At 41.4% G+C, this 542,651-nt stretch overlaps 1 protein-coding gene and 2 long non-coding RNA genes across 5 annotated transcripts; 2 read left to right on the top strand and 1 right to left on the bottom strand.

Moving 5' to 3' along the window:
- Positions 1-81,721: 81,721 nt before the first annotated feature.
- SAMD12 (sterile alpha motif domain containing 12) lies at positions 81,722-512,725 on the bottom strand. Of its 2 annotated transcripts, none has more exons than XM_061123568.1 (5): positions 512,585-512,725; positions 467,540-467,718; positions 320,604-320,733; positions 265,372-265,512; positions 81,722-82,170 (listed from the first exon to the last, which is right to left on the bottom strand). In XM_061123568.1, exons 1-5 carry the CDS (start codon positions 512,595-512,597, stop codon positions 82,148-82,150), a joined length of 486 nt encoding a protein of 161 aa, XP_060979551.1. In that variant the 5' UTR covers positions 512,598-512,725; the 3' UTR covers positions 81,722-82,147. The 2 variants fall into 2 exon arrangements, with proteins under 2 accessions (XP_060979551.1, XP_060979550.1); XM_061123567.1 differs by lacking the exon at positions 81,722-82,170 and adding an exon at positions 255,162-255,324.
- On the top strand, positions 275,587-288,489 carry LOC133042329 (uncharacterized). Of its 2 annotated transcripts, none has more exons than XR_009689474.1 (5): positions 275,587-275,723; positions 276,242-277,074; positions 279,830-279,934; positions 284,590-284,805; positions 285,703-288,489. It is a non-coding gene; the product is annotated as an uncharacterized LOC133042329 (long non-coding RNA). The 2 variants fall into 2 exon arrangements; XR_009689473.1 differs by having other exon boundaries at positions 284,587-284,805.
- Positions 512,726-512,958: 233 nt separating the features above from the next.
- LOC133042698 (uncharacterized) lies at positions 512,959-532,803 on the top strand. Its single transcript, XR_009689563.1, has 3 exons — positions 512,959-513,043; positions 531,968-532,012; positions 532,132-532,803. It is a non-coding gene; the product is annotated as an uncharacterized LOC133042698 (long non-coding RNA).
- The last annotated feature ends 9,848 nt before the right edge of the window (positions 532,804-542,651 follow it).

The following is a 542,651-nucleotide window of genomic DNA, read 5'->3' as shown; positions in this document are numbered from 1 at the left end:
ACACAAGTACTATCCTTATCCCGTGTTGCAAATGATGACATAAAAACTCAATTCTGGGAAGGGGCTCATGCAATTCAAACATCCATTTCATGGAATCATCCAATTCATCCATTCGTTCCTTGAGCCAGTATTTATTAAGCAGCTACTCTGTGTAAGGCACGGTGACGAACACTGAGGGTATTTGCCTACAGCCCTTTGGCATTCACAAAACAATTTCATAACAAGAATTTTGCTTGATCATCGTCAGGACCCTATGAGTTAGGAAGAGAGTGTTAATCCTAATTTTCTAGTTCGGGTTTTCTCAGCCGAGGCACTGTTGCTATTTTCCTGAGCATAACGTAGGGGGCTGGCCACATCCCTGGCCTCTATCCATTAGGTGCCAATAGCACAGCCCACTCTCACTTGCATGCTCAGCTGACACCAAAAACATCTCTAGACACCGCTAAACACTTCAATGAGACAAAATCACTCCTTGCTGTAACCCATTAAACCGGTTCAATGACCTACCCAATATCAGCTGATTTTCAAGTGGAGAATTTAGAATTTGACCCTCATCTTCTGACCCCATGACAAGGCTTGGCCACAACACTGCAGCTTCCTTTAGAGAGTCTAACTGATCTCCTTCTGAAAGACAGACAATAAAAAAAAAAAAAAAAACACCTCATAGGCACTAATTTAAGAAACTGTTATTAAGCCCATCTTATGTGCAAGCCCTATGCTGGGCACTCAGAATCCACAGTATAAAAATAAATAGAGTGTCAGATCTCCTTCTAATGGGAGAGATAATAAAATAACAAGTAAATAAATAAGCAAGACAATTTGAGATAGTTCTACAGAGAACACAGAGGGTAATTAAATGGCATAGATTAAGATGAGGAGAGGCAAACAGGCTCACTTTAAATAAGATGCTTAAGAGGGATAAATCAGAAGTTTGGGATGAAAACACACACTGCTATATATATAAAATAGATAACTAACAGGGACCTACTGCATAGCACAGGGAACTCTACTCAATATTCTGTGATAAGCTATATGAGAAAAGAATCTTAAAAAGAATGAATATATGTATATGTGGTGGCTCAGTCGGTCAAGATTCTGCAATGCAGGAGAAGCAGATTTGATCCCTGGTCGGGAAGATCCCCTGGAGGAGAGCATGGCAACCCACTCCAGTATTCTTGCCTGGAGAACTCCGTGGACAGAGGAGCCTGGCAGGCTACAGTCCACAGGGTTACAAACAGTCAGACACGACTGAGCAACTAACATTTAACTGCATCACTTTGCTGTCCACCTTAAACTAACAAAACTCTGTAAGTCAACTTTACTCAGATAAAATAGGAACTTCTCTGGCTGTTCAGTGGTTAAGACTTTGCCTTCCTATGCAAAGAGTGCTGGTCCAATACTTGGTTGGGGAGCTAAGATCCCACATGCCTCATGGCCAAAAAAACACAAAACAGAAAAAATATTGTAACAAATTCAATAAACACTTTAAAAATTTAACACCACTACAGAAAAATTAACTTGTGCACACTCTCCCTAAAAAAATAAATAAAATTGTGCATACACTCCTTTAAAAAAAAAAAAAGACTTTAAATAAGATAAAATATAGGATGATTGGTAAGTTGCTAACATTTCAGCTGATGTCCAGCTGATGAGGAAAGAGCCCTGGGAAGAGCATACCAGGCAAAGGGTATGACCGGTACATGGTCCTGAGGCAGAAGGAGTCTGAGGAGCGACACCAGAGGTTTTCAAACTTCAGCAGGCAACAGAATCCCTAGACAGGCTGGTTCAAACACAGATCGCTGGGGCCCAGCCTCAGAACTTATGATTCAGTAGAGTTTGGGTATGGCCCAAGAATTTGCATTTCTAGCCACTACACAGAAGATGCTGATGCTGCTGGTTTAGGAACCACACTTTGAGAACCACTGAGTTAGAGCATCCGCAGAAAGGCTACTGTTTCTGGAGTATGCTGAGTGCACGGAAGAGGACAGGAGGGACAGAGAGAAGCTGCGGGCACTTGTACATGCCCTGCTGCTGCAGGTCGGGCAAAGTACTGGGCTTTTCTTTTCGGTGGGATGGATAAGGCCTGGAGGATTTTAAGCAGGGGAGTGACATTATCTGATTTCCATCTTTAACAGCTCCCTCTCACTGACAGTAGAGCAAAAATGGAAGCAGGAAGTCAAGCCTGTATTGTTCTTCACTCGCTAAGTTGTGCCTCACTCTTTGCAGCCCCACGAACTACAGCATGCCAGACTTCCCTGGCCTTCACTATTTCCTGGAGTTTGCTCAGATTCAGGTCCATTTTCCTTAAGTCTTTATTCCTTACAGTAACAACTGGAAGCCAGGATGGCAAGCCAGGAGAGAGGGAAACTTAAGTCCCGTCTTCATGGTACAGAAACAATGACAAGAGTCAAGCCAATAAGCCGAGTCGCTGGATACTTAGCCTGTGATTGATTATTAGGCAAGATAGTCTGTCTTAGTGTTTATCAAAACTGCACATTTAAGTTGAGAATTTCCTCTATAATCTTAACTCTAGTGCTTGACATGGTCCAAGTCATACACATTTATATTTAGCTGTGTCATCCATGTGTATTTCACAACTTGAAACTGGCAGCTGTTTTCCGTGACAGGACATCCTCTCATTGGTGAGTGTTTTCTGAGAAACAAATGGTGACAAAGAAGTTATCCTTACGTGAGTCTGGATGCCATTCTAGGGGCCTTGTGAAAGTTTTACTGACCCCTGGTGGAAGGCACAAGCTCCACCCTGCTGGCTTGTCTTGGTAGCTTCTGTTTTCTTCCCAAAGAATTGTTTCATTCCTTCAACAATTCATGCACCACACAGCCCAAACTCCAGGAGGAGAAACAGACATGGGAAGAAAGAATCACAATAAAACTGGCTCCATAGTATAATTTACCAGAGCAGGAAGTTGCTAAATTTGTTTGGGTCCCTATTAACATTTGAACATCCATTTATAGATGAGTAACTGAGAGAAAATGAGAAATGGAAATGTCAACTATCGAAGGTGATGAAATCAGGAAGACACCCACAATTCAAGCCAATTTTCCCCATTAGATCGTACTATTCTTTGTTATGCAATAGTCTGTCAACATTCCCTTCACTTAAAAAAAAAAACAAACTTCTGATACCCAGTGAAATCAAGTTTGTCTTCTATCAGCTGAAAAAATGTGTATCCTCTTGCACTTATATACTACCCTTGGTGCATAATTATTGATGACTGCAGTGATAACTGAGAGACCCTGTAGGATCTTAAAAGTACCTGCTAACTCACTTGAGGGAGGCTAGATTATATCCAGTCCTATTTCAGTGATTCAAATGCAGTTCATGACTGTCAAAATCATTTAAAGTTGGTGGTCCATGTATCGCGTATGGGTAACTAGTTATTAGCATGGTGATTATATGGACTGTAAAGCTAGTTATTTGAGTGATGCTTCAAGTTGTTATTTGATCAAATTTGCTCTATTTCTATGAATCATAACTCCTGAGGTCTGAGGAGGAAGCCTCCAAGCCAGTTTCAGGAAGCCTGTAGCCTTTCTAAATAGATTAAAATAAATACACACATACATCTACCAAAGTCTGCATGGCTGGGGACTGACCTCTGGCCTGGATAAACTGTCACTCTGAAAAGTTGTAATCTAAACAAACAAAATCATTCCTCAAATTGTAAACTGTCCGCCTAGTTAAAGCTATGGTTTTTCCAGCAGTCATCTATGGATGTGAGAGTTGGACTATAAAGAAAGCTGAGCGCCAAAAAATTGATGCTTTTGAACTGTGGTGTTGGAGAAGACTCTTGAGAGTCCCTTGGACTGCAAGGAGATCCAACCAGTCCATCCTGAAGGAGATCAGTCCTGGGTGTTCATTGGAAGGACTGATGCTGAAGCTGAAACTCCAATATTTTGGCCACCTGATGCAAAGAACTGACTCATTTGAAAAGATGCTGATGCTGGGAAAGATTGAAGGTGGGAGGAAAAGGGGATGAGAGAGTATGAGATGGTTGGATGGCATCATCGACTCAATGGACACGAGTTTGAGTAAGCTCTGGGAGTTGGGCATGGACAGGGAAGCCTCGTGTGCTACAGTCCATGGGGTCGCAAAGAGTTGGACACAACTGAGCGACTGAACTGAACTGATATATAATGTTAGGTCTACCCAAGTACATCAACTTCCCAGCAAATCTCTCGCTACTTCTCTCTTTAGACACCTCTATTCTTCATTTCCCAGAGACTGATCCCCTTGTGGAAGTGCAGACAGCTTGGGAACATTAAGAAAAAAGGTATGAAGAAGACTCGTATTTAAATATATTTCAATATATTTATATGTAAATTTCAGCATAGGCTTTGTCTCATTGAAAATCTGAATATTTAAATGTCACAAATGCAGAAGCAGACTAAAAATATACATTCTGGCTTTAATTAAGCCTTGAGAAGGGAATTGCCCACAGAAGCACATTCTCACTTTTCCTAACTGTTCTCTTCTACCCAAGAAGGAGCCTGCCCTCACTGAAGGCCCAATAATTCCTCATCACACAGGAAAAATGCAGACTTTAGTCCTGTTTAAGACTGGATAAGCCTGACTCCTTTCTTATTCTTTGAGGCCTGTGGAGGCTTGTTGTTAACAGGAACCCCTGGTCAAAGATCGCTCCAGGTGCAATGCAGACAGGCCCCAATGCTTTGTAAAACTGCCCCCCATCTCAGTTACTGTCCCTCCCACCCTGACAACTTGTCCATCTTAAGTTCAGATCTGACCTGTCATCTGCTCCTTGGCTTGTCTGATCTTAGAATCCCTTGCAACAGGAATTGCCAATGGCTGCAAATTACAAGCCGTCCTGGGGAGGATGATGCTAATACTTTAGGGGCTTAGGAAGAGACCACCAAACCGGTTTTGGAGAGTGAGAACACTCACGTCAGTTGGAGGGGGTGGGACACTCTGCGGCTGTCCTGACCACCTGACTTCTGAACAACACCCCCCCAGGTGCAGGAGAAGGGCCCCCATGAATGACCTACCTCTGTCTATGACCAGCAGGACCGTCATTTCGTGGATATCAGAGACCTTTCTGATAGTTCCCTGTCTGGTTACAGTGTCATATAGCTGCTCAGCTGTGTACACTTCCATCTGTGCAGAAGTTACCTAATGAGCTGCATTCCACTGGGGGCAGGAGAGTTGAGTGGTTAAACCCAGGAGGTTCAGAGCCTGACCATCTCGGTTCCATCATGATACTTCCACATCACACTGGCTGTGACTTAAGGCAAGTTAATTACGGGCTCTAAGCCTCAGTCTCCCCCTCTGCTCTCCCCAGTGATAATAACTACTTCAGATGTATATGAAGTAATGCATATAAAACATTTAATAGAGCACCCAGCACCTAGGGGGAGGTGCATAGTAAATGCTAAATAGTATAATGGCCTCCTACTCTCTATCTCTTCCCGACTCTCCAGAAACCCCTTAGAATTAGAGTGACTTGGTTTCACAATCGGTGTTTCAGCAATTCTGTCTTCCAGAATTTGAATTAATGCCCTTTGTGATTAAGATTGGCATTTCAGCAAATCATGCTGAAGTGTTACAGTGGCTGCAAAGGGACATGTCCATTCATTCATTTATCCATCAATAACAAATATTTATTGAAAGCCTACGATGTCCCAGGGAGGGCACTGGGCATGGGCCATGTGAATACAATAGACCAAATGTTACCTGGGAGAGATCATGAAGTCTACTCAGGGAGAATCACAAATAAATAAACCAATTAAGCAAGGGCCAGATTCTAGTGGTGCTCAGGGTATGAAAAGTGCCTTGAAATGGAGGCGTTATTTAAACAGAGTGACCAGGCAGTGAGAGCAGAGACATGAAGGGTAAGCAGGAGCCTCTGTTACAAGGAGGTGGGGTAGGAAGCTTATAGAGTGAAGGAAGAGCAGATGCTGACACCCGAAGGCTAGATGAACTGGGCTGCCTTATTAGGAGCAGAAAACAGGACGGAGTGGCTACAGCCTTATGAATAAGACACCAGGCCCTGAATTCAAGCAGCTGCTATCTAAGGAGGCTGTTGGTGATGATAGGTTTGCCAATTTTCCATATAAAAAGGAAACTGGAGAGACTCAGAAAAACTGAGACAAGGCATTGGGGGCAATCAAGCCCATATCCCTCCAAATACCCATTTATCAAGTTTCTCCTTAATGCCTCCGTCCACTGATGGGCTCCAGAATCAAGCCCAACATTTTTTTAAAATTTATTTAGTTATTTTAAATTATTTTTGGCTGCACTGGGTCTTTGCTGTTGCTCGCAGACTTAGTTGCTCCATAGCATGTAGGATGTTCCCAGACCAGGAATCAAACCTGTGTCCCACCCATTGCAAGGCAGATTCTTAACTTCTGGACCACGTGGGAAGCTAAGCTCAGCCTTTTAACTTTACATTGTGTTTATTTTTTTCTATGCCCATCTCCTGGGACAACAGTCCCAGGAAAAGTGAACCTGTGTCTTATTCATCTTCGTAACTCCAACATCTAGCACAACGCCTCACCCTTGGTTGGTGCCTTATAAATATTTGTTGAGTGATGAGTCACCACTAAATGTATTGTACTCGATGTTGCCAGGCAATGTACTAAGTGCTCTAAATATATTAATTCAACTAATCCTCTTTACACCACCTAAAGGTATATACTATCGTTAGTAACAGTTTACAGAAGAAATGAAGACACAGAGAGGTTAAGTAAGCCGCTCAAGCTCTTACAGCCAGGATGGAGTTGAGCTAGGATTTGAATCCAAGTAGTCTGGCTCCAAAGCCTCTACCCTTAGTCACTTGCAGTGCTTCTCAAACTACCTTGTGTGAACGTCACCTGGAAAATATGTCAAAATACTCATTCCAGAGCCCCACTTGCAGAGTTTTAAATTCAATAGTCCTATTAGTTTTCTATTGCTGTGTAACAAATTACCCCAAGATTAGAGTCTTATAACAACAAACATTTATCATCTCCAGTTTCTGTGAATCAGCAGTCTGGGCTCAGCTTAATCAGGTTCTCTGGCTTAGAGACTTTCAAAGGCTCCTCTAATCAGGGTGTCGGGGAGCTGATGCTATTTCAAGGCTTGACTAGGGCAGATCCTGTTCTCTGCTCACTCATGTGGCTGTTGGTGGACCTTAAGTCACTACTGGCTGTTAACCTGAGATATTAATTTCTCACCTCAGGGCCCTCCCCCAAAAGGATGTTCAAAATATGGCAGCTGGCTTCCCTCATAGTAAGTGAGTGAGTGACAGAGAATATCCAAGATCAACCCCATGTCTTTCTGTATCCTCATCTAGGAGTTGACATCTTTCTGCCAAGTCTTGGAGATTACATCCTGTGGGAATACAGGGTGGGACCCAAGAATTTATATTTCTATCAAGTTCTCAAGTGATGATGACAATGATGCTGCCAGTAGAGGACCACACTGTGAGTAACACCACGCCTATAGTAGAAGGAAGGGAGGGATGGAAGGAAGAAGGAAGGGAAGGAGGGAGGGAAGAAAGGGGAGAGGAAGAGGGAAACCCAGGACACAATCCTTGACTGGATCACGTATTGTATTTACACAGGGCCTTTCTCCACCCTGGCCCATTCTAACCACCACCAGTACACTCAAGGCTCCTGTCAAAAACTGTCAAGAAGGTAACTATGAGCGTAGAAAACCAGATGTCCACTCTGTCACTCCTTGGAAAAGCATGACTTGAACCCCAGGTTGATACATCCTGACTTCCACTTCCCGTAAATCTACCCTGGAGGCAATACAAAATAGTTCCCTGACGGCCCCTAACCCTGCCTAGTGACTTACAACCTCATGGAGCAAAGTGGGGGGGGTTAATTTCAAGAGATTCTCTTTCCTGCCCCCTGCTTTTGAGAAGGAGGATTGAACTTCAAATGCTCTTCCTGCTGCGGTTAGACAGGACTCTCTGGTTGGTCTTCCCTCTGAGCATCATCTTCTCCTTCCCGACCACGGTGGTGCTGGACCCCCTGCTGCCTAGCGGGGGCGGGGGAGAGGCAGAGGCGGCTCTGGAGGGCTGGCTCCGGCTCTCTCTCTTGCTGGCAACTCCAGAAGCTTCGTGCGGCACGCTTCTCCTTCCCCAGCAGGAAGGACGAGTGTTTGCTGGAGCTGAACAGCTGCTCAGGGTGCAGGGAGGCGAATGTTACTAAATATATGTTCTCGTTGTACATTGGTGTGTCAAGAAAAATTATATCTCCGTGTTCTCCACTTGGGTGTTCTTAAAAAAAAAAACAAAAACAAACTGCTTACACGAGCACAGTGTACCTCTTAACTCCTGCCCAACAACCTGACTGAGGAATTCAGTTGCTGTCTAATTTGTTTTTTCCCCCACACCCTTCAAATGAAAGTCCCCTTTTCACTGGGAGCTTCTGGTACATTCTACCAGTCCCACTACACATGCCACTTGGCTCTTTGGGTCTCTTCTCCTTCCAGGCTTGTTTCCAAGCCTTTCTCAGGGTGGAATTCAGAGTAACATGCTTGAGATTGCCAGAGAAGAAGGATCTTTAAAATGTAGGCAAGTTATCACAGTATTGGGCTTCCCTGGTGACTTAGATGGTAAAGAATCTGCTTGCAGTGGGGGAGATTGGGGTTCAATCCCTCGGTGGGGAAGATGCCCTGGAGAAGGGAATGGCAACCCACTCCAGTATTCTTGCCTGGAGAATCCCATGGACAGAGGAGCCTGGTGGGCTACAGTCCATGGGGTCACAAAGAGTTGGACACAACTGAGTGACTAACACTTTCACTTTCTCACTTATCATGGTATTAGTGCTGTCTGTCCTTTTTGTCTAAATCATAAATCAATTTCTAGAAAGCTACAAATGTATCATATGTACTACATAAATGTGTGTGTGTGTCCAGAAGCAAGGCCTTAAGTCAAATCATTAATATTAAGCTGTGTGTGGGTGTGGTAGTCACTAGGTTGTGTCTGACTCTTTGTGACTCCATGGACTATAGCCCACCAGGCTTTTCTGTCTATGGGATTCTCCAGGCCAGAATACTGGAGTGGGTTGCCATTTCCTCCTCCAGGGAATCCTCCCAACCCAGGGATCAAACCCAGGTCTCCTGCATTGCAGACAGATTCTTAATCGTCTGAACCACAAGGGAAGCAATATTATGTTGACTGAGCTGTTTTTATGAGGAAGTTCAGTTACTGATTTGAATGCAGCACTGAGATCCTCCCTTTAATTGGAAAGAAAGTGATGTGCACCAGTTGGTCTTATTAATCTAAGGTGGGAAATTGCTTTTAAATGCATGAGGCCCAGGCTCCTAAATATTCTCTTAGTCACCAATATGGAACTGACCTAGACTCACAATTATTCCTATTATTCCCTTTATTCCCTTCAAACCAATCTTTACCTCTTCTTTCCTTTCCTCACACTGAAAGCCGGAATTCTCCAACCTACCCAGCATGTAATTGTGTGCAATAAACTTTTGTTGAATGAATGGCTAATAGATAAACCCATATTCTCAAGAAAAGCTAATTAAAATAAAATGGAGTAGATATATGGTTTAAGCCAAGTCTTGCTTTAAGACCAACTAATTTACTGAAATCTGAAAATGGATCACTTCAGCTTGCTAAAGCTGTGGAAGAGAACTGCATGGAATGAAAGGCTCCCTTTACTGAATCCCCTCTGTGTGAAGTTGATCATTTCATCTGGTCCTGTCCATGTCTCTATAGCTATGCTGCTCCTATCTTATTTCATCTGTTGATTGAGACACTAGAAGTCTCAGAAGGACTGTTAACTTCGTAAGGACAAGGATGATCTATTTTTCACCTCTGTTTCCCGCACATCTGGCACAGTAGCTGCCACACTTTAAGTCTGCATAAAATTCATGTGGAATGAACAAGGGAAGCAGTGAATGAATCCCTAGCTTAATGTAATTTTACCAAGAGGGTTGGGAAGATAAAATAAAAATTTTAGGTCAAAGGTTTGGAAATGAGTGCATTTTGAAAATCAGTCAGCCTGGTAAATCATCTTTGAAATGATACAGGCCACTAGCAGGATGGGATTTTCTTTATGATAAGTTGACTTTCATTCACTTTTCAGTGCTGCTTATAATCAGTGAAAGGAGTCACACGTCTAGAACTGCTGTCTTATTTCTCTAAGCCCACTGAGTCTTATTCTCAATAGATTTACCATGTCTAGGTCTCATTTTCAAGACTTCACCCAAGTATTCAATTCATTTGGCTCTAAGGAGTGGTCATTAACTGTCCCAGAATGAATGTCCCTACAGTAATGAAGTGGCTCCATGGCCAAGCAGCCAACATCAAGCTCTGCAACTCAGCCATCTTCTTGGGCCCTTCCCAAGTCTCCTGTGGGGGACGGGCTTGGAGGCAAGCTGCTAAGACCCAAGGCTGCAGGTACCTGTGTGCCTCTTCTGGCTTCATGGCCAGTGTCATCAATAAACTCTTCCCCACTTTAAACCTTTTAAAATAAAGGTTTCCCTTGCTGGAGACATGATGAGATGAAATTTACTAAAAAACCATGCTGCCAGAGAAAACCAGTTTTACCCTTTAAAAGCTGGAATGATTGCTTCCCCAAGGAACTTTGAAGTCTGAGAGTGATTCAGTGGCATTGATATTACTCGTGAAAGCAAAGGGAGCCTTTTTTCTGCTTCTTCTTTCTCTTCCAACTACAGATATGTGTCTAGGCCCTCACGATGTGAGCACAATGTCATTGGCAGAAGGGATCTCGTTCTATGTATTTGTCTTTCTGCAGAGGCTACTCCAGGGACCTACATGCAAAGAGTAAATGATTTATCTTTTAAAGTTTCTAATTTTGTGGCTGAAATGATTATAAAGAGCAAATTTTTACAAAGATTAACAAAATATGATAAAATAGCTGGGGAGGGGTTATACTTTTTCTTTCTTTGGCTAGTGTCTTTTTAAATTTATTTACTTTTAATTGGAGGATAATTGCTTTACAATATTGTGCTGGTTTCTGCTATACATCAACAAGAATCAGCCACAGGTATACATATGTCGCCTCCCTCTTAAACCTCCCTCCAACCTCCCACCCCATCCCACCCCTCTAGGTCGTCACAGAGCACCAGTTTGAGTTCCCTGCATCACACAACCAGTTCCCACGGGCTATCTACCTTACATACGGTAATGTATATGTTTCCACGCTACTCTCTCAATTTGTCCCTCTCTTTACACCCCTGTGTCCACAAGTTGGTTCCTTGGCTAGTTTCTGATATAAGAAACAGCACAGGCAAACTCAAAAGTGCTTCAAATAAAACATCTTACCCTTAGCTTCTCACTGAAGTGGTGGTCTAGAAATTGGCTGTGGTTGGTGACACAGGTTAACAGTTTCAATAAGAATCTAGGGGCCAGAGAGAGAAAAGCAACCAATCACAACACAAAGGAAACCCCACCGGTGTTTCAGCTGATTTTTCAGCAGAAACTTTACAGGCCAGAGGGAGTGGAAGGATATTTTTAAAGTATTAAAAGGGAAAAATCTTACAACCTAAAGTCCTCTATCAGGCAAGGTCACCATTCAGAATTGAAAGACAGATCAAGAGTTTCCCAGAAACAGAAAAACTAAAGGAGTTCAACACCACTAAACTGGCCCTGCAAGAAATGCTAGAGAGTCTTCTTTTAGTAGAATATAAAGGCCATCACTAAATAAGACAATACATAAAAGGAAAAATCATGCTGGTAAAGGCATATAGCAAAAGTAGTGGATCAGTTTCTTAAAAACGTACAATGAAGGTTAAAAGACAAAAGTAGTATAGTCAACTATAATTACAGTGTGTAATTAAGGGGTACACAAAATATAAACTATGATATTAAAAATATGAAACATTGGGAGGAGGAGTAAAAATATAGTGCTTTTAAAATGTCTTCAAACTCCAGCAACTACTAGCTTAAAACTGAGGACTATACATGTAGGTTGCCATAGAAGAACCTCATGGTAACCACAAACCAAAAACTTAGAATGGATACATAAAAAATAAAGGCCTTCCTCCATGGCTCAGTGGTACAGAATATGCCTGCCGATGCAGGTTTGATCCCTGGGTCAGGAAGATCTCCTGAAGGAGGAAATGGTGACCCATTTTTCAGTATTTTTACCTGGGAAATCCCATGGACAGAGGAGCCTGGAGGGCTACAATCCATGGGGTCACAAAGAGTTGGACACAACTGAGCGCACACACACACAAAGAAAAAACAATCCCACTAGCATCCTCAGTCCATAGGATTCTCGAGGCAAGAATACTGGAGAGGGTTGCCATTTTCTTCTCCAGGGGATCTTCCCAACCCAGGGATCGAACCCTCATCTCTTATGTCTCCTGCACTGGCAGGCAGGTTCTTTACCACTAGTGCTACCTGGGAAGCCCACTAATACTAAAGGAGTCCATCAAATCACAAGCAAAGAAACCAAGACAGTACATGTGTGTGTGACTATATGTATAGTGTGTATGTGTGTATATAGTGTGTATATGTGTGTATAGTCACACACACATAAAATGAAATGTTAGTCATAAAAATAACGAAATCTTGCTGTTTACAGTAATGTTGATAGAACTGGAGGGTATCATGCCAAGTGAAAAATGTCAGAGCAAAGTAAATACATGTGATTTCACTTACACATGGAATGTATAAAACAAACAAAACATAACAAAAATAGACTCATAGATACAGAGAACAAACTGGTAGTTGCCACAGGGGAGGGAGGTGGGGGGCAGATGACAGAGGTGAAGGAGATTAAGAGGTATGGACTTACAGTTAATAAAAATAAATAAGTTGTGGGGATATAACATACACATGTGGAATACAATCTATATTGTGGTGACCATTTCATAACATATAAAAATATTGAATCACTATGTTGTGTACCTGAAAGTATTATAATACTGTATGTTGACTATAACTCAATTTAAAAAAAGAACTCAGGGTTCCCATTTTTCTATCTTTAATGTGTCAGTAAAGTCAGCAATAATGTTATAATATGGCTACACCTGGTGGTTCAGATTGGAAAGAATCTGCCTTCAATGCATGAGACCCAGGTTCAATCCCTGGGTCGGGAAGATCCCATGGAAAAGAGAATGACTACCCACTCCAGTATTCTTGCCTAGAGAATTCCATGGACAGAGGAACATGGCGGGCTACAGTCCATGGGGTCGCAAAGAGTTGGACATGACTAAATAACTAACTAACACATGGCTACACCAGCTCTAGGCATTTTGTCCTCACAAAACCCAACCAAAAGCAGGAAGAAAGAGGAGCCAAACCAGCTTTTGGCCATGCCACTCTCCTTCTAATTAAAGAGGAAAAGTACCACAGAACACCCCCTCCCCAGTATCTCTTTACATTTCATTGACCAGAAGTGAGTCAACGCTATAAATCACCAGCAAAAGAGAATGTAGTGACCATGACTGACTGCATTAGTCTGGGTTCTCCAGAGAAATGGAATCAATAGAGGAAAAAATATATATATATGTATACATCTGTGTGATATAATTATATGTATTTTTAATTTTTTTATATAAAGAGATTTATTATAAGGTATTGGTTCTCATGCTGATGGAAGCTGACAAATCCCAAGCTCCACAGTCAGCAAGCTGGAGGCTCGGGTTCAGGAGAACTGATGGTATAAGGTCCAGTCTCAGTACAGGCGTGGTTAGAAACAGAAGAACACCGATGTCCCAGCTCTAACATAGTCAGGAAAGAGAGAAGATTTTCTCAATTTAGGCAGGCTACTGGACTAGATGAAACCCATCCACATGAGGGGGGCAATCTGCTTCACTAAATCAACTGATTCAAGTGTTAAATCTCATTCAGAAACACCCTCATAGACACGTTCAGTTTAACCACATATCTGGGCACCCCATGGCCGAGTCGACACAAAATTAACCATCACTGTGGCTTAGATTAAGAATAATCTATCAGAGCTGAGACTACTTTTCCTAGCAAGTCACTGCTCAACAGACAGACAATATTTGGAGTGTGTTAGCAAGACAAAAAGATGGAATATCGGCTAGGCCACAGGTTGTTTCTTTGCAGTTGTTTATGTGTTTATGAAAATTACTTTTAAAAGTGGGTTAACAACAAACTCCAAAAAAATGTGGATGATAGTCATATGACTGTCTCTCTGGGGCATTACAAAACTATATATATATATAAATAATTCTACACACATATTATTGTAGAAAATCCTAAAAGTGTAGATAAGTGAAGAGGTGATAAAAATGACCTGAAATCCCATTATCAAGTGACAACCAGTGTTAAAATTTCCATATACATATACATCTAACATTTTCCTATTCATATTAACACATTTTTAGAGAAAAGTGAGATCATACTGAACAACACTATTTTGCAATTGAAATTCTCTCCTGCAATATACTTCACACATATTGACTTATTCCATATTGACTTACACAGTTCTACTGCATGATTTTTTCGGTTATACAGTTGTTCCACATTTTGCTTAAGCAATCCCCTATTGGACATTTAACTTATAAAGATATTTCTACATAAAAAGGGATCCTGTGGTTCAGAATGTTGCAATACTCAGTGAGGGCTTCCCATATATAGCAGTGCCCCTGGGACCAGCAACTGGGGAACGCACAATCCTAGAGTGTACTTTTCATTTCTTTGAATCCCTTCTTCTTTAGTGTGATATTATTAGTTGTGGGTGAATTGCTCCTGTCCTCAACTAGTGTTTCCAGAGCATTAAGAGGATTGAAGACCCTTTCCCTACACTGCTCCATACTAACTCTGGAGGCAAAGGCAAGGCAACCTGGAAAATGTGACATGGTTAGCAGGGTTCACAGAGAGTTTCTAAAACATGTACTTCCAGAAACCTAGATGGCATCCTCTAAGACCTGAATTACAAATGTCTATTCCAAAGCCAGAGCAATACTTGGTACATTCAACAGCTCATTGGACTTCTTTCTGGAACCACCCCAAACTCTCCTCTTCCGGCACAACCACTGGAGCCAAATGTTATTAATCTTAGGAGCTTTTCATGGGTAGATTTACTTACATGTATTTTCATTACCAAAGCTATAGCTAATGTGTGGTTGATTTCATAATGTGACCAGGTAGCGGTGAGAATGTGGCTTCCCCAATGGCTCAGTGGTAAAGAATCCACCTGCCAATGCAGGTTTGATCCTTGGTAGGAAAGATCCCCTGGAGGACGAAATGGCAAACCACTCCAGTATGCTTGCCTGGACAATTCCATGGACAGAGAAGCCTGGCACCTTACAGTTTATGGGGTCACAAAGAGTCAGACACAAATGAGCATGCCTGCACATTGGTCAGTATGCATTTATTATGTGTTTTGGGGTGAGAGAGATTATGTAATCATGAATAGTATTGTATATATCACATTAATTAATCAGGACTGTATAACTTTACTTGAATAATTTCCACATTAACAAAATTTGCATTTTCATCACCTATTACATTCTCTCATTTTTAAATGTTATTTTTCTTCCTAACATTTCTTATGAATATTAAAAGAGGGTCATAGAAGTCAAGACCCAGCTCAGTGCCCCATGTAGAAAGCACTTGATAAAGGATTTTTCCCTTTTCACTTTTGTACGATGCTCTAGTTCACAAAGCATTTTGATGTACATCATTCATTGGTCTTCTTGACCCTGAGAGGGAGGTGACACAGTCTAAATCCATTCTGCATATGGGAAAGCATTTAAATCTAGCTGTGTCAGTCCTACTTCCTTTTATAGATCACAAATTATTTCAAGACAAATACCTTCTCTCTGCTTCTTTCTCTCAAATAGCTCAACAAGTCAGGGTTCAGTGAATGACACAGGGAAACAGGGAGAATGTTTTTTCCCATCGAAATCCACCTTAAAACGGGGTGGTCATTTTTTGCCTCCAGAAATTTTGCTGCTGATAGAGAAAGACAAAATACCTTTTCTAATGTGAATTTATGAAATGATTGTCTGTCCCGTAAAAAATTATTCTCCAGCTTGGAGCAATTAAAGTGGTCTCTCTCCTCTCCAAATTAATGTAATTAATACTACAGTCTTTGTTGTTTATCATGTCTTGATAATATCACAAGGGGATGAAAATATTGGCTCTTTTATCCCTTTAAATAGCTGAGATGAAACTGTTGGAGCTCTAATGTTACAACAGCTGTTTCTCATGTCCGGGAATATAATTGGTTAGTACTGAGGCTATTTAAATTGTAAGAAATTGCCTTTGGTTTTATGCTTGCCTACTTCTGGTGAAGGGAGAGATGGGAAACGTTAGCTTTCTCCTGTAAAGAAAAGACAAAACTCTCCCCTCAATGAAATGGCAGCTTCCGGGTCTCATCTCTGTAATTTTCTTCACCAGCGCACTGCCTCCAGGTTTTCTGGCTAACACGGCTGGGAAAGCAGGACCATTGTAGCTTTCCTCCTAATTAGCTCCCAGCCCAACACAGCTGGTCAAAATGCATCAGGGCTTTCCCACGAGGGCCTCTTTCTGGAAGTAATTGTAAAGTGGTCTGGTCTCCCGTGGCAAATTCAGTGTGGGATTGGAGACCAGGATGATTCCCAACAATCTGTAGAAGGGAGAGTCTTTTGATCTGAATACCTTTCTCACTTTGGGGACATGGTTCTCAAAGTGTTGTCCCAGATCAGCACCACCTAGGAACTGGATGTCCACGCAGATTCCCAGGCCCACGCTAGACCTACTGAATCAGAAGCCTGGGAGAGAGTGGACCCAGCAATCTATGGCTTAACAAGTTTTCCAGGTGATTCTGATATACACTAAACTGAGACCCGCTGGCTTAGAGAACAACCAAGTTTTCCCGGTGTGCGTCAGTCTACTACTAGCTGATTTATTGCTTAACCTCCATCAGCATGTTATAGAACAGAGCCTCTGGCAAGTACACACCCCTATATACCAGCCTCTGGAGAATAAGCTCACACCCTCACTGTCGCTCTTTTCCTCAGTTGTAGGGTCCTGCCTCTCATTCTTTGCTGGACACACGAACCATACAGAGATCTTGTTAAAATGCAGTTTCCGATTCAGCCTGTTTACAGAGTGGGGCCTGAGAGTCTGCATTTCTAACAAGCTCCCTGGTGACAGTGCTGCTGGTCCAGAGACCACACAGGTGTGACTGGAGAAGTGACTGGAGGACCTGGTGGTCTAATCGTGAAATCAAGTATGCGCTGGCACAAATGACAAATGATCCTACAGGACTAGCCAGCTGGTCTGTACCAAGTGAGAGATCCAAACAGTATTACAAGAGTTTATCAGGCTGGATCTTTTTAAAAATAATTTTTCAATTAAAAAAATGTTTTTGGCTGCACTGGGTCTTCATTGCTGTACGCAGTCTTTCTCTAACTGCAGTGAGCAGGGCTTCTCATTATGGCGGCGTCTCTGGTTGCAGAGCTCAGGCTCTAGGGCTTGCGGGCTTAGCAGTTGCACGTGCTCAGTTGCAATGGGATGGCATGTGGGATCTTCCTGCACCAGGTGACCCCTGCATTACAAGGAGGATTCCTAACCACTGGACCACCAGGGAAGCCCCAGGTTGGGTCTTGAAGGGGCTTAGACAAAGATCTTTCTTTCCATTGGAGAAAAGTTGTTTGTATCTACCTTCTTCCTCTTTGCCATCTCAGAACCCTTACGCCTTCTTCCCCCTCGCCTCCCACACAATACCTCCCTCCTTCCTTTCCCTTCCACACCCCGCAGTCCTTGTTCACCCGCCCAATCTTGTCACTCTGAAGCTGGTTTCATTCTTTTTTTTTTTTTTTCTTCATTTTATTTATTTTTTTATTATTATTTTTTTTTTTTTCCAGTGGGTTTTGTCATACATTTGATATGAATCAGCCATGGATTTACATGTATTCCCAATCCCGATCCCCCCTCCCATGGTTTCATTCTTGATGCTCACATCAATTCTCATGAACCGAAAGGCTACAACCAGTACAACAACTACGGAATGAGAGCTAGTGGGAAAGTCCCAAGGGGAATCTAAGGGGAAGATGGAACTTCACCACCGAGAGAACTTTTCCAGTTGCAAAACCAGATACTCACCACTGAGTTCAGATTTCCCTGGTGTTCTCTAGCCAATGAGCTATAGCCTCTCCATCCTTGAGGCTTTCGCCTTAGACTGGAAAGAAATCAAGTACGTGTTGGATATTTCCAGCATCTTCCAGGCTGGGTAAAGTTTCCTTTAACCTTTGAAAATGACTTCAAAGTTTCCCCTTGAGAAAACCTGGTAGGCTGCGCAGCTGGTATCTTCGCTCCTGGAGCTGGGTCCCTAGCCCAGCTGCAGCTATGTAAATTGGGGGAGGGGGAGTCACTTTGATGCCTGCTGTGAAATAATGGCAGGAGACCTGAGGAGATGTGAAATTTAGAATAACACTGTGATCAAGTCAGCAAAGAAGAAAACCCAGGGCTTCCTGTTAGGACAAATTCCAAGGCAGTTTCTTTCTGCCTCCTCTCCCCCCTCCATTTCTTTGGTAATAGGGGTTCTTCCTCCACTGGAATGTGCACCCCATTTCCCAACAGTGCTTGTCACTGCCCTGCAGACACTGGGTTATGCATACAGCAGGAGCAGTATCAGCTTAAAGTGAAGAGTTCTGTGTTCTTACGCTCTACAAGTGAGCACAGGGCCATCCAACAAAGACAAAGGATACACCTGAGGGAACTGAAACTACACCAAGACTTACACTGATCAGAATGGCCATCATTAAAAAGTCTACACATAACAAATGCTGGAGAGGGTGTGGTGGAAAGGGAACCCACCTACGCTGTTGGTGGGAATGTAAATTGGTGTAGCCACTATGGAGAACAGTATAGTAATTCCTCAAAAAATTAAAAATAGAGATGCATGTGATCCAGCAATCCCACTCCTGGGTGTATATCCAGACAAAATTATAATTCAAAAAGATACATGCGCCCCAACGTTCATCGCAGCACTATGCACAACAGCCAGGACATGGCAACAACCTAGATGTCCATCGACAGATGAATGGATAAAGATGCGGTATATATATTCAATGGAATATCACTCAGCCATAGAAAAGAATGAAATAATGCCACCTGCAATAACATAGATGGACCTAGAGATTATCACACTGAATGAAGTCGTCAGAAAGACAAATACCATATAATATCACGTGTGGAATCTTATATGTAGAATCTAAATATGACATAAACTTACTTATGAAGCAGAAAGAGACACATAGACATAGAAAACAGACTTGCTGCAAAGGGGTGATGGGGAAGGGGTGGACCAGGAGTTTGGGATTAGTGGATACAAACTATTATATATAGAATGAATAAACAATAAGATCCTACTGTAGAGCACAAGGAACTATATCCAGTATCCTGTGATAAATCATAACGGAAAACACTAAGAATGTGTATATATATATTTTTATATATGTATAATGTATGTATATGTGGAGTGTCTTTTTTTTTTTCATTTTGTGGAGCGAAGATTAGAGAGGAAAATTAAGTATCAATATTAGGCAGAATGAATCAACATGAAGAGGTATGGGACAGACATCTGCTTGGAATGGAGGAATCAGGAATAGGGTGAGAATGGAGGTCAAACTTGATTTGAGCCTTAAATGATAACAAGGAGGCAGCCTGGAGTAGGGGCAAGAACATGGATCTTAGAATGTGTTTCCTGACTGCCCAATGGCAGGTGAGTGACTTGGGCCAGGTGTAGTCAGTGAACATCCAAGTGAAATAGTGTATAGCAGCACCATGTGGGTCAGGAAATAGGCACAAGGAACAGTAACCACTCTACATATTTCAAAATTGGAGGAAGACAGGCAGGAACTCGAAACAGGGGCCACCTCTAGGCGTCAAAGCTTCTCTTGCAGCTGCCACCTCCAATTCAGAAGTTGCAGAAGAGCATGCTCACATCCTAGCTGCTCCACGGCCTCAAATCTCATTCCCAGACCAGGTTCCCTGGTCACTGCACAAGCTCCCATGTGGAGCAACCAATGCCAGCCCTGGAGAGGATGGTACTTCTCCCTTCCGCTTTCTAATCTCACAAGAGGACATCTCACGGAAGAATCCTCCGTTGTACCTAGACTTAACAGCAAGGGGAGACTGGGGAATGTAGCTTTTAGCTTTCTGCCCATGTGACAGAAGGTGAACTGGAGACAGAGGTGGTAGACATGGCTGCTAACAATACCTAGTGCAAGTCCCAAGTGTAGTGCAGAGAATCATGAAATGCCAGTCTGCATTAGAGGAACAAGACAGCTTGGGTGAAGTCGACCTAGAGACTGGTGTCAGGGTTTTGGCCGATAAGGAAAAAAAAATACTTCCTTTAAGCTGAAGGGAACTCCAGTGATTGAAGGGAAGGACTGTCACAAGGAACTAGCCAAGAAAGGAAACATAACTGTGTATTTCTCCCATTCAGCCAATGAAAACTAACAGTAGTTTTCCTTTCTCTCTGGCTATGATTGTGAAAATAATATCACAGCTTGCTCATTCCCCGAGGCTGGGCCCCATATCTTCCTCCTGCTTATCCACCAAAAGGCTGAAGCCAGTTTTCCATTAGCTTTCTTTCAAGTTCTATCAGCTGGGACCTTCCCCTTCCTGCTCAGCCCCTTAGGGTGATAAGCACATTTTCCAGCAGCTCTGGAGTCACGGTTGCTTACAGAGACGGTGCCAATCTAAACAAGGCCAGCTGGAAGGCGCTGCCTCCAAGCTTTCCTTCCCTCCTTCCAGCTGAAACCACAGGGGCTTCTGACCCTCATGACCAGCAGACATGAGCTGAAGCAAGACAAATAAGTGTCATTTCTCCAGGGAGAAGCACAGAGTGATCAGAATGGACCTGGTTCTATTCTTCCAAGAACTTGGAAACCCTCGAAAAAGACACAAGTACAGGGATCAACAATAACTGAAGTGGAAGTACAGACAAAACAATGTACTGTACCATCAGAGTGCAGCCAGAATGTTTTCAACCTTTCACCTCAACACATCCCCCCCAAATCAGGGATTTGTCTGCCTTACATATTGCTCTGTTTCCCTATGCTAGGACAGTACTTGGAATGTAATAGGCAAGACCCTTGCTGAGATGGAGGACCATGTTGTGTTGCAGAGAAGTTGTTGTTTAGTCGCCAAGTCACATCCAACTCTTTGTGACCCCATGGACTGCAGCATTCCAGGTTTCCCTGTTCATCATCAACTCCAAGAGCTTGCTCAAATTCATGTCCATCAAGTCAGTGATGCCATCTAACCATCTCTTCCTTTGTTGCCCCCTTCTCTACCTACTCTCAATCTTTCCCAGATCAGGATCTTTTCCAATGAGCCAGCTCTTCACAGACAGAGAAGTTAGCACTCAGAAAATAGTCTGGTACTCAGCATTTGCTCCCCTGCATTCTGTAGCCTCTTTTGCAGTCTGGTTGGTCTCTATGATTAGTTCTGGCCAATAGGCTGTGACCACCTGATGCAAAGAGCTGACTCATTTGAAAAGACACTAATGCTGTGAAAGATTGAAGGCAGGAGGAGAAGGGGATGACAGAGAATGAGATGGTTGGATGGCATCACCAATTCACTGGACATGAGTTTGAGCAAACTCTGGGAGATGGTGAAGGACAGGGAAGCCTGGTGTGCTGCAGTTCATGGGGTCGCAAAGAGTTGGACATGACTTGGCCACTCAACAACAACAACAACAACATAGACTTTGAGTGGAAAAGACACCTGTTATGTCCAAGTCAGGCCAATTAAAAGTATTGAGCTTTCTCCATTTTTCATTTCCTTCCCTGTGGCAATCTTGGAAACCAAGTCTTGATTCCAGTGCAGAAAATACTCTGGCCCTCTGAGTCTCTGTAGACCTCCCCCAGCCTCACTGGTCTGCATCAGATTTTACATGAGTGAGAAAGTTTTATGAGATTAACTTACTGCGGTTTCACATCTTTTCTGTTATTGAAGCATAGCCTAGACTATCCTGGCTAATAGACATTGAGTCACTCATATATTAATTCAGTGGATATAACTGAGCATGCCAAAGTGCTAGCCACAGGGGCAAGAATAAATTTAGATATTGGCATAAAAGATAAAAAGCTATAGAATCAAATTCTAAGAGATTGTGAAATTCAACAGACATTGTCAACACTCACCTGACTCAGGTTCTATGAAAGTCTTGGGATTTCAATAGCTATTTGTATAATGGAACGGAAATAGTAATTTGAGACTGCCATATGCTTAGAGAAGACTCAAAAATAAAAGCAACTTTTTAAACATATTTATGTGCCTTACATTCTACAAAGGCTGTCACATGCACTATCCCACTAGATTCTTCTCCATAATCCTGGGAGGATAACAGGTTAAGTACTGTTGTTCCTTTTTTGCCATGGTTTTGGAAAATGAAGATTCGGCAGGGGGAGGGCCAGATAGCTCATTTGTGACAGAATTCAGTCTCAAGCCAAGGTTGTCAGTTTTGAAGTCAATATTCTATATACCAAACTGCCTTCCAACAGTCTGATGTTTAACTTTTCATGATGCAAAAATACAAGTGCAGAAACTGAGATGTAGGTTAATGGGACAGGAATGAGGTCCAAAGAACCCTGGTGAATGGTTTTTACATACAAAGTCAGAATGTTAGTTCTGATTCACTGAGTAATAGAAACCATATGGATCCTAAATGGAGCATCATCACAGTTAATTTATCTCTGCTAAGCTACCTGACTCCATGACAACTATTAAGGATGTGAGTAAGAAAGAAAGACCAGAAAGACATTCAGATGTAGAGAACCAAGCCCACAGAGAAGAATAAAGGAGGATGAGGAAGAGTCCTGGTCCTGCTCATCCTTTGTGACTGGTTTCTGGAAATTTGGGGGAATATCCTGTCCCTGGGACAATTCTCAATGGAACATGTTCTAGGACAACACCCCAGCTTGTCTTACTGTGAAGCAACACCTCTTTAGGCTCAGCTGCTGATAGCCACGCAAATCTTGGGGTGGTGGTTGGTGCTGGTTTAGTTGCTAAGTCATGACTGACTCTTGTGACCCCATGGACTGTAGCCCACCAGGTGCCTCTGACCATGGGATTTCCTAGGCAAGAATACTGGAGTGGGTTGCCATTTCTTTCTCCAGGGGATCTTCCTGACCCAAGGACTGAACCCAGGTCTACTGCACTGTAGGCAGATTCTTTACCGACTGAGCCACTAGAGAAGTCCACATAAATCTTGTACCCCCAACTGTATATATGATTCTATGATTCTCACTATACACTTGGAAGTTTTAGAAACACATGAAATCCTTGGCACCTGCTTAGGAAAGTTTTTGCAGGTCAGCTGCAGAGGGAGGCCATACCTCTCTCCCAGGTCCTTGGATTTCTCATTTTCGCTGCCAAAATTAACAAATGCTAGCAGACTCTGACTATTCAACAATGTATAAGCCATGGACTGAAATGGCATTAACCTTTAGAGAATCAACCTCAGCATTAATTCTCCATTCAAATCCTACTTTTATTTCTAGGCAGAGTTTATTTTACCGAGGTTGCTTATATTCCTCTAGAAGTTTCCTCTTCCCTTATGTCATCTAATGTCTCTCAATCCTTTACATCCTAACTCAAGTTTCTTTTCTGGAAACCTCCTGACCATCCTTACCCACTTTCAACCATGCATTTATCCATTCAATTCACATCTACTGGGCTCTTGCTTTATTGGATAAATTGTGCTAGACTCTAGGATCCCTATGGATGACTTATATCCATGGACTAGATTTCAGACACAGTGTCTGCTTTCTGCTCTTTGTTTCTACAACAAATTCAAGTACTCCTATATAGGTTCTTACTGCTGACACGAGTGTTTGGCTATCTTTGCACAGGTTAAGTTCTTTGATGGCACAGACCACTCATGTCTTGTATGCTTCTGATTCCTGCAGTGCCAGGCAAAGAAGTGGGCTACTTGATGAAAATATCTACTGATGTATATAAGTGACCCAACCAGTCCATCCTAAAGGAAATCAGTCCCAAATATTCATTGGAAGGACTGATGCTGAAGCTGAAACTCCAATATTTTGGCTACCTGATGCAAAGAACTGACTCATTTGAAAAGACCCTGATGCTGGGAAAGGTTGAAGGCGGGAGGAGAAGGGGACAACAGAGGATGAGATGGCTGGATGGCATTACCGACTCAATGGACATGAGTTTGAGTAAACTCCGGGAGTTGGCAATGGACAGGGAGGCCTGGTATGCTGCTGTCCATGGGGTTGCAAAGAGTTGGACACGACTGAGTGACTGAATTGAACTGAAGTAATTATTATCCAGTGTCATTTAGTTTGTAGGGGAGAGACAAGAGAGAGGAGAGTGAGGGAAGATCAGGCATGTTTCAATCCAGTCTGCCTAGAGCACAGATCCAGAGATTTGTCTGAATGATGAATAATCCAACACAGGCATGGCCCAGCACCTGTTAATTGTCAATCTTATTAAGAAAGTAGGACAGAGAACCTCTTTTAGTTGAATAATTCACCTTATACTACTTGCTTAAGTTTACCCCTGGACATGACACTGTGAAATACACGACACTTTAAAAAAATTATTCTCAAAGACTGACTTGAGTTGTGTGTTTTGGGAGAACAGTCAAGATCAGCGATTACCTGTGTATCTGATATGGGGAATTACCCAGGCTGGAAAAAACCAACGGACACATAGTACCTAAGTGTTCAGATCTCCTTCCTTTCAGATAATATGTGTTGCAGAACTTACTTACAAAATTAGTTATATAGGATTCCAAGTCAATTTGCATAAAATATTTTTCCACAAAAGTGAAAAATCTTTGTCTATGAAATAAGGATTCTTTTTAAAGCCAGAAGAGAACCTCTCAGTGGGTAAAGAATCTGCCCACAATGCAGGAGACTCGGGTTTGATGTCTGGGTCAAGAAGATCCCCTGCAGGAGGAAGTGGCAACCCACTCCAGTATTCTTGCCTGGGAGATCCCATGGACAGAGAAGCCTGGCAGGCTATAGCACAAGGGGTCAGAAAGAGAAGGGCATGACTGAGCATGGACACAAAACAAGAGAACTTCAGGGTTAAACCCAACACAAATGCTCACTTCACACATAAGGAAACGGAAGCATAAATAACCTAAATGACTTGCCAAGGATCACACAATCAATAGGGTATCTGAAGTGCAATTACAGTGTAGTGCTTGCGCCCTGGTGGACTTTCCTGGTGGCTCAGACGGTAAAGTGTCTGCCTACAATGCGGGAGACCCGGGTTCAATCCCTGGGTCGGGATGATCTCCTGAAAAAAGAAATGGCAACCCAGTCCAGTATTCTTGCCTGGAAAATCCCATGGACGGAGAACACTGGTAGGTTACAGTCCATGGGGTCACAAAGTCAGACACAACTGAGCGACTTCACTTTCACTTTGTGATGCCCAGGGCTTCCCTGATAGCTCAGTTGGTAAAGAATTCGCCTGCAATTCAGGAGATCCCAGTTTGATTCCTGGGTCGGGAAGATCCATTGGAGAAGGGACAGGCCACCCACTCCAGCATTCTTGGGCTTCCCTGGTGGCTCAGCTGGTAAAGAATCCACCTGCAATGCAGGAGACCTGGGTTAGATAGCTGAGTTGCGAAGATCCTCTGGAGAAGGGAAAGGCTGGCTACCCACCCCAGTATTCTGGTCTGGAGAATTCCATGGACTATACAGTTCATGGGGTTGCAAAGAATCAGGCACGACTGAGTGCCTTTCACTTTCACTTTTGTGATGCTCACCTGGGTCTTTTATGCTGGTGATTCACAGAGTCCTATGTTAGGAAGTAGCACCTGCTGGCAAAGTGGGCCCTAGCTGCCTCCTCCTGTCATTATCACTACCCAGGCTGAGGGAGGTCAGTGGTCCTCTTCTAGAAATGTGGAGTATAGACCTAAGAATCTTTAGCAAGGAGGGTCTAAAGCAAACCTATAAGAATTCATCTCCAACTTTCCGGACAAGGGAAAGGCAAGACTGGATCAAACAGACAGGAAAGGATGTAGAGTCCAGAAAAGGAGACAATACCCTCAAGTGCTAGAGGGGCAGGAGGCAGGAAAACATGGGAGGACCAAGGTCTCTGCACAGTCATTTCCCAGATCCCCTGACCTAGATTAGAGCCCCTAGTTTTATATCCCCTTATGTTTGTTTCCCATGGCTGATTAAAAAAAAATTATCACAAACTTGCTGGCTGAAAACAACAGCAGTGAGTTCTCACAGTTCTAGAAGCCAGAATAATCTCCAGACTGTTGGCAGGGTCCATTCAGGGCCCAATCAGATAAACCAGAGCTGTCTTTTCATTTCAAGATCCTGGGCCTAATCACATCAGCAAAGACCCGCTTCTTTTGTCCCTCTCAAGTAAAGTCACATTCATAGACACCAGGGATTTGACATGGATGTCTTTGGGGGACAGGGGGCAGTTTCTGGCCCACCAAAGTCCTTCACTCAGTTCCTGATTTTTTATAATCTCCACCCCCACTGTGAAGGTCCAGAAGGACATAAGCCTTGTCTGCTTTATTCACCACTGCTGCAAAAGCACCTGCCATAGTAGATAATAAATGTTTGGAAAATAAAAGGAAGGAAAGAAGGAAGGGGGAGGGGAAGAAAGGGAGAGAGCGAGGGAAAATCAGAAGAGGAAAGGGTGAGGAAAGAAGGGAAGGAGAGAGGCAGAGACCAGAGAGAGAGAAAGCAGAAGAGAGGAAACAGGATCTCCAAATCTCACTACTAATTCTTATAAGATGGGAAATAAGGAAGAGTTTTAGATGATGAAGGTCAAAATTAGTAAGTGATGAAGCTTGCATTTCATTTGAAATGCACTGCTTTCCAATACAAAGCAGCTTCTGCAGATGCTGGGGGTTAAGTTAGGGTCAATTCAGTTCAGTCACTCAGTCAGGTCCGACTCTTTGCGACCCCATGGACTGCAGCATTCCAGGTTTCCCTGTCCATCACCAACTCCCAGAGCTTGCTCAAGTTCATGTCCATTGAGTCAGTGATGCCATTCAACCATTTCATCCTCTGTCATCCCCTTCTCCTCCGGCCTTCAATCTTTCCCAGCATCAGGGTCTTTTCCAGTGAGTCAGATCTTCGCATCAGGTAGCCAAAGTACTGGAGTTTCAGCTTCAGTTTAAGTTAGGGTGGGAGGGATTAGAAACAAAGAAGTGCTCGGCGCGCTCTCGGCATGCTGTTCTCAAGCAGTTCACAGTCTACAGGGGAGCTGCTTCCTTAATACAGATGGCAGTGCCCCAGGGCCAAGTAAAGAGGGTCCGGGTTTTGAAAAACGTTGGATGCTTTTGGATTTTATTTTATAGAGCAACATTGAGACAGGGTTTCCAGGCATAAGCCATACTATTTAAAATTTGCTATTTTGATAGTAAATAATAATTTTATAGCTATTGTGTAATTTCAAATACAAATATCTATTATGACTCATACTCCACTACCCAGACCATGAGATTCTCTTAAGGGGTAATTTATATTTAGCATTAATCCAATCATTGGAAAATGTCCACTTCAAAAGGCACAATTATGTCATTCCTACAATGCATTTCATGAATGAATTGGGATCTTCAAATCAGAATGTTCTTGACTGTTGACTGGTATTTGTGAATTACATAAGATCAAGATATCATTTAAAGTTAACCATTATCTTGAGCATTCATTCATTCATTCAATTCTTCCCAAATTATTTACTAAGATCCTATTGTGAGTTGTTAGGGGAGCTGGAGATACAACTTGAATAAGAATAATGACCCTTCCCTGTAAAAAGCTTTTTGTCTGTCTTAAGTTCTCCAGAAAACAGATGCAGTGATAAATTTAGGAGTGCAAGAGGTTTATTGGAGAGTAATACCATAAAAGTGAGGGTGAGGAGGTGAGATTGCGAAGGGAACATTTTCGGCCCCTAAAGCAGACATGACATGTGAGAGGAAAGATGAAAGAAGTATGATGAGGCAGCGAGCACCTCAGACCACCATGCAGATCTCACAAAGTTGGCCAACTCAGACCTTTACCACTGAAGGAGCTCTGAGTTGGCCCCAGTGCCGCTATTATGCTCAGTCATTGGCTGGGGCTGCTGGAAAAGACCATGGTCTCAGCTTGAAAGCTGGGGCAGATCCTGAAGGCATTAACAGCTGGAGGCTGTCAGCAAGCTGCACTCCTTGCAGTTAAATAGCAAGCTCTTTCTTGAAGGGAGATCAAAGTGATGCAACCCCATGGCTGCCACATAATGTGATCAGGAAGAAGGCAAATAAACAGGCAATTTAAATCCAGTAAGGGTAATGACAGGGTGCCACGGGAGCTTAAAGAGGGAGCATCAAACTTGGGCTTGGGAACAGAACCACTTCCAAGAAGATGTAGTTTATAAGACGATGCCAGCATTATAAGTAGGAGTAGCCAAATAAAGGGAGTAGAGATAGGTGCAGTGTTCAAAGCAGGGAAGCATGGTGCACAGAGCTTTGTGGGGGAGAAAGCCTGACATGTCTCGGGGAATGGCAAGACGTTCTACAGAATGATGTTAGTATCACATTGGAGGGACAGTGAAGCAAGAGATAACGCTGAAGAAGTAAACAGGGGGTAAATAATTAAGGCCCCTGCATACCATGCTAAGGAATTTGGGCAGGACAACAACATGCAAAGTGGTCTTGATATGAACATTCAGTGACCAACAATTTTCCCCGTTAACCTTCCCAGAGAATCTTGAAGACTCCATGCTCCAATTCTCTAGATTTAGGCTCTACTGAGCCTTACGGAAAGGCAACTATGTTACCAGTGAGGAAGCATATAATTCATTGTCACCCATGGTCATTTTCTTTCAATGTTTTTATCCAAGGCCACCTAGTCCATGTCCCAAGAGGAGAGAAAGCACAGTCTGATGGGGTGTGATTGAGGAAAAAAGAAGTTTATAGCCACAGAACTGCTCATGGCATCAGAACAAGAACACAAAGAGTCATTCTGGGTTCCCAGATTGAGAAAGGGGGACAGAGAAGAGCCAACAATGCGTTTTGCCTACTTCTAATTTAGAGAGCTGTGTTTTGTTTTTTGTTTTTTTCAAATAAGCCCTGAGATTTCACTGCTGTGATTCTATTCTGAGGAATAATCATAAATTTAAAGTTTTATAAAGTTTGCTAATTACTGTAATAATGGCTAACACATAGATGGTTTCTGTCGTTACTATGCTGTTTCACACTTGATTTTATATAATATTCAGAATAGCCATTTTGTCCTTAAGAAGTCAGAACTCTTAATAATGCTCATTTCTTATCAGATAATTAAAGTTCTGAGAGGTGAACATGTCTCTGGTTACACGGTTATTGTATATAAAGAAGTTAAACAAAATATTTTTTAAAATCATAAAGAGTCTATAGGAAACTATCAAATAAATCTTGGGTATGTGTAGATAAAGAAAAAGTAGTTATTAAAAAGATATTTTTCAAATTATCTTTAATGACATTAATAAATACTTATGGTATAGTTTTTAGTGAAAAAGTGGAATGTAAAATTGTACATACAATATGATTTCCCTAGGAAACCACAAACAAAATGAAAAGACAACCCACAGAATGGAAGAAAATATTTGCAAATGATGTTACCAACAAGGGCTTAATTTCCAAGATACAAAAATAGCTCATACAACTCAACAACAACAACAAAAAATCAAAACAGTAACAACAGAAAAACAATGAAAAAAAATGGACAGAAGACCTAAATAGACATCTCTCCAAAGAAAAAATACAGATGGTCAATAGGTACATGAAAAGATGCTCAAGGGAGCTAAATATTCAGTTCAGTTCAGTCGCTCAGTCATGTCCCACTCTGCGACCCCATGAATCGCAGCACGCCAGGCCTCCCTGTCTATCACCGACTCCCGGAGTTTACTCAAACTCATGCCCATCGAGTCAGTGATGCCATCCAGCCATCTCATCCTCTGTTGCCCCCTTCTCCTCCTGCCTCCAATCCCTCCCAGCATCAGGGTCTTTTCCAATGAGTCAACTCTTCAAATGAGGTGGCCAGAGTACTGGAGTTTCAGCTTCAGCATCAATCCTTCCAGTGAACACCCAGGACTGATCTCCTTTAGGATGGACTGGTTGGATCTCCTTGCAGTCCAAGGGACTCTCAAGTCTTCTCCAACACCACAGTTCAAAAGCATCAATTTTTCAGTGCTCAGCTTTCTTCACAGTTCAACTCTCACATCCATACATGACCACTGGAAAAACCATAGCCTTGACCAGACGGACCCTTGCTGGCAAAGTAATGTCTCTGCTTTTTAATATGCTATCTAGGTTGGTCATAACTTCCCTTCCAAGGAGTAAGCGTCTTTTAATTTCATGGCTGCAGTCACCATCCACAGTGATTTTGGAGCCCCTAAAAATAAAGTCTGACACTGTTTCCACTGTCTCCCCATCTATTTCCCATGAGGTGATGGGACCAGATGCCATGATCTTAGTTTTCTGAATGTTAAGCTTTAAGCCAACTTTTTCACTCTCCTCTTTCATCAAGAGGCTTTTTAGTTCCTCTTCACTTTCTGCCATAAGGGTGGTGTCAACTGCATATCTGAGGTTATTAATATTTCTCCTGGCAATCTTGATTCCAGCTTGTGCTTCTTCCAGCCCAGCGTTTTTCATGATGTACTCTGCATATAAGTTAAATAAGCAGGGTGACAATATACAGCCTTGATGTACTCCTTTTCCTATTTGGAACCAGTCTGTTGTTCCATGTCCAGTTCTAACTGTTGCTTCCTGACCTGCATACAGGTTTCTCAAGAGGCAGGTCAGGTGGTCTGGTATTCCCATCTCTTTCAGAATTTTCCACAGTTTATTGTGATCCACACAGTTGAAGGCTTTCGCATAGTCAATAAAGCAGAAATAGATGTTTTTCTGGAACTCTCTTGCTTTTTTGATGATCCAGCAGATATTGGCAATTTGATCTCTGGTTCCTTGGCCTTTTCTAAAACCAGCTTGAACATCTAGAAGTTCTCGGTTCACGTATTGCTGAATCCTGGCTTGGAGAATTTTGAGCATTACTTTACTAGTGTGTGAGATGAGTGCATTGTGCGGTAGTTTGAGCATTCTTTGGGATTGCCTTTCTTAGGGATTGGAATGAAAACTGACCTTTTCCAGTCCTGTGGCCACTGCTGAGTTTTCCAAATTTGCTGGCATATTGAGTGCAGCACTTTCACAGCATCATCTTTCAGGATTTGAAATAGCTCAACTGGAATTCCATCACATCCACTAGCTTTGTTCGTAATGATGCTTCCTAAGGCCCACTTGACTTCGCATTCCAGGATGTCTGGTTCTAGGTCAGTGATCACACCACTGTGATTATCTGGGTCATGAAGATCTTTTTTGTACAGTTCTTCTGTGTATTCTTGCCACCTCTTCTTAATATCTTCTGCTTCTGTTAGGTCCATACCATTTCTGTCCTTTATCCAACCCATCTTTGCCTGAAATGTTCCCTTGGTATCTCTAATTTTCTTGAAGAGATCTCTAGTCTTTCCCATTCTGTTGTTTTCCTCTATTTCTTTGCATTGACCTTTTAGAACTAACACCCACAAAAGATGTCCTTTTCATTATAGGGGACTGGAATGCAAAAGTAGCAAGTCAAGAAACACCTGGAGTAACAGGCAAATTTGGCCTTGGAGTACGGAATGAAGCAGGGCAAAGGCTAATAGAGTTTTGCCAAGAGAACGCACTGCTCATAGCAAACACCCTCTTCCAACAACACAAGAGAAGACTCTATACATGGACATCACCAGATGGTCAACACCGAAATCAGATGGATTATATTCTGTGCATCCAAAGATGGAGAAGCTCTATACAGTCAGCAAAAACAAGACCAGGAGCTGACTGTGGCTCAGATCATGAACTCCTTATTGCCAAATTTAGACTGAAGAAAGTAGGGAAAACCACTAGACCATTCGGGTATGACCTAAATCAAATCCCTTATGACTATACAGTGGAAGTAGGAAATAGATTTAAGGGACTAGATATGATAGACAGAGAGCCTGATGAACTATGGACGGAGGTTCGTGACATTGTATAGGAGACAGAGATCAAGACCATCCCCAAGGAAAAGAAATGCAAAAAAAGGCTAAATATTAGAGAAATGCAAATCAAAACTACAAATAACCACCATATACCAGTCAGAATGGCCATCCTTGAAAGGTTTGCAAATAACAAATGCAGGAGAGAGTGTGGAGGAAAAGGAACCTTCCTATACTGTTGGTGGGGTAAGTTGGTGCAGCCACTAGGGAAAACAGTATGGACGTTCCTCAGAAAAGTAAAAATAGAATTACCATATGATCCAGCAATCCCACTCCTGAACATATACCTGGACAATACTATAATTCAAAAACATACATGTACCACTATATTCATAGTAACACTGTAAATACAACACTGTAAATCAATTATACTTCAATAAAAATATTAAAACAATATGATCTTTTTAAAAAACAGCTTTGCTGAGGTATACTTTACATACCATAAAATTAACCAATTTAAGTGTGCAATTTAATGATTTTTAGAAAATCTTCAGAGTTATGCAACCATTACCACAATCCACTTTTAGAATATGTCCATCATTCTCTGCAAACCTCTGCAAAAAAAAAAAAAAAAAATCCCTATGCTTGCTGGCAGTTAATCCCTATCCTACCCTGAGTCATAGTCAACTTTAATATATTTTCTTCTCTACAGATCTGTCGTTTTTTGGAGACTTCATACAGAAATTAAATCATATAATATGTGACCACTGCACCAAGCTTTTACTTAGCATAATGTTTTTGAGGTTTAGCCATGTTGTAATATGAATTATAATTTCTTATTTTTATGTCCCAAACAGTATCCCATTGTATGGTTATAACACATTTTATTTATCCACTCACCAGTTGGTGGACATTTCTTTATTTAAATTTTTATTGCAGCATTGCTGCTTTACACTGTGGCATTAGTTTCTGCTGTATAGAAAAGGGAATCAGCTACACATTTACACGGATCCCCTCTTTTTTGGATTTCCTTCCCATTTAGGTCACCACAGAGCACTGAATAGAGTCTTCTGTGCTCCTCAGCAGGGGCTTCCCAGGTGGCTCAGTGGTAAAGAATCCATCTGCCAAGCAAGAGTCACAGGTTCGATTCCTGGGTCAAGAAGATGCCCTGAAGAAGGGAATGGCAACCCACTCCAGTCTTCTAGCCTGGGAAATCCCGTGGACAGGGGAGCCTGGCAGGCTACAGTCCACGTGGTTGCAGAGAGTCTGACGTGACTTAGCAACTAAACAGCAGCCTCAGTGCTATAGAGTATATCCTCAATTAGTTATCTATTAGGTACATAGTATCAATCATGTACATATGTCAACCCCAATTTCTACTCTTTGGCAATTATCAATAATGTTACTATGAACATTTGTGTGCAAGTCTTTGTGTGGACATGTGCTTTATTTCTTTTTCTTTTTTTGGCTTTTGAGTAGATACTTCAGTGTGGAATTGCTGGGTAATATGGGAAATATGTGTTTAACTTTTCATGAAAGCACAAACTAGTTTTCATTGTGGGAGTTACATTTTACATACCTACCATCAACTGAAGAGCTTTTCAGTTTCTCCACATTCTCACCAACACTTGTAACTGTCTGTATTTTTATTATAGCCATTCTAGTAGATTTGAAGTATAGCTCCTTGTACTTTTAATCTGTATTACCCTAAAGACTAATGATGTTGAATTTTAACGTAAGTATTTGCCATGTTCAGTTCAGTCACTCAGTCGTGTCCAACTCTTTGCAACACCATGGGCTGCAGGAGGCCAGGCTTCCTTATCCATCACCAACTCCTGGAACATACTCAAACTCATGTCCATCAAGTTGGTGATGCCATCCAACCATCTCATCCTCTATCGTCCCCTTCTCTTCCCACCTTCAATCTTTCCCAGCCTCAGCATCATTTCAAATGAGTTGGCTCTTGGTATTATGTGGCCAAAGTATTGGAGTTTCAGCTTCAGCATCAGTCCTTCCAATGAACACCCAGGACTGATCTCCTTTAGGATGGACTGGTTGGATCTCCTTGCAGTTCAAGGGACTCTCAAGAGTCTTCTCCAGCACCACAGTCCAAAAGCATCAATTCTTCGGCGCTCAACTTTCCTTATAATCTGACTCTGACATCTACACATGACTACTGGAAAAACCATAGCTTTGACAATATGGACCTTTGTTGGCAAAGTAATGTCTCTGTTTTTTAATATGCTGTCTATGTTGGTCATAACTTTTCTTCCAAGGAGCAAGCGTCTTTTAATTTCATGGCTGCAGTCACCATCTGCAGTGATTTTGGAGCCCAAGAAAATAAAGTCTCTCACTATTTCCATTATTTCCCCATCTACTTGCCATGAAGTGATGGGACTGGATGCCATGATCTTACATGATTTGCCATGTACATATCTTCAAAACATTTCCCCATTTTTACTGGGTTATTTGTTTTCTTATAATTGAATTTTGACTGTTCTGTATATCTTGTGGGTACAAATCCTTTGTTAGATAGGGATTTGCAAATATTTTCTTCCAGTTTATGGCTTGATATTATCCTTCTTCAGCAGAGTCTGCCAAAGGGTAGGCATTCTTAATTTTGATTAAGTACAATATAACAATTTTTTCTTCTATTGATTATACTTTTTGTGACATCTAAGAAATCTCTGCTTAATCCATGGTTCCAAAGATTTTCTGTTTTATTTTAGAAGTCTCAAAGTTTAAGTTTTGCCTTAAACCCATTATCTATTTTTAGTTAAGATATTTTTGTATATAATGTGAGGTATGAACTGAAGTTCATTTTTTTTATTTTTTGCATATTGACAGCCAATTGTTCCAGCGTCATTTATTAAAAGGGTTATGGGAAAGACTAGAGATCTCTTCAAGAAAATCAGAGACACCAAGGGAATATTTCAAGCAAAGATGGGCATAATAAAGGACAGAAATAGTATGGACTTAACAGAAGTAGAAGATCTTAAGAAGAGGTCACATGAATACACAGAAGAACTGTACAAAAAAGATCTTCATGACCCAGATAACCATGATGGTGTGATCACTCACCTAGAGTCAGACATCCTGGAATGTGAAGTCAAGTGGGCCTTAGAAAGCATCACTATGAACAAAGTTAAACGAAGTGATGGAATTTCAACTGAGCTATTTCAAATCCTAAAAGATGACGCTGTGAAAGTGCTGCACTCAATATGCCAGCAAATTTGGAAAACTCAGCAGTGGCCACAGAACTGGAAAAGGTCAGTTTTCATTCCAATCCCAAAGGAAGGCAATGCCGAAGAAAGTCCAAACTACTACACAACTGCACTCATCTCACATGCTAGCAAAGTAATGCTCAAAATTCTCCAAGTGAGGCTTCAACAGTACATGAATAGAGAACTTTCACATGTGCAAGCTGGCTTTAGAAAAGGCAGAGGAAGAAGAGATCAAATTGCCAACATCCACTGGATCACTGAAAAAGCAAGAGAGTTCCAGAAAAACATCTACTTCTGCTTTACTGACTACGCCAAAGCCTTTGCCTACGTGGATCATAACAAACTGTGGAAAATTTTTCAAGAGATGGGAATACCAGACCACATTATTTGCCTCCTGAGAAATCTGTATGTAGGTCAGGAAGCAACAGTTAGAATTGGACATGGAACAACAGATTGGTTCCAAATGGGGAAAGGAGTAAATCAAGGTTGTATATTGTCATTCTGCTTAGTTAACTTATATGCAGAGTACATCATGAGAACACAAGGCTGGATGAAGCACAAGCTGGAATCAAGACTGCTGGGAGAAATATCAATAACCTCAGATACACAGATGACACCACCCTTATGGCAGAAAATGAAGAACTAAAGAGCCTCTTGATGAAATTAAGAGAGGAGAGTGAGAAAAGCTGGCTTAAAACTCAACATTCAAAAAATTAAGCGTGTAAACCTATTGCTGATTCATGTCAATGTATGACAAAACCCACTGAAAAAATAAATAAATTAAAAAAAAAAAAAAAGGTAAAAAAAAAAAACAAAAACAAAAAACTAAGATCATGGCATCTAGTATAATCACTTCAAGGCAAATAGATGGGGAAATAATGGAAACAGTAAAGAGACTTTATTTTCTTGGGCTCCAAAATCACTGCAGATGGTGACTGCAGACATGGAATTAAAAGATCCTTTATCCTTGGAAGAAAAGCTATGACCAACCTAGACAGCATATTAAAAACCAGAGACATTACTTAGCCAACAAAGGCCTGTCTAGTCTAAGCTATGGTTTTTCCAGTAGTCATGTATGGCTGTGAGAGTTGGATTATAAAGAAAGCTTAGTGCCAAAAAATTGATGCTTTTGGACTGTGGTGTTGGACAAGACTCTTGAGAGTCCCTTGGACTGCAAGGAGATCCAACTAGTCCATCCTAAAGGAAATCAGTCCTGAATATTCATTGGAAGGACTGATGGTGAAGCTCCCATACTGTGACCACCTGATGAGAAGAACTGACTCATTGGAAAAGACCCTGAGGCTGGGAAAGATTGAAGGCAGTAGGAGGAGACGACAGAGCATGAAATGGTTGGATGGCATCACCAACTCGATGGACACAAGTTTGAGCAAGCCCAGGGAATTGGTGCTGGACAAGGTTGCCTGGCATGCTGCAGTGGGGTCGCAAAGAGTTGGACACAACTGAGCGACTGAACTGATAGCTCTCAGTGGAATAGTCTTTCCCTCTTCATTGCAAATCGATTGACCATGTGTGTATAGGTCTATTTCTGGACTCTATTCTGTACCACTGATCTATGAGTTCATTTTGTCTTTAATACCACACTGTCTTGATGACTTATCCCACGAATTTTCAACTGGAATGGATTTCACTCCTCCAGGAGCAAATTGCATACCTGAAATTGCACACTTGCTTGAATTCTTCCCTTGATGTCCTACTTTCTCTAGGCCCTTCCTGGTTTCTGCTGGGTCTACATTCACACAACTTTAAAAAAAAAAAACCTGTATCTTTTTGGGGAAGTCTAATCTACAAAAATGTACAAAAAGAGTACAGCCCCTAGAGCATGTTTTTACTCAATAAATGCTAGCTATTATGACTATTGTTAATTTTCCTCACCTTGTATTTTGGGAGGAATCCTTTCACGGATATGAGAAATTATGCCATTTTGCATTTTTTCTTTGGGCAGGCTATGACCTTATGGTATTAATTAACTATCTTAGTATAATATTTATACTTAGTAACTAAGCATAATACTATCTTTGATTAGTATTACAAAAGTGGTGTGTGTTCATTCTTTTTTTTTCATTTATTTACTTTTTTGGGGACAGAAAATTGCTTTACATTGTTGCGTTAGTTTTTTAACAACAATGTGAATCAGTTATAAGTACACATAGAGTCCTTCCTCTATAGTCTCCCTCCCACCATTATAATTAACTAATGTGGCTGTCTTTTCTTTAACTTTTGAAATCTCAAATCTAAATTACAAAGATTAGAGTCTCAGCAGAAGGACATATTTTTCTATGAAAATCAAGAACCATCAACAACTTGGAGTGGTCATGGCAAATACAAAATATAGATTAAGATTTTGAAGTAGCAGAAGTCAATGCCACGCTTGCCTGGTGGTTCAGTGATTAAGCATCCACCTGCCAATGCAGAAGACATGGGTTTAATCCCTGATCCCAGAAGGTCCCACATGCTGCACAGCAACCAACCTATGCTCCACAACTCCTGAGCCCTTGCTCTGGGGCCCAAGAGACACAACTACTGTGTGCTATTGAGCCTGCGCTCTACAAGAGAAGCCACCACAATGAGAAGCCCACGCACCACAACTAGAGAGCAGCCCCATTCGCCCCAACTAGAGAAAAGCCTGCAGAGAAACGAAGACCCAGCACAGCCAAAAATAAACAAAAATAAAATTATATACAAAAAGTCAATGCCAAAGTTACAAGATGGGGAGTCCCAGAGGTGGCTGGGAAATCCAAGGAGAGCACAGACCCTCTGCAACCGTGCAATGGAAACTAATCGAACCTTGTGGTATCTGACCTGACACCCTCTCAAAGACCCAAGAGTACAGGGGTCACACTTAGCACCAGTTCCGATGTAAAGACCATTCCAATTTTAGTCTTTACAACCTAGAAGAGATGTAACAAAGTAGAAAAGGTTCAGAAAAGAGCAAAGAACAGTCACATAATTGGCAAATTAAACCTCTGAGGAAAGGTTAAATGAATTTGGATTGTTTACGCAGAAAAAGCAAGGCCAAAGGTCTACTTAATACTTGTCTTCAAGAATTTAAAGTTGGCATCTGACCAGATAGTCTACTTCTGCAGAAAAGGAAACAAGTTTCCCCCCACAGCCTGCCCCATAAATAAGTTAAGAGTTAGGATGGAATAAGAAATTGAGATTCAAAATAGCACTAATTTTTTGATTCGGGAGTAATTAAGGTTTGCAAAAAGACCACCACTAAGAGTGGAATTTCTGTTTCTAGTGATCTGAGAAACACAAGCACAAGGCCATTCACGAACAGAAGTGGATGGTTTTCTAGTGGTGGCGGGAAGTCCGTGAAGGGTCCCATCACTAATATGACTAGATCTCAGCAGTTTAACCTCAGCAGTCTCTGTGCAAGCTGCTGCTCAGACCAGCGTGTACAAACTGGGGGCTCCGCCAGCCTCTTCCAACCTCAGGCTGGCTGAAGAGAAGCTGAGAGGATCACCGCCAAGGGCCGTGTTTTCCACTCACTAGCTGTAGCAGTTTTCACTGCATAACTTCCCTAAACTGTGTTAGTCAGTCGTGTCTGACTTTTTGCGACCCCATGGACTGTAGCCCGCCAGGCTCCTCTGCCCATGGGATTCTCCAGGCCAGAATACTGGAGTGGGTAGCCATTCCCTTCTCCAGGGGATCTTCCCGACCCAGGGACTGAACGCAGGACTTCTGCCTTGCTGTCTGAGGCACCAGAGAAGCCCCTCACCACGTAACAGAACACACCAAAACTCAGTGGCATACAGACTTCCTTGGTGGTCCAGGAGTCCAATGCAGAGGGCATGGGTTCAACCCCTGGTGGGGGAGCTAAGATCTTGCATGCTTCACAGCCAAAAAAACAAAACAAAACAAAACCCCATAAAACAGAAGCAATGTTATAAATGTTATAACAAATCCAATAAAGACTTTAAATATGGTCTGCATCCAAAAAAAAAAAAAAATCCTGAAAAAACCCTAGTGACATGAAACTATTTCCTCATGTGGGTCTGGGTGGCTAAACTCCAAGCTGTGGACTGGCTCTGCTTCATAAATGGGTGAATGGGGAAAAAGTGACTCAGGGAAAAGGAATCCTGATAGCGATGGGCGAAGTACAAAAGAGCAAGCAAGCCCCACTGCCCAAGTGCGTTTTAGACCCTTGATTGCATCCCATCTACTAACATGTCATTAGGCAAACTCAGAGTCAAGAGGAAGGAAAGTACACCATGTCTTCTCTGGGAGGCACTGCAAAGATACACGATCAAGGGTGTGGATACCAAAAAGAGTAAAGGATTGGAGTCAGTAATGCTATCTACCTCCTGGGGAGTGGGGAAAGGCCAATTTACACAGGGAGCTTCCGGAAGCCTAGGTATTAAGGTGCTGGCCGTAACCAGAGAGGCTCGTGCTCAGGTGTATTCTCGCTTGTCTTGGCTGAACTAAGCTTCAGTCTTCACACTGGCCACAGAAACGAGCTTCTCCCTTGTTATTGCTTTAGAAGAGGACAACTAAAGGCAAGACCATGAACCAAGGATTATAGTCTAGAGTGGCATCTCTGTTTCCCATCCTCCAAATCTCTCTAACACAGAAATTCATCCACCACTTCCTATATTATTAATCTGAATCAATGATATCGAAGTCAACCCAGTCATTCGATTCAAAAACCCGAACTTCTTTCTTGGTCCTCCTTCTCCTTCAACCCTTCATACAGTTTAACTCCCTTTAATCTACATCTGAAATGACACCATCCCCCACTCTCCTTGCCATCGTCCTCATTGAGAACTTCATTGGCTCTCACTTGGATAACAGTCACCCTACTTGTTCCACCTGCCACTGTCCTTCACATCTTGGTCCACCTACTACGTTGCAGTCTATTTCCTTTGAAAAAACAAAAACAGATGTCAAAACCTGCTTAAACAAAAAGCCAGAGGATAGATTTTTTTTTTAAGGGCAAATTCCAACACCTTTATCATAGCATTCAAGGACCTCCAAAACCTTGCTCCCTTTCCCACTTCATCTCATCTCAAGTCACCTGTATTCCAGTCACACCTGGGGGCCACACAGTCTTTAAACATTCACAACAATGAATTATTGTATGTTTCTGCCAGTCCCTATGTTTGGAATGCCCTTCCTCTGCCAGACCAAAATTTCTAGCCATCATCATCAAATATCACTGTCCTTTCAGAATCCAAGAGTCTCTGTTCTGTGTTCCCAGGGTGCTTTGTTCATCACGTTACTCCAGCGAGACCTCATATAAACGTGCATGTATCGATTACTCACAGAAACCCCAGGAAGAAAAAACGTGCATCAATAATGCCCACACCATGCAGACACTTTTTAAGAAAGCACTTCGCCTGGAAGCTGTTCTTTCCCTACCTGAGACCTAGGGTGCTCTACAGAACCCCTCACAGCAGTAAATTTCAGGACTGACAGGGAATCTATGTGGCTGGAACAGACAGTAGTGCAGAGTGGACACTGGAGAATAGTGAGCATCCTTCAGGCCAGCACCGCACACACTTGTGCAACAGCAAACTGGGAAGAACAAAAGCTTGGCTGGTAGCGAAATATAATGACATAGTGAAGTCTTAAGTGAAGACTAAATGCTTGAACCTTGAGAGCAATGACAGGAGGATGTAATAATTGTCTATAACAGTATGTCAGCCTTGGAATAAAAAACTAAGCAAATGGTCTCACATGTGACCAGTTTTGGACCCACCAAAGGAACTGAACAGACAGATATAGAGGAACTGGAGAGAAGCTGAGAAGAACTAGACCCCACCATGATGGTGACGTCCCTTTGGGCAACACTGGTAGCAAGACTGCTCATATGCTAATTAAATTTTAGTTGACTCTGCATATTAGTTACAGCTTAGTTATTAAACTTTAATACATGCATATGCATGTATAATCAACATGCATATATTTATTAGTATCTATTTAGTGAATTACATCGAATCTGCTTTAGCTTGTAGGTCCAACCTGATTAATCTTTTCCACTGATTTTTATTAAGTCCTGGGTAGAAAGCTGTTGCATTTTACCAAAGTTAGAATAGACTCAACTCTAAATTAGAATAAGAATCTAATGGTCAGGACTTCTCTGGTGGCCCAGTGGTAAAGAATCTATCTGCCTGCCAATGCAGAAGACTCGGGCTCAGTGCCTGATCCGGGAAGATCCCACATGCCGGGGAGCAACGAAGCCCGTGTGTCGTAAGTATTGAGCCTGTGCTCTAGAGCCCAGGAGCTGTAAAGACTTAGCCGACATGTTGCAACTACTGAAGCCTGCATACCCTAGGGCCTGTGCTCCCCAGCAAGAGAAGCCACAGCAATGAGAAGCCTGTGCACCACAACTAGAGAGGAGGCCCTGCTCGCTGTAACTAGAGAAAAGCCCCACACAGCAAGGAAGACCCAGCACAGTCATAAACTTAAAAAAAGAATCTCATGGTCAGAACGCATAGGCCAGATACCTCATTTCAGAACGGGGTGGCTGAACAACGTGTTTCCTTGTTGGCTGGGCCACAAGTAATGATAGTTCCCTTAAAACAGTATCCTAAAGTTCTTTCTAGATCTATTTAGTTATGAGAGCTGCAAAACCAGGCATCACATTGTATCCACTGTAGTGCTGAGTCTGGTATGCTATAGGTACTCAGCCAGTGCTAACTGATCTAAATTACACTGGTACCAGAAAGATGCCCACCGATGCACCCTGTCAGAGCTGAAAATGGATGTGATTCAAGGAGGGTGATGCTAGGCTCCTCCTTGGAATAAAGCCTCAGGGAGTTGCTGTGTTGCTATGGCTAGTGATTGGAGTGTGGGCTGGGGAGGGTGCTTGTGGCCAAGAATTCATTACTTTTTCACAACACACCTTAGCACATTTCTAGTCTGTCTGGCTTCTGGGAGGATGAATAATGAAAATGAAACGGTACGTGTTCAAATCAGCAATGTCCATGCACAAAGAGTTGAATAGGGTGAAGCAGTCTGGAATATTTATTCTGCTTTTAGATAATTTTTCTCCCTTCTCATTCTTTAGTTAATCCACCTAGCTGAGCAAAATTGTATGTCACAAGCACAGAAACAAATCCACACATTTCTATCTAGCACCAAATACCTTTTGTGTCTTAAAGCATACTTCCCCCCATAAAATATAGTGCTAATACATGGTTTATTTTCTGCCTTATATAACAAATAATCTCAAAGTCACTATCCTGTTTTAGTAGAGGGCAAGAGGAGCAATAAAAAGGGGCTAAATTCGCATGGAATTAGCTGAGGAATTCACTGTATCTGTCATTCCAGCTCAAGCAGGGTAACTCTGCAGCTCAGTGACCATAAAAAGACTCACTGATAGCAACTCTGTTCATGGCAGTGGCACTTAATGTGGCAATAATAATAATACACCGTCACTTACACCACAACTCCAAACTAAACGTTTGCAATATGAGATAACGTCAGATTGTATCAGTGAGAACATTTGGCCTAATATCACTTTCTTGGACCCAAAAGTCTTTCAGCCAACTTGTTTTAAGATGTGAGTGCCATTTTCTGTGGGTGGAAGGACAGAGTTGAGATTTCCTTTTGTGTTTCAGGGGTTTGCTGGATAAACACTGGCTAGCAAGGCTCCTTGTGGGCCAGAGCACTGGATGTTTTGAAAGGGCTCCGCTGCTGCTGCTGCTGTCGCGTCAGTCGTGTCCAACTGTGTGTGACCCCACAGAGGGCAGCCCACCAGGCTCCGCCGTCCCTGGGATTCTCCAGGCGAGAACACTGGAGTGGGTTGCCATTTCTTTCTCCAATGCATGAAAGTGAAAAGTCAAAATGAGGTCGCTCAGTCGTGTCTGACTCTTCACAACCCCATGGACTGCAGCCCACCAGGCTCCTCTGTCCATGGGATTTCCCAGGCAAGAGTACCGGAGTGGGGTGCCATTGCCTTCTCCGTGAAAGGGCTCTAGGGATGTACAAGAAAAAGAAATGCTTGTATTCAGTAATTTTTAAGTAGCTTAAAGTAAATTAAAAACAAATACTACTATATTTATCAATTCCTACATTTCCCAGAATATCCAGATTTGGAGTGTATAATTCAATTTAAGAAACATTTATTGGCACCCATCATGTCCAAAGGCATTGTTAGACATTCATGGTAATACAGAGATAAAATTACCATACAGAAGAGGGAGAGTATGTATGCAAATTACTATAAAGTATGGCAAAATGCTAGGGGAAGGGATGAAAAATACTTTGCTAATTGGTTTTGAGTAGAGCGGCAGAATACCAAGTGGAAGGAAAGAGCATGGATTCAAATAACCATTGGTCATCTGCTCTTTACAGACATCAATATTTGACATGAATAAATGAATGAATCAGTGATGTATTTTGTCAGAGAAGCTATGAGAGATCACTATGGGTTTTAATCCACAGGTATGGGGAGATGAAGACATTCAAGATGGGGGAAAAAAATATAGGCAAGACACAGCAGCAAGAAAATTCACTGTGATACTGGTGAAAACTGTGGTTTGGTATGATTGGAAGAGGTTTCACAGGGCAGGCGTGGCTAGGTACGCCGAAGTCATGCTTTGTCAGGACTACAAAGTTGAGATTAAAATCTTTTATTTAATTCAGGGATAGCAATTAAAATTGGCAAATGGTGTGATCTGAATAGGACTTTGGGAAGATTAATGTATTCTTGGAGTGAAGTACTGATACATAGTTTCGGACCAGAGAGATTTGGCCTCCAAAATTAATTTCACTAGTTATAAATTGAACGATTCTGTGAATGTTACTTAACCTATGTCCCAGATTTCTCATTAGTAAAATGGGGATAAGTCCACCTTGGACGTACAAATCCATGGACCTGAAGAAGGCCAACTCCAGAATAAAGCTATGTTAAGCAAGGGAAGGCTGGAAATTGATCTGGGGAAGAAGATACAGAGGGAATTTTCACATCTGCTAAAGCAAATATGGCCAAAATTTAGCACTGTCCATTCTAGGTGTTGAGAATATTTACATTACTTTGAACTGTTCTAAATGTTTTAAATACTTCATAGGTAAATACGCCCAACTCACAGCCATGGTTGTTGGATTTAACACTTATCAAGTGTGTAACACAGGCCCTGGCAGACAGCAAGCGTTCATAAATGAAAGTTCTTTCATTGTTGTTTTTACAATGTTACAAACAGGTCAGTGGAATAGCAAATGTGAATGAAAGAGAACAGAATAGAATCTGTAGAATAAAGTCATGGGTCATGGAGGACATCTCTGTATAGCTAAGACTGAAGAAGTGGGACTAGATTTGTCTTCCTACTTAAAATAACTGAGAAAATGGACAAATACATGAAACAAAGTTTTTCAAGGCGGTGGATATCAGACAACGAAGGGCAGTGTTCTCAGAAAGATGGCAAACAAATGAGGTGAACCCTATGATGGCCCCAGTTTATTGCTTGGAGAGAGGTTCCAGGCCTTGCAGCAAGAAAGGAAAAAGAACTCAGGTGGATCCCAATGGTCTTCTTGAGTTGAGGAGACAAAGAGGTGGGTGCAGAGAAGTCAAACTCTTAGGGACCTAGAGTTTTCATGGAAGGAAATCCATGAGAAGAGAGGAGTCTGGGGTTCTGTAGAGGACATCTCTTGCATTTCAGCTGAGTAATGATCGGCACCTACTCATAAGGAAACTATCCAAGGCCGAGAAAAGAACCATCTGAGAGGATCAGAGGGTACAGTCCGTAAGATCTCAGACAGAGCCAGGAAGATTTCATGCTCTCAGCAGCAAGAGTAGAAAATGTAATTCACAAGGCATAAAGCAGGGTACTCGGAAGGGTTTTACTTCACTAGTGGAGAAAAATTAATCCTGGACTAAGTGCTGCTCTGGTTCTGCCTAACAAAGCTTTATAGCAAGACTCAAAAGGATCAAACTGTTTCCAATTTCCAGGTAACTTAACGATATTCCAGAACAAGCTCACAAATATTTATGGGAATATAAAAATACACAGAACCCAACAAGATAAAACTCACAATAGTTAGAGATTAATCTAACGAAAGATGAATAATACCTATATACTGAAAACTACAAAATGCTGCTGTGGTCCATTTAAGCAGACATGATAAATGGAGAGATATACTTGTGGAGCTGAAGGCTTGGTATTACAATACATCTGTTTTCTCCAAGGTGATCTATAGATTCAATAAATCCCACTCAAAATCCATAAAATTTGTATGGAAATTAAGTGGCCCTAGAATAGCCAATTCTTTCCAAATGAAGAACAAACTTTACATTTCCTGGTCTCAAGACTTATCATGAAGTTATGATAATCAAGATATGTCACACTAACATCCTTGTAGACAAATTGATCAGTGGTATTAAATAAAGGGTCTAGAAACTAAAATAGAAAGATCCACACATATATGATGAATTGATTTCAACAAAGCAGAGAAAGAGTTTTGTTAGAATTTCCCACAAATGGTGCAGAACAATATACTATCCATATGCAAAAGAAAAAAGGAATTTTGATCTATATCTCAAGCTACACATAAAAATTGACTGAATATAGATCTCAGACCTAAATGTGAAGCCTGTAACCATACCACTTCAGGAAGGAAAAACAGGAGAAAATCTTTGCTACCTTGGATTAAGCAACGATTTCTCAGATACAATACCAAAAGCATGATCTATAAAAGAAAAAATTGGACTTCATCAAAACTATGAACTTCTCTTCAAAAGACACCATGATGAGACTGAAAAGGCAAGTCACAGACTGGAAGAAAATATTTGCAAATCATAAATCTGACAAAGGCCTTGTATCCAGGATATATATAAAGAGCCCTCAAATGTAATAATATTAATAACAGTATATTTCTTTGTAAATTAACATTTTAGCAAAAGATTAAACAGATGCTTCACAAAAGAACACAATGGTAAACAATCACAGGAAAAGATCAATATCATTCTAAAATGTGCCAAGTAACCTTTAGTAACAGAAAGCAGATAGCTGCCTGGGCTGCGGAGGGGACAGTTGGGAAGGGGAGCCTGAGACACTTTTTGTTACAGTTCTGTTCACTATCTTGTGTGTTTCATGGATATATACATATGTACAATTTTATCACATTAGACACTTTAGGTACAGCTTATTGTATGTATGTCAATTGTACCTCCATGAAGGTATTAGCATAATTACGGAGAATGTGCTCTAATTAGCAGGAAACGGAGGAGAACAAAGGTAACTCCAAGATAACATCGGATGACTCAACTCTGGGTGACTCCAAAAGAGATAAGAGAGTGGGGAAGAATCAGAGGCTAGAGGGTAACGACGGTTTCATTTGGGACATGTTGAGTTGGGACAGCCTGGTGGGGAGGTACAGGCGGAATACATGGGTGGAATCTCGGTTTAGACTTTTTGAGAGTCTTGTGCAACAGGTAAAGAAGGCAGAGATGGTTTTAAAAAGCGATTATTGAATTCCTGCAAAAGGGTGAGATTGCCAAGGGAAAGTGCATGGAACACTGAGGAATTTCTATGGCTACAGGGTAGAGAAGGAGAAAAGAGCAACAGTGACATGGAAGCCATGGTTGGTAAGGGAGGAAATGCAGTATTAACTGAGGTCTCAAATTCAAGGCCTGAGAGGGATTCAAAGATTAAATAGTCTCCATATCAACCACATCATTAAAGTTGAGGAGGTGGTGGTTTAGTCACTCCATCGACTCCGACTCTTGTGTAGCCCACCAGGCTCCTCTGTCCATGAGATTTTCCAGGCAAGAATACTGGAGTAGGTTGCCATTTCCTTCTCCAGGGGATCTTCCCGACCCAGGGATCGAACCCAGGTCTCCGGCACTGCAGGCGGATTCTTCACTGACTGAGCCACTAAGTTATTGGCATCTGAGTTCAAGAAACAGAAAAAACCCAAAAACCCTACTCTGATGGGTTATAGAGACCAGAGTCTGCTTTTGAGGGGTTAAATACTGAATGGGTTTAAATAAACAGGCAGGCATAATCTTCATTATTTTTTAAGAATACCGATGGACAAGGAGTTTGTGGTGATGCTGGGTTGATGAAAGTATTTTTTCCTTGAGTTTGGATAGAGTATGTTTTTAGAGGGGGGAAAGCTGCAGCAGGAGAGACTGTAGATCTAAACCAAGATAAGGGAGATAGCAGAGCAGTTTCTCATATTCCGCTACCATCAGAAGCACTTGGGAGAGTTCTGCAGCCACAGGATGCCTTGGTGAGTCAAATCAGAGTATCTAGGTGGAAAAGGCGGTGTTCCTTTTCCTAACCTCTATCTACGCGACAGGTCTCACCTTAGTCCCTCACTGTTGCGTAGTCGCTCAGCCCTGTCCTGCTCTTTCACGACCTCATGGACTGTACCCTGTCGGGCTCCTCTGTTCACGGGGATTTCCCAGGCAAGAATACTGGAGTGGGTGGCCATTCCTTATACTTTACTATGGATACATTCGGGCCAGGGAACATTTGTTCTTTGTCTCATAATTCAGTCTTGTAAGTATGGAAGTGAAAGGTCTTATTTGCTGTTAAAATAATAGCAGGCATCCGCAGATAGGTGTCGGGGTGGGGGAGGACGCGAGGGGGACATTCGGCTGCCCTTGAATCTCACCCCTTCTGCAAGGGAAGCCAGTCCGGAAGGAACTAAATTCATTTGGGGTCACTGAGTCATGGGGCACAAGGGCAGAGAGGAGGGGCCTTCTTCTTCCCTCCAGGGCTGCTGTCTTACCTGCTCTGCGTCCAGGAGCTGCCGCGGCCTCGTCCAGGTCGCTGCCAGCGACCACACCACACCGCCAGCTCACCTCTCTCCCGCTTCTCCAGGCTCCTCCCCTCGCCTCCTGGCTCCCCTCCACGCCGCCCCAGGTCCGGTGGCGCATGCTCACTGCTCCTCCCTCCTCAGGCCCACCTGGGCTCGCGTCTGTTTCTCGCTCCACTCATGTTTCCCCACCCCCACCCCCACCCCTGAGGTCCCAGGTGGTTCGCATCAGCGATGTTACCTGCAGGTGCCTGGGCTGCAGAGAGGAGGACCTGGCAGGGCCTCAGAGGGAAGTGGGCAAAACGAAATGGGGCCTGGCTGGGGGATAACTGGGAGCCCGGGTCAGCAGCCGGCATCAGACTGGGGTGTGCTTGCATGTGGGGAGGGGGAAGGTGAGCCCCAGCTGTAGAAAACTGTTGGCATTAATGCTTGTTTAGTTGTTAGGTCTGTCCAACTCTTCCGCGACCCTGTGGACTGTAGCCGGCCAGGCACCTCTGTTCATGGGATTTCCCAGGCAAAGGAGTAGGTTGTCATTTCCCTTCTCTTCTCCCAACCCAGAGATCTAACCTGCATCTCCTGCATTGCGGGAGGATTCTTTACCACTGAGCCACCAGGGAAATCCCCGGCATTAATTTACAGGTCCTGGAATACCTAACAAAGAGTGAACGAAAACCTAAAAGTTTGGTTTTCACTGGAAATACTCTGATTGTATTGTTTATAGTCTTCCCCCAATCACCACTTATCTATTAAGTACAAAATATAATAAAGTTAATTTATCAGAAAAAGGAAAAGAATATCTGGATGATACCACACCTGAGGGGCTTATATTATCTCAAGGCAGGAAGCAAGACCATAGGTAGGAGATGTGACAAGGGGAATGGGTGTCCACTTCCAAATGGTACGTGGCCCCTCTCGGCCTGGAACCAAAGGCTCTTCTTTGTATAAGGAACAGAAGGAGGAGGAGGAGGGAAACAGACACTTTTTAGAGTTCTAACCCTGTTGGCTTCCACATATAATTATTATTTGGGGTCAAAGTCAATGTCAGTGTGGAGAAATCTGAGCCCTTCCAAGAAAGTGTGTAATTTTAAAGGATCTCCTTTTGTCCATTCTCTGGGATTTTGAAAGTCATCCCAGCCAGTTTCTGCTTCAGCCATAACAAGGTTAGAGCCAACAGGTAGGCCCAGCCACCCACCCCACTGTCAAGGGTCACCCCAAGCAATAAAACTGTGCAGTTCAACACAGGTCCCTTCTCTCCAGCCTGCAGAGAGGCAGACTGTGTGTCAAAAAGACTCAAGCTACTGTGATTTTTTGTATTTTCTTCAGTCAGATCAGTTCAATCGCTCAGTCATGTCCAACTCGTTGAGACCCCATGCACTACAGCACACCAGGTCTCCCTGTCCATCACCAACACCTGGAATTTACTCAAACTCATGTCCATTGAATCGGTGATGCCATCCAACCATCTCATCCTGTGCCGTCCCCTTCTCCTCCAGCCTTCAATCTTTCCCAGCCTCAGGGTCTTTTCAAATGAATCTGTTCTTTGCATCAGGTGGCCAAAGCATTGGAGTTTCAGCTTCAGCATCAGTCCTACTAATGAATATTCAGGACTGATTTCCTTTAGGATGGACTGGTTGGATCTCCTGGCAGTCCAAGGGATTCTCAAGAGTCTTCTCCAACACCACAGTTCAAAAGCATCAATTCTTCGGCACTCAGCTTTCTTTATGATCCAACTCACATCCATACATGACTACTGGAAAAACCATAGCTTTGACTAGACAGACCTTTGTTGGCAAAGTAATGTCACTGCTTTTTAATATACTGTCTATTCTACTTTCTGGTTTTGGTTGGTTTTTAAGCTCTTCTAACACTGTGAGCTGGTGTCTTTTATTGTCAACAGGTGATTGCTGCCTTGCTGAGATGCAGAATGGTATGGGGAAGGGGCGGTAGGCTTTAACTGAGACAGGCTGGGGTTTAAAACTGTGTTCTACCTCTTATAAGCTGTGGGAAAGTGTTTTCATTTTTCCTAGTTCCAGGTTTTTATCTATAAAATTAGAAATACATAATGCCTATTTTTGTGTTTGTGCATATATGAAAACTAGAGGCTTTCTCTCTATCATCTATCTATCATCTCTTTATCTATCATCAATCATTCTATCTATCCCCTAATGGAGGATTTGAAGGATAGTGACATCGTGGGTATACAGTAGTACTAGCTGTTATTATTTTCTTCTTTCATGCTTTTAAATTTGCTTAAAATCTTTGATATCAGTAGTTCTCAAAATATGCTCCCCAAATCAGAAGTAACACTATCGTCTGGGAACACATTAGAAAGGCAAATGATCTTAGGCCTACTGGATCTGAAACTCTGGGGGGTGGGGCCCAGTGATCTGTGACTAACCAAGTTCCCCAGGTGATTCTGATGCACCCTAAAGTCTGAGAACCACTGTTCTAGATGACCGGGCTTGCAAAAGTAAATGGGTAATGAGGGAAGGCTTTTTCTTGTGCTTTGGAATTCTCAGCTGTGTTTTAGACAGCTGAAGTTTCTGCCTTATAGACCCAGCGATAGTGTACACTGTGCTACCCAATTCTTTATCGTTAAACCTGGCATTGATGAAACACTTGCTTTAGGCCAGGTATAGGTTTTAACCAATGGATTTTGATGCCTTTTGTGATTCTCTGTTTCACTTGCATTACCTGCATTTCCAAACCGATTTCCATGCTCTCCGAGAGCAGGGTCTTCCATGACATTCACGTCTGCCATTGTGCTAAATACATTATTGTCACCTGCTCACTAATTGATAGTGTCTGATGGACTTTTCTTCTTTTTTAGAAATGGCAAAGTTCTAAATAATGAAACAATACTTACTCCTTTTGCCTTTCATGGTTTGAAGCATAATGATAAGTGACACAGTCAGATCCATGGTGTTTCGTTTTGTTTTTTAACATGTATCCTCTCCATCCTTCTCCTAACTCCTTGTTCTTTCTTTACCTTTGGCTTTGTCCTTGAAAGATGTCCGCTGGCATAGCATCTTGGCTTCTGGGTTGGTATGCTGGGTTTCTCAACTTCATCCGATTTCAGTTCCGTGCAATAAATAATAGCCATTTAAGCTAGAGTTTTAGCTATGAATAGCTTCTCTCCTCATAACTTCATCTTATATTTATTGCTTAAAATGATAGATTGAAAGTCATCACCTAGCAACTGGCACATTTTTCTCTTGTGGTCTAGTTACTTGTAATGATTGACTATTGCGATCGCTCCACTGGCTCGTCCTGGTCAAAAATGGATGTAACAGGTCTATAAATAGAGGTCCATTTACATACTCCTAGGCTTATCAGTGCAACTTACTGAAATGAGTTCATTTGTACAGAATACTCTGACTATCAATTTACTTCTCCAATCTTCAAAAGGAGTAGCTGATTTGAGCCTATCTAGGATTTTATACTTCCAGGACTTTATTAGTTCTGTTATCTCAAACCCCAGATCTCCTGTTGGAGGCTGGCTTTTGTGTCTCATTGAAGAAAGCAACTAAAAACCAAAAGCCATAAAGAACACAAACTTTTTTCTATCACTTCATGTTCATTTCTCGTACAGCACTCTGTCACAAAAAATTAATGCTTTGTACTTTAAAAGAGCTTTTCATCCCCAAACCTCAAAGAACCTTATAAATAAGTAAGCCTGATTATCTGCATTTACAGGTTGGGAATGATGCACAAAGCTGTTAAAAGTGCATTGTGTATCGTTGCCAAACTGAGGAAGAGGCTCATTTTAATTAAATGCATGTGAAATTGGTTGATTTGGTGTTTTAAAATATTTATGCTAGGTTCCACTATGCCTCAACAGACCATGGATATTAACAAAGTGACAATAAGGGTAAGCCCAAATTTCTCTGGTCCTTCCTTTCTTCCTTCTACATAATTCAAGATCTCAGCTTCCTGAGATCTTGTAAAGTCCCTTGTGTGTATCTGGGGATCCCTAGAGGACATCTCTTCTGTGCTCACAGACCAATGGCCTCCTCTGCTTCTCGGAGCACCATTTTCCAATCAGGTGCCAGAATGCAGTTCTCCTCTGTGGCCTGCCAGACACCTTCACAGAGTTAACCGTCCCTCCTAGGTGCCCAAGTTGCACAGGGTCCAATAACCTCCAAGGATGTGGGAAAGAAGGCCCTCTTCCCTTTGTATCATGTTCTGTTAGGAGGCAGCCCAAGGTGGGACATCAGGAGCACCAGTGTTTTATAAGTGGTTTTTTTTTTTTTCCAAGGGAAACTGAATCACTTCTTACTTTTCCTCATGGAGAATTGGGCTCAGAGATGTGGCCTGATGACAAACATCACATTGGACTCAAAACCTTCCGTCTTCCATGCTCTTGTCTGATGTTGAGGTTCTATAGAAATTTTATATTCAACACTAGAGCCCTGAGGCCTGATTATATCAGGCCAGGTCCCAGAGAATAGGAACTGCTTTTCTCTTGACCAGGGATTAAACTTGCTGACTGCCCAGCAGGGTGGATGTGGAAAGACAGAGCTTGGGATCTATGTAGAACCTCAGCATCAGACAGGCTGTGACCCACATGAATCAAGATAGCAGGAGCACTCTACACTCATGTGGGAACACAGGCAAAATGTGAACACTGTACGAGCTACAAACATAACCGATCATCTTAATTAGAGGAGGGGGATGCTATGAGAAAGTGGGGCAAGTCTATGATTGAGTATCTAAATAAATCTTATTTAGAATGATGGAGCCATGGGGTGAGATCTAGCTGTAATTGGTAAGAAGTTTTGTCTCACTTCCCAGTAGGATTGACCCACAGCCAAGCCTCTCGCTTTTTCAGTGCTTTCCCAGGTTACCCACTGCCAGCCCAAATTCTAGAAATAAATCCTCTCTTGCATCCCCTTTCTAAGACTCCCAATGTCCTCCAGGGTGTGTGTGCATTCTCGTCCGTTACAAACAGCAATAAACACAATTGATCAATCACAGCTGTGTTCCTGGAGGTCTATGATGGAGGGCATTGACACCTAAGTGGATGCAAGGACTCCCTTCCCCTTTGGTGTCTGCTTGGCTTTGACCAATGGGAGGAACCAGTAAAAGATGGAAGTTAAGAGGAAAATGAGGTAAAGGTAGTTATTTCCCCAATACCCCAGGAAATGGCAGGCCATTCCTTTCCTTTTCTGAATGCTAAGTCAGAAAACGGCACACCAGTTGTGAAAATCAAGTCCCAGAGAAAGGATTATAAAGACATCCATGTGTAGAATTGGAGAAAGCAATGGCACCCCACTCCAGTACTCTTGCCTGGAAAATCCCATGGACAGAGGAGCCTGGTAGGCTGCAGTCCATGGGGTTGCTAAGAGTCAGACACCACTGAGCAGCTTCATTTTCACTTTTCACTTTCTTGCATTGAAGAAGGAAATGGCAACCCACTCCAGTATTCTTGCCTGGAGAAGCCCAGGGATGGGGGAGCCTGGTGGGCTGCCATCTATGGGGTTGCACAGAGTTGGACATGACAGAAGTGACTTAGCAGTAGCAGCAGCCATATGTGGAATAAACCCATTTCATTATTGAAAAGGATATTAAGCAAACCTATCCATGGCTCTAACCATGAATTATCTAAGAGAATGATCAACCTTAATTAACACATTCAAAAATGTTAAGCATGTTAACACTTTTTTGTTCTCCTTTTAAAACCAGCAACAGGTTGACTATAAAGCCCAGAGTACTCAGTAGACAAATTTTCTTTTGAGGAAACCATTCCACGAGGAAATGTAGATTCTTACACAGTATTGTAAGTTTCCGCGCACTATTCATTCTCCTTGTGACTTAGTTTGGCTTTATTATTGTTTTATCAAAAATGATACATTCTTTTTAAATAGGTGATTTTGAAAAGCTTTCCTGCAGATGCAATTGTTTCCAAATTACATGTTGGGGCTACATTTCTTTGTTCCTGTAGGAATACATCTTCACTCCCATCATGTAAGCTAGTATGAAAATCAGATTTGCTTAAAGAAAATTGTTTTATAGCCATGCTTCAGGAACACGTGGTGTCCTTCAGTCAGACACCGTGCTGTTATCAGCAGAATCCTGCGACCCCCCACCCCACCCCAAGGGCTCTTTCAGAGAGACCTAGGGATAGTTCTAGGTGGCTTTTGAAGAGGCAGTATGTTCAGTTCTTGAAACATTTTAATTGCAATTTTAAAAGGACTTCTCTGGTTGTCCGGTGGCTAAGACTCGTGCTCCCAGTGCAGGGGGCCTGGGTTCAATCCCTGCCAGGGAACTAGATCCCACATGCTGCAACTAAGAGTTTGCATGCCACAACTAAAGATCATTTAGTTGGGATCCACACATTTCACAACTAAGGCCGTGTGCAGCCAAGTAAATAAATAATTATTGAAAACAAAAAAGGATGAAGAAGAAATAAAGGAATTCCCTCCTCTTATGTGTTACCTCCAGGAACAAGCTTCATTTCAATAAACATATTATCTAGTTAAAGTTAAATGTAGATATTATGGAGATTAAATTTTTGCATGAATTGGAAAAGACTCTGATGCTGAGAAAGATTGAGGACAGGAGAAGAAAGGGGTGACAGAGGATGAGATGGTTGGATGGCATCATTGACTCAATGGACATGAGTTTGAGCAAACTTCAGGAGATAGTGAAGATAGTGAAGACTCCTGGCATGTTGCAGTCCATGGGGTCGCAGAGGGTTGAACACGACTGAGTAGCTGAACAACAACAACAAAAGGTCAAATTTAAACTCATGCAATTTTTAATTAAATTTAAAATTAAATTTAAATCCATGTAGTTTTTAATGCAATTTTCTTTTTTATTAAAGTAAATGGAGCCTTCAAGGAAATTTCAGGTTTTTAGTGGGTTGTTTTGACCACACTCTCATCGCCCAAGGGAACATTTAGACTTTTGTATCTGCTAGTAGGCAGTATCTACAAGTTTTACAGAGGGTGATCAGTTCATCTGAGATTTGGAAATGTACAAGTGACTTACTGTGTGAGGCAAGTTACTTAATCCCTTTAAGCCTCAGTTTTCTCATCTGGGGAAACAAGTATACACTGAGCTTAAATTCTTCTTGTGAAGATTAAATGCTCCACATATTGAAAGAAATGTGGAACTTAGCACAGTTCCAGGTCCAATGTATCCTACTATTACTATTATTATAATTATTGCTGATATATTAATTTAAAAACTAATATTCCTTATAAAACATGGAGAGGGGCTCAAAGTCATCTTTAAGTTGTCATATTCTATGGATATACGTATACTTTGCAAATTCTCTTTCCAGGGAATACATCAGATATTTCCCAAACAATAAAACAGATCAATTTAATTAATGGTAACTTTTGGAGAAGTATGGAAGGCATGCTAGTGTACAAATCAACCCAACCCTCACATTTCTGGTTAATTGATTTTGGCAACGCTACTGAGACAATTCAATGGGGGATGTAATCTCTTTAACAATCGGTTCTGAGACAATGAAAGAGCCACATGCAAGACAATTATGTTGGGCTCTGACCTTCACATCATACACACAAATGACTCAAAATGGATCACAGACCTAAATGTAAGCGGTAAAAAAGTCTTTGAAGATAACACAGGAGTAAATCTCCATGACATTAGGTTAGGCAACAGTATTTAGGATAGGACAGCTATGTTGTTTAGTCATCAAGTTGTGTTGGACTATTGTGACCTGTGAACTGTAGCATGCAAGGCTCCTCTGTCCATGGGATTTCCCAGGCAAGAATACTGGAGTGGGTTGCCATTTCCTTCCCCAGGAGATCTTCCTAACCCAGGGCTCAAACCCCCATCTCCTGCATTGCAGGTGGATTCCTTACCACTGAGCCACGGGAAGGACCTTAGGTTAGGTAACAGTATCTAGGATGAGACAGTTATGAAATAATAATATATATTGGTCTCTGTCTCCTGTTCCTGGCTCAGAGCTTCTAAAACTCTTGAAATTGCCTAAGTGATAAGAGCACCAGAAGCATCTTTTGTTCTAATGTCTGGTCTTTGACCCTCATTCCTGGCCCAGAGCTCCTAAGTCCCTTGGAATTTCCTGGGTAGTAGAAGCATCTTTTGTTCTCATGAGACAACGCTCGGTGAGTTTCTGGATGAGAGTTGGTCACCAAAAGACCAAGCCATGATTATAAGCTTGGAGATTTCTGTCCCCACCCCTATCCTCTAGGAAGTGGAGAAGGGGCTGGTGACTGAGTTAATGATCAATCATGCCTATGTGATGAAATCATCACAAAAATCCCCAAAGTACGGCATTTGGAGAGCTTCCAGGTGTGTGCACACATTTGTGTGCAGTGAGGGTGACATACCTCAGCTCAAAGAGGACAGAAGCTCCTGTGCTAAGGACGCTCCCAGACCTCGCCCTATATACATCTTCATCTGTATCTTTTTATATGTCCTTTAATAATAAACCAGCAAATATAAGTGTTTTTTTGTGAGTTTTATGAGCTTCTGTAGCAAATTAATCAAACCCAGGGAAGGGGTTGGGGGAACCTCCGATTTATAGCCAGCTGGGCAAAGCGCAGGAAACCAGCTGGATTTGAGACAGTCGCCTGAAGTGGGGGCAGTCTTGTGGGACTGAGCCCTTAGCTCGTGAGATCTGACCATATCTCCAGGCAGGTCATGTCAGAATTGAGGTGAACTTTAGGATACCCAGCTAGTGTTAGAGGTGGTTTGGTGTGGGGAAAACCCCACACACATCTGATGTTAGAAGTGTTGTGAGTGTGGTAGTGGTATGAAAAATACAGTGGGAAGAGTGAAGTGAAATTTTCCCAAGTACAAGTGACTATACCAAAATTTAAAACCTCGGTGCTACAAACAATACTATCAAGAAAGTAAAAAAGCAACAGACAGGAGAGAAAATATTTGCAAATCATATCTCTGATAAGGCACTTGTATCCAAGATATATAAACAACACAGCTCAGTGAGAAGACAAATAACCAAATTAAAAAATGGTCTAAAGGCTACTATATAGAACAGGGAAGCAGCCTGGATAGGAGGGGAGTTTGGGGGAGAATGGATACATGTATATACCTTCACTGGGTTCCTTCACTGTTCATCTGAAACTATCAGCTATACCCTAATACAAAATAAAAAGTTTTTTAAAAATTAGTCTAAGGATACAGAAACATTTCTCCAAATAAGATATACTTATGACAAAAAGACTCTTGATGAAAGTGAAAGAGGAGAGTGAAAAAGTTGGCTTAGAGCTCAACATTCAGAAAACTAAGATCATGGCATCCGGTCCCATCACTTCATGGGAAATAGATGGGGAGACAGTGGAAACAGTGTCAGACTTTATTTTGGGGGGCTCCAAAATCACTGCAGATGGTGATTGCAGCCATGAAACTAAAAGACGCTTACTCCTTGGAAGGAAAGTTATGACCAACCTAGATAGCATATTAAAAAGCAGAGACATTACTTTGCCAACAAAGGTCCGTCTAGTCAAGGCTATGGTTTTTCCAGTGGTCATGTATGGATGTGAGAGTTGGACTATAAAGAAAGCTGAGTGCCGAAGAATTAATGCTTTTGAACTGTGGTGTTGGAGAAGACTCTTGAGAGTCCCTTGGACTGCAAGGAGATCCAACCAGTCCATCCTAAAGGAGATCAGTCCTGGGTGTTCACTGGAAGGATTGATGCTGAAGCTGAAACTCCAATACTTTGGCCACCTGATGCGAAGAGCTGACTCATTGGAAAAGACCCTGATGCTGGGAGGGATTGGGGGCAGGAGGAGAAGGGGATGACAGAGGATGAGATGGCTGGATGGCATCACCGACTCTATGGACATGAGTTTGAGTGAACTCCAGGAGTTGGTGATGGACAGGGAGGCCTGGCGTGCTGCAATTCATGGGGTTGCAAAGAGTCGGACACGACTGAGCGACTGGACTAAACTGACTGACAAACAAGCAGGTGAGAAGATGCTCACTAACATTTTCAGTCATTATGAAAATGCAATTCAAAACCACAGTGTGATACCATTCTGTACCTACTAGGATGACTGTAATGAAAACTTCACACAATAAGAAGGGTGGTAAAAGCACAGAGAGACTGCAGCTCTCACACATTACTAATGGGAATGTAGAACCGTTCAGGCACTTTGGAAAACAGTCTGTCAGTGCCTCAAAAAGTTAAACATATAGTTACTATATGGCCCAGAAATTTCAGCCCTCGGTATAAACCCAAGAGAAATAGAAATGTATATCCACCCAAAAGCTTATAGATGAATGTAGGTGAATAGACAGCATTCATAACCATCAAAAGTGAAAAACAATGAAAATATCCATCAGCTGATGGGTGGATAAACAAAATGTTGTATATTCATAAAGCGAAACATTGGGCAATAAAAATGGAGTGCTGATACATGCTATTTCATGAATGTACTTTGAAAACATTATGCTATGTGAACTAAATCAGTTACAAAAGATTACATATTGCATTATTTCATTCATACAAAATGTCCAGGATAGGCAGATTTATAGAAACAGAAAGTAGATTCGTGGTTGTAAGGAGCTGGGGAAAGAGGAGGTTTGGAGTGAGAGGAGTGACTACTTAAGGGGTGCAGAGTTCTTTTTTGGGGTGATGAAAACATTTTAAGATTAGGTTGTGGTAAAAGATTGCATAGTCCTGTGAATATATTTTAAAACATTGGAACTGTGTGCTTAAAATAGGTGTTATGGTGTAGCAATTGTATCTTAATAGGGCCTTTTAAAAAGAAAGGGAAAATTTCCCAAACAGATCTTGAATGCAGATTTCCTAGTCAGTTTCTTCAGCATAGATTTCTAAAATATAAAATGTATATGTGATCATTGCATTGGTTTAGCTTAATACTATATTGTACAGCCAAATCCACAGGCATGTTTGAACAAATTGGAGACCAAATTGAAAATTTGGATGGGTGTGTAATTATGAGTTGAACCTTGATCAAAAGGCACTCTAGTCTAATTAGAGGTACCATTGGTTTGTTTTTTTTTTAATTGGAGGATAGGTGCTTGACAATCTTATGTTGGTTTCTGCTGTACAACAAGAAAAATCAGTTGTAACTATATATATATATATATCTCCTTCCCTCTAGAGCCTCCCTCCCAACACCCCCATCCCACCCCTCTAGGTCATCATAGAGCACCAGGCTGGACTCCTTGTGTTACAGCAGCTTCCCACTAGCTCTCTATTTTACACATGGTTATGTCAATGCTATTTTCTCAATTTGTCCCACGCTCTTTTTCCACTGCTGTGTCCAGAGTCTATTCTCTACGTCTGTGTCTCCAGTCCTTCCGGGCAGATAGGTTTAATAGTACCATTTTTCTAGATTCCACTTATATGTATTAATATATGATATTTGTTTTTCTCTTTCTGACTGACTTCACCATTGGATTTTTAAGTACCAGCTTCTAGGATTAAGCTTCCTGTTCCTTACATAAGATAGGAATGACGCATTTCAACCAGCCCCTTTTCCTACTGGACAAGTGATGCAGTGTTGACTCATGGTTAAAAGTACAAACTCCTAAGTGAACAACACTATTATTTGCAGTGCTCAAAAAATTTTTTTTCCAGTAATTAGCCTCCAACAAATAAAAATAAATGGAAAAAAAAATTTTTTTCCCAGGTTTTCTTTCTGTTCAAGTATTGATTGAGGCAGGCCTCTGTGCAGCTTGCAAGGTGTTGGGCATTGTCAGGGTGCAGTGTGGGAGCTCTGGGGCCACCCACTATAATGGGCTGACTGTCTCTACAGAGGTGAAGGTGCAGAAGGTCAAGCTGGTGGATTAAAGAACAGAAGTACTTGCTTTAAAGGACCCAGAGGCTTAGCTCAAAATCAGTGCCCCTACAACCTCCATCTCAAAGACAAAATAAGTTGTCATTGTACATTACAAACCTCTTTTAGAGAAGTAATCTGTTTTCTGTGATAGATGATTTTTGGATGTGATTTTGACATATATATGTATCTGTATACGTAGAAACATGTAACTCATTTGGCAATTAAAAATGTTGTAATTCTTGGTTAGTAATGGTAATATTTTTAGATGGTATGATGTATATCAAAAAGGACAAATTGTTTCGAGTCAGGAAAACAGCGTTCAAATCTTAGTTCTGCATAACCTTGGGCAAGTCTTGTGATCCTTCCTGTATTTTGGCCCCCTAGTTTGTTGACAGGCTAATCATTTTACCTGTTTGTAGGATTTACCTGAGGGTTTCAATGGGGCAATGTTTGCCAAAGTGACTTGATGAGATGGAAAGAGCCCAAGTACAGGATGCATGCATGCTAAGTCGCTTCAGTCGTGACTGACTCTTTGCAACCCTATAGGCTGCAGCCCACCAGGCTTCTCTGCCCATGGGATTCTCCAGGCAAGAATACTGGAGTGGGTTGCCATGCCCTCCTGCAGAGGATCTTCCCAACCCAGGGATCAAACTCATGCTTCCTATTGCTCCTACATTGCAGGCAGATTCTTTACCATGAAGCCACCAGGAAGTCCAAGAATAGGATATTCACCTGTAGAACCACAATGACATTAGGACTCTCAGAAAATTTAATAGTTACAATAATATTATTTAATATGTAGTAAAATTCAACTTTTCCTCATCTATCCCCTCACTGCCCCCAATCCATTATAACTCTTTTTGTTGTTTGTGTGTGGGGGTGGGGAGAGTGGTTACCTGGGTGATTAAAACAAGACTTTCCTACTTAGGTGGCATTTGAGGGAAAAACAGAATGTTGAGAAAGAAATAGCCACCTGATGATCTGATAAGAGAGGATTCTAGGTATGGAAAATAGCAAAGCAGGAGGCCCTTTTAGAAGCCCAGGTGGCAGATATTCATGCCAGTTTATACGCTCCCATCTGGTGCAAACACACTGCCATATACTTTCCCCCAAACCTCTCTTACCCCCTGTTGGTTTGCTGAATTCAAACTTTCATAAATCAGAAAATTTGAAACCATCACCTGGAAGCACTTCCTCTAATCCTGCAATCTAGTTTTGACCATCCAGTTGTGTTCAGGCAATTCCATGAATCTTTTCTTATTTTTTTTATCTTCTTATTTTATAATTATAAGTGGAAGATGAAACAATCCATGTTCTGAGACTAGAGTTAAGATGTATAAATACCATCAGTGTAATGTAGCTAAGACTTGAACTGATATTAACAATGTCAAATTAATTGTCAATAATGATCAACCTTATTTCAGGTCAAACAACTCCACGTTCCATTGAGAAAGAAAAGAAGAAAATTTAAGGTCATATACACAATTCTAGACCTATTTCCTGAAAAAGTGAAGGGCAGTTAAGAATGATATACGACGTTTTCTTTCTTTTGGATGGGCTTCCCAGGTGGCGCTAACAATAAAGATTCTGCCTGCTGATGCAAGAGACATAAGAGACATGGGTTCAGTCCTTGGCTTGAGAAGATCCCCTGGAGAAGGGTATGGCAGCCCATTCCAGTATTCTTGCCTGGAGATTCCCACGGACAGAGAAGCCTGGCGAGCTACAGTCCACATCGCCGCAAAGAGTCAGACACAACTGAAGCGACTTAGCACACACAGACCATCTCCTAGGGCCTACTGTATGATTTTCCAAATAGTTGAGATTTTTTTTTACATATTTCTCATATTGAATTAGCCAGAAAAAGTAATGCTAAGTGCCACAGCAGACGACTCCTGAAATCTTGGCTTGTGCAGTACAGTTCTATTTCTTGCACATATAAAGTTTGATGCAGGTGGAGCATCTCTTTGTAGCCTCACCATCTGGCATGTGTGGCCTCCAAAGTGGCATTGGATGCTTGGCAGAGAAGGACAGAAGGAGGCAGTCTGGCTGTTCATTGCTTCTGCCAGGAGCTCGGGGGAACATCATCACTTCTGTTGACAGTTCGCAAGTGCCAGCCCGTCCTGTGACGGGCAATAGAGGGGAGTCCTTGAAATAACTGGTCAGAATCAGTGGTGTCTCCACAGATATTCTGTGTGAAAGCAGGGAATCTCAAGACTGATGTCTTCAGGGACACCTGATACGATTGGCCACTCTAGTTGGGGTGATGTTTAGAGTAAGAGAAGTGAAGACATCAAAAGCCCTGTCTTTTCTTAGCACTCCCTTCTGGAAAGCTGCCTTTCCTCCTGTCCTTCAGCCTCAGGTTTCCTCCTCTGATTTTGAAGACACTGGGGCTTCCTGGATGATACTAGCAGTAAAGAACCCGCCTGCCAATGCAGGAGATGTAAGAGACATGGATTTGATCCCTGTGTCAGGAAGAAGCCCTGGAGGAGGGCATGGCAGCCCACTCCAGTATTCTTATCTGGAGAATCCCATGGACAGAGGAGCATGGTGGGCTACAGTCAATAGGGTTGCAAAGAGTCAGACATGACTGGAGGCAATTTAGCACGCACGCAGTATATATACACAACTGATTTTGTGCCCTCCATGGTGGTTCAGCAGGTAAAGAATCTGCCTGCAATGCAGGAGACACGGGTTTGATCCCTGGATCAGGAAGATCGTGTGGAGAAGGAAATGGCACCCCACTCCAGTATTCTTGCCTGGGAAATCCCAGGGACAGAGGAGCCTGGTGGGCTACAGTCCATGGGGTCACAAAGAGTCGGACATGACAGCAACTAACACTTTCACTTCATTTTTGGCCTCAGGTTTCCTCCTCTACATTTTGAAGACCAACTCCTTACTAGTGTAGGGCCCAGGTGAAAGAGGCCTTCTACCCATAGCTGAAGTCAAGTGCTGGTTTAAGCCAGAAGAGCTAAGAGTGGGAGGATATGGTTTACAGTCTGGCTCAAGCCATTAAGGGTCAGGTAAGAGTTTGGCATCAAAACTGTGGGTACAAATAAGGTAAGGATGGACCTGGATGATGCCTAATGCTCTCAGATTCCTGCTACTGCACAAGACCATGTGGGTCTGTGGTCTGGACCCAGGCTGTGCAGCATCTGGACAGCCCAGACCAGCATCTCCCATCACCACCTGCTGTTGTGACAAATCACGTTAAGAGCTAAATTCAGGAACACAATTTGTGGCTGCAAAGCACTTTAGCATTGGAGGTTCAGCCCAGTGCCTGGCAGCCTGAAGGTGTTGCTCTCAGCTGGGCTCAGCTCTGGACAGTTTACAAACTAGATAGTAGCAACTGGCCTCCAAGTCAGCCCCCTTCTCCGTGGCTCTTGAGGGGAAGTTGGGTGCTGAAATGGCCCTTTGGACAGGGTGCCAGCCAGCTTCGTTAGCGTTCTGTGTTTTGAATCTATTGCTCTTTCTCTTGGGATCATCTGAGGAAGGGGAATACATGTCTCCTTCTCACTCATGGCTGCTGGTGGGGGAGAGGCTGGCCAGAAATGTTTACTATCTACATTTGCTTCTTTGTGGCACTTGAGCTACAGAAGGTGAGAGACCAAAGTCTGGAGTCATACAGGCCTAAAAGGTAAACCTCAAAAGTATCTACATGCATGGCCCATTCCCCCAGTGTGAGTCACTCAGCATGTCTGACTCTGTGCGACCCCATGGACTGTAGCCTGCCAGGCTCCTCTGTGCATGGAATTCTCCAGGCAAGAATACTGGAGTGGGTTGCCATTCCCTTCTCCAGGAAATCTTCCTGACCCGGGGATTGAACCTGGGTTTCCCACATTGCAGGCAGATTTGTTTTTTAACTGTCTGAGGCACCAGGGAGGTCCCTTCTCCCCCTAGACCAGTCCCTAAGCATGGACAGAGCCGTGGGACTCATCCTGGCTAGTGAGCAATGACTCATCATATTCCTTGGCTCTATGGGCCTACTATCTGAAAGTTTCTAATATCTGAAAGACTTGGGGAGTTATTGCAAGAATTAAATATACAGTGCATTCAAGCGCCTGACATATTACAAGCACTCCAAACATGACTGTTGTCATAAATGAGGTTGGTTGCTAGGCGGCTCTGGTCGTGAGCAGATGATCTTGCTTAGTCCTTATTCTCAATCCTCTAGGCAGTCTGCAGATTTGATGAGCTCATAAACAGAGATCACATGACTTACGGCCACACAGAACTTTTTTTCCACCTGGTTGCACATAGTTGCTGTGTCCTCTGCTGCCTTTGATGGACGTGGTAAGAAGCTGCTATGTGAAAACCTTTATTGCATGTACTATGGTGTTAGCTGCTCAGTCATGCCTGACTCTGTGCAACCCCATAAGACTATAGCCCACCAGGCTCCTCCATGCATGGGATTCTCCAGGCAAGAATACTGGAGTGGGTTGCCATGCCCTCCTCCAGGGGATCTTCCTGATGCAGAGATCCAACCCAGGTCTCCTGCACTGCAGGCAGATTCTTTACCATCTGAGCCACTGGGATGTGCTCTAGGGACATTGCTTATAGCTTCACTCAGGGTCCTATCTAGAAATATGCATTAGGAAATTTTTCTCAGACTCAAGTGGGAAGGAAAACTTGACTTCCCCCAAGGTGTTCTTTCTCCAGTTTTTTTCAGTCTTATCATCAGAGAAGACTGAACTCAGACTCCCAGGGGTTGGAGGCATAACCCTAAGCAGTGTGAGCACAATTTCTGTTTTATGTTAAAAAGTCATGTGACATTTGTATTCTTCTCCACTAGACATCCGTGTTTAGTTTTAGGGATGTTGTAAATCTTATATCAGCTTACTTTGCTTGCCTCTGATGTTGACGTGAAATTTATGGCTCCTCTTCAATAATAACGGCCAATGTAGATAGGCTTCAGCCTACATCCTTGTCTTGATCTTCTAGTTACTGTACAATTTCTCTGGTTCTGATTTTAGTTTATTTATAACTTTCTATTTTATGGTGTATTTTCTTGTGAATTGGCTCAACTACTTTGTGGATATAAATGGGTTATGAATAAATAAAAGCATTCATATTAACCTAAAAAAAAAAAGACTTGACAAGCTTGAAATGATTCCATCTGAGGACACAGAATATGTTCTTAGTTTCCTACAGACAGACATCTCACCCCCAACCTCAGCTGAATTGAACAATACATTGAACAAAAAGAAGGTGTTTAAAATTTTAACAGAAACAACACAAAAAAGCATAGCTAATATTCTTGTTATCTACAGAAAATCAAAAGTCCTAATTTGAAGAGTATACATTAATAGTGATTTCAGAGGACAGATGTTGGAATCAGCATTTGAAAGAATGGGTCCACTTCCTTCCTTGGTTTATCAAAGGCAATAAAGAAAAATATTTTTAACCAAAGCGCTCATTATATTTTCAGCTTCACACATTGGAACAGAAACCATGCAATAGTCATATATATCTTTATGACAGAGATCCAAAACTAAGTTATCTGGTCTTTTGGGGACCCTTAGAAACAGTGAGAGGCTCAAAAATGCAGAATGAGGACTGCATATCTAATGCCTATTTATCTCCTTGTCTCCCCTCCCAAACAACAGTCTCCATGAGGACTGGATCTTGTCTGCACAATTTCCTGGTGTATTCCCAGGGTCTACCATGGTGTTTCCCGTGGGAGGCACTCAGTAACTCCTTGTGGAATGAATCACGACTGTCTCCCTCCTTCCCGTGAGAGGAAGTTTGCTGTTTACTAAAGGCCAAAACATCGCTGGCTCCATTTCTTCTGCTATCATCTCACCTTCACCAAGTAAATTCTGTTTTGTTACTTAAGGGAAGCATTCTTAAAATGGGATGAGGTTCAGAAGGCCCTTGAACCTCTTGAAAATGTATGTAAAGATTTGTATGTTGGGTACACTTTTGGACAAGAGCATCCATGGCTTTCAGAAGAGTTTCAAAAGAACTTGTGACTTCGAAGATGTCAAGGACAACTGATGTGAGGGATTAGTCATTTAGTACTAAGTTAGTGCTCAGTTAATGTGTATAGTACATGCTCGATTAATGTGTGTATATTCTAATGGTTGAGATTTTGTGTTTCCTGGTCAGAAAGAGCTGAGTCAGTTATGCAGTCTCGCCTAAGAATTTAATCCCTTTAAATTCTCTTAATTTCTTCACTTGTGAAATGGGAATAATAATACCTAACAGAATATTGTGAGGATTCAATGACGTAACATATAGAATGCTCCACCCATGGCAAGCGCTCGGTTAATGGAGCTATTATTTTTGTTACGGTCAATTAAACTGTATTTCAGAGACTATTATCACATACGCATCTGGACCAATTCTCACTATAACAACTTTTGTTCTCTAAAATGAAATAACATATATAAAAATCTTTATAAAAAGATTATTCTGTTTTCATGCACCATGGAATGATTTTGGAATGTCATGGAGAAAAATACAGAAGGAAAACAGGGAAAGGATTTATCCGTCTTATGCAGCATCAGTGAGGAAGTCAAGATGGATGAAGCAGAATTGGGTCTTTGATAGAAACATTTCCAGCTTCTTCCTCCTCCCCTCCCACCTTTATTTCTATCACTGTACTATGCATATACCAATGTACTTTGAGAAATATAATCAAGGTAGAAATATAATCAAGTTATGAATACTTCTTTAAAATATAGTTTTGGATTCAGCCTCTCTCTAAATCCACTAATTTAATTTTGAACAGAGTGTCATCAAAGGAATCATACCAAAGTGGCAAGTTTGATACACTCTGAAAGACTGCTTTCCCCCCCCTAGTTCCCATTGTGTCCAAGAATAATTTTTTAAAAAGATTTTTGGCTTAACCAATAAAAACCAGCACCTGTTCATGTCAGTGAGGTGACTATTTGTAGTTTATATGCTTGTGCAATTGCTCAAATTATGGTCCAATTTGTTTCCTTTGAAAATCTCCCATAACATTTGTGAGACAAAACCATGTAATACAAAAAGTCTTCTTTAGTCTTAAGAAGGAAGCCAAGATACAGTGGAGTGGAGCTTCTAGATATTTTTATATGCTTATTTTTTTAAAAAGCAAAATTTGGAGATAATGTGGTACAAATTACAGTCATACTTAAAAGGTTGTGCTACAAAGGCATATTAGAGCCCACCTATTCCAAACTGCTAATATTTCAAAATAAAAAATTAAAATCCAGCAACTTCCCTGGTGGTCCAATGACTAAGACTCCACATTCCCAATGCAGGGTGCCTGGGTTTGATTCCTGTTCTGGGAACTGGATCTCACATGGCAAAACTAAAAACCCTGTATGCCACAATGAACATGGAAGATCCTGTGTGCCACATCTATTACCTGGCACAGCCAAATAAATAAAATAAAAACCAGAGGTGTGTATGAGACTTGGCCAAAGTCACATTACTATTTTCCCCTTTCCCATTATGTTAGTGGCAGGGCCAGGATGTAATAGGCTCATAGGTTGATTATGTAGCAGTTGCTTCACAATTCAGTCAGTTCAGTTCAGTTGCTCAGTCATGTCTGACTCTGTGACCCCATGAACCGTAGCACGCCAGGCTTCCCTGTCCATCACCAACTCCCAGAGTTTACCCAAACTCATGTCCATCGAGTCGGTGATGCCATCCAACCATCTCATCCTCTGTTGTCCCCTTCTCCTCCTGCCCTCAATCTTTCTCAGCATCAGGGTCTTTTCAAATGAGTCAGCTCTTCGCATCAGGTAGCCAAAGTATTGTTCTAATTGTCACTTTGTGATTAATTCATAGAAACAGGCAAGTTTTTACCCCATTTTCTGGCCCTTAGATGTCTATCACCTTCTAGCAGGCCCATCTTTTGCATCACTTATTTCCTGAGGGACTTTCCAGTCATCTGGTCAAGAAAACACATTGTCACCAAACTAATGACGGGTTTAAAACAGCATTTCCCCATGTGCTGCTTCTATGTACCATTCGTTAGTACTCTCTGGGGACAAATAGCTGATGCTTGAATGAATTTTGAAAATGCTGGGCTGAAGAAATATATATAATCTCTATATAAATATATTTGCAATCTATAACCTGCAATCCTTCTCAGAGCCTTTAATATGTTAACACGCATCATGTGTGTCTAAGAGTGGGGTAAATATATCATATTTTCAAAGCTTACTCAACACGGAGCATTCTTGCCTCTCTCCTTAATCCCAGTATCTGAGAATGAGTGAGGCTTAATTTATCATCCTTCCAGAGGTATTTGCATTTTTCATATGGTATTTTTATCCCTTATTTTTTATTGAGCTCCTTATTTTCTGGATCTTAGGGTGTAAGATCTTTAACGCAGGGAGAATGTCCTTCATCTCTAAGTCACCAACACTTAACCCAATACCAGGCACTGTTCCTGGTACACAGAACAAATAGCACAAGATCCATCTACGATTGCTCAATGAATAAACAAAAACAACTTCAAACTCCCTACAGCTTGCTTTCTGGAGATAGAATTTGAGCTATCTAAGGCAACTAACCACATTAGCCATCTGTTACTCTTCAATTTTTGGATCATCTATGTTACAGTTCTGGGGCAAGACTTATTAAGTAAACTCAATAAAGAAAGTTATTAAGGAAAAATATTGCATTATCACATCCTCTATCTTCCTTTGATCACTAAAGAAAAGCTAATGTTTACTAGCTTCTGTGAAGTACAATGAGGGTAGTAAGCATATGAAAACAGAGCTGGGAGAGCAAAATTGGGAAGATTACAGGGATAAGCACTGGGACTTAAAATGATGCAAAGGGAAGGAAAGAGAGTTTAGTGGGAGACCAGAACCAGAAGGAAAAGGAAAAGGTCAGTTTTCATTCCAATCCTAAAGAAAAGCAATGCGAAAGAATGCTCAAACTACCACACAATTGTACTCATCTCACACGCAACAATGCTCAAAATTCTCCAAGCCAGGCTTCACAGTATGTGAACCATGAACTTCCAGATGTTCAAGCTGGATTTAGAAAAGGCAGAGGAACCAGAGATCAAATTGCCAACATCCGCTGGATCATTGAAAAAGCAAGAGAGTTCCAGAAAAACATTTACTTCTGCTTTAATGACTATGCCAAAGCCTTTGACTGTAGATCACAACAAACTGTGGAAAATTCTTCAAGAGATGGGAATACCAGACCACCTGACCTGCCTCCTGAGAAACCTGTATGCCAGTCAGGAAGCAACAGTTAGAATTGGACATGGAATAACAGACTGGTTCCAAATTGGGAAAGGAGTACCTCAAGGCTATATATTGTCACCCTGCTTATTTAACTTGTTGTATGCAGAATACATCATTAGAAACGCTGGGCTGGATGGAGCACAAGCTGGAATCAAGATTGCTGGGAGAAATATCAATAATCCTCAGATATGCAGATGACACCACCCTTACGGCAGAAAGTGAAGAAGAATTAAAAAGTCTCTTGATGAAAGTGAAAGAGGAGAGTAAAAAAGTTGGCTTAAAGCTCAACATTCAGAAAACTAAGATCATGGCATCTGGTTCCATCACTTCATGGCAAATAGATGGGAAAACAATAGAAACAGTGACAGACTGTATTTTTGGGGGGGGCTCCAAAATCACTGTAGATGGTGACTGCAGCCATGAAATTAAAAGACACTTGCTTCTTGGAAGAAACCTAGACAGCCTAGACAACCTAGACAGCATATTAAAAAGCAGAGACATCACTTTGACAACAAAGGTCAGTCTAGTCAAAGCTATGGTTTTTCTAGTAGTCACATATGGATGTGAGAGTTGGACTATAAAGAAAATTGAACATTGAACAATCGATGTTTTTAACTGTGGTGTTGGAGAAGACTCTTGAGAGTCCCTTGGACTGCAACGAGATCCAACTAGTCTATCCTAAAGGAAATCAGTCCTGAATATTCATTGGAAGGACTGATGCTGAAGCAGAAGCTCCAATACTTTGGTCACCTAATGAGAAGAACTGACTCATTTGAAAAGACCCTGATGCTGGGAAAGATTGAAGGCAAGAGGAGAAGGGGGCAACAGAGGATGAGATGGTCAGATGGCATCACTGACTGAATGGACATGCATTGGAGTAGACTCCGGGAGTTGGTGATGGACAGGGAGGCCTGGCATGTGGCAGTCCATGGGGTTGCAAAGAATCAGACATGACTGAGCGACTGAATTGAGAACCAAAAGAGTCTGGTGGCTGGCAGAGTTCTTGGTTGAGGGGCAGAGGAGGGAAGATCAGGTCTAAGGAAAGGAAGTACCTGTTTTGGATGGAAGAGAAGGATGGCATACTTGGGAAAAAGGACTTTTAAGATATTTTCTATATAACACATAACCACACTCTGACTAATACTTTCTGCTTTGGAAGCTTCATGAAGGGCAAAATAAAATCCGGAAATGTGTTTATTTACAGTTTTATTCCACTGTTGGACTTCCCTCTAGAGATTGGGCAATGGGAGACCTAATTATATTATGCTTAAAACTAACAAAAAGACATGAGAGAATAATAAGAATCTATCAAGTGGTTCATTTCTCATGAGAAGGGGGACATCTTCTCTTGTGAAACAACTGTATACACTTCTCATTATCCACTCCCTCTTTACATCTCCCTAGTTGCTTACAAAAACAAAAGAATGTGGTTGGAAAGGCACTTTAAAGCTTATTCTTTTAGTTGATTTTCATCAGTGTACATACAAAATCATGAAAGATAACAGAAAGCTATTTTACAATGCACGTATATCTATATGCCATAAAAATAGATTTCTGTAAAAGAGAAAGTATTAACAATCCTAATGATCTCATAATCACCAGAAGTCTCCTTAACTGTGGACTGCTTTCTCTGGAACAAAAGACCTAGTACAGCAGAATACATTTACTAGGTCCTCTGAAGGGATTTTATATGATTTTGAATCATCCTAAGTTAACACATAATTCTTTTTTTAAAATTAATTTATTTTTTTATTGAAGGATAATTGCTTTACAGAGTTTTGCTGTTTTCTGTCAGACCTCACCATGAATCAGCCATAGGTATACATATGTCCCCTCCCTTTTGAAACTCCGTCCCATCTCCCTCCCCATCCCACCCCTATAGGTTGGTACAGAGCCCCTGTTTGAGTTCCTGAGTGATACAGCAAATTCCCGTTGGCTATCTATTTTACACATGGTAATGTGAGTTTCCACATTAGTTTTTCCACACATCTCACCCTCTCCTCCCCTCCCTCCATGTCCATAAGTCTATTCTCTATGTCTGTTTCTCCATTGTTGCCCTATAAATAAATTCTTCAGTACCATTTTTCTAGCTTCCATATATTTGTGTTAGAATACGGTACTTATCTTCCTCTTTCTGACTCACTTCACTCTGTATAATAGGTTCTAGGTTCATCCACCTCAATAGAACTGACTCAAATGTGTTCCTTTTTATGGCTGAGTAATATTCCACTGTGCATATATATACCACAAGTTCTTCATCCATTCATCTGTCGATGGGCATCTAGGTTGCTTCCATGTTCTAGCTATAGTAAATAGTGCTGCCATGAACAATGGGATATATGTGCCTCTTTCGATTTTTGTTTCCTCAGGGTATGTAACACATAATCCTGTAACACATACATAATCATGTAACACATAATCCTGACAGTGAACGTCCCATGACATAACTGTCCTTTTAATTAGAGTTGCTTTACAGTGTCATGTTAGTCTCTGCTCTACACCAGAGGGACTCAGCTTTTTGTACACATATCTCCCCTCTTTTGGGGATTTCCTTTGCATTCAGGTCGCCACCGAGCACTGAATAGAGCTCCCTGACCTATGCAGTAGGATCTCATTAGTTATCTACTTTATACTTGGGATCAGCAGTGTATATATGTCAATCCCAATCTCCCCATTCCTCCCACCCCACACCCCCCTTGGTAGCCATGTTCTCTCTGTTACCGTTTTATTTCACGGTTGCTATGTCCCTATTTTTGCTTGGTAAATAGAATCATCTATACCAATTTTTTTCAGATTCCCCTTAAGTACGTTAAGTGTTAGTGCTCAGTCATGTCCAACTCTTTGTGACCCCATAGACTGCAGCCCGCCAGTCTCCTCTGTCCATGGGACTTTCCAGGCAAGAATACTGGAGTGGGTAGCCAGTCCCTTCGCTATGGGATAATCCTAACACCAGAATTGAACCTGAGCCTCCTGCATTGCAGGTGGATTCTTTACCCTCTGAGCCACCAAGAAGTCCTAGATTCTACGTATATGTGTTAATACACTATATTTGTTTTTCTCTTTCTCACTCACTTCACTCTGTATGATAGTGTCTACCCTTGGTTCAAATATGGTCATCACATTTACCCAGGCAAGCATGAGTTCCTGAAATGCAGAGATGGCAGTAAAGCTTTCTTTGTACTGGCAAAGTGGTACTTAGGGGAATGTGCATACTTTTGGCTTGGCTTACCTAAAGCTACCTAGGTAACCTGCTACCATTCACCCATCTCTGACAACACCCACCTCTGAAAACACCCACCTCTGGAAACATGTTTAGCTTTCATCTTTATTACCATGAGTTCATTTGCTTAACAAAGAGCTCATGGCAGTTGGTAGACTCAGCAGAAAGGAAGGAAATAAGGTGGGAAGAATTAGGAACCAAGTTTAATTCAGTTCGCCTAACATTGTTGAGCAACTCTTATGTACCAAGAGATGGAGATACAAATACAAATAAGATGAGTGTCCTACTCCACAGAGAGGGAAAAGAAAGGAGAAAGGTAAAATAGGTTAGAGATTGAGATGGCAAAAGGGAGAGAGGAGGAGATAAGACAGAGGTGTTGGAGGTAAGGCAGAGAAAGGTATCAGAGAAGCACATAGAAAGGGAGCAGTAAGTTAAAGGCAGAGAACTGACAGAGGAAAAGGAAGGAAATTATGAGGAATGGACCAAAAAAAAAAAAAAGGAAGGAAAAAATAGCCAAAAATGATCCAAGAAAAGTCAAGACAAAGAGGAGGTGGAGTTTGTAGGTGTCTAGTTTTACATCTTCTGAAGAAGTTTACTGACAAAAAAATGCCCCCTTTTCCATGTTCTTAACTTGTGTGAATAGAAAGTGGGAGAAAATTGTGCCTTTAGAGTTATAGGGTGTGTAGACAGCTTTAGAAGTTTTATATATGCAGTCAGTAAACTAAAGTAAAACGTTCTCACCCGTTTTGTTTTTGGAAACCTTTTTTGGGGAAAACAAAAACCCTCAAATCCCCCAAAACACTAGATTCTTTGTAAACATGTAATAAAAAAAAAAAAAAAAAGGCAATGAGTGTTTCCTTGCTTTTTCATGTGATTTACACGTCCTTTTTCCTTTTGGGGAAGGAAGTGTCTAATATCAATTGAGGCAATTTATCATATTCAGCAAAGTCATAGTGGCTGTAAGTACTTATTACAATGTTTCCTTGAGAAAGGGATTGGTGAAAATGGGAGTTTGGAGCAGATAAAATGGTCTATTGTTTATATTTGGTGCATTGTATTACTCAGTGGATTTTTTTGAGAAAAAAACAAGTTGGTGTTTTTCAAATACGTGGTGAGTGGAGTATATCTAGATGTTTGCTGAACTAGAGAACTGCCCTCATATCCTGATCTCTTAGGCAGGTGTTACTTGAAGGCATCTCAATTGATAAAATACAGATAGCTGACACTTGGTCATCACTCGAGAGAGACGGAGATAGAGGTGCTGGGGGATGCCATCAATCATGCAATGATAAGCACTTAAGGCTTGCTGGGGTGAGAGTTAATTGGCAGGCCAGGATCTGTTGTGCCAGCTCTTTCCAGGGTGTTAGTGTATCTGAGGAGGAAGAGAACTGTGTCTTTTACCCAGCTGTGCTCCACATGAAAGTGTTCAATGGTAATAGCCATCATGCTGGTGGGATTTGGTGCTGGGGGAATTCTGTGTGCTGGGAGCTGGAGGGAGGCCACCAATTCATTCCACATATATTATTTCTCCAGGAAACACAGCATAATTGAGGACAATTTTCCACCATGAATTGCATCATTAGCTAACACAGGGAAAGTGAAATGCTGTTAACTTTCTTTTTTTCTTTTGCAAAGCTGATGAGCTGAAGAAAATAGAAATGAAAAGTTTAATGTAATTTTTTTTTCCCAAGGATACAGGTTGAAAATCAGAATCAAAACACTTTTACACGGTAATAGAAATCCCACATTTTAATACATTGCCATGCACATAAGGAATCAAGTAATGCTGAATACAAAATAGTCAAATATACAAAATGATAAAGCAGATTTTCAAGCCTGATAGAGATCATGCTCACAGATACAAGGGGGCAAAAATCTGTAGTTTCATTTCTATCAATTTAAAAAGAATCATGCCCCCCCACCCCCAAAACTCTTTTTGAGGACAACCCAAAACACAAGGAAACATTATAAGAAAAATGTAAAGAAGACCCAAAGGGAATTGGCAAGTTGATAGCTGCTTAAGATATGGAAATCGGTAGTTCAAAATCGTGGTGTGCAATAATTCCTATGTTTAGAGAAAGAAGTTTCTAAACATTGTATGCCCTGGGAACTCAAGGAACTAAAATGAACATCCAACAGAAAAGGCACTCTTATTTTACTACATAACCAGCTTGTGTCCTCCTTAAGTCTAGTCTTGGGAATTTTTCTAGGGTGCATAGAGAAAAAAAAAAAAAAAAAACCCCACAGTTGCGGGCAATGAATAAGGAAAATATTTAATTAACCACTCTTAGGGGACTAAGAGATTTCAGACTGCTGGTTTAACTACTCACTTAAGGAAGCTATAAAAATGTCTCCCATTTACGCAGGCTTTGCGTTATGAAATGTGCTTTTATAGCCATGTTTGTTAGTGTTTGTAAAATAGTGAACTTCTCTTTTTTTGGTCAGAATTTTTTCCACTCATATGCAACTGAAAGCACTCATTTTATATTCAGTACACGCGGTGTGATTTTTCTTCCTCTTCCTTTCCTAGCACAAAGACACCAGCTCATCTAGGAAGTTCGATGTGGCTGTTTCCTGTGACCTGCAATTCATCAACTTCATTGGCCTTCTTTAACCTGGGGATTGGCAATCTTCACCTGCGCTCAGCCCAGCCCGAACTCTCTCCCTCAGCTCGGTCACAGCGCTCTAAACCTTTGGGAGGTGGAGATAAATGGTCACCCTGGCCATGGGTTCGGCAGACCAGCCCCCATGTATTGTGTGTGCATACAAAATGCTTGAGTTACCTTTACCTTTTTAATAAGTTGTACCAAAACATCTACTGAAGTTCCTTCCTAAGTAGCATTCCCTCAAATAATTTGGTAGCTTCCCCAAAATGTTGATTGTTGCTTTCTTACCATTTTACTTTTTAGCATCCCAGAATGGACTCAGTAAAAGCCACTATGAGGGAAAGGCACAGTACAAGGGAAAGGAATTCACTGATGAAAGCCCATAACCCTACTCACCATGATGAATATACAGACATTGGTGATACAGAATAGCTTCTCCCCTTAGCTCAATTTAGCCTCCAAACAACCCTGTCTGCTAAGGCAGAACAGGTAACATCCCAGACAGATGAGCAAAGGCCCAGAGAGACGCGCGATTTCTCTTGAATGCAAGTATTCTTGAATTCGAAACGGTTTCCCCTTTATCAGAGCATTGCCAGTCTCCACAGAATTTTAAGAATAATTCAAGTACAGAAACAACAGTTCAACATTTTCTTTTCTTGGGTACTTTTGATGGCTAATATGTAATTGTGTTACAATATTGATCTTTTCTAAAATTTTGTGTACAGCTGTTTAATTTGGTACCTAATGATATTAAATAGTTGGGTTAACTGGAACTACAGCAGGTATGATGGAGTGACACAAGAGTTTTAGTGGAATTCATTTCAAAACATTTGTGCTGCCTTGGTTTTTCGGCAGATGAATTGCTTCTGTGCCAATCACGACTGAGACAGGGCAGGGTCAAGAAGCTGGCTTTATTCAGCTCTATGAAACATAAACTTCCACTTGTTAAATCATGGTCTCCTCAAACATGGCCACATAAGGATAGCGTTTTTTTGACTGGGGAAGGAAAAGTAAGGGGTGTTGGAATCACTCAGAGCCCCTGATAGCCTTCTAATTCTCTTTGAGTGAATTTAAGCAAGTGGAACCCTGACTACCCCAAGTGGGAGGTCAACTCAGCAAAGAGGTTGCTGCTTTTAGAAAGAGAAGGGTGACATGATGGGAGAGTGGGATTATGATGAAAAAGACACAGGTTCCAGTGTAGTAAATACTACCCCCTTGCACTCCCCCATTTCTCTTTAAGGATTCCACCTATAAACAGGGGCCTTTTGATGTGAAAAAGAACCTGGTTATGGGCTTCAAAACTTCTGCAGCTGGTACACAGGGAAATATTTCTGGTCTTTTCTCAATGTCTTAAATGGGAATTGGTGTGAAAATGAAGGTGTTAGTTGCTCAGTTGTTTCCGACTCTTTGCGACCCCATGGACTGTAGCCCACCAGGCTCCTCTGTCCATGGGATTCTCCAGGCAAGAATACTGAAGTGGGTTGCCATTCCCTTCTCCAGGGGATCGTTCCAACCCAGTGATTGAACCCTGGTCTCTTGCACGGCAGGCAGATTCTTTATCGTGTAGGCTTGCTCAAAAGCTGTAACAGAGTGAGCGGGAAGTGACCAATGCAAACATATAAATGCAGTTGATTGTGGCTTAAACACTGAAAATAGATATAAATAATTAGAATTGATTTAGGGAATCATCAAGGATCAAGGTGGTACTCAAAATTCAGATTGCATTTTTGGAATTATGCTTGAACAGGGAGTCTATTCAGAGCTTTGGAAGAGGTCTTTATAATATGTGCGCTACTTAAGAGGGAGGCCGGGCTGCCCTCTGGGAAGATGGGAGAAGACCAGGGTATGCTTGTGGATTGGAACAGGAGCGACCGTCAAGGTATTTTATGGCTGGTGATTTTCTTCAAGATTATGTCACAAAATCAGTACCCCTCCTCTGAGAGAAGCAATGATCTAAATAATGAGTCTCATTTTAGAATTTTCTTGGGAGTAAAGCATTTGAATATATTTTCATAGGAGTTGGGGGGTGGGGGCTGGTGATTAAATACAACCACGTAAGACAGATCTGTGTGCTTTGGCACATCAACCCAGCCTAGAATTCCACCTGTAGTAGCTGTGTGTGTGCTAATGTGCCAAGGCCATGTGAAAGCAGCCTATTTATTTCCTTTGATCCAAATAGTTGAAATTTAAAAGGCTATAAACAATGCAGAAGGCAACCAGCCTAAAAGATTTTAGTTATTAGTATCTCCAACTTTGGCTTAATTTAACAGTCTCCTTGTTTACATCAAATGGCTGTTTCAATCACTGTCCTTTAAGCAAAAAGGCCTGACTTTAAGAGCCTTTCTTTATAAGACTTCCTTAAATATTGGAGGTTTGCAAAACAAGGACAACAATGAAACAAACAGTGAAACAATGAAATCCCAAGCCACTGGCTCCCAAGTCTGAAAAAGATATTGCATAATCAGAAGTAATGTTTAAATATCTATAACGTAAGCCAGTCACCTGCAATTCAATGCAAGTCATATGGTTACTTTGAAATTTTATGAGGCCTAAGCTGTTGGTGACTTGTAGTGCTTGATATAATTGCGGAAGGGAGCCTCTGAAGTAAGGATGCTTGGGGCTCTGCAAGATTTTAAAATAGCCCTATATGTGGCAATGGAAACTCCAGATTTACAGTGCCTTGTATACCCCTTTTCTGCTGTTCTATGTTCATAATTTCTCAGTCTGTGCTGCTGAGTCAGTCAGGGTTAGTCATTCAGTCCTTTCCGACTCTTTGCGACCCCACGGATGGTAGCCCGCCAGGCTTCTCTGTCCATGGAATTCTCCAGTTGAGCAGGATGTCTAAAACCAGTCCCATACTCAAAGGCACTTCTGTCACAGGCAAATTTCACCCCGAAAAGTCAGATCTTAGAGCTTGCTGCACTTGCCCAGAATTTTCCCTGCAGAGCCAAGATAATGGCCAGAAGAAACCAGGGTACCATCCTCCTAGCCATCTTCCCAAATGAGCATCTCCAGGGAAGGCTTTATTTTGTGCTTTTTATTAAGGGCTGGTGTAACCTCCTTGGCTAATTTTTCCTCAAGCTTCCTACAGGTGGTTCACCTTCAAAAGAAGGCTCCCCATCTCCTTCCTGGAGTAAGTCACCAGAGCAAAACAATGCAAACACAGCTCTCTTTGACCTTGAAGCTGTGTCTCAGAGCCAGGAATATTTCACATTAATAAAGCAGAACTCATAAGTGAGTTCTCTGGCTACAGGATGAGATGCACATCTCAGGAGACTAAGGAGAAGGACCTGCTTGTCTTTGAAACTGAGTCCCTGGCTGTGTCCTGAGCAGGTGCATCTCCTGGGCTGTCCTCTCTTGTGATCTCATGGCCCTTGTTTTGATTATCGGCACTGATCTGCCATTACTACCACCCCCACCCCACCCCCAGATCAGAATCCCTGTCCCAGTGCTGTTTGGGCAACTAGCTTTCACCAAGATCAAACTTAAGAAGGAATTATTAGTCAGTCCTGGGGAAAAAAGGTGACAACTATGTTTCTCTGTTTGAGTTCTTTATAGAATACTTGAAATCTACCCAAGGAACTATGCAAAAAGAAGAAAGAGATTAAAAGAAAAAAAAAAAAAAACACAAAAAAGCAAGAAAGTGAGGTGGAGGGGGTGTGGGAGAGGTGAATAAAAACAGCCTTTAAGGCATAGAAGAATTGATGTCTTTTTAAAGATTAAGTTTTTAAAAAGAGACGACAGGCAGCTTTAAGTCTAGTTGTCAAGTAACAAAATTACTCTAAAGAATGCAGAGGAAAGCATCACAAAGAATGAAGCTGCTAATGCACTGGAAGAGGAGGTTTTGGTGAAACGAAAGCACTAAGGGGGTCTTGAAAACTTTTCTTCCATTAGACTTGTATTGTTCCTATCCCAAAACAATTATGTGACATTTGCAGACAAAGAAAGCATTTGCAAGAAACAAGAGGGTGCATCTATTAGAGGTTTTAACCCTTTGTTTATATTCTCAGGTAAGGTTGATATTCCTTTCCCTTTGAAGGTTAAAAAAGAGGCTTAATTCCCCCAGAATGAAGGACTATTCGACTCTGTCTGGGCAACTGAGAAGGGACTCTGGAGGGAACCTGGGTTATTTCCCGTAATCTGGAGGTAGAAGTGGATGGCGCAGTTACACACCTCACAGAGCCTAAGCAGGGAATCAAAGACACGCCATTACCCACAAGAAAGCTGACAGTGTCTCTGTTCCCTAGGTGCATCTTAAACTACTCGGGTGATGTGCTTTTTACCCTAGCAGAACAACCAATGCTCTGCATATTCAAATTCAGTTCTGGAGCCTGAACTGAGCTTATCCGCCTTGGCACCCCAGAGAGTCTGATAATTATCCGTTTCTGTTCATTCCCAAGAGTGCCTTTCCTGTGTGAGTGTAGGGGCCAGACTTTTAATAAAAGGTGCAGCACAAGTTCAAGTAAGAGGAAAAGTTAATGCATCAACAGTTTACAGCCCTTAGACATCAAAGCCTTTATAGTCTTCCTCCCCATTTCCTGCCTCCTACTAAACAAAACTCAACAGAGCCATCCCTGGGAGGTAAAATGTCCTACACGCATCTTGGGAAGAAGGTACAACGCAGCAGGGAGTAGCCATGGGTAACTGTGGGTCAGCACAGAACAAAGAATCCCAAGGCTGAGAAGGAAATCGTTTCCCCAATTTTGCTGGTTTAGGTTGTGACTGTTCTGGTTTTAAGCCACCACATTTCCAAAACCATGCCCTCAAATGATTTCAAACAGAGGGCGACAGTTTGGAAAACAGTAGCAGTTCATATGCAAATATGTGGTACGTGCCAGGAATTAAGGCATTTTTAGAGGAGCCATCTTCAATGGGGCTCTTTCATTGTCTCCATCTTTGCCCTCTCTTATTTCCACCTTCACCCACTACCTTTAAAAAACTGTCCAGCACACTTTGATTCAAAAGAAAAGTGCTAGACAACTCTACTTATTTACTTGTTCATAACATATTTTGCAAAAGCCAAAGTAAGGATGAATCACCATCATTTAATGAACATCTATCTGCACCATAAAGCATGTTCGGTTTTCCAAGGGTGTTAACAGTCATTAACGTTCCCGGCTAAACCGATGCATTCCTGGCTACAGTATCTCAGCACCTGGCCGTAGTTCTGTCGAGTTCGTCAGGCCCAATTCTGTGTCCGCTGGACTAGTTATAAAACTGGGCTTTCAGAGAACCCAGCATAATGATGAATGGCTGTTTCTGTAGAAGGGATGGGAATATAGATGACCAGGGTGGACATCAAGAGAAGCAACTGAAAGTTGCTTTGGGAAGCTCTCATCAGCTAAATCTGGGTGCCTGAAGGGCTGGCTGTACCTAACGGATGCAAATAAATGGCCTGATACTGTCCATTACCTCCCCCTCTGCTGCCTGATTCCTCAATCAAGGGAACTGTGCACGACTGTTTCCCCCACATTGCTCTGGAGGAGTGAATGCTGTCTGAATTCAGTTTTCACTGTGGAAAAGGTGGGGTTGGGATAGTGTTTGGGAGGAGGAGATATAAGGGCAGGGAGCATCTACCTTGTAAACGATAGTGCCGCAGCTCAATGCTTGGCACAGTAGATGCTCAATAAACACTTGATGACTCAAGAAAGGAACAAACGAAAGACTGGAGTGAGCTCTGCTGTTGGAATTGAACCTCTGGAGATGGGTGGTGGAGACTGAGGTGTCCAGGGGCATTGGCAGCCAGGCTTTGACCTCTTAATTTTGGATCTGTAAAGAATTACACTGTTGGTCCTGATGTTGACCCACCAAAGGGCCGGATCTCGCTGGTGACTGAAGCTCCTGTGAGTTCCCTCTCGGAAGCCCCCTTCTTTGGCACCACAGCCTGCAGGCTCGCGGTGAGTCATCTGGCCTGGTGACTCACCCGAATCACCTTTGGATCTCCCTCCTTCCCTGTAAAGCTTCCAAATCTCAGGCGGGGATGTTTTCTAATGGGCTGTGCATTTCCTGGTACCCCCAGGGGAGGAAAGATGTGGGAGAACAGACAATGAGTGTGTGTCTGGTGACCCTCTAAAATGCCAAGCTTGCTTGTGCTGGCTGGATCCCAGGGTTGTTACATGTATTTAAAGAAAAGTCTCCTATGCCTGCGAGCTACAGACTGGGATTGTGGGCACACAGAACATACTTGGCTGAGTTTCTGATTCAGTCAACTTTACATTTTCAGGGAAAAAAAATGCCTAAAGCATGATGAAGGGTCAGTCAACATGAACATTCCTCTAATTCCTAAAGACAAGCAATAACTGGGTTGACTGGCATCCCAAGACTGTGCTTTGTTGTAAAACATAGTAAAAAATATTAGTTAACAGGTATAATTCCAGATAGGATTAAAAAGGTGAGGAAGAAAACCTAGTGTGCGATTGGAAACTCTTGCTTCTCTAGACATGCAGGGGGTCACTTGCTATTTTTTCCTCTTCAGAGAATTGAGATCAAAACTTGACCTAAAGAGTTTTCCAAAGTGTTAAAGTCATACCCCTTTATTCTTCTGTCCTTACTATCAATGCACCATAGTCTAAGATGAAAATGTGGCCATTCCCCCCATTTTTGGTGAAAGAACTCTTCTAGAAAAAGAGACACTATGTGTCCTGGCCAATTAGAAGCCTCCTGTGTTTGACAGTGTGGATATGCTTGTGGTAAGATGTGCCCAAGAAGAGGAAATGACCACCATTCCCCAGGCCCACCTTTACCTCCCTTTGGTGCTGAAAGAAATCAAGTTGTTCCGTAAAGTGTCAAGAGGTTAAATCTAACAGTATTGTGGCCATATTTACCAATCTGTCCCAAACTATGGGATAAATGCTGGGAGTGGAGTCTCGCCTTGGACAGTCTGAGCCAAAACAGGATAAAATTTATAAGAAAGAAGAAAGAAACTTGTTTTCTCACATATACTCAACGTGCTGATTTGTTTCAGTGTAGGGTTATCATGTAAAGTGCTGAAGAGTTGGACAGACTACCTGGAGACACCATAACTAACACAATCGAGACATGTTTATACTCCTACCAGGGCATAATATTGTGAACACTTCCACTGAGATTGCAGGACTGCTGTAATTTTTTTTTTCTAACACATCATGCCATCTGCACACATAATAAAATAATCCAGTAGTTGCCATGCTAAACAGGACCTGTAGTGAAGGGCACAGACAGCTCCCCAAAGGGAGCCTCAGTTATGCACAGTGATGAAAACTGGAAGCAATTTTCCAGCCAATGGTCTGCCAATGACCACTTGGAACAAGCTGGCACTGTATATTATGCACCTCATTTAAAAATCCAGAGCAAACTAAGATTTTCCAAAGCCGGTAATCTTGACTGAATGGGTGGTTTTCCAGTTAATCTGGTTAATCTGTCAATGCTCCAAGGATATCTTCTGGCAGTGCCATGAGTTAGTCTTTCTGTGAGGAACAGGCCATGTTCGTATTGACTGGCAGGACAGCAGCTTGGAAGGCTAACTGCATTTATGGAGAACCCTCAGCTGAGGCTGCAAGAGGAAAAAGAAGAAAACATGATCAATTTCTTTATATTCCCATATTCTGGTATGTAGTAATAATCATATTCAAACAAACCTTAACATCCTTAGGTCAAAGAGAAAGCTCTAGTGGAGGTAATAGTGATTCAACTCCGAGGCAAATACAATGATGGCTTGTATTCTTGAAACGTCCTTCCCTTTTTTTTTTTTTTTTTTCCCCAGAGCGTGGAAGATATCTCTCTCAGGGACATGCGAACTTGAATGCAAGGAAGGGGAAAACCAGATCCTTGGAGCTGGCATTCGGCCCTCTGACGGGGCTGTGGTTTGGGAACCCATGCTGTACACTGTGGGGTTTCATGCATTTACTTGATCCGCAAGATCAGATTGGGAATGGAGTGGAAGCATTTTGGGGTGGGGTGATGTGTATAGTCGGTAGCAGGGGCACTTCATTCTGCATTAAGAAGCTTTCCCAGGATAAAACCTAGAAGGAAATATTGGAAGCAGTATGGGTGGAGGTCCTCCCTTTGTTAGTTGAAAAGGCAGACTGGCTGAGTAGGTTAGCGGTTAGGTAGAGAAAGTCATTAAAACCTGAGCAGATTGAACTACTTGAATGGCAAACGTGCTCTTGACCTTGGGAATGCTAGTACAGGTATATTTGTCTAATTTTTCAAACTTCATTTTCTAATTGCCTTTTATTTTATCTCAGTACTCCCTACAGATCCTATACAATATACACAGGTCTTCACTAATTAGTTAATAAAAGAGCACAATTGAATATTTTGCTCAGAAAAATATTTCGATATTAGCTTTATTTAATACCCCAAACTACTGGGCAATGGAGAGAAATCAAAAGTTCTTACTGTTTAAAAAAAAAAATTCCAAGGCTTTAAAACAGGCTTTTCAAAACATGAGAGAATGCACAATTTATAAGTAAGTGTTTCATTAAAACTTACGATTTTTGAGACAAAAGTAAGGTGCTATTTCAGTGCATTAAATGTAGAATAATATACACTCCTGATAAGACTGTAATGAAAGTAGAATATTAATATATTGCTGGTGGCATTGTAAGCTAGAAAAATATTTATTTAAAAATAAATTTATTTATTTATTTAAAAAATATTAAAAATTCACATTCATTGACTCTGTTCCCATTCCAGGAGTGCATCCTAAGGAAATATTCTAAAAACATGAAAGAAGCTATATGCACAAATGTGCAACCCAGAGGTTATTTATAAAAGTGGAAAATGTAGAAAACAACCAGTTTCCTATTGTGAAAAACTTAGGTTAAGTAAATTATAGTTCATTAATAAGATGAGTGATCACATGGCCATTATGATGATTATGTTAGCAACATGGTGAACAATTATGATATACCACAATACAAAACTCATGTCCACACTGCTATGTTTAAAGTGGATAACCAACAAGGACCTGCTGTGGAGCACAAAGAACTCTGCTCAGTTTTATATAACAACCGATGTGGGAAAAGAATTTGAAAAAAACCAAACAACACAACAGATGCAAGTCTATGTATAACTGAATCACTTTGCTGTACATCCGAAAATATCACATCGTTAATCAATTCTACTTCAAAATAAAAAGTTAAAAAAAACTTACGTGTAGAAAGGAAATGGAGGGAAAAGTGACGGCTTTAGGACATTTATTTATTGTTGTCATGGTGTTTTACAAAAGAACAACAAAAATTCAGTTCACGAGGTTGCAGCTTTGATCCATGAGCACTGGCTAACTAAAGCATCCACAGTTATTTTCATTCACTAATACTACTAAGAAGATAAATATTTATAATTTGATTAAGAGACAACATTCTAGTATTATTAAAGGGGGTTAGAAACTGATGCAAGTAAAAATCTTTTATCCAAGCCAACCCATAAAGAAACTGTATAGCTGGAATGTACAGGAGGAAATGGCGAACCACTCCAGTATTCTTGCCTGGTGAATCCCATGGATGGAGGAGCCTGGTGGGCTATAGTCCATGAGGTCTCAAAAAGTCGGACACAACTGAAGCAACTTAGCATACAAGCAAGCACACACGCACAGCTGGAATAACAGATTTCTAGGAATCTGACAGTACATACTATCACTCAGACTTTTGCTAAAATCAGCTCTGGAAAATGTGTGACCTTGAAAAAGAATGATTAAGAATAACATAAATTTAATGCATCCATCTCTCCTCCTAAATTTTTGAGGGTGCTACCACATCTTATTGTGTGTCTTCCTAATGCAAAGTGTTGTGCCAAATATACAGAACATGCTTAATAAATGGTTGTGAAATAATGAAGAAGAAAGTGATGTTGGAGAAGGAGAGGTTTTTCTCTTTTTTAGGGCTTAATTCAATATCTAATTTTACTGGAGATTTAATCCTGTATTTGGGGCTGCAAATGAGTGGGAATTGTGCCTGTTTCTTTCTCGAATCTAAGGACTACTTGGGCTTCCCAGGTGGTGCAGTAAAGAATACGTCTGCCAATGTAGGAGACATGGATTCGATCCCTGGGTGGGGAAGATCCCCTGGAGGAAGGCATAGCAACCCACTCCAGTATTCTTGCCTGGAGAATTCCATGGACAGAGGGGCCTGGCGGGCTACAGCCATGGAGTTGCAAAGAGTCAGACATGACTGAGTACGCATGCATGCACATGAGGACTACTCAAGGAACATGCGCATCCCAGAAATGACCATGTGTGGATTTGCAACTAGTGAACAGTGAGAAGCTCTTACGTTTTTTTTTCAACATTACTATTGAATGGTTTAGGCATCCTGGGAGCTATTCCCTTCCTTAGCGCAATAGCTTCAGAGTCCAGCATGAGCAGGGCCCCATCAGAGTCCAGTGATTGAAGCACATGAGTTCCGGAGTCAGGCAGATCTGGTTGATATCCCAGCCTCACCACTTAGCAACTACGGGATATTGAACATGTGAGTTTCTCCAAACCTCAACAGCCTCACATTTAAAATGGTGATCACAATTCCCACCTCACCGGGTTGATGTAATGCGGAAATGGGTTCACAGAAAAAGTTCTTTGCATGGTGTTTGGCAAGCAGTCAATATCTGCTAAGTGATGGGTACTTATTATTATTACTACTGAAACTTTTCAAAATTCCCTAGAGAAACTAGAAATACAATTAGGTCAGTGTACTAATGCCACAGCTAGGGGTCAGGAAGCAGAAACAACACGGCCCCGAGGCCAAGCCTTTGCCCCCTCCAGCGATGGGTAACATTTCCCTCACCTGCCAAGACCACAGTGAATGCAGCTGGCTTCCCCTCTCACCCAGATTAGTGCCGATGCCAACAGACAGTCCTGTGATAAGGACAGTTTACAACAGACACTTGAAAGGCAGGAAGAAGCTGGTCCTGGAGACAAAGGCCAGCCTGGAGAGGATTCAAGAATATGCCCAGGACTGAGAGTGTCCCATGTCACCTCCCCCTACTCCAGCCGCAAGGGAGTGTTTGGGAAAAAAGAAAAGACGGTGTGTGCGGGCAGCCCCATCTCTGACGGGTTGGAGAAGAAAGAAGACTTCGTCTCTTAAAACGGTTGTTCAGTGTCTTCCATTCAACCAGAAGGGCCATATCTTCTATCTGAAAGTGTCTCTCCTATGACTCATGTCTGAGGACTTCGGGGTGGGCCTGAATGCACTCTGACAATTTATAGCAGGAGTGAGATGCACCGTCCAAAGGAGGGAGACCCAGAGTTGCCTCCACAACAATCAATAAGAAGCAGAACTGGTCTTCCCTGGTGGCTCAGTGGTAAAAAATTCACCTGCCAATGCAAGAGACACGGGTTCAATCCCTAGTCCTGGAAGATCCCATATGCCTTGGAGCAACTAAGCCCGTGTGCCACAACTACCGAGCCTGTGCTCTAGCGCCTGGGAGCTGCAACTACTGACTGAGCCCATGTGCTGCAACTACGGAAGCCTGCTTACCCTAGGGCCAGTGCTCAGCAACAAGAGAAGCCACCACAATGAGGAGCTGGTGCAGTGCAACTATAAAGTATCTCCTGCTCGCTGCAACTAGAGAAAAGCCTACATAGCAATGCAGACCCAGCTTAGCCAAAAACAAATAAATAGAGATCTTCCTGACCTGGGGATCGAACTTGCATCTCTTAGGTCCTCTGCATTGGCAGGTGGGTTCTTTACTACTAGCGCGACCTGGGAAGCCCAGATAAATAAATAAAATCATAAAAAAAATAAGAAGCAGAACTAATATTCACTGAGCAGCTATGATGGCCAGCTAAGATTTTATAGGCGCTCATTGAGTCACCACTGCCATCTTCGAGGGCTGAATTGCATTATCCTCACAACACACCTAGAAAAAATGAGGCCAGGTTCATTAACTTGTCACAGCCGTCCTGCTGAAGGGCCCAGAGCTGAGACTGGAAAGCAGATCTGTTCTCACCACAATGCTTTCCTGACTCAATAGGAAACATGTATTAGGAAAGCGAGTTGCTAAACTCCAATAGGAATTCAGGAGACAAAGCAAGTAGCTGTGTCTGTATAAAAAAATGCTCATCAAATGTGAACCCTATGCATAAAGAGCCCTAAATAAGAGGTTTGGCCTAGAGAAAGTACATTTCTGTCTCACAGTTTAAAAGCTGTCCTGTGTTTAGAGCAGTGGTTCTCAGCTGGGTCCAAATTTTTTCCCATTTTGCAACGTCAGGAGACATTTCTGGTTGTCGTACTACCAGCATCTAATGGGTGGAAGCCAGGGACCCTGCTGAACATCCTGGGATGCATAGGACAGGCCCTCATTTCAAAGAATTATCCAGCTCAAAATGTCAATAGTGCTGAAGTTGGTTTAGAGGGTACAGGTCCTTGTGTATCTTCTATTCCTGGTTGTGAGTCAAATATATCACTCCCAAAATAGGCCAAGATAAAAACCAACTTAAGTGTGCCTCTTGTGTGTACAGGAAATAAGGCTAATTTCAAACCTCACTCCCCTCTTCTCTTCATCATTTGCTCATTTTATTTGATTTTATATTCAATGTAATCAAAACCTCTGATACTAAATCATTTCTAACTTTTAGAACCCTCACAGGCATACTATTATAAGAATCAAGATGGGATGTTTTAAACAGGTATGCTCAATTAATTAATCAGTAGGTATGGAAGGAGTTAGGAGATAAAAGAAGGACAAAGAAGGATTTATGTGGCAATAAAACTCAACTCTGCTCACCAGCCCTCTGGTGGGAGAAGGCACATGTGTTCTCAGCTCCACTGGTTTCATTTCTGCCACTACCAGTCCTCTTGATGGTTTGAGGAGGGGGGTGTTCACCTCCTGAGAATGTGATGAAGAAATCAGTGCTACCTCTGACTGGATGAAGATGGAGGTCAGAATCTCAGACAAGATGAGTATCAGGAGAGCAGAGGACTTGGGTTCAGGGCAATAAAACACACAAACTAGTCTGTAACTTCTCAAAACCCTTCGTAAACTGGAATCCATAATGACTCTGTGATGGTTAATTTTATGTGTCAACGTGACTAGGCCATGGGGTGGCCAGATAGTTGATTAAACATTATTCTGGGTGTGTCTGGGAGGTTGTTTCTGGATGAGATTAACATTTGAATCAGTAGACTGAGTCAAGCAAGTTGCTTTCCCTAATGTGGGTGGTCCCCATCCAGTCAGTTGAAGACCTGAGTAGAATAAAAGGCTGCTTTAGGAAGAATTCATTCTCTATGCCTGCGTTTGAGTTGCGATATCTTGTCTTTTCCTGCCTTTGCACTTGGGCTTGAACTGGAATTTATACCATCAGCTCTTTTGGGTCTCCAGCTAGCTGACTACAGATCCTTGGCTTTCTCAGCCTCCAAAATTGTGTAAGCCATTCTTTGCAATATCTATCTATCTCTACTCTCTCTCTCTCTATTATCTCTCCCTCTCTCTCTAGATAGATGGATCTATAGATACATATAAAAATATATCTCCTATTGGAGACCAATATCTCCTACTGATCCTGTTTCTCTGGTAACATCAACTAACTCAGAGTCTATAGACCACAATGACCACAGAAGTAAAAACTATCCTTAACTAAGTAGTCTGTGTCAAGCATTGTGATAAGAGCCTGTTCCATTTTGCAGCAACTTGAGGAGGTAGATTCCATGACCTCACTTTACAGATAAAGAAAGTCAGGCTTGGGGAGATAAAGGACCTTAGAGAAGCTGCAGCCTTCAGGCCAGGCTACGACCCTCAACCTGATTATGACACGTCCGGGGCCCCTTGATGCCACAAGTGCTAAGAAGACACATGAGGGCCCAAAGCCCCATGGGAAGACCTTTAGGTAATCATTTATGCCTAGGTGGGGTAGGAAGGCCTTGATTTCCATCCTCTACTCTCTCAGCCCTCAATTTTATTGTTTCAGTTAGAATGTGAAGGACTCCAGATACTGTAAGGGTAGTCTTTCTGGTGCTGGCTTTGCTGTCATGATCAGCTTGGGTTGCTGCCTCTCTGTACAGAGTGTGCGGGTTCCTGAGATGAGTGAAATTAGACACACACACACACACACAGAGGAAGAATGCACTTGTGCACAAGCTGCCCCTTTCCTTTTCTTCAGCACTAAGGGAAAAAAACACCCCATTGACACTATTCATCCCCTTCCTGCTCTACTACAAATGAAACTGCTAGTCTACACAATGAGGCTTAAACATCTCTCAGAAATCAGCTCTGGTTGCTGTGGGATAAGCTGAGTCTCTGAATTCCAGGGTGATAAGAACTTGGCCATTTTAGTCTGAGGTTCTCAAACTTGACTGCATCTGACTCATCTCAAGGAGCTTCTTACAATTTTTATTTTGTCCAGCCTCTCTCCAATTTCCCCTGATTCAGAGTGTCCAGAGGGAGGTCTAGAAATCTATTTAACAAGCAGCTTGGTGATTCTCGCGAAACCAGCTTGGCACAAATCCATGGGTGCCCCTACATCTTCTCCTCAGCACTTAAATAGTAGTTATTTGTCTTTCAGACAGAGAAAAGTGTGTGGACTGTGGGGGAAATTTGCTTTATAGTCTTGTTCACTTCATGAAATAAAATACCAAGAGTCCTGGATATAATATAGTGCAGTGATCCAAATACTGGGTTTTAGAGTGAGGCAGACAGGAGAGGCAAGACCTGAGCAAGCCATCCAATCCATTCAAAGCCCCAGGTCCATCATCCCAGTATTGTTTAGTTTCTACAAGCCTATTCATGCATCAGCTACTTAATTAAGCAGATGAGCAACATTTGTTCCATTGAACATTTACTAAGATGTCCCCCCCTGCCTTGGGGGTTGCAGGGCTTGGAGAGTTTCCTGTCTCATTATACTTATCATGCTGTTTTAGAATCACCTGATGATGTGTCTGCCTAATGCTTCTCCAACTTCACTGTGCTTGGAAATTCCCTGGAGAGCATGGTAAAACCCAGATTTGGGGCCCTGAGTGGAAAAAAACCTCTGATTCAGTAGGTCTGGAGTGGGTTTGTAAATGTGCATTTCTAACAAGCTTGCAGGGCACGCCCATATCACCCATCTGAGGACCATTCTTTAAGCGTCACTGCTCCTAACCCCAAGCTTCTTCGGGCAAAGAGTAAATCTTTTTTTTTTAAAAATTTGTTTTTAACTGAAGGATAATTGCTTTACACTATTGTGTTGGTTTCTGCCATACATCAACATGAATGAGCCATAGGTATATACATGCTCCTCCCTCCTGAACCTCCCTCCCACCTCCCACTCCATCCCACCTTCTAGGTCACAAGGGGACACAAGCTACATAAATAAGAACGATTGTGCCAAGGACAATGACGGATTTCACTATACAGACTCTTAAGAGGGGAAGGGTATTTTAGAACAGTGCTGCTCAAATTTTAATGTGCCTAGGAGTCACCTGGGTATCGTGTTAAAATGCAGATCATGCATGTCTACCAAGTTTTCAGGTGATACCAGTGCTGCGAGTCTGTGAGTAGCAAGGCTGTTGAGGTTCTTCACCTAGAGCAGCACCATCCAAAGGTGCTTCTGCAATGATGGAAATGTTTTTTGTTGTTCAGTTTCTCAGTTATGTCGGACTCTTTGCAACCCCATGGACTGCAACACACCAGTCCATGCAGCACTTCCCTGTCCTTCACTGTCTCCTGGAGTTTGCACAAACTCATGTTTGTGCAGTGATGAGTCAGTGATGCCATCCAACCACCTCTTCTTCCATCGTCCCCTTCTCCTCCTGCCCTCAATCTTCCCCAGCATCAGTGTCTTTTTCAATTAGTTGGCTCTTCACATCAGGTGGCCAAAAATATTGGAGCTTCAGTTTCAGCATCAGTCCTTCCAATGAATATTCAGGGTTGATTTCCTTTAGAATTAACTGGTTTGATCTCCTTGCTGTCCAAGGGACTCTCAAGAGTCTTCTCCAGCACCACAGCTTTATCCAGTATGGCAGCCATTAACCACATGTGGCTATTTTGAGCACTTGACATGTGGCTAGTGTCTCCATAAAATTAATTTTAATTCATTTAAATTCACTTTTTTTCTTTCTTTTAAAGATTCTGCAAATATCTACTTTAATTTTTAAAATTTTTTGGCTACAAGGCATGTAGGATCTTACTTCCCCAACCAGGTATTGAACCCTCACTCCCTGCATTGAAAGTACAATCTTAACCACTGGACTTAACAACCACTGGACCAGGGAAGTCCCAACTCATTTAAATTTAAATGATCACATGTACCTCAGTTCAGCTCAGTCGTGTCTGACTGGCTACTAAACTAGACAGCTGCATTGTAGCATTAGAAACTGAGACTGAGAGATTTATAAAAGGGGTTTTAGAAAGAAGAAACCTAAAAACCAAGGTGAAGTTGCAATACTTTCACCCATATCATAAATTTTATTCTGACTGCCACCCTCTCCCCTTTCTGCTGTCTGAAGGGAGGGCTCAAGGCTCCCCTCTGTTCTCCATCATGTTCCCAGAGTCTCTCTCTAAACAAAACAGTAATTAGGAAAGGCTTTATAAATGCTCTAAAGTATAGAAGATTATCTTGTTTACATAAACTCTTTCAAGTTGGCAAAACCAAGCAAGAAGTCTTAAGAGAAATAGTTCCTTTGTGCTGGGCCCTTTCACCCTGGGGTATGTCTAGCAGGATTCTGAAGAGAGGCTCCAAGGTTACTTCTCTGCTGTGGGTTTTGGCCCTTTGGCCTGGAACATAGGGGCAAATGCAAACAGTCCAGGCATTCTAGAAAAGTTGAAAAGGAAAGACAGCTCAGTTCATGTTGAGTTCCCTCAAAGGAGAAAACGCTGAGGGTGGGTAAAGGGTAGGGTTTAATTTAGTTTGAACTGGATTTGTTGGCTCTGGGCATGTTACAGCCTACATTACAGTTAACGAGGTTTGAGGATCTTCTTTGGGCTGGTGAGTACTAATTTCCATTGAGGAAAAAGTTATGAGACTTGGATGTCTTAGTGATAACAGATAATTTGTCTGGGTTGGCAGAGCTACAAAGCATGTTGCTACAAAACTGTGTGGATGGGGCTATTTCTTTTGTGTACACAGCTTCCCCTTAAAGAATCCACTTGGCATGAGTTGCAACCCTGCTCAGGGACCCTTGTGATTAATTGCTTGAACTGGCTGGTGGCCATCAGCAGAATCTTGCAATTTACCAAGTTTTACACAGAATTATGAAACTGAAGGTTTAACGGGATTTCAGGTAATAGAGCCCAGATGTCTGAAACTATGATGTTTGAAATTATATGGCTTACAAGGCTGTAGGGCTGCAACCTTATTTATTTCTTGCTTAGTAAATTTCCCTGTTTCCATCTTTATGCCATCTTGGGCCAGTCAAACACTAAAGCCCTCATCTTGACATACTTCATCAAGAGAAGTCATTCACGCACACCCACCTGTAACCAACAGCCTGAAAATACGTGAACACCCCACATTCCTGTCCAGGCTCTTGGGATTATGTTTCAGCCAAGGACATCATAATGAACAGCCTTATCTCCACCCTGCCGCTATGCAGAGCTCAACTTCCAAATTGCTTTCACGCATTTAATCATATTTAATTCTGTCATGGCCCAGGAGAAGTGGTCCGGAACATGTATTATTATCTCCCTTTGGATGAGGAAACCAAGGTCCACAGAAGAGAAGAGATGATCATAGTTAAGGTTCGTGGAACACTTACCTGCCAAGAAGTACTGTTCTCATAGGTTTCTGAGCATCATTTCCTTTCAACCTTTTAACACCTTTGAGACGATGTGATTATCAAATCCACTTTGCTAACTTTGATAACTCCATTATCAATCCAGAAAACTAAGGCACAGTGGTTGGGTCTCACTGATGATAATGGATGGAGCCAGGATGGAAGCTGGTACCCTAGATTCTTGGTTATCATGCACTGCCTCCTCCCTAAGGAAATATCATCAGCATCACAGATAAGATCTGGAGTCTGCTGGTGCTTACGCAGCCTTCACTCTACATCATTTGCAAGACGGAAGACAAAACCCCAGCACATTTTCCTAAAAAAGAAGTCCCCTGGATCCTGATTCCCTGGTCTCCTGCAGAGCAATACCACCTCCTGAGTGTTCTGAGGAGAGCTAGGGGATTCTGTTTAATGGCACCAATTCAAGAAGAACACTTGGCCCAATATTCCAGGCCCTTTGCAATTACACTTTAGCCCATTCTTCCAGATGTATCCACCCTGCATTCCAAGCATAGTAACTGATGGAATTTCTCCCATCCTGCCCTTCCTTGGTCGACATGGTCCTTCCTTCCTTCCTCATCCTCCTGCCCCGATTCTCCTGTTCCTATTGGGCCAGTTCACAGGCCACTTCAATATGGCCTTACATATTCTCATAAAGCATTTCTCTCCCTGTTTAGAACTTCTACAAGATTTTGATGAATGAATGAACAAAAGGAATGAACATCATTTTTGGATTGCTGTATGAGGCACTATGCGAGATACTAGAGACCTAAAGATAAATAATCCTTGTCATTGCCCTCAGGAAGCTTCCAGTCTATGGAGAGATCTGTACACAGGAAAACCACTATCATATAACATCGTGGATAATATTACAGAAGGAAGGGTGCTCATCACTGTTAACAGATATGGCTGGGAATTCTGCCCAAGATTCACCCACCCTCCTGCTTAGGGAAACTTCACATGTGAAGGGCTTGTATTTTATGCATCTTTGTATGGCCCTGAGCACTCAGCAGTCTCTAAACTAAGCAGCTATGTGACGGTGGTCTAGTGGTTTTCCCTATTTTCTTCAATTTAAGTCTGAATTTGGCAATAAGGAGTTCATGATCTGAGATATGCAGATGACACCACCCTTATGGCAGAAAGCAAAGAACTAAAGAGCCTCTTGATGAAAGTGAAAGAGGAGAGTGAAAAAGTTGGCTTAAAACTCAACATTCAGAAAACTAAGATCATGACATCTGGTCCCATCACTTCATGGCAGATAGATGGGGAAACAGTGGAAACAGTGCCTGACTTTATTTTTTTGGGCTCCAAATCACTGCAGATGGTGACTGCAGCCATGAAATTAAAAGACGCTTACTCCTTGGAAGGAAAGTTATCACCAAACTAGACAGCATATTAAAAAGAAGAGACATTACTTTGCCAACAAAGGTCCGTCTAGTCAAGGCTACAGTTTTTTCAGTAGTCATGTATGTATGTGAAAGTTGGACTATAAAGAAAGCTGGGCACTGAAGAATTGATGCTTTTGAAGTATGGTGTTGGAGAAGACTCTTGAGAATCCCTTGGACTGCAAGGAGATCCAACCAGTCCATCCTAAAGGAGATCATTCCTGGGTGTTCATTGGAAGGACTGATGTTGAAGTTGAAACTCCAATACCTTGGCCACCTGATGCAAAGAGCTGACTCATTGCAAAAGACCCTGATGCTGGGAGGGATTGAGGGCAGGAGCAGAAGGGGACGACAGAGGATGAGATGGTTGGATGTCATCACTGACTCAATGGACATGGGTTTGGGTAGACTCTGGGAGTTGGTGATGGACAGGGAGGCCTGGTGTTCTGTGGTTCATGGGGTTGCAACGAGTCGGACACGACTGAGACTGAACTGAATTGAACTGATCTGAGCCACAATCAGCTCCTGGTCTTGTTTTTGCTGACTGTATAGAGCTTCTCCATCTTTGACTGCAAAGAATATAATCAATCTGATTTCAGTATTGACCACCTGGTGATGTCCCTGGTAGAGTCTTCTCTTGTGTTGTTGGAAGAGGGTGTATGACCAGTGTGTTCTCTTGGCAAAACTCTGTTACCCTTTGCCCTGTTTCATTTTGTACTCCAAGGCTGAATTTGCCTGTTACTCCAGGTATCTCTTGACTTCCTACTTTTGCATTCTAGTCTCCTATAATGAAAAGGACATATTTTTGGGGTATTAGTTCTAGAAGGTCTTGTAGGTCTTCATAGGACCATTCAACTTCAGCTTCTTCAGCATTACTGGTTGGGGCATAGGCTTGGATTACTGTCATATTGAATGGTTTGCCTTGTAAATGAACAGAGATTATTCTGTCATTTTTGAGATTGCTTCCAAGTACTGCATTTTGGACTCTCTTGTTGGCTATGAATGCTACTCCATTTCTTCTAAGGGAGTCTTGCCCATAGTAGTAGATATAATGGTCATCTGAGTTAAATTCACCCATTCCAGTCCATTTTAGTTCACTGATTCCTAAAATGTCAGTGTTCACTCTTGCCATCCCCTGTTTAACCACTTCCAAAATATCTTGATTCATGAACCTAACATTCGAGGTTCCTATGCAATATTGCTCTTTATAGCATCGAACTTGACTTCCATCACCAGTCACATCCACAACTGGGTGGTGTTTTTGCTTTGGCTCTGTCTCTTCATTCTTTCCAGAGTTAGTTCTCCACTCATCTCCAGTAGCATATTGAGCACCTGCTGACCTGGGGAGTTCATTTTTCAGTGTCCTATCTTTTTGCCTTTTCATACTGTTCATGGAGTTCTCGAGGCAAGAATACTGAAGTGGTTTTCTATTCCCTTTTCCAGTGGACCACATTTTGTCAGAACTCTCCACCATGACCCATCCATCTTGGGTGGCCCTACATTGGATGGCTCATAATTTCATTGAGTTAGACAAGGCTGTGGTCCATGTGATCAATTTGATTAGTTTTCTGTGACTGTGGTTTTAATTCTGTATGCTCTCTGATGGATAAGAGGCTTACAGAAGCTTCCTGATGGGAGAGACTGACTGAGCAGAAAACTGGGTGTTGTTCTGATGGGCAGGGCCATGCTCAGGAAATATTTAATCCAATTTTCTGTTGAAGGGTAGGGCTGTGTTCCCTCCCTGTTGTTTGATCAGAGGCCAAACTATGGTGGAGGTAATGAGGATAATGGTGACCTCCTTTAAGTTCCTGGGCACACAATTTGCAAAATTCAGACTTAAATTGAAGAAAGTAGGGAAAACCAGTAGACCATTCAGGTATGACCTAAATCAAATCCCTTATGATTATACAGTAGAAGTGACAAATAAATTCAAGGGATTAGATCTGATAGAGTGCCTGAGAACTATGGACGGAGGTTCATGACATTGTACAGGAGAAAGTGATTAAGACCATCCCCAAGAAAAGGAAATGCAAAAAGGCAAAATGACTATCTGAGAAGGCCTTACAAATAGATGAGAAAAGAAGTGAAGTGAACGGCAAAGGAGAAAAGGAAAGATATTCCCATTTGAATGCAGAGTTCCAAAGAAAAACAAGGAGAAATAAGAAAGACCTCATCAGTGATCAATGCAAAGATATAGAGGAAAACAATAGAATAGGAAAGACTAGAGATCTCTTCAAGAAAATTAGAGATACCAAGGGAACATTTCATACAAAGATGGGCACAATAAGGGACAGAAATGGTAGGGACCTCACAGAAGCAGAAGATATTAAGAAGAGGTGGCAAGAATACACGGAAGAATTGTACAAAAAAGCTCTTCACGCCCCAGATAAAAACAATGGTGTGATCACTCACCTAGAGCCAGACATCCTGGAATGTGAAGTCAAGCGGACCTTAGGAAGCATCACTATGAACAAAGCTAGTGGAGGTGAAGTAATTCCAGTTGAGCTATTTGAAATCCTAAACGATGATGCTATGAAAGTGCTGCACTCAATATGCCAGCAAATTTGGAACACTCAGCAGTGGCCACAGGACTGGAAAAGGTCAGTTTTCATTCCAATCCCAAAGAAAGGCAATGCCAAAGAATGTTCAAACTATCACACAATTGTACTCATCTCACACACTAGCAAAGTAATGCTCAAAATTCTTCAAGAGAGGCTTCAACAGTACGTGAACCATGAACTTCCAGATATTCAAGCTGGATTTAGAAAGGCAGAGGAACCAGAGATCAAATTGCCAACATCCGTTGGATCATTGAACAAACAAGAGAATTCCAGAAAAACATCTACTTCTGCTTTATTGACTATGCCAAAGCCTTTGACTGTGTGGATCACAACAAACTGTGGAAAATTCTTCAAGAGATGGGAATACCAGACCACCTGACCTGCCTCCTGAGAAATCTGTATTCAGGTCAAGAAGCAACAGTTAGAACTGGACATGGAACAACAGACTGGTTCCATATTGGGAAAGGAGTACATCAAGGCTGTATATTGTCACCCTGCTTATTTAACTTATATGCAGAGTACATCATGAGAAATGCTGGGCTGGATGAAGCACAAGCTGGAATCAAGATTGCCAGGAGAAATATCAATAACCTCAGATATGCAGATGACACCACCCTTAAGGCAGAAAGTGAAGAAGAGTTAAAGAGCCTCTTGATGAAAGTGAAAGAGGAGAGTGAAAAAGTTGGCTTAAAACTCAACATTCAGAAAACTAAGATCACGGCATCTGGTCCCATCACTTCATGGCAAATAGATGGGTAAACAATGGAAACAGTGACAGACCTTATTTTGTGGGGCTCCAAAATCACTGCAGATGGTGACTGCAGCCATGAAATTAAAAGATGCTTGCTCCTTGGAAGAAAAGCTGACCAATCTAGACAGCATATTAAAAAGCAGAGACATTACTTTGCCAACAAAGGTCCATCTAGTCAAAACTATGGTTTTTCTAGTAGTTACATATGGATGTAAGAGTTGGACTATAAAGAAAGCTGAGCACTGAAGAATTGATGCTTTTGAACTGTGGTGGTGGAGAAGACTCTTGAGAGTCCCTTGGACTGCAAGGAGATCAAACCAGTCCATCCTAAAGGAAATCAGTCCTGAATATTCATTGAAAGGACTGATGCTGAAGCTGAAACTCCAATACTTTGGCTACCTGATGCAAAGAACTGACTCATTTGAAAAGACCCTGATGCTGGAAAAGATTGAAGGTGGGAGGAGAAGGGGACGACAGAGGATGAGATGGTTGGATGGCATCACCGACTCGATGGACATGAGTTTGAGTAAGCTCCGGGAGTTGGTGATGGACAGGGAAGCCTGGTGTGCTGCAGTCCATGGGGTTGCAAAGAGTTGGACACGACTGAGCGACTGAACTGAAGTTATGTGACAGTGACACCTAATGAAGGACTGTTGTAGAACTGATGCAGCCTGTCTCATTAGGGTAGGAGGAGCCCTCAAACTGCTTCCCCTCTGTCTCTTCAGTGGAAATGCAGAAGAGGGCGGCAGGCCCTTGCTGACCCCTATGGTAGCCCCATAAGGAGCTGGCCCAGATAGGATGGGATAGAGGAAGCTTCCCATGTCTCCTTAGGGTCAGTGAGCAAGCAGCAGCCCAAACCATAGCTCTTGCCTGTTAGGTGCCAAGGGATGCTTGATGTACTGCCTTAAAATGGTAGTTTGGGCAAGTGGTATCTGCCCCACATTCTAGGCATAGTAACTGTTGGAGAATTTAAGAGTTGGGAAATTGTTCTTTAAAAGTCACTATTTCAGAGCATTAATTTCTGATTGCATATTGGTGGTGGCTTAGTCATTAAGTCGTGTCTGACTTTTTGTGATCCCAAGGTCTGTAGCCTGTCAGAGTGCTCTGAGATTTCCCTGGCAAGAATACTGGAGTGGGTAGCCATTCCCTTCTCCAGGGGATCTTCTCAATCCAGGGATTGAACCCAGGTCTCCTGCATCATAGGTAGATTCTTTATTGATGGAGTCACCAGGAAATGTGACCCCTTATAAAACTCTCTGCACGAATGAGCTTTTTTTTAAGTTACTCTTCTCAAGAGGACTGTGCAGGCATCCTGGGCAGGGGCCCAGCCCTGTGGAAAGCTCCCTGTCTAGAGAGTGGGAGTTTGGTTTGCGGGGCACTGCAGCGGCACTGCATTCATGTTTGTGAAGTGTGCTGGAGATGGCAGTTGAAATGGCTGTCATCACAGAACATTTAGTATCTTTCCAGAGCTACCCACCTGTGTTGCTCTACAATTTTAAGGAATCACTGTGGGGTAATGAACATCAGTGATTCTTCCACTCGCTAGTCTTAAGACTGGTCAAGTTATTTAACCTCGCTAAGCCACAGCTCCTTCATCTGTAAAAGGAGGGAATTCATGTGTGGTTTACAGATGGTTTTATGAGAACTACTGTATTTCATTGAATCCAAAATGCAATTTTTTTTTTTTTTTTTTAACGTATCATGGACAAGGGCTTCCCTGCTGGCTCAGCTGGTAAAGATCTGCCTGCAATGCAGGGGACTCTGGTTTGATTGCTCGGTTGGGAAGATCCCCTGGAGAAGGGGCAGGCTACCCACTCCAGTATTCACGGGCTTCCCTGGTGGCTCAGACAGTAAAGAATCTGCCTGCAATGAGGGAGACCTGGGTTCAATCCCTGGGTCGGGAAGATTCCCTGGAGGAGGGCATGGCAACCCACTCCAATATTCTTGCCTGGAGAATCCCATGGGCCCAGGAGCCTGGCAGGCTACAGACCATGGGGTCACAAAGAGGCAGACACGACTGAGCGACTAAGCATACATCGTGGACAAAGGAAGGAGAAGAAAACACTGCTCATGGAATGAGGCAATAATACTTTTCTTTTTTGACAGTCCTGAACAACGCATGCTATTTAGTTTCTTTGGTATTTCTTTCGTTTGCTCTAAAGAACCTGGCAATTTCTGTACTTTTAGGTACAAGCTTTATGTATGACAGGCATTCCTTTTGCATGCATCCTAGTAAAAAAATCAACGCAGCTTCATCTACTTGTGGCATCTTCCTTTAGGCAGTGTAAAGCTCATGATTACTGCCTTGCAAAAAAATACGAAATTGAGGTCATTATCCCAATGTCAAACATTTGCCTCGCTAATGGTGTTCTAGTTTCATGACTTTCAGCATTCAGGATAAATTTTTGCTTCAGTGCCAAATTATAGTGTAATATTTCTGAAGACATTTTAAAATAGCAATTAAACTCAACAGGTGAAGTGCTAATAGTATATATAACTTGAGTGAGGTGATAAAAATATCAACAGTCAGCCAAGTTCATGTAGCCAAGACTGCCATATGACCTACAGTGATTATAATGTAAAAGGTACAATTCAGATGTGTTAACATATAAGAAAATAATATACCTCAGAAACAAAGAAATAGAGTAAATAAAATAACATATATTATGGGTATTGTGCCTAACAGATGCTCAACAAATTTCAAACTCCTTTCCATTTAATAATGGAGAGTGGTGAATCTCAAAAGAGTGCAGGGAGGATAAGCCATGTCATATGGCTGCAAAGAGATAAAATATTGGATTGAAATATGACTCTTTTGGGATAAAATTTATATTCTAAGAACAAAAAACTGAGTTATCTCCATGGAAATCAAAGTATTTTGATTTCTGAGTGAGAGATGGCTGCAAATTCTTGTCACAGCCCCTCTTCCTACCTCCTGTTGGGGTATTTTTTTTTCCTACTGCTTAGAATCTGAGCCAGGCCTGTGACTGCTTTGTCTAACAGACTATGGCAGAAATGGCACTGGACCTAATCTCTGGGAGGATTGGAAAGTTCTGCTTCCTCCCTCTGAGAACCCAGCCACTATGTTATAAGTAAGCCAAGGGGCTACATGGAAAGGCCCACATGGAGGAGAACTGAGGTTCCCAGCTGACACCCCAACTGAGCAACTAGCCACCTGCCTTGACTAACTTGCTAGCCATTGGAGTGTGCCATCTTGGATGTGGATCTCAGCCCCAGCTGATAACATGTGGGGAGAAAAGATGACCTACTTGTTGAGTTACCCAAATTGCAAAATCACAGCCAAGTAGTGACTGTTGTTGTTGTTGTGGGCCTCTAAGATTGGGACTTGACTTATACACACTACTACCTATAAAATAGGTGACTGTGGACGTACTGTATAGCACAGGGAACTCTATTCTATACTCTAATGAACTATATGGGAAGAGAATCTAAAAAAGAATGGATATATGTATACATATAACTGATCCACTTTGTTGTACACCTGGAACTAACATAACATTGTAAATCAACTACACTCCAATAAAAATTTTTTAAAAATGCAGCAGTTTTTTTATGCAGCAACAGGTAATTGAAATTCACTACCTTGTTAATTTTCACTAACTAGATACGCTAAGAAGGTCTGTTCAAGAACCTTAAAGAAGCAGGACCTGGAAGTGAATCTAGATTTTTTGATTATTGGACTGAGGCTTGTGCATAATTATTCTATACACTGGGGTTACTGGGGATAAGCAGGACCTGGAGGGTTCTGGTTGTCTTACTGCTCAGTTCTCATCTAGCCATATGATGAGAGAGGTATAGGGCTTAAAATTCAACTCATTGTTTTTTCTTGAGATCTGTAGATTATAAATGAAAATTTTAAGAAAGTCCTTTTTCCTCACTCTCAAGGAATTTCTTCCATCACTGGAAATCCTTAAAAGAGCTGAGTTCTGCTGGGCCCAGGAAAGAAATGGGCTTCCCAGGTGGCACTAGTGGTAGAGAATCTGCCTGTCAATGCAGGAGACCTAAGGGACTCGGACTTGATCCCTAGGTCAGGAAGATCCCCAGGAGAAGGAAATGGCAACCCACTCCAGTATTCTTGCCTGGAAAATTGAGGAGCCTGGCGGGCTACAGTTCATGGGGTTGCAAAGAGTCAGACATGACTGAAGTGACTCAGCACGTATGCAAGCAGGAAAGAAATAGAGAAGAGTTAAGAAATACTCAAGAGGGGGAAAATTTCAGTCCCCTTCCGCCCCACATACAATCTTAAACGCTTCTTGGAATTTGGAGTAGAGTTCACGAATTAGATGCAAATGTGCTTGTGAAATTCCCAAGCTTTTTTAGATATCCAGTGGTGGCCTCAAGGAATAATATCTTAGTGGAAACAAGCAAGAGTCACTACCGACTCATTCATCTCAGTCATGGGTTATTTAGAATGAAATCCGAAGAAGATGTAGATTACCTTGTTGACAGGCCAACACACAGAATGGAATCAGTCATGTCTTTGTGACAGAAAGGCTCCATGTCGAGACAGAAGTCTGGCTGACCATGATGTTACTTTAGATAGCAATCAAGTGTATTTCACATCGCTGTTAACTTTCTATGCCAGGATGTCAAGATCTTTTGTCTCAACAGCTCACAGCCTGCATGCCGAGGCTATGGTTTCTGTAGTGTTAGAACCGATGCTAAGAGTGTGTGCCCTTGGTAAAAACATTTGTGTCTCAAGAGGCAACGCTGTCAAGCATTTTCTCTTGCAGTGCAATGTTCAACTAAAGAGGCTTAAAGAGACAGATCTTCTTTGTCTTAAGGAAAGTCCAGATGTCACTGAAGCGGGAAGCCTTTTAATAGACATATGTGAAGGATGCTATCTAACATGGGTATGGATGTTAGAAACTTGTTGTCTATTCTGGAAATCAAGAAGGGGAAGGAAAGTCAACTTAGTGTCAAACTCAATACAAATTGCTAGTGTTTATTTTTGCTTCAAAGTTATAGCACTCACGAAATTGCCATTCTTTCCCATGACTTGCTGGTTGATGACAAGCTACCATTTCTTACTAAAATGGCAATTTATTAATTCATTTCTTAATGAAATGTCCAGTGTCTTACAGCATTTGGACATAATAGATTAGAGTAGAAAGGGCAGTGGAACAAAATCTGGAGATGGAGGTGAAGATTAGATAGGACCCAGTACTTAAATGAGAGTTTTAACAAGAGGTCAGGCTACTACCGCAGTTAGATGTAAGGAGAACTTATTTGAAGGACTAAAAATATCTGAATAGAGTGAGTAAGCTATAAACATTGGGGTGCGTGTATATTTTGGAATTACGATTTTCTCTGGATATATGCCCAGGAGTGGGATTGACTGAACAAGAACAAAAATGGTAGCTCTATTTTGAGTTTCTTAAGAAACCTCCACACTGTTCTCCATTGTGGCTGTACCAATTTATATTCCCACCAACAGCGTAAGAGAATTCTCTTTTCTCCACACCCTCTCTAGCATTTATTGTTTGTAGATTTGTTTATTATGGTCATTCTGACTAGTGTGAGGTAAAACCTCACCGTAGTTTTTTTTATAGCACTGTTTATTAATAGCCAGGACATGGAAGCAACCTAAATGTTCACTGAACAGAGGAATGGATAAAGATGTGGCACATATATACAATGAAATATTATTCATCCATAAAAAGGAATGAAATTGTGCCATTTGTAGAGACCTGGATGGACCTAGAGTCTGTCATACAGAGTGAAGTAAATGAGAAAGAGAAAAAACAAATATCGTATATTAGTGCATACACATGGAATCTATAAAAATGGTACAGATGAACCTATCTGCAAAGCAGAAAGAGACACACAGACATAGAGAACAAATGTACAGATACCAAGGGGGGATAAGAGGGTGGGATGAGTTGGGAGGCTGGGTTTGACGTATATACACTAGTATGTATGAAACAGATAACTAATGAGAACCTAAAAATAAAAGAAATGAGCAAACTAGAGAAATACAACTTCTCTACAAATGAAAAATCTGTTACTTTTAAACATAAAAACAAAGTTACAGTCAAATTCCTCTCTTACAAAATTGTGTCTGGCAATTCCAGTAATCTAGAACGGGTGCTGGAAAACTAGAGTACCTATAAGGAAAATCCAGTCTACCGCCTGTTTTTATAAATCAAGTTTCATTGGAATGACCACACCCATCCATTTGTGTATTGTCTATGGTTACTTTCAAATTACAGTGGAAAAGCTGAGTTGTTGCTACAGAGATCATATAATCCACAAAGCCAAAAATATTTACTATGGTTCTTCACACACAAAAGTTTGCTGACACCCAATGTGGAATACCAAAAATAAATTTAGTACTAGTGAAAAGGCTTTAAGAAGATTCTATGTTGCAAGGGAAAATGCTGTTACAAAGTGCTCTCTATTCCATGGACATACAGGAAATACCCTTTCATCCTCACTCAAACAAATTCCATGAAGTAAAGCAGGATACAAAGTAGTGGGGACCCACACATGGTACCATTTAGTAGGATTTGGCAGAGGACTGAAGAAACAGAAAATGTACTGAATTGCAACAGTCTGGGGGCATTTAACACAGGGATACATGTACCATAGCTTAATAAACTTACGTGCAATGTTTTTGTTGTTGTTCAGTCACTAAGTCATGTCTGACTCTGCGATCCCATGAAATGTAGCACACCAGCCTTCCCTGTCCTTCACCATCTCCTGGAGTTTGCTCAAATTCATGTCCATTGAGTCAGAGATGTCATCCAACCATCTTGTCCTCTGTCACTCCCTTCTCCTCTTGCCCTCAATCTTTCCCAGCCTCAGGGTCTTTTCCAGTGAGTCGGCTAGCCACATTAGGTGGCCAAAGTATTGGAGTTTCAGCTTCAGCATCGGTCCTTTAAACTAATACTCAGGGTTGATTTTCTTTAGGATTGACTGGTTTGATCTCCTTACTGTCCAAGGGACTCTCAAGAGTCTTCTCCAGCTCCACCACAGTTTGAAAGCATCAATTCTTCAGCGCTCAGTCTTCTTTATGGTCCAACTCTCACATCCATACATGACTACTGGAAAAACCATAACTTTGATTATATGGACCTTTGTCGGCAAAGTATACTGTATGCACATTCTATATTAGGTTTTCCTTTTCCAGTGCTTGCTCTCAGCATTCACTATTTAGACCTTTGCAAAAGTTTTATTCTTCTGCCCTAACCTATTCCAAATGCTCTCATCACAGGAGTCTGCCCTGCAGAACTGCCTGTCTTGTTCATTAGCATACACGTTAATATCCACTATGGGCAAGAGATTTTGGTAGATTCTGAAGGGGACTCAGGGCTGGGTAAGGGAGTTTTTGCCCACAAAGTATATCAAATATTAGGGAGGAAAGATAATATATGTATGTAGTTGACCCTTGAACAACATAGATTTAAACTTCGTGGGTCCATTTACATGTGGATGTTCTTTCAATAAATAATACAGTCAGCATTCCATATCTCTGGGTTCCACATCCAAGGATATAGAGGGCCAACTGAACATGAACACCTGAGGATTTTGGTATCAGTGGCATGTTCTGAAGCCAATACCCCACAGATACAGAAGGATGGTCATGGAATGATAACAGTATAAATAAAGTATGAGTTGATGCAAAAAAAAAAAAAAGTGATCACTGTTGCATATATTGAGAGGGTGGAATTTGCACCAGATCTTGAAAGAAACAAGAAAAGAGTGGAAAAAGCATTGCAGGAAGTTATCGATGGCTAATTGCTTTCCAAGACCTCAAGGGGTGTTCCTCACAAGGTAAGTTCCAGGGTATGAGGCTGTATCTGGGGTTTTCTATCATCACTCCACATTCCATCTGTGCCTTCCACAACACGTCTCACAAATAAACTCTCCTTTGATTTTGGCGGCATGCTATTCCTAATACCCTGAATATTCATTGGAAGAACTGATGCTGAAGCTGAAGCTCCAATACTTTGGCCACAAGATTCGAAGAGCCAACTCATTGGAAAAGACACTAATGCTGGGAAAGATTGAGGGCAGGAGAAGGGGGTGACATAGGATGAGATGGTTGGATGGCACCACTGACTCAATGGACATGAGTTTGAGCAAACTCTGGGAGATGGTGAAGGACAGGGAAGCCTGGTGTGTTGCAGTCCATGGGGTCACAAATAATCAGACACAACTTAGCAACTGAACAACAACAATTCCTAATACCCAGTAAAGCTTTCTGTCCCCTCTTGCTTAGCCCAACTCTTTTTATTATTTGAGGTCCAGCTTCTTCGTGGGGCCTCACGGGGGCTCTGTTCCGTGGGGCTTGGTCCCACATGCTCTTGCAATGCAAGACAACCATGCAGCACACAACAAACACAGCTTACAGCCCAAGTTCTGCAGGACCAAAGCTGGTCTGTCCTCACCAGGACAAGCACACCAGTTACAGGCTTGGGTGTTAAACTGCTTATCCTCAAGTTATTGACTTACTCCACTGTGGATTAGTCATACACAGCTTACAGCCTGGCCTTAATTTGCATCTCACACTCACTCACTTACTCACACATTTATTTGACAGTATCGGTCTCAGTTGTGGCACACAGGATCTTTGATCTTCATTGTGGCATGCAGATCTTTAGCTATGGCATGAAAACTCTTAGTTGCAGCATGTGGGATCTAGTTCCCCAACCAGGGATCGAACCTGCACCCTCTGTATTGAGAGGGTGGAGTCTTAGCCATTGAACCACCAGGAAAGTCCTGCGCAGCTCACACTTTAAATAGCGCTGCTCCGGTCTAACTTCATCTGTTTTCACAAATCTTTAAAGCACTTATCTTTTTAGGGGCTGAAAACTAGTGGCATGTAGGTCAAATTTTAATTAATCGTCAACACGCAAAAATGAAGAGGAATATACTTCTTCGAAAAATCGGTAGTTGTGGCATCATTGTCCCATATTCTCTAATGACAATAGTTGGCTGCAGCTGAGCAGAGTTACCTCCTGAGATGTGCCATGAACTCCCCAGCCCTCCAAAGTTCCATCATACTCCTGACTGTTCTCAGGACAGCATACTTCTCTCTATTTTTTGGGCTTGCCTGAGCCCTACAGGTATTTGTGTTGGCCACACTGGTCTATGATGTGCATTTTCCCACTTTAATTATACTAGTATATGCTCTAATTGCTTGCTGTGTGTTTGTCTTGTATTCACATCAAGATGTAAATTCCTGGAGGGAGGGAGACTGCGCCCTGTATCTCTTCTCAGTCTCTCTCAGTAGAGAGCACAGTGCTATGCACACAACAAGTTCATGCTTAATAAATCCTTTTAGAAAAACTGAATAAACACAGATCTATTCTGTCTAGGTTATAAACCTAAAGCACAAATCTGAAATCAAATATACAAGGTAATTTGCATTTTCTTGTGGGAAGGAAAGGCATGTACGTATTCTTTTTCCCTTTTCTTGAATCTGGGTTGGCCTCTGTCTGCTTTGAACAGTGGAGAATGGGATCATGATGCTAGGCCAGGTCTAGGACTGACCTGTAAGAGGCGGGCAGCTTGATCTGTTAAGTCTCACCACCCCACAGGAAAGACCACATGGAGAAGCCTTGAGAATCTATGGAAAGTGGAAAGCTGAGTCCAGTCTTCCAGCCATCCCTGCCAAAGCACCAGGAACACAAATAAATCCGTCTTCGACCAACCCTGCCACCAGCTGAATGCCACATAGGAACCACATTCAATGCCATGTGAGGTCGAAAATGTGCCTAGCTGAGCCCTGCCCCAGTTCCCAACACTCAAATGTTTAAGATATAATGAAATGGTAGTTGTTTTTATTAAAAACCACTAAGTTTTGGGTATAGTTTATTACATAGCACTAGAGAAATGAAACAGAATTGTCCTGATTTCTACTGTTTATCTGATAGCATTCTTATAATCAGAATTCTAGTCCTCATCTGGTGACAGTAAAAGTGATCATGCTTGTCTGGTCTTCTGAGTAAATGATTGAGGCTACTCATGGCTGGAGGGACCGGCCTGGGAGCTTTGCTGTTGAGAGAATCAGGGTCTTGTGATGCACACACCACTTTGAGTGAGTACTTGGTTATGTGTAATCTACTGTCACATCCTTCAGTAATGGACATGGTGAATAATATCTTCTTCTCTACAGCAATTCTGCTGGGCTATTAATTTTTTATTTTATATTTTAGAAAGCTATCTATCCATTATTTTGATCTACATGAATAATCTGACCAAGATTTTGTATTTTACGGCATTGTCTAATAGTCTAACAGACTGTGACTATCAGGTTGTGGAATATGAGATTTGACAGCCTCTAAGAAATGTTTCCTTTCAATTGCCAGATCCCTGAAATCTTAAGGTCCTTAAGAAGTGTACATTTTAAAGAAAATCTGACCTCCTTCCCAAGAGTCCATTTTTAGCTCATCACTACATTTTTCTTCTACCGTTCTCATCATGTTGTAAAATCAGTTTCTCAAAGAACTATTCTCAGCTATTCTCATGGGTTTCCCAATTTCCTGTCGCATACCTTGGGAACCAATTGGCCATAATCATGATTCAAGCAGAGAGACAAGATCTAGGCTTGGTCGAGGTTGGAAAGGTAATGGAAACAGTTAACAGTTAATTCATCCATTCCTGGTAATTTATACCCATGAAACAAACAAACAGATCAAAGCCTTCCCAAAGAACACCTTTTCCATATTTTGATGTGGTCACTTTACAATTATGTAAATAGTGACTATGCAAATATGCAAAACTTGTTCTTATGCCAAAGGTTTAAAAAGCAGGAGGGACATAGTGTACATAGTGAAGAGATGGCACATTGTTGAATGTGATGATATAAAGGCCTCTGGAATTATCTGCATATGATTTCCTAAAAAACCCCAACTAAGAGGGAAAACTTTCTGAAGTTAACTTGAGGGCAAAGAAGTGCTCATGAGAAATTAGAAAGTCACAGTGAAAAGAAATAAATGAAAAAAATATTTTTTGCAGGACTATTTACTATAGCCAGGACATGGAAGCAACCTTTATGTCCACTGACAGGTGAATGGATAAAGAAGATGTGATATATATATATATATATATATACAATGGACTATTGTTCAGCCACAAAAAGGAATGAAATGTAGAGATGTGGGTGGATCTAGAGACATCATAAAGAGTGAAGTAAGTGAGAAATAGAAAAATATTGCATATTAAGGCATATATGTAGAATCTAGAAAAAAGTATAGATGATATTATTTATAAAACTGAGATAGAGACAAAGATAGAATAAATGCTAGGACACCAAGGGAGGAAAGTGGGGGGTGGGAGGAATTGGGAGATTGGGACTGACATATATACACTATTAATACTATGTATAAAATGGATAACTCCTGAGAACATATTGTATGGCCCAGGGAACTCTTCTCAGTGCTGTGTAGTGATCTAAATGGGAAGGAAATCCAAAAAAGAGGGAATATGTACACATACAGCTGATTCACTTTGCTGCACAGCAGAAATTAACACAACTGTGGTAAAGCAACTCTACTCCAATAAAAATTAATTTTAAAGAAACAAAATATTTTTCTCCGCCTTACGATGTGTTTATGGTCTGGCTTATGCAGTAACATCAATTCAAATCTATATTAACTAAAACAATCTCTGCCCACAAGTGGGTCACAATCTGGTAGGGAGGAAGGTAGAAAGAGAAACTATTAATAACTATATTCCAGTGGGAGACATGCCATGTGAGTGGCATAGAAAACATAAAGAATAATTAATTACATCCAGGGAGTGGGAAGAGGCTTTAAGTTGAATCTGCACTATGAGTAGGATATCTCCTTACATAGCTAGGGGACTAGCACTGCTGGAAGAGTTTTGCTTAAGCTAAGGTGTGGAAGAAGCAAGGAACACAGTTGTTTCCAGAAGGGCAAGATGTGAAAACAATATCAGATATGGCTGAGTCATAGGATGAGTTAACTGAGTTGGAGGAGGCTTGCAACCTCATCTAATGTTTGGAGCCGGATCATGAAGAGACATGTGTGCTCAGCTAGTGTGTTTAGATTTTATCATGGAGGCGATGCATGGTTAGGAACCTCCGTAAAGCAGAGGCTGTGCCATGATCATATATATGGTTTAGAAACAGCATTCTGTACTAGCACTGCTGACAAGGTCATCATGTATTTTTCACAGTTGCCCTTTTACATTTGTTGAAGTGATTATTTGGTTACAACTAATTAGAGACCTGTGGTGCTGGAGAAGACTCTTGAGAGTCCCTTGGACAGTAAGGAGGTCAAACCAGATAGTCTTAAAGGAAATCAACCCTGAATACTCACTGGAAGGACTGATGCTGAAGCTGAAGCTCCAATACTTTGGCCACCTGATACGAAGAGCTGACTCACTCACTGGAAAAGACCCTGATGTTGGGAAAGATTCAGGGCAGGAGGAGAAGGGGACAACAGAAGATGAGATGGTTGGATGGCATCACCTACTGGATGGACATGAGTTTGAGTAAGCTCTGGGAGATACTGAAGGACAGGGAAGCCTGGCATGCTTCAGTCCATGGGGTCACGAGTCAGACACAGCTTAGTGACTGAACAATAACAAAATTAGAGTACAGAGTGCTATGCAGACTAGGTCCATGCTTGCTTTTGCTCAGGACAGGATCCCTAGCATCAAGCACAGTATCTGGTTCATGGCAGGGGTTCAATGGTGACATTTTTGGGTAAAGATTCTTTTCAATCTGGGTGATTTTTAAAGTCTTTATTGAATTCGTTACAATTTTGCTTCTGTTTTATGTTTTGTTTTCTTGGTCACAGAGTATATGGGATCCTAGCTCCCTGACCAGGGATTGAACCCACCAGTGTCTTGCACTGAAAACTGAAGGTTTAACCACTGGACTGCCAGGGAAGCCCCAGTGATGACTTGTTGAATGAATCAAACGACTGAACATTAGCACAGCCAGCTGAGAGATGACAAAGGCCTGAAGCAGAGCAGAACCAGTAACAATGGACAAGACAGAAGAGTTCTGACAGACATTTCAAAAATGAAAATCCTGAGTTACCTAAGAGATACGGCAGGAGAAAAGAGGGCATGTTCAACAGAGACTCCAAAGTTTCTAGAGTGGGTGACTGAAGTAGAACAATTATTAAACAATAAGGGGGAAGAGGAATGGGCTTTTCTTTCTTTTTTCCCTCTGAGAAGGGAAGATAATCAATTTGCCCTCATCATATATTTGAGAAGCCTATAGGACATCCAGGTAGAAACATCATGGTGAGCAGGAGGCAGAAAGTCACAGTGGGAAAGACTTGAGAAGCCAGAGGATTGTAATGAGTGTCTCCTAACTCAGGTTTCTAACTTATAAAATGGAAAATATAAGAATCTCTATTATAGGGACTACCTTGGTGGCCTAATGGTTAAGAATCCACCTTCTGCTTATACAACATTGCAATTATCTTCCAGTTAAAACTTTTTTAAAAAGTCCACTAAAATATGAAAAACACATCAGAAAATATGCTAGGCTATTTAATACTTATCTTTACAATAATCTTGGAACTTAAATCCTGTCATCTCCATTTTACACACAAAGGTCACAAAAGAAATCTGCCTTCTAGTGCAGCGGACTCAGGTTCAATCCCTGGTCCAGGAACTAAGATCCCACATGCCACAGGGCAACTCAGCCTTCACACCACAACTAAGACTTGAGTCAGCCAAATAAATAAATATTAAGGGGAAAAAAAATCTCTGCTATAACTCAGGATGATTTTGTACTCATCTAAAACTTTTAAACATATGAGAAAGTATATTTTTAAAAACCTATTTTTAAAGTGTAGAGAGCTTTAAAGAATTCATAGTTATTATTATCATTGCCCTGAAGACTGTAGTGCATGCCCAATAGAGTCTTGTGTGTGTGCTAAGTCGCTTTAGTAGTATCTGACTCTGCGGCCGCATGGACTGTAGGCCGCCAAGCTCCTCTCTCCATGGGATTCTCCAGGCAAGAATACTGGAGTGGGTTGCCATGCCCTCCTCCAGGGGATCTTCCCGACCCAGAGATTGAACCTGAGTCTCTTACATCTTCTGCACTGGCAGGCAGATCTTTACCACTAGCACCACCTGGGAAGCCCCTAATAGAGCCCACTGTTGCTCAGTCTCTAAATCATGCCTGACTCTTTGCGACCCCATGGACTATAGTCTACCAGGCTTCTCCATCCACGGGATTTTCCAGGCAATAGTCCTGGAGTGGGTTGCCATTTCCTTCTCCAGGGGATCTTCCCAATCCAGGGATCGAACCCGGGTCTCCTGCATTGTAGACAGACGCTTTACCATCTGAGCCACCAGGAAAGAATCAAGTTTAATGTCTATGGGCCACTTGACTTGTTAAACTACAAAAAAGTCCCCCTCTTCTGGCCAGTAGTCTTGTGCATGAGTTTGATAGCAGAGTAGTCTAGGCACGTCATTAGTAGTAGAAAAGTCTCTCTTCTATGTCTTCTACTGAAAGTGACATATTCCACTGTAGACAGAATGAGGTGTTACTATGAAGATTAAAAGATGCTTGCTCCTTGGAAGGAACGTTATGACCAACCTAGACAGCATATTAAAAAGCAGAGACATAGTTTCTGGTCTTACATTTAGATCTTCATAGGCAAAACACTCTCCGACATAATTCACAGCAAGATCCTCTATGACCCACCTCCCAGAATATTGGAAATAAAAGCAAAAATAAACAAATGGTACCTAATGAAACTTAAAAGCTTTTGCACTACAAAGGAAACTATAAGTAAGGTGAAAAGACAGCCCTCAGATTGGGAGAAAATAATAGCAAAGGAAGAAACAGACAAAGGATTAATCTCAAAAATATACAAGCAACTCCTGCAGCTCAATTCCAGAAAAATAAATGACCCAATCAAAAAATGGGCCAAAGAGCTAAACAGACATTTCTCCAAAGAAGACATACAGATGGCTAACAAACACATGAAAAGATGCTCAACCTCACTCATTATTAGAGAAATGCAAATCAAAACCACAATGAGGTACCATTACACGCCAGTCAGGATGGCTGCTATCCAAAAGTCTACAAGCAATAAATGCTGGAGAGGGTGTGTAGAAAAGGGAACCCTCTTACACTGCTGGTGGGAATGCAAACTAGTACAGCCGCTATGGAAAACAGTGTGGAGATTTCTTAAAAAACTGGAAATAGAACTGCCATATGACCCAGCAATCCCACTTCTGGGCATACACACTGAGGAAACCAGATCTGAAAGAGACACGTGCACCCCAATGTTCATCGCAGCACTGTTTATAATAGCCAGAACATGGAAGCAACCTAGATGCCCATCAGCAGATGAATGGATAAGGAAGCTGTGGTACATATACACCATGGAATATTACTCAGCCGTTAAAAAGAATTCATTTGAACCAGTCCTAATGAGATGGATGAAACTGGAGCCCCTTATACAGAGTGAAGTAAGCCAGAAAGATAAAGAACATTACAGCATACTAACACATATATATGGAATTTAGAAAGATGGTAACGATAACCCCATATGCAAAACAGAAAAAGAGGCACAGAAATACAGAACAGACTTTTGAACTCTGTGGGAGAATGTGAGGGTGGGATATTTCAAAAGAACAGCATGTATACTATCTATGGTGAAACAGATCACCAGCCCAGGTGGGATGCATGAGACAAGTGCTCGGACCTGGTGCACTGGGAAGACCCAGAGGAATTGGGTGGAGAGGGAGGTGGGAGGGGGGATCGGGATGGGGAATACGTGTAAATCTATGGCTGATTCATATCAATGTATGACTAAAAAAATAATAAAAAAAATAATTTAAAAAAATGTGAAAAAAAAATTGAAGAAGAAAAAAAAAAGCTCAAAAGCTTAGATTTCATACTGCCAGTAAAATTGACAAGGGCAACACTACAATGGTGGGGGCGGGGGGGGGGGGGGAGAGGAAAAAAAAGGAAAAAAATCCAAAAGAATACAGAACACGTCAAAACATAAAAATAATAAATGTTTTTCTTGAAAAAAAAAAAAAATAAAAAGCAGAGACATTACTTTGCCAACAAAGGTCCATCTAGTCAAGGCTATGGTTTTTCCAGTAGTCGTGTATGGATGTGAGAGTTAGACTATAAAGAAAGCTGAGCACTGAAGAACTGATGCTTTTGAACTGTGGTACTGGAGAAGACTCTTGAGTCCCTTGGACTGCAAGGAGATCAAACCAGTCCATTCTAAAGGAAATCAGTCCTGAATATTCATTGGAAGGACTGATGCTGAAGTTCCAATACTTTGGCCACTTGATGCAAAGGACTGACTCATTTGAAAAGACCCCGATGCTGGGAAAGATTGAGGGCAGGAGGAGAAGGGGACGACAGAGGATGAGATGGTTGGATGGCATCACCGACTCAATGGACATGAGTTTGACATGAGTTTGAGTAAACTCTGGGAGTTGGTGATGGACAGGGAGGACTGGCGTGCTGCAGCCCATGGGGTCACAAAGAGTTGGACATGACTGAGTGACTGAACTGATGAAGATTAAGGTTGCTAGTGATAAAAAAACTCATGCTCATATAAATGGATTCTCCTGACAGGCTTTGGAATCTTTTGTCTTTTTTCAGAAAGTCAGACACATGTTTTATTTTAACATATCCTTGCTTCTAAAGTTGCCACTTTCTTCTTCAGCCAACATCCAGGACTTCAGCTCTGCAACCCAGGCCCATGGCTTCAATGACTAATTCAAGGATGGGTGAGTCACTTCCCTGCTACTTCCCATAACTCCTGGATTTCCCCTAGAAGACACCAACCCACCGAGTCTCCAAAAGCTGAAAACATCTCAGGATTTTGACTCTGGGTCGGTTCTAAGTTTCCATCAGAGTATGATGGAGATGAACAGATAAGGGTTCTCATTTCAGATGACTGACTCCAAGATTCCTAACACCAGACAGTCTGGCAACTCTGTCCTGACATGGAGGTAGATTTGCTTCTGTCCCCAAAATGAACCTTAAGCATGGATTCCTTGTGGGATGGAAAAGTTGAGTCTCTGAGAACAATCAATAGGGCTATATCTTTTGCCCGTCTCAAGTTCTTTGATGTGATATAAAAGCAATAATGTGCCCGGGAATGAACTCATAAACAGTTATTCATTTTATAGCATAATAAAAGTACGGCAAGATTGAATTGGGATTTAGGCAAAGAATTGGGTTGGCAGTAAGGAGATCTGATTTTTCTTGCCAACTTGCTCACTGTGTCATCATTAGTAAATCAGCAGGTGGCTCTTGACCTCAGTTTTTCCACTAGTGAAACATGAATAGGATTGGCACAGTACAGTAGATAAACATAGAATGATAATTATTGCAAAATACAGTGAAAGCTTACTATGTGTTAGGCTCTCGTCTTGACTTTAGGTAAGAGCAATGAATAGAACAGAAAAAAGAATGTTTGCATTCGTGGAACTCATAGTCTAGTGAAAGGAAAGACAATAGACAATACACATAATAGGTAAATTATTTTGTATGCTGGAAATTGACAGGTGCTATAGGAAAGGGCTTCTCTGGTGGCTCAGTAGCAAAGAATCAGCTTCCAATGCAGGAGATATGGGTTCGATCCCAGGTCCGGGGAGATTCCCTGGAGAAGGAAATGGCAACCCATTTCAGTATTCCTTCCTGGGAAATCCCACTGACAGAGGAGCCTGGCAGGCTTCAGTCCATGGTGTCACACAGTCAGACATGACTTAGCAACTAAACAACAGCAACAACATATGAAAGAAAAACAAAGAGTGGCTAAAGGTGTATTTGGAGTCACAGAATGGATGAAAGTGTTACAGGCTCTGGAGAAGTCTGGATTCTAGCTTTGGCTAGTGATTCCCTCATATTCATAACATGTATATTATAATGTACTCAGGTCATGGGTTGTCATGATGATTCAATGAAGAAGAAAAAGTTCTTGCATCCAAATGTTACTATTATCATCCCAATTTCTAATCTCAAATACTTTGACTCCAGAATTGATATTTTCAGATAACAATTGCTATAAAGAGCAATATTTTAAAATTACAAAGAAAACCAAGGATATAGTTTAACCCAGGTGGTTTGCTTCATGATGTGGCCAATTATGGAAATAAAAGCGATGCTTGCTAAAACAGGAGTATATCTGAGGTTCACACAGGACAGACATCTGCAGGCTACAGTTTAGTTCCAAGAGTAAAACCAAAGCAAGGCAAAACAAAAACATAAAAAGGATTTATCCATTTTAAAACAAAGCGTTTACATTTTATAACAGGTCTCACAAGCCTCCGGAGGCTGGCTCTTTGGAGAATGACACACCTGAACAATAATCAGAGGAGGTAAAATCGCCTCCTCTGGGTATTGACGTGAACAGATTTCAGTTTTCCTTTGTCATGCCAGGAAGAGAGTGCTTCTGGCAAAGGTGTGAATTTCGGTGCCTCACTCGCAGAACTGCTGACCTCTCTGGGAAATCTTTCAGTCCTCTGATGTTACTTATTGTTGAGCAAACAGTATTTCTGGCACTAAAAACATTTTGGGTTTCTATTGGTTTCCATCCATCTTTATTCAATGACATTATCCTTGCTCACCTATTAACAGATATTTCTCAACTGAGATTTCTTGAAAGGGCAGAGGATGGGAGAAAGCATCTATTGGAATGACCAAAAGATTTTGTTGCTTCCCCCCTGCCCTTTGCTTGTAGAGGTCATAAAATCACTCATGGGAGAAGAATTTTTATTAGGAAACAGTAAAATTAGCTCTCCTTGGTCTTCGTCCTATATTAGGTAAATGATACACATCTTGAGGCTAATACTACCAAGAATGCAGTTCTCTTTTTCTCCCTCCCTGCCTCCCTCTCTCCTTCCTTCTCTCTCTCCATCCTTCCCCAAATGTTAAATGTTTGTTATGTTCCAGGTGCTACTCAGGCACAGACATAAAACGTAAGAGCTCATAACTCCAGGGAGAGAGCCCTCTGCCTCCAAACATGAGGCTGGCGCGGCCACAACTTAAAAGAAGGTCACTCCATTAACTTGACAGAGAACTTGGCCCAGCTCCCCAAGTGCTACTGGGGAAGTGGTGCTGCCAGGGAAGATCCGGAAGCCATCGGGAGCGAGTGGGCCTGGGACCCTGCTGGGGGCAGCGGGATCATTAAGTTCACCAGCTGCTTTCAGGGGAACAGGGTTAATGGGCCAGAACCTTCCTGGAGCTCAACTAAGTCCCCCCAAGAGCATGTTGACTGATGTAGGAAAGTTTATTTAAACTCTGCAAAACTTTGGGAAGGGAGTCCTGAGAAGGAAGTCGGGCTCAGATGTGGAAAGATGAGGATTAAACAGTCCCTGTCTTCAAAGAGCTTCCAGTTCAAGTCACACACATCAAGTGCCAAGTTCAGAGCAGGGGACCCAGTGCTTGACATCTAGCTCACTAAAACACTGAAGCAGGTCTGTAAGAGTAGATGCTAAGACTGAAGTCAGAGAATAGAAGTGACTTGGCTAAAGATGCAGTGAATTACAGCCTGTTTAGTCTCCAGAGTAACCACAATCACATGTTCAGGCTTTCTCGGCACTGGGTCTCCAGGTACAGACTTGACTCAGCAGATTTCCGGGTCCCAGGATTCTACATGTGCAGTAAGAAGACAGAAGAGTTCATGCAGAAGGAATGCTTACTCTGTGTCTGGTGCTGTCCAAAGTGCTGGTGTGTACCAAGTGTTTTATACTTGTGTGTGTGTGTGTGTGTGTGTGTGTGTGTGTGTGTGTGTGTATGTGTGTGTGTGTGTGGGTTAGTCACTTGGTTGTGTCTGACTCTGCAACCCCATGGACTGTAGCCCACTAGGCTCCACTGTCCATGGGAATCCCCAAGCAAGAATATTGGAGTGGGTTGCCATTCCCTTCTCCAGGGGATCTTCCCAACCCTGGGATTGAACCCGGGTCTCCTGCATTGCAGGCAGATTCTTTACTATCTGAGCTACCAGGTTAGCCCTTATTATCTCATTTAAGCACTTTCCAGGTGGCGCTAGTGGTAAAGAATCCACCTGTCAATGTGGGAGATGCAAGAGATTCGGGTTCAATTCCTGGGTTGGGAAGATCCCCTGGAGAAGGGAATGGCAACTTGCTCCAGTATTCTTGAGCGAAAAATTCCAAGGACAGAGGAGCCTGGTGGGCAACAGTCCATGGGGCTGCAAAGAGTTGGACTGAGCATGCACACATACTTACATATCTCATTTAATTATCACAAACCATCTGTACAGGAAGCACCACCATTGTCCTCATTTAACACTTGAGGAAACCAAGGAATAAGGAATTTGTAGAAGAATTCATATACTCAAGAACTTGATGAATCAAGATTCTCATCTTCTCTACCTGACGACTGTGCTCCTCTTACTACACTGCTGCCTGGGACAAGCTCTTTCCCTTTTGGGCATAGTGATGATTGACAGCAAGTAAATATTTCAGCAATGGAAATTCTAGAATATGGATAAATAATTATGGGAGAAAATCTAAGCCAAATGCATCAAAAGGATTCTGTCCTTATGAGAAAGCCAAGCAAACCCTTTATTGAAAGAAGGCTGGCCCTTGTATATTTTTAAAAATCTCAACCTTGAAAAACCTTCTATCCATCCATCTACCCATGAAACAAATGTTTAAGGAGGAGCCATTCTATGCTTTGTACTGTGTAAGTTGCTGGGGATATAAAGTTAAGTTTACACACAGTCCTTGCCCTCAGGCAGGTCATCACAGGGGTGGAGGGAGAAGTCTCATAAAAAAGCAATTTGAATCCATGATATCCATGTTGTAACTGAGGTAGAAGCAGCATGCTATGGCCAACTTTGGGAAGTCAAGAAGTTTTCGAGGAGGTGACATGTAAGCTGAGGATAAGAGCTGCTTAAAGGAACATGACAGTTTTAAATATGTGCATGTGTAAAAATTGAGGAACAGTGAGCTGGTCAATGAATGGGATATTCCAGGAAAAACTGGCAACTTTAGAAGTGGAGGACATTGAACTTGGAATTAGAAGAACTTGGGTTCTCCTCCTTCATGGGGCACACATGGAAGCCTGACACTGGGTAAGCCACTCTGCCTTTCTGAGACACTTTCCTCATATATTAGACAAGAATATTAATACACAGGCTACCTTTCACTCATAGGGATGTGACTGAGCAATTATGAAGCTTAAGAAGGACATCTTATTAATACAATTATTGTGATGATAAATGAATTTATCCCCTCCAATCCCCAACTGTCCCTCATCCTACAAGCACAAGTCTCAACCTTAAGGGAAAGAAAGATGACCCATGACTAATAAATAAGACTTAAGAAACACGTATGTCTTGTACCAGGAAACGTCCAAATTGTTTTCTCCCTGACTTGTTTATGTGTTCCCAAAGTCTACACCATATCTTATCATTAACTAGAGCTCACTTTGCTTTTTACATTTGGCCTTTTCTTCCCCTCCTAATTTCACACTGGATCTGTAGACCTGCCCTTCCTACTTCCCCAGGCACCATTTTCATTATTTTTGCTCCTATGGTGTTGACCATGATGACTAAAGACTGAAAATCCACAACGAACTCTAGAAACTTAATGAGTTAACTTGGGGTGGGTTCTGACTCTCAACTGGACATATAAGGATGAAAGCATTCAGAAAATAAACTCCCATATCCTCTCTTTGGTTTCCCCTTCATTACAGACATTAGTTCATCTAGGGTTCCCCTATGGGAAGACCTCCCTGGAATAAGAGAATACGCACAGTTGCCCTCCTATGACCAGTAACGACTGTCATCTGAGCCAGAGCCCAATTATCTACATTCATTGCATCAGATGCTTTGATTCCTACTAGTTATGGGATACAGAAACACACTACCTCCTCCTGGGATGAGGAGAAATATGAATCTTTCATATAGGAAAGGGGTTAAAAAAAGAGAACTGAGAGTAACTGGTCTGGAAAAGAAGTGTTTTTTGGTAGTTGCCTTGATATATCTGAAAAGCTGCTAAGGAGACAAAGGACGAGTAACAGGGGTTGGAGGGCAAGGAGGCTAATGGTGCCCTCTGTCTAACAAGGGCCTTTGTGGGCCAGATACTACACTAAGCACTTTACTTGAAATAATCACTCCATCCTCACAACAAGTCTATGATATAGACACTATTCTTGTCACAGCTTTAGAGATGAAGAACAAAGAGGCTAAACAAGTCACCCAGGGGACTGCAGCCCATAAGTGATGGAAGCAGGATTCTAATCCCAGACAGAAGTATCAGACACATGGCTTCCTGGACCAGCTACATGTAAGGATCATTCAAACAACTGGTTCCTAAACAACCCAGAGGAATCAGAATTTCTGGAGATGCCATCAGGGACTATGTGGTTTCCTAAAAGTGCCCGTGGCCTTTTTGACATACAGCCAGGTTTGAGCACCTCTGGAAGAACACATGCTCTGTATGACCTGGAGGGATAGATACCAATACTGGGATAGTGCAAGGAGCCAGGTTTCAGCTCAGTGGAAGGCAGGCGTTTGTAACAGGGATGACCTGGAGATGGCAGAGGCCACATTGGGAGTGAGTGTGCTTCCTCCATAGGGGGACTGGATGATCACTCAGCTAGCACAATATTAACATGGGGATACTTAAGTCTTTTCCAATCTCAATAGTTTACGATTTCCAATCACTCATTCAACTGATATTCATTGAACATAAACTACGATCTTCCCTTGGTATCTGTATGTGATTGGTTTCAGGACCCTGCAGATACCAAAATCCATGGATGTTCAAATCCCTTATGTAAAATGGTGTAGAGTACTCAGCCCTCCATAACTGCAGGTGTGTGAATTCACAGATGTGGAACCTGTGGATATGGAGGGCTTACTGTCTATATTGCCTGCTGTGCCAGGCACATCATTCTACTAGTGAAAACTGAAGGCAATCTATTGATAGGTTTTCACCTGCCTCTCTGACCATTGGTAGTTGATAGATTTTTAAAATTTGAAATAGCTGGGAGAAGGTGGCCCTGAACCATAGTTCAGAATACATTAAGGAGATGTCTTCTTACCTAAGTCTTTTCACTTGTTGATTCATTCATTCACTTAGCAACTACTTATTGATTGGGTACTTATTGATGACTACTCACCCACCCAAATTTATGTTCTCCCTTCCAGGAGTAGCTGCCTAGCCAGGGATTACATGTCCTAGCACTCCTTGCAATTAGGTGTGGCCAGGTGACTAAGTTCTTGCCAATAGACCATGAACAACAATGACATATACAGCTCTAGACCAGGTCTGTAAAAGCCTCCTGTGAGGCACTCCTTCATGCTTTTTCCTTTTGGCTGGATTGAACACAGAAAACCTCCACGGAGTCTTTGAAAACCACTTATTGATGATGGCAGAACCTCTGTTGGTCTGGCATGATGAATGACTGCATGGATGAGGGCCATCCTGTGTACTTGACAAACCTGCCTAGGATAATTATTCATGCAAGAATAAAAGTCTATGGTGTTGGAAGTTTCATTCACTTCTTTGGTTAATGTGTTATGGCAATTAGCCTACCCTTGTACAGGTCTGTGAACAAGACAGTTTTAGTCTGCATCTCAGAATTTGCAGCTCTGTTTGGGGAGACAAGTTATAATCAATCTGTGACAAGGCAAGCTCCCCATAGTAGCACATAACAAGGGCATCTAAATCATCACCTTGAGAGATCAGAGAAAAGCCATTCAATTTGAGTTGTTGTTGTTTAGTTGCTAAGTTGTGTCTGACTACTGCAACCCCATGGACTGGAGCCCACCAGGCTCCACTGTCCACGGGATTTCCCCAGCAAGAATAATGGAGTGGGTTGCCATTTCCTTCTCCAGGGGATCTTCACAACCCAGGGATCAAACCCATATCTCCTGCACTGACAGGTAGATTCTTTACCCCTGAGCCACCAGGGAAGCCCATCCAAGCTGAGACCTAGAGAGTGAACCAGAGTTCATCAGAACAGGAGGGAGGAAGGATGGTCCCATCAGAGCAAAGTCTGGGGCAAGAAAGAGCATGTGTTGTTTGAAGAAATGCAACAGGTTGAGTAGGGCTGGAGAGTGTCAGAGGACAAAGTTGGGGAGTGGAAAGTTGCTGGAGAATTCAGGTCACCTGCCAGATTGATGGAAGAAGAGTGTTGTGTGCCTTTCTGAATACTGCGCTCAGAGGTCCCCATTTCATGGCAGGGGTACCTTCCAAAACACTGTAGAGGTCCCCTTTCTCATTTCTGCTCAGCAAGGAAGCCCAAAGTGCGCGTTTGCCTGAGTGCATGTGCACACGTGTGCACGCACGTTGGGGTGAGGAGGAGAGACAAAGGGAAAGAAGATGAATTTAGTCGATTCAGTCATTTTTGAACTGAGTCATATCAGAGCTCCAAGAGAGGGGAGGGTGTTGCCTCTCAGGGTGTCACCAGCCCATGCTGGATGAAGGCCACCGCACCAGGAGATTTGTGCAGTGGGATCACCAGCTCTGGCAGGCTTAACAGAAATGAAGAGTACCAGCCCAATTCCAGTTTAAACAGACAATATTGAAACCCTGCCAGGAAGAATCTGAGCAATATTTTGCAAACTTTAATAACGGCTCAGAGAAACAGATCAGAGCATTTGGCTTGGCTGTGCATTATTGCTTAGCAGGACTCGTGTAATAGCAGAGAGGAATAAATCTATTTTTTTTTTCCCATTTGCAGAGAATAATATTTTTTCTTCCTCCCAAACTGAGAGGAATTCGGTCAAGCCTAAATGTATTTGTTTTGTTCCTTATTTCAACTTCTCCATATATCACCCACAGGGTTTTGGCACCCACTATTAAGGCAGACAGTTTACTGCCTGCAATATCTTCTCTTATTGGAAACTGTATTCCAGAAACTGGAACCTTCATTTGTAGCATTGATGTCCCACTTGCCAGGCACTAGCCATGAGAATTAGTTAGAAGGTTTTTTGGGATATGCCGAGCAGTGGGAGAGCTGTGTATATTATACCTTTTCTGGGATAAGAGAAATTGACAGTTTTCTGGATCCATGTAGTAGAAAGAGCATGGGATGGTTTTGGAATCTGAAATAAGGTCAAATCCCAGATCTACAACTCACGAACTGGGTGACTTTGAAGAAGTCGCATAAGCACGCTGGGCTTCAGTCTTCCCTCACTTGTAGAATGAAGATGTCCCAGAAGGACTGAGGGCAGGAGGAGAAGAGGGTGACAGAGGACCAGATGGTTAGATGGCATCACCGACTCGATGGACATGAGTTTAAGTAAACTCCAGGAGATAGTGAAGGATTGGTGTGCTGCCATTCATGGGGTCACAAAGAGTCAGACATGACTGAGCGACTGAACAACAGGAAAATTAGAAAAATTAGATGAGGCAAAGTGTGTCAAATGCCTGAGACCCTACCTGTCTTTTGGGAGAATCCTATCAAATGGCACGTCTCACCTCTTCTTCCTCCTCCAACAGGCAGAGAAGAGGACATGAAGCCCTGGACAGAGCACAAATGCTTGTTTCCAGGTTAGCATATGAACAAAGAGAAAGGTGAGCTCCTTAGTTAAGGCACCTCCCCTAGGGAGCAGGGTATGTGAAGAGTCCACAGGACAAGCGTGTGCTGTGCTGTGCTGAATCACTCAGCCCTGTCCAACTCTCTGCGACCCCATGGACTGCAGCCTTCCAGGCTCCTCTATCCAGGGGGATTCTCTAGGCAAGAACACTGAAGTGGGTGGCCATGCCCTCCCCCAGGGGATCTTCCCAACCCAGAGATCGAACCCAGGTCTCCCGCATTGCAGGCAGATTCTTTACTGTCTGAGCTACCAGGGAAGCCCAAGAATACTGGAGTGGGTAGCCTATCCCTTCTCCAGGGGATCTTCCTGTCTAGTAATTAAATCGGGGTCTCCTGCATTGCAGGCAGATTCTTTACTGTCTGAGCCACCACAGAAGGAGACCCAAGCAAATAAGAGCCTTCTAGAAAACAGCAAGCTAGTGATGAATAGAACTGGGTCTCTCCCAGCACTGTTAGAATTTGGCCCAACTTCAGGATAAATTCAGCCTCACTTTGGGAATAACGTTAAAGAAAGATGGACAGAGACCTTTTTTTAAAAAAAAAATCTTAAATACTTTATGAAGAAAACAGAACTAGGAAAAAATCATGGCGGGGGGAAGTCAGAATTATTTTTCTTTAGGTGGGACTGGTGGTTCCCCAATTGTTTTGGGTGAGGTGTCTGTACATGAAAGACATTCATGGAACATTCTTTTTCATTCATTAGCCTTTACTGGGATTCTATTTCCTTAAAAGTCTTTCCCTGACTACCCCTCAAAGGAAGCATTGTCTGTCTACTTTCTTACCTTGTTTGTCATAACATTTATCATCCTCTGAAATTACACAAATTGATTTGGTTTTGTGTTCATAACTTGTCTCCTCTAGCGAAATGGACCTGTGATGGCAGGTTTTCTATCTCACTTGCTACAGTGCACAATGCCTGATACAGAAATATCTACTGAATGAAGCAATGAACAATGTAATACATATTGTGTATAGGGACTGCTGCTTTTAATTTTAGAGGTTAGGAGGACAATTAAGTAAAGACAAAATTTAATTACTGCTATAAAATAAGACATTAAAAATAGATCATTCCTCAGCAAATATAGCCCACTTTTTCTTGATCTATAAATACCTAAGAAGCAGAATTGATTTTTATCCACTTTTTTTACATCAGTCTCCACAAAAAATCCAATGTTTGGCCGATAGATCCCAAGTTATGTTTAGATAAATATGCTTAGGTTTTAGATTCATTTTATTTCTTAGCAGTCAGAAGGTATTATCCAAGTAAGCGGTCATTTCTACCATCATTTCCCTTAAAATCTGCTCAACTGTCTTAGAAGTATAAACCTTACATTTTAGGGTCAGCAAGATGCCACTCTCAACCTATTAACAAGTAACATATGTGTTGCAAACTCTTTAAAGAAATGTGATTATCATAAATCTATTCTATCACAGGAGTCCTGGTGTCCGCAGGATTTACACATTTTGATAAAGGAAGAATCATATTCCATGGGAAATCGTGAGTCTTACTACAACGTGAGAGGTATCTCAGCAGCAGCAATGATACAACTTCATCAGATACTTTACACTTCAGAGTGACCTTCGTTTCACTCTCAGCTGTTGGGGTCACACTTGAAGAGTGGACAGGGAGGTGGGGAGCATACAGACACAAGGACAATCCTGACCGGCAGTTAGTGCCGTGACAGTCCACTTGGGAAACAGGCAAATAAAACATGCAGGGTTCACAACTCATCTGGGACTGTCTTCATCCTCAATGGAATGTGCTGAATGCTCTAAGACAGCGGTCCCCAACCTTTCTGGTACCAGGGACCCGTTTTGTGGAAGGCAATTTTTCCATGAACTGGGGAGGACGGGATGGTTTTGGCTTGATTGAAGCACATTGCGTTTACTAGGTACTTTACTTCTATCATGGTGACTCAGATGGTAAAGTGTCTGCTTGCAATGTGGGAGACCAGAGTTCGATCCCTGGGTTGGGAAGATCCCCTGGAGAAGGAAATGGTAACCCACTCCAGTACTCTTGCCTGGAAAATCCCATGGACAGAGGAGCCTGGTGGGCTGCATTCCACAGGGTCGCAAAGAGTTGGACACGACTGAGAGGCTTCACTTTCACTTTCTTTCACTCATTTCTATTATTATTACATCAGCCCCACCTGAGATCATTAGGCATTAGATTCTGTCTGCTCTAAGACATGCCCTTCTTTATATGCTGCAAAAAGGACCAAGAGGAGTTTGTGCTGGGAAGAGGATGTAACAGCAACTGCACACCACTGACCCTGAAGGAGGCGTTCTCTACTGTGAGCCACGTGACCGACTACAGATCAACCCCCTTCCAGCCCTGCGAACTCGCCAGCACGAGGACCTACTTTCCAGGGTTCCTGTGACAGGAAATGAGCTGAAGGTGCGGTACGTGGTACTTCTTGAAATCCTCGATCAATGTTAGCAGTCATGAAAAGCTGTTTGGTGACCACTTCATACCCTTAACTGATTCCTGCACAAATTCCTCACTGCAAGGAAATATGTTTTATTAAAAAACTGAAGCAGAAAAGCCCCACTGAGGAGTGGGATCCCATTTGTGAGAGAGGAAGGGAGGCTTACAGCAGAGACTAGAGCAGCAGCCGCACCTTCCCAGCATCACAGCAATTATACACCAAGTTATTCAACTCTGCGGTATCCAGTTCAGCTGGTGAAATAATAAGCATTAAATACAGCCCAAAGAGGAGCACTTTCCCTCATCCGTGAAAGAGTGGCACTCGACAATGAAGTTCTCTAGCTAAATTATCAAGTTCAAGCCCTAATTTTAGGATGGGGCAATGCTGAAACAGTTGATTACTGCATCCAAGATGATGTGTGTTCCTGTGAACTGTTGAAATTGATGAAATAAATATAAAATGGTAGATTATTACAGGCACATTTACGGGGGAAACCCTTGTCTGGGCTGACTTAAGAGTGGTTCTGCATCGCTACATGAAAAGCTTCTTGAGAAGTGATTACAACTCATGTCTCCAGAAGGCACCACAAACAGTATCCATCTTCTGTAAGAGATTTGATACAGGGACTGAACTGAACATTATTCCCTTCATTATCAAGGTTGATCCTTAAGATGAAAAGACATATTTTGGGGAGACTGAGAGCTCCCTTTATGCCTCACTTTCATAAAAAACAAAAACAACAGGACTTCCCTGGTGGTCCAGTGGTTAAGAATCTGCCTGCCAGTGCAGGGGACATGGGTTCAATCCCCGGTCTGGGAAAATACCACATGCTGCAGGGCAGCTAAGCCCGCGTGCCACAGCTATTGAGCTTGCACTCTAGAGCCAATGCTCCACAAGAGAAGCCGCCACAATGAGAAGCTTACACACTGCAACTAGAGAGTAGGCCCGGCTCGCTGCAGCTAGAGAAAGCCTGCATGCAACAACAAAGACCCACCACAGCCAAAACAACAACAACAAAACCCCATGATGATGGTGGTTCACTGCACAGAACTAACAGGGAGGCCACACAAAGTCAGAAACTTACCCTCCTGGCTTCTAATCAATTTCTGAGGTCAGAGGATACAGAAGATTGGTACCTATGCTTTGGCATTAAGACAGATTCTACAGCTTTGTCACTTTAAGCTGTATTTTCAGACAGTTTCTTGCCTACCATAAGCCATACTTTCCCTGTCAGTAAATTTAGGACGGTAGTCACAGAATCTTTTTCCTAGGGTTGGTGTCAGCCTCTGGGTCAAATGCTTAGATAAATTATTCCATTCAGTCCTCCCACTGACTCCACTGAAAGGGCTCTGTAAATGGTAGCCACTTTCCATGATTGCACTCTGCCTCTGCAACTTAAAAACTTTGTGGTCTTGGGCAAATTACTTCAATTCTAGGGACAGCTGTTGCTTCATATGGAAAAAGACAATGACTGATAATATATGTACTCAGCTGAATTGTTGGAATAAGTTGTATACTGTAGCTGTTGTTTGGTCACTAAGTCATGTCTGGCTCTTTGCGACCCCATGGCCTGTAGCCTGCCACATATCGGTTCAAACCCCAGCTCTGGAAACACTAGTTTAGGCTGTTTCCTCGTCTATAAGATGGGCATCATAATAACATCCCAATCTATAGGACTACTGAGAAAGTCACCTGAGATCAAACATCTGATATCTTAGCAGTGCTTGGCACATAGTCAAGGATCATACATGCTAGCCAAGCTAATATTATTTGTCTCAAGCTTTGGCATTCCAGTATCAGAATGTACTCTAAGAAGTAAATCAAAGAAAAAGAAATATTTTATAACATCTCTTATATGCACAATCAAAAAAGAAATGATTCAAAGGAACATATTTACAAAAGAGAAACAGACTCACAGACTTAGAGAACCAACTTATGGTTCCTGGAGTGAAAGATGGGGGGAAGGGATAGTTAGGAAGTTTGGAATGGACATGCACACACTGCATATTTAAAATGGATAACCAACGAGGACCTACCATATGGTACAGATAACTCTGCTCAATGTTATGTGGCAGCCTAGATGGGAGTGGGGTTTGGAGAAGAATGGATACATGTACAGGTATGACTGAGTCCCTTTGATGTCCACACCTGAAGCTATCACAACATTATTAATCAACTATACCCCAATATAAAATAAAAAGTTAAAAAAAAAAAAGAATATACTCTAGCCTACTAGGATTTTCCTTTATTTTCTCTTTTTTGTTCTGGTAACATATACATAACATAAAGTTTATCATTTTAACTATTTCAAATGTCTTGTTCAGTGGCATTAAGTATATCCACGTGGTTGAACAGCCATCATTTCCTCTTATTTTGTGTGTAAGGCCCTTCAGACTCTGAGTCACATCTTATGACTTGCTCAAAGTCACACTGAACCCTGGAACCTGTATCTTTCATCCCTTTAGGGTTCTCTAGATTTTGGAAGGATCTCTTCTTTCTCTCATGTGAACCAAGTTTTAGAATGAGCAGCAAAGTTAGGCATTGACTTAAAGCATTCATTCCATCAACATGGAATGAATAAATGCAAAATGAAATAAATAAATATTCCATAAATATTTCTTTGAGCATCTACCATGGAAAAGACATGCAAGAAATGTGACAAAAGAATCTCAGTTCTTATAACATATTCCTTTTAACAGCCTCATTGGCATTTGGTTGGTAGCACTGTAAGTTTTCAAGCTTCCTTGGTGGCTCAGTGCTAAAGAATCTGCCTGCCAATACAGGAAACATGGGTTTGATACCTGAGTTGGGAAGAGCCCCAGGAGAAGGAAATGGCAACCCATTCCAGTATTCTTGTCTGTGAAATCCCATGGACAGAGGAGCCTAGTGGACTACAGTCCATAAGGTGGTTGCAAAAGAGTCTGACATGACTTAGCAACTCACAATTTTAAGTTTTCAATCTATAAATGAGGCCATGGAAGTCCAGAGAGGGTTGCTAATATATCCAAGCCCACAGAGTTGGTCAACAGTAAAGATGAAATCCAATACTAAGGGAATATGACTCCAAGCTACTTTGGGTGAGTCTGGTGACAGGGCTTGTTAAGTTCTTTTAGGGGTAAAATGTTTTTTTCCTTGAGTCATAATAACATAATACCAACATAGGGGAGTAAACTTTTTGTTACCATGGGAAGAAGAAACAGACTTTTCTCTGAATTAAGGGTACCTGAAGTGAAAGAGGAATTAGGTTTCATGTTCATAGACTGAGAACATTCTTAAATCATCACACCAGGGTATTCTTATGCCTTGGGGATGGGAATGTTGTTGATGGTGTGTAATATGTAACAAAGGAATGGATAACTCATACAAAATTTGAGAGCATAGAGATTTATCTTTGGAGTTACACAGTTCTAGATTTGCATTCCAGTCTGGCCAGTTTGTTTTGCAGCCGTGGGCAACTCATTCCACATCTCTAAGCCTCAATTTCTGCATCCACAAAATGGAGATAATAATAGTACTAATGCCCAAGTTTTTCTTTTTTTTTCCCCCAGAATAAATAAAATGGTACTTGTTAAACACAGTGCCTGGCGCACAGCAAGAAGTCAGTATTTAGAAGTTATAACTATTATCACTATGAAACTTTTGGGGAGCTCATTTGGGCAAATATTTGAAATACTGATTCTTCTTAAAGTACCGACTATAAGCCTTTGTCAATTGGATTATGCAGAAGGAATCTTTTTACGAGGAAAACATGCTCAGAGAACACAGGTTTTGCCTGCTATTGCCTGTGGTGCTGAAGGACATGCCAAGATTAAAAAGCCAGAACCAACCAGCAGTCAACCGAGCTCTTCTCTCCTTGTCCACAAAATGCTGATGAAGAGCATTCTGTAATATAATTAAGGTTACGTTGAAGAATGAGTCCTCCATCAGCCCATCATTCAATTACCTTTGCCTCAACCAGCAAGAGTCAAGGACTTGGCTTCACCTTTCCCTGCATATAATCACCCAACCTTCAGCTCATGAGTCCCACCCCTGGAATAGTATTCACTGATTTTAGGGGCCAACGTCCAAAAGTTCTCTTGAACATGTCTTTTTATGGTCTGCACAGAGGTCAAAGGGAACTACACGCTCATTTTCTAACACGGTATTTTCTGATGTGAGAATGGTTAGAAGCTTTTGTATGCTTCCCATTCTTCCTATCCAAGTTTGTGTTCTTTTTGGCACAATGGTTCATCCCATTGCTAACCCAAGGGCAGGTTTAGAAGATGATTCACCTTGAAAACCATAATTTGTCTGCCATCACCATCTTCAGAACAGGATTCATTAAGGAAACTTGTATCCCATGACAGTGTTCAAAGAAAAGAGTGACCCCTGCCACACTGATACCTCTTTTTCTTCTTCTTCTTTTTTTTTTTTTTTGAGGAAAGGACCATCTGGCTTACTTCTTAGACAAAAATGAAAGGTCAACCCAGACTTATGAAAACATTATGTTTTGATGTGACCTTTCATCAGGTTATGAACAACTTTCTCATGGAGAAGTTTAAGATGACTGCATTTTGTTGGAAACAATCTTGACTCTTAAGTACCATGGGGAGATATTGATAGGCAACAAGAGCCTTGACTGTAGATCTTGGCATGGCTACAGATTAGCTATGTGAACTTGGGCAGGTCACTACATCTCTCTAAGTCAATTCAGTTTCTTCATTCATATGGGGAGAATAATATATGTCTCACCTAGTTTTCAGGATTTTCATAAAGATCAAATTATATATATACACACATATATATATATATATCAACATAAGCCACATATATATATAGCAACACAGATTCCCAAACAGTGTCAAATGAAAGAAAAAAAAAAAGACAACTATGGCATCTATAACACTGTATCATTTGTATGAATTACAAACATTCTCACTCAAAACAATAGTATATATTAATTATATGTCAAACATTGTAGTTTTTGCTTAAGTGGGAGGAGATGGAGAGACCTTTGAGAGAGCTGAAAAAATTGCATGCTACAAACCAAGTAGTACAGTTAATTCAGCTCTGTGCAGCTGAGATTCAGAAAGAAAACCGGCAAGCCCAAACTCTGATTCATTTTTGTAAAAACAGTTTATCCAGATGTACATATGTGTCTGAAGGATCAAAAACATTTGCAGTGAAATAATAACAGCGGTTATTTCTTAGTGCTGGAACGGGATATGACTTTTACTTTCTTCTTTTGCTTATCTGTATAGTCTAGACTTTCTAGACAATGGACACACATTCCTTTTGTATGAAGGAAAACAACTTTACTTACAAGTCCTAAGGGCATGTGTCATGTTTTTCTAGCTTAGTAACCTGTACACATGCCCACAGTGTGGAGCTTTGAAGGCTCAGGTCCCTGAAAGATGACCTGAAGGTCTTGTTTCTGGTTGTGCTTCTCATGAAAATGGAAAGGGGCAAAACTTTAAAGAGCTGAGCACAAGGCAGTTGTATTTACCAAGAGGAAGAATTCTGCATGGAGAGAGAGAGAGAGAGAACAGCACATTGGGCAGGAATTTTCTTTCCTTGGCTCCCCAAGAAACTCAAGAGTATATAGTTAAAAACATTTTCTCTAATGTGGACACAGTGGGGGAAGGGGAGGGGAGGATGAATTGGGAGAGGAGCATTGACATACATACATTATCATGTGTGAAACAGATGGCCAGTGCAAAGTGGCTGTATACATGGGGAGCACAACTCTGTGCTCTGTGATGACCCAGATAGGTGGGATGGGGATGGGAGGGAGCGAGGCTTAAGAGGGAGGAGACATATGTATACATATAACTGATCGAATTTACTGTACAGCAGAAACTTAAGACAATATTGTAAAGCAGTTATACTCCAAGAAAACATACAAACAAAAACATTGTCTCTAAGAGTTACCAGGCTTTTCCCTCTATTAGAAATCCATTGGCAAAGAACACATAAAATACCTGTCCTCTTCGCATTCAGGTATCAAATGAAGCCACTGACTTTTGTTTTTAATCACTGGAATTTGAAAACAATTGCAGTCCTTTCCATGGGGTGACCCTTTCTGTACATTTTGCAGGGGAAAAAAATCCATTCACACACATACACATATATGATGAATGTGTTATCGCAATGATTATTGATAGCTGGCATTAAAATTCCTCTGAGATAAGGAACAATCTCTGTTTGCTGAAAATTTGGGGGACTTCCCTGGTGGTCCAGTGGTGAAGACTTTGAGCTTCCAGTGCAGAGGTCATGGGTTTGATCCCTGGTCAAGGAACCAAGATCCCACATGTTGCATGGTGTGGTCAAAAAAGGTAAAAACAATTTTTTTTTTTTTTTTGGAGAAGGGGGGATGAACTCTACAGGGTGGATGGAGACTAGCAGTTAAAACAACAAAAGTTGATGATAAAATGCCCTGAAGGATATATATAGTGGGAGAAATCCTGTTTTGTTCTCCAAAGAAAAGTGTAGCAAAAACTCAGAAAGGGGAAGAAACAGAATACATGGAGAGGAGTCAAGAGGAAGTATAAAAGTCTGAAAAAATAACCAGATAATAGCCTGGTGCAGGTTTTTATAACCGGAGATGTCCACTGATACATGTGAAGTTGTTTGAGGTCAATGAACAACTTCTCTTCCTGGCCTATTTCCTATTTCCAGTAAGGCTTATTTCTGGGAATAGGAGATGGTGCTGAGTTTTCTATCAGAGAGGCCACGTGTGTGGAAGCCAGAGCCCAGAGCACCCCAAGGACACTTGAGAATCCTCAGACTCCACAGCAGTCCCGACTTCCGCAACAATCCTACCTGGATCTTCAGAGTGATCACAGGTGGCAAGCTGTTTATTTTTGGCTTTACCAAGGAAACAAATCCAAGGCTTGTCAAAGTAGGAAGATAACTTCCTTTGAGGGGAACTGGACAAATGACCAAAGATGGCTAAGGAGTCTCGCTTTTCTACTCTCAGACACTGTGAGGCTGAATGAGTTTTCAGAAGAGCTTCTCCAGTCACAGGGAGCTGCTTTAATAGCCTGGCTCCCCTGTAGATTTTTACTATGGAACTTAGAATACTAGGTGTATATCAATAATGCACTCTGGAAGCTAAGACAGAGCAGGGGGTTGAGTTCCCCGAGTCATACAGTAAATTTCCACTGGCTATCTATTTTACATATGGTAGTGTGTATATTTCCATGCTACTCTCTCCATTCATTCCACCTTCCCCATCCCTTCCCTTCCCTGGGTCCATAAGTCTGTTCGCTATGTTTGTCTCTCCATTGCTGCCCTGCAAATAGGTTCATCAATGCCATCTTTCTAGATCCCATATAGATGCATTAATATGTGATATTTGTTTTTCTCTTTCTGACTTACTTCTCTAGGTTCATCCATCTCATTAGAACTGACTCAAATGTGTTCCTTTTTTCGGCTGACAGCTTATCTTTTTTTTAACCCTTATTGTGATCCAAGGAGGTGAGGAGGATTATCCCTCACTTTGCAGAGGAGGGAGCTGAGCTCACAGAGGTCAAGTCACTTGCCCAACATTTCAAAGAGTTAAGAAGTGATGATGGCTCCAGGATTTGACCCTGACCTGTTTGCAAAGTCTAGTTTCTTTCTACTTCTGTTATCCTCTCTCTTCTGAAGGAATAATCAAAGGATATATAGGAGCTACCTTCTGGGAATACTTAATAAAAAGGGACTGACTGACAAACCATTCTCTTTTGATGTTTCCATCATTTCTGGTGATATGTTCGTGTACTTATCACAGAATCTTCCACTTGTAAGGGAAGCCTCAGAGAGCCTCTAAACAGGAAAATCTTTTTGGAACTGGGGTGGGTGTGAGTGGGGTTGAAGCTGAATTTTGAAGAGAAAAAAATAACCCAGGATAAGGGCACTGGGAATCCACTCCAGGCAGAAGAATTCATACAGGGGAAGGCTGAGAAGTAGCTGGAGGAGGCAGTCAGCGTGGAGGTGGAATCTGCAGGGCTAAACCAGGGAGTATGCACAAACATGGGCATGAATAGATATTGTTTTCAGTTCCAGGCAGGCTCAGTTCCCTTTTGCTAAGCAAACGAGTATTCGTCATCTACTCTGCATGTATCAAGCATGGTGCTACATGCTGGGAACCTAAAGATAAATATGGCCAGGGCGTGTGTGACCACTAGGAGCTTGGTCTAATTGGAAAGTAGAGTGGATATTGTTGTTGGCCGTCAAAATATTCTTCATACCTCCCCCCTTCCTACAAGGACCTGAGCTTTCCAACCTTGGTGTTGTGCTCTTTGTGATCCTATGGATGGTAGCTGCCAGGCTCCTCTGTCCATGGGATTTCCCAGGCAAGAATACTGGAGTGGGCTGCCATTTACTACTCCCAATCTTCCCAACCCAGGAATAGAATATGGGTCTCTTATGTCTCCAGCATTGGCAGGTGGATTCTTTGCCACTAGTGCCACCTGGGAAGCCCCCTTCTAGGCTTGGAATCTCAACAAACCATCACATTCCTATCTCCTTTGTACCCATGATTGGTTTAGTGATGGCACCATTCTTTCACTGATGACTCAGTCTGAGAAAGTGCAGAGCTTTTGTTTTCTCATCAGGAGAAGAGAAGTATCAACCAGGAAACTTGTACTAGGAGTTATGACAATCATTATGATACCATGAGGGATTAGTCTGAAGGAAAATCCAGGAAGACTGGGTCAAGAGAAATAGAAAAGTGAAGCCTAGTGATCCTATGAACCTCTGTATCAAACTATACCTGAAGCCTCTGTACCTCTTTCCATTTACGTGAACCAATATAATCTAGTTTGAGTTGGATTTTCTGTAATGTGCAGCAAAAAATGTAATCATTTAAGGAGATTTAAAAATAGATCATTACAACATCAAATGGTTGAATGTTACAATAAAAATATAAATAGTGGTGAGACATTGATTCCACCTCTGGGATACAGGGAAGGATTTCTAAGGAAATAATAATTTAACTGAGCTTTGAAGGCTGAACTAGAGTTAGGTGGGAAAGGGGTTTCAGGTAGTGGGAACAGGATGAAAACAGGCACAAAGGAATGAATTATTATGATATTTGTGGGGAACTTCAAAGAGTTTGGTATCACTAGATATTAAAGTGCAAAGCTTGGCTGGCTTGCAGCATTACTGGGGAGAAGTCTGGGTTTCACTCAGTAGTGAAAAGGAGACAAGGTTTTAGGCAAAGAAGTGATGTGTTCAGATTTACATATGGTTATACAATGGAGGATCGGAGAAGGCAATGGCATCCCACTCCAGTACTCTTGCCTGGAAAATCCCATGATCGGAGGAGTCTGGTAGGCTGCAGTCCATGGAGTCACTAAGTCAGACATGACTGAGCGACTTAACTTTCACTTTTCACTTTCATGCACTGGAGAAGGAAATGGCAACCCACTCCAGTGTTCTTGCCTGGAGAATCCCAGGGACGGGGGAGCCTGGTGGGCTGCCATCTATGGGGTCACATAGAGTCAGACACGAATGACGCGACTTAGCAGCAGCAGCATACAATGGAGGATACAAAATGGGAGACTGGGATTGACATATACATACTATTGACACTATGTATAAAATAGAAACTAATGAGAACCTACTGCATAGCTCAGGGAACTCTACTCAACGCTGTGGTGATCTAAATGGGAAGGAAATGCAAAACAGAGGGGATATATGTGTACGTATGGCTGATTCACTTTGCTGTATAGTAGAAACTAACACAACACTGTAAAGCAACTATGCTCCAATGGGACCATGGCTCTGGAGATAGGTGGATAGGGACATTTCACCAAGGGAAGACATGAAATATATATCCAGTAAGAACTGTGCTTTACTTACCCTACCTATGGCCTCATGATTCATTGTTTTCCTACATGGAAAGCAATACAGGGATCACATGGTATGATTTCCACAGTGAATATTTCTATCTTGATTAAGCCACGTGGAATTCTGTTCTTACTCTTGACGATTGCTGTTTGAGCTTTGGCTCCAACTATGAAGAAACTTAAGAATGAATAGTCTAGGATCAGACTTGTGGTCAACACTGATGGATTTGTGATGGCTTCCAGAGGGTGGTGTTGAGAAGAAGGCTGGGTCAGATTGATTTTTGATGTCTGCCCTGGCTATGGAAAGGATCTGATGGCATTCATGACTGTTTATCTGCTAACCAGGCCTTAGTCCACTCTTCATTTTGGCCACTATCTGATAAAACAGTTAGTGAGTAGGTGACTATTTAAAAAAAAAAAAAATCAGAAGATGAACACCCTCTTCTGAAAACAAGTGCAATAAATGGAAGCCAATTAAAATATGATTGGTGCCAAATGACCAAAAGCACTAGAAAGCTTTCTTGCTAAAATACTCTTTTAACTTAATATATACTTCTCCTTAAAATAGTCAGCTCACTAAAACAAATCCATTTTAAGATAAATACAGCTAGGAGCACCTCTTTATTCATGAGAATCTGTTCATGCTCAAGAACCATCCGCTGAGTGGAATTGCCCCTATTGTCAAAATACCACTTGAACTGACAATTATTTCATTTTCTTAAATTAAAGGGAGTAGATATGTAAGTCTGTATATACACACACACACATAATGTTCTTCTGCTGCAGTTTTTGTTCTCATAAATCACTTTGGATATCCTACACAATAGTACTTTGTGAAAGATATTTTTATTTTAGAAAGCAGGAAAGATAGTTTTAATGACAGGTAGCCTCTCCTCAACAAAAGACACGCAGTAATGCCAGGATTTCTTGGTACTGTCTGCAAGATACTAGGTTCACTTTGCTCTTATTTTAAGCAGCAGCTTAGGGACTTCCCTGGTGGTCCAGTGCTAAGACTCCACACTCCCAATGTAGGGGGGTTCGATCCCTGGTTGGGGATCTAGATCCCACATGCCACAACTGAAGAGCCTACATGCCGCAACAGAGATCAAAGATTCCAGAATATCCTGCATGCTGTAACTAAGAGACAGCACAGCCAAACAAATAAATACTAAAACAAAAACACACAGCAGCTCAGAATAATCTGAAATGAAATGTAAACTTCCAAAAGGATTATTTTTCAAGGATACCATGAGCTTCTGATGGAGTCTCGGGAGGGAAGGCTTTAGAGGTCCAGCATGCTGTTGGTCTCATCACTAATTGGGTGACTGGGAGCAGACACTGCTGATGAGGGCAATCCCACACTCCAGGTTTTGGGATGAGAGGATGGATGGAAGATAAGCTGACAAATGTCCCCCAGTCTCTTAATGTGAGCTGAGTTTCTGGCCTTTAGGACAGAAGGACAGCCAGTCTGGCTGACTAGAAATTTCCTGGATCATGTGAGGAGGCTGGTCAGTGTGGGTGGGCAGAGCACACGAGTGTGGCAGCACATGACCCAGCTGTTTGACCCCTGTGACGTGCAGGAGGCTGAGGGAAGGGAACAGCATGGAGGTGGGATGTGATGTGTTTGAATCCTGGGTCATCAAGTGCCATCTTAAGTGAGTTATTAAACTCTTTTGAGCCTCACTTCCCTAATATTTAGAATGGGAAAAAGCAGAGAGCTATGAAAGGATGAAATAGAATGTTTTATATCAAGTACCTGAAACAGTGGACTTCCCCAGTGAGTCAGATAGTAAAGAATCTGCTTGTATGCAGTGGGCACTCAATCATTGGGAACAACCCAAACCTGTTCAGTTTGTTGAATCCCCTCAAATATCCCAAGGCTTAGAGTATGAAATGCTGAGCTAAACAAAGGGATCAAAAGTCAATCAGCTGTTTTTTCTTGCCAAGCTGGGATGACTTTTGGAGAGTCAAGACAGGCTCTCCCCTCCCCAGCCCTATAACATTTACCATGTGCCAAGTACTGATTTAAGTACTTCTCACTCAGTCCTCACAACCTTATTATTATGGTCATTGTTCAAAATGCACAGGAACTTTCCTGGTGGTCCAGAGGTTAAGAATCCACCTGCCAAAGCAGGGGACATGGTTTGATCCCTGGTCCAGGAAGATCCCATGCCACAGAGCAACTAAGCCCACGTGCCCCAACTACTGAGCCTGAGCTCTAGAGCCCACGGGCCGCAACCAGAGAAGCCACGGCAGTGAGAAGCCCAAGCACCACAACTAGAGAGCAGCCTCGCTCACCACAACTAGAGAAAGCCTGCGAGCAGCCACAAAGACCAAGCACAGCCAAAAATAAATAAAGATAAAATAAAATGCATGAAATGCATACATACAGGTTGAGTAACTTAAAGAGAAGTGAAAGTGAAAGTCGCTCAGTCGTGTCTGACTCTTTGTGACCCCATGCACTATACAGACCACGGAATTCTCTAGGCCAGAATACTGAAGTGGGTAGCCTTTCCCTTCTCCAGGGGATCTTCCCAAGTGAGGGATTGAACCCAGGTGAGTAACTTAACCCTAAGATAAAACTACCTCTTCTTATAGTTGTTGTCAGAGATACGTGCATAGGGTCTCACTGAGCCAGACACAGGAAAGAGTGGTTAGGTGGCGGTGGCTGAGTGGCAGAAATCAGAAAGGGCTTCATGGAGGAAGTGATCTAGGATTATTCTTTAAAGCCTTTGGATTTGGTCTTAAAACTATACTTAATTCAGGTGCATTCTGCAGTTATGTCTAAGAAGCTGAGCAGCCACCTATAACACAGAGGGGCCCCAGGTGTTTTGAATGACAGAAGGGTCCCCGCTGCTACAATCTGGGCATCAAAGCCAGCCTTGCCTTGGTTATAAATAAGGTGATTATCTGGCTTGAAACGAGGTGGCAGAAGTAATCTTGCACCGAAGGCTTCTTGTCTATCTATTGTCCGATAGATCATTGTACCCGCACCCCTTCCTTCTCTGTGAGCACTGAAAACCTTTTGCTTTTTGGTTACTTCTGCTTTAGAAGTTCTATCCCCAACTACTTTCTTGGAATGGAAATTTAATCTTCAAAACTGTTCTGCACTGCTGGCCCCGGAATTAAAAGCAAGCACCTTCAATGGGGAAATTAAATTTATTTGATATACCTGTACATGTATAAAATTGGATCCAGCGCCCATTGGGTTTGCAGCCGCACACAAAATGCTTTTGGCTATACTCTGAACCTAATACCTAATTCGTAGCTGAAAGGGGGCCAACCTCAAAGACCTTGTCTCGCACTGATCCCGAGCAAGGTGATCATTAGCCAAGAGCGGGCATCATTTTCCGGTAGAGCTTTTCCCCATGTGCGTGGTGTAATCGACAGCCAAGGAGTCTTCCTTGGGGAGCTAAATATTCAGTTGACTGACTTTTCATTAAAAAAAAAAAAGGAAAGTGATACCCAGGGGGAAAGATACTTCAATTATAAATATCTATATTTCATTTTACACTCTCCTTTCTGAAGCTTCTGAGCCAGGCTCTGGCTGAGTGCAGCAGAGGGCAGAACCCAAGGTTTGCATTTGTATATGTCTTGGCTTTAAGAGCAGGCTGTGTGAAATAAGCTTTGTCCTTCTCAAACCCTCTCCATGTTCTGCAATTTAGCTGCTACGGAAACTGTTATTGTGTTTTCTTCCCTAAGTTCATCTAGGGCAATTATGTATCTATTAAGATGAAGACTGGATTTCTTTTTTTTTTTTTTTTTAATTTATTTTAATTGGAGGTTAATTACTTTACAGTATTGTAGTGATTTCTGCCATACATTGACATGAATCAGCCATAGGTGTACATCTATGGGTTTCTTGGTGGCTCAGTGGTAAAGAATTTGCCTGCTGATGCAGGAGATGTTAAGTTTGACCCCTTGGTCAGGAAGATCCCCTGGAGAAGGAAATGGCAACCCACTCAAGTATTCTTGCCTGGGAAGTCCCATAGACAGAGAAGCCTGGTGGGCTCTAGTCCACGGGGTCGCAAAAGTGAAAGTGAAAGTGAAGTCACTCGGTCGTGTCCAACTGTTCACGACCCCATGGAGTGTAGCCTACCAGGTTCCTCCGTCCATGGGATTTTCCAGGCAAGAATACTGGAGTGGGTTGCCATCTCCTTCTCCAAAAGATCTTCCCAGCCCAGCGACTGAATCCAGGTCTCCTGCATTGCAGGCTTTACCGTCGCAGAGTCAGACAAAACTTAGTGACTGAACAACAAATAACAGCAAGATGAAGACTGGGTGAAATGCACAGCAAATAGGACTGAGTCAGTGCGGGTGGCCACGAGGCCTGTGCTGATCCTTGGAAGGCCAGGATGGAGGCAGGGGCTCCATCAGAGGATCTGGTCTGATTCTAAACAGTTACAAACAAGACCTCCCACCACAGTCCACAAAGGCTGGCTGACTTGTACGAGGTCCTGTAGCTGGCTATGGGCGGAGCTAGGAGATGCCTGTCTTTTCTCTTTACCTGGACCAGCCATCATCCAACTTTACTCTTTAATTCCTGTCCAGCACTGTTCTCGCTTCCTTTATTGGCTCTTTCTGCTCCTTCTCTCTCTTTCTAATTTTTATTTATTTATTTGGTTGTGCTGGGTCCTGGGTGTGGCACGCAGCAAAACCTGGGCCCCCCGCCTTGGGAGTGTGGAGTCTTAGCCACTGGACCCCCAGGGAAGTCCTCTGTTTCTTCTCTTTCCTGCTCTTTTAATCATCTCATGTTTTTTCTTCTTCCCTCCCTCCTTTCTCTCTTTCCCTTTCTTTAATTTTCTCCTCTTTTTCCTATCTTCTTCCTTCTTAGACATCCTCTCCCCACCCTATCCTTCCTTTCTTTTACCAAAGGCTGATTAATTGCTCAACATGGGTGAGTGGGCTGGCCTGGGCCCTGGGCACAAACTGGTGGCCTGAGTATCTCATCCTCAATGGAGCTGGAATCTGAGCCTTTGGAGGCCCAAGGCACATCCTGCCTTTATCCTCTGTTCTGCCCATCCCTGCAGGAGTCCCGGGCCGGTGGGAATCCCTGAAAAATGTGGCCACTGGGGCAAGGAGAGTGTGGCAGTGTTGCTGAGAATTGAACAGGGATGCCATGTGGTGAGAAGCTGAGCACAGGCTCGTCACGTGGCTTTGATGAGGGAGGACAGGCAGCCACTGGGGAGGCGGGAGAGCGCCTGGCCACTGTAGCTGCTCTGGTGAGAGATGGGACTCTCCCGGATGCTTCTTTGGAAACCACCTGCAGATAACACACATCTAAACATATCTAAGCTTTTGTCCAAACTGAGTAGGGTTGGGGGGTGGCTGGTATTTTCAACGAGAAACCTTGTGGAAAGGCACAGGACTGTTAGCTCTCTCTCATCACGACGTACAATCTCAGGTAAGAACACGTGATGGTTAATCTTACGCGTCAACTTAATAGGGTCACCAGATATCTGGTTAAACTCTGTTTCTAGGTGTGGCAGCGGGGGTGTTTCTGGATGAAATGAACACTGGAATCAGTGGGCGGAGTAAAGCAGATTGCCCTCCCCAGTGTGGGTCGTTGTTTAGTCACCCATTCGTGTCCAACTCTTTGTAGGTCCACGGACTATAACCCCCCAGGCTCTTCTGTCCATGGGATTTCCCAGGCAAGAATACTGGAGTGGGTGGCCATTTCCTCCCCCAGGGGATCTTCCCACCCAAGGATCAAACCCACATCTTGTGCATTGCAGGCGGATTCTTTACCACTGAGCCACCAGGGAAGTTCCCCCAGGGTGGATGTGCCTTAGCTAATCTATCAAACGCCTGAGTGAGAAAGAATTCTCTCTCTCTGACTGTCTTTTGAGCTGGGACATCAGTCTCCTCCTGCTTTTGGATTTCACACTTGGACTGAACCCGCTTTCATGGTTCTCAGGCTTTTGGACTTGGAGTGGAAGTAAGTTCTCCTTTGTCTCCAGCTTGCAGGCAATAGAACTTGAATTTCTCAGCCTCCATAATCATGTGGTTCAATTCCTTACAGCTTATAGTTGATATGTATGTATGTATGTATCCATCCACCCTGATCTCTTTCTTTTTCCTACAGGTTCTGTTCCTCTGTTTCTCCAGAGAATCTGAACTGACACATTATGTTTGTAAATTCTGAGTAACAGGACTCAGTTTTCCCAATGCCAAGATGGAAACAGTGGCAAGACATATTTTATCCCATTTCTGTACAAACGGTTAAATAATTTACCTACAGTAAACTATAAACTATCATGTTCCGTATTGTTACTTTAAAATAGAATGTCCTACATGTTTCTGTATGTATGAAGACATGCTTTTTGTGTCTTATGGTCAAGCTGCCTTGTGAACAAGTTGGTCCCTAATTTATCTTTGGTGTCACTGCTGGTGATAGCAGGTATTTGGGGAAGTTTATGTTCCTGATGTTGCTACTGCTGAGATGAGAACATATAATGGTGATGTACTTACTGTGCCTCACATACTCTGACATTTAGCATGCATTCAGTTGGTTAGCAAACAAATGAATTAACCAACTGGCCTATCCCCCAACCAAGGCCAGGCCCCAGAAAAGGAAGACAAATTGATCAATGTATATGACACTAATAGGCAACAGAGAGAAGAGTCACATGAAATCAAAACCCACTTATACTTGGACTTCCCTGGTGGTCCAGTGGCTGAGTCCACCTGCCAATGCAGGGGACCTGGGTTTGATCCCTGGTCTGGGAAAATTCCACCTATTGTGAAGCAACTAAGTCCATGTGCCACAACTACTGTGCCCACAGGCTGCAACTGCTGAAGCTTGTGTGCATTAAGCCTGTGTTCCACAGCAAGAGAAGCCACCACAATGAGAAGCCCTTGCACCACAAGTGGGGAGTACCTCCAGTCTCCATAACTAGAGAAAAGCGCACACAGCAACGAAGACCCAGGGCAACCAAAAATAAATAAAAACCTACTTATGTTTAATTCCAAAATAGTTATCAAGTGTCTGCTATGCCCCAGGAAGAAAATGCTCAGAATGGGAAACACAACACTTGGGCTGACAGTTTATAACTATTCTTTCTGTGAAAAAGTTCTCGCATTTCAGTCTTGTTAAAAGGTTCCATTGTATCCAAGAAAACTGTCTCAAACACTTCTTAGAAGCAGGTGAAGTTTAAATGACAATGACAACCACCATCACGACAATGATAATGCTTAAGCCATAGACGCCTGCAAATAAAATAGATTCCATCTATGGGAAAATTGGCCACATCTGTTGTAGATAAAAGATGAAAGATGTAGAGGAGGGTTTTGGGAACATGGGCCAGAAACCACTCATTTGAGAATATAACTTAAGTTCTGAAAAACCATTCTAGAATCAATCCCCTATATGTCAAGTATTAGTTTGCAGTGACTATTTCCACCCTGGGGTCTTGCAGGCTGGGGTTGACAGGAGGGTGAAAAACAGTTGCAAAAATGGCAGAGATGTAACACTCAATCTTCCCAATAGCTGCTATCAGCACTGCAGCCTCCTTGTTGAAAACAAGAAAGTTCCAGAGACTATGACTCATGCCACACGGGAAGAGACGTGAGCTATGTTGGAAGGGATTGAAGTAATACCCCCTGTGTCATCATCCATCTTGCCACATCAGGCTCTTTGGAGACAATAATTAATAACAAATATCTAAATTGTTTCCATTCCCTCTGTCCTAAAGGCTCGCTCCCTCCTCCTCCATCCTCCCACCCGATTTCTTCCCCTGACATGAGTTGTAAGAGTCCCTTTGCTTCCTCCATGATCACATCACACAACAAGCCTTTCAAACACACCAGTGCCCACTGTAGGGTGGTGCTATTTCTCCAACTTTCTAGCACACAACTCAGAGCTGGTCTTTCCTTAGTCTCTTTGGACGTGTTTTCCCATCTTTCTAGGGTTCCTCTCATGCTCTGAGATCTGCCCTTTGTTCCTCTCCCAGATTGATTTCAGAGGCTATGATTAACAATCAGTGATTCTTTCCCCCTGTATGTGCTCATCACCTCCCCTAAACTGAAGTCTCCTGGAGACAGTCCTAGAGACCAGGTAGCTCTATATCTTCTCTTTGGTTTCTCGTATTTCTTCCCAATATCTTCCTGAACCTTCTCTTGATCCTAATTATCATCCTCAGTACTTCTGAGTTGATGTCTCTGGAATGTTGACGCCCACACAGACACTAAATTAATAATCTTACAGAATCACTTTCAAACTGATCGCTTAAATCACATTATTGCGATGAAATCAATACAGGTGGAGGAATGGGCTACAGAAGGAGAAAAACCCAAATACGCCCGAATCTTTAAAGAGCCAGGTGTACACCATCTCCTTTATTTCTCTTCTTCTTAAGGATGATCATTCGCGCTCCATCCCCATGGGGAGGGGGGGGTGGGAATTAGCAGAGAAAGAAAAAAAAAAGAACAAAATGAAGTTACCTCAAATCTTATTGTCCAGAAAAAGCTATTGCTAACCACTTAAGATCTATCGTTTCAGAATTTTTCTTGATGTAGTGAACACAAGATAAGTAACTCTACATATACACATGCACACACATATTTACTTATAATATACAAAAGTTATTCTTCATAACTAGTGTACACATATGTGGTTACAAGCTATATTTTAACAACTATTCATATTTGCCATGAGAAGACATTTCCTCACCAAAACTATTTCTGGTGTTCCATTTTCTAGGCTAGGTCTCAAAAGTTAATTTAATCTATGAAGCATAAGAAGAACTTTAATATAAAAGGGACAAAACAGAAAACCTATTTTCAAATTGAGTTTTGCCAGTTTCAAATAAAGTCCTGTGACAGGTCAAGTTTCAGACCACAGTGTGCAAGACTAATGGGGTTGAAGTCCCCATCTCCCCATCTTTAAAATAAAGATAATTCAGATCTGAAAGGTTTGTAAAAATTCTCCTAAATCACCTGTATGAAAATGGCCAATCCCCATTATCTCATCTTTAAAAATAAAAATACTAGTTCAATGTCCCAAAGGCTTGTAAAAATACTCTTAAATCAGATACATAAAAGTGACCAGAGCCTAGCAAGTTCTTAATAAATAATTACAAAATGGGCAGCAGGGCCTCTTTAACTCAGTCTATTTGCATAAGAGTTATTCTTTCTAGCCCCAGTCGTTTAGGAGACCTTGGATTCAAGGAGAATTCAACCCAGATTTCAGCAGTGACACAGCTCCCACCTCTATACCCCTCATTCCTCATTTCCTAACAGGTCCCTAATGCTGAGCCCTGCCTAAGCTGAATTCATCGCACATCACCCTCCTGTTTGCTCAGACTCCAGACACAACTGGCCTCAGGAAAGGGCCCCAGATCCTGTGTAATCATCTCATTAGAAAAGGCACTTTGCTGCTCTTTGTTGTGAATGTAGACAAAACAAAGCTAAGTCTCCACCATGCTCCAAAGTCACCCATGTAATTCCTGCTGTATTCTGGGGAGGCTAAATGCCAGAGAAGTGATATCTTTCACCCAGAGCAGCCCATGATTTAATCAGGCACCTTCTGCATGGCTGAAAGTCATCATAATAAAAAGAACCATTAACCCAGCCCAATTAACCTATCTGAAATACCACAAGACTGCAGAACCCAAGAGACACACAGATATTTTCTCTGACTAATGTTGCTTTTTTGAAAATACAAACATGTGGTTACTATGCTCTAAGAATTTCTTTATCTTTCAAGGACTGGCTATTTTCTTGTCTCTGGCCAGGTCAGATTGTCTTGACTTCCTTAACAGAATGCCTCACTGAAATGACCAGAAGAAATCTGCAAGTATAAATCACAGCATCCCTGGGTTCATCCCATTCAGGGATTAGCTCAGATTCCAGGACATGCCCTGTGGGTGATCATGCTACCAGCAGTGATCTCAGGTTTCACAGTCCCCGGTGGAAATTGGTCATCTCAGCCTCCTTTCTACAGGGTCTGGCTTGAGAATCACCATCTGAAAACCTGTCACACATGGGGAATGTCAAGACCAGACATAACCTTGAGAGAATGCAGTGAGTCAAATGCTATTTTTTCTTCCCAGTGTTCAGAGTCTTACTGGACATGGATCCCTTTTTAAAATTATGTACAGAGCCATTTTTAAATGGAATGCTTTTCTCCAACCTTGCACACCATTCAGCTAAGAGTTCCCCGACCGGTTGCTTTATTCTGGCATGAGGGATTATTCCTTGCTACAGTGGACAGAAATAGCCTAACTACCTGCGCAAACTGTGGTTAGAGATCACTGAGATTCTGTCCACTGACAGATTCTATCCACGGGTGGCAGGGGGACACCAAGAGCTGGAACCTTTCTTCCTGTCCAGTGAAAAGCACAAGCATTTGCAACGGAGGGAAGAAGAGGAGGTGGATTCTCTCTGTGAGCTGGAATCTGCTGGGCCATTCCCAGTCTGCAAACTTAAAAGGAGAACCACGCAGAACAGGAAACAGAATGCTAGTTAGTCATTTTATTTCCCCGCACCCCTCTAGGACATCTGCACTTCTCTCTTTATCTGTGACATGAAAGATTAGCCTGTGATTTCATTACAAACCACTTTCCTCATCTGGATTTTTGAAGTCTCTGACTTGTCATATCTTCCATGAGTTTTCTTCATACTGGCAACTGGGAAGTGAGGTTTGTTGTTCTGTTTAGCCTCTTAAGTCGTGTCTGACTCTGCAACCCTATGGACTATGAGGCTCCTCTGTCCACAGAATTCTCCAGGCAAGAATACTGGAGTAGGTTGTCATTCCCTTCCCCAGGGGATCTTCCCAACCCAGGAATTGAACCTGTGTCTCCTGCACTGGCAGAAGGATTCTTTACCACTGAGCCAGAAGTGAGTTTATATCTGTGTTATTCATTCCTATGTTTCCTTCCAAAAACATTTTTTGAGAACCTATTATGTGTCTGGTACTACGTCACTATCCTAGGTGCTAACACAAGACTCATTTAAAATCAAAGAACATCTTACTGGCTGACATCACACCAGGCTCTGGGCAGCTTCTTAGATGATATAAATGATAAATGATCTCCTTCTATAATTTCTCAATGGATGTAAGAGTGAGGAGGGTGGTGAGACTGGAAAAAAAAAACGAATTGTCTTCTGAAATGTTTGTACCCAATTGAAAGGAATGTTTGAACTACCATCAGATATTTTTAATCCTTCTCTTATTTCATTCTAAAATCAGGATATGGGAAAGTTGATGTGGGTAATATCATGGCCATATTAATAACAGTCATGATATCACCATGTGACCTGGCAAGTGTCCTTAAGGGGAGATGCGTTGAGAAGTGAAGACTAAGAGAACCTCTGCATGGCTTTTCCCAGGTGGTGCTAATGGTAAAGAACCCACCTGCCAGTGGAGGAGACATAAGAGAGGCGAGTTCGATCCCTGGGTAGGGAAGATCCCCTGAAGGAGGGCATGGCAACCCACTCCAGTATTCTTGCCTGGAGAATCTCATGGATGAAAGAACCTGGCAAAGAATTGGAGACAACTGAAGTGACTTAGCACACAGCACACTGCATGGCTCAAATAAACCAAGTCCATCTGCCAGGCTCCTGTACGTCCAAACCCAGGGAGCGAGTTGATCCTCACATTAGATGCATTCTATGAAATCTGGCTAGCTGTTGTTAAAATCCTCAGCAGATCAGAGATAGCAAATTAGTACACTTTGATGTTTATGGGAAAGTGACAGCTGTCAGCCTCACAGGAAGAGAGGGAGGGAAAGTCAAAAGCATATAATACAGATGCAATGTCTATGAAAATAGGGGAGAGTAGGGATACGGGGACATAACTATATCATGTCTCAAAGATGGGATGCCAGTATGCTAGTGGAGCAACCCAGAAGCCCATGTTTACAGGGATGTGATCAACATATTTGAGAAAGATTTCCATCTAAAATGGCTAAGATCAAAAAAGAATGATGAATACAGTGGTTCTCAACCAGGGGATGGCCTTGCCCTCTAGAGGACACTTGGCAAAGTCTGGAGACATTTTTTGGTTGTTGCAATTAGTGGTGGGGGATGCCAGTGAGGAGAAGTCAGAGATGCTGTAAAACATCTTATAAGGCCCAGGACACTCTGTCCCCAACACACAAAGAGAAATATTCTGACCCCCAATGTACATAGTGCCAAGATTGAGAAACTCTTGTTTAATGCAACAGATTTAATTATTTGAAAAATTCGCTTATGTGGCCCATCTCAGTTGCTAGTGATGCAGGAGACGGAGGCATCTTAACTGTCAAGATTTTTATACCTACGAAGGCACCTTTGATCTTCACAATAATCTTAGAGAGCTGAGGAAGAGAGCACAATTTCTACTTTAGAGACAAGCGAGCTGAGACAGAAGGTTAATGATGCTTCCAGTGATGAATAGATATCTGGGCTCCTCATCTTGTGCTTGTTGCACAAAACCACTGTCTTCTGTGGTGGTTTAGGTGCTAAGTCCTATCCAGCTCTTTGCAACCCCAGGGACTGTAGCTCGCCAGGCTCTTCTGTCCACGGGATTTTCCAGGCAAGAACACTGGAGTGGGTTGCCATTCCTTCTCCAGGGGATTTTCCCAGTCCAGAGACTACACCCCAGTCTGCTGCACTGCAGACAGATTCTTTACCGCTGAGCTCAGAGGTGCTGCACTCAACATGCCAGCAAATTTGGAAAACTCAGCAGTGGCCACAGGACTGAGGACTGAAAGAGAAAATAAAAGGTCAGCTTTCATTCCAATCCCAAAGAAGGGCAATGCCAAAGAATGTTCAAGTACCGCACAATTGTACTCATCTTACACACTAGGAAAGTAATGCTCAAAATTCTCCAAGCCAGGCTTCAACAATACATGAACCATGAACTTCCAGATGTTCAAGATGGATTTAGAAAAGGCAGAGGGACCAGATATCAAATTGCCAACATCTGTTGGATCATCGAAAAAGCAAGAGAGTTCCAGGAAAAACATCTACTTCTGCTTTATTGACTATGCCAAAGCCTTTGACTGTGTGGATCATAACAAACTGTGGAAAATTCTTCAAGAGATGGGAATACCAGACCACCTGACCTGTCCTCTGAGAAATCTGTATGCAGGTCAGGAAGCAACAGTTAGAATTGGACATGGAACAAGAGACTGGTTCCAAATTGGGAAAGGAGTATGTCAAGGCTGTATATTGTCACCCTACTTATTTAACTTATATACAGAGTACATCATGAGAAATGCTGGGATGGATGAAGCACAAGCTGGAATCAAGACTGCCGGGAGAAATATCAATAACCTCAGATACGCAGATGATATACCACCCTTATGGCAGAAAGTGAAGAACTAAAGAGCCTCTGATGAAAGTGAAAGATGGAAGTGAAAAGTTGGCTTAAAACTCAACATTCAGAAAACCAAGATCATGGCATCTGGTCCCATCACTTCATGGCAATTAAATGGGGAACAATGGAAACAGTGAGAGACTTTATTTTTTTGGGCTCCAAAATCACTGCAGATGGTGACTGCAGCCATGAAATTAAAAGATGCTTGCTCCTTGGGAGAAAAGCTATGACCAACCTAGACAGCATACTAAAAAGCAGAGACATTACTTTGCCAACAAAGGTCCATCTAGTCAAAGCTATGGTTTTTTCAGTAGTCATGTATGGATGTGAGAGTTGGACTATAAAGAAAGCTGAGCACTGAAGAACTGATGCTTTTGAACTGTGGTGTTGGACAAGACTCTTGAGAGTCCCTTGGACAGCAAGGAGATCAAACCAGTCCATCCTAAAGGAAATCAGTCCTGAATATTCATTGGAAGGACAGATGCTGAAGCTCCAATACTTTGGCCACATGATGTGAAGAACTGGCTCATTTGAAAAGACCCTGATGCTGGGCAAGATTGAAGGCAGGAGGAGAAGCAGACCACAGAGGATGAGATGGTTGGATGGCGTCACTGACTTGATGGACATGAGTTTGAGTAAGCTTTGGGAGTTGGTGATGGACAGGGAAGTCTGGTATGCTGCAGTCCATGGGGTCGCAAAGAGTCGGACACGACTGAGTGACTGAACTGAACTGAGCTCAGAAAGTGAGAATCAAAACAGTATTACTTGCTGTGTGTGTGTGTGTGTGTGTGTGTGTGTGTGCTCAGTCGTGTCTTTGTGACCCCATGGACTGTAGGCCCCACCCGGCTCCTCTGTTCACAAGTCTTCCTAGGCAAGAATACTGAAGTGGATTGCCATTTCCATCTCTGGGGGATCTTCCTGATCCAGGGATTGAACCCAGGTCTCCTGGTGGTAAAGGCTGATTCTTTACCACTGTGCCACCTGGCTGCTGCTGCTACTAAGTCACTTCAGTCGTGTCTGACTCTGTGTGACCCCACAGACGGCAGCCCACCAGGCTCCCCCGTCCCTGGGATTCTCCAGGCAAGAACACTGGAGTGGGTTGCCATTTCCTTCTCTAGTGCATGAAAGTGAAAAGTGAAAGTGAAGTCGCTCAGTCGTGTTCGACTCTTCGCGACCCCATGGACTGCAGCCTACCAGGCTCCTCCGTCCATGGGATTTTCCAGGCAAGAGTACTGGAGTGGGGTGCCATTGCCTTCTCTGGTGCCACCTGGCTAATGGGTATCAAATTTAATTTTAATAAATCAAAACAAAGTCATGGGACTTAGGTCAAATACAACAGGTCTTTTGTTCTCTTGCTCATTTGTTCTCCAAAGAGCTGTTGAGTGGGGAACAGATGCCAAGCACTGTTCCAGTGGGTTCACACACAGCGGTGAACATAACTGCCTCCTCTCATGAAGCTGGCAGGTCACAGCATCTTACACTTGCTCACTAAACACTTTGTGGTAGGTCTGGGTAAGATTCTCTAACAATCCAAGCAAAGCCTTGCAAAATTCCAAATCCTTTCCCTGTGTCCCATACACCTTGCTCTGGAGTCACGCTGATGATCTGTAAACAAGATTTGTATATTTCTGCCTTTACCTCTTCCCCTGCCTGCCCTTGTCATCCAGCAAACTTGCACTCATTCTTTGAGATCCAGGATAAATATTCCCTAATAGCAGAGCTGGTAGCTTTGTCCTCTGGGCTCTCACATTATTTTGTAAGTTTCAGTAGCATGTTAATTACAGTGAGTGCTGACATTTACCTGCTGTTGTGTCAGCCTTCTACCATTAGACTGTCTTGAGGGAGGTCACAGTGGTGCTGGATTCTTCCCTTTGCCCTTTCTAGCACCTTCTCCACCTTACTCTGAGACCTGGGAGACTGACCTCTGTGAACTGCACAAATGAGCTCCCTTTTTCTCTGGCTTCAGGAGGGAACTGCCAATGGGCAGCACCAGCAGGAACTTCCAATGGGCAGCACAGCAGAGGAGTGACCTCGGAATTCATCTTCTTCAGCTCCCTCCCCAGCAGGTCATTCTGATCAACTATAGCCCATTGCACCTCCCAGGGGTAGCCCAGTCATTCTGGCCTCTCTCCAGGCTCCATGACTCACTCCTTCCCTTGTTCACTGAGGCCAAGAGGTGGTAAATCTCTCCCCACTGTCACAATGCCCTGGGGGCTGCACCATCCCTTGTGACTTTATCTAAATCCAGTCCATTTGTCTGCAATAGCCCCTTTTCAAACCTCTCCTAAAATTATAGAAGTTAATTGAGCCATCTCCCTCCTTTTTATAATATTCTTACTATAACAGGAAACTGGCTCAAAGAGGATGCTCAAGAGATGTTTACTAAAAGTGTAAATGAAGGAATACAGATGTTACGAAAATTTTTTACTGGAAGTCTTAGAATCTTTCATTTATATAAAAAAAGCTGCCTTCCTCAAAGGCTTCACTTTCTTCAGAAACAGTGAATTATTTTTTTGATCCTGACTAGACACAGTATCACTTATTAGCACTGCTGTTCTTTGTCACTTTACAGGAGATAGAAACAAAAGTGATGTCTGTACTCTCCCTAGAGCATCCAACAATTCTTCCCCTGAACTCTTCATTACAACCTCAAACACAAAACAAAATCAAAGCATGAAACTTCTGTCCTGACCAACAAGCCCTGGTCAGAAAGTTTCTACCTCTGAGGATACACATAATAACAGCTGGGTAGACAAGAGAGAGAAAAATAAATAAATTCAATGAGACTCTCACATTTCAGCAAAAGTTTTTACCCAAAGTGAATGACACATGAAATGAGCATCAGCCTCAAAGATCTTCTTTTGGAACCTCATTGGTAGCTGTGTTTTCTAACTTAGCAAGTGCCTCCTGCTGTTAATATGAAAACTGGTTTCAGCTTAATTTGGCAACCCAGAAAACACACTATTTTTTGTAGCTATTTAGCTACACATTTATATTTATATGTATATTTATATTATATGTATACATATGTATATGTATTATATGTATGTATATGTATTATATTATACATATGTGTATATATACATGTATACATATTATATATATACATATATTATATGTATACATATAAATATACATTGTTTACATACATAAATAATATATACACATTATTTACATTATATATACATATAATATACATTATACATATTTAATATTCATCCATATTTAGCCCTTTGCCATGCTGTCAGTGACTTGGAGAGTTAACAGTAATTATAACTTTTGACTATTTACAAAATATTTGCAGTGACAGGTCTCATACTGCAAACTTCTCAAAGGTTATCTTTTAAAAAACTTTATTTATTTATCTGGCTGCTTCAGGTCTTAGTTGCATCACGTGGGATCTTTTGTGCAGTGCACCGACTGCCTAGTTGTACCAATTAGGCTTAGTTGCTCAGAGGCATGTGGGAACTTAGATCCCTGACCAGGGATCGAACTCAAGATCCCTGTATAGCAAGGCGGATCCTGAACCACTCGACCACCAGGGAAGCCCTGGCAAATGTTATCTTTATGACAGTACTACAAGGCAGGTACTATGCTGCCATTCTATGGATAGCAAAGCTGAGTTTGGGGAAGGCTGCTGCAGAGGTGGATTTCATTCCAAGCACGAGGACTTAGGAGCCACACAGTGGAAACTGCCCTTCTCTGAATAACATACACTCACCCCTAGTAGCAGAGAGAGACATGGGGATACACAGGTACTTTTGAAGTTTCAATCCACCAGTCTGTTAGGGAGACCAGGTCTCTTAGTTCTGACAGCGGGTTTGGAATGATGTCAAAAAAGAGGTAAGGAGAAAAAGAATATAAAATAATTTTAAAAGTCTATGAATAATAAATGCTGGAGGATAGAGAACCCTGCCCCCCGACACTGTTGGTGGGAATGTATTAAGACATTGGTGTAATCGCTATGGAGGGTCCTTAAACAATTAAAAATAGAGCCACTATATGATCTAGCAATCCCACTCCTAGGCACATATCCATATAAAACTATAATTCAAAAAGATATATGCACCCCAATGTTTACAGTAGCACTATTTACAATAGTTAAGACATAGAAGATAACTAAACAACCACTGACAGATGAATGGATAAAGAGGATGTGGTGTGTGTACACACACACACACACACATACACACACAGAAATATTACTCAACCATCAAAAAGAATGAAATAATGCCATTTGCAGCAACATGGGTGGACCCAGAATTATCATATTAAGTGAAGTCAGACCAAGAAAGACAAATATCATATCACTTACATGTGGAATCTAAAAGATATGATATAAATGAACTTATTTACAAAACAGAAATAGACTCACAGACATAAAAAGCAAACTTATGATTACCAAAAGGGATGGTAGGTGGGGGAGAGATAAATTAGGAGTTTGGGATTAACATAAACACACTACTCTCTCTCTCCTTCGCACTCTCTCTCTCTATATATATATATAAACTGTTTGGCACAGGGAATTATACTCAATATCTTATAATAACCTACAATGGAAAAGTATCTGAAAAAGAATATATATATGTGTATATATATGTATATACGTATATAACTGAATCACGTTGCTATATACTTGAAACTAACAGAACCTTGTAAATTAACTACAATTTAAAAATTAAAAAAAAATAAATTCTTTATTTTTAAATTTCCAAAGGCAAACTAATTTCTACATGGCAGTAAAACCCATTTATACTTCTGTTAATAGTCTAAGAATCTTCCCCTCTAAGAGAGAGAAAGCCCAAGGCCCACACTAGCTTGACTGTCTCTTTAAATGTTACCCAGCACCTAATATATTACAAAGACACTACAATGCAGAACAGATGGAAGAACATAAAGCAGATGCAGATCTGAAGTCTAAATAGAGACGAACAATTCTTCAGTTAAAACAAGAAAACGAGGTGGCAGCACAGATGACATGGAAAAAGCAGCAGTTTACACCCGAGAAGTTACTGGGAAACACACAAGTGATCACCACTGAGTGGAGCAAAAAGATGCTATCTTGGCATTTGAAACGACATCCCCTGATGTCTTCCTGGTGCACAGACAGGCTTCTGTGGGATACTCAGGAGGAAAACTAAAGGAGATCTAAAGCCTTTAAAGCCGTGGGTAGGAAAAATGGTTGGATACAAACTATCCAGGGGTTTCAACGGACTTCCAGAATTGAATTCATTTATCATGAGTATTTTCCATACCAGGAGGAGGAGCCCAAATAGTCATAACCAAAGATTAGATGAAGAAGAGATGTGACTTCTCCTGACCAGTTTTTAACTTAGTTTCATTTTAATATTTTTAAAACATATATATATATATATATTTTGGATGTAGACCATTGTTGAAGTCTTTACTGAATTTGTTACACTATTCTTTCTTTTACATTTTTGGTTTTCTGGCCCAGAGGTATGTGGGATTTTAGCTCCCTGGCCAGGGACTGAACCTACACTCTCCCTGCACTGGAAGGCGAAGTCTTAACCATTGGGTCACAGGCAAAGTACCTCGTTTTCATAATTTTAACACTTTTATTTTATGGACATTTCTAAACATACACAAAGTAGCGAGATTAGTACTATGAACCCATGTGAACCACCACCCCCTATCGGTCGCCATCGATGTCTGTCCCTCTTGCTTCATCTCTTATTCCCTCTCCGCTTATTTTTCTTGGTATTGTAAAGCAGTCTTGCTTTACAATAAAGTGCTTTTTTTTCTTAGTTTCCTTGTAAAAAGGTGCCCACTTCCTATAATTGATTGTGGGAAGAACAGCTGCCAAGTGTTAAGCAGAGAATCCTTCAGAAATACTAGTCAACCAGTGATCATTTTGATTCTTACATGTGGACACATGAAAACAATGGCAGAGGGTGAGGAATGATGAGACTCTCACTCGTAATGCAGGAGTGGAACAAAACAGGACAGGAAAATTGGTGCTTTTAGGCCTCCGGCATTATTTTAAACATTAGCTTTTGGGAAATGTGAAACCCTTTAGACATGCATTTAACCAAAGTCACAGAATTCTGTTCAGACGCACAGAGACATGGATCCCAGAAGAAAAAAAAAAAAGGTATTGAATTAATCCACATGTTTCAGGGCTGGCTTCTTATTGCAGTATTATCCTAAATGCTAACAAAAGATGGAGTGGGGAAGTGGGGAAAGACATGACTTCTGGCTTCTAGGAAGCTAAGACTTCCACAGTAAGGACAGAGCAACTGCAGGAAAAAGCACCCAACAACCATAAAGAGGAGCATGTGTGAAGATACAAGGGAAGAATTTTCTGTGGAAATGCTTAGGAGATACAGGGTAATTGTTCCCACTCAGAGGCACACCTCTGAATGAAGCGGGGAGCCAGGGCTCTGTCTGTGAGGCAGGGGAGGTTAGAAGGGAGCTGGTCTGCTCAGTCAATCACGGTGCTGACAAGCAAACGCATAAACAATCCTTAAAAGGCTCACAATAAGCGAAAATCCAAGCGACCACTCCTCTCCTAAGCCCTGAGGAGATGGTTTTCATCATGTAATGTGAGACTTCCTGTACTTTGTAAAAAGCGAAAGCCATCTTCCCTTGCCACAGAAAGAACGCTACATTCAGTTGTTTCCTAACGTAAGTTTCACTTTTATTTTCCGTTTCAGTCCAACTTTCTTGCTCTGTCACGAACACCTGCAAAAATCGACACAACCTTCTAGTTAGCTCTCTCTCCAGAAGGCAAACGGTTCCTGGGTAGCTATCCCCATAGCTTTTGTTCTCTTGGCGTCTCTGCTGCCCTTTGAGGTGTCTCTAGCACAGACACTGACACATCCTCCTTCACCTCCTGTTCCTCCCAAGTTCCATTAAAGGGTAACACGCAAATCCCGGACTTCCAGCTATCTTTGACAAAATTTTCCTCATGGTTCGGTTTAATGACATAAATATCATATTGGAGTAGTCTTTTGGTTTCTAAAGCCAAAGAAAGAAGATAAAATTGTTTTCAGACAAAATATTCTGCAAGCCTTGGTGACCCATCACAAAGTCTTCGAGACATTCCTAGCTGGTGGTTTTCTAGGACCTGTGCTAGAGTGAAGAGACTACTGTGGCCATATGCACAGGAGTGGAACTGGTGAAGACAGAAGGCCAGGGGATGAGAGAAAATAAAGCAAATGCATGAGCATGAGCTAGGGACTACCTAGTCCATGACATGGGTGTGTGCGTTGCTTTATGTGTGTCCCCAGGGCGATTCTGAGACACACTGCTGTTTACCTTCCCCTCAGCTTTTCCTACCTGGTTGGAGAATTGCTGGGGAAGGGGATGCTGGTGAAATTGTGTGGACCTGACAGCATCGCAAGGCGAGGACTTAATTTGAGACATAACTCCTTTGTAGAGAGGAATGGACCACCTACAGAATAAGGTTGATTCTGCAGTGCTTCCTCTGACCTCTACTATGTTGCTCCTCACATGGCCACTGGAAGTTTCACTATCCTGCAAACGGCAGGGCTCAGGTAACGCTGCCCAGTTACTGCCAGTGGTGACCACCTGAGGGAGTGGAAATGGCCTGCAAGGAGGCACTTCGATCATGAGAACATCCTGAATTTAGTTATCCTGGCACTCTCATCACTACTAAACTTGATACGTATTCCCAGCTCTCGTTTGGACTTAGACATCTTAAAAATGTCCACAACTGGCTCATTGATTAGGACTTGGCCAGATAGCTCCAGGTGGCTAATTGGTAAAGCAATATCTCAAAAAGGATTTGTCTTTAATTATAGCTGTTTGACATCTTTATGTAGGTTGTAGGAGATATTAAATACATTTTCACTAGACATTCATTGAAGCCATATGGCAGCCCTGAATAAGTAGAACAAATTGGGCATAACAGAGCATTATTTATTTATTTCAGGATGGCAAGACATACAATTAGTGGCACATTTTACAAGTTGGGGCTAGAAATTCAGGAGTCCAGGTAGTAGGGAAGATATCTTTTAAGGATGGGTGGAGGATGATACAAGGGCAGACAGAACCCAAAGAGCAGGGGTGAGAAACCGATTCTCCAGACTCCAAGGGGAAAATCAAAGACATAAAAGAGTGCAAAGATTATGTGTCCTTGTTTTCACCCAGGAAGTCAGCTGGAACTGGAGGCCCTCTCTTTGGGTCCATTCAGTCATTTAATTCAACACTTACTTAGAATCTATTAGTAGAGCAAGTGATACGGATCACACCCATTAAGAGGTTCATGGACACTTAAGTGGTCTGTGAGTGGGCATCTGGGACTCTGACCTCCTAAAGTGCATGTAAAATCTGTACACAGGAATTTGTCTGAAAAAGAAATTCATAGTTTTCATGAAACTAAAAGCCTCACGGCAAAAAAAAAAAAAAAAAAAAAGAAACCTTAAATACTATGGAGCTCCCTATCGAAGACTGTAAGGCATTTTACAATGCAAGAGACCAAGGTAAGTGAGCCTGACCACCCCCTCACTGACCCCATACTTTTAAACTTTTAAAAAGGCATAGATCATATTTATCCAGAAACAGGTGGGTAAGGAGACCCCATAAACTTCAGAGAATTCACGTCTTACAATGCTTTGAATATTAGAAAATAATTTTTACTATCGGCAAGATCAAAAAAATGTCCTAGAGAAACACAACGAAAAATGGAAGATAAATAAAGGCAGTTAGAAATGAGATGTTCTGAGAAGGCTGAGGCCATCTGGTTCCTATTATTCTTAAGTGAGGGGACATCATTTCATCAGCTTGAGACACAGGCATCACTTCAACAGCACGTGGACAGAGTGGTTTGCTGGGGAAGATGTCTGCAGAGACCAGAAGTAGAATGCTTTTGGCTCCCCAGTCTTGGGTTGAGATAAAAGTCCAACTTGTCTTTTCAACATGTACTTCCATCCTACTTTTGTTAATCAGCTTGGAATCTATATATGTGTTAGTTTCTAAGTCGGGTCTGACTCTTTGTGACCCCTTGGACTGTAGCTCACCAGGCTCCTCTGTCCATGGAATTCTCCAGGCAAGAATCCTGGAGTGGGTAGCCATTCCCTTCTCCAGGGGATCTTCCCAACCCAGGGATCGAACCCAGGTCTCCTGCATTGCAGGCAGATTCTTTACCATCTGAGCCACCAGGGATATATATGATATAAAGATGTTTAAATCACAATTATCTAGGCCTAATTTTAAGGAACTGAACAGCTCTACAAGATCTGCTATAGTGACTGCCTTGGTAGCCCAGTGGTTAAGATTCTGAGTTCCCAAGGCAGGTGGTCAGGATTCAATCCCTGGTCAGGGAACTAGATCCCACATGCCCTTGTGTAACTAACAGCCTACAGGCGGCAAAGAGGACCTTGTACAGCAAAAGAGAAACAAAAAAAGATCGTATAATATTCCTCTTCCCTGCCTCCTCTCCCAGCTGATTATTTTGGCATTCTCCTGGATATCTCTAAATGATATATTTACAATGCTACTGAATTTTTTTTCAAATTAAAAAAAAAGCCAATTTCCCACTTAGCTCTCCTTTCTCCCTAAACTTCTGTCACTCTTGTTACCCTTCCCATCACCCCTTTACCCCCATATAGGACTTTGCACTCAGTCAGTATTCACTGTTTTCATTATCACACTATTTAAACACCATACAAAGCTGAGGAGGGAGTAAACTACTATCACAATTTCTTTCCTGCATGACTACTGTTTTCCTGAAAGGTAGCAATTATATCGTGTTTTTCAATTTGTTTGGTTTTCTAAATACTTGTCACTAACTCAGCCTCAAACTCTTTACCACTTGTCTAAACACCCTCTGAAGATGTTTCACATGTTGGGTACTCTATCAATTTCATCTTCTTGGAGAAGAGGCTCCTGGATCTTTGCTCTCAACTGTGTCTGGGGGAGCCCATTTCCAGAAACTGTTTTTACCCTTTTCAGGAATAAAGCTTCAGTCATTAGCCAGGGTAGGGGGCCATCACAGTCTTCTGCCTATAAGGAGAGGTAGAAGGGCTCTGGGGATCTGATTATTTCTCAAACTTTCCGTTGATCTTCTTTAATTAGCTGAGATACTAATATCTCAGACTGCTAATAGATTTGCCATGTGTCCATTTGCTTTCCAGCTCCCAAAATTTGTGAATTGTCATCTTCTCTTTTCCTTTCCATGTCTTAATGGATTTATGCACTTAACATTTTTCTTTGGTGTTGTTTTTCTTTTTTTAAGCAGGAAACAAATGTAGAAGTGTGTATCTACTCTGCTTTTACTGTTTTTAGGAGTGTTTTAGAAATCAATATTACACAAATCCCAGGAAAATACTTTAAGTAGGCATTTCATCAACAGATACTGTAAGACAAGAGCCAATGTACGCTTATCTGTAACTTACAGGTGACAAAAAATGAGGCCCATTCTGCTTCAGGTAAGTCATTTGCTGGGCTAATATAAATATTGAACACCTTATGCCCCTGTTCCCTTTCACTTAACCTTCCTAATTTTAGGCTTCTGTAGAGCTTTGCCTTCTTGATAGTCTATGGCTGCTGTCAGGTCCCAAATACCTGAGAATTGCCTCGGGCAATCAATACCTCTGTCATGCTCTATTACAGCTGATCAATATGGACAAGGATGCAATGAGGTGGAAGCAAGATGTTTTATTCAATCAAGTTTTGGGTCTCTTTTATTGACCCCAGTACTTTGGGAGTGTTTACAAAACTTCTATACTCCTCCCATCTGGTTTGTTTTATTTCAGTTAGCACATTTTTTTTCTTTTTGTTTGTTTGCATAAAAAACCTGCACATTCCTCCTTTCAAAGTTGCAGAGTCACCCATCAGGATGAACAGATCTGGATCTTAGCTGCGTCTCTGTCCCTGTTTGTGTGATTTGGGGTAAATAAGACCACAGTGGGGTTTCCCTGGTAGTTCAGTCGGTAAAGAATCTGCCTGCAATGCAGGAGACCTGGGTTTGATTTCTGGGTCGGGAAGATCCCCTGGAAAAGGAAATGGCAACCCACTCGAGTATTCTTGCCTGGAGAATCCCAGGGACAGAGGAGCCTGGTGGGCTACAGTCCATGGGGTCGCAAGAGTCAGACACGACTGAGCGACTAAGTTACCACCACCACCACTACCACAGTGGGCATCTCTCATCTAGGCAATGGGAGTTGTTCAGATTCACCAACTGGTATTTCAATGGTCAGCTGGGGTCAGCAGACACATTTAGCATGGTTGGCACAATAAAGAATTTCTTTGGATGTTCATAGCAGTGCTATTTACAATAGCCAGGACATCGAAGCAAACTAAATGTCTGTCAACAGAGGGATGGATAGAGAAGATATATATATATACACACACACATATATATAATTGTATGTATATATATGTGTGTGTGTATATATATATAATGCAATATTACTCAACCATAAGGAGGAACAAAATTGGATCATTTGTAGAGACATGGATAGACCTAGAGCCTGTCACAAAGAGGGAAGTATGTCAGAAAGACAGAAACAAATATTGTATATTAATGCATATATGTGGAGTCTGGAAAAATTACATAGATGATCTCATTTGTGAAGCAGAAACAGAATCACAGATGTAGAGAACCAGTGTATGGATACCAAGGGGGAAGGAAGGGGAGGTTGGAGGAGCTGGGAGACTGGTGTTGACACACATACCCTGTTGACATTATGTATAAAATGGATAACTAATGAGAACCTACTGCAGATCACAGGGCACTCTACACCATGGTGATCTGAACTGGAGGGAAGTAGAAAGAGAGGAGATGTATGGACATGTATGGCTCATTCACTTTGTTGCACAGCAAGAACTAACACAACATTATAAAGCTACTATACTCCAATAAAAATTAATTAAAGAAATAAAGATGAGAAAAAATGTACCCTTCAAAACCTTTTTCTTTTAGAATGTGACTGCCTTAAGCGGGGATGTTGGTGGGGGAAGGGGAAAGAACTCCACAGTTCTCTGTAGTCATCTCTACTTCCTACTATGGTAACATCATGAGGCTGCTTCACAAATTGCTATGAATTTTCTACTCCCTAAATATATTTGTTTTCTTTTATTTTTTGCACCATGACTATTCTCTCATACCCCCTTTAGCACTAACCTCCTTTGAGTTTATGGACACTGCAAATAATGTTAGTCAAAACACCCCAGAATCCTGGGGCGGCCGAGGTAACTAGCTCTGCAACCAGATAAAATCAGCAGGAGTCTGTTAAGAAATCAAGCAACTTTCCTCTCCTGCTATATGTTTGTGGTTTTTTTCTTTGATCAATGCCCAAGAACAAGCTGACTCCTATATACATTTCCATTTCCTAAGTGGACATTAGTGTCAGCAATATCATTACCACCCACTTTCTTTTCTCCTTTCTTATTCTGTGTGTATGCCATATTTAGATTATGAATTCCCAGAGGGTAGGCTGGTCTTGTTTGAGTTTGTTCATCTTTCTTTTTTAAATGTTTATTTGTATTCCAATTTTGCACTGTACACATAGCATATTAAATGGAAACATTCCTCATTCTTATCTGGTCTCTTTTCAAGAGGTTAGGGAATCACAGAACACACTGTGTGCTGAATTTGCGCTTTTCTGGAGCTTGACCATTAAAAGGAAAATTAATGACACATATGAGATAGTCTTTCTTAGCAGTCTCCTCTGAACATCCTTGACAATCTGCTAGATCATACACTTGATCTTATAATCCAAAAGACAACAACAGTGACGTATTTCTTGGATTAAAGAGAAAAAGAACACATTGCAAACCAACAGAGAACAAATAAGGATAAAGGAGAGATAAGGTAAATTATTTATACAATAAGCAGGCCAAGCGGTCACTGCATCAGCTGAATATAATTACTAGGTAAATGGGACTCATAGGAGCTTAAAGTTTAAACCACATGGAGCAGGAGTAAGTTATCATATCCCTAATTATTAAATTGAGAAACCATGGTTCATTGGTTGGAATTCTGGGAATGACTTGAATGCAAGGAAGGAGTATGAAAGAGGGATTGCAATGAAAATGATTTTTAAAGATCTCTTCTGTCATTTGTGGAGTAGCATCTTTTACATGTTTCCTCACTAATTTTTATTTCAGGGTAAGAACCTGTGATGACTGACTAGACAAAGAAGATAGAAAAATAATCAACCTGAGCGAAGAGGAGGTCTGCAGCTCTGAGTGAAGAGGACCCTAAGGGTGAGGCCCTCAGGGGGGCCCTGTGATGAGCTTCTACACCAGGTAATGATCACTGCCGATACATGGTAGGCTGTAAAGGAATCCAGTAAACATTCAGGACCCCTTCACCCCCAACAAAAACTGTCATAGGCAATGCAGACACACAGACAGGAAAACAGAGAACCTGCCTCAAGGAATGTATCCTATTGAAACGGGCTGAGCATCATGGAAATGGGTATAGCCTTGGAGGTCGGCACAAGTGTCCCCGGAAGATCATCAAAGGGAAATGAACAAGGCCTGAATCCATGACACTCAGAATGGCTGTGATGTATTCAATGCTCACACTGCGTGCAACATTTTCTTGGAACCCTATATTTGCTCTTCTATTTCATAAAAACAATCAATAATGGTTAACATGTACTTGGTACTTACTAAATTCCAGGCTGATAATCATTTTGTTTAATGTGCACCGGCCTGGTCTGAGGCTTCGCAGATGAGGAAGTACCTTAGGAATTTAAGGAATTTGCAAATGACCGAATGAGCATGTAGTTATGAATACTGCATGACATGGACCTATGGCTGTAAGAAATGAAAGTGTGGATTTAATAGAATGGGAAGAAAAATAATGGAGGAGAATTTGGCTACCACCAAATAAACACAAAGGACAATAGTTAGATGATTACCAGGTGAGGCGTCTTATATATGAAATTGGCAAGGTTCCAGAACTGATGCTTTTTTTGATAGGGTTGTTGCTATTTAGTCACTAAGTCATGTTCAACTCTTTTGCAACCCTATGGACTGTAGCCCACCAGGCTCCTCTATCCGTGGGACTTCCCAGGTAAGAATACTGGAGTGGGTTGCCATTTCCTTTTTCAGGGGATCAAACCTGCATCTCCTGCATTGGCAGGCAGATTCTTCCTTTGATAGGGTAAAAGGGTGCTATATCAAAGACTGTGTTTTCCATTCACATTCATACAATTTTTTGTTTTATACATTATGAAATATAGTACAGACAAATATAGACAATATAGACAAATACAGAAATATAGACAATACAAAATGTAGAGTCTAATAATAACAAACATCTGTGTACCTCTTAGAAGCATAAGATACAGAAAACTGTACATAAGCCCTTCCCTAAGCTCATCTCCTCTGCTCCCCTCAGAGGTAACCAAAATTCTGAATTTTAGTTCTTTATTTATCTTTATAGTTTATATATATATTTTGTATACACTGCTATATTTAAAACAGATAACCAACAAGGACTTTCTGTACAGCACAGTGGAACTCTGCTCAATATTCTGTAATAAACTAAATGGGAAAAGAATTTGAAAAAGAATAGATACATGTATCAATATATGTATAACTGAATCACTCAGCTGTATATTTGAAACTAATTTCATCAATTATACTCCAATATAAAATAAAATTTTAAAAATTAACAAAAAGAACAGTATTTAGCATATAAAAATACATGAGAGTTTTCCTGTTTCTAAATTTTATGTACACTTCATGTAAATGGAATGATACTAATATATGTATTCTTCTGTGATTAACTTTTTTGTTCAACACTACTCATCCATGTGAAGACACAAAGATAAATTCCATTGGTTTACTTGATGTGATAGAAGGGCATTATATAAAGATGCCAAAACTGATTTAACAATCTAAGTCAAAGGATAGCTGGGTAATTTCCAGTTTTATGCTATTAAAATCAAAACTGTTCTGAACATTCTGGTGTCTATCTCCTGGTATACAAATTACTCACTAAGCCACATTTCTCTAGAACTCCAAAGCTATTTTGAATACATGTAGTGCTAGTCCTCATTTTGTTGCTGAGTTTGAAGGGGCTTTCAAAAGTACTTCACCATTAAATATGATGTCTGCCATAAGGTTTTTTTTTTGTGGATATATTGGGTTGGCCAAAAAGTTTGTTTGGCTCTTTCTGTTACATTTTATGGAAAAATATGAATAAACTTAACTGGCCAACCCAATACATTATCAGATTAAGAAAGTTCCATTCTATGCCTAGTTTGCTGAGAATTTTTATCATAAATGAATTGTAAAATTTTATTGAATGATTTTTGATATGTATGGGATGATACATGATTTTCTCTACTCAGCTGACATGACACATCACATTAAATAACTTTCTAACAATGGACTAACCCTGGGAGAGGATGAGGGCAGGAGGAAAAGGCGTGACAGAGGATGAGATGGTTGGATGGCATCACCAACTCAATGGACATGAGCTTGAGCAAGCTCCGGGAGATCGTGAAGGACAGGGAAGCCTGGCGTGCTGCAGCCCATGGGGTCACAAAGAATAAGACACGACTGAGCAACTGAACGCCAACAACGACTGTGCTTCCAGGGATGAGCCAAATTTATGATACATCTTTTAAAAATCTTATTTTGGTTTGCTAATATTCTTTTTACCTGTTACTGTTCTAGATATTTGAATTGTGTGTGATTTATTATCTTATACTGTCTGTGTCAAGTTTGGATCCATGGTTAATATTGGTCTTGTAGAAAAAGTCTGGGATTATTCCCTCCTTCTTTCACTATTATCTAAAATATTTTATGTATTTTGGAATTTAATATTTGGTATAACTCATAAGTAAAATCTTGTCTAGTGTTTTCCAGTAGAAAAAACTTCACTGATTTAACTTTACTCACGATGAGATCATTCAGGTTTTTTACTTTTTTCACAAATTAGTTTTGATTATTTATATTTTTAAATTATCCATTTTACCTAAATTTTCAAATTTATCTGCATAAAGAAGTTTATAATTTTGCCTTATCTAATTAACTTCTTGTGCATTTATAATTACAAATATGCATTTGTAATTATTTTATATCTATTATTTATATAATATTTTTGTGTAATCAGTCTCATTATTTCAAAGAGTAATGATGATCTCTATTGGTATTTTCTATTTCATTTTTTTAAAAATCTCAATTTCCTTGCTGGTATTTCTGGGTTTACTCTGCTGCTCTTTTTCAGATTTTTCAGTTGATGATTCACTCAGTACTTTTTTTTCCTAATATAAGCATTCAAGGCTATAAATTTTTCTTTAAGTATGACTTTAGCTTCTTGTCACATACTTTCTGAAGTATTATTTATATTATCACCTAATTTACATAGTTTCCATTATGATTTATTCTTTGATGCACAGGTAATTTAAAAGTGGGCTTTAAAACTTACATACACATGCATTTACCTTTTTATGACTGATTTATTTATATTTTGTGTGATCAAATGGATTCTTTAACATTTGTAGAGACTTTGTGTATGTCCTAGAACATGATTAATTTTTTATGAATTTTCTGGGTCTCTCTCAAAGGAATTTCTTCTGCTCTCCGGCTGTTGGAAGACTGTTCTATATGTGTCCTTGCAATCAAGCTTATTTGTTGTGTTGTTCTAGTTTTTTATATCCTACTAAAAGCAATAAGTAAAAATTTTTTACTATGATGTGGTGTTGTATATTTCTCACTGTAATTCTATCAGTTTGCCTTTATGATTTGAAGCTATACTATTCATTACATAAAAATTCAACATTATTACAGTTTTCTGAAGAATGTTAACTTTTAAAAAAATTCAGTATACCTCCATATCTCTAGCATAATATTTTTTGGCTTTAGTTCTGTTTTTGTTTGATATTGTTATTATATTAATGAAAGCTTCATTTAGCTGTAGGTTTTATTTTTCCTAATTCACCTATGGAGAATGTTTGGACTTCAAGGTGTTGGCTTTTTGTGAAGGACATCTGATTCAACTTTCCAACGTGCTCAGCGTCCAGACTGTAACTCCAGTCCACCTTTCTTCACAAGTGCATAGCTCTAAGCCTGGACCACAAGTGCCAGCTCCAGGACTTGCTTACTCCTGTGAAGTAGAGCTTTCTGGATGTTTCCTGACTTTGTATCTCTGTATCTATTAATCTATCATCATCTAGCATGCTTAAATGCAGACTGAGAAGGCTTTTCTCTAAATATCTGGTCATTCATCTAGCTAGAAATGAAATCCCAGGCTTTGGTTCCAACACACTCATTCCCTTATGTTGTTTTGACAGGTTTATGCAGGCCTAGCACAATGGGAATAAACAAGTATATTTGACTTGAATGTCTCCTACAAAATTTGCAGAATTCTACTTGCAATGATATTATTTAAGGATCAAGGAAACAAAAAGGATTAACCCTAATGAGATGCTTTCCCTTCCACTATGTATACTATTTTTAATACTCACTTTATTTAATCCTTATCATGACTCCATTGGAGAGTTTTTATTAGTACCCTCATTTTATAGATGAGGTACCTGAGACCACATTTTGAGATTAGTACTGAATTGAGATTCAAACTCTTGCTTATTGAGTCCCAGAGTCCATGCCCTTTATCCTGACTCTTGCTACTTTTTCCCCAAATAAAGAGCTCTGATGGATTCTTTTCAGAACTGGTAAAAACAATTCTGGTTAGTTTTTCACTGGTAATTTTCAAAGCAAACAATGCAGCTATTTACCCGTGGCGTTGGTTGGAACTCTGCTAATTGCTAGCACTCATTCTGTTAGCAAACGTGGTATTTATTGACTCCAGAAAGAGACCAGATTGTGGGAAAACAAACAGTGATAACATAAACAAATGCTTTCAAAGCAAACCTTTGTTTGGGTCCTAATGTCAAGCAATTTTTAATTACCATTTTTACTTTTGACCAAATATCTTATAATTCATACTCTTCAAGCCTCTGAGGGTAATTAAGCCTTCCATAAAATCTCTTGATGTTGGTTCCCATTCTAATTCTCATTAAACACATATCTGTTTATGCAAAAGCCCACATAGTCCTGCAGGCTAAGCCTAAAGTATTATTGGAGGCAACCTTGCCAAATCTAATGCCATAGATAAACTAATCTTATTTAATTTCTGTGCTTTATCACTGTGGAATTTACCACAGGCAAAGAGTTGAGGAAAAGGCTCTCTTTTTCTGTCTTTCCACAAGTCCCCCTTTTTCCTAGTTGAATTTGAATGTCTAAAGTGGATCCAAGAAAGTTCGAGCATGCGGGCAGCATAGAGAACAAAGCATAAAGATGGTACATGGGCCCATTTTCATTGATCAATGACTGCCTTACCAGTGGAACAGAGCCATTTCTACTCAAAACTAGGTTGAAAGCAACATATCCAGAAAAAGCTTACTCTCAAGACATAAGAAAGAAAAGAAATTATTAGTCACTCAGTCATGTCTGACTCTTTGTGACCCCATGGGCTGTACAGCCCACCAGGCTCCTCTGTCCATGGAATTCTCCAGGCAAGAATGCTGGAGTGGGTAGCCATTTCCTTCTCCAGGGGATCTTCCTGACCCAGGGATTGAACTCCAGTCTCCTGCATTACAGGCAAATTCTTTACACTCTGAGCCATCAGGGAAACCCTCAAATCATAGGGAAAGGAGTTAAAGTTTGGATCACTATAATTTAGAGTTCAGTGATCACAGATGCAAAACTATGTCTGGCAAGTTTTCTATTCTGAGGTTTCATACATGATCAAAGAGACAAACATAGCAGTATAAACTGAAGGAAGCCAAAGTGCATTGTTTTCATCATATATGGCCAAGTATATTTGCAAAGTGGCTCATAAGATGTTGTCACATCCCAGGTTATAAAAGGATCTAAACCCTTTCTTGTTCAAGATTTGCTCCCAAATACAATTTAGAGGAAAAAAGGTACTAGCACGCTTTCCCAGTGGGTGGCTCTAGCTTTCTTATTAAAATGAAAAGGGTGTGTTTACATAATCTGGGCCTTCAGGAAAAAAATTACGCAATTCTGCGTAATTTTCCCCAAAGAGTTGAAATTGAACAAAAATCAACTGCACATCTGGGTCTGCGGCTGCTTCTGCCTCCAGTGCAAAAATGAAGATGAATTTCAAGGGATCAAAAAGCTCAAAAGTGCTCACCCCTGACAATTTTTTTTCCCTCCATGTGATGGAAAGTATAACAACTATTTTTCTGAAATACAAATTATAATCAGCTGGTGTTAGTGTTATTATTTTAAGACCTACTGATCAGACCAATAGCCCTTTATTACCAACTGAGTACACACAAAAAGAAAAATATCCTAACACCTTCCCTTGCTTTTAACTGGAATGGAAATCTAGATCAAATGGGGGTGTGCCTTTGTGTATTTTAATATTAGGCAATAATCACATACAGGAGCATCTTCTCATTAATGCTTATGATTAACTCTAATAAGAAATGGTTACGTGAGAAGTGATGCAAACACTGTATCTTTTTAAATGATTTTAATCACTCATTTTTGGTTCACATTTGAATTATACATTGACCTGTAGCCAAGTCTATGACTATCAGACATAAAATTGAAATGGTTAATTCTCCCACCACTTCCTTGTTCTGATACTGTGGCATGGCATTGTCAGTGCTTTAAATAAGTAAGAGGGAATAAGTAAAAAGACTATTTTAACAGTGTAATCTGGACGTGCATATTTGATGCATTTTGCTGATTTCCATGCAGCATAATTCTATTCTCCCTGTGTGTCTGAGATTTGTTTCATTTTGGGGGCAGCCGGCGGGAAATGGACAGCTTGGTCCTATGGCATTCATTTCCCCAAAGAGTTATTGGTAAAGCAAACAACTAGAGCACACACAACCACATATTTAAACACACAGACACACGTGACTTAACCTTGGCAAATTTCATATCTGCCAGTGATTCCCTCCTAAATGACACAACTGAGATTCTCAGTTGACCTTTGTACTTTGTCCCCCCCCCCCCACCCCCGCCACATGGCACTGGGCCATCTTGTTAATTTCATGATGGCGATGCGGGGAACATAATAAATGCTTCTAGGCTTTATTCTGCTGTGAGTGCCCAGACCAACCATGAAATCAATAGCCTTAACGTTTTCTTTAGCTCAACAAGGAATACCAAAAGCAAATCCCTATGTAAATGATAGCACAACATCCTCATTCTTAGTCAAAATATACCTTTCAGTCCAGTCCTTATGATGTTCAACAAATACAAAGCATTTTCCTAGTGCCTTTCTGTAGCCAAACAACTCAGAGAGGACTGCAGTCACTCAAAGTGCACTGAGCTCATGTCCAGTTAGCTGCACTGTCCACTCTAATGCTATAAGGGCAGAGATAAGTGAGTTCGGGATAGAATCAAGGATAATACTGTCATCATTGATACTGAAACCGTGCAGCTCAGATTGGGACTCGAACCCACGGTCTTTTAATTGAGATCACACACCTGGTCTCAGGACCTAAGGAAGCTCAGGTTCTTGATGTCTCATTGCAGAAAGAATTCAATGAGAGACAAAGTGATAGGTAAGAAGTGGATTTATCTAGAAAGAAACATAAGAAAGAGGGTGAGCTATCTCAGAAGGTGAGAGACCCTGAAATATGGCATGCTTGGTTTTTATGAGCTGGGTAATTTCATAAGCTAACGAGTAGGAGGATTATTCCAACTGTCTAAGGGAAGAGGGGAGCATTTCTAGGAATTGGGCCACTGCCACTTTTGGCATTTTATGGTTAGCTCTGAACTGTCATGGTGCTAGTGGGTATGTTGTTAGCTAATGTTGGGGGCTTCACAGGTGGCTCATGGGTAAAGAATCCGCCTGCCAAGCAGGAGACTTGGATTTGATCCCTGGGGTTGGGAAGATCCCCTGGAAAAGGAAATGGCAACCCAGTCCAGTATTCTTGCCTGGGAAATCCCATGGACAGAAGAGCCTGGTGAGCTACAGTCCATAGGGTGGCAAAGAACGGGACACGACTTAGCAATTAAGCAACAACAATTACAATGAGCGTATAATGAAGCTCAAGGTCTTTTGCCATCTTTGACCTAGTTGGTTCTAGCCAGTTTTTGTCATGTCCTATGGTTATATTATTCTTTTAAACGTTGTGCCCTGTCCCTCTTCTCTCCTGTTTCAATACCTCCTGGTGATTTGGTGATTACAGCTCTCAGTATAAACATGGTGACAGCCAGGATGATGATAATATTTAATGACCCTGAGGGGACTGTGACCCTGGCCCATCAAGCTTAGGAGAAAGAAAACATAGATTTCCTTCCAAAAGCCTACTCCGAGCAGCAGCACAAGGGAAAGAAAAGGCTCAAGCATTCTTCAGAAATGAGGAGAAACTGGTTTGAACCTAGCTTCTAGGGAACACACATAAATGGTGACAGGAGGTAATTTTCTCATTAGGCAACTGAGACTTATCTCAACTGTATGACTATATACGTATTGTGCCCCAAGCACTTTGGTGGGAGAGGTTCTCTAGAAATAACAGTTCTTAATAATTGCCAGCTATGCCAGCCACCTGCGCAGCAGCAGGTGGTTCCACGCTTTTAGCTTAAGTGGCACCAGTGTACATTCAGGAGCCCCCAGCGGAAACTCCAAGGCTGCCCTGCTTTTGGCCTGTGGTAGTGATCATATCCTCAGCACAGTCTTAGCAGCACCTTATGTTTACCTGGACACCTTATATTGTTCAAACCCAACATAGTCTCTAAATTTAATTTCAGAAACCGGCAGTGGTGATAGCAGGGCAAATATAATTTTTCTAACAGATATGGCAGTTGAAGCACATGTTCTCTTAAAGCCAAGAAAGCAGGTTATTCTAGAATCAAAAGGGTCCTAAGAGAATTCATTTCAGCCTCTAATTTCACAGATTAGGAAACAGAGAATGAGAAAGGTCACACGGTGAGTTAGTAAGACAGAAAGACCTGAGGTTCCATGAAGACCTGGAATCCAGTGCTCTTTAAAAATGCAGCATCATAGAAGCCCAAAGGGGTGGTCTCCTTTGTTCAAGGGCCTCCCTGTGTGTAGTGGTGATGGGCTTAAAAGTGAAAATGCTATATGACAGTAACTCCTTCTAACATGCTCCCTGTTTTATTGTCAGTTCCTAGCACGGAACCTGTGACAGGTAAACAATACATGTCAGGGAAATGAATACGTGCCAATGCAGCACAGGCAAGAGACATGGGTTCGATCATCAGAAGATCCCCTAGAGTAGGGAATGACTACCTACTCCAGTATTATTGCCTGGAGAATCCCATGGACAGAGGAGCCTGGTGGGCTACAGTCCATGGGGTCACAGAGAGTCAGACACGATTGAACATGCATGCATCCCAATAGACGCTAGGCATTTTAAGGAACTGCTGATACTTGGCATAAAGGGATAAGCTCTAGACCGGAGAGAAAAGGGGTTATGTCATCTACACGGCGGTTGTTTCTGTAAACATGACTCATCTAGAAATAGTTTAGAAACCTGTACTGCGTGGCCATCGGACCCTCAAAGAAGCTGGCAGGGTTCTGAGTAGCTTTAGTCATGGTGGCCTTAAATGAAAGATGCCTTTAGTGTGACTCAGTACACCCCTTACTGAGTATGATTCCAGAACTGGGGATTCCTTCCCCAATTTCTACACCCACATCTCCTCTATCCTCCCTAAGATGCACTCATCATACATTTTTCTACATGAAAGGCTATGGGTCTCACTGGGTTGGGGGGCGGTGGTGCAGTGTCATTTCAAACTCTATCTCCTCTCCCACCATCTAGTACAGAAAGCCACGAGTTATGTACAGGCGTTGCACGCTTCAGGTGTTTTTGGCAGAAGTGAGGTCAATACCAGAAAGACTTTAATGACCCTGCTTTAAGGCAAGTTATTTGGAGACAGGGGTAACCAACTAGGAGCTGAGTGACACCGGATGGTAACAGCATGATTTGCCTTGATTACAGTTCATCAGGTCCTTTCACTTCCATTTTCTATTTTTAAAAAATATTATTTATTTTTGGCTGTGCAAGGTCTTTTTTTTCTTTCTATTAAATTTATTTTTTAAAATTAATTTGTTTATTTTAATTGGAGGCTTCATAGTTGTGCAGAGGCTTTCTCTACTTGTGGAGAGTGGGCACTATTCTCTAGTTGCGGTGCATGGGCTTCTCATTGCAATGGCTTCTTTTGTTGCAGACCATGCACTCTAGGGCACATGGGCTCAGTAGCTGCAGCTCCCAGGCTCTAGAGCACATGAGTTTACTTGCCCCACAGCATGTGGGATCTTCCTGGACCCAGGATTGAACTCACATCCCTTGCAATGGCAGGTGGATTCTTAACCATTGGATTACCAGGGAAGTCTTCACTTCCATTTTCTTACCTGACCATCTGAACCCTGTGGTGTAAGTAAAAACAGTTTTATCTTTTTTTTTTTTTCTTTTAGAGAGGAAGTCAATGTTCGAACTGGCTATATTACATGTTCAACATCTGCTGTCTGGGAGAAATCTACACTGTGCATGTGTGTGCTTAGTCCGGATCTTAGAAACCCCAGGGACGGTCGCTCACCAGGCTCCTCTGTCCATGGGATTTTCCAGGCAAGAATACTGGAGTGGGCTGCCATTTCCTTCTCTAGGGGATCTTCCCAACCCAGGGATCAAACCCGTATCTCCTGCATTGCAAGTGAGTTCCTTACTGCTGAGCCACTGGGGAAGTCCAAACTTGCACTGCGGGCTTCTATTGTGTTGGCCAAGAAGTCTGTTCAGGTTTTTCTTGGAAGAACCTGAACAAATTTCTTGGCCAACCCAACAGTACTAAGTCCATTATTCTTCCCATTTTCCTGAGGCATAAGGTTCAAGGTGGGCAAAGGCTGTCTGTTCCTTTGATGTGTTCTATACAGGCTAGGGGAGGTTGTCTGCTGAGCAGATTAAAAGCTGGGCCCTGGCAGCTGCCTATTTCTTCGATCAGCTCAAGAGCTTTCCTCCAAAGAAAGGGAAACTTCTGTGTAAGCGCAACCTGTCAGTCTCCTACAATTTATTTCTCTTGCCTTTCACACGTACAATATTTTGCTCGAAGCTTCCAGAAGTTGTCGAAGTTGAAATTCCAATTAACCCTGGCAGTAAGTGCTGTAACTACAGGGGAGTTTTTTATTCTTTATGAAATGAGCATGAGCCTCCAATGTTTGGGGAATCTGCCGAAACTAGAGAGGGATCAGGATTTAGATGCTTCAGTCGACACCAGCCAGTTGTTCCCTCTAGAAATTCAATGCGGGTTTTCAAAGCAAATATGACTATTTTTATCATGTGAGCTATTTTCATTAGCTGTGGTTCCCTGCACATTTATTTCATTTCTACATCAGCCAGATCCATATTTTTGTTTTTAAAATTTTTCCTTTAGGCCTATCATTTCAGCCCAAATTAGGTATCAGGTAGAAGGAGCTGGACAACTGCTCGCATGGATTTTTTTTATAAACAATAAAAATTCCAATGAGCCCAGAGGTATCACAACTAAAATCTACTTCTAAGTATGGCTGCATGTGGAATTTCACTTTATCTTGATGCTTGGCTAGGAGTCATGGAAAAAAGTACACAGTCCTCCTTCTCTAGTGCTTTTAGAGACAATGTTATCTTTGGGTAAAAATAAGATATTGCCTTCTAGGTTCATTTAGAATTCATTCCTGATGTCAGAACTGTACCAGGTATGGAAAGTATTTAAAATACAAAGTAAGAGATTCTTATTCTCTAGGTGTTTATGAGCGAGTTTTGGAAGGTTATGTTTATAGCCCAGATATTCTATCCAGATATCCGTACTCATGAAAGATGCTGCTAGCCTGTCACCACATTCTCCTCACAGATAAGTGGCCTTGTAATCTTTGTCTAATTAGCCACACCCAATCCGAACTGGCATGTGAAATGAAGCTATTGGCCACACCTGAACTAACAGGTGAGCTAAAGCTGAGAGTAAGAACCTGAAGCACTGAACTCTAGGGAAGGGAGGTACCTCTTAGACTCCAGTGATGAGCCTTCTGTGAAGAGAAAGGGTTTCCCCTGGTACTTGCTAGTATGGCTAGAACTTGGAGAGATTTGCGGGGGGGTGAGGTGGGGGACGGGGGCGGGGAGGTTAGAAACAGAGTGAATAAAGACTTCAAATAGTCAATGTATAAACAGAGGAGATAAATACAGAATATGGACATAAATATAGAACAGGGCTTGCCCTGGGGTTGGAGAGTAGGGTTTTATTCTCACTGTCTGGGAGTTTGACTCAGAAAATTCCCCTATTACGGAATGTTTCCATTCATAAATTCCAACATGGAGACACAGTGGCTTCTGGTCTGTAGATGCCTGTGGGCACCCTAAAGTAAAATGTATCACATTCTGGAAGGTGTGTGAGTTCATTTTCAAAGAATAAAGATGACTAGGAGTCATAGACTTCATGTCAAGAAAATGGGTAACACAGGTGACTTTAAAAGACTGCCAAACCTGTCCACCAAAGATTATTAAATGAAGCCTTTCCAAATATACACCCTTAGACTCATTATGGGCAACCCTGATAATCACGTTTTGCCCCCTTTATGATAAAATGAAGAAAGTGCCAGGTTTTTTGCCTTTCTTAAAGAGAGATGAAACAATAAGCTAATCTCTTTGTGTTTAACAGTTAAGGTGTGCTGTGTATGTGGCTTGAGGCAGAACTGGCTAGCATGACCTCATAACTTCCCTTAAAGCAATATGATTCCATAAAATTTCACACAGCATTGGACAAGAATCAGCATATCCTGTTTTGAACATCTGCACAATTAGATTGACAAGTGAGTGATTCTGATTGCCTGATGTATCCCTGTTCCCTCCAATCTTCATCCATAAGGAATTTGAAATAGTCCCTCTTATACTATCTAGACCAAAATGGAACATAAAAGTTGCCTGGAAATGATGGCATAAAAATTCATTAAATTCTCTTACAATTGCCAGAGGTGACATATGGATACGCACATAACTGTTTTTTAGGAAACAGGCTATAGGAGAATCTTGGAGAAACAGTGGACAAAAATTCATATGTTGTTGGGAACTACATGATCCCAGGCAGAGATAAATGATCTGGCCCAAGTTCCTTCTAAATGCCATCTGATGCAGAGCCTGAGTTATGTGTTGCCATATTCTGTTCTACTCAGGCAGGTTCCTGCTGATTCCTTATTCAGTTTCTCTGCTCTTAGCCATGTTTGTTCAGGAGTGGTCACAAGAAAGAGCCTGAACTATTGGCTGAAGGTGTGGACTTTTGGACTGGATCTCCAAACTCTGAGTGTTTTGTAAATCCATTTTGCCCAAAATGTGCTGTGGGTACTCGAGTCTTGAATCAACCTTCCACGAGAGAACCAATAGTCCTCTTATTATGGTGATCATATTAACTTTAGGGAGGACACAGAAATTTTTTTTTTTTTTTAAATAGGTAAGCAGAAAAGCCATAGGACAGTTTGAAGGTTTATTGTATTTAATGACCTCTGAATGTTGCCACTAAAAGAAAAGAAACTAATGCCATTTCCTCGGGTTACTGGGTTATCAAACAGATTTTCTTAAAACCCTGTTCCCTATTCTGTCCTGTTACTGATGATGAGGCATATAGTAGAAATGGCCAGTCTTGAAAGACAGTGGGGCTTAGTTTCGATACCAGATATCCCCATTTCTAACTTGATATGGGTGAAAGAAGGGAGTGAACAAATTGGCTTAAAACTCAACATTGAAAAAACTAAGATCATGGTATCTGGTCACATCACTTCATGGCAAACAGGAAGGGAAAAAGTAGAAGCAGTGAGAGATTTTATTTTCTTGGGCTCCAAAAATCACTGTGGACAGTGACTGCAGCCACGTAATTAAGAGACTCTTACTTCTTGGAAGGAAAGCTATGACAAACCTAGACAGTATATTAAAATGCAGAGACATCACTTGGTCAGCAAAGGTCTGTATAGTCAAAGCTATGGTTTTGCTGGTGGTCATGTATGGATGTGAGAACTGGACCATAAAGAAGGCTGAGCACCAAAGAATCAATACTTTCAAATTGTGGTGCTGGAAAAGACTTTTGAGAGTCCCTTGGACTGCAAGGAGATCAAGCCACTCAACCCTAAAGGAAATCAACTCTGAATATTCATTAGAAGGACTGATGCTGAAGCTCCAATACTTTACCCACCTGATGCGTAGAGTCACCTCATTGGAAAAGACCATGATGCTGGGAAAGATTGAAGGCAAAAGGAGAAGAGGGTGGCAGAGGATGAGATGGTTGGATGGAATCACCAACTCAATGGGCATGAATTTGAGCAAACTCTGGGAGATAGTAAAGGACAGGGGAGTCTGGTGTGCTGCAGTTCATGGGGTTGCAAAGAGTTGGACATGACTTAGTGACTGAACAACAAACTACATGTCAGTAAACAATTTGCTTAAACGTGTTCAGCCTTGGCTTTCTTGTAAGCTAGGAATAAAAGTTTACCAATTTCACAGGGTTACTGCAGGGACTGAATGGGACCTAGTTCCATACCTGGCACAGAGTGGGTGTACAAATCAGTAGCTATTGCTATTAGAAAATTATTATAAAAATCTGTTCCTGTGAGAATATGTGTTTGACACCTGGAGAAAGACACAGCATGGCTGGTTGTATTACTGTGGTGCTTGACCTCAGTGGGTGGGGAGAAGCATATGTTAGAAAGCTGTGTTGGACTCTTCTGAATGAGATGCAGTTAGGGAGGGCAATTTTTCTTGTCTTTTTTTTTTCAGGGGGCATTCAGTTCATCTCAATGTGGTTTCCTGTCTCCCATCAATCTCTCCTCTGAAAACCATCCAACCTTTTTTTTCTTTCCAGTATCTTTAAGAAAAATAATAAAGGCCAACGCTACCACACCCTTATTCCATTGAGATGACAGCACGTCCTTCCATTACCCCTGAGGGGATATGTCATAACCTGGCAAGGTTCCCTCTCTCCTTTTAACTGGGAAGTCAGAGTGGTGGGACCAAGAAGCTGAGAGTAAGAAACGTATGGCTCCAAGGAGGAAGGAAGAAAGCATGCATGAAAGTCGGTTGGATTTGTGACTTTTTCTTTTAATAAACACTATTTTATTATTATTAAATTTTTTTGGCTGTGCCTATAGGTCTTCCCGGAGAAGGCAATGGTATCCCACTCCAGTACTCTTGCCTGGAAAATCCCATGGATGGAGGAGTCTGGTAGGCTGCAGTTCATGGGGTCGCTAGGAGTCGGACACGACTGAGCGACTTCACTTTCACTTTTCACTTTCATGCATTGGAGAAGGAAACGGCAACCCACTCCAGTGTTCTTGCCTGGAGAATCCCAGGGACAGGGGAGCCTGGTGGGCTGCCGTCTATGGGGTCGCACAGAGTCGTACACGACTGAAGTGACTTAGCAGCAGCAGCATAGGTCTACCCAAAGAATGCTCAAACTACCGCACAATTGCACTCATCTCACATGCTAATAAAAGAATACTCAAAATTCTCCAAGCCAGGTTTCAGCAATACGTGAACCATGAACTTCCAGATGTTCAAGCTGGTTTTAGAAGAGGCAGAGGAACCAGAGATCAAATTGCCAACATCCACTGGATCATCGAAAAAGCAAGAGAGTTCCAGAAAAACATCTATTTCTGCTTTATTGACTATGCGAAAGCCTTTGTGTGGATCACAATAAACTGTGGAAAATTCTGAAAGAGATGGGAATACCAGACCACCTGACCTGCCTCTTGAGAAACCTATATGCAGGTCAGGAAGCAACAGTTAGAACTGGACATGGAACAACAGACTGGTTCCAAATAGGAAAAGGAGTACGTCAAGGCTGTGTATTGTCACCCTGCTTATTTAACTTATATGCAGAGTACATCATGAGAAATGCTGGGCTGGAAGAAGCACAAGCTGGAATCAAGATTGCCAGGAGAAATATCAATAACCTCAGATATGCAGATGACACCGTCCTTATGGCAGAAAGTGAACAGGAACTAAATAGCCTCTTGATGAAAGTGAGAGAGGAGAGTGAAAAAGTTGACTTAAAGCTCAACATTCGGAAAACTAAGATCATGGCATCTGGTCCCATCACTTCATGGGAAAGAAATGGGGAAACAGTGGAAACAGTGTCAGACTTTATTTTTAGGGGCTCCAAAAATCACTGCAGATGGTGCTTGCAGCCATGAAATTAAAAGACGCTTACTCCTTGGAAGGAAAGTTATGACCAACCTAGATAGCATATTTAAAAGCAGAGACATTACTTTGCCAACAAAAGTACATCTAGTCAAGGCCATGGTTTTTCCAGTGGTCATCTATGGATGTGAGAGTTGAACTGTGAAGAAAGCTGAGCGCCAACAAATTGATGCTTTTGAACTGTGGTGTTGGAGAAGACTCTTGAGAGTCCCTTGGACTGCAAAGAGATCCAAGCAGTCATCCTAAAGGAGATCAGTCCTGGGTGTTCATTGGAAGGACTGATGCTGAAGCTGAAACTCCAATACTTTGGCCACCTCATGCGAAGAGTTGACTCACTGGAAAAGACCCTGATGCTAGGATCAATTGGGGGCAGGAGGAGAAGGGGACGACAGAGGATGAGATGGCTGGAAGGCATCACCGACTCAATGGACATGAGTCTGAGTGAACTCCAGGAGTTGGTGATGGACAGGGAGGCCTGGCATGCTGCGATTCATGGGGCTGCAAAGAGTTGCAAAGACTGAGCGACTGAACTGAACTGAACTGAACGGTCTTCCATGGTAAAGAATCTGTCTGCACTGTGGGAGACTTGAGTTTGATTTCTGGGTCAGGAAGATCCCCTGGAGAAGGGAATAGCAACCCACTCCAGTGTTCTTGCCTGGAGAATTCCCTGGAGAGAGGAGCCTGGCAGGCTATGGGGTCACAAAGAGTTGGACATGACTAGTGACTAAACTACCACATGGCATGTGGGATCCTTAGTTCCCCTGCACTGGAATCACAGACTCTTAATCACTGGACTGCCAGGGAGGTCCCATGTTTATGTCTCTTGATCAACAACTGTACACCAGAAGAACTAGACACATTCCACAGAGGGAGCTTGGAAAAGTCAGACTAAGGATTCTTAGCCCCAGTGCCCTTTATATCATCTATACTTAGATCAAAATTTGGGTTCTCTGGTGGATATTTCATCTGTAATTACCAATCTGTACCCACCATGTCGAATATAGCTAGGAAGGTAGCCTGGTCTCATGTACCTGAAAGAGGTCACTCCCCCCACCCCCCAATTTTAATACTGAGTTGTTTTGAGATTAATTAAGATAACACATGTGAAGCATCTTCAGTGCCTGGGATATAAGGAACCATCAGCAAACTTAGGGCTTCCCAGGTGGCTCAGTGGTAAAAATCCACCTGCCAAGCAGGAGATGCGGGTTCTATTGCTGGGTCGGGAAGATTCCCCTGGAGAAGGAAATGGCAACCCGCTGTAGTATTCTTGCCTGGAAAATCCCATACACAGAGGAGTTTGGTGGGCTACAGTCCAGGGGGTCGAAAAGGCTTGGACTCGAGTGAGGGACTAAAAAGCAAAGAGCTGCAAACTTAGTCCTTGGAAACCAAGGAGCTAGGAAGAATGTCCTCTATGTCAACAACAAAATGAGAAATGAGAAGTCAAAGCAAAGAGCTAAGGTCAGTAAAAGGAAAGAGCTTTCTGATGGAGACAGTTGGAGCAGTGCTGGGAGATAGAGGGAAATCCCCAAAGTGACATTCATCGCCTCTCCCTCCCTCCCAAGATACCAGGTACCCAGGTTTTATTAATCTGTTTAACTCATGGTATTACTTTGTAATAGAGAGTAAAGAAAGAGAGAACTTGGGCATATCTGTAGGGGTTTGTCTTATTTCATGGTTTGAAAGTGAAAGTCGCTCAGTTGTGTCCGACTCTTTGCAACCCCATGGATATACAGTCCATGGAATTCTCTACGTAAGAATAATAGAATGGGTAGCCTATCCCTTCTCCAGCAAATCTTCCTGACCCAGGAATCAAACTGGGGTCTCCTGCACTGCAGGTGGATTGTGCACCAACTGAGCTATCAGGGAAGCCTGTTTGATTTTCTGTTATTGCTGTTTACCTTTCTTATTTATTTTCCTTATTGTCCTAGGGAGATATTAAGAAAGTGTGGACCTGCATGAAACTATGACTGGGTGGGCTTTCAAGAACTTGCTGGTTCATGGGAAAACCCCTCATAAATCATGTGCCCTGTACAGTCACATTCTTCCCATCATTCATCTGGTTTTAGTCCCAAAATGAAGAAAAATAACAAGGAAAACTGCCACTTTTCCAGATTGTTTAACTTAAATGCCATGTTTTTGGTAGACACTAATTTGCCACTGAAAGCAACATTGTCATAAGAAGCCAAGGACTGACTGTCCTGAAGACCAAGCTTGGGCCTCTGAGCAGCAGGAAATTTTCTTAGCATGAAAAAGAGATGTAAATGATGATAAACGATGCTAATAATAATAGCTACTAATCATGATGGCCAGTTCCTGTGCTAAAAATTTTATAGACATTATCTTTAATCCTCAAAACAATGCTGCAAGGTAGATATTATCCTCATTTCAAAAATGCAAAAATTGAGGCTTAGAGACATTAATTAACATGCAAAGGTCACAGTTAGCTTCCAGTAGTGCTTCTAGAAGTGCTGGTCCACAAGACAAAGCTTTTTTCATGCCATCTGTCTGTGATGACCTTCAGAAAGTCAGATATTTTCAAAGTCGTGAAAATTCAGATTTTCATTGCTTTGGACCCTCTTCTCCATCATTTTTTTTTTCCTTCTGGAATTGAAATTTGCAACCATTGGGGACTAGGGCTTTAAGGCAGTGATTTTGGATTACTTGAAGACTATCATAAACTATAATTAGCTGGTAATAATTAGCAAGAAACAAATGCTTCTTAAAAAAGCATTCATTCACTTAAAATGATTTTTAATTTTATAATGACTAGTATATAATTATAGCAGAAAAGAGCTATTTAGTTAGAAAAAATAACTTCAAAGATGAGAGCTCATTTAGTGTTTATTTGCTAGGGGTCCTAATTACTTTGAAAACTATCATAACTTTGTATATGATCACTAATAACATTCAATAGCAGCTTGGAGGGAAGCAGAACCCATCTTTTTTTTTTTTTCCAAGCTCCATTAACATGAGGGAAATAAATAATAAATGATAAATACCAGAGGCACGTATTCACTATGTTGTCATTATTATTTATTTTCCTGCTCTGTTGCCAGTTTAGGTCTCTTAAGCGAGAAAAATGAAAACCAAACATGTCCTCTCAGTCATTTGCAAAATGAGGCCAACGGAATGGGACCCGTGAGGAACACTAAACAGGGTACTGTTTTTGTGTACTATATTAGGAAGTCCTGGTATCTTCAATTTGGTTTCATTACATTTTCAATCTATGTGTGTGTTGATTCATCTTCTCTTTTTTCCATAGTTAAGATTTATGCACTTTATCAATCACACCACGACAGTCATCTCAGCGGTTTCATTTAGCAGGATAAACCAGTCAAACCCCGTCAGACTTCTGTGGCTCTCACACGGCAAAGTTTGGATTCCTGGCAATTTGAATTACTCTTGCCAATATGAGATTTTTCAGAGTGATCCATCTTAGGGCCATGTAATCTATCACATCTCCCTCTGCTCTTTGCCTAATTGATAGGTTGAAAGAGAGACACCCGCTAGACCTTGCAAATGTCTCCCCACAGCAGCCTCAGGATAGAGGTTCCTCGGCAGCAGCAGCTTAAAATGGCAGGTAGTTAAACGTTCCATTCTCCAAATGTAATTTGGATGCTATGAGGGGCCTGTGGGGCACCCAGTGAGTCCACATTTTCTAAAAAATCTTCCATAGGCAATGGCAACCTTTCATGTGTTCACTGCATGCTCAGGTGGTCTAAAAACACAATGGTGCCAGGTGTGATGGGCCAGCCATTCACTATGGCTTCTGAACTTACACTAGTGGTAACCAGATTCAGGGGTGGCCAATGCTCCCTAAGTGGCTGGCACTTTCTTATTCTTAGCCACACTGTGTTTTTTAATGTTATCACTTTTCTGAAGCCAACTATACTGTTCCTAAAGTTCTGAAAGGATACAGTTCCATATTTAGTATCAACTCAAATAGTTGGGGCTTCCCAGGTGGCCCTAGGGTAAAAAACTCACCTGCCAATCCAGGAGATGTACATGGGTTCGATCTCTGGGTTGGGAAGATCCCTTGGAGGAGGGCAAGGCAACCCACTCCAGTATTCTTGTCTAGAGAATCCTATAGACGGAGGAGCACACACTTTTTCTGAGTTCTCAACAGCACACCTGAGTCGCTTACCAGCTTGCTCGGAGATATGGTGTATAGAGTTCGATTCCAAATTTAGCTCTCATCAGAAAGAAGCAACGTTGGGACTTCCCTGGTGTTCCAACGGCTAAGACTCTGTGCTCCCCATGCAGGGGGCCCAGGTTCAAACCCTGGTCAGTGAACTAGATGCCACATGCCACAACTAAGAGTTCATATGCTGCAACATATGATACCACATGCCACAACTAAGACCTGGTGCAGTCAAATAAATAAACTTTTTTTTTAAAAAAGAAGCAATCCTAACACAATTATTCTTTGAAGGGAGGTGTCTTCTGAGCTTTTCTAGGTCTTACTGCTAATTTGATCAAATAGAAGTGTTTGTGGGAGGCAAGTTTCATACTAAATGACTCAAATAGGGAAGATGCAATGACTTGGAAGTTCTTACAGAGGATCAACTAAGCAGGAAGGATGGCCCTTGTAGAACAGCATGGCCCATGAGACCAAAATAAAAAATGACCAGTTTGATATTAAGAAAATTTAATGAGAAAGCCAGAGAAGAAAATGGGTTACTACAGCGCAATTTCTACAGACTTTCAAATGCAGCTGTGCTTCTAAAATCTTGGAATTATTAGCACTCAAAATTCCTTAGGCTCCCAAGTTTATCAAGCAGCAGGGTGTTTAGCAAAAAGAGGACTAGACTGAAAAATCAACAGACCTGTATTTTAGCCTTGACCTTGCGCTAAACTGTGCAGTCTCAGGCTGAACCATTAAACCCATCAGACAACGAAGAGACTGGAACAGACAGTGGGTGGCAACTAGTCACCCTCAAAAGTGGCAACTCCTGGCACTTTTTCCCAAGCAAATCATAAGAGTTTCCAGGGCTTCCTGGCACTATTTTTGCTTCTCAGAAAAAGCCTAACAGAAATCACACATCTACCCATGGCAAGATAACACTGGAAAATTAAAATGTCACATTTATTTTTTTAAATCATATGAACTGAAGGGGCAAACATTAGTTAGTTGTTATTCCATGCTAAGGCAATACTCTAATTGGAGGATCATGTTTTTACTTAGTGGGAAATCTAATTAATTGCTATTTAATAACTATAAATTGTAAAGGGGATCTTTCAAAAATTAAAACTCAGAGGGAAAAATAAGTTTTAATGGAAACTTGATAGTGGCTAGTTTAGAAATGGTTTAACAGAAATCCCTTCCGGTTTAGGACTCCTATTACTACAACTCTATAAAGATTAAAATTGTTTTTTTTTTTTTTTTTTTTTAGTTTTTTTCCCCAGTATCTTTTGACTTTTAGCACAGAACAGTTTTTATTTACTAAACCCACAGCTTTACAACTCCTTTCCCATTCAATTCTATACATACCTGCAGCGAGGGAATTTTAACCAAACCTCACAATTTCCTAGGCTTACACAGTCCTCGCTTCACTGGCCTAATTATTTTAATGAGCAGTTTAACTGAAATGCTGGCTTACGTTTATATTTCAATTTATTTGTGTACAGTTCCTAGTACAATGAAAACCTTGAAAGTCTTTCCTATTCGTGACAGTGTTTCACTGTGTTTAGTTGTTAGGAACACTAACAAATAAAGTAACTTCATTTTATTTCTATGCATACATCTTTTCTTTTATCTTTCTCTCTCTCTCTTTTTTTTCATATTAACAATGGAAAAAAAGATACCAAAGTTCTATCATTTTGGTTGCCTAGATGAAAAGAGAATCTACCCAAGGCCTGCAGGAGAGCCTAGATCAGGCTGGCAGAAATTTAAAAAAAAAACAACTAGCATCATTCCAAGTCACTTCAGCCATGTCCAACTCTTTGCGACCTCACGGACTGCGGCCCACCAGGCTTCTCTGCCCAGAGGATTTTCCAGGCTAAGAATAACTGGACTGGATTGCTGTGTTCTCCTCCAGGGGATCTTCCTGATGCAGAGATTGAATCCACATTTCTTACGTCTCCTGCATTGGCAGGTAGGTTCTTTACCACTAGCACCACCTGGGAAGCTCATAGCAGCAGTCCTTGGGTCAGCCATATAGCCTAAGGTGCTTGGGTATACCCACTCTATTTGTTCCCATCATTTGGCAAACAATTTTCTCAAACAGGAACAAAACAGGAAGTGGAAAAAAAAAAAAAAAAACCTGACATGTAAAATCACTTACTAATCCTAGTCCCTGGGGAATGGAAAACAGAATTCCCCTCATGGTCTAATTATTCTTTGGTATCTTTAATGAAACCAAATCATAAGAGTTTCCAGCATCTGGCTGATGTTTCAGAGGGCTGATTTCCACGTGTTCTTGGCTCTGAAAGGAAATATATGCTGTACTTCCTGAAGTCTCCTTATGATCATCTATTTACCCTTTAGTTCCCAGAAAAATCTTTGTCATTTTTCTAACATGGAAGGAAACATTTACAGGAACAGAAAAGATCTATATAAACTGTCGTGTGTTTTGCTGGCTTGAAACCAAAATAGCGTGACTTCAGAATTTGGTTTTTCAGCAGCTGACTCTTTAGTGACAGCCTGTATTGGATCCTGTGCATGACCCCGCTTTACCAGGCAAGAGTGAACACACGTGTCTCTTTCCATCTGTGCTCCTGCATGTGGGTATATAAAAGGAGGAAACTGCTACAGAGTGATGCTTTAGAAACTGAATTCTATTATTGCCTACTGCGGCAAACCAGAATCAGGCGATTTTGGTAAACCTAATAAAACACATTCTGGAATCCTTGTCTCAAAAGCTATATTTACTGATTCACAGAAAAAACAGCAAGAATACAATAATAGTTACTTCTGTTACTATTAGGCCAGGCTAGACTTCAGTCTTCATTCCACTGGGGGGAAAAACAAGCCTTTGCAAGTTGGGCATTATTTCATTTTACTTATGCAAAGTTTGAAACTCAGAAGCATTAAGCACCTTCCCCAAGACCCCATAGGTGCCGATGGCAGAGCCAGCCAGCCAGTTGAATGTCTTCCAGGTACACTAAAGATTCTGCAGACCCATTCCCCTCTTTATATACATGAGATGCTGACATTTAGCCATAAGGTGTTTATATATGGTAAAATAGTTTGAAATGCTAAGGATCTGTATACATCCAACTCCGAAGATTCATGATCACTGAAGAGAATGTTACTTTGTGGGCCAGAAAAAATGTCTGTTTTGCTCACTGTAATAGTGGCATGGTTGTTGTTTAGCCGCTAAGTCACGTTGGCCTCTGCGACCCCATGGACTGTGGCTCACCAGGCTCCTCTGTCCATGGGATTTCCCAGGCAAGAATACTGGAGTGGTTGGCCAGTTCCTCCTCCAGGGGATCTTCCTGACCCAGAACACATGTCTCCTGCACCGGCAGGTGGATTCTTTATCACTGAGCCACCTGGGAAGTCCAGTGGTGGCACAGACTAGGCATCTAATCCACATTTGCGAATGAAAAGACAACATACAAAACTGAAAACCGAAAATACAGAAGTCAATTTCTATTTGGTTTGCAAATACATGTTCTCCTCAGCAGATTTACCTTCTTAAGAAACAACTCCTTGAGCATTACCATAGCCACTTTGCTTTTTTTTCGTTTTTTTTTTTTTTAACACTTTAGTGAAAATCAGAGCCAGATGTGTGCTGCTAGAAGCCAGATGAAGATGTGAAATGCAAAACACCCCCATACACAGTCAGATCATAGATCCCAACTGTGGCATTTCCTACCCATGGGGCTCCAAGCCCGTTCTTCCAAGCAATCCCCAACCCCCTTCACAGCCAATCAACTGGTCCACTTGGGTTTCTATGCTAGACGAGATGTGGCAGGGAGAGGGGAAGGGGTATCGGATGCTAGTGAGAAATAATGTCCTCAGACACAAGCTGGCTCTGTAGACTACTCTCCCACTCGATTTCCTGGGCATTGAAGGCCCATCTTAAAGCAGATGGTTTGCTGTTCAGTCACTAAATCATGTCCGACTCTTTGCAACCCCATGGACTGTAGCCCATCAGGCTTCCCTGTCCTTTACCCTCTCCCAGAGGTTGCTCAAACTCAAGCCCATTGAATTGGTGATGCAATCCAACCATCTCATCCTCTGTCGACCCTTCTCTTGCCCTCAATCTTTCCCAGCATCAGGGTCTTTTCCAATGAGTCAGCTCCAAAGTACTGGAGCTCCAGCATCAGTCCTTCCAATGAATATTCCGGGTTGATTTCCTGTAGGATTGACTGGTTTCATCTCCACGCTGTCCAAGGCAGTCTCACGAGTCTTCTCCAATACCCTAGTTCGAAAGCTGATGGTTAATCCACACTAAAGTAAGAGCAGTGCCACCTATTCAGTTGACCAGAACTCGGTCTCAGTTTGGAGCATACTTGCGGCTCAATCTGAGGGTGGGTTGCTTTCATGTCAGACACGTCTGCCTGCCAGGTTAGGTGGGGTGGGCTGCTAGCTCAGCAGTGAGGCGTGAGCTGCAGCTGGGGACGTGAGCAGAGCCTACTGAGCAGCGTTGAAGAGAAAAACTCTTCCTTCCGGAGTGACAGCCAGCAATGCCATTTTCTTGTTCGATGAGTGCAAATCTTTTCATTTCTACCCCAAAGCGCGGAGCCTGGCTATACATTTTGACTCTCCCCTGAGCAGATCAGACTGAAAAGACTGACACGGGTTTAACAGACACAATCAACTTAGGTGGGCCCCGCAGTCGGCAAATGGAACATAAAGTTAATTGTTTCACTAGCGGAAAGAAATTCAGAGGCTTTTTCTCACTGGTAGGGCTGGGCGGGCTTCAGGCACCCTGACGCTCAGCTGAAATTACCAGTAGTTACATGTCAGGAGGGCCTGTTTCTGAAAGGTTTTTTCCCAATGTGACATTAATAATTTATGAATAGGCCAGTACACAAAACTGTATTTGTAGGAAGGACTGAGAGGTAAGATAAACAGGAACTTAACTTCTTAATAAAAATGGAAAGATGAAAAAGACCAAAAAAAAAAAAAAAAGAAAAGCATTTGTGGGTAATATGTAGAGTATAAATATTTTCTTGGCTCTATCCCAAGAATCAGAAGAAAAGAATCATGTAGGATCATGCCATAAAAGGTGATGCTTCATGTGTTCTTTCTCCTCTGATCTGCTCTGTGAGCATTTTGGCTGGGTCTGAGTACATTAAATCTGATTAGAGGTTGTTTTTAAAATTGTTTAGATTCATCTAGTTAAGGAAGGCTGAGATTCATTCTAGTCTATCTGTGTATGCTCAACAGAATTGTCAGCAAAGTTTGGAATGTGGGAACTTTATTATGTAACTATGTGAGAGAGAAAGAGGGAGAACCTAGATTTAGTTTGCAGCTTTTGCAGTTGGCAAAGAGGGAAAAGACTTCTTTTCTTTACTGGAAAGTTGGGAAAACAGGGCAAACATGTCATCTAGACACAAAAGAAATGGAGTTTGTCTGGGTCAATTTTGGGCATATTGATTCACTTAGACTTCTCCATCAATTAGATACAACATAACATGAAATAGACAGAGAATTGGATTCCTCTAATCAGCTGAATTACAAGGTCAGAACTCTAAATTATTGCTTTGTTGTTGGAGCAGCAAATTATTGGTGAAAGGATATTTTTATTTCTATGCATTCATTTAATCTCTGTATTTATATTCTTTTCTAATAGCCATCAGAAAAATGCTGTGATGCAAATATATGTTGCAGTTCACTATACATAGATTACATTTTTCATCACTCTAAATTTTACAGATGTTTTGAAGCTCTGAAATAACACTCCACTTGCTGGAAAATAAAACCATATCCAAACTGTACAATCAAATCTCAACAGATGGCAAAAATGCATAATTCCACCTAGGAATTATCATTGCTAGGAACTCGATTTAGTAAAATCTACAGCAGCTTTTATTAAATAAAATCCAAAGTAAGAAAATAAATGTAAAACCCAGCATACAACGGACTATGCTGTACTGAGTTGCTTAGTTGTGTCTGACTCTTTGCTACCCCATGGACTGTAGCCCACCAGGCTCCTCTGTCCTTGGAGATTCTCCAGGCAAGAATACTGGAGTGGGTTGCCATGCCCTCCTCCAGGGGATCTTCTCAATGCAAGGATTGAACCCAGGTCTCCCACATTGCAGGGGGATTCTTTACCATTTGAGCCACCAGGGAAGCCCAAGAATACTGGAGTGGGAAGTCTATCCCTTCTCCAGGGGATCTTCCTGACCCATGCATTGAACGGGGGTGTTCTGCATTGCAGGTGGATTCTTTACTAGCTGAGCTACCAGGGAAACCCATACAATGGACTACTTACTACTAATAGTAACTCCAGCTGTCACTTATTGAGCATTTACCAAACAGTTCACATCAGGACAGGCACTAAGGGGGATCCACTGAAAGAGAAGACCAAGTTCTGGCTCTTAATGAACTCAATACATAAGTAATAAAATAAAAGAAAAGAAAGAGGGAAAAAAATGACCATAATGGAGCACTTGTATGGGCCAGATCAAACCAGTCAATCCTAAAGGAAATCAACCCTGAATATTCATTGGAAGGATTGATACTGAACCTGAAGCTCCAATACTTTGGCCACCTGATGCAAAGAGCCAACTCACTGGAAAAGACACTGATGCTTGGAAAGACTGAGGGCTCCAGAGAAGGGGGCAACATAGGATGAGATGGTTGGATAGCATCACCAACTCAATGGACATCAACTCTGGGAGATGGTGAAGGACAGAGAAGCCTGGCATGCCGCAGTCCATGGGATTGCAAAGAGTCAGACACGACTTAGCAACGAACAACAACAATGGGCTAGACATTAAGCAAACAGCTACACTTATATGTTTGATCTTCACAATACATCTACCAGGTAGGTGTTACCAAATCCTTCTTACTGGTAAGGGTCAGTGAGTCTCTCCCTTATCACATAGCAAAGAATTACAAAGATCTTATCTCCAGCATCATCTCTCAACACTCTCAACACTCTCTACTCCCAAGAGTTTCCTAGCACCTGATTTTTCTCTGTTTCTCCAATGCACGGTGCTTTTATTTTTTTGTCTTTGAACTTGTATTCAAAATGTCCCCTTTACCTTCATATGTCGTTGAAATACCTCTTCCTCAGAGAAGGGAGCCATCCTTGATTACTCAGGCCAGGTAAGCCTGTTACACGCCTGCACTTAACAAAATCCATAATTTCCAATTTATTTGTAGGAACATTTGATCAATCTCTCTCTATCTCATACACTAGACTATAAATTCCCTGAGGGCACAGAGCCAAGATGAGAAGTGAAGCTTGCTCTTTTTTTAATGCCATTTGACCTCTACTGTGTATATGTCAGTTGTATTATTCAAAAGCATTTGCCATCTTGCGTTGTTCTACAAAAGAAGGTAAACAAAGCTTTGGTCTTAAGACCCAGCTGTGAAGTGTTGGTTTGTTCATTCATTCATTTATATTTTAATCATGTATTCATTTATTCAGTAAATATTTGTTGACCACCTAGCTGTGCTAGAGACTCTTCTAGGTGCCTGGAATACAATGAATAAAACAGAGAAGAATCCTTAGGATGCATGACATTCTAGTCAAAAATATGCTTGGTCTATCATCTTGATCCAATTTCTAAGTGTCTGCTCAGTATAACCCTGGGTGTATAAGACTGTATGACAGATTGACATGCAGACTAGTGGACTTTTAATTCATATGAACATATTAAATATGAAGTCTGTAAAATGATGAGTTAGTGAGAAGTCTTCCATACTAGATATAGTCAAATGATTGCAGTGCTTTTCCAGAGCCACGGATTTATTCTGTTCACATTCTTGTGGCTCCATGGGAAACTGGAATGCCATTTATCTATTTATTTTTGACTGTATTATGTCTTAGTTGCAGCATGTAGAATGTTCATTGCAGGTTCAGGCTCTTTGTTGTGGCTTAGTTGTCCTGTGGGATCTCAGTTCCCCGACGAGGGATCAAACCTGTGTCCCCTCACTGGAAGGCAGATTCCTAACTGCTGGATCACCAGAGAAGATCCCTGGAATGCCTTTTTGACAGTTCCTGTCATAGATGACTTAAAACCACAAAAGAAAACTAAGGTTATCACCCTGCAGTTGCTCTGCAATTTGTCCCTAACTTGATGATACAGTTGGTCGTAAGAATATCCAAAAAACATGACTTGGACTCTGATGGTCATTCAAAAAGAAGAGTTACCCAAATGTTTAAGCCATGGCCAAGTCACTGATGTAAGGAAACCACCTTCAAAAGTGACAGATGTCACAGAGACAGCATGCATTAGATGTACAAGCTTTGGTGTGTTCATTTAAAAAGCAAAGAGAAGAAATATAAATGGCTAGTAAGTCAAATAGGAAAGCATATTAAAGCTAATTCAAAAATATTTAAAAGAAAACGGAATACCTGCTTTGTGAGGCTTTTACGGGAAGGGAAACATTTTACATTTTTGATGGGAGGGTAAATTTGTGTATATTTTCAGAAGGGCAGCTTGTTCATACAGGTATGTAATATGAATACTTTAAAGTATTCATATACCTTTCTTATAATTTCACATGGGAAAATAATTTTAATAATATGTTAATTTTTATTGAAACAATACACAAAGTCAATGCAGCACTTATAACTGAAAACAGCATTCATCTGTCCATTTCTGCCCATCTTAGTGAACTTCTTGCCAGACATAACCACTTTTCACATTTTAGCGCTTTCTTGTAGCATTTACATCAATTGTTTATACACTTTTACGAAGGGATTTCCTTGCAAAAGAATCAAGGAACAGATTTTTGGTAGATGTGTTTCTAGATCTACTCTAGAAATATTATCAGGTTATGTGCACAAGATTTAGTCAGTCTGTCTTTATATAAATAACAAGAAAATCGGATGCAACATTTGTTTGGATTGTTTGAATAAATGATAGCCTAAATGTATAACAGAATATCAAGTATCTAGGTACTATATTTAGATGACATGGCAATAAAATAAATATATAAGAAATTAGATAGAGGCTGGCACTCTTCTGAATTTCAAAATTCTCAACAAATGTAAGTCTACTTATCATCAGAACAATGAATACCATTTTTAAATGTGCATCTTTTATATTTTGTCATCTTGAGGCTTTTATTTTATGTAAGGTAGTGTGGTGTAGTATACCAGGAAAGGGTTGAGTAAAGTATATATACATATATATATATATACATTTTTTAGGTGAAGTCCTACTCAATACTCAGATCTAAGCTAACTTGTCTCACTCTCCATGAAACTTCACCAGTCAGTCTAGGTAAGGGAAGTGCACATTTTTAAATGGTACATTTGGGAAAAGTCTTTGCTTTTGGTTTAATTCTGTTTGTGAGAGATATTCTTAGGGCCAATGATTTAACACGTACATAAAAAAGAAGAGAGTTTGACTAAAGTCCACTTTAGTTATGAAGTGTGCTGTGTGTAGAGGTGTGGATAGGAGAACTGACAAATAAATGGGATACCAGAGCCTGGCAGATACCAAGTAGGCAGATGGTCAAATTCTTCAGGGTCTGTGGGGCAGGATGGGGTGATGGACGTGTGGCAGAGTCCAGAGACAGGGGGTGGGTCAGATTCAACAAAGTAACACCAGCAAGGGGGTAAAGGAACTGGGATCTTCTGGGGGGCTTCCAAGGGTTATAACCACGATGAAAGGACCTTAACTCTGAAGATGCCTGAGGGGAATTCTGCTCTAATCAAGTCAGTAAACCAGACAGGAAAAGACAAATACATGATATTGCTTATAGGTGGAACCTAAATAAAAAAAAAAAAAGATACAAATGAACTTATGTACAGAATAGAAATAGACCCACAGACATAAAAAACAAACTTTTGGCTATCAAAGAGGAAAGGGGCGGGGGAGGGACAAATTAGGACTTTGGGATTAACATATACACCGTACTATATGTAAAGTAGATGACCAACAAGGACTTACTGTATAGCACAGAGAACTATACTCAATATTTTGTAATAACCTGTAAGGGAAAAGAATCTCAAAAAGAATAGATGTGTGTGTGTGTGTGTGTGTGTGTGTGTAGGTAACTGAATCACTTTGCTGTACATCTGAAATCAACACAACATTATCCAGCTATACTTCAATTACAGCTTTCATGAAAATAAAAAAAAAAGAACACTTCCCCGGTAGTCCAGTTGTTAAGAATACACCTGCCCATGCTGGGGACGTGGGTTCGAACCTTAACCTGGGAAGACTTCACATGCTGTGAAGCAACAGAGCGCATGCCATGTGCCACAACTACCGAGCCTGTGCTCTACAACAAGAGACGCCACCGCGATGAGAAGCCCGCACACTGCAACCGGAGAGCAGATCCCGCTTGCCGAGACTAGAGAAAGCCTACACAGCAGTGAAGACCTAGCACAGCCAAAAATAAAATAAAAACTAAAAACATAAATCAGGTTGTCAAAAAGAAATTCTGGGATGACTTCACTGGCAGACCAAGGTGGAAGAGAAACAGAGGCAGGCAAGGCAGAGCTGTCCAGTGATGTGCTTTGAATGAGAAGAAAAGGGCCTTGGTCTCCTTCGATATGAAGCAAAGTATGGATGGGAAGAACCATTCTGAAAGTGTACGAATACTGAGAGTCCAAGGAGCTGGCAGTTGGCAAAACTCAGATGAAAGATCATCATCCCAGAATGCATCAGAGTGGCTTCAGGAGGTGTTTGGCAGGATTAGCAACAATCTTTGTGGCCTACAGACCCACGGCTCTAAGCTAAGTTCACGTGTGTGTGCTTAGTCGCTCAGTCATGTCAGACTCTTTATGACCCCATGGACTGTAGCCCACCAGGCTCCTCCGTCCATGGGCATTTTCCAGACAAGAATACTGGAGGGGGTTGCCTTGCCCTCCTCCAGGAGATCTTCCCAACCCAGGGATCGAACCCATGTCTCCCACATTGCAGGTGGATTCTTTACCGTCTGAGCCACCAGAGAAGTCCCAAGTACATATAAGTCAATTCAAATAGATTTTTTTGGGGGATGCAGAGAGTAGGTGGTAGATTGATCGTCTCTCAAGTTTGCATAGCTGCCTCAGAGCTGGGAAACTGGTTCATCTCATGATCACGTGAAAGTCATGCAGATTAGGATGAGTCAGACAATGCTGCCCAAATCTTGCTGACTTGATAAACTGACAAGAAAGGCTTCTTCTTCTTTCACATGCCAGTTTTATGTGAATAAGGCTGTTTTCCTTCACCACAAACTCACAGATCTAGCGACCCTCCATCTTGGCAGACCACCATCTTCAATACATAGTTTCCACTGTTGCCCAGAAAAGGATCCTGAGAGAGAGTGGAGGACCATGCAGGAGAGAGTGTGGCCCGACTAGGAGACGTCATGCACGTGCCGCTGGGCTGGACCCAGTCATTTGGTCCTAATCCAAGCACAATACAAGCACAGCTGGGGAATGCAGTGTTTCTCTGTGCTCAGGAGAACCGGGGTCACAATGGTTCTCAACATATTGTTCGAGATCAACAGAATCAGAATTAACTGGGATTTTGTCAGAAAAGAAAACTCAGAGGCTCCACTGATGACTGACTGAATCTGTAGTTCAGCAACGTGTTTCGACCAGCTCTTCAAGAAATTCTAATAGATAACTAAAGTTGGAGACTCACTGGTGAAGGGGATTAGATAGCCAGTCTCTTTCCTTCTTTTTTTGCTAATTTTTAAATGTTCCAGATTACAGACAGACAGTGCATCTTCACAGAATTGTATATGCCTCTGAGCATTTATATACGTACTCTGTTGGGAATTAAAATTACAGTTTCTACAATGTGCAAATTTAAACATATTTTGGGCTTCCCTGATAGCTCAGTTGGTAAAGAATCTGCCTGCAATGCAGAAGACCTCAGTTTGATTTCTTGGTTGGGAAGATCCCCTGGAGAAGGGATAGGCTACCCACTCCAGTATTCTTGGGCTTCCCTGGTGGCTCAGTTGGCAAAAGAATCTGCCTGCAATGTGGGAGACCTGGGTTTGATCCCTGGGTTCGGAAGACCCCCTGGAGAAGGGAATGGCTACCCACTCTAGTATTCTGGCCTGGAGAATTCCATGTACTGTATAGTCCATGGGGTTGTAAAGAGTCAGACATGACCGAGCAACTTTCACTTTCACTGTGGAGAACAATATGGAATTTCCTTTAAAAAAACTAAAAATAGAACTACCATATGACCCAGCAATCCCATTACTGGGGATATATCATGTGAGGAAACCATAATTAAAAATGACACATGTACCCCAATGTTCACTGCAGCACTATTTACAATAGCCAGGACATGGAAGTAACCTGAATGTCCAGCATGTGTTTCTGAGTGTTCATTCATGGAGTCAAATAATTTTATGCACTTGTAGGCAGGCATTTATTTACTTAAAGGTTAAAACATGTCTGACAGTGGTTGAACCATTTGCAGAAACTCAAAACAAACAAGCCAGAGTAGAAATGCTAATGATAAATCAGAGCAGGATCAGATAAGACTGACACAGGAATAAAACCCTGGGAAAAGAATGACATAAAAACCTAAAGAGAAAGAGAAACTTAGGGAAGGCAAAGAGTGAAAAGTGATGGCACCACAGACGTGAAGAATTAGCAAGCTGTAATCAAGGTGGAGGACACTTGGCATGTGCAACGTGACAAGTGTGAACACTGCCAAGAGTGAAAACATGAGTAAAAATATAGAAAGATGCAATGGAAGTGGCTCTGTTGACCCACTGACAGAAATATTTTCTATGTTATTAAGTGCTCAATAAATGTATGCCATACAAACCTGAAAGCTACAAATACAAAAGCAGCTTAGTCGATTTCTGCCCATAAGTGTCCCCTAGCATGAATCACTGACCAGTATTTAATCTTAGACACCTACGAGATGCTTCAAAAGGTGGGATACAGAATTCATTAAGTGTTGTATCTTAAAACAATGAGATTGTTCATTTGTTTCTAATAATCATATGCATAAACTGATTGCATTCATATTTCATGAAAACTTAGGACATACTATAATTGCCATAATGAGAGTAGACATTTTGTCTTTTAACCAGTTTTTAAATTATAAAAGCAATGCAGGCTCATGGACAAAAACGATCCATGCAGATGGTCACAAAATGAAAACACTTTCCTCCATGATTCTACACTTCTTTTTTAAAATTTATTTTTAATTGGAGACGAATTGCTTCACAATATTGTCATGGTTTCTGCCATACATCAATATCAGTTCCTGGATATACCCACTGCCACTAGTTCCTTACATTATCCTTAGAGTATTTTTCTACAAGTAGAGAGTCCTTAACCTGCATCTTGGGAACATCTCTTTTAAAACAGGTACCTTAGCTGCCAAAAAGAAGGCAAAGACAACACAAATAGAAAATGACAGTGGAAGCTGAGAAAATTTTTAAAAGCTCAAATGAAGAGCAAGAAAAAAATAAGCATAGAGAAACATAAATGTTGGAATATGGTAAAGCTCTTCACAATATTTTCCAGTGCCATAGAGTTGAGCATTTTTGCTGGGGTGGATTCAAAGGACGAAAGACCAGAGAAAGAAAAATTAAACCTGTATATTATTTATGGAAGCCAGAGGAGGGGAAAATGAATGGCTTCCAGGGAAGAACTGGGAATATCCTCAGTTGTTCTTAAATTTCTCAGGTCATATTGTGTAATGTAAATGGCAGTGTCTTGAATCTGTAGCCACATTCATCTAGTCTTACGCTCCTTAATTTATTTTTAATGTCTTTGTCAAGGATTACTATGTGACATTAGCTCTGATCTCAAAGAACTTATGGCAGAGCTAGAAAAAACACGACGAGCAGAGATGAAACATTTGGGAGTAAGAGTTGGTACATAAAAAGAGATAGATTGAATATAATTAAGTGACAGCATGCACTTAATTAAATTCAAGCCATAATCCACGTTCTGATTTTAAAAGTCTATAATTTCTCACTTCCCACTGTAACTAATACCTGGAGTTCAGCTCAGTCCACTCATGTAATTTAGCAATGACTATGTTTTCATTCTCAAACAGAACTCTGCTGTTGTTGAAATGTGTATATATGGTTGTGTGTTTAAAAATACCTGTTTGACTTTGGGGGAGGGACGGTGAATTTGAATGCATCTAGTGATTGATTCTTCAAACTTACTGTCTCTGGGAAAATATGTCACAGGATCATAAACTCCAGAGAGAGAAGCTCAAGAAATCAACAAGGTCAATCCCTTGCCACCAGGTGGGATGGAACTTCTGACTGATTTCCTAGCCAAAGAGTTACGGTGACATCCGTATGCATCTTTACTTTCTGCATATATTGAATCAAAGAACAACCAGGCATCTGGTACCAGAGCATTATAAAGTCATATGTGATGCTCACTAATACAAAACGCCTGGAAGGAAATGAAGTTAATACATATGGCATTCAATTTACAAATGAACACTCATTCATCATCAAAGACCCAGAATGCTCACTGCCATGACATAAGAAAGAACCTAAGAGGAATATCTGTTTTCCTTTGTGTATCATCCCCCTCAACACAAGCAACTAAGAGGAAGACACGTGTGCATTTCCTGGGCTTAATCTGGGGCCTGCAGCACATTTCACAAAGGCATTCAAGGGCCCGATGTCTTTCAGACAAGACTGTGTTACGCCAGTTTTACATCATAGACAACTTATATAGTGGAGTCTTCAAAAGAATATTACTTATGCATTATGCCAAAGTCATAAACATTATTGGAGGTTCTTAAAAAAATTACATCAATAGACCAAATAGAAGACAGCTTTGGAATGGAATCCTGTGGTTGTACTCCTAACACCATCGAGTTTTCTTTTCCAGGAGGAAGAACAGGCAGCTTGTTCTCCATCACCTCATAGATCTGATTTGAGGAGATACTGACAAGAGAACTTTTTACAAGAATTTTATGGTTAACAAAGTCAGTGAGGAAACAGAATCCTCCTATGTCTTCAATGTTGGCAGTACCTTTCTTAGGATGTCAAAGAGAAAGTTTCTTTCCCTTCTGATTTTGACCTTTTCTATTTGGCAGATGTTGATTTTTTCCCCCTTCTGTCTGTGTTTCTAATGGAGCTTGAAATTAACATGGCTTTTTTGTTTCTCTCCTAATTTGTGTGCCGCCATCATCAGTGTTGTCAGCATAGTTCTGGGAATAGGGTTTGTTTACTGCTTCTGTTGAGCCAGCAAATGGAGAAATGCAGAAAAGATTGTTCTGCTCATCCCCTTTCAGGGTAGAGTTCCCTTTCATTCACAGACACAGCCTTTACTAAGCAGCCAGTGACCTTTCTGGGTGCAGAAGCCAACAACCATCCTCAGTGCTTGTTCTCAATGACACTGCTGAGCTGTTTCAGACAGAGCTGGGTATATCCTGACCCCAGACACTCCTTGTTAACAGGTAATGCAGAGACTGAACGTTTCCCCATATATTCCCCATCTTCAAAGATTCCTTGTAGGCCTTTTGGGTTCTCACTTCTTTTCCTACTCCTTTGTGAGATTACCCATTTTCCTATCTTCAGATATATGTGCTACATATATATATATATGTATATATATATATGGAATATGGAACACACACACACACACACACACACACACACATATATATATATATATATATATATATATGGAACATCTGAAGATTGTGTGTGTGTGTGTGTATAAATATATAGTACTTGTTTGCTAAGTTACTTCAGTCATGTCCAACTCTTTGGGAACCTATAGACTAGCCTGCCAGCCTCCTCTGTGCATGGGATTCTTCAAGCAAGAATACTAGAGTGGGTTGCCATGCCCTCCTTCAGGGAATCTTACCGATCCAGGGATTGAACCTACATCTCTTGCATCTCCTGTATTGGCAGGTAGTTTCTTTACCATCTGTGAAGCCCCCATACATATCTCAACAGAGGACAGTATTTGATTTGCAAAATTTTCATCCAGAAGTAATGCCTAGCCAGGTAACACTTATTGGCAATTTATCCTGGTCCACAACTTGGTTCAGTACTCTTCCAGTCACCTGTTTGCTTTCTGATCCATGTCACTCTTCTTTGCTTACTCTGTTGGCATGAAATTACAGTTCCCAGACAGTCCCTGCCTTCTGGCTTCCAGACAGTTCTAGACAATGTAAGGCATGAGAAGGAGACTGGAGGCAGAAGAAGGGAAAGGCCAGCATATTCCTTCCTGGGTCACTTTGTTTCTGGGGGCATCTAGGGCAGTGACTGTTATCTCATGGCTCCAGTTCTCACTGGACTGCCCACTGGGGTTCCAAGTTCTGCCAGGCAACTCTGAGCTCTGAATTCTGCCTCCTCCTGTGTGCCCCAGCCCCGGGAAAGCTTTCCACTGCTATTAACCTCTAGGTTGTCTCACTTTTGCACTTGTTCTGCCAGTTCTCTTTATTAAGTTCTCTATTTTAAATACACCCGGAGTGGTTTCTGGCTTCCTGACTGGAATCTGAATGATAACCATTCCATTGGGAAAAGAAGGTCCAAATCTTCTCAGGATGTAGAATGGACGGCGGTGACTCCTAGCTGTCCTCAATGTGTCATCCATTTAATAGAATATTTAGGGACTTCCCTGGTGGTCCTGTGGTTAAGACTCTGTTGTGCTTCCTATGTAGGGAGTGCGGGTTTGATCCCTAGTCAGGGAACTAAGATCCACACCACAGAGCACATCCAAAGTATTAAAAAACTGAATATTTAGCAGGGATTCTGCTTCCAAGCTAGACTTGCAGTTTGCTGTGGCCATGTGAACAAGTTCTGGCCACAGTGATGTGATCAGATGAGTGGTGTGGCAGAGTCCAAACTTTTCTTTAAAAGTTAGCTGCTCTGTCCTCATGGTACCTTCTTCCCCTCTTCCTGTGGTTTGGAGCATGGATGGACCACTGGCGTCCCATCTTGGAACACAAGGATGTGGGCCAAATTTGGGAGACAGCAGGACCAAAAGACACAGGAGCCCAAGTCCTTGAGAACTTTGCGGAGAAAAACCAGCATCCCAAGTCTGCTCTGCCTCCCTCTGTAGTTTTACATGAGAAGCAGAGAAAATTCTCTTTCCTCTAAGCGTCTGCTCTTTCCAATCTCTTTATTGCAGCCAATTTGAGCTCCAAACCAATTCAAGATCCAAATCATGATCTCAGTGTCTGTCCCAGACTGCTGATTAATTTTCTTATACCTTTCCTTAACAAATTAAAGCAAGGTCCTTGATCCTCTGACCTTATTCCAAGTTGTGGCCTCCTCCTGTTTATACTTAGAATTGAGCTACTCTCATCAACAAAGCTCTCCAAAGATTTTATTCGCTTTAACAGCTTCTGCTCTGCTTATTAAGTTTTCTCTGGAAGGGAGGAGTTGGGGGGGGGTCAAAGCCAGCTACTTACTGAGCCTGTATCCAACCTAGAAAATGATTAGAGCCTGGATGTTGGAGAATTTTTAATTAAAAGCCTGGGAACATTGTTCCTCAGGTATTAATAAAGCCAGAAAAATGGAAAATCAGCATGGCCCAACACCACAAGACACACCGTTAGTGTCCTGGTCTCATGGCCCTTCTTCCTGGAGCCGATGGGCTGTAACTGTACCTAATGGTTGCCAAGTACAGATAAATCTCACCTATATTTCACCCAAGTGGGTGTCAATTAGAAACACGGACTTCTAGAATGGAGGTTCCCAAGCTTTATTGTGCATGACAATCACTGGGGGGAACTTGTCTGAAGTGAAGATTTCCACCCTTCTGCTCATGATTTAGTTGGATTGGGGTGGGGAGGTCACGAACTTGCCTGATGGAAAGGACCCCAGGTGTCTCTACAGTGCTTGGTCTATGGACCACATTAGGAGAGATTGTGCCCCTGGGAACTCATGAAGGCTATAAAATTGCCACAAGTGTAGAGAGTTGTCATCAGCTGGGGGTGGGACTGGCTCACATGAAATGATGCCTACCACATTCCAGGAACTCTGTCAGGTATCTTCCAGAAACCATCTAGTTCATGCTTTTGATAACCTGCATAACTATCATTACTACACTTGTTTTGCAGTAAGCAACCTGAAGCGCAGAGAACTTAACTTGCCTCAAGTTACAAAGTGGATTCAAAGCCGGGTGTGTGTTGGAGCGAAGTCTACTGGTTCCTCTCGTTTTGCTCCACACCCTTCCCAATCATGCTTTGTATTTCCAGACACTGATCTGTGTGAATTGTAACACAGGGTCCTCTGGCTTCTGGTTGGGTTGAGTCCTGCCAATAGGAAGTGCTAGGAGAAGACTGTGGGGGAAGGAGAGGAGATCAGGGTATTGACTCCCCAGCCTCCCTCACTGCAGTCTCCAGGGGTGAATCTTTTAACCAAAGGCCACAGCTCTTGTCAGTGGCTCTTGCTCCATGACTGTCCCCTCCTAAGTCCCTGTAACTATTCCCTCTTCTTTCCTTTTTCAGCCTAAGGCTGACCACTGGTACCCTTCCTCTTTTTCTCTCTAATTGGGAAGAGTGAGTTTGTTGAGGGCAGGGTCTATATCTTTTTATCTTTGTACACTCTGTGTCTAGATAGTGCCTGTTTCCTGTTAACATAGTAGAAAAATGTTAGTGCATGTTGACATGAATAAACACTTTACTAGTCCAACGATGTGCTAAACATTCTCTATTAACTCATTTAGTTCCTGTTATTTTTTTCTTTTTTAAGAACAGATTGTTTTTCTTTTTTTTAAAGAAAGCTATTGGATGTTTCTCCTAGAAAAATGAAAACTTTCGTTTGTGCAGAAGTCTGTACACTAATGTTCATAGCAGCCTTATTTGCAATAGCCCAAGACTGGAAATAACCTGTATATTCTTCCTTGACTGTAAAGTTAAACAAATTGTGGGACATTCATCCACGGTATATGAGGCAGCAATAAAAAAGAACAAACTCTTCATCCATGGCAACAAGTCAGATACATCTCAAGGGAGTTAAGCTCGGTGGGAAAAAAAACAATCTCAAGAGGTTATATAGTCTGTGATTCCATGTAAGTAACATTCTTGAAATACCTAAATGACAGAGATGGAGGAGGAAATAGTGATTGTCAGGGGTTAGCATGGACAGTGGGGATAGATGTGGCTATAAAATTATAGCACAGAGGATCTGTGCTGATAGGACGGCTCTGCATCTCAACTGTAGTAGTGGTTACACAATGCTCTGTGTGTATGTGTGTGTGTGCATACTCAGTCATATCTGACTCTTTGCAACTCCTGGACTGTAGCCTGCCAGATTCCTAAGTCCATGGGATTTCCAGGCAAGGACACTGGAGTGGGTTGCCATTTCCTGCTCCAGGGGATCATCTTGACCCAGGATTGAACCCATATCTCTTATGTCTCCTGCAATGGCAGGCAGATTCTTTACCACTGAGCCACCAACACAAAGCTATACCTGCGATAAAATCACACACATACACACACACATACACTTGCATGCTTATAAAACTAATGGATTGTACCAAAGTCCATTTTCTAATTTTGATATTATACTATGGTTATCAAGGTTTTAGTAATGCGGAGTGAGAGGTAAAGAAAGGGCACATAGAACCTCCTTGTACATTTTTTCTCCTGCTTCCTCTGAATCTATAATTATTTAAAAATAAAAAGTTGAAAAAGAAAACTGGTATATTTTATGTCTTCATGTTTTCATTGACAATAGAGTTTCACTATTCTACTTTTAGAATGATATTTAGATTTTATTTTATTCTATAGAATGTATGAGCTACATAGTCTTGTAGAGACAGAGAAAAATTTATAGAAGATGTCAAGCCTTTACCTGTTCCTGTCAAATTTAAGTTAATGGGGATCATGAGAGCAGGAATAGGGACATTTGAATTGACTAAATTGCATCCCTCCATCCCCAAATTCATATCTTGAAGTCCTAACCCTTAGGACTTCAGAATGTGACCACATTTGGAGATAGTATCTTAAAGAGGTAACTGAGTTAAAATGAGGTCATTAGGGTGGGCCCTAATCTATTATGATTGATACCCTTATAAAGAGAGAACATTTGGACAGAGACATATAAAAGGAACGGTTTCCCCAATGGCTCAGTGGTAAAGAATCTGCCTGCAATGCAGAAGACACAGGAAAAGCAGGTTCAATCCCTGGGTCAGGAAGATTCTTTGGAGGAGGGCATGGCTACCCATTCCAGTATTCTTGCCTGGAGAATCCCATGTACAGAGGAACCTCGTGGGCTACAGTCCATGGCATCCCAAAGAGTCAGACACAAATGAAGTGACTGAGCACACACACATACCAAAGTAAGCCCGTGAGAGAATACAGGGAAAAGACGACCATCTCCAAGCCAAGAAGGAGCTCTCAGAAGAAATCAGTACTACTTATATCTTGATCTCAGACTTCCAGCTTCCAGAATTATGAGGAATAAGTTCTTGTTTAAGCCAGCCAGTATTTGGTTTATTGTGATAATAGCGCTGGCAATCTAAACACAACATATCCTACCCTACTGGGCAAATCAACTTCTAATGTGTACCAATGGAAACATTTAGTTTTGTTCACCCAAATACATATCTGATATAATTTGGAGCAGAACTTTGTACAGAGTAGCCCCAGACTGGAAGCTGTCCAAATACCCATGAGCTGCAGAATGCAGAAATAATTTGTGATGTGTTTACATGTTGACCAATTTAGAGCAGTGAGAATAAACTATCTAAAACTGTAGTTAGGACTTCTCTGATGGTCCAGTGGTTAAGAATCCGCCTGCCAAGGCGGGGGACCCAGTTTGATCCCTGGTCCAGGGTGGGGCAACTAATTAAGCCCGTGCACTCGAACTATTGAACCTGCGCCCTGGAGCCGCAGCTGCTGAACCCACGCGCTGCAACCACCAAAGCCTGAATATCCTAGAGCCTGTGCTCCGCAACAAGAGAAGCCACTCAATGAGAAGCCTGCAGGGACCAACTGGGGAGCAGCCCCCACTGGCCACAACTAGAGAAAGCCCCGAGAAGCAACGAAGGCCCAGTGCGGCCATGGATCAATAAATAACGAACATGTTAAAAACAGCAACTGTAAACAACCATATGAATGAAGGACCCACAATGCTGAATGAAGCCATACACCAAGAGTACATGATGAGTGATTCTATTTATATGATGAGCAAAAACAGATGATGCTTTTCTTTACTGTTAGAATTGAGAAGCGTGTTACCCTCAGGGGGTAGCCCCTGGAAGGCAGCATAAGAAGGACTTTTGGGATATTAGCCATGTGTTATTTCTTTATCTGGATGTTAGTTTCAGGGGTGTGGTTACTTTGAGAAAATTCTGTGAGCTGTACAGTTAACATATGTGATCTTTTCTATATGTATGTGTGTGCAGGCGAAGTCATTTCAGTCCCGTCTGACTTTTTGTGACCCTATGGACCATAGCCTGCCAGGCTAGTCTGTCCATGGCAAGAATACTGGAGTGGGTTGCCATGCCCTCCTCCAGGGGATCTTCCTGACCCAGGGACTGAACCCACATCTCTTACATCTCCTGCACTGGGAGGGAGTTTCTTTATCACTAGCGACATGTGTGGCAGGCTCTATGTGCGTACTTTAATTGAAAAATTTTAGACAGAGGTTTTCTATGAAAAAGCTGGGCACGCATCCCTGATATTCTAATTTGCCTCTATTTGCTTGAGGGGAGAGAGACAGGAGTGGCTGCTTTCTGATTCCAAGTCTGGTGAGGTGGCTTCAAGGAACTCTCAAACAACCTGACATATGTTTCTGGGATCTCAGGGGACAGAAAGAGACAGCTAAAGAGCCAGAACCTGCGGCTCGCTAACTGCTCTGGTGGCAGACTAAACAAAAGATTTTAATGTCAGAGACAGTCTGTCCTCATTTGTCTGTGCAAGGACTACACCCCCATTTCTCCTGGAACAGAACCTGGGCCCTCCTGCACGAGAGAGCTGGTGTGGAGTTGCTAAGATCTCCTCAAAGACAGAGACCACTTAAAAAGGGAAAACACCACTCAAGCCAAGAAGCTGATGTGCTGCTGAAATAGCATCGGGTGAAGAAATAGAGGCTTGTAGAAGGACACAGATGCATTTTCTCTCATCAAAAGAAACACAGTGAGCCACCTCCAGTGGTGTGGGGAGCAGGGTAGTGTCCTGAGAAGAACATATCAAAGGGGAAACACTTGTCAGCCCTCATGAGCAAGGGTCCATTTATAGTGGTATTTGTCACGCAAGAACTTTAGTGACCACCGTGCCTTTCTCAACCTGTTCTCATCAGGAAAAGGTGAGAAACCCCTAGTCATCAAGGGAATGAGCTGCACGTGACACTGGATACAGGGATGTAGCCTATATTCTTTTTTCAACATGTCCCACACTAGGAAAGAGAGGAAAACCATTAAAATTGGAATTTCCAGTCATAACTCAGCCATCAGACTCCTGGTGGAAGTTGTGGCCTTGGGAAAGATAGTTAAAAGTCACAGGGCACATCTTAAAAGTTCTCATCACAAGAAAAAAAAATTGTAACTATGTGTGGTGACAGATGCTAACCAGACTTACTGTGATCATTTCACAATACAGGCATGGATCTAATCATGTTGTGCACCTGAAACTAATATAATATTCTATGTCAATGATATCACAATAAAATAAAATAAAAACCATAGGACTTCCTTGGTGGGAGAGTGAATAGGAATCAGCCTGCCAATGCAGGGGACATGAGGTTGATCCCTGATGCAGGAGATTCATGTGCCGCAAAGCAATAAAGCCCACTGATCATAACTGCTGAAGCCTGTGTGCTGTAACTACTGAAGCCCTTGTGCCTAGAGCCTGCACACCACAGCTAGAGAGTAGCCCCTGCTCCCTACAACTAGAGAAAGCCCACACACAACAGTGAAGACCCAGTGTGACCAAAAATAAAAAAATAATAAATTAACTAAAAAAATTAAAACCACAGCATAATTTTCAAGGGGTCATAAATTGATATGATACTCATAAAACTTACACCAAGAATATGTTTTTCTCTCCCAGTGGTTCACATCATCCTTGGGCCATATCAACCCCACTTCCTCAATAATGGACCAATAGGAACTGTTGGTTCAGTAGAAGTAGGAGTGAGGGAGGGGAAGCAATTGAGGGCAATCCTAAGGTTTTGAGCTTGGGTGATCAGAAGAGACTGATGTCCATAGTCAAAATACAGATACAGGAGAAAAGATCAGGTTTGGTGTGGCGGCAGTATATGACTTCATCTTTAATGTGCTGAGTGGGAGGTGCCTCTGGGCTATGGTGTGAAAATGGTCTTTGGACAGCTGGGAACTTAGAGGGAATGAAACTCAGAAGAAATAACTGGGGTTGGACTTGTCAGTGGACAGGTGCAGTTGAGGGCTTGGGAGTAGGTGTGGTTCCCCAAGAAGAGGAACATTATTTTCTAAGGAGTGATTAGTGGAGTTGCTGGTAAAGATACTGCCACATGCGTAAGGAAAAGAGAAGAGTGATTTTCCTGAAGGTGATTTAACAGAGTCCCCTGAAGAAAAATGGGATCAACAGTGGCAAAATTCTACAGATTTCAGGGAAAAGAGATACTGAAAAGTATTTGCTTAACGTCAGAGGATGCCAGTGATCTTAGAGTTACCATTTTGGGAAAAGAAGTTGGGCATGAAAGCCAGAACACAATGGATGGCGGAACAAATGAGATGTGAGAAAGTACAGACAATCCATACAGACTGCGCTAGAAATCTAGTTATGTAGGGAAGGAGGGCAAAAGTTTAAACACGGGAAGGGTCAAGGAAAGGCGTCCTTCCCTTTTTTGTGCCACAGGCTCCTTTGTCAGCCTGGTGAAGCCTATGGATTCCTTCTCAAGACTGTTTTTAAATGAAAAAACGGGAAAATATGTAAGATCAAGTCATATTAAAAAACACCTGGTGGCGCAGTGGATAAGAATCTGTCTGCCAGATTAAAAAACCCATGTCCCCTGTCATTTAAAAAACATGTCCTCTGGTGGCAGGGGACATGGGTTCGATCCCAGGTCCAGGAAGATTTCACATGCCGTGGAGCAACTAAGCCCCTTAGTCACAACTACTGAGCCCATAAGCCGTAACTACTGAAGACCGCATGCCTACAGCCTGTGCTCCGTAACAAGAGAAGCCACTGCAACGAGAAGCCCATGCACTGCAACAAAGAATAGCCTCCACTCGCCCACAACTAGAGAAAGCCTGTGCAAGGCAATGGAAGACCCAGTACAACCAGAAATAAATAAATAGTTTAAAAAAAAAAAAACACCTACCCAAGTGTTTCTTTATCATTGCATTAAATGAGAGGACTTATTGGCCAGAAGTATAACTAACACAATTTGAGAGTGGTGATGAGAGCGAACGCTATATCAAGGTAATTTCAACTGTTATGTGATTAAAAATCACATGTGATTCTAGTGACAAAGTCACAAGAACTGTTAAGAATAGTGAGGTTTTATACTTACGTTCATAATAGAAGGAAATGTTAAATTTCAGTAAAAATAAAGTATAATTTATATACTGAATTCAGCATAAGTATAATTTTATTTGATTAAAATGTATGTGTAATATCTATGCTAATTATTCTACATGAAAAGAATATATATCTCTAAATTCATCAGCCCTAAATATATTATTTATATTTATCACATATTGTTGAACAACAATATATATTATATATCCCCAAACTGATGAACCCCTGATTCATGAATTCCATCCATGGTCTCCTTGGAGGAGGAAGAGTTCCTGAGATGTAAGGTTAAGAATCTTTCACTAAGGGAAGAGAGGGATTTTGTCTTGAAGGAGAGAAAATCTGTTTATGAGAGAGTGGAAAGTTTTGACTCTCCAGCATTATAATGGGATAATGTTGTGAAGTAAGATTGTGGAGGTAGCTAGGCTCCCTGAGTGTATCTCTTGACACCTTGCTTATTAACTGTGTGATGTTAGGCTAGTTAGTTAACCATTTAACTCCTTTATACCTCAGTTTCCTTATCAATAAAATGGGATGATCAGTAGTAACCCATCTTGCAGGTTGTTATGAGGGTTACGTAAGGAATGTTTTAGCCAGTATTACATCTTCCGCTCACTCAGTATCTCTCAGCAGACATGACACCTTCAGTTCTTGGAATATGTCACATTCTCCCTTGATCAGAATCACTGTGTATGCTGTTTTTCTGTTTGTAAGACACTCCCCACCGTCCTCAACATGACTGACTCCTTCATCCTCTGGGATTCAATTTAAATGCTACCTCCTTAGAAAGCCTTTCCCAGAAGCCATACCTAAAATAGGACTCCCATCATAGTCTGTCTCAGCGTTTTTGGTACAGATTTGTAACTGTTTTGTTAGCTGTTGTCTCTTACGAGCTCTGTAATGGCTGGAGTTGTCTCTCTCTTGATCCTCTCTCTAGCCCTGTACCCACCACAAGGTAAATTCTCCATAAAAATCATTAAATAAGCCAAAAGGTATGGAGCAGCTGAAGATATAAGGGAGATCCCCAGCTGTATTCATGCTTGCAGATTGTGCTTCAACTTTTGATGTGGGTATGGATTTTATTAGTCTATTCTTATCTTGTCCTGGAGCTGCTGGAAAGAAAGACATATTGCTTGCAATAAAATGTTTACAAGGCAGCATTTAGTCTTTCTTCTAACACTGGGAGCATCCCAGTATTGGTCAAGGCTGAACCAATAAAACAAGAGAAGAATGACAAATTCTGGGCTGTGCTAGGACAGTTCATGTTTCTGCAGCCAGTGCACGGGGCAGCCATCGGGAAGCCACTGGCTTCCACAGAGCCAGTCTTTTGCTCTCATTTCAGATCTAGGCAATGTGAAGGGATGAAAGAGATACTGACCTAGGCTTCAGGAGTCAGATTTCTAGTTCTGATAGTTCATGTTTAATTGGGGGATTTCGAGATCAACCTCTTTGAGCCTTAGTTTTTTTCATCTAACAAACGACAATTTAAAAATATCTGCTGTGGGATAGGCTGCTAGCTATGCCCTCAAGTCCATTCTTCCCTTCACTCTGAGCACAAGACGAGACTATAATTCCAAACTACCCCTGAGGCTGGTGTGGTCATGTGATTAAGCTCTTGCTTAGTAGGATGTAAGCACAAGTGATGTTTGTCACCTCTGTTTCCTGCTCAAGGCCCTTTACTTCCAGATTGGAATAACAAAGATTGGAGCAGTATCAATATCAAAAATGGTATATTAAAGATGGCAGGGGCTTTCCTGGTGGCTCAGATAGTAAAGAATCTGCCTGTAATGCAGGAGACTTGGGTTCAATCACTGGGTCAGGAAGATCCCCTGGAGAACAGCTACGCATTCCAGTATTCTTGCCTGGAGAATTCCACGGACAGAGGAGCCTGGCGGGCTACAGTCCATGGGGTTGCAAAGAGTCAAGACATGACTGAGCGACTAACATGCACAAAGAGGGCAGAATGGCTGTTAGTTCTGGCCCGTAAATCCCTGTGTGGAACAGTCATCCCCTTGACTTGCAACCTTCAGCTAGGATATTAAATAAGAGAGAACGAAGTCACTAACTCTTTGGAATATATTTGGGTTTTTTTTTCATTTATTTTTATTAGTTGGAGGCTAATTACTTCACAACATTGCAGTGGGTTTTGTCATACATGGAATATATTTGTTATAGCAGCTACTGTTTCTCCAATACATGCCTTATCTATAGAGTTGTGAAAGATGGTAGTTCTCATGTATAAGGAAGAGTTTAAGGAGGTATAAAGTGCTAATAAATTTTGCCATTATCATTATTTTTCTTCTAGCTTATTTATTTGGATTGGATTCAATCCAAATTATTTATTTGTATTGACTTATTTGCATCGTACCTTAGTTGTGTCATGAGGGATCTTTCATTGCAGCACACGCACTCTCTAGTTTGGCCCAAGTGATTTCGGCATGCGGGCTTAGTTGCTCTGAGGCATGTAGGATCTTAGTTCCCGCACCAGGGATAGAACCCATGTCCCCTCCATTGCCAGGCAAATTCTTGAGTGCTGGCCCGCCAGGGAAGTCCCTTCTAGCTTTTTTGAAATACAGATGACACATTACATTGTGTAAGCTCAAGGTATACAACGTGATGATTTGATACACATATATACTGCAAATCATTTTAATAGAGAGAAAGCAAGTGCACATCAGAGTGCCTGACATATAGTTGATATTTAATGTTTACTTTTTGAAGGAGTGACTGAACATGTTGCTGATGAAAAGCCTGAGATTGAAAAAAAAAGTCTATACAACACAAAAACACAGGAAAAATATTTGTTTGCTCAGGAAAAACTTTTAACCGATTCATTTGAGCTCATATAAGTAAAGCAAAAACCTCCTGGATATGTGCTTTTTTCCAAGAAGATTGCTTTTCTTTTTAATACGTTTTCCATCAAAAATAAATTATAAAATATTAAAGGACATTTTGAAATAAGAAAAATATACCCTAATCACACCACCCAAACACACTCTTTCATTTTTACCCATTGCCTTAGACCTTTTATCTATATTCATGTCTATTTTTCAAAGCTGTAAATCTGTTTCTTCTTTTTAAAATAAATTTTAATTTGTACTCAGTAAGGAAAGCACAGGCTTGGTAATTCTCCAGAAGTGATTCCAACAAAGAACCACCTAATATTTCTAACAGTTCCAATTTAATTTTGCCAGGGGGGTTCCATTCTTATTAAAAAGCATACCAGGGAGAGGTGGTGATTTTCATAAGAAAGTACACAGGGGTGTTAATTTCTCACTACAATTAGGGTTATAAGGTTACAAATGTCACAATCTACTTCCTTTTAAGAGTTTATCTTGTGGGTCTTACAAAAATTGCATGAAGGGCAAATGAGTACATATGGATCTTATTTAAGGGTAAAAATGAATTCACAGATTAATTCCACAAATGTTTCTTGAGTGCCCACTATGTGTCAGGCAGAATGTGGACCATATTGAGGAAGAGGCAGTCTTTACCCTTGGAAAGGTTAAAGAATGAATGAAAGACAAGAAGAAACATTTCAGTGAGTGCAGAGGAGGAGGCAAGGCCATCACATGGAAGAAATGAGACCTAATGCTTGGCTGGGAAACCAGGCAGACAAATGGGTAGAAGGAAGTTCAGGTTGGCTAGACACATGAACCAGAATGAATGATGCTCACAAGACTGCAGGTTATTCTACCTGATGAGCGCACTGGGAGTGAATGGATGAGAAAGAAGTAAGCAGAGGTCAGATCATGAAGAGGAAGGAGACAAGCTTCATCATAGCAGTGATTATGTTTGCTCAGCATGCCTAGGACAGAGCTCAGCCCTACATACGTTCATACATTCCACCTGTATTTGTGGAATGCATCAAGCCACATCATACTATACAGTTGATCATTACTGGTCTCAGTCTGGACTCTGGTTATAAAGGAAGAGTATACCCAGCTGGCAAGGGACGGCTATTCTTCTTTCCCCAGAGACTGCATTTACGATGGCCCTATGGCCATGCCCTATATGCCAAGGACCACTACTTGCTTCTCAAGGCAGGACACTGCTTCAGTATTGTTGATACTGAATTGCCTGATGTGCAACAGCAGGGGTCAGGCACTCTGAGCCCTCATCTGTGAAAGGGCCCCTTATTTCAACTTCACTTTTCAACGACATCAGCAATGCCACAAATGTAGCTTCTTAAGACATGTTTGCAAAGCAGATGTATAAATGCCATTTCCAACTCCTATTCCTAGAAGCAAAGAATCAGGGTGGGTGGGTAGAGAAATGGAGAAGTTACAGAAGAAACAAGGGAAGGCCAAGGGGAAAGGTGGGAAGATTTCTTCTAATTGTTTCTTTATTCTTGATTCTAGGTTTTTTTTTTTTTTAATTTTTAAAAATGCCTCTTAGTTGAAATTGAGCATTAATGATGTAAATTTGCCAGGGATCTTACTCTCTAGGGAGAGGAACAGTTTAATAAACCAGATCGAGCAATACTGAATTCTTTGGAGGCAAAAACAGATTTGACTCACAAGAGCCCAGCAGGGTGGCTGACTTTGGAAACATTTTGCTACCGCTCTGCTGGGCACGCTAAGAATGCCTGGCGCTAGCTGACTCCATGGGGGGAGCATACAGATTCAGCTGCTGAAGAGTGATGTGAAATTAAAGAGAGAATGAAATGTGTGAACTTATTTAATCACATCTGGTGCTTCAATTTCTCAATAACAGCACCCTGTTCCACTGTGTCAAATTGGAGAATGACAAAAATATATATATGACCTATAGCTAGAAGATGGATTAACTCTCTAATGTCTGCCAATCCATTTTAGGGATCTAAAATGCAAATGACAACTGAGTTTTTCTTATAAAGAATTTGGGAGCAATTACTCCTGAACTGACATAAAGTTACCATAAACTGAGAAGTACAAAGCGAAATGTCACCTCCTAAAAGAGACCCAAAACTCAGGGTCCCAGCTAGGTGGTGACTTGGAGAACATTTGTTGTGCAGTCGCGAAGTCATGTCCGACTCTGTGACCCCATGGACTGCAGCATGTCCAGTTCCTCTGTCCTTCACTGACTCCTGGAGTTTGCTCAAATTCGTGTTCATTGAATCAGTGATGCTATCTAACCATCTCATTCTCTGCTGCCTCCTTCTACTTTTGCTTTCAATCTTTCCCAGCATCAGGGTCACCAAGTAAAAGAACTATTTCAGCCTCTTTTAGGAGTTTACTAAGATATAAATCTGTACTGGAATTGCTATTTAAATCACCCCCGCCCCCCACAGCCCCATCCCACCCTCTCACAAAGAAGCTGCTACATTATGGCAACTGGAGGTTTATACTGAGTAGTGGACACAAAACACAGTGTCATTCTGCAGGACCAGGATGCTTCCTTGGTTAGCCAGATACTTATCCTTCATGGCAAGCGAGGTCCTAAAGGTTAGTCAGGTGTTTCATCTAATGTAAAAATAGTTATTGCAGTTAAATGCTAAATTCTTCTGGGGTGGGGGGATGCCTTCTACATGATTCCATTTAGCAGCAGAAAGTAAATGCTTCAGTATTGCTAGCTTACCATAGCCAGTTTTCCACCCCATTTACAGAGAAGCAAATCAAAAATGAATACAACTTGACAATAGCTATCTTGGTCCCTTCCACGGAGTGAGCATGCAGCAGCATGCAAACATGTATATGAGTGATCCCCAAAGAGGCACAGAGCAGATTTGTTCAAGAGACTGACTCAATGAAGGGCATTATGTAGGGAGTACACGAACAGACAGTCCAGAATTCTAATGCCATGAATTTTCAGAAGCATGGACTTTCAATATTTTTTAAAATGAACTCCTACCCTGAGAAAACCGTAATTCAAAAAGACACAAGTACTCCACTGTTCACTGCAGCACTATTTACAACAGCCAGGACACGGAAACGACCTGTGTCCATTGACAGATGAATGTACAGAGGCGATGTGGTACATGGATACAATGGAATACTACTCAGCCATAAAAGGAATGAAATTGGGTCATTTGTAGAGATGTGGATGGATGCAGAGTCTGTCACATGGGGTGAATTAAGCTGGAAAGGGAAAACAAACATCATTTATTAATGCATGCAGGGGGAATCTAGAAAAATTACACACATGAATTTAGTTCCAGGGCAAGAATAGAGACACAGACATAGAGAATGGACATGTGGACACAGTGGGGAAGGGGAGGGTAGGATGCATTAGGAGATTTGGCTTGACATAAATACACTGTGTGTGTTAGTTGCTCAGTCATGACTGACTGACTGCTACTCCATGGACTATAGCCCACCAGGCTCCTCAGTCCATGGAATTCTCCAGGCAAGAACACTGGAGTGGGTTGCCATGCCTTTCTCCAGGGGATCTTTCCAACCAGGCATCAAACTTGGGTCTCCTGCATTGCAGGCAGATTCATTATCATCTGAGCCATGAGGGAAGCCCCATAAATACCTGACTATGTGTAAAATAGATAACTATTTTAGCTATACAAGGAACGGCTGCATAGCAGAGGGAGCCCAGCTGGGTGCTCTGAAGTTACCTAGATGGGTGGGATGGGGAGAGAGGTGGGAGGGGGGGTCAAGAAGGAGGGTTGCATGTATGTATATAACTGATTCATTTCATTGTATGGCAGAAACTACACAGCAGCGTAAAGCAATTATACGCCAGTGTAAAAAAAGTAACTTCTACTGCCAGAGATCTGAGAACTGAAGGTTCTCCTGGTTCCTCTCCTGTTTATGAAAATCCAGAGTGTGTCAGCCATCTTGGCAGCATATACATCATAGTCCACTGTAATCTTCTGACCTCCTAAGACTGAAGGCCAGTTGAGGGCAGAAAACCTGGTTTGCTCACCTTTGTCATCCATTTCCAACCATATGACCCAGTAGCTCCACAGCACAGGTTCAGAATAAACAGGTTGTGAACGGGACCATTCGCCATTCCAGGTAGCCTTATGCTGGAGAATAATCAGTCATTTCCCAGTTTATGGAAAAACAAGAGATAAAATGCCACTAGAGGGGGATAAAGACTGGTGGGTAATCAAGTGAAGTTATATTAAAATTAACTTTCTGATTTTATAAAGATCTGCTGGGCAGGCCCTTTACAGACAGTGAATGAGAATTTATAAACACAAAAGGTTGATGAAAAACAAAGGCCCGTTCACTTTGTCACATGGTATACATATTTCTTTAGACCCTTGAAGAGCTTAAGCAGTTCTGGCAGTTCCTGACCCCACCCTTTTGTTGGCAGAAGGACAGACAAATCTGACTGGTGATGGTGGGCCATGGCAAGAACCATGGGGGCTGCCTCAAGATAGTGATGCCTCCTTTTCAGAAGATGGATCTTCAACTGGAAAAGTTGTGAATGCCAGAGATTTTAAGGCTTGCCAGATTTATTTTCAATGTCCAATATGTGGAGTGAGAGTGATATATTTTATCCATTTAAAGAGTCTTATGGATACTATAGACTTTAAACAAGTCTGTAATAATACAGGATATGACTAGTATATGGTAATCATTCCCTGTTATATTTTGGATTAAAATAAGTTGGTCTGCTCTCTTTACCTTCTTTTTAGTAGACAAAGCAATGGCTATGACCATCCTTCTGCCTCTTCATGAAACCCTGTGGAGATCTGCCCTTCCTTCTGGAATAAAATCAAAATCCTGACCATGGTTTACACGGCCCTGCAGTGTACCGCTCCTCATCTCTGACGACCGTCCACCTGTCTCACCAAGCCCTTCTGCTAGTTTCTTCAGTTGACTGAGTTCTCCTCTGACCCTGGGCTCTTCCTACAGGCTACACCTCTTGTAAAGTGTCCTCTCCCCACTTCTTTGCTTGATTAACTTGTTTATTCTTTGGTCACTCCCTTACGAAATCCTCTCCCTGACCCTGTAGCCTCGGTTCTCCCTTATACACTATTACACAGTGACTTCTTCACAGCTCTCCTTTCTTAGTTATTTGTGCAATTCTTTCTTTAATGTCTCTATTCTGTCCTATATTTTAAGGGTCAGAACAGCAGTGGAAGTGTATGCCTTGTTCATTGCTATGTCCTTAGCACCTGGTCCAGTTCAAAATAGGTGCTCAACAAATAATTACTGAATGATTGAAAGCATCTTTCAACTAGAGCTGACTATAGGCTTGAAGCATTGGGCACTGTGATGGGGTGGATGGAGGTGTGCTTTGGACAGTGAATACAGCTTCAAAAAGAGGGACAAGTCGTTTCAACGCCCTGAGCCTCGCTGTCCTTGTCTGACGGCATAATGGCACAAACCCTGCCTTTGAAGGGAGTGAATAGACGCAGTGCTACTTGACAGTGATGTTCTGTATTGATCATGGTCACACTGCTGCTGATACTGCCCTGTGTTATGGCTCTAGCCATCCTTCCTGTTTCTGGAGGAAAAGTCTCACATGAAAGCAAGCTTCCCACCTTCCTCCTTTCAGAAATCCAAAGAGAAGCAGGAGTAGGGAACCGCCTTGTCTTTGTGCTAAATCAGGTCGCCTAAAAAGCCATTCATTAGTATCTAGAAACCTCAGACTGAGGGAAGGCATACGAATTCTCATTCTATGAGTTGATCACAGTTGTTTGGCAACAAGTGGAAGGCATTCTGGGAAAGTCAAACAGCATCACTAAGCATCACTAGATTAGGAAGCCTGGCAACATGGCTGGTGGATGGAAGGAACACCGCGGCATGTGGAGCCCCCTTCCCCACTACAGACACAGGGCCTTCTAAGCCACAGTGGGGTGAAGGTGGGGACAGCTGAAGGGTCACCCTTAGCTATCTCTTCTCTTACATGGCTTATTTTTACTTTTAATTTTTTAAATTATGAAGTGTCATTCATAGAAAGGAGCTATGAAAATTATTGAGATTAAATTTAATATATTACTGAAATTAAGTTCCCAGGTGACTCAGTGGTAAAGGATCTGCCTGACAATGCAGGAAATGTGGGTTTGATTCCTGGGTCAGGAAGATCCCCTGGAGAAAGAAATGGTAACCCATACCAGTATTCTTGTCCTGGAGAATCCCATGGACAGAGGAGCCTGGTGGGCTACAGCCGATAGGGTCAAAAAAGAGTTGAACATGACTTAGATTACATACAAGGAGTTATTAAGTTACATTAAAATTTTAAATGTACAAACATTTAAAATCATTGTCATTAAAAATCAGTATTACTATTAAAAATAACCATAAAACAAATACTCATGCATCACCTATTGATTTTAGCAAGTAGAATGTTAGCAGTGACTTCAAATGTCTAGAGGGCCTTATCCCAGTTCCCTCTCCTCCCCTCCACCTATGATCATCTGCACTTGGGTTCATTGTTCACTTGCTTTTAAAAAAAATACCTCTACCACCTGTACACATATCTCTAAGTAATGTATTGCTAGGCTCTGTTTGGAAACGGATGTGGATCAATCATATCGCATGGCTTCCATTAGACTCTTGTTCAACTTTGTTTCTGACATTTGTCCATACTGAGGCATGTGGCTAATTAGAATTTACTTTCCATTGTACAAACAGCAAAATTTATTAACCATAACTGCAGATGGACACTGGGCTTATTTCCAGTTTGGGGCTATTATTTGACTTTTTTGTGCATTTACTCCAACATCAAGGGGAAAGGTTCTGGAGGCAGGGCAGTCTGCTGGAAGTGGAGTCAATTTTATGGAACACTGTGGAATATGCAGTTTGGGAAAATAATGCCTATGGCCCAGCCACTCAGAACTCCTGTGAAGTGGGGATTCTCTCTAACCTAACTGTCAGTAATGTGGTCATTCCTAAAGAAACAGGACAAACATTCTAGAACTAGATAGGATACTGCTCCAACTCATCTAAGTTCTACCCAGATGTAAATTCTATCACATGATTAGACAATTCATGTGAGGTATTAGATGCAGCCTCACTAGGTATACAAAATAGTGGGTAGGGTGAAGTGTACCCAAGATATGGAAAGACAGGTCTTGATGCAAGAGTTCCCACACACATAGAAAACGCTGAGTAAGGCAAAGTTCTCTTGCTGGGTCTACTCATGAAATTGGCTCCTTGCCATTCTCCTGAGGCAATTGAATGACAAAACTTATTATGTAAACGCATATCACGCAGCCCTCAAATTAAGAGTGCCTGGGAATGCAGAGAAGTTACCCAAGGTACCAATGAAGAGTAGTTATCAAATAGGCTCCCACCAAGGCATAAAAAGATGGTTCCACACCACAGACCATAAACATCATCCAAACCCAAGGAAATAAACATATGAGGGAAGAATAGACTTTGGAAAAAATTCACCACAAGAGAAAGGCAAAAGTTTAAGAGTAACTACTTTGTATTCTCAAGGTAATTACTCAGAATACAAACTTGCTAAAGGAAAGGTCATAAGGCAACAAATGGAGATAAAAAGGGATTTTATGAAAAGAATTGTTGTTTAGTTGCTAAGTTGTGTCTGACTCTTTGCCACCCCATGGATTGTAGCCTGACAGGCTTCTCTGTCCAAGGGGTTTTCCAGGCAAGAATATGAGTGAGTTGCTATGTCTTTCTCCAGGGGATCGTCTCAACACAAGGATAAAACCCATGTCTCCTGTACTGCAGGCAGATTCTTTTCTGAAAAGAATACAAGTAAGCAAATAATTCCACTGTAGAATTTAAAACCGCTAAAAAATAGTGAAGAGGAGAATTGTTCCTGAATTAAATGGAATTAGACTAGTGGAATAGGCCAGTGGTTCCAAAACCTATATGATCACAGAAGGGGGAGGATACTTAAAATACATATTCCTAGGGTTACATATAGGAGATTTTGATTGAGTGGACCTTTGGTGAAGCTAAGAAATCTGTACTTCAAAAATACCCTGAAATGATTCAGAAAATCAATCTGGTTTAGTAACTATTAAGGTGAGACACTCACCAGAATTTTAGATATAACCAGAATTCAGAGAGAGAGAGAGAAAAAAATCAGGTACACAGTATATGTAGCTATGCACAATGTGAATAAATGAGGAAACAATCAGAACCAATGTGAGAGAATCCATTTCAAAAATGTATATTGCCCTAAACAAAGTGAAAATATAACCTATAAAATCAGAAAAAGTATTTGCAAACCCTATATCTGATAAGGGGTTAATAGCCAAAACATAAAGAATTCATACAACTCAATAGAAAAACAAACAAACAAACAAGTAACCCAGTTTAAAAATGGGCTATGGATCTGAAAAGACATTTCTCTAAGGAAGACATAAGAAAGGACAAAAGGTGCATGAGAAGATGCTCAGCATCACTGGGCATTGTTGTTGCCTAGCTGCTAAGTCGTGTCCAGCTCTCTTGTAACGCCATGGACTGTTGCCTGCCAGGTTCTTCTGTCCATGGGATTCCCCAGGCAAGAATACTGGAGTGGGTTGCCATTACCTTCTCCAGCATATCTTCCCCAACTGCGATTGAACCCGCATATCCTGCATTAGCAGGCAGATTCTTTACTGCTGAGCCACCAGGGAAGTCCCACTACTCATTAGGGAAATGCAAATTAAAACCACAATGAGATTACCACTTCATACCTGTTAGAATCAGTCAGTTCAGTTCAGTCGCTCAGTAGGGTCTGACTCTTTGCGACCCCATGAATCGCAGCACGCCAGGCCTCCCTGTCCATCACCAACTCCTGGAGTTCACTCAGACTCATGTCCATCAAGTTGGTGATGCCATCCAGCCATCTCATCCTCTGTCATCCCCTTCTCCTCCTGCCTCCAATCCCTCCTAGCATCAGGGTCTTTTCCAATGAGTCAACTCTTCGCATGAGGTGGCCAAAGTATTGGAGTTTCAGCTTCAGCATCAGTCCTTCCATGAACACCCAGGACTGATCTCCTTTAGGATGGACTGGTTGGATGTCCTTGCAGTCCAAGGGACTCTCAAGAGTCTTCTCCAATGCCACAGTTCAAAAGCATCAATTTGTCAGCGCTCAGCTTTCTTCACAGTCCAACTCTCACATCCATACATGACCACTGGAAAAACCATAGCCTTGACCAGACGGACCTTTGTTGGCAAAGTAATGTCTCTGCTTTTTAATATGCTATCCAGGTTGGTCATAACTTCCCTTCCAAGAAGTAAGTGTCTTTTAATTTCATGGCTGCAGTCACCATCTGCAGTGATTTTGGAGCCCCCAAAAATAAAGTCTGACACTGTTTCCACTGTCTCCCCATCTATTTCCATGAGGTGATGGGACCAGATGCCATGATCTTAGTTTTCTGAATGTTAAGCTTTAAGCCAACTTTTTCACTCTCTTCTTTCACTTTCATCAAGAGGCTTTTCAGTTCCTCGTCACTCTCTGCCATAAGGATGGTGTCATCTGCATATCTGAGGTTATTGATATTTCTCCCAGCAATCTTGATTACAGCTTGTGCTTCTTCCAGCCCAGCGTTTTTCATATGTACTCTGCATATAAGTTAAATAACCAGGGTGACAATATACAGCCTTGAGGTACTCCTTTTCCTATTTGGAACCAGTCTGTTGTTCCATGTCCAGTTCTAACTGTTGCTTCCTGACCTGCATATAGGTTTCTCAAGAGGCAGGTCAGGTGGTCTGGTATTCCCATCTCTTTCAGAATTTTCCACAGTTTATTGTGATCCACACAGTCAGAGGCTTTGGCGTAGTCAATAAAGCAGAAATAGATGTTTTTCCTGGAACTCTCTTGCTTTTTTGATGATCCAGCGGATATTGGCAATTTGGTCTCTGGTTCCTCGCCTTTTCTAAAACCAGCTTGAACATCTGGAAGTTCTCGGTTCACTTATTGCTGAAGCCTGGCTTGGAGAATTTTGAGCACTACTTTACTAGCGTGTGAGATGAGTGCAATTATGCGGTAGTTTTAGCATTCTTTAGCATTGCCTTTCTTTGGGACTGGAATGAAAACTGACCTTTTCCAGTCCCGTGGCCACTGCTGAGTTTTCCCAATTTGGTGGCATATTGAGTGCAGCACTTTCACAGCATCATCTTTCAGGATTTGAAACAGCTCAACTGGAATTCCATCACATCCACTAGCTTTGTTCGTAGTGATGCTTTCTAAGGCCCACTTAACTTCACATTCCAGGATGTCTGGCTCTAGGTGAGTGATCACACCATTGTGATTATCTGGCTTGTGAAGATCTTTTTTATTCAGAAGTTCTTCTGTGTATTCTTGCCACCTCTTCTTAATATGTTCTGCTTCTGTTAGGTCCATACCATTTCTGTCCTTTATCGAACACATCTTTGCCTGAAATGTTCCCTTGATATCTCTAATTTTCTTGAAGAGATCTCTAGTCTTTCCTATTCTGTTGTTTTCCTCTATTTCTTTGTATTGATCACTGAGGAAGGCTTTCTTATCTCTCCTGGCTATTCTTTGGAACTCTGCATTCAAATGGGAATATCTTTCCTTTTCTCCTTTGCTTTTCACTCCTCTTCTTTTCACAGCTATTTGTAAGTCCCCCTTAGACAACCATTTTGCCTTTTTGCATTTCTTTTCCATGAGGATGGTCTTGTTCCCTGTCTCCTGTACAATGTCATGAACCTCCATCCATAGTTCATCTGGCTCTGTCTATCAGATATAGTCCCTTAAATCTATTTCTCACTTCCACTGTATAGTCATAAGGGATTTGATTTAGGTCATACCTGAATGAGTTTGAGCTATAGGGAAGCCCATTTATTCAGCTATAAAAAATGAGGAAACATGACCATTTGTGATGACACAGATGGATCCTGAAGACATTATGTGAAGTGACATAGGCATACAGATAAAGACAGATACTCTGTGATTTTACTTATATGTAGAATCAAAAACAGAAAAAGAGAAAAAAATCATAGAGAAGAGATCAGAACTATGGTTATCAGCAGTAGAGGCTGTAGGGAAGGGGATTTGGAAGAAGATGGTCAAAAGGTATGAACTAGAAGTTAAAAGATAAGTAAGTTCTAGGGATGTAATGTACAACATGATTATAGCTAACACTGCTGTCTGATACACAAGAAAGCTAAGAGAGTAAATCCTAAGTGTTCTCATCATAAGGAGAAAAAATTTTTTCTTTTCCTATTGTATCTATATGAAAAAGTGGATTTTTATTGAACCAACATGGAAATCATTTACAATATACGTATTGGTATATCACCTGGAGGAGGGAATGGCAACCCACTCCAGTACTGCTGCCTGGAAAATCCCATGGACAGAGGGCTTAGCGGGCTAAGCCCATGGGGTCACAAAGAGGAGGACAAGACAAGGGAGTGAACACACACACACACACACACACACACACACACACAGATACATCAAACCATCATGTTGTGTGCCTTAAACTTACACAGATGATGTATGTCAATGATTTCTCAAAACTAAGCTAGAAAAAAGGATAATAAAATGGATAAATGTAAACTCCCCAAAAACAGATACTGAAGAAAAATCTGAGATGAAAAAAAACAAACAAAAAAAACCCTCTAGTTAAAGTTTTACTGTGGGCTCTGGCAAATTGATAAACATTTACATCCTCTGAATACCAAGTTTTAAAAAAAAAAAAAAGAAGCTTCTTCAAATCCAGGGAAAAAAAATCCTCTATACAAGAAAAAGATATCAGTTGAATCTGTCTATGTGGATTTCAGGGAGAATGGTTACTTCCCAAATTCTATCAGTGATAAATGAAGGCGAGGAGGACATTTTCAGCTGGGAAAAGGCTTTAGACGCTGATGTGTTCTGTCTTCCCGGGTGGTACTAGTGGTAAAGAACCTCCCTGCCAATGCAGGAGAGGTAAAAGATGCAAGTTCGATCCCTGGGTCGGGCAGATCCCCTGGAGAAGGGCATGGCAACCCATTTCAGTATTCTCGCCTAAGAAATCCCATGGACAGAGGAGCCTAGGGGACTACAGCCCATAGGGTCGCAGAGTTGAACAAGACTGAGGCGACTTGGCACGCAAAAATGTGTTCCCTCTGGTAACTGAGATGAACCAGCAGTGTGGACGCTGAGAAAAGCAAACATCATTAAATAGCATTGTTTCTAAGGAGAATGTAAATGCTATCTCAATCTTGAAACAAGAGGTCCCATTATGTGACAATCAACAGCTTAACTACTGCAGACTGAGATAAAAAACTTGGAGTAACAAAAACTGGGAGGAAGGGTGGAATGGGTTGGAGCTGGAGGAAGGAAAAGTGTGAGCATTTTTCATTTGTACGTGGGGGTGAGTCAATAGATATTGTTTCACTTTTGACATTAATAATTGAGAAACAGAGGTTTAGAACATAGATTTTAAACACGTGTCAATATTATTTAAAAAACCTGATGGTAACAATCAAAAGAACTTTAAACAAGTTCCATTACCTTCCAGATTCCTGGAATGGGATGGGGAGAGTGTGAGGGAATCAAAGAAAAACTCATAACGTAGAGCAAAACTAGTCACTCTCATATTTTTTAAAAAGGGGGGAGAAACAAAAGAAACCCCCCCAAAACTGAAATCAAATGTAAGCTAAGAGAACAGAATAACAAATAATTGGCTTTTATAAATATACATATTTATGAAAGTCTAAAAATAAGTGCACCAAAATGGTAACAGTTGTTCCTGCATGGTGGGTTTAGAGTAACTTTAACTTTTAAATTTTTGACTAATTTTTAAAAAATTTTCTGGCAGCGATTACATATTATGTATGTGATTAAAAATAAAACATACACCGAAAATTCCTCTTCATTCATCTGAATGAACGCTGATCACGAAGCCGCTCATTAAAACTAGAAATGGCCAGCCTGGCTGCAATGGCTGAGATTGGCATTTGCTGTGATTATGCAACTTGTTTCACTAATTTGACTCATTTCCCCAAACAGGATGCACAGGTGGCGTTCATTTATTTAGTCACAACACTAATTACTCTTTACAACTGTGCTCTTCCCTGGTTTTCTCAGTATAACCATTGCAGTGGTAGCAAAGCACCCTTGGGTGCCTGCTTGTGTGTGTGCTAAAGGTGTGGGACCTTGGCTGCTAGCCCAGTGAGACTGGGTCCTCAGCTGTGTGGTCAGACCCTGTGAGGCTATTAAGGCTCTCTTGTGATATGTCAGCTCCTTAGCACCATACACCATTTTTAAGATTTTTTTTTCTTTTATTGCAGACCATATTTAAAGTCTTTCTTGAATTTGTTACAAAATTGCTTCTGCATTATGTTTTGGTTTTTTCCACCCCGAAGGCATCTGGGATGATCTTAGCTCCTTCACTAGGGATTGAACCTGCACCCCCCACATTGGGAGGGGCAGTCTTATTCACTGATCTGCCAGAGAAATCCCAGCACCATTCACTTTTATCTGCCCTCCAGTCTCAGCCCTCATATTTACCCCCACCACAAAACTTAGCCCCACCAGTGAAAGTCGCTCAGTCTTGTCCAAATCTTTGCGACCCCATGGACTGTAGCCCGCCAGACTCCTCTGTCCATGGAATTCTCCAGGCCAGAATACTGGAGTGAGTAGCTGTCCCTTCTCCAGGGGATCTTCCCATCCCAGGGATCAAACCCAGGTCTCCCACATTGCAGGCAGATTTTTTACTGTCTAAGCCACCAGGGAAGCCAAGGAATACTGGAGTGGGTAGCCTATCCCTTCTCCAGGGGATCTTCCTGACCCAGGGATTGAAACGGCGTCTTCTGCATTGCAGGCAGGTTCTTCATCAGCTGAGCTACCTTACTTCTGCCCATACTGAGCAAGTCCTTTCTTGAATCTGGCTGCCATGCCTGGAATGCTTTGCTACATTAGGGCTGCTCCTAGGGTCCATGGCCTCCTCTGCCTATCCCCTTAATTCCCTGTATATTGTGACTGCTTTTAGTGGTTTTGTTCTGCTGAGGAATTGTCTCTCTCACCATGTGGGATGCCTGTAGGCAGGGAAATATGGTGTTTGCGTCCAACAGGAGCACAGTGCCTAAAAGGTAGAAAGTGCTCAACAGACACTTCTGTGTGGAAAGCTCCACTGAACTGCTTCCCTTCAGCCTCTTCTTCCCTTGCTCGTACCTCGCTTTATTGCTTCTCATGAGAACCTGAAACTGAGTCCCCCTAAAACTGAATTCCCTTTGAAACTTTATTCCCTTTCTTGTCCTGTTCCCCTGAGGACTGAGGGGTATCAAAGAAAAGGTGGGGGGGGGGGCACTGAAAACTAGCAAGACCCTGTGGGGACCAGCCTCCCCATTTCCCCCCTTTTCTTCTGTGACATTCTCTGACTTCCAAAGAGCAGACTCAAGCAGTTAATGATTAGAACAACAGTCACAGGCCTTCAAGTTCATCCTAAAGGAATAAAGATAACAATCTGATGCCCTTCCCCGCAAAACCCAGCAGAGGATGGTGACTTCATGCTGACCACAAAAGCACACACACCCCAGACTGGTTGGAATGATTGAGATTTCTGAGACATCACCCAGTTACCTCACCACCTACCAATCAGGAAAAGGACCAGGAGCTGATCACCCACCCTGAGACTCTCACCTCTAACATTGGCTTTAAAACCCCAGAAAGCCATCGAAAGTTTGGGTATTTTGAGCATGAGTTGCCTACTCTCCTTACTTGGTAAATAAATGCTGTATTTTCCTTCACTACAACCCAGTGTCGGTAGATGGGTGAGTGAAGCTAAATTTGGTTCGGTGACAATTTTAGGGTCTAAGAAGCAGAGTTTGGCAAAGCCTGTTCCCTGAGCTTCTGAGCTCCACAGAGCCACTCTCCCAGTGCACAGATGAGATTTTTATGCAACAAAATAAGTTGGCAAGAGTTCAACAGCAGGGTGGCCATGGCCGGCTCCACCCTCACGGAAGAGTCCAGCTAGCTTGTGCTTCCATCCATCCACCTCCTGCCCGAAGCTCCATCCCTCTCTGGAAAGAAGCTGGCATCAGGCTTGTTCAGATTTCTGCATCATGATCACAAGTGGGTCTCTCCTGACAGAGAGGGAAGACCTGACCTTGAAATTGAATACTCCCAAGTTGAAGAGTGACCTCATCCAGCCTTGTCTTTTAGAATATCATCAAGTGATAATCCTTTTGTTTTACAACTTACAAATGAAGGACAAAATAAAGTGTCTGATGGTCAGGCTGGGTCAGGGGAGTCCTGAAAACAGTGGACCACACTTAAAAGGCATCTGAGTCACTAGAAGCTCAAGAGACCCTCTGAAGAACTGGGGTTTATGCATTTTACTTGCCTCTCATCTCCTCTCTGACCACTGCCCCCCCCTTGACTTCTCCTAGGTCACCTCTACTCAAATCACACTGTACTCAGTGTCCAAACAGCCCATCACTATGCCTCTGGTGTGTGTCCCATTCCTTCATGCCTGCTCTGCAAATCAACAGTCATCCTTCAAGATGGTGCCCAAATGCCAACTCTTCTGCAAGGCACTCTTTTTAAAAACTAATTTTATTTATTCATTTATTTATTATTGGCTGTGCTGGGTCTTTGCTGCTGACAGGCTTTTCTCTAGTTGTGGTAAGTTGCAGGTTTCTCATTGCAGTGGCTTCTCTTTTTAAAGACCATGGGCTCCAGGGTGCACAGGCTTCAGTAGTTGTGGCTTCCGGGCTCTAGAGCACAGGCTCAGTAGCTGTGGCCCACAGCTTAGTTGCTCAATTGCACATGGGATCTTCCCAGATTAGGGATTGAAATGGTGTCTCCTGCACTGGCAGGTGGATTCTTTACTACTGAGCCACCAGGAAAGCCCTACAAAGCATTCTTGAATGACTTCCGCCACAGTTAGACATAGACACACGGTACTGGGGCAGCCATTAGTACTATGCTATTGCATTAGAATTTATCTGTTTTTATATCTCCATTTATGTTTTTATTTAACAACTAGATATTGGCTAAGTGACATGAGTGGGTGAGCTCTTTGAGGATGGAACCTGTGTCTGTCATCCCTGTAACCCTAGACCTCAGCTCTGCACCTGTGTAAGTTATGAGCACAGTCCATAAAAATGATGGAAAGATAAAGCCTAGCTCTTTGATATTCAGGAATGACTAGGCTCATTTTATAACAGAGAGGAGCCCACCTTTGTATCTAACATATGTAAGGAAGATACCACAGTTTCTTTACTTTTTTGAAAAAATAAATTACCCCTTACTGTCAGGAATTTCTTCTCAAATCTAGTCTGAACTGCACCTCCCATAATTTGAGTCTCCCTTTGATCCTCCCTTGCCTTGAAAATGACAAAATGTTGCTCTCCATCACTATTCTAATATTTGAAAATTATTCTAAAATTTTCTCAGCTAGTCCCAACTAACAAAAATAGGTGATGTTAAGAATCTCAATTAACTTTATTCTTATAGAGGCCAGTTTTCAAGCCTAGATATCCTTGACAAATACTTTTCTCCTGGGGACTGAAAGTCTTTGCATCACATGTCACTGCTGTGGGACCAAAAGCTTCCTAGGTTCGGTAAAGGCACAGCCTTAGTTAGAGGAAGAGACTTCCTAGATCTAAGAAGAGTGTACGGGCCTCAAAGGCCCTTTACCTATTGTGCAACATTCTTGATGTGGCTGTTAGGGTCCCTGTGGTTGCCTTGTCCATTTTCCTCCAGGCTTTCCCTCCCCTTTCTTTTGTGCACATGACTTTGCAACTCTGCACTATGATATGTTTCCCTGATCTGCTAATACCAAGGGGTTTGAGGTTGTTTTTCCAAGTAATCATCTTTCTGAAACACCTGAGGGGCTGGCCACAAATTACTTTGTCCTGAATCCCAAGTATTAATATAATGTCAAGGAGGACCTGCCAGAAGATTTTCAGGAATTACTGTCCCATAACTTAATGTGTTGAAATGTGTCTCCCCCCAGTTCACATGTCAAAGTCCAAATTCCCATCAGGTCAGTGTGAGACCTGATTTGGTGGTGTGGATGGGATGATGTAAGATGAGGTCACACTGGAGCAGTGTGGTCCCCAATTCAAAATGACTGGTGTCCTTATATGTGCACCCCAATGTTCATCGCAGCACTGTTTATAATAGCCAGGACATGGAAGCAACCTAGATGCCCATCAGCAGACGAATGGATAAGGAAGCTGTGGTACATGTACACCATGGAATATTACTCAGCCATTAAAAAGAATTCATTTGAATCAGTTCTAATGAGATGGATGAAACTGGAGCCCATTATACAGAGTGAAGTAAGTCAGAAAGATAAAGACCAATACAGTATACTAACACATATATATGGAATTTAGAAAGAAGGTAATGATAACCCTATATGCAAAACAGAAAAAGAGACACAGATGTACAGAACAGACTTTTGGACTCTGTGGGAGAAGGCGAGGGTGGGATGTTTCGAGAGAAGAGCATCGAAACATGTATATTATCTAGGGTGAAACAGATCACCAGCCCAGGCTGGATGCATGAGACAAGTGCTCGGGCCTGGTGCACTGGGAAGACCCAGAGGAAGTGGGTGGAGAGGGAGGTGGGAGGGGGGATCGGGATGGGGAATACATGTAAATCCATGGCTGATTCATGTCAATGTATGACAAAAAAAAAATATTGTAAAGTCATTAGCCTCCAATTAAAATAAATTTTAAAAAAATAAAGAAAGAAAAGAAATAAATAAAATAATATCATGTCAGTTAATGTATAACATAAGAAACACCCGAGAATATACTTCTGTTCTCTTTTCACCCCATTTTTGTGCTATTGTTATTCTTTTTTACTTCTGCATGTTATAAACTGTATTATATTTTTATTTTTCAGTAATCAGCCAATAGTATTTTAATAAAGAAAATTAAGAGAGAAAAAAGAAAAACCAAAACAAAATGACTGGTGTCCTTATAAAGGGGAAAACTGGGAAATAGGCGTGTGAATACTGCTATTATCCTGCCATACAACAAGCTACCAGAGAGGTAGGAGAAAGGCCCCGAACAGAGCTTCCCTGATGCCTTCATGTGGATATTTCTGTTGTTCTAAGCTACCCAGTTTTGGGCACTTTGTTAAACTAACTCATCATGGAATATACTACCTGCTTGCTTAGTTTATCTGGCTATTCTGAAGGGGACAAGAATGTTTCCGTTTAAAATTTATATTGAGTCTTCAAGTTACATCATGCTATCTACTCCCCTAAGGAATGATTAGAATTGGACATTGTTCTCTGCCCTGAGGAGGACAGCACTGAGAATGTAGCAGGAGGGATTGGCTGGGGTGAGGAAGAAGAGAGAAGGAACAGGACATAGATCTCTACTCCCTCAAAACTTCCTAATGTATGCAGACTGGTGTTTATTCGCTTATTACAAATTAGTTATGGTTTGGCAAGATCAATAATCTGCTGATAATCACACACCCAGAGAGTAACTGCATGGACACTGGAATCCAGCTCTGTACGACTCCAAAGGCATACCAGGATTTTTCTTCTGGGGAAGGTAACTGAACTTGAGATGTTACCAAAGAAAACTGACCACTATCATTTTCTTATCTTGTATGGGTAGGTTGTGATTGTTTTATCTGAAGTCAAGAGTATGGACAAAACAATCTTTCCAAGTTCTTTTTGGGTCTATGATGTTTTGTTGCCATTCAGTTGCTTGGTTCCAACTCTTTGCAGTCCCATGGACTGCAGCATGCCAGTCATCAGTGTTTTTCACTCTCTCTCAGAGTTTGCTCAAATGCATGTCCATTGAGTCAGTGATGCTATCTAACCATCTCATCCTCTAGGATGCTTATGGCTACAGAACAGTCATCATGAATGGAGGAAGAAGGAACCACATGCTTCAGAAATTTTTTCCATGTAGTCCTCATTTGAGAGTTCAGCTCTCTGGACTAAGGGACAAGACTATGCAACCAAGAGGGTCCTTAGTCATTGCTGGCTTGGGACCAGGAATCCATGTTATATGCTAGTTTTGCCTTTACACGCTAGTGTCTCTTCCATGTTCTGAGTCCCAAGGAACTGAGTGATTTCAGACCTCTTAGTAGCAGAGAGACCAAGCATGCTATCTTGATATGCTTTCTTTAACCTCATTTCACCTTCTAGTCACCTCCTGCAGATTAAGCAATAAAACTTTTTCTTCACTGCTCAGCTAAAGACAGGGATCTTGGGCCATAAGAGTCCAGATTTAAATGAAATCACCAGGGATGGAGGGTCACACAGGACACACTCATCACAGTTAAGAGCAATGCACAAACCAATGGAAAGTGCTAAAACTTAAAAGAATAGAAACAAAACTAACTAGCAGGCTCTACTTTCAGAAATATGAAAGTTCTTCCCCTTTGAAAGTGTAGCTCTCCAGTTAGAACTGCTGATGAGGTTCATGGGTCAGTGCCACGGTAATTACAAGCTAGTCAGCACTTACTAGCAACAATTTCTGTAGTTGCTCTTTAATTTAAAAAGAAAAACTTTATTTTTTATAATTGTACCTAATTATCAAAACAGTGAGTTTGTGATTACTTTGGATTCCAAGGATGGGATGATGAAAAAGCTATGGTTTAAAACAGAAAGTGACCCTTGATAAAGATGACATTTTCTTCTCAAAGCATTAAGACATTGATATTTTTAAACTGTGAGGAATGGGAAAGAATTTGGGTTGCACTGTTGTTTCTTTTACCTTTCCTTGTGGGATTTCTACTTGAAGGAGCTCAGAATCTACTGAAGACAGAAAATTAACTACTGCTTAGGTATTTCACCAGGTTCTACTAACAAACAGAAAGTTATTTCCACCTGTGGGAATTGGCCTCCCTGGGCTAGAACACAAGTCTACTGCTTGGAAATTAACCAGATCCTGGCATCACTCCCTGACAAATTCCTGACATCCTTGTGGTCTTGCTATGTAACACAAACAAAAAGAAATCTTTCAAAACTCCAAAACATGGTAAGCACCACTCCATACAATGTTGATCATATCAATATATTGTCACTGATACTCAAGCTACTCAGGAGAGTAAAGAACCAGAAGCCATTTATCTCTAAATGAAGGTCTCTGCCTCTTCTATCTCCCACCTCCCAAAGTCCTCAGTATAAAGAAAGAAAAAGGGGAAAAAAGGCACGAGTCGACACTTTGCCAAACTGACTTGAGGTGGAAAACAAAAGGCAATTCCTCAAAGCCCTTGTAGGCCAGGCTGATGAAAATCAGGGACTTCCTCATCACTCTTCACACACAAAACAACTCTGGTGTTTGCCCTGAACTTTTCAGCTCCGGCTGCAGCTCTGAGGGGTCGTGTGATGAAGCAGTCGTGCTGCTGCTTCTTCAGTCTCTTGTCAGCAAAGCCTGATGGAACGATGCATTAGTGATTCTGTTCCTGCTTTTCTGACAGGTCCCTGAGGGGGCTGCTGAGTAATTGTGCCTGGCCTTCCACAGCTCTAATGGGACATTCCTCCCTTCTTCCCCCTCCCACCAAAGTTAAGACCTCAACCCAGCATGGGGAAGCTGTCTACTTAGGGTGAGTGGTTGGCAGCCTCCTGCCCTATTCTGGGCTCTTCTGAACCGTGTTTCCTTGAAGCTTGTCATTCCATCAGGATATGAGTATAACAGTAGCTCGATACAGACAGAACGATGTTTCTGAATAAAAGAATGTGCTACCTAGGAGGCATAACCAGTATTTAATTTGCTGCCTGTGTTCGATAGACTGTGAGCTCCTCAAGGGCAGGGGCCGGGTCTCATTTGTCTTTGTAGCCTCAGTGACTAACATGCGTTCATTTGTTCATTCATTTACTCAAAGCTATTTACTGAGAGCTGGAGATACAAGATGAGAAAGGCACAGGCTTCTACAAAGAATTAGATACTTCTTTTGCCCCACAGGCTGGACTGCCATGGAATAAATATATCTTCTAATATGTTACAAGAGACAAAAATATCCCTCAAAATAAGTAATACAAAAGCAGAGCTATCTTACTCCTAGGCTCCTTGAATGTCAAAAGATGAACTGACCTGCTTTTACCGATAAGGAAGGCAACTCTCAGAAAGAGCTGACCAATCCTTGATCTTGTGCTCTCTTCACCTTGAGCAAGGTGGTCCACGGAAGATAAAGCACTTCAAGTAGAAATTTCCATTGCTCCCTGTAGCCCTCCTGCCCTCAGAATGCAATTTTGTCATGTATATACATTTATTTTTAATATTCTAATTTTCAAAAGTTCACATAACTTGAGGAGATCTCCAGACCGGTTTGAATAAGGATTGAGAACCCAAATTCCCACAAGAGCCAGAATGTAAAATGATTTTTGAGAAAGTAAGGCCAGGGGAAAGAATGAAGGTGAGAAGAGAGCAAAGAAGAAGTACAGGCTCTTGTTTCAGTTCTCTACTCCAAACAGATGGCTTGAACCAAGGAGTTTTCTCTTGCCCACACTTTCATTGGTTAGGAATTCAAAAAGCGCTCAGCTGGGTGGTCCATCCTTAATACATGTGATGTCCCCTTATGGGGGTGGAGGATATATTTCCAAGATGGCTTCTTCAGTCACGTGTCTGGCATCTGGGTGCTCCTTTTTTTTGGGGGGTGGGCAGGGTGTGCCACACAGGGCTTGTGGGATCTTAGTTCCTGGATCAGGGATTGAACCCACACTCTTGGCTGTGAAAGCTCAGAGTCCTAAGCACTGGACCATCAGGGAATTCCTTCCTGGGTGCTCCCTGACCTTTATTTTTCTCCACATGAAGTCTCTTCTAGGACATCTTCCTGTGGCTTGGGCTCCTCACAGCACGGTGATCTCAGGGCAGGTGTACTTGTTATGTGAGTACACTTTCTTGGACAAGTGTGGGAACTAGATACTGACAGTTTCTGCCACATGATAATGGTCAGAGCAGTCACTCAGCCTTCAAGGGGAGGATACCCAAGCACCACCTCTCAATGAGAGGAATGTTAGAGAATCTCCAAACATCTTTAGTGTGCCTCAGTCTGTTTCAAAGAGCGGCCACTAGGTACCAGGCTGTTGCATTGGTGGACTGTGGTCCCAGATGAAATAGTTTAAAAATTTTAAGTAGAAGATGGAAATTTACATTTAAAATATAAATATTTAAAATTATTAATTAATTAAACTTTATGAATTAATTTCAAATTAATCAATGACATTAATTCACATTTTCTGAAAAACTCTGTTGTCAAATATGCATGTTGGCAGATTCTGGCCATGCCCAACACTATGCACCCTGGGCTTCATGCACTAAACGAAATTCTTATAAAGGAGCTTTAGGAAAATGCTGACATGTATTTGGATATTTTCCACCTATAACTGAAAATGAAGATCTTAAGGGTGTTTTATCATCTTTGACAACAGAATTTTACTGAAAACACACCAGTAGGTAAATGAGGGATCTTTCTATATAATTCTATCAAGGCCCACAAGAGAAAACTGAATATCTTCTAATCTGAGAATTCTCTTCTCCCATGTCTATCTTAGTCAAATCACAGTTTGATGAAATGTAGAGTGATTTCTATTTCTTGTTGAATTTGACTCAGAACCAGAGATACGAGATATGATGGCGGTAATGACTTCATGTCTCAAAGGAAAGAAAAACAAAAAGTTCAGAAACTAAGTAAGAAGTCACTGATATAAACGGTTCAAGTTCCATATGAGTACTTTTTAAACTTTACTGACTGACTCATCTTCCGAGTCAGGAGAACTAGGGGATGTTGCAAGACACAGCATTTTGAGTCAAAACTCCAGATGATTCTGATAGAGGTAGCTGCCGAACCACATTGTGAACGTTGCTCAGTTGTGTCCGATTCATTGCGACCCCATGGACTATACAGTCCATGGAATTCTCCAGGCCAGTATACTGGAGTGTGTAGCTTTTCCCTTCTCCAGGGGATCTTGCCAACCCAGGGTCCAAACCCAGTTCTCCTGCATTGCAGGCAGATTCTTTACTAGCAGAACCACAAGGGAAGCCCTAACCACATTGCTAGTACTCAATTATGGGGGAAGGTTTTTGAGAGAGAGCAAAACTGGGCATAGCTAAAGTATGAATCATGGGCTGCTCCCCTCCGCCCCCCACCACTTTTCCTTAACGCTTACCATATGATTTTAATGGTCTTCTCAATGAACACAAGCATTCACACAGTTCAATTTCAAATGTCTAATTACATAGTTAATGAGGTTATTCATTTTTGTCAGATCAGTAACCTGGTGCCTTATTTGCTTAAAAGGGATTGAGCAATCTATTAACTCCAACAACAGTGAAATGTGCAATTGAAATCTAGCGTTGCTCATGCATGAGTATTGTCTCAACAGGCAGAAATCTGTAGTGAACAAAACTGGAGATCAGCAAAGCCCAGATTTAATTGGATGGAGAACCAAAGTTGCACTGCAGTTTGCCGAGAAAGTAAAATATGCATCTATCAAGGGTGGTTCTAAACTCTGAAAGGTCTTGATTTCTAGATTGATGAATCACACCTCCTTTTATGAGCTGGTAGCTGTGGCAGTAATGGGGCCAAGAGAAGAATGTGGGCTCCATCTGCCTGACTCAGTGGGGAAAAGGTGCTTGGAGTAGCAGGTAGGGTTCTAAGCCTGGATTTGCATTCGCTGGCTAACTTAGCTCAGGGAAGTCATCCCTTCCTTGTGGCTTCCATTTTGTCTTCTGTATGATGAGGAGGGCCAGCCTGGGTTATAACAATGGTGAGCAAAACTGTCCATATGCCATACCTGAGATGGAGCCTGCTCACCCAGACCACCCTGCTCTCCACTCAGCCCTGGCTTCCTAGTCTTCCTCTGTTCAGCCCTGCCCACCACCCCCCACCACCACCCCCGGCCCCACAAACCCCCTTCCAATCCTTCTCTGCTCAGCCACATCCAACAGAATGGAGCTAACACCTGGGTTGAGACCAAATCTGTAGCCCTGGAAGAGAATCTCTGAGGTCTCCTCCTGCTTGCGTGCAAATTAGGGCTTGGGAGGGAGAATCAGGTGAAAAGAAACCACAAAAGGTAGTTTTGGAGGAGCGAAAGTACTTTTAGGTGCAGGAATTGTCCTGGAATAGAAACGTGCAATCTGAGAAGGGGGAGGGGACAGCACACAGCTTGCCAGAGAATTTTAGATCCATCCTGGTTATCATGGTGATGGAGGTCTAGGTGTAGTCATCTTTAGCAAATTCCAGCAGGACAATTGGCTTTGGGGAAGGCAGGGCTGGGATTAGGGTGAGCAAAATCATGGACAGACACATGTATGAACCTGGGAGTGGGGGCCTCCCTTATATTTTGCACCAGGCCCCTCATATACCTTACCCTAGTCCCAGCCCTGAAGAGGCTGAATTATAGGACGATGGCGCTGCAGGCTTGTGTGAAGTTGTCTCCTATTTCATAGACCCCTGGGGGCAGAGTGGGAGTGGGTCTTGCAGGAGGGGAAATACAGATGGATCAGCTCAGAGTAGGCCAGGACTTCCACAGATCTGATTTACTAAAGGGCATTTGGTATTAAGGGAACAGGCTTTGGATCTGTGTTGGGTTAGCTGTGAAACTGTGGTCAAGTTACTTAATCTCTTTAAGTCTCAGTGTTCAAGTCTTTCAAATGAGAGTAAGATGGTCTTCTAAGCAGGAATGCTGTGAAGACAGAGAAGGCATACATGGCCCCTAGCACACAGTACTCCATCATTACATGGAAAGTCTTCTTTCCAGCCTCCATTCCACCCTGAGTGTCAGGAAACGAAACAAAACAGGGACAGCAACCTTCTTGCCAAAAATGGATGTGGAAATGCACGTCCTTGGGCAGAGGAAGCCTAGCAGGTCTTGATACGCACTGTTGGCTTTCTGAGTCACCACTGCTTTCTCTTGTAACACCTCCCATCCTCCCATCCTGCTCAGGTTGGACTTGATCGGAGGTAGATGGTACAATGCCAGGATCTCGCCCACTAGGAAAAATGTCCCAGTCTGCTCCAAGGCCAAAATTCCAGGAAAAAACCATTACAAACTCTGTGTCATAGGCCTGCTTAGTAAGAATTAGTTACCACTTAGCTATGTGATCAGCATGTGCATGGCCCCTGCCAGGAATCTATGAACATTATCCACATCAGCCCTTCCTCATCTCAGTCTACAGATGAGAAAAGAGAAGCAAACATGTTTCATGACTGTAGAAATGGACTAGGGACTCAATCTGTTCCTGAGTTCTTAATCACTATTTGCTACTGAAGCATCATCACTCTGGAAATGCAAAGAACCCAAGAAGAGTTCATTATTTGCAGAGAGTTTGAAGAGGCAGAGAAGAATCAGCACTGGTGTGTGAAAAACAGTGTAACAGTGTGAAGCAGCTCAGACAGTCAGTCAGCTCCTTGGGGCAGGGACTTTGTTTTATTCTTTTTTTGTATCTCCATTTTCAAGTGTATTGAATGGCTCTTAGCAGGAGCTCTACCACTGTGGGTATGGATGTATAAGGAGATAAAATAATCATGTGAAGGCATATGCTACAGATAAGAGACACTGGTGGGAATTCAAGATCCAGGGAGGTCCACAGTGGTGCAATGGAGAGGGCCAGCTTCATGGAGCACTCTGTGAGCTGGGATTTAGAGAGGTCAAAAAGATCAGAGGATACAAGAAACACATAAATGAAGGCATGATCCAGCGTGAGCATAGCGCATTGGGACTATGAGGAGGACCAACTGCTTAGTTCAGTTGCCAAACAGCCTGCGAAACCAATAACTGACTGGTTCTTGGTATAAGACTGTATGTTATCTAGAAACAGGTCAACCATGGCTGTGAGAACAAGGTCAAAGGCAGTGTAGGCAGGTCTAGACATACAATGTAGGGAAGTGAGCTGGAGCGGGCTGGCCTACAGGAAGTACAGTTCCCCACCCATGGTGGAGGATATGCAAATATAACTTCTGGAAGCTGTGAAAAACACCAGGAGGACAAGTCAGCCATGAAGAATGTGCAGGAGGAGGGGCACCAGGGACAGGGCTGGAAGGAACACATGCTGGGGCTGATCACCCTCTTCAGCTGGTTTTTCATGCACCAGAGCAGCCGACCTGCTCTCGGGAGACCCTGGGCACATCTGTTTATTCTCTAAAATGAACTCAAGGAAATCGTATTTACCAAGGGATAAGCCCACAGGCTCAGTCATGAGGCTCAAAAAGCCTCCCTTTACTACAGTTGTCTAACTAGATATATAAAATAATTCCTGTGCACAAATATAATTTTACATGATACATTTCATACAAATGCTAATATAATAATATACATCTATGTAAATAATTTTATCCTGGGCTAAAGAGTTAAGGCTAAAAAATGGAAAAACACTGGGGCTTCCCTGGTGGCTCAGTGGTAAAGAATCTGCCTGCAATGCAGGATGTAGTTTGACCGCTGGTCCAAGAAGATCCCACAACTAAGCCTATGCGACCCGATGACTCAGTTACTGCTCTAGAGCCTGTGAGTTGAAACTACTGAGGCTCACAAGCCTAGAGCCCATGCTCTGCAACGAGAAGCCACTGCAACGAGAAGGCTGCACACCGCAACTAGAGATTAGCCCCTGCTCGTCGAAACTAGAGAAAGACCCAGCACAACCATACATAAATCAAATGAATGAATTTTTTTAAAAAAGTGGGGGAACTTGAAAGACCGTTTCATCCTTATCCTTGCCATCCAACTGTGCCAAAAATGTGATGAAATTGTAACCAGCCATTTGTGCTCTATCACTGTTTAGTTAATCTGTGGGTCCCAGCCAGGAAGGAAATCATTACTTGGTAATGACCTCCACATGGGCCTCAGGAACCTTAACATTTCCCAGAGGGGTGATGTGGGGTGATCTCCGCCTCTAGCCTGTGGGGGTAAAGATGTGAACAGCTCATCCTTACCCACACCGTACACCGTGGACCCCCACAAGTGGGCCGCACGATGTTAAAAGGCATCGTGAAGAAAACGCTTTCCTGGTTGTGACAGAGGTCCCTAAGAACATCCCAGGTTTGCTGATTCGCTGGGGGGACCAGCAGGACTCAGCAGAGAGTTGGGCTCACAGCTAAGATGTATCACAACAAAGGGATGCTGAGCAAGATCTGCAAAGGGAAAGGCCCCCGGGGCGAAGTCCAGAGGAAACCAGCATGTTTCTGAGTATCCTTTCTGCAGGGAGGCACGCAGGGTGCATTTAACCCCTCCAGCTACGAGCTGTGACAACATGTGTGAAGTGCTATCTACCAGGGACACACATTAGAGAGTCATTGCCCAGAGTTTTTTTTTTTTTTAATCAGGATCTGGTCACACAGGTGTCCTCAGCCTGAAATGTACCAAATTTCTAGACTCCCGGAAGGAAAGCAAGTGCTCAGCATGGATGGTCTTGTATGGAGAGTTTAGTCACATGGGCACATGGGCCATTCTGACCAAAAGGTGGTGGGAACTCTCCTGAAATCCACTGGGGCCAACCTCGCAAGAAAAGCAGTCTCAGTCCTGTTCTGCTAATTTTCTCCCATACAATAGTCTTATTCAGTCTAGGAAACTGTCAGGGCCACCTTTGGGAGGTTAATAATACACATTAGCACATGAAAGTGCTTTGAGAAGTACTATAGCGTAAAAGACTGGCTTTAAATTTTAACCAACAATTTCCAAACCTATTTGGTCATTATCCTTTAAAAAATACAGTGCTTATTATATCCTTTTGGATACTAGCGTTCTACAGAATATGATTTGGGAAATACTGCACTAAGTGTATGAACTTGAATTACTTCTCTGGCTTCGGCTTTCACCATTTATTAAACACACTCATAACAACAGTTGGCACTTATATTGCTCTGACTGTGTGTTAAGAGCTTTTTTATACAATAACTCATTTAATCTAATAAGAGGTTGGATGAGGGAACCTCTAAGTGGGTGAGGCAGCACAGCTGGGGGAGACGGTGAAGACACAGAATCACTGCCTGAGATCACGCCCCAGCTTTGCCAGTTACCAGCTGTAGGACAAGTTCCTCAACCTTGGTGTGCCTTGGTTTCTTTATCTGTGAAATGAGAAAGTGCTTAATACACAAGAAGTGCTGCACATGTGGTTGCTGATTTTTTTTTTAAGTAAATGAATTTCTTTCCAGCTCAAGCAGCTTTGATCCTTTGCTCTATGCCGTGAACCACAGAGGGGCACAGAAAATAGACTCTTGTGGCTTCAGACACTAAGGGATGGTACAGGCAGATCAAAGTGGCCTGAGGGAACAAGAAAAGCCCCGGGTGGAGCTTGCTCCAGGTCCTGGGAAGCCGTGACACCCATGGCCAGTTAAAGCCAAGGCTCATGCCAGGGAGTAGACACAGACCATCACCGGCCAACAGGCACTATTTCCTGAGTCTAGGACTGAGGCCAACAACATAAATGATCTGCTTTTGACTGTAAATAAAGCAAGACTCCAAACAGCCTTCAATTAAACCTGGTGATTTTATCCATATGGTGGAAGAAAGGGACCTTGCAAGAAAATCCCCTCTGAATCAAGACTCAGACAGATCTACGTGGTGGAAAAGAGAACAGGGAAGGGTGCCAAATTGAAAAATGACAAACTGCCACCAGGAAAAAGCCAATTTTTAATATGCCTTAATGCTTTTTTCTCTCTCCCATCTCAAGCTACCTCCAATTGAGGAATGTTCTATATAACTGAATAATCCTTCATCGAGATATATGGAGAGTCAGCAGTGTCATTCTGGAATGTGAAGGACAGTGAAATATTTTGTAGTGAGTCGATAGTCACAGGTGGGTGTAGAGACAGTGGGAGGAGAAGACCCCTCAGCATGCTTGGGTGTGCGAAAACCATTGCCTAAATAAAGAATTTTGCAAGGACTTGGTGAGGAAATTACGTTATTATCTCTTTGAGGCAAGGCGATTGTTTACACAGATAATTCCTTGTGGCCATTCTCCTAGGACTCATCTCTCTCTCTTTTTTTGCAGGATCTAGAACATTCCACACACTTTCACTGTGCCATTCATGCCTGTCAATTCCTAATTAACACTGACCTCAGTGCCTGGCTCACCATTTAGGTCCAAAAAACCTGCGTTGAATAAATGAAGTCATTTATTCACAGATCTGTCTGTTTTCAGTATCCAGTGTTGGCCTCCTTGTCTAGCAACATCTGATGGGTCAAAGCCTGTTTATCTCTGAATCCTGTGTTCTACAAATGTCTATTAGATGAGTGAATATATACATGCCTCAATTTGGGGATCCAATGCAATAGGACACACACAGAAAGGCTAATTGTATTCTGGTTACCTCAAAATGGATCTTCTTACTTCTGGGACGCAAAGTTTGTAAAACATGCATAGGTTGGTATCTGGATTCTTAAACGTGGTACTTAAAATAGCGATATTCACTATGGGAATCCTGTCTACTTCTTATGAGCTAGCCCTTTCCACTTTTACTTTTCTTGCTGTCATTCCTAGTTCTGATTTTTTTACTTTACTCTCTTTAATCACATCCCATCACCTCCCTGACATCTCTGTGTGACAATCTCTTATGTCAAGAACACAACCTGTTCTTTCTTGCCATGTTGGAAAGAAGTCTTCAAAGCTCACTTTTCCCCCCATGACTTCATCTTTAGCTATATGCTTCTTCCTCTAAATATTAATGAAAAAAGATTTAAATTTGGTAAATTTATATCCCTGTCACTGACTAAGTACAATGAAGTACTTACAAAGTAAGTACAATGAAGGCATCAACCACTTAACAACTGTGGTCAACACCTTTTAGGGTGTCTGTCTGTTTCACAATGACCCCAGAGGATGTCTTTAGACAGCTAGGGAGACAGATTACAATCCTACTGTTGGCTGTTGTTGACTGGATCAAAGCTGGGTAGTTGGGTTCCTGTTCACAGAATATAGAATTGGGTTGGGGTGGGGCAGAAAATAATTGGGAGAAGAAAGGTGAGAAATTGAGAGCACTTGGGAGAGCTCTAAGGGCTTCAGTCATAGTGAACTTGAGTGAGGCATCATCTGTTACTCTGAGACTTGAGTTGCAGAGATACTATGATTAAAAAATGAGGTCAATAGAAAAGGAGAAATGAGAGAGAGGAGAGACAGACAGACAGAGTGAGAAAGAGAGAGCAAGCACGCTATTGTCTGGATCGCAGTTCATAGTTCTATTGAGTTGGCCAAAAAGGTTATTGCAGTTTTTCTGTAAGATGTTATGGAATGACCTTTTTTTCAACATTAAATGTTTTTAATAAATCATTTAAAAATAATAAACCCATTACATGTTAATCTATGTTTTATGAAATAAATATTTTCCAAATTAAAAAATTAGTGAAGGGTGACATTCCTTTACATTTTTTTCAAATTTTCTTAATATCTGGCATACTTAAAAAAAAAATTCTCATGTCTTTTTTTGCATTTTTTTTGTAGTTCATTGACTTTTAACTGATGTAATTTTTTCTTCCAAAAACACACACAAATTAGAAATCTAAAATTTGGTACCTAGTCGATTTTTTTTTTTTCTATGCTGCTTCTCCTCTATCCACAAATTTTAGCATTTTATTGTTATCAATACCTCATAATTTTTTCTTTGAAAAATTTTTAGTGGCAGCATGGTATAGTCATGCAGATAACTGATGTAAATACTTCTCTATTTTTTGTTTGCTTATTTTTGCTTTCTTTTAAAAATTTATTTATTTTTAATTGGAGGACAATTGCTCTGTAATTATTGTGTGGGTTTCTGCCATACACCAACATGAATCAGCCACAGGTATACGTGGGTCCCCTCCCTTCTGAACCTCCCTCCCTCCTCCCACCCGATCCCACCTCTCTGGGTTGTTACAGCACTGGTTTGAGCTCCTCACATCAAACAGCAGATTCCCACTGGCTGTCTGTTTTACATAAGGTAATACACATATTTCCATGCTACTCTCTCAATTTGTTCCACCCTCTCCTTCCCCTACTGTGTCCACAGTTGAATGACCTTTTTGACCAACCTACTATTTCTACCCCAGGCCCTGTTTCCTGCCTCTTTGCTCTGAAGCCCAGTCAAAGACTTCTTACCTATGTGTATTACGAAGCCCTGTTGTTCTACTGAAGCCACTTTTGGCTTTCTGTTCTTTGCAACCACAAGAATCCTAACTCATCTAATGGGAAAACTGATTACAAATAGGATTGTCAACAATAACCCTTATGTGCATTCAACATTGTACACATTTATGAACTGCTTATTATTATTAATACCTACTACAAACAAGTACGAGAGCAAAGCTGCTGAAGCAGCCATCCAAAGAACTAATAATTGGGCAGCAGCTGAAGGTTAAAAAGCAAACCAGGGAAAGGGAGTGGGTTTCCTGAAATGATAACTTATATGAGAAGTCATCATCAGATCACTAGTGATGATTCAGTTTACAAGAGTCTATGAGGGTCGGATGATTATAGATCAGGAAGAGAGCAGCGGGAAGTGTTATCTTATCGGGAGAGAATAAAACAATGAAACAGATGGATTGCTGTGTTTAAGATGAAGATTACAAGAGCACAAGATACTGGCTCTGCTCAGGTGGTTCTGAAAAAAAGAAATGGCTACTGTCTCCATGGTGCCTAAGAAATATGCTTCACTCTTACAGATGCCAATATAGCATTATGCAACTGTCAATTTAATAATGGAAGTGCCGCCAAAGATTCATATTTAACAGAAACCAAACATAATAGACAATGGGGAAAGGTGGGGACCTGAACTAACTAACCATGTTTGAGGAAATAATTGAGGAAATAAAAAGATCAATAGGAAATCAGGCCATTCTCCAGGACCTAAGGATTTCTCAGGGGAATGTTTTTTTTTTTTTTTTTCCTTCGGGTTCCAGGGGAATGTTTTAAAAGATGAGCATTTTATGAACTCATCCCATTTTTTAGCACACTAAGAAATGTAAGTCAGGTCACTGTCATCACTGTAGAAATGGATACAAAATGAGACTCCAGTGATCTGCAGAGCTAGTGAATGCATGCCTGCTTAGTTGTGTGTGACCCCATGGACTGTAGCCCACCAGGCTCCTCTGCCCATGACAAGAATACTGGAATGGGCTGCCATCTGGCTGATAAAAAGGAACTTGGTCACACTGCTCTCTACTCAATGTAGCCCTGAAGATATATCAAGAACAACAGAAACATTGTTTCAGGTCAGAAATATGCAGTAACTATGTTGCTTTAGAAAATTTGGAAAACTGAGGAGTGCAAAGAAGAAAATAAAAAAGCTCCCTCAAACAACCATCTAGAGATACCACTTAAAATTTTGGTGCATTTCTTTCCAGTTTTCTTTTTTTCCCTATGAGATATACTTACATATCTACTGTGTATACACTAAAAATAACATCTTAAACTTCTTGCATATGCTATTTTCATATTCTTCATTTAATGTCTGGTGAGAACTTTCTCTTGTCATTGCATATAATTTCAACACTGTACACACTCAATTATATGGTTTTGTCATAATTTAACCAACACATTAGATGTTTATATAGTTTCTACTTTACCATTTGCTATGGACTAAGTGTTTGTATCTTCCCAAAATTCATATGCTGAAGCTCTGATCCCTAATGTGAATGTATTAGGAAGTGGGGCTTTTGGGAGGAAAAATGAGGGCATGAGGCTGAAGCCCTCATGAATGGGATTAGTGCCCTTGCAACATGAGCCATGAGAGAGCTATCTTTCTTTTCCTCTCTGCTACCTGCTACCCCCAATTATGCAAGGATGCAGTAAGAAAGAAACTGTTTGCAAACCAGGAGGACAGTTCTCACCAGGAACTGAATCAGCTATCACCTTGGTATTGGACTTTCCAGTCTCCAGAACTATGAGAAATAAATTTCTGTTGTTTAAGTCACCCAGTCTATGGTATTTTTGCTTTAGCAGCACAAACTAAGCCACTACATTTTTAAACGTTAAAAAAAAGAGAGAGCATTGTTTATTTCCACCTCCTTTCCCTGTCCCTTCCCCATGATCCATTCTCACCTTTTCTGTCTGGTCCTGCTCTGGGAGGCTGACTCCTGTGGAGTGCATTACCTGTGATCTCATGCCATCTTGCTTCTGGCTGTATTTATCTAGTGAGGGACCAGCAGGAGGCAACAGGCAAGAGGTTTGGCTATTCTCTTGTTCCCTCCCTGCTTGGATTGATGGTTCTGCACAGGCTACACCACTCTGCTATGGAGTCTGCAGTCAGCTGACCCCTCTCCCGTGGCCACAGCTCTCTGAAGACTCCGTGAACACAGTTTCTCCCTTTTGCTCCTTCTGGCTTCTGCTTCTGCCAACCCCCGGGTGACCAAACACCCTCATGGGTTCCTTTAATCTCTGCTAAGTAATTGCTTATTAAAAACAATTAAAAATTATTTGGCAGTGCTGGGTCTTAGCTGTGGCATGCCCAATCTGATTCCCTGGCCAGAGATTGAACCTCGGCCCCCTGCATTAGGAGTGTGGAGTCTTAGCCACTGGACTACCAGGGAGGTCCTAGTAATTGCTTCTTAATTATCTTTAGATTCTTATCTGATTTGTATTGAAAGTTTCAATGAACAAGTTTTCCATGGTATAACTCTATGGAATTCATTTATTTATAGAAAGCATAACAAAATCAACGCTAAGTTACCCCTGTTCCAAATACGGGAGGCTTCCTGCAGGTGAAATACTTATACCAAATGTAAAATAGAAGAATGGTCTTGACTCTGGGAACCTCTTCTCTGACACTTTCAGAAAGTCTCACTCATCTGATTTCCCTCAATGCTTTTTCCTCTGTGATGTTCACAAAGTACCCACTTTCCCCTCCCTCAAAACTGCTGCTTGCACTGTTACACTAGATAGAGTGGCCTTCCAGTTTCCTCCTTACTCCTAAGCTCAGGCTGGAGCCTTACCTCCTTCTTGAATTCTTGGAGCCCACAGCCATCTCTCCTTAGAATTACTGGAGCTTCACTGCTCAATATGGTAGCTAGTAGCCACATATGGCTGCTTACATGTAAATTAAAATTAAATTAGAAATTCAGCTCCTGAGTCATACTAACCATATTTCAAATGCTCAATAGCCACAGGTGGTCAGTAGCTACTGTACTGAACAATGTGAATCTAGAATATTTCCATCATGTGAGCAAGTTCTATTGGACAGAGTCATTCTAGAGCACTTGATTATGTATGACTCCACTGGTGCTGCTGTGTACTCAGTCGTGTAAGACTCTTTGCAGCCCTATGGACTGTAGCCCACTTGGCTCCTCTGTCCATGGGATTCTCCAGGAAAGAATACTGGAGCAGGTTGCCATTTCCTACTCTAGGGGATCTTCCCAATCCAGGAATTGAACCTGTGTCTCTTCCATCTCCTGCATTGCCAGGCCAATTCTTTACCACTGCACCACCTGGGAAGCCCCATGTATGACTCCAATGAGTATTAAATTATAAGTACTCTTGTATTGTTCTCTAGTTGCAGAGTCAATGAAATACAAGGAAGAATCTTCACTCAGTCCAAACAGCACTGGGCACACAGGAGATGCTTAGCAGATATCCCTGTTGACCTGAGCAATGACCGTGACTATTTCTCAGTGGAATATTAAAACACAAGGAACTATTAACAGTGGAATCTAGGGAATAGCAATGGTAAAGTATGGACAATTTGCTGGTAGTTCTGGTAGGGATTCTTCTAGTCCCACAAGGATAAAAGCAAAATCTCTTTGTTTTGTAAAATGTCCTCATAAAGAACCTCTATACATTAGGAATGATTCTTTAACAAGTTATATATCCTGATCAAATGCAATCATCAAAAGGACCCAAATGCATAGCTATCTATAGAAGCTTCTAAACCACTCTCCAGACTTGTTCACAGACACTGAAAACCTGTCTTTAGGTACTGGTATAGAAATGATTGTCATTCTGATTGACAAAGAGCTGGCCAATGTCAGAAGCAATTTAATGGCAGTGTATATATCCTATACAATGTCCAATCTCTTATCTTATTGGCTTGAAATGATTGTTGAATTTTAACAGAAATTCAGCGTTTGAGTGATTAGGACCGTCTTATAAAACACATACCTCATCTTCTTACTCATCTCTGCAAAGAATGTCTTCTTAGATGTGGGTTCACTTCATATCTACCATTTATTCAAATCTCTGACAAATCTTTGCAAAACTCTATTTGAATCCTATAGCAACTCTGTGAGCTAGACATTTTTGTTCTCATGTGACAGCAGAGAAAACTTACCTTCAGAGAGGATCTGATGTTGCCTCTTAGGTGATGAGGGACAGAGCTGGGGTCATAACCGAGATTCTCTGACTCTGAGGTTCATTCTTTGGGTCACTTTGCAATCCTTTATCCTATATGGACAGAAGTAATGCTGGGGTGGGAGGTGGGGAGCTGGCTGAGGACAGGGCATGATGGACAGCCTCATAATATCACTCCATGATTTCTCTCCTCAGTACCCCCTCTCATCCCTCTCATAGCCCTTTCTGAGGTTCATTTGGACAACTTTCATCAGAAGAGACTTGAGATAGGTGACCCACTCAGGGAAGCACACCCAGCATTCTGAGAGTACGCCCCTGCAGTTCTCTTACTTGACATAAAACAAGACCTACTGTAAGTAAAGGTCAGGAAGGTGTTGTGGTCAAGTGACTGCACCCCCCTTCCCCCAGCACACTGGACACACGTATTCTGATGATTCCTAAACCTACAGGTTTGTGCCAATCCTTCACTGGAGCTCCACACTCAAGACACCTGCTTTCTTACATGTACCAAAGGCACTTCAGACTTAACAAGCTCCAAACTGACCTCTTCACTTTTCAGTCCAGCCTCTGCCTCACACTCCCCCCTTCCAGGCTCCTCCACCTACCTAGCAGCTCAGGACGGGAACCCGGACTCACTCTGCAATCTCCCTCAGTCACACCCAATCCATCGCCAAGTCCTGTTGATCCTACTGCAAACAGAGCCACCCCTGTTGTCTCATTCGTCTTAGTGGCCACCACCCGAGTTATAACCATCACCGGTCTGCCCTCACCTGGATTTCTGCAAAAGTCACTGACCTTCCCAGTTCCATCCCGCCCTTCTCCAATCCATTTTCCCCACAGCTGCCAGTGCGATCTTTTACAAATGTAAATGAGATCTCATAGCTCCTCTGCTTAAAATCCCTTAGCGGATTCTCATTTTCCTCATAGAAACACTATTCCAAATCCTCACTGTGGCTCCCAGGCCCTGCAGGATTGGGCCCCTGCTGTGTCTGGGCCACATGATGAGCTCTGTGGTCCGGGCTGTGGTCTGTGTCAGTTTCTAGGTAATGCTAACTTCTGCTATGATCCAAAATTTGGCACATGTTTTCCCATTAGCCTGATTGTCCTTCCTCTACGCTTTAACTAGCAACCCTTATTTCTCCTTCTTGTCACCACTTAAATGTCACTAAATTCCCCAGCCTAACGTAGAGCCACCCTTCACATTTTCAACGACTTCTTCATTACCCTTGATGAAACTTCACAGCCTACACGCGGGCAGACAGACAGACAGACACACACCTCATTTCCTGTACCCCAGAGAGGGATGTGCTACCTGAACAATGCTGCAGGGGGCAGTGCAGCTCCCTTGGCGATGCCTCCCTGGCAGTGGACAGTGGCGGCCTGCTTCTGAATCTAAGGAAGTCTCCTATAATTCTCACCATAGACTGTTTCTAACAACCAGTGGCCAACTTTGTGGTATTCCTATTGGCTTTCATTAGGTCCTTTGAAGGCAAATTTGAGTCCCTACAGAAAGCAAATTTGAAACCTTAAAAGTCAATATGAGGGGAGGGATGGGAGGCAGGCTCCATAGGTAGGGATATATATATATAATATATATTTTTATATATATAAATAAATATATATTTATATTTATTTATTTATATATATAGGGATATATATTTATTTATTTATTTATATATTTATGCCAACACAATATTGTAAGGCAATTAGTCTCCAATTGAGAAAATTAAAATTTACATTATTAGAAAAAGTCAATGTGAGTCTCTACAGAACTTGAATTTTTATACGCGCAATGATGTACTTTTTTTTTTAACTGTAGTTCCAACACTCTCCCTTGCATGTGTTTTCTTCATGCCATTATGGTCAAAACTGGTCACCAGATGACAGCATTAATGCTAGAAAGAGGCCAAAGCAGAATAAACATAAGCAAGGGAGCACAGTAAACTTAGACTATGAAGAAAGATTAATGATTGGTTGAAAATGTTCCAGAGTAGTATTCCCATGCTCATGGGCTGAGTGTACACTAAGATGAGCAGCCGGCTGGATGACTACAGAGTGGGGGAGTTCAGAGAATGGATAAGGTATAGGTTAGTAACTATACTGGATAGTGATAGGTCTAAACAATTCTTTAAAAGGAAACATTTAAGAAAGAAGTAGTTATAATGAATCAGTGCTGCCGGGGATGGCATTAAATGAGATGTGACTATATTTACAAGCAGCCTTCTTTCTTTTCTCACATCCACCTCCCTTTGAGGTTCTAAAATCAACTTGGTCATTTGTAGAGATGTGGATGAACCTAGAGTCTATCATACAGAGTGAAGTTATGTCAGAAAGAGAAAAACAAGTATCGTATATTAGCACATTTATATGGGATCTAGAAAAATGGTACTGATGAACCTATTTGTAGGGCAGGAATAGAGAAGCAGATGGAGAGAATGGATGTGTGGACCCAAGGACAGGGTGGGACAAATTGGGAGAGTAGCACTCACATATTTAACTACTGTATATAAAATCAACAGCTAGCGGGAAGCTGCTGTATAAAAATAGGGCGCTCGGCTTCATGCTCTATGATGACCTAGGTCAGTGGATGGGGGGTTGGGTGGGAGTTTCAAGACAGAGGGGATATATATATATACACATATCGCTGATTCACTTTGTTGTATAGCAGAAACACAGACAACATCGTAAAGTGATTATACTCCAATACAAATAAAATAAAATCACCTAGGGCAGGGACCATTTCTGCTCTATTCTGAACTGTAACTCTAGTACCTGGTATGAAGCATGGCACAAAGGAATGATGAAATATATTCACAGGGTAGCCAGAGTTACAACTACACACTTAGCACAGTGTCTAAGAGTGGGCTTCGAAGAAAGCCTGTTCAAATCCTTGCCCTGTCACTTCTTAAACTGGGACCTGGTTCAAGTCTCTTCAATTCTCTGTGCCTCAGTTATTTTATCCACTAAGCAGGGATAATGATAGCTTCCATCTTAAGAGTCTCATAGTTGTTGAAAGGATACAATGACAATGTAAACAGAGAGTTTAAAACAGAGCTGATACATAATAAGTATATAATAAAGGATAGTGATTATTGCTGTTGTTGCTAGTCACCCTGGCCTCACCTGAGACTAAGGATTCTGGATCTGTGGATCAATTTTAATATGACTCTAAGAAGCTAAAAGTCTAAGTCTTTGAAACACTCACTGGACTGAAGGATCCTTGAAGGCAGGGTTGTCTTGAATCAGTACAGTATTTAGCATCTCATATGTGCTCAGTAAATGTCTATCCAATCGAATACTCTATGAGTTCCATTACAGGGTCTGGGATGGCGCTCCTAAGCTGAAATCATTCTCCTACTTTTGTAAACACCCAATCACCTTTTTCTCTCCATTTGGGCAGTAGGGTTTCTGCCATAGTCAACACTTTCTACACCCATATCAAGGGACAAAGAAGTCGATTCTTTCTCAATCTTTCCTTTCTAAGCCTAGGGCTTGGATGGAATAGGCTCCCCAGAGTCTTAGCAAGAATTATTTCAATTATCTGTACTGTCACAGCACTTATTATCTACCAGGAACTATTTTAAGGATGCGGAAACTCAAGTACTGGCAGTTCCTAATCCCAGTGCTGGTTGAACTCAAGAGACTGACTCCCAGCCCAACAGTCTCTCACAAAAGAAACTGCCGAGTTGTCATAATTTCAGTTCTTATTATGATGCAGAGAAGAAAACAAATGACTTCAAGATTAACGTTATGCCTATTCCATTAAGAAGTAACTTGTTAAGCTGTTGGGAACTCAACGGTCAAGCCCTTTAAACCGAGTTTTGTGTTCAGACAATTTTAGACAAAAAACAAAGCCCTCCAAACTCCAGATGGAGTCAAAGCCTGTTTGTAGCACAGCAGGGAAAATGGTAATATGAAGGACACAGTTATTTTTAATCACAGAGCTACTCTTTACACCCATAGAGATTTTGTCACAAAGGATGGGTGATTAAGGAGTTCGTTATCTGTAGCTGTGAGATCACCAGAAAGTCTAAATAAAAGTCTATCAGTGCCAGGTGGGCATCACCATCCTTTCCCTTCCTTTCCATCAGATGGAGAACTGCTTTAACTGTACTTGTTTCTTCCTGGTAAGAATTTAAGGTAACATTTATCCCCTTTGGTATGTGTTCTGGAAAAGCAGATGAGAACTCCTAAGAACCAGTGCGTCAGCCTTCTGGAAAGGGAACATGATTCTCTCATGCCAGAAAGACTCTAGTGAGTCTTCTGCAGCTGGCCTACTTGTCCAATTTCAAGGACTGCATTATTCATCACTGAGTCCTAACACCCAGTCTGACACATAAAAGGCACTCAACAAAAGTTGTTGAACGAGTGAATGAATAAGTATGTTCATTCCATTTTCATATCGCAAAGCACCTATTATAATGCTGTGTGTGTGCTAAGTCATGACTGACTCTTTACAAACTCATGACTATAGCGTGCCAGGCTCCTCTGTCCATGGGATTTCCCAGGCAAGAATACTGGACTGAATTGCCATCTCCTTCTCCAGGAAATTTCCCCTATCTAGGGATCAAACTCACATCTCCTGCATTGGCAGGCGGATTCTTTACCACTGAGCCAACTGGGAAGCCCATTATAAACTGTGTCTATTATAATGTTAGACACAGTCTATACTCAGTAGGTAATCTAACCCAAAATCTGATGGGAAATATTGGGTAGAATTTAAACTTTGCATCATCCATTAGCATTTTGAAAAGGCCAGTAGATGCCCAGATTGTCAAAACATGACCTCTGACACTTTCTTAAGGTCTGAAGGGACTGTGGTGATGGGTAAACCTCACTTTCCGGCTCTAGCAGGACACATGTGCATGCACAAACATCATCAAATATGGCTCCTTCGATGACCTTGACTTGCGGAAACCGCCATTTGCACATTTGCTAATCGCAGCTTTGTTCATGCAGCTTTCATGGGGAGGACTAACCATTTGTGAACCTCTGAAACTGACATGAGACACTTTTCAGTTCATTCTGTGAGCAAATGTGATGCGCCCGAGACCCTGCTAAGAAAGTCCAGCCCAAAGAACTAAATAAATAAATATAAATGAATTCATTTAACTGAGTGACACGTTCGTTTAACTAAAGCACAAAATCAGCTCTAAAACAAATCATTTTCCCTGACAAAGAAGCAGAAACTGGTCTTTAATTAATAAATTTCTAATGGTTCTTCTGCAGGCTGAGAGGGGTCTCCAGTGAAGAAATGGGGAGTGGAGAGAAGCTGGGGAGAATAAAAGAGGGAAAGGGAAGCGGAAGCAGAAAAGATAATGCATATTTAAACTTTTAGAAACAGAGAATTAGAGGCCATTTATTTTTGCCTAAGTAAGGTCAAATCCTGCTAGATCAAAATTATTATAGTAAAACTCTTCATGTAGCAAAACAGATATCCAAGCCTCAAGAGAGGATCAATTAATTTTAAAAATTACAAAAACAATTTTAGGTCAATGAGACTTTTCCTGCTATTATATCATCTATTCCTCCATTCCATAGTGTGGTCTGAATTTTAGGGACCCAAATGGCAAAAATCAAATTTCCCAATACTTAGCAGTAATAAAACCCACATATGTAGCTTATAGTAAACATGAACTCATGACTACCAACCAACATGATAGAAATGGGACGAACTGGAAAGTATAGTCAAATGCTTCTCATATATTTTCAGACCCTCTATATACAAACCTCATCAATGTTCCACGGTTTTTAATGCTAAACATTCACTTTACTTCTCTGATATAAGCTGGAAAGAGTGAGCCTTCTGATATAAACATCAAAGCTCCATCACCTCTTACGAAGCAGACACTTGAAACCTTTGAGGTCACTGTTAATAATTTTCTGTGCACTCCTTTATGCCGAATCAATTTCAATTAAATCAATTAAAATGGCAACTAGCAATCAATTTAAATTTCACATCATTGATCTAATAAGATTAAGATTACTCAGGATATTTGAGGGACATCAGGAAATGCTGGGTTGGCATCTCTGCTTCATTATGATGTCAAGTTGGGAGATGAACAAATTTGATTTCTTAGTGCTCCCAAATCTCGGGTATGCAAGAAACAGCCCAGCAAAATGACACCCTCCCATTCCTAGCAGCCCTAAATCATGGAAAATGGAGGATGGAGATAAGTCAGGTGTGATAAGCAAGCTATTAAGAAAAATCTTTTATTTGAACAGCCTCAAGCATTAATGTTTAAAAGTGCATTGGCACTGAGAGATTTTTATAAAAGAAAAATAACTGCATCTTTGAAAGAAGAGATACTTCTCAGCAGGCAGGTAGGTTGGAAAGAAAGGGCATTGGTTTTGGAGACAACTAGTTATCTTACCCACTGGGGTGATTAATTTTATGTGTCAACTTGACTGAGCCACAGGGTGCTCAGATATTTGTCAAATGTTATTTTGAGTGTGTCTGTGAGGGTGTTTTGGATGAGATTAACATTTGAATAGGTAGAGGAATAAAGCAGATTGCTCTCTCCAGTGTGGGTGGGCCTCAACCAATCAGTCAAAGACTTGCACAGAACAAAAAGGTTCATCCCCCCCGCCTCAAGTAAAAGCGAACCCCTCCTGCCTGACTTGTCTTGAGCTGGGAGACTGGGTTGTTACCCTGCTTTTGCACTTGAACTGTAACACTGGCCCTTCTTGGGTTTTCAGCCTGCCAATATTTGGACTGGAACTACACCATTGTCTGTCCTGGGTCCCCAGCTTTCTGACTATGGATCTTGGCCCCCATAATCATGAGAGCTAATTTCTAATGGACACTCAGTTAATCAATTCACTCCCCTTTCTCTCTCTTTCCCTGCCAATGCATGTATCTCCTATTGCTTCTGTTTCTCTGAAGAATCCTTGTGTCTGTTAGTTTTGACTGTGTAGCACTGCAGCTCTCTGGGCCTCAGTTTCTTTATCTGTAATATGGGTTTCATGATATCTATCTTGCAAAGTTATTATATGGATTAAACATGGGATTTAAAATGCCAAATGTGCAAATAGGTGCACAATCAGTATTAGCTCCAGGCTTGCCCTTTGTAATAACATTGGTAACCTGTGCCTTTGAAATAAAAACAGCATCCAATGGTCATATTAAGTATTCATGATTTTGAAAATGACTGCCAAATGATGAAACCTCCCTGGTTTCCAATATGAACACCTGAAGTGTTCTTGCTGGAGGTGAAACATGTACTTTTCTTTGTCTTTTCCTCTCTTATACCTTTACTGGGGGTCCTACCACTATAGCTTTGCCCTGATACCTGTCACATGCAGGAGATAGCAGAGGTGCTCTGTAAATTACCTTCTGTCTTGCCCTGCAGGACTGACTGCCCAGGAGAGTTTGTTTCATTTGTCCTAGGGAATAGAGGATGTGGGATTGCAGTGGTGTTGTCTCCTGAGAACTGTGGAGAAAGGGCCACTTAGATCTTTGGGACCTCACCTACAAGGCTGGGTGATCTGTTAGATGGGCTCCATTCCATGTGGATTTTAAGGTGAGATACCCTCCTGCACTCCAAGGGCTGATACCTCTCTCTGAGTTCACCCGGGTATGACGAGCAGACTTATTAAGCCCAAGGGGAGGTTTACTCTGATGCTACAGGAGAGATGAGTGCCTGGAGTACTGTGCTGAATCTACACAGTGCTTGGCAGTGGCCCCCAACCTTTCATAAGTGTCAGAGACATATGGGGGTGAAGCTGTCTAAAATACTAACACCTGGGCTGCAGAGCCTGACTTGACAGTTTCAGGGTAAGGTCTAGAAATCTACATTTAGAAGAAGCCTGCCCAGATATTTCTGCAACAGGGAGGTCATGGATTTCGGGGAGCAGACTGAGGTGCAGAAGAGAGAATGATGCTACTGAATCCTCTCATCCACTGGTTCTTGATCTACCATCCCAGGTAGTCTCTTGAGTTGCTTTTTAAAAAAATATTATTTATTTGGTTATGCTGGGTTGTAGTTGCAGCACACGGGATCTTTGATCTTTGTTACAGCATGTGGGATCTTGAATTGTGGCATGCAAACTGTTAGTTATGGCATGTGGGATCTAGTTCCTTGACCAGGGACCCTCTGCACTGGGAGCACATAGTCTCAGCCACTGGACTACCAGGGAAGTCTCTAGTCTCTCGAGTTGATTCCTCTTCACCCCTACTGCCACCACCCTCACTCAGGATGTCATCATCTCCTGCAGAGATCAATGCAACAGCTTCCTGACTGGATGCCTGGCCCCCTGTCTTGTCCTTCTCCAGTGCCTCTTCTCATCTTTTGATATACAGATCTGATCAGCATAGTCTCCAGTCTAAAACCCTTCAGTGTCTCCTCATTGTCTCTAAATTCCTTCAGTTCAGTTCAGTTGCTCAGTCATGTCTGACTCTTTGCGACCCTGTGGACTGCAGCATGCCAGGCTTCCCTGTCCATCACCAATTCCCGGAGCTTACTCAAACTCATGTCCATTGAATCGGTGATGCCATACAACCATCTCATCCTCTGTCATCCCTTCTCCTCCTGCCTTCAATCTTTCCCAGAATCAGGGTCTTTTCCAATGAATCAGTTCTTTGCATCAGGTGGCCAAAGTATTGGAGTTCCAGCTTCAGCATCAGTCCTTCCAATGAATATTCATGACTGATTTCCTTTAGGATTGACTGGTTTGATCTCTTTGCAGTCCAAGGGACTCTCAAGAGTCTTGAGAGTCCCTTGGAACTTAAGGGGACTTGGAAGTTCCTTAAGGGGAGCAAACAAACAGGCATTCACATTCATTACTGGGTCCCTTTTCAGCCTCACTTCCTGCTAGCTGGCCTCCCTTTCCCTCACTCTCCACCTCTAATCATACTAGCCTTCCTTGTGTTTCTGGAATGCACCGAGCTTTCTCTTCAACATTGACCTTAGAACAGGCTATTCCCTCTCCCTGAGACATCTTCCCAAGTCCCTTTTGCCCTAGTGAATTCCTCTTCCTCTTTTAGATCTCAGCTTCTTGAAGGAGGTTTTCCTGATCTTTCAGAGTCAGGGAATTCCCAGGGAATTCCCTCCCCAGAATGTAACTAACATCCCCTTTCACATCAATTGTTGTGTAACTATGATTCTTTCTTTGATGAGTGTCTTCCTCATTAAAACACAAAATCCATGGATGGGAACCATGTCTATCGTGTCTACTGAATTTCACCAACACTCAGTAAAGGTGGACACATGGCAGACACTCGGTAGTAAATCTATGATTTATTAGTAAATAAACTCTCCAAAGTTCTTATCATCTTAGGACTTTTATATCTGCTTGATGATTAAAGAGAAAATAAGCACCCTCTGCTAACTATAGCACCTAGTTCAGTTCAGAGGTCACTTACTCTCGGAATCTTTCCTGATACATTCCTTCTAAATCAGATGACCTTCCTATAAGATCCTAGAATTCTACATTTACCTTTGTTACTCCTCATATCTATTTTGCTTGACTTGAAGCAAATGTCATTAAAAGATGTCATATTCATCCCTGTATCCCTAACACATAGATAAACTGCTGGGTACATGGTAGGATCTCAATAAACTTTTTTTTAGATGAATTACTAAATGATTGTATCACTGCTACAATAAAGGGATAAACAAACAAAAAAGGGATACAAAGAATGGAGGGGCTATTTCAGAGAAGAACAAAAGATTTTAATTCTTGGCTGGGGCACAAGGCTGGGCCATTCACAGTACATGTGTGTATGTGGGGCCTTCTAGAACCGGCACGTAGAAACTCGGATGTGAGGAGAACCTTGAACGTCTACACTGTGTAGAACTTAATTCCAGGCACTAAGAATTGGTTGCCCCAAAGAAAAAAGCCACTGAAAAAGTAACATATCATATATAATACTAGGGGCAGAAATCCTAAAGCATTTAGATGGCATATTTTCTCTATTTCTTCTTAAAAAAATCCAACACGGCTCCATGCATCCTTGCCAATGGCTTTGATTTTCTCTTATCAGGTCCACATGCCATTTTCCTACTCAACTGCCTTTCTAAAAACCAACAGGAGAGTTGAATACCATAGAGCTCAGACTTAAGGATCCAGCCTTCCCCCCAAAGAAATGGACCAATGTCAGTTGTGGAAAACCCACATATCATCTTCATTGCAATATCAGTCACTGAAGATTCTTCAAACCATGAGGTGACATAACAGTGAAATCTCATGGCCATCTTGAATTGTCCAAACAAGAAACAGCAACTACATTTTTAATTTCATTTAGAACGTTTAATGCAAAGGGGTCAATAGCAAAGAATTTCAAGGTTGATGATTTCTGCAAAGGCAGACATGAAGCATTTGGAGTCTGTGGGGGTTACCTAATGGGAACTCTTTACCATGCAAAAGATACCATAAGACACGGAGTTGTGGAGAAGTAATGATAAGAATAATTCCTGGCAGAATATGTCCAAATTAGAAAGATGTGTGAACACTTTCACCATACACTAGTTAGAAGGGCCATCGGGATACTCAGAACAAGCAGATATTTTTCAGCCATGAAGACTACAACAGACTAGAATCAAGGGTCCATTTCAAGCTTCAAACAAAACACTTTCTTGAATGAACTGGCCATAATGAACTACAGAATGAAAATGAAACGGAGTGGACACTAGCTAGGATGCACTTGTCACAATGCTAACTCCTACTGATGAGAGCTTAATGATCCCCCAAAGAAGTCTGTGTTTAGGAAACTAAACATAAAGCTCATACCAAGGAGAAATTCTCTGAAGGCACGAAGACCTGATAAAATTAGAAATATTCCTAATTGCAAACTATGTGAAACTGGGTGTGAAGATCCCAAAACGTGTTAAAGGTAAAGCCCAAGAAGGTAGCAGGTTGAAGAGAGGCTGTCTTGGAGACACCTGGGAAAGGGCATGCCGTTGGTAGGGCATGATCAAACAACACTGAATGAAGAAGAGGTAATGGAAGACTCCAGTGGGACAAAAGAATAATTCTCAGACAATCCTATCAAATTACTCATTCCAGTGTCCTCACCTGCTATAAGCCCCTGGAGAATTAGCTGGGTTTTATGAGAAAGGGTTCATTCTATGGTCAGTTGAGTGTCACTGGGGAGAACACTGAAGACTTGAAAATATGAGGTAAAACAACTCAGTGTACGTGGTGGTGGGGGAGCGGCTTATGTATTTAAGAGTCCTCACCAAAAGTATATACGTTTAAGAACCACAGCCGCTGCCACTGTACTAATCAAATCAATACAACGAGAGCACAAAGGAACACAATTTGGGGCAATTTTGCCCATGGATAATGCAAAATGGCTATGTAGCGACTCTCTTTTATTACAAACCCATTTAAAAAATGATACTGTATTCACTGTTTTGAGAAGATGACTTTGGAAATGAAATAAGAGCTGGTAAATAAGGAGAAAAGGGCAACAATTACACTTAAATCAGCAAAACACATTTAAACAGAGGATTCACGCTCTGTGAGACACTCTGCTGGGAGATAGGAGAGCACAGCAAAATCAGATGACAACTGAGGGGGCCCACGATCTGCAGGGGAGACAAAGAGACCCCACACCCCGGTTCCTGAAGTCACGTTTCTGCTCCTGCCGCACGCCAGCTCATGTCCATCTGTCAAAACTTTCATCCTTTAAGATCAAGCTCTTCTCCCTGTATTTCTTCTCAAGGTTATTAATGCCTTATTCACGTCATCACCTAAGTGAAGAAGATTCAGAGTCACCTGTACTGCTCCTGTCCCCTCCCCACTCACATGTAATCAGTGAGCAAACCCTCTGAATTCTGTTTGTAAAATGGCTTTCCAGTCAGTCCCTGCCTTACCCCCATCCCTGTCACTGTGTTAAATTACCTCCCTTTGGCCCCTTTCCAGGCCATTAGAATAACCTGCTAGTTATGATTTGCTCTCTAGTCTCTGCCCTGCCCCATTCATTCTCCTTTAATTAACTTTCAACTTCTATTGACAGAGTTACACCTTTGGCAAATCTCCCTTTACCCCCTATTCCCAGATGAGGTTATGTTCCAGTTCTGTGCCATCACTGCACATCTATGCATCTCTGCCACGGCACACATAACCGATCCTTATGGCTAGACTGGGTGCTCCTTTTACCCCTAGTGTCCACCACAGAGCCTGTTGCTCATTGGAAGAACAGGATGGAAGAACAAACAGATATTGAACAGACACTGTGTAATGAACAGATTATTAGTATGAACAACCTGCTTAGAGTTGAAGAGGATGGAGTGATTGGTTCTGCCTGAGAGATAAGGTAAGGCTTCTCAGAAGAGGTGATGTCTCATCCTGGTTTGGTCCTTTTTATTATACCATATTCATAACAACTTGGTAAAATAGATTCTATCCCCATTTTTACAAGTAACTTGCCCAAAGTTAGTACACCTATGAAATGCTTTAGAATGGATTTCTATGGAATATTAAAGAGTTTGGATTTTATTCCTTAGGCAACTGGGAGTCATCAAAAAATAATTTTTTTTTAGGAGGGAAATAATGTCATCAGATATATATTTAAATTAACTCTGGCAACCGAAGTTGGAAGTTAAAGGAGAATAAATGGGGCAGGGCAGAGACTAGAGAGCAAAATCATAACTAGTAGGTTATTCTAATAGCCTGGGAAGGAGCCAAAGGGAGGTGATTTAACACAGTGACAAAGATGGGGGTGAGGCAGGAACTGACTGGAAAGCCATTTTACAAACAGAATTCAGAGGGTTTGCTCACTGATTACATGTGAGTGGGGAGGGGACAGGAGGAGTACAGGTGACTCTAAGCCTTCTTCACTTAGGTGATGGCGTGAATAAGGCATTAATAACCTTGAGAAGAAATACAGGGAGGAGGACTGGATGGAGACCTGGTGGGAAAGACAATGGGGTGGATTTTGGATATTTTAAATCTGAGATGTCAGTGGACTCCTCATCAGAGGCTCACAAGTCTTATGGATATTAATGTAAGGAACGGAAGCTTCATAGAGGTCTAAGATGTACTTGAAAGTAACGTTGAAGTAGGCGATGGTTACAGCAATGGGAGTGGGCGAGGCTTTCTAGACAGTAGGCAAAATGGAGAAGAACCAAGAGGACCTACCTCCAGGCGGCATCAACATTTGGGGGGCGGTAGAGGAAGGTGGCAAGCCCCCCACCTGAGAAGGAGCCATTAGAAACCAAAGGGGAGAACCAAGGGGGTCACTACCATGCTCATGGAAGAGATGAGCACTAAGGAGGAAAAACTTAATGCTATCCAATGATGACACAGAAGAGCTAATTATGAGGAGACCTGACATGTGAGCATCAGATTTATAACACCAGTGACACAGCTGAAATTAGACATGGAGAAGCCTGGAAATTAAAGAGTATAAACTGAGAGATACTAGAAAGAGCCATCAAACATAGCTCATGTACACATAACAAGGAATCTGACTGGCTCACGTTTTCTCTTCTCTATTACTGGATTTTATTCCTTAGTGAAGAAGCAAAGGAAGCTTTTCTCAGGGACAACTGGGGAAAACCATACCCTACTGCCTGTACAGAGATGCTAGAATTTTTAAATTGAATTAATGAGTGAACTGTAAACACATTTGACCTAAACCTACCTTGAGACAATTTATTAGAAACTCCCAGGAAAGCAGGGCCCTCTTACAGTAATAGTGACTCCAGGAAGTGCTAGGGAGGACATCTGCAGAGATGCAGTGACTTTCAGAAAACCTCCAATATTTTATATGTGTTAAAGTCAGTCTCTACTGCTGTTGTTCTGGTTTTATTATCCTAAGAATACTGGCCTAGCAGTTCTTACCAAGTTAAACGTGTTGTACGCAACCCAGCAATCTCACTTCTAGGTACTTCTCTAATGAATGAAAACTGATGTTTATACAAAAACCTGTATGTGCACGCTTCTATTTATCCTTTTTAAAGATTTTATCTTGATGTGGACTGTTTTTAAAGTCTTTACTGAATGTGTTACAACATTACTTCTGCTGGTATGTTTTGGTTTTCTGCACTGCAAGGCAGATGGGATCTTAGTTCCCTGACCAGGGATTGAACCCACATCCCCTGCCTTGGAAGGTGAACTCTTAACCACTGGACTGCCAGGGAAGTCACTGTGAATGCTTTTAGTAGCGTTATTAGTATTTGCCCCAATTGGAAACAATCTAGATGTCCTTCAACTGGGGGATGGATAAATAACTGTGGTATGTCCATCCAACTCAATGCTAAAAAGTGAGCCTGAATGAACAAGTGACACACACCCTCAGCTCTGGTAAGGTTTGGTGTATTATAGCAAGTGGAAGAAGCCAGACTTTATGAGTCCCATGATATGACATTCTGGAAAGGGCAAAACTAAGAACAGAAAACCTGTCAGTGGCTTCCAGACGCTGGAGGTAATGAGAAGTGCTGACAACATGGGGGTAGCAGGGAGAGTATTTTCTGGAGTTAGAAAACTGTTGTATTTTGACTGTGGTGGTGGTTGTTATACAACTGTATGCATTCACTAAAACTTGCAGAACTGTACATTAAAAATGGTGTTTTTACTGTATGTAAATTATACCTTATTAGAAACAATGAGAAAAAAGAATATCAGCCTGGGAATTAAGAGAACTGGGATCTAGTTTCAGTTTTGCCACTGACTAGCTGGGTAACCAAAGACCATTCTCTAACCCTCTTTGGGTCTTGGTGCCCAAAATTGTAAAATGAGATCGGAAATTTTCTCAAAAAGTCTACTGATGTGCTCTACAAAGACTCCTTTCTTTAAGCAAGGTGGTGGACCAGATGGCCTATTCCAATTCAGATGGCCTACTTTAGTTGCTAAAGTATCGTTGTGGGGGTGACTGGACTAAAATACTCAGTCTGTACACATGGTTCTGAAAAGTCTTCTTGGCTTAGGGAGTAGTGTTTCTAATTTGTGTTGTTCCATAAGATGGAGCTTTGGGCAAGTCCATCTGGTCATGTAATTCTCAACTAAAATTTGACACATATATTTTTGACAATGTGGAAAAAGCCCTTTGGGAAACACTAATGTTTAATGAGCTATAACTGGCCTTGGTAAACAATCATACTCTTATTTTTTTTTTTTTTTCATTTTGCAGGCACTAATTAAGAAGGCCTTTGAAGACTGGCAGCATTTACTGTCTTCATTTGCCTTATTCTCCAGCTGGAGCATTGCTTTCTACTGCTTAAATTTACCCAATCTTCACAGTTACTGTTACATTTTTATACTATCCATGTATTTGCAGCCAAGAAAGACACTGAAAAGGGCACTGCAGGAGTGATTCCATACTACAGTGTTCCTGGGGTTGAGGGAAGCAATTACAGCTCAAAGGGGGAAGATATTAAGAATAGCACAGTAATCTTGATTATGATGTTAAAAGTTTACACTTTTGACCTTGTGAAGCAGGGGTCCACAAACTATGAACTATAAACTGTGCTTGTAAATAAAGTTTTATTGGTGCACTACTCTGCCCCATTCACTTCAGACTGTCTGTGGTTGCTCTCCCATGACGGATGGGGGAGGGGGTTTACAACAGACATTCTATGGCCTATAAAGACTAATATACTTACTGTCTAGCTCTTCACAGAATAAGTCTGCCAACCCACTTTCATAGACTACACCATGAACTGTGCTATATAGTTTTCACATAAAATCTCATGCAATCCTCATACCATTGCAGTGAAATAGGAATAACTCATTGGACAGATCAGAGGTGATACAGTGTAATGGATACAGTTTCCTGTGAAGTCAGACAGACCTGTACTAGGCTTTTTGCTAGCTGTCCGATACTGCATCTTTTATTTATATTCTCTGACCTCAGTTTCCCCATAAGTAAATTGAAGCTAACAACAGTACTGATTATGCTAGGGTAAATGTCAAGGGTTGATGTGACAATTAGCACATTGCTTTGCATATACTAAATATTTACTACTCATCAGCTATACGAGAAACAGCTTTTAGTATCCCTGGGTGTTTTTCTTCCTAGAAATATCCTGTAATAAAGAGCTAAGGATGTCCCCCGTAAGTTTGATTATGGATTAATTTGGTGGATCCCAGAATAATTTGCACCACTCTGTATTACATAAAGCACCTTTTTTCCCCTTGTCTCTCATGAATCGAGCAGAAGGAAAGTATAATCATGTTATTTCCTGCTCTGTATTGCATTTCACAAAAGACAGCTGCAGGTGCTCTGACATGGCTGAGTTTCCGGCAGGAACATGGAAGCAAGCAAGACCACCAGATGAACAGCCTGGTCCTTCCAACAGACAGGACACAGAAGACCAAAAGGCTGCAGGAGGGGAGGAAGCACCTCAAAGGCACCAAAGGGAACAAGGGTAAAGCAGGGCCAAAATGTCAGGTAGTGACAGGGCCGTTGTGAATAAAGGCAGGGCAATTAGAGACCAGCATTTTAGCTGAAGGATGGCTTTGGCTTCAGATAATGAGCTGCTTCAGGAATTTTTGTCACAATTCATTGACAGCGCCCATACATGGATGTATTTACTGTGAGTCCACCATACACATTTTTAAAGCACCTTTCAGTTTTTGTCTTTGGTCAGCATCCAGAAGAGGGACAGCAAGAAGAAGGAGGGTAGAAACTTCATCTCTCCTGTGTTCAGATAACCTACAGTGACAGGCCGGAGCTCTCCTGGTCTATCTGTGACGATTTTGGCCATATCTGGTGTCTAAGTGACAATGACTGGTGTAGAAGAAAAGTTTAAGACAAATTTTAAAACATCAGTTAAAAGTTAGAAAATTAGTCTTAACTATCTATTAGTTTACTTCCTCTAGAAACAGGGTAGAATGAGCTTTCAGATGGATGTATCTAATTTGGAGGTCTGATTACAAACTGAAGTAACTGATTTGTGTATAATTTCTACATCCAAAAGGATATTGCTTCCTTGAGAAGAACTCTTTAGAGTCCATTCATTTGTTTCATTTTGGAGTTGATTTCCAAGTTTATGGTAAGTTCTTTTGAATGCCTTTAGTGGGGTAAGACTTCATCCTTGGAGAATTGTGTTCCTCTTTAGAAATGGAAGTCCAATATTTAGTTTTAGATCTTGTAAATAAAGTGGGTGACCAAGCATGGAGAAACATGGTGGGTCTAAGACAAAGCTTGGAAAAAACAAATAATCCAATTATAAAATAAGTAAAGGATCTATAATAGATGTTTACCCAGAGAATATACACAAATGGCCAGTAAGCACTTGAAAAGGTGTTCAATATCATTGGCCAGTAGGGAAATACAAATCAATATCACAGTGATATTCCACTTTACACATATTAGAATGGTTATAATAAAAAAGATATACAATAATAAGTGTTGGCAACTATGTGGAGAAACTGAGACCCTCATAGACTGCTTGTGGGAATATAAAAGGGTACAGTTTGCTCTGGAAAACAGTCTGGCAGCTCCTGTAATGATTACACATCGAGTTACCTTATGACTCTTAAAATTCCATGCTCCGGTATATACCCAAGAGAAATGAAAACAGGTCCATACAAAATGTTGTACAAGAATGTTCAAAACAATATTATAGAAAATATCCAAGATTCATAAACAATCCAAGTGTCCAACTGATGAATGAATAAATCAAATGTGATACATTCATACGATGAAATACAATTTGGAAATAAAAAAAATGAAATACTGACACATGCTTACAACATGAGTGAACCTTAGGAACATTATTCTAAGTGAAAGTAGCCAATTGCAAAAGACCACGTATTGAATCATTCCATTCATAGGCAAGGTCTAGAATAGGCAAATGAAAAGTAGATTAATGGTTTTTAAAAGCTGCTGGCTGGGGAGTGCTGGGAAGAAATGGGGAATGACTGTTAGTGGGTATTGGGTTTCTTTCTGGGGTGATGAAAATGTTTCAAAATTAATTGTGGTGATGGGTGTACAACTCTGTGACTATACTAAAAAATCATTGAATTTACACTTTAAGTAGTTAAACTGTATATTCTGTGAATTTACATCTCAATAAAGGATTGTATAAAAATAAAGCTTTGATATAAATTAAGGAGGTTGATTTCATTTTGTGGCTTCTATTACTGACTGATAACTCTGTGCTGTACTTACTGTCACACTGCACTGAGTGACGTATATATTTGAGCTCATTTAATTCTCATAACACCCTATGAGGTGAGTAGATTTACTGAGCTCACTTTTCAGAGATCAGGAAATTGGAACACAGACAGACCATGAAATAACACACCAGTAAGTGTTGGGGCCAAGATTTAAAATTCAGGCCTGTGTGATGCTACAATTCACGCTTTCTCCTTGTTTCTTTTTAAATATTTTATTCTTTAAACAGTTAATATGAACATATTTCAAGACACAAAATGATTTAAAAAGCCTAAGTCCTCTATCGCCCTTCTTCCCCGTCCCACAGGTAACAGTCTGTATCAGCTTCTCCTGTATCATTTCCTCATGTACATAAAGCACGTATGCATAGTTCTCCCTCTTTCATTTGCAAAGGCAGCATCCTCTCCACCTTATTCTGCACCTGGCTTTTTCTACTTCATTCAGCATCTCCAGATCCTTCCATATCACTAGTTCTCATCCTCTTGTTTATAACTTCCGAGTACACAACACTGCCCGGATGTACCGCAACTTACTCATCTGGCCTCCTAACGGTGGACACTCAGGTTCTTCCTAAACTTTTGCTACTCAGTTAAAGCTTATGTTTTGAAATTGCCTTCCAAAGCATGAAGGAAACACAGAAGAAACTTAATCAGTTGTGAATTAAGTCCCCATCCTCACAAATTGGCTCCTTTGAAGGCAACAATCCTCATTTAAATGTGTTAGTAGGAAAATATTTCTTAAAAACAAAAATGAATTGCATACACTAGAATCACAGTCCCATGTGAGCTGAGAAAGACAGTGTATCTCTAGAGACTGGAGAGGTGAGTTACACTCTTTCAGGGGCAAGTACAGGGATTTCCCCAAATGAAGGAACGTTCTAAGACATTTGTTTATACCTATCTAGCATATTATTTCCAGTGATGAATATTTTCAGAGATGAGGGATCAAATATTCAATACTGAATCACATTATCACTTGCCTGGTATATTTTTATATGATATATAAGTTAAGTCACTCAGTTCACCTGGGTGGAATGGAGTTACAATTCTAATTATAGCAAACCTAGACCCAAAATGTTTTAAGGCAACTCTAGCTGATTTGAGAGTCATAAAATGACTTGTCAATTTCTGTTTTCCTTTTTTTTTTTTTTTTAAAAGAAATCATCCTTTCAATAAGGTATGGATTTTCAAAGGCCATCTGACATAAAATGAGTTTGAACATTAACATGGAAAGGACAAGCAATAAAAAAAGTAATAGGAGTGCAGACAAAATATCCAAGAGCTAGAGAACATGATCTCTTCTTCTAAAGGGAATGGAATGAAAGAATTCTAAAGGCACTGCTTTTCAAAGTGAAAGAAAATGACAACAACCGAATCGAAAAGGCTGAACTTTGCATTACCTTCCCAGAACACAAACATATATTTAGCTTAATAGAGTTGAGTACTATCTCAGGAAAAATCTTATATATTATGCATCTAGGGCAATGAAAGCTGTAGAAAATGATTTTGCAAAGCAAACACACGGCAGACTGTCAGTAGCAGAGGCAAAAAAAAAAAAAGTCCAAAGGCACACGTGATGAGCTCAGGTCTCATTCTCTGTATCACCACAGGAGGAAAACAACAGAGAAGAGGAAACTAGATGCTAAACAGAACCGGGCAGGACGACACTTGTGACTGAAGCTTAAATGATGTGAGTATGTTTCCTGATTATAAATTTAATATGGATGTATACTTGAAGATTTGAAAAATTTAGAAAAATAAAAAGAAAACAAAATCACCCACAGTGTCACTCCTCATGGAGAATCATTATCAAAATACTGGCTAAACCATTTTCAACTCTTTTCCTATGTGCATATAAAAATATGTCTTTATAAAATTGGGCTCATATTATAAATGAAATTTTATATGTGACCTTTCCCACTTCTTCCTATTACTTTGAGTACTTTCCCATGTTGTCATATATTCCTTGAAGATATAATTCCAATGACTACATTATATTGTATCTTCTCAATTTACATAGAATTATCTGATCTTCCCTGTATTGCTGAACTTCTAGGTTGTTTTTAATTTCTCAGTTTTATACCTAGCACTGCAATGGACATTCCTGTGATAAATCTTTGAATCTCTCTGTACTTCTTAGGAGAAACTTAAAAGTATATCACTAAGTTGGATTCACATTTAAGTCACTTAGTATACCTGTTAACTATAAATTTACCACTGATAGTCTCTGGATACCAAAGCAGATAATGCACACCAAATAAACAATATATTTCCATATCACTTGAAGTCTGTATCTATCCTTCTAGAACGGTCATCTTTCAGACAGTACTTTACTTCCTCTAGGCAGACTATTACTGGGTTAATCTAAATGCAATAACATGAAACTTGGCTGACCCAGATTTCTTCAATATCAGGATGCATGCAATTACAATATTCTACAGATTGAAAAATACCCAAGGCTCTCAAAAATACATATTTTATCATCCTTTCATCCAAAATGGTGTACAATGAGCATTAAAATAAAACAGGGTTATAGCTGACGGCAGTTGACAGCAACCAGGTCTTACCTAGACATATAACTTACATATAGTGTGCCTTAAAGTTTTCTTCAAGATTCAACTTTATTCTGTCACTTCCAGTTACAGGGCTTTTAAACGCTTTCAACAAATTGAAATTATTAATGATTCTTCTTTAGAACTATATGGTTGCAATATTCCAGTTTTAAATTCTCCATAGTCTATTTAAAATTTTATTCTATTTGCTTTTCGAGATGATAAATAGGGTTTGCAAAATTCCTAGAAAGTGTGTGTATACATACATATGTATGTACATATATATGTGTTGTTGTTGTTTAGTCGCTAATTCATGTCTGAGTCTTTTGGGACCCCCATGGACTGTAGCCTGTCAGGCTCCTCTGTCCATGGGATTTCCCAGGCAAGAATACTGGAGTAGGTTTGCCATTTCCTTCTCCAGGGGATCTTCCCGACCCAGGGATGGAAACTGCATCTCCTGCACTGGCAGGCAGATTCTTTACTACTGAGCCACCTGGGAAGCCCCCACACGTATATATACACACATATATATTGATATATATATACACACACATGGACAGAGACATACCTCTAAAATGTTTTTCTCCCATTAGTCAGTGAAAAGCGAAGTAAAGCAAAACACAATAAAAATCCCACTTATATCATGACCATATAAACCACAGTATCACTCAAATTCCAAGGCCCCTGCAGAATGGGTAGTTAGACTAAAATAGCTGGGCTGCACTGGACAGTTGTACAAGCTGCACACTGTACAACTCACTCTTTGGGACTTGTGCAGTGTACAACCTCTATAGCTGGACGTGAAGGATGACCTTGAAATTAGCTCAGATAATTCTGTTTATCCATTAATCATCTGTACCTCCTTCCCCCTAGTGAGCTATGAAAAAGAGAAATTTTAGGAGGGAAGTGACCTTTAAATCTATATATATATATATATATATATATATATATATATATATATATATTTTTTTTTTAAATGAAAGAAATTCTGCCAAAAAAACCCCCTCCAAAACTCCAAAACAAAACAATCCAGTTTTTCCCCGGCTCCCCTCTGCCATGATGGTAAGGGTTTCTTTCCTCCCGCCTCCCCTCACATCCACCCGCTAGGCAGCCGCAGGGTACCTTGCGTGAGTAACTGTAGGTTTCTGACTTCTTCGCGCACCTTCAGCTGGAGCACCTGTTGCAGGATGAGCTGCCGGAGGTTCTCCTGGGCGATCCCCATTCGCTCAAGCTTTTTGTCTGTAAGTCTCAGCAGGGCTCGCCCTGTAGGGTTTCAAGAAATAAAAGGAAAAGCAAATGAACAACGCTGGAAAAGGATTTCCGTCTTCCTCTGGGCTGACCTTGCCCTAACAGTAGTCTCCATCTAAACACAGACACTTTAGAATAGAGGGTCCTCCTTTGTGCCCGCTGACAGGAATGGAAAGGCAGAATGAAAAAAAAAAAAAAATCCACAAGTTTAAAAAAGCACTTCAATTTTCATCTAGTATTGGCAATCCCTGACTGACCCACGCATTGAGTTAAATAGAACAGCAACATTTTAACCTGGGTATTTGGGTCATGGATTGCAGGTTTCCATAGAAACAGTGCTCTCTGTTGGGTGATGGGTTCTGAGGCTCGCCTATAGGAACCCGTGTCACTGATGAGCAGCCTCTAACCGTGGTTATAGGGAAACTCCAGCAATGATTAACCTGGTTACAATAATGTTTCTGTGACACATGCATCTTATGTTCCAGGTTCATCGGCAAGCATCCACCTCCCGTGCTGCACCCCTGATGCTGTGCTGGAGTTCTGTCTTTGGCTGGTGGGACCTATGCTACTGTTGTTTTAGTCACTAAGTCCTGTCCAACGCTTTTGCGAACCCATGGACTGAAGCTTGCCAGGCTCCTCCGTCCATGACATTTCCCCAATATTGGAGCAGGTTGCTATTTCCTTCTCCAGGGGATCTTCCCAATCCAGGGATTGAACTTTCATCTCCAGTATTGACAGGTGGAATTTTTACCACTGAGCCACCAGGGAAGCCTGGGGAGGTATGCCTCAGCTCAATTGCTGGTCCAAGGCGAGGGTCCAGCAGGGCTGAGCATGGGCATCGAAAACACTACAAAACAAGGAGCCTCAGGTGTGAGTGCCCCCAGAAAAGACATCCTGGGCCCTGGGCAGCCTGGCACAGAGTTGGTTAGGGTAAGTCACTCAGTTGTGTCTGACTCTTTGAGACCCCATGGACTGTAGCCCACTGGCTCCTCTGTCCATGGAATTCTCCAGGCAAGAATACTGGAGTAGGTTAGCCATTCTCCTCTCCAAGGGATCTTCCCAACCCAGGGATTGAACCCAGGTCTTCTGCGTTGCAGGTGGACTCTTAACCATCTGAGCCACCAGGGCAGCCTGGCATAGATTCCTTTCAATCCCTTTCTTTTCCTGGTGTGGGGGTAGGGTCCTGCATGCTTCCCTTGCTACTGTGATTTCTATCAAATTCTCCAACTCTCTGCACATTCTGCCTGCCCTGGAATAAGCACATCTCCCTTTGGAGAGTTTAGTGTAAGAAATAAAGGGAATGATTATTGCTAAATGCCACAGCACCCCCCTGTACTCCTCCAACACCCCCAGGCACCAGACTTGCAGGTCTTTTTTCACTTTAACTGATGATAACAGACACAGTCCACCACTGATTAAAGGTAACTCTCTGGGCACACTTTCCTATACCCTTCAGGAACTAAATTCTCTACCTCCTTGAAAAAGAAATTCAACAGCCCAAAGGTGGGGTTAATGGGCATTTTTTTCAGGAACAGGGAAACCTAAGTGTCTTCTGAGTAGAGACAGGTGAATGGGGAGAAACAGGAGCAAGCTGTGCTGTTCATGCTTCTCTTTACCTTCCTTTAATCTTCGCCAAATGCATCAGTCAGGGTAAGTTAGGTTCCATGTTGTAGGAACAAGTAGGCCCAAAATATCAGTGGCTACAACGACATTTATTTCCTGCTTATTCTCATGTCAACTGCAAGTCCATCTATTTTGAAAACTGCTGATCACTGTATCAGAGGGGAAAGAGATGTGCTGGAAGGTCTCAGAGCAACAATGAGATGCTCAGCCTAGAGTTACTGACAAATCTTTGGCCGGAAGTAATCACAGGAACTTTCCCACCCACCAAGGGTCCACACGTGAACTGGCTTCCGTCATGTGCCAGGTAGAAGTTGGGGGAAGAGATACATTTGATGGGGAGAACTGATGAGAACCACACAAGTATTGATTTGACTCCGGATGGGTGCCTGGTAAGGAAGTGAGTGCAGGAGGTTGTGGAGGTGGGTGGTGATATGAAGCCTCAATAAAATCTGTACGAGGAAGAGGAAAGAGAGGTGGGGGAAGGGGAACCTGAGGAAGCTTAGCAAGAGCGGGCAGGTCATGGCGGCCATGAAAAAGGAGGCAAGGGACACACACACACACACTCTCAAGTAATTGTGTCTGTCTGCGGTAATAGGCAGAATGATGCCCTTTCGGCCAAAGAGGTCCACGTCCTCATCTCTGGGACCTGTGAGTTTGTTACCTTATATGACCAAAGGGACACTGCAAATGTGATTTCATTAAGGATCTTGAGATGGTAGAGTATCTGACATTATCCATGTGGGTCCAATCTAATCATGTGGGTCCTTATAAGTGAAAGAGGGAGACAGGAGAGCCAGAGAGGGGAGAGACGTGATAACAGAAGCAGACGCTGGAGTGATGTGGCCACAAGCCAAAGAACTGAGCTTCTACATGGTGGAAAAGGCAAGGGAATGGATTCTTTCCCACACCCTCCAGAAGGAATGTGGCTCCACCTTGATTTCTGCCCCCAAGGACCCATTTTAGACTTCTAATCCCTACAACTCTAAGATAATAAATTTGTGTCATTTTAAGTCACTAAGTCTGCAGTAATTTTTTACAGTAGCAATTGGCCTTGTGACTGGAACTCAACATGTTTTTGAGAAATCAACTCATGGCTTTAGATTTCCTTTCCAATTCCTTTCTTAATTTCTGGGCACTGGTGTACTCCAAGGTGGAGAGCTAAGGAGTGGTAAGTCTAAGTCCCAGGCTTCTAGGACAGCCCTGCCTTCAAATATTCTACTATCAGACCTTGGTCTTGAAATTTCATTCAGAAAACACATAATGGGACTTGGGTATCATTTATGTGGCTAATTGGCCTCCAAATAGCAGGAATCTAGCGCTTTATACAAGCCTTCAACTCAACAATGAATATTGCATTTTTTTTTAAAGGCAAACTAAGGTACTGTCCTGGTTGTCCAGTGGTTAAGACTCCACTTTCCAACACAGGGATCTTGGGTTCGATTCCTGATCGGGAAACTAAGACACCACATGCTACCCAGTGCAGAGGGGGGCACCTCCAACCAGAAAAAAAGGCTGGTTAAAAAACGAAACACACAATTCAGATTATCCAAATCCCTTCCACCAGCAGATTGTCGATATCATCTCCCTTTCTGTTCATCATTATTTGGGCTATGGTTTCACAAGCTGGAACATTCTGCTGAGGTGTTGATAGGGCAAATGAGAACTTCGGTCCTGAGAGGCTGGCTGGTCCATCATTAGTGCTGGTCAGTCAGAGGGAGGGCTTTATTCCAGTGCGCATGGCCCGATTTCTTTACAAACAAAGAAACAAAGATGCTCCCATCTAAGAACTCCCAACTTCAACCTTTCCATGAATGCATCTGACATATCAAAGTGTGGATACAGAAGCCCAATCAGAATGTTATCTCATCAGCTCCGAATGGGTAAGTTGCAAAACTCTTACAATAGTCTGTGCATTTCACACTATGTGGTACAAACAATTATGCCTATCAACATTTCACCTCTTACATGCTTGGCTGTTCAAGTTGTTCTATCAAACCCTGAGACCATAGGTGTTCTTGCTGTTGTTATTTTTTATTGTTTCCAATGATAGAAAGGAAAATTTCCTAATTCTTACTACTATACCTTAGTTGTGCTTTATCTTCCTTGGTAAGAAAATAAGTTAGACTACAGAAGAGATTAAGGGAAATTATATAAGAGAATTTCCTGATAAAATATCTTCTGGAAAAGATCATGATATGTACACCAAGGAATTTAGGAACAAAATCTGATTTGCTGCCATCCCTGGATGGTTTTTACAGAACCATTCAAGTCTGTGGTTCCAAAAACTCTTGACAAGCATTAGACATTTTACAGGAGCAAATGCCTGGGCAGCCTCCTCACCAAACACCTCCTGCTGACCACAAAATAGAGTGTCTAAACAAGAGTGAGTCAGGGGAGTGATAAGGAGTCAACAATCATCAATTCTATCTCTTTTTTTTTGGCAATTAATATTGTTACTTTTTGTTGCTTATCATAAAAATCCAACTGTTAATTTAAGAAACATTTTTGAGCACTGATTGTATCCTTGTGACTTTGCTATTCACTCTGGGGATACTGAGGAACAAGACAGCCAGGGTCACTCCTGGAGCTTTCAGACTGATATGCAAGGCAGATAACGATCAATGTTTACAGATGTGTGAATGTTCAGAAAGGGCAAATATGAGCACCCAGACTGGGTGAGCTAATCTAGTCTGGGTATCAGGGGGTTATCAGTGAGTAGGGTATATTTAACCTGGACTTAGGGAGTAAGTAATAAGAGTAAGTAAATCAGACCAAGACCACTAGATAAAGCCAAGATTTTTTAAACAGTCCAATAACCACGTAGATGGGCTTCCCTGGTGGGCTCAGTGGTAAAGACTATGCCTGCCAAGCAGGAGATGCAGGTTTGATCCCTGGGTCAGGAAAATCCCCTGGAGAAGGAAATGGCAACCCATGGAAATCCCACGGACAGAGGATCTTGGAGGGCTACAGCCCATGGAGTCGCGAAGAGTCGGACATGACTTGGTGACTAAACAGCATCTAGATGAATGAGGAGGCTGCTATTACAGACAGAAATTAGAGGAGTGCTGTGATGACGTTTATAGTCCTGCCGTTTCTCACAGTGTCTTGACTGACCACCTGGCTCTGTGGTCAATTGCCTACACAGGGAGGGATCAAGGAGAGAGAAGTCTTCTGAGGACCTCCTTGGTGGTCCAGTGGCTACGACTCTGCGTTCTCAATGCACGGGGCCTGGGTTTGATCCTAGGTCAGGCAGGGAACTAGACCCCATATGCCACAACTAAGACCTGTCACATCCAAATAAATAAATAAATATATTTTTTTAAAGGGGGCGGGGGAGGGAGAGAAAAGTCAACCCAATTTCAAAAAGGAGGCATCACCTAAATTTTCTTATACTCCAACTGGTTCCAAATGGCATTTTGGTGATCCAGGCTGTTAAGCCTTTCACAGACTCATAGATTGGAGTTGGAAGAAACTTAAAGGCCTTCATATTGATCATTCTCATGCCTTTTACTTCTTTCCTTTATGAAGTAGTTACTGAGCACCATCATATGCCTGACCCTACTCTGGGTATTGGAGCTGTAGGGAAGAAATGTATCTTCTGACTTAGTGGAGCTTACCACTCCTATGGGAGGAAGACAAGGCACATAAACCAATATATGAGGGTAGACAGGGCCCCCTACTGGAAGGATGGTGCTATTGCAGTTAAGGTGGTAAGAAAGGGGTCTCTCTCAAGAGGTGATCTTGGAACATACAGAAGTGTCAAGGCAAATTGAGGAATGTCAGGAAGGTTGGCGTCAGGGCAGGGAAGGCAAGAGAAGTGAACCTAGGAAACGAGGTCCAAAAGGGAAGGCAGGGGCCAGATCACACAGGGCCTTCCAGGCTTTGGTGAGGTCTCCTGATTTTATTCTCAACGGGGACAGTTTTGAGTAAGGGATGAACTGGGCATAATCTCATATATGCAAAGATTCCCTTGGGTCACTATGTGGGCAATGAACTGGGAGTGGGGAGTAAGTGAGGAGCAATGGCAAGAGCCAGCACATCACCAGGGCAGTCAAAATAGGAAGTGGGGATGCCTTACTCTAGGGTGGAGGTAAGGGCATAGTAAGAAGTAGTAGAATTCTAGGGACTTCCTCAGTGGCCCAGCGGTTAAGACTTTACCTCCTGATGCAAGGGGTGCAGGTTTAATCCCTGGTTGGGGAGCTAAGATCTCACAAGCTTTGTGACCAGAAAAATCAAAACATTAAGACAGAAGCAATATTGTAATGAATTCAACAAAGACTTTTAAAAATGATTTAAAAGTTACTTTTAAAAAGAAGTAGAATTTTGAATTACAATATCTACAAGTGGGGTGTGAAAGAACAGCAGACATCAGAGATGAACTCAGGCTTCAACCTGAGTCAGCAACGGCTGGGGGTGCCATTTCAGGGTAGGAAATTGAGTCACTGATCCCAGAAAGAATGTCCTAGAGGGAGGAAATCATGGTAGTATTAGTGCTATTTTATTAATATTTTTTTGTGAGAGCACTTGGGATTTAGAGAAGTGATGAAAAGTATAGAATTAAACAAACGAGGACAGTTAAAATATTCTTTCCTGCCCAGTGTTTTCATGCATTCAATACTCTCCTCAATCCCAAAGCACTAAGGTGACTGGGGTCAGGTGAGCTCACACACATTCTAGTGGAGTTTAGAGAAATCAGAGGGACCTCCTATGAGCCAAGGTCTGTACTGCTGAACCCTAACAGTGGTCTTGGGTGCTAAAACTGTTTCCCAGAACCCCTTGCAGAAGTTCCAGCCAGGGAACACTCCGAGAGGAAGTTCACCCAGCAGAAACGTGGGTCTGCTGCTCTGCTAGCAATCTTGGAAAATCAGAATTTTGCCCCAACTGAAGCGTAAGCATTACACAGAAGCTGTAGTGTGTGTGGGCTAACACAATGCCAGCTCCACAAGAATAAGAATCTTTCCAGTCAGGCTCTCCACTGTCACATGTGTCCCACTGCTGCCCACGTGCTGGTACACAGTAACGACCGAGATGTATTTATCGAACGATGTACTCAGAGTCACTAAATGCATGTGGTCTTCTTTACTCACATACTGATGATCTCAAGGTTGTTAAACTAGGGCCTTTTCTGCTGCAAGAGTCATTGTTGGACATCAACAATGAGAAACTGAATGTAATAGAGGGACGGGGTGGCATTTTATTGGGGTCGAACATAGAAACACCTGCCAAGTTGAAAGGCATAGAGAACTTGGGAATAAATGACCACTTCACCTTCCTACAGGCTTGAACGTGAAAGTGTTAGTGGCTCAGTCATGTCTGACTCTTTGTGACCCCATGGACTGTAGCCCACCAGGCTCCTCTGTCCATGGATTTCTCCAAGCAAGAATACTGGAGTGGGTAGCCATTCTCTTCTCCAGGGAATCCCGACCCAGGGATCGAACCTGGGTCTCCTGCATTGCAGGCAGATTCTTTACTATCTGAGCCACCAGGGAAGCCCTCCTATAGGCTTCACAAAAGACAAATGCCTTTTTCTGCTTTTGAACAAGCACCAAGTGAGACTACAAGCTTTGCTGAGCAGATGGGGAGCAAGAACGGGAAATTGACAATAGAGTTGGGGAGTGGTGTCCTAGTTTCCCATAGTTGCCCTAACACATCACAAATACAGGGTTCCAAACAATAGAAATTCACTCCTCATAGTTTAGAAACCAGAGTTCAACTTTGGTGTCACTGGGCTGAAATCAAGATGTTAGCGGGACCACACTCCCCTTTGGAGGCTGTAGGGGAGGATTTCTTCTTTGCTGCTTCTAGCTTCTGCTGGCAGCTGGCAGTCAGGGTCCCTTTGCTTGTGGCCACATTGTTCTAATCTCTGCCTCCATCTTCACATTACCTTTTCCTCTTCTGTGTGTATAATCTCATCCTGCCTCTTTCTTATAAAGAGGCCTGTGATCTGCTTTGTATGTATGTGTTAGTCGCTCAGTCATGTCCAGCTCTTTGCGACCCCATAGACTGTAGTCTGCCAGGCTCCCCTGTCCATGGCGTTTCCCAGGTAAGAATACTGGAGTGGGTTGCCATTCCCTTCTCCAGGTGATCTTTCTGACCCAGGGATTGAACCTGGATCTCCCACAGTGCAGACAGATTCTTTACCATCTGAGCCACCAGGGAAGCCTGTGATTTACTTTAGGGCCCACTTAAATAATCCTGGAAAAAGCTCCTCCTGGGAAGATCCTTAACATAATCCCATCTACAAAGAGTCTCTTTTCCTAATAAGGTAACATTCATAGATTTCAGGGCTTACGACCTGTGTCTCTAAATGACCATTATTCAGTCTGTTTTAAGCTGGAAGGAATCTCTGAGAGTTCTGAGTATGGCAAAGGGTTCATTGTGTTTCCCAAGAGGAAATGAGGCTCAGGGAAAGTACTTGACTAAAACCACACAGGAAATGGGAGGAGACTTACGTCTAGACACGTGTCTGGTCTGGTCGCTGGTTTAGGTGACCCCTACCTTCTGTTCAGAGAACTACTGGCACAGCTTTCAAAGACGAATGACTGCATGCTGCAAGGCCTGATGGGAATTTCAGGGTAAGCAGGAGGGGGCAGAGGATGCGGCTTCCGCTCCAACCCTACTGGAAAGTCTTGATGCACCTACAAGTGAGTAGGGAATGCCACTTTTCCAGAAGAGTGAATGACAGGGCCTCTTTTCTTGCAGAAGTAGAGGTCACTGAACAGCTCCCCAAACAAACAGCCATTTGTGCATGGGGCTAGCTCCAAATCTGATCCTGGTAAAGGTGACACACCAGGGGGATGCCCCCGGCTCTACCCCAGTCCTGACTGGGCCAAAGTAACAGAGTGACGGGCTGGGCACACCACCGGGTACTACAGCCTGAACCCATGTTTCTTCAACCTCACCATGACTCCAAAGTCACAATTTCTGGAATAACGGTACGATACAAGGAGAGAAGCATAAACACAAAAGTATGGGATTATGAGCTAAATGGTGCAGATAAAGGCTCCGGAAAGCACATGTGAGTCTTAATTGCCTCAGCTCTACAACAGGGCTAAAAATGACCCTGTTTCAGGAGGTGACTGTGAGGATCAAATGACAAATACAAACACGTGCCCTTGGCAAACTGGACCCACCATGACGATGCCATGTGGGTACTACCTGGGCACTCTGGTTCTCTGGCTGCCTGAGGATGCTTCCCCCTGCTTCCTTCTACTCCTCCTCACAATAACAGCAACATTAAACACTGTTCCAAGGGCTTTACATGGATTACCTCATTTTCAACAACTCTCGGAAGATACTATTATTATCTATAATCAATTAAAAGCTACTAAACATAGCTAAAGGTCACATATTTACTAAGCTGCAGGTCTAGGAGACAAAAATATGTAGAGGCCGCGCTCTTTAACTACCTCCGTAAACTGCCACCCAGGAATTCTTTACATAGCCTGACACTTCTGCCAATTTTCAGGCAGGAAAGGAGAGGGTCAGGAAGTGATCACTGTGCCTGAGGACTGAAAGGCAAGCAGTGGGCACATGGGAATAACCTCACGATGCACTAGGCTGAGACCACCTTTCCACTCCCCTTGCAGTGGAGAACGACAGGGGAATGAGGGGTCTTTGAGGGGGGCCGGGAAACCGCTTCATCCCTCCTTCCTCATAGGTCTATGTCTGTACCAGGGATTGAACACATCTCATCTTTTGCTTTTGGTGGAAAGGGCTGTTCCTCCTTACCTGGTCGGGCTTTTGCGTGCATGCCTAGTCCCTTCTGTTGTGTCTGACTCCTTGTGACCCTATGGACAGTAGCCCGCCAGGCGCCTCTGTCCAGGCAAGAATACTGGAGTGGGTTCCCATGCCCTCCTCCAGGGGATTTTTCTGAGCCAGGGATCGAACCCGCATCTCTTATGTCTCCTGCATCGGCAGACAGGTTCTTTACCACCGGTGCCACCTGGGAAGCCCTGGTGGGGCTTTCACTAAGTTAAAAAGTCCCTGCAGGACTTTTCAAGTACTGCATCATTTTCTTGTTATGTTTACCTTTTATTTTCTGATCCCTTCCCACCTCCCATTATGTAAGAACGTTTAAATCAGCTAGCTAGAGCCTGACTCAATGGAGGCACTGAACAAAGTTCTTAAATTAATGCTGGGTGTGTGACCCAGACAGGGCCAGTAACATTTACTAGAATGATTATGGTTTCTAAAGAGGGATGCTCTCTGTCTTTCTTAGATCAAGGGGCAAGCTTAGACTTGCTGTCAGCAGCTGTCTCTGCCACCATATGGAGAGAATTTGCTGGAGAATTAAGCCAACAGAGAGAGAAGAGCTGAAAAGAAGAAGGTGGGGTGATGAAAGCAGAGGAAGAGAGGGAGGTAGATAAGATAACAGTATTTGCTTTCCTGAATACAGCCCTGCCTGAAGTCAGACACCCCTGGGTTTCTCATTGATAAAAGTCAATATCCAGGGGGAGAGGGTGGGGAGCAAGCTGAGCTCATCTGTACCACACGTACTCAAGAGAATTTTGACTGTCAGAGTCAAGCTTATCTGCGATTCTCAGTTGAGCTGCTGTCCTGTCCTGCTAATCACCATTTCAAGAAAGCCCATCAGGAGATAGGTGAGGAAGAATAATCAGAACCTATGGTAACTTATTTTCAAAAAGTTAATTATTGGCATATTTTGGTATTTTAATTATGATACCTTACAAATTATGTGGAATATACCTTAAAACCAACTGCATACTTCTGTATGTTTGATGCACCTGGGTTCACCTCCTTATCCAATTATGGACTCAAATGTTGTCAGGATAACAGAACTGTGTGAAGAGGAACCCTTTATGGGACAACTGGGACTAGGTGGATGACAGTGGACAGGTCAGTCTGGCTTTTTCCCCCCTAAGATGTGCAATTCTGATGCATTTTTGTTATGTTAGAATATAGGCTAAGTGTTGCTACTTCTGTTTTTAAGCTAAGAATGGAAAATCCAGAAGTTTTATGAAAACTCCTAATTTAAAATTTGCCCCCAACTCATATTATGATCCAAACAAAACATGTAGATGGGTCATATCGGACACAAAAATTGCCACTTTCAGTAGCTGACTTTTACATTTTTTTCTCCCTCGTGGTATTGAAAAAGACTCTTGAGGGTCCCTTGGACAGCAAGGAGATCAAACCAGTCAATCCTAAAAGAAATCAACCCTGAATAATCATTGGAAGGACCGATGCTGAAGCCAAAGCTCCAATACTTTGGCCACCTGATGCAAAGAGCTGACTCATTGGAAAAGACCCTGATTCTGGGAAAGATTGAAGGCAGGAAAGGAAGGGGAAGACAGAGGCTGAGATGGTTGGATGGCATCACTGACTCAGTGGACATGATTTTGAGCAAACTCCAGGAGACGGTGAAGGACAGGAAGCCAGGTGTGCTGCAGTTCATGGGGTCGCAAAGAGTCGGACCTGAGTGAGCAACTGAACAAGAGCAACAGCCCCCACGTCCCACCCACGGGCAGTGGAAAGGGACTCAGGCAGCCCTGCCTTCAGGATTTCAACTGAGTCCAGGGTCTGAGATTCCATCCTGTGGGACCTATTCTAGATTATCAGCTAATGAGACCAAGGGTGGCTGATGACTAGTCTGCACTGGCTCTTTGTATTTTTATAACCTAATGTGTAGTGCAAACCTATCTTCTCAGGTAAGCCCTAACCCAGGTCCTGATTTCCTAAAGGTAACAGAATCACCAGTACCAGAGTGAACAGGACTCTGAGGTCAGCCAACCCACTGCCTCACTTCCTGGCAAGAAGGTGCACAAAACCTTCCAAGGGCAATAAGTCCCCTCTCATTTCTACCTGAGAACACAGCCCACGCCAAGCCCAGTCACTTACTTGGCTACATTTGGAATGATTAGCAGTAAATTAAAGCCTGCTTCCCTGTGTTGAGGAAGAGAAGGGTTACTGGACATTTGCACTGTGGTCACTGTAAGTAATTTACCATACTGACAGGGACTGTATGTTGATTTTTTAAACCAGTTGTGGATAAAAAAGACTTTTCCCTTTTAATTTTTTAAAAATTTATTGTTATTTACTGAAGTACAATTGATTTACAGCCTTGTGTCAGGTTCTGCTATATAGCAAAGTGACTTAGTTATATATATTCTTTTCCATTGTGGTTTAATCCCAAGATAAGATGATTGTTATAGATAATCTAGGTTTTTGGTTGAATCTATTCAGGTGCTAATGATGTTCAAAGGAGGAAATGAAAATAATGCCAATTCCCAGCCAAAATATTAATATAAAGTTTTAATATAAAGGTAAGAAATTAGAGTGCTTTTCAAACAGAGGTAAAATGTGTCCTGTGCACTATTTTTCGGCTCTTTAAGAAGGCATAGACAGCTTTCAAACAGTAAATTAAAGATTAAATCCTTGTATGTTGTTGGCAGAACACAGTTACCAAATCCTCTCCAAAAATTAATTTAAGAAAACCTTAAAACATTTTGTTTGGGGATTCTGCTTTAGACCCTGGGAAGACTCAGTAATTACTTCCCTTGTACCTCAGAGCAGATTTTTCAAGCGAGGAAGTATAGTATCAACTTATCCAAGACTATGGTTGAAGATTTATGATATCATAAATCGCCTTCAAGGTTTTTTCCGCTTTGGCAAGGTAGACCAGACCTGTTTGTGCATTTGCTTTTATCTGTCAGCGTTTGTATGCATTGCTTTGGGGATTCTCAGGCAATCGAATGTCACTAGGTGGGCAACCCATTGTGCACTGGGCATCTTTCAAAATTAATTACCAGGAAGCACGTGAGGTATTGACAGTCTCCCCCTCCCTGACAGTCTCCCCCTCCCTGTGGTATTCCACTCATGGCCGTAAACCCAACATGTACAGAGCCTGAAGAGGCAGGTGCTAGGCTTGCTGGTCTCTCTGCACAAATTCATCCCAACCAGTGACCCAATGCCAAAGGAATGTTTAAAAAAGTTTCAAAGCTACTTTTTTTTTTTTTTTTAATCTATTTGGCTGTACCAGGAGTTAGTTGCAACATGCGGTATCTAGTTCCCTGACCAAGGATCGAACCTGGGCGACCTGCATTGGGAGCGTGGAGTCTTAACTGGACTGTCACCAGTCTTAACAACTGGACCACAAAGCAACTATATGATAAAAACCTATAGCAAGAACCATGAATCTACTAGGAAAGCTTTGGTGAAAACGAAAGAGGTCTTGGATTTGGAGTTGAAAGTCAGGGTTGGCTTGACCAGTTGCTTGCTCCATGGTTACCATTGTGATGACTCAGCTTTCTAGGCTTCAGTTTCTTTACTTGTAAACTGGGGATGAAATGATACCCTCTGCCCCATGCTGTGCTGATTAAGCATTGAATGAAGTCAGTAGAATAGAGACTGCCATTGCCATTTCTAGGAAACAGACCAAAAGAAATGTAAGATCCTATAGGGAATGGGGTAGTTCACTCCAAAACTATGACGGAAGTACCCAAAAGAATGGCATCCTGATGGTGACACTGGGAATCCTTTCTCAGGATGTTGGGGTAAAAAGGAAAAGAAAATTTGACTTAGTACATCTCAAATTTCAAAAGTCATTAATATGACAAGCAAGTACAGTGGATCTTATTTGCTTGACCTTGTCTATTTGGGAGCTATTGATATATGGGGCTCGGCATTCCCAGTGGCTCAATGGTAAAAAATCTGGCTGCAGCGCAGGAGACGTGGGTTTGATTCCTGTGTTGGGAAGATTCCCTGGAGGAGGAAATGGCAACCCACTCCATTGTTCTTGCCTGGGAAATCCCATGGACAGAAGAATCTGGAGGAAAACAGTCCATGGAGCTGCAAATAGTTGGACACAACTGAGCAACCAAACAACATTAACAACAAATTCCTTGTTGTGGGGTTGTCCCGTGCACTGTAGGAAGTTTAGCCTAGATGCCAGCAGCACCTATTCCCAGTTGTGCTGGTCAAAAGTATCTTCAGATTTTTGACAAATGTCTGCTGGAGGGCAAAACTGCCCTTGGTTGAGAACCACTAATGTAGATGTTCACTTTCAACTAATTGATTCTCAGAATGCTTATCCAAGAGATAAACTCATCCCCAGCTTTGGAGGTTCCACAGGAGGTGGGCAGATAAGGAGGCAAACCAACACAAAACATACTTTTGAGAAAGCACCTACTACGTGTCAGGCACATTCCCATCCATTGCCCCATTGAGTCCATAAATCATGCTGGGAAGCCTTCTTTACTCCATTTTAAGGATGCAGAAACAAGCTCATGGAGATAAAATGCCAAAGCATACAACTAGAAGAACAAGGATTCCAGTTCAGTTCTACCAGGAAAAATTTCCATGCATTGGGTCTTGATGGCCCTCAAAGCCCCTAACCACAACATTTCAAGTCAGGTTTAACTGAAGGGTCCTCACGAATAAGACAATAACAAAAGTGAAATCAGATTCCTCTGTTTGATAAGTGACGAAAATTTGAGGAAAGCAAGACTATAAAAATTGACTGATACTGTTTGGCATTGCTTCAATGTTGAAGAGACAATAAAAAATGCACATGTACATAGTGTTCCTTTCTGTCCTCCAAGAGGGAGAAAAAGTAAGGTCATCAAGCTTAAAGTCCAAAATTTGATGTCAACAAGTTATACCACTAAAAGTTATACTTACACTGGAATAAGATAAGCAGCACAATCAGATTCTCTTCAATGTTTCTTTTATCTCTGTCTCCCTACAGGTTCTGCTTCCTCATGTCTTCCCTCCCCCCATCCCCTTCTTGATTGTGGGCTTTGAGGGTTGGCTCAAGTCTTAACATCTCCCAGACTCCCCTGAGAATCTACAGGTAAAACTTCTGGTGGTGTTACAGAGAAGATGTCTTTCCCCCTACTTAAAGGCACTTAAAGCACGAGTACATCTTGTCATTTTTCCGTTGCTAACATTCAGAATACTGCTTAATAAACTAGTGAAATAATATTTGGACAGAGTCAAAATGAACTTTGTCATTGGAACTCAAGTTGGAGGGCATGGCAGACCCTAAGGCCACCAGTCCCATGTTGCCCATGTTGCAATTTCATGTATATTTGAACTAGCTGGCTTCACCATGTCTGTAGTGCCAATACCCTGACTTTGCAATTACAGGCTTGCAACAGCCCCCTGGTAGTCCAGGCGAGTGTTGTTGCTAAGGATTGTGGAACTTGAGAAACGGATGGATGGATGATAGCTTTATTTTCTCCCTTCTCTCATCCCCAGGATTACAAAGCTGGAACAGGAGGAAGGTAGAAAGAACAGAATGAGAGGAGAAGGGAGACAGCTTGTGTTAGGATGAGTGAGGTCACCCCTGAAGACTGGCAGCACAGGGGAAGGGGGAACTGGATGACTCCAATGGCAAGGACCAATGGTTTTATGATGGTCAAGGGCATGTCCAGGGAGTCAGATGCTTGGGTGCAAAACAGATCTCCACCAATTACATGCCATGCTACCTTAAGCAAGTTACTTAACCTGATTTAAGTCTTCATTTACCCACCTTCCTAATGGGTGGGATAACAGCACCTCTGTTATAGGAATATTTATGAAGATTAAATGAGATGATATAAAGAAAGCACAGTGCCTGGTACAAAAATAACCTTTTTTTTTTTTTTAAGAAATATTTTTATTTATTTGACTGTGCTGGATCTCAGTTGCAGCACTCAGGATCCTCTTTGATCTTTGTTGCTGCATGTGGGATCTAGTTCCCTGACCAGGGATTGAACCTGGGCCCCCTGCATTGGGAGTGCAGAAGCTTAGCCACTGGATCACTAGGAAGTCCCCCAGTGAGCTTTCAATGCAAATTAGCCACGGATGATGATGACAACCAGTCCTAAGACTGAGGATTTGCTATAGGTGAGTCTCTGATGAGCAACGTGGCCCCTCTGCACAGGTGAAATGTACCATACAACCAATTTACACAGTACAGCCAACTGATAGTTACACCAACACCTGCATTGCACACTCCTTCACTCACTGTTACTCTCAGCCACTTGAGCTTGATGGCTCAAGTCACTTAGCTGTCCTTATTTCCCTTTTTTATAATTCCATTATTACAGGATGTATACCTCATATATTTAATCTCAAATTGAGCCCCCTTTAAAGAACTTTAAGTTGTAATGAGACATTTCAAGAATTATTTGGAAAGAAAGCAAAGCAATGCCCACTTGGGTTTTCTCCAATAGCCCCATATGAGGGCCAGTGTTTTGGGACCAAAATACCACGTACAAGGCATCTGATCTCAAAAAGTTTCAAATCATTGTCGTAGGAAACACTTTGCTTACTGTGGGTAGAAATAAAGATATGTTATAACCAATAATAGACCCAAAAGCAATTGTAAATGATAATAAAAATAGACTCAGAAAACTAGAAAAAAAAAAAAAACTGAAGGTAAAAGTGAGATTCTTTGGTAAAATTTTTTGTTCTGACTTATATTTGGCAATAAAATACTTTATTTAAACATTAGTTAATTCATTCTTCTAGCAATAAGGTAATAACTTAGTTTAATTTTGTTGTATTTTCTTTGGTGGGGTGGGGGGAGGAAAACAATCTGAACTTGAGTAGAATGCTTGGGTTAGAAACTCTGTGCTTCTACCTACTAGTGCTATAAACTGGAGCTTACTTAAGGTTACTATGTCACAGTTTCCTCATCTGTAAAATGGGAATATTGACTTTTGTAGCTTTGAGATTTCTAGGTGAAAGTTAAATTAGGTAGGAAATCCAGGTGATGCCAGTGGTAAAGAATCCACTTGCCAATGCAAGAGACACAGGTTTGATACCTAGGTCGGGAAGAGCCCCTGGAGGAGGGCATGGCAATCCACTCCAGTATTCTTGCCTGGAGAATCCCCATGGACAGAGGAGCCTGGCGGGCTGCAGTCCACAGGGTCACACAGTTGGACACGACTGAGCGCACATGCGCTGCACTTTCTGTGTAGTACTGGACTCAGTATACTTCTTCATTATCAAAACACAGATTTCATAAAGGGATGCCTTGTTTCTATCATTACACTTACTATATTATAGTATTATCATGAATTTGTTCACATGCCTGTCTTCACTTCCAAATTCTGCGCTCTTTATAAAGAGAATGTGAGTTTCATTTAACTGAGTGGCTCCAGTGCTCAGCACTTGATAGGTTTCATTAAAGTTTTGATGGATTAATGGCCTTGTGAGAAAGGGAAAAGAGATGGTGTCATCCCCATTTTGAAGGTTAAAAGAAACAAAAAACCAGGCCCAGAAAAGTGAAGAGACCTGCCCAAAGTCACATGCCTAATACTAGCAAAGCAGAGATTAGAGCCAAAACATCTGATTCAAATTCACACTGCATCTAGAAAGGTCAAGCCTTCATTTAATAAACAATAATCTAACACAGCCATGAGGCTAGATGCTGGGTACAAGCAGTGAATACAATGGTTTCTGTTACTCACAGAGCTGAAATTTAGTGAGGGAGGAACACTAAGATCTGAAGGATGAGAAAGACTGGTGAAGAGTACAGTGAAAGAGTTTGAATGAAGAAGAAAAAATATATGCAAATGTTCTCCGCAGACTATACTTCCAGTAAAGGCAAGAAGACCAGCGAGCGAAGGTGGCCTTGTGAGGAGGGTGGAGACCAATGGCTTGAGATGAGGACAGAAGAGCAGACAAAGTTAAGATCATTCTTGGTCTTGGAGGCAAGAGAAGGATCCCATTACTTATTCTAAGTGTGATAGGAAATCAAAATACAGTTTTAAGCAGGGCAGTGACAAGATGCAATTTGTATTTAAAAACTCACTCTTTGGCTACAAAAAAATGTCCCAGTTGAAGGTCAAGGTGACATCTGGAGGTAGAGAAGCTAGTTGGAAGACTAGAGCTTTTGTTGAGTCCATAGATGATGGTGGCTTCTACTAGAAGGTGATGATGGAGATGCAAAGGGAGGAGATATTTCAAATGTAGAATCAAAAGGATTTGGTGGTAGATTTGGTATTTGAGGCAAGAGAGAAACAGATGCCAAGGATCATCCCGTGTTTCTGGATTGGTCAATAAAATAAAAGAAAGGGTAATTACCGATATGGAGAATACTGAGTTAACAAGTCAGAAGAGAGAAATCAATACTTCTGGTTAGGATGTGGAATAAATCTGAATTGCCTATGCCTATGAGATATTTACCAGTAAAGTGGGTGTGGAGGTGTACAAGCTGGAGCTGCAAAGAGAAGTCCGGTCTGGAGTTTAGCTTGGGAGCCACGATCATAGAGATGACATATAAACCCATCGTCAAAGAGAAACGGAGATGAACAGAGGAGAGATGCTAAGGCTGATCCTTTGAGGACCTATAGCATTAAGTGGGTAGATCAGTAAAACAGGCCAACAGGGACACATTGCTAAATAAGGGGCTAGAGAGAGGGAGAAAAAATCTGGGAGAACGAGATATCAGAAGGAATGTGGTTTAAAAAGAGACAAGACCATTTGTGATGGACGCTGAGGAGCCCAACCAGGTGTAGTAACTGCATACTTTGTAATGGAAGGTTCTTAAGACACAGAATCCCTCACGTACGGAATGTTTCAAAGGGTAGAGTCCAAGACACCAGGTCATTCAATCACTGAGCTCCTTGCCTAGGTGAGGTATCTTTTGTTTGACCCAGCAGATAAAGGTGAAGAAGTTACATGGAAATGGGTCAGTGAACCCCTGACATAGTCATTATTACCAATAATAAAAACATCACCAATAAAATTGAGTGGACAATTATGGGCTGGGCATAAATGTGAATAATTTCTCATTCTTTATTATTTGGGACAGTCCTCTGGATAGGTTTAATTGATATCCCTATTTTAAAAATGAGGAAAACAGAGCTTGAGAATTTTAGTGACATAATCACATGGAGGGCAAGAGACAGAAGAATTTTGAATGATTATTTTTTCAACTCCACAGGTCATCATCACTGCCCATTTTGTTGCCTGGTTTGTCTCTTTATTTGAACAGAAGTTTTGGAACAGGCAGAGAATCCCTTTTTAAAAATATTTGAATTTCTAGACCTCATTACATAGCAGGGCATCAATTAGTGGTTGATAGAAGGGTGGGAGAAAAGCAAAGAATAGAGGGAGAAAAACAAGAGAAAAGCTGAGACCAGATAAATTAGGCCAAATCAATTTCTGACAATGATCGGTTCTAATGGATGGGAGACTCCGTGCCATGTCACTTAGATACTGAAGAACTCCCCAGGTGGGAGTGACAGTTACTTGCAGCCCTTCTGGGTGATGTCCTGGGCTGAAAAGAGTCACGAGGTCCATGGTCACATGACCCTGTATCTGAGAGCGGCCCAGATGCGATGACTAGTGGGTGGGTGGGAAGAAGAAGCCATAGGTGTAAAGGTCCAGCCCCCAGGTAGCCTGCCCCTGGTCTGGATTAACTCCAAAGGTTAAGCCCCGCTCCAGAGCTGGTTGACCTCTTGTGATGACTGAACCACAGCCTGAATCCTGTATCTTTCGCTTTCCCAGCAGCTGGTGAGGAGGACACCACCCAACAAACTCCCAACACTCAGATCTTCTCTGAGCCTGCTTTCTGGGGAAGCCCCAAGCTCTGACACGCACTCACTGGGCAAAGTGGTGCCTGATGGAGGCTCTGACAAAACGAACGTGACATGTTGCCTGAGTTTAAACCAGCCCAGGTGGCTTCACTGCCCCAGCCAGGATGCCTCGAGGTCACCCATCTCCATGGTAAGTAAGTGTGTGTGCAGGGGATCAAAAGGAATAGTGGCCTCTGGAATACATAATTAGTAAGATAAATCTGCTGCTAAAAATTGTATGTGTACATTATCTATTGATTTTGTAAGTGTCTCATTTTCCATAAAACGCTATGAGCACTATGTAATAATAGCACACTCTATATTTGATCACTATGTAAATCCTAAATACATATGTATATATGCATTTACATACATATATTTTCATACACACATAAATATCTATGTATAATCTATCATACTGTTATATGCTTGATGTGAATTACTTCATCAGAGTCTTACATACAAGCATAATTACTACTCTCATTTTTCAGAAAATTTAGCCCAGAGATGTTAAAGATTATGACAAAGGCCTCCTAGCAAGAAGAATTGATGTTTTGGGTCAAATCTGGCACTATGAGACTTCAAAAAAACTAATTAATTAAATTGGCTGAGCTGGGTCTTAGTTGCTGCAGTTTCTTGAGCTGTAGCACGTGGGATCTAGTTCCCTGATCTGGGATCAAACCTGGTCCGCCTTCAAGGGAGTGAGGACTCTTAGCCCCTGGACCACCAGGGACGTGTCAAGCCCTATATTTTTAGTCCCTATCCCACACTGAACATTGATTTGAGCAAATTTATCATAAAAAGCTGTGACTTTAACAAGAGAAAAAACAAGAACAGAGACTCATGGATCCCTCATTTTACAAATTTAGATGTTGTATACTGGCTTTCCTTAAATCACAAGACACCAGGATACACAAGTCAAATTCACAAACAACAAAGCCATGGGGGAAATGTATCATTGTCCTTTGCCCCTAGCAGAAGCTACATCTTCTCAGGAACTCAAGTGAGCTTGTTTTTTTACAATCGAAATGTTTTCCTTTGTATGCAGACTAATGGAGCATAGCAGAATACACGCCTTCAGCTACAAATATATATAAATCAACACAAACACTCCACCCCGTTGTGACCGCGAGAACACACGCCCTCACAAGCCAGGAGACAGCTTCTGTCAAAGGAAGAGCCGAATACTGATCAGCCCATAAAAACAGAACTGAGATTGAAGAAACATCTTATAACTGATAAATGCACGGCTACCGTAACATCAACAGCTTGGAGTCAACAAAAACTATATTGGTTAAATTAAGTCTTCTACATAAAGATGTCAAATGTTACAACCTCACTATTATAGTGAAGAATAGCTTCAAAATGTGTCTAAACTGATGAATTAGATGATTCTATCCTTAGATAGGACTTTATAGAATCGTCAGTTCTAAAACCATATATTTCTTCTCTAGCATCGAATTTCTATTGGTTTGGGCTGTATCTTCCTTGCCATGTCATCCCAATACTAGCCATTTGGACCATTTTCACATCTTGCTTCTAACATAACACAAGTGTCTGTAGTGACTATTCCTAGATTTCTTCCTTAATCATACAGTGCTAAGAAATCTGGACACAGTTGAAATTTGAATCTGTAACAGTTCTTTCAGATTTTCTTTGATAGTAAAGCAATAGTCTTCCAGGCTTCCTTTTGCTTAAAGTCCTGTATATTTTTTGGATCAGATTATTACAGCTCTAGGCTTTCTTTAAATTACCAAAATGTTAAATACTCATAAGGACACAGAAGTCAGCCCTGATGAGAATTCACCTTTTAAATGAGCTAAGGCATGAGATTCATCGCTAGGATCATACACACACACACACCTTTTGGGGACAATGGGAATGCTCAAATAGCTACTAAATGTGCCTCTAGATTTAATCCTGAAATTTTATTTTCAGAATGTCTTTTCATTACTTACAAATGTAGCCACATGATTTTTCAATCCAGCTTGTAAGATGAAAGTAAGCCTTTCTTAAGCATGATTTACATTTCCTGTATTTATTCCTTATAAATTATATTTTAAGCCCAATATTCTGATTTATGAAGCTCCATATCCTTGTATTTTCAGAAGAAAAAAGGCACATGTGTCCACGATTAGATTCTAAACAATCCAGTGCCTTTAATTGTGAAAAATCTATGCAACACAGGGAAGTTTGAGGAGAAGAAAATCATATGCCTACAGAAAGAAATAATTCAGTATTACAAAGTCATTGAAATTAAGAAATGGAATAGGCTTGTCAAATCAAAGCTTGCAACTGACTCCCAGATTTAATGTCAGGGATGTTGGGTCACCAGAGGTGCCTCCAATCTTTTGATGAAGTGGAGAAACTGAGAACGAACATTTAAGGAGCAGGGCCCTTAATCAAAGGCAAGTCCTTATAGATCAAAATATCAGAGAGAAATATGTAAGATGCAGAGGAGAGGCAAATGGAGAAATGACACTGAAACATCAAGCAGATAACACTTTATTCGAAAATTTTCTAGACAGAGATGTGAGTTCTGTGTGGCTTCTGCGCTGACAGTGTCCAGGGGTTGGTTCATGAGGGACCTGTTAAAGCCAGAAGAGCCAGAGGGGTCAAAGGATGAAGGATATTATTGTGTGTAAAATCCTAACCTTTCATCTGTGGAATGTAACCTAATCCTTAGAAATCTCCTGTCCTGTTTTCCTTCTAGTAAAGAGCAACGGCTCACAGTAAACATTCTTCTGAGTATATGTGTGTTGGGGAGAGAGGAGATATGAAAATAGGTGTCCTGGGCTGATAAAGCATAAACAACAAGGAGCAGATGCTAGCATTTACCCAAATAATCCGAGCAGAATTATCTAAAAATTATCTAAAAAATTTAAGATTTCACCATATGACCATTGATAAGACACATTTTTTGTAAGGCCTGGTCTTGTTTGTCTTTTACTATTGTCCTCTGCTTAAAAAAAAAAAGAAAAGAAAAATCTGATAGTAGGAACTAGTTGCTACAAGCCATTTAAAAAGAAGAAGCCTGTCAGAAAACAGTGAAATGGGATAAAAAGAACTTGCTGGTGAGCAATCTCTAAAATTTATCAGAATCCCTGTTGAGAGCCCGCCCACACACCCTGCACCCGGAATTGGGTACACAGCCTCTTTCCTGATTTATTGCATCTCTCCACACATTGGAGAGATGAGACCAGCATCTGCCATGTAGGAAACACTGTACCTCCATGCCAGCCTGCCAACTCCTGGAACACAACTCTAAGAGTTCAAAAGGATTTGTGCAGTTCAACCAATCTGCTGTTGCAACAGGGCAAATGAAAACAAGGGTAAAGAGACAAAATAGGTCCCAACCTGTTGAGCAAATCAGGCTCTGAACTCTTAGTAACAACCGGGAATAAAGTCTGCTATACATTCATGTTACATATACACATGCTCTTATGTGTACATGTGCAGTATGAGGTGTGGTTTCTTTTTTTGTTTTTTAATTAAGATGTGTATAGCAGAATGGTTAAGTGTAGCTGTTTCCACTCACATAGATATATCAAGACATCAAGTCAATTACCTTAAATATATATACTTTTTATTTGCCAATCATAACTTAACAAATATGGAAAGAAAAAGAGTAGGAGTTCTGGAGTCAGACTGCCTGGGTTTAAATTCTAGCTGTTTCACTTATTTGCTTGATCAATTTGAACAACATTTTAAGTCCCTTTATCCTCAGTTTCTACATGTGTTTTTAAAAAAGGATAATAGTTATTTAATAAAGTTGTCATGAGAATGAGGATTAAGTGAGATGATATAAATATGTACTAAATACCTGCCACACAAGGCCTTGTAAGAGCTGCCATTAGTAAATTAAAAACAACAACAAAAGTAGTTTATAAAAATGAGTTGTGACTATTTGGAGGGTCTGACCTTAATGGGTCAACTTCAAATACTGGCACTGACATGCCTATCATGACATAATATAATAAAGTGTGGAAGTAAATCAGAGGAGGGGGGATGCTCTGAACTGCTAAGCCAACAACAGTGCCATCCTCTTACAAAAGCTTATAACTTGAATTCAAAAAGCCCTGGGGTAATCAATGACAAAAATGTTTCCACGCCTTTTGAATAGAGATAACATATTGCATATGGTCTTGAGCAATATGATAGGCCTTGGCATGGTGTGTTTTGTTTGTCTGACTGATTTTTGGTATTTGTCCTGTTTTGTGTTTTCTGAGTTCCTTGGACGTATGGTTTGATGCCTGCACTAACTTTTGATAATTCTCTGTCTCCCAAAGAAAATTCAAATATTTCCTTGACCTCATTCTCTATTCCCTCTGGAATTCAAATTGCCCATACATGATCATCTGATATGAGTGATCATCTGATATCAATGGTGACTGAGATTTTCTGAGGCTGTCCTGATTTCAGGGTACCTCAACTACTTGCTTCGAAATACAGTCAACATAGATTTAACCCAATTTCTACATTACCATTTGAGATCTCTGTCATTCTAATCTGTTTGCAGTGGTTTACATACAATCTGTAACATCTATAGAAGTTACTAAGAGAGTTTGGTACACATTTGGTACACAGTTCAAGGACAGGAATTCTGATTCAGTGGATCAGGGTTGAAGCCAGGAGTATCATCCTGAATAAAGTTGAGGTAGGTGATTTGCAGGTTCTATTTAGAGAAACATCAGCTCAACAAATCTCTTACTGTGGCACTCCAACAAGCTCTGGAAGATTAATGGCCCTCTGCTTGAACCTATGCTTTTATTCATTCATCTTAAAATCATCCTGGTTTTAGTTTAAGAATAAACTTCTCTTACAGCTCTCCTAGGATGGCTAAAATTGAAAGCACTGACAACTACAAGTGTTGATAAGGATGTGGAAAAACTTGAATTATCATGAAACGCTTGTCAAAGTGTAAACTAGAATGATCACTTTTGAAAACTTTGGAGTATCTATTCAGGCTCAAAGACCCAGGAATTCCATTTCTTGGTATGGAAATGAGTGATTCTTTCTATCACAATACATGTACAAGAATATTCTTAGGAGCTTTATTCAAAATAGCCCCAAATTGGAAATTACCCAATGTCCCCAAGCAATGAAACAGAGAAATTAGGAGATATTCATACAGTTAAATATCAGGCATGGTGGCTCAGCAGTAAAGAATCCACCTGCAATGTCAGAGTGGCAGGTGATATGGGTTTGATATCTCGGTTGGGAAGATCCCCTGGAGAGGTAAATGGCAACCCACTTCAGTATTCTTGCCTGGAGAATCCCATGGACAGAGGAGACTGGCGGGCTACAGTCCATGGGTTGCAAAAGAGTTGGAGATGACTGAGTGACTAAGCACGCACAACAGTGAAAAACAACAGATTACAGTCACACTCAACAACATGGGAGAACCTCACAGAGAAAATATTAAGTGAAAAAAGCCGGACATAAAAGAATTTTAAGAATTAATAAATCTAATGTATGATGGTAGAGGTCAGAACAATGGTTCACTCTGAAGATGGCGAGGAGGCAGCAGAGGGACGCTGCTGAAATGACAGAAACAAGCTATGTTATAAGATGAGTGAAGTTTATGGGAGTATATATGCACCTATGTAAAAATGTATTGAGCTACATATACATTTAAGATTTGTGTGCTGACTGTACGTAAGTTACACCAGAAAAATGGCAAGAAAGAAAGAGAAAGAGAAGAAAGAGTAGGAGGTGGGAGGGAGGGAGGGAGAAAAAGATAAAGCACTTTGTTCCAGAATTAGAAAACCTGGAAAACAATTCTGAAAGCCCTTTGGTCTTTGTCACTAATGACTTCACAGATTTTATTACATTCTTTCTCAGCCACTATGTTCCAGACTATAAAGAAAGCTAGATGTAGTAAATATTTCCTGTTAATAAATATTAACAATCGATGGAAATCACATGTGCAAAAAGATAACAAGTCCTGCTGACTTCTTTTTGGTCTTGGCTATATGGTCAGTCACAAAAAATGTTTTCCATGGATAAAATACTACAAGGTTCAGTGATTTCAGGAGGCTGGAGAATGTTGATTTAACTTGGTTATATAAAGCTGGATTAAACCAGATTTAAGTATTTCCCTCTGACGAGAAAAGAGTCTTAAAGAAGAAAAATATACAAGGCCTTCCGTGAAATGCCTGGCTACAATATTTCTTACGAGGCAATTAGGTTAAAATAAACACTGTGCATTCCTCAAGGAAAATAAATCACAAAATGATAAAATAAACTCAGAGGGGAAAATATTGAAGGGAGAAGAGGGAGGTCAGCCCTGTATTTTTGCATTCATTACACGAGGAAGGACAATGTATGAACAAAAACCACAACTTTATTTTTGAAATTCTCTAATTTTTAAAATAATCAATTAGGAATTTCCTCCCTGCCTCACTGACAAATGCCACTGGAGGGACAGGCAGTGAGGTGAGTGTGAGTGATTGCTGGCAAGACTTTTCTATTGCTGCTTCCAGATTATTACTCTCATTTCAGTTCAGTTGCTCAGTCATGTCCGACTCTTTGCGACCCCATGGACTGCAGCATGCCAGGCTTCCCTGTCCATCACAGACTCCCAGAGCTTGCTCAGATTCATGTCCACTGAGTCAGTGATGCTATCCATATCATCTTATTCTCTGTCGTTCCCTTCTCCTCCCGCCCTCAATCTTTCCCAGCATCAGGGTTTTTTCCAATGAGTTAGTTCTTCGCATCAGGTGGCCAAAGTATTGGAGTTTCAGCTTCAGCATCAGTCCTTCCAATGAATATTAAGGACTGATTTCCTTTAGGATTGAATAGTTTGATCTCCTTGCAGTCCAAGGGACTCTCAAGAGTCTTCTCCAACACCACAGTTCAAAAGTATCAGTTCTTCTGTGATCAGCCTTCTTTAAGGTCCAACTCTCACATCCATAGATGACTACTGGAAAAACCATAACTTTGACTAGATGGACCTCTGTTGGCAAAGTAATGTCTCTGCTTTTTAATACGCTCTCTAGGTTGGTCATAGCTTTTCTTCCAAGGAACAAGTGTCTTTTAATTTCATGGCTGCAGTCACCATCTGCAGTGATTTTGGAGGCCCCCCACCAAAAAAAAAAAGTCTCTCACTATTTCCATTGTTGTCCCATCTATTTACCATGAAGTGATGGGGCCAGATTCCATGATCTTAGTTTTTTGAATGTTGAGTTTTAAGTCAGCTTTTTCACTTTCCTCTTTCACTTTCATCAAGAGGCTCTTTAGTTTTTTGCTGATTATTAGTCCACTCTCATAAAAGATGCTTTTCCTTTGGTGTTTACACCCTCCTCCAATTTCTTCTTTACTTCTCTTGTCGTCATTCATCTTCTCAATCACCCACATCCCTTGAGGAACATGGCACATGGATTTCAGACTAATTTTTCCATCAAACCCTACTCTCCACCATACAACTAAATCTGCTACCTACTATTATCCTACTTCAGACACTCACCCTTAGAACCACTCTGGACTTTGGTATCATTGTGAATTATTCACGCTCTTCAAGTTCAAGCTTCATCACCAACCTCCTCTCTACCCAGCTGTCCTCTCCCTCTGGCGACTGCATCCTTCAACCTTACGCACATTCAAGAGCCTTCTACCTCTCCTTTCACCACATCTAAAAATTCCTATGTGAGTTCACTTTCTTACTCCAATTCTATACTCAGTTGCATACAGACTCCATTGACAATATCCTCAAATTCATCATAGACCAACTAAGCATCAATTAAAGACCATACAAACTATCTGTCTTACAAACTTACACATTACTTTAGAGAAGTTGCACCAGTGTGGACCACAGCCACTACAAGCCAAGTCATGCTTTCTATCCTCACCTGGATCCTCAGACCTGCTCAACAGTTGTGTGAATCTATACCACTTCTATTCCGAATTTGTCAGTATCCTAAACTTCCCTATCAACCACTACATACCATCACTGTTAGAAGGGCTCTGCTTTGCAGCAATATCTGGGGGTTGACAGAAGAGAACTCCTTCAGTTTTTCTACTCTAAAATCAACCAACAGACTCTGCTTTGGGTTGGACATAGACAGGGCAGTCAGATTTTCACCTTCCACCTTCCTAAAAAAGGATTCTTGAAGAATCGCAGTCATCAACTGTCTTGTTTTTTTTCCAGGTTAATAGTCGGCTTTGTAGCAACTCTCTTTCATAAAATAGTATTTTTATTGGATTTTCTATCCTTACTGCTTTTAGTTTGGAAAGTCCCATTATTTGCTGATTTAAAAGAAAGTCCACTTATTTAATCATCAAGAATTCTTTTATTTCAAGCAAAGATCAAAAGGCCATAGTGGCTCAAAGCAACACAGGTAAAGCCCGTGAGTAAGAATTTAAAAAATTTAATCCCAGCACGGTTACTGATGTTCTAGGTGGCATTAAGTGACAAATTTCAACTCAGTATGCCTTCATTCTCAAAAAGAACAAAAAAGACATTAACATTGCCAACTCAGCTCAGTTAATTGTTGAAGAGAATTAAATGATTTACGAGGCTACTATGAAATATAAAACCCAAGACATCAAGAAGTTACAAATGGGAAGGGTGCAGAGAGGAGGAAAAATTGTTAATCTCCACCGATACAGAAAGTTAATTTTTCAAATCAGTCTCCAGTGGGTATGCACTTTATAGGAAAATAAGTTCCAATCTTCCATAATGTTTTGACTACATCACTGAAGTAATGAGTTGTTGGAAAAAACAGAGATTTCTGCAATTTACTTTCTGTCGCAGATACAGCAATTTCATGTTTTTTCAACTTTGTGTCCATCCCTATTTTGTGACAGACTTTTTCTTTTATTAACGCAACTTCTGTTCAGTGAATGTCCTCTGATGTAGTGAATTGCTTTCACTATAGTGTGTCTGTACCCTAGGGGGTGTGCCAGGTGACTCATTAGGGTTGGGGGCTTCTCAGGCGGTTCAATCACAAAGAACCCACCTGCCAAGCAGGAGAGATGGGCTCGATTCTTGGGTTGGGGAGATCCTCTGGAGAAGGAAATGGCAACCCACTCCAGTGCTGTTGCTGAAAATCCCATGGACAGAGGAGCCTAGTGGGCTACAGTCCGTGGGGTTACAAAGAGTCAGATGTGACTTAGTGACTAAACAACAACAACAAAGAAAAAGACTACATATTCATAATTTTTTAATCTAAAAAACTAAGGCTCCATTATTTGGAAGGTTATGGTGTATTTAACATACTCACAGCAGAAAAGTGAGAATTCCATAGGCTTGGGGGGATAGCAGCATTGTCCACTGCACTGGATCCTGATCCATGTACTATGACATATTCCATTTACATGTGCCAGGTAAATGGCTTTGTAGTTTATAACATTTAATTTTAACTCAACTGACTTATACAAAATAGACAAGAGTGTTAAACAAGTCTTGAAATGGTGACACTGGCACTTTTACTTCAATAAAAATCATTTACTAGCTTCACTATGAGATAAAGGCAACAGTAATATACTATTCTGATAAGAACAAGTGAAGGTTTCAGCTACACCTGATTTAGATAAGATGTTGACCCTTGTGCCTAAGAGATATTGGAATGGGATGGGTCTTCGGATGGGTGGGGCTCATGAGTGCCTGGATGTGTGCTAAGTCACTTCAGTTGTGCCCAGCTTCTTGGACTTTTTTTCGACCTTATGAACCAAAGCCTTCCAGGCTCATCCGTCTATGGAATTCTCCAGGTAAGAATACTGGAGTCGGTTGCCATGCCCTCCTCCAGACGATCTTCCCGACCTAGGGACTGAACCCACATCTCTTATGTCTCTTGCATTGGCAGGTGGGTTCTTTACCACTAGTGCCATCTGGGAAGCCCAGGGCTTATGAGTGAAAGTGAAAGTCGCTCAGTCATGTCCAACTCTTTGCAACCCCGTGAGCTATACAGTCCATAGAATTCTCCAGGCCAGAATACTGGAGTGGGTAGCCTTTCCCTTCTCCAGGGGATCTTCCCAACCCAGGGATCAAACCCAGGTCTCCCACATTGCGGGCAGATTTTTTTTTACCGGCTGAGCCACAAGGGCTTATGAGAGTTGAGTATAATTCACACATGGGAAAAATGTAGATAATTTGTTGTTTGTGGAATAACCATGGTGCTTCCCAAACATGTCTGCAAATTCTTTTATATTCTTCCCATAAAGGCTGTGTCCCCACTCCTGGAATCTGGGAAGTGCTGTGTCTGCTCTGACCTGCTGAACTCAGCGGAGCTTACTGTGTGGTCAGAAAAGGCCATGTGGTTCCTGCCCTAGCTCTTTTGGGAGGCTGACTGTGGGAAAAGCTTGCACCATGAAAGGATTTCAAGTTTCCCTAAGACCTCATCAAGCTGGAACGAAGTTCAATTAAAAGTCCAGCTGAGCCTAGACTTCTAGCCAAGACATCAGGCATATGAGCGGAGCTGCCCTGGATCATCCAGAACAGTCTATCCACCAGATGAGTACCACTGACGTCATGACGATCAGAAGACCAGGTCAACTAAGCTCTCCCTGAATTCTTAATCCACAGAACCTGTGACGTCTAAGAAATTGCATTTAAGCGACTAAGTTTTGGAATATTTCATTAAGCAACAATAGATAACTGCAACAGTTTGCTGTGTATATCTAGGAGACACTCTGTAGTGAGGTGGGAGGGGGTGGTCCTGTGACTTGTTTCGGTCAAGGGAATGCTAGCAACTGTTTTGCAAGCAGAAGAAAGGATAGCACTTGTCAGACTGGGGTTCTCTTCTCTTGCACCTCCACCACTGCCATGAGAAGATACGCCCAGGCCAGCCTGCTGGCAGGTGAGAGGCAGCAGAGCAGAGGCTCCATTCGTCCCCGTCATCCTGCTCAAGTCTGTTCCACACAAATGAACAGCCAGCTGGCTCACAGACAAGTGGATGAGCCCAGCCAAGCCCGGAAGGACCACTCATCAAATCTACCCCGAATCACTAGGCTATGAACTTGTGAGCTCAATAAATATTTGTCATAAGCCACCCCTTGAGAGGGTTCGTGTCTATTATGTACCTTTAATAGCAATATAGAATCAATACAACAAGGATTTTTATTTCAAGGCACTTTCCTAATAAAAATCACTCTGTTTCTAATCATTCAGTTTTGTGCCCTGTCCCTAAAACACTTGGCGTATTCAAACTACTATTTTTTCCTGATGATGCTCTTTCCCCCTTTTCTGACTCTCCTAATCCTACGTATTCTTAACAGTCTAGCTTAAATTCTGGAACTCCAGGATCAATTTAGTTCACTCCATCCCGCAACAGCTTCACCTCTGGATTCCTAGAGAATTCACCTTCTGCACCATCTTCTTGACAGTATATTGCTTCGTGATGCTACCTAACTCACAGGTAGGGAGACTGAAACTCAAGAGGACTTTAGGATATCTGAGGGCGGTACCTTGTATCCTACTGATTCTCTCACCCTTCGTCCCAGCCCTCCAGCACATGATCTAGTTTCATGCATGCAGTAGGTGTTAAATGATTACAGGAAGACAGCAAAGAACGCACCATAGCTTTTGAAAGGGGCTTAGACAAGTAGAAACAATGTAATGTACATTTTATAACATTGCTTAGAGTCATTTTTTATTACTTCAAATTTGAAAGAATAATAGAATACTTTATGAAGATAATTGAGCAATTTGGTCAGGGGTTGGGGAGGTGGGAAGGAAATCTGCTGAAATCTTGAATGTTTTCAGTGATTCAGAGGCTTTATGGGCAAAAAGGTATTAAACAATTGCTGTCAGGCTTGACTATCTGCCAAATGACTGATCATAATGGCATAGTTTTATTTCCCAACTTGGAGGGTTTGAAAGTCATTAATAACTGCAACATTTACCAGGTGTTTGGTTAAAGCCTGCTTACATAAAGCATTTACAAATATTTATATTCTACAGAAATCCTCCCACTGTATTCAGAGTTAAAACAGAATAATCATTTCCCTCTAAATGATTGTATTTTTCACGAAAGGGCATTATATTTCCAAAAATCCTAAAGAGAACTGTTACTCTGCATCTTATCTTTGTCTCAACTTTCTCCCCAGGGAAATTACCTCAGAAGAAAATGGGGAGGCTGAATTAGGGCAAATCACCCACCCAAAATCACAGTTTAGGGACAATGTGTTATATCTCAACTTTTTTCTTTTTTTAAAAGGAGCAAGAGGAAGTAACCTTTCAGTATCTGTTTGGAGAAAAATTAAGTCTTCTATATACCCTATATATTTCAACTCTAAGTAGAGGTTAAACACAGTTATTAATTTATCTTTCCTCTTATTTTTGAATAAGGAGTCTTTGTGGGATTTACCCAGTCCTTATATTCAGATATTAAAAATGAGAATAAAAACATAATCCACACTGAAATAGATCTGTGTTGAACGGACAGGGTTTGGAGGTGGGTGAGGAATAACTCCTCAGATCTACTAAAGAATGAGAGTAATCCCTTTCATATTAACCATAAAAGGAAGGCATCACTATTATGGCAGTATGAAATGATAGGTTTGACTAATCCTATAGAAAATTTTCTAATTAAAAGTACATGTCTAAGACCCAATTGTCATTGCTTTCTTGACCAGTTTGGGCCAAGACTGACCACACTTGTAAGGCATGTGTGTCCTACATATTGTAGGGCACTTAACATTGAAGCCAATTAATTTGTAAGTAAAACAATAAATTTACAATTTGATAGAAGTTTTAAAAACTTCTATCATTGGCTGTATGTCACATTGGCTGTATGTCACTTCCTTTATGTCAATTAAAACAGTAAAACTTGCATATCAAAGGGAGACGCCTACCAGGACTAAGTGGAGGTAAAAGGAGCTACCTACCAAAAGTCAAGAGGAATTCCTGAGTTTACCACAGTTAACTTGTGTGGAAGCTCCCCCTTGAGGAGCTCAAAACAACTGCACAATTCACCTGAAAAATTACATGGCCAACTGCAAAGTTCAGCTGAAAAATTCCATCACCAGCTCTTTTCTTTCAGAAGAAAAGGCTACCCACTCCTTTAGGACAAAATAAAAAAATCCTTGACAAACATGTCTGAAAAAGACTATTTTACAAAAGTTTTCAATTTTTTTTTTTTTTTGGCTTCCACGCAAGACATTTTATTATTTCACTGGTATCTCTAAAGTGAAGTAAGACAAATACTTTGGCCACCAGATACGAAGAGCCAGCTCACTGGAAAAGACCATGATGCTGGGAAAGATTGCAGCAGGAAGAGAAGGGGGTGATAGAGGATGAGATGGTTGGATGGCCTCACTGATTGACACAATTTTGAACACGCTCCGGGAGATAATGAAGGACAGGGAAGCCTGGCGTGCTGCAGTCCATGGGGTCACAAAGAGTTGGACATGACTCAGTGACTGAACAACAAATATATATAACACAAGGGTACCTCCTGTCACCAGCCAAGACCCATTTCCTTTGACAAACTTGAGAAAAAAACACTATAAAAATGAAGATAACCCTGTTCTAAAGGAGTACTTTTCTGTGTATAGACTGTTACCAATAATTAGTTGCTTTGTGTTCTGAGAAGGACATGAGGAAGAAAATACACTGCTTGATAAATAGCTACAATTAATTGGAAAACATTTTATTTGGCTGAATGGGAATTTGGAGAGTCTGCTTTTGGTTCAAGATGTGGTGGTTGTGTAGTCTCTAAGTTGTCTCTGACTCTTAGTGACCCCATGGACTGTAGCCAGTCAGGCTCCTCTGTTTATGGGATTTCCCAGGCAAGAATACTAGAGTGGGTTGTCATTTCCTTCTCCAAGGGATCCTCCCCACCCAGGGTTAGAACCCATGTCCCCTGCATTGCAGGTGGATTCTTTACTGCTGAGCCATTAGAGAAGAACACCATAAAGCCAACTCTTGGAAGGTTTTGAAAGAGTTAGAAGGAATGAGGTAATTTTGTGGTAGCCTCAGGTCTTCAGTAAGCATTCTTCTCTAGGATCGACAGGCTCTTTTCCCAAGTCTGTTTTAAGAATGCTCTAACCAATCTGGCCACGTAAGACAAAGAAGTAAACCTCCAGGGCATGCTGCACAGGCAGAAGTGGCAACTCACAAGTCAGAATCTGCCTGTTTCATGCTAGAACTAAGAGGGCCTCATCAGACTAAGAATGCCGGGGGCCTCAGATGACTCAGAGATCTTCCATTAACCCTGTCTCAACATTTACATTTATCGAGTGTGGTTTTCCCTCTTCCTTTTAAAGATTTTGGAGACATTTCCCTCAACACAATGAAGACAGACATCAAATTTCAGGATTCTAAGAGGAGAATAGGGTTTTCTTTCTATCAGATCAGGGCAGCTCAGTGCCAATAATAGTTTAATAGTTCCTACTGAAGTGAAACCAGGGAGGCAGTTTGCAATATGCACTGTCCATCTAAGTCCCAGTAAGATGGCATTAAATGCTGGGTGTAGGGAAAGACACAGAGAAAATGCGGTATGAAGTGTTGAGCTTCATAATTTTATTATTATTAACTGTGTTACCTATTCTTATTAACCATAATTGTCAGAAGTTAATCAGATCCAGTAAAGAATTTAGGCCAAGAGGCATTAATGTTTTATTCAGGGCATATTACTCAAATTCTAGTAAAGAGTGATCAATGACACTAGGCTTTTACTTCAGTCTATCTCTAACATGCCCCAGGGAATCAGCTGGAATCAAGGAAATCTTTAAACTTGGGCAGAATCAAATGACAAAGACATGCTTTCCTCTAAAATAACATTTAGGCTGTTGAACTGAATGTTGCAGCTGCCAAAATTCCAGATCGAAGGAATTGTCCTATGTGAGAAAAATCAAACCATTTTGTGGTTTACAGTTTCATTCATTTTGGGTTGGTTAGCCTGACTAGTACTACCTGGAAAAACTAACACAATGGAATCAGGGAATAATCCTTCAACCTCATCTAACTCCATTAACTTTTCACATTTTTTCCCCCTCAAAATCTGTTTTTCATCCCGTCTTTTTCATCCCTTAAGCCCAACTCACATCTATAGTTACTTGAAGAGTAATAACCTGTGCATTAGCCCACCAAGCTCCTCTGTCCATGGAATTCTCCAGGCAAGAATAGTGGAATGGATTGCCATGCCCTTTTCCAGAGGATTATATAGTACACAAATATAATTTTGATGATTCCATTAACTTCATGCATTTTGATTTTTCAAAGTCTTCTGGATTATCAAAGGTGTTTTCCTTTGACCAATTTTAGAAATGAATTGCAGCAGATAAAAGTTTCTAAATGTCATCTTTCTAGGGATTTTTTTTTTTTCTAAATGAAGCTAAAGGAATTAGGTTAATAAGGAGATGTTGTGAATATAGGTGTTTGCATGGAAGAAGATCCAGTACTCCAGAAAGCCACAGACAGTGAATTCTTTCTCTGAAGGAGCCCAACTTTCTTCCCGCTATGGGCTTGTGTCTCCATTCTGCTAGTGCTGGCCATCTAGTAATTGCTCAGCAAATGTTTATTGAGCAAATTAATGAGCACTAATTTAAAGATAATTAAACAATTATCAGGTAATGAATGATTTGTAAATTAGCTATTTATAATAAATTACAAATTATTTTGTTAATCAGTGAATAATTAAACTTAAATAGCGAGAACAATAAAATACTCAGGAAGTAAACAAACTGCTAGAATAAAAAAGGAAGATTCCCCTAAGGATTAAAGGTCCAAACTAAAGAAAAATTGCAACAGAAAATAAGTATTATTTTCAAACACTGTTAAGATATGAATGGGCCCTGAAACAAAATTAGAGAAATTAGTGAGCAGTGCAATTCACCATGCCATTTTGCATAATAACCTGTTATTAATGAAGATTTCTTTAATATTCAATTGCTAAACGCCCTATTTAGAATCTTATGGTTAAAACACACTTGAGAGGTTTTCTGTTCAAACTCCACTATTTTGCAGATGGAGAATTGGAGCCCCATTTCGATGTATGACCTACCTGAGTTTACTTGACTAGTACATAGCTGGCTTTCTTTTGGGTCGGTTTTCTCTTCTATCTCTTCTGCCTGCCATTAACTCAATCCTTATTTCTTCACTGCCTACCATGTGTCATTTCAATGGATGGGGTCAGTTCTTGCGAATTAAGAGGTAGTGGCTTCCCAGTAAATGAAAGCATAATTGTAACAGTTATCCTTTTAAACTATGAAGTTTCAAAGATAGGAGCTATAGCATCCATTATGTTCTGAATGGGACCTGTTTCCCTTAGTGGTTCATACAACAAATATTTCTATTGATACTGCTTCCAAGCAGAGAGTAGAATTGTTCATTTTCTAGTCTTTCTTTTTTCATGTACTAAGAAAATCTAACTTAAATGTGCATAGCCAGAGGTGATAAAGAGGGAAAGACACAGACTACAAAAACTTCCAAAAGCAAGCCAGCTAATTTCTTAAAGAAAAAGCAGAAAAAAATGACAAGTAGAGTTTTCCAATCAGGAAGCAGGTTTTGCCAATGTGTCATCAATAGAACATACATTTTTTCCCCCATAGTTTCAAGTCCATCTGTCTCTGACATTGTACTAATTATGTCAGAAGAGTTTCACTGTAATCTTCCCTTCTCTATTAGTTCCAGTTAAAGGTAACAATATCTTTTGGTGAATAGTACCTTCGGTATTAAAAGATCTTGAACAGCCATGCTTGGGCCATATAAATTAGAGTTCTCAATCTGCTAAGACAATCTTCTCCTTGGCTTCAAAAATCTTTCCCTGTAGTTTCCATGTTCTATAGCATATAATAGCATAGAATGTTCTATAATAGCCAAATATGACTGTACACAGGATTTACTTAACAAGGGCAAAATGAGGGGAGTAAGGAACGTGAAATTAACTTGGACTGGAGCAAAAAAATGTAGTCTTTGGTGTCAGAGTTGAGTACTGCCATCTACTGGCTATGTGGTCTGGGTCATTTTTCTTTTCTTAGTTTTATATTCCTCATCCAAAAAGAGATTCCGATTAATACTGTATCAACAGGGTTCTGAGGTTAGATGATATGTGTGAAATATCCCTTTATAAATTTTAAGTGTGATATGAATATCAGTGGGAAATTTCTTATGAGTAACAAAATCTACATCATTTTGGGGACATCCTCAGAATAGTTAGCTGAGGTCACTGCTTGGAGAAACAAATGGCCTCCCTTTTATATTCTACCGGGCACTTTCTGTCTGTATCCACCCAGTTGTAACTGCATCCTTTACTCTGTAGTCTACATTTGTTGAGACTAATCTTTGACCTAAACTTAGTAGGGGGCCTCCCTGGTGCTCAGAAGGTAAAGAATCTGCCTGCAATGCAGGAGACCCAGGTTTGATCCATGGGTTGGGAAGATTCCCTGGAGAAGAGAAAGGCTACCCCCTTCAGTATTCTTGCCTGGAGAATTTCATGGACAGAGGAGCCTGGTGGACTACAGTCCATGGGATCACAAAGAGTCGGACATGACTGAATGACTAACATTTTTACTTTAAACTTAGCGGGTGCATATTCTGCAAAACCAGAAGTAACTACACCTTGTCCTCCTTTTTCTCTGTGCTCATCTGATCTTCTCTGTGAATTTACCACCCAGCGGCAGGTTTGGAGTTAAGATCCTTCCAAAATGACACCAGCTGTCGCTTCTAGAAATGTTCAGTATCCCCTGAAAGATTCATAAAGGAGGCCACTGTGGCAACATGCAACCTTTTGAAACTTTCGTGGTACATCTTTTCCCTGGGAGGAACTGTAATGTTCTCCTGTCTTGTGTTACCTTCTGGGAACCAACCACTGGGGAAGGACACTGAAAATTTAATGAATTTAAGAAAAGCTGTAAGCTTTCCCTTTGGAGCAGCCCTGAGGAAGAAGGAAACTGACAGAAAGAAAAACATTCAAAGAAATGATGCTGTCCTCAAGGGTGGCATCTATAGAGGACAATAACAGGAATTTGGAGATGGAGTATTTTTCTGCTTCCTGTTTACCTCTGAAGCTGATTTCACTACTGTGCTGGCCACAACCAGGGCTATGACGAAGGAATCTGATTGACTGGATCAGAGGTACCAATGCTAACGAAAGAAAATGTGACTCCCAACTGCACAACTGAGAGCTACTGACATGGAGATTAAGGGCCTTGGGAGTGCAGACTACTGTCCATGGGGTCACAGAGTTGGACACGACTGAGCGACGGAGTCAACATTGTCATCCTCAACTTCTGTGTGTGTTAGAGTATGAGGAAGGAGAATTCAGAATACAACTAAGAATATATGTCAGGCAGAGCGAGAGAAGGGAGGGTGAGGTGTTGAAGGAGAAGCGTATGAGAGCAGATAAACAATTTATCTGAAAAGTGGAGACATGCACAACATCCAGAGAATGACCACTAACAGCCGAGGAAAATATTCTGCATTCAACAACTGACATAGAACTGCACTTGCCATATATTTTTAAGTGGAAAACGGAAAGCTATTCCACTCTCTAAGGTATAATGCCATTTCTTATAAAAGGGTGTGCAGAGACAACAATCTGAAAGGATGCACATCAAAATGTATCAGTGATTATTTCTGGATGTCGGAATTAAAGTGGTATTTCATTGAGTTGGTCAAAAAGTTGGCTCAGGTTTTTCCATATGATGTTAGGGAAGAACTCTAATGAACATTTTGGTGAATCTAATACATACTTTTCCTTTTTGTGTACATATTTTCTAATTTTTTTATATTGAATATACACAAAGAGGAAAAAGGTAATGCATGTTTTTAAAAACTATGACTTCTACATTTCTTTTATAACTATCACTGAGAAAACATATTTGGGCAGAGGAAGGAAGAGGTTAGTATAGGGGTCTGCTGGTTACAGCCTGTGGAAATAAAGTTTTATTGGAACACAGTCACCTTATTCATTTACATGCTGCAAAGGCAGAGTTCAGTACTTGTGAGAAGACCATATGGCCTGCAAAACCAAATGGCCCTACACAAAAAATGTTTTCCAACTCCTGGGTCCAAAGAGCCCTTTCCTTGATATTGCATTATCCATTGCATCCTATTAGCTAGGTGAACTTGAGAGAGTTGGAACCTCCCTGTCCATTTTGCTCATATATAAAGAGAAGGATAACTCTCTTTATAATCATTAATGCATAAAAAGTATTTAACACTGTTCCCTGCATATTAGAAAATTCTTAAAAGCATTACCTATTATTCACTACTTCCTTTACAGAAGATACATCATTCCACTATTATGGGAAACCTAATGCAATTGCCAATTTTGTTGGTCAAAACTGCTACATATTAGCAACTCCAGTCACTCACTGTTCTCATTTCTTTTGTGTTAATTATAATATCTGAGATAGTATCAATGTCATTAAGGTAGTTTGGGGTTTGCTAATTTTCCATGAAGGGCTGGGATTCAATCTAGCACTACTGTACCCAAGTCCAGACATTTAGATGAAAAAATCCATAACACTACATTTGTGTTATGCCTTGTTATTTGTGAAACAGAGGCGAACCATCACTAAACACAGCTATGGTGTGACAGATTCTGTACTCCTGCCGTGCTGCCCTAAACAGAAGCTTTTCAGACAAAGGATATTCTTTCCACCCTACAAGATAACACCTGTCTCTTGAATTTCAGTGGGCCCAGCAAGCTTCCACGACATGGTGACAACCATTCTTGGCACTGAGCAGAGAGCCAGACACAGCCTGCCAAAACATCCTTGGGAAGACCTGTCTGAAGGAAATATGGGATTCTGAATTCTGCAAAATGTTGAGTCTGTCATTCAAGTACACTTAAAGATGGCATTTGGGGGCTTGGTACACATTTTGAATAGGAGTTCTTTAAAAAAGTAAAATGGGGCTTCTCTAAGAATGAGATGGGAAGAGAGACTTGATTATCCATGGAATATAATTGTACGACATTGCAGATAGGAAAGGATAGGATAAGCTTCATGAAAAGGAGGCAAATCAGGAAACTGAAGGACTAATCAAAGTATTCTTATCAACAGAAATGAAGAACAGCTTTAAGTTCAGGGCTAAGCCTATCAAAGGAAGAATAAACTCAATTTAATCCAATCAACACTTATTAAATTCCTATTTTATGTCAGGCACTCGGTTAACACAGCTAGAGATGGTAAGATAAATCAGATGCTCTTTCTACCCTAGGGGAGTTTCTGGGCTGATGGAAAGGAGATAAACATGTAACCAAATGATAAGTCTTATAATATTAACAGTAATAGCTGTCATTTGCTGTTTAAAAAAAATGTAAAGAAAATACAGGGTGGAAAAATTAATTCTGCTTGGAAAGGTTCAGGGAAGGTAGGGAAGAGAGGAATAATTTGAATTAGGTCTTGAAAATTACTGAAAGCTCACTAGGTAAATATATTGTGACAATAATTAGTGTGGTCTACTGCAGCTGTAGAATCGGTGGACACAAGGAATGACTCAAATGAAATTGAGGAATATTTATGCCAAGCTTAAGAGTTTGGATTTTATCCAGTAGCTTTTTTTTTTTTTTTTAATTGCCTGAGTTCAACATAAGAAAATTCTTTTTTTTTAAATTTATTTATTTATTTTTATTATTATTATTATTTTTTGTCATACATTGACATGAATCGGCCATAGATTTACACGTATTCCCCATCCCGATCCAGTAGCTTTTGTTTATATACATATATACATCTACATGGGTTGGTTAGTTCACTTCAGTTGTGTCCGACTTTTTGAGACCCCATGGACTGTAGCCCACCAGCCTCTTTTGTCCACAGGATTCTCCAGGCAAGAATACTGGAGTGGGTTGCCGTGCCATTCTCCAGGGGATCTTCCCAACCCAGGGATTGAACCTGCATCTCTTATGTCTCCTGCATTGGAGGGCAGGCTCTTTACCACTAGTGTCACCTGGGAAGTGCACACATCTACATACGCGCGCACACACACACATACACACACACACATATATCTACAAATACACACATACCTGCACAAACATATATATATATATATATATATATATACATGTGTGCATGCTCAGTCGTGTCTGATTCATTGCAACTCCATGGACCACAGCCCACCAGGCTCCTCTGTCCATGGATTTTTTCCAGGCAAGAATACTAGAGTGTGTTGCCATTTTCTTCTCCAGGGGATCTTCCTGACCCAGGGATGGAACTCACATACCCTGCATTGGCAGGCGGATTCTTTACAACTGTGCCACCTGGGAAACTTGCATCTACATATATACACACACACACACACACACACACACACACACATATATATATACACACACATACACAGGAAGTATATATGCAACGTCAATGCAGAAGTGACCTGGTCCAGTCTGGTGTAAAATGACAAAAGATGGTTTCCCAGAGAGCCATAAAGTTAGATCATAGGAGATTGCTTAGGAGAAAGACAGAAATCCTACACCACAGAGATGGGAATAAGAATAGCAAGGAGGGGGTGTAGATAGGATACAGCATGGTTCAAATTGAAAGTGGAGGCAGAAATCTGAAGACCAAGAAGGAAGGGAAAAACAGATGAATAAGATTCTTGGGCTGGGGGAAGAGAAAGGGCATGTGGGCAGAAAGAAGAGCATGGTTAGGGTACTGGCCTTGGGATTTTTTTTTCCCCCCTTCAGAGACATAAGGGAAACAGTTAAGGAGGGGTAAAAATGCAGATAATATTGCAGGGAGGGATACTGAGACAATTCATCACTACTGATCTCTATGCTAAGAGGAATGGTGGGGATGAGGGCTTTGTGGAAAGGGAGTTAGGAATGAAACCACCTCTGCAACCAGGAAGGGAAAAAGCTAGAGATTGGTGAAAGACTTATCTAACAGCTTCAGAATCCCCATGGCCAACAAGTCACACCTCGGTGATGTCACTCATCTGCGCATTTGATTTTTTTCCAGGAGTGCTTTGAGCTTATCATTTCACTCATCATTAAAGATGCTATACCACTGATGGTTGTTGAATGGCACTCAAGAGAGGAAAATCTAATTTCCCTAAGCTGACACTCAAGCCTTCCCTAGTGCAGCTCTCAATCTATTCCTTTGATCTATCTCCACCTCCACCACTGTTTTCCTCCTCAGAATTCAGAAATCCAAATGTTTGCAGGCAGGAAGGTCTAACACAAGTTTTAAAAGGCAGGGTCTGAGGCAATAGGGAGTGGTGAGGTTTGTGGCTCAAAAGTTGTTATATTTTATTTTCAAATTCTATCAGGATCAAACCAAATATACAAATACAGTTTGATGTTTCAGGGACTTTCTCTTCTAAAATTTCATACAAATGAGCTCAGCCTCCTCCAAGCAGAGTTTCTAATAAACCACAAATAAGAATTCCTTCTCAAATCCTCTTTGGTACTAATTCCCAAGTTTATTTTCTGTATTACTCACTTGTACTGGTATGGTGCTATCTTTATAGCATAGAGGTCAAAACATGAGCTTTGGATTCAGATGGCCCTGGCTTTAAACTTTGAATTTGCCACTTATAGGCTTGCAAGACATAAGATACCAAGTTTTCTGAGTCTCATTTTTTCTCATTTGTAAATCGGGAATAACAATACCTTATGGGCTTATCATGAAGATAAAATACATGCAAAATACTAGAGTGCCTGGCATGCAAACACCCAAATATTTTTTAATAATAAATGGTTGTCCCCAACATGGTAATTTTCTAAATTATCAAGAATCAAATCTTTTAAACTCTGAGTTACTAGAGAAATGTATTGAGAGGATTTGATGCTAAGTATTTGTTTGGGAGATAAGTTGATATTTATTTATAATAATTAGGATTACTCTAAAAATGTATGGGGTGAAAAAAAATGTATGGGGTGAAGCAAAATTTTGGTGGGCTGGGAAGCTGAAGCTGTTAGTTTTTAGGGCCATAATTATACAGTGAAAACAAGAAGTATACATACACATATATTATATACAATATGGACACACACATATGGGGCTTCACTGGTGGCTCAGACAGTAAAGAATCTGCCTACAATGCAGGAGACCCAGGTTCAATAGCTGGGTAAGGAAGATTCTCTGGAGAAGGGAATGGCTACCTACTCTAGTATTCTTGCCTGGAGAATACTATTGACAGAGGAGCCTGGAGGGCAACAGTCCACGGGGTCACAAAGAGTTGGGCATGACTAAGCAACTAATACTTTCACTTAACACACACACATGTGTTTCATCATTCTTTACCATCTGCAAAGTAATTTCTATACTCTCCTTTGCATCTTACAAACCTGTGTATGGAGTCCATTCAGCTACATATCTACAACAATAGCAATAATAACTACCAACTTTTTAAGGTCTGAGAGGTTAAACAGACTTGGCCAAGGCAACTCAACAGTGGAAGAGACTCCTTGTTTTCTCTAATCTTTCATAACTTTCCAAGATCTGAAGGTTGTCAGGAGCAATTAAACTCTTAACAGCCACATCACTCTAAAGTAAACATGGGAATTGGAAATTATACTAATGAAACTCTGCAGGAGGAACATAGAGTGCGAATACGAATGGTCTAGAATGATGCTGGCCAAGACCTCTTGAGGACAATCACATTTCGTCCAAACATTGCCATAAGCTCTTAAAAATTAATAGAATCAGTCCCGCATGTGGGCTTCAGTTTCTCTCCATTAATAATGTACAGCATCATGCTTATCACTGTAAACAATGCCATCTGAGGGAGGAGAGTCATTGGTCCACTTAGCAGATGGCCTCTAAAAGGGCATAATTTCCAATGCCCCAATAGCGTGCAGCGACAGAGGCTTGGCCCATAAAACCTGGGCTCCATGCAGATGGGAAATCTGACTTGACAAGAAGGGAGTACACATACATGAATTTTCAAACAGGGATTGGAAGCAAAACCAAGGGGAGGGGGGTCTCCAATCCTGCAATCTGACTTCAGCATGTTCCCAAAACACACAGAGGAAAAAAGGAAAACAAGACAGCATAATTAATAAAACCATCAGGAAAAAAGGAATCAAATGGATACAGAAGCTGAAAAGCAAACAGGGACTTCTCAGGACAGATTAAGTGCTTCATCAACTTAATTTCTCTGACAGGGTAAAAAGCTCAGTGTTCAAAGTAAGGGGCAATGGAAGTTAGAAGTTGATTTACTATAACATAGTGACATTCTTAAAGGGGACTGGAAAGGTGGAATAAAGAGAAGGAAGAGAAGGAAAAGCTGGATCTGGTTGAAAAAGTTAAGAACTATGGGATTGAGTCAGTGGCTATAAAACCTTCACTCTGCTCCTGGAACTGGAAGTGGAAAAACACGCTCACGGAAAGGGAGTCTTGTCCGTTTCAGGTCCCCACTCTGATTACTTCTAAGCGAGTCAACCTGCTAGACTCTCCCTAAGAATGGGTCTCCTGTTCTTCCACAGTGATGTGACCTAGCTTTTAACATTTCCTGGTAATCCAAAAATCTGTGTGCCCTTGCACAGATCGGCTTAGCTCTGGGCTTCTGTTCACACAAGTGAATAAGAGGACGGAGGAGGAGTCTTCTAGTCTGATAACCTGGAACCGATGGTGTCCTGCTTTTCTAATGGTAAGCATGAAATGCTTCTCGCTCACTAAACATAGGCCAATAATGAGGAGGATGGCAGGTAACATTTACTGAGCTTCCATCTATGGGGCCGCACAGAGTCAGACACGACTGAAGCGACTTAGCAGCCGCAGCAGCAGCACCCTGAGCCAGGCACTGTTGTAAGTACGTTTTCACTCCTCTCATCTCCCAGCAAGCCTGTGTGGGAGGTGCTGCTGATGCGAAGCGCTCAGTGTGAGTCACCCACTGAAGTCTGGGCCTCACTTCCTCACCTGTAACAGCTTGCAAGATAGACAGCTACTAACTTGCCAACACTAATGGTTCCAGTTATAGGTACCTCACAGGCAGACAGTTCTCAGCAGAGCCTCTTGCACAAGAAAACCTCCAAAAAATAGTAGACAGTATTTAAGATGTCAGGGGTTTTCTCTTAAAAAAAAAAAAATTAACACCAAAAACATTTTATATTGGGGTATAGCCAATGCACGATGTTGTGATAGTCGCAGGTCAACAGCAAAGGGACTCAGCCATACATATGCATGTATCCATTCTCCCCCAAACTCCCCTCCCATCCAGGCTGGTACATAAGCCGAGCAGAGTTCCATGTGCTACACAATAGGTCATTTTAAATATAGCTGTGTGCACATGACCTTCCCAAAGTCCCTAACAATACCTCCCCACCCCCACAACCATAAGTTCACTAAGTCTGTGAGCCTCTGTTTTGTAAGTTCATTTGTATCATTTCTTTCTAGATTCCACATATAAGCGGTGTCATATGATTTTTCTCCATCTCTGTCTGACTTACAATGGGTTTTCTAAAGCAGAATTACTGCTTTGGTAAGAAGATTCCTCCTGGCTGGCACCAGCATTTCTCAGGTCTTGGAAGCCTTTAGTGTGGGTCTGTTACCTGGTGCTGGCTGAGAAAAGGTATCTTGTAACAGCGGCGCTGGTGTAAGGGTTTAGAACACTAGTTCCTGACTCCAGCTCCCCACTTCCTGGACGTGGGACCTAGACAAGCCTTCTCCTTGAGTCTGTTTCCAAAACTATGAAACCTATAAAAATGGTAATAGGAGGGGGAAGGTCATCCAAGAGAGCACTGGTAGCCATAACAAGCCTCCCACCTGGGAGAGGAGTCTGGATTATAATAATCCCGCAGAGGGCAGTCAGTAGATGAAACAAGAGCAGCAGTATATGGGGTGTATTTAAGTTTATGCTGCTGTTTTTTTTTTTTTTTAAAGAATATTCCTTCTGTTCTCATTCTGATCTGTGAAACAACAAATAGTTCATGTGGTGACAACTTCCACTCTTATCCTGCCAAACACCATCTCTAATATTAAACAAATGATGTATTTAGAATATCAAAAAACGCCCCCCAAGAGCAGTAGTTTCTTTAAGCTAGCTTACAAAGCAGTGCTGATCTGTGATGAAAGTGGGAGAAATAAAAAACAATGTATGCTTTTCTTAAAGTAAAATGTACTCCATTTTGATCTAAACCATGAGGTTTTTGTTGTTGTTGTTAAACTTCCTTTGGTTTATAAAATGGTGGTGAGAGCAGTTTCTAATTGAAAAAAACTATGTAAAGCTATGACCAACCTAGACAGCGTCTTAAAAAGCAGAGACATCACTTTGCCTACAAAGGTCCATCTAGTCAAAGCTATGGTTTTTCCAGTAGGCATGTGTGGATGTGAGAACTGCACCATAAAGAAGGCTGAGCACCAAAGAATTAATGCTTTCAAATTCTGGTGTTGGAGAAGACTCTTGAGAGTCCCTTGGACAGGACGATCAAAGCAGTCAATACTAAAGGAAGTAAACTCTGAATATTCTGGGCTTCTGTTCTGGATGCCGAAGCTCCAATATTTTGGCCACCTGATGCGAAGAGCCAAGTGGCTCTTCTCATTGGAAAAGATCCTGATGTTGGGAAAGACTGGAGGCAAAAGGAGAAGGGGGCAGAAGAGGATGAGATGGTCAGATAGCATCACTGACCCAATGGACATGGATTTGAGCAAACTCTGGGAGAAAGTAAAGGGCAGGGAATCCTGGCACACTATAGCCTATGGGGTTGCAAAGAGTCAGACACAACCTAGCAACTGAACAACAAACTAATGAGTAAAATATAAAAGTACCAACTATCTGCTATTGCAACAAATACTTCGTGAGATTTAACTCATCTGTGAAATACAAGCGTCTTGGACACACAGATGTAGGCTCAGTAAGAATCTTAATACAAGAGAACTGCTCTTTCTTAATCAGCAGTGCAATCATCCAACAACTGGTAAACTATACTTTTCTATATAAGAATGTTCTGGTATCTGATTATTCTTCCAGTGAAAAATGCATGAAGTGGATTTGCAAACTCAATCTCATTATATATAACTATATATTATTATTATAGATAAATGAATATAAAACTATATCTACCTTTAACATAAATGATCCTATAACCATTATGTAATGATGCAGGATGACATTCCATTTTTTCCTTTTAAAAACAGTATGTCCATTTTAGAAAAGCTGGAAAACACACAAGCTTTTAAAAACTGAGATTTAACTTATTTATGATACATTTCACATACTTGAGGTGCCAAATAGACAACTCTGACAAGTATACAGGGCATTTTCAACAGCACAGAAAGTTTCTTTGCTCCTTTTTATAATCAGTTTCCCCTCTGGCATCCTCCTGGCCAGAAGTAATCACTGATTTCACTCCAACACTGTAGTTCGTTTTGTTGTTTTAGATTCTCATATGATTGGAATCACACTGTATTTGTCCTTTTCTTTCTAATGTTTTTCACTGAGTACAATGTGAGATTCATACATGTTGTCATAGGTATCAGTAGTTGGTTCCTTTGTATGATTCAGTATTATTTCTGGTGTGAAGATATCACGATTTGTTTATCCAGCTTACTCTTGAAGACTTAAGTCTTGTTTAAAATTTTTGTCTGAGTAATGCTGTTTTGAATATGAGCAGACTGGAATTTTTATGAACATATGTTTCCAATTCTCTTGAGTAAATATCTCTGAGTAGAATGGCAGGATCATCTAATAAGTGTATGATTAACTGTCTAAGAAATTCAGCTTTTGCATCAGGTGGCACCATATTTACCCACAACAGTGTACAAGAGATCCAGTTGTTTCATATCTTCAGCAACACTTGGTATTGCCAATCTTTTGGATTTTAGCCATTCTACTGGGCATAAAGTAGATATCTCACTGGGTTCTATTTCCATCTTCCTAATAACACTGCTGAGCATATTTTCACATGCTTATTGGCCATTCTTTTATTTTCCTTGTGAAGTATCCAAATTTGTTGACCTTTATTATTGGGTTGTCTCTGTTCCAGCTAAGCAGTCTTTGGGGGCCTGTAGCATGTGCCTCTCTCTCTAAATTACAGGATGGAGATCTGACTTGTGACATCAGCATTTTGGGTCCAAAAATGCCCCTGCTGTTTTTCAGTTTGTCCAACTTTTTTATTTTTATTTTTTTGCTGCACTTTATGACTTGTGAAATGCTACTTCCCCAACCAGAGACTGAATTTGGACAACTGGACCACCAGGGAACTCTCTGTGTCCAGCTTCTCTTGTGGTAAGGATCAGAGTGATGACATCCAAGTTCTTTACATATCAGAGCTGATATTTATGCATCTCATGAGATGATCCATATGACTTCATTTACACTTAATATGCTTAATATGATGAAAAACACTGATTTTAAAAACTGAATCAACCTAGCACTCCTATGCACACATGACTATGAAATACTATACTATACTGTGAAATTCAACCTGCTTCAATTTTGTCAAGGTTTGTAGGTTTATATTCATGAAGGATATTGGCCTGTACCATACCATTCTTGTAATATCTTTGTCAGATTTTGGTATCAGGATTAGTCTGGTCAAATAAAATGAGTTTGCAAGTACTCCCCCTTTTCTCTATTTTCTGGAAAAATTTGTGAAGGTTTGGTTGCTAATCCTTGACTGTCTTAATTCACTGGAAAAATACTTCTGTGCTTGCAGCTTTTTCTATGGGAAGTTCTAATTAAAACTTTAACTTACAAAGAGATCTGTGGCTATTTAAATTTTCTAGTTTTCTTGAGTCAGATTTCTTAAGTTATAGTTTTTAAGAAATTATTCCTTTTCATCTAAGTTGTTAAGGATATGGGCACAAACCTGTTCATAATATTTTCTGCTCTTTTAATCATGTAGCAGGTTTAGTGGTATCTCAATTTGTCATTTGATTCTATCTCCCCCTCCCTTGTTCAGTCTATTTAGACATTTATCAATTTTTGTTGAAAAGAATCAACTTTACCTTTGTTAATTTTCTCTATTGTGTGTGTGTTTGCTGTCTCACTGATTTTAGCTATTTGAGATTAGTATTCTTCCTAACTTCTTAAGATAAAATTTTAATTCACTGACTTCAAGTCTTTTTTCTTTCCTAATACAGGCATTTCATGCCATAATTTTCCTCTAGGTTCTACGGAGGCTGTACCACAAAAACATGAGAAATATTAATCTTTCTATTGAGTTGGCCAAAAAGTTCGTTTGGGTTTTTCCATAACATCTTACAGAAAAACTCAAATGAACATTTTGGACAACCTGATACTCTCATTCATTTCAAAATATTTTCTATTTTCTTTTGTGATTCCCCGCCCCCCTCCTTTTCCCATGTTTTCCTTTTCACATGGCTGTGCATTAAGTTTCTAAATATTTACTTCTTGATTATTTTGGAATGATTTCTAACTTAATTCTATTTTGGTCAGTTAATGCACCCTGTGCTACAACAATTTAATAAATTTAATTTACATTTCACCTTAATTAATAAATTTAAATTAAAAAACTGAAAATTTTTAAAACTGAGACTGATTTGTGCCCAGACATATAGTCCATCATGGTGAATAAGTCTCTTGAAGTGCAAGGGTGTAACATTCTGAAGTTGTTGGGTATAGTATTCTGCCTGGCATGCAGTAGTGGTCCCAGAAATCTTGTAAAACAAGTGAATTAACTATGATGTAACAAATAAATGAAATGAGTATTAATAGAAACGGACTGGTCAAGGGGCTAGAATGAAACTACAGTTGACCCCTGAACAACCTGAAGGTGGTTAATCTACCTGTTTTATATATATATATATATATATGTATATATATATATATATATATATATATAGTCACCCCTTGGCATGTATGGTTTCCCTGCATCCGAGGATTCAATGGACCATGTGGTACTATTGCCATTGAAAAATATCTGCATGTAAGTAGACCTGGATAGTTCAAACCCACTTTGTTCAAGGGTCAACTGTATTTAGAGAGAAAGGAGGTCACCAGTGTAACTAAAGATGAGAGGATGACTACAACTGAGAAAGCAAATATCCAGAGGACACAAGGGGAGTCTCATGAAAGCAGAGACAGAAAAGGTTGTTTGTAGAAGGGAAAAGGAACCTGCTTTCTGTAACAAGAGGCAGAAGACAGATGGGATAGAGGGTAAACAATTTTAGGGAAGTTCCATTAGACAATGTAAGACTTCTCAGTGTAGCAGCAACAAGACCTTTACTAGAAGAAAGGTCTTCTACTTACTTTCTTCTTTATGAAGAGAGGATATGGGAGGAGGCATTTGGGGATGGCCACTTAACAGACCACTGTGATGAGGAAAAGGCCAGGGGAAGGTACCATGGCTCCATGAAGGCCTGGCAAGAGAATCTGTATTGACGGCTTTATTCAGCAAAGGTTTCTAGCCCAGGAACTAAATGGGATCTAAGGATGGGTTTCAGCTAAACCTCTTCAGAACTTCCTAATAATTAAAATTTTCAACTATCAACTCAATATCACACGTCCTATCACAGAGTTTATCCTGGGAGCTATAGGATGGGTTACTGAACCCAGATGAGGAAGAGTAAGAAAAGCTTTTGTAGGAGGTGGTATCTGAACTAAAGCTGGAAAGGAAGCTGGAAATCATCCAGAGAAAGGGGTGTGTTCATCTGAAGACCTAAATGACACTCTCAGAAAAGCTTTATTAGGAATGAAGCTGATATTTTGATCTCCATTCATATTTTTCATTGAAAGTGGTATTTTTAAACTGACCCTATAAAACATCAGATGACTCTGAAGTCCCTTTCAACATTCAGAAGTCTAATATCCTGAATCATCAAGACAACCAAACTCCGCATCCTTGCTTTAAGAATGCTGAGGAATACAGAGGTAACATTACTAAGCTTTCTATCAAAGAAGAATAAGTGCTGTTATTGGAAAATTAATTTATGGGAAACTCATGCCCTGATGATGTCAAAACTTTACAAAGCAGAAATAAAATGCTGCTTGAGATTCAATTAAAAAATGTAGAGCAATTCATACCAAAGAGAACTATAACATACAAACATGCAAAAGTAGAACACACTACCCAGAGCGAAATCCAATAAAGATGAGAAAATGTGTATATGCAGATGAGGGTGTGTGGTGGTTCAACAAGCCCACATTTTACTGGGATATACTGGGTTCTACAAAGTACTGTTCTCACAGGTACAGCACATAAAATAATTACTCCACTTCTCTTGACACTTGTTAACTGCACACCCCATTGGCCTGGATGGGTAACTAACCATAATGAAAGACGAGGAAGACAATGGCAGAAGGTTAGCAAGTGCACAGAGTCTACAACCTAAAGGTCTGGTCTTCCCTTGTGGCTCAGCTGGTAAAGAATCCGCCTGCAATGTGGGAGATCTGGGTTTGATCCCTGGGTTGGAAAGATCCCTTGGAGAAGGGAAAGGCTACCCACTCCAGTATTCTGGCCTGGAGAATTCCATGGACTGTACAGTCAATGGGGTTGCAAATAGTTGGACACAACTGAGTGACTTTCACTTTCACTTCACTTTCCTTTATTCAATAGCATAAGGAGAACTGCCAAATTTCAGGATGCTACATCCCAGGGGAATATTCTGCAAAGGGGGATGAGGTACAAATGGGCAGTGGCTGAAGCACAAAAAGAACCAGAAATAGTCACTGATTTTGGAGGAGGCCATTGAGAAATATGACAAATCAATACTGACCATCTGACGGGGACATTTACATAGTAAGCATTTATTCCTGCAGACATCTAAAGGATTCCCATCACTGTTCCATGAAGCAGGTCATGTGGAAAGCTTTTACACATTTAAAATAGTTTTTAAAAACACACTGTGTATTTTGGGGCACTCTGAGTGCCTCACCCATTAAAATAGGTCTTTAAAGTTGGTAGGGGAAAGAACCCTTTATAGACGGAGGGCTTGATGCTGAAGGAGATGAGTTGACTTTAGCGACCACCACAGGAAGAATACTAGGCACAGCTAGAGGCTGAAATCACCTCAAACCTGAAAAGATTCTTAACTCTGCTTAAAAGAGAATCTGAAAGTTGCCTGTGAGCTTACACCTGGCCCCAGTTGAGCTTCCTCATCAGCATTCCAAGCCCTGCCTCAGAAAGCTGGGGAAAAGAATCTTGCAAGCACAGGAAAATAGACAAATTTCTTTCCTTCAAGCCTAATCTGATGATTTAAATCTATCCAGCCTAATGCCTCTCAGGTGTTCTAAGCATCTTATGCCTGTTAAGAGCACTTCTGCAGGGAGTTACTACCACCAGTAGTGTCTCTTCTGATTAAACACATCTGCCACAAAATAGCAGGTGCCTTCTGGACATAGTGAAATTCACAGAAATCCTAATAGGAAATTTGCAAAAGGTTTTGAAGGCTCGTGTGTGAAAACATATTTAAGTTTTCTCAGACTTTGGAGAAACAGGGTGGGAGAAGTTTGTTTAAAATTTAATGTCTTTTAAATAAAGGCAGCCCTTTGAGCCTCTGAGCCACCAGGGAAGCCCCCATGGACTATAGCCCACCAGGCTCCTCTGTCCATGGAATTTTCCAGAAAAGAATACTGGAGAGGGTAGCCACTCCCTTCACCCAGGGCTCTTTCCAACCCAGGTATTGAACCTGGGTCTCCTGTATTGCAGGCTGATTCTTTGGCATCTAAGTTACCAGGGAAGCCTCAGACAAAGGCATCAGAAAGATATTAATAGAGTGGAGTTGTTGGCTAAAATCAATTTTTAAAAAATGAAACAATTAACAAGGTTAAAGGATAATTTTCAAAAGTGTTAAAAGCATGACTTTCATGAAACACAAAAATCAACACATGTTTAAGATTCTGTGGAAACGGAAAAGATTTTACAATCAACTCAAAGGAGAATCCAAACAGCAGACACGTTTTTATATCAGGAGTGATGTGAATGTGTAAAGGGGTGGCAAAATTCACCTTTTCCACAGTGGACTGTGAAGTCAATTGCACCTCTGTGGGACAGAATTTATACACCTACAACAGGAATTATTTTATACTGCTATCAGTTTCCTACAACTTACAGAGTTGTAAAACAGCTTTGTAGAATCAGAATTAGATAACCTGGAATGATGTGCTATTGAGGATGCATAGTTTTCTATGGAGGCACAATTTTTTTCCCTACACAGATCACTGCTCATTTTATTTATTGCCGTATTCCCCAAACCTGGAACAGGGTAGATGCTCCATAAATACTTGCTAAACAGATAAATGTCTACTATGTATCAGGCATAAAGCTAAAGCTTTCACATGCATCATCCCCTTTAATCTTCCCAACAACCTTTTAAGATAAATATTATTCTCATATCACTAACTTGAAACTAGCTTGTGTGGTGTTGCACAGTTATTACTTGTCAGAGGTCGAGGGGTGGAGAGCAGGGTAGAGGCAGGTGGAGAAGGAGGATTTGCCTCAGGATTATAATCAGAAAACCCGTCTTTTTTTTTTTTTTCTTCCTATTCTTTCTTCTATTCAACACATCTTTTAAATTTATCATTATGGTATCATGTGCCTCTAAATTAGGGGATTGTTTATATGTTACAGAGATATAGACATGATTCCTTGATGAGCTTGATACTGGAGATCCTGGCTTTAAGAAAAGTAAATGAACAGCATTACTCAGGAGAATCTAAGCATAAATAAGAGACATATGAACATCATTATTGTGGCCTTGCAGACATGAACTGGAGAAGGCAATGGCACCCCACTCCAGTACTCTTGCCTGAAAAATCCCAGGGATGGAGGTGCCTGGCAGGCTGCAGTCCATGGGATAGCTAAGAGTTGGACACGACTGAGCAGCTTCACTTTCACTTTTCACTTTCATGCATTGGAGAAGGAAATGGCAACCCACTCCAGTGTTCTTGCCTGGAGAATCCCAGGGACGGGGGAGCCTGGTGGGCTGCTATCTCTGGGGTCACAGAGTCAGACACGACTGAAGCGACTTCGCAGCAGCAGCAGCAAACAAGAACAGAATATTACCAGCCCAGATCCCAACCACTAACCTTAGGTGCTCATTACAATTTTTAGGATAATAAAGATGGATGAATTCAGCAGTGTTTATGGGTGTGGTTTGTTTTCATAGAAAGCAGAGCAGCACTGAGGAAGACAGCAGTGGCTAGCATTTACTGTGTGATTACTGTGACCATGAAGTACTTTCACAGCAACACTTTGAGGCAGGTACTACCATCAGCTCCTGTTTATGGATAAAGAAAGCCGAAGTACACCAAGTCACCTTCACAGAATCACACTGCTAAGCTGCAAGTCTGGGCACTGACCTGGGACGTGTAACTACCGCCCAACCCTCACTCTAAGACACTCTACAGACTGCATCAGTTGTTGAGGTTTTCTCTGCCATCATGTCTTGATTTTTCACAACCCTCTTTGCCTAGGTTTATCAGAGTCTACAAGGGCACTAAGATTCCTGGAGCTTCCCGCACCACAGGGCTGGTAAATGCAGGCTGGCTTAAGTCCGGAGAGCTATCTTCTGGCCACTTGGCACCTGTGGTCATTTGGGTAGTTTACATTCACCCTTGGAGAGGCAGGGGTCAGAGATCAGGGGACAAAAGTAGTCTGTCTCAAACAGGTGAATGTCAAAAAGATGTGTGCCAAATGTTAATCTGAAATCATTCTCTCTTAAGTCCCCCAATAATCCCCTGCTTTCTTTGCTTGCCAGAAAATAGGCTGCCCTCAGAATGAAGTAGTAGTATGATTTTAGATATATCCAGATGAGTTTTGACATGAAGAATAGGTATGCAGGTGTCAATAAATAGCCAGTGGTTTATTATACCATTTCATTTAATCTTCAAAACAACTCTCTGAAACAGGTATTATTATTATTATCTCCATTCAGGAGATGAATAAGTGAGGTTGAATAACTTGCCTAGGTTAAAGAGTTTGACCAAAATCCCAAGAAGTTTGAGATCTACCAACAGAGGTGTCCATGGAGACCAAAAGCAATATGACAGCTGTTTGCAACACGCCACTTAGCATAAAGCCTTTGTAAGTGGTGTCATTTACTTCATAAGCATTGAAGCATGAGATCTTTATTTCTGAGGGGTATAATACTCACCCTCTTCAAACCATTGTAAATGCTTACCCTTCCCTCAAGGGTATCACAGAATTCCTACCCCTAATAAAAGGTAGCACTACTTTCAAATACATAACGAAAAAAGGCTTTGCTATTACTATCAGACAAACATTAAGAAAGATCTCTGGTGGCTCGGACGGTAAAGAATCTGCCTGCAATGCGGGAGATCTGGGTTCGATCCCTGGGTCAGGAAGCTCCTCTGTAGAAAGGCATGGTAACCGACTCCAGTATTCTTGCCTGGATAATCCCATGGACAGAGAAGCCTGGCGGGCTACAGATCTGGACTGAAATCAGGACTTGTCAACTTTATCCCCCCTGAAGCACAGTTTTGGTGCACAGAACATGTTTCTCTGGCCTTTCATTACAGAGTTTGAAAAGAGAAGGGTGGGAGGAATGGGTGAGGCCTGCAAAAGACCCCCTGACCCTGATGAGCGTCCCTGTGGACCCATCAGCTTCCTCTCACCCACCCCATTCTCCAGCTGAGAGCCACGATCCTACAGGCTTTTACAGTTCATTATACTGTCGTATTTCCTGCTGCCAAGTGCTTCTCGACCTCCACATACAATACTTAAAGCCCCTTGATGTAAATGGAGGCTTAATTTGTGCTTTGAAGGTATTCATCTCAGGGGCAGTGAGTTAGTATTATTATACTCACTCCAGAATTTTCCCATTCAGAAATCTTTTCTACTGAAAACATCTACCTACGGATCCTGTAACCAAGCTCATTTGAAAGACTTCCTCCCTTTCTTTTCTCAAGGACTGCAACACTCTTATTTTCTCTAGAATCCTCCCACCCCTTAACCCTGATTACCACATACATTTATATTGGACACTCAAAACCCATGGCTCCCTGTAATAACCACATTTGCTTGTTAAGTTGCAGTGGCGTGCCTGGATCTGGAATTTATCACCCCTTTTAAAGTAAACCCAGGCCAGAAAATTTCAGCAGGAAGATGCTTTTTCATTGTGAGGGTGTGGGAAAGGCCATCGAGATGGGGAGAGGGACTGAGTTATTTCGGATACTGCATACTTTACCAGTTATGTCGTGCTGTTTGAATGATTCACTGTAGATCTGATACTGATTCGGACAATGTTTCTTCAGCCACTTGCAGACATCCTGCTGGGTCCACAGGGCCACTGGTTTTGACAGCTTCACTGTAGCTGACTGTAAATAAAGAAGGAAAAGAAGGTCTGTTAACACCAGTCCCATGCCTAGAGAGGCACTACTGTCGGAAGTCCTGTCGTGTGGTAAAGCAGGGGTCCCCAACCCCCAGACCACAGAGCAGCACCTTCTGTCAGACCAGCAGCAGCATTAGCTTACAAACAAAGTGCACAGTAAATGTAATGCACTTGAATCATCCAGAAACCATCCCTGCCCAACACTGGTCTGTAGGAAAATTATCTTCCATGAAATGGGTCCCTGGTATCAAAAACATTGGGGATCACTGTCAAAGCTACAGGCTGGATTCCCTGAAGATACATATCTGACTCTTGTCCTCCTTTAATGGTCTTCATACCCCTGAAAACCAGGAAGAAAAGGTCCAGGTGGAGAAAGCCATGAAAATTACACCTATTCTCGAGTTCTCTCTGTTGGGGAAAGTCCCCAGGAAGCAGGGTTTTCTGATGACTACTCTAACAACAAGACAACTGGATTACTAAGTAACTGATTAACTTTTGGGGGTGAAACAGCTGCCCCCAAATGACCTTTCTCCATATTCTAAGACAGTGTCGATTTCTCACTATCCTCCAATAGCTCTAGGACCTAGGATAACTGGCCCCAGCAGGTGCTAATACTTATTTTAGGAACATTATAGGATTTAGATACTAGTATACTAAGAAGTATGCAAGTAAAAAAAAAAAAAAAAAAAGAAGTATGCAAGTGGGCCTGGATGTAGGGTGGTCCTGTAAAGTCTAGGAATTAATTACGCATAGTAGGTAAGGGAAAAAGTCAATTCCATCAGCATGTGGGAATGGTAATAAGATAATGGCTGTAGCTAGGCTCCATGTAGAAGCCAACCAGCTGAGGTCTTTTATTGTTCACTGGCTCTTTCAGGGAGGTTTATGAAACAAAACATAGAGGTGGACGAATGGCAGGTTACAAGTACATTCATTCATTCACAATCATCAATGGTGTTAAAGGCCCATCTTCCTCACAGACCCCAGGACCTTGGCTGAGAGGTGATGGAAGCTTAACTAGCTATAGCTTTTTTTTTTTTTTTTTTCAATCATTCTGAATCACTGTTTGCATTCTGGATCAGGATTTTAATATAGGTGGCTCTTTAAAGGATGCTGGATGGTACACAGACCTGGCCTTAAATATCACTAACATGTCTTTCATTTCCCTTTACACTTTCAGATTATGGCAAGGGGAGAGCCTTGATTTTGTATAAGTGTTATTTAATACATTTAATATCTTACAACACACACTGACATGATCTTTGACAAAAATAGGGCTTCCTTCAGCCTCAGAACTGTCATCAGAAAGCAGAACTGTCATCTAGCACATAATAACTGCTCTGCTTTATTATTTTTGATATTTAAGGTTACCCTAAATCTTTGCTTTTAAAACAAATTTGAGTTAAAAAAACCTGGATCATTATTTACAATTGCCAAGATACAGAAGCTGATTAATGGATAAAGAAGATGTGTATACATATACACACATACACAGAAACAGACAAATACATACATATATACATACAATGGAATACTACTCAGTCATAAAAAATAACGAAAATTTGCCATTTGCAGCAACACAGATAGACATTGAAGGCATTATGCTAAATGAAATAAGTCAGAAAGAGAAACACAAATACTTTTTCTTATCACTAGATATCACTTATAGGTAGAATCTAAAAATAAAACAAACTTGTGGCTGTAATGACAAAGAAGCAGGCTCACAGATGTAGAGAACAACTTAGTAGTTACCAGCGGGGAGAGAAAAGAGGGCAGGAGCAATATAGGGGTAGGGGAGGAAGAGGAAAACTAATAGGTATAAAACAAGAAACAAGGATATATGGTACAACATGGGGAATGTAGCCAATATTTTATAACAACTATAGAAGGAGAATAATCTCTAAAAATTGTGAATCACTCTATTATACACCTGTAATTTATGATACTGTACATCAACTTACTTCAGTAAAAAACAGGTGAATTTCAAGAAAAAATTAAGAAAACAATAATATGGATGGTAACAGTGAAAACAGGATAATTCAAGTTTAGAAAACTGTTCAGGTGTTATGTTTTATTAGTATATTTCCAATTGCATGATTCTTTGGGCCATAACATAAAATAATCACAAAAAATATATCAATTTTTGCTTTGTGCTGTGGTAAGTTTTTTCTTTCACTCTTAAGAGTGGCAGAATCCATTTTTCCAAAGATGATTTTACATGTGCACATACATGTACATACGCACATACATATCTGCTTTTCATTTATTGTGGTTGGCATGCCTCCACGGATATTTGGGGTTGACGGTCCCTCCCCCTGAACTCTGACAGGGATCATAGGGAGCCGGGCCATGGAATATAGTGGGATTGATTCTATCTGTGACTTCTGAGACTACGTCATGAAAGAGATACAGCTTCTACCTGGCTCAACCTCTCTGGCACTCACCTTTGAAACCCAGACACTATACTGTGAGGAAGACCTGACCACATGAAGAGACCAGATATAGGAGTTTTGGCCAATCCCTCAGCATAAGATCTCAGCTGACAGCCACCACTAACCTATCAACCATCAGACAAATGAGTAGACAAGCTGCAGATTATTCCAGCCACCAGGAATCAAATCTTTTAGTTCAAACTCCCAGATACCCTGATGTAGAAACAAATCAATTGCTGACCCATATAATCCACAAAGAACATACACAGTTCTTCCACCACTGTGCTGGGGTAATGGCAACCTTAGCAACTGAAACACTCAGAACAGAACTGTGACAACTGAGCTTCCCAGAGAACCCTGAACTTAATAGATGCTCTATAGAGCCATAATGAATTAATGACACCATTCTCATCGAGTCTGAGGGCAGAGCCCTGCCTACTTAATCAGCAGTGGATTGGAAGTCCAGCCCTCTCTTCTCTAGCCCCACTGTGTGCTGCTCATGTGGCTCCTAATTAATCTCGTCTGCCTCTTCCTTCCACTCCACAGCCTCTGGGAGCAGACAGGAAGCCCCTTTCCCTCCAATCAACCAGATCAACTGTTTTCCTAATTTTGATGAGAAAGAAGGGCCTCTGGCACGGATAGAGCAAATGAGCTAATGTTTTGTTGTTGTTTAGTTTTTTCCTTTCCGCCCGTCATTGCCTTTCCCTCACATGATTAAGAAACCAGAGATTTGGCTCTTTTAGCTAGAAATGAACTTCCCACCATGTTTCACAAGTCAGCACCTCTGAATCTGGCTCCTTCCTGCTCTAAAAAGTTTCCTTCAGATTAGCTGAATGAGTTCATAGCTGACACATCATTGCCCTGAAACCCCTAGTAAGTTTCTTGCAAGTAAAGCTAATCAAATCTTTTGAAAACGCCTATAAACCAGTCACAGAAGGCTGTAAATTAGGAAGGGAGAAGCAGGAGGGTAAAACTGCTTACATATCAATATACCAAACTTCCTGGGAGGTTATTCTTTTACTCGCTCACTTCCTAGGGAATGAAGTACCCTCAGCACCAAGACAAGCCCCATCAACTGGAGATTCAGGAGGAGATGAATCCAAACATCCCAAGTCAATGCAGAATACACCCTCACCAGCCCATCATGTATGCTTGTGGGATAAATTTCCTTTTAATATAAATCCAGGTGCTCTGAGGCTAACACTCCAGGTGTGGCCTTGATTTGCCTTCATCCTATACTTTCAGTTCTTGTTGTTTAGTCACCAAGTTGTGTTTGACTCTTTGTGACCCCATGGACTGTAGCCTGCTAGGTTCTTCTGTCCGTGGGATTTCCCAGGCAAGAATACTGGAGTGGGTTACCATTTCCTTCTCCAGGGGATTTTCCCAATGCAGAGATTGAATCCACATCTCCTACAGGGGCAGGCTAATTCCTTACCATTGATCCACCAGGGAAGCCCACACTCTCATCTTACTCTGCAGTAACTGGACGTTACCTGCTTAGATGGTAAAGCTTCAGGCATACATTTTTAAGATTATATGAGCCTATCGGGATATGCCTTCCTGTAAACAGGCATTAACAGATATACTGGGGAGGGACAGAAATTCCTACTGTTAATAAGCCCTGTTTGTCTCTTACTCAGATAGTGATGTAAGTATTGGCCCCATTTAACTGTCTCAGCCCTGGCTCTAATCTGAACTTGTTATTAGTTGGCTACATGTTAACTTGTGAAGAGCCATTGTGACTTCCACGGCCAGGTCTGCAGCTGCCTTCTCCATTCTCAGAGCAGACTTTTGTTTGTTTTGCTTCAGCTTTTCCCGGTGGAGCAGCCCAGGTCAACTTCCACTTCTCCTCCATTATGACGCCCCTAATAGCAACCAAGCTTGGGGAGTCAATGCCATCACCTGATTTCTTTAAAGAGCTGAGACTATTTCTCTGCGCAATCTGGAACAGCAAACACGTGACAAACACACATCAGTCTATTCAATAATCACATTGTCCCACTGGGAGGTGTAGAGCTGTCCAGTCTTCATGGTGTTACTTCCTTGCCCCTCCCACCCAACAGGCATGCCTCTCTCTACACGCAACATTAGATAATTTTCTTGAATATGCTGTATTTCCCCTCACAGGAAGAGTCTATACCAAAATAACGGTTCATAAAACAAAGAGAGAGTATTTCATATTTATTAGAAAGTAATTAAAAAAAAAAAATCTTGCCCAAGGCAAACATTAGGAAAAACACCTGCCCCATTTCTTTCTCCATGCTCAGGAGGTCTGCTGCATCATACTCTGATCTGCAGCCCTGGAGACAATTTTGGTTTATTCTGCTGCCCTGAAAGAGGCCGGAGGCAGTTTGTTATCTTAAACCCTAAGCACTGGACACCATGCAGAATTCCAGGCATTTTCTTTCTGAATTGGTCCTGGCCTTTCTAGAGACTATGTGAATGTGTATTTCAGACGCCGTCACTTTCTGTTTTACAGACACCTCACTTTATGCAAAAGACACCTGACATTTCTGAAAGTCCTTTAAAAGGGCTTTTAAAGAAAGTTGTCTGCAAATTATTTTTTGCAAGAAATTCTCATTTTAATTTTGCTTTAATCCATAATTTCAACTATGTTTTCTAGTAGTTTCTGGTTTGCATTTAATTGGAAAAGAATCCTTTTGTTTTTTTAAGAAATTTATTCATTTATTGGCTGTGTTGGATCTCCGCTGCTGCACAGGCTTTCTCTAGTTGTGGTGAGTGGGGGTTACTCTCTCGTTGTGGTGCATGGGGTTCTCATTGCAGTAGCTTCTCTTGCTGCAGAGCATGGACTCTAGAGCACATGGTCTTCGCTAATTGTGGCACATGGCTAGTTGCCCCATGGCATGTGGGATCTTCCTGGACCAGGGATTGAACCCATATCCCCTGAATTGGCAGACAGACTCTTAACCACTGGACCTCCGAGGAAGTTCTAGAAAAAATTCTTAAGTTATATGTTGTTTAAGGTAAATGTGTGGCATTTCTGCTAAATAATAAAAAATGCTTTAAAGGAGTTTGATATTGAAAGAACAAGTTACAAAATACTTCTAAAGCTAAATTTTATCTTATAATTCAGTTATCCCTTATTTGTTTTGCAATATAAGTTCTTTTTTTAAAATTTACTGGGTTTTGATTTATAAAAAAAATGCTGAAATTTTAAGCCCCTAATGGCTATGCAAACTCTTTAATGAGTTCAGCTTACATGAAGCCCAGTGGGTCGACTGGGAAAATTAGAGAAAGCAAAGACTGTTTACTGCCATTGGCAGGACAAAGAAAGCTTTATGGCCAAATATCAGAAAGTGGTAAACATGCTTGCTTATAATGAGATGCTGCAGGTATTTGTAAATCTAAAATTGCTTCTTCCTCTCTTACCATCTTGTAATGTCTTTTCTTTAGCTTCAGATCTTCTCTTTTATCGTCTTCCATTGTGTAATCTTACTCAAGATTAGAGAAAGGAAGGAAGAGAGGGGAGGAGGGACAAACATGTTTACTCACACAATAACCCATTAATGTCTGTTCTAGCAGTTTTTATGCTCATTTACCAAAAAGTGCCTTTAGTTATCAAGAAGGATGGGCTAGTTCACAGAATACTTGGCATTTAAATTAAGTAATTTTTAAGTACTAATAATGCCCTCTTTGGCCACCTTCACTCTTTCAAGGGAAAAATGTGATTAGACAAATTTAAAAGGTATCTCTTCTATTATATTTTATTCCCCGGGTAGTTTATGGGATCCACTAGGTCCTTCTCAGGTTTAAACCAAAATATCTTATGGGAATGAAGCTCTTAAACATCTGCCTCCCCAAGAGAAGATATTTCACTGCTAGAAAGTTTCCAGGTAAAAGTCAAACATTTTTCCTCTTGAACGAATGAAAGACTCATTTCATTCACATTTTCTGACATTGACTACTGCTTCAGTTATCACCTGAATCACTGTATGCTTTCTAATTGTGGTGCTCATCTCTTCTGAGCAGTGTAACACCTCTAACTAGCAGTAGCGGCTATGCAAATTCAGTCATTTTTTCCAAGTATACGGTGTGGCATTGACTAATTCCTTCAATAGCTCTTCATGGGGCATCTGTTTCAGACCTGTTACTTTCCAGTCTCCTCCACCAGGTATTGTAGCTTGTTACTATTCCCTTCACAAAGTAGTGTCCTAAATGTGGTGACTACAAAAATGAAATGTGTTATTAAGTCTAAACCTTCACTATTACTTAGTCATATCAATGACTTGTACTGAACTTAGGGGAAAGTTCTAAAACTTTGCATCTTCTTTAAATGAATTTCTGTCAAATTAGCACTCTTCTGATACTGAAGCAGATTTTTTATCAACATTAATTTTGCAGGTTTCAGGCCATCATTTGAGATCGTTATTAAATAGGGCATTTGGTTATTCTCCCATATCTGCACCATCCATGTAAAGAAAAGGTATTTGAGGTCCTCAATAACTTTAAAAAGTATACTAGGGTCCTGGAACTAAAAGCTTGAGAATCACTATTTTAAGGCATCATCATGGTGGTGCCATTAAAGAAAAAAAAGAAAAAGATGTTTGGCCTGACATAGTTGTTTTCCTTTAACTTGTCCATATTAAATTTTTGATGGCCTTTTTTCCTTCCAAAATGATCTGAACTATAGAAACTGAAAATCTGAAGGAATCTAAATGGTAGGTTCAAGTTTAAACTCAAGGCAAGAGTCCAATCCACTTTAAGACATCTGAAATGGTGACCAGAAACCTGGATCAGGATGGATATATCAAGGGTGTGTGTGTGTGTATAAATAACCTCACTTGAATACATAAAGATCAAATGTCAATCCTGTACCTGAAAATAATTACTACATTTTTTTTCTCTTTTTTTTTTGAAGCTACACAGATCTAGAGAAACATAGATCTGAGAAAACTGCAATCTAGATTCAAGATTCTCTCTGAAAGTTTGCAGCATTAGAAAATGTGTCCTGTGAAAGGTGCTATTATTTCAGGTCTATAAGCAGTAGTCTTTTGTATCAAATATATCAAATGGTTTTTTGTATCAAAGCCAAAGTCAGACCTCCATCATCTTTCTCACTGCTTTTTGAGTCCTACTTTTGGAGCAATTCAAGACAAATTTTACTACCTGCTGGACTTAATTCCAGTTCACACATCACACTGGGGCTCTCCATGGGATCACATGTCCTTTTTTTTTTTTTTTTTTTAATTTTGGTATATGATGAATCCCAAATCATATCTCCAGGCCTAACTTCTCTTCAAACTGTATAACTGATGACTTCACAGTTCTATTTGCATATCTAGGAAACATTTTCTTTTTTTGATATGCTGAGTTTTTGTTTATTCAAGAAAAATTTATAAAGCATTTATTACATGCTTGCCCTGTTATATAGTCAATGGGAATAGAGTACTACACAATTGTCTTATTCTTAACCACACAGAGTTTATGTGTTTACATCTAACCTGATCCCCGCCTCTTCCCTCCTTTCCCTCCACAATTATTTGTTTGTTAGCAAACACTCTAATTCACTTCGTCCAAAAATGACCTCCTGTTCTTCCTACCCAGACTGCTGTCTACAGCTCATCTGAGAGAGACAACCTGCTTCCTGTTGCTGAAACCCTGAATCTTGGATTAATCATGGATGCCTTTCTCTCGTAGTCCATGTCTCATCTATTGGGGAAACTTGAGGGGATCTACCTTCCATCATGTGCAGACTCCACTTCTCTTTTCATCACCAACACTGCTACAATCATGATTAGAAACACTATTATGCCACATCTAGATTACTTCATCAAGGTACCCAATGCACCTAACAGAGCATTTTGCTTTCCCCCTGCCCTTATTTTAAATCTTTACATGTTCAACACAACCTAGAGCAATCTGAGCACCTAAATCTGTGACACCACCTTCATTACTTTTTTCTAAAACATGCGCTTCCACTACACTTTCTTGCTGTTACTCACACATGCCAACTATACTCACTGTTTTGCCTGAAATGGTCTTCTCCCAGATACTTACACACAGCTAATTCCCTCACTTCCTTCAAGCCTTTGTTTCAATACTACCTTTCTAATAGTCCTGCCCAATCTCCCCTAATTAAAAATGCAACACTGTCCCCTCCAGCTTCCAGAACTCATTACCTTGTTCCACTGTTTCCATCTCCATAGCAAGTACCAGAGTTAACTTGGTCTTTTGTTTATTACCTGTTTCTTCCCACCAGCTTACAGTCTCCTCAAGGGCAAAGATCTTTTTTATTTCACAAAGAATCCCACACTTCAGAACAGTGCCTGGCACACAGCACTGATAATTTGTGGAAGGAATGAAAGAAAGGTCTGTCTGTCATATATCACAGCTCCTATATCCTTGAGTGTCAGAAAACTGGTTCAAGTCCCAGCTGTGCTTTTGACATTCTCAGGTTGGGAGTAAAACAGGCTTTCTTCCGATTAGATTTCTCTCATAGTGAGCCAAAAATGCAAAGGCAGTCTGACACTATAATTCTTAGCAAGATAGCTCACATCTCTGATTCTCTCTCTCTTTTTTTTTTTTTTCTTTTTTGAATGATACAAAGAGTGATGTAATGAAAGAACTTGGCATGTGGAATCAGGCAGATCTGGATGGAAGGTCAGCTTTGGCATTCACTAGCACTGTGACCTTGGGCAGGTCACTGAACCTTTCTAAACATGCTCCTCAACATGCTGGAAACAATTCTGACCTTGTCCTTGGTAGAAGGATGAGAAATAGTTTATCTAGATGCTTAAAAGTGTCTGTACACACTATGTTCTCAGGAGAGTTACGGTCACATCTCTTGAAGGGCACCCGGACACCCGCCTACTGGATTCTCAGGCCTGATGTGGTGAATACAGTCAGTCTTCAGAATCTGGCTGACTTGAGCTCAGTTACAGGCATTAGGAGTTGGCATTAGGAGTACCAAGCGGAGATCTGAAGGAAAACAGCTGGTATGAAAGGAGGAAGACGAAAAGGCATTGGTGGAAAAGGTAGATACAGGAGCAGGGAGACAGTGAGCAAATGCAGAAGAAGGACAGAAAGCAAAGATGGAAAAATAAAGATACCAAATTAGGAGACACGAGGAAACGGTCCTCCTTATTCAGGCTGGCTTTGCTGCAACCACACAAACATCACCTCACACTTTCCAACAATAGGGTCGTGCCATTTGATTTTGCTCCGACTCAGAGTCAGCTCTTCCGTGTCTCCAGGGGTAGTCAGACAGAAAGCATCCTAATTTCACACCAAAGATACAGCCCCGATTCCCCAGGCACCTAACTATTTACAAAGGCACATCATCCAGATGTGTAGACTTTACTGCTCACAAGCTGTGAAGCAGATGCTTGCATTCAATGCTGGTTAAGATCTGCTGCATCCCAAGTGTGGGTTACTGGGTATGTATCAGGGTTTCTAACAATAAAACCTCATGGAGGGAATACACAGACATATGCAGGCAGTCAATAGGAAACGAGATCCCTCTGGCGTCCTGGATGGCTGTGACTATCAAGGCCTGCCTTCCCTATCGGCCCAGATTATCGCACCTGTCAAGAGGAACACGAAGGGAGAGGATCACACTGCACTTTGAGCCTGATCATAGTATGGAGGGAAAACCCATCAGTTATCTGCCCAGGTGAGCACACCCTATGGGTCGGTGCAAGAAGCCAGGGCACATGTACACTCCAAGCAAACCCCTGCATGAATGCCAGATGAACAGAAGCAAAAATGAAACCAAACAGGAAGCATAAAAATGGTTGTTGATCATCCTTGTTTCATATTTTCACGAAAATTCCTTTGGAACAACAATGTGGTACATTGATAACAAAAATGTCCTCAGTGCAAAAAAAAAAAAACAAAAAAGACCCTTTGCAATATGATTGATCCTTAGATTCCCAAGGTAGCACCTATTTATTTATCCATCTCTTAGGTATAGGGGTAGGGGAGAAGGGAGCCCGGTGACTTGCTTTGATCAGAAGAACAAGGCAGAGCTGATGATACGTGAGGTCAAGAGATCTTTTGCACTTGGGCCTTCTTCTTGCTCCTCTGAGATTGCTAGAACAGGCCTGGTTAAGTTGGACCAAATTGGGCTTGGGAAAGTGGCAGAGGAGATTAATGCCATTGGAGACATACTATTAGGCACAGTTTTATAATAGCATATGGGAGCGAGAATTGTTTTAAGTGCTTTAGATAGATCATCTTTAATCTTTCCAACAACCTACAATCTTTCCAACAATCCACAAAGTAATTATTATTTTCATTTATAAAGGAACAGGCTTAGAGGGGTGAAGTAACTCATCCAAGGTCACACTGATAGCAAATTCAAACTCCATTCTTACTCCACGCTATCACTCTGGCCTGATGAACATATAGGAAATGAGAGTTATGATATCCTGTTGGCCTGATGGATGCAGGGACAAAAAGATGTGACATCTTACTGAGGTGCCCAGTGCTAGACTGCTTCCTTAACTGAATCAATGAAGATAAATCTGATCTGCCTTTGTCCTGAGTATGCCAAGCTTAGAGCTGGAATTGGCACCAGTCATAAGACCCCTAGTCCAGGGCTCTTTATCCTTATTATGGAAGGAGGCACATTTTTTGGTACTGTATGGGAAGGAAGGCAAGGCTCATCCCTCTCAACTACATCCCCAATAAAGTGTGGAGAAAAACATCTCTCTCCATCTTGCAAAGCTGTTGTGATGACCAAATGAAATAATCAAAAGGCTAAGTGTTCACTTTGGATGAATATACAGAAAAAGAGAGGGCCAATGGGTCTCGGGAAGTTGAGGACACCATGCTGTTGGCACTCAGGAGAAAACAAAAGCCCTGGAGAATGTTGCTGCAGCTATATTTAGCAGGGACAGGACGGGGACTTGGTTTTGGAAAGCTTAAAATCTCTACAATCTGTTAGGGTCAGAGCCAGACTATGTAATGCTTCTAATGCTAGTGTTGTCAGGCTTTAAAAGTCAAGCCTATATAAAGGATGGTCATTCTCCAGGCCCATGACTTCTCAATGGCAGCATAATTTGTTTGTAAGTTCAACTGAGCCACATGAAACTTAGTTCAATGAGGGCCATTATGGACTAAGTGTCTGTGTCTCCAATACATATGTTGAAGCCTTAACCCTCAGTGTGACTGTATTTGGAGGCAGAGACTTTGTGGGAGTAATTAAGGTTAAATGAGGTCACATGGTGGGGTCTTGATCCCGTAGGATTACTGTCCTTAGAGAAGAAGAGACATCAGAGAGCTCTTCGTAGCTCTCTGCAGGGTGTGGACACAGCAAGAAGGTGGCCCATTTCCAAGCCAGGAAGAGAGCTCTCAACAGAATCTGCATGCTGGAATTTTGATCTTAGACTTCAGCCTCTAGAACTGTGACAACAGAAAGTTCTTTTATTTAAGCTACTCAATTTGATGGCGTTTTATTATGGCAGCCCAAGCTGACTAATACAGGGGTTAATTCTAGTGCAGATAAACTGGCCAGATGGACAAAATGGTCTGACAATCTAAGGCTGATAGAACTCTGAAAACCTTAGTACATGAAAGGGAAGAGAATAAAATAGAGGCAACATGCATTTTATCACAAAAGCAAAAATACATTTTTCTTGTATATGTACATTTACCTTTTAAGTACTTTCATATAATTAAAGAAAATTTTACTTCGGATTGATCTCATCAACATAATTACCTTTATTGTCATAAACTATTTTCCCATAAACCATGTCTACGCACATATTTTTAAGGCCATATTTCCCTCTGAACAAAAAATCATGTACTTTCACTAGCTTACCAATTTAGGTCGTTTTTATGCTTCTATAGTCATCCTGTCTATTTTTAACCTTCTTGTTGCTATCAAGGAAAGCATGCACATGTTTTTTGTTTTTTTTTTAAAAGAAGTTATACAAAAGAGCTTACACTGAAAAACAAAAGTTCCATGTCTTCTCATTGGAAACTATTAGTTCTTCGAAGCTGAACACACACACAGCCTAACTTAAATATCTCCCTTCTCCAATCCCAGTTGCAATTTCCAGGGGCAATCTCTTAATGACTCCTCTTTTCAGTCTCTTTACCTTACCAAACTTAGAGAATTATCTGTAGATTTCTCCATGACAAGGATGAGAAGTTCACAAACATAATGCTAGTGTACCCCTTCCTTCTCCTTGGTTTACTCTTTGTATTAATAACTTTAGCTCTTAATTGGTTATCTTTGTAGCCTTGATATATTTAAATATAGGATTTTCCAAATAAGCCCCTTTACATTTCTTCTATGGCTTTTCATTTCTTCCTACATTTTCAATACTTGCTCACCTCCTTCCAAGTCCCACCTCTGTCATCTACAATATTATTTTTATATTGTCATGGTTAATGGTGGATATTTTGCCCTACAACCTCTATCTGGTCTGCCGCATTATGACTGTAGGTAGATTCAAAGTTAAAAAAATCAATAAGCAGCATTTACCTTATTATGACTGTGTAAATACTGTTCAAATGTTGAGCCAATTAGTCTGGTTTGGATGTTTTTCTTGTGTCACATTCTCAGCATTCCAATGTCATATTTGCTGAGAATCTCAAAGAAGCTTCCCAACATGAAAACCAAATACACTTTCTCTTGTTATATGCCAACAGCTGCTTAAACTCATTCCACAATTTCGTTTGCTGTTTCCCCATATCATCCATACATTCACCAACATTAGGGCCCATAAAATACGGTTCCATGGGCCGGTCCATCCGCTACCTGTTTCTGCATGGTCCACAATCTAATTAATCATAGTTTTTATTTTTAAATAGTTAAAATAACCAAAGAATAGTAATATTTTATGATGGGTAAAACTTACGTGAAACTCAAACTTCAGTGTCCATCAAGTTTTACAGGAACTTGGCTATGCCTATCTGCCTTCAGGCTACAAAACTGGAGTGAATGATTTTGACAGAGACCAAATGGCTTGCAAAGTTGAAAATATTTACTATCTGGATCTTCACAGAAAAAAGTTTGCCAACCCTTGTTCTACACATGGGGAGAGATTTTTCTCAATTTCATGTGCCAAATCATCTATGACATTTTAAAATTTATTTCAAAAATGGCATTGTAATTTCCATGGGCTGACTTATTCTCTGATATGTACCTTTTTCACAGCATCCAGGACTTTAAAAAAAATGAATGCATTCTATATGGATGCAGTATGTTTCTGAATATCTCTGAGGATACAAGAAGAATTTTTAAAAGGAGGATTTTATTATTCAAAAGTTCTCTTTGCACATATTTGGCTTTATCTGTAGGTTTCCTGCAAATATCTGGTTTATATCTTTATTTCCTAATGAAAAAAAAAATGAGGCAATGGAGACTAGACAGGGATTTCTGTGTATTTGCACTGGGCGTGATGCCTGAGTAACCTATTACTCAAAACGATCCCCAAATGCCAAGATGAAGATGACCTCACTCTCAAGGGCTAATACCCATACAATATGCTCCAGTTCATCCCACACACTTAAAAAAAGGTAACTTTTAAGAGACATACGATTTCTCTGCTTGAGGCATAAACATCTGGCCAGTAGGCTTTCCTTCTACAAGCAGGAATGGGCAAGGGAAAGACTGATGAAATTGCTTTACTGACCTCCTGTTTTATGTTCTGTTTCTCACTCCTGGCCCCACGTCTAGAACCTCTTTGAGATTTTACAGTGAAACTCACTGGTGTCTCTCCCCCCTTCCTTTCTCACTGTTATTGCCATCAATCTTTATATTCCCCTACTGTTTTCTTATTTTTTAATGACTTTTTATTTTGTATGGGGTTACAGCCCGTTAACCATGTTGTGATAAGTTTCAGGTGAACAGCCTCCCTGTGGCTCAGATGGTAAAGAACCTGCCCGCAATGAGGGAAACCCAGGTTCGATCCCTGGGTCAGGAAGATCCTCTGGAGAAGGAAATGGCAACCCACTCCAGTATTCTTGCCTGGAGAATTCCATGGACAGAAGAGCCTGGTGGGCTACAGTCCATGGGGTCACAAAGAGTCAGACACAACTGAGAGACTAACACTTTCACAGCCGATTAATAGTGCTGTGCTAGTTTCAGGTGAAGGGACTCAGCCACACATATACGTGTATCCATTCTCCCCACAAGTCCCCTCCCATCCAGGCTGCCACATAACACTGAGCAGATTTCCACGGTATTTAACAGGGAGAAGACATAGACCTCTGTGCTCAGTTTGCAGTCAGTACAAATGATTGCCATATTTACTTATTTCTAAAAATTGATATACTATTTTATACATGCAAAAGAATATATGTCCACATATAGGCACATACATTTGTGTTCCAGTGAAAAGCTAATAAATAATGGAAACATTTCTCCACTAATAGACAATTTATATTGTTCCTCATTTTTCTGCCACCATGTATTTCGAAAACCCAATCTCCCCCTTCCCTACCTTCAGCTCTTGCCCCATTTTTCCATTCTCTTCACAGAAAGACAGAAAAAATTGTCTAAGGCAATCGTCTGTTTCAGCACCGCATGCTGTTGATCTTGTTGGGCTTCCCTCCCTCCTCCTCCAAGTGAACACGCTCTTGTCATGGCCACTGAGGCATCATCTAGGTGGCTAAGTCCGGTATCACTTCTTCCAATAGCACACTTCCCCTTCAGGTGGCCCCTCGGTTGCATATGACACCATGAGACAAACTGTGATGGTGAAATACTTCCTTTTCCTGGTTTCCATACACCTCACTCTAATGGTGTTCTTTCTACCTCTCTAGTTACTTCTCTTTCTGCAAGCTGCTTCTTCTCTGGAGGGATGGAGGGATGGTGTGCTCAGTGGCTCAGTGGAGTCCAACTCTTTGCATCCCCATGGACTGTACCTCATCAGGCTCCTCTGTCCATGGAATTTTGCAGGCAAGAATACTGGAGGGGGTTGCCATTCCTACTCCAGGGGATCTTCCCTACCCAGGGTTCGAACCCATGTCTCATGTGTCTCCTGCTTCTCCCCTAACTCACTCCTAAATGGTCTGCTCTGGAATGGATCCTGGAGCCACTTCTGTTCTCTATGTGCACTCTTACCTGTGGTAATTTCAACTCCTGTTGGCTTTAAATACTGTCTATAGGTCAGTGATACTGAAGTTTTATACTTCTTCCTCAGTATCTCTAACTTCAACTTATTTAGACAAGTCACCTACTTTATGTCTCACTTGGATGTCCAATAGGACTTTTAAACTCAACATATCCTAAAACGAATTCACAATTTCCCTCAATTATGTTTTTCTGCCACTGTTTTAATATCCTGGAAGACACGACCTAAAGTCCAGTAATCATTCTTTCATTTCTTACCTTTTCCTCACCCTTTTTCTAATATACAAGTATACACGATCCATACCAGGACTATGGAGTCTGCATGAAGATTGTGTCTGGGATCTTCTACTCAAGTTTACTTCTTCCAACCCCCAAAGGTAACCATTTGTCACCTAGACTTCAGCGATAATTTTGTCTCATTTCCCAACTTCCACACTTGCCATCTATAATCTATTGTCCATAGCTCAATAAGGATAAACTCTTAAGTGTGCAAATCTGATTCAGTTCTTCATTATCTTCTCCTTCCACTTATAAAACCCTAACTCCATCCTCTAGCCTGAAAAGCCCTTTCCTGGACTCCAATGCTTCTCCAAAGCCATCTCCGATTATTCTTTGCCTTGGCCTTAATGTTCTAAGATCAAGACATTCTCACCTTCTCTCTGTTCCTCCAGCACACAAGGTCCATCCCCATTCTAGAGCAAGCACAGAAGGCTAGCCACTTTCTCAGCTCTGCTCCTGACTAGCACTGGCTTGTCATTCAGATCTGTTTCAATGTCACTTCCTCGGGGCTGACTTCCTTGACCATCAGTTTATAACTAATTCCTCAAACATTTGATGCATTATAGTCCTTATTATCTAATAATATTCCATTTACTTGTCTACTACTATATTCTCTGCACCTAGAACTTGGCACAGAGTAAATATTCTTTAGATGATAAACAAATCAAACAGTTAATATAGGTCTACCTCCAGAGTCTGGACTGATTCTTGATTATGATGATGCAGAAATTCTAAAATAAGAATACAGAATTACACTTTATCTCTTTGTGTCTTTGTGCAAGTTTAAAAATAAACAAGAACTATTTTTTAGTGCAGCTCTAAGGTTACAGCAAAGTAGTGATTTTGGGCTCCAAAATCACTGCAGATGGTGACTGCAGCCATGAAATTAAAAGATGCTTGCTCCTTGAAAGAAAAGCTATGACCAACCTAGACAGCATAGTAAAAAGCAGAGACATTACTTTACTGACAAAGGTTCATCTAATCAAAGCTATGGTTTTTTCAGTAGTCATGTATGGATGTGAGAGTTAGACTATAAAGAAAGCTGAGCACTGAAAAATTGATGCTTTTGAACTATGGTGTTGGAGAAGACTCTTGAGAGTCCCTTGGACTTCAAGGACATCCAACCAGTCCATCCTAAAGGAAATCAGTCCTGAATATTCATTGGAAGGACTGATGCTGAAGCTGAAACTCCAATACTTTGGCCACCTGATGTGAAGAACTGACTCATCTGAAAAAGACCCTGATGCTGGGAAAGATTGAGGGTGGGAGGAGAAGGGGACAACAGAGGATAAGATGGTTGGATAGCATCACTGACTCGATGGACATGAGTTTGAGTAAGCTCTGGGAGTTGGTGATGGACAGGGAAACCTGGCATGCTGCAGTCCATGGGGTCACAAAGAGTCAGACACGACTGAGCAACTGAACTGAACTGAAAGTTGAGTGGCAGGTAGAGAGATTATTCACATACTTCTGCCCACGCACATGCAGTCTCCCCCACTGGCATTATTCACCACTAGAGAGGTACATTTGTTACAACTGATGAACCTACATCGATATATCATTATCTAAAGTGTCCACAGTTTACATTAGGATTCACTCTAGGTGTTACACATTTTTTTGTGTGTTTGGACAGATGGATAATGACAGCTATTCACCACTATACTACCATAAAGGATAGGTTTGCTGCCTTAAAAATCCTCTGTGCTTAGCCTGTTCATTCCTGCCTCTTCCCTAACCCCTGACAACCAGTGATCTTTTTTACTATCTCCATAATTTTGACTTTCCATAATGCCACAGTTGAAATTATATAGTATGTAGCCTTTACAGGTTAGCTTCTTTCACTGAGTAATTTAAGTGTCCTCCACTGAGTCTCCAATTCATCAATGACAGTTTAGGTATCCCTAGCCCAGTGCTGGTTCCCACGGACATTCATGCTCTGATAAGATGTGAGTCTCTGAATTTGCCTGTTAATTTCTCTAATTAAGGAGGCAGTAGTTTGCTATGTGACCTCACTTCTCCTGTGGATCTAAGAAGAATTATTGATTTTTCAGTGTGTTCAGCTTTTTCTTGGTATTAGGATAGAGGGATGACTTCCAAGTTTCTTACATGCTGGATCAGAAATCAGTCTTCCTTGTATCATTTGCTGATCCAGTTTGATGGGAGAAAAAGATTTTTGTGTGAGACAAAGAGGCACAATGAAGCAACCTGCCAAGCAACAGCAATCTTGGATATCTGAATTTGAAAATCGTGAGGGTTCTGTCCTCCTTCTTTCATTCATATGCATTTACTGGTCACCTGATTAGCACCTTGCATTGTATATTACGTGTGGGTTACTGAGCACTGACTGACACAGAGGAGACGTTCATAGTGCACTTCATATTCACACACGAGTCTGAAAGACCAAAGATCAGATAAGGGAGGTTGGAAGATACCATGAACAGGCACTCAGCTGGCTCTGTTCAAATGGAATTCCAGAGACCTAGGTTTGTATCTTGGCTTTTTCATACACTGGCTATTTAATTTTAAGCAGGTGATAATTTCTTTATGCCTCTGCTATGGTGATTTTTAAAGACACTTGCTCCTTGGAAGGAAAGCTGTGGCAAATCTAAACAGAGTATTAAAAAGCAAAGACACCACTTTGTTGAAAAACGTCCATCTAGTCAAAGCTATGATTTTTCCAGCAGTCATATACAGATGTGAGAGTTGGACCATAAAGAATGCTGATCACCAAAGAATTGATGCCTTCAAACTGTGGTGCTGGTGAACACTCTTGAGAGTCCCTTGAACTGCCAGGAGATCAAATCAGTCAATCCTAAAGGAAGTCAGCCTTGGAAGGACTGATGCTGATATTAAAGCTCTAATACTCTGGCTACCTGATATGAAGAGCCAACTCATTGGAAAAGACTCTGATGCTGGGAGAGATTGAGGGCAAAAGGAGAAGCGGGAGGCGGAGGATGAGATGGTTACACAGCATCACCAACTCAATGGATGTGAATTTGAGCAAACTCTGGGAGATAGTGAAGGACAGGGAAGGCTGGTGTGCTGCAGTCCACAGGTTGCAAAGAGTTGGACATGACATAGCAAATGAACACACATGATGACTTCGATGAGAAAATAAACTCAAAACATGTCATTTATTCTGTTACACCTGATGATTAATAATTATTAATAACTGATAGCCTCTACCATTACTGTTATTTTCTTTTTGCTTCTACTGCTGCTATATCTATTCTGCCTTCGATGGCTACTCTATTGCTACTGAAGCGTAGGTCAGGTGCAAATCAGAATTAAGCATGTTTTAGAAATACTCACTGACAGCTGCATAATAAACCAGTTTTGTTATTTCTCAGTGGCCTAATTTACCCAGATCTACTAGAAGGAAAAAACGCAAAGGATTCGATAGTTGCCATTCCATAACCTCTTCCAAAAACAGTATGAAAAGGTAAGAAACATGGCATTGTATCCTGTTGATTTCTTAGATCCTGGCATGAATCTGGCAGCTTTATTCACAAGAGAAATGAAGGCCAGAGAAGAGTAGGCTAGCCTTCTCTCTGACCACAAAGAGCCAATTAAACATGAACTGAAGCTTCCAATCAGTACACACACGTCTTGACCAAGAGAAGCATTTTCATTTGTTCGGTCTTTCTTACAACCTGTCTTGTCTTTTTGGTCCTTGTGGCTGTCAGATCTTCTCCAGCGAGGATCATTTCAGGGCCATAAATAGAAATCTGGAATCTCACTGAGCAAGGCTCCCTCAGCACACGAATGTTATTTGTGAAAATGAAATCTGGGATATTACAGAAGTGCTTAACAAATCCAAGACAGGAAAAACTCTTCCACTCACCAAGCATCATCCAGAGTCTGTAGGAATGAGTAACGACACTAAAAGGTATGCCAAAGAGGCCATTTCATTCCTTACCTAAAATTGCATCTCCCCATAAATCATCGAAAATCCTCTTTCAAATGTTTGCTTTTGTCTCCTGTTTATTCCCTTTTAATAAGCTCCCCTTTTCACTTTTTACTCCATTTCCAATTTTTCTCTTGAATTTATACAAGTAGTTAAATTAAAAAAACAACAACAACAAACCTTCATCCTCTGCCTTTGCATGCTCATTATTTTCCATTTATTTTCTGGGGTCTAATTCTGATCTTTTAGCCATGTGGCATTCTGAGCAGGTACAAAAAGAGGCTGAAGGTTCAAAGGTATTGGCAGCATTTCTTGACCTCTTTGATTTGAAAGCACATTATCTTAATAATAAAAATATCTGGGTTATGCATTGGATATACAGACCAGAGAGAATTGAGTGCAGGACATTTTTCTGATCTTTCAAAGAAAAGCCCAGAAAAGGATTCCAAAGTAATTTTCCACTGATTCTCTGTTCCTCCATTACATTATTTTTCTGTACCTTTTATACACCAGCGGAGTCCTTCAGAGTCATTTAGAATTATTGATTACAAAGCAGCAAAAATCTTTCATATGGCAAGCGGGGTGAATCCAGCCTCCCTCACAGCTACCCTTTCAATCATATTATTTCTACTCATCAAATGTATTTCACTCCATAATTCTTTTTAGAGTCAAACTAGTTTTCAAGTTACTATTACTCATTGAAAAGTGACCATATAAAAAGTTTGAAATCTGTAGATTTAATGTGCCCAACACTTAATTTCATGCTCTGTTTGCCTCATTGTTCAAAGCAAATAGTAGTTAAGTTTTCAGCTCGCTTTCTCTGTGTGTGTGTTTATTTAGCTCATGGCTCCAGCTTTTTACAATATTAATATATTACTTTAAAAAAGTCTCCTACACAGGAAAGGCGTCAAATAATAATTTATAATTGTTATGTGATAACACTGGCTTTGTAGTTCCTATTTGCAAAGTGGCCTGATTTCCATAGTTAACATATGCAGAGGCACTTCTACATTTTTCTTTATTTTCTACTTTAAATAAGTCAACTCTACACCCAAATGACAGAGTACTGAGCAGAAGGGCAGTACTGAAAGCAGGGAAAATGCCTCTGCATATTGTAATTCAAATTATTTAAAAGCCACTTAAAACAAGCAATTATTAATGACGTTGGATGACTGTTTTCTGTCAGATGCATACCAAGGTTTTTAAATATGCTGCTGAGTAGCCTCTCCTAACTCTGAGTTTAAAAGAAGAGAATTTCAGCATGAAGAATTTTTAGTATCAGGCAGAAGGCCAATGGCTAGGTAACTTTTTAAAAGAATAGCTAGAAGATTCATTCCTTCATGAAATATCTAATCAAGTATCCACTGCATGCAAAGTGCTTTGAGATAGGCTAGTGAGAAAGAACAAGAGGACCCCGGCCTGCAAATGGTTTACATTCTAGCATAAAAGACACTCTCAAGTCAGCACTGAATCATGATGAGAGACGTGAGGATAAAGCTGGTTGAGGAGAGAGCGTGGGATCAGGACCATGAGAGCACAACAAGAATGTCTTTGTCAGTTGGGGGAATGGGTGAGGTTTATTTCCCAACAACTAGTCACTAAAATAAAAACTGATATTTTGAAAAACATTAACACAGATAAACCTCAACATGAGACTATGAAAATTAACATTGGTGTTACAACATTGATTTTATTGAAAAGTTTTTCCTTTTCAATAGAATTGTGTTTTCTAGTAATAACACGGCCTCCGACCTGCTCTGAAGTATCATATGTTGTTGTTATTATTGTGTAGTCACTAACGTGTGTCCAACTCTGTATGATCCCATGGAAGGTAGCCTACCAGGCTCCTTGTTCATGAGATTTCCCAGGCAAGAATACTGGAATGGGTTACTATTTCCTTCTCCAGGGGATCTTCCTGACCCAGGGACTGAACCTGTGTCTCCTGCATTGGCAGGCAGATTCTTTACCACTGAGCCACCTGGGAAGCCCCCCATATGATACTGACTCTCACAAATGCTCCATCCCATGAACTATGATTTACTTGCATTGTTCTATAACCACAGAATTGCACTGTCCAATAGGCACACAGAACACTGTACTGTTTGATGGGCCAGGTATAAAAACAGAAACTAACAATCAACAGCCCATCCTTAAATGGAGGTAAGATTCATTTATTCAACATTTACTAAGTACTTACTAGGGGCTTCCCTGGTAACGCAGCAGTAAAGAATCTGCCCTCAATTCAGAAAACACAGGTTCGATCCCTGGGTCAGGAAGATCCCCTGGAGAAGGGGATTAGCAACCTATTCCAGTATTCTTGCCTGGGAAATCCCATGCACAGAGGAGCTTGGCGGGCTACAGTCCATGGGGTTGCAAAAGAGCAGGACATGACTGAGTGAGTAAGCCACAACAAAAAGCAAGTCTTATACACCAGGCACGATTCCATCTGCTGGGGACACAAAGATGAAAAATGAGGGCTTGAAGCCAAGGGTTTCAAAAGAGAGAGAAATATAAGTGGGTAAGAGCAGTATATGGTAGCAGCATTGGGTTGGCCAAAAAGTTCATTTGTAAAATCTTATGAAAACCCTGAACATACTTTTTGGCCAACTCAATACAAGGTAAGAGAAATGCAGCAGTTGGGGTGGGCACCCATGGGAATACAACCAGTCTGTAGCCCAAGTGAGTGGTGGTGAAATGGAATCAGAGAGAGGGAAGAGTCAATAGTAGGCAGTTTCAGGACAGGGACACATGAGGTTATCAATGAGATGGAAAGAAGAAACCAAAAGGTTGAGAAAGTTGAAAGATTAGGGAAAGGAAGACTATCAGTGAAGAAGGAGAATAGGAGAGGAGTTGGGAAGACCATGAATGATGGAGCCACAGACAGTGACATGGTGGGGTTCTCTTACATGGTGGGGACATGGGGACACTTGCATGCACACACTCATGCGTTCTCTCAAGCTGTGCTGGGCTGGGTGCTGGGGAAGCAAGAGCAAAGGAGACCCATTTCTATGGTCCCATCGGGCAAACGTGACACGACTGTTGGTACCCAACAAAACATCCCAGGTTCATTACCCATCATTGCCCCAGAACTACTTCCCCAGTCACATAAACTATTTCTCCTCCCCTTCTCTGCACATTATGTTTTATCTTGCTAGGGTGTTAGTTTCACTTGACCCGAAGAATTCTTTCACACATTTTTAAGCCCCAGGTCAAATGCAACCTCACTGGGAGGACCTCCCCAATACCCCCTTCTGCCTTGTTTCTATAGTTGTTGGTAACATTCTTTCATTAGAGTCCCGTTTCCAGTGGGGTTTAATTATCTGTCTACACATCTGAGACCAGAGACAACCATGAGCATTTCAAGGGCACTCATAGTTCTGCCCATCATTTCTACCCTTCATTGGCTCCCCCACAAGGTCTGCCATATAAGAGGTGTTGATTGTGCATATGTTGGGTTTTACATAATTTATTATTCAAGCAGTCATTTAACCAAGGCTCAGATACCTGAGACAGAGACATTATACGATGGCTGTTTTGTTTTTATAAACGGTATACATGGCGGGCTTCCCCAGTGGTCCAGTGATTAAGACTCTGCCTTGCAAAAAAAAAAAAAGAATCTGCCTTGCAATGCAAGGGATACTGGTTTGATCCCTGGTACAGGAAGATGCCACATGCAGCAGAGCAACTAAGGCTGCACACCACAACGACTGAGCCTGCACTCTAGAGTCTGGGAACTGCAACTGCGGAGCCCATGCAATACAACTGCTGAAGCCTGCACCTACAGCCTGTGCTCCACGACATGAGAAGCCACCGCAAGGAGAAGCCTGCGGAGTGTAATGAGGAGCAGCCCCCACTCACCACGTGGGGAAAGCCCACGTGCAGCAACCAAGACTCAGCACAACCAACCAGTCAATAAATAAATCTTTTAAAAAAAGTATACATGGTAATTTTTGAATGCACATGTTCTGTAACAATTCAAAGAGTACAGATGTATAAAGAGTCACCCATTCTTTTCATACTATTTTCCCAACTCCATTCTTCTCAGCAGAGTTAGCAACAATCATCACTTTGAGGTATAGCCTTGCATGCATTTTCTTTCCTATGTGTTTGACACCTATATACATGCAAAATAGGAGAAATGGTTTTCTGTGAGCCCTGCCCATCCCTATTTTTTACTTAACAGTAGATTTTTGAAATAATTTCCATCCTAAAACATACAGATGTGGTGGTGGTTTATTCGCCAACTCGTGCCCAACTCTTGCGACCCTATGGACTGTAGCCTGCTAGGCTCCTCTGTCCATGGGATTCTCCAGGCAAGAATACTGGAGTGGGTTGCCATTTCCTTCTCCAGGGCATCTTCCCAACCTGGAATCAAACCCAAGTCTCCTGCACTGCTGGCAGATTCTTTACCGATTGAGCTACGAGGGAAGCCAGATTCACCTCTTAATTTTCAAAAGCTTACAGTGTTCACTAATAAACACAGACATGCAGAGGAAAACCATGTTTAAGTTCTTACCCAAGAAATATGCAAGTATTGAGAAAATTGATAATATCCATGGAGAAATGTGCGCTCAGACTACCTTTGTCTTTCTGAAGGGGAAATTAGTGTGTTTCTGAATGTTTACAAAGTGCAATTCCACTTCAAGTTCTGTCTTGAAGAAGCAGAAACACATACGTAAAAACATACATATGTAGGTGTGCATGTGTGTTGCTACGGTATTTGTACAGTGAAAACTTGGAAGCATCTTAAAATGTGCATAAAGGTTTAATAACTTATGGAATACCCGCATATTGTTTTGTGACTCTTGGCTCTGAGGTATTGAAACAATCTAACTTCAATCTGGTCCCATGTCTGTCCCTTCCTAAGGCTGCTTTATTTTAAATCTCTCTCATTTCTAATATTTTCAAATACTGCAATTCAGGGCTATGTGTGCATCTGATAATAGGGTCCCTTTAGATACATCACTTATTTCCAGAGATTTTAATAGCCTTGTCTTGCTTCTCTTCCCACACAAAGTGAAGGATTTGGTTATTCTGGTAAACTAGTAGAAGTCTCTCCTTCATTCTGACACCAAATCTGAATTTGACAAAGTAATAGTTTTTGCCTTGTTATTGATAATAGGCATGTGTTGAATGTTAGCTACATTTAAGGTACTGTGGAGGGGACAGTGATAAAAACACAAAGATACACCATTTCCACACACACCGGATACTCTGGTTGTGCCAATGATGGATCACTGAAAAGGTAATAGGTAGAATGTTCACATGTCTGTCCATCCACCCACCCACCCACCCATCCATTCATCTTCTGCCTTGAATGATACAGTAAAAGGTGGATTAAACAGAACCCTCCACAAAATCAAACAAGAAAGAAGAAAACAGAGAAAGAAAAGACAAACACAAACCTGGCACCATGGCTGAAAATAAGGACAATGAGAAATGAATTTCCAAAATCAGAAGCAGATAGCCCAATCACCAGAAGGTGATTGCTGGTTACCTCTAAATGCCAGGATAAAAGGTTAAGTTCTGTAAGAAATAAATGAAAACGGGGAGAAAGTGTTGAGTTTAAAGAGCATCTTCAATTAGTATAGGGTATGGATGGCTCCAGTCCAGACTAACACACTGGAACTTCACAGGTGGTGGCACAAAACTAGAACCTTGAACCTAGACAGATTCACAGACCAGAGGCAGTCCAGTTACAGTGATGGGGGAGAAGCCCGGGCAGGCAGGCAGCAAGGGGCTAGGTGTCGGTGACACATAGTGGCCCAGGAAGGCGCTATTTTTAATTTCTTAAAATTTATTTGAATTGGAGGATAGTTACTTTACAATATTGTGATGGTTTTTGTCATACATCAACATGAATTGGCCTATATTCATAGGCATATATGTGTAGGCCAGTTGGTCTAGAAGAGAGCCATTTATCTGGGAATCACAGGGACCACGGCACATGTGAATGCCATGTGGGAAGGCGAGCAGGTGGTGAATGGGCGGGAGAAGCAGGGCTGCCCGCCTGACAGGTGGAAGCTGCCTGGCAACGGCTCAAAGAACGTCGACTCTGGGAGGGCACACTGGGCACCCTAGCCTTGCAGGAACCAAAGGACAAATAGGAAAATCCAACAAAGGAGAGGAGAATGGTAATTCTATTTATGACCAGTACCAGGGTGCAATATGGGGCCATGTCACAGCCATAAGGATCAAACCCAGAGAAGCCCCTCTGGCCAGACCTGATCCTGGAGGAGGATTCCTTAAATTCCCCCTTGATTAATGACCATTCAGCATGCCACGCCCTCGGCCCGGGGCAGAATCCGTAAATGTGGTCACATGGCTTCAGCTGTGGGCATCAGAGGGATTCCAGGGCCAGGGGCCAGCCGAGTCATCATGCTCAATTACTGGGTTTGGCAGATGGAGGAGGGAAAAGTGTGGTTTTGGCAACACTGCTGGAATTATAAGGCCTTAATTAGATTACTGGATCACCCTCTGACTAGCAATGAATGTCCTTGGGGAGGTCGTTTAATCTCTTTGTGAGACTATGTCTGAGTTTCCACATTGAAAAAAGTGAAAATCATATTTCAGAGGCAGCTTACAGGAGTAGCTTTAAAGAGCCCACAGTGATACTAAAAGGATTAGGATTACAGTGGGTCCTTCATTTATATACTGCCCTTCACCCTCTGGCCTTGCAAAAAATAAAGGAGACCTGGGAGAAGTCCCCTCAAATAACCACTGCAAAGGAATGCACTAGGGTTATGTCTGTGATGAGCGAAGAAGTTAACTTTGCTGAACCCAAATTAGTTGTGTTGTAAGACAGATTACTATTTAACACAACTGAGCTATCTAGCTTGAAGAAGCCTGCAGAAAGAAACGGACAAAGAGACTCAGGATTTCCACCAGCCCATGAAGTTGAATTAGAAACACTACAGAGAACACTTTAGAGAAAAGATGGCTCCGGAAAAAGGGGGCTTCTAAGGTTGACAACAGTTAGAACCAGGGAAATAATCAGATAAAGTAAAGAGAGCTGTTCATATTTGGTAAAGTGGTATTAACTGAAAATCTAACCAGTAGAATGCTGACTGTTTAGCTAAGAATAAAAGTTTTCTTCCGAAAGTTTCCAAATGCAAATCAGGAAGGAAAAAAGAAAGATGTTTGAAAGTGGAGTAAAGGATACACAGAAACAATTCTGTTTAGTATTATCTGGCTTCTTTATTTTGAGCTAATACAGCACCTGTTAGTCTTCTGGTGGGCTGCCCTGCTAAGCTTTGGAGGCAACATTTGCAAATGGCATTACCTAAAACTGGAGCTAGTAAGAGTCAATTATAAATGGAAATTGCAGCACCATGGATGGACATAGAGAGTATCATACTAAGTGAAGCAGAGAAAGACAAACACTACATCACTTATATGTGGAATCTAAAAAATAACACAAATGAATCTACTTACAAAACAGAAACAACTCAAACACATAGAAAAAATACTTGTGGTTACCAAAGGGAAAAGGGATGGTGGCGGTGGGCGGCGGGGGGGGGGGTGTGTGGGGGGGGTGTGGGGGGGGTATTAATTAGGAATATGAGATTAATGGTTATTTACTACTATATGTAAAATAGATAACCAACAAGGATTTACTGTATAACATAGGGCACAATATTAAATATTTTGTAATAATCTATAATTGAAAAGAATCTAAAAATATACATATGGAGTTATATCTATATACAACTGAATCACTCTGCTATACACCTGAAACTAACATAATATTGCAGTTATTTTAGTACAGTTATTGCATATTGTATAGTTACAAATAGTACAATTATTACATATTGCAAATACATTGTGTATATGCATTATATGTATAATGTAGTTGATTTTCGATTAAGAATTAAATAAAATAAAATGAACAAAAAGTGAAGTGGCTCAGTCGTGTCTGATTCTTTGCAAGCCTATGGATTGTAGCCTGCCAGGCTTCTCTCTGCCCATGAGATTTTCCAGGCAAGAATATTGGAGTGGGTTGCCATTTTCTTCTCCAAAATGGGGAAATAAATAAATAAATAAATGGAGATTTATCTCATCATAAGAAAGGGTTTGGAAACACCCCCAAGTCCTAATAAGATAACCTGGAGTTTACCAAGTAAATGACAAACAGAAAGTAGTGGATGTTACACTTTGCTGTATTGTCTTCACAGAATGGTTTGGTCTTTATGGAGTGAAAGAAAAGTCAAATGCGTGATTGTCAACGTGTCTGGTACAACCTGGTAGAGAGGGTTCTCAACATCCTCTGCTACAACACTGGATGAAAATTAGAATAATCCAGAGAATTTTTAAAAGAGCGATGTCTGAGAGCCATTCCAATCAAATAAAACTGGAATCTTTGAGGGGCATATTCTGGAAGCAATGATCATACTTCATAGCTTGCACTGCAAGTTGACATACACAGTTGATCCTTGAACATCATGGGCTTGAACTGCACGGGTCCACTGACACACGGATGTCTTTTTTCAATACATACTACAGCATTAAATGATCAGCAGCGGGTTGAATCCACAGATGTGGGTGGTCAGATACACAGGGCCCACTATATTTTTGACTGTGTGAAGGGTAACACTCTTAACTCCCACATGGCTCAATGGTTAACTGCATACCTTCAGATGAGCGAGCGGAACTCATTAAACTTGATGGCTTTCTAATGTGATGACTCAACTGCCTTTGCTCTAGCACCATGATTAACAAGCACCTTTCTTACAGTTATCTCATTTTCTAGGTTGATTCTTGTTATAGAGACTAAAAAATGTGATCTGCTGACCTAAGGCATCCGTCTGCCTGCCAGCCAGTCAGTTATTTTTAAATCAATAAAAGCAACTTATTTGTCAATTGTCTTATTATTTTGAAGAGCCCTATAGAACTTCCAGAATCTGTTTAACTAGAGAGAAAGGGATATACATAGCTTCAGATACATACAAAACAGAGGCTAAGACCTGGATCCCTCCTGACTCTCAGGAGAGCGTGTAAAGCCTCATCAGTGTCACAGAACTTTAACAGCAGTTATTGTATTTCAAAAGGGATGATTAGCTCCTATTTTTCATTATGGCAAAATAATAACTACATACAAATAAGCTGTTAGGAATGCACTGTTGACAACTTTGGTCTTCTGTATCTAGAGAGAACAACATCCTTGTCTGCCTGGGACCAGGGAGGTTCTGGGGCTTCCCTTGTGGCTCAGCTGGTAAAGAATCTGCCTTCAATGTGGGAGACCTGGGTTTGATGCCTGGGTTTGGAAGATCCCCTGGAGGAGGGAAAGGCTACTCACTCCAGTTTTCTGGCCTGGAGAATTCTATGGACTGTATAGTCCATGGGGTCAGAAAGAATTGGACACAACTGAGCAACTTTCACTTTCTTTCAAGAAGGTTCTTGGAAGCTGGGATTTTCAGCTTAAAAACTGAGACAGTCCTTGGGAAACTAACCCTTAGGGGTTCCTAGAACTTAAGACTTTCAATGCTAAGTCTGGGATGAGTTGGTGTCCATGCATGCCCATAGTTTTCTAAGATGGATTAACTTTATTAAAAAAGTGTCACTGATCCTTTAGTGGTAGCTAAAGGGGAACAATCAAATTAGAGGAGAAATCACAAATGTTCTGTCTCACATCCTCATACCAACAAGGAGAAACCAGCACACACTCCATCACACAGCCCGAGTTAACACCTAGCACAGTGTGTCTTTAGGTGAAATCTTGATACAGGATTGAAAAGTCACAGCTCAGGCGCTGGCAACAGGAAAAGAGTAAACAGGAGTCTCAACACAGGTCTGAGAGCTTGGGGAACATGGAGAGAGTTCTCAGTCCAGGGTAGCCAATTGGTTCCATGTCACAGAAGCAGAAGCCAACCTTTAAGTCATGTGACCAATGCTAACATTTGTTGAATACTTAGACTAAGAATTCATGTCTGACTCTTTGCAACCCCATGGACTGTAGTCCACCAGGCTCCTATGTCCATGGGATTCTCCAGGCAAGAATACTGGAGTGGGTTGCTATTTCCTTCCCCAAGGGATCTTCCCAACCCAAGCCAGGGATCAAACCTGGGTCTCCTCCAATGCAGGTGGATTCTTTACCATCTGAGCCACCAGGGAAGCCAGGACATTTGCAAAGACTATATAATGTAATCACAACTCTATGAAAGAAATCCACTTACCATCTTCATTTTATATATGAGAAAAAGGCAGTTGTAGGTATAAGTTTTATTCACCCGTGTGTTTCCTCCATTTTCAGCCCATTGTAGGCACACAATGAATCCCACAAAATATAATTATTAGCCACACACACAAAAAGACTTTCAGTGTGGGAAGGACTTTAAAGGACAAAAAGTCTTTTGCTTTTTCAGGTATTCTGCAAAATGGCTGATGTCTATTTAAGCAGGTTTGCAACGGAGCATCCTTTACAAATTACTTAAAATAAAGATAAGAAGGGAGAAGGATTCAAATTAAAATTATTAACCCAACACTCAAGTAAAATGAAACTACAGATGATACGTTCTGGCTAGCAGTAATTGGGGGAGAGAGAGGGAAAGAAAAAAACAGAATGTCTGTGTTAGGAAGGAAAATTAAACTGAAAATTAGATTCCCTGCCCACAAATTTTTTGACGAAACTTAAAGGAAATTAATCAACCACTTTACACTTGCTTTGCTGATCACAGAAGGACTCTGACTCCACTTGACATAAGCAAATAAAGATGGTAACACTTGACATGTAATTCTTGGCTCACTTAATTGGATTGCTTCACGAACCATTTTCAGTAATCAATGGTTCCTAGTAGGAATCACCAGTGAAGATACTACACTGTTGGGGAGAGAAAATGACAAAACTGCATTTTCTTGAGCTATGTGTTCAGAGACAATACCCATTATTAAATGCTTCTGACCCCTGCCTATAGGTCCTTGTCCCCATGGCTGCTTCTGTGCTCCTTTGGACTCTTACAACCAATTACAGCCTTGGGATCCTAAGGTCAGATTGCCCAGGCTCAGACCAGCACTCAGCAGCTAAACGACTCACTGTGGATCATTTTTGCACCACTCTGTCTCCTGGTCTGCAAAGAGGGAATCACTGGATCTGCCTCCCAGGGTTGTTGAAGGATTAAGTGATGCAATCCATTTCGAGTGCTTGGAATAATGTCAACTACATGGAAACATTTGTAGGAAGGTTCATTACTATTTTCATTACTGTTTTTGTTGTTTGTATTTCCAAAGCTGTGCTATCTCTATTTGGAAGTTAGGATCTCTGATTCGGGTTCAGTTAGAAAAGTGGGAGAGCCATCTCGGGTGCTTCCCTGCAAAGGGACATGTGGTCGTGATCTTTGCTACAATGCCAACTCAGTGTTTAGTTGCTAAGTTGTGTCCGACTCTTTGTGACCCCATTGACTGCAGCACACCAGGCTCCCCTGTCCTCCACTATCTCCCAGAGTTTGCTCAAATTCATGTCCATTGAGTCGGTGATGCCATCCACCCATCTTATCCTCTGTCATCCCCTTCTCCTCCTGCCTTCAACCTTTCACAGCATCAGGGTATTTTCTAATGAGCTGGATCTTCACATCAAGTGACCAAAGAATTGGAGCTTTAGCTTCAGCATCAGTCCTTCTAGTGAATATTCAAGGTTGATTTCCTTTAGGATTGACTGGTTTGATCTCCTTGCTGTCCAAGGGACTCAAGAGTCTTCTCCAACACCACAGTTCAAAAGCATCAATTCTTCGGCACTCAGCCTTCTTTGGTCCAACTCTCACATCCGTACGTGACTAATGGAAAAACCATAGTTTTGACTATATGGACCAGTGAAAAGTAGGTAACCTCAAGATATCTGGACTGCAGCCACTTCCATTATGGGCTTGTTGGACTCCCCATCTAGTATAGCCCTGCACTCTGTAGCTCCTGGCAGCTGCAAACCTATGGGCAGTTGGGCACAGGCCAAACGAGCCAGTTGGTAAGGACCTATTTGAATCCTGCCGCATCAATTATGGTCTGAGACAACAATGCAAAGTAGATGGTTCTCGATCTATTTATGACCCAGTGTCAATCTATTTATGACTCCAGTTGCTAATCAGACTACACTTTCCAGTCACCCTGAGGGTCTTTTAAAGTCAAAAGCCCAACAGGCCACCAAACTTGTGGGTTTCTGAGTCTCATTTCTAAGGATGGGAGTCAGTATGTTACTACGCTGCCGGTCACTTTATCTACCCACTGGGAGACGGAGACCTGTTTCAAGGCAGCACTTCTTACTCTGATAATCTCACTTATGGAAACCACAACTCTCATTATGTGGCAAGTGATATGATAGAGTATCAACAGTACTGATGTGGAAATGAACAATGACAAATAACAGAGGACCCTAGCACAGGAAGTGTGTATACACACACACACACTCCTAGGCCAGACTTCTAACAATATGAAACAGTTGTGGATGGTGGGCAAACAGCTGCAGCGATGAGACCAAAAAGTACATCATACCATCTTTGGCAGATACACCCGGCAGTAACATGAACTAGCCAAGAGGGCTGGGTCTTTGCCAACCACCTCTGAAAACCAGCCCGTCTTCACATGCTCACAAAACCCCCAGCACTTTTGGCAGCCGCATCCTCCTTAAAGATGCCAGAATGCTTTATTTCCTCTACCCTGCTTTTGTTTCCATTGGCTCAGAAATGCCTTTGGAAAATAACTCACTGCAAAGGGAGATCCAAGGAGTCACACGGCGCTTCCCAGGGCTTTGCTGATACGAAACAATAGTCTATTTCTAAGCTGAAAGCTTTTAGTTGGTTCGGGGTTGGTTTTGTAACCGTCTCATTCCCTCCACCCTCTTCTTTTTGCCTCAGAAGCACCTGGCAAGATGCTGGGCAGAGAGCAGTTCAGGGGAGTTGAAGTCAAATGTAGCTTCACTGCAGGAACAGACTAGATGTTTTCCTTCAGTTTCATCCCTGTTATTACACTTCTAATGAACATTCTCCCGTAACTAGAGGGATACGTAGGACTCTTGGCGGCCTAACCATGGGTGGGATATCACTCTTGTCATTGGGCAGATAAGTCAGGGGCAGAAAGCAATGGCCACGCCAAGCAGACAAAGATCGCAGTGGCTGATCCTGGGATTTCCCTGGCAGTCCAGTGGTTAAGACTTTGCCTCCCAATGTAAGGGGTGAGGGTTTGATCTCTGGTTGGGGAGCTAAGATCACATAGGTCTCGTGGCCAACACACAAAACAGAAGGGATATTGTAACAAATCCAATAAAGACTTTAAAAAATGGTCCACATTAAAAAAAAAAAGTCAATAAAAACATTGGCTGTACTAATAAGATGCAGGGTGAAAGTTGTCATCCAGTCTGAGGTTGCAGCTACATCACACCATTTAGGATTCTGCTGCACTACAGGTCACCAACACACTCTTCTCCCTGCCTCTGTCTCTATGCTGTTCTTTCAGGGCTGCCGTGGCCTGATGCATGTCTCCCCAGCCACTAGGCTGGCCAGACTCCCTCTTCTATCCTCCCATCACACAGCAGCCAGAAGTGCACCTCACCGCCGACCTTTGAAAACTGCCTACACTGTCTAGATGCCCTTGGAATTGACTGCCTGCTTGTGCACATTTTTGTGGCTCTGTCTGACCCATGAGCGGGAGAAGCCCTGCAGTGTGGCGATCATGACTCTGCTCTCATTCCTGCTCTGCAAGACTGTCGGAAGAACCCTATGATGTTTAAGTGTTATCTCCTCCCTTTTATAACTGGGGGAAAAAAAAGTTCTTGGAGATTCAGTTTGCTTATTCTGACACACTATTGGTTTGCTTTCCTTTGTGGACAGTTAGGCAAGAACAGCTAAAATTTAAGTAGGTCCGCTCTTGATTCCTCCACGAACAGTACTTACTTGTCACCCACAAGTGTACACACTTGCATGGACAAGCATGTGCTACAATTTTTGTATTTTTATTTAGCGTTAGTTGTAACTGAAGCTACACTTGAAAACAAGCCAAATGTCCAGTGACAGGGAAGCATTTTAATAAATTATGGTAAATGGGTAGAATGGAATATCCTTTATTGCTTAAGAAAAGAGATTAAAGTCACATATACTGACATGAAGATTTCTCAGTGCTGAGAATAGTACCTCTAAGATAGACCACAAGTAAGAAAAGCTAATTACAAAACTACATGTAGTATGATTTCATTTATGCTGAAGAGCTATTTATATATATGTAAATATATGTATATCTATATGTATGTATCTATATGTATATATATGAGAAAAGAAATAGTGGTATGGAGATATATCACTTTTTACTTTATTTTTCACTTAAAAAAAAAACCGTGGGTTTGTGTTCATGTATTACCTATGCAATTAAAAAAATGAACATGGGAAAAGATATTAGAACATAAGGGGAAAAAAGATTGCTTAGATGTTGATTGCAAAGCAGGAGGTGGACTTTAACTTTGGAAGCTCCCTCTCTAAAGAGTGGACTTGGAGTTGGCAGACCCAGATCCTGGCTCTGGCTGTCAGTGCTGACCTGGATAAGAATCACCCAACCTTCAGAAGGCTTGCACCTGATTCTTTAGACAGAAAGTAGGAAACTGATGTCTGTTCTTCAAGGCAGTTTTGAGAATAAGATGATGTATGTCATAGCCCCTTAAAGATTAATGTGTGTGAGCATGTGCACACTCAGTCGTGTCCAACTCTTTGTGACCCCATGGACTGTAGCCCGCCAGGCTCCTCTGCCCATGGGATTCTTCAGGTAAGAATACTGGAGTGATAGCCATTCCCTTCTCCAGGAGATCTTCTAGACCCAGGGACTGAACCTGCATCTCTTGCATTTCCTGCATTTGCAAGTGAATTCTTTACCCCCAGTGCTGCCTGGGAAGCCCCAAAGACTATAAAGGGCAACCCAAACACTGAAAACACTATTATCATTGTGACTATGATTCCCATAAAGAACTCACAGTGTCTCACACAGGTAAGGCGCATACTGTAAATTAGAAAAATGAATGACTATGAGAAGATAAATTCAGTCTTCTGCATTAGCTCTTTTCAAAGACTTCTTTCGCTCTTTCAGGGCCATCTCACTGGTAGAAAGTAAACAAAAGGGTCTGAATCCTTATTTCATCTGATCTAAGATGCCACTGATTTTAAGATGTCCATTTATTTTAGGTACCACCAAGACAGAAAAAGAAAGATGCTAAATAAAGTATGTCACACAATGATGCCGGCTTTTTAGAAATGTGAAAATGTGAAAGGAGATGTGAAATACAGTATCTAAATGAAAGGCTTCGGGCAAATTAGCTGATCAATTATACACTGTGTCTCGCAAGTGAAATTACTAATTTAATAATAAGGCATGGTGCTCGCCTACCAGTGATGTCTTGTGGTGCCTTTTCCCTTTTGGATGTGCTGGCCACAGCATTTTTTTTTTTTTAATGTTTTAAAAATTATACAGGATAGATAATTACTAGTGAATGCTGACCTTTTCCTTATTATGAGTAATTATGCTATTAAAAGCATCATTTGGACCTTAATTTGGTATACAAATTATTCAATTACCTAATCTGCAGTTGTAAGGACTTTTAGCAGCCACCATTTTGGGGGAGAGCAGAAGGACACTCAGTCCTGGGTGATTTTAACTAGCACTATGTTGCAAAAATTTTAGCTGAATCCAAATAGTATTGAAGTAGTGGCTGACCTGATCCTTCTATTGAAATGTTACATGGCACCAAATTATAACCAATATGTTACCACTGATAGCATCCATGAGAAGAAACCTGATTTTAAAAAATACCTTTACAAAGCCAAAATTGACACTTGTCATTAAAAAAAGAAGCCAAAGGTTAAGCAAAAATAAATCTTCCTTAAGATGTTCAGACTTGGTGTCCATAAAATTTGCTTCTCCTCCTAAAGTATCTATGTGTTGCTTTTGTTTTGGGTTAGCACCAGTGATGATGGCAGAGATGGTGGTAGAGACAAGGGTGGTGATGGCAATAGTAACCAGGTACCAGTATCTTGCCAAGAGCAGGATGGTAGACTTACCAAAAGGACCTTTATTGCCTAAAGATACTGGAGTAGAAACAAAAACCCCAAAGTGAATTTGAAGCCCTGTTTTGTTACAGCTATAGAGTCACTGGAAAGCCATTGTCGCAATTTCCTCATGTGTAAAATGTGAATAATTTTAAAGCACCTTTTAGATTATTGTAAGGATGATGGTGATAACTCTCAAGAGGCTGTCATACAGATGAGTTTCAATAAGAGGAAAGAAGAGGAGGAGGAATTATTGTACTTACTCTGTGGTTTTCCATTGCAATGCCCTAACAGAACAAAGTAGCTAATCATAGTAAAAGAGCCTGTATTGCTTTCTGATTTGGAACAATAAGATGATTTGGAAAATTTCACAAGTTCCAATCTTATCCACAGCTATTGTCTTACAGTGGATTTTGATAGGTACCAAAGAGGGGGGAAAAAATGCTTAAAATAGACTCAGAATAATTGGTCCCAAGAGGAGTTCTGGATATTTCCCATTTTTCCATCTGACTGCTCTAGGTCCTTTCCTGAACTCCAAGGATACAACCCTATACACTTGCTTCCAGTAGGTGTCAGTGATGGGAGGCACTAGGAGAAGATGAGAGGGTGGGGCAGGCAGAGGACAGGGTCTCTTGCCCCCTGCATCTGACCAGTCCCGGCAGTGGCTGGACCTTTCTCAGGTGGCCCTTATCCATGACTTGAGCTCGCACCTCTCAGGAGTCTTTTCCTTAACATTTATTCTTAAAAAACCCAAGTTGAGCATGCCATCTGTTTCCTCCTTTATCGATGGAGAGTCCAAAATGAGAATATTCCGTCCTTTCATTCTGTACTTATAAGCACAGCAGAGACCTTAAAACCCTGCGGTCCCAAAGACCCTGATTTTATAGATGAGGAAACTCACAAAGTTATAAAAGTCACTGACGTTTTTGAGTCTTTGATTCTCTGCCTTCCTGGCTCTGTCATTCCCATGTTTCAGACCTTCCAGGTAAAAGCCCCACTCCCAATTAAGGCATAGGAGATCCTTTGAAATCTGGCTCCTACTTCTTTCTCCAAGTAGAAAGAATACCTCACCCCTCACTCACCAGCATTCTACATGTTAACTAATCATGCCAAACTAACTGTGATTCTCAAACACGTCACACAGCGTCACACACACTGCTTCTTCCAGCTGGAAGGTACTGTTCTCACCTCGTTTCCTGGCTAACCCCTGCTCATTGCTTGAGATACAGCTAGGACATCATGCCCTCCAGAGTTCTTCCCACCACCCCACACCAAGTCTTCTCTATACTCATAATCTACTTCATACTTCTATCTAAACACGTCCAAAATCTGTGATCAAACTGTTGACTCATTTGGCTGTATCCTTACCCAAAATGATGAGTCACTTGAAAGAACTGTATTTTTTATTCTCAGACTAACAACATAACCGTCATTGTCATCAACGTTGTTGTCATAGTCATATTTGTCATTAGCATCACACTCAGTCAACAGGCTCCTAAATAGTGCTTGTTATGTGTCAAACATTGTTCTTTGTGGTTTTGAGACATTCATTCATTTACTGCTTCCATCAACCCAATGGCACAAATGATAGTTTCACCCTCATTTTACAGTTGTAGTGGCTGAGGCATAGAATGATAAAGTAAATTGAACAGACTATAGAACTAGTAAGTTGCAGAGCTAGGACGGAAATCTAGGCATTCTATGTCTTACATCTCTATTTTTAATATGTCTATATTTCTCTTCAGGGGCACTTAATAAAGGTTTGTTGGATTATTTAATAAATGCTAGCTATCAAATTGGATACTGGGAATATATGCCTAATTCTGGTCAGAGGAGACTTTTGGGAAAATCCCATTTGAGACCAAAGATCCATTAATCTCCATTTGAGTGTCTTCCTTTCTTGGGAGAAGCAGATGGGACTGAGTTAACACCTATCCTTCTGAAACTATTCCAAAAAACTGCAAAATGAGAAATACTTCCAAACTCATTCTATGAAGCCATCATCACTCTGATACCAAAACCAGACAAAAGTATCACTAAAAGGAAGATTACTAGCCAAATCCCCAATGAACATAGATGCAAAAATCCTCAACAAAATACTAGCAAACCAAATCTAACATTAAGTTGATCATACACCATGATCAAGTGGGATTTATTCCAGGGATGCAAAGACATCAATATCCACAAATCAATCAATGTGATACATCACATTAACAAGTTGAAGAATAAAAATCATATGATCACTCAATAGATGCAGAAAAAATTTTTGACAAAATTCAACATCCATATACAGTAAAAACTCTCCAGAAAATAGGTACAGAGGGAATATACCTCAACATAATAAAGGCCATATATGACAAACCCACAGGTAACATGATACTCAACAATAACAAACTGAAATCATTCCCTCTAAGATCAGGAACAGGACAAGGATGCCCATTCTCATCACTTATACTCAACATAGTTTTTTAAGTCCTAGTCACAGCAATCAGAGAAGAAAAAAAAATCAAACTGAAAAGGAAGAAGTAAAACTGTCACTGTTTGCAGATGACATAATACACAGAAAATCCTAAAGATGTCACTAGAAAACTACAAGAGCTCATCAATGAATTTAGTAAAGTTGCAAGATACAAAATTAATATATAGAAATATGCTGCACTTCTACCCACTAACAGTGTAATATCAGAAAAAGAAATTAAGGAAACTATCCCACTCACCATCACATCAAAAAGAATAAAATACCTAGGAGTAAACCTACCTAGAGAGGCAAAGCTTGTACTTTAAGAACTGCAAGACACTAATGAAAGAAACTGAAGATGTCACAAACAGATGGAAAAATACGCTGAGTTCTTGGCTTAGAAAAATCAATACTGTTAAAATGACCATACTACCCAAAGTACCCAAGGTGATTCAATGCAGTGTGGGTGATTTCTCAAGATTTTTCTGCACTCTACTTTTTAGGGAATGTAGACAGAATGCTTAGATTTTGGATGTTTTTTGTCCCTTGGTGTCTGAATTTTCATCTTATGATGATAGAGAATTCAAGTTGAGTCTAGCCCAGAAAGAAAAGACAGCTTTAATTCTACCAAACCCTTCAACAATTCCAAAGCTCCCAGACTGCACTTTAGTCCTCTCCATGGCTGATTTTTATCATCCTGCGAGTATGTAGAACCAGATAAGCATCATGTGGAGGGCCTTCAAGTGGGAGGAGGGAGGCTAAAGATGCCTAGCACAGCTTCCATCCCAACTCAACAAATCGGAACAGGTGGCTCTAGAAACAAGACAATACTAGCATGTTCTTAAAAATTACTAAAAATAAATACTAAAATTATTTCATGCCTTTATTTGCATCCTGGCAACTCCAAATATCAAAGATCCTGCCAAGAAACCTCAGTGCTCAGAAAATGACATTTGTTCCTCTAGCTCAGCGGTTCTCTGCCAGTTCTTGAGCAATGCTCAAAGCTTCTTTCCAATTGCTGGCAAAGACTACAAACACAAGACTTCTAGAGAACCTGCCACTGGTTCCCACCCAGACACATTCAGCAGCCTTGTGCCTGCTCACTTCAGCAGCCTTCTCTCATCATTTGGATGAGCTCTAGCCCCGAGGTGTAGCACAGTCTGACTTTGTGGTCTGTTTGATGCCCAGTTCAAGACAGCCGTCTCATAACCTGCAACAGCAGCATCTGCTTATTCTCTGAGACACAGTAGAAAGTGTTAGTTGCTCAGTCGTGTCTGACATTTCATGACCCATGGACTGTAGCCTCCCAGGCCCCCTTTTCCAGGGAATTCTCCAGGCAAGAATACTGGAGTGGGTTGTCATTTCCTTCTCCAGGGGATCTTCTGACCCAGGGATCGAACTTGGATCTCCTGCATCATAGGCAGATTCTTTACTTCAACCCAGAGATACTTAAATTACTTTCTCTTTTCCCTATTTTGATCCTGTGTCTCTCACTTTTCTAGTCTTTCCCCTTTATATGAATAGTTAAGAAGATCCTTCAGTGTGAATAACATCTGAAAGTCTCTCAGTCTTCCCACGTGGTGCCAGTGTTAACAGGATCAGTTCAGTTCAGTTGCTCAGTCATGTCTGACTCTTTGTGACCCCATGGACTGCAGCATGCCAGGCTTCCCTATCCATCACCAACTCCCGGAGCTTACTTAAACTCATGTCCATAGAGTCGGTGATGCCATCCAACCATCTCTTCCTCTGTTGCCCCCTTCTCCTCCTCCTGTGTAACAGGATACACACAAGGATTTATTCTATAATTTATTCCTGGGTCAATTCCATCATACAGGTTCTAGGGATCCAAAATGCTGACAAGGAGGCATTAAGATTACCTAGTAGGATAGAATAGATCAAGCTCTTTGACTCATCATGGTCTGTAGTGACCTCCCAAAGAGACAAGAGAGTGGATACAGTGTGGCCTTGGAAAGCACACAGAAAGTTCTCAACACTGGCACCACCATCTGTAGCTCTATGGCCTCTGAGCTTCAAGTTTCCTCAAACTGTGAATCAGAGATGAAACTGTATATCTCACCAAGTGATGATTAACCAAGACAGTTTTTAAAAACCACATAGTATAGCATAGTACTCAGTACCTGATTCAACTCTCCTCTCAATAATTAGCTGATTCTAGAGTTAAAAATGCAGGTGACCTGGGTTTGATCCCTGGGTTGGGAAGATCCCCTGGAGAAGGAAATGGCAACCCACTCCAGAATTCTTGCCTGGAGAATTCCATGGACAGAGGAGCCTGGTGGGCTACAGTCCATGGGGTCACAAAGAGTCAGACACGACTGAGTGACTAACTTAACTTTCAGAGTTAAAAAGATCCAGACAGTATTCTTAGCACATAGCACCACAGAGATGCCAGTTCATCAAAAACCTGGGAACCTATTAAGAATTAATATATGTTCAATAATACTGGCTGTCTGACCCTGTATCTCCAGTTCTCAGTAGGCCTTCATTCTTATTCTAGTCATCATCCAATTACTTAAATATAAATCCTTTCCTATCCCATTAATTTAATAAACTTTTTCTAAAGACAGTAAGCTCAATGACCACCAGAAAATTAATTCCTTTGAGCCTTAGATAATTAGCATGATGGCTTGGCCAATGTATTTTCTTCCAACAGTGTTCCCCTTCAAGGAAAGCAGTTGTTCCATTTTTGACTGGGACTGGAGGGGAGCCCTGAACTATATAGGTTTAACTGCAGAATCATCAACCAGCCAAAGACAAAGGGAAAACAAAGGGACCAGGAAAGGGCAACATGGTTTTGTGAAGTGCAATCTCATTTCCTCCGTAATGGACCTGGCGCGTAAGCCCCCCAAAGCTAAAGTACATATGGATTTTATTTAAAACATATAAGGCACTTTACAAGTAGTCACTAATCCTCACGGCAATGCTAAGAGGTGCCACAGCGATTCCCATTTCATGCCTATGGCAACTGAGGCACAACAAACGTCACTCCTAACATCACAGTTTGCATATGGCACAGCCTGATTCCAACCCCGGCAGCCTGGCCCAAGAATCTCTGCTGTTAGCCATGACACTGGACTGCCTCTCCATGCCACCTGTGTGTGAGTCTCTTCCTAATGACCAGGTGCTTCAGGCAGGGTCTGTCACCCTCAGTCCTCACTGCCCAGATCTACTTTTCACAATTCTGACTCTCTAGCAGTGAGGAGGAGCTCTAAGACCTCGTTAGGGAAGAGCTGACACTCCATTATTTGATATTAAGCTACCCCAGCAATGACAATATGTCAGAGTGACTCAAGGCCAGTGTCAGCAATTTCCTCCACCACACCTGGGAAACCAAGACAAATGGATTTGGTAGGTCATTTTCCCCCAGTCACTTAATGAGCAGTTCACAGTCAACACACCTCCAGGAATTCCTTTGGTCAACACTGTGGGCTGGCTCCGCATGTCCCTCAGAGTAAAAGTCAAAAGTCCTCATAGTGGACCCCAGGACTGCCCTTGTTTGTCTCTGCATCTTAGTCTCACGATGACACATGTGTCCAGTCACCCTGTACTCGCTGCCCTCCGTCTACTCTGGCCTCCCTGCCCTCCCTCTGACAGGCAGTGGCTCAGAACCTTTGCATGAGAGGCTCTCCTCATCCAGGGAGCTCTTCCCTGACGTCCTCATGGCTCACTCTTCAAGTATTTGCTCAACTGCTGCCCTCTCAGAGAAGTCTTCTCTGACGATGACCCCATTGGCCAGAACTTCTTCCTTCATCTCTTTTGCCCCCATAATACTCACCATCGTCTTATATACTTGCTCCCAGAAAGTAAGTCCTTACAAAGGTAAGTATTTTTTTATCATTCTGTGTTGACTGTCACATCCCCACACAGGACCACTGCTGTATTCCCCTAATGGCCACTGTGGCGCCCCTACACAGGTTCACAGCACCTCTTCCTCTACCCAAATGATCTCCCGAAAACAGTATAGAAGAGAAGGAAGGTAGAAGGGGAAGAAGTATAAACCCCTTCCAGAGTCACATTTGGATTCAATAGCGAGGTCATTAGAGAACATGAACAACAGCACCCACACACACTAATCTCAAAAAATAATTCAGCACTGGGAGCTGACTGTGGCTCAGATCATGAACTACTTATTGCCAAATTCAGACTGAAATTGAAGAAAGTGGAGAAAACCACTAGACCATTCAGGTATGACCTAAATCAAATGCCTTATGACTATACAGTAGAAGTGAGAAATAGATTTAAGGGACTAGATCTGATAGAGTGCCTGATGAACTATGGATGGAGGTTCATGACATTGTACAGGAAACAGGAATCAAGGCCATCCCCAAGAAAAAGAAATGCAAAAAGGCAAAATGGCTGTCTGAGGAGGCCTTACAAATAGCTGTGAAAAGAAGAGAGGTGAAAAGCAAAGGAGAAAAGGAAAGATATTCCCATTTGAATGCAGAGTTCCAAAGAATAGCCAGGAGAGATAAGAAAGCCTTCCTCAGCGATCAGTGCAAATAGAGGAAAACAACAGAATGGGAAAGACTAGAGATGTCTTCACAAAAATTAGAGATACCAAGGGAAGATCTCAGGCAAAGATGGGCTCGATAAAGGACAGAAATGGTAGGGACCTAACAGAAGCAGAAGATATTAAGAAGAGGTGGCAAGAATACACAGAAGAACTGTACGAAAAAGATCTTCAAGATTCAGATAATCACGATGGTATGATCACTCACCTAGAGCCAGATATTCTGGAATGTGAAGTCAAGTGGGCCTTAGGAAGCATCACTACGAACAAAGCTAGTGGATGTGATGGAATTCCAGTTGAGCTATTTCAAATCCTGAAAGATGATGCTGTGAAAGTGCTGCACTCAATATGCCAGCAAATTTGGAAAACTCAGCAGTGGCCACAGGACTGGAAAAGGTCAGTTTTCTTTCCAATCTCAAAGAAAGGCAATGCCAAAGAATGCTCAAACTACCGCACAATTGCACTCATCTCACACGCTAGTTAAGTAATGCTCAAAATTCTCCAAGCCAGGCTTCAGCAATACATGAAACGTGATCTTCCAGATGTTCAAGCTAGTTTGAGAAAAGGCAGAGGAACCAGAGATCAAATTGCCAACATCTGCTGGATCATCGGAAAAGCAAGAGAGTTCCAGAAAAACATCTATTTCTGCTTTATTGACTATGCCAAAGCCTCTGACTGTGTGGATCACAATAAACTGTGGAAAATTCTTCAAGAGATGGGAATACCAGACCACCTGACCTGCCTCTTGAGAAACCTGTATGCAGGTCAGGAAGCAACAGTTAGAACTGGACATGGAACAACAGACTGGTTCCAAATAGGAAAAAGAGTACGTCAAGGCTGTATGTTGTCACCATGCTTACTTAACTTATATGCAGAGTACATCATGAGAAAAGCTGGGCTGGAGGAAGCTCAGATATGCAGATGACACCACCCTTATGGCAGAAAGTGAAGAAGAACTAAAGAGCCTCTTGATGAAACTGAAAGAGGACAGTGAAAAAGTTGGCTTAAAGCTCAACATTCAGAAAACTAAGATCATGGCATCCAGTCCCATCACTTCATGGCAAATAGATGGGGAAACAGTGGCTGACTTTATTTTTCTGGGCTCCAAAATCACTGCAGATGGTGACTGCATTCATGAAATTAAAAGACGCTTGCTCTTTGGAAGGAACGTTATGACCAACCTAGACAGCACATTAAAAAGCAGAGACATTACTTTGTCAACAAAGGTCCATCTATTCAAGGCTATAGTTTTTCCAGTGGTTGTGTATGGATGTGAGAGTTGGACTATAAAGAAAACTGAGCGCCAAAGAATTGGTGCTATTGAACTGTGGTGTTGCAGAAGACTCTTGAGAGTCCCTCGGACAACAAGGAGATCCAACCAGTCCATCCTAAAGGAGATCAGTCCTGGGTGTTCATTGGAAGGACTCATGTTGAAGCTGAAACTCCAATACTTTGGCCACCTGATGCGAAGAGCTGACTTATTGGAAAAGACCCTGATACTGGGAGGGATTGGGGGCAGGAGGAGAAGGGGACGACAGAGGATGAGATGGTTGGATGGCATCACCAACTCAAGGGACATGGATCTGGGTGAACTCCAGGCGTTGGTGATGGACAGGGAGGCCTGGCATACTGTGGTACATGGGGTCACAAAGAGTCGGACATGACTGAGCGACTGAACTGAACTGATATGCTTTTGAAAACTTATACGTCAGCAGAGGTAAGGATTCTCTAGACAAGCAGAAGCAGTGGTTCTCTCACCAGGCCCATTTCTGCAGGAGAGGATGCTGTGCTTGATGACTGGTGCTGTGGAGCTGGGCAGCAATGTGCGCCACGGGTCCTCGGTCAGGGACAGTGGCAGATGAGCAGCATCATGAGCAAATCAAATCACACACAATAGAAGTAATCCCCCTGGACAGCATGAAGGGTGGCCTTAAATTCAGGCATGCAGTGTCAGGACTCACTGACGCCAGTATGAAGAGCCAAGCTAATCAATCACTAAATAACCCAATGCATTAAATATGGAAATAGAGGTACAAACTGTTGCAGCCTCTGGGTTCCCTCATGCTGCCCTGGGCCCCCTCCAAAGCAATATCCACAGAAGCAGAGTGATTTAAAAATGGCAATCAAAAGGTGCAAGCCTCAGCCATCTCATTGACTTTCATTACCCTTCAGATCTAGACCCCTGACCTGCAAGGTTCCATGTGGTCACCCCCAGGGACCACTAGGTTCCATTCTCAGAGTTCTCCTCCAAGCCCATGGGCTTCAGTTGGGTTGGCCATCCCCAGTTCCCTGAGGGTCTTTATGCCTCCCTATGTGCAGTCCCCTCTACCTGCCCTGGGCTTCCTCACCTTGTTTGTCCCCCATTAATATCAGCATGGTGGTTTTTTATCATCTTGCAAGTCCTCCTTTGAACATCGCTTCCTCAGAGCAGCCTTAACAACATAGGTAAAGTCTGTTGTTATTCACTTAGAGTACTCTGTTCTTTCTAGTCTTTAAAGTAATCTGTAATTAAGTACCGAACTGTTTACATCACTGTATAAGCTCCTTGAAAACAGGGGCTAGCTCTAAGTTGACCCTTTGAATACTGAACACCTAGCACATAGCAAGAGGTAGAAAAAGACAAATAGCTAGGTGGCTAGGTGGTTGGTTTGACTGGAAAGAAGGAAAGGTGGGAAAGGGGAAAAGAAGGGAGAAAGAAATAGGTTTTAGGGGATAAAGGAATGCTAAGAAAAAACCTAATTCTCCATAGGGAAAGGAAGTAAGTTCCTAAAAGGCCTTGCCAAGGAGGGTCACTCTGAACCGTTTCTACCAAAGAGCCGAAGTCAGAAACGTGGCCAGCCCTCTGCTGTAGAGGGCATAGGACTAAGAGGTACAAACTACTATGTATAAAATAAGCTACCAGGATACACTGTACAGTACAGGGAATATAGCCAGTATTTTATAGTAACTTTAAATGAAATATAATCTATAAGAATTTTGTACTAAGCTGTACACTTGAAACTAACAGTATATTGTAAATGAGCTATACTTCAATTAAAAAAGTAATTTTTTTTTGGCTCAAGTTGTGTGGTTTATAGAAATAATACATCAGAATTATAATTTGATTTCCACCTGGAAGTTAATCTTGAAGCAAATGTTTAGGATGATATAGATTTGAGATGAATTCACAATATTTAATAACATTTATTTTTTTAGAAGCCATCTCATTATGATTACTCTGGTTGTAAACAGTATTACTACATAATTGGCTAGCAATCTGTAGTCAGCAAATGCATACCCTCTGCCATCATTAATAATAACATTTTTGCTCCAGTTCATTAATGATTCTAAATGATTCTACAAATTTGTGGATGAGACTGACTTACATGAATGGGGGGAGACAGATGTACAAAAAGGGCTACATCAAATATGATGTGCTGTGTGCTAAGTCGCTTTAGTCACATCTGACTCTCTGACCCTATGGACTGTAGCCCACCAGGTTCTTCCGTCCATGCGACTCTCCAGGCAAGAATACTGGAATGGGTTGCCATGCTCTCCTCCAGGGGATCTTCTTGACCCAGGGATCAAACTCGCATCTCTTATGTCTCCTACATGGGCAGGCAGGTTCTTTACCACTAGTGCCACGTGGGAAGCCCCAAATATAATAAAGTTCCAAAATATACAGCTCAGACTTATTAAATCAAATAGGCAGCCAGAAAGAAGAGAGATCCGAGAAGGTTCCATAGACAAAGCAAGATCTACAGGGCGCCTTGGAAGACACGTAAGATCTGCTTACTTGGAGCCAGGCAATGTCCCAAGAGTTACATACACACTGCTGTTGTCTAGTTGCTAAGTTGTGTCCAACTCTTTGTGACCCCATAGACTGTAGCTCCTCTGTCCATGGGATTTCATAGGCAAGAATATTGGAGTGGGTTGCCATTTCCTTTTCCATGGGATCTTTCCAACCCAGGGATAAGAATTACAAACATAAACTCACTTAATTCCCCCAACTCCATGAGGTAGATCAGTTATTGTCTCCGTCACAAGTGAGGGATGATCACCTAGCTAATTACTGGAAGAACAGGGATTTAAATCCAGGCAGTCATACCCCTCCAAGAAGGATGTCCAATAACATGTGTTAAATGACCATCCATCTTTTTCATTCCCCAAAGTCATCACCAGTAGAAATCCTTTTCATTCAAAAGGTACAGGATCCCATAGCTTCAAAGGCATGAAGTGAGCATTCAATACAACTAAATGATACCCACCATCTGAAAGCAAACATCGTCAGTCATGTCAATTTTCTCTCTAGAATAAAGATGACTTTCCGAGGCAAAGATATCTTAAAAACTAGTCACAACTCATGTCACTTCTTACACTTTCAACTCCCACCGTTTAATACTGAACAGCTACCACATGGAAGATAAGGAGAACAGATATGTTTCTTTGCTTGCTTTAAAAGTGCCCAACAATCAGTAACTCAGGTCATCCATAAAGTTAACCTCATGTGTGCATGCTCAATCATGTCTGACTCTTTGTGATCCCTTGGACTCTAGTCCACCAGGCTCTTCTGTTCATGGAATTCTCCAGGCAAGAAGACTGGAGGTGGTTGCCATTTCCTTTTCTGGAGAACTTCCCAACCCAGGGTTTGAACCCATGTCTCCCTACATCTCCTGCATTAGCAGGCAGATTCTTTACCATTGCACTACCTGGGAAGCCCCAGAGTTCACTTCACCTTTTATTACATCAGAATGTAATAAAAAACATTCTGATACTTTTGCAGAAGGAGTCTAAGAAAGACCACCAGAAAGTTTGCTTCGTAGTGAACAGAGTTTACATTGACTTTTGAGTGTTATTTCCAGGGAAAGCACAATAATGAGAAGGTAAACACATTTCACATTCAGTAAAACTGGCAATTAGAGGGCAATGCTGCAAAGTAATTTTAACATATCTGATCTTTGTCATCCATCTCAATCTAAAAAAAAAAAAATTCAGGTACAAATATAATCGTGCTAGTTTTATGCAGAATATGATGAACTTCATGAATAAATTATTAGAGAGACATGGGAGAGATAAAAGAGCATTAAATAAAATTATTTAATAAAGTAATAACCATGTCATAAAGCACATCTGCTATTTGTAACAATCATGACAATAACTGGGAGTGTTTGAGGTTAAAACACAAACCATCAGCAACATCTTAGTAATTCACTGCACTTGACATTTTAAGGAGACACTATTTTGCATTAACACGAACTTTTTATGGAGAAACATACCACTTAGATTTGCAAATTGAAAGGGACTGACATTATAAGAACTTAGTCTTAAATCACTTTCTACATTTATTGCTCTGCTTATGTCATCTTACGTGGTCATTTACAATTTGCTTTAACAAATAAGAACTTCTGTCAATCATTCAGCTCTTGCCATATTGAGACCAAGATTGCCATCTAGTGAATGTCATTATAACATTTTATTTAATGATCAGTGGCCAACTTTGATTTTCTGTCTCAGTGATGAGATTTGACTACTACAACTCATATCTAGATCATTAATATTAGCAAGTTTCCTAAATACCTAATAATATTAAAAATTATCTTTTAGCAAAGTAAAATGATCTACATTTGAGAATATACACAATTAAAACAGGCAACATGAAAGAAACCCCTACTTTTGAGGGTCTTTGAAAGTTCAGATGGGTGTGCCAGGATCTTTTGAATACTAATTCTTAAAATAACTCCATATTGTAATTCTTACCCCCATTTCATAGATGATAAGACTGAGGTGCAGAGAGACGGGCCTGTCGAAGGTCACCAGATAGATTCAAAGCCAGGTTCATTCATTCAGCAAATTTATCCTGAGTGCCAACTCTGGGTCAAGGACTGTTCTCAGTACTGAGGACACAACAGGAAACAAAACAGAGAAAGTGCCTAGCTGCACGGACGTTCATTCTGGGGGGATAAACAGTTATCATGTAATGTAATACCATGGCATGTGCTATGAGGAAAAGGGAAGGGGGCAGTAATGAAGTGGGAGATGATCCTTAGAGAGGAACACGTGAGCAGAGACTTCAGTGATGTAAGTTATGAGGATGAAGAGGTGTGATTAGCGGGAGAATGTATTGAAGTATGTTAGGCAAGAGAATTCCCAATTGATCCATGACTTTTTTTTATTATTGAGATATAATTGACATGCAATATTGTATAAGTTTAAGGCACACACGTGTTGCTTTGATACATTTATATGTTGATCTACAACATTCTATTACAAGTAAATTGTGCGTGTGCTCATTCATTCAGTTGTGTCCAACTCTTTGCAACCCCATGGACCATAGCTCACCAGGCTCCATTCTCCATGGAATTTTCCAGTGAAGAATACTGGCGTGGGAATGCAAGTTGCCATTTCCTACTTCAGGGCATGTTCCCAACCTAGGGATCAAACTCATGGCTCTTGTGTCTCCTGCATTAGTAGGCGGTTTCTTTACCACTGTGCTACCTGGGAGGCCCCAACAAGTAGGTTTACATATGTATTATTGGTACGGTTTTATCATCAAATATCATTGTCCCCTTAGGAAGGAAAACACATTAGTTGAGACAGCAGTGGAGATTCTCTTTCAAAATCAACAGCTAATTCCTCCTGTGGAGCTTTGCTTCTTTCTGGCTGTCAAGACACGTCAGTCAACCCTTGAGTGTTCTACTTTAAGAGGGGCAAGAGACAGCAAGAGAAAAACAGTCACCCTTTGTCTTTGGCGGAGGGGTTACAGACTCTAAAATGCCACTTCTTTCTCTCCTTCCTCTCTTTCTCCCAGTCCTTCACTTAACAACAATCTACAGAATACGTATGCTGGGCATCGGGAATATGGAGACCAAGGAAACCAGACATCAACCCCTGGTCCTACAGGGCTTGCATGCTATTGGATCTACTCAAAGCTGCTTATGGTGGCCCTGGCCTCCCTGCATGGAATCTGCCCCTGGGTTGTCTACAACGGCAGCAGCACAATCTGCAGATCCAAACCTTGGCTTCTCAATTAGACTGTTGTTCTGCCAAGTGCTCCTTCGCCAGGACAGTTTCTCCGTTTCTTCGCTTTATCTAGTACGCACGATCAGCAGTGAGGAGATGAATGCAGTGGTTCCTTAATCAGGCAGACCAAATGACCCATGGGCCCAACATATCTACTAACATTTTAAGTACACAAGACGAGCTACTTTGTAGACACCTCCTCTTTCACCACATCAGTACTCCTGGGGGATATAATAGCAGGTTGGCCAAAAGGTTTTTTCAGGTTTCTCCATGTTACGTTAAAACACAGGTTTTGGAAAAGTCCAAATGAACTTTTTGGCCAACCCAATATACTAAAACAATTCATACCAAAGCTGCAACGACTTATTAGATACATAGAGGTGGGGGGGTGGAGAAGGAAGAAGAAGAAACTAAATTGAATGGCTAGATGAGGACAGAAGCAGAGAGGACAAAAGAACCAGAATAAAGTGAACCTCCCTTATTCCACACTTTTTCAAAGTTAAAACCTCCTGATATAGATTCTTTCTTCTACTCCCTCTTCTTTATCCTGGGTTATGACATTTGGGTTGTGGATGTTGGGCAGAATACATAAATGCATATGTATTTTACATACACATATTGTACACCAAACAATTCTGCCTTGAATTAGGCAATATTTACGAAATTTCATGGGTAGTTCCAGCAGCTAGAAGACATAAACAATTTTGGATTTTCTGATTCTTTTTTTAAACTAGCCAAACATCATTTAAAATTACCTAATATTGGGTATAGTAAATCCAAATTTAGCTGACTGGTTTCTGTCCTCAATCTTCTCATCTGTGAAACAACACTTATATATCACGGAGTCACTAGGGAATGGGATTAAAGAATACTTTATCAGTGTGCTGGTAGGAAACAGATAACACAAAAGGGTAAATGAAGAGAATTTAGTGTTTCAGCTGAAGCTCCAATACTTTGGCCACCTGATGTGAAGAGCTGACTCACTGGAAAAGACCCTGATGCTGGGAAAGACTGAGGGTAGAAGGGGGCAACAAAGGATCAGATGGTTGGATGGCATCACCAACTCAATGGACACGAGCTTGAGCAAGCTCCAAGAGATATTTGGAGGCAGGAAAGCCTGGAATGCTGCAGTCCATAGGGTCACAAAGAGGTGGACATGACTTAGCAACTGAACAACAAGCTTCGGTAGACAGAAGAAAGGCCATCAAAGATGCTAACATTCTAATCCCTGCAAACATGGAACTTGGGCAAAAGGAACTTTGCTGGATTGATTGATGTTAAGAACCTTGAGATGGAGAAATTATCCTAAACTACCTGATTAGGCCCAATCTTAAAAGTGGAACACAGTGGCAGAAGAGGGGGTCAGAGAGATTGGCTACGAGGACTCAATCTGCTCTTGCTGGCTTTGAAGATGGAGGAAGGGACCATAAGTCAAGGAATGTGGGCACCTCTAGAAGCCAGAAAAGATAAGGGAGTGGATTCTTCCCTGGAGTCTCCCTACCTAACCTTGATTTTTGCCCAGTGAGACCTATGACAGACTTCTAACATACATATACATTGTTCTAAGACAGAACCTGTGGTCATGTTATAGAAGCGATAGAAAATTAACACAGTAAGAAACACTGACAAAGGTACAGGAGGGCTTAATGGAACCATCAGGGGTAGGGGTGGGGTCACCTCTGGGCCAGCAATGGTGGGAGGTAGATACCACCTCTAGGACTGAAGGGGATAGAGCTGCTAGTGAAGCCTGAAGAGACCTGAGCCAAATGAGAGGTCCTGCCCAACAGGTGCCATGGCCTCAGGTAGCAGACTGCAGCTGCTGTCAATCTTGTCACCCTGCTTATTTAACTTATATGCAGAGTACATGAGAAACGCTGGGCTGGAAGAAGCACAAGCTGGAATCAAGATTGCCGGGAGAAATATCAATAACCTCAGATATGCAGATGACACCACCCTTATGGCAGAAAGTGAAGAGGAACTAAAAAGCTTCTTGATGAAAGTGAAAGAGGAGAGTGAAAAGGCTGGCTTAAAGCTTAACATTCAGAAAACTAAGATCATGGCATCTGGTCCTATCACCTCATGGGAAATAGATGGGGAGACAGTGGAAACAGTGTCAGACTTTATTCTTTAGGGGGGGCTCCAAAATCACTGCAAATGGTGATGGCAGCCATGAAATTAAAAGACGCTTACTCCTTATGACCAACCTACATAGCATATTAAAAAGCAGAGACATTACTTTGCCAACAAAGGTCCGTCTAGTCAAGGCTATGATTTTTCCAGTGGTCATGTATGGATGTGAGAGTTGGACTGTGAAGAAAGCTGAGCTTTCAATCAATCAAATCAATAAAAAAATTGATGCCTTTGAACTGTGGTGTTGGAGAAGACTCTTGAGAGTCCCTTGGACTGCAAGGAGATCCAACCAGTCCATCCTAAAGGAGATCAGCCCTGGGTGTTCATTGGAAGGACTGAGGCTGAAGCTGAAATTCCAGTACTTTGGCCATCTCATGCAAAGAGTTGACTTATTGGAAAAGACCCTGATGCTGGGAGGGATTGGGGATAGGAGGAGAAGGGGACGACAGAGGATGAGATGGCTGGATGTCATCACCGACTCGATGGACATGAGTTTGTATAAGCTCCGGGAGTTGGTGATGGACAGGGAGGCCTGGTGTGCTGCGATTCACGGGATCGCAAAGTCGGACACGACTGAGCGATTGAACTGAACTGATAGGGGAGAAGAGAAGTAAACACTTCAACCTCACTCTCCTCCTGCCCTTTGGTCTCCTGCTGGTATTTCCCAACTGGAAATGAGAGGTCAGGGGAGCCTGGGTGATGTGGTCCTACCAGGGTCTGAGTCAGGTGAAGATGGGTAAGGCTGGATCTATGGGGTAAACAAATATCCAAAACCAAATGCACATAAAGGACCTGGTATGCTGTAGGCTCTCCCACCCAGGCAACCCACTCTACCACTCTGGGTTAGTGGTTCTAGACTTTTGATATTATCATTCCCTGGCTATTTGATACAACTGTGATACAGCACATCATATGAGACCTGGCTGCAAATATCCTCTGGGAAATGTATCTGATTCAAAAGACCATGAGTTTTGTGAAGGGGAGCTGAAGGGAAGGTACATTAAGTTTAATGAATAAGCAGAGAATAAGGTCCAGAAGGGGCTGGAAGACAATCCAGGCCACAACCCAGCATGCATCAAGGGTACCTTCATCTATTTCAGAGTTCACCTAGATGCTTCTGCTATGCAGGCTAGGAGTGGCCGACCATGTGGTGGTTTAGCAAAAAGGAAGAACTCCAAGTCTAGATGCTTCATGTGGCTTCAGGGAGCCCTGAAAGGAAGGAGTGAAGCTTTACTGTGCTTTAACCTAATATGTATTATCCCTTATGCTAGGCCTTTTCACAAATATTATTTTATTCTACTTGTTCAAATGAATTTCTGAGGCAAGTATTACTGGTCCTTCTTTTAGAGAAGAAGAAAATAAAACTCAAAAATGAAAAACAATTCGGTTAGAGGTAGTGTGTGATACAACTGAGATTTGACAGTAATCTTTCCTAAGTCCAGCCTTCCCTGGTAGTTCAGTTAGTAAAGAATCCACCTGCAATGCAGGAGACCCTGGTTTGATTCCTGGGTTGGGAAGATCTGCTGGAGATGGGAAAGACTACCCACTCCAGTATTCTGGCCTGGAGAATTTTACAGACTGTACAGTCCATGGGGTTGTACTACAGTATTCTTGGTCTTCCCTGGTGGCTCAGCTGGTAAAGAATCTGCCTGCAATGCAGGAGACCTGGGTTCGATTCCTGGGCTGGGAAGATCTCCTGGAGATGGGAAAGACTATCCACTACAGTATTCCTGGTCTTCCCTGGTGGCTCAGCTGGTAAAGAATCTGCCTGCAATGCAGGAGACCTGGGTTCGATCCCTGGGTTGGGAAGATCTCCTGGAGAAGGGAATGGCTACCCACTCCAGTATTCTGGCCTGGAGAATTTTATGGACTGTACAGTCCATGGGGTTGCAAAGAGTCGAACACAACTGAGGAACTTTCACTTCACTTTTCACTTCCTTTTTCTTCATTTTAACACAGTCTAGGATGGCTTCAAATCATGGCTTCATAACTTAAGAGATGGACCTATCAAATGCATCATGACTTTCTATTCTTGCAGTCTAATTAATTTTACCACAGGGCTATACATAATATAATATATTGTTACCCTGCAACACCAAGATATTGACTATGAAGTTCAACAATGCAGCTGATGAATTTAAATGAATGTATGTTTATTTACATAAGTAAGCATAGTAAAAAGGGATTTCTGGTATCAAAAGCATCAAGTCAGCACACAAAAAATATCAAGACTATCTAATGTGAATTCACAATTACCATCAATAATCATGATCTTTATACCCCAAATACATTTTGTTCCAAAAGATACAGTTATATAGGATGTATTGCATACATGCTCCATTCATTCACTTTACTATTATTTTTTTTTAATGACAGGATACACAATCTAAAGTGCTTGAAATTTACAATAATAAATACTTAAAAATAAATTTAACCAAGGAAGTGAAATAGCTCTACACTGAAGCTAGGAAACATTAAAAACAAATTGAAGGCAACACAATAAAAAATTATTCCATGTTCATGGATTGGAAGAATTAAAGTTGTTAAGATATCCACACTACACAAAGCCATCAACAGATTCAATGCACTCTCTATCAGTATTAAAATGACATTTTAAAAAAATGTTTAAAAAATCCTAAAATTTATATGGAACCACCAAAGACCCAAATAGCAAAACAATCCTGAGAAAGAACAACAAAGAGAGAGGCATCACACTTCCTGATCTCAAGCCATATTATAAAGCTACAGTAAACAAAACGGTATGGTACTTATTTATATAAATCAGACACACAGACTGATGGGGCAGAATCTAGAGAACAGAAATAAACCCATACATATATGGTTAACTAATATTTGACAAAGAGGCCAATAATACTCAGTGAAAAATATAGTCCCTTCAATAAATGATGCTGAGAAAACTGGATATTCATGGGTAAAAGAATGAAACTAGACCCCTGTCTTACACTACTAACAAAAATTAAAGTGAATTAAAGACTTAAACATAAGATCCATAAAAACCATAAAACTTTTAGGAGAAAACACAAAAAAATGCTCCTTGACATGGGTCTTGGCAATTACTTTTTGGATATGTCACTTAAAACACAAGGAAGAAAAAAAAAATAAACAAGTGAGACGACATCAAGCTAAAAAACTTATGCACAGGCAAGCAAAACAAAAAGTCAACCTATCAAGTGGGAAAAATATTTGCAAACCATGTACTTGCTAAGGGGTTAATATTAAAAATACATAAAGAACTCATACAACTTAATAGCAAAATCATCATTATCAGATTAAAAAAATAGGAAAAGACCCATTTTTCCAAAGAAGATATATTAATAGCCAAAAGGTACATGAAAAGATGCTCAATATCACTAATCATTAGAGCAATACAAATCAGAAACACAATGAGATATCAACTCACACTTGTGAGGATGTCTATTATTAATAAGAGATAACATATGCAAAGATGTGGAGAAAAGGGAACCCTTGTGCACTGTTAGTAGGACAGTAAAGTGGTATAGCCATTTTGGAAGAGTATGGAAGCTCTTCAAAAAATTAAAAATTAAATTGCCATGGAAGTGTGAAAATGTTAGTCCCTCAGTTATGGCTGACTCTTTGCAACCCCATGGACTGCAGCCCACCAGGATCCTCTGTCCATGCAATTTTCCAGGCGAGAATACTGCAGCATGTAGTCTTTTCCTTCTCCAGGGGATCTTCCTGACCCAGGGATTTAACCTGGCTCTCCTGCATTGCAGCAGATTCTTTACCATCTGAGCTATTATATGATCCAGCAATTCCACTTTCAGGAATATGTCCAGAGGAAATGAAAATATTATGCTGAAGAGATATCTGCATCTTCATGTTCACAGAAGCATTATTTACAATAGCTAAGAAATGGAAACAACCCAAGTGTCCATCAACTGATAAATAGATAAAGAAATAAAGTCAGTTGTGTCTGACTCTTTGCAATCCCATGGACTGTAGCCCACCAGGCTCCTCTGTCTGTGGGATTCTCCAGGCAAGAATACTGGAGTGGGCTGCCATTCCCTTCTCCAGGGGATCTTCCCAACCCAGGGATCAAACCCGGGTCTCCCGCACTGCAGGCAGATTCTTTACCCCTGAATCACCAGGGAAGTCATACAAACAGTAAGATAGGCTTAGTACAAATTGAACAATGCAATAATTTTTTACATATGTATACACCACGCAATCACAACCTAGATGGAGACAGTGGAAAGTTCTATCACCCCTGAAGGTTTCTCTTATGTCCCTTGCTCAACCAGAACTTGTCACACATTACCCTTTCCCCCAGGCTCCAGGCCTAGGGGGGCGTGCTATTCCGGTGCTTCTCCTCCATCTCTTAGTTCTACCTTCTCTTGAACCACACGTCACTGAGATAATACAGTAGGCACTATGGCACCTGGTTTTTTTTGTTCAGCACGAAGTCTGTGATTTCATTCATACTGTTACATGCATCAGCCACTCACTTCTTTTTAAAGCTGTTCAGAAACTATACCATTGCTGGTTTTAGTCCTTTCTTCCCTTCTCTGATTGACAGACACCTAGGTTACTTTCAGTTTGTAGCTATTTTGAATAAAGCTCCTATGATACGAGACTTTGGACATATTTCCATTTTCTTGGGCAAATACCTAAGAGTAGAATTGCAGAGTCACAGGAGTTGTTTATTTAACTTCATAAAAAACAAAGACACCTCCCTCCCCAACATTCCCCCCCCCCAAAAAAAAACCTGCCTAACACTTTTCTGAAGAGGTTGCAGCAATTCACACTTTAGCAACAATGAGTAAAAGATGAATTACTCCCCTTTCCAGCCAGACCCTGGTGTTAGTAGCTGTTTCAATTACAAAGATTCTGGTAAGAAGGTCATAATGTCTCATTTTGTTTTTAATATGCATTTCTTTGGTTAGTAATGATGCTGAGCTTTCAAAAATTTTCTCCAACTCCAAGATTTTCTGAAGACATTCCCTTTGCACAGAACTTTTAAAACAGTAGAAGAGACAAACCCTCCATTGCCAGCAATTTCAGCCACATGCCTCCTCCCAAGTTTCTTCTGCACCAGCTATGAAAAGATGGGCTTCTTCCCCTTTAAACATCTCCAGAGAAACCACCTTGACAAATTTCCTCCGGTGATCTGTTCCGGTGCTTTAAAACCCTTCCTATCAGGATATTTTTTTTCTTTGCATCGACTGGAAATTACAATCCTGTTCATGTGATGGATTTATAATGCCTTTAATTTTCACATTAAAAACTAATTTAAAACATTTTTAGCTCATAATGTCCTTCTGTTCTAAGCACAGTTGTAATGGTTTTTGCTTTATTGTGCTTTTTAATATTAGCTTCATCTTCTGTTTGACACATTGAAAGGAAGTAACATGATTTAACTATTCAAAACATCATGCAAATTGTTAGTATTAGGATACTGAGGTCCTGGTGAACACTGAGGTGGGGGGTAGGAGGGAATGGAGGCAGCTCTGTTGTCCAGAAACATCCCAGAGGTTTCAGATTAATATAGGGAAGAAATGGTCCTTTTCCATACCATCACTATGCACCGATCCTGCCTGTATTTCTTCCTTGCAGATAGAAAAGTTTTTTGTTTATTTTTGAGTAAAGTGTTTTAAGTCCTAACTAGCTCATCATTTTCTAAAACTGGAGTCTGATATTGCTGATGTAGTAAATCATTATTATAAGCTAACAGTTTACAACTACTCAGATATGAGAGTCATGCAACTTTCCTATTTAAGATGCTAATCAACTTTGTTCAAGATGAACTGGAGGGGGGCAACCCATTTATTGGGATTTGGTTCCCATGTTCTTGGTAATTAGTTTATAATCGTGGACCATGTCTATCATTTTCCTATACCTTAAACCAGCCACTTGCAGAAACTGAAAGTAAAACCATCAAGTGTTGTGTGTTGATAAAAGATGGTTTCATTTTCATCATTTAACTTCCTAAAGGACAGGGAAACCAAAGAGAAAGCAAAATATCAAAGGAAAGTGGATGAAACTGTGTGTTCAAGGAATCACAATGAAGCTAGGATGATTTTTTAAAAACGGAAATCTGAGTCAGGACTAGCTTCACCTAGAATTAGCAAAAAATTCCCAACATGCTTTTTCTTCTCTCTTCCCTCTCTTCCTTTCCCTCTCCTTCTCATAAAAGTCTGAAGGCTTGTCACTCAGGACTACTATGTAAGCTCTTCTTGAGGTCCTCAGGATCTGACCTGAGGATCACTGTGGCCAGCATCCTCAAGCATCCTTCAAGGCCACAGCCAAGTCCCTGGGAGCAGGAAGAACAGGAAATGAAGAATGTGGGCATGCCCCAGCTGTCTCCTAGAGAAATCTCACAAGAATTTACAACCCCTTGAACAGAACTTAGCAACATGGCCACAAAGAGCTGCAAGTTAGACTAGGAAATGATGCTTTTGCTCTGGGCATGCAGTCATGCCCAGATAAAAATTTTTGTTAATATTAAACAAAGGAAAAATGAGTACAGGAGGAAACCTGGTAGGTGTGCTAGAGCAACCACATCATTCTACAAAATAAAGCCAACCACCACATTCTCCTTGCCTCAGCAACATACCACAGCTCCCTTAATATGATTCAGAAGATTATTTACTCTCTGGCCCCTGACTGTCCTCTTTTGTCACTTTCCCCATTCTTCTTCATGTTGTAGTCACATTTTACTTCCATTCCTTGAATAAGTGAGTTTTGCTTTTTCCACTTTCCAAGTTCTTAGGAAATTCTTCTCTCATTGCTTCTTCAACTTCACCTGAGTCACTCTTTCTCATCCTATAAGAATCTGCTTAAATGTCATCTCTTTTGGGACACTAAGCTCTGCTGAGTATTCCCTTGTTTTATTCTACCAGAACATCATAGCATAAGGCTTATCTCTCATGCAATTTCTTATTTAATGTTTTTCTCACTCATCTGACTCCAAAATCCATGAAGGCAGGGGCCCCATCTATTATGTTCATCATTGCATTCCTAGTACCTATCACAATATTTTACAGATAATAAAATGCATACACCTTAAATATACAGTTGATGAGCTTTGAGAAGCGGGTTCACCCTGTAATCAACATTGTTGTTGTTAGTCACTAAGTCACATCTGACTCTTTGTGACCCCATGGACTGCAGCATGCCAGGCTCCTCCATCCACTATCTTCCAGAGTTTGCTCAAGTTCAAATCCATTGAGTCAGTGATGCTACCTAACCATCTCATCCTCTGCTGCCCACTTCTCCTTCTGCCTTCAATTTTTTCCAACATAGGGGTCTTTTCCAACGAGTCGTCTCTTCTCATCAGGTGACCAAAGTATTGATACTTCAGCTTCAGCATAACCAATACCCTAATCAGATACAGGACAATTCCATTCTCCCAGGAAATTCCCTCGGGTCCTCTTCCAATTAGTTCCAACCCCTTACAGCATCTTCTATTTTTTATCACCATAGGCGGTTTTTGCCTGTTTTCATACCTCATTTAAATGGAATCATAGACAGTCTGTTTGCTTTTGGGTCTGGCTTCTTTCAATACAGTGTCTATAAGAGTCAGTCATGTTGATGTGAGTACAAGTAATCTTTTTTAATGTAATCTTTTTAATCTTTAAAAAAGTAATCTTTTTTAATCTCTTTTAATGTTGCATAGAGCCATTATTAACCATAATTTGTTGATCCATTCTCTGCTGATGGACATTTAAGTTGTTTACACGTTCAGAGTATTATGAATAAAACTGCTATGAATATTCATGTAGAATTCTTTACATGGCTATATGTCTTAATTTCTCTTGGAAATACTTAGGAGTAGAATTCTGAGTCACTGGGCAAGTATGTATTTAACTTTACATTTACTGTGTTTAGGTTTGAGACGCTGCTGACAGTTTTGGGAAGGTAGTTGCAACACTGTATATTTTCTCTCACACTGAAAGGGAGCCCTGATTGCTCCACACCCTCAGGGACTTGATGTTGCTGATCTTTTGAAGTTTTGACTATTCTAGGAGTATGACATTGTTTCTCACTGTGGTTCTAATTTATATGCCCCTAATGACAATGAATATATTTTCATAGGCTTATCAGCTACTTTGATACTTTTTTTTTCTTTTGTGAAGTGTCTTAAGTTTTAGACAATTTAAAAAGTAGGGCTGTTTTCTTTTTTAAATTGATCTGTATGACTTTATCTATTCAGAATACAGGTCACTTGTCAGATACATGCATTTCATACGCTCCTCCCACTCTATGCAAACACAATGTTTAATGGTAAGAATTTGAATTTTAATAAAGAGTATATATCTAATGTGTACAATTTTTTTTGTATTAATTTTATTCTATTTTCTGTATAACTTTAAGTACATAAAGGTTTATTATTTCCACAGGTCTCAGGAAATGGGTAGAAATCACAAGACAGTCTCTTTTCCCACCAAAAAAAGTTGCATATTTTGGTAAAGTGTTTGTCCTATAGAAAAAAAAAAACAAATTTGCATTTGCAAGGCTGTGCAAGATTTTTAATGTGTACAACATGTTTTGCTATATGTATACACTGAAATGATTACCACAATCAAACTAATTAACATATTCACCACGTCCCATAATGTATGGTGAGAATGTTGGAGATCTATTTTCTTGGCAAATTTCCAGTATATAATACATTATTACTAAGTATAGTCACCATGTTGTACATTTGAGCTCCAGGATTTATTCATCTTATAACTGAAAGTTTGTATCCTTTGATCAATACCTCACATTTCCCCCCACCTGCCAGCCTCTGGTAACCACTACTCTTCAACACTTTTATTCTAGATTCCACATATAGGTGAGATCATGCAATATCTGTCTTTTGCTTACTTCTTTTTGCAAAATGTCCACCAGGCTCATCCACATTGTCACAAATAGCAGGGTTTTCTTCTTTTATGACACTGAATGATATATGTACATAAATATTAATACACAACACACAATGGAATATGTATATACACATTTTCTTTATCCATTCCCATCTATCCATAGACACTGAGATTGTTTCCGTGTCTTTGCTACTGTGAATAACACTGCAATGAACGCAGGAGTACAGATATCTCATCAAGATAGTGATTTTTATTTCCTTTGGATATATAACCAGAAATGAGACTGCTGGATCAAAATTACTTTCTGAAACATATCAAAAGCCAAAAGAAAGAGTGATGTGCGTCAAGCCTTATCAGACCTTAAAAGTTTGAGTCATAGATCAGAGTAATATACTACACTAAAATGTAGTTCAGTGCAGAAGACATCTGGGTATACCAGCATATTAAAAGGAGGAGAGAAAAAAAATATAAAAACAGAAGACAAGAGGAACTTCAACTGGAAAACCTAACATCAGTGATTTGTTAGTAGTCAATGCAGCTAATGTACTGGCCTGAATATTTATGCTGACACTGGACAGTCCAGAAAAATATCATTTTAAGCAGAAAATAAAGAATATTTGCTACCCAACAGACCATGGGAGAAACTTGAAGGTCATCTTAGAATTCTCCCTCTCCTTCATCACTTATCCAGTTAATCACCAATTCTAAATGTACTAATTTTCTCTCAAATTGCTTACTCTTTCCCACTCTCACTGATATTACATCAGATCCTCATCAGCTCTTACAAGCAAAAACCTCTTAATGTTTTCTCCCATCCTCTTTTTGCTGCTGCTCATTTCCTGTGATTCTATTAAACAAAGCCCAGGATCCAGGGCATCAAATGAAGCTCATCACCTGCCTCTCCTGCCAAATAAGAGGCCCCAGAGGTGTCCATGTTCTAATCCCAGAAATTTGTGAGTGTTTTCCCTTCCATGGCAAAAGGGATTCTGCAGGCATTTTGTGGTTTAGGTGGAGGGAGATGATCTGGGTTACCCAGCTGTGTTCCACGTAGTAACAGGGGTCCTTTTATGGAGGAGGCAGGAGTATAAGTTTAGGAGACACTTGAAGGTGATTTACTGCTGGCTTTGAAGATGGTGGCAGGGGCTGTGAGCCAGGGAGTACAGGTGTCCTTTAGAAGCTGGAAAGACAAACTAATAGACCCTCCCTAGAACCTCAAGAAGGAACACAGCCCTGACAAGCATGTTGATTTTAGACCTTAAGATTTATTCTGGACTTATGACCAAACAACAACAGCGACAACAAATGACTCCCACTACAGGGAGACAATAAACTTGTATTGTTTTAAGCCTCTATTTGTGGGTATCTGTTGCAACAGCAATAGGTAACTAATCCCACAGCTTTACCTGCCTTTACTTTATAAGCACCAGTGCAGCTAGCTATGCCATGCACGTCCATGAAATCTCATTCCATCTGTTGGGTGGCGGGGTATAAGCTCCATGAAGGCAGTCCGAGTACATGTAGGCAAACATATATTTTTAAAAATATTTATTGGCGTATAGTTGCTTTACAAAGTTGTGTTTGTTTCAGGTGTATAGCAGAGTGAATCAGTTATACATATACATTTATCTACTTTTTTTTTTTTTAGATTCTTTTCTCCCATAGGCCAGTACAGAGTATTGAGCAGAGTTCCCTGTTCTATACAGTAGGTCCATATTAGATATTTATTTTATAAATAGTGGTATGTATATGTCAATCCCAATCTTCCAATTTATTCCCTCCTACCCTAACCCCCTGGTAACCATAAGTCAAACATATTTGTTAAATAAATCAGTAAATGAATCACAGGCCTGACTTCAGGCCTCTACACATGGTGTTTCCTCAGTCTTGAATGCCTTTCTCTTATTCACCTGGTTAATTCCTATGCAATCAAATGCACTGACTTTGTTCTTGGTTTTCCCCTAAGGAACTGGTTGGTCTTTTCTGGCTAGTGCTCCCAGAAAAGACTCTTTCATCTCTTTATCTCAATTATTTGTGTGCATGGCCGACTACAAGTTCATAAGGACAAAAACCACCTCCTTCCTCTGAGTGCTCAGGACATGTCACACAAAGCAGATGCAAGAAATGTCTGTAAATGGATGCCTTCCGCTAATGGCAACCCACTTCAGTATTCTTGCCTGGGAAATCCCATGGACAGAGGAGCCCGGTGGGCTACAGTCCATGGGGCTGCAAAGAGTCTGACATGACCGAGTAACTAAACACATACACTCACCCCCAATCACATATGGTGAGAACAGGGGTCACCAGCGTTGCAGTCCCCCATTTGTGTCACCATGGAGAAATTACAGAAACTCCCCGAGGCTGCTTTTCTGTAGGCCGAGGATATGACACTACATACATTATAGAGCTGCTCTAAGAATCACATGAGTAAATGCCCATAAAGAAGATGGAGTACCTGACAAGTACCTGACAGACAGTAAATGTTGGTTTACTGTCATTATCCTCATCACTTTGTTGCTGTTGTTCAGTTGCTAAGTCACGTCTCACCCTTTGTGACCCCACGGACTGCAGCATGCCAAGCTTCTCTGTCCTCCACTATCTCCCAGGGTTTGCTCAAACTCTCTCTGAGAGAGTTTGAGTTGGTGATGCTTTCTAATCATCTCATCTTCTGCTGTCCCCCTTCTCCTTTTGCCGTCAATCTTTCTTAGCATCAGAGTCCTTTCTATTGCGGCAGCTCTTCGCATCAGGTGGCCCAACGACTGGAGCTTCAGATTCAGCCGCAGTCCTTCCAATGAATATTTAGGGATTTCCTTTAGGATTGACTGGTATGATCTCTTTGCAGTCCAAGGGACTAAAGAGTCTTCTCCAACACCACAGTTCAAAAGCATCAATTTTTCGGTGCTCAGCCTTCTTGTCACTAACAGAGGATGTTAAAGACTTCAGGGAAAATAAAATAAAATGGAAAAAAAAAAAAAAAAAGACTGTGGGGTAAACTTAGGCAATATGTGTAAAATAGGACGAGATCCAAATGTGTCAACAGATTGTCATGGGATGTGCCCCTGCGGGTATAGGACTGACCTGGCACTTGGGTATCCAGCAAGCCATCCAGCACAGGAGAACCTCACATTCCAAAGTTTCAGTGGGTATAATATAGTGTAATATCAACATTCATATTCCCTCCTAGCCCCCAAAAACGGCTCCAAATAAACTGACTCTGTGAAATATTTTTCTTCCAAGTTCAGCTGGGTATGATTTTGACATGATCACTTTAACTAAGAAACAAATCTGTACATGGTGACCAACTGAAAACTGGGTAAGAAATTTCAGTATCAACAAGAAAATAATCTTCAAAGACTTGTAGGTATTTCTGGCCAGTTATTTATCTTATCTATTTCTCTCTTTACAATGGTTATGAGAATGGGACCTGGATCCTGCTGCCTGGTTGAAGCCACAGTTTCTGATACTCAAATGCTCTGCAACACAGTTTCCTCATGTGTAAAACAGGGCTAACACTGACTTCTTAGGGTTTTAGCAAGGATTAAGTGACGTAATAGATACAAGGCACTCAGGGGAAATGCCTGACACATTTAGGTGCTCATTAAAAGCTAACTCTTACCATCATTAATTAGTAGGCTTTCAAATAATACAACATGTTATATCAAGGGTATCATACAGGCTATCTGTTTTGGACTTAAGAGACTAGAAAACATGTTTATTAAGAATCAGGAGCATTTGGGAATATTTATTTCCTCCAAAAAAGGTGACTTTCTGAAGCCCCATATACTTAATCAAGAGCTTTCAAGTTCTTAGATATGTAAAAAATGGCTGAACGCTACGTAAGAAATCTGTTAAGAAATGCTAATGAACTATGAAATGTTAGAGGAGACATCAATTAGACTTTAAGACCAGAATGAAGTTTTCAAAGACAGAAACAGATGGAGACGATGAAAGAAAGGAATGAAGAAGCTGGCAGAGGAGTAGGTGGACGTGGAATACATCTCTCTCCACGGGCACATCAGGAACACACCTTCAGCCACAGAAGTGCATGCAGAACACCAGCTGAGGGCAGACAGGAGGACCTGACCAGTGGAGAAGAATATACAGAACCACTCGAAACTCAGTAGGACGAAGGAACTAGGGGAAAAACAGGAGTGTTAGTAGGACTGGACCTGCCCTCAGCTGGTGGGGGAACTGAAGCAGGGGTCTGATCCCCACATGGGGGCAATTGTTTGAGTCAGAGGAGAGACATTTAAGGCTGAGAGTGAAACAGCTGATCTGTGGCAGCCTAAATGGAATGAGAATCAGACAGTCCTTGCCACAGCCATACATACCCTGGACGGGGACGCAGGTCCCCTGGAAGGTGCAGCGGCTGGGAGCTGGAGTTTAGGGACTGTGGAGCAATCCCTGGGGGAGGGCTGCTGTTGACTGTGGAGAGACAAATCGAGAGGATGTGAGGGAGGAGCTTGTGGTGGGAAATGCTGGTGGAAGAAAGCCGGGCAGCCATGGAAGCAAGGTGATACTGCTGAGTCATGCATAGGGGGTGGAGCCATCACCATAGCTCTCTCTCCCCACACGCCAGCATCCGCAGCTGAACAATAGAGAGGCTGGCCCATCAAACACCTGACGCGCTAACTACAGAGTAGGACCTCACCCAGGGCGCTCCTTTAAGTGACTGATGCGCTAACTACAGAGTAGGACCCCAGTCGGGGGGCCCCTCTATGTGCCTGATGGGCTGAACAACAGAGAAGGACCCCAGGCAAGGGAGTCCTCTAAGTGCCTGAATGGGTGGAGTTATGGAGAAAGACCGGCCAAAGAGGCCTTCTGATGGCCAGCTACAAGAGGCTCAAAAAAAGACTCTGATAGGGCCAGAACTCCTGTGATGGAGGCAGTCCATGTCCCTGCACACTTGGCACCACCAGGGTTCCCGCAGGCCAAGCAGCTGAGCCACCTTCACGCTCAGCTCTCGCTGGGGCAGAGCTGCCACAGGGAGTCTTGCATCTATGCATGCAGGGTCGCTTTGGTAGTGTCCGACTCTTTGCAACCCTGTAGACTGTGGTCTGCCAGGCTTCTCTGTCAGGGGGTTTCTCCAGGCAAGAATACTGGAGTGTATTGGCCAGTACTGGTTGCCTTACCCTTCTAGAGCACCGTATTTCCTGCTGCCCTAGCCGCCAACCCCCCTGAGGACCTGGTGCTGCCAGAACCCCTGCGACCCAAGCAGCTGCACCACCTCCACACTGGCCCTCACAGGGGCAAACCCAAGTCCTCCAGGGCAGCCTCAGGAGCAAACCCTAGTGGATGACTCACACGCAGAGGTAGAAATAAAACCACAACTGAAACCCAGGGGCAGTGTGGCTAAAGAAGACTCATAACCTTCCCACCAGCTGTGCAAGCTGCAGATTAAATCCACACGATCAACTAGGCCGACTCTGTGTCTATGGAATATATAAAAGGTCACTGAGCGCTCCCTAAAAAAGAAAATGCACCAGTTCTGATAGGTGTGGACACTGGAGGCAAGAACACAAAGGAGTGGGACCAGATTAGAATCTGAGCTGCCCCAAAGCAGGTCCAGAGATCGGCACAGTGTTGGAGGGCATCCTAGGGAGGTGAGGTGGACTGTGACTCCCGGTGACGGAAAGGACTCTGACAGCCGTGACTCAAAGAACATTTATTATTCTTATGCTCTGAATTGTTCTTGTTCTATAGATTCTTTTGGATTTTTCTTTTTCCTTTTGTCTACCCCTCGGTTGTAGTTGTTGATTTTATTGAAACTGAAATTATGAAATCTAATTAAGCTTTTGAGCTTTTTTTTTTTGTTTTTTCTCAGTCACATATTTTTATAGTTGTTACAAACCTTTGCCTCTATGTTGGGCTTTTGGCAGTTCTGTGGAGTTTTCTTTTTTTTTTTTTTAATTTTACTTTTTGAACCTATTATTATTTTTTCTACATTTATTCCTTTGTTTGCTTTTCCTACTGTTCTTTTCCCCTTGCAGTTACTCTTTAATGTATATAAATCTTCATCCGTATCTATTTAACTTTGCATATCTATTCTTTTTTTCCCTTCTTTCCTTTCCTCTCAACATATTTGTTAGCTTTATTTTCATTGTTTTATTCCTCAATTGGTATCTTGCTTTAGTTTTGTTTTCCAGTTTTGCTTTAGTTTGTTTTGTTCTGGTAGATACAATTTTTGGTTTCTTTTGTTCACTGGGTCAATCTACTGTACATTATTTTTGTTGGACTGTTTTGATTTTGCTTATGGGCGTATATGTATATGTGTATATTCAGTCACATTTTTTTATTGTTGTTATAAACTTCTGCCTCTACGTTGGGCTTTTGCAGTTCTGTGGAGCTTTCCTTTTTTCTTTCTTCATCCTTTTTTTCTTTTCTCTTCTTTATAACTTTAATTTTTTAAAACCTATATTATTTTTCTACATTTATTCCTTTGTTTGCCTTTCCTACTGTTCTTTCCCCCTTGCAGTTAATCTTTAATGTATATAAATCTTCTTCATCAACCTCTATTTAACTTTGCATATCTATTCTTTCTTTCCTTACTCTCAACTTATTTGTGAGTTTTGTTTTCATTGCTTTATTCCCCACTTGGCACCTTGATTTAGCTTTATTTTTCAGTTTGTGCTTTAGTTAGTTTTGTTCTTAACTGGTAAATACAATTTTTGATTTCCTTTGTTCACCAGGTCAATATACTATACTTTATTTTTGTTGGACTGTTTTGACTTTGCTCACGGGTATATATGTATATGTGTATATTCCATTATTTTAATTACTATTTGCCTGATTTTGTAACTGCCATTTGTCTGGGGTTTATCTTTGGTTTCTTGTTTTTGGATATTTGTTTTAATCTCACTTAATGCCATAACAAACCACTTGTAGAATCTTTGCTCCTGACCAGAGATCAAGCCCTGAGCCTTTGCAGTGAGAGCACTGACTCCAAGACCCAGACTACCAGAGAACTAACCCTAGGGAGTATCAACCAGTGAGAACACACACAAAGGAAACCACTTGAATACAAGATCCAGCATCACCCAGCCACCAGCAGCACCCTGTGCAGAATGCCTCATCTAAACAACAAACAAAACAAAAATACAAACCCAATCATCAGCAGACAGGATTACCACCTCACTCAGCCTTGCCCATGGAGGAAAAACAAACAAACAAACAAAAACTCAGCACAAATCTCACCCTATAGAAGCTTACACAAACCACTCGACCAACCTCAGGAGGGCAGAAACCAAAAGGAAGAAAGGATTCAACCTCAAAACCTGAGAAAAGGAGACCTCAAACACAGTGAATTAAAAAAAATAATGAAAAGACAGAGAAATACTACACAAATGAAGGAACAAACTAGAAACACAGAAGTCCAAATAAATGAAGAGGAAACAGGCAAACTCCCTGAAAAAGAATTCAGGATAACGACAGTAAAGATGATCAAAAACCTTGAAAACAAAATGGAGAAAATGCAAGAATTAATTAACAAAGACTTAGAAGAATTAAAGAATAAACATACAGAGACAAACACCACAATTGCTGAAAGTAAAAATACTCTAGAAGGAATCAACAGCAGAATATTTGAAGCAGAAGAACAAATCAGTGAGCTGGAAGATAAAATGGTGGAAATAACTTCTGAAGAGCAGAATAAAGTAAAAAGAATGAAAATAACTGAGGATAGTCTCAGAGACCTCTGGGACAATATCAAACACACCAACATTTGAATTATAGGGGTCCCAGAAGAAGAAGAGAAAAAGAAAGGGGTGTGAGAAAATTTTTGAAGAGATTATAGTTGAAAAATTTCCCCAACATGGAAAAGGAAATAGTCAATCAAGTCTAAGAGGCACAAAGAGTCCCAGAAAGGATAAACCCAAGGAGAAACACGCCAAGGCACATACTAATCAAACTAACAAAGACTAAACACAAAGAAAGAATATTAATAGCAGCAAGGGAGAAGCAACAAGTAACGTACAAGGGAAACCCCATACACTTAACAGCTGATCTTTCAGCAGAAACTCTGCAGGCCAGAAGGTAATGGCAGGATATATTTAAAGTACTCAAAGGGAAAAATCTACAACCAAGATTACAATACCCAGCAAGGAACTCATTCAAAATTGATGGAGAAATAAAAAGCTTTTCAGACAAGCAAATGTCAAGAGAATTCAGTACCACAAAACCAGCTTTATAACAAATGCTAAAAGGACTTATACAGTCAAGAAATACAAGAGAAGAAAAAAAGATCTATAGAATCAACCCCAAACAATTAAGAAAATGGCAATAGGAACATATATATCAATATTTACTTTAAATGTAAATGGATTAAATACTCCAACCAAAGGACACAAGACCGACTGAATGGATAAAAAAAACAAGACCTATCTATATGCTGTATGGCTCAGAAAACTCAAACAAGGGCTCTGTATCAACCTAGGGGGGGGTGGGATGGGGAGGGAAATGGGAGGGAGCTTCAAAATGGAGGGGATATATGTACACCTATGGCTGATTCATGTTGAGGTCTGACAAAAAACAGCAAAATTCTATAAAGCAATTATCCTTCAACAAAAAATTTAAAAAAAGAAAGGAACGAAGTTAGGAAGCAGGAAGATTGAAACAGAGGAGTAATTAAACAGAAGAAGTGGGGACCAATAATTATTGCACTGAAATAACGGCAGGCAGAGCCATAGCCAAGTGCATCACAGTGAACCTGGACACCCTTCCCACACCCAGCAGCTTCTGATTCCAGCTAGGACAACTGACTCTGCAGCCCACTTAGGGTTTCAATGACTACTGGTCACAGACACTGTCTATAATCTGTTTTATTTAAATTCTGCTTGAGAGTCTTGTATCATGTGTTACGTCACAACATTCCTAGAGGTACATGGCAGGTGTTGCAAATATCACCAAACCAAGCTGGGGGATTCCTGCTCTGAATTTCTAGTAACATTCACAACTTCATCCCTTTTTTCTGCCTCCAAAACCTATGATGCTAGATATTTTGTGGTAATATAGATCTCCTTTGTTTTGTTGTTTTGTTGCTAAGTTGTATCTGACTCTTTTGTGATCCCATGGACCAAAGTCCACTAAGCTCCTCTGCCCATGGGATTTTCCAGGCAAGATTATTGGAGTGGATTGCCATTTCCTTCTCCAGGGGATCTTCTTGACCCAGGGATTGAACTCATATCTCTTGCTTCTCCTGTGCTGGCAGGCAGATTCTTTACCACTGAGCCACAGATCTCCTACCCAAACTGAATTCCTGGGAAAAGGCTGGTGTTTACACCTGGTATTCCCATGACTTACAGAGTTCAACATGTAGAAATGATGTTGCTAAAACATCTTGGTAGGAAGAATAAAGCTCAAGGATTTAAACAGAATTATGTCTATTTATTCATTTATTCCATGAGGTTGCAAAGAGTCGGACACGACTGAGTGACTTTCACTTTCATTCATTTATTCATTCAACAAATACAGACAGGGCTCCAAAGAGGTGTGAGGTATAAAGTAGAAATGGTTGATTTAACTTGGAAAAGAGGTAAAGCGCCCTCACTCTGAGAATCTAGAGCCTTGTATTACCACATGAATTGGGCACATGTTTTATCACCTGCCAAGTTCAAGTGGTTTTATACCCCTTCACTCTCCAGTGAACACACACCAGCTCATATACAAAAGGACCTGATAGAGGCTGTGCCACTCAGGATAGGCTAGGTTATACAGCGACGACTCCCAAATTCAAGGGACTTAACAACGAATGTTTATTTTCTAATCATACTACAAGTCAAGTACAGCAGCTCAGCTCATCAGAGATGCTCAGGGACCCAGGGTGACAGAGACTTCATCCTGGCATGGTTTCCATGATGACCACTCAGAGGAAGAGACCACTTGGTCTGAAACTGTCCATTCCATGCTCCAGCCTGAAAGTGGCAACCATAGCTTCCACTCAGTCTCCCTGGCCGGAACCACTCAACCAGATGGGAAGCAGAAAGTTCACCCTCCATGCCTCCAGAAGGAGAGGTGGATCAAATATTGTTAACTAGGAGTAGTGATTTGGGATAAGGAGGGAGAGGAAGTGTGGAAATATGAGAAGGACAATTAACTAGATCTAGTCCCACCTCCATGATTGATTAGCCCCCTCTCCAAAAAGGCACTTAACTTCCCTAAAATTAGATGGCAATCACCTCTCCCCTTCCTATCTTGGATGGTGGGTCTACAGCTTCAGTGAAGCAGTGGGATACTAAAAACGCTCTGAAAGCACACATGCTCTAGAAATGTAGAATGGTGCTGAATGTGAGTTTCACAAGTCCAAGGAGGACATGGTTGGCCAGTGCTTGAGAAAAACTGATAAACACTGGAGGCTGTCAAGAGATCAGCATGGATTAAAAACACAAATGACTTATGAATCTTGGCCACAGATTCCAAGGACAAGAGCTTCAAGGATTTTTTTTCCTATTGGATAATGAAAATAAAGGGCTTCCCTGCAATGCAGGAGATGTAGGTTCGATCCCTGGGTTGGGAAGATCCCCTGGAAGAAGAAATGGTAACCCACTTCAGTATTCTTGCCTGGGAAGTACCATGGACAGAGGACCTGGCAGGCTACAGTCCATGGGATTGCAAAAGAGTCACACACAACTTTGCAACTAAACAACAACAATGCAAATAAAAGGATGCTGACCCTCCTTGACCTCTGAGTCTCTTTAAAATAATCAATCAAGAAATGTGATGAGAAGAACATCTGGAGCACAGGGATGGTCTCCATTCAGGGAAGTCATTCCTGACTCTTTTAGCCAAAACCGCTCGGTTTTTCCTTTTTGGGTGAGAATACAATTATCTGACCTTCTTTTCATATTTATTTTGTTCTTACTTGGATTAGAGTCGGTGATAGTCTTTTTCCCTGCCCCCTGCCCAATTCAAGGTCACTACAAGTTAGACTGTCTGCTCACTCACCTCCATCACTGCCTAGTTTGGTGATCTGTACCCAGCAAATGTGGATGGGGTGCCTCTCTAGCCACTTTTTCTGTCATTTCCATTTTCTCTTGTCTTTCTCAAATAGCCCTTAACTGATGAGGATTTGGTACCTTAGAGCCCATCTAGCATGATCACTTTTTCTTGATGTGAACCTTCCTTTCACTCATCTTCCCTTTTTTCAAATTTTCAAAACTGTCAGTTTTCCATCCCATTCTCTGATGTTTTGCTTTCTACAAAACTAGCTGTTCATCACAGCTGCCTAGGAAGCTTTCTGAAATATGCATATACATTCCTCATCCCCACAAGATCTATTAAATCATCATTTTCTGGAAGTGCCCTTGGAATTCATCCAGCTTGGACACTGGCCCTCTGAGTGACATCTGGGAAGCACCTTTACAGTGGGCTTCCCTGGTGGCTCAAATGGTAAAGAAGCAGCCTGCAATGCAGGAGACCTGGGTTCGATCCCCGGGTCGGGAAGATCCCCTGGAGAAGGAATGGCTACCCACTCCAGTATTGTTGCCTGGAGAATCCCCAAGGACAGAGGAGCCTAACTGGATACAGTCCTTAGGGTTGCAAAGAGTCGGACACGACTGAGCCAACTAACACTTTCACTTTACAGTGTGTTTTCCTGGATGATATGTGGTACCTCCCATAGACTACCAGTTTATTAGCAGAAACTTACGCTACTTAGTCTAATGCAGTGCTTCTCAAAGCAACATGCATATAAATCACCTATAGCCTGCACAGAAGATTAATCAGTCATTGTTAAAATGCAGACTGATTCAGCAGGTCTGGGGTTCAGTCCACACTTATGCATTCTAACAAATCTCCAGGCGGTTGGTGGATAGATCATACTTTTAACCATTCTGTTAGTTTGCTTATTGGGAGGCTATTTTAAAACAGCATCTTCCAGGGATTGTTAGGCAAAAGCAATCTTTTATTAGCTTGGATATTTACGTTTAAGTTTTTAACATTGCTTATTATAAAGTCAGTCAATTCTGAAGGCCAGCAAAGCTGTTTTGATGAATGCAAAATTTGAACTCATGGGTTATGTAAGACAAATGCATAATATTGGCATGTGTATTTAGTTTATTTTTGCACATTTCCTGATGAATGCCCTGATTCACAGAGACAAAAATAATCATCATCATTTACAACTATTTAGCAGCCTGTTTACAATCTTCAGTTAGGTGTCAGTGAAACAGAAATGATAGGCAAAGCTTTTCTCTCTAATATCTGTCTAAAAGTCAAGGCAAGTTAAAGTACTAATGATCTGCAGTGCATTCAAATCTGGAATACCTTGAAGGGTACATTTTTATTACAGTGTTCAATGAGTAAAAATGTATGTAAAACTGAACTCAAAAAGAGGAAGGCAGCTTAAAAACCACATCTTGATCCTAACAAGTGGATTCTATAGGCTTTTTCAGCATCGGGTTATGGCCTCTGCAGAGGATGAATTTGAAAACAGGGGAAAGGCTAAGAACAGCCTCACTTAAAGGTCTCTTAAGTGGTAAACTGAGAGTAGCGCCTTTGTCGGATCCTCTATGCCAGGCCAAGCACATTAGGCCTGGTTTATGGGAAGTTTCAGGATAAGGATTCTTCCCCCCTCTTCTCTTGGTAAAGTTCATGACAAAACAATACATTTGTCAGAGTAAACCACTAATGCGACAAGCACTATAAATAACCACAAAGAGCAGAGAATGCTTGTGTGTGAGGCAGAGATATTAAAAGCATCAAGGTAACAATTTTTTATGCTCAGTGGATGCTTCTGCCTCAATATTAAAGAGCTCAGTGGCTTTTAATGATGAAAAAATTATGCAAACATTAAAAAACAATTTTATATAATTATTTGGAGTTTGCTTTCATTTTACAAACAGCAATTTAAAATAAATCCATTAATGCTGTCTGTGGGGATTTCTTGCAAGTAAAAGGAAATGTATCAATGTACTGCCATTTGGTTTAATACTAGAAATAAGCTCTTTTTCCAGTAGTGCATTATAAAAGGAAATTAACAAACTTATGTGATTACTTCTGTGGCTGGGACATTAATGACTTCTGAGTATTTAATGAGTAGAGTTCTTTCATGGAAAGGTTTTAGAGTCATCTGCTCATTTAACAAATATTTATGCGCAGGATAACTGTGCTCAGGACTCCCTTCCCACTAGCCAACAGCACTTCTCAGGCTGAACTCATGGATGCCTCCTTTTCACCCTCTAGAATGAGGTCAAAATTTATCCACAAAGCGTGAAAAGTCCACTGAGAGTTGACTCTTTGTTTCAAGATGATGTCATCTTTCATCACTTGAAAAAGTTGAGAATAGACCATGTTCCAAGGCTAAACATTCAGTCAGGTATCAAGCGCCACCTGGTGGTGGGAGGGGGAATCACAATACTGACGCCATCTCCCTACACCTCCTCCCCTGGAGTCAATCCTTCACCGTGATTACCACCTCTATTTTCTGCCACAGATAAAATCCAATTAAAACAATTGCCTGGAGCAGGACTAAAAGAGAAAATAAATACAAAACGGTTGCCTAAGGTGATTTTGTAGCCTGAGAGGAGCAGTGATACTAACTTGGCAAGTTGGCCACAGTGGGTAGGTTATACCTCAAACCTCCTTAACTAAGTTTACTTTGGGGGTTATCAAAACTTAAGTCCTCAAAAACGGTGTCTTAGATTAACCATCCCATAGAAATGGGCTGCGTCACATTATTTCCTTGGTTCATCTAGATCTGCAACCATTAAATTAGTCTTCCCCTAGCCCCTCATTCTCCTGTTTTTTTTCCTTCTTTTTTTCTGTTACCATATTATGAAGCTCATATTCACCATGCCTTCATCTATTTTCTGAGGTCACAGTTGAGTGGGAAGGAAAGGTTGTTACCTACAATGCAGTCCCGCACCAACCTTTATAAACCCACAGCAAAACAACATACGCCTGTCTGTGATCTATCTGCCTTTCCCAGACCAGGCATTACAAAGAAGCCCAGGTGAGTGCAACACAATAATAATGGCTAGATTTTCTTTAATGAATACATACATACTGCCAGGTCCATCTAACCCTTAAGACACTCTAAGGCCCACCATAAGGGAATGGTGACTTGGCTGGTAATCATTCTGTCTATTCTCTCCAAATATACACAGCTGGTGAGACCATGTAGGGGGCAGGGTGTGCCTTTGACTTGCTATTTCCAAAAGGCTTGGGTTGATCTGGGAAAACTCTGGGCTTATCAGAGGATATAGTGGTTTGAATAGCACACACTCCACCTCCCCCCCAAAAGCTCAGTCCATGTCCCAAATTCCTGGAAACTGTGAATATATTTTTGCTTCCATATGACTTGTACCATCACCACTTATTCTCTTTTTTTTTCCTTTTTGGGTAGGAATGCTTCTGTATAATTGTTAAATATGGGGCACTTAGGGGCACACAGCAAGTCCTCAAACAATATATACTATTTTCAACCAAATTCCTGGGAGCAATCAAAAAGGTAGGCAGAGCATGACAGAGGTGGAGATGTGAATGAAACGGATAAATGTATTTTCTCCAAACTCATTTCATTCTTCAACTTTGAACATAGTTCCAGGCCCAGGCAACATTAAAAATGGAACTCTTAATGGTACAATGTGATTGAAAGTCTGCTATCATACCATAGTGATGGATCAAATTTCTTATGATATCTGCTCTGTAATAACATTTCATATTCTTAATAACGCTCTGGCCTAAATATTGAGGGTGAGTTGCCACTTGGGAAGCAAGTGGATGATAAAAAAAACTATACCAAGAATATTAGCCCTCTTCCTTTATGTTTCAATCATTGTCTGGTAAGGACTTCCCTGCTGGCTCAGTGGTAAAGAATCCACCTGCCAATGCCGGAGACAGAGGTTTGATCCCTGGTTTGGGAAGATCCCACAGGCTGCGGAGCAGTTAAGCCCATGTGCCACAACTACTGAACCTGTGCTTTAGAGCCTGGGAGCTGCGGCTACTGAACCTACGAGCTGCCACTGCTGAAGCCCACGTGCTCTAGAGCCCATGCTCAGCAAGAGGAGAAGCCACAGCAACGAGAAACCTGCACGCTGCAACTAGAGAGTAGCCCCCATTGGCCACAACTGGAGAAAAGGCTGTGCAGCAAGGAAGACCCAGAACAGCCATAAATAAAATAAAATAAAAATAATTGTCTGTAATAGAAAAGCATTCCTTTCTTGGGTGATTGTGAACTGATCCTTAAGAAGGTGTGAAAAGATCACAAATATTGAGAAACATACATCTCTGTGTGTTTCTATTGCTATTTTATAAATGTCAAATAATTACTTAAAACTTAAAACGTTCTTGTATGAATCAATTTGGCCAACTAGCCAAAGTTTAATAAGATCTAACCCTCTGGGACTGATTCACAGCTGAAACAGTCACCTTGTCTGTTGTGATTAAACCCACAGGCTAGACCCCATACTGGCTGGGACGACAGCTGGGAGGGGGCCTGACTGGCTGCACCTGAACTTTAGCAAAATCACTGGAGGGTGTCAGAAATCACTTCCCAAGGAACAGAAATTGTACTGTGTCTTCGTGAAATGGGCTTGACTCTGGGAGGGCAAGAATGAATACATCTATATGTGGTCTGTTCTTGAAATGTAGAAATACATGATTTAGTAAAAATCCTGTATGTAATTTCTTTGACTTCTGTCCTAAATATTTATGTCTTAAATATTCAACAGTGACTATTATTTATCTTAGATTTTAAGTCTTGATAGAAAGGTGATGTTTGTATAATACATTACTATACCCTAAAGTAACAATATATGTAGTTACTGTGTAACAAGTTATTTCAATAATTTGGAATAATATTGGTAGAGATAATATTAAGGGTGAGAATGATCTGTGCAAGCATAAGAAGTTACACATACACACACACACATATACAAATACATAGTTGACCCTTGAATAACATGGGTTTGAACTGTGGGTCTACTTATATGTGTATATTTTTCAATAGTAAGTGCTACACTATTTATTATATGTCAGGTTGAATCCATGGGTGGGGAGGACCAGCTATACATTATAGGCATTTAACAACTCTTCACAGAGTTCCTGTCAAAAGCTTGCTTGGATCAATAGTTAAAAATGCTAATAACCCCAACTTCTTCAAGGATCAACTGTACACGATTTTTTCCTTTTCATACTCCTACATTTTAGTGGGAAAGCTACTCTTCTATATGTGTGTTAGGCTAGTACTTTACAATTACTAATCTTTTGTAACTGTGGATCTCAATTTTTACTTCACATAAGAACCTCCTGGGAGGCTTGGTGATCAGCACTCGTCTCACCAAAAAAATTCTTCCCCAAGTAGGCTTAGGGTGGGGCGCAGGAGCCTTCACTGACAAGCACATCATGTGATTCTGGTCCAGACCACACAAACAAGGAGGAATGTCACTCAATTGTTCAATATCACAATCACTGTTTTTAATGAGAAAGAGAACTATACTTACTTATGGAGGTTAACTTTTATAATCACTTCATGGCAAACAGATGGGGAAAATATGGAGACAGTGACAGATTTTATTTTCTTGGGCTCCAAAATCACTGTACACTGTGACTGCAGCCACGAAATTAAAAGACACTTGCTCCTTGGAAGAAAAGCTATGGCCAACCTAGACAGCATATTAAAGAGCAGAGATATCACTTTGCCAACAAAGGTCCATCTAGTCAAAGCTATGATTTTTCCAGTAGTCATGTACAGATGTGAGAGTGAGACCATAAAGAAGACTGGGTGGCAAAGAATTGATGTTTTCACATTGTGGTGCTGGAGAAGACTCTTGAGAGTCCCTTGGACTGCAAGGAGATCAAACCAGTCAGTCCTAAGGGAAATCAACCTGAGTATTCACTGGAAGGACTGATGCTGAAGCTCCAATCCTTTGGCCACCTGATGCAAAGAGCCGACTCATTGGGAAAGACCCAAAACTGGGAAAGATTGAAGGCAGAAGAAGAAGGTGACAGAGGATGAGAAGGTTGGATGGCATCTCTAACTCAAAGGACATGAGTTTGAGCAAACTCCGGGAGATAGTGAAGGGCAGAGAAGCCTGGTGTGCTGCAATCCATGGGGCTGCAAAGAGTCATACACAGCTTAGTGAATGAACAACAACCTTTATAATATTCCATTACTGCCTATAAAGTATATATAAAATTCAACCTTGAACTTGGAGTAAAAGATTCCTCCAGACAATTCCAGGAAGAGTCATTCATACGACAAATAAAGTGAAAGCACCCCTTTCCTCCATTATGCAGTAAACATTTGCTTCACCAGAGTCAGCAGACAAAGGGGTGTCCTGTTGGACAGCACCTACTGGTCAGGTTTAGATATTACATTAGTGTCTAAACCTAAACATTAGGTTTAGATATTATATTAGTGCCTCTATGAGGCACTAAATACCCCAAACCTCTCTAACCTCTCTAACCACTCCAAAACCACCCCAAAAGCAGCAGCTGGGGCAGGAGAGCACTATTTCTTCATTTAACAATTCTTCACAGAGTTCCTGTCAAAAGCTTGCTTGGATCAACAGTTAAAAATGCTAATAACTCAAAATATTCAGAAGATAGAATGCAAAGAAAGTGTCAATGTGGTTACTTTTCTATGGATTCTAACATTATCAAAGCTTGAAATTCCTCTTGAAAGTCAAGTTAAAAGGTATTAACAATACTGCTGTCATTTAAAAAATAAACTGACTGTGACAGCCTGGGATATTATATTTTTCTTCACAAAGAACCTACTGGAATTCAAATATTATCACTGACAACTCATCTAGAACTGTAGAAGGAAATTGAACCATTAACAAAAGGGATGTCTTAGTGCAACAGATTCACTGAATTAGAAAAGAATAAATAAATAAATACAAAAACTCAAAAGCTGCAGAGATTAATTTAATTTGGTTGCTTCCCTGGAAAGCACTCAGAATGATGGAAATAGGAAAGTGAAAAAAAAAAAAAAGATTGATTCCTATTTAGAGGAACTGACAGCAATTGAAATTGAAATGTTCATATGAAAGAGAAAACCATTAAAAACTGTAGGTGATTTGACAATTCCACCTTTGTCCCCCACAGTTTATGGTGTTATTTTAAGCAACATAATATGCAGTGTCTAACAGGTCAATTGACAAATTTAGAAATCTCTGGATGGTAAAAGAAAAAAAAAAAAAAAGAGTGCTTCAATAGACGTTTTGTGGATTGGAAAATCTGGGTAGATTTGATAATGCAAACTTCTGAGCAGTGTTTGCTGAACCTCTGCTGTGTCAATTATCATGGCAGGGCCCTAGCAACTCTATAGTTCCAGTTGAAGAGGCACTTTCTTTCTTAAAGCTTTACATTCCCGCTTCAATAGCAAGCTCTAAAAAGTAAAGGGGAAAAAAGAATTTAAAATATTTCTCAACACAATACAATGCAAAATTCACAACAGAATGAAGGTCTGTACTGGGCTTGACAATGTCATAAACATCAGTTAGTAGCAAATTAAACAGACACAATTTGGTTGTATTAATAGTTTAAAGCATTTACCATTGTGAAGTCTTTAAAAGTATCCATTTATTGAGCAAAAGGACACAACAGTGACAAATTCACATCTGTATCAAACAAAGCTTTGGCCCCTCTGCAACCACTTGTTGCTACTTGCAGGACAGACATACAAAGCAAACTTGCCCTTCCTGTTTATCAGTGATACTGAGCCTCCAATCCTAAGTGAGTAAATCACAGCTGAACCTTTCTAAGGGAACAAAGTATTGCAGTGGACTTCTTTTGTCTTCCAACTCTGCATCCGTTCCCCTTCATCTGGAAATAGGAACTCCAGTTTCCCTGGAGGCACCTCTCTACCACTCCCCGGTCCACACTTCAGTTGGACAGGTGAATACAATCAGAGTGGTTCCTTAACTCTGAAGATGTTGGCAAGAATTCCCAAGAAAGAGACATCTGTCTACTGGACCTGACCTGGGGATTGTACACATTCAGAGGCCCTGCTGTAGAGCCAAAAGAGAAAAAGAGCTAGAAGAGGAGATTCATGACACTGTGAGCTCTGGATCCGCCCTGTCTGGCCATCACCGGCTTTTTCAGCGTTGTGCTAGGTTGTGCTTAGTCGCTCAATTGTGTCTGACAATCTGTGACCCCATGAACTGTAGCCCGCCAGGCTCCTCTGTCCATGGGGGTTCTCCAGGCAAGAATACTGGAGTGGGTTGCCATACCCTCCTCCAGGGGATCTTCCCAACCCAGGGATGGAACCCAGGTCTCCTGCACTGCAGGCAGATTCGTTACCATCGGGGCCACGAGAAGAGTCCAGTGCTGAGTTGTGAGTCCACACATACTGATCCCATCATTTGACTGATTAACTGCACAAGATAGTATAAGGTAACTTACCATCACTTGTAATTGAACAAATCCCAGAGAAAGTAAACAATTCACATTTCACTGAAATGTCAGGTTCTCAATAAACAATATTTTTATGAGACTACAATAAAGGGTAATTAAACCACCAGGCTGTTAGCAGAAACACTGAGTCTTTCAGTGAGTGCAGTGCTGAAATACTTAGAATGGCAACGAGTTCCTTATGATCTAGTCCCAGTATTCCAATGAAATGGTGCAGAATATTGTTCTCGGCTTCCTAAGATCTATCTACACTGATCTATCCATATCCAAACCTACCCTACCCTTTCATGCCTCTTTGATACTGCTTGTTACTCTCTTGTTTTGGAACGCATTCCCAAAATCTCTTCCCCACTGTTCCACTTATAGACTATCCTTTATAGCCAAGTTTAAGCAACATCTCCTCCATGAAGCTTCACCTAAGTCTTCCAGTCAGATATAATTATTCCCTTCTCTATAAAGCTCTTACATCAAGCAATACATGTGAAAAACATTCCAAACACTTTGGGGGAGTATATAAAGTCAGTTATTTTTAATATGATTGAGCACTCTTATCATTTTTTTTCTTGCACTTATATTGTATGTGTGTATCTTCTTCATTTGACTCTTAACTGCTTGAAGGCAGGAACTGGTTTTATCTCTCTGCCTTGTTGACTGTCTGGGCATAATTAATACTAGTAGTATTCATGTAGTTCAGACATGCACTAGTCATTTGATTTTTCTCTTGCAAAAGCAGAGCCCATGAAAATTTTAAAATCTGCCAACCCCAAATGCAGTTAGCCCAAGGAGAAGGAAATTTAAATATTTTATAAATAAAGTATGTAAATAATCCAGGAGTGAAAAATCTTAAAGGAAGAAGAACTCTGAGTGCATCTATTAAAACATATTAAAGGATGTAGGATGCGGGACATACTGTGGGGATTATAAATGGCTAACAGAGCTCACAAGCTTCCTGTGAAGCTATAAAATTATATCTACCCTGTTTTAAGAGGATGCTTCCCAAAACAGCTCTCCCTGACACAAATCCCACAAAATACATATGTGTATTCCTATACATGTTATACAACAAAACCAGGTCAAACCCAGCAGAATCGGCTATAGAAAGGATAGAACTTGGCTGCTCCAGAGAGAAAAGAAGCGCCTCTATGCCACATACCTCAAGTGCAGAGATATTTGGAGTATTTGGAGAGAGGTATTTGGTGGGGTTGGCGAAGGACTGCAGAACTTCAAATTTACTGGGCTCTCTGCTATGGAGTGTTTGAAGCCAGGTAGCTTCTGGAAGTCACATAATATTTAAAGCTAGTTTTTAAGCCCCATATTACTTTCTAATTTCTGATCATGGAGGGCCCTAAAATGAGCCATGGGACCACAGTAGGATTTTTAAACACACCTATGGTGCTATATGGGCTTTCCAGGTGGCTCAGTGGGTACAGAATCCACTTGCCATGTAGGACACTAAGAGATGTGGGTTCCATCCCTGGGTTGGGAAGAGCCGCTGGAGGAGGGCATGGCAATCCACCCCAGTATTCTTGACTGGAGTATCCCATGGACAGAGGAGCCTGGTGGGCTGCAGTCCACAGGGTCGCAAAGAGTTGGACATGACTGAGTACACACACACACAGGCACACAGTATTGTGTATTTACCAAGTGCTTTTGTATCCATGTTTCCAATTCCTCCACAGAGCAAATGTGGAGAAAGGTATGATGATGCCCATTTTCAGACTAACTTTATAGCAGGCTCTGGACAAGGCAGAAGGGAGTCTCATGAGTCACTCATTTCCCCGCTGCCATTCATTCACAGCAAATATTCATTGAGCACCAACTACAAGCCAGGCATTCTCACTCCATTCCTCTCTTCAAGGCTTTAAGATGAGGACGGCTAACAAATCAAAGATGTCTTCTACTCCTTCTGTCTATAACATATTGAGAGTGGATCACCAACTGTGCAGGCTGACCATCTGAATCACTGGCTGCTTTCTGCACATGAAATGCTGATTTAGTCAATTTAAGGAAATTAACTATATGGGCAATCATGGGTTATAAGAACCTTTGGTAATCACCATTCTACTCTGTTACTGTGAGTTTGACTTAAAAAAAAAAATCATAAATAAGATCATAAGATGGGACTTCCCTGGTGGGCAAGTGGTTCACCTTCCAATGCAGCGGATGAGGGTTTGACCCCTGGTAGGGAGTTGAGATCCCATGTGCCTTGTAGCCAAAAGAAAACAAAACATAAAATAGAAGCAATATTTTAAGAAATTCAATAAAGACTTACAAATGGTTCACATAAAAAAAAATCTTTTTAAAAAACTGGCATTTCTATTTCTATGACTAGTTTATTTCACTCTGCATAAAGTCCTCCAGATTTGTTCATGTTATTTCATACACAGGATTTCCTTCTTCTTTAAGACTGAATGATACTCTGTGTATACTTAACACTGACTTCTCCAACATTTTCCTATCTCTTATATATACCCTCTATCTTCTTGGTATTACTTATACACTTTATACTGTATATTATGTATTGGTTTAAACATGACTTTACAATTGCTTTTGAGTTATTAATATTTTGCTTCTGTTGGTTTTGCTGTGGTGATGACATCCTACTTTTGTAAAAATGTTTTGGAGAAAAGTTTTATGTTGTTTATAGCATGCTGCTGACATAAAGCATGTACAATTGCTCAGTGCAGGGAATCCTAAGAGTTCTGGGAATATAGAAAGCTGACCTTGGCACAGAAAGACACCTTAATTCTTAACAGCCCAAAGATTTCATTTCTCCTTCCCTGGACCATAAATTTTATGGTTCAAAATATCTTTTCAGTTTGACTCCTTTTTCCTTAAACCTCATCTATGGCTCTTTGCTACTATTGGTGGTTTTCTTTGCTTCAAACAAAATATTGGTATCCTCTGTCCATGGGATTCTCCAGGCAAGAATTCTAGAGGGGTAGCAATTTCCTTCTCCAGGGGATTTTCCCAATCCAGCAATGGAACCCGGGTCTCCCACATTGCAGGCAGATTCTTTACTGTCTGGGCCACCAGAGAAGCCCACTTTCTCATAGTTCTACAAGTACCAACCCCTTAGGGCTACAGAATAGATGAAAGGTTATGACGATAATGTCTAACAACAGTTCCTGGCACATGGTAAGTGACTGAGAAATACTTAAAACAACAAATGGAAGGGAAGTAGATCATACCCATAAAGGCATTCTATAGAAATTCCAGATGATGTTTCATCCAGGTGCTTGCAGAGCACAGGATTATTAACAAACTGCCAGGGACCATCGTGTGTGCTGGGTGCCTGCCCAACAGGATATGAAGGGTCATAGAAAGCAGCAGAATCAGTCACACACACATCAGGTGGTTTTAAGAGGCAATGTGTCTTAAGACATTTGAGATTATTATAAAATCAACCAGGATTTATTGGTAATAGCTTAGCTTTTGAGTGAGTTTATAAGAATTATTTTAGTTGCACCTCCATCAAATTTAAATTGGTTGATGTCTACCTATTTATCCTTGAAATGGGTCACAGGAGGGAGGTGATTAACACACACAAAACTAAGAAATATTATTTTCATTCATGATTGAATCTGGGGCCGGAAATGATGCCATTCAAGGTTCTGTTTCTCTCCTCCTTTTCAACAGGCAAAGATGGTGGTGAAGTAACCCCAGACTCACTTCCTATCAGCTTAGCAACCCCGAGGAAAAGAGGGCAGTTATCTCCAATAGCTTTGGCAAAAATGTCTTACATGGATTTCCAACTGGCCTAGTCTGGATCAAATGTCCATATCTGAACTAACCACCTCTGGTCAAAGATATGGGAAACTACGAGGCACAAGTCATAAGCCTACCACCATGGGCTCCACCAAACAACATGGAACGGGTTCCCAAAAGGATTGAGGACCTGTCTTACTACAGACAGATAAGCGTTCAATATAGTCTCAATAGCTCCGAGGCCAAAACTTGTATCCTGATAAATTAGAAAATAGCCTCTTTTAGCCCATCCCTTCTTCCAGTATGTGCCCTATGCCTGAAGGGTTACAGAATGACAAAATGTACTTAGCACCATATTTCAAGCATTTAGCACAGTGCTTGTCTGACGTTCCCTAAGTTATGAATAAACTGTTGCTGTGCTAAACTGGGGGTAAAGGAAAATCACCCATTGACACAAGGGCCTGTCACCCTTCTCTGCCCGTACTAGATAACACACACACAGAATGTTCCTTGGAGTGATGTTTTTTTATACTCCACTGTCCCAGCATCATGCTGAGCACCTCTGGCCTCTTGAAGAAAGGCTTCAGGAAGTGTGCTCTGGGCATCGTTAGCACCACCAGGCCTCCCTAGGTCTTCTGAGCTGGGATTCATGTTCCCGGAATGCACAGCTCTGCCTTTTTATCTCAGTACCCCCAGGGTCAGGCACAAGGGCCTGGTATACAGCGTGTGTTCAATAAACGTTTGTGAAAGCAATGATGAGCTTTTTTAAGATTTCTTTATTTTTGGTTGTGATGGGTCTTCGTTGCTGTGCGAAGGCTTTCTCTAGCTGCAGCCAGTGGGGACTACTCTTCGCTGAGATGTGCGAGCTCTAGAGTGCTGGCTCAGTAGTTGTGCACGGGCTTAGCTGCCCTGCGGCATGTGGGATCTTCCTGGACCAGGGATTGAACCCTGCATTGGCAGGCAGATTCTTAGCCACTTGACCACCAGGGAAGCCCCCCAGATGACCTCTTAAAGAAGGGAACTGTGGAAATGGAGGGTTTATAATGGTGGCTCTGGACAACAGAGCTAGATTGGAGAGGCAGGAGAGCTGGAAATGCAGAAAACAATCAGTAGAAGGGAACAAAGGTCAACAGTCTGGGTCTGAGGTCCAGCACGTTTAAACCAACAGACAAGCAAAGCCCATCATGTGGGAATGGCAGAAATCCAACTGCAGGATGGCACTGCTCTGCCTCCTTATCAATTAGACTCTCAGTGGCTAAGCATCTTCCCAGAGGTTTCCAGGGGTTCTCCACACACCCCTAAGTTAACCTCTCCATCCCTACTAAACCCTAGGGAACTCCTCCAGTGACAATCTGCACATAATATGAGCTACCACTTACTGAGCACCTACTGTGTGCCAGGTATTTTGCCAGGCACTTGACATCTTTAGTTATAACGTTGTTTAGTTGATAAGTCATGTCTGACTCTTTGGTGACCCATGGACTGCAGCCTGTCATGTGACTTCCCAGGCAAGAATACTGGAGCGGGTTGCCATTTCCTTCTCCAGGGGATCTTCCCGATGCGGGGATCGAACCCACATCTACTGCTTGGCAGGGCATTCTTTACCACTGAGCCATCTGGGAAGCCCCTTAGTTATATTAATGAAAGTTACTCAGTTGTGTCCGACTCTTTGCGACCCCATGGACTATACAGTCCATGGAATTCTCCAGGCCAGAATACTGAAGTGGGTAGCCTTTCCCTTCTCCAGGGGATCTTCCCAACCCAGGAATTGAACCCAAGTCTCCCACATTACAGGTGAGTTCTTTACCAGCTGAGCCACCAGGAAGCCCAACAACACTGGAGTGAGTAGCTTATCCCTTCTCCAGCGGATCTTCCTGACCCAGGAATCGAACTGGGGTCTCCTTCATTCCTGGTGGATTCTTTACCAACTGAACTATCAGCAAAGTCCAGTTATATTAGTCATTAATAAAGTTATATATATATATATATAAAGTTATATAATCAAGTTGTTAGTCATTAGTTATGTTAGTCGTTAATAAAGAAGAGTTTAAGTATCTAAAGCTTAATAATGAACATCAGTGACAGAATTTCAGTGCAAGTCTCAATGAAATTCTTATACTCTTTCCCTTATACAAAAATCTAAAGTCCTCTGGGACTGTTTTCCTAATCAGTTGAGTGCAAAGGACTTATGTCCATTCTAAAATACATGAATCAGTTTTATTCTTTTTGATGATTTATGGAGGCACAGTGGCTGTACATTTGCTTTCAAGTGCCATACCCTATTTGATGATTTTACATAAGCTGAGAGATTGCTGATGCCAATTGGGCATCCCTGTGATAATATGGTTCTGCCTAAAGATGATTTGCTTTATGGTACGGCCTGAATGAACATGCTCCAATTACAAAAAGGAGGAAGAAGTCCACAGAGTGTCTAAAGCTGTGAACTTTTAAAATTAGGACTTGCTTTTACTGGTCAGGACTAAATAAAGTGACTAACTTGTAGTCTGTGTTTTCTAGATAATATGATTAATAAAGCCACAGCTACCTCATTTGTGCTTGAGTTATCAGTATATTTAAGTTCACAGCATTGAAAAACATGTAATGATTATGTTGGTACTTCTATGAGTTATAATTGCCTCTTGTATGATTACTGATAATTTCAGGTAATTGTCAGCAGTGTGAAAAACTTAAAAAAATTTTTTTGGTCCCACACTAGTTATTCCTGTAGGGAAGGAATTGGCTGAGAGGGGAGTTGAGGAAGGAGAGGGTGAGCAATCCAAGTATGATTTGCTTGGTTTATTCTCTAAAATAAAAACATTGCTAGAATCTAATGATTTAATTACCTCATATGACAACCATATGCTGACACACAACACCAGCTTCTAGCAAAGAAAAAGTATGTATAAAAATTCCTTTTCATCTTGCAAATCCTGACTTTTCAGAAAGTGTAGTCAATTTAAATCATGTGGAAAGCCTACCTGAATATTTTTACATCTGAAATGCCAGAACTGGGAGGCATGGTGAGAGATCACACTTGCATAGTTGTGAGATACCTCAAAACATGGCCATTACTACTGTCAAGGAAAGAAGAAGAACCCTAACATAATGCAAGACCATGTTTCTCCACACTATTAGGATAAGGATAGAAGGAGTTTTTATTTTTTTTAAGTATCATTTCAAAATATAAAGGCTCAGGGGCATCTATACATGGACATGTTCCCTTCTAGGGAACTTACATGAATTATCTGTATCTAAAAACATATAACTTATTTGTGAAGATTCAGGCTCTTAATGGTTAAATGTTAACAGATAAAGGACTAGCTATCCAGGAAACCAGATGGCTTGTGCTTCTCTTTTGGAAGACTCATCAATAAGATGACTAAAGATGATCACTTACATTTTTGCTTTATCCAAATATCAAAAGGTCAGAATGGCTCGATTTACTGTTTCTTAGACAAACTTTTTTCATTGATTTAGAAAGGAGAAGAGCAAAAAGATAGTAAAACTCCAATCAGCCTGAGAGAAAGGTTAAAGCCATTCTTTTTTATATCCATTCTGGGTAGCGATCCATAAAAAATAATTAGGGCAAGGGTAAACCTATTAGGTAGCACGGATCCACCATCGGGCTTGTCAATCTGTATTTGCCCAGGCACTAAAGATTAGCTGGACTCCAGGTATAATTTAAAAGTATATTAAGTGTATACATATACATTTCTCTTCCTTCACGTCCTCTAGTCTGCTGCCTGACTCCTTCCTTTCCATCTAAACTAGCATCATTGTGCATGTTGATCTCAAAATTGTCCTTTTCCCCCTCTGCATTTTATTTGTCGCATTGTCCAATTTTTCACACATTTCCAAACATCCATCATGCAGGTGTTATCTCTACCCAGCACTCACTGTCTGTCACATTTCCCTTGATCCTCCCTTTGAGCTAAGCTTCTTTAACACCAGCTGCCATGTCTACCTCCTTCATCCCTGTGCTGAGCAGAGGGGGCTTAGCACAGGGGCCCCGACTCTCAGAGGCTGGTTATGTGAGGCAGAGGATTTTGTATTAGAGGCCTGTCAGAGCAGGCCTGAAGGAGGATACATCTGAAAGCATCTTTCTTATGGAGAGATAAGGGTTCACTGTCACTTTATTCTTCTATTCCCGCTTTTACCTTCCACACAACGTCCATATTTATCCTCCAGCCACCTGCATATGTGACAATGTTATTGCCGATACTGTTATATGATCAGATACACACACGTATGGCTGGAGTGAGTGATGCATGACCTTCAGCCCCTTCTATGCTTAATACACACATCTGGGCTCCATCCAACACCAGGCTGCCCCAATCATCTCTATCCAAGGTCCTGATTTTCCTTAATGGCACTAATAATGCTAAGTGATAAGGCTGAGAATTTATTAGGCTTCTTTCTTGCCAGGTAATTAAATTCATATCCTTGTCACCACCTCATTTGGTTGGCATTCAGTCAGATCCAGAAGCTATAGAGCAAAGGAAGAGAAGCTTCCCCCTTCATTGTGTGCCTGGGTGGAGGGGGGAGAGGGTATTTTGAGATTTTCCAAACTCACTTTGGATTACTCAATAGCGGAATCTTACAGTGACTGACAATATGTGTTTGTTAACAGGAAATGCATCATCCCAAGGAAGTGCTGGTTCCTTAAGAAAGTCTATAACCTCTACGGTAGCCAACATAGCACAATTCGCCCAGTATTCCCCGGATTACAAAGTCTCGGGGATGAGAACTGTGTCCTTCCCTAAGTCTGGTGTGATCACAGTGTTCTGCACCGTGGTGTCCACCCTGTAAACTATTAATCGTCTGAGTAAAAGAGGGAGGGGGAAGGGAAGAACTGAGAGAACCCAGACACATCATCCAAATATTTCAGTATCTGCTGTAGTTTCCACTCCTAACAGCCTGGTGGGCAGAGGGAGTTTTCCAGCAGTCTTAGGGGAGACTTAAGCGTATCAATGTTTTCAGTAACTTAAAAACCCGTGCCTCAAACTACATTCCCACACCAGACAACTGATACCAAGTTCAGCACTAAATAATCATCTTCTGTCAGCAGACATGAGCTTTAATGGTTTCCATCAAAGGGGAACTGAAAGGAATCATTTCAAAAGACACTTTTCTACAAAATTGCTGTGAACTTTTAATCTATTTGTGACAACTGCAGATTAAGGAATTTCATATCCAGCTTAATTGTAAGCCTTGTCAGCAGGACTTTCCTGGTTTGTTATACTGAGAAACAAATGTATCATCAGACAGGAAATGAATCTAAACAGAATCAACACAACTTAATGGAAAAAATAATTTTTAAGGTTTTTAATTTATGTAAAGGCTTTTCTTTACATGAATAATAATAAAAATAAGAGACTGAGTTGGTCTTGAGGGTATATATAAAGCCAAGTAGTCATGAGAAGCCATCCCAAGATAGATGATGCTGGTGTAAACACATTTTATACATACCGACACAACAAATTTTGCTTAGCTCTCTTTACTTAATAAAATACACAGTGTTCTGGGATATTTTGGTCCTTGGAGGTCATTCTGATAGTTGATATTTCTCTAGCTGAAAATACAATTTTATCTGGCTTTACAAAATGTACTCTTAGATAGATATCTAACTCATAAAATATATTTTGTACCTGAAAAGAGTTGGCCCAGTTGAACAGAGAGTGGCACAACATGTTTGCTCTGTGATGTACCAAAGTTTTAAAATTAGCTCTGGGAACATCAGACTTTTCAGAGCTTGCTGACTCGGCACATGGTTTATTGAAGACTGTGAGGAGCGGAAGTGGATGGTGGTAGGGGGGTGCTGTCTCAACCTCCTGTGGAAATGGAAGTTATTATTTGCCTGTGGACAAAAGACACAAGGCTACCAAGAGGCCCAGACTTCAAATAGTCCATCAAACGGAAAGCAAGCATCAAGGTCAGGGTAGCTCAAACGGAAGCAATTAATATCAGTTCTCAGCATCCACTGAAACAGTGCATCGGTTTCCACCTTTTCACGGCTGTCAGGTTTATCTTAATGAAACACAGGTGTCGTTACAGAAGACCCGCCCCCCCCTCCCCCGCCCCGGTGGTGCTTACAGAATAAAGCTAAGCTTCCTACACAGCATATTTTGCTTCTCTTTCATTTGGTTGGCTGCATCTGGCTGGTGAAGCCGCAACCTTAGATAAATTCAACTCTGTCTACACAATACCCTCAGCTTCCCAGCTGAATAAGGATGGAGAATAAAACTCCACTCTAGTGACTGGCTACCACTGAAATTCAAGGCCAGTAACTTAAGAGGACCTCAGTGTTTCTGGGCATCTCCAGTATGTGTCCCTCATCTAATCAGTCACTCACTCCCTTGCAATGTCTGCTGTCCATCCTCACTGTTGAATGGAATTCTAATTCTCATTTCTAAGAACAGAGGAGCCAGCAGAACAGAGCTCCCCAATCCTTCCCCATCATCTTTCCACTTGCCCGTCTTCTCTCTTGTAACTCTGGGATATAATTGAGTGTGTGGAGACTGAATGAACCCTGTCAACTGATAATAAGGAAAACTGGGAGCCTAGGAGTATCCTGATGTTTTACCTGGGTTACATCATTTAAGCCTCTGAATAACCATAAGAGGAAGAAATTATGATTTCCCTTTACATTCGTGCAACCCCAGGCTTAAACAAGTGAAATAATTTTGCCCAAGGTCATACAAAGACAATGGCAGAGCCCCGGACTATTTATTTAACTTCTGCCATTTAGTCCACGATATTATGTGGTCCCAGAAGTGTCACCAGGAACACGAAGGAAAACTCCCCAATCTGGCTACAGATCAGAATCACCTATGACGCCTGAAACATTGCTGAGTCTTTCGTTTCACCCCGAAAATTCTGTTTTGGTTGCTCTGGGATGAAGCCCAGAATCTGAATTTCAATAGGCATCCAGGTAATTCTGACGCAGCCAACCTAGCCAACAGGAAACAGCACATCAAATGGGAAGATGAAGAGGAATCTAATGAAGGGACTAATTATAACAGTGTGGGCAGGGAGCAGGTGGAGCAGACCACCAGCAGAGAGGTGTTAAAACCTCCAGGCTGAGCGCGACAAGACGAGGGAACAGCTGCCCAAAGTTTACAGAATTGCTACAGTTGCTAGAGAAGACAGCCCGGCAGGAGCGCAGATGGTCGGTCAAGGCCAAAGGTGGTCAGGAGACAGAGATCAAATAGATAGCCAATGGGCATTTGCTATGTGATTCAGGGAACTCAAACCAGGGCTCTGTAACAACCTAGAGGGGTGGGATGGGGAGGGAGGTTCTGAGGGAGGGGACATAGGTATACCTATGCCTGATTCATGTTGATGTTTGGCAGAAACCAACACAATACTACAGAGAAATTATCCTTTAATTAAAACTTTAAAACATGGCAAAAACATAGATTATATAAAAAAGGAGTGCCTACCAGAGCAAAGAGGAGAAAAAAGAGAGGTATACTTGTCTGGAGGACTAAAAGGAAACGTTTTTACATCAGGCATTTGAAGATCAGATTCCTATTGTAAAGAAACATTGATCCAGTAATTGCACTGTGAATCTCCGACACGTCTACCATCTGCTGATGCCACCCAAATGTCTTCCTTTTTTAAAAAAAAGTCATTTATTTTCAGTTGGAGGATAATTGCTTTACAATATTGTGCCGGTTTCTGCTGTACACCAACATGAATCAGCTGTAGGTATACATATGTCCCCTCCCTCGGGTACCTCCCTCCCACTTCCCACCGCATCCCACCCCTCCGGTCGTCACAGAGCAGCGGATTTGGGCTCCCTGTGTCATATAGCAAATTCCCACTGGCTATTTTACACATGGCAACATACATGTTTCTGTGCTGTTCTCTCAATTTGTCCCACCCTCTCCTCCCACGGTGTCCAAAAGTCTGTTCTCTACGTCGTATGTTACCGCATATATGTGGAATCTAGAAAGATGGTACTGATGAGCCTATTTGCAAGGTAGCAATGGAGATACAAATATCTTCCTCAGAGGCCTCCTTTGCTCTCAGCTCCAAACACAGGTAACCACACTTGCCTACTGAATACTCATATATCCATAAACTAGACATGCATCACATTCCCCACCCCCTGCACATGGGACCAAAGCATCCTGCATCCTCCAGTGTTCCTAAGCAGGTAAAGAAGCCCCCACCCCAGGCTCCTGACCAGAAGCTAGGGATTCATCTCTAACTCTCCCCTCTCCCTTCCCTCCGGTCAGCTGATGGCAAATCCTTTATTCCCTGCTCAATCTTTCAAACCCATCCCTTTCTAATTTTTTCCCACTGCCACTGCCATTGCTTGAGGCAACACCGTCTCTTCTTGGATCATTGCAGGAGCCTCATAATTGGTCTCCCTGCTTCACACCACTCTCTTCGGAGCTGCCAAAGCATTCTTTTCAAAATGCAAACTGTTCCTATTTCTCCCAGGCTTCACCTTTGACAGTAGCTTCCCACAACATACAGGTGATGTGCAGACACCAATTGTGGATGCAATGTGTTTATTCCCATTTTTTGCAGTTTGGCTACTTGAGAGGAGAAACTATTGATTTTTGCATATTTATGTGGACCAAGTGGTCGTTAATTCTAACACTAGTATCAATCTATCATGCATTTTCTAGGCATAGACTTTTATAATAAGCACAGGTGATAAAGTATTCTTTTTCTACTATTTATACCAATTTTTAAATTTTCATTCTTCTAAAACAATTCTGTTAATACTACTGGTGACAGTAGCCACCCTTGTCTAGTTCCTGATTTTATCTAAAATGATTTGAATGTTTTACAATTTAAGACTCATTAGCCACTGAATTCTTTTCTTTGTAAACAATCTTTACTTACGAAATGCTCACATCCTTACTTAACTTTCAGTTTAAGTAAGAATATCTGCTGAAGTTTAGGAACTGCCTTTAGAAGCATTTTAATCATTGCTTTCCTTTAATTTGTATCAGAAATGAATTATATGGATAGATTTTCTGAAACTGGGTATCTTTCTGTTCCTGGAAAAAAAGTCTACCTAGATATAGCATATTACTCATAGTCACAATGCTTGATTATTTGGTATTTATAATCACATGATATAGACATGTAGATAGATATATAGCTATAGCTATATCATAATACAGACATGTAGACATGTTTCTTATATATATTTTAAAGCATATTTTGCTATTTGTGTTAGGCTATTTCTCTGTATAGCCTGGGATAGTATAGTAATATCAGGATTAACTGCTTTTTTTTTTTTTTTTTTAGTTTTGGAATAATTCTTTATTAGTATAGCTAATGTACAATATTATATAATTACAAGTGTACAATACAGTCATTCACAATTTTTAAAGCTAGAATATATTCCATTCTAGTAATAAAATATTGGCTATATTCTGTTTTGTATATCCTTATATTAATAGCTTGTACCCATTAATTCCCTACCCCATTATTGCCCCCCAACTTCCATCTCCCCACTGTAACCATTAGTTTGTTCCCTATATCTGAGTCTGCATTTTTTTTGTTATGTTCACTAGCTAAGCCAGACAGAGAAAGACAAATACTGTATGATACCACTTATACGTGGAAACTTCTTTCTGATATATAGACAACTTAGCTATATAATGGCCTGTTTCTCATGACTTCTATTTAAAAGTCAGGAGACCTTTGCTACATTTCTAATATCTTTTATGATAATTATGAAAGCTTTCTTCTTCCCAAATGAATGTGTAAATTTTCTGGTTTAAATTTAATTTTACATTTGTTGTTTAGTTGATCAGTTGTGTCTGACTCTTTGCAACCCCATGAAGTGCAGCACTCTAGGCCTCTCTGTGAATTTATATCCAGTTAAATCCATTCCTGCTGGTACACACGCCTGCAAGTTTGATGAATGCGCAGAGTCACGTACTCACCACGACAGGGGTCTGTCTTCCTGCTTCCTCTGGACAGACAGGTGTGCTGACTCTAAGGCCCCCTACTGTCCACACTTCCGTGTAACTGGGGCTGCCCAGGGCAATGGGTGAAAAGACAAGAGAAACAGTCATGGGCTGATCCCCCCACCGCTCTTTGCACTGGCTTTGTTGGCGGGAGGGGTTGCTTTTTCTGATTCTTCTGACCCAAGACCATTTTCTCCCAAGGTTTTAGGTACCTGCACCTCTGCTGAGGCCTCCCTTGGAGTGAAGCTAGGGCTGAGAAAAAGAAATGAGGAAAAGAGGGATTTCTCCCACTCTTTGGTTTGCAGGAGGCCCCCTTTCTTGGTCAGAAATAGGGGGTTTCTCTCTTAACCTGTGGTTGTAGACACTCTCTGCAAAGTTTGGGTTTCAGCCAGGCAGGGGCAAAACAGGAAAACCGTGAGCCTCGCCGCTGTACCAGAAGTTCAGGTTCTGACTCCCTCCCCAGATATGTGTGCTGTTTACTGGTGAAGCCTCAGGCAGTTTCTTCTGGGATCCAGAACTGGTTGTAACCCCTGGTAGCAATAAACTGGGTAGGGCTTCTCTGAGTGGGCCAGCCCCAGCTATGACCTGTAATTTGCATCCTAAACATTTCTTCTGGGCTCTCAAATTTACTGTCCCAAGGGTTTACACTGTATCCTTTCACAAGCCTTCTAATTTGTTCTCTTATCTGTGGTTTTATCTCCTTTCTTGTTCCTAATTACACACATTTTTGCTGTCTCTCTCTTTTTCTCCACTACAATCAAGAAGAGGTTATTGATTTTATTGGTCTTTTCAAACCACCGGATTTTGGACTCACTTAACTTTTCTACAAGTTATTATTTTCTGCTTCACCAATTTAAGTCTTTATTTTTACTATTTTTTCCTAGGTTTTATTTTTATGTTCTCTTTCTAAATTCTTAAGACACATTTGAAGTTTCTTTCTTTTACTTTGTAAATATTGATGTCTAAAGCAATACTACATTTCCTTGAGTTAAGCTTTTGATACGTCCCATAAGATTTTGGTATAAGATTTTTCTCCTTTTTAAATTGCTTTTGAGGTAGTTTGCAATTCAAGTTTTGACTTCTATTTTGATCCAAGATTAATTTAGGAGAATTTTATTAATATAATTAAGATAGTTTGGGTCACTTTATTATTGATTTCCTTTTTAAACTTGTTTTTAATTATTAGATTATGATAAGAGAACATGGTCTATGAAAATTTTGGGTATAATATTCTTGAAAGTATAATATGGACATAGAAAAATACACTCCCCCTTCCCTTTCACAGAATTCAAAGTTAAATATATGTAATTTTATTTATTATAACATAGTTTATCTGATCTAGGTGATTTTGAAAAATATATAGCAAGATTATACACTAAAATTGAACTAATATCAAGTTCCTTGGCATTTTAATAAGTTCTGCTTTTTATTTTTCAGTCTTATTTGATGCTTTTATGCTTATGACTAATAGATCTTCCTTTTATATTGTGCCTATAAGTAATGACTTTATTTATCCTGTTCTGCTTTTAACCTCAGATTCCCATAAGTTTTATATTAAATTACAACCTCTATTTTTCTTGGTATTCTCTTTGCACATTCCTGTAATTTAAACCACTTTTCAGCCCCTTGATTTAAGAAGGCTTCATGTTGTTGGATTTTGTTTACTGAATCTGTATAAAATAAGGGAGGCTGTCATGTTCATCATAAGCCACTGATATACTTAATTTTATTCTTTGTATCTTCATCGTTTTCTATTTATTTTGGGCTTCCCAGGTGGTGCAAGTGGTAAGGAATCCACTGTCAGTGCAGGAGATATGAGAGACAGGGGTTCTGTCCCTGGGCCGGGAAGACCCCCTGGAGGAGGATACAGCAACCCAATCCAGTATTCTTACATAGAGAATCCCATGGACAAAGGAGTCTGGTGGGCTACAGTCCATGGGGTCACAAACAGTCAGACATGACTAAAGCAACTTAGCATGCACCCAGCATTCTTTGTATCTTCATTGTTTTGTATGTATTTTGTTTCCTGTTACCTAGTTTTTCTTGGCTTAATCAAGTTACCACTCACTGTCTCCCTCACAGGCACTCCACTTCAGGTTCTGCTTTTCTTGACACTATTAGGAAAAACTGAACATGGACTTATTATTTTATAACATTAAGGCATTTTTTTAAACTAATTTTGTTAGGTGTGATAAAGATATTGTGGCTATGCCTTAAAAAAAAAAGAAAAAAAAAAAGCCCTTACCGATTATAGAAACATCCTGGAATATTTTCCAGTAAAATGATAGAATGCCTTTGTATACAATACCCTGATGTCAGCAGACAGAACAGTTGGAGCAATATGTAAAATTAGGCATTGGTTGAAACTAGGTGTTGGGTACCTGGGGTCCATTTTGCCCTCTTTTTCCTATTTTGAGTATGTTTCAAAATTTCATATTAAAGAAAAAAACTCATATTTTTTATTTACACAAAAGCTTTTTATGTTATTACTCGATTTCCTAAATGTTTGTATCACTGTTTTGCATTAATGTTTCCGGCATCTTCTTATCAACTTTCATAGCACTAGTTCAGGAGTGAGCAAATTTCTTCTGTATAGGGTATCAGGCTTTGTAGGCCCAAGAGGAAAAATTGAGGATATTGTGTAGGTTCACATACAATGAGAGAGAAAGTCAATTTCCATAAACTCTTCATTAGCTAAATTTAAAATATAATAGTGATTACTGAATATGATTTTGTAACATGGGTCTGAAATCTACTAATGAGGAACAGAATTATTTTGGAGGAGGATGGGTGAGAATTTGCTTAATCAGGATTTAAAGTCAGTGGTTCCTATTATTATGGTAGAAATAGGGATTCCTTTTCCTACAGAGCCTTTCTCTGCTTTATTGAAATACAACCATCTTTCCTGGAAACTCACCAATAATGTGTTGCCTGAATATTTCTTTTGTCACTTCAACACTGCACTCACAGTGCTAAACTTTTGGCTTAGGGAAACAGATTAACAGCCTAGGCTCTAGGACACAAAAACTTCCCTGGTGGTTCAGTGGTTAAGGATCTGTCTTCCAATGCAGGGGACACAGGTTTGATCCCTGGTAAGGGAACTAACATCCCACATGTGGCTAGGCAACTAAGCCCAAGTGCTGCAACTAGAGAAAGTCCCAGAACAGCCACACACACACACAAAGACATTAGTATACATAAGAAATATATACATGAGCCTAGGCTCTAGGGTACAACTTTCTGGGTGTGAATTCCAGCTGTAGGACCCATGAGGTCTACTTATCCCCTTAACCAATCTAGAAGCTTCAGTGGCCTCTTCTATACAATGACTACTAGTACCTCTTCTATAAGATTGTCATAAAGATTAATTGAGCTGATAAAAGTAAAGACTTAGAAAAATGTACTGTCGTTGCTGTTACCGTGTAGCCTCTAAGCTGTGTCCGACTCTTGTGATCCCATGAACTGTATCCATGGGATTTCCTAGGCAAAAATACAGGACTTTTTTTTTTTTTTTGTCAATACTGGGTTTTGGCAACCAATACTGGGTTGCCATTTCCTTCTCCAGGGAATCTTCCTGGACCAGGGATCGAATCTGTGTCTTCCGCAGGTGGATTCTTTATCACTGAGCCACCAGGAAAGAATATATGACACGTTGTAAAACACATGATATGTTATTTTTCTTTCCATTTATTTCAGTCATTTAAAACCGTAAGATCACTTGTAGTTTGTGGGTCAGACAAAAACAATGGTTGGGCCAGATTTGGTCCATGGGCTGTAATTTGTTGACCCCTACAGGAGTTAGTTGCTACCTATTGTGAGTGTTTTCCATATCTTTCTTCTCTGGATTCTGGGCCCCTTTTAGGTTATTATTATTATTATTTTGCCTCTTCCTGGCTCTATTCATCCCTGAGGTTCAGGTTCAGCTACTGAGGCCCTTACACAGTAATCTGGTAAGAGGTCAAAGGCACATGGACCAGCAATGGCGGGGTTGGCAGTTGCCACTTCTAAGTGTGGGGGACATTTCCACTGCCTGCCGAAATACAGTTCCTGCCATCTCTTGCACAGAAAGAATTACACCCCCCTTCAACCCCTAAGGTTACTTATACCCACATGGCTTGTTCTACCCAATGAATATATGTGTCACTTCGGAGAGACAACACTGAAAGCTCAGGTCAGTGTGCAATTACTCATCTTTTCCCTCCTCTTGCACTAGTAACTACTGACTTTCCAGACAGTGGTGCCTCCATCAGCCGGGGTTACTGATGTGGAGACACCGCCGATGATGGGCAACTGACATATAATATGAAAAAGAAAATTGCTGTACTTTTGTCACTGAGGTTTAGGGGACTTTTCTTTTTCACAAATTAAACTGAGACTGCCAGGACTAATACAGCATGCCAGGGAAGTAAATTTTCTCCTTGAGTCCCTCAGCTGGAGAAGTCAGCATTCTCCTACTCACATGGAAAGGAGAAGTTCAACCTATGTATTCTCATTCCTCGGCCTGGGTCCCTGGGGATCAGGAGGTCCTCCAAGAGGTACTTCCAGGACGTGGTGCTGCCCTTAGTCCCAGAGTCCACAGTGCTCTGCAGACCCAGCTCTTTCCAGGAAGCAGGGTGCCCTGATACTCCCAAGGGCTGTCTGCTACTACTGGGTTCCCAACTTGGCCTTCTGGCTCTGGACTCCAGCAGGTCTCCATGAGCTCCTGCCTCGCCTGTAACTGCTCCATCCAGGACAGATGCAAGGCAACTGGGTTGCAACTAGGAAGACTGGTGGCAGGGACCTGATTTTGTGTAATCATCTTCCCAGATAAATCCCAAGGTCAAGTTTACAAAGTCCTTCTAATCTAGCTCCTATCTTCACTCTCCTATCATCCCTCTCGGTTTTCTATTCATTTGACTCCAAGCTTTTGCCATGTGGCAGTCTACCATGCATTCTGCCTTCTTTACTACAGCAGTGCTGTTTGCTTACTCTTTCTACCTACTCACATTCCTGGAGAAGGAAATGGCAACCCACTCCACTATTCCTGCCTAGGAAACCCCATGGACAGAGGAGCCTGGTGAGCTATAGTCCAAGAGCTGGGACTATAGCTGGGATCGCAAAGAGCTGGACATGACTGAAGTGACTTACAGGAGCTCACATCCAGCCCCATCACAAATCTATCAGCATTCTTCTCAGTTCCATGGTTCTTGCTAAATGCTCCCCTACTCTTGTATGCCTCCAACATGAGAATACTTAATGCTATGGTGTAATTGACTGTTTATTTTATAGCCACACTTGGCATGGTATCTAGCCCATGAATGAATGCACCTTGTCTTTGATCTCTTCAGAACTCTACAATCTAGTCATGAAGACACAGGTAGATAAGACATTCTAACAGACACATGCAGAAACAAAGAAAGAACACACACGAGTGTGCGTTGGTGGTAGAGTGGTGAGCATAGCTGCCTCCCAAAGAAAGAACACACAGGAAAGGGTGGATTTATTTTGCTTGCATTGTTGTGTGCTCAGTAGCTCAGTTGTGTCCAACTCTTTGCAACGTCTTGGACTGCAGCCCCCCAGGCTCCTAGGCCCGTTAGATTTTCCAGGTAAGAATATTGGAGTAGGTTGTCATTTCCTCCTCCAGGAGATCTTCCTGACCCAGGGATCAAACCCATGTCTCCTGCTTCTTCTGTGTTGCAGGCGGACACTCCTTACCACTGAGCCACCTGGTAAACCACCTTATTTTGCCTGGGGAGGGGGCCAAAAGTTATCAGAAAATACAGCTTAACAAAAGAAAATTAACAACTTAATTGTAACATGCCCAACATGAAGTGATGAAGTCATGGTAGAAATTTGTGGCAAGCATAAGTAACATATATTTATTTACTGTATACCTATCGTCTAAGAAAGGAATCAAGATAGATTAAAACAAAAGGTACAATAAAACTTTGAAACAGGGATAAAAGACAAGAACCAACTCATAAAAGGGAGCAGGGAGATAGAAAGGACTAACTGTACCAGAAACTCTTGGATAAGTTGAAAAATAATGATGACAAAAGTAGGATAGATAAGTATTTTAGTCTGCATCAAACTCTGATATGATAATAGAAAAGGGATGCTGTGATTCTAGGAAATGGTACAGAGCCTAGGCATTACTAAAGTAGATAAACAAATCCAATAACTGTTGGAGATCTCTCCTAAGACTGCAGAACCCTAGCCCCGAGTCTGGACTAACCAAGCAATCTTCTGATGGGCCGCCAATACTCGCACCAGGCGTCTGGGTCTCAGTCTTGTTTCAGTTGCCCTCTGTCCTGGGAAATTAATGGTTTTGCACTCTGGTTCACGATCAGCCTCTTCTATGCTTGACTACTCTAAGTCAACAACCCAGAACCTCTTCAACTCTGCTTAAACCAAGAATGTATGGCTTGTAAAACCTTGAAACGTCAAAGCCAGACTATGCCTTTATCACTTTAACAATTAAAGAAGCCACAAATGAAGTGAACAAAAGCAAACACAGGTGGAAACAAGCCTAAGTCGTGGGGTTCTGGCTGTGTCCTCAGCCCTGAACGTGTTCTTCCTAAAGGTTTGCTATTCCCCTCATCACCACTGTGAATATCACACTGCTTCACATCTTCTGACTCAAATTCTTCCTATTCCGTAATTATCAATCTAAATTCCAACTTTCCTGTGACTTTCTCTAAGACTCCAGCTCATTCTGATCATCTATAATCTCACTACTGCACAGAGTTAAGTAGACAACCACTGCACAGATCTAGGAGATTGTGCAGTGCCCAACCTACACGACCATACGCATCAGCCCTGCCAACTGCCCATGCATGTTTTATTTGTACTTTTCATTTAACAGATTAATTAATTTCCTTTTGCAAATCCACATTTCAAGTGAATCTGTTTAATCTTCAGAGGCAGGTTGGAAGGTCCTTACAGATAAGTTCACCCCAGGACATACAGAAGGCACTAACTGAATATTTCTTAGTTTATGCAATTCTTATCCATTCTACCAAAGAATTAAAAGAAGAAAAATGCTAATAAATGTCAAGGACTTATTATGCACCAAGCAAGTAACTTAGGCAAGTAATGTAGAACAATGAACCCTTCATAACTGTTAATGAAACTAGTAAGGCTTCTGTTTAAGTTATTTTTAGCTCAGTCAGTAAAGAATCTGTCTGCAGTGCAGGAGAGCTGGGTTTAATCCCTAGCTCAGGAAGATCTCCTGGAGAAGGAAATGGCAAACCACTCCAGTGTCCTTGCCTGGAAAATCCCATGGACAGAGGAGCCGGGTGGGCTGCAGTCCATGGGGTTGCAAAGAGTCGGACATGACTGAGCAACAAACACTTATAAAATGTGCACACCCTTTGACCCAGCAATTCTACTTTTAGGAACCCATCAAGAATTCAATTGTACACAAAAATGCATGTACAAAGATTCTTGTTTTAAAACATTTTGTGGTAAGGAAAAAAATTAAAAAGTTTTATTAATAGAGGAGTTAAATTATGGTATATTCATTAGAGTGAAAAATTGGAAATGCTTCACCTAAAATAGTTAACTATCACAATAATATATGAAAGTGTGACTATCACCCTTCATCTGTACATGGAAACATTACACAAAGGCCCCTACTGTCAAATTGGTATGACCCTTCCTGTTTCTTCTATTTTCCCATAAATGTACACAAATATAAGTACCTTTTATATAAATTGACCATACTGTATTTGTGATTCCATGAATCAGTTTTTTTCCATCTAACAAGAGATCTTGGAGAGCTATCAATATTTCCATAATCTCGTTTATGGATCTCCCTCGTTCTTTTGAATCTCTGCATCATATTCCACAGGGTTACTGAATATACCATGATTGATCTGGCTATCCTCTTATTGATGGGCTTTAGTGTGTTTCTAATTTTCCATTCTAATGATAGATACCATAATGTAACTACTCCCACTGATAAAGATTGGCTCTCATTTTTTCTATACAGCAAAACATTCTGAAATAAGAGTCCTGATACATACATTATTGTTCACAATTGAATTCTTGATGAGATTCTCAGAAGTAGAATTGCTGAGTCAAAAGGCATACACATTTTATATCTTGGAATTAATGCCAAAATAACAAACAGAGCCTTCACTAAAAAAAAAAAAAAAAAGTACTTCCACTCATTGTGTATGAAAGTGGTCATTGTTCCACATCACTTTTTTTTTTTTCCTAATGTTTGCTAATCCAATGCAAGGGGATCTCATTTAAAAAATGAATTTTTTGATTAATGAAGTTGAGTCTTTCTATAAGTTTATTGTGACGTGAAAATTTCTTCTCTGAGTTGCCTCTTTATGTGACTTATTTTACTGATTTGTTGTGGATATTTGTTTTACAGAACATGTTACGAATATTAACTGATTGTCTGCTTTATATGTTACAAATGTCTTCTCTACACTGTCACCTATGCTTACCTATGTTCAGAGTGACTTCTTTTGTATTTAGAAATATTTAACTTTACAATGCCTAAGAAAATCTTTCTCCTACATTGTCTCTGAAATTGTTAAAGCTTTATCATAATCGCCCTTTAATCCACCTGGAATTTATTTTTGTGTACGTTATAAAGTAAGCATCTATTTATTTCTGTTTTCTTTCTTTCTCCTGAAATGTCATTATCTCCTTTAGGCAAATGACAAACTAACAAAGGTTAAAGACTGATACTCGAGAGATAGCAAGTGGCTTTACTGGGATGTATTAATGAAACTGTTTGCCTCTTTCTACCAAACCAAGCCATCTCTCAAGAGTAAAGCACAGTACATTCCACACAAAAACATTATTACACTCAGTACAAACAGTCTAAAAATGTCACTCATGTCTGCCGCACTGCTTTAACGGCAAGAGGTACCTTGGCATTGCAGATCATATATAGAGATACCTGCCAAGGTCTGCTCTGCATTTGCTCAGAGATGGAATCACGAAGTCCAAGAATAGAATTCCATTATTATTCAGCACCAGCTAGCTGCTACCATGAAAATGAGGATGCCTCAGATCGACATTTTCTCAAAAGACAATTCTATGTTCTCCTGACTGGCATGGAAGCTGAGTGATAATAAACACAGAAGAAGTGTAGGGTTGATAGTCTACCCAAGACCCAGAAGGCTTAACTATTCTGACTCCAGCTATAACCATCCATCCCCAGAGAATCCTGCCCTGTTGCAAACCACATGGAGAGCTGGCTTTAGCACCTTTCATCTCATCTATCTCATAGGTCAAGAGTAGCCACCCTGGACTGCCTTCTCAGCTACAATGAATTCCTTTGTGTCTGGCAATACTCCCCATATTGCTTGATGCAGAGCCACAGGATCCTAGGGAGTCTAGGGTCTGCAGCACCGCTGATCTGCCAGAGGGGACATCACTAACTCACAGTGGCCAGACTCTCGCTCTCCCAGAATTCAAAGTGGGAATGAAGGAGTCGAGTCAGCCTCATCTCATGGCTGAAACTGGACAGTATAAGCTTGGAGCTGTGGGTGGCCACAGGCTGCTAGGTAAAGTGGGAAGCAGAGTAATCATCTGCAGGGGCAAAAAAAACGTGAATTGAGTATTACACACAAAGGAAGAGAGACAAGAGCTGGAGATGGAAAACCACTGGGTTTCGAATGACTTTCTGGCTGGGACCATGCATTCACCAAACATTTACTTTGCACCTAGTGTGTGCCAGATGTCATTTTAGATGACGGAGGACTAGAAGATACACCTTATTGTTACAGGATTTTCTCCTTTTTTTGCATAAGCTGACAAGAATTTCTGTTTCTTGTAACCAGAAACCTATAACTAATACGGGCCCACAAATGCAAGAATCCTTTATCTGTGGGATGCTTTATGCTCTCAACTGTTCCAGATGTCGGCTCCACTTATTAAGCACTCAACCCATCTACCCTGTCTCATGAATAATTTTATAAACCTCTTCCATCACCCTAAGGTGACTCCAAGTTCTTCCAGGATAGTGGTCTCAACCACCATGACACAGGTCCCTACGGTACTGCGATCAGCAGTGAGGTAGGTCATTACTAATTTTAACGTTATAATGAAGTGCTAAAGTTGGGGAGTGCTTTACGATTGTCCCCACCCTCTGAGCAGATTCAAGGTCATCTGTAATAAAGTCTGCCTCACTTGCCTTCCAACATGCTTTCTTGTGGAAGGGAAATCTGATGAAGCCAGCATTTGGGGAATTGTGCATAACCCCAGGGATATACACAGAGATCTGTTAGTTATGTGAAAATCATCCTCACTGTTTGTCAAGGTAGATAAAAAGTTAAGAATCACAAAGACTGTGCCATTCACAGAATTCTAAACAATCACAGGAGCTCCATAAGCCACTGCAGTTTCTCTTGCCGGTGCTGCAGAAAGGAGCCTTTCTGCTCCTTAAGCCTGCACCACCGTTGCTGGCTATACAGTCAGTGTCCATGTGCACACTAGGCCTTAGCTGTGAAAACTATTTATCTCAACCCAGAATACATACAAAGCTTGAGTAAAGTCAAAGAGTGAGGCCTAACAAAGGTAAAGACAATGCAGTTAGCATGTTAGTTTTTGGTTGCATTCCTTTCTCATAGGAAATACTCCTCTCTCAGGCCATGGCATCCTGGGAGGCCAGTGATGGGCTTCCCAGGTGGCCCCAGTGGTAAAGAATCCATCTGCCAATGCAGGAGATGCAGGTTCAATCCCTGGGTTGGGAAGATCCCCTAGAGGAGGAACTGGCAACCCACTCCAGTATTCTTGCCTGGGAAATCTGATGGACAAAGGAGCCTGGTGGGCTACAGTCCACAGGGTCACAAAAGAGCAGAACATGGCCTAGTGACTAAACAACAAGAAGGCCAGTGATTGGTCCAGACAAGAGCAAGTGATTAGAGAGATTGAAATGATAGAACAGGGGTCTTCTTAAATCTCAACTAACAGAAGTCTATAAGCCTAGAGATACAAGGACCTGTCTTTCCCAGAGCAAGAAGCCAATCCAGAGAAAATAGGTATATGTGTATGATTTCCTTAAATCCTATGACCCAGGAAAGTAGATACCTATTAAGCTCGCTTTAATGATGAACTAGAACTCCTAATTGTCCAAAGTCATTTCAGTTGATGGCTTTCTGATTTGCTCTTCTCTAAGTAGGTATATAATATTTTACACGAATCTGTAGCCAATCTGAAAATGCCTCTCCATGAGACCTTGTCTGGCCAACATTTTGGGCATCACTGACTTGTATTTAAGTGCTTTTAAGCTTGGAGTCAAGTGAACCTCATCTGTAAAGGACCTGATAATAAGTACTTGAGGCTTACAGGACACAAAGTTTGTCAAACTCCTAAAAATTGCCACCATAGTGTGAAAGCAATCACAGACAATATGTAAATGACCATGCGTGGCTGTGTTTTAATAAAACTTCATTTACAAAATAAGCAGTAGGAGAATGCAGTACTTGCTTGTGGTAAGAATTTCCTGTTTTCAGCTATAAATCACCATGCAGTTCGATTGTCAATTCCCTATTGATAAATTCCATATATTTAAATATTTTCTGTTTTTTTATGATTTCCCCATGACTAAACACATACACACACACTCTTCAGTAACTGACAAAATGCCAGATCCAAAGCACACAAAATGTACTAACTGACCTGATTAATAAAGATGTTAACTCATGATTTTGAGTACTTTTATTCCTGAAGATGAACATCTTCTTCTTGTCAAATATCTTTAAATGTCAAATATCTCATTTACAATAAAGCAAAGAAAGTGATGGTGAGCAGGCAATGCTAGATGGTGGGCATATGTCCACTGGAAAGAGGTAGAGTCCATTTTACCCACGCTACCCCACATAAGGATGAAAGAGTTATTCACCTAGTGTGAAACAGTCTGCTTTGGCTGCATGAATTGTAAGTGTCAAGACATCCAGACAATAGCAAAAAAATGATACACTAAAAGGATATTTTGAGTTCTGTAAAGATGATTGGATCATCTCATTCTCAGTAGGAAAACAGGTACATCTATTGCCATTAATTTTCAAAAAAGCATTTATTTTAAAAATTAAATCACACTATGAATAATTAAGTGCTTTAAATATAAATTAAAAAATTCCTGAGATGATAATATTTGCTACAAACTTAGTCCTTAACAAAGTGCACTAAAAAAAAAAAATAGTACAATTTTAGATATACCTTTTAAAGTTCTGGTTTGTAGGGGAGTATGTTTCTAAAGTCATCTGGAGAAGGAGGCAGAACTTTGATTTCAACTTTCAACACCACTGTATGGAAATACCAGGGAGCTGTCCCAAGTCTTGCAGAATTAGGAAACCAGAGAACAAATAAAGGCAGTTTTATGACAATCACTTTTATGAGGTTACTTATAATGAGGTCCAAGAGAAAGTTAATTTCCAAGCCTATACACATTTAGTTATGATAGGTTGCCTGTAATCCCCATTTAACCAAGTGAATTTTATTTCTATGATGAGGAATAATTTGCCCTTGAAGGACAAACTAGTCCTGTACATAATATAGAAAACAGAACCATGGACTTCTCAAGGTTGCCTATATTTTCTTTTCTGCCTATGCTCCTCTTTGGTATCAAAGACTGTCCCTAGTCTATGTCAAAACACCTAGGCATCTTTGCATTTGATCAGTGAAAAGGAAGACAAAATTAGAGGAAAAACGAAGTGGAAGAGGTGAAGGAGGGAGGGAGGGGCAAGCAGAGAGAAAAGAAAGAAAAGAGGGAAGCAAGGCAATGCACAGCCTGGTGACCACAACGGGAAGATGAGCACGTTCTGGGGGATCTAATGCACAGAATGGTGACTGGGGGGAACAACACTGTGTCATATACTTGGAAGCTGCCATAAGAGTAGCTCTTAAATGTTCTCAAAAGAACATGTTACCAAATGTTACCAAAAGAAATGGTAGTTATGACTTGTGATAGAGGGTGTGAGCTAACCCTAAGGTGTTAATCATTTTACCATATATAAATGTACCAAATGAATATGTTGCACTCCTTAAACTTACAATGTTATATGCCAATTATAGCTCAATAGGGAAGCCCACGTGGCGCACTGGTAAAGAATCCCCCTGCCAATGCAGGAGACACAACAGACGTGGGTTTGATCCCTGGGAAGGGAAGATCCCCTAAAGGAGGAAACAGCAACCCACTCCAGTATTCTTGCCTGGAAAACCCCATGGACAGAAGAGCCTGGCGGGCTACAGTCCCTATGGGGTTGCAAAGAGCCAGACATGACTGAGCGACTAAGCACAGCACATAGCTCAATAAATCCGGGGAGAGACACTGTATGGCACACCTGAAGGGTGCTGAGAGAATAGATCCTAAATGTTCTCACCTCACATGAAAAAACCAGAAATAAAAAGGTAACTATGGGAGGGGATGGATGTGTTAACTAATCTTAGTGTGGTGATGATTTTATAATATATACCTACATACATCAAATCACCACATGGTGTATCTCAGACTTACACACGTTATAGATTATATATATAATTTTTTAAAGAGGGAAAGCAGATGAAAGAAGGTAAAAGAGAAAAAAGAATTAACCAGTAAAATGGGCTCACTTTGATGGTGAGAATCCCATAATGTATACAGAAGTAGAAATAGAATGTTGTACACACAAAACCTGTAATGTTTAAATCATTATTATCTCAGTTTAAAAAAAACACAAACAGCCTAAGAATGAAGGGGAAAAGGGCTATCCTTGTAGGCCTAGCAAAAAAATAAAAAAAGTTTGTCCCTTGTTTTGGACATTCCCAGAGTTTATGCATTTACCCTAAGCTCACCACCTTTCACACTCATGACACCAATTACACCTCTATGTGTATAACTTCTAAATCTCTATCACTATAACATTTCCTGGTCTCTCATTCGGAGTCTGACATCCCCCTTTAGGAGACCTACCTTCATGTCAAATCCCAGTGGGGATAAACAGTAACTCACCTTCTCCTTCAGCAAGCTCCCTTTTCCCATGCCTCTATTTTAGTTCATGGTGGAAACCTCAGGAGTCTTGACTCCATAACCCTCAACAACAAAGACTCTTCCTTCACAAGATATTTTTGCATCCATTCCTCACTTTCCCTTCCTTCTAACAACATTCAAAATCTTAGGTACTCATCAACTTCTAGGATGGTCTTCATAATTCTCCTTTAACACTTTACTGCCAGCATCTCCCCACTGCAAACCACTGGGACTAAGTGATTATTTACTCCATCAGTCTCCTATTCAGAAAAATCCACTGGGGGCCCAATCTACCTACAGAACAGAGTCTAAGCTCTTGGGTCTGGTATCAGAGCTCTGTCACCATCCCTTTGGTTCTAATCAGTTCATGTAGTGTCCTCAGGCTATGTCATTCTTTTAAAGGTTGTGCCCCACCCCCTTCCCTCTTATTTCGCAAGAACCACACAAACAGGTATTTGCCCTCCTCTGGCCTCCCAATCCTCATTCCTGACTAATAACGTGGACAAAGGTCAGTCAGTAGCTTTCACCTGACTACTCCACTTCCTCAACACATCCTGCAATGTAGCCCCCTAAATGTTCTAATTACTCACGCGTTTTGGAAATATTAAGCAGAAAGGATGGGGAAAAGGTTAGATTTACTGAGAACATGCTTCATGCCAGGCATTGTACTGCTGTTGTTGTTCAGTTGCTAAGTTGTGTCCCACTCTTTGCGACCCCATGGACTGTAGCCCACCAGGCTCCTCTCTCCATGGGATTTCCCAGGCAAGAATACTAGAATGTGTCGCCATTTCCTTCTCCAGGGGATCATCCTGGCCAAGGGATCAAACCCATGTCTCCTGCACTGGCAGGTGAATTCTTTAGCACTGAGCCCCCAGGGAAGCCCAGGCATCATACTAGATGTTTTCATATATAATGAAGAGAAGAAATGAAGAAAAAAAAAAAACAACAGAAAAAGGTGGAGTGGGGACCAGGAGTTGAAAGAAAGCCAACAGAAGGTGACTGAGGACCTTGATTCTCAAATTGTTTCATGCTGGCCGTGACAGACCTCCCGAGGCCAACTGATAAATGAAGATGCCCAAGTATTAGTCATACAGTCACAAATCTCTAGGCTGAGATAAAGCTCTAAACTATACAAATACATATGCACATGCACACATATACAGATTGACACACAAACTTTTAAATAAGCAGCTCAGGTAATCCTAAATAATGCACAAGTATTTACATATCCTAGGTGATGGTATCTACTACTTCTTTTAGACCCCATACTTTCTCTCCTATGTATGTTGACCCACTATTATTTTGATAGTGTGCAGGACTCTGTGGTGTTCCTGGGTACAAGAGCCTGTCTGTGTCCCTATTTCTTCACCAAAGAAGTAGGCTTCATTCAGCTTCCACAACCTTCCCTGAGTTCCAGCAAGCAGATTCAAATAGCTGCTAATTAGGGAAGGGAGAAGATGCAGAGACAAGGAAGGAACAGTCAAAATAAATAATACTGCAGCCTTGAAGCAGGGTCCTGGTTCCCCCTCAAGGAATACACGAGCTGTTTTACAGATACTGAAACCTCCATCAGGTGGGAGAAATTAACTGTATCCTGCCCACAAGCATATAGACCCCAGACAGGTTGGACCTACAAGATCGATGATGCTGATTCCCACTTACCTCACCGCCAACCAGTGAGAAGGATGTCCATGAGCTGATTACATCCTCTTTGTTTTTTTTTTTTTCCATTTATTTTTATTAGTTGGAGGCTAATTACTTTACAATTTGTAGTGGTTTTTGTCATACATTGACATGAATCAGCCATGGATTTACATGTGTTCCCCTTCCCAATCCCCCCTCCTGCCTCCCTCTCCATCCCATCCTTCTGGGTCTTCCCAGTGATCACACCCTCTTTGAATCATTACTATAAAATGCCTCACTGCTCCCTCCAGGTCAGGACTCACAGGCTTTTTGTGTGTGTGTTTGTTTAATATATATCTTCTGGTCACACCACACAGCATGTGGGATCTTAGTTCTCCAACCAGGGATTGAACCTGCACCCCCTGCACGGGTAGCACAGAGTCTTAACCACTGGACCACTAGGGAAGGCCTAGGGACACAGTTTTGAGGGCATGAGCCTGCTGTGGCCCTCTTTGCCTGGCAACTGTAATGAGATGGGAAGCAGAGATAACAAAGAGACTCACCCATGACTTAGGTGCTCAGGGAAGGCTCTTGGGCCAAGGAATGATTAAGGTGGGACTTTAACAATGATGAGTAGCACTGAGTTATCAAAGCAAGAGGTGGGAGGAGGAGAGGTTTCTGTAAACCCCAGCCCTGACAGGAAAAATTCTCAACCAGAATCACAGGACATCAGATAACTTGTCCCAGCAGCCCACACCTACTTTCTCCATACAATTCCCACCAGCTCTTAAAGTGTCCAGAGGAGGCCCATTGGGAGAGAAAGCTTAAATCTGTAGGCTGTCAAAGGAAGAGATGAATGGATCCGCTTGAGGGCCAGGCAGCAATGGAGCAATAAATCCGCCCTATAAAATACTTCAAATTTAAATGTGTAATCATTCTTATTTCTACAGAGGACTTTTTTTTAAGAAGGCAAATGAAATCACAATGTTGGTCTAAGTGGCAAGCCCCTCTACACCCCCACCTCATCTTTCCATTTAGCTCAACTTATAACCATTTGGGAATGGTTTATCATCCAAGGTGATGTCACCAGCCTCAGCAGCTCAGCAATATGGGGTGGGACAGAAGGAATGCATTACACAGACTCAGTGGGAAGCCAGCCCAGCAAGCTCTTGGCGCCTGGAGTAGAGCAGAAGGCCACATCGGTCTGCTTTACAGTAGGCTCCCAGCGAACACAAAAGCAAACTTAGGCATTTCATTAGGGGTACAAACTTTTCCCTCATCCAAGATTACTGAAAATCATTTTTATTCTCTTTGCCTTTTTAAAAATGCCAAGAGCCATATTGAAAAAGAATATTTATAGGATATGCAGATTCTTATTTAGGACTCATTCGGAATTAAAAAAAAAAAATAAAAGAAAATAGAAACCTTGAGCCAGGAAACAAGAAAGTGCAGAGATGGCAAATATTCCAGAATCTAATCTATGACCACTGCAAGATTAGCTCAGGCTTGTCACCTGGATCTGGAGAGACAAAAGGAAAACGTCTTCTCCAGGGACTTCCTGATTGAAATATCAGAAATCACCCAAGGACCTACTGAAAGCCCCTTGGACAGCCTATTTCCTGTACCTGGAATGCCCACTCCCAATTTGTCAATCAGTTAAGAATGACTGCAGTGAGGCTTTCCCTGGTGATCCCATGGCAGAGGTGATCTTCCACCTCTTTTCCCAAACCTGGTCCCTAGTACGTACTTTCCCTATGCAGATAGGATACTGGGTTACGGTGACTCACTCATGCTCCTGATGCTATGCTAGACTATAAGCTACCAAGGGCCAAAGCCACATCCACTCACCCAAGGATTCCTGCGCCTGGTACAGTACTTGGCGGGTTATACTCATGCAAGTGGAGCAAAGTGTTGACGAAACACCTATGCTGCTCTCTGCTATGAGAACTGTGGTCTTTCAGGGTCTCATGAAAAGCATCACGATAGCACATCAACTTAGATTCATAGGTTAATACCGTATATTGTATACAGCCCAAGTTTGGAACAATTATAATGTTTTTCCATATAAGTCTAAAAGATGTATTTTCTTAATATTTTTCACTAAAATGATTCCCTTGGTTACTTTTCACCTTGTCCTAAGCATCAATCAGGAAACCATGATTCTATGTGCAAATCTTATTTGGTTCAAACACACGGTAAAATATTCAAGTTATTAAACTGAGCACTGTTCATCTGTACACCACCTCCAATCCTCCAGCACGTGGTAATAGAGTAGGACATTTACCTACCCCTTAAGAAATTCTAGATTAATAAAATATTCAGGCAGAAAAGGTCACTAAGATTGCCAAGCCCAAACAATCCGTAAGGAGACAAGGAAACCGAAGCTCAGGAGAGTTCCTTTTTCTTTCTCAACAGATAAAGTTAGTGAGTGGCAGCGACTGGACAAACATCCAGGGCCCCAGGGCCCATTTTAGTCTTTTTGCTCTGACGACTGGGACAAATAAGCAGAAGAGATGAAAGCTTTCAAACATCCAAAGCATTTTTGCAAATATTTTCAAGATATTTTAAAACATGGCCTTTAATTTAAAAGACTGAAAGAAAAATTCTAGTGGGATAAAGGATACATTCTTTTTCTTTTTCTTCCTAGTATCCTAATGACTTATGAAGTAGTCCCAGTACTTTAACAATGGAAAAAAAATACAGCCTATATAATGGTTAATTTCATGCGTCAACTTGACTGAGACATGGTGCCCATATAATTGGACAAATATTATTCCAGTTGTTTCTGTGAGGGTGCTTTTGATGAGATTAACAGTTGAGTCAGTAGACTGAGTAAAGCAGATTGTCTTCCCTGATGTTTCCACCAACCTATTGGCTAAAGGCCAGAACAAAAAAGAAACAAAGTTGAACAGAACAACAAAACTGACCCTCTTCAGGTAAGAGAATCCCTTTTCCATCTGACTGCTCTGAACTGGGACATCAGCCTTTTCCTGCCTTGAGACTCAAACTGAAACACTGGCTCTTCTTGAGTGTTGAGCTCACCAGTTTGTGGATAGGTACTATACCAGCAGATCCTGGGTCTCCAGTTTTCTGACAGCAGATAATTGGGAAGTTCTCAGCCTCTATCACTTCAAGGCAAACAGATGGGGAAAAAGTGGAAACAGTGACAGACTTTATTTTCTTGGGCTCCAAAATCATTATGGACAGTGACTGCAGCCATGTGCAGATGTATGGGCTGGACCATAAAGTCTGAGTGCTGAAGAACTGATGTTTTTGAATTGTGGTGCTGGAGAAGACTCTTGAGAGTCCCTCAGACAGCAAAGAGATCAAACCAGTCAATCCTAAAGGAAATCAACCCTGACTATTCACTGGAAGGACTGATGCTGAAGCTGAAGATCCAATACTTTGACCACCTGATGCAAAGAGCTGTCTCACTAGAAAAGACCCTGATGCTGGGAAAGAACGAAGGCAAAAGGAGAAGGGGGTGGCAGAGAATGAGATGGTTAGATAGCATCACTGACTCAATGGCATGAATTGAGCAAACTCCGGGAGATAGTGAAGGATGTGGAACCTTGGTGGGCTGCAGCCTATGGGTTTCACGGAGTCAGACATGGCTTAGTGACTGAACAACAGCTTCTATAATCATGTGATCTGATTCCTTACATTAATTATGTGTACATACACACACACACACACGGAGTGCAGCAGGGAGCAGGGACAAGCCGGGCGCTGACAGTGCAGAAAAGACCATCAAACAGATTTTAAGCTAAGGTTGCTAAGGACACTTATTTAAGAATAACTTATTTACTCAAATCACTATCTGGAGGGCCACAGAATGCCAAAGAAGGAAAGAGGCCTGTGACTACAAACCTAACCAGTGTTTCTGGGATGAGAATTAATGGGAGGGGTGAGGACAAATTTGAATTTATTTCAGTTTCTTACCTTCACTCACTGCTTAACCTTATCCTCTTCACTTAAATCCTACTTTTCTGTTTGGCTCTAATCTTAAATTCTGTGCTACACAGTCAGGGTAACTACTACCAATTTTCTCCAAATTCCATCTATACTGTCCAAAATAGAACTGATAATCTCGCATACTCTCTATAACGACCCTTGAACAACTCAGGTTTGAACTGCAGAGGTCCTCTTATATGCCTATTTTAAAAATAAATACTACAGTACTACATGATCTGTGGTTGTCTGAATCTGCCATTGTGGAATCATGGATGCTGACTGTAAAGTTATCCCCCCCTTTTCAACTCCGGAGGAGTGGAGCCCCTAACTCCCATCCCCATTCCCATTGTTTAAGAGTGAACCATACTTGCCTCCTCCTCTGACTTCCTTATTCCTTTAAAAGGCACTTCCTCTGCTCAGCCACTTGAGCTGGAAATCACAGCTTTATCTCCAGTTCTGCCCTCTCCCTTTCCCTGCATATCCAGTCAGTAAGTTCAGAATATTCTCTTAAACAAAATCTCCTGAATTGTTCTCTCCATTCCCATTCATGTTTCTGTATTATTGCTGCATTCTCCATCTGGTCACCTTTTTTCTAACTGTTTTTGCTGCTCCTTAATGTTATATTTCCAAAGCATTGGTTTTATGTCTTACTGCTATTGTTTCTGGAGAAGGAAATGGCAACCCACTCTAGTATTCTTGCCTGGAGAACTCCATGGACAGAGGAGCCTGGTGGGCTACAGTCCATGGAGTCACAAAGAGTCAGACACAACTGAGTGACTAACACACCCACTCTCACCCAACCAACCAACCAACCTGTTGGTTCTGCCTCTTTGGAGAACCCAAAGAAACCCTCTGTGATGTAGGCAGACCTCACTAACCAATTGAAGGCCCTGTGAGCAAAGACTAAAGTTTCCCAAAGAAGAAGAGATACTGCCTCAAAACTGTAATACATAAACCCTGCCTGAGTTCCCAGGCTGCACCCTGCCTCATGGATTTTGAACTTGCCAGGCCCTACGATCATGAGCCATCTCCTTACCCGATCTGTCTCAGATGTGTAGGTGGGTAGGGCAGGCAAATGCCTAGGTAAGTAGCTAGGTAAAAGGTATGTGAATGAATAGATTCATATCTCCTGGAGAAGGAAATGGCAACCCACTCCAGTATTCTTGCCTGGGAAATCCCATGGACGGAGGAGCCTGGTGGGCTACAGTCCATGGAGCCACAGTCGGATATGACTGAAGTGGCTGAGCATGCCAATTCATATCTACATAACCAATGGGTTCTGTCCAGAGAACGAATACACTGTATTTTTCCAGGTTTGTGTGTTTGCAAGAGGTGCAAGTCATATCTAAAGATGACCCATCAGGGAGCTGGGTAAAAAAGAAAAAAAATCACTAATTCAATAACGACAAAATAGAGACATTCATCTGCTATTTGTTAACACAGCAAATGTGAGAATTAAGAAAAATAAGCAAAACGGTGACTACACAGATCAATTAATGATAAATTAGTTTCAATTACAACTTTCTCAGCACACACTGAAGAAGTCCTTTCCTGGTGTTGTTTATCTTTCACTTGATTTCCATTCCTAGTTTTGTTTAAAGCACTAATAAGACAACTAAGACGTTCTTACCCAAGTTTCACAGTTTGCTTATGGTATTTTTGTCTCTTTGAGTGGGTGCCAGAAAAGAAATATAGTAAGTTTCCTAAAATACTTCCCTAAAACAACACTATTCCTCCTCTTCATTCCCCTGCCCCACTCTCAATGATGCCAGTGGGTTTCTTCTAGTGTATCACTGTGTATTATAAACAACTAGCTTGTCTTTCTCCACACTATCACAGCAACACTCGATACAAAGCCTTTTCTTAATGAAGCAAACAACTAAATGAATTCTACAGCCCACATTGACAACTGATATTTAAAAATATTAAAATCATAAAATACGTGGCTCTTCTACCCTGCAAATCAGCAGGCTGTACATTTCCCCATCCAACTAACTAACATAGTGTGCCGATGACGTGCAGATCAGCTCTGGTATATGTTTATCATTGTATTTCCCAAACAGAGAAACAAACCATAAGAACAAGTTTGAAAAAAAAGAAAGTGAAAACTTTGTCGCTATGTCCGACTCTTTGCAACCCCACGGACTGCAGTCCACCAGGCTCCTCTATCCAAGGGATTTCCCTGGCAAAAATACTGGAGTGGCTAGTCATTCCCTCCTCCAGGGAATATTCCCGATCAGGATCGAACCTGTGTCTCCTGCCTGGCAGGCGAATTCTTCACCACTGAGCCACCTGGGAAGACCAATTAGCTACAATTAGCTGGACGACAAGCAATGCACACTCCTCCTCACTGCAACATGAAATTGGGCAAGGGTTATGCCTGGATCCTTGAACATCAGGTCAACTTACTGCGTAGTAAAGTGATTTTCAAATGATTTGAGGGGCACAATTACCAATCCTTGGTATTTGGGGATTTTCGGTGAGTACCTACTCATTAGTCATGTTCTACTAAGTTGGTTTAGAAAAAAAATGAAGAAATCACATCCTGGGAATGGGGAACTAGAAAATGTCAGCGTAAGATGATCATGTACAAAGCACTGAGTCACAAGTACAGAATTCAGATTTGGGGTCCTCAGTCTAGTGCCTCATTAGTATTCTTATCTAAGTGGAAGGAAAAGAAATCTACCAATCACCTTACAGGGGAATGCTAAAGATTTAAATGGAAAACCATTCCATTTAGAATATGATTTTTTATATTTTCAAAGACAATGTTCATCCCTTTGAAACTGTCGCTCCCATACCTCTAAGCATAGTACACTAGAATTGCTTTTAATGGGAAATTTCAAGCATAGTCAAATCCACCTTGTAAGACTTGGTCCCCTCTCTTGCTTCCTCCAGTATGTACACATGTCACTGACCAGTTGGCAAAGATTTATGTACCCATAAATATATTTTTACATTTTTAAACTTGATATTGTCATGCTGCAAATATTTTTCTACAATTTGATTCTTACTTATTGAGACCTATGCATTTTGATGATTTAGATACTTCTAGACCAATCATTTAGAATTATGCTTAGTATTCCCTGTATGAACAAAATTCATTTATCTGGTCTTCTACTTCTGAATATTTAGGTTATTTTTTATATTATAAACAATCCTATAATTAACACTCATGAAATGTCTTCTTTCACAAATCAGTTTCTATACAAGGATGTAAGATGCAATCTCCAGGTTATAGCATGTGTGCTTTTAATTCTGTCACCTGTAGCTTACTTTACAGATAGAATGTGTACTCCTTGTTAGTCCAAGGTTCTAACTCTATCTACTACATCAAGATTCTTTACTGTGTTGTTCATATTTTCTACATCTTTTCTAATATTGGTCCACCTAGGCTCTCAATTCCTAAGAGAAGTTAAAGCTTTCTTCTCTGATGGTGAATTTGTCAATTTCTCCATTCAATTTATTTATCTATTTTGAGGTTATTTTATTTGGTGCATGCAATTTTGATATTACTAGTGAACTCTTCCTCTTATCATTATATGATGACAAGGATGACTGCCAGACAATCTCTGGGGGGAATTGCTGTAAATGGTCTGTCCCATATGAGTGATCAGCAATTGTGAAACTGAGCTAATACTCAATGAAGTTGATCAGGTTTGAGAGCAAAATACTAGCAAGCCCATACTGCTCACTGTCCAATCAGATGTGTCAGGAATAGAGGTGACAATCTAATTGACATCTGTCCGACCATAATTTAGTTGGGTCTTAAACCAGGAGATGGAAGAGAGTTATTTACTGATCCCTTATTATCTCAGAAAGACTCCCTCCAGAGTAGATTTTAGTTCTGGGATTTGTCCCAAGGCTATTACTGGCACAAAGCTAATTTGGGGATTAATTTCTCAGCTGGCAGCTCCTGGAACACATGGGAATTACAAATATGAATTCCAAATTCACAGGAAGCCAGGTACACAAATTCAAGTTTTTCTAGGAAGGCTTTTCTTTCCCTACCCAGAACCCACATGAAGACAGAGACATTTTCTTTTGCTTTCCTGTTCTAATGGGAAGACCCTTAGACTACTCTTGCTCAGAAAATGCTACCTTTTTAGAGTTCTTATTTTATGTGGGGTGGGGGAGCAGCTCCAACTTTCTCACTCCTTAACTGCACATGAGTTTTAAAACCCAAGTGTCAACCTTCAACCAAGGGCATCACAGTGTGGTCCCAGAGTCTCACCTCCCAGTTTTGGTCCCCTTTTTGTTTCTAGCATCTGGTGGTTTCCTTTAACTTCCTTAGAAGCTCTGCCACGCATTGAATCGGATTTCTGGTATTATTTCATCTAGTATTTCTCGCTATTTATAATGGGAGGGCTCTCAGGTTACCTACCGTGCCATTCTGCTAGAACTAGAAGGGGTGACACATGAAAGGCACTTTAAGTAGAACCTGATGCATGATAACTACTATACAAGTGTTCGCTGAAATTAAAAACATTCTCTCTTCTCCATTTCTTTGCATCCAAGTAAAGTAACACACATAGCAATTATAGTGGCATACTTACTGAATTACACAAAACCATGCCTTTTAATATTAAGTACATTTCTGTAAAGTAAACCTAGTGGGTTTTTTAAATTCCACGTTAAATTGATTATGTGCTTTTGTTAAGGGAGGGCTCCAATAAACAATACATTTTTATTTTAAAGCACAAATTGAATAAATCCTCAAAAAGCAATCATATAAACTAATGCCACATCATCAACTGTGAATTAAAGTTAATACTATTCAGAAATTGAGTGCTTTTTAACAATTATCCTATATATTTATGGTGAAATAGGGGTCAACAAACTAAAATTCAAGCTGGGGAAGCATCCCCTCATTTGCTCAGGGCCTCACCTGTGGAATCACATGACCACATATACTGTTACAAATTGTAAAGTTTGCTAAGGTGATGTATCTTACCCATAGTCACTTAAGATAACTGGCCCCTACTTTTCCTTCCACCTTCCTATTGGGCAGTCTTAGAAAATCCACAGACATGTTGGGGATCCTGCTAAGGAGAAGTTGAGGCAGAACCAACTTAAGTTTGAGTTTAGTAATAGATATTTATATAGCCTATATGCTATCACACAGTCAATGGTGCTTCCATGTATAGCTAAGTTACTTTTAGCTGTCTCAGCGTAGTATGACTTCTAAGAATATTTTTCTCACTGCATGGACTCAGAATCATTTGGCGCTGGAAGTACAAGTGTAGTGAAAGAAGCAAGCTTTGAAATGTAATGAAGCAAGGTGCCAGTCTGAAAAATTCTTTGACTATTTAGACATGGGAAGCTGAAAGCTGAGAATCTAGCTCTTACATACACCAAGTCAAAAGAGACCTATGGAACAGACTTGACAATATGACATAAACACACCTTTTTTCCTTTTCCTTTGTGTAGGAATCTTAGCAAATGGATTCTATCATGATTCCTATCTTAGGGCTCAAACCTATAGTATTACTACAACCAGTAGTAAGTATATTTATATGAGAGGTCATATGATACCAATTCCAGGATACAATATACCAAGAAATTTTGGTGAAACCCACTAGAGGAAATAATGATTTTTCTATTCTTGCTATAGAAAATACTACAAAAATCAGTGTTCTAGGGAGAGACAGTCACTGAACAAGTAGTCAAAAAAGGAAAATAGTATTATGTGTCAATTAATAAAAACTTATTTTTTGGATTTTGTGATGTTTGTGATATTTATCAGCTCTTTCAGATTTATAACTTTTGTGTTTTATTATTCTAAAGTTGAACCATAAGAAGGCTGAGTGCCAAAGAATTGACATTTTCAAACTGTGGTACTGGAGAAGATTCTTGAGAATCCCTTAGACAGCAAGGAGATCAAACAAGTCAGTCCTAAAGGAAATCAACCCTGTATATTCATTGGAAGGACTGGCTGAAGCTGAAGCTCCAATAGTTTGGCCACTTGATGCGAAGAGCTGACTCATTGGAAAGAGCCTGATGCTGGGAAAGATTGAGGGGAAGAGGAGAAGGGGATGAGATGGTTGGATGGCATCACTGACTCAATGGACATGAGTTTGAACAATTTCAGGGATATAGTGAAGGACAGGGAAATCTGGGGTGCTGCAGTTCATGGGGTTGTGAAGAATTGGACACAACTTAGCAACTGAACAACAACGATAACAGATTCTAAAGTGATAATCATACTCTATTGATTTTTGTACTAGAAAGTTTTGTAGCTAAAGTTTCAAAACTATCTAAGCATCAGACCCCACAAAATCTACTGCAGGACAAAAACAAAAATCAACTAGACTAAAAGTGAAATTTTAAGAAGACATTTGATGAAGCAATGAGATTTGAGGGCCAGTTTTAAGAAAATTTAAAATTTTGATAATGCATAGCAAATAAATCCTTTTATTCATCCATTTGGTAAGAACAAATTTTTAAAGAAAAGGAAATTTCTATATTTTAAGCTATGCCTACATTGCTCCTCTGTAGGATTAATTTAAAATAGGAATTAAAACCATTTATGAAATCTCAAACTTTAACTCTGGGGTTATAGTCATGATCTTAAAACTGCCTTCCTTAATAAAAGAAGTCAAGTATTAAATTAAAACTCTCAACCTGACTTGAAGCAAAAAACAAAACAAACAACAAAAAAAATTAGTGTATTAAAGTTTATGACTCATGGGACTGATTAACAAATTTTGTTCAGAAAGCTATAAAGTGTTAAGAATAAATTCTTACCAAGTCTACAAATTTAGAAACTGATACTCAGTAATCAAGTATAAGAGACAATTTAGAAAAATAATATTAAGGAGCCAAGATGGCGGAGGAGTAGGACGGGGAGACCACTTTCTCTCTTACAAATTCATCAAAAGAATAACTGAACGCAGAACAAACTTCACAAAACAACTTCTGATCGCTAGCTGAGGTCATCAGGCGCCCAGAAAACCAGCCCATTGTCTTCGAAAGGAGGTAGGACAAAATATAAAGATAAAAAGTGAGACAAAAGAGCTAAGGACGGAGATCCGTCCCGGGAGCTCTTAGGCGGCATTGCTTGGGGTAGGGTCCGGGCCTCAGTGCCCTGAGGACAATCGGAGGGAGCTTCTGTGAGTTGCCAACTTGAACTGTGGGAGACCAAAAGAGAGAGAGAAAATTAACCAGCCGGAACACACTGCCGGCCGTTCGCAGAACAAAAGGACAGAGAAAGTCCAGAGAAGAGCCCGCAGGCTACGGACCGACCCAGCTCCACCGGAGGCAGGAGGGGGGGGGGGGGGTCGTGGCGAGACACAGGGCGCAGGCACCTGACCGGCGCGGGCGGGGACTGGGGCTGGGGACGCGGAGGGCAGAAGGCGCGCGCACCCGACTGGCGCCAGCGGAAACTGAGACTGGGTCCGCGGAAGGTAGTGGGCGCGCCACACCTGGGGAGAGTGCGCCCACCGAGCCCCTGGCTGCCTGGACCGCTCTGACGGGGAAGGCACTGAGAGCAGGCGCAGCTTTTCGTTCCGCGCTTTTGTGGAACACCCGAGGGCTGGAACCTCGCGCAGCGCGGGGCACGCTCCATATAGAACAGCCGGGAGCCTGAGCAGCGCAGACGGAGAAAGCAGCATCAGCCCCTCCCGGCAGCCCCAGCCCGTCCCCGCGGCGCAAGCCCATCCCCGCAGCGTCAGCCCCTCCCGGCAGCCCCAGCCCGTCCCCGCAGTGCCAGCCCCTCCCCGCAGAGCGACGGAACTAGCTACCTAAATAAGAGTCCACCTCCGCCCACCTGTGTCAGGGCGGAAATGAGTCTCTGAAGAGACCGGCAAACAGCCAAATAAACAAAGGGAACCGCTTCAGAAGGGACTGGTGCAACAGATTAAAATCCCCGTAGAAAACACGGACTACACCGGAAGGGCCCTATAGATATCGAGAAGTGTAAGCTGGAACGAGGAGCTATCTGAAACTGAGCTGAACCCACACTGACCGCAACAGCTCCAGAGAAATTCCTAGATATATTTTTACTTTTTTTTTTTTTTTCTAAGTAAGGAAGGGAAAAAAAAAAAAAATTTTTTTTCTTTTTTTCTTTTTTCTTTTTTTCTCTTTTATTTTCTTTAAAATTCCCTATTACTCCCCCATTACTCCTTCACTTTCATTTTCATAGATTTTTACGATTTTTTTAATTAGGGGAAAAAAAAATTTTTTTTTTCTCTTACTTTTTTTTTTTTCTTTTGTTTTCTTTTTTCTTCTTTTTTTTTTCTTTCCTTTTTCCTATTTTTCTTTTTCTCTTATTTCTTTTAAAGTCCTCTAGTACTCCTCTACTACTCCTTAATTTTCATTTTCAATACACTATAACCTTACAAAAAAAAAAAAAAAAGGAAGAGAAGCCCTATCTTTAAACAGAAGATTATTCTCTCCCAATCTTGACTCTGTTTTCTACCTCAGGACACCTCTATTTCCTCCTTTCCCCTTCTCTTCCCAATCCAATTCTGTGAATCTTTGTAGGTGTCTGAGATACGGAGAACACTCTGGGAACAGACAGCTGCGTAGATCTGTCTCTCTCCTCTTGAGTCCCCCTTTTTCTCCTCCTGCTCATCTCTATCTCCCTCCTCCCTTTTCTCCTCTTCATGTAACTCTCTGAACCTCTCTGGGTGTCCCTAACGGGGGAGAATCTTTTCACCATTAACCTAGAAGTTTTATTATCAGTGCTGTATAGTTAGAGAAGTCCTGAGACTACAGGAAGAATAAAACTGAAATCCAGAGGCAGGAAACTTAAGCCCAAAACCTAAGAACACCAGAAAACTCCTGACTACATGGAACTTTAAGTAATAAGTGACCGTCCAAAAGCCTCCATACCTACACTGAAACCAGCCACCACCCAAGAGCCAATAAGTTTTAGAGCAAGACATACCACGCAAATTCTCCAGCAACGCAGGAACATAGCCCTGAACGTCAACATACAGGCCGCCCAAGGTCACACCTAACACATAGACCCATCTCAAAACTCATTACTGGGGACTCCATTGCTCTCCAAAGAGAAGAAATCAAGTTCCACGCACCAGAACACTGACGCAAGCTTCCCTAACCAGGAAACCTTGACAAGCCAATCGTCTAACCCCACCCACTGGATAAATCCTCCACAATAAAAAGGAACCACAGATCTCCAGAATACAGAAAGCCCAGTCCAGACACAGCAATCTAAACAAGATGAAAAGGCAAAGAAATACCCAACAGGTAAAGGAACATGAAAAATGCCCACCAAGTCAAACAAAAGAGGAGGAGATAGGGAATCTACCTGAAAAAGAATTTAGAATAATGATAATAAAAATGATCCAAAATCTTGAAAACAAAATGGAGTTACAGATAAATAGCCTGGAGACAAAGATTGAAAAGATACAAGAAATGTTTAATAAAGACCTAGAAGAAATAAAAAAGAGTCAATTAAAAATGAACAATGCAATGAATGAGATCAAAAACACTTTGGAGGGAACCAAGAGTAGAATAACGGAGGCAGAAGATAGGATAAGTGAGGTAGAAGATAAAATAGTGGAAATAAATGAAGCAGAGAGGAAAAAAGAAAAAAGGATCAAAAGAAATGAGGACAACCTCAGGGACCTCTGGGACAATGGGAAACACCCCAACATTCAAATCATAGGAGTCCCAGAAGAAGAAGACCAAAAGAAAGGCCATGAGAAAATACTCGAGGTGATAATAGCTGAAAACTTCCCTAAAATGGGGAAGGAAATAGCCACCCAAGTCCAAGAAACCCAGAAAGTCCCAAACAGGATAAACCCAAGGCGAAACACCCCAAGACACATATTAATCAAATTAACAAAGATCAAACACAAAGAACAAATCTTAAAAGCAGCAAGGGAGAAACAACAAATAACACACAAAGGGATTCCCATAAGGATAACAGCTGATCTATCAATAGAAACCCTCCAGGCCAGAAGGGAATGGCAGGACGTTCTGAAAGTAATGAAAGAGAGTAACCTACAACCTAGATTACTGTATCCAGCAAGGATCTCATTCAGATATGAAGGAGAATTAAAAAACTTTACAGATAAGCAAAAGCTGAGAGAATTCAGCACCACCAAACCCGCTCTTCAACAAATGCTAAAGGATCTTCTCTAGACAGGAAATGCAGAAAGGTTGTATAAACGTGAACCCAAAACAACAAAGTAAATGGCAACGGGACCACACCTATCAATAATTACCTTAAATGTAAATGGGTTGAATGCCCCAACCAAAAGACAAAGATTGGCTGAATGGATACAAAAACAAGACCCCTATATATGCTGTCTACAAGAGACCCACCTCAAAACAAGAGACACATACAGACTAAAAGTGAAGGGCTGGAAAAAAATATTTCATGCAAATGGAGACCAAAAGAAAGCAGGAGTCGCAATACTCATATCAGATAAAATAGACTTTCAAATAAAGGCTGTGAAAAGAGACAAAGAAGGACACTACATAATGATCAAAGGATCAATCCAAGAAGAAGATATAACAATTATAAATATATATGCACCCAACACAGGAGCACCACAATATATACGGCAAACACTAACGAGTATGAAAGAGGAAATTAATAGTAACACAATAATAGTGGGAGACTTTAATACCCCACTCACAACTATGGATAGATCAACTAAACAGAAAATTAACAAGGAAACACAAACCTTAAATGACACAATGGACCAGCTAGACCTAATTGATATCTATAGGACATTTCACCCCAAAACAATCAACTTCACCTTTTTCTCAAGTGCACACGGAACCTTCTCCAGAATAGATCACATCCTGGGCCATAAATCTAGTCTTGGAAAATTCAAAAAAATTGAAATCATTCCAGTCATCTTTTCTGACCACAGTGCAGTAAGATTAGATCTCAATTACAGGAAAAAAATTGTCAAAAATTCAAACACATGGAGGCTAAATAACACGCTTCTGAATAACCAACAAATCATACAAGAAATCAAAAAAGAAATCAAAATATGTATAGAAACGAATGAAAATGAAAACACAACAACCCAAAACCTATGGGACACTGTAAAAGCAGTCCTAAGGGGAAGGTTCATAGCATTACAGGCTTACATCAAGAAACAAGAAAAAAGCCAAATAAATAACCTAACTCTACACCTAAAGCAATTAGAGAAGGAAGAAATGAAGAACCCCAGGGTTAGCAGAAAGAAATAAATCTTAAAAATTAAGGCAGAAATAAATGCAATAGAAACTAAAGAGACCATAGCAAAAATCAACAAAGCTAAAAGCTGGTTTTTTGAAAAAAATAAACAAAATTGACAAACCATTAGCAAGACTCATTAAGAAGCAAAGAGAGAAGAACCAAATTAGCAAAATTAGAAATGAAAATGGAGAGATCACAACAGACAACACTGAAATACGAAGGATCATAAGAGACTACTACCAGCAGCTCTATGCCAATAAAATGGACAACTTGGATGAAATGGACAAATTCTTAGAAAAGTATAACTTTCCAAAACTGAACCAGGAAGAAATAGAAGATCTTAACAGACCCATCACAGGCAAGGAAATCGAAACTGTAATCAAAAATCTTCCAGCAAACAAAAGCCCAGGACCAGATGGCTTCACAGCTGAATTCTACCAAAAATTTAGAGAAGAGCTAACACCTATCTTACTCAAACTCTTCCAGAAAATTGCAGAGGAAGGTAAACTTCCAAACTCATTCTATGAGGCCACCATCACCCTAATTCCAAAACCAGACAAAGATGCCACAAAAAAAGAAAACTACAGGCCAATATCACTGATGAACATAGATGCAAAAATCCTTAACAAAATTCTAGCAAACAGAATCCAACAACATATTAAAAAAATCATACACCACGACCAAGTGGGCTTTATCCCAGGAATGCAAGGATTCTTCAATATCCGCAAATCAATCAATGTAATACACCACATTAACAAATTGAAAGATAAAAACCATATGATTATCTCAATAGATGCAGAGAAAGCCTTTGACAAAATTCAACACTCATTTATGATTAAAACTCTCCAAAAAGCAGGAATAGAAGGAACATACCTCAACATAATAAAAGCTATATATGACAAACCCACAGCAAGCATCACCCTCAATGGTGAAAAATTGAAAGCATTTCCCCTGAAATCAGGAACAAGACAAGGATGCCCACTCTCACCACTACTATTCAACATAGTGTTGGAAGTATTGGCCACAGCAATCAGAGCAGAAAAAGAAGTAAAAGGAATCCAGATAGGAAAAGAAGAAGTGAAACTCTCACTGTTTGCAGATGACATGATCCTCTACATAGAAAACCCTAAAGACTCTACCAGAAAATTACTAGAGCTATCAATGAATATAGTAAAGTTGCAGGATATAAAATTAACACACAGAAATCCCTTGCATTCCTATATACTAACAATGAAAAAACAGAAAGAGAAATTAAGGAAACAATACCATTCACCATTGCAACAAAAAGAATAAAATACTTAGGAGTATATCTACCTAAAGAAACAAAAGACCTATACATAGAAAACTATAAAACACTGATGAAAGAAATCAAAGAGGACACAAACAGATGGAGAAACATACCGTGTTCATGGATTGGAAGAATCAATATTGTCAAAATGGCTATTCTACCCAAAGCAGTCTATAGATTCAATGCAATCCCTATCAAGCTACCAATGGTATTTTTCACAGAACTAGACCAAATAATTTCACAATTTGTATGGAAATACAAAAAACCTCGAATAGCCAAAGTAATCTTGAGAAAGAAGAATGGAACTGGAGGAATCAACCTGCCTGACTTCAGACTCTACTACAAAGCCACAGTCATCAAGACAGTATGGTACTGGCACAGAGATAGAAATATAGATCAATGGAACAGAATAGAAAGCCCAGAGATAAATCCACGAACCGATGGACACCTTATCTTCGACAAAGGAGGCAAGGATATACAATGGAAAAAAGACAACCTCTTTAACAAGTGGTGCTGGGAAAGCTGGTCAACCACTTGTAAAAGAATGAAACTAGAACACTTTCTAACACCATACACAAAAATAAACTCAAAATGGATTAAAGATCTAAATGTAAGACCAGAAACTATAAAACTCCTAGAGGAGAACATAGGCAAAACACTCTCCGACATAAATCACAGCAAGATCCTCTATGACCCACCTCCCAGAATATTGGAAATAAAAGCAAATCTAAACAAATGGGACCTAATGAAACTTAAAAGCTTTTGCACTACAAAGGAAACTATAAGTAAGGTGAAAAGACAGCCCTCAGATTGGGAGAAAATAATAGCAAATGAAGAAACAGACAAAGGATTAATCTCAAAAATATACAAGCAACTCCTGAAGCTCAATTCCAGAAAAATAAATGACCCAATCAAAAAATGGGCCAAAGAACTAAACAGACATTTCTCCAAAGAAGACATACAGATGGCTAACAAACACATGAAAAGATGCTCAACATCACTCATTATTAGAGAAATGCAAATCAAAACCACAATGAGGTACCATTACACGCCAGTCAGGATGGCTGCTATCCAAAAGTCTACAAGCAATAAATGCTGGAGAGGGTGTGGAGAAAAGGGAACCCTCCTACACTGTTGGTGGGAATGCAAACTAGTACAGCCGCTATGGAAAACAGTGTGGAGATTTCTTAAAAAACTGGAAATAGAACTGCCATATGACCCAGCAATCCCACTTCTGGGCATACACACTGAGGAAACCAGATCTGAAAGAGACACGTGCACCCCAATGTTCATCGCAGCACTGTTTATAATAGCCAGGACATGGAAGCAACCTAGATGCCCATCAGCAGATGAATGGATAAGGAAGCTGTGGTACATATACACCATGGAATATTACTCAGCCATTAAAAAGAATTCATTTGAACCAGTCCTAATGAGATGGATGAAGCTGGAGCCCCTTATACAGAGTGAAGTAAGCCAGAAAGATAAAGAACATTACAGTATACTAACACATATATATGGAATTTAGAAAGATGGTAACGATAACCCTATATGCAAAACAGAAAAAGAGACACAGAAATACAGAACAGACTTTTGAACTCTCTGGGAGAAGGCAAGGGTGGGATGTTTCGAGAGGAATCGGGTGGAGAGGTAGGTGGGAGCGGGGATTGGGATGGGGAAGACGTGTAAATCCATGGCTGATTCATATCAATGTATGACAAAACCCACTGAAATGTTGTGAAGTAATTAGCCTCCAACTAATAAAAAAATGAAAAAAAAAAAAGAAAAATAATATTAAATAATGTAGGTGTGCACCATTTCTAAAAAGAAATACCTTTCTTAAAAATGACAAGATGGGGACTTCCCTGGTGGTCCAGGAGTTAATGACTTTGCCCTCCAAATGCAGGGGGTGCAGGTTCAATCCCTGATTGGAGAGCTAAGATCCTACATGTTTCATGGCCAAGAGGCTCCCCCACACCATAAAACAGAAGCGATACTGTAACAAATTCAATGAAGACTTAAGAAAAATTACAAGATGGATGAGAAACAGGCTTGACATCTATAATAATAATATAGATTTGATTTTTTTCCTCCTTGATTTTTATGTCAAAGACTTATATGTTGCCACAGAAGGGATGCAGCCTTTCCTTGTTCTGTTCCTTTTGATGTAACTGCAGTGCGTCCCAAGGGACTGTCCACCAGGCACTTGAAAATAAAGGAAGCGGGCTCAGGAGAGCTGTCAGGCCTGGAGGTCAGGCTGGCTGGCCATCTGCACAGACACTGCTGAGGGGTAAAAGGTAAGAAAACCAGAAAGAGGCTGATGACAGTCTTGGAAATCACTATAGATGAGGGATAAGGCTAAAAAATAAAAATAAAGACTGTTGTAATCATGGCTTGTGTAAATATAGAGAAAACTGGTACATATGTTTAGCCAATAGCATTTTATAGAAGGAGAAAATACCTCCCCCGCTCCCAAAAAAGGATAAAGCTAAGGGAGCCAGGCATTTCCAGAAAACTCGAGAGTTTAAAAGTGAGAGGATGTATTTAAAAATGAGCAGACTTTCATAAGTTTGGTGGTGGATTCACCAGCGTTAATTTTACTATTAGTCATACATATTTTATATGCTATTCTATATTATCAAATATTATATATACCTTTTTAAAGAATGGAAATATACACAAGAGCCTAGGAATCACTTTATAAACAATCACTAAGATTGTTATTATTTTCTTTTGAGGTATAGTTGATTTAAAACATGTAAGTTTTAGGTGTACAACACAACAATTCGCAGTTTTTAAAGACTATGCTTCATTTGTGGTTATTATAAAGTACTGGCTGTATTCTCTGTGCTGTACAATCTATCCATGTGGTTTTATTTCATACACAGTAGTTTGCACCTCTTAATCCTCTACCTCTCTATCTTACCTCTCCTCCCACTGGTAACCACTAGATTGTTCTTTCTATGAGTCTTTTGTTATATATATTCACTAGTTGGTTTTTTAGATTCCACATATAAGTGGTAATGTATAGTATTTGTCTTTCTCTGACTTATTTCACTTAGTAAAATACCCTCCAAGTCCATCCATGTTGTGGCAGATTTTCATTCCAATCTCATTAATAGCCATCACTGTCCAATCCCCAGGTATAAAGCTAAAGGCCATCTCCCACCCTGCTCTAACTGAGGGATGGCTCCAAAGAGATCTTCTCCAGCAAAAAGGTGGAGAAACCCTTAAAATGCTGAAAATAACCAACCCCTATACAACTTGAAGTTTCTCATAAATATTTGGAGTAAGTATTAAATAAAGTCCCCCCCAATAAAGGCCATGATGGACTGACAGACAGGACGAAAAATCTGACTCCTAATTTCACCTCTGTAACATTTTTGCAGGCTTCTGCAAACCACCCCTCTTCTTTGCCCATCAGTTTTCTCACCAGTAAAAAAGAAAATGCTGGATGATTCCAACCATTCATGCTGATTATGTCCACTTCTTTCCACCAAGGCACACAAGTCTCCTGCTTCCTGAGAAGAAGCTGCAAATTTGGGGGTTCCACTGGGGACCATCCTCAACAAAATGGCAGTGTGACTCACTAAAGTGCATTAATAAGCACTGCTGTAAATAACTTCCCTGCACTCAACCCCAGATGTTGCCAATAAATATTAGCCAAGTTAAGCCCAAGAGGGAAAGGGGTCATTCAAGGAGAAGCACTTGGTTCTTAAAGTCGATGTATAAATGGTGAGAGACACAGCACATATTTGCATTCTGGAAGAAAAAAGAGGCCAGCGTCTCTAAAATGAAATAGTTGCTTCAGTGGATTAAACTGCAAACATGCATACACACGCACACAAATAACAATGGAAAAAAGCAACAATTAAGCCCAACAAGATAGACCAGGCACAGCACTGAGCACTCCGTGATACATTTGAGAAGAAACCATGAGCTAAAGGAAGTCACAGCAACAACATAAGATGGGAACGGTTGCTAGCTGCTGTCAATTACAGACAAACACAAAAGGGGGCTCTAGGAAGATGTGCCCCATGATGTCCTGACACTGGTAACAACCGCTGGGGCCCAGGAGAAAAGCTTTAAAATCTTCAAACAGCAGTTTAAGTTTAGTTCGGCCGTTCAAAGTGAAAAGGGCAGTGAGAGTCTCCATCTGTTGAAAAGAAAGTCATGATCGATACTGACTTGAGAGGATTAGTTGAGTACACCCGTCTTTGTCAGAGGTTGCACTTGGCTTGAAGTTCAACAAGATGTCTGCCTGTGAGGAGCTTAGGTTTGGGACAAACATTACTACACTGTTCTCAGACGCCACCTGGATTAAACTGATTAGGCTAGGCTGGAGAAGGAAATGGCAACCCACTCCAGTATTCTTGCCTGGAAAATCCCACGGACGGAGGAGCCTGGTGGGCTATAGTCAGTCCGTGGGATCGCAAAGAGTGGGACACGACTGAGCGACTTCACATGCTGCGGTAGGGCGTCCCTAGTGGCGCAGTGGTTAAGAATCTACCTGCAATGCAGGAGACACGGGTTCGATCTCTGGGTTGGAGAAGATCCCCCGGAGAAGGAAATGGCAACCCACTGCAGTATTCTTGCCTAGAAAATTCCATGGACAGAGGAGCCTGGCGGACTACAGTCCATTGGGTCACAGAGTTGGACATGACTTAGTGACTAAATGGCAACAAATGCTGCACTAACAAACATTGCTCAAACTCTTGGGACATAATGAAAATTTATTTCTTGCTTATACAAAGTCAGCTCCAAGTCAGCTCCTGGGCAGTCTCTGTGGTGACCTGGTGATCAAAGTTCCTTTGACTCTGTGCTCTGCCATCTGACCTGGTAGCTACCACACTCCCCCAAAGGGAGTTGCAAGTTTGCACCAGAGTGTTTGCCAGCCCCAGCCCGTTAGGGCAGTGTGTTTCTCTTACAGGCCACTGTCTGGAACCAGGCATTCTGGGAGACTAACAAGTACAGTCTTACTGGAGCCCAGGAGGAGAGAAGTGGAAGTTGGTGAACACAAGTGACAACTATGACGACAGCACTAATAAATGGCAGAGACACTCTCACATCCCTACAGAAAGTTAAGAAGCCTTCAAAGTTTAAAAGCTACCTGCTGTTCATCCCCCCAAACCCTACTCCTTTTCCAACTGGCCATACAATGCACTGGCCTCCTTCCACCAAATGCATAAAACAGTCAACAGTAGGCAAACATGATGGTGGGTGGGGGCCATTAAAAAAAAAAGCTGAAAAAAGTGAAGATGATCTACTTCTACCCAAGTGCTTTCAGGCTATGTCATTACCCTCCAAACTGAACAGCCTAGTCCTTAGGCCCAAAATTCAATAATGACAGGACAAGGCTAACAGTCCAAGTAGCAGCACAGAGTCAGGGAAACCACAGAGATATCACCTTTTGAAAGTAAACTGGATTTGCAAGTTTAGTGACTTACTTGACATCTTCTCTTGGATGTAACTCTGAAATTGTAAAATTAATTATGGTCAAAAAGAAACTTCTGATTTCACCTCAAATCTTCCCCTATTAACATCCTCTTTCTTTGACATCTTTTTTTGGTTTTCATCTTACTAAATAACACCAGTGTCTGGTTAGCTGCTCAAACCAGGAACTTAGTAGTCATCCTCACTTCCTCCATTTGCCTCATGGATTATCCCTAATCTCATTTTACCACTTCTGTCTTCAAAATAAATGCCAAATTTGCCCACTTCTCTCCATTCCTATTGGTATCATCATCTCTCACCTCCATCAACTCCAGTATCCACATCCTAGTCTATTTCTCCTCTTGCTCGCTTCCAACCAACCTTCTGAGAAGCAGATGGGGTCTTCTCTTGGTAAGCCCCTCCCCTACCTGAAACCTTCCATCGATTTCTCCATTGCACAAAATATAAGGTTCAGGCAAAATCACAGGATCCCTAACATTATCTTGAGCCATCCGTATACCCGCCACATAGGTCTCTTTCCTTTCCTCAGTAGGAGATACTCCTCCCTACCTCAGGGCCCTTGCACAAGCTGACTCTGGTTCAGGAAGTGTTCTCAGTCCCATCTTTTGGCAAGGCTGCTCCTTTCTAACACTTAGATTTCATTTCAGAATGCACCCTTTCTCCCTTTCCTCCTTCAGTCCCCTAGCCTCACCTCCATCTTAACTTCTATCTCAGTTTCTCAGACCTCGGTTGGTTTCCTTCCAAATATACATCAGAACTTGTGCCATAGTACATGTTTGAGATCCAGTTTCCACTTCTGTCTTATTCAGTACAGTATCACCAGAGAAGGGGTCTAACAGATACTTTGAGTGCTGAATGATATGTGCACTTTAAGGAGGTAAGTCATTTTCACTAAATAAGAGAGGGCTTACTATACTTTTTATACTATGTCAGTGTCCTTTACACTGAAGGTCACAAACTTAAACTCCCTATAGAGGTCTGGCAGGAAACCTCATGAATGAAGAGGGCCAGGCATAGACAGAACCAAAGCAGAGAGACTTTTCATCAAAAAGGGGCAGCTGCTGACAACTCCAGCTGGTACCAATTTAGGCTTATCATTTCCAGATTTTTAAAAAATTTTCAAGAGAAGTGGGAAATCTGGAGTATTTAAAGGAAGAATGTTAGGGTTTTTCCACCACTGAAGATTAATTTAAACCTTAAGTGTGTGTGGGCAAACAAAACTTGTTGGTAGACCCAATATGGCTACAGGCAGCCAATTCAAAACTTCTGCTGAAAAAAGTTATTTTCTCTAATTCATCTTGCCAAAATATTTTCCAAGGATAATGATGATATGAAGAACAATAGAAGCAAACTTAACAGCGTGCTTACTATATGCCAGGAGCTGTTTTGAGCATTTTATACATAAATTCCAATGATACGAGCAACCACCCAAGGAGGTAGTCACTATGATTATCCCCAAAGGACAGATGAAAACACTGAGGCAGAGAATGGATAAGAAACTGGCTCCAGGTTATACAGCTAGCAAGTAGCAGGGTAGAATGGGGATTGGATCCCACGTCCCAGGTCAGTGTCCTTTACTATGTTATATAAAGAGCAGTCAAAATATTGAAATCACATATCCTCTATTTAAAAAAAGTTCTGCTTGATAACAAATCCAAGCTTTGATGCATTTCTTTCTTCCATCTGGGTTCCCCTGGTGGCTCAGATGGTAAAGAATCCACCCACAATGCAGGAGACTTGGGTTTGACCCCTGGGTCGGGAAGATCCCCTGGAGGAGGAAATGGCAACCCATTCCAGTATTCTGGCCTGGAGAATCCCATGGACAGAGGAGCCTGGAAGGCTCCAGTCCATGGGGTCCTAAAGAGTCAGACACGACTAAGTGACTAACACTTTTACTTTCTCTTCTGTTTGTTACAGTTCTGGCTACCTCTAAGTAGTTACTACTATTTGGGGCATGGATGGGATTAACCCTCCTTTGTCTATTTAGTACAATATGAGAAAAGGTTGGTATCAGATTTCTCCCCAAAAAAGATTACACAATGTGCAAGTTAGACATGAGTGCATTTATGAGCTAAACTGCTTAATTATATAAAGAATAGGGAAGCAATGAAGTTCAGCTTTTGGTGACATTTGGCCAAAATTCTATTAGGATTTGGCTTCAGCCTTGGTTTTTGGCAGGCCAAGTAGCCAAGTGCCATTTTGGCTCTAGTTTTGGCAAACTTGACCTTGTGCACAATAATGATCATTTGGTCATATGGGTTACTTACCCCTCTGACCATCATTGCACTGCTGATGACATAGATAGGGATGCTCCTGGGGCTTATTATTGCTATATGAAAATTCCCTTTCAAATAAAAGTAGGTATTTTATGTGTAATGAAGCTAACCTCCTGGCTTGTTTTTATATTAAAAGTTAATCAGTCAGGTGAAAGTTAAATGCATGTTGATTACAAGAATTCATTTAAACACAAATAATTGTGTCCCTATGACGCACCAAGCATACTTTGCCATTTTAGGGATAGATCAAAAAACAAATCAGGTCCCTGCCCTCACACAATTTACATTTGGAGGGATGACATAAAATAATAATACATGTAATAGATAAGATGATACACTGTTTGAGAACATGATGGGTATGTTGAGCGTGGGAGTGGGATTAACGAAAGAGTCAGGAATCCAAAGCACCGGGAGAGAGGTCATTATTTAAATACAACAGCCCAGCAAGCCTCACTGAGGTTATGGTTGAATAAAGGTTTCAAGAAGATGGAAGAGAGAGTCTTGGGCATCCTGGGAAAAAGAAGCTGCAAGCAGAGGGAACAAGCAGTACAAGGGCTCCCAGGTGGGAAGATACCCGGTGTAATCCAGAAGCAGCCTGAACATGAAGAGTGCAGCAGGAGATGACACGAGAGACTTACCAGGGAACAGATCACGCAGAGCCCAGGAGGGCACTGAAAGGACTCTGGTTTTTAATTCGAGGAAAATGGGGAGCAATGAGAGGAGTCTGAGCAGAGGAACAACATGATCTGACAGGCATGTGAATGAGATCATTCCAGCTACTGAATTGAAATGCCTGCTTTCCAGTACTGTGAAAATATTTTTTAAGAAAGAAAACCACAGGGATGGCAATAAAATTCAGCTTGATCTTGAGAACGCTTAACAAGTGTCTTCTTTAAACACAGTCCTAAGCTTTCATTTAGGAGATTGTTTCAATGAAACTGCCTCATGAGCTACAGCCAATACGGCAAGCCCAAGACTTGAAGTCTTCATTTCAGTCAGTTTTCAGTGGAGAGGATCAAAGTTCAATGACTTGGTAATATCATCATTAGCATGACCTGCAGGGGCAGAGCTTGACAAAAACATCTGTTGCTCCTCCACTGATCTCAGCTGAAAAGAGTATATTTTCAGTATCACAAATGTGCACTATAAAAACCACAGGAGCTGATAGCTGTGAGAAATTATTACCACTCCAATACAATGCCAGTTAAAAAAAAATAATCTGCTTGGAATAAAGTTTTAATAAATAGGTATTCTTATTAGTATTTCCTTGTATGCCAGACATTCCTTCTATGATGAAGATATTCTACTTCAGCCAAATAGTGACTGGACACTTGGTCATTTGGCATTTGACCAAAATGCACATTTGGTATATATTCTGAACCAAATGTTGGTGGCTCCTCCTCAATTCACAGGCTGAAGCTCTTACCCCCAATGTGATGGTATTTGGAAGTAGGGCCTTTAGGAGATAATTAGGTGTAGATGAGGTCATAAGGATGGGGCCCCATGATAGGATCAGCATCCTTTTCAGAAGAGAGAGAGAGACTAGAGCTCACTTTTTCTCCATCATGTGAAGATACAGGCAGAATGCTTCCATTAGCAAGTCAAGAAGAAGGCCCTTGCCTGGAACCAAATTGACTGACATCTTGATCTTGGACTTCCCAGCCTCCAAAACTGTGAGAAATATATCTATTATTGAAGCTACCTAGTCTATGTTATAAACTATGTTATTTTTTTTTTATACCCCAAGCTGCCATAACAAAATATTATGGTCACATGTAACAGCAACATCTGAAAACTATTTCTCATTCATAAATCCCTGGCAATAATGTTCAAGGTGTTGTCTGATACCTGGTGGTCTGATTCTCAATTTAAGACTTCCTGATCATTTAAGGAGAAGCTGCTGCTTTCTTTTATCTTCCGGTTATGACTTCAAGGCAAAGGGGGAATAGTTAGGGGAGTCAGCTGATGCTTATACTGAGGACTAGGAAGAAAGCTGTTAGTGAGGGTGGAATCTTGGCCAACCCTGGAGGGAGATCATAGGTACTAATGTGCAGGTTCGAGACTTTTTAACTAAGTGAAGTTTGGAATGCCAACCACAGACCACAAACAGGTATTTGCCTAGTCTAAGAGACAAGCTAGAATGTTGAAGATGAAGGGTAACTAAAGAGCTATAGATGCAACCCTTGCTCATCCCGTGGACTATGTTCCACTTGCACCCACCATCCAGAAAAGCATCCTCTGCCACTGACAGTCATTACAGCAAGATGGATCATCCTGCTCGCCTCTACAGAGGCTAAAGATAGTAGAGTGGAGTGAGTGAAAGTCACTAAGTTGTGTCCGAGTCTTTGAAACCCCATGGACTATACAGTATGTGGAATTATCCAGGCCAGAATACTGGAGTGGATAGCCTTTCCTTTCTCCAGGGGATCTTTCCAACCCAGGGATCGAACCAGTCTCCCGCTTTGCAGGCAGATTCTTTACCAGCTGAGCCACAAGCGAAGCCCATGAGTACTGGGTAGTGTATCCCTTCTCCAGTGGATCTTCCCAACCCAGGAATTGAACCAGGGTCTCCTGCATTGCAGATGGACTCTTTCCCAACTGAGCTATCAGGGAAGCCTGAAGATAAGTACTATAGGGAAAAAGAAAGGAAGACCCAGAGGCAAGGAACTTTTGGGTCACATCAACTAACATTTCATTTATCACAAGTGTATTCTTTACGATGTGCTAGACACTGATGCTGTACCAGTGAATAAGACAGACAAGATCACTGCTGTCAAAGAGTTTACATTTTACTGGAGAGACAGAAAATAAACAGGATGATTTCAGACAGGAAGAAGCTCCATGAAGGACACACCATGATATCAGAAAGCGTGACTGGAGTGGTCAGGCCTCTCTGTAGAGAAACATCTGAGCTGGGACCTATGTGACAGGAAACCAAGGTGCAATGATCGAGGAGGTAAATATAGGTAGACAGGATGGCAGGTACCAATGCTCTCAAGAGACAGCATGACTGTGGCATATTCCAGAAACAGAAAGACAAGTGTGTCTGGAGCTCAGACGATCAGAGGAAAGTCTGATATGAGGTGAGATTGGGGAGGCCAAGCAAAGCGTGAATGTCTTGGATTCTCACCGTAGGAATGAATCTGGATTTTTACTTTAAGTGAAAAGGATGCTAAGAAGGTGCATGGTATTCTTTAATTCAAGATTGCTATGCGGGAAGAGGATCACAGGAGGGCAGGAGTGAAGTGGAAGCCAGTCAAGAGATAGTGAGGTGGGTCCGGGTGATAGCAGCGGATGTGGGAACATGAGTAGATTTCAGAATAAGCAGTAGGGGAAGAATGAACATGATGTGTTGATGGATAATCAATCTCTGAACAACAGAACTGCCTCTACAATTCACATTTTTTTTCTACATAATGCAACATAATATTTTTTCAGCTCAATCACTATTACAAAATCATTCTCTTTATCAATGTATGAGTGATATCTTGCTGCCTGCTATGTCACTTCAGTCATGTCTGACTCTTTGCAACCCTATGGACTGTAGCCTGACAGGCTCCTCTGTCCATGGGAATCTCTAGGCAAGACTAATGAAGTGGGTTGCCATGCCCTCCTCCAGAGGATCTTCCCGACCCAATGATTGAACCTGCATCTTTTACATCTCCTGCATTGGCAGGTGGGTTCTTTACCACTAGCGCCACCTGGGAAGCCCCATAAGAGATAACGGGGCAGTTTAAAATGATGTATTACTTATTACTACGCTTTTTCCTGTTACAACTATTAACTTTTGGCAAGTTATACCCAAATAGAATGTAAGTGTTAGCCATTTGTATATTTATAGAGAAGACAGAAGAGAAGGCAGGGTGTTCTTATAAAATGGCTTAAAGTGTCCTTTCCCCACACACCCTGTCCCAACATTTGTCCAGAATCCTGGGTGTACAGTGTCTAAAGCCGAGCTGTCCAGTGCCTCCCATTGGCTGAGGTGCAACTGACACATCATGGAGAAGGGAAGAAACACAGACGTGCCCCTACTCCACAGGTCCACCTGTAGGCATCTCAGTGAAATACATCCACTTCCGCCAAGCCGCATGGGGACTGCAACACCCACCATGAAGAACCAGTTATTATCTAGCTTTTTATAGCCAAAGTTTGCAAATCGCATGGTCACCTGAGTCCAAGTATTCATTGTTCAAAAGCAACTATGATGTAGGATACCAGGGAAAGCCAAAATATACTTGAAAATCGTATGCAACAATACATATTTTATAAAAATGTCTTAGCATCTGTGTGTGCAGGGAGAGAAAGGGTCAAAGGGGAAAAAGTGTATGTATTTGTTCAGAGATGCTGGGCATCTGGTGAACTACAATGTCCCTCACTTGGAAGGAGCATCAGCCCTCAAGTTATGGGTACAGGCAAAGGTCCAACCCTCCTTTCTTCTACCACCTTCTGCTCTTCATCTTACTTGGCCTCAAGCTTCTGCCAACTTCTGTTTTATCATCTTCTTGAGTTCTTCACTTGGCTGAGTTGACCAGGGCTCTCAGATGCCTCTAGGCTTTTCCAATGTCACCCATCAAGGACTCAGAGTCTCTCCAACACAGCCACAGAAGCAGATCACTGATGTCACATGTGCCTCCTAGGTTTTTTTCCTTAGGTACAAATTACACACTTGCCTTTATATAAATGCAGGCAGTTCTGAAATGTCTCAATCAGTTCTGACGGGCATGACTCTGTAACTGCTGTCATGGTTGAAAAGTTTACATATTGATCCCCAGCATTTCAGACTGGAAAAGAAAAAGATTTGGGCAGAGTGCTACCAGACAAGCCACCTCTAGAACTCACCCTTTCTTCCAGAAGCCTAGCTTTACTGTGTCAAATTGTCAATGGAATTGTAACTGGGCTCTGATCCACCCACTGATAGGGGCTCCACTTCCCTTGAGGCTAACTTTCCATTCTATCCTCAAACAGCATGCACTGCAGTCTGGGTACACAAGAAAAGGAATAACAACCAAGGGGCTACAAGCACCTGTTTTTTTTGTAGACTGGTCAGCACAACAGAGTGGCAAGCTCTGCCCGCGTGTCAGAATTATGATGTTTTAGATTAGGCTGTGCCACTACTAGCCTCAAGATTTTGAGAAGGCATGTCATCTCATCACCAACTATGCAATAAATAAAGTAGTTGGATGCTCCCTCAGGTGCCTTCTTGGTTGATTATTCCATGAAACTATGGCTCCAATGCATGCTGCCTTGTCACACTTTTCAGAGCTCAACACTTCAGTTATAAACGCTTACCTTTTCAAATACGGGTTGACTGCAGTTTCTCCGGAGATCTTTCAGAGTGTTCAGTGCATGTGCAGGAGGGGCCTAGAACTCACATAGCATGAAGTCATTTTGGCTTATCTCTCTTGTTCTGACTCCGGACAATTCTTAACCAAGTATGTGGTCATTATCTTTCCCATGCATTATGTCCTTTCCTATCACTGGTGACAGTATATTGGGTTGGCAGCCTCTTCTGGAGACACTCTTACTCCCCGAGCCAAGAAATACAGATAGCCAAGAATTAGATCATTCTATCCCCAAATTGCTATAGGCCTTCTCAGAGGCAGCTGAGCAATGTAATTTGATCAAGGTTAAGTACAATCCCCCTTCATCTTTAACCCAAGTCAGAATTCTCAGAGCTTTCTGTTTCAATCCCAGATTATGCTTCCTTTCCCACTCTTACAAACGTCCACCAACTGCCCTCCAGTCAGCTCTCATTTATCCACCTGTGGCTTATCCCAAGCACCGGGCTTTCTCCTCCTCCCGCCTCCAGCACCAAACTCCAGGCCAGCTCCTTTAACTCTGTGCCAAAGAAATACAAACTAAATCTAATATTAGCCTAATGAGAAAGGGCTATCTGTTGCCAAAGACTCACATAATGCATCCCAGAGCCACATGCGGGCAATTATTCACTGCTTTGGATGCTGGCACTGCTTCTCCCTTATATAATATAGCAATCGGGATCTACTGCATTTCTCCCCAAGAAAGAAAGAATACATGCAGTGTTTTAACCTCTTCCTTTGTCTCGTTGGCCTGATCCTCGGTATAACAGATTCTCTTTTCTTTCCAAATAAAATCAATCATTTGTACAGTTAATGTTAAAGAGATGAAAAAAATCCTGGTTTTAGAGTCATTACACTTAGATTTCAAATTCATGTTCCTCCACTTTTTAGCCAGAAGCTAAGTTTTGGCAAGTCATTCTTAGTTTTCTCAGCTGCAAGATGGAGATTTTATAAATAAAAACATAGGGGTCAATCACATCTAAACAAGAGACACACAGAAAGCCATCAAGACTCTCGATCATTATTCTGACTCACTGGTTTACATGCTCTGGTGAATCAGCATTGCTGGTATGAAAACATAAAGATTAACTTTATGAAACCCTTACTTTATAGGCATGAAAACACAGGGCAAGTTTCTTCGTAAGCACCTAGAAGATCAAGTCTAGAAGTCAAGAGTTTTGATTTCCCAATGCTGTATTTAGGCTGCTTGTGAGGACACAGTACAGAATTTCAAGGTGGGGAACAGCCAGGATGCTGTCTACCGATGGGCTGATCTTAGTCCAGATCCTGAGTTGCTGTGGAAATGCAAATTCCAACCATCAGACAATTGAGGGATATAACCTTCAAAACAGACTCCCCTTTCCACATTTTTTCTCATGATTGAAGCACATGTCCCCCCAGGCCCAAGGACAAGGGTCAGAGAAAATGTTCACACAATTCCATCTGTTCATCTTACTCACTCTTATAACCAGAAAACTTCAATGGCTTCCACAGATCAGAGCAGCCTGTCCAATAGAACTTTCTGTGATGTTCTATGTCTGTGCTAGCCAAGACACTTATCCCTAAGGCACATATACTCTCTGGATTCCCAAGTCCTCACTGGCATTTAGGACTTCCATTGGTAAATACCTTTTGCAAATTCACATATCAAATGTATCTGTTTTGTTTTGTTTTTCCCCCAACTAGACCCTATGCTACCCAGTAATAAGGCTTAAAAGTGAGCTTGGTTCTCTATTGATTTCAATTTCATTTCTCTTTCATTTAAGAGAGCTGAAGACAGCCGATGACATGGATAACCCTCTTTCTAGAATTACAGCTCTAGTCTTTCGAGTCATCGAGGGCAAGGGTCCCCAAATCACATTTAAGATAGAGAAACAGAAAGATGCTTTTTCCAAGGATGTGTAGAGAGAGAGATTTTTTTAATTATAAAAACAATATGAATTTCACAGTCGAGATGGTAGATTACACTTGTGCTATACAATCCAATCTCAGACTGTAGAAATGTAAAGATACTAGAAAATATATTTTAAAATTTATATATTGCCATACTTGAAGTTAAGGAAGAGATATCTTTGGGTGCCAAGAGCCCACAGCAATGAGGAATGATGAAGCTCAAGACGCCTGCTGGAGATCTGGAATAGGGATTGGTTTCAAAGCCCAACCTGGCCAGACCCGGAATGGCAGAGCCCACGGGCGTGACAGGGAGCTGGAACCAGGCTCCTGTGTGAAGCTGCAGATGAGAGCGCACATCTGGGGGGACTTGATTTGCATCGTCAGTAGCAAAGACAACATCAGATTGAGACATAGTTAAACACCTAGTCAAAGCTGTTACCTCCCAAACAGTTCAGGAAGAGACAAACACAAAAGCACCTCATCAGTGCTTGCTTCAACAGCACACAGACCACAAAAGCACCTCAACACACGGCATGTTTCCCAAGACAACTCTCCTCCTCGGCAAATCACCAGCAAGAATTCGGAGCCACGGGAGGAAAGACAACACCCTCAAAGGCAGAACACCAACTCAACAAATAGGAAGAGTCACAGCTGAGCTGCTTAAGTTAACGGGCAATCTGAAAAGAGCTTTAAATAAACACCCTTAAGAGCTCAGTTCAGTCGCTCAGTCGCGTCCGACTCTTTGTGACCCCATGAACTGCAGCATGCCAGGCTTCCTGTCCATTACCAACTCCTGGGGTTTACTCAAACTCATGTCCATCGAGTCAGTGATGTCATCCAACTATCTTATCCTCTGTTGTCCCCTTCTCCTGCCTTAAATCTTTCCCCGCATCAAGGTCCTTTCCAATGAGTCAGTTCTTCACGTCAGGTGGCCAAAGTATTGGAGTTTCAGCTTCAGCATCAGTCCTTCCAATGAATAATCAGGACTGATTTCCTTTAGGCTTAAAAGAGTACATATATTAAGAAGAAACTCCAACAAGTGCAGAAAAAGAAAATTTTTCCCATAATCTCAGTTCTAGATGTAAACTGCCTCCTGAGAAATCTGTATGCAGGTCAAGAAGCAACCGTTAGAACCAGACATGTAACAAGGAACTGGTTCAAAATTGGGAAAGGGGTATGTCAAAGCTGTGTATTGTCACCCTGTTTATTTAACGTAAATGCAGAGTACATCATGTGAAATGCCAGGCTGGATGAACCACAAGCTGGAAACAAGACTGCCGGGAGAAATATTAATAACCTCAGATATGCAGATGACACCACCCTAATGGTAGAAAGTGAACAGGAACTAAAGAGCCTCTTGATGAAGGTGGAAGAGGAGAGTGAAAATGTTGGCTTAAAACCCAACACTCAAAAAATTAATATGGCATCTGGTCCCATCAGCATACAGCAAATAGATGGGGAAACAATGGAAACAGTGACAGACTTTATTTCCTTGAGCTCCGAAATCACTGTAGATGGTGACTGCAGCCATTAAATTAAAAGACATTTGCTCCTTGGAAGAAAAGCTATGACAAATCTAGACAGCATATTAAAACAGAGACATTACTTTGCCAACAAAGGTCTGTATAATCAAAGCTATGATTTTTCTAGCAGTCATGTACGGATGTGAGAGTTGGACCATAAAGAAGACTGAGCACTGAAGAATTGATGTTTTTGAACTGTGGTACTGGAGAAGACTCTTGAAAGTCCCTTGGACAGCAAGGAGATCAAACCAGTCAATCCTAAAGGAAATCAACCCTGAATATTCATTGGATAGACTGATGCTAAAGGTGAAGCTCCAAAACTCTGGCCACCTGATACTAGGAGCCGACTCATTGGAAAAGAACCTGATCCTGGGAACGACTGAGGGCAGGAGGAGAAGGGGACAACAGAGGATGAGATGGTTGGATGGCATCATCAACTCAATGGACGTCAGTTTCAGCATACTCTGGGAAGCCTGGTGTGCTGTAGTTCATGGGGTCTCAAAGAGTCATACACGACTTAACTATCAGCCATAAAAAGGAACACATTTGAGTCAGTTCTAATGAGGTGGATGAACCTAGAGCCTATTATACAGAGTGAAGTAAGTTAAAAAGAGAAAAACAAATATCGTATATTAACACACACATATGGAATCTAGAAAAATGGTACTGAAAAACCTATTTGCAGGGCAGCAATGGAGATTCAAACAGAGAACAGACTTGTGGACACAGTAGGGGGAGTAGAGGGTGGGACAGACAGAATAGCACAGAAACATATCTATTACCATAGTAAAATAGCCAGTGGGAATTTGCTACATGACATAGGGAGCTCAAACCCAGAGCTCTGTGAAAACCTAGAGGGATGGGATGGGGTAGGAGGTGGGGGGTTCAAGAGGAAGGGGACATATGTATACCTATAGCTGAGTCATGTTGATGTATGGCAGAAACCAATACAATACTATGAAGCAATTATAAATACAAACAAATTAATTAAAAATATAAATAAAATAAAAATTTAAAACAAATTAAAAACCATTTAAAAATAAATAAATTAAAAATAACTATGCAATGAAGTCTTTCAGACTCGGTGCTGCCTTCTTATGGGGAAAAGGTATTCATAGGAAAATGGGAACATGTTGCATACTGTGCAGTAACCTACCCTTCTCCTTCTCCCCCTACTGTAATAGCAGCGTACTCATTTTCCTGCATAAACACTGCTAGAGATTGAAAATCTGTGTTGCCCTAGAATCACAACCTAACCCCCAATGTGATAGTATTAGGAGTCATCATCTTTGGGAGGATGAAGCTCTCACCAGTGGGATCAGTGCCCCCATGAGAGAGATTCCAGAGAGATCCCTGGCCCCTTTGCACCATGTGAGGACACAGTGAGATGATGGATGTCTATGACTTGGGAAACAAGGCTCTTACCAGACACTCCATCTGGTGGTACCTTGACCTTGAACTTCCCAGCCTTCAGAACTATGAGAAACAAATTTCTATTGTTTATAAACCGCCCAGATTCTTTAATTTTTATTGGAGTATAGTCTCTGGCGGCTCAGATGGTAAGAATCTGCCTGCATTGTGGGAGACATGGATTCAATCCCTGGGTCAGGAAGATCCCTTGGAGAAGGGAAGGGCTACCCACTCCAGGATTCTGGCTTGGAGAATTCAGGGACAGAGAAGCCTGATGGGCTACAGTCCCTGGGCTTGCAAAGAGTTGGACACGACTGAGTGACTAAAACTCTCCTTTCATGGTTGCTTTGTAATGCTATGTTAGTCTCTGCAGTGCAGCAGAGTGAATCAGTTACATGTACACATATATCCCCTCTTCTCTAGATCTCCTTCCCATTTAGGTCACCGCAAAGCACGGAGTAGAGTTCCTGTGCTATACAGTAGGTTCCCATTAGTTATCTATTTTATACATAGTACCAATAGTGCATATATGTCGATCCCAATCTCCCAGTTCATCCCCTGGTCTTCCCCTCTTGGGGGCCATACGTTTGTTCTCTATGTCTGTCTCTATTTCTGCCTTGCAAATAAGGCCTCCGTAGCATTTTTCTAGATTCTACATATATGTGTTAGTCAGAAAGAGGAAAACAATTATTGTATACTGACTTCACTCTGTATGACAGTCTCTAGGTCCATCCACATCTCTACAAATGATTCCACTTCTTTCCTTTATATGGCTGAATAATACTATAAGCCACCCAGTTTAAGGTGTTTTATAGTAGTCTGAACAAACTAAGGTAAATACACACAGGTCTCCATCACCCTTATAAGGAGAGAATTCTATTCAATTCCATCAATACACAATCTCTTTGGCCAAAGTTTTATGAATGAATATTATTTTCATATTATAGGCATTGCTAGAGTAAATATTCTCCTGCAGCCATCTTTGCACATCTGGGTGATTATTTCCTTAGGACAAGTTCCTAGAGAGGGCATCACTGGCTCAAAACTTACACACATTGAAAAATTTTGATAACTCTATCAGACTGTCCTCCAGAAAATCTGTACTGATTTGCATTTCTGAGTGGCTTTACATGATGCATTTGTAGCTGGAGGTTTTTTAAGGTAAGTTAAGAGTAGGTCAAGTTACCAGAGATTCAATTATTTACTTAAGGAAAAAGGATGACTCACAACTCCAATAACCCTTGAAGTGCAACAGAAAGGCACATCTCCGTGTGTCCGTACATGCGCAGAATATGCTCACATTGTCGGTGGTGCACAGTCTCTGGGGTATGTGACACTGCAGGTCTGCAGTAAGCCTTATTTTTATTTTTGCCCCTGCTCCCCAGCAACCACCACTGTCATCCAGTCTTCCATGAAAAACTAAATACTTTGTAACAAAAGCTCCTAGTCTGTTCATTCCTAAACATGTCAGTGTGAAGACATTCAGAATTCCCTTTCAACTCAGTTTGGGAGTTTCACTGTAGACAACCTGGAAAAACTCAGAGGAATCTGGTTTCCAACTGGAGTCTAAACCTGAGGAAGGGTTCGTTATAGATGACTGCATTCTCAGTGAGGTAGGTTTTCAGCCAAGCAAATGTAAAGTGAACTAGAGGCAAAAAGGTACTGACGTGAAAACCAGGTTTACTACCACATCACACATTCCAAATAATTGAGAAGTTATCAAATTCTATCAGGTTTGAATCCAACTTCTTATATCACTAAATCTGTTTTGCAAATAAAAGAGAACCTGGAAAAGTTGAATTAATTTAATTAAACTAAAGTTGAATTACAATCAGGCAATTGTCAATTTGTTTTCTTTTCCTCCACTGTAATGTTTAATATTTTATGCAACTCTGAAAAGATCCTATTCAAATAAACCATTTATCTTCCTAGTTAAAGAAGACCTTTAAGACATTTTTTTCTCACTGTTTCAAGATGGAACCACTGGCTGACCAGATGTAGATGTCAAAATAGGGCTTACTTATTCCCAGCTCCTCTCACATAACAATAACCAACCAATTTTCTATGAGGTGTAATTTCTCTCAGCTAAAATGTGCAAAGTATCTGCAATATCTCCCTTGCTAATTGTTCTCCACTCCCTACAACACAGATACACAGACACTCTTTTGTCATCAGTTTTTAATTATCTGCACTAAAGAAGAGAAGCAGCCACAGTAATTATCCAAAAGTATAGACAAGGTGGAAAAACTCACATCTGATCTTGGAAGGCTTTTTTCTTTTATTTACGGGAGTGGGAGGGGGTTATTGTATGACAGCCGAGTGACCTTTCTACTTGATGTTTTTCTTGGGAGACTGCAACATCTGCTTTCCAAGGCATGCATGTATTCATCCCCTCAACAAACATTTGAAAGGAAATCTCTTCGAAGGAAATACCATAGGAAGATGAGTTCTCTCAATTTTCAAGCGGCAAACTAACATACACCCCCAACAAAAGCATCTTCACTGGTTTCAGACAAAAATCCATACAGTGCCAGTTCCATGATGGAAAACTTTTGAAAGAGGCTGCTCTTACTAAATAATCATCTATCCTTTAAGCTTCCAGTTTACCAAGGTATGTCTTGTACCTACATCTATATTAAAGACTGAAAGACTGAAGAATACTGCAACAAAATAGAGCAATTATATCTTTAACCAGGGTCTTGCTTACTATTATCTACCTGACAGAATTGTTAAGGGACCTAATAAGCCAGTATGTCAAAAGTCCTTCCAACAGTACCTGGAATATATGTATATATTTCATAAAATATCACTTGTATTACTGTTATGGTCAGTGAAAGCCCCTCATTCACATGCAGCCAACTAAGCCTTTTACAAAATACTTGTACATACACAGTATTATTTCATCTGTTCAACCTGATCGAGATGATGGTGTTTCTGGTACCTATTCTATAGGTGAAGAATCTGAGGCTTGAAAAGTCACATGACTTGTCCAATATTATCAAATGATCAATTGAGCCTGGTAAACAAATCGTTAAGTCCAGACACTCATCCCTATAGCTCATCCTATACCATCCTCAGAGCCTCATGCTCTAAGACTGACCACAAATTTGTTTTGATTTCACTTGAAAGGGGATGAAGTCACTATTTTCATTTCTTATTACTTGCAATTGAGGAGCAGTGTTTTTTGAATCACCAACAATAATTAATGAAAGCACCATCAGTTCTTCCCTGGGGCTGGACCACAAAATATAGAAGCTGCAATTTCAGAATCTCTTTAACTTATTGGGAGTATCACCTACCTTAGTTGTCTCGGCTTCTGTCTGCAGTCGCTTGGGGGTTCCTTTTTGGTCAAGCACCTTCTGGAAAGTTTTATTTCTAATGGATTGAGACTCAACACCTTCGCCTTCAATTTGTAGTTTAATACCTTCACCATGGGCAGGGTGATCAATTCCCCGTGGATTCAAACCGCAGTGGAGAGCTAGGAAAGAGGAAAGAAATCTAACTCAGAAAACAGATCCTATAAAGAAGGTGTCCGTGAAAGACAGTATGTCATTTGGCCTACAAGGGAAGAAACAAGACATTTCCAAGTTGAGGGGTGGAATCATAACTATAGGAAATTATCTGAGGAAGAGGGACCATGGTATGTTAGCAAATCCTGAGCTCGTAAGTCAGAAAGACTGTAGCACAAACGCAGGAAGCATCAGTTTCAAGTTCAACCTTGAGCAAGTGACTAATCCCCACATTACAGATGATAAAACCAAATCAAGCAACTTAGGCACTGCCTCCCACGCATGCAGTTATTTCAACCTCTGCAGTTTAGTTTGTATCTATGCTTCCATCTGGAACACTGCTCATTCATTCCTTCCAGCTTCTGAATCTCCCTATTCTTTGAGCATCCACTCAATATTCAGCAAGTATTTCTTGAGCAAATAGTAAGAAGTCAAGCAGGTATTTTGTTCCCAGCTCTCACTTCTCCCTTAACAAGTCCCACCCCTTCCCATCATTTCTGATACAACCAATCTGCCCGTGACTCTCAAATTTTACATCCAGCCCAGAGAGACCTCTTTTTTTTCCTGACAGGTGTGTACTTGCTTTTTAATTTATTCTAATTGGAGGATAACTACTTTACAATATTGTGATGGTTTTGCCATTCACCAATATGAAATGGCAACAGGTATACATGTGTCCCCCTCATCCTGTACCCCCCTCCACCGCCCTCCCCACCGTATCCCCATGGGCTGTCCCAGAGCACCAGCTTTGAGTGCCCTGCTTCATGCATCAAACTTGCTCTGGTCATCTCTTTTACATATAAAACGAAGATGAGCATGATGCATGGTCTGGGAATTGAACCCGGGTCTCCCACGTGGGAGGTGAGAATTCTACCACTGAACCAGCAGTGGCCCTGTCGCATACAGCCCAGAGAGACCTCTCTTACAAGCTTCAGCCATAAGTAAGACTGTTACTCAACATCCCAATGTCAGTTTATCAGAGATCTCACATTTAACATGTTCACACTGAACCTTGATTTTTCTACCCCCAAATATTCACCTTCTCCAGTCACTACAGAGAAGCTAAGGAGTCCTCCTTGATGCCACTCTCCCTGTAAGTCAGTACATCACTTTCATCTTTTACCAGGGCCAGTAAGTGCTGCACTCAAAATGTTGCTCCCATCCACCTACCTCACTCTATCTCCACTGCCATCACTCTGGTCCATGCTACCCACCTGTCTCACCTAGACTGACCGCCCCAACTGCTCCTCCTCCCTGGATACCCACAATCTCATTAAAACATGTATAGGTCAGTTGATGAAACTCTTCTGCTACAAAACAGAGACTCACTGGCTTAGAGAACAAACTTACGGTTACCTTGGTGGGGAGGGATAGTTAGGGAGTTTGGGGTTGACATGTACGCACTGCTTTATTTAAAATAATCAAAGATCTACTGTATAAAAAATGTAGAGGGGACAAGAGAATGAGATAGATGATATTAGCCATGCATTGATAATTCTTAAAGCTAACTCACAGATTCATGGGGATTTATTTCACTGCTCCTTCTACTTTTGTGTATATAAAAAAGGTTAAAAAAAACAACCCCACAAACTTTCTAATGGCTTCATTGTACATCCAGAGCATTCAAAAATCTTTAACATGGGCAACAAAGCTGTGACATTATCTGTTTCACTCTACCTCTCCAATTTCCTCTCCTGCTACAGTATCCCTCGTCCACTCCACCTGTACCACCCAGTTCCTTGTCTCTTCCTGGAACAGTCCATGCCTTCTGGACTTTTCATATAATGTTTCTTTGCCTGAGCTGTTCTTCCCCATTCTTCAGCTAACTGCTACTCATCAGTCAGGTTTTGACTTAAATACCGACTCTTCAGACACGCCTTTCCTTAATCCCCTCCCTCATTCTCCCCCTCTCCCTGGCCACATTAGATCTTGTGCCTGGAACGACAAGTATTCAACAAACATTGTACGAATCTGAAAAAACTCATTGTACAGTGGTCCATACACATGTGACCTTCTTTATAAAACTTTATAATTTTATTTCTTTGTCTGGCTGTGCTGGGTCTTCGTTGCCGCACAGGCTTTTCTCTTTGCAGTGAGTGGGGGCTACTCTCCAGTTGCGGTGCTCGGGCTTCTCATTGCCGTGGCTTCTCTCGTTGCGGAGCACGGGCTCTAGGGCATGTGGGCTTCAGCAGTTACAGCACACGTGCTCAGTAGTTGAGGCTCCCGGGCCCTAGAGCACAGGCTCAACAGCTGTGGCTCACGGGCTTAGTTGCTCTGTGGCATGTGGGATCTTCCAGGATCAGGGATTGAACCTGTGTCATTGGCAGGCGGCTTCTTTACCACTGAGCCACCAGGGAAGCCCTATTTATACCATTTTATATAAAAAATTATCTGAAATTCTTTTCTAGTCTTGTAAGTTTCCTAAAACAAGGACCAGCCTATTTCACGGTGCATCGGAGGCACTCATGTATTAGTTCATGCCTCTTCCCTCGGGTTTTGTGATGGATCTCAAATAATCTTCATGAAAAACCCTGATACATAATTATATTCATTTCACAGACAAGGGAAATGAGGCTCAAAGGGTTATGGTCATAAAAAGTCATACAGTGTCTGCTGAAGGTCACAAAGATCATGTATCATTTAGGTTGCAGATGATTTCAAGTTTCAGATGAACAAACCCAAAATAGATTAAGCAGTGAAGAAAATCATTAACTTTCAGGAGAGGAAGCCCAGTAATGGGAAAAGTTCTGGGTTAGCTGATTTCCCAGTTCAATAGGGCCATCAAGGACTCTCTTCTCACGTCTCCATTCTACCATCCATAACATCACGTTAAGCCTGGGTCCCCACATGGCACTATAGCTACAAGCTTCTAGTTCACATCTAGCAATAGTGACAGTTTGGTTGACCATAGTTTTCCTCCCTCAATCCTCCTCCAAACTTGGATTTTTCTCTTTGGTCCAAAGTGAATCACACACACCCAATAGTGAACTAAAACACTGGTAGCAGAGGTAGGATTACCCTTAAACCAGCTAAGATGAAGTCTCCAAACCACATCGCTATTACTCAACAAGCAGGGGCAGCATGGATGCTGGAGAACCAAGCACAATATCCAGTTCAGACAGTGAAATAAAAAGGATGAAACCTATGACAGCAAGAGGCTAATTACTGTTAATAACAATCAGCTTCCCCCTCTCCAAAGATCAGCCTACTTACAATGAATTTTCAATTAAATATACTAAAACTGTGATTATTAAAAAGAGGTGAGATGGTGTAGGGAGATGGGGGATTTAGACATTAATGAGGAAAGGAAAAAAAAAAAAAATGTGTATCTTTGTTCATACTCCAGCATGATTCCCAGCTGTTCCCTGCCTTGAAATTCACATCCTGAGGAATATCACTGAGCTGCTGGGAGCTTCCAGTATCTCCTGTCCTCCTCTGCCATCACCTTCCCCTTCAGACTCTCATATTCCCCTTACTCTTGTTCATGTTGATCCCTCCTCCTAGAAAGAGGTTCTACTCCACCCAAATCCTACTTCCTTCTTTGGGGGGTGAATGCCTACGCAGCCCACGTGTCTGTTCCAAGGTCTTCACAAAGTCTTCTGTGAGCTCTGGCATCCTGGGCTTCATCTCCTCCCTGTCTGGGGACGTCTGTCTAATTGATCTGTCTCGTTGCTGACAACTGCCAGCTCCATCTTCACTGCCCAGTCCAAAATCTGGCACGTAACAGGCATCAGAGAAACATCTGTTCAGCTGCTGTATGAACCAGCAATCTCCTATCTTTACACAAACACACCTTACATCAAAATGCCTCTCTTCTATGCTGGTAAATACTGAGTGTACAGAATATAAGATCTCTATAGACATGAGGTGGGATATGGCATTTTGACTTTATACGCATGTTGCCTTCTTCATACACAGTTTTAATCCTTCATAACTGTTCCCTCCTCAGTTACAAATCCAGTAGCTGATTTATGTTTCTGTGCTTGGGTATATTTATTTAAAACTGTTCCTGACAGGGTTCGTTTTCTTTTCCCTGAACTTTCATGTTCCTAATATGTACAAATCAAGCCTCTTTCAAATGGCCTCTTATATACCATGACCTCCATCTCTTTGTTCATCATGTAAAAGGTGCCCCCATTTGCTTTCTCTTTTCTGTCCTGATTATGACCCTTTCTTGTTTTCACTAAAGTTATTTACTCAGTTTAATAGGCTCAGTAGCTCACAGGTCAGCTTTGAGACCTTATTGTTTCCTGGATCTCCCTAATCTCACAGTTTTGTGGCTTGTGGATTTTTAGTTATTATATTGATACTGCAGGCTGCTTGCAGTCTTTACCTGAAGTGTTGCCACTGCAGCTTTAATGTTAAAGTTGCTAACAGTGAACTCTTAAAATGAGTTAAAGACCAGATTTTTACAGATGTTACTCTTTCAAAAAGCTAGAGAAGGGACTTCCCTGGCAGTCCAGTGGTTAAGGTTTTGCCTTCCAATGCAGGGGCTGTGGGTTTGATCCCTGGTGGGGGAGATAAAATCCCACATGGCTTGAGGCCAAAAACCCAAAACATAAAACAGAAGCAATATTGTAACAAATTAAATAAAACTAAAAATGGTCCACACCCAAAAAAGAAAAAATCTTAAAAAAGCTAGAGAAAATTCCTCATGCAAATACCCATGTTTTAGCATTGTTTTGAGATGTCAATTTGAATGCATCATCTCTTTCTCACATGCAAAAATCCACTCCCTCAGAAATGGAAACCCTTGTGTGTTGCTGGTGGTAATGTAAAATGGAACACTGTTTGTGTTTGTGTGGAACACTGTATGATGATTCTTCAAGAAAAAATTAAAATACAAAATACTATTTGATCCAGCAATCCCAACCAAAGTAGGGATTTGAACAGGTATTTGTCCATCCGTGTTTATAGCAGCATTATTCATAATAGCCAAAAGGTGGAAAGAACCCAGGTGTCCAGTGATGAATGAATGGACAAACATAAAGTGATATATATGTGCCACAGACCATTATTCAGTCTTAAAAAAGAATGAAATTCTGATACATGCTACAACAGGGGTGAACCTTGAAGACATTATGTGAACTGAAAGAAGCCAGTCACAAAAGGACAAGTATTGTGTGATTCTATTTCATTCAGAGAGACAAAGTAGAACAGTGGTTACCAGGGGCTGGAGGAGAGGGGAATGGGATTTATTGCTTAGTATGAAATTTCAGTTTTGGTTGATGAGAAAGTTCTGGAGATAGACAGTGGTGACAACAATATAAACATATCTAATGCCACTGACTCACACACTCAAAAATTGTTACGGTGACCAATTCTGTTATATTCTACAATAAACTTTTAAACCCAAAATGCACTCCCTCTACTTTCACCTCCCTACTGCCTCCCAAAGCAGGAAGTTACAAAAATACTTTTAGTCTTCTTTCAATCATCTCATTGTGATTTTCAGGTATGTTTCTTTTTCAAAAAAAAAAAAAAAAAACAACAACAGCTCAATGATATCCAATTTCTTTCAAATGTTCCTGAAAAGGGCGTGGTCTCCAGAAAGAACCCCAACCTGACCAGCAGAAGACATGCTTCGCTGGCTGAAGTGAGCCTGGGCCATCCTGATCCTGACCTCTGGAGGGATCCCATTCCGATGGGACTTGGGTCACAGTAACACTCTGCCTAAGTGCCAGGCTTCATTTCATCTTGAGATGACTCAAGAGGAGCTGAGGGATGTGCTGGCCTCACGACACTCATTGGTAAGAACAAATGGATCTATTTGCCAAGGAGTCACACAGCTGCCCAGTCCTTTTAATCCCCACCCACACCACACTCTCCCTTCTCTCCTTACAACTCATTCAAGTTGAATGGTCCTTTATTCCCAGCATCACTGAGAAGAGAGATGCTGTGCAAACACCATCAATGGTGCTGCTCTGACTTCTGCACCTATGTTTATACCAACTTGTAGATGCTGCTTGGAGCTCTCGAGATGTCTTATGCTTCTCTTCTTTGCCAAAATTGATCTTTTCCCATAATATACTCTTCCCTTTCCTTATTTGCATGGAAATAGTAAATGCTCTTTTCTTTTCCCTGTGAAGCCTTAATTGACTTTGCATCCATTAACATCTTTCTAAGCAATGTTGACAATGCATCTTTTTCTTATTAGATCTTGTGTGAGTATACACCATGCATTCCAAGTGTTTATTAACACATCTGCTTACCCTATAACTAGAAGCCCCATGAAGCAAGGGACTTCTGAGTTTTACAAACCCAGTGCCCAGCCACCTGACTACTGTACAGTTACCCTAAATTATTGCTTACAGAATAAGCAGAGGTATGATGGAAAAGATACTGATCCAATCCTACTGACTGTCATTCCCTTCTGTTGAGTAGCTTACATATTTATTTTTCAAAGGAAGATTGGGCCTGACATATATACACTACCATGTGTAAAACAGCTAGCTAGTGGGAAACTGTGATATACCACAGGGAGCTCAGCTCGGTGCTCTGTGATGATCTAGATGGATGGGATGGGGGGTGAGAGGTCCAAGAGGGAGGGGATATAGGTATACCTATAGCTGATTCACTTCACTGTAGAGTAGAACATTGTAAAGCAACTATAATCCCATTAAAAAAAAAAAAAAAACTTTAAAAAAAAAAAAACAACAAAAAAGAGCAAATAAAAGTTCTTCCAACATAATTGGATAATTCAAGCTATGGTAAATCACAGAACCCTAGAGCTCCTAAAACTGCCTTTTACTTGACTGCTTTCTGCAGAACAGAAACTGCATTATTCATCTGCATACCTGCAAACTAAACAGTTGACATGTTTGGCACATCATAAATGTTGCTAAATGAACACATGACCCTACAACACAAATATTAATATACTCCAATCCTCAGCATTAGCTATTAAAATTGAGATAGACTGTTTACAATTTCATGTCTATTTCTTGCTATTAGCTAGAGATAAAGTTCTTGGAGGACATGGCCCTTGTTTCATACCTCTCAGATATAATAAACACATACCAGACACTCTCCAAGCACCTGTTTAATTAAGGGAAGTACCTTGTGCATTATATTTTGGATTCAAATTCAGCAGAACTCTATTCTCTAGAAGTCACCCAGGCATCACAAAGGGCTGCTTGCTCTCTGTAGCAGACACTTCCAGGTGGCTAAACATTCCCAGTGCTCGCCTCCTTGGCCACCTCCCACAACATGGCTTAAAGTCAAAACTCCATTTCCCAGCCTCCCTTGCAGCTACAAGTGGCTGCTGACAGATTCCTACCTACAGGACCTAGGCATTTAATGGGTAAAAAGACACAGTCCTAGAACTGACAAAAGAGAACAGATATGGATACCATCCTTCTTTCCCTCCCTCTGTCTTGAATGCTGATGTGTTCTCTGAGCTGCTACAGAGCTTCTGTGACAACAGGGCTCCAAACATAAGTGAAAGTCAAGAGGCTAGTGGCCACATTGGCTCCGCCACCATAGGGCTACTCAACTATTTTCATAATTGCCTCCCTCCGGACTTGGTGCTCTGACAGAGAGATAATCCCTTCTTGTTCAGTCACTTTGAATCAAGTATCCTCTAACTATCAGATGATCCATTCCAAACTGACACATGATTCCATTTTAACTAGTTACATATGGTTGCTTAGCTCTTCCTTAAGGAGAAAAAAAAAAAAACACTGAAATCCTAGCAAAATACTCCAGTTTGGGTTGCATAACTCCCATTGACTTAGAAAGCTATATAAGTATAATAATACCTTAGCAAGGAAGGTGTACATTAAGAATACACTGTTCATGTTGTTATGAAGAAAATATCAGAAGTAGATCAATGCAGGTCTTCCACTGTGGAGACCTGAAGGCAAAACTCTTACTCAAATGCGGGACTCTGGTATTCACAATATTCATAAAAACTTCTGCATGAATCAATGTGTTCATGGGTGTCAGGCCACTACCGTTTTAACATGAGCATATAGCGATGTACCAGTAAATGTCTCAGGAACATAAGTTTGGGTTAAGCTAGTGGATACGGAGCACAGTGGCTATTTGGGCAAAGGAACCTGTCCAGTGGACATCTCCTAGGGCAGGGGTCAGCAAATTTCAGCCCATGGGCCAAATTCAGCCTGCCACCTGTTTTCATATGCTTTGTGATCCAAGAATAATTTTTACATTTTTTTAATGGTTGGGGGAAAAAGAAAACCTAAAGGAGTAGTTAGTGACCTGAAAAGAACATATGGAATTCAAATGTCAGTGCTCATAAAGTTTTACTGAAACACAGCCATCCTTAATTATTTATATATTACCTATGACCACTTTTGTGCTACAATAGCTAAAGTGAGTAGTGGTGACAAAGACCACACATGCAAGCTTAGTCGCTCAGTTGTCCGACTCTTTCCAACCCCATGAACTGTGGCCTGCCAGGTCCCTCTGTCTCTGAGATTTTCCAGGCAAGAATACTGGGGTGGGCTGTCATTCCCTTCTCCAAGGGAATCTTCCTGACCCAGGAATTGAACCTGGGTCTCTTGCATTGCAGGTGGATTTTTCACTGTCTGAGCCACAGGGAAGTCACCAGAGATCACATGGCCTGCAAAGACTAAAACATCTGCCAGTTGGCTCTTTACAAAAATAAGTCTGCTGAGGGAGCCCTGTTCTAGGATAGAGTAGAACCATGTTCTGGAGACCCTGGGATCTTTCACTTTATCATAAAAAAATGCCAAAAACTGATGGATCTTTGGGGAACTCACCTCTGACTTATTCTGCACTCCCCCACTCTCAGGCAATTTAGATAAACTAAATTATGTTCGATTTTCATCATTTGGGTCAGACTATGTGGAGACAGAATAGGATTTCCAAACCTCTCCTTGGTCAGCTCAGTGTGGTTCTGTAAACATAGGCCAAAACTTAACATGTTTTAGATACAATCTGAAATCCTTTGCTCACTATCAAAAAGAACAAAGTAAAACATAAACTTCCAAAGGGGTAACTCAGAGGCATTAGAAGAGGACACGTCCATTCCTAGCCAGCCTGGAAGGGACCAGTAACAGATGGATCCCTTCCTCTGAACAAGAGAAGGCTGGAGAGGAAGAAGGTACTCTGCTGATGAGGAGGAGGGAAAAACAGCAAGGACTGTGAACAGCTGGATGCCCAAAACACACTCTATTGGCCTCAGAAGTCTGCCCTATGGTAGATGGTAGCCTTGACAACTATCCTGTGGCTGCCACAGCTGAACCTGGGTGAGTGTCAGTCCCAGCCAGGTGTTCAGGCCATGTGCAGCTGTGTCGGGACGCCGTCTCCTCCGAGCCACATGAAGAACACTCACTCTGACTCGTGTCTACAGAGACGACGTCCTCTTTGTAAAACAGATTAAGGGAATCTCACTTCCCCAAGACTATTTAAGTGTGGCAACCACAGCAAGCATTCACCTTTCCTACCCATGATATCTGGACTAAACACAGCAGAAATTCAGATAATGCTTAACTTACCCATTTCACCATCAGGAGAGTGGGGGAAGGCTTTGGACAACCTCCAGGGAACATAGACATTAACTCTTATTTCATGAGGAGAATACAAAGGCAGACAAACTCAGAAGTTCTGTGAAGCTTTAGAGTACTCAGGTATCAGACTGATAAGGAAACAGGTGGTTTACCATGGTGACTAAAACATTTTTATCCATGATACTATAAGAAGCAGATTTCATGCCATGAACCACTGCCTAAACAGCTGTATCTATGTACATGAACTGAACCAAGTTTTCATAAAACAGTATTTTCCTTTACTACATGTAATCTACTGTTTTTTTCTCAAAAATTTTTAAAGTAGTACTTCCTGGATGCATCTGAGAAAAGAGAATAGACACACTTTTCTCAATTTTCTCTACCAAGGAAAAACAAAAATCCTGAGCATTTATATGCAAAGCAAATGTAAGACTGACTTTGAAAGGTGAAGAGGAGGTAGATGATCTAGGGACCTGGGAACTCAAGGAAAGACATGAAGGTGAGTTTCCTAGGCTCTCTCTTTGCCTCATATATTCCAGACTTGGAGCTGAAGAAGCTGAAATCTGGAGGTGCCAAAGGGCACCAACAAAAAAGTAGATAATAAGAGCCTGTGCTCTGTAGACAAAGGACGGTGACAAGGGCAGTCTAGCAAGATGGAAACTTCTAGGTAGTAATTGCATTACTTTAACATCACAGTAAAAACATAACTCAACCACTCATATCAGCAAAGGAGCCCAAGTTCCACCCTCCCCTAGGCTATAATAAGGTACTCCAAAATCTCCAATGGGTCATAGAAGGCCAGGTAAGGAGCCTAGGCCTTCATCTCTGTCAGTTACTAATAAGGTGACCTCCACACCCCTGCAATGTCATCTGAGATGTGTGAAGGTTGCACTTCCACCCCCAACAAGGAGGCAGTCCCTCCTTTCTGGGGTGATGTCAGACCAAGCCTGGTGGTGAGCCTGGGCTTTCATCACATTGTTTATTATCAGTGATAAACAGCGAGAGGCCCCATCTCCCAGGTATCAACTTAGGCAGAGTGAGGAACCCGAATTTCTAACTCTACTTGGCCAGAGTGGTGTTAAAGAAAAGCAGTTAAAACAGAAGGTTTAAGTAAGATTCAGTCTCATGGGCTTCCCTGCTGGCTCAGATCGTAAAGAATCTGCTGCAATGCAGGAGATACAGGTTTGACCCCTCGGTTGGGAAGAGCCCTTTAAGAAGGGAATGGCTACCCACTCCAGTACTCTTGCCTGGAGAATTCCATGGACAGAGGAGCCTGGTGGGCTACAGTCCATGGGGTCACAAAAAGTCAGGCACACTGAGCAACTAACACTTCCCTTCAGTATCTCATAACATAAAATGAAAATGTCCAAGTTCTGATTGAACAGAAAAATCACACATAACCAAGAAGCAGGAGGACCTCAAACTGAATGAGATCAATCCATAGATGCCAATATGACGATGACAGATCTCAGAATTATTTGACAAAAATTTAAAAGTGGGCCATGTTAAAAATCCTTCAGTGAGTAATTAAACCTCTCTCTCTCTCTCACACACACACACATACACACACACACAACCCAGAAAGCTTCAGCCAAGAAAATCTCAAAAAACAAAACAAAACAAAATAAAATAAAATAAAAGACAAAGAAGAGAAATGGAAATGTCATGACTAAATAATACTCAAAATAAAAAGCTCAGTGGACACGTTCAAGTGCTGAGTGGAGGAGACAAAGGAAGATTTCATTGGAAAGGGTCAAGGGAACTTCCTCGGCAGTGCAAGTGTGCTACATCTTGCTTCAGCTACACAACACGATGTATCAAAACTCAGCGAACTGAACACTTAAAATATTTGCTTTCTATTGGATATTCATTAGAAGGACTGATGCTAAAGCTCCAATACTTTGGCCACCTGATGCAAAGAGCCGACTCATTAGAAAAGCCCCTGATGCTGGGAAAGATTGAGAGCAGGAGGAGAACGGGGTGGCAGAGGATGAGACGGCTGGATGGCATCACCAACTCAATGGACATGGGTTTCAGCAGACTTCAGGAGATGGTGAAGGGCAGGGAAGCCCGCACGCTGCAGTCCATGAGGCTGCAAAGAGTTGGACTCGACTGAGTAACGGAATGACAGCAGCATAGTGAATATAAAGTAATCTTTAAAATGTAATAAAATATAAACACTAGATACACTTTAAGTATTTACAAATGCTTTGGGGTTTACTTTGTCTTTCATTTTTATTTTTTTAAAGACTTTTTTATGTGGACTATTTTTTTTTAAGTCTTTATTGAATTTGTCACAATATCGCTTCTGTTTTATGATGTGTTTTTTGGCCACAAAGCATGTCGGATCTTTGCTGCCCACTGAACCCACATTCCCTGCACTGAAAAGCAGTCTTAAGCACTGGACTGCCAGGAAGTCCCTACAAATGTTTCTGAATCCTGGGTTTTTATTCACATCCCTCCCCTCTATTCAGCTACATGTTGATGCAAGCCCATGGTCTATACTTACTTACTATATATATTTCATCATGGGCAAGTTATATCACTTCTTTTCCATGAAATGGAAATACTAATACGACCTTATTACTCAGCCACACATTGTTACTGTATCAACAACATAAGATAGCACATATGGGACACCTGACAGCGCACAGTCAGAGAGCATCCATACTTTATTTACATCCTTCTGTCGTCCATCAAAACAGAGGAATATTTGGCATTAACAATTTTAACAACTGTTAAACAAGCAAAATGGTATCATGTAGCTTTAAAGGACAAACACATTACAGACGTGAAAAGTAGGAGCCCTAAGTGAAAAGGGAAAACTAAAGTGAAATAAAAAAAAAAAAGGTGAAGCAAAGCCAGAAGGAAAAAATGACAGTTTTTCAAATATATAAACAACCTTGGTGAGAGTTGAGGAATGAGGGCAGAAATAAAGATAAAAGTAAATTGCTGCACCTTGAAACATACGCTCTAAAGGTGAGCTGACGGCTGTCTGTCAAACCAAACTAATGAACTGAAAGTGTCTGAATGTTTAAAAAGTCTTTACATAGTACAATCTGGTATTTTGAGAAAGGAGGAGGAAGTATAATAATGTAGAATTAACATATGGAGGATGTTGCATTTTCTATCACGAAGGTATTTTTTAGAAGAAGGAGGGAATTAGAAATTAGAAGGAAAGACTTGACCCACTTAAGGCCACCATGAAAATGGCAAAGGTAAAAATGAAAACAAGAACTCTTTCACATGACATGCAGTGCTGTTCCCACCACACCATGATACTGTGGGGAATAAGAGGTTTTTCTCTTTCTCTGTACATGTTAATTAACCCTTAGTCAGTAAAACCATGGGCTCTGGAGTCAAATAAACCCGGCCCTACCACTGACTAGGTGGTAGGCTTTGGAAAACTTACTTCGCTTTAAGTTAAGGTTGTCTTATCTATAAAATTGGAACAATCATAACTTTTTTACAATGCTTTAGAAGGATTAGATGAAAATGTATTTAAAGTGTTTAGTCAATGCTTGGCATCTTACTAAATGACCCACAGACGGTAACTGCTGCAATCGTTCTTGTTAATATCATCTTTTTTTTTTAAGGCTTTATTTATTTAAAAAATTTGAGATATAATTGGCATATAACAGTATATTAGTTTCTTGTGTGCAATATGATTCAATATTACTGATTTCTTCTAAAGCAAAGATCAGGACCACAAATACACACAAGTCCACTAAAAAGAGAGGGGTGACTGGTTGGTGTGGTTAGGAAGCGGAGGACAAGAGGTCAGATAGAGGCTTCAGAGAAGAAAAGCAGCTTTAAAATTCTCTTGCAAGGGCCATCCCACAGTGAAGAGAAAAAACAATATTTCAGGAAGAAACATCAGTTTTCTGTCAAATCACAGAAACATGAAAAAGGCGTGATAGATTCTGGTTTGACTTGATGAATGTGGGTGTTCTCCTTCCCCAAGGGGGTGGAGCCAGAGCATCTTGGCAGACAATTCTGTTTGCTCATTTTCTCTATTCATAGTAATGCTCAGGCTGAAGGAACACTCAATTTTAACAAGTCCCATCCCTCACTTCACCTGATCTTCACAGATGTGTACATGCCACCTATAGGTGCATATATGTATGGATTGGTGTACGTGTACACGTAAGTCAAAGATCACATTACCTAAACGATCAAAGAAGAGCTATACCGGGGGAGGAAATGGACAGATTGTAATTTAAAGATTGAGAATCAGCATTTTAAAAACTTGTGATAGGGCTTCCCTGGTGGCTCAGTGTGTGAAGAATCCACCTACCAATGCAGGAGACACAGGTTCGATCCCTGGTCCAGAAGACTGCACATGCTACAGAGCAACTAAGCCGCTGCGCTACAACTGTTCAGCCTGTGCTCTTAGAGCCCACGTGCTGCAAAAACTGAAGATCACATGCCCTAGAGCCTGCGTCCTACAATGAGAGAAGCCACTGCAATGGCAAGCCTGTGCACAACAACAAAGAACAGTTACTGCTCTCTGCAACTAGAGAAAAGCCCATGCAGCAACGAAGACCCAGGACAGCCAGAAACAACCATTAAGTATAAAAATATAACTAATTTTAAAAAATATAAAAATTGTGGTGATCTGAGGACTAAAAGTAGCTCAAAAGTCAATAGAGCCTTTCATAGGCATATCATTTCCTGGAGACTAATTTTTTAAAAAATGCTCATGTTAAAGTTTCTCAAGTTTACTAACAAAATTGGTAAGATGCCATCCAAATCGGCACCACAAAGTGCAGCTCAATACTCCTTGGTCAGTCCTTGGAAGCCACACAGTCCGACAGAGGAGCCAACAGCTGCATGTGGCTATTTTAATTATATTTAAGAACAGATGAAATGTAGTTCCTCTGTCACACCAGCCACATTCCCATTGCTCATCAACCATGTGGCGCTGTGGTTACCATATCAGACAGTGCAGATTACTGAACATTTCCATCATTATAGCACGTTCTAGTGGCTAGTACAAACTTGAAAAAAAATCAGTGTCTTTTTTCCCAATGTTGAAATCAAACTGTTTTGTTCTATAAATGTTACTTGAAACAGAACTGAAAAAACAAGAGTTTGGAAATGATTTCTGGCTTTTCTATATTTGTTTCAGTGATTTAAATAACCAGATCTACAACACCTTTTAGAACTAACACCAAAAAAAGATGTCCTTTGCATCATAGGGGGCTGGAATACAAAAGTAAGAAGTCAAGAGAAACCTGGAATAACAGGCAAGTTTGGCCTTGAAGTACAAAATGAAGTAGGGCAAGACTAACAGAGTTTTGTCAAGAGAAAATGCTGGTCATAGCAAACACTCCTTTTCAACAACCTAAGAGATGACTCTACACATGGACATCACCAGACCGTCAATACCAAAATCAGACTGATTATGTTCTTTGTAGCCAAAGATGGAGAAGATCTATACAGTAGCAAAAACAAGACCTGGAGCTGACTGTGGCTCAGACCATCAGCACCTGATTGCAAAATTTAGGCTTAAATTGAAGAAAGTAGGGGGAAACACTAGGCCATTCAGGTATGACCTAAATCAAACCCCTTAAACAGCAGAGGTGACAAATAGATTCAAGGAATTAGATCTGATAGAGTGCCTGAAGAACGATGGAGGGAGGTTTGTAACACTATACAGGAGGCAGTGACCAAAAGCATCCCAAAGAAAAAGATGCAAGAAGGTAAAGTAGTTGTCTGAGGAGGTTTTACAAACAGCTGGTGAGAGAAGAGAAGTGAAAGATAAAGGAGAAAAAGAAAGATATACCCAACTGAATGCAGAGTTTCAGAGAATAGCAAGGTAAATAAGAAGGTCTTATTAAAAGAACAATGTAAAGAAATGGAAGAAAACAATAGAATGGGAAAGACTAGAGACCTCTTCAAGAAAATTGGAGATATCAAGGGAACATTTCATGCAAGGATAGGCAAAATAAAGGACAGAAATGGTAAGGAACTTAGAGAAGCAGAAGAGATTAAGATGAGGGGGCAAGAATACACAGGAAAAACTGTACAAAAAAGGTCTCAATGACCCAGATAACCATGATAGTATGATTACTCACCTAGAGGCAGACACCCTTGAGAATAAAGCTAGTGGAGGTGATGGAATTCCAGCCAAGCTATTTCAAATCCTAAAAGATGATGCTGTTAAAGTGCTGCACTCAATATGTCAGCAAACTTGGAAAACTCAGTAGTGGTTCAAAGGACTGGAAAAAGTCAGTTTTCATTGCAATACCAAAGAATGTTCAAACTACCATAGAACTGCACTTATTTCACGTGCTAGAAAGGTTATGCTCCAAATCCTTCAAGCTAAGTTTCAGCAGTATGTGAACCAAGAAATTTCAGATGTACAAGCTGGGTTTCGAAGGGGCAGAGGTCAAATTGCCAACATTCCTTGGAGCACGGAGAAAGCAAGGGAGTTGCAGAAAAACATCTACTTCTGCTTCACTGACTATAAAGTCTTTGACTGTGTGGATCAGAAGAAACTGTGTAAAATTCTTGAAATGGGAGTACCAGACCACCTCACCAGTCTTCTGAGAAACCTGTATGTGGGTCAAGAAGTAACAACTAGAGCTGGGAAAAAGAGTATGGCAAGGCTTTATATTGTCACCCTGTTTATTTAACTTATACGCAGAGTTCATCATGAGAAATGTCGGGCTGGATGAAGCACAAGCTGGAATCAAGACTGCTCTGAGAAATATCAATAATCTCAGACATGCATATGATATCAGTCTAACAGCAGAAAGTAAAGAAGAACTAAAGAACATCTTGGTGAGGGTGAAAGAAGAGAGTGAAAAAGCTGGCTTGAAATTCAACATTAAAAAACTAAGATCATGGTATCCAGTCTTATCACCTCATGGCAAACATAAGGGGAAAAAGTGGAAACAGTGACAAATTTTATTTTCCTGGGCTCCAAAATTACTGGAGACAGTGACTGCAGCCATGAAATTAAAAGATGCTTGCTCCTTGACAAACCTAGATAGCGTATTAAAAAGCAAGAGACATCATTTTGCCGACAAAGGTCTATATAGTCAAAGGTATAGTTTTTCCAGTAGTCCTCTGTGGATGTGGGGGCTGGACCATAAAGAAGGCTGAACACAGAAGAACTGATGCTTTTGAACTGTGGGATTGGAGAAGACTCTTGAGAGTCCCTTGGACCACAAGGAGCTCAAACCAGTTAATTCTAAAGGAAATCAACCCTGAATATTCACTGGAAGTCCTGATGCTAAAACTCCAATACTTTGGCCACCTGATGCAAAGAGCTGAGTCACTGGAAAAGATCCTGATGCTGGGAAAGATTGAGGGCAGGAGAAGTGGGGAGCAAAGGATGAGATGATTAGATAGCATCACCAACTCAATGGACATGAATTTGAGCAAACTCTGGGAGACAGTGGAGGACAGAGGAGCCTGGTGTGCTGCAGAGTCAGACACATCCTAGTGACTGAACAACAACAAACCTACATTTTAAGGAAAAGAAAAAGATTAAATATAATGCCATAATTTGGAATTTTGAAAAATTTTTGCTCATTGAGGATAAAGATCCCTTGTAACCTGTCTATTGCCCTTTCATACACGTTTCAGATAGACTTTTATAAAAGTGATGTTCTTGTTTAGTTATTTTAAACAACTGTCAGATGTTTGAAACATCTACTCCCCAACTCTTTGCCTCTGTTGTCACAAATCAGTTTTTTTGTTGTTGTTGTTGCTGTCATAAGCTTTTAGAGACCCAAGATTATCTGAGAAAGACAAAGATAAATTAGGAATCAGACATAATTCAGCTCTGGCAAAGCTCACAGTGTACTGAAATAGTGGCTCGCAAATGTCTACCCAGAGAAGAGAAATATATGCGATGTAAATGTCATTGGTTCTCAATGAAAACAGCCTCTTAGGAGTTTTCCACTGATCAGGTTTCCAGTATAAAGCCGTGTCCTTCATTTGGATATTGTTTTCCCTGCATTTCCTGATGTCAACTGTGTATCTTTTATGAAATTAGGTAAGAGTTCGTGAGTACCTCTGTGCTGTGAGTTTGCTAAGTCGCCTCGGTAATGTTTGATTCTTTTGCCACCCTATGGACTGTAGCCCACCAGGCTACTCTGTCCATGAGACTCTCCAGCAAAAATACTGGAGTGGATTGCCATGCCCTCTTCCAGGGGATCTTCCCAACTCAGGGATTGAACCTGCATCTCTTATGTTTCCTGTACTGGCAGTCAGATTCTTTACCACTAGTGCCACATGGGAAATCCGAGTACCTCTGCATCTGTGCCCATAAGTTTTAACGTTAACAAAAAAGTTATAGGAACTCAGCGCCCCCATTTTAAAAAATTACCTGCCTATGAACACTAGAGGATTGAACATTTCTATGATAATGACCATAAATAAGCAGTCCAACAGTTATTTGCCGATGATATGACAAGATAGGAAGGGAATAAACAGTAATGCTGAAGAAGTAATGATGAGAGGTTTCCAAAATGAGAAGGAATAATTACTTCCAGCTACCACCACCATCTCCTCTAAAACAGGCAAGGCTTCATAGGAACTTGGAATTTTAGACTGGGTTTGAAGAGGTGAGGTCTGCACTCATAGATCAGGAGAAGGCATCCAAGCAGAAGGACCAAGTAGGAAACTGGGACTGACATATACACACCGCTGCTGCTGCTGCTAAGTCGCTTCAGTCGTGTCCAACTCCATGTGACCCCACAGATGGCAGCCCACCAGAATCTGCCGTGCCTGGGATTCTCCAGGCAAGAACACTGGTGTGGGTTGCCATTTCCTTCTCCAATGCATGAAAGTGAAAAGTGAAAGTTAAGTTGCTCAGTCGTGTCCGACTCTTAGCGACCCCATGGACCGCAGCCCACCAGGCTTCTCCATCCATGGGATTTTCCAGGCAAGAGTACCGGAGTGGGGTGCCATTGCCTTCTCCACATATAAACACTACTATATATAAAGTAGATAAACTAATAAGAACCTGCTGTATAGCGCAGAGAACTCTATTCAGTACTCTAATGGCCTATATGGGGAAAGAATATTAAAAAAAGAAAAAAAGAGTGGATATACGTATATGTATAATTAATTCCCTTTGCAGTATACCTGAAACTAACATAATACTGCAAATCAAGTATAAACCAATAATTAAAAAAAAAAAAACAGAAAATAAAAAGTACAGATTAGGGAAGTCTGGAGCATTTACAAGAAGGAACAAATCTTTTAAAACCTAAAGCACATGAAAAGAAATCATGAAGATGAGACAGGATAATCTGGGAGCAGATTATAATGAGAGAGTAGTGTCTTGGGTATTAGGATAAGAGGTAATATTTTTCACTAAACAGTTGGAAAATCAAGATTTTGAGCAGGGAGAAATTTAGACAATGTGTTTCAGGAACATGGATGACTATGATGAGATCACTCACATGTTGATATGCAAGTGGCCTTCAGATACAGTTTGAAAGTGAAAGGCACTCAGTCATGTCTCACTCTTTGTGACCCAATGGACCGTATAGCCTGACAGACTCCTCTGTGCATGGAACTCTCCAGGCAAGAACACCTGAATGGGTAGCTACTCCCTTCTCCAGGGGATCTTATCGACCCAGGAATCGAACCTGGGTCTCCCTGACTGCAGGCAGATTCTTTACCATCAGAGTCAAAGATACAGTTTAAGTCTCATTAAAACACTCTCCCGTATCCCAACACATACTTGCATTACTTCATCTGAACTCCCAAAGCTTTCTTTCATGATTCAAGGCAGTATGCTACCACTTCAAGTCACCACTCAAAAGTTAGGCATCAAATGGATCATGCTGTTAATTATCAACGTCATTACCTTTGTCGCTTTCAATACTGGGCTCACCATAAGGACTACAAACAATGCCTGCTGGTACAAGTTAGCACATGCTCCACTGCGCTTATGTCCCCACCTGTGAGTCCTACCAATGAGCACTGGTGGGTGTGCATGTTGTAGACATGTTAAGCACATACGCGCACACTGCCCCAGGAGACAATGACAACAAAACCACAGGCAAACAGCAGCGAGTGTGACTGAGTATTTGAGAAAAGATTTATATTCTTACTTAGTCCTTCAAATCAGACAATGCTTCTAAAATATTTTAGCAGTTTCTTCACTGATTGGTCTAGCTCTGCTTGGCTGGTATCCAAACAAACACAACACTAAACAATACTCTCTGAAAGATTAGCAATTCATTTTATGGTGGTATAAATTATTTCTAAAGATGCTTCTAGTCAGTTCTCAATATGACAACAATTAAAACATTGTAAACACCAACTGCTACACTATCTCAGTCTCTCCTTAAGATTAGAGAGGAGACAGGAGTGGGGATCAAGCACATAAAGTTCAGTTCACAGAAAGTTATCAATCCAACTTTTTGCCTTCTTGGCTGCTGCTATTAAAAACCTCAAGAAAAAAGGTACTGCTTTAAGTTCGTACTTTTCAATTTCAGCTGAATCCTCAAGCTTTGCCCTGCCTTCCATTTTCAACCAGCCTACTCATTCCTCCCAAAAGTCTATTGACATGCTCCTTTCACCCTATATAATAATCTTTCCCCAACTCTGTTGTGAATATATTAACAAATTTCTTTTTTTCCATTTCCAGACATTAGATTGTTAGATAGTACACTATTGTTTCTAATTTAGGTCAACTTATATGGGCACTGTTCTAAGCACTTCTAAGTGCTAGGGTGGATCAGATTGCCTTAGTGGTTAAGTTGTGTCCAACTCTTCTGTGACCTCATGGACTGTAGCCCACCATACTCCTCTGTCCATGGGATTTTCCAGACAAGAATACTGGAGTGGGTTGTCATTTCCTTCTCCAAGCACTCATGCTGCTACGGTGGATCAGATTACTGCTTGATAAATATTCACTCTCCTACCCTTGGAGTAGAATACGTTCCTATACAATGACTTTGGTCTTGACCATGTGAGTTCATTTGGCCAGTGGATGTGAGTGTAGGAGGTGTGAGCAACAGACTTCAGCACGCTATGAAGTTTGCTTGGCTTCATATGCACTTGTCATAAGCAGGAAAAGAGCATGCCGAGAGGCAACTGCTCTTCCAAACTTCACCCTAGGATGAGACACAGAGAGTAGACCTGATCCCAGCTTCCCTTAGCCGAGAGGCAGAGAGAACTAGAGAAGGTGGCAGATGCCAGACCCACAGGAGTCTGAAAGCCACAGTAGGATCCTGCTCTTTATCCTAAGGCCAGTGGGGACCTTTCAGGATGCAGCTTCTAGGGAAAGCCTTCTCCATCCCATCCAGGTGCTGCTTGAGGTCCCTTTAATCCCCATGTTGTTATGGAAGCACAGCTGTGCTGTTACACAGCACAATGATTGTTTATGCATTTACCACAACACCAATGCCAACTTCTCTCCCTACAATGGTAACTATAATTCAGGCAGGAGACAATAGTTCTGGGAACGTCAATGAGAGTTTAGAGGCACAGATTATTTGCCTTGATGGGTTTCGCCCCCTTTCAATACATGACCTAAACATTTCTGCAACAGGATAAGAGAAAGACATCCAGAGCAAGGGGAGCAATCCACAAGAGCCATGCCTATCTTGGAGCAGATCCTGAAGGCTGGCTCTGTGGGCAGCAGAAGGGAATCTGAGAAGCAGCTGGTGCTGGAGGAGGTGGCTCTGCCAGCTGATACTAAAATAAACTGGAGAAACTAGCTGGCATTTCATCAGCCATCAACCCTCTGCCCCTTTGTACATGGCTGACTCCTTGTTATTCAGGCCTCCACTTCAGCAGCATCTTCTCAGTGAAGACATTCCTGACCACAAAATCTAAATAGCTTCCCAGGCAAACACCACCCCATCACTCCATTCTGATTCTCTAACACATAGCACTTGGCATGCTCTGATACAGAATTGTGGATGTGTTTACTGCCTGACTCCAGAAATAAAAAAAATAAGTCAAGAGACAAAGGATCCTTGCCTGTGTCATTGTTATAACCCTAGCATAGGGCCTGCAGCAGCATTCAGCAAATAACTGTTAAATGAGTAAGTGAATGAATGAATGGGCTTGTCCTCTTTTACACACCTCTTGTCTCTGGTATTTGTTTTCCTCTGCAAGGCTGCTTTGAATGTTCCTTTTTAACAGGCATCTTCAAAGTCCATAAACGTATGCGAGGTTTAACATGTATGTGTGACTCTATTTTTCTGGGTAAAGAAACACTAGCTATCATCAGAGAATGAAAAGATCAGTATCTGCTGTGGACCAAATTGTGATCCCCCCCCACACACAAATTCATAGGCTAATGTTCTAAGTCCCAATATAACTATATTTGGAAACAGGACCTTTAAAGAGGTAATCAAGGTAAAATGAGGCAATGAGACTGAGGCCTAATCCAACATAACTGGTGCCCTTATTTAAAAACAAACAAACAACTATCCTTTACTTGAGTAAGTAGGCAGGCTATATTCATTACATACATCACCCAAATCTGGCTGGATGATGGATGATAGAATCACCTCATTTATTCATTCCCCAAATCTGGATGAATGATAGACTTGTTCCCATTCCATAGACCAGTAAATTAAGTCAGGACCTAAGCCCAGTCAATGGGTCACCTTACCTACACATTACAGTCACTTGGAGAACTTGTTAACTCATTCTTACTTGGCCAACCAGAAAGAGCTCCCAAGTTCATTGGCCCTTGAAGAGCCCAGGCATCTGGTCCTTCTAATGATGAGCCAGAATTAAGAACCACTGAGAAAGGCAATCACAATTCCCAGATCTTGTGATGGTCTGCCTCTCCAGGTATGGATTGCAACTACTACTGCATGACTATCAAAGGGCTGCTGCTCATGGCATGCTCAGTGAATCTTGGTTATTTTGTCCCAGTCCACCTCCATCCTATTTCCACAACAGCCCAATATTTCCCTGGGGATAATGCCCTCCTCCTCTTCCCACTCCTTATTCAGGTGGGATTTCGCCAATTCTTGAGCTCAAGCTCAGGCACTGGCCCTAAACCCATCAGCATGGTCCCTTATCCTGGATCACATGACCTATGCTGCCCAATCAGAGAGACCTCTGCACTTTCGTGGGAAAAGATGTGTCCACAGGAGGCTAGGAGGCAGGAACTGCTACGGCAGCCCTGACCTCCCAAGATGAAAGCCACTGTGCGAACAGGGCTACCACAGCAGAGGAGCCAACAGAGAAACAGAATTCAGGTGACACAACCAGAAACCTAGCCTTGGAAAAAGCTTCATCCAGATCTGCACCCAGGCTTCTGAGTTGGGTGAGCCAACAAAAAGCCTCTTTGTACTCAAGCCTGGTTGACTTAGGTTGGGTTTTCTAAGGCTGAAATTCATATCACATGTGTCACGCCAAACAAACTCCTAGTCTCGCGACTAGAAGGATCTTCAGATGTTAGTGGAGTGGTTTTCGAACTGTGTGTTAGGTAAGGAACTGGGATTTTTATCCTGAGTTCAACAGGATGCCCCTTGAGGGTTTTAAGCAAGCAAATGGCCATTTCAAATTTTTTCTAAACAATTATCCTGTATCTGTATGCAACACATTTGGGAGGCTCAAAACTAGAATGAGAAACCCTAAGATTAAGGCTCTTGGGTTTTCCAGGTGGGAAGAGATGAAGACCTAAGTTAGGACAAAGGTAGTGAAAATGAGAGGAGATGTGTTTGTAAATTATTTAGATCAGGGGTTGATCAGCTTTTACTGTCAAGGGTCTGGATAGTAAATATTCACAGCTTTGCTAACCAGACAGTGTCGCAATTGCCCAACTCTGCCACTGCAGTACAAAAGTGAAAGTTGCTCAGTCGTGTCCGACTCTTTGCGACCCCATGGACTACACAGTCCATGGAATTCTCCAGGCCAGAACACTGGAGTGGTTAGCTGTTCCCTTCTCCAGGGTATCTTCCCAACTCAGCGATCAAACCCAAGTCCCCCGCATTACAGGCAGATTCTTTACCAGCTAAACCACCAGGGGAGCCCAAGAATACTGGAGTGGGTAGACTATCTCTTCTCCAGTGGATCTTCCTGACCCAGGAATCAAACCGGGGTCTCCTGCATCACAGGCGGACGCTTTACCAGCTGAGCCACCAGGGAAGCTGCAGTACAAAGGCAGCAATAAGTCTGTAAACTAATGAGTGTAACTCTGTCCTAGGATGGTCATTTGCCAGACCCTGACTTAGATAGGAAAATGGGTCAAACCCATTTTACTGACTAGGTGTGAAGGAGGAGGAAATTGAAGAGTCAAATTGCTGGGTTTCTTCATCTTTATATTCTCAGTATTTGGTCCCAGGATCATAAACTCATTGAGTCAAAGAAGGAGAGAAACTCATTAAAATTATAGTTTAACCACCTCATTTTATTGGTTATGATATTGAGGGCAGGTGCCTCTGATGTAGCAACTAGTCAGCAGTGAAGGCAGGGCCAGAATTTTCAACTGGCTTCAGCAGTGCCTCTATTGCACTCAACTGTTCTTTTCCGTGCCTTTTCCAAGGGAAAAGATAAAGGTTTCCCTCTCTGCCTTGAGACCACCATGTTACATGCAATAAAAATTATTGTCTATTTAATAAGCAATGCTAGGCATCTATGATGTGTCCTAGGGCCACTGAGAGACTGCCTCCCATCTGGAAACCTTAAAAATCTTATCTTTGTTTCACACATTTTCCCCAAGCCATTTTTGTGCTTCTGACTTTTTTTTTTTTAAGATCTGATACTTTTCTTTAAAAGGGTTGTGAAACATACATCATACTTCTTTGCTCTAAGGATTATTCACTTTCTAATCTGAACAATGTTTTATGTTAAAAGCATATAAAGAATTTATTCAAGCCAAGAACTAAAGCACTGCTTATTCAGCCTCATGACAAGAAAAGAATAAATCACAGACATGTATTATCAGAATATAACTACAGTTGACTCCAACTGAAGACCAAAAAAATCCACTACGAGGTAAGTAAAATGCCTTCTGCCTGCTATGCAAAACCAAAAACCATACAAAGAAAAAGCCTAGAAGAAAATATGCCAAATACTAACTGGCTGTTTTTCGAAGTTAGGTCCCTGGATAATATATTTTTCTTTCTACTTTCCAAAGGGTATATGTAATAAGTGTGTAATTATGATTAGTTTAAAAGGGAATGTTGTAAAGTAAAATAAATAAATAATTTTTTTAAAAAAGGTTAAATTGACTGGTAAGGAAATGCTGCTATGTTGCATTTTCTAATTCTGGAATTTCTAACAGTATCTCCCTCTAGGATAGTAACAGAATATAGCAAATTATGTAAAAAAAAATTTAAAAACCTTCAGGTTTGCAACAAACTATGCTTTTAGGTCTTTGTAACTGGATAAATTATTTTTTTTAATAAAGCTGTGTTAACTGGATAAATTATTTTCCTTCATACATAGTGGATGATTCTTTATGCATTTCCAGACACCATACTCTCCTCATTATTACCCTATTTCCCTGTACGGTACCCTTTTTCTTTTTTCTCTCTTCTCCTGACAAACCCAACATGGCTGGCTGACTAAGTCTAAGTTCAAGCTTTTCTGAAAGATTATCTTTAAACATGGGGGTCTCACTGCCCTCAGGGGAGAGGTCTTGCTCACCTCTTTCTTCTTTCAGGGAGTCTTGACCTACTGGTGGCGCCCTGAGACTGGGAACCCAGATGTCCAAACGGACGGCAAAGGCGTCATCACAGAGCACGTGGTCAAGCCAACAGGCGAGTGCTCTGGGCTCCACAGTTGGCTTGTCCATAGAGGCCAGCTCAGCATCAGCCAGCTCTCCTCCATTTCCACCCCAGTGATGACGAACTGGTGGAAGACACACAGGACAAGCGAGGAGAAAAAGCCCGGTCAGAACGGAAAGAGCGGCTGTGGGAGACCCGTGGGGACATCTCTCTAAGTTCAAAAAGACCCAGTCAGCAGAAAGGAGCAGATGGGCAAGTCCCTAGGAAGCAGTCAGCAGAATGTGTGCTTGCCACCATCTGAACACACAAGGGTCTGCAGCTTCCTCAGAGGAGCCGCTTTGTGGTCTGAGCCAGCACTTTTCCACTCACCCTTTCCAGGCTAACTTACAGCTGGCTGCCACTTCAACAACAACCCCTGATCTCAAATATAAAACACACTCTTACTCCAAGAAGTTCCATAAACAGAACACTCTCTCTTTCAGGGTTGAATCTATTAATATGTTAGTTTGCCTGACTGCTTTTGTCAAATCTGAGTGATTATAGGTATACTATAGCACTAGGATGGAAGTTAGGAAACGTAAGGCTTTTTTCTCATCCCATTGAACATTGTTCAAAAAGCCTGATGTGCTGAGAAAAATGTGAATTCAGGTAACAGTTGTTTTCTGAGCACCTACTATGCACCAGGTATTCTTTTAGGAACTCACACACACATAGGTTATAATTGTAGTGGAAGAAAATTTCTGGTTAAAAGAATCCTCTTCGGAAATGGGCATTCCTAGAACATCTACACTTAGATTGCCAACTTTCTTAAAAATAATAAAATATACCTAGATAATGGAAGTTAACTGGTGACAAGGCTTATACTCAGCAGTCAGATACTAGAGTTTGAATACTGGGTCTTCTGAGTAATTAACCAGCCCAGCCCAATTAAAAACAAACCACCACCTACAACAAAAAAACTCCTAGAAGTCCTGACATAAGATGACCCATTCCCTTGTCCTAAAAAATATCCAGCCAATTCATCTTACAATGAAAACCATGATTGACAGACCCAATTTATAGAGATCTTCCTAATTTTTAGCATGGGCTATTTAAATGTAAGGAAAGCCTAATATCTACAAACATCTGACAATATCCAATCAAAAAAGACCAGAATGAATAGAAAGGAAAGTGTATTGGAAGAAATATAGAGTGAAATAAATTTCAGTTGAAAAAAGAAAAATGTTAGCATTAATATCCTCAATAAAATATAAAAAGATTACATCCACAAAACAAGATTAGGATGCTATAAAAACTTCAGAAAGCTAAAAAAATCTCTTTGGAAAGTTAAAAATGATAGTAGAAATTATAAGTGCCATAGAAGTTTGAAAGATAAAATTAATCTACCAGAAAACAGAACAAAAGGAACAGAGATGAGAAATAGGAAACATAGATTTCAAAAATAAGAACCAGTCCAGGAAATTTATCATCTCAAAAATAGCAGTCAGAGAAATAAAGAACAGAATGAATTGGATAAAAGGAAATCAAATAAATAATTCAAAAAAATTCTCAGAAATGAATGACATGAGTTTCTACTTTGAAAAACCACTAAGTACACGATGCAATGGATAAAAATAGACTCATACCAAAGCATATTCTCATCAAGTTTCTCAGCACTAGAAACAGAAGATTTAAGAATTTCAAAGAAATGTGTATTTCATACCAATGATCAAGAATGGAAAGACTTCCGATTTCTCAAAACCAGGACTGGAAACTAGAAGATATTAGAGGCTTCAAAATTGTGAGGGAAGGCAATTTTCAACTTATTTTTAAATGTCTAATCAATTTATCAATTAGATACAAGGGTAGAATACACACCTTTATCAGATATGTTCTCAAAAGTATGCTTCTCATGTACCTTTCCTCAGGAGGTAACAGGGGGATGGGGTCCATCAAAAAGAAGGTGGAAGCAAAGTAAGAGATCTAGGGTCCCGGAAGAGGGAATATAACACAGACACCAAGAAAGGCAACCCAAGGAGACTGGCGGAAGGAAATGCAAACACGACAGCGCTAAAGATCTAGAGATCGACTTGCTTAAAGCAAACCAGAATTCTTTGGGGAAACTGTTCTTCAGTGAGAAGAGATTGACAGAATACCATATGGATGTATTGAGAAGAGCTTTAACAAACAAATTTTTGTTTGGAATTAGTGATAAGTTTACAGAATATTAAGAAAATGATACCTCATTTTAAGCCATTTTTTAAAGAAAATAACTCATCTTGAAATTAAGCTCACAAAACTAATAAAAATAAAATCTCAAGTTTATAAAGTGCTTACTACACTTCCTTACACATAGTAAGTACTCAAAGAATTTAGACACTATGATGATGTTCTTAAACATAATACATATACAGGCTTCATTCTCAGTTTCTTTTATTAAGTAGCCTCAGACAAATACTTAACCAAAGCTTGTTTCCTTATATGTAAAATGGGAACACATATATTGCAGCAGGCATTATAAAAAATGGTTACAAGCCACAATCCTTGTACAGCAAACCCTCAATAAATGGTAAAGAATATCTGTCTATACTCACTTATTAAAAAAAAAAAAAAAAGGGCATGTCTCATTATCTGAAAATGTAACCCTAATTTACAAATATCTAACACTTAGAGGGCTTCCCAGGTGACTCAGTGGTAAAGAATCTGCCTTCAATGCAGGAGACGTGGGCTTGATCCCTGGGTCGAGAAGATCCCCTGGAAGACGAAATGGCAACCCACTCCAGCATTCTTGTCTGGAAAATCCCATGGACAGAAGAGCCTGGACTCTTCGTCCATGGGATGGCAAAGAGTTAGACAAGACTGAGCATTCATGCAGCACTTGGAGGACCCAGTGAAGTAGTAGCTGAATATAAAAATAACAGTGATTCTGAATGTTCACATGATCAAAGATTTTAGAATGTTAAGAATAAAAATGGGTGAACATCCTCCAGAGTATAAACAAGAAAATATCAATGAGACGTTAGGGCAGTGGTCCTCAACCTTTTTGGCACCAGGGACTGCTTTTGTGAAAGGCAATTTTTCCACAGACTGGGGTTGGGGGGATGGTTTCCAGATGATTCGAGTGCATTACATTTATTGTGTCCTTTATTTCTATTATTATTACATCAGGTCAGATCAGCAAGCATTAGATCCTGGAGGCTGGGGACCACTACATTAGGGAATAACTAGATAGACAGACTAGGAGACCAAGATGAAACATCAGAAGAAAAGGTAGAAAATCTTGTTACACATCAATCACTAAGCTGTAATAAAAGTTGACGAGAAGTTGACAGGCATAACCAAAAAGAAACTGTTACAACTCTGAGTTCTACAATTAACTTGGATCTTGTCCTCATCTTGCATAGATTTCTCATTCCACGTGGACTGTAGCCCGCCAGGCTTCTCTATTCTTGGGATTCTCCAGGCAAGAATACGGGAGTGGGCAGCCATTCCCTTCTCTAGGGGATCTTCCCGACCCAGGGATCGAACCTGGGTCTCCTGCATTGAAGGTAGATTCTTTACTATCTGAGTCACCAGAGAAGCCTGAAACACATAAACCTCTCATTATAAAATGTATTTTCTATGGTTGTGACCTTGACAATAACCATCAACAAATTACAGGACTAGCTCTGTGATGATACCTTGAGAAACGTGGACAGTTACATATCTGTTGCCCTCTCAAGAGCTCTAAGCATTGTCCTCAGTAGTGCTGCATCTGAAGAGAATGAAACTAAGCATCATGCTTACAGACATTTTTTAAGAAGGGAAGGGGGCAGAATAAAATTATACCAGGTACAGTCCATCACCTACATAAAGTCAAGGAAGAAATACAAACTCTCCCAGGGTGATCTACTAGGTGTATCAGGGTAAACAAGCCTCCTTGTTTAGTAGCAACAGAATGGGCACCAAAGTCATCTGAATTGGGGTTTGAATTCTTGATCCATCATTTACCAGCTGGTCACCCTGTTTGTTTAACCTACACACTGAGCACATCATGAGAAATGCCAGACTGAATGAGTTACAAGTTGGAATCAAGATAGACGGGAGAAACACCAACAGCCTCAGATATGTGGATGATACCACTCTAATGGCAGAAAACAAAGAGGAACTAAAGAGCCTCTTGATGAGGCTGAAGGAGCGTGAAAGAGCTAGCTTAAAACTAAGATCATGGCATTGGGTCCCATTACCTCATGGCAAATAAAAGGGGGAAAGGTGGAAGTAGCGACAGATTTCCTCTTTCTTGGGATCTAAAATCACTGAGAATGGTGAATGCAGCCATGAAATCAGAAGATGCTTGCTTCTGCGCAGGAAAGCTATGACAAACCTAGACGGTGTGTTGAAAAGCAGAGACATTACTCTGCCAAGAAAGGTCTGTATAGTCTAGGCCATGGTCTTCCCAGTGGTCACATACAGTTGTGAGAGCCAAAGAATTGATGCCTTTGAACTGTGGTGCTGGAGAAGACTCCTGAAAGTCTCTTGGGCATCAGGGAGATCAAAGCAATGAGTCTTGAGGGAAATCAACCCTGAATATTAGTTGGAAGGACTAATGGTGAAGCTGAAGCTCCAGTATTTTGGTCATCTGATGTGAACAGCCAACTTAAAAGACCCTGATGGTGGGAAAGATTGAGGGCAGGAGTAGAAGGGGGTGACACTGGATGAGATGGTTGGATGACATCACCGACTCAATGGACATGAGTTTGCGCAAACTCTGGGAGACAGAGAAGGACAGGGCAGCCTGGCATACTGCAGCCCATGGGGTCACAGAGAGTCACACACAACCAGGTGACTGAACAATGAACAACAATGATTTGGGGGAAATTATTTAATATGTCTGGGCCTTAATTTTGTTATGTAGAAAATGAATATTAACAACCATCTTGTAGGGTTACTGGGAACTGTCAGTATTTAAGACCACCAATATGGCCTGGACCCCAATCCATGAGGAAAGTTCCAGTCTATCAATAGTCAATAACAGCTGTACCAATGTATGTTGGCTGAGAAGCAGTCCCAGCTGCTAATATCAGCAAGTGCCTAATAAATGTTAACTATTGTTATTTGTAGTTTCTTATTTGTTTTCATATTTTTCCTTTCTATGGTAAATATGAAAAATTTTCATACCTGAAAAGTGTTTGTTTAAATATTACTTCCATATGACTATTTAGAAGATACAATTACAGAAAATCTATAAAATACTAGGAGAGAGAAAGAGAAACTTATCACTTGAGCCAAGGATTAGAGGCCTCCAGGGAAGTCCACAACTTCAGGCTCCATTCTGCCTGCCTTCACTCATAATTGAAGAAAATCCTTGCTCCCTTTTAGAGTATTCCACTTCAAAGTAGGCACTGTACCATCCCTTCCAAATCATGGCAGCAATTACAGAAGCCAGAATAAAAAAGACTTGAGACAGCGAGCTCTAAATCTGAGCTCTCTCACTAATGAGTTATGTGACCCTGGGCAAGAGAGCCTTCACGTCCTAATTTATGAAACGGGAACACGAGCGCCTGGTCCAGCTGCCAATAGGTCAGCTGTGGCTCCAATGAGAGGCCGTACCTGGGAAGGCAAGCCAGGGCGGTAGGGTTGCAATGATGATGGCCTTGGGGTGAGCCCCAGCAAACGTGTGGGTGCCAAAAAGCCAAGTGACTGAATTTCAGTTAAGAAACCCGGGCCAGGCAAAGCAGGTCAGAGGGAGGCAGGAGCTTCATGGGGTTGTAGAGAGGCACTTAGCGAGCAATAGACGGAACATTAGCTGGGGAAAATCACTCTCCCTTATCATTAGAATCAGGGACAATGACCTCAGCACCCTGAAAACCTAAATCTTAAGGCCTTTAAAAGCAGAAAAGAGGCAGGAGATGGAAGGAAATGGAGATGATGTTCCCGTCTCGGCAAAACCGTACAGTTGGCCAAGTTTATTTTCAGCATCATTTCACCTTTTTTCTTTTCACTTTTCTGACACCACTTCTACTTGCTGTTATTTTCCTGAAACCCTGAAACCAGGCTGTAGAATGAGGGTACCCTTGTGGTACCCACTGGCTGGCCTGTACACCCAACCCCTGTTCCACAGGCAAGCACCCCCCTCCCACCCCCACAAAGCCTAACCTCTCCAGAAGAGGACTCATGTTCTGAAAAGCATCCCCCTCAACATTTGAGAATTCAAAGTCCTCGATTCCATGCTTGTCCTACCTGGAGTTAGTTATTACAAAATAAACTCAGGCAAGAAATTGTCATTGACCCACTGACAATGTCAGTGGATGTCCTTAGAGGTCATCCTTTAAAAATTTTTCATTGATATAACTGACATAACAGTATATTAGTAGGTGATCATTTAATAGTCTCATAATTTTAAAAATTCTGATGATAATGTCTGAATCCAGTATTCCCCACAGTGTCCTAACTAGGAAATGGGATGAACATCTTTTTAAGACTTTTTTTTTTTTTTTTTGATGTGGACCATTCTTAAAGTCGTTATTGAGTTTGTTACAATATTGCTTCTGTTTTAGGGTTTGGTTTTTTTGGCTGCAAGGCATGTGGGAGCTTAGCTCCCTGACCAGGAATCAAACCTGCACCCCCTGCATTAGAAGGTGAAGTCTTATCCACTGGACCGCCACGGAAGTCACAAACATCTTCTGTTTTTAATCAAATTCTAGCTTTACCAAGAACTAGTTGAGTGACCACAAGTAAGTCACTTAACATCTCTGCACCTCTTTTGTTATTTGTAAACAGGGATGATGATGGTACCTACCTCACAAGATTCATGTGAAGGTTAATGAATTAACGTATAAGTTTAGAACAGTGCCTATCATAGTATAGGTAGTAATATTTTTAATAGTCATGTGTTTTATTTTATAGTTATAACATTTATTACCTGTACCAACCACCCTTTCCAGAAAGAACACCTTCTCCGAGACATAATACAGCTAAATTCTTGCTGGTGCTGATGGCCCTTGCTCTAAAGGTTACCTCTTTTATCCTTTGTATCTTCAAAATCTCCCTCTCCACTGGGTCAATTCACACACAATCTAGAAACACTCTCAAATATTTCATAGCTTAAAAAAATATATATATCTTGCTCTGAACTGCTTCCCACCTACATGAGACCCCCTGTTTTCCTTCTTCCAACTTCTCACAATATTTACAACTCCCTTGACCTTGATCTCTCCCTTTCCATAACTACTCCCTTTCCATAACTCCCTTTCCTTTCCGCTTTTACACCTCTTCTTTCCATTTCTTGATGATACATTTGCATCAAGAGTAGCTTCCTCAACACCCCCAAAGTATTATAATGTGGATTTGCCTCCCCATTTCATCAGAATACCTTAAATTTTTACCAAACCACTGGGTACTTCCCAGCACATGTCTCATTAGCTGTCTTAGTTCATCATGTGATGCTGAGACTCTCCACTCTGAAATGGTACCCCTCCTTCCACTGGCTGCTTCTTCCCATCTCCTTCAGCCTCCTCTTCCTCACCCTATCCCTTAAACTGCTGGTACTGGTGATCCTGCTCGTCACATATGAAATTTCCCTGACTTACCCACCTACTGTCTTGCCTTAAACATGAACATAGAAGGATGTGCAAAGTGAACACGTGGAAGAAGGAGCTTCCAGGTGGGGAGACCAGCATAAAGAATATGGTAGGGAGTCAGTGTGCACTGTGAGTCAGCACACAGCTGATCCCTGGGCCCCTCGAGTATCAGGGAAGGTTCCTAAGGGGAAAGAGTGGAGATCAGCCTGAAGCAGGGGGGCAGTGACAGTCTGGAAAAGTCCCTGACTGCTTAGGAGTTTGGCTTTGATTTTACTGGCAGTCGAGTGTCCCCGAAGAGTTGGGAGCAACTATGTGGCTGCCACACCCCATAACTACACAATCTCAAATCCTATTCTTCCCGGCGCCCCCACTCTGAAATGTTTCTCACATCTGTTCCTCCATTCCTTTCTTTTCCCTTATCTGATTACTTTAGCTTCCTTGGTTTTTCAGTTTCTCCAGGCTGTGATCAAATTTTCCATAGAAGTTAAGTCTTAAAAACACAAACGAACAACAAAACAAAAAAACACCCTTTGAGAACATCTTCTGGGGAGTCAAGGGCAGTGAGAGGACCATTGCTGTGGGCATGGCGGCTCCCTCTGATTGAAAGCAGAGCCCTCTACACTGCCCACTTTGCCCAAGTCCATATATTCTTCTTTTTTTTTTATTAAGATACATTCACAAACCAAGTCTTGAATCTGAAGCAACATAAGCCCCATGAGGGAAAGGTTGGTGGCCTTCCATTCTTTTATATCACCTGGTGAGTGCTGTTCACAGAGCTGAGTTTATCACAAGTGCACAATGAATATTTATTATCCAAATAACTCATTTGTGCTGGGTACATAAGTAAATATGAAAACCCACAGGGATAAACAGCAGCAACAAAAACCCAAAGACCTCAGGCTCTTACACAGGGGGAAACTAAAGTGCAGAGAGCCGAGATGAAGATAAATATCTTATTAGAGATTTGATCTAAAAACCTGGAAGAGTTTTTCCCTACTGTAGAGCAATGTTTTGTTTATTACACTGTTTTATTCTTCCCCTTAAATGGTCAACATTTCCAACAAACAGCTAGTAAAGTAGAGCCAAACTACCAAACTGAAACAAAACCAGAAAGCAACACAGGACTGTGAAAAAGCTTCCCTGGTAGCTCAGTTGGTAAAGAATCCGCCCGCAATGCAGGAGACCTGGGTTCGATTCCTGGGTCAGGAAGATCCCCTGGAGAAGGAATAGCTACTCCTCCAGTATTCAGGCCTGGAGAATTCCATGGACTACATAGTCCATGGGGTTGCAAAGAGTCAGACACAACTGAGTGACTTTTACTTTCACTGGAACATGGCAAAGTTGGTAACAAAGCCCAGTTGCACCACCAATTAGCTGTGTGGCCTTGGAGAAATTACTTATCTTCTCTGGATCTAAAGTCTCTCAGCTATGGGCTGGGGAATCAACTATCTCATTGCATTATGAAAACTAATGTCTGGAGAAGACTCTTGAGAGTCCTTTGGACAGCAAGGAGAACAATAAATCCTAAGGGAAATCAACCCTGAATACTCACTGGAAGGACTGATGCTGAAGCTCCAATACTTTGGTCATCTGATGCAAAGAACTAACTCATTGGGAAAGACCCTGATGCTGGGAAAGACTGAAGGCAGAAGCGGGTGACAGAGGATGAGATGGTTGGATGGCATCACCGACTCAATGGATATGAGTTTGAGCAAACCCAGGAGATGGCAAAGACAGGAAAGCCTGTGTGCTGCAGTCCATGGGTCACAGAGTCAGACAAGACTATGCAACTGAACAACAACAATGTCTGGAGAATGGCCATCAAGAGGCTGGCTTAGTAACCGGTGGTAACTAATGAAAAGACATTAATCTTCTTGTTTACTAAACAAATAGTTGTATGCTTTCTATGTGCCAGACATAGTTGTTGGCACTAGAGATTTATCAGAATATATTTTTAAAAAGTCAAATGGCTGTTCTAAAGAAGACCACGTTCATCTTTATTCCCTGGAGAACAGAATGACAGCCCCAGTCCCCTTTCCCATGAAAAATACAAAGTCCATATACATATTGTGCATATGGTTTAAGGGGGTCAAGGATTCCATGAGACCTTCAGTCCCCTCTTCTGATCTTAGACTAAGAATCTTGCCCCCATACCAGCATCTCCAAATATACTTATTAAGAATGATTCAGGCCATGTGTTAGATTCAAGGCCCCATTTCTGACTCAAAAAAATACCATCCAAGGGAGGAGAGGAGGAATGTGGATGTTATCAAGTGCCCCAGAGGAATCTCATTACTAAGGAAACACTACCTAAGCAGATCAGTCTTCAGAACACCTGCTTTTCCTAAGCTTATCCACGGTATTGGTGGTGATTTAGTTGCTAAGTAGTGTCCAACTCTTTGCAACCCTATGGACTGTATGTAGCCCACCAGGCGCCTCTCTCCATGGGATTCTCCAGACAAGAATACTGGGGTGGGTTGCCATTTCCTTCTCCAGAGGATCTTCCTGACCCAGGAATCAAACCCAAGTCTTCTGCATTGCAGGCAGATTCTTTACCAACTGAGTTACATTTATGACTCAAAAACATACCATCCAAGGGAGGAGAGGAGGAACATGGATGTTATCACCAAGTGTCCCAGAAGAATCTCATCACTAAGGAAACACTACCTAAGCAGATCTGTCTTCAGAACACTTGTTTTTCCTAAGCTTATCCACGGTATTACAGGACTATAAATCAAATTCTGCTAGAGACTGGCATATACTGGATGCTCAATAAATATCTGCGAGTATAAAATGAAGAATATTTCACTTTTAAGCTATGGGAAGTAAATGCTATACTCGCCTAAATTTCCAAGATGCCTTAACACCAAAGGGCAATCCTATAGTTTATTCAGGCAGATTTAATTTTTTTTTTTTTACATTGTGGTTAAGTTATCGCAGAGAGCAGAAAACAAACAGAAAGCAAAAGCTAAGGCATCACAAAGTACTGACACACACCTGGTTCTAATCTCAGAGATGGAAGGAAAAAAAGGGTGATGACTCAGCCAAGACCAGGAGGTGAATGTCCATTTCTTGGCTACTGGTTGCTGTCTTCCCTCCAGCTATAAACCACTGGCATCAAGGGGAAAATAAGCAACTCTAAACAAAATTAAGTGCAACGTTCATCTACTGAAGTCTGGTTAATATTATATTTTCACCTCTATGTAATGCACAGGCACCTTCTCAAAAACAAACACAAAAACCCTAAACTGACATTTTACAACCTCCAACAGGGTAGCACTGCATTAAGGCAACCATGTATCATACAAATTCTGGGCTATCCCAAACTCAAATACTCCAAAGACCACTGGGAAATTCTGAAAATCCTAATGCATCCATACCCAAATTATAACTCCAAAACCATGTTTTGCACTTGGAAGCAATTCCATGATAAAGCCCTCCATCTAATTTGTGGCTGAGCAAAATCTGGTCTTTGCAGGTGAATCAAGCACTGCTTCCACTGTATAAAGGGAGAGCTAATGAAGGCCCAATTTTCAATCAGATCACACACAGTCACACTTAAAATTTAAATCACTAGAGATTGAATCAATTAACCTTTTCTCAGGCTTCATAAAATGGAGTCCTTGGCTCCACCAGCAACTCCCCTTGGCAGGCAAGACCAATTCCTTCCAGGGATAGGAGGTAAAATTTTCCTGCTCCAGTTCAACTCATCTATGGCCTCTCAAGCATGTCCTTCCCCAATTTTCCTCCAAAGGGAAGCCCTCCCTCATCTGGGCTGCATTCTGTATCTGGTTTTCCACAATAACCACCACCAAAACAAAACAAAAAATCAATATCCAGAACTTAATGGCAAACTCCTGTTACTTTTAATTATAAAGGGAATTTAACAGCTTTCTTTTGGATGTAAAACCAGTGATGTGTCCAGGCCAAATCCATCCTTGAAGTCTGGACTAACCTGGAAACCAAGATACATATGTGCCATTGCTTTACTTGCATGTTCTTCCATAATATAGCTCAGGGAACTCACTTCTGGAAAACTCTTTCCTTCTAATTGTCCCCATTAATGTAATTATCTTATTCTTGTGAGGTCCTCATTATGAGCAGATGATTAATAGAGAAAAAAATCCAAATTGAGAAAAATACGTATGAGACAGTAACTCTAGAGAACAGTTTGGCAGTTTCTTATAAAATTAAAACACACACTGACTCAAATTCCACTCTGAGCTATTCATACAAGAGAAATAACTATGTTTACACAAAAACCTGTATGCAGCTACTAACAGTCATTTATTCATAATTACCACAAACTGGAAACAATCTAAACATATAATTGGTGAATAAACTGTGGTACATCCATTCAATGGAATGCTTGCTATTCACCAATTAAAAGGACTGAATGATGAATTTCAAATGCATTATACTAAATGAAAGAATTCAGAATCAAATGGCAACATAGCATATGATATCATTTTATCATAGTATATGATATTTTACATAACCTTCTGGAAAAGGCAAAAGTATAAAGACAAATCAAAACAGTATGTTTACCAGAGACTGAACAAAGTGTAACTAAAGGGAACAAGAAATCTTTCCTGGGTGTAGGAATTGAATTTGATTTTCTTCATGGTTACAAGACTGAATAAATTGTATATGTTTGTCAAAACTCAAAGAACTACAAAAGGTAAATTTTACTGAATGTAAATTATACCTAAATAATCTGAACTTTAAACTTTTTAAAGTACTAATGTAGAACAGAGAGGGAAGGAAATACAGACTCAAGTTTCAAAAATTAAGAGTGAAACAGTTTGAATGATACTTGGAGAGAGAAATGGAGATGTTTATCTCCAGTTTAACCAACTTAGATTAAAATTTCAAGTATCTGTTAATTCTTAGAACAACAAAAAAAAAAATCAAATTTTTTTGTTATATAGCTCCTCCAAGATTTATGTCTGTAGGACAAAACATTTTTCATTTTATGTTTGATTTTTCACAGCCCATTTATAAAGGAGATCATTTTCTCCCCAAAGTATTTCAGGGCATCATTTTTCACCAGAGACTTCTCTTAATCCTTACCTGGTCTAATTCTTTTCTTGGTTCCTACCAAATCAGCATCATAGGTCAACTTTCTCTTGTTTAATGGTTATCTGGCCTAACTAAGCCAAATCTTAATTGGGTCACAGCTGTCTCATTCTGTCAGTTTTCCAATGTTACTTTCATAGAGTCCATGAATTTTCTTCCTCTTTTGCATGATCTGAAATTTCTCTTTGCAGTCAATTTGCATGCACAAATGTATAACTGAGCAATTATCAGAGTAAGAGAGCCCAACCTACAAAATTGTGGGTGTTGAGTGGAAAGTAAATTTTTGGTGGAGAGAGATTAAGTATTAATTAATTAAGATTAAGATTAAGTATTAAGTATCTTTAGTAAATAAACACATTCATATTATGAGGAAACTCAGGGAGGATAGAGAAGGACAGGGAAGCCTAGTGTGCTGCAGTCCATGGGGTCAGAAAGAGTCAGACATGACTTAGTGACTGAACAACAACAATTATGATCACTTTTACTTCCTGCTGTTAACCTCATGTCAGGGAATCACATAATGAATAAAATAAAATACTACACTTAAAAGTGAGGATGGCTTTTATTTTACCTATTATATTTTGTTGGTTTTATCCCAACTCTGAGGATCTGCATTCCTTCATTAGCAGCTAGTATACAGACACAGTAATACCACTGGGCTAGAAAAATGACTTCTGGACAGAATAGCACCAAACACCTTCCAGAGCATCAACAGCAGCTGAGGAACAAAGGAACTGAAATTGCCAGCTGGTTCCTCCCAGCACCAGGTGCCCTGGGGAAAAGGCTGCAAAGAGAAGGCAGTGAGGCGGCCCGCTGTCACCCAACAACCGCCACCCCTGTGTGCTCTTCCCTTGGGAGGCAAGCTATACGAGCAGCTTCTTGCACCCACACTTTAGAAGAATCAGACTAAATATAGCCAAGTGTGCTCTCATGAGCCAGCTCTGAGCTGGTAGTGCTGTGACATCCACATCAGAAAATTGGGGAGGAATCAGGAGGGCAGTTTTCCTAGCTCACTCTTGTGACAAAAAGACCACAGGCAAGATCCAACTGGGCTGCGGGGAGTGCTGGAGGTCTGGCCAAGTGGATAATGCAGCCCATAGGAAAAGGAATGTACCAGACACGACAGGCGCATGCCCGTTCACTACCCTGCCCATAGAGGGCTAAACAGCCACAACACTAGAACTTGGTGGGGGGAACGCCATTAGGGAACACACATCCCACTCACAGCCCTCTGTTCTCTGTCCTTCCCCAATCCCCCACTCATGACTATTGTGCTCCAAAGCTCATTCAAAGGCGGTCCCCTTGGTTAGGTCATCCCATCCCGTCCAGCTCTGAGCTAAATGCTCTGTCTGTTCTCAGACCTCCCACGTTATGTTGCTTGTACTTTTATTTAGCACTTATATCATTCAGCTTTCATCTGAATCTGTCTCCAGCCAAGTGGACACAGGGGAAGGCTAAGCTTTCTTCTTTATGGACTCCCCCCCAAATCTAGTAGAGTTCCTTGCACACAGGCAATGTTCTCCAGCTTATTAACAGCAAATGCCCAATGCCAGAGAAAGAGAGTTTGCAATTTTCTCCTCTTTCTCCCAATGCACCAAATGTACAATGTCTGATGCTCACTCCCCAGGGAACAGGGACAGGCTTTGGATCCCTGGCTGCCCCTCCTGACTCACTCAGCATGTGGATGGAACCCAGCTACAATGGCTACATGTTATCACATATCCCACATGTCTTCACCTTAGCACCAGCCCTGGTTCCTTCTGGCCTAAAACCACAGCGAGACAGAAAAGAAAGAAGGGTGGACTGAAAGGAATTAGCAAGGGCGGGGCCAGGTAAGAGCAGGATTAGACTGAAGTCCTGTCCAACCAGTTAGAGATCAGGAGAAGAGCTGGGAGTGGCAGGAAGTCAGGCGAAGGGCCCCTCCTCTCCTTCATGCACAGTCACTCACAGGAGCTTTCCATGATGGGCTCCCATTCATCACTCTCAAGTCTTAAAACAGAGTAATTGGTTAAGCTGCTGCTGCAGGAAAGTCCGATCTTGTGGGATACAGAACAAAATAAATATTTAAAAAAGACGAAAAAAAAAGACCCTTGGTGAAAAGTGAAATGCAGGAGACTCGGGTAGCAAGTAGCTGAACACTGACTCCGGGATGCTGTGCAGTCACAAGGAAAGCAGGCTGATGGCTGCACTGCCTTTACAACCGTCCACTTCTGCAGATGAACGCAGCTGAGGGTTCTCCTTGGGGAGAACGCGGGGCCTACTGCAGAAATCAGATGCAACCATAAGCTTACCCATTCATTCAGTCTGCCACTCATTCACTGACTCATTCATTCACCCAACCTCACGGAGAGTCTATCATGGGTCAGGCAAAAAGCCCCACCAAGGAGAAGTGCGCAAAAACCATGTTCCCCACATGGAAATGCAGCTAGAAAAACTGGAGGTGGGCTAGCACCCAGAGAGCCATTTTCCTCCTTGATTCCTGTGCCATGGGGGACAATCCAAGAGGAGGGCACTGCTGGTTTCTCTCCACTCTCGATGGGCTCTCCTCTGGCGAGAAGACAAGTAGACACATGCAAGCCTGTGAAAGGGAGCAAGGCATCTGTAGTTGGGGCCTTTCTCTCTCTCTCTGGGTCCCAGGTGCTTGCTGAAGGAGCCCATCTCCTCTCTGCAGTCCAGGCTGCCAATGTCACAGAGACAGGTGCTCCCATAAGGGGTAAACTCGCTGCTGGGATGCAGTATTAGCAAATCTACTTTACCACCCAGCCCAAAGTTAGAAAAAGAATAAAAAAATAACTCCTGTACCCTTCTAATCAAGACTATGTCTTTATCTCCCATTGTGATTGTGACTCAGTTCTGAAGGCCAGCAGGGTACAGAGTCACTTTTCATGACAGCTTCTCTTTGCCACGAGATTCCAACCATCTTGTTTCTTCCTCTTTCCCCAGCCACTGTTAGGATTACTTATCCTTACACTATTTTGGTGATGGGCAGTTTTGTCACTCTTTCACAGGAGAAAAACTATAGAATGTGAGCAATGAATGACTAATCAGAGGCTATCTGATAAGTTAGCTTGTTCATTTTAGATGGAGAATGCAGATTCCCTAGCCCAATGTCATTTACAGCACGCAGTCTTCTACTGGAAATCTTTTTGGAGGGGTGGTGAATATTGGGACTCATCTTTCTGCCATGGAAGAGGAACTATTATTCTATTAGATCTGGAATAGAAACACTATATATAGTATTTCTCCATTCCATTTTTCTTATACAGCTGAGGATGATGCAGGGAGAGGAAATGGGGACCAAGGTAGGAAAAGTTTTCTTTTGCTCTGAAGCATTTATATTGGGTTGGCCAAAAAGCGTGTTCACTTTTTTCCATAATGCTGTATGGAAAAACCTGAATTAATTTTTGGGCTAACCCAATACTTCACTCAAGAAAAAGTTACTAAGGTCCTCCAAAGTGCCAGGTACCAATCTTGGAATACACAGGTGGATACAACACTATGCCAGATAAAACTACTTTTTCCCTCTGCCTACCACTCTGGTTAGAAAAGTGTCTCAATGGATACAACTGTCTTCACAGTCTCCATGGAGAATGGATTACTCTTGGTTTCTGCAGGCTACCTCCTTTCTAGAGGTCCTAGTTCTCTAGCTTAATGGAGTAATTTCTTACAACATGTTTTTAAGAAGAAAATGGATGCCAATACACTCAATCTGAATGCAGACCACAACACATTCTGTGGCTGGAAAGCACAGCTTTAAGCTGCCCACAGGTATAAGACTCAGATCATAACCAGGTTAGGGACTACACCTAGGATGGTGTAATTAATTCAAAGAAAACTTAACTCAGGATAGCTATAAAATACACAAACAGCATCTCATTTTCAATGTAAACTCAGTGTTACAGGTTCAGCAAAATGAATGAGCCACCCACTTGCTCTTAACACTTTTACAAGTTCAAGCTTACTTAAGAAAACAGGTTACACACTGCAAGAAAAAAAAAAACTTCTAATTTGTTACTAATTACAAAAACTGACATGAATAAGTGAAAATTCAGGGTAGAAAACAGGTTCCAAATAGTATTGCTTTTTGAAAGAAGGAGGGTAGTACAAATAACAGTTACAGAGAATCCACCTTCTGGGTAGCCTTAATAAGCCCTTTTCTTTTTATTTAACACTCACAACTTTAGTAGGACCTAAACAGTAGTGTGCCTATTTTTTCCAGATGCAGAAACTAAATCTCAGATGCTAAGTAACATGTAGTATATTTCCTATACCATTCCCACTGGTGAAATTTCTTTCTCAGTGTTTCTCAGTGAGCTTGGGGAAACTGGTTGTTCCCTGGTTTTGGGTTGGGAATTTTGTATGAAAAGGCCATGCACAGCAGGACATTTAGCATTGCTGGCCCATGGACACAAAACATCAAGCCAGACTCTGCATTATCTCAAACACGCTCTAGGCAGAAATATCCCTCTCAGATGAAAACCACTGCTCTAGAAGAGTCTTTGAGCATCAGAAGACTAAAGAGAGGGGGCACATCCTTTAAAAGCCTCCCTATCTTCAAACCTCTCAGAAATCCTAAGAAAGTCCCATGCATCCTTAGGTAGTCAGTTACAAACGCACCATGGATTTCACGAGCATTTATTGAATGCCTATCACGGGTCAGGTAGTATACTATAGACTGGGAGTACAATGTCAAAATCATATGGTCTCCACTCTTAAGGGGTTGCAGTTTCACTAGAGTCCAGTGAGAGACATGAAGTAAGGCAAGTGTTAGGATGGATGGAAGCACAGGTGCTTAAGGGAACAGAATGCTAGAGGCACTTGCCCCAGACTGAGTGAACCACTCAGAAGCCAGAGGGAAAGGAGGGCTAAGACAAGTTCCCAGAGGAGTTTACCCTGCACCTTGAGAGACCAAGTGAGAGTAGCCAGGAAGGGCCAAGTTCAAACCAAGAAGCCCGCCTTTGTAAAGACCAGAGACAGGAATATTTGCAGCCGAAGTTTAAAACGTTCCCTTTATTCTTCAAGTCGAAGCCTCATTGTGATTCCAGCTCAGGATCTCCTGTTTACTAGACAGCCACTTTAACCAAACAAGCCACTAGAAAATAAAATAAGCTCTCCACAGTCCAGGCATACTTCCTTTCAAAGCCTTTGTTTTTGTAAGGTCTGGCTTCACTGGTATAACAACCCATCAGACAAGAAATATGACTAATTCTATACTTCTTCCAGCAAGCAGGAAATTGTTTTCAAGTACACCCTGGACTGGTAACCAGTGGGAGTGCCCGTCACTTGAGGACACAGAAGAGTGGGAAAGAGAAGATATCATGTCATCTCAGGGGTGAAGTAGAGAGGGTGCCAGTAGGTCAGCTTGCCCTTGGCCTCAGCTCAGTGAACTTTATCTTGGTTGTTTTTTTCTTTTTTTTTCATCTAAAGTCTTGTCTCAGTTACCATCAACTGTAATAATGCAAAAAGTCAGATTCTCACTCTACTATTACATTTGCTTGGAAAAGAAAGCTGGTTATTTTTTCAAAGTCACATATATGATTTGTTGTTATTTAGAAGCTAAGTTGTGCAACTCTTTGTGACCCCATGGACTGTAGCACACCAGGCTCCTCTGCCCATGGGATTTTCCCAGGCAAGAATACTGGATGGAGTGGGTTGTCATTTCCTTCTCCAGAGGATCATATATATGTATATATATAAAAACAGAATTCTATAAATAACTTAAAAGCCAAATATATGCATTAAAGGTAGGTAGATAGGTAGATAGAAGTGCCCAGCTGGGGAAATCTTCAAACCTCAGACAGCCCAAAAGCAAGTCTTCCAAGTTAATGGAAGTCGATTACAGGAGCTGAGTTGTTGCTTCTTCAAGTTGCTACGTAATTAACAAGAGTACTCTAACAAGAGTCAGAGTAGCTCAGTTGCTGTCACCTGGGGTGGGGAGGGGAGAAAGACGCCAGTAAGCTCTCATGGTTTCTTCTTGCCTCCGGCCTCCAAGGAGCAAGCTCATTTCCCCTTGGCAAGGAGCCTGCCACAGCTGGCAAGCATGCCCTCTTTCCAACACCCATTTCCTCTACGACCTGAGCCACACTCAGGAACCATAATTCTGGAGATGAACGGATGCTCCCCTTCAGTCTCATGCTCATTTCACTTTATCATTCAGGCACAGTTTGGCTACTAGTGCAGCATCATAAACCCGTCTGGCCCACATACTTTCCCCCAGAAACCACCCTCAGGGAAAAAGCCAGTCTTCCAAGGTGAGAGAATCTGAATGAAAACTTGGGATTCCATACAAACCGCCCATCCCGGGATTCAACCGGGAAGTTCAAAGGAAACAGGATCATAGAGCCCGCACTGTAAAGCCAAAGGCCAAAATTATATGAGGAAAGAAGAAGGTGGGCTTCAAAGAGGAGGATTCACCCCAATGGAAGAGGTTGATTGCCCTCATCCCTGACTGACTGTTTCTGTAAACTCTGCCAGCCTCGGGAGGGTTGTATGAACAGAAGCAGGTGTAGGACCACGTCCACCCTCTGGGTACATCCACTGCTGTCGCTTCTGGGTACACACGACGTGGGGCCCTCGACCCAATAGCAGTCCATGCTTCCCCATGACGCACCTGGTGAGGGTCCTCTCCCACGTGCAGGCGTGGGGAGCGGGGGTGGGCAAAGCGAGCATCTACCAGCCGCGAGGCCAAGGAGCTGGCTCCGGTGTATGGGGCTGGAGGTGGGGAGCATCAAAAAGGGCACCTCGGGGCTGAAATCTCAAGGCGACCTCTCAGGCTTTCCCCCCATTTCCAGCACATCGTTTCGCATTAGGGACACTCTTCGCCTACAACCTAGAGTCCTGCGCAATCTACTTGTCTTTCTAAAGCAACAGAATAAAGCGCCCACTGCCTTCCGTGGCTCAGGTGAGTGCCAAGAAGAGGTGTTAAGAGGAAAGGGCCCGCTCGCCACCACCCCCTTTCCTTCCTCCCCAGGTTCCCCAAGCTTCAGCAGGGATGTGTGTTTTGGGGTGCGCGCGTTAAGAGGGAGCTTAAAATGCCCAAGCGTCCCTTACCTTCCACAGCCATTCTCTCAGAGCTCCCCTAACGCATGCATAATTTTCTTGGCGGAGATACTCCTCCTGCCCCGCGATCCCACCCCCTCCTCGCGTTTTCGCCTAAATATTCTGCGCTCATCTGCTCCAGGACCAACCTGCCGCGGTCACGCAAAGCGAGGCTGCCGGCTCCCGGCTCGGCGCAGAGCAGCCTGGGGACTGTAGTTTCCTCTCTTCCCACCGACCAGAGAGAGCACCCCGAGTCCTCCGTGGGGGGCGGCCCCGCCCCCACATGGGCTGGCAGCTCGGGTTTCATCGGACGCAAGCAGAGAAATCTCTCTGGGTGGGGGGGTCTCAGGGTCGGACCCGGGGACCCCGGGGAGGCGGGGACTACATTTCCCAAGATGTCGCGCGCGGGGTTTCGTTCCGCGCCAGGAGTAGAGACCCGTGATTGAGGTCTTCCCTGTCGATTAGAAGAGGGTAAGCATCTGGCAGGGCTCTTGCGGGAGGCAGGAGGCGGCGGGGTTTGAGGTGTGAGCTTCTGGGTTTGTCGCTGACCCCCTTGGCCACCTAATTAGTGAGGTTCTCAGAGTCACCGGCCAGGTGTGTTTTTCCGCCTGGGCCAGAGAGCCGCTGCGCTGGGTGCGGTTGAAACTTGTTCCTCATAAGACCTAGGAGGTGGGTTGGGGAGAGTCTTGCTGGATAGTATGACTGTTGTTCTGATCCTCCAGGTGGTTCAGATGGCTAAGCAGCGAAGGGATGGGAGATGGCTTGAGAATTCCGAACAGGCATCTCCCCAAGGGGTTATTAGGAACAAAATCTAGGAACCAGGATTCCACCTGAGCTTGTCAGATGTTGGAAACTACTTAGATTCCAAGAGTGGAGGCTTTCAGCTTGGCTGGCCTGGGAGCCCCTTGGCGGTCTGTTGCTAGTCTAGTAATTAAAACCATCTAGTGCGTTCTTTCAACTTACGCACGTGTGCCCAGACTGGAGGTGCTGGAGTGCGATAAGGGGACAGGAAGAAGAATCACGCGGGGGACAAATTCCAGAGTTGGTAAATACTGATAAAAATGAAGTTTCCAGACTTTTTTCTTTCCCCTGCATGTGAAAATACAGATGCATTTATCGCTGGCAGAGGTAAGGGAATGGCCTTGGGAACCAATCTGACTCAGGACTCCAGTAAGATTTTTAAAGGCTCATTGTTAATCGGCTATACCCCAATACAAAATTTAAAAAATAAATAAATAAAGTTTGAAATAAGAGAAAAGGCCTTGAGCTCAGAATTGCATATGGCACTGCTTCCTCCCAGCCCCTAGATGATCTGACCCAGCCCTATATTTAATTTTTAATTACTCTGGAAAATAAGGAAATACAAGGATCTGATTCTTCCTGTCATGATGACTACTTAGATTTTCTTTGTCCCTCTTGGTCATAATTTTTTTTTTTTTTAACTGAGCATTTTTGTTTCTGGGTGTGTACGTGCACGCCTGGTTTTATGGTCACTGAGTATATGCTTTGTCCTCCTATTGGGTAACATGGTTGTGTCTGGGCACTTTTAAAAATACCTGTCTGTAAGCAGTAAATGCTCTTGGTGATACTTTTTAACTCTGAGATCATAGCTGTATTCAAGTCAAATCCAAGCCTTCCATCCTTGATACAGTAGAGAGAGTCCTGTTCAGGGCAAAATAATTTTTCCAACCTGACGTGCAGGTCAGCATTCTAAAGTCCAGAAGGAACTAACACACAAGTGCTTCTCTTCCAAGTATATAAAATCAGCAAACTGTTAAGTCTTTCCTTAGATTGAGTGAATGGTAAAGAAAGCCATGGGACAGGTAGTATCAACAGTTCTTAGCCTTGTCTGTACATTCGCCTTTTACAAACACACATTCTTAGCCTCACCTTAATCTCACAGAGTTAGGCTTCCTGACGGTTGGGGCAGGGACATTTAAGTTTTAAAAACCCACAGGAGATTCTGACCAGCAGCGAGGGTGCACGTCATTGGTCTGTTTTCAAGCTTTTAAGGATCTGGTTAATATTAAAATGTAAAAGTCACTGAAATCCATTTTTAATTTAAAAACTTCATTTCAGCTCCAGTTGTTAAGATATTTCCCCACTGATGTACATTTCAGTTTGAGTTTCATTTTTAGCATAAATGTAAATAAGATGTGAAGAAATCATTAGTTTAGCCATAAGAAATAGAAATATTTACCTTTTTTTTTAATATTTACCTTTTTAAATCCTACAAATAAAGCAGTTTCATGTGGTTCAGCCTAATAAAGGGGAAGCAGTAGTTAAGCAGGGATTTTCAGTTTTGGCTGAATATTAATATTACCTGAGAACCTTGGGGAACAAAAACAGTTCCCACTAGAATGGTCCTCCCAAAAAAAAAATACCAACTCTTGGCAAGATTGTGAAGCAGTAAGGACTCATATGTACTACTGGCATTGTGCGAATTGATAACAACCACTTGGGAAGAACCATTTGACATATTAAGCTGAATATATCCTTATCCAGTGACCCAGCAGATCCACTCCTAGGTATGTACCAGACTGATGTGCATACACATCTTTCTCCAAAAGACATATATAGGACTCTTCTTGGCTATAGGACTGTTAGGACATATAGGACTATTCATGGTCGTATTCATTATTTTTGTGATAACTGCAGACTGCTGTTGCTGCTAAGTCACTTCAGTCGTGTCCAACTCTGTGCGACCCCATAGACAGCAGCCCACCAGGCTCCCCCGTCCCTGGGATTCTCCTGGCAAGAACACTGGAGTGGATTGCCATTTCCTTCTCCAATGCATGAAAGGAAAAGTGAAAGTGAAGTCGCTCAGTTGTGTCCAACTCTTAGCGACCCCATGGACTACAGCCTACCAAGCTCCTCTGTCCGTGGGATTTTCCTGGCAAGAGTACTGGAGTAGATTGCCATTGCCTTCTCTGAACTACAGACTGGAAGCACTCAAATGTTCAACAGTAGGTTGGATAAGTTAATTTATATGATATCCAATATAGTGTGTGTGTGTGTGTGTGCATGCTCAGTTGCTCAATCATGTCTGACTCTTTTTGACCCCAGGGACTGTAGCCCGCCAAGCTCCTCTGTCCTTGGGATTTTCCAGCCAAGAATACTGGAGTGGCTTGCCAGTACCTCCTCCAGGGAAATCTTCCTGACCCAGGGATCAAATCCATTTCTCTTACGTCTCTTGCATTAGCAGGCAGGTTCTTCACTAGTGCCACCTGGGAAGCCCCAATTAAGGAATTGATAAATGATCTATCAGCCACTCTATCTATGCCTTCTCATCCTTTGCCACAGCAAAGTGATAGTTCCATTCCATTTAGCAAGTATAGTTTGAGGACCTACTGTGTGCCAGGCACTTGTCTGAACTCATGTGATATACGAGTGACTAGATTTTTAGAAATGGCCCTTAAGAGTTTGTGCTACAATCCCTGAACCTGGGTATGTGATGACAGTCCTGTCATTGTGAGGAGGCACAGTAGGGGCTTCCTAGGTGGCTGCCTGCCAATGCAGGCGATGTGGATTTGATCCCTGGGTTGGAAAGATCCCCTGGAAGAGGGCATGGCAATCCACTCCTGTATTCTTGCCTGGAGAATCCCATGGACAGAGGAGCCTCATGGGCTGCAGTCCATGGGTCTCAAAAGAGTTGGACATGACTGAGCATGCAAGCACGCATGCAGGAGGCCCAGTTGACCTTAAAAAGGGAAGATTATCCAGGTGGGCCTAGTCTAATCAAGGAGTTTTCTCCAGCTGGAAGCAAAAGAGAAGGGCAGGAGAGGAATTCACAGTGACCCCAGGCATGAAAAGTACTCAACACGCTGGTTACTTATATGAAGGTAAAGAGGGCCCCGGCAGGCAGCCAGCAAGGGCACATGGACCTCAGCCCTGTAGTCTTAAGAAACTGGATTCTGCCAACAACCTGGGTGAGTCTGGAAATGAACCCTTTCCCAGAGACTTCCGATAAGCTTCCAAACCACCAGACACCTTGATTTAGGTCTTGTAAAACCTGAGCAGAGAACACAGATGTGTCCACTCAACCATCTGCACTGTAGAGCTGTGGGCTAATAAACCAGCCTGTTTTAAGCTGCTAGATTTACCTATTTTATGTTAATTTGTGTGTTTAGTTTAAAGCAGTAGAAGCAAACACCAGGTACATCCTGTTAAAGCAGGCAGTTATTGTCCCATTTTTGTGGGTGGAGACAGACTGAAAGAATGATCATAATACCAGTGCTAACAAAGTTCATCAGAATCTCTGGAGGTAGGACTCCCATACCCAGTGCTGTTTTTCTTTTTTTCAAGTACTCTAGGAGATTCTAATCTGTAGCTTCTATTGCACAATTCGTTAAAGGTATAGAGACCAAAATGTCTGGGTAAGAAGTAAACAGGGGACTTGGCATCCTCCTCTGTTACCTGCTTTGTTATCCCATCACTAAGTCTTTTTTTTTTTTTAACTTTTTATTTTATATTGGAGTATAGCTGATTAGCAATGTTGTGATCATTTCCGCTAGACACCAAAGGGACTCAGCCATCCTTGTACATGCATCCATTCTCCCTCAGAGTCCCCTCTCATCCAGGCTGCCACATAACATTGAGCAGAGTGCCCTGTGCTGTACAGTAGGATCTTGTTGGTTATCCATTTTAAATATAGCAGAGCATCACTGAGTCTGGTTGCACCTTCTTGAGTGTTGGCTTCCTCTCCACTCCCTCCGCTTCATTTAAGTAGTATCAGTGTCTCGACTGGCTCCACGGGGACAGGAGTGGACTCTAGTTCTGCTCACCTTTGATGTTCCAGCCACCAGCACTCTGGCACATAATGAATATTTAATACATGTATTATGCATTTATGAATAATGCCTGACTGAAGGAGTTTGTAAATAAGCTACCTAATGATGATTAGGTCTCCATTTTCCCCCATGAAACTGCAAGTTCATATTTAATTTTTGTTTGTTTTAATTTCCCTACTCTTAGAAGTAGACATTTTCATCAATCAAAAAATGAATATTGTGTATTAACGCAAGTATGTGGACTCCAGAAATGTAGTACCAGTGAACCTATTTGCAGGGCAGGAATAGAGATGCAGATATAGAGAATGGACTTGTGGACACAGTGGGAGTAGGGGAGGGTGGAACAAAATGGGAGAGCACTGACACATATTCACTACCATGTTTAAAATACATAGCTAGTGGGAACCTGCTATAAAGCTCTTGAAGCTCAACTCAGTGCTCTGTGATGACCCAGAGGGGTGGGATGGGATGGGGTTGGGAGGGAGGCTCAAAACGGAGAGATGCATGTTTACATATAGCTGATTCACTCCATTGTACAGCAGAAACTAATACCACATGTAAAGCAATTATACCTCAATTTAAAAAAACAGTAATAACTTAGAGACAAGCTAATCTAAGCCCCCTCATGTCACAGTTTAGGCAGAAAAGCGAACGTGTTTGCCCAGATCACACCGTGGCCAAACAGTATTCACAACATAGGTCCAGACCAAGGCTCTGGACAGGAATGGGGCGGGGAAGATTTCTGTTGCTCTAGACTCAGCTTGGCTTGGTTTGCGGGCTTAGCTTTAGGTCAGAGAAGTTAGCGCTACTATGCTCCTCACTGCAGATTTGAGGGGAGGTTGAAGGAGCCCTTCGCCAGGCTGAAAGGGGAAGCCACTCTCATAGTAATGGCAGAGGAGCAAGAGGGAGAAAGCATGCAAGACGTTAAGGCCCGGCTTAGCACTGGAGCACTGCCCTTTCTTCCCCGGTGTCATTTGCCAAAGCAAGTCACGTGGCCAGTCTCTTTAGAGGAAGCCATGGAATAGATGTGAGCTTAGGGAAGGATGAAGGATTGGGCTAAGTCCTCAATCTCTACCATGACTGTGTGCTCACCTCCTATGGCTGCCATGGGCAAGTTCTGTAACCTGAGTGGCTTAAAATTTACTCTTGGTCCTGGAGGCTAGAATTCTGAAGTCCAGGTGTTGGCAGGGTCATACTTCCTTTGAAGGCTCTAGGCATGCATCATCTCTTGCCTCTTCCTAGCTTCTCGTCTAGGTTGCTAGCAGTCGCTGCAGTTCTTGGCTTGTCGCTGCAGCATTGCATGGAGACAGATCTCCATTATCACTTGGTAGTCTTCTTCCTCATGAGTGTGTCTGTGTCTCTAAATCTCTCCTATGAGGACACCAGTCATTGGATTTAGGGCCCACCCTAATCCAGTATGTGGAGAAGGAAATGGCAACCTACTCCTGTATTCTTGACTGAAGAATCCCATGGACAGAGAAGCCTGATGGGCTATAGTCCATGGGGTTGCAAAGAGTCAGACATGACTGAGTGACTTTTACTCACTCACTAATCCAGTATGAGTTCAGCTTAATTTGATTACATCTACAAAGACCCCATTTTCAAGTAAGATCACATGCACAGGGACCTGGGGTTAGGAATCCAGCATATCTATTTCAGGGACCCAATTCAACCCCCAGCAGACTGGAATTTCTTGTACCATTTTTTATAAACCAGAGCAGTTGTTCTCAAGGTCTCAGTCCTGGATGCAGAGCATGAGCATTATCCTGGGAGCTGGTTAATTAAAATTCTTGGGTTTCAGTTTAGACCTACCAGGACCCAGCAATCTGTGGTGTTACAAGTCTGCCAGGAGATTTTAATTTGTGCTAAAGTTTGAGAATCACCACCAAAGAAAATATTAGAACCCAGACTTTGCAAAGAGGTAAATTTAGCCATTGTTCTTATTTTTTTTCATTAATTATTTTTGCTTATGGCTGTGCTGAGTCTTCACTGCTGCACAGGGGCTCCCTGTAGTTGTGGTGACCAAGCGAGGCTACTCTCTAGTTGTGATGTGCAGGCTTCTCGTTGCAGTGGCTTCTCTTGTTGCAGAACACGGGCTCTAGGGCATGCAGACTTCAGTAGTTGGGGTGCATGGACTTAATTGCCCCGCAGCATGTTGTATCTTCGTTCCTGGACCAGGTATCAAACCTATGTTCCCTGTATTGGCAGGTGGATTCCCAACCACTGGACCACCAAGGAAGTCCCTAGCCATTGTTCTTAAGGAGTAAGCAGTGGGACCCAAACTCAGCTGGGTGCTAAAAGCAGCAGGTTTAACCAATTCATTGAGTAATAAGGATATAATTCTAAGGAATCTAGGTCCTATTTGCCTCATGGAATAGTGGACTTGATAAAGCCCTATACTTACAGCCCAGAGTCATCATAATGAATCTTCATTTTCTGTGGGTGTGAAAAAAGATGGGAGGGGTCATCGGGGCTGGCTCCTGAATCTGGCATGAGCTGCACTAGGAAGAAAGTGAGAAAATGTAGCAAGGCTTTGAACAGTGTTCAATACATTTGTAGAAATGATTATTACCAAAGACCTATTGCTGACTCCACAGTTCTGTCTTCAGCCAGTTCTGGAAAAGAATGACCCAAGGACCCCTATGGCTGCATGCACAGAGCTAAGAAAGAAAGATGCCACAGTTGCATATAGCATTTCAGGCTTGGAAAGTTAATTTACCAGAGAAGCCATGTATAATGTTCAACTAAATATGACACAGAGGGCGTCAGTTTAGATGGGGTTAGATTCTCAAGTTAAAGTGGAGAGTAAATATAAAAAAACAGGCAACTTTGCCCTTGAAAATGCCTTACATTGCTTTTGAAATATAGGACATGTAAATATATATATATATATATGTATATATATATACACATATATATATGTACACACACACACACACACGTACAATCCTGCAGAATAATTTCCTAGCTCACCAAAATTAGAAAACATAAAGAAAAGATTGTTAAGCAGATGTCTGTAAATTTAAAATATTCTTTCTTTAAAATAACAATCAAATGCCTAGTTCTGAATGGGGTGATGGATAGAGGGTTCTGAACTCTAATATCTTAATATACCATTTGGTTTTGTGGGGATTAAATGAAAGAATTAAAGCTCCATCTTAGAAAAGAGGCAGTTCTCCAAAGAAATGAGAGTTTGGTTCAATAGATTTAACCTGCCTACATGAAACAAACATTAATGGAGTGGTTATGATTTGCCAGAAATTCTTTTAAGTGCTTTAAAAACACTCTAGCATCCTGACTTTGCAGGCCACATGCTTAACCACTATGCAAGCTCACCTTTCTAATTTTTCACATGTTGTATTTCCACCATATGCAGTTTTGCAGAGTTCAGACCAAGGTCAAAACTTGGAACTGGGTACATTGATATCAGGTGTGGACCCAAAGGAGCCGCCCCCATGTGCCTCCATTCTTGAATGGTGGGCGAGTAACACGGACTAAACCTCTGAAGCCTTTTCTTTTTAAGTTGTATGCCTTCCTTATTTTCCCAGAGGCAGAAAATACAGCAGAGTAGTATGTTGTCGCAAAAGCAAAGAATGGGGTTGAGCCTTCGTGGTTAGAGATGAGAAAAGTCTATCCATTGTCAGAGACTAAGAGCCGGAGGAATTCATGCAGTTGGATGCCGATAAAAGGCACTGCAGGTACTGATGACAGATTACTGTCCTCATAAACCTGAAGGTATGATCTAGGGCTCAATCCTCATGTCTGCCAAACTCAGAGAAGTTAAAGAAAAATGGGACATAGGAGATGATTTAGATTGCACCTGGGAGGGAAAGAATGAAGCACGCAAGATGTGCCTTGTGAGATAAGGCCAGCATTAGCATAGTGCAGATCCAGGCTCTGTCTTCTGCTCGCTTTTTCAGCCTGCGGTAACTGTTAGAGAAGAATTTGGCTTTTGAAAGGTATTTCTTTTTTTTAATGAGTTTTTATTTATTTCTTATTTTGCATGCTGTCACTTCATTCATGTCTGACTCTTTGCAGCCCCATGGACTATAGTCCGCCAGGCTCCTCTTTCCATGGGATTCTCCTGGCAAGAATACTGGAGTGGGTTGCCATGCCCATCTTCCAGAGGATCTTCCTGACCCAGGGATCAAACCCGCATCTCTTATGTCTCCTGCATTGGCAGGCAGGTTCCTTACCACTAGCACCACCTGGGAAACCCCAATTTATTATTTTATTGATTGATTGATTTTTGGCTGTGCTGGGTCTTCATTGCTGCGTGTGGGCTTTGCTCTAGTTGTGGCAAGCGGAGGCTCCTCTCTAGATGTGGTGCACAGGCTTCTCATTGTTATGCCTTCTTCCTGCTGCAGAGAACAGGTTCCAGGGCATGCATGCGGTCTTCAGTCGTTGTGGCGTCTGGGGTCAGTAGTTGTGGCACGTGGGCTTTGTTGCTCCATGGCATGTGGGAATCTTCCTGAACCAGGGGTCTAACCTGTATCTACTGCATCGCCAGGGGGATTCTTTATCACTGAGCCACCAGGGAAGCACCGAAAGGTGTTTCTGTGATGTCAAGTTTCGTTCACGAATCCCCAAAGCTAGAAATGTGAATTTCATGGCGGTGGGGGAAACTGTCTGCTAGTATTTGCCCCACAGTTTCAAATGTGAATGAGGCAGTATCTATTAGGTGTTTTAATTGATACAGACTATATTTGTTCAGGCAATCTCTGCCTTCTTCTTATAGGCCTTCTATGGATCCTTGGGTGTCCTTCACTCTCATCCTCTGGGCTGGTCATAGGCAAAAAGCGAAGGCAAGTACAATGTCTCCCTAAGGGCGTGTTCCCGCACAGCGCTCCCTTTTGTGTGCTGGATGTTTCATTGACTCTGTCTTTGGAGTAGACAAATCGTGGACCCTGGACACATATAGATCTTAGTTGAAATCTGCCTTTCCCCACAACCAACTGAGTGACCTGAATAAAGTATTAGTAATTAACATCTCCACCTTGGTTTTCCTATCTATGAAATGGATAACCACATATCCCTTTCAGGACTTAAATTTTTTTAAAATTTATTTTTATTTTATTTTACTTTTTAGAAATTAACTTTTATTGGAGTATAATTGTTTTATAGTGTTGTGTTAGTTTCTACTGTACAGAAAAGTTAATCAGCTATATGTATATGTGTAATATATATATATAATACATATATGCTACATGTAGCTATATGCCCTTTTAGGTCACTACAGAGTGTTGAGTAGAGTTCCTTGAACTAAATGTTAGGTTCTCACTGCTGCTGCTGCTAAGTCGCTTCAGTCGTGTCCAATTCTGTGTGACCCCATGGACTGTAGCCCACCAGGCTCTTCAGTCCATGGGGATTCTCCAGGCAAAAATACAAGAGTGGGTTGCCATGCGCTCCTCCAGGGGATCTTCCTAACCCAAGGATCAAACCCAGGTCTCCCCTATTGCAGGTGGATTCTTTACCGTCTGAGCCACCAGGCTTCCCGGGTGGCGCTAGTGGTAAAAACCCACCTGCCAATGCAGGAGACATAGGAGATGTGGGTTTGATCCCTGGGTCTAGAAGAGCCCCTGGAGGAGGAAATGGCAACCCACTCCAGTATTCTTGCCTGAGAAATCCCAGGAACAGAGGAACCTGGTGAGCTACAGTCCATGGGGTTGCAAAGTGTTGGACATGACTGAGCATGCATGCCTAAAAAAACTGAAACCAATAGAGTATATATGACACATATATGTCAATCCCAATCTCCTAATTCATTCTTCACCCTCACCCCCTTGGTGTCCATACATCTGTTCTCTACATCTGTATCTCTTGTTTCTGTTTTGCAAATAAGATCATCTCTATCATTTTTTTCTAGATTCCATCTATATGCATGAATATGCAGTGTTTGTTTTTCTCTTCCTGACTTCACTCTGTACAATAGTCTCTAGGTCCATCCATGTCTTTAAAAATGGCCCCAATTTTTTTTTTCCTTTTTGTGGTTGAGTAATATTCCATTGTATATATGTACCACATCTTCTTTTCAGGGCTTTTTGAGAGTTAGGTTGTCTATCTCGCTAACACATCCACCTCAAAGTTTGTGGCTTAAAATTAAAAAAAAAAAAATTATATCACCCAGTTTCTGCAGTTCAGAGAATCTGAGAACAGTTTAGCTGGGTGATTCAGGCTCAGGGTCTCTCATGAGTCTATAGTCGAGTTGCTGGCCAGGGCTGCAGTCATCTGAAGGCTCGACTGGGGCTGGAGGGTCCCCTGCTATAGCGGCCCCTCGCACACCTGGCACATCTGAGCTGGCTGTAGACAGGATGCCTTTGTACCTTGCAACATGGCCCCCTTCATGGGACAGCTGGATGGTCCTCACAGGGTGACAGTGGCTTCTCCCAGAGAGAGCGATCCCAGGAGGAAACCACATGTCTTTGGTGACCTCACCTTCGGACTCGTACGGCATCACTTTGGCCTAGTCTACGTGCTAGAAGTGAGCCACTAAGTCTAGCCAGTGCTCAAGGGATGGAGAATTAGGCTCTCCATTTTAAAGGGAGTGTCTGAGAATGTATGGACATATTCTAAATCACCATAAGAGGTAGCATAAGTAAAATTCCTGAAATGAGAGTTTAGTAAATTCAAGACTTAAATAGTATCTTGTTCTTCATCTCTGCAGTACCTACAATAGTGTTTTTCACGTAGCAAGCATCCTAAGTAGTGAGATAACATTTATTACATAGTGAACGAAAATTACTGCTCGCCTTGTGTCATGTTTTGTGCTAAACATTTTCAGTGGAATACCTCATTTCATTGTCACAATAATCCTGGGAAATGGATGCTACTCTGTTATTGTTATCCCAGTTTTACAGATGGGAAAACAGAAGTATGCACAGAGAAGTTCAGAAATTTCTTGATTTGGGGGCTTCCCTGATGGTCCAGTGAATCAGGCTGCCTGCTCCCAATGCCAGGGAGTTGGGTTCAATCCCTGGTCAGGAAGTTAAGATCTCACATGCTGCAACGAAGACCCAGCACAACCAATATAAATAATCATAATAATAAAAAATAATAATAAAAAGAAATTCTTGGATGTTAACAGATGGAGGGGTGTGATAGTGCCAGGAGTTAAAACTGTGAGTCTTCCTACATTTCAAGGCTTCTAAAACTACTCATGTGAAATATTCCCTCCTTTGAAATTTATTTGCCCTGAAATATTTTGAGAGTGGGTGAAATGATACTTGAATTGTGAAGCCTCTTTCTTGAGGCACTTTTCCCAGATCTAGAATGCGCTAAAAATTCCCAGCCAAGATTCAGAATGGGAAGCCCAGGAATTCCTCCCCCAGACTCTTCCTTTCTCCAGTGTTGGATGTAACACTTCCACAGGCCTCTGATTTCTTCTGTCCTACCCTTGAGGTTTCTCCTTGAAACTGATGTTTGAAGGTCCATGGTTAAATATAAATTTGAAAACTGCCAAACTGGATGATCTTACAGATCCCTTCTTGCTCTAAACTTATATAATGACATGAATCCTTCTGCCTATTCCTCATCCTTATAGAAGTTAGTGATCAAGCCTGGTCAGTTTGTCCTCAATGACTACTCTCTTGACTCCTTTTCTCATCCTTAGCCACCATCTTCATTCTACACCAGATGAGAACTGGGATAGAAACATTGTAGCCATCCCTAAAGAACATCTCCAGTCATTGTCATCTCCAAACTGTCTTGTGTCCAGAGACCACATAAACCTTCAAGAATATCCTTTTTTTTTTTTTCAGCAAAACATTTTAATTTTTTAATTTATTTACTTTTTCCCAATTATTTTTATTAGTTGGAGGCTAATTACTTTACAATATTGTAGTGGTTTTTGCCATCCATTGACATGAATCAGCCATGGATTTATATGTGTTCCCTATCCTGAACCCTACTTCCACCTCCCTCCCCATCCCATCCCTCTGGGTCAAGAAATATCCTTTTTGGATATCCTTTTTGGATATCTGTTGCTAAATAAATCCCTTCAGTTGGCTCAGTAGCAGTCCTCATACAGGGAACCACAGATATTAGTACATATCAGTTGTTTTTGGAATGTATAGTCTTGAAAGAAGTTAAGTAGTTTTCTTTAGTGATAGAATTTCCTGAAGAGTTTGATATGCTAACGTGCAGTGTGAATCTTCCTATTGTTGTTGCTCACTCAGTCGTGTCCAACTCTTTGTGACCTCATGGATTGCAGTGTGCCAGGCTGCCCTGTCCTTCACTATCTCCTGGAGCTTGCTCAAACTCATGTCCATTGAGTTGGTGATGCCATCCATCTCATCCTCTGTCGCCCCCTTCTCCTCCTGCCTTCAGTGTTTCCCAGCATCAGGGTCTTTTCCAATGAGTCGGCTCTTCTCATCAGGTGGCCAAAGTATTGGAGCTTCAGTTTTAGCATCAGTCCTTCATTGAATGTTCAGGGTGAATTTCCTTTAAGATTAACTGGTTTGACCTCCTTGCTGTCTGAGGTACTCTCAAGAGTCTTCTCCAGTATCACAGTTTGAAAACATCAATTCTTCAGTGCTCAGCCTTCTTTATGGTCCAAATCTCACATCTGTACATGACTATTGGAAAAATCATAGCTACCTGAGAGAGAGAGATAATATAACTCAAGAGGTTGGCTCTTTTGAGCTTTTTATGGGCTCAGGTGAGGGAACTCTCTTGGATTGTCTATTTGAAAGCAGTTTATTATCACCAGGCCACTTCCCTGAGACTTCTCACTTGGTAATAAGTCCCTACTTGCTGTACTCCCTTCACACGTGAACTTCCAGAAATCCATCCCTCAATAATTGTTGTTCTGTTTCTGCTTTACTGCCCAACCATCAGCCTCCTCAGAGTCAACACCTCAGAATATCAAGAGGTGTGTGTGTGCTTATATACACATACATAACTTTCTTTACTGAAGAACGGGGTGATTTTATGAGAGAATTGCCTACAGAGGATCTTAGGATAGAGAAAGTATTCTGTATGATGCTATAATGATATAGACACTATGGTCTATATCTACCAGCTCCTCTGTTCATGGGATTCTCCAGGTAAGAATACTGGAGTGGGTTGCCATACCCTTCTCCAGGGGATCTTCCCAACCAGGGACAAACCCAGGTCTCTTAGGTCTCCTGCATTGGCAGGCAGGTTTTTCTTTTACCAGTAGTGCCACCTGAGAAGCCCGCACACCATTATACATTTACCCAAATCCACAGAATATACAGCACTAAGAGCAAACCCTAAGGTAAACTATAAATTTTGGTGAAGATGAAGTTTTCCTAAAGATACACCTTTAAAAAAAACCTATCAGATCTATTAGAATAACACATAGCTCACCTTAAAGTTATTTTAATTCTCAGGGAGAGCACAGCCCCTTTAAACTCTAAATACAAGTTTACAAGTCAGTAAAAGTTCATCATCGGTAACAGATGCACCACTCTGATAAGGGATGTTGATAATGGGGGAAGCTATGCGTGGGTGGAGGTGAGGGGTTATGACAGTCCTTTGTACTTTCTGCTGTTTTGCTAAAACATAAGGAATTGCTGTGCTTCATAGTGTGAAATTTTGGCTAGTTGTATATGGAGTCTGCAACTGCACTAAAAAATAAAATCTACTTAATAAAGGAAGAAATTTAAAACCAAGTACTAAACATAACTTCTTCAAGGTCCAGAAGTATGTGTGTGGGTGTGTGTGTGTGTGCACGCACGCTCATGTGTGTGCATGTACATGCATGTGCGTGTATGTGTGTGTATTAACAAAGAAGTCACTCCTTAACTGGGGTTTCCCATGTGGCTCAATTGTAAAGAATCCACCTTCCAATGCACAAGATGCAGAAGATATGGGTTTGATTCCTGGGTTGGGAAGATCTCCATGAGAAAGAAATGGTAACCCACTCCAGTATTCTTGCCTGGATAATCCATGGACAGAAGAGCCTGGTAGGGTATAGTCCATGCAGTTGCAAAAAGTCAGATACAACTAAGCAACTGAGCATGTATGTATGCAACCCTTTGCTAGGTGGGTCCTCTTTGAAAACAACCACAATTTCTAATCTGACTTCCCTGTTTCTGGTTTTGCCCCTCTATCCAAGACAGCCTTATCTACCAGACTTCCCATTGAAATTCCATTCATGTTCTGGAAAACCTCAACTCCTACCCATTAAGTTCTTACAGAACCCATTGTGATTCCCCTCATTAAGATATCCTTCCAAGTCCAAGTTACTGAGTCCAAAATAGCATCCTTGGGTATTTAGTCAGTCAGTGATTTCTTCTTACAACTCAGAAAGCCACAGAGTTGTATGGGGGAAAGGTCTTGAAGCTCTTCAGTTTTCAGCTTCGTTCAAGTGGGCATTTATCCTCCAAGCCATATTTCTTTGGGAGTTTTCCTAAAGATACCCCTTTAGAAAACCTATCAGGTCTATTAGAACAACACATAACTTACCTTAAAATTGTTTTAATTCTCAGGGAGAGCACAACCCCTTTAAACTCTAATGAAAAGCAAAGTATTTTCTAACTGCTTTGAAATTTGCAATATAACTTGTTTGTCCATTGAAGGCAGTGCATTTATCATGCAGAGTGATAATAGACTCTTTTTATGCTTTTAGCTTGTATAACTTTGGAACTTCTGGATAAAGAAAGGAGCCATATGCCTCCGCAAGACTGCTATCTTAGTCATATAAAAAGAGGTTTTGAAGGACCATTCAAGCAAGTAAATAGTTAGGCACTGTGCTGGACACTAGAAATGGAAACACGAATAACACGAGTCTCCTGACTTGAGAGTACGCCTTCAAAGACATTTATCCATTCACTTGTTGAACGTCAAGTGCATCCTGAGCACCTACTGTGTGCCAGGTACTATATTGAGTGGTAGGGAATGTTTTAGGCTGTGTTCCCTGGAAATAGACTCAAAGAGTGAGAGTTGTGAATTGTGTGTGAAAGTTTATTGGGGAATATCCTTGGGAGAGGCACATGAAGGAAAGTAAGATGGCAGGATTGGACAAGGAGAAAAATGGATATTCAGTGAAGTTACAGTGGAAGCCTTGTTCTATTCTACCAGGAGCTCTGGAGCTGAGATAACCCTTTAGAGATTTCCTAAAGTGGCTAGGAGGCCCAGCCTAGGTATGCCCATGTCAGCCAGTCAATGGTGGCCCAATGTCTGTAAGAGGGTCTATAACTGTGGGTCTGTAACTATGACCCAGTTTCTCTAAGATGGTCTGTACGATGGATCTGTAGCTATCTGTAACCCTTCAGTATCTCTTAGAGGGTCTGTAACAATGGGTCTGTAACTACAGCCCAGTGTCTCTTAGAGGATCTGAAACTATATAAAACAAGCCAGTTTTCTGCAGCCTGGGGCAGTGGCCAGCAAGGGTCATGGCTTTGAGCCATCAGAAATTGACATCCCCAGCAGCTGGGAGATGGGAAGTAACCTGAGTGGGAACACAACATCCACTATGGGATGGGTTATAGCAGGAACAAGGATCTACCCATGTCCTCAGGGAGCTGATAGCCTCATTGATGAGCTGCAGCAGCAAATAGTTGAGTGCAAGTGCAGATAGATTAGTACCAGAGGAAAATACCTTGAACACAGGGAAAGAGCATCTCACCCAGTCTTAGGGGTCCTGAGCTAGATTCCCAGAAGAGATGGTGTCAGTGATGATGGAAGGAATTAGGCATGTGAAGGCAACAAGGGTGGAAACTGTTAGAAAAGAGTCTTCCTGATAAAGGGAACAGTATGTACAAAGGGTGAGAACTTAGCATGAGGGGACCTCACATCGTTTGGAAAAGCTGGAGTGGAGAGTGAATTAGAAGGAGTGGTGCACGGGGAGGCAAAGGTGCCAAGCAAGGGCTTGAACCTCAAGGTTGGACCTGAAGGAGCAGGGAGGCCAGGTCCCACAGTCGGGGATTTTACCCTGATTATTCCTGACGATCATGGTTTCCATCAGGGAGTTATATGATGAAATGTGCACCACGGGAAGATCATCCTAGCTGCAGGGTAGAGAAAGGAATCCAGATAAAAGAGCTACACAGGGGCCTATGAGTGGTTGTGTAGATGGCTAATTCATTAATTTCTGGTAAAAAATGAGTGACTTAAAATAGAGGCATGTCAGGTGTGATAGAGAGAAATGGATGGATTTGAGAGATTTTAAGGAGGCAGAATCCATAAGACTTGACTGATTGGATATGGGCCTTTAGGGGAAAAAAGGAGTCAAACTCAGATTTGTTTTTGAGCCAGACCAGGCTGGCAGTGGTGTGAAGGATGGATCTGCAAGACTGTCCGACTGAAACAAGGGAGCCAATTAGAGCCATGATAAACAATGTATTTTTGTGCAGGGACACACTCAGGAAAAAAGAGAAGTTTATGACCATACCCTTTTTGTTCAAATGAAAATAGAATTGTAAAATTATGTGCAAATAACATTGTATGTTCTTATAATTTAAATTACCTTTGTTAGAAGAATATCAGTGAGAAAATTGGCCCTGCTTTTAGCCACTTAAATATATTAGTATCTGGGGCAAGTTTAGACATAGCACCAGGGAGACAGCTTGTCATTTTTTGGTTCATTTTTGTGTGGTGCATTGGATCTCACAGAGAACATTCTAGAGTGTTCTTTTTCTATCCTTGATGTCACCCTGAAGGTAGGAATTATTGCATTTCTGGAATAAAGAAGCAAAAACGGAGGCTCAGAGAAGTAAAATGGCTTTACTTCCCATTAAGGGGGAAATGAAGTTAAGTCTAGGATGTTCATTCCATTCAGTGCTGAGTTTCCTGAGGTTGCAGCCATTTCTTGCCATGCGTCACACAAACATAAAATGAGTGTGCCTGCTCCCTGCTTCTTTTAGCACGTGTGTCTCTCTGTGGCTGCGGGATTGTCTGTCTGCTCATGAGAGAGAAAATGAGCCAGATAAAGATGCCTTGTTATCAGGGAGCCCCAATGCCACCTCTTTCTGCCAAAGGTGCTGGCCACCTAAGCATTCTTGCTAACTGAACACATTCAGGCCACTTCTGAGAGCCCTGCCCTGGACCATCCTATCAAATAGGCTTTGGCTTTTGGCTCCCTGGAGCACAGGACCTGGGCAGGACAGAGGTGATTTCTCCAAACGTAGATTCCTGTGTTGTGTAGCGTCCGAAAATCTGCCAGCCAATTAGACCTCGGTTTCTGGGTTGTATTTTGTAGCCAAATGAAGTAAATGTAGCCCAAAGAGCCCCATTCCCCAAATCAGTGACGCTGTCACCTCCAGGGAAGATGACTCAGCCCTGAACTGGAGCAGAAGTAAGGAGAGGAGGAAGGGGGAGGGAGGGCAGGGAGGGGAGGGCAGACTTCTGTTTTGAAACTCCCCTTCAGGCTGCATTCTCTGGCTACACAATAGCCTCCTTTTTGACAATCACAGTGTTGGGTTTCACAATACAAAGAGAAAGAGGCTTGTTTTTTAATCTGGCAATTTAGAAATTAAAGATGTAATTAAGTATGATTACAGATAAGCTTGAAATATATCTTCTGCATATAAACACGGACATACAGATGCAGCCATTTCAGGTTTATTCATTAGTCTCTTTACAAGCACGTGGTAGTCTTCCTTTCCCCCAGCTTTACTGACATATAATTGATACACTGTGTAAGTTTAAGGCGTGCAACCTGTTGCTTTGATACACTCATCTATTGCAAAATGATTACCACCATCCTGTTAGCTAACAACTTCATCACATAATTACCATTCTCTTTTTGTGGTGAGAACATTTAAGATCTACTCTCTTAGCACCTTTTAAGTATATAATACAGAATTATTAACTGTAATCGCTATGTTATGCATTAAATTCCCCAAACTCGTTTGTCCTGTAACTGGAAGTTTATCCCCTTTGACCAACATTTCCCCAATTGTTCCAGCCCTCAGCCCCTGGTAATCACAGGGATCTATCTACTCTCTGTTTCCATGAGTTTGGCATTTTTAGATTCTATATATAAGTGAGATCACACAGTATTTATTTTTTCTCTGACTTATTTCAGTTAGAATAATGCCCTCAAGGTCTATCCATGTTGTTGTAAATGGCAGAATTTCCTTCTTATAATTTATATATATAGTAATATATAAATTATATGTATAATTTATTATATTGTCATTCATTGTCATTCAGTCCCTAAGTTGTGTCTGACTCTTTGCAACCCCATGAACTGCAGCACCCCAGACTTCCCTGTCCTTCCCTGTCTCCTGGAGTTTGCTCAAACTCATGTCCACTGAGTCAGTGATACCATCCAACCATCTCATCCTCTGTTGCCCCTTTCTCCTCTTGCCCTCAACCTTTCCCAGCATCAGGGTCCCTTCCAGTGAGCCAGCTCTTCGCATCAGGTGGCCAAAGTATTGGAGCTTCAGCATCAGTCCTTCCGGTGGATGTTCAGGATTGATTTCCTTTAGGAAACTGACTGGTACTATATATAATTTATTATATTATAATATTATTATATATAATATATTTTACACTCACGGACTCAGTGATAGGTCAGGATTCAAGTCTATTATAGCCTGAGGAACTTGCAACTTTTATAGCAACAATTTAGGCATTGTGAAACCTTCCCTTCTTTCCCAGCATTTATCTAGTTCTTTGCATTGTCCTCTTTCAGAACTCAACATGCTGACTTGGTACCATCATCTGTATCCTCTGTGAGGTATGGAAGATGTCTCTTCTTACATTTTTATGCTTTTCACACGGGGGCATGAAAGTGCGTTGCTTCAAGTTTGTTTTTTCCCAGGTCGCCTCTACTCTTAATTTCTTCTGTCTCCCTAGAATCTTCCTTAAGGACATATCTCAGGCCAAGCCATCTTCTGAAGGCAGCAATTCTCAAGATTCCCCCCTCCTTGTCCAGACACATTTTAGAGGTATAGGCATATTTTGACAAAACCCTCAACCAAAGAGCTGTCTCATACAGCCTTAGAAGAGGTGAGATGGGCTGCCAATTCCTCTTCCACTCTGCTTTTCAGGCATGTGCAGCACTATAATAGGAATAATCTTGAGTGAATTCTAATTCATTCAATTTAAAAGGAGGCTCCTGTGAATCTTATTCCACAGAAATTGTGCGTGCAAAAAGTGTCACACCTGTATGTAGAAAATTCTAAAGGAGCTACCAGAAAAAGTGACTGGAAATGATAAAAGAGTTCATCGAGGTCACAGGATACAAGATCAATTTACAGAAATCAATTGTAATTTTATATACTGGCAATGAGCTATCTGAAAATGAAATTCAGAAAATCATTCCATTCACAATCACAACCAAAAGAATAAAATGCTTAGGAATAAATTTAACAAAAGAAGTATAAGACTTGTTAACACTGGAAATGACACAATATTGGTGACAGGAGTTAAAAAAAGACCTGAATAAATGGAGAGACATTCTATATTTGTGAATTGGAAGTTGGTCATGGACAGGGAGGCCTGGCGTGCTGTGATTCATGGGGTCGCAAAGAGTTGGACACAACTGAGCGACTGAACTGAACTGAACTGAATTTTCGACAGTCACTAATCAAGTCCCAGCAGGTGTCCTTGCTGGACGCTCTGCTCTGCCCTCATGAGAAGCCCTGTGACTCTCCGGGGTCATCCCATTAGGTAGAAGATGGGCCAGCCTTGGTTTTCTCCAGATGCAGACCTTTATGCTGTGAAAAGATTAAAAACTTTCAGTTAGAATTGGCTCTGCATCATATGTTATGGCCAAATGAACTAAATGTAGCTAAGTGAATGAAGTCTCTATCCATCCTGAGTAAGCAGATGTCATAACCATCCAGAATCGGAGTGCTTTGAAAAACATCATTAATCAAATGGAAGGACAAGTACTGATTGGATTGAGAAAAAGTTCACAGGTCATATATCTCAGAAGAGATTTATGTCAGTCATTCAGTTGTGTCCTACTCTTTGCAACCCCATGGACTGCAGCATGCCAGACCTCCCTGTCCATCACCAGCTCCTGAAATTTACTCAAATTCATCTCCATTGAGTCGGTGATGCCATCCAACCATCTCATCCTCTGTTGTCCCCTTCTCCTCCTGCCTTCAATCTTTCCCAGCATCAGGGTCTTTGCCAATGAGTCAGTTCTTTGCATCAGGTGGCCAGAGTATTGGAGTTTCAGCTTCAGCATCAGTCCTACCCTTGTAGCTCAGTTTGTAAAGAATCTGCCTGCAATGCAAGAGACCTGGGTTCGATTCCTGGATTGAGAAGATCCCCTGGATAAGGAAATGGAAGCCCACTCCAGTGTTCTTGCCTGGAGACTTCCATGGACAGAGGAGCCTAGTGGGTCACAGACCGTGTGTTTGTAAGAGTCGGACATGACTTAGTGACTAAACCACCAAGTACATGAAAAGGTGCTGCACATCATTGGTCATTATGGAGATAGAAATTAAAACCACAGTGAAATCCCTCTTCCTATGCAGTAGAGTGACTGTAATAAAATGAAGATAAAACAAGTGTTGGGGAGGATGTGGAGAAGCTGGAACTCTTGCACATTGCTGGTAGAGATATAAAATGGTGCAACTGCTTTAGTACAGTTTTTTTTTTTAGTATCTTACAACACTACCATATGGCCCAACAATTCCACACCTATGTATCTACCCAAGAAAAATTAAAATATGTACACAAAAAGCCTTCTAAATGTTCATAGCATTTTTATAGCACAAAAGCCCCAACCTACATTCAAATATCCGTCAATTTGTGAATGCATAAATAGACTGTGGTCTGTCCATATTCTGGAATACTCTGCAGTAATAAAAATAATTTAAGTGCTTATATATGCTACAACATGGATGAGCCTCAAAAATCTTATGCCAAGTGGAAGAAGATTAAATACTATGTAATTCTCTTGATATGAAATATCCAGAAGGCAAATCTACAGAGATAGAAAGCAGATCAGTGGTTCCCTGGAACTCAGATTGGGAGCAGGAACTGACTATAAACAGGCATGGGAGTAGGAAGGAGGGAGGCCCATGCGGACCTGTTGGGGTGATGAAAATGTTTGAAAACCAGATTGTGGTGATGTCTGTACATCTGTATAAATTTACTAAAAATCATTGACTTGTACTCTCACAATGGGTGGATTCTGTGAATGTTATACCTCAATAAAACTGTCAAATAAAAATAACCAGCACAGAGTGGAGAGTGGGAGGTATAGATAAAACAAGTTTGGCAACATATTGATAATTTTGGGGGCTGGATGATGGATAATGAAGGCTCATTATACTTTTCACTTGCTGTGTATATTTGAAATTTTCAAATAAATTTAAAAGAAATGATTAAAAAGGGAATGTCACACTTAATTTTTTTTAAGTGGAGTGAAATCTGACCCAGTCTTTATATCCCAGCACTGGAGGAAAGTTAATTCTATCATCATAGGCACCCTGACTAGGGTTTTTCATCAATCTGGGAGGCTCCTGCAGTGCTCCATAAAGTCTTCAGGCCCACAAGGTCAGGGTGGAATGACCATTATCTGGTACGAGTGAACTTTAGCATAAGTTAGCAATGTCACATATGTGCCAAAGCTGGAATAGGCATCTCTTCTGAGCTCTGTGGCATCCATGTAGAGAACCTGCCTCTCTAGTTCCCCTCTAGACCCCCGATCCTGGTCATACCCCTCTGAGCTGTGTGCATTCATTCCCAAGGAAGAGTGTGGCTCTTGGACAGGCCAGGGTGAACCACAAACCTACATCATCTTCTGGGTTGTGGGAGTAACTTCTCCAGGCTCACCCCACTCTCTTATCTTAACCTCTTCATGGATTTAGTCTTTCACAATGACTAGGACAGGAGTTCATCTTGTAGCCACTATTTAGATTGTGCAAATGCATCTGAGGTAAGAACTAACAATATATTCTTTGATTAAAATGTGTTTATGTGCCTGTATGTGTAAAATACAGAGAATGATATATGAATAGCTCTCATCTTTTCAAATTCATCTTCAGCATGCAAGCTTTAGTGCATTTGTTAGGGGAACCACTGACTGAAATCACCCACCCTAGCCGGGCAACAGGAAGTCTTGGTAAGGAACGTGGAACTAACAAGCTACCGACAACTGGAAGAAATCAGGAAAGGTTAGAGAGGAGATGCCAGTCCATATGTCCTGCCAACCTCTGAGAATCCTTCTCACTGGAATCCATCTTGACTAAGTGATGCGTTTGCCACCAGGAAGGACCCTGGGTCAGAATGCTTGGCCAGAGACAAACTGGAATGTAACCCAATTACCATAAAAGCCAACATTTCAAGCCACGTGGCAGAGCAGTTCTCCTGGGTTCCCTTATCCTACTGTTCTCTGCCCTCCCTTTCCCAATAAAGTCTCTTGCTTTGTCAGCATGTGTCTCCTTGGGCAATTCATTTACAAGTGTTAGGCAAGAGCCTACTCTCAGACCTGGACGGGGCCCCCTTCCTGCTGCCCTTTCACTTTTTGAATCATTCACAAAACAAATGTTTATTGAGACCCTCCAGGTAACACCGGGCACCATTTACCCCGCTGGAAATACAACATCAAACAAAACCCACCAAGGCTCTGCTTTTATGCAACTTAGATTTCAGGGCTTAAGATCAAGTGTCGTATGTGGGCTTCCCAGGTGGCACAGCGGTAAAGAATCTGCCTGCCAATGTAGGAGCCACAGATATGCAGGTTCGATCCCTGGATTGGGAAGATCCCCTGGAAGAGGAAATGGCAACCGGCTCCATTATTCTTGCCTGGAAAATCCCATGGACAGAGGAGCCTGATGGGCTACAGTCCAAGGGGTCGCATAAAAGTCAGACATGACTGAGTGACTGAGAACAAGAATCACCTGGTGATGCTGTTAAAATGCAGATTCTGATTCCATAGCTCTGGAGCTGCTTGAGATTAGCATTTCTAACCTACCCTCAGGTGAGGTGAATGCTCCTAGGACACAAAAGTCACTTTGAGTTGCAAGGTTCAAAGGTGGAAAGCAGGAAAATATGGGAAAATGCTGAGGTTAATTATTTATAAGTTCTCTGTATTGAATTATTTGCAATGCGCTTCCTGTCTATGTTGACTGATAGCTATTGTCAGGCTCTGCCCTGAGGGACCTGACACTTCTTACTTGACCCTTAAGTGGATCATTTTTCTCTCTTGTGGCGAGGACCATCCCGACCAAGCAACATACTCATACCACACCCTCCAACTCTCCTCAGATGTGTTCACACCCAGTGGCTTCTCTGATTAATTCTCAGGTCAGGACTTGTGTGTCAAAATTCCCTTTGGGATTCGATCCTGTTTTGCACTTCAAAGGCCTGTCTGGCTGGTATCTAAGGTATGTCTAGAACTTTGGAACTGAACTTGAGCCTTTCTGGCTTTATTTGTTAACTCTTTCCTGTTTTCCGCTTTTAGGTTAGAGTGTTAATAAGGGGAGAATGGGGAAAAAAAGATAAAAAATGTCCCTGTGTTTTGTTTATTTTATCTATTTTTGACTGTCTGGGTCTTCGTCGTGGTGTGGGCTTTTCTCTAGTTGTTATGAGCGGGCAGTGCACAGGCTCTCTAGTTGCAGTGCGCGGGCTTCTCCTTGCGGTGGATTCTCTTGTTGTGGAGCATGAGTTCTAGGGTAGGTGGGCTTCAGTAGGTGCATCACATGGGCTCGCTCAGTAGTTGCAGTCCGCAAGCTCTAGCGCGCAGGCTCAATAGTTAAGGCGCGCAGGCTTAGTTGCTCCATGGCATGTGGGACCTTTCTGGACCTCGGATCATACCCGTGTCTCCTGCATTGGCAGGCAGCTTCTTTACCACTGAGCCACCAGGGAAGCCCTGTTTGTTTTAATTTTTTTTTTATTTCCCTTGAAAGCAGTCTCTTTGCATGATTGTTGCACAAAATGGGTTAATTCTCAGCTGGCCATGAGTTTTGTGTGGAGCACCTGTGTGAATCATTAAAATACTGGTTTTCCTGGGGTTTCTTGCAGCTGCTGTGGGGGTTAGGGAGATTGTGAGACTGTACTGATAAAGATGTACTATGAAATCAGTATGTAGGAACAGGCTTCTAGGAAGACTTGCAGAAGGGACCGACTCTGCAGCTTATCTCCTTGCACTTTGACTTCTGCCTTTTCACCTCTCTCTTCTGTCTCTCTGGAACATGGGGAAGATCCTGGAGATTGAGTAGTGTCTTGCAACCATGAAACTGAGAGCTTTGAACTTACAATTTTGGGGCAGGAAGATAAAGAGCTCCTGGGATCTTGAGGGCATCTGTAGTGGTTACACTTGTTCTGGATTGTGTGCAAAGTTGCTTCCGTCGTGTTCAACTCTTTGTGATCCTGTGGACTGTAGCCCACTAGGCTCCTCTGTCCATGGGATTTTCCAAGCAAGAATATTGGAGTGGGTTGCTGTTTCCTCTAGGGGATCTTCCCGACCCAGGGATGGCATTGGCATCTCTTGCATATCCTGCATTGGGAGGCGGGTTCTTTACCACTCCCATTTGATCTGGATTTGGGATCCATGACATGAGTTGAAATCCAGTCTCTTAAAATAAATATAATAAGAAATTTATATTTTGTTGTATGTATAATTGAAAATCATCAGAGGATTTTGAGTAGAAGAGCTCTATAGTCTGATTGATGTTTGTAACAAATGGCCCTATCTACTCTATGGAGACTAGACTATAGGTTGTACTGAGGACATCAATCAGATAATCACTGCAGTGATTCTGGAGAGAGGTGGCACTAGCTTAGCCTAGGGTTATGAAGGTGGAGAGACAGTTTGCATGTACTTTATAAAGTTTTCCTACAAAAAGGAAACAAAACTGAATATACAATAAGATAATACTAGTCAACATTTATTGAGTATCATTATGTGCAGAAACAGTGGCTGACTTTATTTTTGGGGGGCTCAAAAATCACTGCAGATGGTGATTGCATCCATGAAATTAAAAGACGCTTACTTCTTGGAAGGAAAGTTATGACCAACCTAGACAGAATATTAAAAAGCAGACATTACTTTGCCAACAAAGGTCCGTCTAGTCACGTATGGATGTGAGAGTTGGACTGTAAAGAAAGCTGAATGCCGAAGAATTGATTCTTTTGAACTGTGGTATTGGAGAAGACTCTTGAGAGTCCCTTGGACTGCAAGGAGATCCAACCAGTCCATCCTAAAGGAGATCAGCCCTGGGTGTCGGAAGGACTGATGTTGAAGCTGAAACTCCAGTACTTTGGCCACCTGATGCGACAAGCTGACTCATTTGAAAAGATCCTGATGCTGGGAAAGATTGGGGGCAGGAGGAGAAGGGGACCACAGAGGATGAGATGGTTGGATGGTATCACCGACTCAATGGACATGGGTTTTGGTGGACTCTGGGAGTTGGTGATGGACAGGGAGGCCTGGTGTGCTGCAGTTCATGGGGTTGCAAAGAGTCGGACACGGCTAAGTGACTGAACTGAACTGAACTGATGTGCAAGATAAGATTCTAAGCATATTCTATAACTCACTCATTTAATCTTTACACTAGTCATGTGAAGCAGGCATTATTTTTACCTGCATTTTACAGGTAAGAAAACTAAGGAGTAAAAAGTTTAAGTCATTTTCTAATAAGTGATGGAGGATCCCTTCCTCCATATGTGTGTGTTGGGGAAGTGGGGTTTTGTGTATGGGTTTGGGGGTGTAATTAAAGATGAAGTCATCCTAGAAGAAAAAGTTAGAAGAAAATATAGCAAGCATTTTAGAAGTTTTATGTCTGCATGTTAGGATTACATACAACTTCTTTATACTGTTCTTCTTTGCCTGTATTTCTACAGTGCTGTTTTTGGTATGGGAAAAGTATTAATATACACAAGGCACTGTGGTTTAGAATTATGGTGTTTAGCAGTAGATTTAATATCATGTCAGCTGTTTGTAAGCAAAGAGAGAAAGGGTCACTGTATAGTTATGGGCAGGACAGAATTGACATCAAGCTGAACTGTGGAAAGTTAAGTCATGAAACAGGTTAAGTTCCTCGACCTCTAGAGCATGACTGTAGCGTCCTTGTCCTAGCCCAGTCACCTGTCCACTAATCGATAATGTCTTCTAGGAACAGTCTCATTCCAATAACCAAACTTTTCAACTTTTCTGAACTCTGCATTATAGGGAAGCAGCTCTTTAGCACACAGTCCGCCTGTTTGTTCAAATGTGCTCTCCATGTCTGGATTCTCTGTGCCATGTTGGCTTTCTTTGAAGAATTTCCCTTGTCTGACATGACATCATTTAGTTTATTTATGCTGGATAACCCTCAGGGAAATACTATACCTGTGTTATATATGTGTGTATGTGGATATAAATTATAGAACAACAGATCACTGAAAGGTGAATTTAAATTCCTGGTCCTCAGGCTGTTCACAGATAAGCTATGCACCCTGGACTGGTGTCAGCAAATGAGCAGAGGGCAGTCCAAATTCAGCTGAGGAGTGGGGTACCCCCAGATAATCTTTTAGACTCCAAATGCTAAAAGTGGCAGGGGTCATTTTTTTAACAGTCTAAATTCTAGTGACTTCCCTGGCAGTTCAGCAGTTAAGACTCTGTGCTTCCAATGCAAGGGGGTACAGGTTTGATCCCTGGTTGGGGAACTAAGATCCCACATGCCACATGGTGCAGCTAAAATATATATATTAAAAAGAATCTAGATTCTAACCTCTCTGCAGACAGTGAATGTTCATTTCATTTCTTAACATAGCCCAATCTGTCTAGTCTCAAATTCCTTTACATGTCTACTTATTTGCCCAGTTTTTAGCACTAAACTACCTTTCAGTTCAATACCATGAATATAGTAGAAGAAAAAAATGCAACCTAAAATATGTCAAAAATAGAAAATAAGAGATAGTTAAAAAAAAAAAAAGGGACTCAAAACTCAGAGAGTGAACAATTGATAAATGAATATGCATATACATATATTTTTTTCTGAGGGATTTGAAAATGTTGGAGTATATGCTTCATGTTTTCTTTATTCATTGGTTTAAACATCATATAGTTTGTTCTTTCCAATCTTTTTTTTAATTAAACTTTTTATTTTGTACTGGAGTATATCTCTTAACAAGATTGTGATTGTTTCAGGCGAACAGCAAAGGGACTCAGCCAATACATATATTTGTATCGATTCTCCACCAAAGTCCTCTCCTATCCAAGCTGCCACATAACATTGAACAGAGTTCCCTGTGCTGTACAGTGGACCCTTGTTGGTTATCCATTTTAAATGCAGCAGTGTGTACATGTTAATCCCAAACTCCCTAACTATCCCTTCCCCTTATCCTTCCCACCCCCCACCCCCAGCAACCAGAAGTTCCTTCTCTGTGAGTTTCTCTTTTTTAAGTTTAAATTCATTTGTATCATTTCTTTTTAGATTCCACATATATGGAATGTCATATGATATTTCTCTTTCTCTGTCTGACTTATTTCACTCAGTATGACACTCTCTAGATTCATCCATGTTGCTGCTCAATGGCATTATTTCTTTCTTTTTAATGGCTGAGTAATATTCCACTGTATAAATGTGCCACATCTTCTTTATCCATTCCTCCACGGATGGACATTCACGTTGCCTCCATGTCTTGACTATTGTACACCGTGCTATTGCACTGAACGTTGGCGCACCTGTAATATTTCAGACAGTGTTTTCTCAGGATGCATGTCCAGGAGTGGGAATGCAGGGTCATATGGTATGTGCTGCCTGTTTTTACATAGAATAGTTGAAGGATATAAGACCCATGATGTACTAACGAGCTCATATTAAATTTTTTTAAATAAACCACACTTTATTTCTCAAAAATAGTTTCATTACATTTCATTACATTCATTTCATTGCATTTTCTGCCATCTCTGAGATGTGACCAATTGATAAGTGAACGTAGCCATCAGATTAGGTAGTCATTATATAGAATGTCAGTGGAAAAGAAAATGATGAAAAAAAAGTGTTCATTATACAAGCAAGAAGTATAAAAAGATTAGAATAAAGAGGCTTTTGAATTGAATTAACTAAGAACCAGAAAAGGGTTTTTTTTTTTTTTTTAAAAAGCTTTGAAATATACATGGGAGCTTAGTTTAAGCTGCATGACAATACCAATGTTTGGGTTAAACAAAGAGTACAGACTTCAGTTGAGCAAGGCACGCCTTCCTAAATGGACTAATTCTGATAAATCACCAAGACATGGGCTGCTGGATTCTAGACAATGGATTTATACAAAAGGAAACAAAGCCACATAGACATTTTTATTGGGGATGTTCTCACTATGTCAGTACCAAGCTATAAAACAACCAAAGAACTGAGCATAATTACAGCCTCTCTCAACAGAGCAAGGAGAATTGATTTGAGAAAAGCCCTATTGTAACTCACTGACTCAGGGGTTCCCCTAGGAGGACCATAAATCAGGTTCAAGGGCAGGGATCACATCCATGCCGTACAAAACCTCGGGTCTGATTTGTATCAATAGATAGGAGTTTGGTTATCTCATGCAGGGCTTCCTTGGTGGCTCAGATGGTAAAGAATCTGTCTGCCAATGCAGGAGATGCAAGAGACTCAGGTTCGATCCCTAGGTTAGGAAAATCTCCTGGAGAAGGGAGTAGCTACCCAGTCCAGTATTCTTGCCTGAAGAATTCCATGGACAGAGGAGCCTGGCAGGCTACAGTCCATGGGGTCACAGAGTTGGACAACTGAGAGACTAACTCTATATCATGAAAGCAGCAGCAGAATGATCTCGGTCCAGAGGCCCTTGGTGTGCGGTTTCATCTAGGTTCTCATGAGATGTAGAATTGCCATAGAGAAGGCCACCAGCTTCTCTGAGGCAGTTTTCTTGCTTCCAAAATATGAGGCATGCTGATTCTCTTTCCTCTAAAACCTTGACTTGTATTCTTTACTGCAAATCCAAGGCAGAATTGTAAAGTTTAATTGCTAACAAATGAAAAGTGAAAACCCAAATGTTGGAAGAGAGCCTTGCAGCCTGTTCTGATTATATTCGTCTTTGTCAAATATTTCACTTGCGCTCCTTGAAGAACCCCTTCTTGTGTGAGGTTTATATGTCTCTGCCCCGTTAAACTCAGGAGTGGCTATGTAAACTTGTTTTCTTTAATGTAATACATATGTCATGTATGTAGTAATATAGATGGAAGTAACATGTGTCACTTCCAAGATGAACATTTTAGATTTATCATGTTTCTTCTCTCTGATATGATGGCCATAGATTTATTGGAGATGGAGGATGTTCTGTCAGCCTAAGTCCGGAATGACCAGTATTTGCAGCAAATATGATCATACATTGTGAACAAGAAATAAACCTTTGTTTTAAGGCACTGTAATTTGGGGGAATCATGTTCCCACAGGAGACACAGGTTCAAATCCTGG

Source organism: Dama dama, chromosome 21 (genome assembly GCF_033118175.1).
Source record: "Dama dama isolate Ldn47 chromosome 21, ASM3311817v1, whole genome shotgun sequence".
Classification (NCBI taxonomy): domain Eukaryota; kingdom Metazoa; phylum Chordata; class Mammalia; order Artiodactyla; family Cervidae; genus Dama; species Dama dama.
This window is presented reverse-complemented; position numbering and strand designations above follow the sequence as displayed.

Bases quoted from the DNA above. Each gene is read 5' to 3' on its own strand.
- SAMD12 (XM_061123567.1), bottom strand. The intron at 320,734-467,539 runs GTAGGTGATACT...CTTTATTTACAG, and splicing joins CAGAAGCCGAGACAACTAAG to TCAGCTACAGTGAAGCTGTC. The intron at 255,325-265,371 runs GTACCCTGCGGC...TTCTTCACTTAG, and splicing joins CCTACAGTTACTCACGCAAG to GTGATGACGTGAATAAGGCA.